Source organism: Sus scrofa, chromosome 2 (assembly GCF_054392235.1).
Source record: "Sus scrofa isolate SSC_HxYL_T2T_F1_AM1 chromosome 2, Sscrofa_HxYL_maternal_Yorkshire_Landrace_v2.0, whole genome shotgun sequence".
Lineage (NCBI taxonomy): Eukaryota > Metazoa > Chordata > Mammalia > Artiodactyla > Suidae > Sus > Sus scrofa.
The window spans coordinates 81,366,445-81,894,107 of record NC_139384.1 but is presented as its reverse complement, the minus strand read 5'-3'; the positions used below and the strand labels follow the sequence as shown (position 1 = coordinate 81,894,107).

The following is a 527,663-nucleotide window of genomic DNA, read 5'->3' as shown; positions in this document are numbered from 1 at the left end:
ACACGGGATCCTTAACCTGCTGTTGAAAGGTGCTAAATTCATGACATGGAGATGTCTGGGGGGCTTGGAATTGGTATATGTAATGACTGGTCCCTGGAGATCTGCTGTATAGAGCAGAGAACTCAACACTGCACAAAGACCTAGGCATTACAGATCAATATTCTGTGACGGTCTGTGGGGAAAAGAATCTGAATAAGAATGGATGGGTGTACATGTATCACTGAATCAGTTTGTCGTACAGCAGAAATTAGCACAACCTTGTAACTCAACTTCAATAAAGCTTTAAAAAATGAAAAAAAATTTAAAAATCTAAAAAAAAAAGAAAAAATAAAGAGATGGCTGGTTTTCTTTAATTAACAGTAATCTTGGGAGTTCCCATTCTGGCTCAGCAGAAATGAACCAGACTAGTATCCATGAGGATGCAGGTTTAATCCCTGGCATCTCTCAGTGGGTCAAGAATCCAGCATTTCCTTAAGCTGTAGTGCAGGTTGCAAATGCAGCTTGGATACCGAGTTGCTATGGCTGTGGTTTAGGCCAGCAGTTGTAGCTCTAATTGGAACCCAAGCCTGGGAACCTCCGTATGCTGCAGGTGCAGCTCTAAAAAACAAAACCAAAAACAAACCAGTTATCTTGGAAAGTTCCCATGTGGTGCAGTGGGTTAAGGATCTGGAGCTGCAGCAGCTGTGGCGCAGGTTGCAACTGCAGCTTGGGTTGGATCCCTGACCTGGGAACTTCCACGTGCTTCGCGTGTGAACCAAAAAAGCAAACAAACAAAAATAGTAATCTTTTGATGTTCCAATGAGCTGGTCTTTGTTAAAACACTCCTATACTGACTTCCTTGGTGGCTCAGCAAGTTAAGGACCCAGTGTTGTCACTGCTGAGGCTTGGGTTGCTGCTGTGGTTCAGGTTCCATCCCTGGCCTGGGAACTTCTGCATGCCATGATCGTGGCCAAAAAAATATGTTTAAGGAAAACAAAAAACCTCCCATATATCCTGGCTCCTCCCTTATCTCTTTAGAGTAGTCCGTTAGAACTTTTTTTTTTTTTTTTTTTTTTTTTTTGTCTTTTTGCCTTTTCTAGGGCCGCTCCCGTGGCATATGGAGGTTCCCAGGCTAGGGATCCAATCAGAGTTGCGGCCGCCAGCCAGCCTACACCACAGCCACAGCAACACAGAATCCCAACTGCATCTACGACCTATACCACAGCTCACAGCAACACCGGATCCTTAACCCACTGAGTGACGCCAGGGATAAAACCTGTGTCCTCACAGATGCCAGTCAGGTTGGTTAACTGCTGAGCCATGATGGAAACTGCCCCCCCCCCCGCTTTTTTTTTTTTTTTTTTTGCTTTTTAGGGCCTCACCCACGGCATATGGAGGTTCCCAGGCTAGGGGTCTGATCGGAGCTACAGTTGCCAGCCTAAGCAACTCAGGATCCCAGCTGAGTTTTGGCCTATACCACAGCTCATGGCAATGCCGGATCCCTAACCCCTGAGTGAAGTCAGAGATCTAACCCTCACCCTCATGGATCTAGTCAGGTTCATTAACCCCTGAGCCATGATGGGAACTCCACAATTCCCTCCATTTTGGTCTTAATTTTCTACCCAAGTTTGGGAGGCATTTCATGACCAATTTGTCCCACGGCACTGGGCATGCTCATTCAAGCAAGGATTTCATGGATCTGAAATCTCATCGTAACCACTCAGTGTGCCACTAGTGAGCTGAAAGCCTTTGGGCCACCAGTCTTACTAATCTGTCTGGTCCAGGAAACGGTTCCCCCTTGTTGCTTCTTCCCATAGCTGGAGTTACACTATGACAATCACTGATCTTTTTCCCTTTTAAAGTCCACACCCACAGCATATGGAAGTTCCCAGGCTAGGCGTCGAATTGGAGTTGCAACTGTCTACCACAGCCACAGCAACATGAGATCTAAGCAGCATCTGCGATCTATGCCGCAGCTTGTGGCAATGCCCGATCCTTAACCCACTGAGTGAGGCTAGGGATCGAATCAGCTTCTTCATGGATGGATACTAGTCAAATGCTTTTTAAGGTCGCACCCACGGCATATGGAGGTTCCCAGGCTAGGGGTCGAATCAGAGCTATAGCTGCTGGCCTACACTATAGCCACAGCGATCCGGGATCCAAGCCGCATCTTCGGCTTACACCACAGCTCACAGAAATGATGGATCCTTAACCCACTGAGCAAGGCCAGGGATCGAACCTGAATCCTCATGGATACTAGTCGGATTAATTTCCACTGTGCCATGACGGGAACTCCCTACTAGTTGAATTCTTAACCCACTAAGCCATGACGGGGACTCGACGATCACTGATCCTATTGGACCATATAACTGATCAATCATTTCAAGTTACCAAATCATCATTAATTTTACCTGTGGATTAATTACACATTCAATAATGCAAGAAACAACAATCATAAAACTGGCAGAATATAATACAGCTGGTGACATTAATAAGGTCTGAGTTTCTTTTTTTCTTTTCTTTTTTTTTTTTTTTTTTTTTTTTTTTTGTCATTTCTAGGGCTGCTCCTGCAGCATATGGAGATTCCCAGGCTAGGGGTCGAATCAGAGCTGTAGCCGCCAGCCTACACCACAACTCACGGCAACGCCAGATCCTTAACTCACTGAGCAAGGCCAGGAATTGAACCTACAACCTCATGGTTCCTAGTCGGATTTGTTAACCACTGAGCCACGACAGGAACTCCAGGTCTAAGTAAGTATTTAAGCTAAGAACTTCCATTAGCAGGCCAGGATCCCCCCCACACCCCCCAGGCCATCCAACCAGTGTGTTCTGCATCATTCTCTATCTTTAAGGAAATGATAGCCTGATATTTTATGTGAAGTTCAGCAAAGATGTCTGCAGTACAAGGCAAGTGGTGGGCCATGGTGACCCCTTCCAGGACTGTGGAAGCAAAGTCTCCATCTAGGGAGTTACGTGGCGGGTGCCAGAATGAGAAAATGGACCTTTATGGTTGAGTAGATATTTCTGCCTTCAAGGAATCTGGTTCATGCATAATGAGAAGTACAATGCACACGGGAGGTGGCGGGTAGTCCAAAGGGCAGGGAAAAAAAATCTTATGCTCAATTTTTTCTTGCCTTGCCCCAAAAAGGGAATATATATCGATATATAGATATAATTTTAGGGCCGCACCCATGGCATATGGAGGTTCCCAGACCAGGGGTCAAATTGGAGCTGTAGCTGCTGACCTATACCACAATCACAGCAACACTGGATCCTTTAACCCACTGAGCGAGGCCAGGGATCGAACCTGCGTCCTCATGGATACTAGTCAGATTTGTTTCCGGTGAGCCACGATGGGAACTCCTAAAATGGGAATTCTTTTCTTTTCCTTTTTCTTTTGTCTTTTTGGGCCACACCAGCAGCATATGGAGGTTCCCAGGCTAGGGGTTGAATTGGAGCTATAGCCTCCAGTCTACACCTGAACCACAGCAACGCAGGATCTGAGCCACGTCTGAGACCTACACCATAGCTCACGGCAACACCAGATCCCTAACCCACTGAGCAAGGTCAGGGATCGAACCCATGTCCTCATGGATGCTAGTTGTGTTTGTTAACCACTGAGCCACGACAGGAACTTCCATAAAATGGGAATTTTCATGTCATCACTGTCATTCACTCATTAATTCATTCAATGAGACATTGGACACGGTGATGGGCCCTTGGGGCTGCTGTCATGAACAAGCTGGATGAAAATCTCCATCCCCGGAGTTCCCGTCGTGGCGCAGTGGTTAACGAATCCGACTAGGAACCATGAGGTTGCGGGTTCGATCCCTGCCCTTGCTCAGTGGGTTAACGATCCGGCGTTGCTGTGAGCTGTGGTGTAGGTTGCAGATGCAGCTCGGATCCCGCGTTGCTGTGGCTCTGGCGTAGGCCAGTGGCTACAGCTCCGATTCAACCCCTAGCCTGGGAACCTCCATATGCCGCGGGAGCGGCCCAAGAAATAGCAACAACAACAACAGAAAAAAAGACAAAAGACAAAAAGACAAAAAAAAAAAAAAAGAAAAAAAGAAAATCTCCATCCTTGCCCATGATGTTCTATCAAGGGGGACAGTAAAGGTCAGATGGTGACGAATGTCAGGAAGAGGAGGAGGGGTGGCAGAGGTCCTGTTTTAATGGCAGTCTGGGAGGGCTCTCAGTGGGTGACGTTTGAAATGGACCCCTGGAGGCAATGAGAGTGCCAGCCTCACAGATGAGGGGAGGGTCCCCAGCAGAAGGAACAGCTCATGCCAAGGGCACAGAACAGCCGGTAAGTCCCTGTGTGCGGCCACCTTCCCCTTCTGGGCTCAGGTGGGGATCCCCTAGGGGGCAGGGTGAGGCAAGGGAAATGGAAGGGGCTGGTGCGACCAGTGGGGTGAGCCCGGAGGCCGCCTCTGCCCTGGGCTGAGCACAGCATTGCTCACCCACTGCCACTACTTGCCTCCTCCCATCCCCTACCACATCTTCCACATTCTTAGCTTTTCTTTTTTTTTTTTTTTTTTAAGGCCACACCTACGGCAAATGGAAGTTCCTGGGATTGCATCTGAGCCTTAGCTGTGACCTGAGGCGGCCTCCGCTGGGGCAGCGCCAGATGCTTTAACCCATTGGGCAGGGCTGGGGATCAGACCTGCACTTCTGCATTGACCCCAGCCACTGGAGTGGGATGTTTGTTTGTTTGTTTTGCTTTTTAGGGCCTAACTCTTGGCATATGGAGGTTCCCAGGCTAGGGGTCGAATTGGAGCTGCAGCTGCCAGTCTACACCACAGCCACAGCCACTGGGGATGCAAGCTGCATCTGAGACCTACACCACAGCTCACGGCAACACCAGATCCTTAACCCACTGAGCGAGGCCAGGGATCAAACCTGCATCCTCATGGATACTAGTTGGGTTTGTTACCACTGAGCCATCACAGGAACTCCTTGTTTTTAAATAATTAAGCCTGTTTTATTACTTCAAGTGTTAATGATTAAAAAAATTTCAGCACAGCTGTTACATTTTAAAATGTGAAACTACAGTTCTTTTTTTTTTTTATTTTTTTATTTTCCCACTGTACAGCAAGGGGGTCAGGTCATCCTTAGATGTATACATTGCAGTTACAGTTTTTTCCCCCACCCTTTCTTCTGTTTCGACATGAGTATCTAGACATAGTTCTCAATGCTATTCAGCAGGATCTCCTTATAAATCTATTCTAGGTTGTGTCTGATAAGCCCAAGCTCCCGATCCCTCCCACTCCCTCCCCCTCCCATCAGGCAACCACAAGTCTCTTCTCCAAGTCCATGATTTTCTTTTCTGAGGAGATGTTCATTTGTGCTGGATATTAGATTCCAGTTATAAGTGATATCATATGGTATTTGTCTTTGTCTTTCTGGCTCATTTCACTCAGGATGAGATTCTCTAGTTCCATCCATGTTGCTGCAAATGGCATTATGTCATCCTTTTTTATGGCTGAGTAGTATTCCATTGTGTATATATACCACATCTTCCGAATCCAATCATCTGTCGATGGACATTTGGATTGTGAAACTACAGTTCTTGTTGTGGCTCAGTGGGTTAAGAACTCGACCAGTATCCATGAGGATGCAGATTCAATCCCTGACTTCGCTCAGTGGGTTAAGGATCCAGCGTTGCTGTGAGCTGTGGTGTAAGTGGCAGACATGGCTCGGATCCCAAGTTGCTGTGGCTGTGGTGTAGGCTGGCGGCTACAGCTCCAATTCAACCCCTAGCCTGGGAACCTCCATATGCTGCAGATGCGGCCCTAAAAAGACAAATAATAAATTTGAAAAGTGAAGTTAGAGATTATGAAACAACTGTGTATTCATCGTTTCAGCTTTTTTCTTCCTCCGTCATCAGGTGAACCCGCTGCACCACAGCAGGAACTCCCACACTCCTTATCTTTTGGCTGGTCCCTTCACTCCTCTTCCACAACCCCAACCCCAGTCACTGCCTCCCTCCTGGACAATGTTGGCAGCTTCCCCCTCCCCCTACCCCTTGCAACCCTCCATAGCTCCCCTGCCTGAAGTTCAAGGGCTTTACCTGCTCAGCCTCTCCAGCTACACCTCCCACATCTCCCCACGTCCCAAAGACTCCCCAGGCATGCTCTCACACCCCAGAGCCTTTGCACTGGCAGCCCCCACGCCTGAGGTACCAGGCTGACCTGCAGTGACAGTTTGTACAGAGGCCTCCCTGACTGGAGAGGCTGGGCCGGGGGCCTCCTCTGAGCCCCCACAGTCATCTGTATCCCCCTTACCCTGAGCTCTTGCATTTGATGGGTCTCTCCTGGGAGGAGCTTCCTGAGGACACAACCTGGGCACCCCTCCTGGCATCCTGGGGGGTGGCCCCTGAGCTCACAGCCACCAATGCCCTTCCTGACGCCCCTTCCCAACCCTCACCCTCATGGAGGGCAGGTCAGCAGGAGGAGGCAAGGGGCTGGCTCTGCATTATTGCCTCCTGGAACCTCCAGGTCTGGAGCTGGATTTGTTCTTTGTGTTGGTGGGGGTGGGGAGGGGTCGGAGGGAGGCACAAAGTGAGGGGGACACAGAAGATGGTTTGTCCACATCCTTTTTTCTGGCCCCAGCACACCCCCAGGGACCAGGGAATGCTGAGAACATTCCAGGCCTGCATTGGGAGATTTGGGGATTTCTCTCTGACGTTGTCCATGGTTCTCTGAGAGGTTGGATTATTGTATGGGGGCAAGCTAGAGAATGGCTCCCAGCCTCCTAGAGATACAGAAACCCTGGACAGACCTCAGGCTCAACCATCAGGGACCCAGGCTCCTAGCCTTTTGGAGATCCAGGATTACAGGACTTCAGCCCTGACCCTCAGAAACCCAGAAATCCAGGATCTCAGGCCCTCAACCCCTAAGGACTTCAGCCTAGGCTGGTGAGTTTTTTCTTTTCTGTCCTGCTGTTGGGCAGGCTGGGTCCTTAGGTCAGTCAAGACAGTAGGAGTGCTGCCCTCTGCTGGACACACCTGGTCACTGCCCCCCAATGGATGACACCACCCCGCCCCACCACCTCCAACCCCAGCGGGTAGGAGGAAAGCCATGGAGTCTCAGCTCCACCCCATTCCCCTATGGTCCTCAGTTTCCTCATCTATAAAGTGAGGCTAGGCCCAGTCCTCCTGTGTAGGTTCTTGGGCATAAGTCCTCCTGCACAATTAAAAAAAAAAAGTCTCTTGGGCACTGTTAGCACGATTTTCCTGAACGAATCACCCTCAAGTCTCTCTCATTCATCCCACATTCCCTACCCCTGCCACAGAGTGCAAAGTCTCTTAGAAGAAAACCCAAATGCCCCTGTGTGGCCGGCACCTTCTGCGCCTGCATTGCTCCCCCTTCCCTCAGCTCCAACCCCACTCACATGCTTTTCTGGTTTTTGAGCCCTCTGGCTGGTCCTTCCTCATCATTCAGGCCTCTGCTCTGGGAGGGAAGTGGTTCCAGTGAAAGCAGCCTCTGGCCCCTCGGTCACCCCTTCAGTGGTCTCTATGGCCCCCACCTGTGAAGTGCCTGGTTTGCTTGGTTCTTGCACGATGCCCCATTAGAACATGAGTTCCAGGAGGGCAGAGGCAGTGCCTGTTGTCACCACCGCATCTCCAGGGCTAGGCACACAGTGGGTGCTTTACAGACATCACATCTGTGTATCATATGATTGTTGTAAGGAATTATCGCCAAGGTGCTGGCTTTAAACAACATAAGCGTATTATTTTGAAGTTCTGGAGGTCCGAAGCCCAGCACAAGTCTCACTGGCATCAACAGCACTGCCCTCCTCCTGGATATTCTAGAAGCTGTTTTCTCACCTTTTCCAGCTTCTAGGGCTGCCCCTGCCACGTTCCTTGGCTTGCAGCCCCTTCCTCCAGCTGTGCGTCCTTCAGCCTTTCTCTGGCTCCCTTCCATGGTCACATCTCCTTCTCTGACTCTCCGCCTCTTGCCTCCCTCTTATAAGGACTCTTGTGATGACCTGGGGCACACCTGGGTCATTCGAGCTCCTCTCCCCAGCTCCAGATCCTTAACTTAATTTCACTTGCAAAGTTCCTTTCATCCAGGAAGGTTGCCTGGTCACAGGTTCCAGAAATTAAGATGGAACAGCTTTGGGGACTGTTGTTCAGGGGACCACACACGGCACCCGAGGAGTTAAATGTTATTATTGTTCCCACTTGATAGATGCAAAAACTGAGGCACAGGGAGGCCAAGTCACGTGGCCAGACTCACCCAGCGAGTAAGTGGCAAGCACAGATTCCGGACGAGGGGCTTTCTGTCTGCATCTGCCGGATCCCCCCATTTGAGCCATCTGGGGGTGGATGTGGGGACACAGGAGAGGAAAGAGGTGGTGGCGGGGTGATGAGGTGGGTGGGCAAAGGCCTGCCAAGGGCTGGAGGAGGGCATATTCTGTCCTACCCCAGGGGCTTCCTCACACCCCGGGTAAGAGGCCGCGGGATCCCAGGGGGTTTCCTGGGATTGGAGGGAGGGAAGGGGGAGGTTGGAAAGGACAGGCTATTCTGTTCCAAGGTCACTTCCTTGGAAAGTGGGGTGATGCGTAGGGCCATTCCATCCAGGAAACCCTGGCTGGACTCCAAGGTCACCTTTGACTTGCTGACTCAGCCTCCAAGAGTGGGGGGTGGGTGAGTGTCAGGTGGTCACTCAGGAGGTGGTTGGTGGGGCCACCTAGTGGCAAAGGGTAAGATGGCAGCCAGAAGGGTCCTCTTCTGCTGCCAACTCCCCACTTCCCAGCACAAGCCCCCTTGGCTTCTTCAAGACAGACTTTGCCTCCCCCACCTCACTCCCTAGGCTAGAAGTGCAGGGAAGGGGGTGTACTGCCTTTCCAGAATGTTCCGCCTCCAGTCTCACCCTTTGGGTACCCCACCTTCTATCCCTTCTCATCCCCTGCCAGATGCGAGCCCCTGGGAGGCAGCAACCACAACCTGAACCCAAACATTTCCTTACGACCATTTTCGAGCCTACAGAAAAGTTGAGTTTTAGAATGAAAACCCACCTAGATTCTACAATCAACATTTTCTGTATCTGCTGGAGTACAAATCTCTTCAGCCAGCAAGCCCGCCAGCCAGCCCTCAATCCATCTTATTTTTCATGCATTTCAAAGTAAGTTGCAGACATTAGCCCACTCCAGCCCCCCTAAACCCTAAACAGTCCCCTAAGTGCTCCAGCCTGCAGACCTTGAACTAAAGGCCAGCGTTCATTGGCCAATCTCCTGACTTTTTTCCCTTTTGAGTAAAATAGCATGGAATGAAATGTACAAATCCCAGGAGTGTTTTCTTTTCTTTCTTTCTTTTTTTTTTTTTTTTTTTGGCTTTTCGCCTTTTCTAGGGCCGCTCTCTTGGCATATGGAGGTTCCCAGGCTAGGGGTCGAATCAGAGCTGTAGCCGCCAGCCTACACCACAGCCACAGCAACGCCGGATCCTTAACCCACTGAACAAGGCCAGGGATCGAACCCACAACCTCATGGTTCCTAGTCGGATTCGTTAACCACTGAGCCACGATGGCAACTCCAGGAGTGTTTTCTTTGAGCTTTGATGAAAGCATTCACCTGTGTAATGCAACTCCCTCTCAAGATACAGGATGTTTCCAGAAAGTTCTTTCATGGCCCTTCCCAAGCAGTCCTTGCCTCTGCTCTTGGAAAACCATTGGGCTCACAGTCTTTCCACCCTTGAGTAGTTCTGCCCATTCTAGAACTTCATATAAATGGGCTCATAGGGTCTATACTATTTTGTGGATAGCTGCTTCCATCAGCCTAAGGTTTTTTCCAGATGCTTCCCTGTGCAATGACCCTAACCTCTTGTTCTCCACTGGAATTCTGGTGCCTGCTGTGTAATAAGTGCACAAGAAATGTTCCTGAGTGAGAAAATGATTGCATTGAAGGAAAGAATGAATGAATGAACTTGGTCCTTGTTCACGGAGACTTGGTCTCCCAGCCCCAGCTCCCTTCTCTTCTCTCCCTCTCCCCTGCTTCTCTCTAGCCAACCTCCTCCTTGGCCTGCTGAAGTACCATCTATTGTCACCCCAGAAGACCTCTCTTTGGGGTGCAGTCAACAAGCCCCCCTTTTCTTTGGCCATACCCGTGGCATATGGAAGTTCCCGGGTCAGGGAACTGGGGTTGCTTCTACCTGTTGGCTATTGTGAATAATGCTGCTATGAACATGGGTATGCAAACATATTTCAAGACCTTGCTTTCAATTCTTTTGGGTATCTACCAGAAGTGAAATTCCTGGCTCATATGGAGTTTATGGAGGGATCCTGGTCCTGGTGACTTTGATTTGAGCCCATTAAAACTAACTTTGGACTTTTGACCTCCACAACTGAAGAATAGACATGCATTGTTTCAATCCACCAAGCTGCTGGGCATTTGTTACAGCAGCGGTAGGAAACTCATACCCTCTTCCATGTTGACTTTCTGGAAATCCATCAGTCTGGCCAACAGTCCATGAGATGTTATCTGTCCTGAAGTGAGATGGCTTCTGGGCAAGGTCAGTGCCAGAGAAGGTTTGGGGGTTTTCTGGTTACAGTCCTGAAAGGTTCCGCCTGGCTAGGGAGTTTGGGTGCTGTTCCCTCCTCTTCCTGCTCAGTGGATGCTCTCATGGCCAGGCAGCTTGGGGGCTCAGAGCAGCCTTGGTTCTAAACCCAGCTCTGCACAGACCTAAAAGCTGCTAGCCTGTCACTCCCCTCAGTTGGATCCATCTCCACTGGAAATTCTGAGAGAGCCCCAATATCCCCAGGACTGGAGCAGGAAGCTTCGGGAGTGCAGGGTAAATTCAGATCAAAAGTCCCCAGTTGAAACTATGTCCAATCACTTGTGATGGAACATGATGAAAGATAATATGAGAAAGAGAGTGTGTATAGATGTATGACTGGGTCACTTTGTGGTACAGCAGAAATTGACAGAACAATGTAAATCAACTATAATAAAATTTTTAAAAAAACCTAAAGAAGTCCCCAGTTGATAAACCAGGCTGTGTGCTCCCCAACCCTCCCCCAAATGGGTTCAGCCATGCCCTATATTTTCTACCAATCACTGCTTGCAAAACCTTTCTTTCCCAGCTCCATGTACTAAAATCCCAGTGTTCTTCAAAAGTCCATTTTCTCTGGATGTATTTCCTGCATCCCCCACAGAACCTGGGTGCAGAAGGGACCTGCTCATCAGATCCAGGCAGCCCCTCCCCCACCTGTCTCAGGACCTGGGGTCAGGCTGCCTGTAATCTCCACAATAGGGTGACAGTCTTCCCAAGGAAGAGCCAGTGCTGCAGTATCTCAGCAGAGTCCCTCTCCCTGAGGACACAGGGGACTCCTCCAAATGCATCACGTCCATCCTTCCTGCATCCCTCAATTGTGTCCCTGGTGACATTGTCCCTCTGCCAGCTAGACCATAAAGGAGGTCCCCAGGGGTAGGGAGGGGGTCTGACTCATTCCTGTGTTCCCAGTCCCTGCAGCCCTCCTGGCCCAATGCAGTTTACTCACTGGGTTTGGGGGCATCACAGGCCCCTGAGGTCACTTAGAGAGCTCAGGGTCACTCAGAGGGGTTACATCAGGTTTTCTGAGGTAAAGCTGAGACCAGCTAACCAGAGCAGGGAGCCAAGATTCATTTCTCATTTATTGATGCTCCCTAGGGCTGTGAAGAAAGCTCACAAAATCTCTATCTTTGAGGCCCCCCTTCTGGGGTAAAAAGCAAGCAAACCAAACAGCTCCATCCCTGAGGTGACTGACCTTGGTTAGGGAGGGTGATGGGGCCAGATCACAGGGCAGAGGAGCTCAGATTTTGGAGCGAATGTAGATACATTAGGCTCATGGGGTGAGGGGATGCAGCGGGGTTGGAGCTGAGGTCCAGTTATTGGCCTAGGCTCTGGGTGAAGGGGTGTTTTTGCTGGAAGCAGTGGGAGGGATTATAGTGGTGGGCGGAGCCAGGGCAGTAAGCAGCTCAGGCGATTGGACAAGTGCCAGTGGGCTTGGCTCTGGGGCACTGGGCTAGGTCAGCAGTTGTGCCTCTTCTCGCAGATCCAGCTGTCGTCTTTGCTGTTGCACGGTGCGTCATTCCACATCCCCGTCCGTAGCATCATGATGCAGTCCTCGCGCCCCAGAGAGTCATTGGGTTCCCCCAGATTCCAGTGGCTGCAGTGGTTTGGTGGGGGTGTTGCTGAGAGTCTAGGCTGAGGATGGCCCTGGAATCCAGCCTTCCCCTCTGGGATCTAACCCATATATTGCTTGTATCTAACCTAGACATCTCGAGGGTCTAACCTAAGCACGCACCTGGGATATAACTTTTTAACCGCAGAATTTAGAAAGTTCCTGGGGTCCAGCCCCTTCCTCCCTAAGGAGGCCCTGAGATCTAGCCGAAGTCCTTCTCCTCGGATCCGAACTGTCAGCCTTCCCAAGTCCCTTCCCTCACCTGAAGCTGAGTGGGACTCCATCCACCCACTGGTAGCTCTGGATTTTGCGCGCCCTGCGCACAGCCCTCAGGCCCAGCCAGTAGCCGCGGCCGGCAGTATTCCGACTCAGGAAGCCCTGGGCGGGAAGATAGATAAATCTGTCCCGCCCCGTCCCCATCACCTCCCCCGCCACCCACCTCAAGTAAACACCTGCTACCCCCCCACCTCCCATCTCCATCAGACTGCCTGCACTGCGCACCTGCTCCTCCAGGCCCCCAACAATCACCAGGTGCGCGCCCGCACCCTCGCAGTGGCTCTGAGCCTCCACCCACGTGGCCCCTTGCGCCGAGAAAAAGTAACAAGAGCCCTGGAATGGCAGCCACGACTTGGGGCACTGCTCGCAGGAGCCTGCAGGGTGGGGAAGGTTAAAGAGGTGATTTGCTCTCAAGTGGAGCAGACGGAGAGGATTGGGGAGGGGGGTTTTGGACCCCGGGCCCAGGGATGGAGGCACTGAGATCAGGCCAAAGTCAAAAACCGAGCCAGGGGGCTCAAGGAAGGCGAGACGCAAGAGCAGGGTCCGCTTTGCTCTCCCTTCTCCCTCTTTGGGATCTTGCTCACTGTTCTGGAACCGGACTCTCTCCAGCTCCCGGAAGAGCTCACTGCGGATGTTCTCACGGTCCCTACCGGCTTCAGCCAAGCCCTGGGTCACTGTAAGGTAAAAGGAGTCCAGATTATAGCTCGGGTCAGGGTCAGGGTCAGGAGTAGAGTCATGATTGAGTAACGTCAGCATCAAGTCTGTGGTCAGTGCCAAGGCCAAGAACTGTTATGGTTGGGTGGAGTCCCGCTGTGGTTGAGGTTAGCATTTGTAGTCAAGGTCAGAGTCCAGCGGTCAGGTTCAAGATGGGGGACACGATTGGGGTCAATGGTGAGGATCACAGGATAGGTGAGGGTCACAGAAGGGTCCAGAGAGGAATCAAGGGTCGGATCGTGGAAATGTCCCGTCCTCACCGCGCTCGCTCAGTTCCTTCAGGGCGCTCTCCTGCTCCAACAGCTTCGCCTTTGCCTCTCCAAGCTGGGTGTGCACCGTCTGCAGCTGCGCCTGCACCCCCAGGCCTGGGAAAGGGGGGAAGGACGGGGACGGGACGTGAGACCAGCCTCCTCGCTCCCTCTCGCTGCCTCCAATCCCGGCCGCAAGCCCCGCCCCCTCGGCCCACCAATCTCACAGCAGCTGTTGCAGGCTCGGACCTCCTCCTTCAAGACCTTCAGAGTCGCCGTCTGCTTCGAGGCTGGAACGATCCCCCATCCGTCCCCCACACACTGCCAGGTCACCCTCAGGGACCCTCGGGATACCCTGCCCCACTCCGGGGCCAACCCCGCGGACTGAGGGATCGCCACCCACCCACCCACTACTCGGACGCCAGGGTCCAAGACCTTACCGTCCCGGAACTCCGGGGAACCCAAGAGTCCCTGTTCTATGCATACCGTTTGTCCTCAGTAGATCCTGGTGGCCAAGCAGCGCCCCGCGCTCTGTGGAGGCTGCGAAGAGGAAACTCGGGAACTCTCCCCTAGCCCGAGGTGTGTGTGACCCGGGTCAAGAGACGCACAGAGGGGCGCCCATGGCGAGTGAGGTGCCCTCACACCGACAGGAGACACATCCATGCACACACGTGAGTGTGCACGCTCAGTTCACACGCGTTCACACTCAGACCCAGGCAGGGCCCTGGGACCCTGGCTGGTGTGCCATGGGGCAGAGGAAAGTTCTGTGTCCCCAGGGGGGCTAGACCCAGCCTCCCCGGTCTTTTGGTCACTCACCCTTGGAAAATAGGATGCTCAGAACGAGGGCCCACAGGACTGTGACGACCACCAGACCAAAGGCCAGGAGGAGGGATCTCTGTCCCCAGTGTCCCCAGTGCCCTGGGAGAACACGGATGGACTCCTGAGGCCTTCCTGTACCAGGACCACCTTGCCTCTCTGAGCTCTGAGGATGGAGCCCTCGATGCTTAGGTTCCTCCCAAGAAACTGATATTAAGAGGTACAGTAACTTGCCCATTGTCCCTAAGTGGCAGACTTGGAATTTGAATCTAGGTCCAACTGGCTCTAGTGCCTGTGGTGTCTCTCCTGAGTCCACTACTTAAGCCCTCTCTTGGCTGTTCCCCTCCATTCCCCCATCAAACCCCAAACCACTGGCCAGAGAGGGGCCCAAAAGGCCTTGGGAGGTGGCCTACTGCTCCTACCTCCAGGGACCTCCTCCAGCTTGTTGTCCCACTTGCTGTACCCGGCAGTGTCCATGGTAAGCAGGTGCCCTGCTCTGGGCATAGATATAAATGAAGCCGCATTCCTCCCCCCCAGCTTACACTCCCTCTTCCTTCCTTCCTATCCTGTGTCTCAGTTCCTGGTGCTGGGAACCCACTGACCAATCACAGTGATGGGTGGCTGGAGTAAGGGTGGGGTGAGGCAGGGAAGTGGGGAGTTGAGGGGGGTTAAGGAAGGGTAGAGAGAGTTGGCAGGTGGGAAGTGATGGGGTTAAGGAAGGATAGAGGGAGCGTGAGGTGGTAAGTGAAGCTGTGTGTGTGTGTGTGTGTGTGTGTGCACACGCTCAAGCACAGGCACACTTCCAGCCTCCCTGGCCTGGTTGCTGTAGCAGCATCTCCAGGCCACTCATCCTGGCTCCAGCCATCATCAGGCACACACTCCAGGGACACCTTCAGGCTGTGCTGTGTCTCCACTCTGGAGCTTCGTCAATATCTCTTATAGGTGTGGCATTGGCCTTGCTCCTGAGAGGGACAGGCTAAACTTGGCCAAGTTCTGATCCCTCCTAGATGGGCCCTGAGAAAGCCCCCTCAGGCCCCCCCACACCAGCTGCTCTCCCCTCCTCAACTCCCCAGCAAGTCCCTGTCAGAAGGTGTATCTGGCCCTGACCTTTGTTCAATCCTCTTCGGCCAGAATGGAGAAGACAGATGATTGTTGAACGATGGTCAGCTAAGCTTCCAGACTTTACTGTTCAGTGGGTGTGTACTGTGTCCATATGCACTCTTCTAGAAGCATCTGCTTTTCTTCTCTGTGCAAAGGGGGACAGTGACAGGGCATCCCTCCAAGGGATGTTGCGATAAAGAAACCAGGTGATGGGAGTTCCCTGGAGGCTCATAGGGTTAAGGATCCGGTGTTGTCACTGCTGTGGCTCTGGTTACTGCTATGGTGTGGGTTCAGTCCCCAGCCTGGGAACTTATGCATGACGCCGGCTCAGCCAACAAAGAAAGGAAAGCAAGTCAAGTTAGAGAAAGTCTCTGGAGCCCCAGGCTGGGGTAGTGACCAGTAGGTAGGGCGGCCAAGATGGGCCTCGTTGAGAAGGAAAAATGTTATTTTTGTGTGGAACACTTCCTGCATCTCAGCCACTTTGTAGATGCATACACACACCCCCAACTTCTTGTCTTCTCAACAACCCTCAGAAATAAACCACATCCACTTTATGTTCATTTTTTTCTCTTTTTCTTTTTTTTCTTTTCTTTTTAGGGCTACACCCACAGCATATGGAGGTTCCCAGGCTAGGGGTCTAATCGGAGCTGTAGCCACCAGCCTATGCCAGAGGCACAGCAACGCAAGATCCAAGCCACATCTGCGACCTACACCACAGCTCACAGCGACACCAGATCCTTAACCCACTGAGCGAGGCAAGGGATCAAACCCGCAACCTCATGGTTCCTAGTTGGATTCATTTCCGCTGTGCCATGACATGAACTCCATGTTCAAAAGTTTTATTTGATGCCTATTCTCCCACCTTGTTTCAGGAAGGAATGAGAGAGCCATAAATGACAAAATAAAATGAAAAGATGAGAGTTGTTTTTTTTAAAGAAGGCAAAAAGTGGTAAGGGCCAGGAGTAAGGAGCTCCATTTATCGAGAGCTTGGCATTTTGGTCTGAATTTTGCTCAGCTCCTTACTTTGTTGCAGCAGGAAGGTAGGGTCAGACATCAGCCTTCCCCCCCCCTCACCCCCAGCGGCCTTGGCTTTATTGTCTTTGGGGAAGCCTGGAAGGGTTGGGTCCTGAGGAGCTTTGGGGGTACTTATGGGGGTGAAGAGCCAGATGGTAATCTTAAGCAAATCATTCACTCCCCATACCCTACCTTCTTCATCTTTATCATCTACAGATGATTATGCTTTTGTTACCCAATTGGTTGTTTAGGTCTTATCAGCCCACTCTTGCAGTTCCTCTCCAAACCATATGGTGACACTATGGAAGACTAACCAATGAGATGGGCAGCATTCTGGGTACAGATACCGGAAAGCCAAAGCAGTCTCTTTGCAGGAGGAAGGTTATACTCCTTCTAAGGGACACGTGGGTTGAGACACTGAGGAACACCCATCATCATCATCTTAAGTCTCATATAAATTAATTGAAGAGATATTTAATGACTGCCAACTATGGCTTCTCAAGAATTTACTTTAAAAAAAAAAGAATTTACTTAACAAGAGTTCTTGTGGCTCAGTGGGTTAAGAACCTGACTAGTATCCATGAGGATGCATTCCATCCCCAGCTTAGCTCATGGGTCAAGGATCCCTACTGGCTGCAAGTTTTGGTGTCAGTCATTAAGCTTTGGTGTAGGTTGCCGATGCAGCCTGATCTGGCTGGGGCTGTGGCTGGCAGCTGAATCTCTAATTTGACCCCTAGCCCTGGAACTTCCATATGCTGCAGGTGTGCCCCCCCAAATTTTTCATTTAACAAATATTTATTGGGTGTTTACTCTAGCCTCTTATGAATTCACTTAACAACTATTTCTTCTTCTTTTTTTTTAATTTTATGGCTATGGCCAGGGCACATGGAAGTTCCTGGGCCAGGGATCAAATCTGAGCTGAAGCTGCAACCTGTGCCACAGCTATGGAAATGCTAGATCCTTAACCCACTGCACCTGGCCAGGGATTGAACCCATGCCTCTGCAGTCACCCAAGCTGTTGCAGTCAGATCTTAACCCATTGCACCACAGCAGGAACTCCAACAAGTATTTCTTGAGTTCCTACTATGTGCCATACCTAGTCGAAGGCCATGTCATGGTAAATAAGACGGCCAATCCCAGCCCAGCTGGATCTAAATCTAAATATTTGAAAAGCAAAACCTTTGGAGAAATATCCAGGTAGAAAGGATTTCTTTGTCAAAATATTAAAAAGGCACACAACAAAAATTATTAACAAACTACATTTTAAAAAATTCTGTTTTGGGAGTTCCCTTGCAGAGCAGTGGGTTAAGGATCTGGTGTCCCTGCAGCCACTCAGGTCACTGCTGTGGTGCAGGTTTGATGCCTGGCCTGGGAACTTCCACATGCTATGGGCGCAGCCAAAAAAAAAATTCTATTTTTACTTGGGTCATGTTTCATTAAGAAGCCAGTTCTTCAACATCTTTACATTTATTGCTGTGCATACTGTTATTTTTAAAAATTATTCTAATTGCTGCTCTGATTTTGTTGCACTTTCTTTTTCATTCCAGGTTTAGCTCAGGTAAATCCCATTGGTTAGTCTTTTCATAAAAAATAGATTTTAGTGATTCTTTCTACTATTTTTGGTTTAAAGACATGGTATTGTTTACTACTTAAGAGTCAAACTTCCTGGGTTAAATCCCAGCTATACTTATGAGATATATAATTTTTTTTTTCTTTTTAGGGCCACAGTGCAGCATATGGAGGTTTCCAGGCTAGGGGTCCAATCGGAGCTGTAGCCGCTGGCTGTAGCCGCTAGCCAGAGCCACAGCAATGTGGGATCCGAGCCACATCTGTGACCCACATCACAGCTCACGTCAACGCCGGATCCTTAACCCACTGAGTGAGGCCAGGGATTGAACTTGAGTCTTCATGGTTGCTAGTCGGGTTCATTAACTGCTGAGCCATGATGGGAACTCCTATATAATTTTTTTTTCCTTGTTATGGTCACAGGTGAGGCTTATGGAAGATCCAAGGCTAGGGGTCAAATCCAAGCCACACCTGTGACCTGTAGCAATGCCGGATCCTTAACCCACTGAGCGAGACTAGGGATCGAACCCAAATCCTCATGGATACTAGTCGATTCTTAACCTGCTGAGCCATGATGAGAACTTTATATAATCTTAGAGGGATAATGAACCTTGCTATAACTTAGTTCCCCCTCTAAAATGGGATAGTCGTATTAATAGTTCCAAAAAAAATCATTCCTACCTCATTGGATTCTTAGGAACTTATCTGAGTTAATACATATAAAAGCTCTTTAAGAATTTCCCATTGTGGCTCAGTGGTAATGAACCTGACTAGTATCCATGAGGATGCAGGTTTGATCCCTGGCCTTGCTCAGTGGGTTAAGGATCTGGCATTGCTGTGAGCTATGGTATAGGTTACAGACGTGGCTTGGATCTGGCGTTGCTGTGGCTGTGGCATCGGCCCACAGCTGTAGCTCCGATTCGACTGCTAGCCTAGGAAGTTCCATGTACCTCAGGTGTGGCCCTTAAGTGACAAAATGAAAGGTTCTGGAGTTCCCGTCGTGGCGCAGTGGTTAACGAATCTGACTAGGAACCATGAGGTTGTGGGTTCGATCCCTGCCCTTGCTCAGTGGGTTAACGATCCGGCATTGCTGTGAGCTGTGGTGTAGGTTGCAGACACGGCTTGTGGCTCTGGCATAGGCCGGAGGCTACATCTCCGATTTGACCCCTAGCCTGGGAACCTCCATATGCCGCGGGAACAGACCAAGAAACAGCAAAAAGACCAAAAAAAAAAAAAGAAAGATTCTTTAAATCTGGTGGTTTGGAGTTCCCTGGTGGCCTAGGGGGTCAAGGATCAAACACTCTCTCTGCTACAACACTGTCACTGCTGTAGTGTGAGTTCAATCCCTGACCTAGGAACTTCCACATATCCAAGGCATGGCCAAAAAGATTTTTTTTTTTTTTTTTTTTTTTTTGGTCTTTCAGGGCTGTACCTGTGTCATATGGAGGTTCCCAAGCAAGGGGTCCAATTGGAATTGTAGCTGCCAGCCTACACCACAGCGACAGCAACCTGGATCCTTAACCCACTGAGTGAGGCCAGGAATCGAATCTGCAACCCCATGAATCACAGTCAGGTTCACTAACCACTGAGCCACAATGGGAACTCCCCCCCATATTTTTAATTTAAAAAAAAATCTGGTGGTTGCTGCTCTTTTTTTTTTTTTCTTCAATTATTTCACCTTTTATTTTTAAAAAATTCTCTGCCCTGATTTTCTTTTAGTTTCTTCTCCTCTCCCTCCCCTCCCCCCCTTCTCCTCCTCCTTCTTCTTTTTTTTGGCTACCCTCACAGCAGGATCAACACCACAGCTGCAGCAACTCCGGATACTTAACCTGCTGATCCACAGGGGGACTTCCTCTTTTAATTTCTTTTTGCTTTTTTTTTTTTTTTTTTTTTTTTGTCTTTTGTTGTTGTTGTTGTTGTTGTTGTTGCTATTTCTTGGGCCGCTCCCGTGGCATATGGAGGTTCCCAGGCTAGGGGTTGAATCGGAGCTGTAGCCACCGGCCTACGCCAGAGCCACAGCAACGCAGGATCCGAGCCGCGTCTGCAACCTACACCACAGCTCACGGCAACGCGGGATCGTTAACCCACTGAGCAAGGGCAGGGACCGAACCCGCAACCTCATGGTTCCTAGTCGGATTCATTAACCACTGCGCCACAACGGAACTCCTCTTTTTGCTTTTTAAAAACTAATTTATCAAGTGAAATCCTTAATTTCTTCATTTTCAATCCCTTGTTTTCTATCTCCACCACTCCCCCCACTTTCTCTATTTTCTCCCTTAATAAAAAAAAAAAAAAAGTCTTGGAGTTCCCATTGTGGCTCAGCAGGTTAGGAACTCAACTAGTATCCATGAAGACATGAGTTCAATCCCTGGCCTCACTCAGTGGGTTAAGGATCTGGCGTTGCTGTGAACCGTGGTGTAGGTTGCAGATGCGGCTTGGATCTGGCATTGCTGTGGCTGTGGTGTAGGCCAGCGGCTACAGCTCCGACTAGACCCCTAGTCTGGGAACCTCCATATGCTGAAGGTGCAGCCCAAAAAGAAAGTAAATAAAAACAAAAAGAATCTTTACATTTTTATAAGAGAACTAGTTTGCTTCTTCTCACTGAATCCCTCTGTGCCTTGTTTGTTTTTTCTGCACTGGCAGCATGTGGAAGTTCCTAAGCCAGGGATAGAACCTGTGCCATAGCAGCAAACGGAGTCATTGCAGTGAAAACACCAGGTTCTTAACCTGCTGCACCACAAGAGAACTCCTCTCTGTGGCTTTCAATTATATTTTCTGACTCCTGGAGATTTTGAGTGTCATTATATGTTTGGTTTTCTATAAATTGTATCCCTTTCCTATATATTTGTATGAGGTGGTTTGTTTTTTTTTCTAATTGATTTATAGAAGTTTTGTTGGTATTAGAGATACAAAGGCAAAATATCATCTCCCGGGTGGTGACTGGTCTTTCCATTTTCTTTACCGTGATTTTTTTTTTTTTTTTTTTTTTTTTTTTTTTTGCTTTTTGCTTTTTAGGGCCACACTGTGTCATATGGAAGTTCCCAGGCTAGGGGCTGAAACGGAGCTAATGCCGCTGGCCTACACCACAGCCACAGCAATGGCAGGTCCTTAACCCACTGAATGAGGCCAGGGATCGAACCTGCAACCCCATGGATCCTAGTCGGGTTCATTACCACTGAGCCACGAAGGGAACTCCTCCTTCTGGTGCTTTTGGTAGCTTATTAGTGAATACATAAAACTTGATGGGCAAGCACTCTGAAACAAATGAGTAATAAACTAGTTGCTGAGGCAGCCATGGTCTAGATCTCAGTGACTTAGGATGGCAAGAAGCAGAAACCACTTGAGATTCATAGCCCTGTGACATTTCTGTAACTTAAACCTACACAACCACACCAAGTATATATATGCAAGCACGTGTATTGTGCACGTCAGAGAGACCACCTGTGGCACATAGTGGGGAAGAAGGGTCAGCAGTGCTCAGAGGCAGGTGCAGAGCTAAAGAAGGTTATTGTCCACAAAGTGGGAGGGTCCTACTCCTCTTCCTCGAAACCCTCTTGTTCCGAGATCCATCTTGCCTTCATCATCAGAAATGAACACCAGGTCAGCAGGGGCTGAAAGCTGCCTTAGCAGCAGGAGGTTACTGTGGGTCAGGACCTTCTGGGAGAGCACACACTCTTTCTGGGGCTTTCCTGAACAGCAGAAGGGAGGAGGGCTCAGTGGGAGGATGAAGGCTCAGTGAGATGATGAGGCCTCAGTGGGAGGGATAAGGGCTCAGTTGGGAGGATAAGGGATGAGGGCTCAGTAGGAGGATGAGGAATGAGGGCTCAGTAGGAGGATGAAGGCTCAGTGGAAGGATGAAAGATGAGAGATGAGGGTTCAGTGGAAGGATGAAGGCTCAGTGGGGGGAAACAGAAGGGAAAAGGCCCACAAGCATTGCCCAATGACATCAGAATATGTTCTTGGGAAAGAATCTAGATGGAATTGATCCATCGGCTCTTATGGAAGAGAAACAATGAGTTCATTTGGGGGATCAGAGAAGGTTTTCTGGAAAAGGTAGCACGGGAACTGAGTCTTCCAGGACATGTGCACTGTTGACAGAAAAAGGAAGGGTCTGCCAGGCAGAGGGCATAGCCAAGGCAAAGGCAAGGAGACAGGAATGTGGCTCTCTTTTGTATTACCTGTAGCCAAATACTTGAGGAGGTGGGAGTAGAAGTCCAGTATAACCAGGCAACCAGAAGCCTACACACCCCTGTCCCATGTCTAGAATTTGCCACAGGAGAAATAAAATGGGAAGGGAGGTTCCAGTCATGAGGATGGCTACAGCCCTATAACCTCTATCCTTGGTCCAGTCCAGAGAAGGGAGATCTATTTCTGGGGGTGCCAGGGAGGTGGGGAATTTGTGAACAAGGGTATTAAAACAATGTGATGATTCTGAGAGGCACAAGGGAAAGAGAGGACCCCTAGGGTTATCTGACTCCCAGGGGGCTGGGAGAATCTGGGAGGGCTTCTGGGAGGAGGTAATGCCTGTAGAAAAAGTCAGAATTATTCCAGAGGAGATGGGTAGAGGAAAGAGTGACCCCACATGGTATTAACACTTGCAAAGATTGAGAGGGGAGAGGTCTTCGGAGAAGCTGAGATTAATTCAGGGGCAGTAGTCTGGGGCTGAGGTATCAGCTGGGGCCAGATCATATAAGGATTTGAATAGTGGAGACAAGGGATTTGGACTAGGGAGGGAGAAAGGCAAAAGTCATGGGATTCAGCCCCAAGGCCATGACCACTCTTGATTTCTGTTCTCTCCAGAGGTGGGTAGGGCACGCTACTTACCAGGGAACCCGGCTCAGTCAGTGTATGAGTTATTCCAGCCTAGGGATCAAATCAAAGCTGTAGTTGCCAACCTACACCACAGCCACAGCAACTCAGGATTGGAGTCATGTCTGTGACCTGCACCACAGCTCACAACAGTGCTGGATCCTTAACCCACTGAGCAAGGCCGGGGATCAAACACATGTCCTCATGGATGCTAGTTGGGTTCGTTACCGCTAAGCCTCAACAGGCACCTCCGGCTTTGCTCTTTTATTATTAAAAGAAAAAAATGAGGGAGTTTCTGTTGTGGCTCAGCAGGTTAAGTGGGTATAGTCTCCATGAGGATTTGGGTTTGATCCCTGGCCTCACTCAGTGGGTTAAGGATCTGGTGTAGGACACAGATGCTGCTTGGACCCCATGTTGCTGAGGCTGTGGCGTAGGCCTGCAGGTGTAGCTCCAATTTGACCCCCAGCCTGGGTGTTGCCGGAGGCCAGCTCTGGCGGCCAGGGAGTGTACTCTTTTACCCGATCAGAGAGGGACATTGTGTCGGCAAATGTACATATGGAGACAGCCTCTTTGTCCCTTCTTAAAGGGCGCTGGACTGCTCAAATTTTATTGGCAACAGTGGTTGATTATATAGACAGTTTTTCACTACAGATTACATCACAGTGTTAAAAGTACATTGGTTAACTATTACATGGTATAGCAGCTATGCATCCTGTTTTAAGATCTCTATCTTAACTAAACTTAGTGAGTACTTTGAAGAGGCCATAAAACACAAGAATTTGGCATTCACAAACTTTGTAGACTGGTGCTTATCTTCAAAGCATTATGGCAGGGAGATAGTGTAAGTAAATATAAACCAACTTAATTAAACTAGCTATCACTGAAAAGCTTTTAAAATCAAAGACAAAACTCACAGCTAGGTTTTTTGGATAATATATGGCTAACTTCTATGAACCTCATTAAGATCCTAACTCTAAAGTTTACTATATAACTAGTTAATAGATAAACACTATATTTTAACTAAGTTGGATTTAAATAGGGGAAAGTACTTCAGGATGAAATTCTTATTATATTATTGTTGTAACTTTGTTAAATCACAAACCACCACAGGAAACTAAGACTGGAAAATAAGAATAATAAGTAAATAATCAGGAAAGACTGAGAAAAGCTGAATAACCAATAAAACAACAGGAAAGACTAGGTCACCCGAGAAACAATCCATGTTCTCCAGCACAAACATGGAAATTGTTTTCCCAGAAAAGCCCCAATTCTTCCCCATCAACACCAAAATGAGAGCTGTGTAACCTGCGGCCTGCCCTCGGCTTGTACCATGCAGGCAGGCTTTCATTCTGACCAGAGGCCCACCTTCGGCATGCACCGTTCAGGTAGGTTTTTTATCCTGATCAGAAGCCCACCTTCAGCTTGTACCATTCAGGCGAGCTTCCTTCCTTGGTTAGGAACCTGCCTTCAGGTTTTTTTTGCCATCAGGCAAGGTCCTTGTTTTGAATCCCTGCATCTTCTCGGCTCCCCGCACCTGGGAACTTCCATGTGCCACAGGTGTGGCCCTAAAAATAAAAACAAATAAAATAAAATTAAGCACACACAAAGGTATTCAGGAAAAAACATGAAAATCCACATATCTTCTACTCAGCTTCATTGTTTTGACTTCTTCATGTATTTCAGATCATATTAAAACATACCTTAGGAGTTTCTGCTGTGGCCCAAAGGGATCTGAAGGGTGTCTGGAGCACTGGGATGAAGCATCGATCCCTGACAGAGCGCAGTGGGTTAAAGCTGCATTGCCATCAAAACTGCGGCTCAGATCTGATCCTTGGGCCCAGGAACTCCATATGCCATTGGACAGCCAAAAAAGGAAAAAACCCACGCATATCTTAATTAAATTTTGCACTTAGGAGTTCCCGTGGTGGCTCAGTGGTTAATGAATCCGACTAGGAACCATGAGGTTGAGGGATCGATCCCTGGCCTTGCTCAGTGGGTTAAGGATCTGGCGTTGCTGTGAGCTGTGGTGTAGGTCACAGACATGGCTCAGATCCCACGTTGCTGTGGCTGTGGTGTAGGCCAGCGGCTACAGCTCGAATTCCACCCCTAGCCTGGGAACCTCCATATGCCTCGGGGAGAGGCCTGAGAAATGGCAAAAAGACAAAAAAAAAAAAAAAAAAAAAAAAATTTGCGCTTAGACAATGTACTGAGTTGTTTTGCACATCTGGTAGCATGTGGTCTACATCCTTCCACAATTTATTTTTGTCCCATCTGCTTTACAATTATGAAATATTATCTATTCAACACTCATTTCTTCGTTTTTTTAAAAAAGAGATAAACCTAAGAAAACAAATGCTGAAGTAAACAAAAAGCATGGTAAAACGTCCTTCATTTGATAAGTGGCAAATTCCAGGAACCGGCAGAAAAGTCTTACTTGTGAATTATGAAAATCATTTTTTGGCAAAGTCAAGAACAAAATTAAGACGTCCGTCTTGCTGTTTTCCCAATGCAATAATAAATAAGACCTGTGAATATTGGAAAGGACTAATTAAAAGACACACCAAGATTAATGTAAAAGAAGCAACTTATATCCTAGCAGGGAACACTGGAAAGTGAGAAACAAACCCTATTCCTAATATAAGAAAAACCCTTGAACATTAAAGAATAATCAATGTCCCTTGTGGCCTAGCAGTTAAGGATCCAGCTTTGTTGCTGCTATGGCTCAGGTCACTGCTGAGCTTAGGTTCTATCTCAGGCCCGGGAACTTCCATAGGCCAGGAGTTCGGAAAAAAAAAAAAGTTTAATTTTTCCCAAGTTATTATTATTTTTTTAAATTTTTACAGCTGCACCTGTAGCATGTGGAGGTCTCCAGGCTAGGGGTCAAATCAGAGCTGAAGCTGTCTGCCTACACCACAGCTACAGCAACACAGGATCTGAGCTGCATCTGTGAACTACACTGCAGCTCACGCCAATACCAGATCTTTAACCCACTGAACAAGGCCAGGGATTGAACCCACATCCTCATAGTTACTAGTCAGGCTTTTAACCTGCTGAGCCACAGTGGGAACCCCCAAATAAATTTATAAATTCAATGCCATTCCAATTAAAATCCTAAAAAGATTTTTTTTAATAGAGTTGCTTTTTGGTGTAAAATGCACATGACATAAAATTTACCATTTTAACCAATTTATTTATTTATTTATTTATTTATTTATTTTAAAATGGAAGTATAGTTGGTATACAATGTTGTCTTAATTTCGGGTGTACAGCAAAGTTATTCAGTTATACATATGTATCTATAACTAAATATATATGTATAACTAAAAGAATCAGAAAACTTGCATGTATATAATATGCATATACATATATGCTCTTTTTCAGATTTTTTTTTTTTTGTCTTTTGTCTTTTGTCCTTTTAGGGCCACACCCATGGTATATGGAGGTTCCCAGGCTAGGGGTCTAATTGGAGCTGTATCTGCTGGCCTACACCACAGCCACAGGAATGCCAGATCCGAGCCACGTCTGCAACCTACACCACAGCTCACGGCAACCCCGATCCTCAACCCAATGAGAGAGGCCAGGGGTCGAACCTACAACCTCATGTTTCCTAGTTGGATTTGTTTCCTCTGCACCACAACAGGAACTCCTGAGATTCTTTCCCATTAAAAGTTATTACAAGATATTGAATTGAGTTCCTTGTGCTATAAAGTAGGTCCTTGTTGTTTATTTTAATTTTTTTCATTTTTGGTCGCCCTGCAGCATTCGGAGTTCCTGGGCCAGGGATAAGATCCGAGTCACAGGCAAGACCCCAAGCCACAGCTGCAGCAATACCGGATCCTTAACCCACTACACTGTGATGGGGACTGAACCAGCATCCCAGCACTTCCAAGATGCCAAGATGCCACCAATCCCATTGTACCACAGCAGGAACTCCATTTATCTATTTTATATATAGTGGTATGTATCCGTTACTCCCAAATTTTAATTTATCCCTCTCCCTCTTCCCACTTTTGTAACCTTGTGTTTGTTTTTTATGTCCGTGAGTTTATTTCTGTTTCGTACACAAGCTGGTTGGTTTCTTTCTGGCTGCACCTGTGCATATGGACATTCCTGGGGCAGGGATCAAATCTGAGCTACACCACAGCTATGGCCATGCCAGATCCTTAACCCACTGTACCACAGTGGGAACTCCTGTATCATTTTTTTTAAGAAACCATATATAAATAATATCATATGATATTTGTCTTTCTCTGACCTACTTAGTATGATAGCCTCTAGCTCCATCCATGTTGCTTCAAATGGCATTATTTCATTCTTTTTTATGCCCGAGTAATAATACACACACACTCCCCCCCACATCTTCTTTAGCTATCCATCTGTCAATGGACACTTAGGTCATTTCCATGTTATAATATGTTTTGAAACTTACAAGGCTTTGTTCTATAAAGTCATGGTTTTCTCCTTTCCATATTAAATGCATTCTCAGGGAGGATAATTTAAGAGGTTGGGATTATCATATACACACTACTATACATAAAATTGATATGTATCAAGGACCTACTTGTAGGGAGTTAACATCGCGGCTCAGTGGTTAACAAACCCAACTAGGACGCATTGGACATGGGTTCGATCCCTGGCCTTGCTCAGTGAGTTAAGGATCTGCTGTTGCTATGAGCTGTGGTGTAGGTCACAGACGCGGTTCAGATCCAGCATCGCTGTCCTGTGGTATAGGCTGGCAGCTGTACCTCCGATTGGACCCCTAGCCTGGGAACCTCCATAAAAAGCAAAAAAAAAAAAAAAAAAGGTACTATTGAGAGCCACTTCCCTGTTTCCATGAGGTGAGTCACTAAGTCCATCCCTGCTCATGAAGCAGAATTCTTGCTTTCCTCCTAGAGGGAGGGGTATAAAAATATGTGAACATATGTTAAAGCCACCATGGTAATTAATAAATATTTTTTGGGAAAGGAGATATTCTGAGGTTATGCAAATATCCTGTTTCTCCTTGAAATCACAACCGCCTAATTGTGGCAGCCATTTGTGCATCTTGCCTTTAGTGATGATAATGATGGTGTTGCCACGGTGATTTCCTACTGAGAGGGCTAGAGTCGGATAATTCAGTCATTTAAAAATCCCACCAGGGGATTAAAGACAGAAAGGGAATTTCAAGAGAGTTTGGGGGATTGTTGTAAGCTCATGAAAAGAATCCAGAAACCTAACAACAACCGATATTACCTTGAAGGAAGACCAGGTGCATTTAAGCATGAGACACACTCAAGCCACGAACCCTGAGAGCTAAAACCCAAGACAATAGATGTGGAGTCTGCATCTTGCTACATGAAATCAAGGAGTTAAGAGTCTTTGAAGAGCAGCATCTCTGCCTGTAGCCAAGACAGAAATATAGGTGAAAGGGGAAAAGGCGAGGTAAAAAAAAGGGGACATTATACCAAAACCTGAGATTAATTGCCATATTTTAGGGCATATTATCACCCTTTTCCTAATATACATATGATTTTTTCATTAATTAATTTTTTTTTTGAGAGCTGCACTTGAGGCTTAGGGAAGTTCCCAGGCTAGAGGTCAAATAGGAGATACAGCTGTCGGCCACAGCTGCGCCACGAAGGGAACTCCCTCATTAATTTATTTTTTAATATTTTTTATTAAAGTATATTTGATTGGAATTCCCATCATGGTGCAGTGGTTAACGAATCTGACAAGGAACCATGAAGTTGTAGGTTTGATCCCTGGCTTTGCTCAGTGGGTTAAGGATCCGGCGTTGCCGTGAGCTGTGGCATAGGTTGCAGACGCGGCTCGGATTCCTCATTGCTCTGGCTCTGGCGTAGGCCAGGGCTACAGCTCCAATTAGACCCCTGGCCTGGAAACCTCCATATGCCGTGGGAGCAGCCCTAGAAAAGGCAAAAAGACAAAAAAATAAAATAAAAAAATAAAGATATAGTTGATTTACAACATTTCTTCAATTTCTGTTGTACAGCAAAGTGACCCAATCACACACAGTTCCTCGTGCTATACAGTGGGGACCCATTGCCCATCTATCCCTAATATAACAGTTGGCTTATGTTTTGTTTTGTTTTTTTTTTTTTTTTTTTTTGACTTTTTATGGTTGCATCTGAGGCATATGGAAGTTTCCAGGCTAGGCGGTCCAATCGGAGCTGTAGCCACCGGCCTACACCACAGCCACAGCAACTCGGGATCAGAGCCACATCTGCAACCTACACCATGGCTCACGGCAATGCCAGATCCTTACCCCACTGAGCCAGGCCAGGAATCGAACCCACATCCTCATGGATCCTATCGGGTTCATAACCTGCTGAGCCATGACAAGAACTCCCCAAATCCGTCATTTTAAATAGACTTTATGCCTAGAGAAATTTTAGGTTCACCATACAAATGAGTAGAAAGTACAGGGAACTCTCATATACCCCCTTGACCCCACCCAAGCCTCCTGCCTGTCAACATCTCACCAGAGCTGTGCCTTTATTACATCAGTGAACCAACGTCATCACCCAGAATCCAGAAATTACATTAGGGTTCACTCTTGGTATTGGACATTCTATGGGTTTTGACAAATGTATGATATGTATCCATCATTGCAGTATCATACAGAATATTTTTTTATTTTTTTATGGCTGCACCCACAGGGTATGTATGCTCCTAGGCCAGAGACTGAATCCAAGCTTCAGCTGCGGCAACGCCAAATTCTTTAACCCACTGCACCAGGCTGGGAATCGAACCCGAGCCTCTGCAGTGACCTGAATTGCTGCAGTTTGATTCTTAACCCACTGTGCCACAGCAGGAACTCCTCATACAGAATATTTTCACTTCCCTAAAAATCCTTTATGCTCTGCCCTCTCACAAACAGATTTTTTTTAATTTTATTAAAGGGGTGGCAAACATTTTAAAACAAGCTTGGCCGGTGGATTATTTGGAATATAATAAAGAGGTTACAACTAGGGAGGGTAATAAATAAAAAGGCACGGAAGGGAGCTTTAGTTTCACTGTATAGATTAATATGTTTTATGTGTATGGATTATTTATTTAAAAACACTTAAATGTTAAAATATTTGAAACTGTGATTTTTTTCCTTTGGTCTTTTTAGAGCCAAACCTGTGGCATATGGAAATTCCCAGGCTAGGGGTTGCACTGGAGCTGTAGCCACCAACCTATACCTCAGCCACAGCAATGCCAGATCCAAGCCACACCTGTGAACTACACCACAGCTCACAGCAACACCAGATCCTTAACCCACTAAGCAAGGCCAGGGATTGAACCTGCATTCTCATGGATACTAGTCAGGTTCTTAACCTGCTAAGCCACAATGGGAACTCCAAAACTGTAATCATTTAAAATTAATCTAAAGGAGTTCCCGCTGCGGCATAGTGGGTTAAGAATCCAACTGCAGCACTTGTGTCACTGCGGAGACACAGATTCAATCCCTGGCCCAGAGCAGTAGGTTAAATAAATTGTTTTTGCTGCGGCTGCTGCATAGGTTGCAGCTGTGACTTGGACTCAGTCCCTGGCCTGGGAACTTCCACATGCCATGGATGTGGCTATAAAAAATAATAGTAATCTTAGACATTATACAAGAATAGCCAAGAACATTCCGATAGGTAGGAACAATGAGCTTGGCTCATTTCCCCAAAAGCAGAGCCTGAGACAAGGATTTGGATACAAGTGGTTTGCCTGATCTCAAGAAGCACCAGTAGAAGGGTGGGAAAGTGGGACAGGGAGAGGAAGGAAGCCAGCACAGGGGACATTGATGAGCAGGTGGCTGAAGTGGGCCAGTGGGGCGCAAACCCACCAGGAGCCTCTGGGTGGTGATCTAGAACATTCCCCGAAGTTATCTTATTGGCGGCAGACTGGGTTTCCTGGGAAGCTGTTGGCTTCTCCTTTGTTTCAGTACTTCATGAAGACGCAAAATCCGCCCAGAATATGAGCCTCCCACCCCTACCCCACTGTGCTAACCATGTTTCTAGCTTCTGTTACCTTGATGATCTCACATCTGCTCCACGTGCATGTTGTGGGCGTGCTAATCTGCTTCCTGCCTCTCTACATTTGCCTGTTTTGGCTATTTCATGGAATCATACAATCTGTGACCTTTTGTGTCTGGCTTCTTTCACTGAGCATCATGTTTTCAAGACCATTTATGTTGTTGCCTGTATCAGCACCTGACTCCTTTCTATTTATTTTATTTTATTTTTGCTTTTTAGGGCCTCACCCAAGGCATATGGAAGTTCCCAGGCTAGGGATCCAATCAGAGCTACAGCTACTGGCCTACGCCACAGCCACAGTAACACCAGATCTGAGCTGCATCTGCCACCTACCCCAGCACTCATAGCAAAGCCAGATCCCCAACACACTGAGTGAGGCCAGGGATCAAACCCACATCCTCATGGATCCTCGTTGGGATCATTAACTGCTGAGCCACGAAGGGAACTCCTTTTTTATGGCTGTGTTAATATCGAATTTTGTGGAACTATCATATTGCATTCACCCATTCATCAGTTAATGGGCATTTAGGTTGTTTCCCCCTTTTGCCTATTGTGAATGGTGCTGAATTAACTTTTACTTAACCTCTCCCTGGTAATCCACATGTCTAGTAACACCAGCTGTGTTTACTGGTGCCATAACCCCCATTTCCTGCATCTCACCCTCCACAGCAGACACTTGTCCCATTCAGCTGTAGTCAATTCTCAGGTTGGCAGATAAGATGGACTCACTTAGGAGTCCCCTGGAAGTTTAGAAAAATACTACAAATGCTACTCCTGTCTTTTAGCATGAGCAGCATTATCCATTTGTGTCGTGACAACTAAGAAAAACATCTCAAGACTTCCCCATGATGTGAGGAGTTCCCGTCGTGGCTCAGTGGTTAACGAATCCTACTAGGAACCATGAGATGGTGGCTTCGATCCCTGGCCTGCTCAGTGGGTTGAGGATCCAGCATTGCCCTGAGCTGTGGTGTAGGTTGCAGACCCGGCTTGGATCCCGCATTGCTATGGCTCTGGCGTAGGCCAGCGGCTATGGCTCTGATTCGACCCTTAGCCTGGGAACCTCCATATGCCGTGGGAGTGGCCCAATAAATGGCAAAAAAGATTAAAAAAAAAAAAAAGACTTCCCATGATGTGAGATCGACCTGTCTCCTAAATATTTCCTCCCCATAGAATCCTAGGCAATGAGAGGGGAAAGCCAAATGACAAATCCGCGTCATTGCTATAACTTGAATGCAAAGAATGCTCAAATTTGAAAGAAGCAAGAGGAAAAAACAAAAGTCATGAATGACAGCATGAGATTCCTTACTCTGTTCCGTCCCTATCAAAGGGTAATAGAGAAAATCTGCAGGGGATACAAAAGAGAGAAACTTGACGAGTAATCTAAGGCTATTCTAGAACTAGCTCCAGAATGACTGAAAAGATTCCAATAACATCTGAGTAGATCAGAGTGTGAACTATAAGAAAAGGAAGAATTCTGCAAAATGGATAGTTTTTTGTTTGTTTGTTTTTGTTTTTGTTTTTTTGCTTTTTAAGGGCCGCACTTGTGGCATATGGAGGTTCCCAGGCTAGGGGTCGAATCGGAGCTACAGCTGCCAGCCTACACCACAGCCACAGAAATGTGGGATCTGAGCTGATTCTGTGACCTACACCACAGCTCACAGCAACACCGGATCCTTAACCCACTGAGCAAGGCCAGGGATTGAACCCGCAACCTCATAGTTCCTAGTCGGATTCATTTCTGATGTGCCATGAAGGGAACTCCCAAAATGCATAGCTTTTGAGGAAAGTAAAAACAAGAAGGAAGAGGGAAGAGCTCTAATCTATGGCAATTGCATGATGAAAAGGCACAGAAGCAAAAGGGGGAAGGGTACAGCCCTTCAAGACAAAATTGCAGGTCTTTCCACCTATTCCCGCCATCAACAAAGCAAACCAAAACAAAAAACAGTAAATTACCTAAGTTTTGCTTCATTGACATAAGAAAGCACCATTGAGCTGCCTACTTCATAAAACATTTCCAATATATGATTAAAAACGAGAAAATAGGAAAGTAGAGAGAGAGAGGACAGTTGGATAGATTCAGGAAATGAAAGGAATTCCCTTCATGGCTCAATGGTTAATAAACCCAACTAGGATCCTTGAGGATGCAGATGTGATCCCTGGTCTCTCTCAGTGTGTTAAGGATCCAGCATTGCTGTGAGTTGTGGTGTGGGTCACAGACGTGGCTTGGATCTTGTGTTGCTGTGGCTGTGGCATAGGCCAATAGCTGTGGCTCCAATTTGACCCCTAGCCTGGGAACTTCCATATGCCACAGGTGCGGCCCTAAAAAGAAAAAAAAAAAAAAAGGAAATGAAAATTCATACAAATCAACCAAGGAAAAAGTCCCTGCCCCAAAGAATCTCCTGCAAACACAAAAAAGAACCACTAGGAGTTCCTGTTGTGGCTCAGCAGGTTATAAACCCGACTAGTATCCATGAGGATGCAAGTTCGATTCCTGGCCTCGATCAGTGGGTTAAGGATCTAGTGTTGCCATGAGATGTGGTGTAGGTCGCAGACGTGGCTCAGATCCCACATTGCTGCTGCTATGGTGTAGGCCTGCAGATGCAGCTCCAATTTGCCCCCTAGACTGGGAACTTCCCTATGCCATGGGTGCGGCCCTAAACTACTAATAACAATAATAATAAAAACCGCATATGCAGAATGATTCGCATGGAATGTATACTGAACTCTGGCAGAAGACCTCAGAGCTCCAAAAAGGTCAAGTAACCTTCCACATAACTGGGTATAACAAAAGGAAAAAGAGAGAGAGAAGAGAAAAAAGGGAATCAGGACAGGATCAGCACTCCTGAGAGGGACCTGTGAAAGAGGAAAGGAATCCATACCCTGGGAGGCCACCCTAACTGACAGGAGATCAGCCAGGACAGAGGGGGCATCTCAAAGCCTTGGAGAGAAGTGCAGCAGCTGGTCAGAGGAGGGCAAAGAAAGCAGGGAGAGACCCTCACAGACCATCGGTACCACAGCCTGGGACCCTTGGGTGGAGGTTGGGATGGGCTGGGAGTTTGGGGTTAGTAGTTGCAAACTATTTCTTCTAGAGTGGATAAGCAATGAGGTACTTATTGTGTAGTTATAGTTCCCTCTACTGTGTAGCACAGGGAACTATACTGAATCACTTGAGATAGACCATGCTGGAAGATAATAATAAGAAAGGGTGTGTGTGAGTGTGTGTGTGTGTGTGTGTGTGTGTGTGTGTGTAAGACTGGGTCACTTTTCTGTACATCAGAAGAATGGTACAACATTGTAAATCAACTATATTTTAATAAAACTTTTTTTTTTGTCTTTTTCCAGGGCCATGCCTGCAGCATATGGAGGTTCCCAGGCTAGGGGTCTAATCAGAGCTACAGCTGCCGGCCTACACCACAGCCACAGCAACGCAGGATCCGAGCCACATCTGCTACCTACACCACAGCTCCCGGAAACGCCAGATCCTTAACCCACTGAACAAGTCCAGGGCTCGAACCTGCAACCTCATGGTTCCAGGTTGGATTCGTTAACCACTGAGCCACGATGGGAACTCCTAATAAAACTTTTAAAAAGCGAAAAAAAAAAATCACCTTACATCAAAAATTCAAAACTAAGAGTTCCCTGTGGTGGTGCAGCAGGTTGAGGATCTGGTGTTGTCACTGCAGTAGCAGAGGTTTGATCCCTGGCCCGGGAACTTCCACATGCCGCAGGCACAGCTCCCCCCCCCAAAAAAAAAAGGTTCAAAAACTAAAGAACCAAGTACTGATATTGGCAGAAAAGCAGGGATAGATGAGAGATCTCAATCAACTCATGAAAGAAATAGAAGAAAAAGACAAAATTATTTCAGAAATGCTGGGTAAATTATAAGGTATTCAAGAGAGAATAATCTTGCAGTTCCTGTCATGGCTCAGTTGTAATGAGTCTGACTACTATTCCTGAGGATTTGGGTTTGATCCCTGGCCTCGCTCAGTGGGTTAAGGATCCAGCATTGCCATGAGCTGTGGTGTAGGTCGCAGATGCAGCTTGGATCCCATGTTGCTGTAGCTGTGGTGTAGGCTGGCAACTGCAGCTCCAATTCAACCCCTAGCCTGGGACCCTCCATATGCTGCAACCAAGGCCCTAAAAAGCCAAAAGAGAGAATAATCTTGAAATGAAAGTGTGACAAAGGGCATTAGAGAAAAGCAGAAAAACAACGAAGAGAGTGACAATGATATAAAGAAGTGAAAAGAGTCAGGCAGAAACAGAAAAATGGAATTTCATTCACTGAAGGAGTAGGGCAAGAATAATTGGAGTCTTTGAAGAAGGAAAACAAAACAACAAAATGGAACTAATATTTAAAATCATAATCCAAAGAATTTCCAGAGATAGAAAATTGCCAGAAATTATACCTGGAGAGAGCTCACGAGTATCTGTGAAAATTAACCCAGATCATCAGCTCTCAGTCATATTCCAGTAAAGCTATTCAACTTCAAAGAGCAAGATAAAACCCTTAAATTGACCTGTTGGCCTCCAAGGTGGAGTGGTGTGATGTACTATGTCATTATTCTCTATCCCAATGCCCTTTCCTTACTCCAGGGCCTTCTGAACCCAGCTGCTGCAAAAATAGTGAGACTGATCCAGTGACTGCCACTGCTAGTAAGGAAGCAAGTAGTGATTAACAGATACATACTTATCTGTATTATATTATTCCATTTTGTTTTTCAGAATAAGTGTTTTCTGGAGTTCCCACTGTGGCTCATTGGGTTGAGAACCTGACATAATGTCCATGAGGTTGCAGGTTTGATCCCTGGTCTCTCTCAGTGGGTTGAGGATTCAGTGGGATGCAGCATTGCTCAGATCCTCTGGTGTGGCTGTGACTGTGGCATAGGTCTCAGCTGCAGCTCTGATGCAATCCTAGCTCAGGAACACCTATATGCCACAGGTGCAGCCGTTTAAAAAAAAAAAGTGTTTTCTCATAGAAAGGGACAATTTTCCACACAATCGTTTCAGTTCTCTCTATATTTTGCTTTCTATTCTAGGGTGGCTGTTTCTGAGTATTAGATTTGCTCAAAATAGAGATTTAATACTTTCTAGGGTTGTAATAAGTTGTGAATTTGTAAAATGCAAACTCTAAATGGTTCAAAAATAGTATATTAATATGGTTACCAAAGGGGAAACACTGAGGGGAAGGATGGATGGGGAGATTGGGATTGGCACAGACATGTGCCACATACAAAATTGATCAGTAACAGGACCTACTGTATAGCTCAGGGAAATCTATTCAGTACTTTGTGACAGCCTACATGCGGAAGTAATTTGCAAAAGAATGGATATATCGTATATGTATAGCGGATTCACTTTGCTGTACACCTGAAACCAACACAACTTTGTAAGTCACATACACTCCAATAGTATTTATATAAAAAAGATAAAATCCTTAAATCCTCCAGATCAGATAATATACTAAGTCATAAGAATTAGACTTAGGGAGTTCTCATCTGGGCTCCGCAGAAACAAATCTGACTAGCATCCATGAGGATGCACGTTCCATCCTTGGCCTCTCTGAGTGGGTTAAGGATCAGGCATTGCTGTGAGCTGTGGTGTAGGTCACAGACGCAGCTCAGATCTGACATTGTCATGACTGTGGCATAGGCCAGCAGCTGTAACTCCAATATGACCCCCCAGCCTGGGAATGTCCATATGCTGCCCCAAAAAGAAAAAAAAAATAATTGAAAAAAGAAATTCTGAAACTCCTTCCTCTGTGTTCTTGGGTTGGACAGATGAGCAAATATACCGTGGATAATGAGAACCAGGTTTCCACTGTTGGAGAAATAATCACAAATAAGGAAAGGGGAAAGTGTAGAATGAACTCTGATGTTGAACTACAAGTAAGGTATTAAATGAACTCATGGTTTTTAATATATGTGTACAGATAAGTAGATACAGAAATAAATGCAGAATATAGAATATATATGTATACCTGTTTGTACACACACATGCCTTTCCTAGCTCTATCTCCCAAGAAGATCTAAAATATTGGATGCTCCATTTCAAAAGCACACCTAAGCCACAGCGAGATACCAAAATGAATGGATACCAGTTTGATGAGAAAGGGATAATTTTCTAGCTCTCGAAGTATCTCTTCACATACTATTTATCCATTATGAAGACAGAGAGTCTCACTTTGCAATGGAGTAAGCTAGCAGGCACCACCTTAACATGACAGTGAGAGACATATCAACATCATGCAACCTTTGAGATGAGGCGCTGGAGAGGACACAGCATCACTTCTGTGGTATTTTTAAGCAAAACAACAACAACAACAACAGCCACAAGAGAGTGTTCCCTTCATGCTCATCAGTTAATGACCAACTATGTTCCGTGAGGATGCAGGTTCAATCTCTGGCCTTGCTCAGTGGGTTAAGGATCTGGCATTGCCATGAGCTACGGTATAGGTCATGTTGCTGTGGCTGTGGCTGTGGCTAGCAGCTAGAGTTCCCGTAGCCTGGGGACTTCCATATGCCGTGGGTATGGCCCTAAAAAGCAAAAAAGCAAAAAACCAAAAACAAACTTCTGTGGTATTTTTGCCCAAAAGGATAACCTCAATCTAACGAAGGGGTGGGGGAACAGATAAACTCAAATTGAGGGATTGGCCAGCACTCATTAAAAACGTCAACAGTATGAGGAGTTCTCTGACAGTTCAGTGGGTTAAGGATTTGGCATTGTCACTGCTATTGTCTCTGGTTACCTCCATGGTACGGTTTTTGATCCCTGGTCCAGGACTTTCTGCATACTGCAAGCACAGTCTTTCTATAATGAAAGACAGGACAAGACTAAACTGTCCCAGATTAGAGGAGACTAAGGAAGGACAATTAAATGGTATGTGACACCCTAAACCAGAAAAAGGACCAATAAAGTCTGTAGTTTGGTTAATAATGTTGTATCAATGTGACGTGATCTGGTTTGATCATTATACTGTGGTTCGTAAGATATCAAAACTGGACAAAGGTGAATGAAGGGTATATAGGAACTCATGTCTATTTCCCCAACTTTTCAGTTTGTCTTAAAATCACTTTTAAGCTGACGCCAAGGTAGGGACTTGGGTGTCATTTATTTGGGAGATGATCCTGGGAAACACAAGTCAGGCAGTGGGGACATGAGAAATGGAAGGGAAAGAAACCAAGAATGAGGATGTTAATAAGGAAGCAGGAGTTCCCATGGTGGCACAGTGGTTAACGAATCTGACTAGGAACCATGAGGTTGCAGGTTCGATCCCTGCCCTTACTCAGTGGGTTAAGGATCCAGCGTCACTGTGAGCTGTGGTGTAGGTCGCAGACGTGGCTTGGATCCCAAGTTGCTGTGGCTATGGCGTAGGCCTGCAGCTACAGCTCCAATTGGACCCCTAGCCCGGGAACCTCCATATGCCACAGGAGCGGCCCTAGAAAAGGCAAATAATAATAATAATAATAATAATAAGGAAGCAGTGATGTGGGCAACTGAGTCTAAGACTTTACCTCAAGAGTCATCTTTCCAGAAGGGTAAGTGAGCTGGAGTATTCAACCACTAACTCTGATCGGTCATTGGTAAGGGCTGCTCTAGGGTTGTGAGGGTGTCATCATCCTCAGGCATTCCTGGCTGCCTTGCGTGTGGGCAGGGAAGACTCTGATGATCCAGAAAATCTTTAGGTGGCAGAGTGTCTCAGATGCTGGTCACTGGAGAGGTGCTTGCTGGTACAACCTGAAACATTACATGTATCAGTCAGTTTAGGTTGTGCTGCAGTAACAAACAACCCCCAAACATCTTGGAGCCATAAAATCTATTTCTTGCTCATGTTGCAGGTCCACGAGGGTGTGTTTCTTATATTCCCAGTCCTGTGGGAGTTAGGGGTATCATTTTTCTAAAGCTCTTCAATGGTTTTTTCCTTGCCCTCATATAATTTCCCCACATACATGTACCACTCAGAACTTGGCCAGAGATTGAATAGGGGGCCTCTGCAGATTCTTAGAGCTCTCACCATGGAGTTCTCACTTTTCAGGACTCTGCCCTATGGAATTCCTCTGGGGGCATGTCTGGATTCCCCATTCTACCTCCTCAAGCCATTGAGAGCTCTGAGTCCTGCTTGGGTTTCCCCTTTCTACATTGCAACCTGGAAATTCCTTCCAGGAGGTAAGTAATTGTGGGGATCACCATGTTTCTCCCTTTTCAAGGACCACTGCCTTGCCCTTATTTCCAGAAACAGAAAAGAATTTCCATTTATTTTGTCCAGTTTTTCACTTAATTCAAGCAGAAGTGTAATCTAGACCCAGGTACTTCATAGTGACTGGAAGTTATTATAGGGATATCTTAATTCCATTGTTAGAAACACGAGCTGATAAGCAGGAATTGTAGTAATTACTGAAGGAATTTTTCTTGAGAAAAACCATTTCAGTACTAACTGAATGTGGGCAAGGTGATGCCTGGATTTTTTTTTTTTTTTTTTTTTTTAGGGCCACACCATGGCTTAAGGAAGTCCCCAGGCTAAGGGTCAAAATGGAGCTGCAGCTGCCAGCCTGCATCACAGCCACAGCAATGCCAGATCAGAGCTGTATCTGAGACCTACACCACAGCTCACAGCAACAGTGGATCCTTAATCCACTGAGCAAGGCCAGGGATCGAACCCGCAGCCTCATGGATACTAGTTGGGTTCATTTACTCTGAGCCACAATGGGAACCCCCTGTATCATTTTTCCTTCCAACATAGTCTATCAGTTTCCATTTTCTCCCCTTTTACCTTTTTATTTCACTGAAATTACTTTTGGTAATAGATGATGATAACCTTATAGAATGAGCTGGGAAGAATTCTCTCCTCTACATGCCTGTGTGTGGCTGGAAACTGAGGTTCTGGAATTCCTCTGGGGGCAAGTTAGTAAGAATCTGCTACACAAGCGCAAATAGCACCCTGGCAAGTTAATAAGAATCTGCTATACAATAGCCCTTTTAGCAGTGTAGCACTACAAACTTATGGCCAAAACACACTCTTGCAAAACTGTTGCAAGTCAGAGAAGCTATGTTGCATCCAAGTTGCCACCGTGGGTTCCAGGGTTGCCCAGGTGAGGAAAAAGAGTGCAGGGAGGAGACCAATCTTCCTGAAAGCCCCCAGCCTGGAAATGACTGGTCAATCCAGTCTCAGCCTATCTATTCACCAGGTGTGATTCTGAGGTACCGCCCAGGATGAGTCCCAGGAGCCCAACCTGAATTTTGTTCAGTTCCTCTAGATGTGGACCTTAAGACAAGGATTCCAATGCAAGCAATTGATTTGCACTGTCATCCTCACAGAGTGCCAGGAGAGAAAGGAAGGAAGCCATAAGAAAGATTTGGCATTATTGAACAGGTGGCTTCTTCCTCTTTCTGACCATTGAAAGATCTTAAACATGCCCTAGATTTGTTTAAGTCAAGAGCAGAGAGACTTGGGGCATTACCTACCAATTCCCATCTGTCATTGAGATTCACCCCACTCAGTTCATCAATAAGAAATATAACACAGGAGTTCCCGTCGTGGCTCAGTGGTTAACGAATCTGACTAGGAACCATGAGGTTGTGGGTTCGATCCCTGGCCTTGCTCAGTGGATTAAGGATCTGGTGTTGCCGTGAGCTGTGGTGTAGGTCGCAGACGCGGCTCGGATCCCACGTTGCTGTGGCTCTGGCGTAGGCCGGGGGCTACAGCTCTGATTCGACCCCTAGCCTGGGAACCTCCATATGCCGCGGAAGTGGCCGAAAGAAAGAGCAAAAAGAAAAAAAAAAAAAAAGAAAGAAAAATATAACAAAGCATGGTAGCCAGAATAACATCCCCCCCTAAAGATGTTCAGGTTCCAATCCCTGGGACTCATGAATAAGTTATGTGACAAGGAAAAGTGGAAATTCAGTTGCAAGTAGAAGATTCCTAATCAGCTGATGTGAAAGTAGTGAGATTACACTGCATTATCCAGATGAGCCCAGTGTAATCACAAGGGTCCTTTCAATGTGGAAGAGGGAGGCAGAAGAGGCAGTGTTTGAGCCACCCAAGGTGAGAAAGACTTGGTCATTGCCGGCTTTGAAGATGGAGGGATCCCCCGGCTAAGGACTGCAGGCAGCCTCTAGGAGCTGGAAAAGGCAAGAAAGCAGATTCTCCCCTTGAACCTTCAGAAAGGAAGACAGCCCTACTGACACCTGGAATTCAGCCCATGAGGCCTGTTTTGGACTTCCAACTTCAGAACTATAGGATAATACATTTGTGTTGTCTTTTTTGTTTGTTTGGTTGGTTTTTGTCTTTTTAGGGCCACACCAGCGGCATATGGAGGTTCCCAGGCTAGGGGTCTAATGGGAGCTGTAGCCGCCTGCCTAAGCCACAGCCACAGCAACTCGGGATCTGAGCCTCATCTGCGACCTACACGACAGCTCATGGCAACGCCGGATCCTTAGCCCACTGAGCAAGGGCAGGGACTGAACCCGCAACCTCATGGTTCCTAGTCGGATTCGTTTCCGCTTCGCCATGATGGGAACTCCCCATTTGTGTTGTCTTAAGCCACAAACTTTGCAATAATTTGTTATAGCATCAATAAGAAGCTAAGGAGTTCCTGTGGTGGCGCAGTGGTTAACGAATCCGACTAGGAACCATGAGGTTGTGGGTTCAATCCCTGCCCTTGCTCAGTGGGTTAAAGATCCGGCGTTGCTGTGGCTCTGGCGTAGGCCAGTGGCTACAGCTCTGATTAGACCCCTAGCCTGGGAACCTCCATATGCCGCGAGAGCGGCCCAAGAAATGGCAAAAAGACAAAAAAAAAAAAAAAATAAGAAGCTAATATGAGTTTCCGGAGAGAGGACAAGATGGCGGAGGAGTAGGGAGACACGCTCGCCCTCTCCCACAAACACAACAAAAAAAGCACATCTACAGAATAAATGACTTGCACAGAACAGCAACCAATCGCTGGCAGAGGAACCTAAACTCCAATAACGGCAAGAAGTTCGTGACATTACTGGGCAGAACGGGAGAAAAGAGGAGAGTGAGAGAAGGTGAATCCGAGTGGGACGGGCACTCCCGAAAGGGAACTGCGGAGGAGAAAGGGATCCCGCACCCTGGAAAGTCACCTACCGGGGGAAAGATCAAACAAAACGGAGGAATCTCCAGATGCAGAGAAGAGTGTAGCAGTAAGTTGGAGTACAGAAAAGCCGATCAAGAACCCAACGGACCATCTGAACTACAGGCACAGTCACCAAAAATTGAGACATCTGGGTGGGGGCTGGGCACCGAGACCTCGGCCCAGGAGGTTAGTCCCCGGGCTGGGGGGGGCGGGGCGGAGCGGAAACTGCTTGGGAGGTCTAGAAACCATTTGAGGGGGCAGAGACTGCCTGGGAGACTAGAAAACAAAGCTGTCGCAGAGGAAGGGAACAATACTCTAGGGGCGGGGAAGTGGAAAGCCGCATCAGAGGGAACCTGGGAGAAGAGCCTGGTCTGCGCCCGTGCTGGGGAGGGGAGAGAAGAAGGGGTGGGTCCCCATAGAATACCCCCCACGCCACAGCAAGCTTACAGGCCACCTAGCTAGCAGAAAGCTGTGCTTCCCAGTGCATTCCCTCCCCCCACCCCCACCACCCCCTACTCTCTCGCTGAACCTGGGGCTGCCTGCCATCCAGGAGGGCTGGCCTCAACAATTGCCTGAAGCCTACCACCGCAGGGGCTGTCCCTGCACAGGCCTGCTTCCCCTTTGGAGGGGCTACACTTCTGCAGAGTAGCACCAAATACCACCAGCCCCCGAGAAAAGGCCTGCAGCCCAGAAAAGCTAGAACAATCCTAGCCAGGCCGTGAATAGATCTGCCTAATTCTCGGACGGTTTTTCTGAGTAGGGCTGCCCCGGGGAGGAGCCTCTTGGGTCTCCAACGGCCCTGCTACCCGCCCAAGCCCCCAGGGGGTGCTGAGACCTAGTGGACCAGCTGCATAGGACTGCCAGCTCCAGGCAGTACCCCCTGCAGCCCAGAAAAGCTGCAACAAGCCTGGCTGAGTCGGGAAAAGATCTCAGACGGTCTTTCTGAGTTGGACTGCCCTGGGGAGGAGCCTCTTGGGTTTCCAGTGGCCCTGCTACTCACCAAAGCCCCCAGGGGGTGCCCCATTCCCGCGGAATAGCTGCTCAGCACCACCAGCCCCCTGGAAGAGCCCCTGCAGCCCAGAAAAGCTGCAACAAGCTCAGCCAGATTGTGAAAAGATCCGCCTACATTCTCAGGCTGTCCTTCTGAGTTGGGCTGCCCTAGGGAAGAGCCTCTTAGGTTCTCAGTGACCCAGATAGCTGCTCCAGCCCCCAGGGGGTGCTGCACTCCTGAGGAACAGCTGCCCAACACCGCCAACCCCCTGCAAGAACCCCACAGCCTAAAAACACCAGAGCAAGCTCTGCGTGATCAAGTGAAATCTGCTACCATCTTGGTGTGGACCTCCCAGTCCTGTCTGCCCTCAGGAAGCCCTCCTTTGCTTCAAAGAAACACTGTTAGCCCCATCAACACTCCAGAAAAGCCACACTGCCTCAAAAAAGATTGACCAACAACGTCAGCCCTCAGGAAATATTCCACAGCAGTGACAAGGCAAACACTGCCCGATAACGGAGAGTACAACTCCCTCAGGAGAAAGAAAACAACAAGCAAGATGAAGAAGCTGAGAAACCACCCCCAGTCAAACCAACAGGAGAACTCACCTAAAACAGTCAGCAATGAAACAGATCTCTGCAGTCAGACAGACCTGGAGTTCAAAAGAGAAATAATGAAAATACTGAAGGAATTAAGAGAAAATATGAACAGTAATGCAGATACCCTCAGAAAGGAACTAGAAAATATAAGGAGGAGCCAAGAAAAACTAGAACATTCATTTGCAGAGATGCAAACTGAACTAGGGGCAGTAAAAATCAGAATGAATAATGCAGAAGAACGAATCAGTGATATGGAAGATAGAATAATGGAAATCACTCAATCTGGTCAACAGACAGAAAACCGAATCAAAAAACTGGAAAGCAATATAAGAGACCTATGGGATAATATAAAGCGGGCCAATCTACACATAATAGGAATTCCAGAAGGAGTAGAAAAAGATAAGGGGATGGAAAATATATTTGAAGAAATTATCGATGGAAACTTCCCAAATCTAAAGGATACTGGGTTCAAGATACAAGAAGCACAGAGGGCCCCAAACAAACTGAACCCAAACAGACCCACACCAAGACACATCATAATAAAAATGGCAAAAGTTAGTGATAAAGAGAGGATCCTAAAGGCAGCAAGAGAAAAACAGAATGTTACCTACAAGGGAACCCCCATAAGAATATCAGCTGATTTCTCTACAGAAACACTACAGGCCAGGAGGGAATGGCAAGAGATATTTAAAGTGCTAAAAGGAAAAAATATGCAACCTAGGATACTCTATCCAGCAAGAATATCATTTAAAATAGAAGGGGAAATAAAAATTTTTTCCAACAAACAAAAACTTAAAGGATACAGCAACACAAAACCCAGGTTAAAGGAAATATTGAAAGGGCTTCTCTAAACCGAAAAGAAAGGAAGGAAAGGGAAGAAAAAAGAAAAGAAAAAAAAAAGAAGAAGAAGAAGAGGAAGAACTAGGACTGAGGAAACTGCAATCAGAGAGCAGTCACTCAAATAAGCCAGCATACAGATTTAATCATGAACATGCTTCAAACAAAATAAAATTAAAAAGAAAAAAAATAAAAAAGAGTCATCAAAACCATAAAATGTGGGCAAGGGATGTTAGGAAGTAAATAACCCTTTTTGTTTGTTTGTATGTTTCTCTTCTTAATTTTAATATAGTAATGAAGTGTTTGAAGTTACAGGACCATCAGGCTAAAACACACAATTATGGGAAGGGGTTAGCATATCTAAAAAACAAGGCAACCACAAGCCAAAACCAAATATTGCATTTGCAAAAAATGAAAAAAAAAATACACTCAAGCAGATAACAACAAGAGACCATCCAACCAAAAAAAAAAAAAAAAAAAAAAAAAGAAAGGAAGAATGGAGAACCATAGAGTCAACTGGAACACGAGGTTCAAATGGCAATAAATAATCATCTATCAATTATCACCTTAAATGTCAATGGACTGAATGCCCCAGTCAAAAGACACAGAGTGGCTGAGTGGATAAAAAGGCAAAAACCTTCAATATGCTGCCTACAAGAAACTCACCTTAGGACAAAAGATACATATAGATTGAAAGTGAAAGGGTGGGGAAAAATATTTCACGCCAATAGACATGACAGAAAAGCAGGAGTCGCAACACTCATATCAGGCAAAATAGACTTTAAAACAAAAGACATAAAGAAAGACAAAGAAGGACACTATTTAATGATTAAGGGATCCATCCAAGGAGAGGATGTTACTATCATCAACATATATGCCCCAAATATAGGAGCACCCAGATACATACAACAAATATTAACAGACATAAAGGGAGATATTGATGAGAATACAATGATAGTAGGAGACCTTAATACCCCCCTAACATCAATGGACAGATCCTCTAGACAGAAAACCAATAAAGCAACAGAGATCCTAAAGGAAACAATAGAAAAGTTAGACTTAATTGGTATCTTCAGGACACTACATCCAAAAAAATCAGAATACACATTCTTCCCAAATGCTCATGGAACATTCTCAAGAATCGACCACATATTGGGACATAAAGCGAATCTCAATAAATTTAGGAGCATAGAAATTATCTCAAGTATCTTCTCTGACCACAATGCCATGAAATTAGAAATCAACCATGGGAAAAGGAAAGAGAAAAAACCTACTACATGGAGACTAAACAACATGCTGCTAAAAAACCAATGGGTCAATGAGGAAATCAAGAAGGAAATTAAAAACTACCTTTAAACAAATGATAATGAAGACACAACCTCTCAAAATCTATGGGATGCTGAGAAAGCAGTGCTCAGAGGGAAATTTATAGCAATACAGGCCTTTCTCAAAAAAGAAGAAAGATCCCAAATTGACAACTTAACCCTCCACCTAAATGAATTAGAAAAAGAAGAACAAAAAAGTCCTAAAGTCAGCAGAAGGAAGGAAATTATAAAGATCAAAGAAGAAATCAATAAAATAGAGACTCAAAAAACAATAGAGAAAATTAATAAAACCAAGAGCTGGTTCTTTGAAAAGGTGAACAAAATTGACAAACCCCTGGCCAGACTCACTAAAAAGAGGAGAGAAAGAACCCATATAACCAAAATCATAAATGAAAAAGGAGAAATCACAACGGATACAGCAGAAATACAAAAAACCATAAGAGAATACTATGAACAACTATACGGCAACAAGTTTGACAATCTGAAAGAAATGGACAATTTTCTAGAATCTTACAGCCTGCCAAAACTGAATCAAGCAGAAACAGACCAACTGAACAGACCAATCACTAGAAATGAAATTGAAGAGGTCATAAAATCACTCCCTACAAATAAAAGTCCAGGACCAGATGGCTTCACAGGTGAATTCTCTCAAACATATAAAGAGGAATTGGTGCCCATCCTCCTTAAACTCTTTCAAAAGGTTGAAGAAGAAGGAATACTCCCAAAGACATTCAATGAGGCCACCATCACCCTCATTCCAAAACCAGACAGAGATACCACCAAAAAAGAAAACTATCGCCCAATATCATTGATGAATATAGATGCAAAAATTCTCAACAAAATCTTAGCCAACCGAATCCAACAACATACCAAAAAAATTATACACCATGACCAGGTTGGGTTCATCCCAGGTTCACAAGGATGGTTCAACATACGCAAATCAATCAGCATCATACAACACATTAACAAAAAAAAAGTCAAAAATCACATGATCATCTCAATAGACGCAGAAAAAGCATGTGACAAAGTTCAACATCCATTCATGATCAAGACCCTCGCCAAAGTGGGTATAGAGGGAACATTCCTGAATAGAATCAAAGCCATTTATGAGAAACCCACAGAAAGTATAATACTCAATGGGGAAAAACTGAAAGCCTTCTCACTCAAATCTGGAACAAGACAGGGATGCCCACTCTCACCACTGCTCTTCAACATAGTTTTGGAAGTCCTGGCCACAGCAATTAGACAAACAAAAGAAATCAAAGGCATCCATATAGGAAGAGAAGAGATAAAACTGTCACTGTACGCAGATGACATGATACTATACATAGAAAACCCTAAGGACTCAACCCCAAAACTACTTGAACTGATTCATAAATTCAGCAAAGTAGCAGGATATAAGATTAACATTCAGAAGTCAGTTGCATTTCTGTATACCAGCAATGAAACATTAGAAAAGGAATACAAAAATATGATACCTTTTAAAATTGTACCTCACAAAATCAAATACCTCGGAATACACCTGACCAAGGAGGTAAAAGAACTATATGCTGAGAACTATAAAACTTTAATCAAAGAAATCAAAGAAGATGTAAAGAAATGGAAAGATATTCCATGTTCCTGGATTGGGAAAATCAATATTGTAAAAATGGCCATACTACCCAAAGCAATCTACAGATTCAATGGAATCCCTATCAAATTACCCATGACATTTTTCATAGGACTAGAACAAACAATCCAAACATTTATATGGAACAACAAAAGACCCAGAATCGCCAAAGCAATCCTGAGAAACAAAAACCAAGCAGGAGGCATAACTCTCCCAGACTTCAAGCAATACTACAAAGCCACAGTCATCAAAACAGTGTGGTACTGGTACCAAAACAGACAGACAGACCAATGGAACAGAATAGAGAATCCGGAAATAAACCCTGACACCTATGGTCAATTAATCTTTGACAAGGGAGGCAGGAACATAAAATGAGAAAAAGAAAGTCTATTCAGCAAGCATTGCTGGGAAACCTGGACAGCAACATGCAAAGCAATGAAACTAGAACACACCCTCACACCATGCACAAAAATAAACTCAAAATGGCTGAAAGACTTAAATATACGACAGGACACCATCAAACTCCTAGAAGAAAACATAGGAAAAACACTCTCTGACATCAACATTATGAATATTTTCTCAGGTCAGTCTCCCAAAGCAATAGAAATTAGAGCAAAAATAAACCCATGGGACCTCATCAAACTGAAAAGCTTTTGCACAGCAAAGGAAACCAAAAAGAAAACAAAAAGACAACTTACAGAATGGGAGAAAATAGTTTCAAATGATGCAACTGACAAGGGCTTAATCTCTAGAATATATAAACAACTTGTACAACCCAACAGCAAAAAAACCAATCAATCAATGGAAAAATGGGCAAAAGACCTGAATAGACATTTCTCCAAAGAAGATATACAGATGGCCAACAAACACATGAAAAAATGCTCAACATCGCTGATTATAAGAGAAATGCAAATCAAAACTACCATGAGATACCACCTCACACCAGTCAGAATGGCCATCATTAATAAATCCACAAATAACAAGTGCTGGAGGGGCTGTGGGGAAAAGGGAACCCTCCTGCACTGCTGGTGGGAATGTCAACTGGTACAGCCACTATGGAGAACAGTTTGGAGATACCTTAGAAATCTATACATAGAACTTCCATATGACCCTGCAATCCCACTCTTGGGCATCTATCTGGACAAAACTCTACTTAAAAGAGACACATGCACCCGCATGTTCACTGCAGCACTATTCACAATAGCCAGGACATGGAAACAACCCAAATGTCCTTCGACAGATGATTGGATTCGGAAGATGTGGTATATATACACAATGGAATACTACTCAGCCATCAAAAAGATGACATAATGCCATTTGCAGCAACATGGATGGAACTAGAGAATCTCATCCTGAGTGAAATGAGCCAGAAAGACAAAGACAAATACCATATGATATCACTTATAACTGGAATCTAATATCCAGCACAAATGAACATCTCCTCAGAAAAGAAAATCATGGACTTGGAGAAGAGACTTGTGGTTGCCTGATGGGAGGGGGAGGGAGTGGGAGGGATCGGGAGCTTGGGCTTATCAGACACAACCTAGAATAGATTTACAAGGAGATCCTGCTGAATAGCATTGAGAACTATGTCTAGATACTCATGTTGCAACAGAACAAAGGGTGGGGGAAAAATGTAATTGTAATGTATACATGTAAGGACAACCTGACCCCCTTGCTGTACAGTGGGAAAATAAAAAAAAAAAAGAGTTTCCATGGTGATTCAATGGGCGAACCTGACTAGGATCCATGAGGATTCGAGTTTGATCACTGGCCTCACTCAGTGGGTTAAGGATCAAGAATTGCCATGAGATGTGGTGTAGGTCGCGCATGTGGCTCAGATCCTGTGTTGCCGTGGCTGTGGTGTAGGCCGGCAGCTATAGCTCAGATTTGTCCACTAGCTTGGGAACTTCCATATGCTGCAGGCAAGGCCCTAAAAAAAAAAAAAAAAAAAAAAAAAAAAAAAAAGCAGCTAATACACATACCTGGAAATAATGTGTGTGTGTGTGTTTTAATTTATATGATGAAAATCATAAAACTTTACTGAAAAACATTTTTAAAGTACCTGAATATGGGAGGGATGGATTGGGAGTTTGGGATTCGCAGATGCAAACTATTCTATACACAGGGAACTCTAGTCAATATCCCATGTTAAACCATAGTGGAAAAGAATGCAAAAAAATACATATGTATAAAATCACTTTGCTATATACCAGAAACCAATACAACATTGTAAATCAACTATACTTCAATAAAATAAATATATATATATATATTTTTTGTCTTTTGTCTTTTTGTTGTTGTTGTTGTTGCTATTTCTTGGGCCGCTCCTGCGGCATATGGAGGTTCCCAGGCTAGGGGTTGAATCGGAGCTGTAGCCACCGGCCTAAGCCAGAGCCACAGCAACGCGGGATCCGAGCCGCGTCTGCAACCTACACCACAGCTCACGGCAACACCAGATCCTTAACCCACTGAGTAGGGCCAGGGATCGAACCCGCAACCTCATGGTTCCTAGTCGGATTCGTTAAACACTGCCCCACGACGGGAACTCCAAAATAAATATTTTTAATAATGAAGTACCCAGGAGTTCCCGTCGTGGCTCAGCAGTTAACGAATCCGACTAGGAACCATGAGGTTGTGGGTTCGATCCCTGGCCCTACTCAGTGGGTTAAGGATCTGGTGTTGCCGTGAGCTGTGGTGTAGGTTGCAGACACGGCTCGGATCCCGCATTGCTGTGGCCCTGGTGTAGGCCAGCGGCTACAGCTTGGGTTAGACCCCTAGCCTGGAAACCTCCATATGCCACAGGAGTGGCCCTAGAAATGGCAAAAAAAAGACCAAATAATAATAATAATAATAATAAAGTACCCAAATTAATAATTGGTTCATGGATTGATGAACACATAGATAGGTGGATAGGTAGATAGACAGATATATACATATATGTATATATGTATATTCCCAACCAAAATTACAAACTGATTCAAAACTGTATCAGGGAAATAAAATACACTGTGGTAGAGAAAAACATGTTGAAAGAAGACAATGTCCTCATGTCCATCAAACATATTATCAAACTAGAGCAACTGAAATGGTGGGAAAGGAATACAAGTTCCATGAAACACATAATGCAATGTGACTTTATTAAGGGGATGTCATGGGGGGGGCGGGGCGGAGGGGCTGCTGAGACCATCTGCAGATGAAGAGAGAGGGTTTGTAGCCTATGGAAGGAGGGGTTCGAGGATAAGGGGGTTTCAGAATCTCTCGTAGGATCTAAAAGACCGTCGTTCAAGAAGGGGATGGGAATTCACCAAAGGGTAAAGATGGAAGAGGGTGGAGCCAAAGGGAAACCAGCTGAGGGCCTGTTGCCTATTCTCTGCTGATGGGGAGTAGGAGGCTGGGCAGTGGCCCTCAGAGCATGGGGCAGGGAGACGAGGGCTTCTCACAGATCCAGGCGTTTTCTACCGTACATTTGCTATCATTCCAGCCATCGTTGTGCAATTCTGCACAGTCTTCATCTCCGTGATTGTTGGGTTCTCCTTCTTTCCAGAAGCTGTGAACCCCATCAGAGCTCTGGGACCCCTACTCTACCCAGAACCCACCCCTCCACCCCACCCCCCCTTGGAGAAGCTGTCCCTAGGCTGTGGCAGTTGATTGCCAGGTACCAGCCAGAGGGTGGTGGTTTCAAAATGTGGGCTCAAATACCACCTCCATCAGAATCAGCTCTGGCAAAGTAAAAATGCAGGTTCCTGGGCCCGTACTGACTCAGACCCCCTCCCCGTCCCCCAACAGCAGCGTGGAGGCGGGACGCTGCATCTTCACCAAGCTCTTCAGGTGGTACTTTTCAGTCCCAGAATCTGAGCACCCCTGGTTTGGGAAAGGTGGGTTTTTTCCCTGCCCACCCCTTCCTGGGCCATTGTCACTGGGAGGTCACCTGAGTTGGAGGGGGCTGTTGTCCACCCATTGCCAGGAACCTTCATTGGTGTCATCACTGAGGCCAATCCAGGTGGCTTTATTATATCTGACATACCAAGACTTCAGGAATTTCTGGGGTGGGGTGAGAAAGGGCATTAGAGGAAGATTCCCTCAATGACATCTGTCACATGTCTTCCCACGTTCCCTCTGTCCCCTGCCTCTCACAAAAGTTCCTTCTGCAGTCTAGTCCATAGCCTCTACTCAAGTTGTGTATGTTCACATGTGCAAGTAGGCTGTGAATGTGTATTCGTACCCATACATGTGTGGATATGTTAACTTGTATCTCCAGTTGACCCTACGTTATGGATGGTTCCAAGGGCATTCTTTTTTTTCTTGCTTCTTAGGACCAGCCACATATAGAGGTTCCCAGGCTAGGGACTGAATCAGAGCTGTAGCTGCTGTCCTATACCACAGCAATGTCGGATCCTTAACCCACAGAGCAAGGCCAGGAATCGAACCTGCATCCTCATGGATGAGAGTCAGATTAGTTCACTGCTGAGCCAGGACGGGAACTCTTCGAGGGCATTCTTGAGTTCCTTTTCTATCCATATATGGGCTCCTCCCATCCTGGTTCTTCTCTCATGTGACCTTCCTGAGTCCGTTATGGTTCCTCCTCCAGGAAGCCTTCCCTGACTGCATTACCCTCCCATCTCCAGCTATCCACTGGACCTCCATCTCTCAGGGGGCAGAGGAGGGTGGCAGAAGGCTCTTTGTTGACCAGCCCTATGACCCAGCCCCAACAGGAACCCTGCCCGGTCTACCTGCTCCGCAGTGCTATTGATGATAACCAGCTGGGCCCCAATGTCCTTACAGGCGGAGAGAGAGGATTTCCAGTCACTCTGGGTCTGGGAGAATAAGTAGCATCTTCCCTGGAAGAATTCCCAATGCCAGGGGCAGGGATGGCACAGGCCAGCTGGGGAGGAGGGAAGGGGTTGGGACAGAGCGGCCACTTGGCTCCCCAGCCCCAGATCCCTGCATCAGATCTTGGGAACCCAGGGACCAACTGTCAGCCCAGTCCCCAAGGCCCCAAGAAACCCACTCAAAAGACCCCCTCTCTGCCCTGCCCTCCTGAGTATGGCAGCTACAAAAGGTGGGTCCCAGCCCCATCCACAATCCCGTGACTTCCTCTTGACCTTGGGGTGGGACCATTACCCAGGGTGGCATTCATCCAGGTCATCTGCTGCAGGAACTTATCCAGGCTTGATTGTATCTTCTCCTGTGCAACATCAAGTGGAGGGAGAGGACTTCAATTATTAAGCACCTACTGTGTGCTTGGCACAGTGAGGGCCCCATGAGAACATTATGTATGGATCTCACTGTGACCTGGAGAGCCCATTACACGAACGAGAAAACTGAGGCTTCAAAAGTGACTTGCCCAACATTGCCAGTCTCCAGGACCTCATGCAGGGATCCGGTCCCCTCCCCTACTCCTGCCCTCACTCCTGTGGTGGTGGCTCGTCCAAGGTCATGCAGCCTCAGAGCTCCCTCCCACTCTCCCCTCCAGAAGCTGTCCTCCAAATCCTTCACCTGGGCTGTGGGTCTCCTGCTGGTCTCTCTCTCTCTCTGCAGAGACTGGTGGATCCTGGAAACTACAACAGAGCAGAAAATTCCCCCTTTATGAGCACCAACTCTCTGCCTGCACCAAGTTCATTTTCTTTTTTCTTTTTTTTTTTTTTTTTTTTGTCTTTTTACTATTTCTTTGGGCCGCTCCGGTGGCATATGGAGGTTCCCAGGTTAGGGGTGGAATTGGAGCTGTAGCCACTGGCCTATGCCAGACCCACAGCAACGCGGGATCCGAGCCGCATCTGCAATCTACACCACAGCTCACAGCAACGCGGGATCGTTAACCCACTGAGCAAGGGCAGGGACCGAACCCGAAACCTCATGGTTCCTAGTCGGATTCGTTAACCACTGTGCCACAACGGGAACTCCCAAGTTCATTTTCAAGTGCAGCCTAAGCTCCCCACAGGGGAGGATGAGCTACATTTCACATAAGGAAACAGGTCCAGAGAAGGGGAGTAACTGGCCCCCAGTCACACAGAGGGGCAACACAGAGTCCAAATGCCCCAGCCCCAGTAGGTTTCAGGACTAGGGAAAAGGTCAAAAACCATCCCAGAGAGAAAACCCAACGGGACCCAGGACTCGAAGCCCCCAACCCCTGACTCACCTTGAACCAGGGTGGTCACCAGGAGCATGAAGAAACCCAATGAGACGAAGAGCAGCAGCAGAAGGAGGGGCCAAGTCAGACACCCTGCAGGACCAGCAGATGGGCAGCGCTAGGGGCTCAGAGGCAGACCCTGCCCCACCCTACCCCCTACCACCCCCTTCCCCAGTGGCCTACTCCTGAACCAGCCACCCTAGTACCTGGTGAGTTCCTTAATCTGCGCAGTAGTCCAAGATCTCGCTCAACCAATACTGGCCCCGTCCATGTCTTCTCCTCTGAATAGGACAGAGCATATTCATTTGAACTTGGAAGACTGCTGGGCCCTGCTCTCAGGATTGCAAGCTGGATGCTAGGCCCCCTCGCGTCCCCTCAGGACCCAGGAGCCCTGTCCTCCCCCATCATCACTCCCAGAATGGGGGTCCACCCTCACTGGGGCTACCTGGCTCCTTGGGGTCACATATCTCTGCCATCCTTCTCTCCTCTCTGTTCCTCTCTCTACCTCCTCTCTAGACTGTGGTTTTTATAACCTCACGTGTTTCCCTTTGTAGCCCCGCCTCAGATCTGTTCCTTCTCAACTCAGGGAGAATAAGGAACAGGATGGGGATTCTACTTCTCAGAAAATTCTGGGAAGAGATAAATTGCCTGACACAACTAAAAGAGAGGTCGGTTAAAGTGCGGCAGAAGTTAGGGCGGGGTAGTTCTGGTGCCAGAGGGCATTGTTCTAACCCCTGTCCAGTCCTGGAAGCTTCAAGCCTCAGTTTCCTTAGCTGTGAAATGGGACAACAGTCCTGCCTCACATTGTTGGGTTTTTTTCCTTTTTTCTTTTTCTTTCCTTTTTTTTTTTTTTTTTTTTTTTTTGCATTTTAGGACCACACCCACAGCATATGGAAGTTCCCAATTGGAACTACAGGGGTAGGGGTCCAATCGGAGCTACAGCTGGCAGCCACAGCCACAGCAATGCCAGATCTGAGCCGTCTCTTCAACCTGCACCACAGTTCATGACAACACCGGATCCTTAACCCACTGAGCGAGACAAAGAACTGAATCCACATTCCCATGGATACTAGTTGGATTCGTTTCTGCTGCCCCACAGTGGGAACTTCCCTGCCTCACATTGTAATTGTGAGGTTTACTACGGAGCACTAGTAATGGGCACACACTACCTATTCCAATGATGGATACTCAGTAATAATAGCGCTTCACATGTGCCCACAGTTCCCCTTGGTGTGTGTTCTCCCTCGCTGCAGCAAGTCAGAAACTCAGACTTTAAAAAATTTTTGTTTTACTTTATTTTGGCTGCACCCACGGCGTATGGGCCCTAATGTCCTAACATCATCCTAAAAGGAAATCTCATACCCACTACGCAGTCCTTCCCCATTTTCTCCTCTCCCCAGAACCAGAAACCTCTCATCTACTTTCTATCTCTGGGATTTACTTACTCTGTACATTTCATATGCATGGAACCATACAACACTTTTGCATCTGGTTTCTTTCTTATTGAGGATCCCTCTTACAAAAGGAGACATTTTTCTCTTGTCACTTTCAAGATCTCTTTGTCTTTTAACAGTTGATTACTCTGTGTCTAGGGCTGATCTCTTTGAATCTATCCTACTGGGAGTTCATTCAGCTTCTGGATGTGTAGCCTCGCACATTCATCAAACTTTTGAAGTTTTCAAGCATTATTTTCTTTTTTTTTAAATAATTTATTTTCCTTTTTACAGCCTCACCTGCAGCACATGGAAGTTCCATGGTTAGGGGTTGAATCAGAGCTACAGCTGCTGCCTATGCCACAGCCACAGCAACGTGGGATCTGTGCCCATCTTTGACCTATACCTCAGCTTGCAGCAATGTTGGATCCTTAACCCACTGAGCAAGGCCAGGGATTGAACCTGCATCTTCACAGACATTATGTTGGGTTCTTAACTCTCTGAGCCACAGTGGGAACTCCCACTATTTCTTCAAATATTCTTTCTGCCCCTTCTGTCATTCTCCTTCTGACACTTGCATTATGCATATGTTGGTATGCTTAATTGTGCCCCACAGGTCTCTGAGGCTCTGTTAATTTTTTTTTCTTTTCCTTTTTTCCTGTTCCTCAGAGTGGATAATCTCAATGGTTCATCTTCAATTTTTGTTGATAGTTCCTTCTGCCTACTCAAATCAATAACAATTGTGTCCTCTAGTAAAAATTTTCATTTCAGTTACTGTACTTGTCAACCCCAGATTGGTCTACATTGTCTTTTTTATAATTTCTTTCTCTTTACTGATATTCTCTAGTTAGTGATAAATTGTTCTTAACTCTAATTTATTATGTATGATTTCCTTTTGCTCATTGACCACATTAAAAACAGCTGATTTGAAGTCTTTATCTAGTAACCAATATCTGAGCTCTCTCAGGGACCATTTCTATTCACTTTTTCATGTGTATATGTACAATTTTCTTGTTCCTTTGTATGTTTTTTAGGGTTTTTTGTTGTTGAAAACTGGACCTTTCAAATATAGTCATACCTCATTTAATTGTGCTTCACTTCACTGTGATTTGCAGTATTGCATTTTTTTTTTTTGTCTTTTTTTTTTTGCCATTTCTTGGGCCGCTCCCTCGGCATATGGAGGTTCCCAGGCTAGGGGTCGAATTGGAGCTGTAGCCGCCAGCCTACACCACAGCCACAGCAACGCGGGATCTGAGCCGTGTCTGTAACCTACACCACAGCTCATGGCAACGCGGGATCGTTAACCCACTGAGCAAGGGCAGGGACCGAACCTGCAACCTCATGGTTCCTAGTCAGATTCGTTAACCACTGCGCCACGACGGGAACTCCGAATTTTTTTTTTTTTTTTAATAGTGAGGTTTTTGGCAACCCTGTGTTGTCAGATGATGATTAGCATTTTTTAGCACTAAAATATTTTAAATTAGGGTATGTAGACATAATGCTTTTGTACACTTAATAGACTATAATACAGTGTAAACATAACCTTTACATGCATTGGGAAACCAAAAAATGTATGTGGCTTGCTTTATTTCAATATTTGCTTTATTGTGCTAGTCTGGAACAAAATCCACAAAATCTCTGAGGTATGCCTTGTAATATAACATGGCAACTATGGAAATCAGAGTTTACTTCCTCCTAAAGTTTTGTTGTCTTTGCTGTTTTTCTGTACTAGTTTTTATTCAGTTATTTAATAACTTTTTTTTTTGTCTCTTTATTTTTTTTAGGGCCACACCCACAGCATTTGGAAGTTTCCAGGCTAGGGGCTGAATTGGAGCTATAGCCACTGGCCTACACCACAGCCACAGCAACACAGGATCCGAGCCACATCACGGCAATGCTGGAGCCTTAACCCACTGAGCAAGGCCAGGGATCAAACCCACATCCTCATGGATCCTAGCTGGTTTCTTTCTTTCTTTTTTTTTTTTTTTTATTTCCCCAATACATTATTTTTTTTCCCACTGTACAGCATGGTGACCCAGTTACACATACATGTATACATTCTTTTTTCTCACATTATCATGCTCCATCATAAGTGATGACATAATTCCACAAAAATAAACTCAAAATGGCTTAAAGATTTCAGTGTAAGACAAGACACCAGCAAACTCCTGGAAGAGAACATAGGCAAAACATTCTCTGGCATCAACCTTACAAATGTTTTCTCAGGTCAGTCTCCCAAAGCAACAGAAATAAAAGCAAAAATAAACCAGAGGGACCTCATCAAACTGACAAGTTTTGCACAGCAAAGGAAACCAAAAAGAAAACAAAAAGACAACTTACAGAATGGGAGAAAATAGTTTCAAATGATGCAACTGACAAGGGCTTAATAGCTAAAATATACAAACAACTTATACAACTCAACAGCAAAAAAGCCAACAACCCAATTGAAAAATGGGCAAAAGACCTAGTTGGTTTCATTAATCACTGAGCCGCTAAAGGAACTCCCTGACTTTTTTTTTAAATGGCTCTACCTGTGTCAGCTGGAAGTCCCCAGGCTAGGGACTGAATCTGAGCCTCAGCTGTGACCCAAGCCACTGCAGTCAGAGGCTCCTTTAATGACTTCTCTGAACTAATTCTATAAAGCCTATATTCTCCCTCATATATGGTCATTAAAATCTCTACTTAGCTTAGTGTTTAGCTAGTGATTAGGAAGACATTCCTGAAAACCTGAAACTAAAATTCTCCCAGTCTTCGCCCAGGGTCTGAGTTTTTAGACACAACTTCAACACTCAGCCAGGAGGTTTGCAACTCTGCCTTACCCTCCACTTCCTGCTTTCTCAGAACCTCAGAATAAGCCAGAATTAAGAGCTAAGGAGCCTTGCAGATCTTTCCTAGGCATACACACAGCCCTCCACCTGCATGTGGACTTCCAGATTCCAGTTCCAAGATATTGGAACTTTTTTTCCTATTTAGGGCCACACCTGTGACATATGGAATTTCAGGATCAGGTAATGAATCTTCCTTGGGAATGAGGTTTATAAGAGCTGCCACTCTGTTCTTCTCCTAGTACCAGGAATGTGGGGTTTGGGGTTTTTGTTTTTTGTTTTTTTGTTTTTGTTTTTGTCTTTTTAGGGCCACACCTGAGGCATAAGGAAGTTTCCAGGCTGGGGGTCAAATTGCAGCTGTGGCTGCCGGCCTACACCACAGCCACAGCAATGCCAGATCCGAGCCGCGTCTGCGATCTATACAGCTCACCGCAACGCCAGATCCTTAACCCATTGAGCGAGGCCAGGGATCGAAACTGCAACCTCATGGTTCCTAGTCAGATTCGTTTCCACTGTGCCACAACAGGAACTCCAAGGCAATTTCCTTTTTAAAATTTATTTTATTGAAGTATAATTGATTTACAATTTCTACTGTACAGCAAGGTGATTCAGTTATATGTATATTTATACATTGTTTTTCATATTCTTTTCCATTATGGTTTATTGCAGGATATTAAATATATTTCCCTGTGCTATAAGTAGGACCTTGTTGTTTATCCACTTTATATAGAATAGTTTGAATCTGCTCATCTCAAACTTCCAATCCCTCCCTCCCTCACCCCCATCTTTTGGTGACCACAGATCTGTTCTTTTTTTTTTCCTTTTCCTTTTTCGGGCCACACCCATGGCATATAGAGGTTCCACAGCCACAGGAACGCCAGATCCAAGCCGCTTCTGCGACCTACACCACAGCTCACGGCAACGCCAGAACCTTAACCCACTGAGCGAGGCCAGGGAGCGAACTCACAACCTCATGGTTCCTCGTCGGATTCGTTTTCTCTGAGCCACGATGGGAACTCCTGAGGTCTATTCTCTATGTCTGTAAGTCTCTAAGGCTAAGTTGGAGAGTCAGGAAGAGGTTTAGGGAAGTTAAATTCCAGCGAATTCACTGTCCTTTACGGAGGTTCATCCATTTGTCTTGACTAAATACTCCCTGAATAACTGTAAGCTTTTGGTTGATTTCCAGTGTTGATTCTAACCAATTCTGCAGTTTTTCATTGCTCTTATGGAAGGGAAAATTTTACTCTGTCCTTTTTTGCTGACACTCCTTTTTTTTTTGTTTTTTGATGCTTAAATTATCATTGATTTGACTAGTAGAAGCTTTTCAGCTGGCCTCTGTGTCCTTTTGACATATGCATATCAGTTTTTTGCTGATCAGGCTTTCCCTGTCACAACCCAGAATCCACTTTTTTTTTTTTTTTTTTTTTTTTTTGCTTTTTAGGGCCGCACCCACGGCATATGGAGGTTCCCAGGCTAGGGGTCCAATTGGAGCTGCAGCTACCAGCCTACACCATAGCCACAGCGATGCAGGATCTGAGCCCCATCTGCGACCTACAGCTCACGACAATGCCTGATCATTAACCCCGACCGAGGCCGGGGATCAAACCCGCAACCTCATGGTTCCTAGTCGGATTCGTTTCTGCTGTGCCACAACAGGAACTCCCCTGGTTGCTTTTAAATGGAGAATAGCATTCAGAAACCAAGACTTGAGTCTTAAGGGTGTTCATTATTCTCAGGGTATCACTGGTCCCAGGACCTCTGAATAGTCAAATGAGAAAACACACACACACACTCACAGACACACACATTTATTTCTCTCTATATTTTGAAAATGCGGAGTTCACACCAACACCTCCAATTTTTTTTTTTTTTCTTTTTAGGGCCACACCTGTGGCATATGGAGGTTCCCAGGCTAGGGGTCTAACCAGAGCTGCAGCTGCCAGCCTACACCACAGCCACAGCAACTCAGGATCCGAGCTGCAATGCCAGAGCCTTAACCTGCTGAGCAAGACCAGGGATCGAACTGGCAACCTCTTTGTTCCTAGTCAGATTCGTTTCCGCTGTGCCACGATGGGAACTCCTCCAATTAAATATAAATAGGGTTCATTCTAATTTTTCCCTCCATTCACCTTCATAATATTCTTCTTTGATGGTAAAAAACCTGGTTCCCATTGTCCTGATGTACTTACTTATTTCATCAATCCCATGATATGTGGCCGATGCCTTCTTTCGATCACTATCCCTGATCCTATGTAGATGCCCTCATCACTGCATTTGCACAAAGACCCCCTCCTGCCAGGCAGACAGACCCCCGTGTTGTTCTCCATTTGGGCTCTGACATCCCATACCAGCCATCCCTCCAACAATGAGGTCCTTCTCACTGAGTCTGGACCCCAGCACTCTAGTGGCCACCATTTTGAACACACTCATGTCATCTAAGAAGTGGCTGATTTACCCTGTCTCCTAAACATTGCTCCATCTACCTAAGCCCATCCAAACCCAGAACTCGTGTCTGCCTACCCCCTGGTATGGAAGCTACTACTTTTCTTGGCGTACCTGTGAAGGCTCATTCTTATCTCTGAAATCTAGCTCATCAAGGCTTCCTTGCATTCCACGACTTTTTTTTTTTTTTTGCTTTTTAGGGCCATATCCACAGCACATGGAATTTCCCAGGCTAGGAGTCAAATGGGAGATGCAACTGCTGGCCTACACCACAGCCACAGCAACACCAGATCTGAGCCACTTCTGCAACCTACACCACAGCTCACAGCAATGCTGAATCCTTAACATTCTGAATGAGGCCTAGGATCGAAAGCTCATCCCCGTGGATCCTAGCCAGGTTCATTTCCACTGAGCCTCAATGGGATCTTGAATTCACCACTCTTAACTCATCCTATTGAAAAGTATGAGTTTTTCTAGTTTTCACCATGGAAGGGAGGGTCTTGGGGACTTCTACATTCTCACCAGAAGTGGAAATCCTGACAGCACTCCTTCAACATTTATTTGGGGTTCAATGCATTTGGGATGTGATCTCAGTGAATCCCCAAAACACAGCTCCCATTGTTTCCATTTTACCTGTGAGCAAATAGAGGCTCAGAGGTCCCTTCCACTGTCCATGGTCCGTCCATCAGCTTATAAACGCTGGAACTTGGGCTTAATCCATGAATGCATATCATTTTCATCCACCTCTGTGCTCCTCAACTCAAACCAGCTCAAAAAATAATGGGAGTGGGTGGGTGAGAGAACTGATAGTTTTGCCTCTTTTAATTGGGAAGGGTGAGAGAAAAAGAGAGAGAGACAGAGAGAGAAGAGGGCCAGATTCAGATTCAACAATTTTGTTTAACTATCTACCATTTGTCTCACTTGAATGTAACTTTCTAGACCAGGAATTGGCAAGTTTTCTGAAAAGGACCCTGATAGCAAATATGTTTTGGCCTTTTGGGCCATTCAGTCTCTGCCACAGCAACTCAGCTCTACCCCTGTAACATGAAAGCACTTTGGACAATATGTCAGTGATTGGGTGGGGCTGAGTTTCACTAAACTATTTATAAAAACAGCTGGGGGCCAGCTGTGCAGAGGGCGGAGACTGAGTTTCTGATTCTTTTCTTTACTGCTATATCCCCAGTGTCAAGAACACTGCCTGGCAGGATTTCCTGTTGTGGCTCAGCAGTAAAAGAACCTGACTAGTGTCTGTGAGGATGGGGGTTCAATCCCTGACCTTTCTCAGTGGGTTAAGGCTCTGACATTGCCACAAGCTGCAGCCTGAGCCACAGACATAGCTCAGACCTGGCATTGCTGTGGCAGTGGTGTAGGCCAGTAGCTGCAGCTGCAGCTCAGATTTGACCCCAAGCCTGGGAACTTCTATATGCCACAATGTGGCCCTAAAAAGCACAACAAAAACAAAATCAACACAAATAGATGGAAAGACATATCATGCTCTTGGATTGGAAGAGTCAATATTATCAAAATGACTATACTACCCAAGGCAATCTACACAGTCAATGCAATCCCTATCGAATCACCAAGGACATTTTTCACAGAACTCAAACAAAATATTTTAAAGTTTGTTTGAAAGCACAGAAGACCCAGAATAGCCAAAGACATCCTGAAAAAGAAAAGTGGAGCTGGAGGAAACAGGCTCCCTGACTTCAGACTATACTACAAAGCAACAGTCATCAAAACCATATGGTACTGGCACAAAGACAGAACTATAGATCAGTGGGACAGGATAGAAAGCCCAGAATTAAACCCACGTACCTACAGTCAACTAATCTATGACAAAGGAGGCAAGAATATACAACGGGGAAAAGACAGCCTGTTCAATAAGTGGTGCTGGGAAAACTGGACAGCCACTTGTAAAAGAATGAAATTAGAACACTCCCTAATACCATACACAAAAATAAACTCAAAATCGATTAAAGACCTAGATATAAGACCATATACTATAAAACTCTTAGAAGAAAACGTATGCCAAACACTCTCCGACATAAACGACAGCAACATCTTCTCAGATCCACTTCTTAGAGTAATGACAGTTAAAACAAAAATATACAAATGGGACTTAATTAAACTTAAAAGTTTCTGGAGTTCCCGTCGTGGCGCAGTGGTTAACGAATCTGACTAGGAACCATGAGGTTGCAGGTTCGGTCCCTGCCCTTGCTCAGTGGGTTAACGATCCCGCGTTGCCGTGAGCTGTGGTGTAGGTTGCAGACGTGGCTCGGATCCTGAGTTGCTGTGGCTCTGGCGTAGGCCAGTGGCTACAGCTCCAATTCGACCCCTAGCCTGGGAACCTCCATATGCCGAGGGAGCGGCCCAAGAAATAGCAAAAAGACAAAAAAAAAAAAAAAACTTAAAAGTTTCTGCACAGAAAAGGAACCCTAAACAAAATGAAAAGACAACCCACAGAATGGGAGAAAATATTTGTAAATGAATCAACTGATAAGGGATTAATCTCCAAAATTTATAAACACCTCCTACCACTCAATACCAAAAACACAAACAACCCCATCAAAAAATGGGCAGAAGATCTAAACAGACAATTCTCCAAAGAAGACATACAGATGGCCAAAAAACACATGAAAAGATGTTCAACATCACTCACTATTAGAGAAATGCAAATCAAAACCGCTATGAGATACCACCTTACACCAGCCAGAATGGCCATCATCAAAAAATCTGCAAACAGTAAGTGCTGGAGAGGGTGTGGAGAAAAAGAAACCCTATTACATTGTTGGTGGGATTGTAAATTGGAGTATAGAGATTCCTCAGAAAACTAAACATAGAACTACCATTTGACCCAGCAATCCCACTCCTGGGCATCTATCCAGAGAAACCCATGACTCAAAAAGACATATGTTCTCCAATGTTCATTGCAGCACTATTTGCAATAGCCAAGACATGGAAATAACCTAAATGTCCATTGACAGAAGAGTGGATCAAGAAGATGTGGTACATATACACAATGGAATATTACTCAGCCATTAAAAGGAATGAAGTGATGGAATTTTTAGCAACATGGATGGGCCTAGAAATTATCATGCTAAGTGAAGTCAGTCGGACAATGAGACACCAACATCAAATGCTTTCACTGAGATGTGGAATCTGAAAAAAGGACAGAATGAACATCTTTGTAGAACAGATAGTGACTCACAGACTTTGAAAAACTTACGGTCTCCAAAGGAGACAGTTTGGGGGGTTGGGGGATGTGCTGGGGGTGTGGGGTGGAAATACTATAAAGCTGGATTGTGATGATCATTGTACAACTATAAATGCAATAAATTCATTGAGTAATAAAAAACAAAAACAAAAACAAAATCAAACAAACAAACAAAAACACTGCCTGGCAGGTGATGGGCACCCAAACGATGTTAAGTTAATGACTAAATAAATTATCGCTTGTATCTTTTTTTTTTTTCTTTTTAGGGCCACACCCATGGCATATGGAAGTTCCCAGGCCAGGGGTTAAATCGGAGGTACAGCTGCCAGTTTACACCACAGCCACAGAAATGCAGGATCCCAGACCCACTGAGCAAGGCCAGGGATCAAACACGAATCCTCATGGATACTAGTCAGAATTGTTTCTGCTGAGCCACAGTGGGAACTCCCTCGCTTGTACATTCTTGATGGAAAAGTAGTGACACAGTCAGAGTAGCCAGGGCTGGTGCGATGGTTGAACACAGCATGGAAGGACCAACTGTGTAACATGTTCAGGGACTTTTGGAGAAGCGTTTGTTCCTTAGAGAAAGGCTGGGGGAAACCTAACTTTTCTCATGACAGCTCTGTAAGGTGGATTTCTATCACAGACTACATGTTGGTGTCCCCCCCAATTTCTATGCTGAAACTTAATCCCCAATAGGATGAGATTCAGAAATGAGCCATTTGGGAAGTGATTAGGTCATGAATGGGATCAATGTCCTTATAAAAGTGACCCCCAGAGAGTTTTCGCACCCCCTCCATCATGTGGGGACACAGACACAGGACAGTGTTCTATGAACCGGGAGGTGGGCCCACCAGAACCCAGATCTCCCAGCACCTTGATCGTAGACTTCCAGCCTCTGTGAGGAATAAATATTGGTTGTTCAAGCCACCCAATCGATAGTATTCTGTTACAGCAGCCTGAATGGACTAAGACAGTCTGGTCCTCATTTCACATATGGGGAAAACTGAGGCTCAGGAGTCCAGGAGACATGCTCATGGCCTCAGCTGGAGGCAGAGCTGCAGAGGAGGTGGCTTTCTCCAGAGACATATCAATAGAGCTGGAACACCAACCCCTCGGGAAGGCCAAACAAGCTACTCCCTCTTAGATAGGCGATACCTACCATGTTCGTTATTAATACTTCTGCCTAGTGTTCAATCACCTTGTGATTGGTTCCCGGACCAGCCATCTCCATTTTCCCTCCTGGGGCTCCAGAGCCCTGTTGAAACACTTTCAGTTCCTCTAGGAAGTCACATTCTCTTTCACTTCCTGACGTTTGCACGTGATGATCGCTCAAACTGCCCCTTCTACCACGCCAGTTCCATCTCCACTGAAACAATCCATCCTTCCAAATGTAACCTTTCCCCTAGAACGTGACCTTCAGAAAGCTCTAGAATATTTGCCAACATCCCCAAGTGACTCTCCACGTCTCTGCTGATACTGACTGGATATTCCACAGACTGAACGCAGTTCTGACTCTAGCCACCTAGAGACAGCATCAGATCCATGGTGGAAAAAAAGCAACTGTGTACATCTTAAAGATCTTATTGGTTGTATTCAGTGATTCATGAATTGGGCAGCATCCAATCTAGCAGATAGAAAGGAGCTTTGAATGGCTGTGCAAGCCAGAGATTTTACAGTCAGTAAGGAGCAGGAACAAGGAAGTCATACCTGCAAAGAAGTGGGTTGGTTGGAGTTCCCATCGTGGCTCAGTGGTTAACGAATCTGACTAGGAACCATGAGGTTGCAGGTTCAATCCCTGCCCTTGCTCAGTGGGTTAGGGATCCAGCGTTGCTGTGAGCTGTGGTGTAGCTCGCAGATGCAGCTCAGATCCCGCATTGCTGTGGCTCTGGTGTAGGCCGGCCGCTACAGCTCTGATTTGACCCCTAGCCTGGGAACCTCCATATGCCGTGGGAGTGGCCCAAGAAATGGCAAAAAGACAAAAAAAAAAAAAAGAAGTAGGTTGGTCATTGCAAGTTTACTTTCCTGGAGGGGATGGCAAGGATCTAGTCAGGCAATTCCCTTTTTTTTTTTTAAAGCCCGCACCTGAGGCATATGGAACTTCTCAGGCTAGGGATCAAAATTGAGCTACAGCTGCCAGCCTGCACCACAGCCACAGCATCATGAGATCCTAGCTGTGTCTGCAGCCTACACTGCAGCTCACAGCAACACTGGATCCTTAACCCACTGACTGAGGCCAGGGATCGAACCTGCATCCTCATGGATACTAGGCTGGTTCATTACTGCTGAGCCACAACGGGATCTCCTAGAAATTATCACTCCCAGTGAAGTTAGACAGTGAAAGATAAACATTACACGATACCCTTATTTGTGGAATCTAAAAAAAGGATACGAATGAACTTATTTGCAGAAATGTACTCACAGACTTTGAAAAACTTACGGTTACCAAAGAGGACAGGTTGGGGAGGGGAGCAGTGGACTGGGGGTTTGGGATTGGCATATGCACACTGAGGTATATGGGATGATTGAGCAACAGCGACCTGCTCTATAGCACAGAGAACTCTACTAAATATTCTGTGATAATCTACGTGGGAAAAGAAACTGAAAAGGAATGGATGTGTGTACATGTGTAACTGAATCATTTTGTTGTACAGCAGAAATTATCACAAACTTGTAAATCAACTATACTTCAATAAACCTTTTAAAAATGGAGGAATAAAAGGATTCCATTTCTGAGAGAGCTGAAACTGTCATTAAGACTGAGTTTGGGGGAGTGCCCATTGTGGCTCAGCCGATAACACCACTAGTATCCGTGAGGACCCTAGTTCGATCCCTGGCCCTGCTCAGTGGGTTAATGATCCAATGTTGCCAAGAGCTGCAGTGTAGGTTACAGACTCAGCTCAGATTCCGAGTTGCTGTGGCTGTGGTGTAGGCCAGCAGCTACAGCTCTGATTCCACCCCTAGCCTGGCAACTTCCATATGCCTTGGGTATGGCCCTAAAGTGACAAAGGAAAAAAAAAAAAAACTGAGTTTGGGAGTTCCCTGTTGGCTCAGTGGGCTGAGGATCTGGTGTTGTCACTGCTGTGGCTCTGCTTACCATTTCTGGCATGGGTTCAATACCTGGCCCAAGAACTGCCACATGCCATGGATGTGGCCAAAAAAAAGACCGAGTTTGATAATGTGAGGTTTACCTTAAGTGACTCCATTTTGGACCTGTTGGTTTGTTTTTAACAGATCCCACAGGTTAAGATTGTCCTCAACTTCAGACACCAAGTCTAGGTCTGGGCCATGTATACTTCTGACCGACCGACTCACTATAAATCAGGGGTTCCCATGACACCCTCCTCAGGTCTGATCGCTTGTTGGAACTCACAAAACTCAAGGACACACTTACTTATGTTTATCAATTTATCATAAAGCATATTATAAACAGATGAGCAGCCAGATAAAGAGGGACATGGGACAAGGTCCAGAAAGGTCGTAGGTGCAGGACCTTCTGTCCCTGTGGAACTGATGTGTGCCACCCTCCGGCGTGCGGATGCCTCAACAATCAGGAAAACTCCCATCGTGGCACAGCAGAAACAATCCAACGAGGAACCATGAGGTTGCAGGTTTGATCCCTGGACTCAATCGTGGGTTAAGGATCGGTGTTGCCGTGAGCTGAGGTGTAGGTTGCAGACACAGCTTGGATCTGGCATTGCTGTGGCTGTGCCATAGGCTGGCAACTGTAGCTCTGACTGGACCCCTAGCCTGGGAACCTCCATATTCCGCAGGCATGGCCCTAAAAAGCAAAAGAAAAAAGAAAAAAAGAAAATCAGGAAACATCAAGTTCCATTCAACAGGTGTTTTCTTTTTTTGGCCACGCCCAAGGTATGTGGTAGTTCCCGTGCCAAGGATTGAACCTGAGCCACAAGCCAGCCATGGCAATGACAACCCTGGATCCTTAATTGCTGAACCACCAGGGAACTCCTTAACAATTTTTATAGCACTTAATCCCCAGCCCCCCAAAGTTCCAGCCCTCCCATCACTTGGTCTTTCTGGTGACCAGTCCCATCTTGAGGCTATAGAGGGGCCCTACTCTAAGTCATTTCATTAGTACAAACTCGAGTGTAATCAAAAAGGGCTCCTTATTTTTTTTTTTTACAAGGTTTTGTTTTTGTTTTTGCTTTTTTTTGGGTTTTTTTTTTTTTTTTTTTTTTTGTCTTTTTGCTATTTCTTGGGCCGCTCCTGTGGCATATGGAGGTTCCCAGGCTAGGGGTCCAATTGGAGCTGTAGCCACTGGCCTACAGCAGAGCCACAGCAACGCGGGATCCGAGCCGCGTCTGCAACCTACACCACAGCTCACGGCAACGCTGGATCGTTAACCCACTGATCAAGGGCAGGGACCGAACCCGCAACCTCATGGTTCCTAGTCAGATTCGTTAACCACTGCGCCATGACGTGAACTCCAAGGGCTCCTTATTTTTTAAAATTTTTTATTATAGTTGATGTACAATGTTCTGTCAATTTCTGCTGTACAGAAAAGTGACCAAGTTACACATGTACACATGTTCTTCTTCTCATATTATCTTCTATCATGTTCTAGCACAAGTGATTGTATATAGTTGCCTCTGCTACACACCAGGACCTCATTGCTTATGCATTCTATGTAACAGTTTTATATCCACCACCCCCAAACTCCCAGTCCATCCCACTCCCTCCCTCTCCCCCTTGGCAACCACAAGCCTGCTCTCCATATCTGTGATCTGTTTCTCTTCTGTAGATTGGTTCATCTGTGCCATATTTTAAATTAAAAGGGGCTCCTTATGAATAACAAAATTACTCCTATCACTCGGGAAATGACAAGGGTTTTAGGTGCCCTGTGCCAGGAACCAGGCACAAAGACAAAATATATTTCTTATTATATCACAAAAGCCATCCTAGATTCCCCCCAGACTGGGTCAAGTGCCTCCTCTGGGTTCTCCAACCCTTTTTGCATACACCATGCAAAAATTTCCTACTTTCAGATCTGTCTCCCCCTCTAGACTGTGAGTTGCACAGGAGACTGTGTCCCTGGATCAAAGCAGGTGTTTGACAAATATCTAGTAAACAAATGAGGTGAGTGAGGAAATGTATGACTCCATTGCCTAGTTCAGCTTCTGGACCACAGAGATATTTGCGGCTGCCCAGCACTACATTTTTCTCTCTCAGCTGCATATGGAAGTTCCCAGGTAGCGGTAGAAGGGGAGCTGCAGCAACACTGGAACCACAAGCTGGGACCACAGCTTGCAGCAGTGAAGGATCCTTAACCAGCGAGGCCAGGGATGGAACCCTAAACCTCATGAATTCTAGTTAGGTTCTTAACCCGCCACAACAGGAACTCCTCTCATCACTGCTTTTTAGGGCTGCACCCACTGCATATGGAGGTTCCCAGGCTAGGGGTCGAATGGGAACCATCATTGTCAACCTACACCACAGCCATAGCAACGCAGGATCCCAGCCGAGTTTGCAACCTACACCACAGCTCACTGCAAAGCTAGATCCTTAGCCCACTGAATGAGGCCAGGGGAATCAAACCCGTATCCTCATGGATGCTACTCAGATTCATTTCTGCTGAGCTACCAAGGGAACTCCTCTCATAATTTTTTTTTTTTTTTTTGCTTTTTCTAGGTATGCACCCGTGGCATATGGAGGTTTCCAGGCTAGGGGTACAATCGGAGTTACAGCTGCCACCCTACTGCCAGCGCCACAGCAACGTGGGATCCAAGCCGTGCCTGCAACCTACACCACAGCTCACGGCAATACTGGATCCTTAACCCACTGAGCAAGGGCAGGGATCGAACACGCAACCTCTTGGTTCCTAGTCGGATTCGTTAACCACCGAGCCACGACAGGGACTCCTCATCATCTTTTAATACAACCTCCTCCAGGAAGCCTTCCTTCCCTAACCACTTGGGGCCTCTTCCCACACCGGTTGAGCTGCACAGACGCTGTCATTACCTTATAAGTTTAGAAATCCTTCCCCCAAGGAGCTGCCCCAGGTTAGCCCCCATTTACTTCCCAGACTCTCTGACCAGTGCCACCTGCTGCTTGAGAAGTGTCCTCCTTCTTTGAATAAGACTGGCCTCGACGAAATTACCAGCAACAGAATTCCAAACCTCAGCTAACAACCACAGCCCCGGAGGAGACCACTGCGAGCTGTCGGCAGGAATCAGGGAACTGACCGCCTGGCGCGCGCAGCGGTGGGTGGGTGTATGGGAGGGTTGGGGGGGGAGTTGGTGGGGAAGGGACGGGCTTTCCCTGAAGGCTGGACAGCTCCACCCAGTGCTCAAGGCGGCTTCAGCACAAGTTTACAGAACGGATACCGTGCCTTCCTGCCTCCTTTGCCATGGCATTGGCTGTACCCTCTGCCAGGCACGCTACCCTTCCTCCATCTCTCCAGCATTTTGCCTGTTCTTGAGAGTGACGTCACAATCCCCCGGGCTTGCTCATTTTTCTCACCTTGAGCCTTAGCCCCTCCCAGACTGTGTTCCCTCCAGAGCCCCAGGAAGGAGGCTGTGCCCCACCGGAGCGTTCTGCCCTGCAGTAGAGTCGGCTCCTGGGTCAGCTGTTGCTTCAGCCTTGAAGGCTCCAGTTCCTAGTGTTGTGTTGTTGGCGAGCTGTGCCTCACGTCTGAGAACAGGGAGACTTCCAGGAATATAGGCATGCTTCTTCCCTCTTTGGGGGATAAACCTCCTCCACCCCTAGGTGTCACCACGCTTCTTGGAAAAGAGCTGCTCTCACTTCTGCCTTCACCCCCTCCCTCTTACCTTTTCTTGGCTGCCTCTGCCTCCCACCACTCTCCAAAAATCACCAACACTATCTACCTTTCCCTTTAGGAAACCAGAAGACACACTTTTGTCTTGGTCCCACCCATGATAAGGGCGGCCCCTCCCTCCCTCCTACTTGAACCCCATTTTCCTGGGACTCCCTTGATGGCCTCACGAGCTAGGTCTCCTCTTTCCTCCCTGGCTGCTTCTGTTCCATCTCCTTCCTCTTCTTCTGCTCAACCTTGAAATATGTCATTGACGAAGCTTTGCCCTCCAGATTCCCTTCTGCTGTTGGAAGGCCAGGATTAAAAGGGAGCCATGGATGGACAAGTTGGCAGGTTTCTCCAGGACTGCAGCCAGCCTGAGGTTTCAAAGGGCAGCCAAGTCAGAGCGAGACACCAATGCCAGAACTGAGTGAGAACCGCCCCCCCTCCAAGATCCAACAGGCCAAAAGTGAAAGCTAAAACTGGGTATAAGCACCAAATTGCATAAGCAAAGGTATAGGGAGACCAGGGTGGGGCTATAAAATCATCTTGGCCTGGTGTTTTAGGACCTACGTCTTTTTTTTTTTTTTTTTTTTTCTTTTCTTTTCTTTTTAGGGCTACACAAGAGGCATATGGAGGTTCCCAGGTCAGGGGTGGAATTGGAACTGTAGTTATTGGCCTATGCCACAGCCACAGCAACACAGGATCTGAGCCAAGTCTGCGACCTACCCCACAGCTCACAGCAACACCAGATCCTTAACCCACTGAGTGAGGCCAGGGATCAAACCTGCGTCCTCATGGATGCTAGTCAGGTTTGTTAACCCCTGAGCCACAACGGGAACTCTAGTCCTGGATCTTTAATTACCTTCCTTTTTAGTGTCTCCTGTGATATATAATCTGCTCAGTTTTCAAAATTTTTCTTGGGTCCCTTCGAATATCTTGTATCACTTTTTGATCTGTTTCCAAACTGTTTATGGATTTGTTTCAATTCTGGCTCCCCTAGATAAAAGTTATATATTACTGCATAATAAACTGCCACAAACTGAGTAGATTGAAACAGCACACATTTAGTATCCAAGGTTTTTGTGGATCAGGAATCTAATCATGACCTAGGATCTCTCATGAGGCTGCAATTATAGGAATGGCCAGGGTTAGGGTTTCATCTGAAGGCTGAATGGGGGAAGAATTCACTTCCAAGTTCATTTGGTGGTTCTGGGTCTTAAGGAAACATTGACCTTAAGTGACACTTACATCAGATGGATCTATATATATAGATCCATATAGATCCATATATCTATATATAGATCCATATATAGATCTATATATATATATGACATTCCACTCCAAAACAGCAGAATACACATTCTTTCCAAGTGCACATGGAACATTCTCCAGGATAAATCACATGCTAGGTGACAAAACAAGTCTCAGTAAACTTAAGACTGAGATCAGGAGTTCCCATCATGGTGCAGTCGTTAACAAATCTAAGAACCATGAGGTTGCGGGTTCGATCCCTGCCCTTGCTCAGTGGGTTGATGATCCGGCGTTGCCGTGAGCTGTGGTGTAGGTCACAGACGCGGCTCGGATCCCACGTTGCTGTGGCTCTGGCGTAGGCTGGCAGCTACAGCTCCGATTAGCCCCCTAGCCTGGGAACCTCCATATGCCGCGGGAGCGGCCCAAGAAATGGCAAAAAGACAAAAAAAAAAAAAAAAAAAAAAAGACTGAGATCATATCAAGCATCTCTTCAGACCCATGATGCTGTGAGACTAGAAATCAGCTACAAGGAAAAAAACTGCAAAAAACACAAACACATAGAGGCCAAACAATATGCTACAAATAACAATATGCTACATAATAACAATATGCTACTAAATAACAAACAATATGCTACTGAAAAATCAAAGAGGAAATCAAAAAATACCTTGAGACAAATGAAAATGAAAACACAATGATCCAAAATCTATGAATGCAGCAAAGGCAGTTTTGAGAGAGAAGTTAATGGCAAAAAGATATCCTATCTTTTTATATGAAGAAAAATCTCAAACAATCAACTTTACACCTAAGGGGGCTAGAAAAAGAACAAACAAAACACACAATTAGGAGTTCCCGTCATGGCTCAGTGGTTAACGAATCTGACTAGGACCCATGAGGTTGTGGGTTCGATCCCTGGCCTTGCTCAGTGGGTTGATGATCCGGCGTTGCCGTGAGCTGTGGTGTAGGTCACAGATGCAGCTCGGATCCCACATTGCTGTGGCTCTGGCATAGGCTGGCAGCTACAGCTCCGATTAGCCCCCTAGCCTGGGAACCTCCATATGCCGCGGGAGCGGCCCAAGAAATAGCAACAATAACAACAACAACAACAACAAAAAGAATAGAAAAGAGCAATGAAATCAACAGCTGGTTCTCTGAAGAGATTAACAAAAAATTGATAAGCCTTAGCCAGATTCAGAAAAAAAAGAGTTCAAATGAATAAAATCAGAAATGAAAAAGCAGTTCCAATCGTGGCTCAGTGGTTAACAAATCCAACTAGGAACCATGAGGTTGCGGGTTTGATCCCTGGCCTCACTCAGTGGGTTAAGGATCTGGTGTTGCCGTAAGCTGTGGTGTAGGTTGCAGATGCGGCTCGGATCTGGCGTTGCTGTGGCTCTGGTGTAGGTCGGCAGCTGTAGCTCTGATTAGACCCCTAGCCTGGGAACCTGCAGATGCAGCCCTAAAAGGACAAAAGACGAAAAAGAAAATAAATGAAATGAAAAAGGAAAAGTTACAACTGACAGAAATACAAAGGATCATAAGAGAAACTCTGAGTAATTACAGATCAATAAAACAGACAACCTAGAAGAAATGGGCAAATTTCTAGAATTATACAATCTCCTATGATTGAGTAAGGAAGAAATAGAAAATATGAACAAACTGGTTACCAATAATGAAATTGAATCAGGAATTTTTTTTTTTTTTTTGTCTTTTTAGGGCCAAACCCGTGGCATATGCATGTTCCCAGCCTAGGTGTCTAATTGAAGCTGTTGCTGCCAGCCTACGCCATAGCCACAGCAATGCCAGATCCAAGCCACGTCTGCTACCTCCACTGCAGCTCATGGCAACACCGGATCCTTAACCCACTGAGCAAGGCCAGGGATCAAACCGGCAACCTCAAGGTTCCTAGTCGGATTCGTTTCTGCTGCACCAAGACAGGAACTCTTAAATCAAGAATTTTTTTTTAAATCCCAACAAACAAAAGTCCAGGACCAGATGGCTTTACAGATTAGATTCTATCAAACATTTGGAGAAGAGTTAACCCCATCCTTCTCAAACTACTCCAAAAAATTGCAGAGGAAGGAGAACTGCTGAATTTATTCTATAAGGCCAGCCCTGATACCAAAACCAAAGGTATCATAAAAAAGAAAATTACATGCCAATTTCACTTATGAACATAGGTGCAAAAATCTTCAACAAAGATCAACAAAATATCAGCAAACCAAATTCAACAACATATTAAAGGATTATATACCATGATCAAGTTGAATTTATCACAGGGATGAAAGGATGGCTCAGTATCTCCAAATCAAATAATGTGATACACCCCATCAACAAAGAACAAAACTCATATAATCTCAACAGATGCAGAAAAGGCTTTTGACAAAATTCAACATTTATGATAAAAACTCTTAACAAAGTGGATATAAAGGGAACATACCTGAACATAATAAAGGCTATATATGAAAAGCTCAGAACTAATATCATACTTGCAAGACTGAATATGTTCCTCAAATTCATATATTGGGAGTTCCCTCTGTGGCTCTGCGGATTAAGGAACCTGACTAGTATCCATGAGGACTCGGGTTCCATCCCTGGCCTCAGTAGGTTAAGGATCCAGTGTTGCCAAAAACTGTGGTGTAGACAGATGCAGCTCTGATCTGGGGTTGCTGTGGCTATGGCATAGGATGGCAGCTGGAGCTCCAATTCGACCCCTAGACTGGGAACTTCCATATGCCTTGGGTGTGTCCCTAGAAAGACAAAAGAAAAAAAAATCGTATGTTGAAACCTAATCCCCAGTGTGCTGGTATTTGGAAGTGGGGCCTTTGGGAGGCGATTAAGTTATGAGGGTGCAGTCCTCACTAATGAGATTAATGCCCTAATTAGAGATCCCCACAGAGCTTCCTTATCCTTTCCACCATGGGAAAATATAACCAGGAGACCTAGACAGAGCTGTCTATGAACCAAGAAGTGGATGTTCATCAAGCACTAAATACGTTAGTGTCTCGATCTTGGAACTCCCAGCCTCCAGAAATTTAAGAAATAAATTTCTGTTGCTTATAGCCACCCAGTCTATGGTATTTTGTTTTAGAATCCCAAATGGGCTAAGACAGTACTCAATGGTGAAAGAGTGAAAGCTTTCCTCCTGAGAGAAGAACAATACCCAAGCTACAGCAGTGCCAATGGCAGATCTTTAAACTGCTTGAGCCACCAGGCAACTCCAGCAATTCCATTTACGATAGTATCTAAAAGCATACAAGACCTGAGGAGTTCCCGTCATGGCTCAGTGGTTAACGAATCTGACTAGGAACCATGAGGTTGTGGGTTCGATCCCTGTCCTTGCTCAGTGGGTTAAGGATCTGGTGTTGCCGTGAGCCGTGGTGTAGGTCGCAGATTCGGCTCGGATCCCACGTTGCTGTGGCTCTGGCGTAGGCCAGTGGCTACAGCTTCGATTCGACCCCTAGCCTGGGAACCTCCATATGCCCTGGGAGCGGCCCTACAAAATGGCAAAAAGACCAAAAAAAAATAAAATAAAATACAAGACCTGAGAAAAAATTTAATCATGAGAGACTTATACATTGAAGATCACAGAATATTGCTGAAGTTAAACAACACCTAATTGGTCAAAATACATGCTATTGTTATCAGTAGGAAGACTTTATATTCTTTCAATGCTAATATTCTCCAAAACAATCAACAGAATCAACACAATCCCTATGGAATTTCCAACAGCTTTTTAAATTTTCTTTTTACAGCCATACCTGTGGCATTGGAATTTCCCAGGCTAGAAGTCAAATCAGAGCTGCAGATGCTGGCCTACACCACAGCCCCAGCAATGTGGGTTTCAAGCCATGCCTGCGACCTACACCACAGCTCGAGCAGGTCCAGGGATCGAACCCATGTCCTCATGGACACTAGTCAGTTTCATTACTGCTGCATCACAACGAGAACTCCCCAACAGACTTTTCTGCATAAATGGCAAAGCCAAATCTTAAATCCATATGGAATTGCAAGGGGCCCCTCCCAAAGTCAAAATAATCTTGAAAAAAGAAAAACAAAATTTTAACCACTGAGCCACGAAGGGAACTCCCTCATACTTTCTGATTTTCAAAGTTAATACCAAGCTACGGAAACAAAACAGTTTAAAACAGTGTGATCCTGGTGCAAGGATAGATGTATTACCAATGGAACAGACTTGAAAGTCCAGAAACAAATCCATACATATATTACTAGTTGATTTTTCATGATAGTACCAAGTCCATTCAATGAAGGAGAAAAATAGCATTTTCAACAAATGGTGCTGGGACAACGGGATCTCTACATGCAAGAGAATGAAATTGGACCCCTACTTCACACCCATATATAAAAATTCACTCAAGGAGTTCCCCGGTGGCACAGCAGGTTAAGGATCCAACATTGTCACTGCTTCGGGTTGGGCCACTGCTGTGGCACAGGTTTGATTCCTTCCGAATAGAAAAAAACAAAAAACAAAACAAACAAAAAAAAACTCAAAATGGATCAACAGGAGTTCCCGTTGTGGCTTAGCAGAAATGAAACTGACTAGCATCCATGAGGATGCAGATTCAATCCCTGGCCTTGCTCCATGAGTTAAGGATCCGGCATTGCCACAGGCTGTGGTGTAGGTTGCAGATGTGGCTCAGATCCTGCATTGCTGTGGCTGCGGCATAGGCAGGCAGCTACAGCCTCAATTCCACCCCTAGCCTGGGAACCTCCACATGCCGTGGGTGCAGCCCTCAAAAAAAAAAAAAAAAAAGAAAAAGAAAAAGAAAAAGAAAAAAAGACAAAAAAAAAAATGGATCAACAACCTAAATATAAGAGCTAAACCAGGGAGTTCCCATTGTGGCTCAACAGGTTAAGAACCTGATTAGTATCTACAAGGATACGGGATCAATCCCTGGTCTCGCTCAGTGGATTAAACAATCCGGTGTTGTAGTGAACTGTGGTATAGGTTACAGATGAGGCTCAGATCTGGCATTGCTGTGGCTGTGGCATAGGCTGGCATCTGCAGCTCTGATAGTCCCCTAGCCCAGGAATTTCCATATGCCACAAGTGTGGACCTGAAAAAAAAATAATAAGGGCATTCCCACTGTATCCATGAGGATGCAGATTTGATCCCTGTCCTCTCTCAGTGGGTTGGGGATCCAGCCTTGCAGTAAGCTGTGCTGTAGCTTGCAGACAAGGCTCAGATCCTGCCTTGCTGTGGCTGTGGTGCAGGCTGGCAGCCAGAGCTCCAACTTGACCCCTAGTCTGGGAACTTACATATGCCATGGGTACGGCCCTAAAAAGACAAAAAATTTTGTCTTTTTTTTTTGCCATTTCTTGGGCTGCTTCCTCGGCATATGGAGGTTCCCAGGCTAGGGGTCTAATCAGAGCTGTAGCCGCTGGCCTACGCCAGAGCCACAGCAATGCGGGATCCGAGCCGCGTCTGCAACCTACACCACAGCTCACGGCAACGCCGGATCGTTAACCCACTGAGCAAGGGCAGGGATCAAACCCGCAACCTCATACATGGTTCCTAGTCAGATTCGTTAACGACTGCGCCACGATGGGAACTCCAAAGACAAAAATTTTTTTAACTTTTATGCATCAAAGGATATCTTCAAGAAGGTGAAAACACAGCCTACTGAATGGGAGAAAATATTTGCAAATCATAAATCTCATAAGGGTTTAATAGAATACATAATGAAACAACAGCAACAGCAACAGCAAAAACATACAATTGTATAAAAACGGTCAAAAGACTTGAACAGACTTTCCCCAAAGGTGATATGTGAATGGTTAATAAGCACACAAAAAGATACTCAATATTATTAGTTATTAGGTAAATGCAAGTCAAAACCACAATGAGGAGTTCTTCTGTGGTGCAGTGGGTTAAGGATCAGGTGTTGTCATTGAGGCGGCTTAGGTCGATGCTGTGGCTCAGGTTCGATCCCTAACCTGGGAACTTCCACATGCCGTGGGCATGGCCAAAAAAACCCAACACACCCACAGTGAGATAACAATTCCCACCTACTAGGATAGCTATTTTATTTATTTATTTATTTATTTATTTATCATCTTTTTTTAGGGCCACGCCCTTGGCATATGGAGGTTCCCAGGCTAGGGATTGATTCAGAGCTGCAGCTGCTGGCCTACACCACAGCCACAGCAACAATAGATCCAAGCCTTGTCTGCGACCTACACCACAGCTCATGGTAACGCCAGATCCTTAACCCTGAGACAGACACTCAGCAAAAATATTTCATACATACATCAGTATATGATTTAGGTTATCATAAAAAGGAATGGAGTCCTAATACAACATGGATGAGCCTGAAAACATTTGCTAAGTGAAGTAAACCAGACATGGAAGGACAAATATTGTACGATTCCACCTAGATGAGGTCCTTAGAATAGGAAAAGTCATAGAGACAGAAAGCGGAATGGGGAGTTCCTGTTGTGGCTCAGCGGAAACAGATCTGACTAGGACCCATGAGGACGCAGGCTCGATTCCTGGCCTTGCTCTGTGGGTTAAGGATCAGGCATTGCCGTGAGCTGTGGTGTAGGCCAGTGGATACAGTTCTGATTAGACCCCTAGCCTTGAAACCTCCATATGCCACAGGCATACCCCTAAAAAGACAAAAAAAAAAAAAAAAAAAAAAAAAGAAAGAAAGAAAAAATAATGGAAGTTACCAGGGCTTGGGGGAGGGGAATGAGGAATTATCGTTTAATAGGGACAGAGTTTCTATTTAGGAACGATGAAAAAAATTTTTTGGCTGCACATGTGGAAATTCTCAGGCCAGGGATAAAACCCACATCACAGCACCAGATCCTTAACCTGCTGCCCCACAAGGGAACTCCCCGAAAAAGTTTTGTAAATAAATAACGATGAGGGAGTTCCCATCGTGGCGCAGCAGAAACAAATCCGACTAGGAACCATGAGGTTGCAGGTTCCATACCTGGCCTCGCTCAGTGGGTTAAGGATCTGGCATTGCTGTGAGCTGTGGTGTAGGTTGCAGACGTGGCTCGCATCCTGCGTTGCTGTGGCTGTGGTGTAGGCTGGTGGCTACAGCTCCAGTTCGACCCCTAGCTGGGGAACCTCCATATGGCACGGGAGTGGCACAAGAAATGGCAAAAAGACAAAAAATAAAAAATAAAATAAAATCCCACCACCAAGAGCAGAAGTTTCAATGCCTCTTAAGGTCTAGGCTCAGAACTAGCCCGGCATCACTTTTGATGCATTCTATTGGTCTGAACAAGCAACAAAGCCAGTTCAGATTCAAGTGATAGGGAAATAGACTCCACTTCTTCATAGGAGTACTACCTATATTGTGCCCTTTTTGGCTCTTTATGAGACAAAATATGAGGGAGTTCCCACTGTGGCACAATGGGATAGGCAGCATCTCTTATCGCCAAGATGCAGGTTCAATCCCTGGCACGGCACAGTGGGTTAAAGGATGCATCTTTGTGGAAGCTTCGTCATAGGTCACAATTGAGGCTTGGATCCAATCCCTGGCTCAGAGCTCCATAAGCCATGGGGCAGCCAAGAAAAGAAAAAAAGAGCAAGTATCAGTTCTGAGCCCACATTAATCAATATTCACAACAAACAAATTTTAGTTTAGTCCAGAAAAACATTTTGCTTGTGCTAAAACTTGTTATCTGATAAATACTGAGAGAAGAGTATTTTAATACATTTAAATGTGCAAAATTTGACTCTGAAGAAATGACATCCACTAAAAAACAAAACAAACAAAACAAACAAACAAAAAAAAAACAACCATGGAGGTAGAATTGACAGTTGGTAACAATTGGACAGAAAGAGCCCAATTAATGAATCAAATGTTTACTGCAAAAATCACATGGAAAAAGATGTTCCTGATAAAAATGATTTCAATCAAGTAAAAACATGGGAGGAAAAAAAAAAAATACACTTGGGAAGGGTTTAAGTACACCGAATAGCAAAGTGATCCAGGAATCTAATTGGCTAAATGCAGCTTAGGATTCAAACGTCTTTTCCAACAGAAATGTGTTGGATTTTTTCCCCCACTGTGCTTATAAAAATGGAATCAAAGCATCTCCAGAATAAAACCATCCTTTGTGTGAAAATGGCAGGGTGGGTGTGAGAGGGTCAAATGCCCTGTGTATCTTCCTGGTGTTTAATTTTATTCCCCAGACACTAGACACCACTAGTTTCTAAGAAAGCCCCCCAAAACAATCTGGCCATGACCTCTTTCTGTGCAGCCCTGGACCCCACCCAGGCTTGTGCCTCTGAGGCCTCTCTGTCTCCCAACTCCAGGAGCAGTCCAGGTTTTTCTGTTCCTTGGTAGTTGTGGCTCACACCAAACTCTTCTGCCCTGAGGTCGAACCCCAAGATTTTGTCCTTTATTATGGTTCCTCAGCACTTCCACACTGAGGGACCATGGGCAGCCAGGTTGTCAGAGTTTGTCCCATAGTGATGACTTGGCCCTCACCACACACTGGTGTCCCTCTTGCCTTCCTGATTTAACACCATGCATCCCATCTCCAATCATGTCCACAGGGCCCCTCCCCAGCTCCCAAGTCCACCCAGGAATGGGGACAAGGTCCACGAGATTCACTTCAGCCTCATACTCTGCAAATCCAAGATCACCCTCTGACTTTGTCAGCACTATGAAATGTCCAGCACATAAGCTGGCTTTAAAAGAAGGGTGGCCAGGAGTTCCCGTCGTGGCTCAGTGGTTAAGGAATCCGACTAGGAACCATGAGGTTTCAGGTTCAATCCCTGGCCTTGCTCAGTGGGTTAAGGATCCCGGGTTGCTGTGGCTGTGGCATAGGCCGGCAGCTACAGCTCCTATTGGACCCCTAGCCTGGGAAAATCCATATGCCGAGGGTGTGGCCCTAGAAAAGACAAAAAATGAAATAAAATAAAATGTTTAAATAAAAGAAGGGAGGCAGGAGTTCCCGTAGTGGCACAGTGGAAATAAATCCAACTAGGAACCATGAGGTTGGGGATTTGATCCCTGTCCTCACTCAGTGGATCTGGTGTTGCTGTGGCTGTGGTGTAAGCCTGCAGCTGTAGCTCCAATGAGACCCCTAGACTGGGAATCTCCATATGCTGCAGGTGCGGCCCTAAAAAGCAAAAGAGGAAAAAAAAGGGAGTCAAAGGAACGTTCTTTAAAAAAAAATAATAGGGATTTCCCGTCGTGGCGCAGTGGTTAACGAATCCGACTAGGAACCATGAGGTTGCGGGTTCGGTCCCTGCCCTTGCTTAGTGGGTTAACGATCCGGCGTTGCCATGAGCTGTGGTGTAGGTTGCAGACGTGGCTCGGATCCCGCGTTGCTGTGGCTCTGGCGTAGGGCGGTGGCTACAGCTCCGATTCAACCCCTAGCCTGGGAAACTCCATATGCCGCGGGAGCGGCCCAAGAAATAGCAACAACAACAACAACAACAACAACAACAACAACAAAAGACAAAAAGACAAAAAAATAATAATAATAATAGGATATTGGGGATATGGGCATGTGGGAGAGAAGGAATGCATTATATTTATTTTTACCACCAAGTTTTTAGAAATATGTTTTGAGGCTTTTCTTTGCAGTTACAGAATTTTAATAGATGCAGTGTAGATAGTAAGAGAGAGGGAGGGAAGGAAGACATAGGGAGAGGGAGTGTAGACAGGGGCAGAGAAGGTGTAGGTAGACATATTAAGAGAGGAAACAGGGACAGAGAGAGGAGACAGACACACTGTAGATGGTACAGAGTGTAGAAAGATGCAGCGACAGATGGACAGAGGCAGGGAATGTGGCTGGGTGTCATTCATTGTTCCCCAAACCAGAAGAACCCCCCCTACCCACTATTTAGAAGGTTGAGACCTCAAACCTCAGAAGGTCCTGACACTCCCCACTCTGGGTTCCAGCCCTCTCGTTTCCATGTCCGTCTCCCCACTTCCAGCCTCCATTGTGAACTTACCGTGTCACTCTCTCTTCTGTGACAGGTGGAAATGTGTCATTTTTGCTAAGTCTTGCCGGCTATCAGTAACTGCTTCTAATGCCCCACAAGGGGCCAGCCTGTTTTGATCGTCCCCTAAACTTCCTTTTCCTGTTGATAGGGTCTTGGCCTGCCATTCGCTCATTCATCAGTTACAAGCAGTTCCCATGGGCTGGGCCCCTTCTCAGAAACGCTGGGGATCCCGAGGAGACCTGACCTAGGTCCTGCATTCCACACACACCCCGTCTAGATGGGGTGGGGGATGGGAGGGCCGTGTCCCAAGCAAGGATAAAAGCGTGCTCAGAGTTTAATGCGGGAACAAGATTCTCAGCCTCAGAGAATATACTTAACCCTGACTAGACGAGGGCAGGGGACCTGCCTGAGTCTTTGGTGTGACACCCCAACCCCAAAAGCCCCACCGCTAGCACCGAGTTGGAGTTAGTGAAGCTGCAGTCCCACCACCTCCCCGCCGCCTTAGGGATTTCTGGCAACCCCCCTTCCCGGACCCAACCCTTTAGCCTCTACCTTATCTGCCCCCGCCCCAACGATGATCTAGGCCACGCCCCTCTCAGCCCCGCCCCTATTTCATTCACTCCAAGCCTCAAGCCCCAAGCCCCACCGCCCCGGAGGCCAACCTCAGATCAATCTCACGAACTCATTGGCCAGAGAGCGTCCCTTCACCGCCCTCCTTCAGTGTCATTGGCTCCCTGGGTGTCATTCTTCTTTATAGAGGCCCAACAGTTGCCATGGCCAAGGTTTGAGGGGCAGATAATAATGGCCGTCCCAGGACGTCTCGTTATTGGGCCAAAAAGCCCGGTTCTGGGCGGGGCTTAGACCCAAACGCTTGCCTGCCCCTGTCTGGGGTTCCTTAGGGACTCAGCCTTCCCTCAGAGACACACCCCTCTCTCCTCGCTATTGGCCCTGCCATGTGTTGATCACCAGGATTCCACATTCCGATAGGCAAAACCACCCGTCCCTCACTGCTTCCCTAAGTTTAATTCGCTTCTCTCCTTAAAGGAGTCAACCTTCTGGCCGTAGCCAGGGCCCTCCTTACGGAATGTGCACGGATTGGCCAGGAACACCGTCACTCCTGGCCAATGGGCGGAGCCGGAGTTCCTTGGGGCGGCGAATTGGCTGACTGGGCCTCGGGGGTGGGGCAGCGGCTCCTGTCAGCGGGTGAAATGGCAGCGGCGGAGCCGGCGGCGGCCGCGGTCCCGGGGGGCGGCTGAAGGGGCCGGGCCGGGGCTGCGGGGTGAGCGGCGCGGCGGGGATCCGGCGGCGCGGCCGGGGACGGCTAGGCTCGGCACGGCGATGGCGGCGCGCTCGGCGCAGGTAGGTAGGCGGCGCGGGCCAGGCCTCCCAGGCGCCTTCTCAGGCCCGCGGCTCCGCGCTGCGGCCCGCGGGGGCCGGGCAAGATCGGGACTCAGGGCCCCCTCTCCCCAGAACCCGCGCTGGGACCCCTTGGCACTCCTAGCACGGACCCTGGCCGTCAACCTCGGGCCCCGGCCCCTGCCCACCCTCGTTCCCGACGCTTCCCGACCCTCAGGGGCCCTTCCCCGACACCTCCGACACCTCCGGGCGTCCTCCTCCGCGGCGCAGCCCCCTCCCCAGAAGCTTCCTCGGGCCCGTAACCCCTGACCACCCTCTCTACTGACCCTCAGGACCCCTTCCCGGTCTCTTCAGGGCTCCCTCTGCCCCCACCCCGCAGACCCGCCCCCTACAAGCGCCCTCCAGGAAGCGGAGGACCCCCGCCCTCCCTCTGTCCCAACCCCTCAGGTTCCCCTCTCATCTGTAGACCCCCTTGCCACGCCGTCCCTCCCCTCACTTCACATCCTATCTCTGGGCTCAGACGTACCCCCATCCCCAAGGATACCAGCCTTGGAGCCTTCTGACCCCACAGGACCCCCCTCTCCAGTCTCTGTAAATCAGGATTTCTGCTCACAGGCCTCACCTCAGCCTGATTGCCCATCTGCCACTCCCAGCAGCCCCATGGCCAAGGGCACCCCTGAAAGCCACTCCTGGGGTCTTTCAGCACACTCCAATAGCTCCACATACAGCCCTGATCTTGACTTGTCTTGATCACTGCTTCCTGAAAATCCACCTTCACCTCATGCTCAGGACCTCCCTACAGATGTTCTGAACCCCCTCCCCCACCTAAGGACACACACCTTTCAGAGGGCCCCACTCACACATTCAGGTGTGCGCATGCCACACACACCTGGGACCCAACAAATCAGTACCCATATACCCCCAACAACTCATACGGACAGACCCTGGACCCCTCACACACAGACATTCAGGAGCCCCTGACATGGACACACACACACAGGGTCAGACACTTTTATCCTCAACACAGACCCAGGCAACTGGGACCCTCTCCCAACACACCCACATTCACAGGGCTCTTCAGCGCTTTAGCATGCCTCCTCCTTGGACCAAGAGCTCCCAGCTCAGGCAGAGACTCAGGCAGCTACCCAGCCTTCCCAACACACCAACCTCCCTAGCCCACTCCCTCTCTGGGGTCCTGGAGGTGGCAGAGTGACCCAGAATCTCCCAGTACCCTGGTGGACACCTGCCCTAGGCCTCTTCCCCCTTGTCTATTTCTCACCACTTTGCCCTTCTTCAAAAGGAAGGATGCTCATTCTCCCTCCTACACCAGTGTCCCCAAAAGAACCACTGTCTGCCTCCTGATTTATGCCACCCCTGGTAGAGGGCTGGGGGTACAGACTGCTCCTGGCCCCGGTCTTGGAGTCTGACCAGACGGGTAGGACCAGCATCCTAACCCCATCACTCCCGCTAGCCTCAGATGGCAGGGCCAGCACTGCTACCCAGGGACAGCCCCTGACAGCCACGGGAGCTCTTTCACCCACGACCAGCGTATCATGCCAAAATGAAACAGCTTCCTTCTATCCTGGCATCTGGGACCCGGTGGGGCTGGGTTTGGGCCTGCCAGAAGCTGACAGCTCTTTGTTAAGGAATATTTCCAGAAGGGAAAAATGTGCTGAAGAGGCTCGGGTGGAACCCGAGTGAGTAGTCGGCTTGGTCTTTTCCCTCAGCCCGGCTGGGATGGAGCTGGAAAACCCGAGTCCGTGAGTCTTCCCAGGTGTTCTGGCTCTTCCTGCCCGTCCTGTTCCCTCCACAGCCCTCGCCCTCAGGTCCAACCTGTGGGCTCCCCTGGGCTTCTGTGCTCGACTGCAGGTGGTTTGGCCCTGGCACAGAGACAAGGCAAGGCAGAGAGGAAAGCAGATCACAGAACTGGCGAGACAGTACTGCCAGGACCACAAGGAGTGAGGAGAAGCCCCAGGTCCCGCCTGAGGGGAATCCAGATCAGTGCTGCCTGTCTGGACTCCTTTGGCTAATATCAACGTGCCTGGGAAACCCCAGAGAAACAAGCCCAGGCTTCTTTGTGGATATTCCCCAGTGGATGCTGGATGGCTCTGGGGGAAAGTGCATCTTGGCTTGGGGCCTCAATTTACCCATCTGGAAAATGGGGAGAGAAGTCCTGAGACCAGCACTTTGTACCTCAGGGGAGCCATCAAGGTTAGGCCCTGGCCCTGAATGTCCCCTGAGCATCACATGGAAGGGGTCAGTAGGGTCCAGGAGGGCAGTTGCCCATCTCTGGATGCTGGCAAAGTCACTGGCCAGCCTGGACCCCTGGTTGTAATTAGCTGATGCCTCAGCAGGTAATGGCTGCCTTTCCATGGCTGAGCTGTACCTCAGGAAGCCAATTTGAGAGATGGTCTGTTGTGGGATTTGTGGCCACACAGAGACCTCCCAGGGGGACAGAGGGTAGTCAGGGGCCTGCTTGCTGGCAGTGCCCACACCCCACGTGCTGCAGGGAGGAGGGAACAAGGAGATTCATTCCTGAAGGTCACGAGGCATGCAGGAAACAAACTCCACAGCCTCCCCAGGGGGGACTTTATGCAGATGTGGTGGGGTCAGAAGGCTCCCAGAGGTAGACTGTGAACTCCTTAGGAAAATACAAGCAGGCTCCCAGGGAGGGCTTATGAACCATATCAGTGACCTTTTACCCTAGACCTGGGGTCCAGGTCCGTGCCCCTGTGTATGTGCTTTTGATCATGCAAGGGGCACAAAGGATCATGATCTCAATTTCCTCTTACAGAATGTAGGTGCTGGTTATTCCAGGTGAGGCCCCCACCACATATGGGGAAGCCAGTGAGGAGGCTGGGGGACGAAGGAATGTCAGGTGTGGCCCCTGCCCTACATCTAGAGACCCTCTCAACATCAGGAGACAAGAGCTTAAACCAGGAGGGCACGCTGAGCAGATCGTGCTGCAAGCTAGGCCCCATTTACGTATTATCTCATTTAACCCTGCAAACAACCCAGAGGAACTGCCCGTTCCTCAGCATCACGTCCTGTGTGGAAGCGGGAGACAGATTAATGTACAGCATGCCATGAGAACAGAGCAAAGGGCCCTGCGCATCCCTGGAGCATCAGGGGAGGTGGAGCAGGGATGACGTATGGGCTGAGAGAGGAGCTCTCCAGGCAGGCGTGGCAGGGAAGGCTGTTCCAGGCAGCCGAGGCGCTTGGACAGGGGCCCAGGCAGCAGGAGCAAGTGTGGTACATGTTGGAAAGTGCGCCTCATTTGATGGGTTTCTTCCTATCAACCTTCATGCCCCAAACGCAATCTACAATGCACACGCTGCAGGATGCTTCCTCATAAAGGATCGGTATTGGGGGCTGAACTTGGAAAGGCAGCAAACCCCACCCTGCCTGGGACATGGGTGGCACGCGGGCTCTAGAAGCCAAACAGAGGGCAAGAGGGAGGTTAGGGAGCTAACTGACTCGCCTGGGCTGAGGAAGAGCTTGCTCCCTTCCTGGGAGATCCAAGGGGCATGTTGGCACACCTCGCCCGTACTTTTCATTCATTTCTCAGCCTGCTGTGCTCTGTTTGTGAGATTGTTTCATTGAGGGCTGTCTCCCACACCAGCCTGCGAGACCCAAAAGGCCAGGGCGCATGTCGGTTCTTCATGGTTGAGTCATTGGTGAGTACAGGGCACATAGCGAATGCTCAGTAAATACTTGGATGGTTTTAGGAGTTCCTGTTGTGGCTCAGTGGTTAACAAATCCGACTAGGAACCATGAGGTTGCAGGTTCGATCCCTGGCCTCAGTCAGTGGGTTAAGGATCCGGTGTTGCCATGAGCTGTGGTGTACGTTGCAGACGCTCCTTGCATCCCGTGTTGCTATGGTTGTGGCGTAGGCCGGCGGCTACAGCTCCAATTCGACCCCTAGTCTGGGAACCTCCATATGCTGCAGGAGCGGCCCAAGAAATGGCAAAAAAGACAAAATATATATGTATATATACTTGGTTTGTTTTAGCAGCTGATAAGTCTTTCCTACTCACCCACTTTTTTTTTTTTTTTTTTTTTTTTTTTTTTTTTTTTTTTTTTTTTTGAGGCCACATCCACAGCATATGGAAGTTTCCAGGCCAGGGATTGAATCTGAGCCATAGCTGTGGCCATGCAGATGCTTTAACTCACTGTGCCAGGCTGGGGATCAAACCCTTACCTCCGCAGTGACCTAAGCCACTGCAGTCAGATTCCTAACCCACTGTGCCACACAGAGGGAACTCCTCACCCACATGCAGCCTTGGCACGTGGAAGTTCCTGGGCACGTGGAAGTTCCTGGGCCACAGCAGTGACCCGAGCCAACAGTGACAACACTAGATCCTTAACCTCTAGGCCACCAGGGAACTCTGTGTGTGTGTGTGTGTGTGTGTGTGTGTGTGTGTTTTGCCTACTGACACACTTCTGAAAGAGGTCCTAGATCTCTTCTGCAGAGAGAGGCCGGGTCCATCTGATTGGAGAGGTCCCACAGGCAGGGCAGACCCACCTTATCCCCACACCTGGTCCAGCCAGCCTTTGCAGCAGGAAAGATGCCATCTTGTCTTTAAGAGCCGAGAGCCGTTATAAGATGCCTCTTCTCTTATCCACCTCTCCCTGGAAGGCTTACAAGGGCTTTACATTTTTTCCTTTGTCATTCCCAGAGACACTGAAATATAGAGAAAGGAGACATTGCCAGGAATGAGCCTGTTATGGTGGCAGAAAGTAGCTGGTGACCTGCAAGGAAGGAAACTTTTTTTGAGGTCAGAAGAGAACCCACAGATCATAAGGGTCCACCCCTAAGATTTTAGCCTGAGGGTATTTGGTGCTGCTGCTATTATTACCAATAAGGATGATTATCGTCTTACTGTGTTTAATATTTAAACAGGGCCACCCTGTAAGGAGTGTGCCTGCTGAGGAGAGGTTTGTTTATTCTAGTGCCTGATGGTGCACTAGACACTGAGGATCCTGTGGTGGGCTAGACAGCCCCTGCCCTTGTGGAACTTGCCATCCAGCAGGGAATACATTTTATGGGGAATATAATATTTATGGAGGTCCACAGGTTTTAGCTCATATATTCCTTCCAACAAAACCTATGAGGAAATACTCTAATTTAGCCCTGTTTACCTATGAGGAAACTGAGGCAAAGTGTCTCATACCCAGATCAGAAAGATAGAAAATAGCAGAGAACGGATTTGAACCCCAAAGTCCTCCTGGAAAGCCCAGAGAGCCAAGGTCAGTTATCCACACACAGCCATGGTGGAAGGTATGCGGATGTGGAAAATTCCGCCTGGCACAAAGGAGCAGCTAGAACCGGGGATGAGAGGAGGGCAGGCAGTGACTTCTGAATTCCAACTGCTGTCCTTGTTATCCAAGGGGGAGCTCACCCACCAAATGCCCACCCCATTGCCAAGGGAGAGGACCTGAGACGCCAGGCTGTTTCCCCAGGAGTTGAGGTCAGGCAGGACCATGGTGGTCTGCTGGCTGGACAGATGGGGTTATGTGACATCCTTTAAGGACTCAGATTCAGAAATGACTGTGGAAGTTCCCTTTGTGGCTCTGCAGAAACAAATCTGACTAGTATCCATGAGGATGCAGGTTCGATCCCTGGCCTCGCTCAGTGGGTTAAGGATCTGGTGTTGCTGTGAGCTGTGGTGTAGGTGGAAGATAAGGCTTAGATCCACATTGCTGTGGCTGTGGTGTAGACCCGCAGCTGCAACTCTGATTTGACCCCTAGCCTGGTTTTGCCTACTCACACTTGAAAAAAAGTGTGTGGCCCTTAAAAAAGAAAGAAAGAAAGAAAGAAAGAAAAAAGAAAGAAAGAAAGAAAGGAAGGAAGGAAGGAAGGAAGGAAGGAAGGAAGGAAGGAAGGAAGGAAGGAAGGAAGGACTCTGTGTTTTCATAATCGTTAGAGGTGGAGGGCCAGAAGCTGGGGTGGGAGCAGGGGAGACAGGTAGAAAACCAAAATCAGGAGTTCCCATTATGGCTCAGTGGTTAATGAACCCGCTAGTATCCATGAGGATGTAGGTTCGATTCCTGGCCTCTCTCAGGGGGTTAAGGATCCGGCATTGCCCTGAGCTGTGGTGTCATCACAGGCACAGCTCGGATCTGGTGTTGCTGTGGCTGTGGTGTAGGCCAGCAGCTAGAGCTCCAATTCGACCTCTAGCCTGGAAACCTCCATATGCCGTGGGTGCAGCCCTAAGAAGACAAAAAAAAGGAAAGAAAGAAAACCAAAATCAAAGGAAATTTGGGCTCTTTCTTCCTGCCTCTGAAAGATGGTACATGTACTCTCCCTATTGAAAACTAATGACTGTCGTTTACTGAGGGCCCACTACTCTCGGTGTTTTGCATTTATTATTTCTAAAGTCAGAGAATACAGAGTGACCACTTATTGGATCAATTTAGGGCAGAGGCTCTGGAGTCAGAAATCCAAGTGCAAGTGCTTCTTCCCTTCTAGCCTCATTGGGAGACCCTGGGAGTGACCCTCTGCTTTGCCAGGGCACCTCTTGTGTGTTATAGCTGCCCTTTACTTTTCTGTCTACATTGGTAAAGAATCTTCTTTTTTAAAAATTTATTTTAAAAAGGCTTCAAGAGTTCCCATGTTGCTCAGCAGGTTAAGGATCTGGCATTGTCACTGCAGCAGCTCAGGTTGCTGCTGTGTCTTGGGTTTAATCCCTGGCCCAGGAACTTCTGCATGCTGCAGGAGCGCCCCTCTCCCCAAAAAAATAGATTTTAGCTTTTAAAACAGTTTTAGGTTTACAGAAAAATTGAGAAGCTAGTACAGAAAGAACACACACCCACACTGGTTCCCCATTAGTAATATTGTAGGTTAATCTGGTACATTTGTTGTAATTAATGGACCAATATTAATACATTATTTTTATTAACTAAAGTCCATACTTTATTCAGCTCTCCTTAGTTTTTCCCTCATGTCCTTTTTATGTCCCAGGACCTCTCCCTGGATCCCACATGACATTTTGTCATCATCATATCTTCTTAGGTTCCCCTTAGATGGGACAATTTTTTAGGCTTTCCTTGTTTTGGGTGACTTGGACAGTTTGGAGAGGACTAGTCAGGAATTTCCTAAAGTGTCTCCTAATCTGGATTTGTCACCTGTTTTTCCCATTGTCTTGGGGAGAAAGACAGAGACAAAGTGCCTTTCTCATGTCATCATATCAAGGGCACATGCTCTCACCGTGACTTAACCACTGATGTATTGACCTTGATCCCCTGGCTGAGCAGCACAGAGATTTTAGTCTTCATTTATTCAGCAGGCATTGATTGTGCACCTGCCAACAGCCAGATGCTGCATTAGGGCCTTAGGGGAGAAAACGAAGAAGACAGGTCCTTGTCCCCAGAACATTCACAACCCAGTAGGGTAGGCAGGCAAGTATAGAAGGAATGTGTCTTGGGCTGAGCTACAGAGGTAGGTATTTTCAGGGAAAGAGAGGAGAGAAGGGAAGCAGCACACCGGCGGCAAGGGTGGGTGGGTGGGTGGCAAGGGGCGGTGTGGTGCAGGAAAGATTTCACAGAAAAAAATACTCAGATGAGGCCTTTGAGAATGCCTTTCCAGTCAGAGGAACAGCATATACAAAGATACAAGAAGAGTTAGGTGCTTCTGGTGGGCTGAGTGTGGTAGGGCTGGAATGCTGGAGGAGGCGAGGCTGGCAGGCCTACATGTGCTGTGTGGAAACATTTGAGCTCCATCTCAAAGTAGGGAATGGCTCAGCGGTTTCAGGCAAGCCCAGGAGGGTAGCAGCAGGATCCTCCAGACCCAGGCAGGCCTACCTGCAGCAGGAGGAGGGGCCAGCTTAAGACAAGAGAACGTTGAGTTTGAAGAGCCAGGAGGGTCTTCCTAAAATGCCAACCAGGAGTTCCCATCGTGGCTCAGCAAAACAAATCTGACTAACATCCATGAGGATGCAGGTTTGATCCCTGGCCTCGCTCAGTGGGTTAAGGATGTGGCGTTGCCATGAGCCGTGGATCTGGATCTGGCTTGGATCTGGCATCACTGTGGCTGTGGCGTAGGCTGGCAACAACAGCTCCAATTTGACCCCTAGCCTGGGAACCTCCATATGCTGTGGGTAAATAAATAAATAAATAAATAAATAAATAAAGCGCCAGCCCAGCCAGACTCCTGCCTGAGCCCACAAGGCCTGGAGGGGGTCTGGCGCCTTCAGAACCCTCCAGCCACTCCCTCCCCACCTGCTTCCGCACTAGGGTTCCTCTGCCAGTGACCCATCCCTTATCACCTTTTTTCAGAGATACTCACATAAAAATTCACCCTTTGAAAGTGAACAGTTCAGTGGGTTGTTTTTGTTTTGTTTTGGTTTTGTTTTTTTGGCTGTGCCTGCGGTATGCAGAAGTTCCCAGGCCAGGGATCAAACTCATGCCATAGCAGTAACTCAAGCCATGGCAGTAACAATGCTGGATCCTTTACCCACTAAGCCACCAGGGGACTCCCCAGTTGGTTTTATATTCACAAAGCTGGGCAACTGTCTAATTCCAGAACATTTGGTGACTCCGAAAAGAAATTCTGGAAGCAGTTTCCCCAGTTCTTCCCACCCCCCAGGCCCCAGCCTTTGGCAACCACTAATTGACCTTCTGTCCCTCTAGAGGTACCTATTCTGGATGTTTCACGTAAATGGAATCACATCACTTGTGATCTTTTGTGTCTGACTTCTCTCACTGAACACCACGTTTTTGAGGCTCATCCCTGTTGTAACGCACATGGGTTTCCTACTTTTTTAGGGCTGATTATTATTCCACTGTATGGATGGACCACATTTTATTTATCCATTCACCCATCAATGGACATTTGGGTTGTTTCATTCTTTAGCTATTGTGAAGAGTGCTTCCGTGAATGATTGTTACAAATTCCCATATGGATGTAGATTTTCCATACTCTTAGGTAGATGCCTAGAAGCAAAATGTCTAGGTAACTCTTTGCTTACCTTTTCAAGAAACTACCAAACTGTTTTCCATTCTCTCTTTATTCCATGAGTTTTCCTCAATCTATAATAGAAAGATCAGGTGAGGAGTTCCTGTTGTGGCTCAGCAGAAACGAAGCTGGCTAGCATCCATGAGGATGTGGGTTCCATCCCTGGCCCTGCTCAGTGGATTAAGGATCAGGTGTTCCTGTGAGCTGTGGTGTAGTTTGCAGACGCGGCTCATATCTGGCGTTGCTGTGGCTATGGTGTAGGCAAGCAGCTGTAGCTTGGATTCAACCCTTAGCCAGGGAACTTCCATATGCCACACATGTGGACCCGGGTGGGGGGAGGCTCCAGTGATTGTTTTCTGGTCTGTACCTACCCCCCCGGGACAGGCAGAAGCCCAGCAGTCCTCAGTCTTCAGCGAGGTGCCTGGGACCTGGTCAGCATTCAGGAAATATCAATGGGCAGACGGGTTCAATTCCTCAAATATTTCTTATACCAGGCTCAGCTTGGGGCCCAGAAGTAGCAGTGACCCAGAAGGTGGCAGAATTGAACAAAGCCTTTCAGGAGCCAGTTGGCAATCTTGACCAGTGCCAAGGAGAAAGGAAGAGCGGGATGAGGGTGTCACAATCACCGACATCTCTTTGGTCATTTAACTCCTGAGAGCAAGCTTGCCAAGGGCATAGAGGGATCAGGGCCAAGGCAGGGCCTGTGGAGGAAGGGGTGCCATGCTGGGCAGAGGCAGGAGGAGGCCCCGAGGCCAGCCTCTCATAAACTAGATGGGGAGCGTGGCTAGCAGTGTCCAAACACCACTGCGGGGGAAGAGGAAAAAGGAGGTGGAGGAATCCCTGGCATCTGGGCCTTTCTGCAAACCCCTTCCCCCTCACCCCTGTCCCCAAACCCAGCTCACGGCCGGTCTCCTCCCACCCTTGCAGCTTGGCTCAGCTTCCTAAGCCATGGGCCACCACATAGGGGCATGGAGGGTAGTGGTGGCAGCAGGGACAGTGTTGGGTGGCCCACTGACCACGCTACAGGGCCCAGGACCCCCCTTTGGGTGGCTGCGGTGGAGCAGAAGCAAAGGGCATTGAAGGTGGGGGCATGGAGAGGCTGGACCAATGGTCCCTGCACACTCTGGGAGACCTGCCTTGTCTTTGCGTCTCTGGGGCCGGGCCAGCAAGGGTGGACGCTCACTCCTCTTTCCACTCCACATCCCCATACCTAGAACAATGCCTGGCCCTGAGGCCCCCAGTAAGCGCCAGGGAAGGAGGAATTGAGCCAGTAAGGATCCCAATGGTCTAGAGAGGGGACAGGCCCCCCCACAGAGCTAGGATGGCAGCAAGCCTGTGTCCATCCATGTCTACTTGGTTTTAGGCATGGGGAGATCTGGTCAGTGCAGGAAGTGTGTGTGCATGTGTGTACATGCACAGCCAAGCAGGTGTGTGAGAGAGTGTATGAATGTGCATCTGAGTGTGTAAGTGTGCCATTGTATGTCAAATCATGTGTGCGTGTGCATGCAAAGCGGCATTAATGTATCTTTGTGTGAGATGGTTTGTGAGTATGAATGTACATGTGTGTGTCTGCATGTGTATCTGAGTGAGTAGGGTGTGAGTTTGTGTGTGAGTGTGAAGGAATGTGTGTCTGGGTCCACATCTCAGGAGGATGGCTTCCAGGGCTGGACAGCATTTAGAGAATCTAGGGATGAGTCAAGAGAAAGTTCCTGAGGGATCAGAAGTTTCTGCCTCTCAGACTGCAAATTTTAGCCCAGGGTATTGAATCAATTTGATTTCTTGTATGAAATACACATTACTATGTGATAAATATCTGAGCAAACTCTGCTAGAGGATAGCCCCTAGTCATTTCTTTTGATCAGAAACCCAGAGCTGAACCATTCTCTTGGGCTCTTGGGCTCTTTGTAGGCCGGGGTTGTGGGGAAGGCAACATGCTTCTGAGGCTTGGATCCTCTGGGCTCAGCAAGGAGACAGTAGGCCCCAGCCCCAGCCCTGGCCACACATGGTCTTTTTTTCTCTGAGGCCCCACAGCTATACTTATGAGGGTCCAATGCTTGCTTCAGCCACCTCCCCTCCCAGCTCTGAAGTCGGGAAACCCACGCTGCCTTCCTAGCCCCTCCCCACCCAGAGAGAGCCTTCCAAGTCAGCACTTGCCCACAGCCCATCTCTGGCCCCGGCTGGCCACAGACTTTGACTCTGAGGGAAGCCCCGAAGTGGCCCCACCATCCTTCCCGCTTCAGGAATGATTAACTGCTGGCTGGGTGGCATTTCATGGCTCTGTCTTTGGGGCAGGTGGCCCCTAGCCAGCCAGGCAGTGGGAGGAAAAGCTCTTCCAGTTCTGGTGGGAGCCTAGAGTTTGTACCACTCGCCAAAAGCCAGAGCCCTCGGTGCCCAACAAACTTGGGGAGCTACAGATCCTGGGGTGGGAAGGTTATGGATGCCCCCACCTCCCACAGCAAGAGAAAAGTGGTACCCCCGCCCCCCCGTGCCAGGGCAGCATGGTAGAAGGAGACTAGAACCAAATGCATGGCCAGGGTCAAGTCCAGATGACCTGTGGACCCCCCGGGTATTGGCTTGGGCTGTGGAAAGGTGCCCAGTGACCTCAGGGTGCCAAACAGATGAGAAATGGACTGCTTTCATCCTGTGACTGTCCTCCTGCCGCCTAGTGGAGCAGATGCCCCCTGCTCCAGGAACTGGATGAGGGCCTCTCTGTGGCTGAGCTGTCAAAGCCAGGTCAGGCAGGGTCCAGGAGGAGCCACATTTCAGACACTGGTCCATTTGAGTCCAGAGGCTTTGTTTCCAGCACGGTGCTGAGCTGCTTGTCCTGCGGCAGAGGGGAGAGGCCAATATCCCTGAAGCCCCCTGGAGGGTGGGCCCAGATCATCCTTAGGAGGAACAGGAGAGATGGGCAGGCACCCACCTGGCACATAGCAGGCCAGGCTCTCACTCTGCGGCCACCAGGGCACAGATTCCCAGCACTTTGACGTGTCCCTGGCTTCCCAGCCCAAGGGGAGTCATGTCTTCCGGCCACTGGCAGCCCCAGACAATTAACAGTAGAGAATAATTGCTTCTGGCTGTGCCAGCAGCCCACTTTGGGTGATGAGACAGGGAAGGTCAGATGCTGAGGCAGGGCTCCCAGGACAGGCCACAGCCGGGGACAGGGACCAAGGCCATCAGGAAGGGCCACCAAAGCAGGGGTATCCATACCTCTAAGGTCCCAGCAGGGACCCTGAGTAAAGGGGAGCCTTGGCCCTTGGCACTGCTAGAGACTCAGGGGCATCAAGTTGAGACTTGGCATTCATGCCCAGGGAGAGCGGGACAGCTCAGGCTCTCCTGTCTCCATCCAGGCATCTAGACTACAAAAGCAGGAATCCCAGTAGCCAGCACCCAGAGCGGAAGGAGATGGCAAGGACATCAGCTAGGCTGAGGTGCATGGGGATTGGGGGATGACCAGGTGGACACACCAGAGGGGGGAAGCCTAGGGTGAGGAAATGTTCCCAGGTGAGCAGCAGGCTCTCTGGTCTAGAGCTGGCGGGACAGGATGCGCCAATTCTGACCACACATGTCTCTGGCCCCCAGACAGAGCTGTGACTTGGTCCTGCTTGAGGCTGATGAGCCTGCCCACCATGGCGAGCCCCACTCTGAGCCCCGACTCCTCATCCCAGGAGGCCCTGTCGGCCCCCACCTGCTCCCCCACCTCTGACTCCGAAAACCTCAGCCCTGATGAGCTGGAGCTGCTGGCCAAGCTTGAAGAACAGAACCGGTGAGTTGAGACCTAAGGGACAGGAAAAGGCCTCGGGGGTGCAGCCTGGGCCCCAGATAGAAGTCCCTGGGTACCCTCCTCATACCCAGAGCTAGGCCTGGCCCTGGACAAAGTAACAGCTCCCACTAGAGGCTTGACAAGGATATCTTCCATCTCCTCCCAGCAGATGGTTCTCCCATTCATATGAGGAGACCAAGGTATCAGGGAGCCCAGTGAATCTGGCCGTGGCTTATCTAGCCTTTGCTGGAAGGAAGAGTAAAGCCTCAGCCTCTGGAGTTGGCCTTTCCCTCTGGCTAGCACCCTGTTTTAAAGTGTAGGTTTGATTATGCAGGTATAACAAGGCCAACAGGTCAGGGGAGGACTGCCATTGAAAAGACAGTTTGTCAGACTCACAGACACAGAGAATAGACTTGTGGTTGCTGGGGGGAGGCGGGGTGGGGAGGGTTGGGATTATCAGATGCAAACTATTACGTATAGAATGGATAAACAACAGGGACCAGCTATAGAGCACAGGTAACTATATTCAATATCCTATAACAACCATAGTGGAAAAAATTATGAAAAATAATTTTTTTTAAATGTTTAACTAAAAAAAAAAAAAAAAAGAGAGAGAAAAAGAGGAAGTTCCCATTGTGGCTCAGCAGGTTAAAAAGCTGACTAGTGTCCATGGGATGCAGTTTCAATCCCTGGCCCCACTCAGTGGGTTAAGAATCCCTTGTTACCGTGAGCTGTGGTTTGAATCTGGCATTGCTGTGGCTGTGGTGTAGGCTGGCAGCTGTGGCTGTGATTCGACCCCTAGCCTGGGAACTTCCATATGCCACAGGTGCAGCCCTAGAAAGAAAAAATTTTTCTAAGGAAAAGAAAAGACAGTTTGTTACTCACAGATCCTAAGTGGGGGAGGGGGGTGTAACACTCCATGCTGGGCCATTCCGGGCCACATGGGGAAGCACCAGGGCCAGTCAAGAGGCAAAAGGAGTGAGAAAAATGTGTACACAAGCCATTATTGTGGTTTCTGCCAGAAAGAATGGTGAGGCCATGTAAACAGGGTTAGGGACTGGCTAGTTTGCATAACTTGAACAAGCTGAGGGCACAGGGGCTAGTACCCCACCCCAGGGTGATTAGGACAGAGGGATAGTGGCCCAGAGTGCAAGAGCCTGATAACAGTGGGTTCTGGATTGGTTGGTTTGCATATGAAAGGCACCCTGGCAGGCAAGGCCCTGACTGTCTCTGGGAATCTGCTAGACCTGAGAGGGCTCATCCCTCTGGGGTCAGGGAGGCCCCAGAGGTCAAAGTATCAGAAACAGGTTGTTAATACATCCCCTTGCTAGCTGGGTGCCCCCAGCCAGCAGCTTGCTCTCTGTGCACCTTGTCTGTAAATCTTAATAAATCTTAACAAAATCTGCCTCATACAGTTGGTAGGAGACCCCAAGTTTCTCAGCCCAGGGCTGGGCACAGGATGCGACATGTCGATGGCAGCCTCTCCAGGGGCCCAGGGAGCAGGACCAGGGCTCAGAGAGGTTAGAGCACTGGCCAAGGTCACTCTGCAAGTGCCATGCAGGAAGAACAACTAAGACCCAATCCCTGGTGTCCTCTGGGACCCTGGGCAGGAGGGGCCAGGGCAAGAAGCGCCTTCAGCCCAGCCCACCTCCACTGGCCCTCCCTGCCCAGGCTCCTGGAAGCCGACTCCAAGTCCATGCGCTCCATGAATGGCTCCCGGCGGAATAGTGGCTCCTCGCTGGTGTCCAGCTCCTCGGCCTCCTCCAACCTGAGCCACTTGGAGGAGGACACGTGGATCCTGTGGGGCCGGATCGCTAACGAGTGGGAGGAATGGCGGCGCAGGAAGGAGAAGCTGCTCAAGGTGGCGGGACAGCAAGGCTGGGCTGGGTGGGCAGGGTCTGCCCAGGGCCCAGCATGAGCCATGGGGCAGCGGGAGCAGTGGGAAGGAGGGAGTGTAGGGAGGGGCTGGCATCCCAGCCACTCGGCTGCTTCCCACCCACCCTGTTCCGCAACAGGCTGGGGCAGCACATTCAGCAGCATGGATGCTGGGTGTGGTGCAGTGGCTTGGCCATGCTCTGGGCCACAGGCAAGCCTGATCTCTGAGTCCAGGCTGGGTGGCCCAGGGGGGAAGCTGTGCTGGGACTGAGTCCAGCCTGGCCTCCTGCTTCTCCCCTACACAACCCTGTTGCCAGGAGCTGATCCGCAAGGGCATCCCGCACCACTTCCGGGCCATTGTGTGGCAGCTCCTGTGCAGCGCCACGGACATGCCAGTCAAGAACCAGTACTCAGAGCTGCTCAAGATGTCCTCGCCCTGCGAGAAGCTGATCCGCAGGGACATCGCCCGCACCTACCCGGAGCACGAGTTCTTCAAAGGCCAGGACAGCCTGGGCCAGGAGGTCCTCTTCAACGTCATGAAGGTGAGGCCCCCCACCCGGCGCAGAGAAGCACAGATCCCACAGTGAGACTCTGCCCAAACTCGTGTGTGTTCCTTTGCAGGCCTACTCCCTGGTGGACCGCGAGGTGGGCTACTGCCAGGGCAGCGCCTTCATCGTGGGCCTGCTCCTCATGCAGGTAGGGGGCCTGGGGCCAGCCCACCCTGGCTCTCTCTGCCCCCGGGAGGTGGACAAAAGCAGAGGGTTCCCTCCATCTGGGTCCTGCTAGGGTCAGAGCCTCCCTCTCCATCCTCCAATGACCTCTGACAGTCTCTCAGCCAAGCTCCCAGGGGGTGAGCACAGAGGGCTGGCTGCCCGACCCATCCATTGTCCTGTCCTGCACTCAAGGAGCAGGCTCCCCCTCTGGCGGGGGGCATAGGTCAGCCAGTGTGGTGTTTACGAGGCTGGGAGTTTCCTCCAGAGAACCCAGCACACTTAGGAAGGGGAGAACGGAGACAGCTGGGAGTGGACCAGAAGATGTCTCCACCACGGGCTCTGGAGGCTGCCAGACCTGGGGGTCAAGTCCCAGCACTGCTGTTCCCTGCCAGGCGGCCTTCAACAGGTGACTTCAGCCTCAGGAGTTTTCCCCTCAGTGAGACAGGGTGAGGATATTTACCCGAGGTTTGCTGGAAGGGTCCAGGCAGCCCGGCCCTGTCCAAGTTCAGTAAAAGTAAATGGAGCAGAAACAGAGGAACAGCGGGCGCCCCCTCCCACCCCACCCCCACTCACAACCCCCGCCCACCCCCACCCCACCCCCCAGATGCCCGAGGAGGAGGCCTTCTGTGTGTTCGTGCGGCTGATGCAGGAGTACCGCCTGCGGGAGCTCTTCAAGCCCAGTATGGCCGAGCTGGGGCTCTGCATCTACCAGTTCGAGTACATGCTGCAGGTAAGCAGGCTGAGGGCGGCCCCCACCCAGTCCTCTATGCTAGCCCTCACCCATGGGTGCTCAACCACCCCTGTGAGTGACTGAAAATTCCAGGCCTGAGAAATCACATGCAGATGTTCCAGCTCAGCAAGGGACTCTACTCCCCAAGGGACCGTGGAGCACTGCCCTGAAGCCCTGAAGGATGCTTTGAGTGACGGGGCGGAAGGAGCGGGGATCCCCTTGCAGTGGGGTCAGGGTCGAGCTCCAAACTCTCAGAGCTCTCAGACACACCCACAACCCCTCCCTGTGGTGGCGGAAGGAGGGAAAGTGTTGTCTGCCTGCCTGAGCTGATTACTGGAGAGCTGAAGCCGCCTCCGTTTATAGATAGCAGCCCCCGCAGGGCCCCGCTCCTGGCTGGCAGAGCGGTGTGTATACATACACACACACACACTCAAGCCTGCTCTAGAAGCCAGTCACAGGTGGAGCCCTGCACTCTGCGCCACAGGTGACAGGTTGTGCCTGGTTGTGTGAGCCACCTCCTTGGGCCTGGAGGACAAGGAGGGGACTGGTAGTGCCAGCAGCAGGGGGCCCAGGCCCTCCGAGAAGGAGCCATCCCACCCCAGGCTGGGTGGGATCATGGCGAAATAGCTGACCATCACCAGAGAGCCCCTGAGTCTGGGAGGAAGCCCAGGGCAGGCGGGAGACTGCCCCCGAGGATCTATTCCCCAAGGGAAGGACCTCCAGGAAGTCCCCACACTTTCTCCAGCCTCAGTCTCCCCAGTTTCTGTCACTTCCCAGCAATCTGAAGTTCAAGCCAATCAGACAGGCATCCTTGGAGTACTGCTGGACATGAAACACAAAGCATGGGGGGTGAGGGGGCAGATAATGGGGGTGGCACGGCATGGCAAGTGACGAGATACAGGGTGAGCCGTCATGGGCTTACACCACATCACCCCTCCCGCCCCCTGGGTGATCTTGGGGAGTTCAGTCAGCCCCCTGAGCCTCAGGAGCTCTCCCTCAGGTCAGTGAGGAGGATCCCATGAGCAGCTGGGCTGGCACCCAGGGTGCACGCCCAGCCCTGCAAGCTGCTATTCCTTCTGCCCATGTCCCTGCCTCGTACCACTTAGAGCTCTGGGGTGCTTCCACCCCACCCAGACACAGAGCCCAGAAAAGGCTCCCTGGAGGTGCAGGCACTGGGTGGAGGGAGCCTGCAGGCACAGACAGCAGTACCCAGCACCTTGCTCACCGCGCGTGGCCCCCTCCCCCACCCCAGGAGCAGCTCCCGGACCTGAACACCCACTTCCGCTCCCAGAGCTTCCACACGTCCATGTACGCCTCGTCCTGGTTCCTTACGCTCTTCCTGACCACATTCCCGCTGCCTGTGGCCACCCGTGTCTTTGACATCTTCATGTACGAGGTGAGGACCACACACCGCTTCCTCTCCTGGCCACTCTGGATGGAGTGATTCATGGCCCCGCTGGAAACAATTCCCAACAGGGCCCAGTCCGAGGAAGGGCTGGGGTTCAGGGAGGGGTCAGAGAGCACCCCAGGAGAGCAGGATGAGAGATGCACTGCCGCCGCCACCTTTGCAGGGCCTGGAGATCGTGTTCCGGGTGGGCCTCGCCCTGCTCCAGGTGAACCAGACCGAGCTGATGCAGCTGGACATGGAGGGGATGTCCCAGGTGGGCCAGGAGGACCGGGGTGGGTGGGCACCTGGGCCGGTGGAGGTCTCCTGAGAGATGGGGAAGCCCTGGAGTTCCTGAGCACCCTGATCCTTTCCTATCATCTCTGCCCCCCGAAGTCTCCATGAAGGACTAGGGTGGGCCCTGAGGCACTCTGCCTGACACAGTCCAGAGCCAGCAGTACAGCAGCAGGAGAGAAGAAGGCCTAGGCCTAGGCCATACCCTGGGAGTCCCTCCCTTCCTGCCCCCAGCTCCAGGATCCCCAGAGCCTAATGCGGCAGATAGTAGTCCTACCAAACCATGAGGCCTTGGGTGTGGTTTCGGCCCCACTAACCAGGCCAGGTGAGGCACAGGAGGGGTCTGGGCAGGCTCTCACCCTGCCCCGCCCCGGCCTGCCCCAGCTGCCCCGCCTGCTTCTCCCTGCTGTGTCTCCATCATGCAGGCCCCCGCCCCCTCCTAGCGTCCTCCAGCTGGTGCTTCAGGGAAGAATGCACAAAGGCCACGGTTGTGTCCGCAAACACGGGCATCCATTGTCCACAGCTGCCAGAGGGGGCCAGCTGGGCTGGGAAGCGGGAGCCAGCCTGGCCCCGAACTGCAGCAAGCTGTGTCCACCGGCAGCTTGCACTTAACTCTTTGCTGAGGCTCCAGGGGTTCCAGGCGAGCAGGCAGACCACTGAGGGGTTTTCTGTCCGGCTTCCTCCCCACCCTTCAACTATTTCACTACCCTTGGGCAGTAGCATGTCACCCACTTCCTCTGGGAAGGTCCCCTGTGCTGAGGCTCCAGCCCCACCCCATCCTGGGCCTTTGCCCTCAGAGCTCCCAGAGCTCACTTTTCCCCTGCAGATGGAAGTCCTGGCTGCAGGCAGCTCCTTCTCACCATTCCTGCTTCTCACCCTCACTCACTTGCTCCACACACCCCAACAGAGCGCCCATAAGAGACTAAGCCCTGCCCTTGGGCCATGGCGAAGCCCCAGGCAGGTCGGCTCTGGCTGTCCCTCCTGGTGCACCCAGGCCCCTCCAGGGAAGCAGGACCCAGAAGGGGCTTGGGTGGCCCCAGGCTGTCAGAGCCCATGTGTCCGTGACCAGCCGTGTCCTCACAGTACTTCCAGAGGGTGATCCCCCATCAGTTTGACAGCTGCCCAGACAAGCTGATCCTCAAGGCTTACCAGGTCAAGTACAACCCCAAGAAGATGAAGAGGTCAGTACTGGGTGGCCAGGGTGCTGGCAGAAAGGGGGCCCCCCAGGGTGGGACAGTGAGCATGTTGCCCCTCCCACCTGCAGGCTGGAGAAGGAATATGCAGCCATGAAGAGCAAGGAGATGGAGGAGCAGATCGAGATCAAAGTGAGTCAACCATTGGGCTTGGGGTGGGGATGGGATGCCCTCAGCAGCCCCCTCAGCTAGAGGGAAGCCCTGCTAAACACAGGCCATGCCCCACACTTTCCTTAGCTCTGAGGGGTGGTCGTTCCACCCACCTGCCCTCTCATCAAGTGATTAGATCCCTGGACCAACCCCATCCTTAGGTGACCTGGGCCTTTTCCAAAAGTCACCTCATAGACATAAAAAAAGACACTTGAGGAGTTCCCGTCATGGCTCAGCAGTTAACAAACCTAACTAGTATCCATGAGGATGTGGGTTCATTCCCTGGCCTCGCTCAGTGGGTTAAGGATCCCATGTTGCTGTGAGTTGTGGCGTAGGTCGCAGGTGTGTTTCAGATCTGGCATTGCTGTGGCTGTGGCATAGGCTAACAGCTACAGCTCCAATTCAACCCCTAGCCTGGGAACTGACATATGCTGCAGGTGTGGCCCTAAAATAAAAAGGCACTTTATTCCCCTAAGCAGTTTGCAGGGTTTTAGGAGATCGATGCCAGGACAAACAGGCACAAAGACCAAATGTATATTTCTCATAAAGGGTTTCTGGAGCGTACAAAGCCTTTGATTCCAGACTTCCCTCATCTCGTTCCCTCTGCTTTCATTCCTCCAGATGTGATTTTGATTATTCACTCAACATGCATTTACCGAGCACCTGCTGTGTGCCAGAGTCCCGGCAGAGACTGAGGTCCCCTGGTCCCGGTGGGGGTGAGCGGACAGACACAAACACAAACCCCAGCACAGCCTGGTTGTGTCCTCTTCAAGGGCAGAGTCCCACAGGTTCTGGGACTGGAGTCCCATGCACCAGAGTTCAAATCCCAGCTCTCTCCGGACTGGCTGTCTGACCCACTAGGAGGGTGGATTCACCCCTCTGAGCCTCAGTGTCCACTTCTACAAAACGGGGATGATACTTGCTCTCCCTTCAAACTGTTATTATTATTAACCACCACCACCATCATCATCCCTATCTCCTCTAGAAAGGCAGAGCCACAACCTACATTTGAATCCAGGTCACCTGCTGCCCATACCTGAGTGGGAAGAGAGGGTATCTGTGACCTGGCCCTGTTTGCAGGTTTTTGAGAAATAGTTTTTGTGTCCTGAATGTTTAAACATCTCCCTTTCTCAGGAATGACAGCTTTACTGATGCACCAGTCTAAACACATATGTGTGTCTTGCTCATGCACAGTCAAGGGCCTGCTGTCACATGGTGACCATGAGGGCTCAGCAGTGGGCAGGGACGCAGCAGACCTTAGAGCACATGCCTAGCCTGGAAATTTCTCACCAGAGGCACCTGAGGGCTCCAAGGGCAAGGCAGCTGCCTTTGCCCTTGACCCTGCCCCTTTCCCTTTCACCTGCTTTAAAATGTACCCAGGATTTGTTTTAGTCAGGTATGATAAGGTGAGGGACACAGAGACAACTGCCTCTAAAATAAGAGTTTATTACTCACACTTCCCAAGAGGAGGGCTCAGGGCCACACGGAGAAGCACCAGGGGGGTGTCAGGGGGCAGAAAGAGCAAAGAGAGAGCATGGGCCAGAGCCCTTGTGGTTTCCACAGGAAGAGGTGGATGAGGCAGGGTAGACAAGTTTGAGCAAATTGAGGATTGGCTAATTTGAATAATTTCAGGGGCTCTGGGCTATAGGAATGTTCCGTAGTTGTCCTGGGACAATTGAGGTGGGGGTGGAAATATTGGCTTGGTGTGTAAGAGCTGGATAAGGGAGGTAGATGGGGGTGTGGGTTCTGGATTGGCAGGTTTGCACGTGGAAGGCAAGCTCGCAAGCAGTTGCTTACTATCCCTAGGAATTAGCTAGTCCTCGGAGGGGCAGTCTCTCTAGGATTAGCAAGCCCACGGGATGTCAATGCATCAAGAATAAAGAAAAGAGGAGTTCCTATTGTGGCTCAGTTAAGAACTCAACTGAGATCCATGAGGATGTGGGTTTGATCCTTGGCCTCACTTAGTGAGTTAAGGACCCATGGTTGCTGTAAGCTGGGACGTAGGTCAGAGATGAGGCTCAGATCCTTCATTGCTGTGGCTGTGGCGTAGGCTGGCAGCTGCTGCTCCGATTTGACCCCTAGCCCGGGAACTTCCACATGCCATGGGTGTGGCCCTAAAAAGACAAAAAAAAACCATGTTTTTAAATAGTGCAATTAGTATATAGCCCCACCCCCCACCCCCACCCTCGTAGTCCTTGTTCATTCTCTGGTTTGGAGGAAGAGGAGAGAGGCCAGTTGTTGGTCAGCACATCCATCTCCTCCAAGGATGGCTGAGCTCATGTGTCAATGCATTGAGGCCAGAAAAGGGGCAGGGCAAGCCAGGAGTCAGGGGTCAGGACTCCAGTTCTGGATCCCTAAGAGGGACAGAGACCCATGCCTGAAACAGCTCTGACCCTGGTGAGCTGGGAGGCTCAGGCAAGATACTGCCTGCCTCCCACTGTTTCCCCTCCCGTGACATGAGTCAGTGACCATCAATCAAGTCTCTGATTCTCTGACCACTGTACTTCCTGGGAGTGTCCTGGGTGTTTCTAGCACCTTCTTCTCCCTGGAAGAAACCAGGCAGTGTTCTGTGTGATCCTCAGGGAAGCAGAACCCTCACCAATCTGCTGATCGAAACTATTTCTGCACCTATTGTTTACGGGGTCCATATGTAGAAACTACATGCAAGGCATGTGTAAACCCCTGCTTCCCAAAAGGCTGTGGGGGAACCTAAAACCACAAATATCCAACCCAAAACACCCAGGGCAGGATGGAAGATGGAAGCAAGGGAGCCCATCTCCAGAACTCCAGCATGGCTGGTGGGGGGGGGGGAAACGACAACTGCTGGGGACAACCTGGCTCTCAGTGGGTTGTGGAAATGTAGTCGTGGAGCTGAGGGAAGCAAGTGTGTTCAGCACAACCCCTTCCCCGGACCCAAACTCTGAGAGGAGTTTATCCTCTGAGAATGTGACCCTGGGGCTCAAAGCCAAGCAGTGAAGGGCAGGGACCACCTTCTAGCAGCTGCCCCCCAAACACGGAGCCCTTTGCCCCATCCGAGGTATCATGTTGGTTCTTGACAGGCCCAAGCGTGGGATAGAAACGGGGTGGGGGGGTTGGGGGGCAGGCATGAGTGCTGACGGACCACCCCCTGTACACACGCAGTGTATATCCATGAAAATGATCATGTTATTTTTATTGAACCGAGGTCTGTTTTATATATATATATAAAACCTGTGTGTGTGTGTGTGTGTGTGTGTGTGTGTGTGTGTGTGTGAGTTTCCACTGTGGCACAGCAGGTTAAGGATCCGGTGTTGTCTTTGTGGCAGCACGGGTTTGATCCCCAGCCAGGCTCAGTGGGTTAAGGATCTATGGTGTGCCTGAACAGGAATTGGCCTGACCGTTTTCTGGAATCACTGACCCAGATGTTAGATTCTGGCGCTGTCTGGCCTGGAGGCTGCCTGGCCCTGAGGGGACAGATCCCCGTGTGCACAGGAGCCGGAAGCGGACTCTGATGTGCTCTCCCCTCTCCTCCCAATAGAGGCTTCGCACAGAGAACCGGCTCCTGAAGCAACGGATTGAGACCCTGGAGAAGGTGAGGGATGTGACCACCAGTCTGTGGCACTGAACCTTCCAAGCCCCAAGTGGGGACCCAGCAGCCAGAGGGCCAGCCAGCCTCCTGCCTCAGGAGCAGGCCCCATCCTGAACTGGTGGGCTCTGAGGAGCATAGAATAAATCCCCTGGGACCTCTCCACAGGCCCTGCTGAGAGCTGGGCTATAAATTGGGGGCCATGGGGAAACTTTGCTTGAGGAGGGGTTATAACCCCATTAACTGCAAACCTGAAATCCGTTTGTGTCCTGTGCCCTCCCAGGCTGCCTGGGTGTGGGCTGCTCTGACCAGGATACCCTGAAACTACCCCACTATATAATTCAGAAATCTCACTTTCAGAGTTCCCCTTGTGATGCAGTGGAAATGAATACGTACCCAGGAGGATGAGGGTTTGATCCCTGGCCTCACACATTGGGTCAGGCATCCGGCGTTGCTGCGAGCAAGTGGTGTAGGTCACAGATGTGGCTCGGATCCATTGTTGCTGTGGCTGTGGTGTAGGCTGGCAGTTACAGCTCTGATTTGATCCCTCGCCTGGAAACCTCCATATGCCACCAGTAAGGGCTTAAAAAGGAAAAGAAAAAAAAGGGGGAAGTCTCACTTTCTAAAGAAAGGAGACAGGTGGAGGAGGAGGGGGCGGCTTTGCACCATGGAGGGGGTGCCATAACATTGACCCTGCCCCTAACCTGTTTTTAAAGATGGGAGTAGAGGAGTTTCCATCATGGGACAGCGGAAATGAATCTGACTAGGAACCATGAGGTTGCGGGTTCAATCCCTGGCCTCGCTCAGTGGGTTAAGGATCCAGCGTTGCCATGACCTGTGGTGTAGGTCACAGACATGGCTCAGATCCCATATTGCTGTAGCTGTGGTGTAGACCAGCAGCTGTAGCTCTGATTTGACCCCTAGCCTGGGAACCTCCATATGCTGCAGGTGCAGCCCTAAAAAGACACACACACACACACACACACACACACACACACACAAAAGATGGGAGTAGAGCTGTGGGTCCTCTACTTTCAGCTCCCTTCCGTCTCCCTTGACCCTCCACTGACCACAGGGAATAGCTGGAATTTGTTGCCCTTGACCCAAAGCCTTGATTCTTGTTCTGCCCCCAAATTAAAACGAAGCCCATGGAGTTCCCGTTGTGGTGCAGTGGTTAACGAATCCGACTAGGAACCATGAGGTTGCGGGTTCGGTCCCTGCCCTTGCTCGGTGGGTTAAGGATCTGGCGTTGCCGTGAACTGTGGTGTAGGTTGCAGACGCGGCTCGGATCCCACGTTGCTGTGGCTCTGGCGTAGGCCAGTGGCTACAGCTCCGATTCAACCCCTAGCCTGGGAACCTCCATATGCCGCGGGAGCGGCCCGAAGAAATAGCAAAAAAAAAAGACAAAAAAAAAATAAAACGAAATAATAAAATAAAAACGAAGCCCAGGCCCAGTGCTTCCCTCCCCCACCTCTCCCAGGTCGCACCTCCTCACACGCAGGGGGTCCCCGGCGGGTGGCCCTCCCCACTGGCACATGGACCCCTCTCCAGGACGGAGCTGGCTCTGGCTTTGGTCTTCCTCCAGGTCCTCTCCTGCTGGTTCTCTGGTTCTCCGGTCTCACTCCTCTCTCCCTGCTTCTAGAGATAGTCCACTGCGTTAGTGACAAGTGGTTCTTGTCTGTCTCTCCCCCTCTCCTGTCCCCGCGCCTTCTGCTCTGCCTCCTCCCCCTGTCGCTCGGAACCCCTCCACCGGGTAGGAGAGCGCTGCTCTGGCTGATAGGTTAATCCAGGTACTGTAGCTTTTCGTCTCCCTCTTCCACTTCCTCCCGGTCCCTGCACACGACTGACCTCCAGGCCGCCTCTTCCCTGGCCGCTGCCATCCCGGGGGTGAGGGAGGCCTGGCGCTGCGCATGGGGGCGGCTGGGGACCGCTTCTTGGGAGACAGAGGCATCCTTCTGTGGGAGGGGGCGTGCGTGTGGGAGCCTCTGTGAGAGTACGCACACGCACGTGCACAGGTTTCCTTCCTCCAGGGGAACACAGATGGGGACAAAAGTGGGGACCCAGGAGGGCTCAGGGAACCCTGAGGGTGCATCCGCAACAGGCCCTGGTGTGTGCATGGCTGAGCCTCTCCAACATACACACACACACACACACACACACACACACACACACACACACACACCCTCTGGCCCCTCCCGCTCTTCTCTGCTCCTACCTGCAAGGCCTGCCATCTTTTCTCACTCACCTGCTTCTGCTGCTGCCTCATCTTGAATGGCTTTATCTGGAAGCTTCTGCCCACCGCTTGGTGGCTCCGACCCTGGAATGGGGGGCCTAAATTGGGTTGGGTGAGGGAATGAGGTTGGGGTGTCTTGGGCTCGGGCAGATGGAAGTCCCAGGGTCTAGGACAGGAGGAGACCCTGGGAGAGGGTATCCCACCTCCCAGCCTGGCCTGAAGGAGCCAGCCCTGAGCCTCTGGGCCTTTGGCTGCCCCCAGATCCCCATGGTCACTAGCAGAGCCTGGCCTCCACCATGCCATCCACCTTGTTTCTGCTCACGTGGGACAGAGGCTAAGGGCCAGAGCTTGGGCCCTGGGTGGGTCTGTCCCTCCAGGTTCTTGTTCCCAGTGTCCTGATCCTACTTTCCCCCCAGCCCCCAACCCCTGCCATGTCCCCAGGCCCTGTGGGGCGCCCCATCCCAGGCTCTGAGTGTGGGAGGCCTCATCCCTTTTCCTCCGGCCCCGCCCCCACCCTCTCTGGGCCTCCCCTGAGGTGGGCCCAAGGCAGAGCCTGGGATGTGAACAGAGGGTCACGGTACCCTGTCCTCGCTGTGCTCAGGGGCAGGTGACACGAGCGCAGGAGGCCGAGGAGAACTACGTCATCAAGCGGGAGCTGGCAGTGGTGCGGCAGCAGTGCAGCTCAGCAGCTGAGGACCTGCAGAAGGCCCAGAGCACCATCCGGCAGCTGCAGGAGCAGCAGGTACCAGGCCGGGTGGGCGGGGCCACCAGTGCAAGGCCACACCCCAGGCCCGGCTGCCCCAGGGCTCTGGAGCAGCTGGCTCCAAAACAGCCCAGCCTTGGCCCTGGCCCTCCTGTTCCTTTCTGGCCCCTGACCTCAGCACGAGGGTTCCAGGGGACCAGCTGTCTCAGCAGGGACCCCTCCCTCCACCGATGAGGCTATGATTCCTCTGGGGAGCCCTGGTGTCTCCTAGGCTCTGAAGGGCTCTTATCAAATCCGGGTTTGCTCACTTGACATGCAGCAAAGCCAGTCTAGAGACATACCAGGTGGTAGTGAAGAAAGGTACCACATCTATTGCAGGGCCAAACAAGGAAACCAGGCAGCTTCAAGAAATCCCAACTCTCTAATGGCTTTTTTTTTTTTTTTTTTTTTCTTGCTTTTTAGAGCTGCACCTGCAGCATATGGAAGTTCCCAGGCTAGGGCTCGAATGATACAGCTGCTGGCCTACACCACAGCCACAGCAAGGCAGGATCCAAGCTGCATGTGTGACCTTCACCACAGCTCACAGCAATGCCAGATCCAGTAACCCACTAAGTCAGGCCAGGGATTGGACCCCCGTCCTCATGGATACCAGTTGGGTTCGTTACCGCTGAGCCACAAGGTGAACTCCCTGATGGCTTTTAGGGAAAGGTTTTTAAAGCCAGTGTTGGAGGAGAGGGTCCTCGGATGTATGATCAGCTGGTGGACCTTCCTCTGGTTGCTGGTGGGCAGGTAACTGGGTGCTGTTTTGGGAACCTCAATCAGCAGCCTTTGGGTTCCAACCAGTCTGGGGTCTACACGCTTGTGGTCAGCATGGAGTCACCTCCTCCCCCTGGGCGGGGGTCTTAGATTCTGCAGAAAAACTCAGAGATATGCTTCAGATTGTTACCTGTTATCCCTCAAGAGGAACTAGGAGGCCTAGTCCCTAGTCATTGTCTGCTTGAACCTGCTCTTTGGAACTCAGGGAAGGCCTAGGAAACTGAAGCCTTTTTCCTCCCAACAAGAAATGGGGGATGCAGAAGGGCCTTTTTACCTGAAAAGGCCCACCAGGGTCCTGTTTCGATCTCCCCCCTTTTCTTTGAAATTCCTAATCCTGAGGGGGAAGGGGAGGGGAAAAGAAAGATGATAAAGTTCCAAGCAGAGAGAGTAATCATGACCTTAGCGGGGAAACTCGGGTTTTTTTCTTTGTCTTTTTAGGGCCGCACCCACAGCATATGGAGGTTACCAGGCTAGGGGTCAAATCGGAGCTACAGCTGCAGGCTAACACCACAGCCACAGCAATGCCAAGATCCAAGCCACGTCTGCAACCTACACCAAAGCTCATAGCAATGCCAGATCTTTAACCCACTGAACGAGGCCAGAGATCGAACCCTCATCTTCATGGATACTAGTCGGGTTCGTTAACCACTGAGCCACAAGGGGAACTCTGAAACTCAGTTTTAGAGACACTCAGTTTCAGGGTCTCCCCAGCGGGGGGCCACCTTGCAGGGTAGGAGCTGAGACAAGGGAGGGGCCTCCCTCCTCCAGGGCCCAGTACTTTGCCCCTGGAAGAGGGTCTGGTCTGTGCCAACCACTCTGAGCTGATGGGATGGGGGGGAGGGGGCAGCCCAAGTCTGTGGTGGGATCATGCACTCCAGATGGATGGTGGGAGGATCCGGGACTCGGTTCTGCAGAGTCCACTTGTCCCAAAGAGGGCTTTTAGAACTTTCCTTCAGCTGCACCCAGCAGGTTGCCTTCCTTAAGTGACAACCCAGCAGCAGCTGCAGCCTCCGAATTCAGCACACATGCCCAAGAACACACCCTGGAGGGCCAGGGAAGAGTGCTGCAGGCTCCCCTGGCTCCCTGCAATCCAGGGCTGAACCTGGAAGGGCCTGGCAGTGAGCTGGGGGTCCCTGATTTGAAGAAACCACAGGATGCTCAAGAAACTGTGGGTGAAGAGTTCCCTGGTGATCTAGTGGTTAAGGAGATGTCATTGTCACTGTTGGGGCTCAGGTTCTATCCCTGGCCTGGGAACTTCCACATGCTGTTAGTGCAGAAAAAAAAAAAGAAAGAAAGAAAGAAAGAAAGAAAGGAAAGGAAAGAAAAGAGAAGAAAAACAGTGAGTAGAGAGAAAGAAGTGTCATTCACTGAAGCGGGCCCCCTCAACCAGGCCTGGAGACCTGGGCTGATGGATGCAAGTTGATTCTTTACTCCTGGGGACAGAGAGGTGGAGGAACTTTCTCACTTGCATCCACCCCTTGCCCTTCAACTTCACGTGGCTGTAGCCCCACCTGGCTCTGAAGCAGCAAAGCCACTGGGAAAGCTAATCCCACACATGACATGATGCCCCCTTTCAGGCCAGTCAGAGGAACATCCACCTCTGAGCTCCAGCCTTTAGATCCTGATGCAGAGATGGGTGAGGTGCTGCAGGCAGAGGGAGGTGGGGTGATAGACCCCACTGAGGCCCTTGAGCACCATCTTCAGAGGCCCCTAGGGGAGGACAGCCTGGCAGAGCTTGGTATGGGGCTCAGAGCCCATCTGGGCCAAGACAGAGCCATGGGCACCTATGGGTCTCAGAGACCCACAGTGGTCAAGGGCAGCGAGCAGATCTGGGCACCTCAGCAGGAAGCCAGTGGGGAACGGGGTGGCAGCTAGGGAGGCGGTGGCTGGGGCACATAGCAGGAAGGGGCCTCTGGAGAACTCATCCTCCACCCTTACCCTAACGATCCTGGGAAGCTGTCCTTGGTGTGCCTCAGGGGACATCTAAGGCCATGGAAGGTCACCTCTGTGTAGTGTTCCCGGGACCCCTAGACAGAACATTAGAGCCCCCATAGCATTCAGCTTCTCCTCGAGGGCAGAAGCACAGGAAGGGGATCCAGGGTTTATCCTCCTGAGCCCCCCTCCTGGCTCTGGAGGGGGAGGGGCTGGGGCAAGGCCTGGGCGCATAGCCTGCAGCCTGCTAGCTGAAAGGCTGACCCCCTGCAGCCACAACCTGGGGTCTAACACAGCCCTTTGTCTGCCCCCAGGATAACCCTCGCCTCACTGAGGATTTTGTGGCCCACCTAGAGACTGAGCTGGAGCAGTCGCGGCTGCGGGAGACAGAGACTCTGGGGGCCCTGCGGGAGATGCAAGACAAGGTTCTAGACATGGAGAAGGTGCGACCAAGCAGGCACTGGGGGGGTCCCTGGGGAAGGGGAGATGAGGGTACTGCATGCGCCTTGGGAGGTGCACGACCAGGTCCTCACCAAGGAGATGGGGGGTGGCTGGGGGGACCAGTGGAACAGGCCCTGGAGTCAGGTCCCCTGCCCCAGCAGCCCCAGAGGAACCCAGGGCACCTCCCTTGCCCACTTATCCCCTGCTTCCTCCCCACCAGGGTCTGTGCAGACAGGAAGTTGGGCCTCTCACCCTCAGACCCTCTCAAGCTCTGGAGGTACACACACACACACACACACACGAGCACACACAAAGCCCGCCCACCCTCATGTACCAGGCTCAAGACCAGCAGTGTGGTGGCCTTCATGGGCTTCCTGGATAGCCCATCCTCCCTGTACATGCTCCCTCAGATCCTGGGTTCCAGAATGGAAAGAGCAGGAGAAAGGGCAAAAACCCAGGCCCACCAGGACTGCTGCCCCCTATGGGGACACCACCCAGGGGGCCAACTGGGAACCACCCTCTCCCACCTGCAGCCCTGCAGGGGGCACCAGGCCTCCTGGTCCCTTCCCAGCTGTTTCCATACTGACTGGGTACTGACTCAACTCCAGAGTTCCTGTCATGGCTCAGGGGAAACTAATCTGATTAGTATCCATGAGGACGCAGGTTCAATCCCTGGCCTCACTCAGCGGGTTAAGGATCCAGCATTACTGTGAGCTGTGGTATAGGTTGCAGACTCAGCTTGGATCCAGCATTGCTGTGGCTGTGGTGTAGGCCGGCGGCTATAGCTCCAATTTGACCCCTAGCCTGGGAACCTCCATATGCCGTGGGTGCGGCCCTAAAAAGACACACACACACACAAAGAAGATGCTGACTCAACTCCCCTGGCACCACCAGATGAAGGAAGGTGCCCCAGCCACTGGATGGCAGCGCTCACAAGTGGCAGAAGCCACACACCCCCACCCCAAGCCGCATTATTTTGGGTACCTTCCCAGGTGGGGTGTCTCTGCCACATTTTTTCCTGGGGCTCTCGCCTCTCAGTCCCCATTAGCCCACTGGCCCAGAGCTGGGCTCCCCTCCTGCCTCCTTCCACATCAGAGGGAAACATGGGCCCAGCAGATCTGCCACTCTCCCCCAACTCCCAGACCCAAACAAGGGGTGGGAAGAACCCCTTGCAGCGAGCTAGCTTTTGGTCCAATTGACTGGAGCACAAATCTCTCATCACTGAGCCGTGGCAAGGCTAGGCCAGGGCCAAGGCTGACCCTCAGTCGGCCCCAGGGAGATGGTGGGAAAATCCACAGTCTTCTGAGCTCCCACTGGGGCAGTCCTGTGGTCTGGGCCCGGAGGGCATGGCTCTCAGATTCCCAGGTGGGTGGCACTTGCACTCAGCCAGCCTGCCTGGTTTAATTGGCAGTAACATGGGGTTACTCTGGGCCAGTCCTGCAAGAGACCAGGTGCTGCTATTACACCTGTTTTAAGATCAGAATCTCCAGCTGAGGGGGTGTGGGGTCGGCTCCCCTCTGGCCTGGTCCTCCTTCCCCCAGCGCATTTCCGGGGGCCAGGGTGAGCCCTCTCCCAGCCGGCCTGCCCAAGGCAGAGCTCAGAGGACAGGGGGGCCCCCCGGGGCATGGGCCCTGCAGGGAGGGCCGCGAGGCCGCGCAGCTCCCCTGGGCTCTGACCGCTCCTGTCCCGGCAGAGGAACAGCTCTCTGCCCGACGAGAACAACGTGGCGCGGCTGCAGGAGGAGCTGAAGGCGCTCAAGGTGCGGGAGGGCGAGGCCGTGGCCTCGGCGCGGGAACTGAAGCTGCAGCTGCAGGAGCTCTCGGACACCTGGCAGGTGAGGCAGTGGCCAACGCGCCCCAAGCGGCCTCAGGGCTCCCGGGCGGAAGCTGAGCGCCAACCTCTCCGCGCAGGCCCACCTGTCCCGTGGCGGCCGCTGGAAGGAGTCCCCGCGGAAGCTGGTCCTGGGCGAGCTGCAGGACGAGCTGATGAGCGTGCGGCTACGCGAGGCCCAGGCTCTGGCCGAGGGCCGCGAGCTGCGGCAGCGCGTGGTGGAGCTCGAGACGCAGGTGCGCTGCGGCCGGACTCGGGGAGGGAAGTGGCTCAGCGGCCCCTCGGCGAGTCCGTGACCCCCGCCCGTCCGCCCTCAGGACCACATCCACCGCAACCTGCTGAACCGCGTGGAGGCGGAGCGGGCGGCGCTGCAGGAGAAGCTGCAGTACCTGGCGGCGCAGAACAAGGGGCTGCAGACGCAGCTCAGCGAAAGCCGCCGCAAGCAGGCGGAGGCCGAGTGCAAGGTGCCCGCTAGCCCTCCAGCCCCACGCCCGCGGTCCCGCCCGCGCCCCGCCGCGCCCCTTGACCCTCCCTGTGCCCCCGCCCCCAGAGCAAGGAGGAGGTGATGGCCGTGCGCCTGCGGGAGGCGGACAGCATGGCAGCAGTGGCCGAGATGCGGCAGCGCATCGCCGAGCTGGAGATCCAGGTGAGCTGCGAGGTCGGGGTCCGGGCCGGGGCCGGGCTCCAGGGAGGGGCCCTGCGCTGACGCCCCGCGACCCGGCCCGCCCGCAGAGGGAGGAGGGCCGCATCCAGGGCCAGCTGAACCACTCGGACTCGTCGCAGTACATCCGCGAGCTCAAGGACCAGATCGAGGAGCTGAAGGCCGAGGTGAGCGCGGGAGGGGCATAAGAGCCCTGGTGTCCTCAGCCGGTGACGGCCGGCGTCGGCGCCTCGGGGAGCGGGAGAGAAGGGGGCCTGGCGGCCGGACTCCGTCCGTGAGTACGTCGGTCCACGCCTCCAGCGCGCGGGTCCCCCGCCCCAGGTGCGGCTGCTGAAGGGCCCGCCGTCCTTCGAGGACCCGCTGGCCTTCGACGGGCTCAGCCTGGCACGGCACCTGGATGAGGACTCGCTGCCGTCGTCGGACGAGGAGCTGCTCGGCGTGGGCGTGGGTGTGGGCGCGGCGCTGCAGGACGCGCTCTACCCACTGTCGCCGCGAGACGCGCGCTTCTTCCGCCGTCTGGAGCGACCGGCCAAGGACAGTGAGGGCAGCTCAGACAGCGACGCCGACGAACTGACCGCGCCCTACAGCCAAGGCCTGGACAACTGAGGCTGTGCCCCACGTGCTTGGAGCCAAGGGGGCCGCCGCCCGCACTTAACAAACTCCACAAACTCCACGTCCTCGGCGGCCCCGCCCACCCCGAGGGCCAGGCCCAGTGTGGCAGGGCACAGAGGGTAGGGCCGGAGTCTGAGGATCCTCAGAGGCCCCTGGCAGGCCCACCCTCCGTAGCAGTGTTTACCCATCTTGGTCCGCACCCCTCTGGGCCCTGGAGGGTCTGCTCCTCTTAACAGCTAGGGCAGGGGAGGACCCAGGGATCCCAGAACTGGGCGCACAGGAAGCTCCCCGCTCCTAGCAGGCCTCCTTCTGGGACAAGGGTGGCCCTGCTGGGAAGGGCCCAGGAGCTAGAGGAGACCTGAGGGAAAAGGGGCTGATCTAGGCGGGACTTTACCACCCCTGCGCTGGCCCTTGGGACCCTAGGCCTCTGGTGCAGGCATTGTGGCCCCTGAAGCAGAAACCAAAGTCCCCCCTCCTGTGTGCAGGGCCACCAGGGGTGTGAGTGGCCAGCTGGAACCAGCCAGGACCTGGGCAAAGTCTGTCCCTCCTTCTCAGGGCCAGAGCAGCTGTAAGGAAGTGAAGAGACCACCCCCACTCCCTAGCGCCCCACATCTTCCCCTGTGAGACACTCCCATCATCCCAGCTTGGCCGGTGATGGAGGGGCTCCCCCACCCACCCATGTTAGCCTCCTCTTCAGGGCGTCCCCAGCCTCCACTTCCCTTCCTTCTCTGTGTCCCCAGTCCCACCCATCAGTCAAGGCCAGGCCCCAGGGGAGGAGGCCGCCCAGCTGAGTTGCCTCCCCGCACCTGCTCACAGTGGTCCCGTGGTCTCTGCTGAGTCAGAACCAAGAACGGTGCCAAAGTCTGCCAATGTCCCAGACCCCTCCCCACCCCGGGGCCTCCTGACCCTCGGGCTGACCTTCTCGGTGCTCCTGGAGCCTAGAGCAGCATCACAAGCAGTCTCCCTGGCGCTTCCTGGGGTGGGGTCCTTGCTCAGTGCCCTCCTTCCCGGCGCCCACTCCTCAGTGTTACACAGCCTGGGGACCAGGGTGGGCATCCAGGGGGCTCTCCCATGTGCCCCCACACTGCCCACCACCATTTTGCACACTGCCTGTTCACACTCCACATGTCGCCCAGGCGGGAAAGATGGAAAATAAAGTGTATTTACACAGTCATGGACAAGGGACGCTGAGCCAGGCAGGCCTGGGGATAGGGAAGCACCATTAGCCGTGGGTCCCTGGCCCTTTGTCCAGGGAAGCAGAAGGGAAGGAAGCAGGCTGTCCTGCCCTTGGGAGCTTCCTGCAGCCTCAGAGAATCAGGGTAGAGGTCATAGCAAGGGGACCAAAGAGGTGCAGTGTGGATGAGGAAAGGACATGCAGGTGTTCAGTGTGAGCATAGTGTGGGGATTGAAAGAATCAGTCCGTATTGGAGGAACAAGTCAGCGAGGACCTGAGGCATTAGGCTTACAGATCATCCCTTGTAGCAGGGCATTTTCAGGAAGATGGCTCTGGACATGGGGAAGGGGGAGCATGGCTTCACACCTGGGTGCCTCAGCTGGGGCCTCCCCTAAGAGACATGGAGGAATAAGGGGGCTTGGGGCTTGGGGAAGATTCAGGATCTAGTTTCCTTCATTCGGCATACACTTCAGGAGCCTTCAGGTGCTCTGCTCTGTGCCTGGCTCTGGAGAAGTCCCAAGCATAGTGGAGAAAAGAGACATTGGCCGGGGGGGGGGGGAGCCTTAGCCTGCACACTAGTGTGGCACGTGCCCACAGACAAATGTTTAGGGAAATCAGGGAAGGCTTCCTGGAGGAGGGAAAGGGGGATCTGTATCCCAGGTAAAAGCAGAAAGGCGAGGCACCAGAAAGACACCTGAGGTCTACGAGAAAAGGAACCACAGAGGGTGGGTGTGACCAAAAGGGAAGGGCTTCTCTAATCCTGAGAGTTTGCACCTTGAACTGAGGGCACTGAGGAGCCATGGAGGGCTGAGCTGAGAGGGAAACCATCAGATAGACTACAGTGTTGGGTAGGTGACAAGGTCAGTGTAGCTTGGGCTCCCCTGGGGCAAGCAGGCCAGAGAGGAAGAGTCCTTTGTGGGATTGCCCATGGAGCTGAGCTGGAGTCCCAGTGAGCATAGGGGAAAGAGCCAGGGATGGCAAGGGAAGGCTTCCAGGAAGAGACATTTCACTGGGTCCAGCCAGGGGTTCCCATTGTGGTTCAGCAGTAATGAACCCGACTAGTATCCGTGAGGACCCAGGTTCAATCCCTGGCTTTGCCCAATGGGTTAAGGATTCGGCATTGTCCTGAGCTGTGGTGTAGGTCGCAGACTCGGCTCGGATCCTGCATTGCTGTGTCTGTGCCATAGGCCGGCAGCTGAATGTCCAATTGAACCACTAACCTGGGAACTTCCATATGCCATATGTGAGACCCTAAAAAATAACAGTAATAATAATAATGATTGGGTCCAACCGGAGGCCAGCCAGGCCCTGCCCCTACACCCAGTATGGTCCCACAAAGTGTCCCCAATTCTGCTGCCTGACACCTGCCAAGCAGTAGAGCAGGACACTGGTGATGCACTGGGACAGCTGAGTTGCACATACTGTCCCCTCACACAACAGCCTGTAGGCCCCTGCACCATTCCCATCACAGATCCCCCCCAACACCCTGTGCCCACAGTATATGGAAGTTCCTGGGCCAGGAATCAAATCCAAGCCATCGCTGTGGCAACACCATATCCTTATCCTACTGTGCCACAGCAGCAACTCCCCACCACACAGATTTAACATTGAGACCCCAAGAGTTGCTATCTGTCTCTCCTGCTCCCATGGTGTAATTCCACCCAGCTGGCTCCCAGGCTGAGGCAGGGCCTTGGGAGAACTATCTGAGGTTCTGCCATACCACCTCTTGGGGGTCAGCCTTGGGCCCCTGGCTGCCCAGCATGTCAGGAGCCAGCCCCTACCCTCGGACTCGTCTCAGCATCTGGAAACAAGGGTGCCTGGGTCCTCACCAGGGTCCAGCTTAGAAAGGAAACCTGTGTGGTTTGCCACCTAACTGGCTTCCAGGGGTGGAGGTAGCAGTGTCCAACTGGACCAGGGCCAATTTCTCTTCAGACCCGAGGTTGGAAGGCAGTGGCTTCATGGGTACAGGCAGGGCTGAGTGATTCGTATCTGATGGGAAACTAACTGGCTTAGAACCAGGTCCAGGAGCAGAGAGCTGAAGGCCCAAAATGGGGCCCTGCTCTGTCCTTCTACCTGCCCCAGGGATTGTGGTTCCCCTCAAGCCTCTGTCATTCTTGGTGTGAAGCAGGCCACCCTTAGAGAAGGAGGGCCCAGGTAATACATTTCACGCAGGGGTCCTTGGGAAGAAGGGCCTGAGCTGGGGCTTAAGGGGTCCTAGGTCAGGGTGATTGGACTGTGGGAGGAAGGGCAAGGAATTCTGATTGGAGGAGACATTAGTTGGTGAGGACTCTTGACTCTGGGGCACAGGCAAGGATGCCTGCCTGGAGAGGCTTGGGGAGGACACTCTCTGGTGGGGTGAAAGGTGAGGCCTATGGTTGGGAAGAACAGAGGGACAGGGTGAGGGCATCTGGAGGACAGCGGGCAATGTGAAGACTCCCGATTCCCCGCCCAGCCTTGGGAGAGTCCACGCAGGAGGCAGGGAATCCTCTTCATGAGTGCTGGGCCTAGCTGCAGGCCTGCCTTTTGTTTTTTTTGTTTGTTTTGTTTTGTTTTGTTTTGTCTTTTTGCCATTTCTTGGGCTGCTCCCATGGCATATGGAGGTTCCCAGGCTAGGGGTCTAATCGGAACTGTAGCTGCCAGCCTACGCCAGAGCCACAGCAACGTGGGATCCAAGCCACGTCTGCAACCTACACCACAGCTCACGGCAACGCCGGATCGTTAACCCACTGAGCAAGGGCAGGGACTGAACCCGAAACCTCATGGTTCCTAGTCGGATTCGTTACCAACTGCACCACGACAGGAATTCCCAGGCCTGCCTTTTGCACTGCAGCCTCCTTGGTGAGAAGAGAGCTGTGTGCCCTCTTAGGAGGCCCTGAAAGGACCTGAGATGGCCCTTGGTCTCAGGCCACCCCTATCTCCCTCCTCTACTCCAGGGCCTGCAAAGTAAGGGGGTGCATGCACACTGTGAGGAGGGACCTCAGGAACGGATCCCCCACCCTTGCCTTGGATCCAAACATGCCCTTCCCATACATCTTCCACCTACCCCTAGAAGTGCCTGCCGCTACCCTGGAGGAGTGTGGGAAGAGCTTAGTCAATTGGCCGTGCCACACTCATTCATTTGGTCACAAAGCCCTACCTGGACTCCTCCTGCACCTAACCCTGCTGCCAGAACTTGGGTGTGAAAACGCCTAGGTTGTCACACATGGGTGGGTGTGCTGCGCTGGATCATGGGAACTTGGCAGCCTCTCCTCACACGCCTCTATTCTCGGTGGAGAAAACGCACGGCCGCAGTGTTCTGGAAGGCCTTCAATCAGAGCTTCAACCTGCTCTTTCTTTTGCATAGCTGCCAGCACCACCTGGCCCAGCACCTCGCACCGCCCCGGAAATCCGCTCCGCAGCTGAAAGCCATCAGCCCGCGACGCAAAGGCGAAAGTAAACAGGCTTCAGTGTTTGGGCTTTATTGCAAAGTTGGGCTGTGCGCTGTAGACAATACACTGGACACCAGACAGGGCCTTGGCCGAGGGAGGGACCGGGCTCGAGGTGAGCGGGAGCGTGTCCTAGGCTAAAGGGGCAGGGAGTCTCAAGAGGAGGGCCTTAGCCAAAGGTGTGGGTGGGTCGCGAACCTGGACCAAAATTCTAGAGCTCTAGGGGACTGAGGCCAATCCACAAGGGGCCCGAACTCCGGGAGGAGGGGAGGGGTAAATCTAAAACAAAGAGGTGTAACGTGTAACCTGAGGGGCGGATCCTAAGCCAGGGGTGGGGTGGGCGGGCGGGGCTAGGGTCTGCCTCAGTGGAAGGTCTCCACCTCCACTACGGTCCAGTCACCCTGTGGGGAAGCCACATCGTCTGGGGAGAAGCTAGTGACCGAGGTGATGCTGGCGCGGGACTCGTCCAGGGGAGACAATAGTTCAGCCCAGCGACCTAGTTCGGCCTCACTGAGGGCACTACGGGCACCCCCCGCGCTGCCGCCACCCCCTGCGCCCCCTGGGCCACCGCTGCTGCCACCCGGGGCACCCTCGGCTGCAGCTAGAAGCAGCGTCCGGCTCAGCAGGTGCTGAACCACACTCGCCTGCAGCGCCCCCAGCGGCAGTTCGCCCAGGCGCGCCGGCTTCGCGCCCCGTGAAGCCGCTCCGGCCCCAGCCGCAGTCGCCGCCTTTGCACCGCCTGCGCCAGGCCCAGGTCCGGGATCCAGTGCATCTGTGGCGGAGGTCGCCGACTCTGGTCCTTCAGCCTCGTAGATGGTGCACAAGCCGTCAGCAGAGCCCGACCCGGCCGCAGGAGACCAAGGCAGGGGCGCTCCTGTGGGGAGAGGCGCCTGGCTGGGCAAAGGGAATGGCAAACGGGAAACCCCGCCTCTACCACAAAGAGCACGCCCCTTCCCTCAGCCCCGCCCCAGACCCAACTGCCCCGCCCCCGAGCTGAGAAGCCTCGCCTCCGACCTCGCCCCCTCCCATCCCCAGACCTCGCCCCTCCTACTGTTCTGCAGGGTCTAAGGGCTGAGTACCTGGGGGGCCGCGGATGGCCAGCGGCGGAGCGGAACCCCGGCTCCAAGCAGCCGGGTGGCAGGCGGCGAGTTCTGCATCGGCAGGCGGGGAGGATGCAGCGCCGCCCTCCGGCCCACTGTCGTAGCCGCGCAGCTCCTCCGGCGTACTGGTGGCACTGCTGCTGTGGCCCGCCAGGTCCGGGCCACTCAGCGTACTGGACGGGCTGCGCGAGGGCGGTGGAGGTGGGCCCGGAGCCAACGCCAGGGTCAGCCGTGGCCCCGAGATTGGAGCATCGGGTCCCGGGGTTGGGGGCCGGCGTGGGGCTTGCAGAGGGGGTGAGTCAGGGGGAGAGGGAGGGGCCTGCAAGGGGGGCAAGGCCAGAGACGAAGGAGCCCGAGGAGGGGGCGTGGCCAGGGGAGAGGGTGGGTCTTGCAGAGGGGGTGCAGCAGGGGGAGAGAGAGGAGCTTGCAGAGCAGGCGAAGCACGGGGAGAGGGAGGGGCCTGAAGAGGGGGCAAAGCCGCAGGTGGAGCCCGCGGAGGGGGCGTGGCCATGGGAGAGGGCGGGTCTTGCAGAGGGGGTGAAGCAGGGGGAGAGAGAGGGGCTTGCAGAGGAGGTGAAGCACAGGGAGAGGGAAGGGCCTGAAGAGGGGGCGAAGCCGCAGAAGGCGGAGCCCGCGGAGGGGGCGTGACCATGGGAGAGGGCGGGTCTTGCAGAGGGAGTGAAGCAGAGGGAGAGAAAGGGGCTTGCAGAGCAGGTGAAGCACAAGGAGAAGGAGGGACCTTCGGAAGGGGCATAGCCAGGAAAGAAGACGTGGTCTGCAGAGGGGGTGAGCCCAGAGAAAGTGGAGCCCGCAGAGGGGGCAGAATCTGAGAAGGAGTGGCCTGTAAAGGGGGCGTGGCCAGAGAAGATGGAGTGTGTGGAGGAGGCACAGCCAGTGGAGAGGGAGGGACCTGCAGAAGTGGTGAGGCCAGAGATGAGGCTTGTGTAGAAGGCGTGGCCTGAATAGAAGGAGTGGTCAGAGGTGGGGTCTGTAGCAGAGGAGTAGCCAGAGAAGACGGCGATCCTAGAGGGAGAGGACCCTGCAGGGGGAATGTGATCTGAGGGGCAGAGGACTGAGGAGGGGATGTGGCCAGGGGAGGGTCCTGTGTGGGAGGCGTGGTCAGTGCATGGGGCGTGGCCTGAAGAGGTGGAGATAGAGTAGAACAGGTCAGAGAAGGGGGCGTGGTCAGAACGGAAGGAGCCTGCAGAGGGGGTGTGGCTAGGGGAGTGGGCGTGTTCCTCAGAGATGTTCCTAGAGATAGAGGGGTTTGTAGAGGGGCAGTGGCTGGTGGTAGAGGACTAGACAAAGGAGGTGTGGCCAAGGGAGAGGGTAGAGCTGGAAACGGGGGTAAAGCCAAAGAAGCCTCAGTGAGCGGCTTACTCTGCAGAACTGGTGAAACTGATGGACAGACTGAAGTCAAAAAAGTGGCCGTGGCCAAGGAAGAGGAGGATGCCTCGGGAAAGGATGTACTCAGGTGTGTGGGTGGAGCTTGCAAAGGGGGTGTGGCCGGCAGAGAGGGGCGGGTCTGCAGAGAGAGTGGGGCAGAGGAAGAAGGAGGAGCTAGCTCAGGGGGCGTGGCCAAATGAAAGATAGGGGCCGGGGAAGGGGGTGTGGTCTGTGGAGAGGGTGGGAGCAAGCCCTGCACTGGAGCGGCAGTGATTCCGGGAGGCATTGCGGTGGGACAGGGAAGAGAGGATATGGCCAAAGGAGGAGTAAGGCCCTTCACAGGAGCCGCGCTCTTTCTTGGGGGTGTGGCCTGCGGAGGGCGTAGAGCCTGCAGTCCTTTGGACTTGGGTTGCGAAGGATGCCCCAGAGCCCGAGGTGTTCCAGTCTGCGAGACCCCGGAGCGAGCTGGGGAGGACAGAGGGGTGGCGGTAGAGCCCACGGGGCGCGCAGTTGGCCTTTGGAGGCCTCCACCGGCGCTGGATCTCCTCCTGGCGGCAGGGCTCGACTCTGGGGCGCTGCGCTCTGGAGCACTGCGCTCTGGGGCGGTGCTCACTGATTTCCTCGAAGCCTCAGTCGGGAGTCTTGGCCGGGTACTCGGAGCTGCCCTGGGGACACCCACCTCAATGCCCACAGCCCGGGACCGACGGGAGATGGCCGGAGAGGGGATGGCTGGGGTGGACCCAGAAGAGTCTGGGGACAAAGAAAAAGGCCAAAGGGTCACCGATCATTCTAGGCTGGTCCCCCTCATAGCCCAGGAATTTCGTTCCTCCCCATGTCACATACCTTTCCGTGCCCCGGCACTCAGGGCACTCCTTCTGGGCGCTTCTGGGGCTTTTCCTCTGGCCACAGATTCCTCAGCTGGGGGCCGGAGCCCCTTCTGCCCTGGGGAGCCTAGCCTGGGGACAGGAAGGGGTGCGCTCAGGGCAGGGTCCCAGCTCCTTGCTTCATCTCCCTAGCCTACATTTCCCCATCTATGACTGTGGCATATGCCCTCTGCCAACCAATAATAGCTTTCACCAATATGAGCCTAGTAACGAACAACTGCTCCCACACACTAATTAAAACATTCCAGATGAAGACACTAACCTTTGCCTAAGGGACCAGGGGAGAGGGGGCATGTTACCTGGTAGGTCCACTGGCACGCCCCGGGCTAGAGACACAGCTTGAGCCTGGGGTCTTGGCAAGGGCTCGCTCCCCTTTCCCAGCTCCTGGGGGTCTGGAGGCTGTAGGGAGAAGGCTAAGTCAACACAGGTGCCCCGGAAAGAAAGGGTAGGCTGGGGCCTCAGAGGATCGGGGGCAAGAAGATGGGATCAGAATGGGGCAAAGAGGCTGGAGTACCTGGGCTTCGGGGGCCTGTCCCAGCGCTCCGCGTTTGTCCCACCCTAGGGGAAGCGTCCGCGAGAGCAGTTGCCCGGATGCCACCAGCTCGCTCTGCAAGAGGCCCTCGCCCTGCAGCTCCCGCTGCTCCCAGAACACGGAGAGCCGCGCTGGTTACTGGGGGAGGGGGTCGTGGAGATCCAGGGGGCCTGGGGATCGGAAGGCCAGGAGAGCGAGAAGCCGGCGTACGACCGGCCACCCCTGCCCTGGACTTGTCCCTCTTGTCCATACCGCACCTGATGAGGAAAGAGATCAGCATCCCAGGTCCTGGACAGCTACACTGCCTGCAGGAACCTGGGTCTTGGCATCTCTCAGCTCCTTCCCCAGCGTCGCCACCCATGGGTGCCCAAACCTCCGCCTATATCCACTTCCCACCCACCCGACACTTATCAGCGCAGCTGCTCACCGTTGTCCCTAAGTCCCACCCTCACCGCTTTCCTCCAGGCCCTGCCTGCTTCAGCCCACCCTCTCCCCCGCCTCTGCTCCCTCTCGGGACCGAGACGGGAGATTCACCCCACCACCACCACTCGCCCCCTCAGGGACCCTGACCACCAGGGTCGAGACAGGTGGCTGCCATAGGTTCTAGATGAGGAGGACGGGAACGAATCTCGGGTTCCCTCGCCAACCCCCAGCGCCGTCCTGGGCTTCCTGGAGGGATGCAGGCACCTGCCAGGAGGAGGAGCGGCCCCGGCTGCCCGCGAACGGGCTCCAGGAAACAAAGAGCCGCGTCCGGAGCCCGTCCCCTCCCCCAGGCTGGGCCCTGGTCTGCGGCGCCTTCCACCTGCTGGCGCCGAGCTCACCTCTGGCTCCGGCCTCCAGCCGCTCCACGCTCGGTCTCCTGGGGTGGGGCCGGGTAGGAGCGCCGCGGCGGCTCTGAACGGAGGACAGACGAGGGGAGGGGGCGGAGGGCGGCGGCGCGGGGAGGCGGGCCAGCCCCTCGGCCGCGGGCGGGGGAGAAGGGGGCGCGCGCGCAGGATGCAGACCCGGGAGGCGGAGGCGGCAGCGCGCTGAGTAGTGGCGGGGCGTGGGGGGGGGGTGGGCAGTGGGCGTAGGAAGGAGGGGCAGCTTCCCCGCGGCTGCGCCTGAGGACCCCAGACACCCAACCCGATGGGCTTCGTGTGGGGAAATTCCTTGGGGTCCCGGACCCAGCCTAAACCCACCTCCCCGTCCACTCTCACACACACACCTGCCCCAGCCCCCACCCCAACCACCTGGCGACCAAGGCCCGCCTGGACGCGGATAGGCTGGGCCCTGGCAACCAGGGGCGGGAACATCGCGCCTCGTGCCCAATCGTCCAATCCAGCAGCTCGGTGTCCCCGGCCAGGTCCTTGCCTTAGCGACTGTAGAGGCGGGCACCCCAAGGTTCCTGGGACTTCTGTTCCCCTCCTACCCAAAGGCTTTTCGCAGACCCTAGGAAACCCCCTACCTGGTTGGGCTGGGGTGGCGGAGGACAAGGCAGCTCTGGGCATGTAGGAGTAGACCCCAGATTTGGGGGAAAAGAGGAAGAAAAGAAAGACAAGGGGGAGAGATCGAGGATGATGAGAGGTGGTCCAACCTTCTGCAGGGCAGAGCACCCCCATTCTCCCAGGTCGCATGAAGTCAAGTCAGCAAAGCATCTTGGCAGAGCCCGGCTTGGGGGAGAGGAGATTATGGGGTCCTGGGGTGTAAAAACAGGTGCCTTAAAGGAGCGGACAAGATCTCATTCGAAGTTTCCCAGCCCAGCCAGAGGGAGTGGAAGATGTCATTTTAGTGATACACCAACTGGTGCAGGGGCCTCATGGAGGACCTGGATAGGGGACTGTAGCATGGAGGGGGTAGAAATGTGAAGAGGAAGGGAGATGGCCTTCCTCAGGCCCCCTGAGCCTGCTGACAGTTCCAGGCAACCTCCTGTGCCTGTGCTTATACTCACACTGTGCTTTCTGCCCCCAAGCCAACTCTTCCCAGACTTTTAGCCACCCACAAACCCTTCCAGAAGAGCCAGCTCCCTTTGTCCCAACCCTTACCCCATCTGTCTCTTTCTCAAACACATACACACACAGAGCAGCAGCAGCTCATGCCATCTGGATCATCCCAGGGAGCTTCTGTGTACAGGAGAGGGAAGGATGGCACTTGGTACCTGGGTGAACCTGTTGTGATTACCTAGGATGTGGCCAGAAGCAGGGGTTTGGGTTTTCTTGACTCAGGAATTGTTCCTACAGCTGAATTTGGTTTTGGGAAGGAAGACAGACATAAAGGGCAAGGTCAGAACTGAATATCCTGCTTGGCCAGTGGAAGCCAGTGTTTAGAACACATTCTCCCCATGAACCCTCCTTCCAGTCTGAGAGAGGCACCTCCACAGCCCCAAAGGGCACTGCCCTCTGGATTGGATCATTCTAGATCACCTGTCTTCTATGTGCAAGGGTCCTTCCAAGGCTACACTGAACCCATCCTGCATTTCACTGGGATCTGGACTCTCCTCTCTTGGACCACTCTACAAACTTGGTCCATCAACAGGAAATGGGTTAGGAGTTCCCTGGTGGCCTAGTAGATTAAGGATCTGGTATTACTGCTGTGGCTCAGGTCACTGCTGTGGCTTGGACTTGATCCTTGGCCCAGGAATTTCTGCATGCTGAGGGCGCAGCCAAAAAAAAAAAGAAAGAGGAGTTCCCATCGTGGCGCAGTGGTTAACGAATCCGACTAGGAACCATGAGGTTGCGGGTTCGGTCCCTGCCCTTGCTCAGTGGGTTAACGATCCGGCGTTGCCGTGAGCTGTGGTGTAGGTCGCAGACGCGGCTCGGATCCCGCGTTGCTGTGGCTCTGGCGTAGGCCGGTGGCTACAGCTCCGATTCAACCCCTAGCCTGGGAATCTCCATATGCCGCGGGAGTGGCCCAAGAAATAGCAACAACAACAACAACAACAACAAAAAAGACAAAAGACAAAAAAAAAAAAAAAAGAAAGAAAGAAAGAAAAGGGGGATGAATTACATAAACCAAAGTATGCCCTACAATAGAATACTCCTCAGCAATAGAAAGAAGCAAACTGATGGAGTTCCCTGGTGGCACAATGGGTTAAGGATCTGGCGTTGTCACTGCTGTGGTGCAGGTTGGATCCTTGGCTCGTGTTGGATCCCTGGCTTGTGTTGGATCCCTTGCCTGGGAACTTCCATATGCCATGGGCACAGCCAAAAAAAAAAAAAAAAAAAAAAGAGCTAATAGACATTAGAAACCAGGAAAAATCTCAAAAACCTTCTGCTTAATGAAAGAAGACACGCACTGCATGCACTGTATGATTCCATTTATACAGCACTCTGGAAAATGCAAGCTAATCTATAGTGACAGAAAGCAAATCAGTAGTTGTTGGGGGCTGCTGGGGGAGGGAACCACCCACTGTAGCCACTCTGATTCCTGAACCTCAGAAACCATGGGATATAATAAATGCTTAGGAGTTCCTGTTGTGGCGCAGTGGTTAACAAATCCAACTAGGAACCATGAGGTTTTGGGTTTGATCCCTGGCCTTGCTCAGTGGGTTAAGGATCTGGCATTGCCATGAGCTCTGGTGTAGGTCGCAGATGCAGCTCGGATCCTGTGTTGCTGTGGCTCTGGCGTAGGCCAGCAGCTATAGCTCCGATTAGACCCCTAGCCTGGTAACCTCCACATGCTGCAGGAAGCGGCCCTAGAAAAGGCAAAAGGACAAAATAATAATAATAATAATAATAATAATAATAATAATAAATGCTTATAGTCTTAAAGTGCTATGTTTCGGGACAATTTGTTACACAGCAGTAGATTACTACCTCAGGCTCACAAAACCTTAAAAGCTGGGTGTTGGAGTTCCTGTTGTGGCTCAGCAGTAATGAACCCGACTAACATCCATGAGGTTGCAGGTTCTATCCCTGGCCCTGATCAGGGGGTTAAGGATCCGGCACTGTGAGCTGTGGTGTAGGTCACAGACTTGGCTCAGATCCTGTGTTGCTGTGGCTGTGGCGTAGGTCAGCAGCTGCAGCTCAGATTCTGCCCCTAGCCCGGGAACTTCCATATGCCGTAGGTGTGGCCCTAAAAAGCATAATAAACAAACAAACAAATGAAAGCTGGTTATTGAATATCAAATGTTGCTGAGAACATGGAGACAACTGAACATTTGTATACTGTTGCTGGGAATGTAAATTGGTGCAGTCAGGGTGATTTCACTTATATAAGGTTCCCAGAGGATTCAAATTTCATAGAGATGGGTGGTAGAATGGTGGTGCCAGGGGCTGGGAGACAGGAATGGAAATTCAAGTTCAATGGGGACAGAGTTTCAGTTGTGGAAAATGAAAAAAGTTCTAAAGATGGATGATGGTGATAGTTGCACAACCCTGTAGTATATACTTAGTGCCACTGAGCTATACACTTAAAAATGGTTTGGATGGAGTTCCCTGGTGGTACAGCAGGCTAAGGACCTGGCACTGGCACTGCTGTGGCTTGGATTTGACCCATAAGCTGGGAGTGTGAGGAAAAAAATATCTAGGATGGCAAATTCTTTGTTATGTGTGTGTTTTACCACAATTGTTTAAAAACTTTGAGTAGTATCGATGTGGGAATGTAGAGTGGTTGGGCTTTCTGGAGGACAACTGGAAAGCATTATATGTGTGTCATTCCACCCAAATACCTGTATCTGCGGCAGGCACTGAACAGACCTCTCTGGTTTCCCTGGGGACCCAGTCCACACAGGCAGGGAAAGTCAAAAGTGCCAGGGCATTAATTCGCCCTCCATCCCCCTCTCCAGAGCTGCCTTCAGCCATGACAGACAGGAGCTGGTGCATCAATGCTTCAACTCCCTCACCTCTTAGGTGGAACCACTTGGAGTTGTGTCTTCCACCATCTCCCCGGCACAGTGGAGCCCCAGCTGCCCATATTGGCAGCCTGCTCCTGCACCCTCATTAATGCAGCCTTGTTAACCCTTCCCTTCCCCATTGCCTCTCATTCATGATTCCTGGGATCACTTTCCTGAGAAACTGTTTGCAAACAATTCCCTGGCTCAGGGTCTGCATCTCCAAGAGCCATACCTAAGGCAACACCTTAAGCATCCATCTTTTTTTTTTTTTTTTTTTTTTTTTTTTTTTTTTTTTTTTAAGGGCTGCACCCACAGCCAATGTCAGTTCCCAGGCTAGGAGTTGAATCGGAGCCGCAGCTGCCAGCCTATGGCACAGCCACAGCAACACCAGATCTGAGCTGCATCTGTGACCTACCCTGCCACTCATGGCAACACCGGATCCTTAGCCCACTGAGCAAGGCCAGGGATCAAATCCACGTTCTCATAACTACTAATTGCCTTCATTATCACTGAGCCACAACTGGAACTCTAAACATCCATTCATTCTCCAGACCACACCTGCAGCATGCAGAAGTTCCCAGGCTAGGGACTGAACCCAAGCCACAGCTGCGACCAGAACCACAACAATGACAACACCAGATCCTTAACCCACTGAGCCACCAGGAAACTCCCATCCATCCATCATTTACTGGCTGCCACGGTGGGCCAGACACCATCCCAAGGGCCTTGGACACTGCAGGGAGGAGAGACACGTGGGCTTTGATCCCAGGGGCCTCGGAGACTCTTGCACAAGTGTGCCTTCAAAGCAGTGTGTGTCAGGACATTCATCCCTGCATATAGCTGGAAACGAACCCCGAGGGTGTGGATCTCAAGGAGCTTCTTCCGAGACTAGGGGAGAGGGAGAAACTATTCATTCCCAACGGCCCTCGGCCCTTGCTACCACTTCACTTCGCCCTGCTATGTTATATACATGGCATTTGTCACAAACTAACATCTTGTTCCTTATTTGCTGGCATTCTTTTTTTTTTTTTTTCTTTTTGGGGCCACACCTGCAGCGTGTGGAAGTTTCCAGGCTAGGGGTCTGCAGCTGCTGGCCTACACCACAGCCACAGCAAGCAGGGATCCCAGCCGGGTCAGCGATCTGCACCACAGCTCACGGCAATGCCAGATCCTTAACCCACTGAGCGAGACCAGGGATTGAATACAAGTGAATTCTAGTCACGTTCTTAAGCCGCTGAGCCACAATGGAAACTCCTTGTTTGCATTCTCGCCTTCTCTCTCTGTCTCTGTCTCTCTCTCTCTCACACATGCACACCTGCTAGTGCAGAAGCTCTGAGAGAGAAGGTAGCCTCACTTATCTGGTCTAAACAATAAAGTTTGTCTTTGGGCGGCCTTTGGTGGAGCCCATAGGGACTTCTCCAAGGATCATGCCCACTGCAGGTTTCACAGAGGAACCTAAGCTTCCTGGAGGGGGGGACTCAACCCTCCAGGTTTCAGACTGTCTCTAATCTGGTGAACTTATGGGTTTCTTTTCCCCATGGGAGAGGAGGTCTTACTCTTCCACCTGGTCCAGGTTCCCTCTCCCTTGAATTTTGTAGACAGAGCACATCAAGGCCGAAGACTTAGTGAAGACCCAGCTCAGGCTTCCCAAGGTGGGAGGCAGTCGTGGCGGGAGAGGAGGCAGTGTCTCCTTTAGAAAAGCTGGCCTCCCAGAGCCCTCTGATCCCTGCGCCCAAATCCCCGCCCCCCAGGACCTGAGAGCAGCCCACTCCCTCTCCTCCCTGCTCCCCGCCCCCAGGTTGGGGAGAGCTGACCTCAAGGCTGGGCAGGGCAGCCGGCTGGGTGGTCAGAGTAGGAAGGGGGAAGTGCCCTGCCCTCCCTTGGAACCTGGTCCCACGTCCCTTGATTAAGTCTCAAGGCCAGGTGCCTACACCTGGAGCGAAGAGAGGAGAAGAGGACTTCCACGCGTCCCTAACAGATCTGCACAGCCTGGCTTCTGTAAGGGTGTCCACAGGTTGGCTTTGGGAGCCGAGCACCTCCAGCCCCACCTCAGTTTCCCCGTGTCAGGTCCGCCCCACTGCAGCGGAGCCCAGAGTTCTACGGTTTCCTGCTCCTCCGACCAGCGCCTTGCCCACCTCCGGGACATCAGAATTAGGATCGTCTTCCTCCCGCGATCCCGCAGTACCGGGAGTCTGGGGGCGACCTGGGAGCGGCTGAAGGGAGGCGGGGACGGGACGGCTGGTGGGCGGGGCGAAGCGGGGCGGCTCCCAACTCACATCCCGCCCTCCCTGACTCACCCGGCCAGGCCCGGGAACTCTGCGGGAGTCCCGGCCGCTCCGCTCCGCTCCTGGGGACGCAGGAGTTGGAATCCGCGTCTGGCCCGTGCGGTGAGTAGGTGGCTCTCCGTCCCTGAGGACGGCGTGGCGGGGTGAGGATCTGGTCCACGGGAGGACCGTCCCAGGTGCGGCGGGCACTGTGATCTGAGCCCCACGCCCGTCTGGGGCACAGAAGGAGCTGGGGGTGGGGTGGGGGGCAGAGAAAGGCCCGGCCCTGGTCAGCCCAAGGGCGCCTGTCCAGGGAGCCCAGCAGGCCTGGCCAAGGACGGAGTGAAGATCAACAGGCTGAAATCAACCTGGGGGTCTTGACCACGTCCTCTGCTCTGGGTTCTCCGCTGCTCAGCGGCTTCTAAATCATCCTTGTGTGCCCCTCAATTCCCAGAAACCCTACCACTTGGTGGGGGGGGTTCACCAGACTGTCCCTTCTGGGACTGTTGAACGTCAAGACTCCCCAGACCCTCCAGTCCCGGCAGGGCCACTTGGAAAAGTATAGGTAGGGAGTCCCCAGGCCTGGGGCCCAGAACAGGATCTGCTACTACCGGGCCACCCTCCCCCACCCAGGCCACAGTTTCTCCTTTGTGTAAGTCAAATGTTGGACCTTGTGCCTTCTAAGGCCCACTTCAGGGCTGACAGCTGTCACCATTTCTTCTTTGCTTCTTAGCATGGGCTGTGGGTGGGGGCTGGACCAGAAGCACCCCCCATTGCCATGTGTTTAGAGGAAAGCTGGGGACTTGGGGAGGGCCTGAGAGTGAAGATGCAGGGGTGAGGCATGGGTGAGGCATGGGTGGGTGGAGCTAAGGCTGGATAGGGGCCCTATTCCAGGCCCTAGGCTGACAAGGACATCCTAGCCTGTGTGCCAAGCCAACATCCCCCCCCATCTCTTCTCCACCATAAGGAACCCCCTTCTGAGGTTCTTTTGGCAAAGATGCTTCATCTCAGCCAGACGTTCTCACTCAACATGGAAAGAGCACACACAATCAGACAGAACTGACGTAGGGGTCTGGCCTTGAATGCCTGTTGTAGCTGTGACACCTTGAGAGAGTTATTTCACTCCTCCGTCTGGAAAAGGAGGGTCCCAACATCCATGCTCCCAGAGTTGGGGTGAAAAAAAAAAAAGAAAGGCACTGAGTGGGGGTTCCCACTGTGGCTCAACGGTAACAAATCAGACTAGTATCCATGAGGAGAGGGATCCTCCATCCCCAGCCTTGCTCAGTGGGTTAAGGTCCTGGCATTGCCGTGAACTGTGCTGTAAGTCACAGATGTGGCTCAGATCTGGCATTGCTGTGGCTGTGGCATAGGCCAACAGCTGCAGCTCTGATTCAACCCCTAACCTAGGAACTTCCATATGCTGTGGGTGCATCCCTCATTAAAAAAAAAAAGAAAAAAAAGAAGAAGGCACTGAGGAGTTCCCACTGTGGCACAATAGGATGGGTGGCATCTTAGGAGCACTGAGATGCAGGTTTGATCCCTGGCTCAGCACAGCGGGTTAAGGATCCAGCATTGCCACAGTGGTGGCATAGGTCACAACTGCAGCTTGGATCTGATCCCTGGCCCAGGAACTCCATATGCCATAGGGTGAGCGGGAAAAAAAGGGCAATGAAATGGTCTGGTAGCCATAAGCTCTCTGCCCCAATCCCCCATGAAGCCTTTCCCCGAGCCCTGCCACCAGCCATGTTCAGACAAAGAGTGGGGCAGGCTTGTTTCTGGGAAAGCTTAATGGCAGGTTCAGGATGATCAAGATTGAGTCATGGAGACATAATAATAACCCCACGTCAGTCTCGGATGCTGTTGTGTATACACCTTGCTCTGCGGGAGCCTCTGGGCCATCGGCTGGGGACCCTGGGTGTCTCTGCCTTTGGTAGCAGACCTGGGATGGCCAGTGGCAGAGCTTCCACCAGTGTGAGATGGGTCCTAAAGGATGGCAGGGACTCCTGGGCAAGAAGTTGGTTCCTGCCCATCTGTGGAGCATTTCTGCTGCAGCCCCAGAGTTCCCATTCTCAGGTGAAGGAGTTGAGCAGTGTCCCTCACAGGGACAGGGGGCCAGAACTAGAAGAGCAGATGGCTGGCTCCCTGGTCCTGGGTCTCCCCTTGGCTTAATGTGTATTTGCACTTTGTGCACACTGGTACAGATGTGCACACTCCAGAATGCCCTGAGGATGTCCCTTTTGATGGCTCCAATTTGCCCCCCCGGGGGCTGTTGAGCTGCCCTAAATGTGTTTTTCTATCAGATTCCCCACTGACTGAATCTGTGATGCGCTGGAGCATCTTTACCGGGCTTGTAGTTTAGGACAGACCGTGATACTGATTGTGAGGGATGGGCCACTGGGTGAGGGATTGTGTGCTCTGTCTGTGCACCCCCTTGCGTGCGTCTATGCTGGGTGAGTCAGAACCTGAGTCAGGGGGCTCCCCTAGACCGGGTGTGGGCAGGTGTGTCCCTGTCCCTTGCGTGCCATCCCCCATAGGGAGGTAGAAGCCTCTTACAGGATTAAGGGGTGTGGCGGATTACCTGCCTCAGCCTAGTGGGCAGGCCTGCGTCCTATATCCCTGCCCCCTCTTCCACCTTTTCCTCACTCCGGAGTAACTCTAAGGCCTTTAAGATTTCGGGAACCAAAAAGGAAGTCGTGGAGGTGTCAGCAATTGGCTGAGGTGTGGGACAGAGACCAGTTTCCCCCTGGAGGTGGGTGGGAGGCTGGAGGACCAGCTGGTGGTCCAGATGCCTCCCTTCCTTGTCCAGCCTGCACCTAGTGACAGGCTACCAGGACAAGCATAGCAGGCTCCAGGAAATCTGGGTGAGAAAACAGGGGCTGTGTATTGGGGAGCATGGATGCTGGGCTGGGGGGGGTGATGAGCACCAGCCTAGGAGCTCCCCACAGAGGCTTAGGGGGCTTGCTGCCTCCCTTTCCTTCCCCCTGCAGCCTTGGGGAGAAAGGAGGAGGAGGCTCTCCAGCTGCCTGTCTGAGAGGGTGCTGTCCCAGCTCGTGGTCCACGCCCCCGTGTGACTTGGGCCTGGCTGTCTGTATCTGGAATAATGATACCTTGGTCTAAAATGAAACCCAGGGACAGACAGAGTGGGCTGACCGCCCAGGAGCCTGGCAGCCCAGCCCTGTCCCAGTCGTAGGTGTCACCCTGGCCTCTCTCCCTGTGGGTTTTCTATTTCCCGATCCTCTGCCCCTTGACCCGTCCTGGCACCCCCCCCCCCGCCACTGCCTCTCAGAACCCAGATCTCTGTTTTCTGCCTCAGATCCTGGGCACTAGTCCTGCAAGAAATCCAGGTGTCCTAGTCATTGCCACCCCCCACTCCCCTAGGGCTGACCAGCCTTCAGCTTCGTCACTCCCTGCCCCTGGGGCCCGTAACCAGAGCCAGGCTGCAGCCGGCTTTTCCGGTTGGAGGTTGGAGGTGGTGCCTGGAGCGCCCCTGAAGGGGGTGGGGGGGCCCACGCCCCGGAAGTCCTGAGCCACTGGATTCTCTCTAGCCCAGTGGTGGAGGGAGCCAGGGCTGGCTGCCTGGATCCCCGTATCTGGAGTCGGAGAAGCAGAGCAAGAGTTTCGGATTGGCATCAAGGGTGGGAGGAGATGCCTGGGCTCCAGGAGGAGGCCACACTGGCAAGCTGTGGGGTGTGGGCCCCAGGGACCGCCCCTGCCGAGCTCTGAGAGGGCAAGCAGAGTCAAATGGGGGCAGGGGTCCCAGTGAGCAGAGTGGTGAGGACCGCAGCTGCCTGGCTCCGGGTGGGGTGGTGGGGAATGGAGGGGAGCACACACTTGTGGGTACTGCCAGATTTCAGCGGGGCACAGCGCAGATTGGAAGCCGAGGCGTGTGTCTGACTCTTCGGGGGACACGGCACCAGGCACCCTTTCCTGAGGGTCTCTCTCTGCACCCTCCGTTCCGCACTCTTCCATAGGCGGGATGATTCCGGTGGCGGAGTTCAAACAGTTTGGGGAGCAGCAGCCCGCCTTCAAAGTGCTCAAACCTTGGTGGGACGTACTGGCCGAGTACCTCACCGTGGCTATGCTCATGATCGGGGTCTTCGGCTGCACCCTCCAGGTAAAGGGGCGGGGCGGGGGCGGGGCCTGGTTGGGGGCGGGGCCTGGGATCCCGGAAGTCTTCCATTATCTCCTCACGGTTCTGGAGGCTGGCGGTCTGGAATCCAAGTGTTGACAGCGCTGGTTTCTTCCGAAGGCTGTGAGGGAGAATGTGTTCGTTCCATGCCTCTCTTCTAGATTCTGGTGGCCTGAGGCATTCCTTAGCTTGTAGGTGACGTTTTCCTTAAATCTTCGTAGCATCTTCGTGTGTCTCTGTCCGAATTTCTCCCTTTTACAAAGCACAAAGTCCTACTGGGTCAGCACCCACCCCAATGACCTCAACTTGATCACATCAGCTCTGCAAAGACTATTTCCGAACAAGACAACCATCACAGGTATGGGGGTGAGGACTTCAACATCTTTTCCAAGGACGCAATTCAACCCAGCTCTTTTTTTCAGCCGAAGTCCAATGCCCAGAGGTTTACTGACTCTTCCAAAGTCACAGCCAGCTGGGGACAGTTGAGGATCAAATGGGGTCTCTCCCGCCTTCCGCCTGTTCCCCTCCTTCAACTTCCCAGGCCACCCAGTTTCTTCACCCTCTTTCACCCTCTCCCCCTCCCCAGGTGACGCAGGACAAGATCATCTGCCTGCCTAGCCATGAACTCCGGGAGAACTTATCAGAGGCCCCATGCCAGCAGCTGCTGCCCCGGGGGGTCTCTGAGCAGATGGGGGGCCTACGGGAGGTGAGCGGCCTCAAGAACAACCTGGACCTGCAGCAGTACAGCTTCATTAACCAGCTCTGCTATGAGACGGCTCTCCACTGGTACGCCAAGTACTTCCCCTACCTGGTCGTCATCCACACGCTCATCTTCATGGTCTGCACCAGCTTCTGGTTTAAGTTCCCCGGCACCAGCTCCAAGATCGAGCACTTTATCTCCATCCTGGGCAAGTGTTTTGACTCGCCATGGACCACGCGGGCCCTGTCTGAGGTCTCTGGGGAGAACCATAAGGGCCCCACTGCCGCTGCTGCCACCGGTCGGCCAGCAGTGACCGTGGCAGCCACGGCAGGGCCAGGGAAGGCAGGTGAGGGTGAGAAGGAGAAGGTGCTGGCAGAGCCTGAGAAGGTGGTGACGGAGCCACCAGCCGTCACCCTGCTGGACAAGAAGGAAGGGGAGCAGGCCAAAGCCCTGTTTGAGAAGGTCAAGAAATTCCGCGTGCATGTGGAAGAGGGGGACATCCTGTACACCATGTACATCCGGCAGACGGTGCTCAAGGTGTGCAAGTTCCTGGCCATCCTGGTCTACAACCTCATCTACGTGGAGAAGATCAGCTTCCTGGTGGCCTGCAGGGTGGAGACCTCGGAAGTCACGGGCTACGCCAGCTTCTGCTGCAACCACACCAAGGCCCACCTCTTCTCCAAGCTGGCTTTCTGCTACATCTCCTTCGTGTGCGTGTACGGGATCACCTGCCTCTACACGCTCTACTGGCTCTTCCACCGGCCCCTCAAGGAGTACTCCTTCCGGTCTGTGCGGGAGGAGACGGGCATGGGGGACATCCCTGACGTCAAGAACGACTTCGCCTTCATGCTGCACCTCATTGACCAGTATGACTCGCTGTACTCCAAGCGCTTCGCTGTCTTCCTCTCTGAGGTCAGCGAGAGCCGCCTGAAGCAGCTCAACCTCAACCATGAGTGGACGGCCGAGAAGCTGCGGCAGAAGCTGCAGCGCAACACCCGGGGCCAGCTCGAGCTGGCCCTCTGCATGCTCCCGGGGCTGCCTGACACGGTCTTCGAGCTCAGCGAGCTGGAGGCGCTGCGGCTGGAGGCCATCGGTGATATCACCTTCCCCCCGGGCCTCTCGCAGCTGGTGAACCTGCAGGAGCTCAGCCTGCTCCACTCACCCGCCAGGCTGCCCTTCTCCTCGCAGATCTTCCTGCGGGACCGCCTGAAGGTCATCCGGGTCAAGTGCGAGGAGCTCCGTGAGGTGCCCCTCTGGGTTTTCGGGCTGCGTGGCCTGGATGAGCTGCACCTGGAGGGGCTCTTCCCCCCAGAGCTGGCTCGGGCAGCGACCCTCGAGAGCCTCCGGGAGCTGAAGCAGCTGAAGGTGCTGTCTCTGCGAAGCAACGCTGGCAAAGTGCCCGCCAGCGTGACCGATGTGGCCGGGCACCTGCAGCGGCTCAGCCTGCACAACGACGGGGCCCGCCTACTGGCCCTGAACAGCCTCAAGAAGCTGGCGGTGCTGCGGGAGCTGGAGCTGGTGGCCTGTGGGCTGGAGCGCATCCCGCATGCCATCTTCAGCCTGGGCGCGCTGCAGGAACTTGATCTCAAGGACAACCACCTGCGGTCCATCGAGGAGATCCTCAGCTTCCAGCACTGCCGCAAGCTGGTCACCCTGCGGCTGTGGCACAACCAGATCGCCTATGTCCCTGAGCACGTGCGGAAGCTCCGAGGCCTCGAGCAGCTTTATCTCAGCCACAACAAGCTGGAGACACTGCCCACCCAGCTCGGCATGTGCTCCAGCCTCCGCCTGCTGGACGTCTCCAACAACGGACTACGCTCCGTGCCAGCAGAGCTGGGCCTCCTCCAGAACCTGCAGCACCTGGCTCTCTCCTACAACACCCTGGAGTTTCTGCCCGACGAGCTCTTCTTCTGCCGCAAGCTGCGGACGTTGCTCCTGGGCTACAACCACCTGAGCCAGCTCTCACCCCAGGTGGGGGCCCTCAGGGCCCTGAGCCGCCTGGAACTCCAGGGCAACCGGCTGGAGGCGCTGCCAGAAGAACTGGGCAACTGTGGGGGGCTCAAGAAGGCAGGGCTCCTGGTGGAGGACGCCCTTTACGAGGGGCTGCCAGCCGAGGTGCGGGACAAGATGGAGGCGGAGTGAAGCCAGGGAGGGGCAGGTTGAGGTCCAGGCCTTCCGGATGCTACCACCCCAGAATCTCTACCATTGTCTTCAAGGGAGGTGGTGAGCAGGCCCGGGCCAGGAGACGAGGAGCAGACATGTCAGGCTGGTGGAGCCCAGGCAAGATCGTGGGACTGGTTTGTCTGGGAGGCTGTGGATTTGGGGTGGAACATCCTGGAGGGATTAACTCCGTCATGAGAGTCTCAAACCAAAACCACACCTGTGTCTTTGGCTGGCTGGCCTGCCCCCAGCCCTGGGCCAGAGCTGCTACTCTACCCCCACCTCCCACCCCCAGATATTCTAGCTCAATCAATGCCAATGATGGGGGTGGGGCTCATCCCAATGGGATTTCAACCCTCTCCCCCTGACCCAGACGACTTCCATCTAGTATTCTCTCCCAAGGAGGGGACACAGACGCAAGGGACCAGCTACTCCCGCCCCATAATTTTGATGCTAATCCCCTTTCTATAAGTTGTTTTCTACGGACACGTGAACTCAGACGAATGGTTTTCATATTTGGCTATGCATCAAAAACAATATCCCCAAAACAAAACATCCCAGGCTCCACCCCTGGAAGACTGACTCAGGAGGTTTGGCTGGAGCCCAGGTACTTGTCTGTAGATATAAGCATCCCAAGTAATTCTGATGAAGATGGGCCCAGGCCTGTGTGTTGGGAAGTGCCAACCTTCAGAACAGATCTCTGGATGTCTAAAGCAGGAATTGCAAACTTTTTTTTTTTTTTTTTTTTTTTTGGTCTTTTTGGGATCGCACTCGTGCCATATGGAAGTTTCCACACTAGGTAGGGGTTGAATTGGAGCTGTAGCCACCAGCCTATGCCACAGCTGCAGCCACTCAGGATCCAAGCTGTGTCTGCGACCTATACCACAATGCACAGCATCACTGGATCCTTAAGCCGCTGAGCAAGGCCAGGGATCAAACCCACAACCTCATGGTTCCTAGTCGGGTTCTTTAACCATTGAGCCACGACAGGAACTCCGAACTTTTTTTTTTTTTTTTGATCCCTAGACTCTTTGAGAAATCTGATGAAAGCTGGGTACCTCCTTTCTCAGGAAAATGTTCACACAGATATGTGAAAAGTTCTGCAAACAACTTCGGACGGGAGCTCCCTGGTGACTCAATGGGTTGAGGGACTGGTGTTGTCACTGCTGTGGTTCAGGTTGCTGCTGTGATGTGGTTTGATTCCCTGGCCCCAGGAAGTTCTGCATGCCATGGGAATGACAAAAAAAAAAAAAAAAAAAAAAAAAAAAAAACACACAAAAACTTTAGGCAGTCAACAGATTCCCCCAGGTCCCCTAGGGAGCTGTTTATGGACATCCTAAAGATCATGGACCCCAGGTTAGGAACACCTGTTGTAGGAATTCTCTTGTGGCATAGTGGGTTAAGGATTCAGCATTGTCACTGCAGTGACAGGTTGCTGATGTGTCACAGGTTCAGTATCTCCTTCAGGGAACTTTCACACACTGCAGGTGTGGCAAAAAACAAAACAAAATAAAAAACCCAAACAAACCTGCTGTGGAGGGTACATTTTCCTGAGGACAGGCGGGGACTTGGATCTTCAAATGTTCCCTAAGTGGGAGTTCCTGTGGTGGCGCAGTGGTAACGAACCCGACTAGTATCCATTAGGACGCAGGTTCCATCCCTGGCCTCGCTCAGTGGGTTAATGGATCTGGTGTTGCTGTGGCTGTGGCATAGGCCGGCAGCTATAACTCCGATTAGACCTCTGGCCTGGGAACTTCCATATGCAGGTGCACCCTAAAAAGTCAAAAAAGAGTTCCCTCTGTGAAGCAGGGTATGCTGTTGGGTGCTTAATAAATAATACTAATTATGAGAACTATAACTCCGATCTCTTGTGTCCACTCCTCTCTAAGCCTTTGGTTTCACCAGACCAAGTACAGGCAAGTGGTGACAGACATGTGCCAGAATCAAGGGTATATGTTTTTCTGTACTGGTAGCAGAGGCAGAGAGAGCTCTGCTAACTAGAAAAAAATCAGTGGCATCCTTTGCCTAGCTTTTTTCCCTGGAGAACTGCTCTTCCTTTACCTTCCCTGTTATTCCCCTGGCTCCATAGATTTGGATCTGGTCCACCCAAAAGTTGTCACCAGAGGAGTCCTTAAAAGCCTTTAAAGCCCATCACAGTGTTCCTGTGCCGGAGCCAGCAGGGCAATGACACAGCCTGACCAACCCTGGCCTCCTGAGATCGCCACCTCCGTGGAGTCTGCAAAATGCGAGCCTCCTCCTGGCACCAGGGAGAAGAGGCAAGCTCTCCAGCGGGACCTGGGGTTCCAGATGGGGACATTTCCCCAGCACTCTTCAGATCAGTTAAAGGCACAAAGGCGCCTGGCAGACGCATCTAGCCTCAGGGCCTATTTTCTGCATTGTCCAGGATGGAGGCAGAGTGAATGAAGGAAGCCTTAAAATGTCCCACAGAAGTCTGATTTGGTACTCTCTGCCCTTGTCCTTGGCTCCCGTTGCAGAGATCAGGAGTCACGCTGCTGGATTCCCAGGGCCCCGACAGTAGCCTGAGCCTTACTCCGCCCCTCCTGCAAGCCCTCGGCCAACCCTGAGCCTGTTGAAATGGAAAGGGCTTCCCACGGCTGCCTAATTATGGTAAGGAGGCAGCAATTAAGTATAACAGGGATCCCAATGAAGTACTGTCCAAGACAAGAAAGGCGGTTCTGAGAGGGTGCGGGTGCCAGCGAGGGCCGCGCAGGGAAGGGAAAGAAGGATTAGGACACACCCCGGGCGACCACCCGGGACAGAGGCCAGGAACAGAGCCAAGGCTACGCATGCGCAGCAGCTGCCACACGCAAGACCTCCTCTCCCCCTCTGTACGCTTGCGCGCGGCTTTCTCCGCCCACCGCTCTTTGCGGAATGTGTAAGTGGGTTTCCACACAGCGCCTCTAGCCGGAGCGCACGGGAATTCGCGCGTGCGTATCACTTGGCGAGGACTTGCACGTTGCCAGCCGCGAGCTCTAGGTGGCGGCATCCCTCCGGCTAGGACGAAGCACGCAAGCGCGGAGGTTCGCACGAGGGGAGGGCGGGTGCACACCGCGGGCATGCGCCGTGCGGAGCGAGACGGCGGCTCGGCGGGGTCAACCGAGCGCAGGCGCAGTGCGGTGTTTGTCTGCCGGACTGACGGGTGGCCGGGCGGTGCGCGGTGGCGGCGGCGGGGAAGATGGCGGCGTCCTCCCTGGAGCAGAAGCTGTCCCGCCTGGAGGCAAAGCTGAAGCAGGAGAACCGCGAGGCCCGGCGGAGGATTGACCTCAACCTGGATATCAGCCCCCAGCGGCCCAGGCCCAGTAAGCAGGGCGGCGTGGGGGAGGGGGCGGGCGGGGCGGGGCGCGCGCCGCGGGAGGCCCCGCCCCCGCCGCCAGGCCCCGCCCCCGCTTCCGGGGCGCTCTTGCTCCTCCTCCTTTCCGCCCCACTCCCCGCTGTCTGCTCGCCGGGAGAGGGTCACGTTGACCCAGGGGCATGGGGTTGGCGAGCTCCCGGGCATTACTCCCCCTGTCTGGGGAGTTTCCCCTTATGGGGCCTGGGAGCCTAGCTGCCCGGCTCCAGGCGAAGACCCCCCACCTGATGACCCGTTCCCGTCACCGTGATCCTCGGAGCCTCATTCACCTATTCTAAGCCGAGCTCCTCCTACTCCCTGCTACCGTGACCACATCTAGCTCCTCCGCAAACGTGTACACAACCCTTTTCACCACCTGATTCCACTCCCGCATGTCAGTGACTGTGTCAAGAGGTCCCCTCCCCTCGTCCAGCACCTAGGTCCTTGAGTTAACACACACACCCACACCTGGCCTGGGGACACCTAAAGTCAGTTGACCACATATAATCACCGCTTGTTTCTCTGATCAGATGATTCTCCCACTTCCTCCTTGTGACTCTGTCAGTAGCTCTCTCTTTTGCACTCTGGGATCTTGTCATTAGGCTCAGCAGACCCCCTCCCACATGCAGCCTACCCCCAGTCTACACCGCCCTTCCTCATACTTCTCTGAGTGGTTTCACTGTCACCATCTTGGTGACTGTTTCCAGCTCCTCCAGAAATACACACCCAACTCACACGCGTAGTAGTTTTGTCACCTTGAATTAAGTGACTTCCTTTCCCACACCCACCCAGCCCAGGGACAGATGAGGCCACTGTCCCATGATCTCAGTGCCTGCCTCCCTGGCATCGTGTCATCTGAAATCAAGAGCTGACCCCCAACACCCACACCTGGCCTGGGATCACCACCACCACATCTAATCTCTTTGTTATGTTCTGCAGAACCCCTTCCCCATATCCCCTCAGCTCAGAGTTACTCAGATTTTCCCCCTCCCCAAAGGCCTGATCAGCAGCAACCCCCACACATGGTATCTGTGTCTTTTTTCCTTCCTTCTTTCTTTTTCTGCACTTGGGGCAGGTGAAAGTTTCTGGGCCAGGGATTGAACCCTTGCCACAGCAGTGAAACAACCAACTGAACCACCAGGGAACTCCCTGTGTCTCTCTTGAGCTAGCAAATTGCCATCCTTTTGATGCTCTCTGATAAGATTCTTGTAGCTTGTGTAGGTTCCTATGGGATCACCTTGATAGGTGGAGGAAAACACTCTTCCTCTGGGTACCCCAGCCACTCCCTGCTCACCCAGCCTGACCAAACCCCCCCCCCATGCTTGTGTAGGGTCCACTCCTCATCCTTTCCTCTTCTGATCTGGGTCGGTATGGATTCCTCATGGCATTGGGTGGGGGCGTCTCTTGGGGGCCCAGAAACAACCCTGACGTGGCAGTGCTGGCATCGGACACCGCTGGGGTAGGAAGCCAGGACTGGAGGGTCCCCCCCTGGGCTCTGTAGGACTGATCCCCCACAGCCCCACTGTGGAGGAGACATGCCTGGGTATGGCATCTGAGGTGCCTTGAGGGTTGGCTGTCCAGATGCAGAGCAAGGCGCGGCGAGGCCTGTGGCAAGCAGGCCCCCAGGGAGCCCCCCCTTCCAGGCATCTGTGTCTTGTCAGCTCCATCCCATCCGGTCTTCCCACCTCTGTCGGTCTCTACCCATCTCTGCAGTTTGGTGCCTCGCGCCTCCCCCTCCTCCTTGTTATGATTTGATTTCTTTTCTTTTGGACAAATCGGTTGTTTCTGTTGTGATTTATCGTGGTGTTGTTTTTTTTTCTTCCTTCTCCCCATCCAGTTATTGTGATCACTCTAAGCCCTGCTCCTGCCCCGTCCCAACGAGCAGGTACCAGCCTTTTTATCATCGCCGCTTGGACATCTGCACCATTGACCTAACCGCTGCCCCGGCCGCAGAATGCCGTCCCCCCATCCCTCATCCCCTGTGCTCCGTGTGTGTGTGTGTGTGTGTGTGTGTGTGTGTGTGTGTGTGTGCACGCGTGCGTGCGCAGGTGCTTGCGCATCGCTCCTTCTGTCACTCTCACTCTCTCCTTCCACACCATGATGTCTGGTTTCTGCCCCCCCAGCCATTCCCAATGTGTCCTAACCTCCCGCTCCTCCCTTCTTCTCAGGCTCAGTTTTGGACTCCCTGGGGGAGGAAACAGGCTCCCTCACCAGCTGGGAGTCTGTCACCTGCCACAGGGTCACGTAGGTGTGCGTATGTGTGGGTTCGTGTGTGTGCAGGTGTGCATGTGCGTGAGAGAGAGGGAGGGAAAGTGGGGCCAGCAAGCCACCCTCGCCTGCTGATCCGCCACAGCAGTTCAGCAAACACGAGTTGCCCCCTGTGCTCAGTGGCCTTGGGCTTGAACTGAGTCCCTTTCCTCCTGCAACTGGCGCTTCCCTGGTGGTGGGGGGCGGTGAGCGCCGAGGGCAGGGAGGAATGGAGGAGGCCTTGGAGGGGAGGCCACTAGGGAGCAGGGTTGTGGGTTCTGTGGGATGGGGGTGTGATTGGGAAGCCTCTGGAGCAGGTGGGATTTCAGCAAATTCCCTTGGGAGGGGGTGGGGGGGGCGCAGGGATGGAAGCAGAGGAAATAGGCTTGCCAGGGCCCAAGGGGAGGTGCCGGGGGTCTGGAAACAGATGAGTGGGGGTGTGCTTTTGTAGGGGGTGTCAGGGAGCTGCGAGAGACGAGGTGGGGGTCTGGCCTGTTGATCCTTGTGTGTGCCAGTGGGACCAGGTTGGGAAGTTGTGTATCTGTGTGTGTGTAAGACGGTGAAGGGGAGCTGGCTCTGTTGGGGGCTCTGTGGTGTATTGTCTGCCCATCTGCATGTGTGTGGGGGTTTGTGCCTTGCCTTTTGCGTTTGTGCCATGCCTTGTATGTTTGTGTCTGTGCGTGTGCACGCGTGTGCGAGTGTTGGCTGACAGCCTGGAACGTTTGTGGCTCCTGATGGCCGCATGCTCCCTCCGTCGTCTTCCGTTCTCTCTCGTTCATTTTTCTCCTCTCTCTCTCCCTTTCAGCCTCTTGCTCCCACTCTGCCCTCCTGACCTGCCGTTGGCCCGTCACCACCTCTGTGATCTCTGTTCTCAGGGTCTCTGTATACCGTCACCCCCCCCCCCCCAGCCACCCTGCCCTGGCTCCCCTCAAATGCCTACCATGCTTCAGTTTGTGGGGCTGGTTGGAAGCCTCTGTCTCCCCACAGCCTTGGCCCTGGGCTGTGGGGCAGCCCTGAGGGCCCGGCGGACTGTGTCAAGGAGGGGACCAACAGGGCCCAAGAGGCGTGGGGAGGGAGGGGTGTGATCCTCACCCAGAGAGCTGATGGTGTGGGGCAGGGCAGGGGATCTGATGCCTCCAGGGAATCTGAACCTGACAGTGGCTCCAGGGTCCCGTTGCAGGGAGTGCAAGGCCCCTCGAGAGTCTTAGAGATTGTCCAGCCAGAGAGGAGGTGATTAGGACTCAGATTCTGGCTGTGGTAGAGCAGAGCACAAGACAAGAGGCCTCCAGGCCAGTGGGGGGCACTGGACCTGGCCGAACCCCTGGGCTCCCCAGAGCTCCTCCATCGTTCCTGCCAGGGCCTCAGAGGACAGCAGGCCAGGCTCATGGACCTGCCCCTCGCTCTGGCTGCATCAGGGTTGAGGGCCAGCGGGGCAAGCGGCTGAGCCCTCTCTGTCACTGGGCCCCCATCACCAGGTGCCGTAGGAGGAAAAGCTGGGCCGCAGAGGAGGTATGGAGTGAGAGGAGGTGCCAGCTGAGGGCTGTGGAGAGTGGCAGGCCCCAGGCTCCTGGCCCGCTCTCCAAGGGAAGGTGAACCTGGGTGGTGCTTGTAGCCAGTTGGCCTCCACAGCCAGGGACCCCCTTCTGGAGGCCATGTGCCTGGGACTCCAGGCTTCAGGGGTTCGCTAGAGAGTCATCTGTCTTCCAGGGCTGTACTGGCCTCTGCTCCCTACACTGTGGCCCACCTAATCAGAGAGGCCCCTAGTCTCTCAGGGCACCTACTCTCCTGTCCCAGGCTCCTCTCCAGCCCGTCCCTGCAGCATCTCCTCTGGGCGGCTGGGCTCCAAGTCTTGGCTCCCGTCTGTCTGTCTTTTGCCCTCCTGTCCCCTAACGCCGCCTGCCCATCCTGGGGTGCCCGCTGCCTGCCCGCTGCCTGCCCGCCTGCCTGTAGCATGCCCAAGCTGTCCGCATGCAGGCTTCTGAAAAGAACCAAACTCCCTGCCTGTCCCGGCACCCACCCCCCAAGTCCCACTGGTCCCCTGGACCCCCTCACCTGATGGACACAGGCCCAGCCTGGGGTCCTGCCCCTGCCCTGTTGGCCCTAGCTCTGCAGGCCAGGCCTGGAGGCTCATGGAAGAGCCCTCTGGCCAGAGGGTGGCCCTCCATGACCCTGACATGGAACTTGGGCGAGGCAGCCAGAAGCCTGGGTCCCTCGCCCACTCTTTCCCCAGGGGGGTCCAGCCAAGTTCAGTGCCACCCACAGCACCAGAGCTCAGGCTGATCCTAGCGGGAATTCCTGCCTTGCGTGGTCCAGAGTGTGGGCCCTGGGCTTCCTGGGTAGAGGTGGGGAGGAAAGGGACACAGCAGGGAGGCAGCAGGGTAAACTTGGGGATGAACCCTCTGCCTCTTGGGGACCATCCCTCCCCCACCAGCCCACCACAAATCTTCCAGGATGGGCGGTGGGTGGTTGTGGGAGAAGGCCCCCTCCCCAAGAATGGTCTGAGAGCAGAGAGCTCCCCCAGCCCATTAAGGCAGGGGGCTGTGCTGGCCTTCCTGAGGGATAACAGGGAGGGGAATATAAGGGTGCCAGGCCCTGGAGTTGGGGCCACCTAGGAACTAATCCCCTCTCCACCCCTGGTTCTCACCCCCCCCCAGCCCTGCAGCTCCCACTGGCCAACGATGGGGGCAGCCGCTCACCATCCTCTGAGAGCTCCCCGCAGCACCCCACGCCTCCCACCCGGCCCCGCCACATGCTGGGGCTCCCGTCAACCCTCTTCACACCCCGCAGCATGGAGAGGTGAGCGGCCAGGGAGGGGCAGTTGGGAGGTCAGTGTGGGGTTGGGAGCACCATGGGGCCAGCCCCAGGGAGGAGCTGATGAGCTCTGTGGAACCCCCCTGTGTAAGGGGCTGGGGCAGCCTCAGGTTGGTCAGGACTTCTATCCACTGGTACCCACTCCCTGTCCCCCCAGCATTGAGATTGACCAGAAGCTGCAGGAGATCATGAAGCAGACGGGCTATCTGACCATCGGGGGCCAGGTACCACGCTTCCTTCGGTTTCCCACAGGGAGGGTGGGTGGGACCCAGCCGATGGGCTGGGCCAGGGATGTGGGCAGAGCCCTATGGAGCCCCAGCCCTGGCTTTCCTCTCCAGCGCTACCAGGCAGAAATCAATGATCTGGAGAACCTGGGGGAGATGGGCAGCGGCACCTGCGGCCAGGTGTGGAAAATGCGTTTCCGGAAGACCGGGCATGTCATTGCTGTCAAGGTGAGCCCACCCCAGCCCTGGGTGGTCCTCGTGCCCATGGCTGGCACTAAGATCCCCGCTGTCCCGTGCAGCAAATGCGGCGCTCGGGGAACAAGGAGGAGAACAAGCGGATCCTCATGGACCTGGACGTGGTACTCAAGAGCCACGACTGCCCCTACATCGTGCAGTGCTTCGGGACCTTCATCACCAATGTGAGCAGGCCGCTCGCCCCATCAGGGGAGCCCTGGAAGCCTCCCGGGCTGGTCTCTGAGCTAGTCCATGTCCCCTCCCCCGCGACCTGAGCCCTAGGGTGGGGAGGAGGGTTCAGCTGCCCCCACCAAGCCACCGCCTGCTGCCCCCGCAGACGGACGTCTTCATCGCCATGGAGCTCATGGGCACGTGCGCTGAGAAGCTCAAGAAGCGGATGCAGGGCCCCATCCCTGAGCGGATCCTGGGCAAGATGACAGTGGCGGTGAGCGGCTGGCTGGGGTGCAGGCTGGCGGGCAGGTGGCCCCCAGGCCCGGTCCTGGCCATCATTGGTACCCTCCCCTGCCCACGCCGCAGATTGTCAAGGCGCTTTACTACCTGAAGGAGAAGCACGGTGTGATCCATCGCGATGTCAAGCCCTCCAACATCCTGCTGGATGAGCGGGGCCAGATCAAGCTCTGCGATTTCGGCATCAGTGGCCGCCTCGTCGACTCCAAGGCCAAAACGCGGAGCGCAGGCTGCGCAGCCTACATGGCAGTAAGTGGGGCCCAGCAGGGCCCGGTGGGCGGGTGTGAAGGGTGGGCGATGCACCTTCCCCAGCCATGGGTCCATCCACCCTCTCCCACCTCCCACCGGCAGCCCGAGCGCATCGACCCCCCGGACCCTACCAAGCCTGACTACGACATTCGGGCAGACGTGTGGAGCTTGGGCATCTCCTTGGTGAGTGGGGGCCTCTGCCTTTGGAGGCCAGGGCTAGGGTCTTCTTGGAGGTTGGACGCAGGCGGCAGGGATGGCAGAACCCTGTCCTCGGCCGGACCAACCCTGCCTATCTCTCTCTCAGGTGGAGCTGGCGACAGGACAGTTTCCCTACAAGAACTGCAAGACGGATTTTGAGGTTCTTACTAAGGTTCTGCAGGAAGAACCCCCACTCCTGCCCGGTCACATGGGCTTCTCGGGGGACTTTCAGTCCTTTGTCAAAGACTGGTGAGGAAGCAGGGCGAGGTCAGAGGTGGCCCTGTGCTCACTGCTGCTGGGCAGGGGAGGGGGGGCCCCGGATGGGGTTGGGGGCTGCAGGCAGGAGCTGGCGCCTGAGCCCTGGGAGCTGGGAGCTGGGTTTGGACTCAGCCTAAGTGGACACCGGGCCCTGTGGGTATGTGGCAGAGTGGCCTTTGCGCTCCACTGTGGGGGGCTATGAACAAGCAGAGGGTGCCCCAGGGTTCAGGGTCTGAGTGTCCTACACTGGTGAGCTGAACTGTGGGAGCAGGACATCCTTGTTGGAGCCTTCCTTGGGGGTGCCCAGCCGCTTCTCCTGCGGGGGTCTCAGTGCAGGCAGGAGCCTGTCACAGTCGGAGGGCCCGAGGGCAGACCCCAGGATCCTCTGTCAGCACAGGGCCTGGGGGCAGTGGCGGCTCCTTGCCACAGATCTTGCAGACCCAGACCCGACTCCCAACTCTCACTTCCTTTTCTCTCTCTCTTTCTAGCCTTACTAAAGATCACAGGAAGAGACCAAAGTATAATAAGCTACTTGTGAGTATCTGGGGCCCCTCTCAGCCCCCATCCTGAGCCCCTCACCCCACTGCCTGCCCAGCTGGACACCCTTGTCCTAAGCCCCCACCTTGGGCCCCACAGGAACACAGTTTCATCAGGCGCTACGAGGCGCTGGAGGTGGACGTGGCATCCTGGTTCAAGGATGTCATGGCGAAGACCGAGTCGCCTCGGACAAGCGGGGTCCTGAGCCAGCACCACCTGCCCTTCTTCAGGTAGCCACGTGGCGGTGGCCAGCCTGCCGGGGGCCAAGGGTGCGGCCACAGGCCCCCCTTCCCCACTGGGTTACCCAGCTGCCTGCCAGGGGAGCCCTGGGACCTGGACAGCCGCTGAGGGCTGAGGACAGAAAGTAGGGGGCGCCGACCCACCCCCGACTCCCTGCCCACCAGCCATGGACAGACGGGCCCGTCAGGCCCCAGCACTTCCCGTCCCGGGGTCAGCCGGCCGTGCGCGTCCCCCCCCCCGCCCCCCGAACCCCGACAGACACTGTGAACGGAAGACAGCAGGCCGCGAGCAGACTCGCTATTTATTCAGTTGTAACCTCTGGGCTGGGGCGGCCCCAGGGGCCAGGAGAGAGCCGCCCGTCTGCACCCTCCAGCACTCACTGCGCTGTCCCCACTGCCGCCCCATGCACGTGCACCCCGGCCCCACCTTCCTCTCTGTCACCTCCCTCTACCTCTCTGGCTTTCCCCATCTCCCTCCCTGGCTCTGCTTCTCTCCTGGCCCAGGCCCGGGCTCTGCCACCCCTGGCAAGACCCTGGGTCCGCTTAGGTGTCTGGCAAGCAATGAGTCTGTTGGCTGGCGTTCCTGTGGACGCTGCGACTGCAGCCGGGCCCGGGCTGGTCTCTTTCTCTCTCTCTTTTTGATCTCAGGGGGTCCTTTTTGGAGTTTATTGTATTTTATTGTACTTGGTGGGGTGTTTGGGGGGTGGGGGGCGGAGAAGAGCTTGTTCTTAATGGGGTTTGTCGGTACCTTCAGAAACTTTTACCAAAGTCATGTTTAGCTGCTTGTGGTGGAAGCCCCCCCCAACCCCGACTGCCTGTCGGGGCTCGGGGGCTGGGGCTGGGGGCCGAGCCATGGGGGCCTGGGCCACCACCCAGGAGAGACTAGTCCCAAAGGTGGGCTCCGGGGGGGCTCCTCCCTTGGGGCTGGAGACTGGCCACAGCTTGGTGGGGTGAATCGAAGACCTCAGGGGTGGAGAGAGCCCAAAGGGCCTCGGCCACACAGGGTGGCCTTCAGGGAAGGCAGGCGCGGGGCGTGGTGGAGGGCAACAGGTGCTGGTGCGGCAGGGAGGCGGCACAGGGAATGGGTGACAGGAGTGGGGTCCGTGGGGCCCAGGGAGGCAGGGATTGAGGGTGCAGGGAGTGGATGTATGGGTTTGAGAATGTGTGACAGGGACAGAGGTGGGGCAGGCCGAGGGCTGGGCGTGTGGAGGTGGTCACGCCCTTGCAGTGGCCCTGAGCGCCCCTCGACTCACCCAGAGCTGGCCAGTCCCCAGCCCACCCTGAGGCCCCGGGCCCCAGCATCCCCGGGGTTCTGCGCAGCAGCCAGAGCGAGCGGGAGGGGGTGTGTTTCCTTTTTGTTGGTGATGCATGCAAATCAAGTGGACAACGAAACAAAATAGCAAAAAAAAAAAAAAAAAAAAAAAAAACCATAAAAACCAACCAACGCCAAAGGTGAGGAACCTCGCTGGTTGTAGCTGAAGCAATCTAGACTAGGCATCACTGGACCCTCCATTTGTCCCACGACTCGAGTTACTACTAGGATAGTCACAAATGCCGCATGTTTAAAAAGTACTCGCAGTCATCTTCTCTCTGCCCCTGCGCCGCCCCCCCCCCCCGGGGGGGGTGGCCACCTTCTCTCTCTCTCCAGTCCCTTTTGTGAGGGGAGGGGGCAGGGTGAGGGGCCAACAGGCCTGGCCCCTGCTCTCCCTTGCCAGGCCAGGCCCAGCCCCGGGGGCCTTTGTGGATGGCTGGGAAGGTCGCGTGGCTGGCCCCAGGGCCTGCGCAGGCCCAAGGCCAGCTGCCTGGGTTTATTTTTTATTTAACTTGATTTTCTGTTTTGTGTGTGTCCACCCGTCCCCCCGCCCCCACCCTTCAGTGTTAAGTGGGAGCCTCTCCCCACCTGCCTCTCCCATGTCCCACCCCTACCCCAAGTCACCAGTCACCAGCCATCCCTCTGGACCAGGCAGAGGGCAGAGCGGGCAGTAAGGGGCCTGGCGTGGCCTGGCCCAGCCCACAGGTCCATGACCCCTTCTCAGGCCACCAGTATTGCCCCCATTCCTTTTTAAAATGAAATGCCCTTGTTTGTAAATCCTTAGATGCTTGAGAATAAAATCCCTCCCTTTTCATCCACTGAGTCTGTGGTGTGTCTTGAGCCTGGCAAGACCTGGCAGTGGGAAGGGATTGTGAGCCTTGACCTTGGGTGTGGGGTCTGGGGGAGTGGGCCATTCCGGTGGATGAGGCCTCTGCATCAAGGGGAGATGGGGGGAGCTGCTGGGGGACTGGTGTTTGTAGTGACTTGCCCCATTGCCGGTGTGAGAAACCTCCCCCTACCTAACCGGACAGCCACAGGTCCGGCAGGATAGCCCTTAATCCCAGTAGGCCTTGGGCACCAGCTCTGATGTCGGCCCAGCAGCCTGCCGCCCCCACTCCCCGCCTCCCAAAGAGGCCACCCAGCGAAGGACAGGCAGGGCCTGGGTGCTGCCTGACAGGCACCTCTGCCGCCAGCCCTGCATGCCCTTGCCTCAGTCCAGCATGCTGCGCGCCATGCTCCTGCTGTTGGCCCTGCTCCCAGGGACAGCCACCTTGCCCAGCGAGCCACCTGGTATGTACAGGTGAGGGGACATGCCCCGGCACAGCCCTGTTCCTGTGTTGCCCTTTTACTGTGTCACCTCTTGGAGGTCCACCCCACCTGGGGGAGCAGGGATGGGTGGGAGGTAGGGTCTGCCCCATCCCCCGTTTTCCAGGTTCTCTTGGATCCCCAGCTTCTTCAAAGTCCCCAGCAGCCACAGTGAGGCCAAGGGCTGCAGGAGGGGAGCAGTCTGTCGAATGCTGGAGGACATCATCTGACAGAGACCCCAGCAGAGTGCCACTGCCCTTGGCCTGGGGATGAGGAACCTGGTGGCAGAGGTTGGGGGGAGAGCGCCTTGCTGTTCTCCCCTCCCCTTAGAAAGGAAAGAATGGGGCCTGCACCCTACCCCCAGGTGGGCCCTGAATCCTCTGGCCTCAAGCAAGGGGACCCTCCACCAACAAGCAACCCTCACTCCCTTCCCCACCAGGGGTTCCTTCTCGCTCACTGCAGGTGGGGAAATGGAGGTCTCCCCTAGAAAGCGCAGCTTTTCCCCAGGTTCAGGGGCTGGGCTGTGAAGTCCCCAGGGTCTTCAGAGGATACAGAAGCTTTTCGGCTGGCGGTGCGAGGCGCCAAGCCGAGCATGGGTGAATCCTCCACCGCGCCTGCATCCAGTTTCCAAAGAAGGAGGTGGAGGCGAGGAGGTTGGCTTACTCGCAGGGGGGCCTAAGAGGAAGCGCGTTCTTTCCCTCTTCTGTGCCACCCTTTCCCCCCGCCAGCGCCCCCGTTTCCCGCGGCACCTGGGCCCTGGCTGCGCCGACCCCTCTTCAGTCTGGAGCTGTCGGACGCGGAGGACGCCTTCCTGCGCCGCGCTGGGCCGCTCGAGGTCCCGGCCAACAGCCGCGTGTATGTGCAGGTGCGGACGCGGGACACACCGAGGCCGGGTGGGGGCCGGTGGGGGCTGCCGATCCTCACCGCGACCCCGCCCTTCAGGCCGCCCTGGCACGTCCCTCCCCGCGCTGGGGCCTGACCCTGCACCGCTGCTCAGTGACTCCGTCCTCACGCCCGGCCCCGGGCCCCGCCTTGGCGCTGCTGCGCGGGGGCTGCCCAGCCGATTCCTCCGTCACCTTCCCGCCACCGCGGCGGTTCCCGGGTGCCGCCCGCCCCGCGCGCTTCAGTTTCCGCCTGCGCCCGGTCTTCAACGCCTCTGTGCAGTTCCTGCACTGTCAGCTGAGCCGCTGCCGCCGCCTCCGGGAAGCCCGCCGGACGCCTGCCCCTCTGACGTTGCCGCCTCCGTCGCCGGTGCGCGGGGGCAGGGCCGGCAGTCTGGGTGCCCAGGCCTGTCCGGGCTGGACACAAGCGCCTCTGGCATCTGAGAAGACTCTTAGGGTCTGGGGATCTGGGAGACTGGGGGCTTTGGGACCGGGGGGGCAGGGGTACTTCAAAACTGGGAGTAGACACTGGGTCTCAGGCTAGGGTTGGGCACAGGGACGCCCGAAGGGGCGGGATTTCCGAGGGTCTAGTGGTGCGACTCGTGGTTGGAACAGAGTGCTGGACGCTTAGATCTTTTGGGAGCCCTGGGGACCAGCCCCTCGAGCCGGGGCCCTGACGCCCCCGTTTCTTGCCTCCTCTCCTCCTAGTGTCTGCCTCAGGATGAGGCGTGCGCGGGCGCCGGCAGTGGCAGCGCTGAGAGTCTGGGTGCTGACGGCTCCCACCTGCACACGCTGACGCAGCCCATCGTGGTCACTGTGCCGCGGCTGCCCCCCAGTGAGCGTGCAGTAGTCCTGCGCGGGGGTCCCTGAGGTCGGGAACTGGGGTGGGGAGGACATCCGAGGCCTAAACCCAGTCTCAGCACTGTACTCCTCACAGGGCCACCCAAGGGCGTCCCCGGCAGAGAGGCGCGCCCCGAGCCTCCCGCGCCAGCTCCAGGAGCCCTGGAGCCCGCGCCGGTGGTGGCACTTGTGTTGGCCGCCTTCGTGCTGGGCGCCGCTCTGGCTGCCGGGCTCGGCCTCGTCTGCGCGCACTCAGGTACCAGCCTCCGCCCCGACCCCCGACCCCCCCAGGATCTCTACCTGGCCCCCAGCCTATTCTGGCGCGTCCTGTCCCCAGGTCGCTTTGATCCCAGCCTGCAAGGGCCTGACCATGCCTCCGCTACGCCCGCAGAATCCCCCAGGGGGCGCCCTTGCCCAGGCCCTTACCCAACCCCTCAGCTTGTCTTTCCTCTCCAGCGCCCCCACCCCCTGGCCCGCCTCCAAGAACCTCGCCGGGCGGCCCCCAGCCCTGAAGGCCCCAGTAAGGCAGGTAAGAGTTGGGGGCAGAGATGAGGGGGAATGTCAAGTGGGGCCGGTAGGACAGCTGGAGGAGGGAGGTGATAATGACTCTTATACAGCGCGTTCTCTCTGCCAGGCAGAATTCCAAGTTTTTTACGCATGTTAATCCCTGTAACATGGTAGATACTTTTATACTCCCCATAATGGAGATACGAAAAATGAGGCACTCTCTGACTTGCCAAGGTCACAAAATTTGGTGAAGATGAGATTTGAACTCGGTGGCCCGCGGCGGATTGCAGGCTCAGCGTCGCAGGAAAGGACCTCAACATCTCAGGCAGGCACTAGGCAAAGAAATTTGGGTTTCAGACCTAGCACTCACCCTCACCCCAGCACACAGACTGATGGGGCGGCCAATGATCGGCTGGAAAGGGGGTGACCCGCCTCTGTGTCCTACTCCCCGCTCAACCCGAGTCGCCCTTCCCCAGAGATGGCGCGCCCCCAACAGGGTCCGGAGACATACCAACCACGGCCTCAGACCACGCCCGCCAGGACTTCGGATTCGAAGGGACCACAATCCCTGCGCCCCGCCTCCTCTCGTTCCTCCTCCCATCCTCCCACCTGGATTCAAAATAAACACGTGGCCTGAACTGCAGAGTTCTGAAGTTGGCGTAGGCGCTTAGCTCGTGGGTGGGGAATCAGGGTTGGGAGAGGTCCAGACTGGAGGGGTGGGGCTTTGGGGCGGAGCTCAAACGCATACAAATACGTGCCAGAGGAGACCCAAGGGCATTTTGTTCCATATAAAAGAAAGGATACCCAACCCTAGCAGCTTAAATTTTATTTTAATTATTTATTTTGCTTTTTAGGGTCGCACCCGGGGCATATGGAAGTTCCCAGGCTAGGGGTCGAATCGGAGCTGTAGCTGCCTGCCTACTCCACAGCCACAGCAACGGGGAAACCAAGCCGTGTCTGCGACCTACACCATAGCTCACAGCAAATGCCAGATCCGCGAATCACTGAGCGAGGCCAGGGATCCAACCCGCATCCTCAAGGATACTAGTCGGATTCATTTCCGCTGCGCCACAACGGGAACTCCCTTAAATTTTAAATAAGCCTCCTCTCCTTCCTCCACCCCTACACCGGCCCACCTGCCTTCTCAAAGAGGGAACTTATTCGCGCTCCACTCCCACCGCCCAGATCCTGCCGTCGCTTAAGCCACAAGCTCAGGTCTACCCCAGCCCCCTCTCCCTCTAGCCTAAAGGTCCTCAAATCCCTCCTGCCAGAGCTCCTTCCTCCCCGCACAGAAGGGCAGGACTATTAACTCCATTTTACGGTTGAGGAAATTGAGGCTAGGCACGGCCAAGTCACTTGCTCACCAGTCGGGGCTAGCCGACCCCACAACCCAGGCTCTTGGCTACGACTGGATAGTTGCTTTCTGGCCAGGGCCCACCCCTCTGCGAGTTTCCCAAGACTTAGTCCTGGACTGGAGAGAAGGCACGAGATCTAAGGTGTCGGCTCCAGTTCACAAAAGAGATAGAATGCGTGTGTGTGTGTGGGGGGGTCTTTTCCGCTCCCGCCTCAGATACCACTCCTTCCATTTTTTCCCAGGATGGCAGTTCGCTTCCGATTGCAAACGCAGAGCCACGCCCCCGTCCCTTTCTGCCTCCGCGCGGGCCTTTTTGGCTCCACCGGCCGCCGTAACCCCGCCCACCACGGAAACGGCTCAGCTGCAACACCGCCCTCCCGCGCCGCACCGGCATGAAGCCTCCTCAGCGGCGGCGAGCCGCCCCAGCGCGCTATCTGGGAGAGGTGACCCGGCCCGCGGCCTGGAGCGCCCGCGAGAAGCGGCAGCTTTTACGACTGCTGCAGGCGCGACGGGGCCAGCCGGAGCCGGACGCCGCCGAGCTGGCCCGGGAACTGTCGGGCAGAAGTGATGCGGAGGTAAGAGGGGTCCGGAGACGGGAGCGAGGCTGGAGGCGGGACTAGGATGCGTCCAGGACTGGCGGCGGGGCGGGTCCTGGTAGTGGGCGGGTGGAGGGTGAGGCTTAGGGCGGGGGCGAGGCTGAGGAACCGGAAGAACGCTGGAGGAGGCGGGACTGGTGCGAGGCTAGGCAGTGTGTCCCTGCGAGAAGCTGAGGGCGGGGTGGGGGCGGGGCATGGCGCGTCTTGGGGCGGGGCTAGGAGGAGGCAGTGCCCTGGAAGGCTGAGGGGGCGGGGCGAACTCTGAGTAAGACCCGGTCTCCGCCCGGGACTGGAAGGAAATTGCAGCCAGCACCTGGGCGGGAATGAGGTTGAAATGAGTCGGGGAATGGGGCAGAGTGGACGAAGTTGGGAGGTGACTAGGGTAGTACTTAGCACGGGCTTGGGCCCTGCCAAAGGGAGGAGCCAGAACTGGCCTTGCATCTTTGTCAGGTAACGGATCACACCTGGGGCCTTGGCCCGAGACCCTTAAGGGTCACTGTGACTCAACCCCGGGCTAGCGGGAGGCCAGAGAGTAGGCAGTGGACTGCTTAAGCCCTGGACTTAAAATCCATTTGGTCTCCTCCTCTCACTTCTCCAGGTCCAGGACTTTCTGCGGCAGCTCAAGCGCCGAGTGGCCCGGGAAGCCATTCAGAGGATGTATCCTGGTGGCCCACAAGGTCTAAGACGCCAGGAAGCACAGCCCCCAGCCCCCATCGAGGTGAGGCAGGGTCAGGCTCCCCAGAGCCAGCTCCTGGGGAATGAGGTGGGGTTGGGGGAGGGATAAGCTGTTCAGGGGAGCCCCAGGAGGAGTAAGGCTTGGGGAACTCCTGAGGGTGGATCCCTAGGCTGACCGTGTACCTTCTGGTTGCTCCACCCAGGTATGGATGGATCTGGCTGAAAAGGTAACAGGCCCGCTGGAAGAATCCCTGACTGTGGCTTTCTCACAGGTACTGCCATTCCCCAGGCAGGATATGGGGGTCCCTGGGGGGGACAGGATCATATATATGAGTCTAATTAAGCTGGATCTGGGTCCCTTCCTCTTGCCACCCTAGCTTCAGTGTCTCCACTTCTGAGGCCATCTCCACCCTGTTCTTGGGGTGGCAGGGAGGATTTGGAGGTGGAAGGCATAGTCTCCTGAATGGCAGGGGAGTGGCCCATGAGAAGACCTCTGTCTTTCCCTCCCTGATCTCTCTACCTGCCAGGTGCTCACCATTGCAGCCACGGAGCCCATCAGCCTCCTGCACTCCAAGCCCCCCAAGCCCACCCAGGCTCGAGGAAAGCAACTGCTCCTCAGTGCTCCTGGAGGGCAGGAGGACAAGGGCCCTGAGGCTCCTGGCCCTGCCCCCAAGGTGCAAGGTCCTGCCCCTGAGGCATCTTCTGAGTCCCTGGCTGGTCCATCTGCTGAGGGAGAGTTTTCTGTGGACTTTGAGAAGATCTACAAGTACCTGTCATCCATCTCCCGCAGCTGCCACGGCCCAGAGCTTTCTGCAGCTGGTGAGAAGGGAGGGCCGGTGGCTCTGGGGGTGGGAGTTCCTGGTGGCAAACCCCACCCTCCCCTCACCCATCCCCTTTCCATCCCTCACCAGAGTCAGCTGTGGTCCTTGACTTGCTCATGGCACTTCCTGAGGAGTTGTCCCGCCTGCCCTGTGCTGCCTTGGTTGAACATATGACAGATATGTACCTACACCTGATGGCCCCCCAGCCCGACTCTGCCAATGGGAGCCTGGGATCTGGGGCCGAGGATGGTGGGTCAGGCTCCAGGGGGCAAGAGGAGGCTGGCCAGGCCACCCCTCAGGCTCCTGAGAATGCTGGGCCCAGTGAAGCGATATCTACTTGGCAAGCAGCTGGAGTCTGCCCCTTGAACCCATTCCTGGTACCCCTGGAACTTCTAGGCCAGGCTGCCACCCCTGCAAGGTGAGGGGCCAGTAGGCAGAGGATACACCCAACATTGGTGAGCCCCCTGGCCCTCAATCCCGCTTGGGCTGGCACTGGGTTGTCATGAGGATCTTTCCAAGGTGGAAGGTCCCTCACATGGTGCACAACAGAGCGGCCTTCAAGACACTAGGTGTAGAAGTTCCCTGGTGGTTCAGCGGGTTAAGGATCCGCCATTGTCACTGCTGTGGCTCAAGTCTCTTAGGTGGCACAGTTTCAATGCCTGGCTCAGGGACTTCCCTGTGCCACAGGTGTGGCCAAAAAGAAAAAGAAAAAAAAAGCTCATGCAGCAGGGGGGCTCTCAGAAACAGAAGCACAGTTGTACCGGGGTTTAGCTGGTGGGAGGGTCCCAGGCAGGTGGCTGGGCTAAAACCACAGTCAAAAACTTCCCCCCCACTGATTGCCTCTGACATCCTCTGTCCCATGTCCTGTGACTATGAATAAAGTACTTGTCAATCCCCTGGCTCTCTTTTCTCCTGTGAATTAGATGGAGGGGGTGGCGGTCCAACGTGCCAGAAAGAGCTTGGAGTCCTGGGGACCGAGGCGGGGCCATGCCAGGGGGAGGATGCGGTTGTCAGTAAAGGCTGCTGCCGCCAGGTCCAGTCCAGTGCCATCTGGAGTGACCTTGGTTTGGCTGTGAGGAGACCCTTAGTGATGGCAAGTTCCAGGCCTGAGCCTGTCCCGTGTCAGGGAAAGGCTTTCAGAGCCCAATGCCCTCCCATCATACAGATGGAGGTCAGAAGCCATCAGAGCGACAGGTGGTGGGGAGCTGGCCCTTTGGTAGAGGTGGCCTGCCTATGCAGCAGGAGGTTGGAGGGAGGGAACTGAGTCCCTGAGATGACCTTGGGGAAGCAAGTAGGGGGGGCACAAGCTGGAGAGACGTTAGGAGCAGGGAAGGGGGAGCAGAGCTGGGTAGAGGAGGGGGGCCCGGGTCCTGGCTGCTGCCAAAGGCCTCAAATTCCCAGAGGTGCTGCTGGGTCTCCCTGCACTGCCCCCCTCCCCTCCATCAGCCTCCCTGAGGGTTCAGAGCAGGTTGGGGAAGGCGGAGCAGGGGAGCCAGGTGTTGTCCGTCTGGAAGCAGCGCCTTCCCCCAAATCTAAGCAGCCCTCTGAAAGCTGGTGAATTTTCTGTACGCAGAGCCTGTGCATTCACACAGCCTTCCTTTTATAGAAACGCTTGTTGCTCCCCACACACACTGCACACGGCTCCCCCGGGGCTCAAAACACATCTCCCAGGCGGGCCTCAGAGCAGAGCCAACCCACTCTATGACCACGGCTCCAGAGCACCAGACCCGTGGGTTCCAAAGTGCATGTGTCGATGGTGGGACAGAGGGACCAGGTCAGAGAGGTTTGGGGCTGCAGGTATGGTCACTGTCAGGAAGCCAGGCCCCTCCTTGGCTACAACCTCCAGGGCTGGCTGAAGGTGCCCCTCCCAGGCTAAATCCATTCCAGGGCCCCCCTCCCCCAGTCTCCCCAAGTCGAGGGAAGGGAGGGTGGTCTTTTCTCCATCCAGAGTCGGGGGGATGGGATGGTTACAAGTCAATCCCCTGGAGTGTGCATCCATGCAGCTATTAAGAGTCTGCAGGGGTCAGCCCTGGGTTCAAGTTCTAACCTGGCTAGCAAGCCAGCTATGGGCAAGTCACTCAACCTTCCTGGACCTGAGTCCCCTGGCCTGGACAATGGGGAGGCTAACAGGGCTCTCTGGGTCCTGAAAAGAGGACAGGACACATGCAGGAGGCACCAACTCAACGCGCTGCTAGGCATGCAGTAAGCGCTCAATAAAAGCTTTTATTAACACCAGGCTCAGAGGCAGGGAGGCGTGAGAAGGCCTGGGGAGGGTGGGGGGAAGGGGTCAGGGGGAGGTGGCAGGAGGGCCAGTGGGTGGAGGTGCTGACAGAGGAAGTGGGTGCTGACCTGAACTGGGGCCTGGCCTGGGGGCAGGAGGGACAGGAGGAAGCCTGTCCATGCTCTTCCTCCACGGAAGGCGCCACGCATCCTGGATACTGCAGCCATTGTCGCTCTTCAGGCTTTGTCTCCAGGGCAGGCCGCACAGGGCATATTGGTATGCAGCGGCCACCCCGTGGGCTCAGGACAGCCTACCCTGCAGAGCTAGAGCCTGAGAAGGGGCTCAACACTTAGGGGGGTGGGCGGGGGCGGGCGGCGGGGGAGTGAGGATAGCCAGAGGACAGAGGAGGGAGGGCGAGGGACACCGGGGTTCCCGAATCCAGGAGCAGACATGACACTCATGCTCGGCGGCAGGACAATAGCAAAGCCACCTTCACGCTGTGGGGCGGAGGGGTGGAGGTCTTCTTCCCACCCGGGCTTTAGAGTCGGGGTCCAGCCAGGTTGCGAGTTAGGGAGAGAGGACAGGGAGGGTTAAAGGCACGAAGTGGGGCTCCGGCCTGGCCAGGAAGGAAGATGGGAGGGGTCTGGGCAGGGAGGGGTTGGACTCTTCCTAGCTCCCTCCCCTCTCAGGCTGCTGGCTCGGGGGCAGGAGCCAGAGCGCCTTCCAGGCCTGGCGGCGCCCCGTCGGATCAGCCCTGGGAGAGAGACCCCGCGGAGGGCCGGCCGGCCGGGGGCGCCGCACCGCTCAGACCAGCGCGTAGTCGAACTGCCCGCGCTCGAGCGCCTCCTTGTGGTCGGTCCAGGACGAGGCGGGCATGCGGCTGTAGGGGTCGAGCAGGATGCGCACGCAGCGAACCATCAGCAGCACCAGCACCACGAGCAGGCACAGCACGAAGGCAAACACAGTGCGCTGCTCCGCGTCCAGGCCCGCGCCCACCGGGGGCCCCGTCGACGGCGGCAGCGGCTCGGGGGACAGCGTCCACGTCGCGCTCATGGCTCACATTGCCGCGCGCCCTGAGGAGGAGGGGGCCCGCCCCGGGCGCGGGGATGAGGCTGCGTCCTCCCGCGCCCCCGCGTCGCTCTCTCCAGCCGCCGCCCTACCTTGCCGAGCCCCCGCCCCCTCCCGCGCCTCGGTCCCCGGGATACGCCCATGCCTGGCCGGCAGGCACCCAACTCCCGGCTTGCGCGCAGGTGGGGATGCTAAGAGCAGGGAGAGCGAGCCCCGACCCGGCCGGCCCGCGCACAACAGGTGCGAACGCGCGGCCCGGGCGGCGTGGCTGGCCCGAGACCCGGCCCCACTGCCCAGCTCCCTTTGTTTTAGCGTCCCGGGGACCCCCCTCCCCCACCGCCCCCGCCCCGCCGCGCCCCTCACCCTGGCTTCCACCGGGACCGGGACTGGGACCGAGCGCCCGGCAGCCGCGCTCTCTTCCAGGACCCGCGCTAGCTCCGCTCTTGGCCTCTCCCCCGCGGCCGCGGCAGCGGCGGCCCGGGCTCAGCCCACCCCACCCGCCCCTGGAACGGCGGAGACCGAGGCAGGCAGGCAGGCAGGCAGGCAAGCAGCGCGCGAGCCGGGCCGCCGCGACTGTTCCCATGGCGACGGGGGCGGGGCCGCCGCGGGGGGGCGGAGGCTGCGCCGGAACGGCGAGCGGGCCCACGGCCCGGCCCCGCCCCAAGGCGCTGTGCAGACCGCCGGCCCCAAAGAACCCTGAGCACCCAGGTCCTCGCCTGCACCCCAAGTCTCCAGCCACACCTCAGCTCCCACACCCTACTCTCTGCGACTGACCCCCCCACCCAGACTCCGTTTGGGGGAATCCCAGTGCGCCCATAACTCATATGGCAAATCCAGCTCCAGGGACCCCAGCTGTCTAGAGACCCCAGCCAGGTCCCTGAAAACCTCCGTAGCATTTGCTGTCTTCATCCCCCCACTCTCTCCACACATAGCACGGTGGGCAGGGCCCTGCCCACATAAGGCCACTGCCTCTTCTGTTCCTTCAGTGACCATGACCACCGCGCTAGCGCCCACCACACCCTCCTCAGTCCTAGCTCCCCACCCCAGTGACAGACATCTTGGACTACAGAAGTTGCTCTCCTGCACTTTGGTGTTTTATTATTTCCAAATCTCTAGCATATATACAGGATAATAAGGGCACTGCTTTAAAAAAAAAAAAGGGAGCTAAAACAGCCTGGCTGATTTGGCCAAGTCAGCCCCAGGCCCTACCACTGTCCTGGGTGGGAGTCTCTGTGCTGGGGGTCTCTTGGCACTGTCTGGTCTGTGCGCCTCTGTGACCTCTGTGGCCTGCCAGCCAGTAGTCCCTGTGGGGCAGAGGGGCGGTGCAGGGGATGGCCCTGTGGGGAGCAGCCCCCTCCCCACCCTGCCCTGCCCATCCAGCTAGTTTTGCAGCTGTCCTGGCAGAGTGGAAGCAGGGCCGACAGTCTTGTCCCCAGAGGTCTAGTTGCTGCAGGTAGACATGGGTCCCCCTGCATGTTTGCAGGAATGATCCAGCCCTGGAGGCCCTGGTGGTGGCCACTGTGCTCAGAGGACCTGCTCTGTGCTGGAGGCGGAGATGTCCAAGAGCCGCCAGGCCGCATAGGGGTTGAGCTCATCCTGGTCTCGGCAGAGGGCCCACACGTACAACATTCGCAGTACCTTGTCCTGCAGAATCAGGGAAGGGTCAGGGCTGGGGGCAGAGAGCAGGCTCAGCACCCACACCAGGACAGTCCAGGGGGCAGGGTGGGACAAGGCTACCAGATCAGGGCAGGGACCAGGGAGCGGTGTTGGGGTGTCGGCCTGGGTCAAGGGTCCAGAGCAGTGGCTGGGACAGAGGCTATAACTCAGGACTTGGTCCAACCAGACAGATCAGCCACCCTCTAACCTCCACCAGGTCCAGCTAGGGCCCTGGGACTTCTCAAGGTGCCACCCTGCCATCCCCAGGCTGTCGCAGAACCCTGACTCTGACCTGCTGTCAGTGCAGGGTGGCCAGAGGCTGCCATCTGGCTGTTCCTGCCGCCTGCCTTCTCTTCCCGCCTTACTCACCGGGTCGCCCTCAACCACCTCGCCTTTGGGGTTCTTGATCACCATCACCAGCTGGGCCTGGAAGGTGATGATCAGCACGGGCCCCTGCTCCATCATCTTGCCCATGGCCAGCTGCAGGGGGGTGACAGGGCAGGTGGGCCTCAGAGGATGGTCTGCAGCCCCACGCCTGCTGCCCCCCTCCAGGCACAGACCCCCATGGGCCATTTCCAAGTGGGCACTTCCCAACGGTGAGATGGAATCTCAACTGCAAATGAAGGCAGGCTCCCCAGACTGGCTCAGTGCGGCCTGTCAGCTCCCCACAGGGAGGAAGTGGAAGCTGAGCAGACCCAAGGTGGGGGTGGGGCAGCCTGAGCAGTCAAGGTGCAGGGAAATATCAGGCTTTAGGGGCCTCAGGGGACCCTGGGTCTAGGCAGCAGCACCCCCTGGGACATCACTTGCTTAAGAATTCCCCACTGCAGGACTATGGAAACCTTGCACTGAAAGGGACCGGTAAGGTCACTTAATCCACTGCACTGGGCCTCCTCCAGGGATGGGGAGTTCACCCCTCCTAAGTGAGCGCATTTGCAATCAGCACCCCTCCCCACCCTGAGGTCAACCCTCTACCCATAGAAAAGGCACTCACATCGATATTGTCGATGTCCAGGATGCGGGAGTGGAACTGGAGGCCCAGGGCCTTGGCCTGCTGGATTGGGTGGGCCAGCTGGCTGTAGGTCTGCAACAAGAAGCCAGAGACCCCGGTGTGGCTGGGCCACCAAAAAGTGAGCGTCCCAGGAGGCTCCCTGCTGGCAGGCTCACCAGCAGTTTCGTGCTTTCAGCTCATGCACCTTCCAGAAATGGCTCCTGGCGCCCGGGTGTGCTGCGCCAGGAGTGGCAGATGCCAGGAGCACGGGTCCAAGCAGGGAGGCGGGTGTCACCCGTTTGCTGGCTCGAATCACACACTTCCCTCTCATTACAGAGACAGCACTGTATCAACACTATTGAAAGCGGTATTAATCAGGGAATCTGGTAGTTCTCGTGGAACACGATCAGAAATACACTCCCAGAGGTAAGTTGAGGCCTCTCTGGCTGATCTTGAACCTTCCCATGTTCACCTCATTGTGGATCTTGGCCTGGAACCAGACGCTTTTTCTAGGATTCGTTCTGCCCCACGGCTGCTCTGGGGTGACTGGCTCTGCCGCCTGCTCACTGACCAGTCCCTGTGGGGAGCTCTCGGCCACAGGCTGCCTGTTTCTCCTAGGGGTCAGGAGCACCTCTAACCCAAGCCTAGGACACAGCAGCCTCAACAAGCAACCATGATGGGAGACATTCCAACAGCATCCACTTCTTATGCAGATAACTGATGTATCAAATTGGGGGGAAGAGTGCGAATCCAATTGCTTGTGTGGTTTCTTAAAGATGTCATTTTTCCTTTTTTTTCCCCCATGTTAACTTTGGGGTTTTTTTAAATTTTTTAATTTTTTTTTTATTTTTTAGTAGTAGTTGAAAAGATGTTACTTTTCAAAACACCCCTGTGTAAGTGGCTACAACCTCAGCTGTGTTTCCAGGGGCACCACCAGCAGCTCTGGCAAAGATAATCGACCACATCCTAATGATCCTGACGTTTAAAAAACAAAAACAAAAAAAAAGCAAAAAAAAAAACCCCACACCAAACCACTCACAAATGCCTGCTGGATTAGTCACTAGGCAGGGGAGTATTTAAAAAGAAAATCTGACATCTTCTCTGCTTTTTCCAAGTTGTTTGTGAGCTGGCTACAGAACAGAACCAGCCAAAAGAGACTGGATTGCTCAATATCAAGAAGCTGGGTGAGGAGTTCCCGTCGTGGTGCAGTGGTTGATGAATCCAACTAGGAACCATGAGGTTGCAGGTTCGATCTCTGGCCTCGCTCAGTGGGTTAAGGATTCGGCAATGCCGTGAGCTGTGCTGGTTACAGACGTGGCTTGGATCTGGCATTGCTGTGGCTGTGGTGTAGGCCGGAGGCTACAGCTCTGATTTGACCCCTAGCCTGGGAACCTCCATATGCCGCAGAAGTGGCCCTAGAAAAGACAAAAAGACAAAAAGACAAAAAGACAAAAAAAAAAAAAAAAAAAAAAAAAAAAAGCTGGGTGGGGGGAGGGGTTAAAAAAAAAAGAAAAGAAAAATAAACCCCAAGAAGACACAGGTCAGGGAGTGAGGAGCAGGGTGAGGCAAGATGGCCTGACAAGACGGGAGCCCCACGGGGACAGGGAGGCTGCCAGGAACGGGCAGGGCAGACAGTATGCTCTGAGGATGCCTGACCCACTGCCACACAGCCCAGCCCCACCTGTGGCCCAGGACCCAGAGCCCTGACGCCAGGGAGTAGCCGGGCCTTGTCAAGACACTCAGCTCTTCCCAGGGCGGGAATCTATCAATGTCTGTTTTGATCTGTGTCTCGGGATCTCACAATGAGAACAGCTAATGACTCCAGCCAGTGTCATGTGTGTCCCGGAGCAAGGTTTCTGTGTCTATGCTGCACCCGCACGACCATCACAGGACTGGCTGGTGCTTTAACTCTAGGGAAGGGAGGTGGTGCAGGTCACGGGGCAGACCTGGCTTGCTGGCCAGCACCCACCACCTTCAAGCAAGGGACCCTGGAGCCCTGAGAGGACACTTAGTGCACCCAGAGTCACTGGCTGTCTCTTTCCACTCTCTGACCCCAAGACCCCCAGCTGTGCCCACCACCGAGCCCCCAGCCTGTTGGCCCTTCCCAGACTGAGCCACCCAAGCAGAACTCTGAACTGTGATTTCCTTGCAGGCCTCAACAGAAGAAAGAAAAAAAACAAAAAACAAAAACAAGCAAGCACTCACAGCTTCATAGCACCAGTCTTTGAGAATGTCGAGCTCTCCAGAAATCATAGCCTAAAAAGGGAAAGACAAAAAAATAAGTGTGAGAATGAGAGGGGCTTCTGAGGCAGGAAGACTCTCGAGAATGTTCTCCAGTGAGAACCATCCCTCCACAGGCCCCCCGCCCCACTCTGCGGGTCCCCTTTGGAGAAGGGAGGCCAGGTCAGGCTGCAGCAGTGGGAGCAGAGCCCTTGCGTGTAGGCGGGAGCGGGAGCCTGTCACTGACAACGGGGCAGTCCAGGGTGGGCTGTGCTGGAAGGAAGGAGAAGGTGGCAGCATCTGGAATTTCACCCCCGTCGGGAAGCCTAGCCAAGGAGGTTTCTGCCTTCTCCAGGATGAAGCCTTGGATAGCCAGGCCCAGGGTGCGGGGTGGGGTGGGGGTGGGGGTGGGGACGGGCAGAGGGGGAGGGGGGAGGGCTCCCAGGATGCAATGAGGGAAGCTTCCACAGGAACCCGAGCCGAGTCGAGGCTGGATCTGGCAGGGAGGGACCCGGGGGACAGGGGCGGGAGCACTGGTGGGGAACCGCAGGGAGTCTGGAGACCACCTCAGCCAGGAATATTCTGCCTGTGCGCAGGCTGCTGCTTTGGGACTAGCTCTGTTCTTACCTCCTCCCAGCCCTGCCCCAAGGGTGATGAGGGACCTGGGAAATTGGAGGAGGGGGGAGGGGACCACACGGAGGCAGCTCAGGAGGAGGGAACATGGGGGGGTGAGGGATGGGCTACCAGTGGTCCAGCTAAGGGTGTGCCAAAGACCCCTGGCCTGGCTGGGCTGCAGGATGCCCAGGCTCCTGCCAAGGTTTGGGGCCACAGAGAAGCAGAGATGTGGCAGGGAAAAGGCAGCCAACCTTGGGCAGGGGACCTGAGCTAGGCAGAGGGTGACCTTGAGCAAGCCACCCCCACCTTGTTTATGAGCCGCAAGGAGAGGCAAGACAACCAGGAGACGGGAGTCAGGATTCCCAGAGAAGACAGCTCCCTGGGCTGCAGGGCCACTCCTGGCTTGCGGCCCTGCTTCCCGCAAGCCCTCCTCAGGCTCACAGTCAGAGCAGCAGCTTCTCCCAACTCCCGCAAGAACCCTGGTCCCTGGAGATAAACACTTGGCCCCAGGCAGCTTCAATGGAGCAACTTCAAGAAGAGCTCAAGGGAAACAAGCTGGGTGCTCCAGTGAGAAACTCAGTCTCCAGGGTAGATGCACCCACCCGGGGACCAGCCCGGGCTGCAGGGGACCACAGGGGCTGGCTCTCTCAGAGGTGCTTTACCAACAGGGGTCAGGCCTGTGGGGTGGTCAGGCCTCCAAACACTGGAGCCAAGTCTTTGCTCAGAAATCCCATCCACAGCCAAGCAGCCCTGGCAGAGCCTCCCACGGGGCCACCGCACCTGCCCGCCCGCCAGGCACACACCCACCTCCAGGACATTGGGGATGATGTCATTCTCGCACTGCTGCAGGAAGCGCTCCTTGTCGAAGGCGGGGTCCACTCGCAGGATCTCCGTGAGCACCTCTGACATCTCAGTCTTCGAGAACAGGCCCCCTGGGGCAGCCAAGCCAGGAGCAGGGTGAGGTCCGGGAACCCCTCCCCACTGCTGGCTCGATTAGGGGTGGGGACGGTCCTGGGGCAGCCCACTCACCCAGCAAGTCTGTGACCTTGTCGGTCAGCACGCGGGACGCCCGAATGAGGGCATTGTCACTTTCGTCGTATTTCATCTTCATCTCAAAGAACCCTGTGGGCAGTGACAGGCGGGCGCAGGGGTCAGGGCCCCTTCTGGAAAGACACCCTCACTCCATCGTGGCCCCCCATGTGGATGTAGTAAAAGAGAGGGGCCTCTCAGAGCCTGCTTCCCCCTCAGAGACCAGTGCCCGCTAGTGGACCTCGGGGGGCTGCAAAGACCCCTCAGCTTCGGGCTGGCGGGAAGCTGTGAGAATTGGGGGGCATCCCCATTGGCTGCTGCTTTCACTACAAAGGACACACAGGCCTCTGGAAGTCCTCCCAGGACGAGGGACAGGTTCCCCTATCAGCCCCAGGCTGAGCAGAGGGCTCCAGGCCCTGAGCTGGTTCCAGGCCGACAAGGAAATGTGTTGAGTTCGAATCCCCAGCTGCACCATCAGAGGCCTTTGCGCCTGGCTGCCCTGCAACCACATGGGCTCCAGCACAAAGGTGGTGACCCAACCCCGATGGCAGGGCCCCTGTCGCCCAAAGAGATGTGCTGGGTGCTTCCCCTCGGGCTGCCTGAGGCCTGCGCTCTGCTGCTCACTCACTAGGTGACCCTGCAGAAGGGACTGGTCCTCTCTGACCCCGGTCTCCTCCTCTGTGAAATGGGGTCTGTCTTGTGCTCAGCGCTCGGGAGCACTTGCCGTGTCTACCTTCATCACCCCGCTGTCAGCCAATCCCGTGAGATGTGCACTCACGGTTGAACACCACATTGTTGTCCCTGAAGTCCTTCCACTGTTGATACCACTTGGAGTCCTTGTGCAGCACGACCCCCAGCGCCTCCCTGGGGAGATGAGGGACCGGGGTGAGTGCCAGCCCCCAGAGCCGCCGCGCCCATGCTGCCACCCTCCAGCCCTCCTATGGCTTCAGGGAGAGGGGGGCCTGGTGTGCCTCACCTCCTGGCCTCCTGCCTTCTCTTTCCCCCCAACCCTCTTCCCACCCCCACTCCCCACCCTCGACTCTCTCAGGGGAGCCAGGGAACCTCGAGCAGAAAGAAACCCCACAAACTGACTTGGCAGGAACGCTCTGTGGATCCTCCAAAACGACCACGAGGCAGGTACCGAAAAGGGAGGCGAGGGGGACAGGCACCTTGGCCAATTTGGTACCTACTCGTTGGCCTCAAACACTTTCTCTTCCTTGAATTTCTCTCCCGCGAACTCTTTCCTCTTCCTGAGCCGCTCGGGCCGCCGGTAGGGCCCGGTCTGCCCCAGGACGCTCTCGTCGATCTCCTTCTTCACAGACTCCACCCCCTGCAGAGCACAGCGGCAGTGCAGAGGCTGGGGGCCTCCTGACACCCCAGACCCGTGGTGTCGGCCCGTGCCTGCCATGGACCCACCCCGGGGCAGCAGCGTCCCCAGGTCTCAAGGTCACCTGGCCACAGCCCACCCAAACCTGGGGCTGGCCGGGACGCAGACGCACAGAGGGGAGACCCCAGCTCTGCCAGACTCCTGCCCCCTCCCCTTCAAGAGCTGCCCCCAAAGGATCCTCATCCTCACACTGAGACAGATTCTTCACTCTTCCTGGAAACCTTCCTTCACATGGACCAGAAACCGGGGTGGGGGCGCCTTCTGAGATCTGCATCCGCCCCAGTGCCGCCTCCAAGCTGCCGCCAAGTCTGTGGATCCCACCTCCCCAAACTCCTGGCCCCACCTGGCCCACCACCCAAGACACTCTCTGGCCTCCTCTGAGCTGCTGCCGGAGCCCTCGCCTGGTGGCCCTGCAGTGGCTCTGGCCAAGCCAAGCTGCAGGGGCGCCCCCAATCTGTGGTGCCTGCTCCCTCAGCCTGGTACCTTCCCCGGGAGTTCCTCTGTCCTATGTGACTCAAGAACTGTCTGTCCCTACCCTGCCCCCGGACCTTTGAGAGCAGGAACTCAGACTTTCTCTCCTGAGGCCCGTAGACAGCAGAGGGCCAGCATGTGGTTAAACTTTAACAGGTATTTACAGGGAATTCAGGACCTCAAGGAACCCCAAGCTGGACAGCCTCTGGAGGCTCTTGGGATGTTAACTGTGTCTCCCCAGGGGCTGTGACTTGCTCACAGCCACGAAGCCAGGTGGGGCCGAGGACCGGTGCGCTGTGCACCCCTCAGTGAGGCCTCTCTGGGGCTGAGCTCAGAGGCGGGAACTTCAGCGCTCAGTCTTGGCGCCAGCCAGAGCCAGCAGCGCCTGCAGGCACGAGCCCCAGCCCAGCTCACCTGCGAGAGGGCTTTGAAGGCGGCAGTCCTGCCAAGCTTCTCCCCACCTTTGGACACCGACTCAGCCGACTGCTTGGCGGTCTTGGCTGCTTCTTCCACACCCTCCTTGATTTTCCGGCCAAGGTCACTTTTACTGACTTCGTCGAGACTCTACTGAGACAGAGAGGGGATGGTGCCAGGGCGGCTCCTGCTGGGGGCCTGCAGGAGCTCCCCCAGAGCGAAGAAGGGTGGGAACAGGCGTGCACAATTTCTGTGGCACTGGACCCTGGGGCTCTGGGCTGCAGGCCTCCAAGGACTGTAGAGAAGCAGCAGCCCCAGCAGGAAGGAAGGTGGGCAGTCTTTAAAGCAGAGCCCTGCCCCCCCGACTCCCTAGCCCAAAACAGAGAAACAAAACAGGAGCAACCAAAAGAAAAGTCCACCAGGCCCTCTAAGAGTCTCACGGCCACCTCCACCCTCCGCCAGGAGCAGGGTGTCCCTGCCCCCTTCTATCTGAAGGCAGGAAGCCAGCATCTTCGTTTACTTTCCTGTCTCTGCTTGTGGCACAGAAGCTCCCAACTAGAACTGCAGGCAAGTGGGCCATCCTGACCCCCTCTCCTTGCTGAGGGCTGCCTGGACTTTACCTCTGGAAGCCTCCAACCAGGCTGGCTCTTCCCCGCTCCCCATCCCATACCCGGCCTGGGTGCCAGCTCCTCTGGCTGCTCGCAGCCCTGCATCCCTGACCCCCTCCAGAGGCCAGGAACAGATGGGTCCGGGAGTCTGGGCCCAGAGGCCATTACCTCCTTCACGGTGCCTGTGATCTCCCCCAGCTTCTTCCTGATCACCTCGCCCGTCCGCATGGTTTCTGATTCAATGGTTCTCTGTGGTGAGGGATGTTGGGCTTTGTGTCAAGATACAGCAATTACAGAACCAGCAAAGGTCCAAAGAAGCATTTTCACAGCAGCTCCTTCCCTGCCAGATAGCCCCTGCCTGACCCCATGGCCTGGCAGGTGGGTCCCAGCAGGTCAAGGGTGAGACAAGGACCCTCCTGAGCCCAGAGACCCAGGCCCAGCTTCTCTCTCTGGGTGGCAGGGGGTGATCTTGCCCACCTGCTCATCAGCAATTTACGGGTGTGGTGTGGGGGTGCTGTTTTCGGCATTCTCCTGCCCCTCTGTCCCCACCCACCCACGCTGCCCGAGCCGAGGCCTGCTCTGCCCCCAGGCGTCCCCTCAGCCCACTCCTCTTCCTTAGTGAAAAGGAAGGGCCACCTCCCACAGGCTTGAATTCCCCACAGCCGTTACAGCCAAGCAAGTGGAGAGGATACTCAGGGGGATCAGGCCTCGCTCATGGCCTGGGATGGGGGCCATGAAACTCTAGGGACCTGGGCCAAGTGCCCAGGTAAGATGGGGATGTTGCACCCGCCTCTTGGAGCTCTTATTTTTTTTTTAATTTTTAAAATTTATTTTAACTTTTGTCTTTTGTATTTTAAGGGCTGCACCTGCGGCATATGGAGGTTCCCAAGCCAGGGGTTGAATCTGAGCTGTAGCCGCCAGCCTACACTACAGCCACAGCAACACCAGATCCGAGCCATGTCTACAGCCTATACCACAGTTCATGGCAACGCTGGATCCTTAACCCAGTGAGCGAGGCCAGGGATCGAACCTGTGTCCTCATGGATACTAGTCAATTTTGTTTCCACTGAGCCACTACAGGAACTCCTCGCTCGGAGCCTGCTCTTATGATAAAGGGCACCGAGCCTGCTCCCTGGCGGGCGCCTGGCAGCTGCTCTGAGAGGTGGCGGCAGTGATCAATATAATGATTACAGCAGGCCTGTAACCCACTTTCTACCCATCTTACTCAGGGGACCAGAACAGGGAGGCCCTTGGGAACAGGACACCTCAAATCCAGTGCAAGAGGAGTCACCTGGGGGCCCCAGGGAGACAGGGATTCTGACCCAGCAGGTCGGGGGTGAGGGGGCTCTGATACTCTGCCAGTGCTGCTGGTCTGTAGAGGGCATCTCGGTCTCATGGCAGAACTGGAAGGTGGCAGCCCGCTCCTGTCCCTTGGCTCCCCTTCATCAGTGACCCCACCTCTGCCAGCTGCCCCACCACAGCCCTGAGAGGGAATCCTGGGCGCAAGCGGGCCAGCTGAGGAGACGCGAAGCAAAGGGACTCACGTATTTCCTCCTGGCTTCCTGGAGTGCATCAGACTCTTCCAGCTTTCTGGCCTCATCTCGGAACTTTTTTATACTTTCTTTCATTTCTTTGTTTTTGGCTAATTCTTGTTTGATGTTATCTAGCAAGCCGGAGAGAAAGCCTTTCCTATTTCCAGAAGAATAGGATCTGGACTAGAAAGAATGTAAGAGAAACAAAGGATGTGGGTTTTATTTTCACCCGTTGAAAGAGGTTTAACAATGAAGAGATAGCTCTTTTATTTATTTTAGCTGCACCTGTGGCATGTGAAAATTCCCCGGCCAAGGATCAAACCTACGCCACAGCAGTGACCTGAGACACAGCAGTACCAATGCCAGATCCTTAACCCACTGAACCACCAGGGAACTCCAAGAGCTATCTCTTTCAGAAGAGTATAAAAGAGAAGTTAAAAAACCACTAGTGGAGTTCCCGTCGTGGCGCAGTGGTTAACGAATCCGACTAGGAACCATGAGGTTGCGGGTTCGGTCCCTGCCCTTGCTCAGGGGGTTAACGATCCGGCATTGCCGTGAGCTGTGGTGTAGGTTGCAGACGCGGCTCGGATCCCAAGTTGCTGTGGCTCTGGCGTAGGCCGGTGGCTACAGCTCTGATTCAACCCCTGGCCTGGGAACCTCCATATGCCGCGGGAGCGGCCCAAGAAATAGCAACAACAACAACAACAAAAGACAAAAAAAAAAAGAAAATATTAAAAAAATAAAAAATAAAAAAAAAAACCACTAGTGACTGGAGTGCCCATTGTGGTGCAGCAGAAATGAATCTGACTAGTATCCATGAGGATGTGGGTTCAGTCACTGGCCCTGCTGGGTGGGTTAAGGATTTGGCATTGCCGTGAGCTGTGGTGTAGGTCGCAGACGTGACTCAGATCTGGCATTGCTGTGGCTGTGGCCAGCAGCTTTAGCTTTTTTTTTTTCCCTCCTTTTTTTGTTTTGCTTTTTAGGGCCGTACCTGTGGCACATGGAAGATCCCAGACTAGGGGTCGAATTGGAGCTGCAGCCACTGGCCTAGACCATAGCCACAGCAACGAGGGACCCAAGCCGAGTCTGCGACCTACACCATAGCTCAGGGCAACACCAGATCCCCAACCCACAGTGCAAGGCCAGGGATCGAACTCGCATCCTCATGGATCATGGCCAGGTTCATTAACCGCTGAGCCAGGACGGGAACTCCTGTAGCTCTGAATGGACCCCTACACAGGGAACAACCGTGTGCTTCGGGTGCAGCCCTAAAAAGCAAAACAAACAAACAAACAAACAAACAACAGCAACAAAAACAGGGATAAACTGTGGGACATCCAGACAAGACATTGTTCAGTGATAAAAAGAAATGAGTTATCAAGCCATTGAAAGATATGGAAGATTCATACCATGTGACGTGTCAATTACATCTCAAAAAAAAAAAATGGGGTGAAAAGGCAGAGCACTGAGGATTTTCAGGGCAGTAAAACTATTCGGTAACAATACTATTAATGGTAGATACTTCATTATACATTTGTTCAAACCCATAAAATGTACAACACTGGTGGTTCTCTTGAGGCACAGGGGGGTTAAAGATCTGGCATTGTCATTGCACTGGCTTGGGTGGCTGCTGTGACACGGGTTCCATCCCTGGCCTGGGAACTTCCTCATACCCCAGGCACCCACTCAACACAGAGAGTGCATCCTAACCTCAGCGGCAGACCACCATCAACAGTGATGTGTCAATATTGGTTCATCAGTTGTAACAAGTGCACCGCCCTAACTGCAGAATGTACAAGCCTGGAAAAACTGTGTGCGAGGTGGGAGGAGACGGGGAGAGGAGGTTAATAGGCACTCTCTGTACTTTCCACTCAATTTCTCTATAAATCTAAAACTGCTCCAAAATACGAAGTCTTTTAGCAACAAAATAAGATGCTAGGCTCCCTCTCCGTCAGGGGAAAGGCTGGTCAAGAAACAGGCGCAGCTTGAAATCCTCACGGGGACTCAAAGAGGCCCAACCAGGGCAAAGATCAACACCCAAATGGACCCTTGTCCCAGGACTAGAGTTCTTCTTCTTCTTCTTTTTTTTTTTTTTTTTTTTTTTTTGTCTTTTTAGGGCCACATCCACGGCCTATGGAGATTCCCAGGCTAGGGGTCGAATCAGAGCTATAGCCGCTGGCCTACACCATAGCCACATCAACGCTAGAACCGAGCCCCGTCAGCAACCTACCACAGCTCATAGCAATGGTGGATCCTTAACCCACTGAGTGAGGCCAGAGATCAAACCTGGGTCCTCATGGATGCTAGTCAGATTCATTTCCACTGAGCCACAAGAGGAACTACCCCCAGAGGTGGAGTTGAGAGCCTATCCTTGGGCTTCTGGGCCCGGGGTAACTTCTTCCCCTGGGGACATTCCCAAGCCCCCAGCTGGCATTCACTTGTCACCCATGGGCCTGGACACTGACCCAAACATCCTTCTCTTGGCTCCCAGGATCAGAGTCATCAAGAGTCCAAACTCAGGGTCCCCCATCCCACACAGGAAAACCCAACCCAACACACCCAGAGGCCAGCAGATGGCCAGAGCCCCTGCTCTAGGCACAAGAGCCAGCATTGCATGCTGCCCTGCTTGAGACACAGGCTTTGGGGTCAGACACAGCAGGTCCCCTGCTTCACCCGCTGGGTAACTAAGCGTGGGTTCAGGAAAGAGAAAGCTTAAAGAATGCGAGTGAGTCAAGTCAGGGAGAAGTGGTCACATGTGTTTAGCTGCTCTCACCGTTTCCATGGGGGTGCTGGGTCCGCTGTGGTGGCTAGGGGCTCACTCGACCAGTTTCCAGGGGCGACTGACTCCCTGGCTCCCATCTAGCCCCAGGGAAAGTGGCAGCAAGTCTGGGTGCTGCTCCACAGGTAGGCCCGCCGGCCTGGCATTGGCAAGCCACAGTCTGGTCTAATTGTGCCCTGGCCAGCCTGTCTCTTGGGGAAATTCAAATTCTAAGACTGTCGGAGATTGCATCTGCTCCCAGCAGCCCACCATTCTCACTTCAGGGCTGCAAACGGTGGGTGTAGGGGGGCAGGGCTGGACAACTAGGGGGAAGGGCCAAGGGCATGTCCCATGCCTATGACAGCCCCAGGACAGGATTAGGAGATAAAGCCTGTGTGAGGCAGGCACAGGTAACCAGAGGGCTGAGATGAGACTCAGAAGAGACGGGAGGGCATGGGCTGCCCAGGTATGTGAATCTGGAGCTGGTGTGCAGTTTGGGGCTTTCTTTCCCACAGTGGTGAGACACCAACACGGTTGAAGAGGAGTGACAGGGAGGGCAAAAGCTCTAGAAAATGCTATATGTGAGGAAAAACATAAAAAGAAAGGGCGACATAGCCTTGGGAAACTCAGCCCCAGGAAATGATGGGTGACTCTGCTCAAATGCCTAGAGGGCTGGCTGTCACGAAGAAGAGGTCACAGCCTTGCTTGATGAAGGACCCACACGTGGGAACCAGGAGGTGGACTTCAGCTCGGTAGAGGGAGGGCTTTCTAGCCACCAGAGCTGAGACATGCTACCTTGTGAGGCAGAAGCCTTACCCTTAACAGTGTCGAGCACTTCCGAGGATACCAAGAGAACCAGGCCCACTGGGCCCTATAACTCTGAAGGTCTTGGATGTGGAATGCCTGCCAATTACATGCCCCTGGCAGTTCAGGCAGAGCCCCACAGCCCTTTCATCTGTCAACTAGGTTTGATGTTCACACCTCCCCCCGCCTGCCTGCTCGTGTCCAGAGTCACTCACCAGGGTCTGCTGTCCACTTGGCCAGGGCATCTGATAGGTACCCAGGGGGAGTGGCACTAGGTTGTGTCTGGATAGAAAATGGACTCCGCTGCTGAAGCATCTCTAATTGAGGGAGGAAAGAAAAAGACACATTCAAATCAGAGTGTGACAAGGAAGTAGGCCACACTAAAAACGCAGGGGTCACCTGAGACTTGATTTTTATCACATGCCAGCTGCATGCTAGATGCCCTGCAATCTTCCCAAATTCTGAGAGGCCAGTGGAATCTGGTGGAGAGAGAATGCTGGATCTGCACCTTCAGGGCCTATATCTACCCTCCTGCCTCTAAACCTGGGGGAATCCAGATGGGTTCTAGGCCATGCCAACCTATGGGGGAAGAAGGCTAAGGTCCCAGTCTGATTTAATGCCTGAATCTGAAAACGGGCATGCTGAGCTTCAATGCTGGTGGCAAGCATTCTTCTCTCACCAGCCCACCCTACTTTTGCCAGCTTTGGAAGACCAGAGACCTGGGCTTCCAGAGGTAAACTAAACCCTAGAATAAACTATGTCCTGGTCCAAGGTTGGGCATGCAAGCAGAGTAACTTAGGGAGGACACTTGGGTCAAGATGCTGCTAACTTCTCATGAAGGACATTTCTTCTCCTACCAAATGATGAACTTAACCTCTAGGAGGGAAGCTCCTTGCAGGTCCTGTTCAATGCTGCACCCTAGCACTCAGCTCCAAAACCAGCTACACGGGTGTCAGTGATCTGATAGAACCACTCTTCCATTTCCACATTCCCTGGGCCTTTCCCTGTTCTATGCTTCCTGTCTCCAAGAACTCTAAGCAACCCCAAACTTGCATGGATGCCATGATCACCCATAGCTACTCAAGAGTAACTCTTGGGAGTTTAAGTAACTTGTTTTACTCCTCTAAATGCCTACACCCATTGATCCCAGAGTCACTGACCTCAGCAACAGTCTGAAATAGAAGTGGATGGCTGTAGGAGTTCGCCTGTGGCACAGTGGGTTAAGGATCTGGCTTTGTCACTGCAGTGGCTCAGGTCACTGCTGTGGCACAGGTTCGACTCCTGGCCCAGGAACCTCCCCATGCCATAGGCGAGTTCCCGTGGTGGCTCAGCAATAATGAACCCAACTAGTATCCATGAGGATGAAGGTCTGATCCCTGGCCTCACTCAGTGGGTTGAGGATCTGGCATTGCCATGAGCTGCCGTGTAAGTCACAGGTGCAGCTTGGATCTGGCATTGCTATGACTGTGGGGTAGGCTGGCAGCTGCAGCTCCGATTTAACCCCTAGCCTGGGAACTTCCATGTGCCAAGAGTGCAGCCCTTAAAAAAAAAAAAAAAAAAAAAAAAAAAGTGGATGTCTGTCTAACTTGGGAGAAAAATCTCACAGCAGGACCAAATCTGAGGTTGGTTCTCCTTCAGTCTTGGGCGCAAATCAAAACAGGTGTGAATTCAACCACTAAATGACATATAGCCCAACTGTTAAAAAAAAAAACTCCTCAGTCTTGAGTCAAAAACATAATCTTTCTCCTGACACTCAAGATTCCTATGACATATTTTCCTTTCTCCAGAATCTGGCTTCGGAGCCAGACTGACCTGTTTTGGACCAGGTCAGGCACCCCACTAGCTCTGGGACTAGCTTCATACTTAGGAATTCTGTTTCCTAACCTGTGAAATAGCGACAAGCAGCAGCAGCGTGAGTACTATTTTCTGAATGCACTTTACAGGTCTTCACCACCACCACTTCTGAGAGCCCAGGCTCTTAGCCAGGGCAACAACTACCTTTCGCACTTTCAGAGAGATTAGAAGAGGCGAAGCAGAAAATGTTCTAGGTAGGGGGCCTGGTATATAAAGGTGAGCTGTGATTGTCACGTTTTTTTGCCTTCTCGCCACTTTTTCTCCACTGTGAGCCACGGACACCATTCACTCCTTGGTGCACGTGGAGTCCGGCCAGGAAGTGAGGGGCGATCTGCTCCCTGCCCGGCTCGGTGCACTGCCACCCCCAGCCGGACACGCTCGGCCCCCGCCCTCAAGCCTCGCTCCGGGGACCTCGTTCCGGGGCTCTCGTTCCCGGGTCCCCGCCCCGGCCTCGGCTGACCCAAGGGACCAAACTATGAGCTTCTCGACGAAACCAGGGCAGGGCCTAAAGGGCCAAAGTCCTGGGGAGAAAGAAGCTCTGAAGGTCACGGGTCCGGAGCTTCCCTAGGCCCGTTCCCTGGCTCCGCACGTCTGCTCACCCGCGGGCAGCGGCACCAGCCTCCCCGCAGCGCCGCCGCCGCCATGCTGGAGGATCCCGTATGACCTTCTCGCAGCGCGATCCGATGGCGTCACCCACCGCGTCTGCCTGGTGCGCCCTGAGCCTGGGAAAAGGGGGACCTGAAGGCGGGGTTTATGAGAGGGACAGTCCTGTTATTGGACAGGGCTCCCAAGGGGGGCGGGGCCGTAGAGAGAGCAAGGTCCATGGTAGGGGCGAGGCCTGATGGGGCGGGGAACTTCTAATAGGGAGATCTCTGATAGGGTAGAATTAGGAGGAGCGAGGCCTAAGACTGGATGTGGTCTGGGGGACGAGCACTCCTGTGAGATAGAGACCTATAGTTGGATAAGACTGCAAAGGGGCGGAACCGGAGGGCGTGGATTCTGTTGCGAGCAGCGATTCTCCTACAGACCACGCGGGGATCGCGTGTTTGCGAGGAACCTGTAGACACAGCGACTTGCCCCAGGACCGATTCATTTGGATTCTGACTGACCAAAGGACCAGCTCCATAGCGACTTACTCTGGCTCTCACTGGCTATGACTAGCAGTGATCAACAGACTGGCAAGTGAGTTCCTTCAAGAATGAACCAACTTTTGTACAGCACTTTGGGAAGGCACCTGTTGGTTTTGGTCCAGAAAAGAGAAGCTGAGACCAGACTGGGTGTCACTCCTCCCTCCATCGATTCAGTGTGAAGTGACACACCTGGCCCTGAAGAAGCTCAGGCCTCTGTCATGTCAGCACCCAGAACTATTTTCCATTTCGAGAATGCCGCCACCAAGTGGCGGTACCTTGACAATGGCCGTGCAGTCTGAAGCTAGGGAGGGGCTGTGGGCTGGTACCCTGGGGGGGAGCTAAAGTTTGTTGCCTTTGCCCTATTGAAACTTTTTTCGTTACTCAACTATGGTTAAAGTTTGTTGAACTTGAAAAGGAGGCAACACACTCCCTGGCTTCAGGGTTGGAGAGATCTAAATTCTCTGTCCCTCCGGAGCCCACCTCCAAGTGAGAAGGGATGAGGGCTTCCATTCTGGCTTTGTTTGAAATATCTTTACTCGAAGAGGAGCAAACTTGTTAAATGGTTGGGATATACAGATCTGTTCCCCAAAGGAAAGTCTGTGCTTCAGAGGTGCCCAGGGACAGGAGGTCAGACGGGCACATCAAAGGCCCAAATGGAGAATGAGGAGCCTGTAAAGGAGACTGGGAGGGGATAATCAACAGGTTTAACCCTCTCTCCCCCATTTTTGTAGTAGGCTGGATTTTAAGATATATATGTTGGGAGTTCCTGTCATGGTTCAGCTGTAAGGAACCCCACTAGTATCCATGAGGATGCGCATTCAGTCCCTGGCCCTGCTTAGTGAGTTAGGGATACAGCGTTGCCATGAGCTGTGTTGTAGGTCGTAGATGGGGCTCGGATCCCACATTGCTGTGGCTGTGGCATAGGCTGGCGGCTACAGCTCCAATTCGACCCGTAGTCTGGGAACTTACATATGCCTTGGGTGTGGCCCTAAAAAGACAAAAAAAAAAAAAAATTATAAGTTAACTGCTTCTGGGGGAAAAAGAGTTTTTAATAAACACCTTATCACCTCTTCAAAAAACAAAAAACAAACAAACAAAAACAGCTTAATAGTGGAAGAGGACTTGGAGGGCCTTGGAAAAGGCAGGTGGAGTAAGCAGTGCTGAATGCTATAGAGTTCAGGCAAGGCAGGCCAGGCCAGAACTGTATCCATTGCCCTTTGCCTTTTGCAGTGTGGAGGTCCCTGGTGAGATGAACTAGAGGGTTTTGGTTGAATGGTGGCTGTGAAAGCCAAATTTCAGTGGGCTATTTTTTTTTTTCTTTATCAGAGGTTTTCTGGAGCCAGTTTATACTGCCTGGCAAGAGCAAATTGTCACATTTTTCAGGAATTTTGGAGCCAGTTGTTAGACATAACCATTATTTAATAATTGGAGTTCTCTGGTGGCTCAGTGTTGTGGATCTGCCATTGTGATTGCTGTGGTTCTGGTCGCTGCTGTGGTACAGGTTTCATCCTTGGTCCGGGAACTAACAGATTGTATAAACTTATGATCAATGTATTAAAACAAAGGTAATAAACTCCAACACTTTTTTTTTTTTTTTTTTTTGTCTTTTTGCCTTTTTCTAGGGCTGCTCCTACGGCATGTGAAAGTCCCCAGGCTAGGGGTCTAATCCGAGCCGTAACCACCAGCCTACACCAGAGCCACAGCAACGCGGGATCTGAGCCGCGTCTGTGACCTACACCACAGCTCACGGCAATGCCAGATCCTTAACCCACTGAGCAAGGCCAGGGATCGAACCCGCAACCTCATGGTTCCTAGTCGGATTCGTTAACCACTGAGCCATGACAGGAACTCCCAACACAATTATGTTACTACCTATGCTACCAAGATTATTTATATATATCACATCTCTAGGCTGGAAATATCATATTAGGAGTTCCCCTTGTGGTGCAATGGGATCTGAGGCTTCTCTGCAGCACCAGGATATAGGTTTGATCCCTGGCCCAGCACAGTGGGTTAAAAAGATCTGGCATTGCTACAACTACTGCAGAGGTCGCAACTGTGGGTAAGGTCTGATCCCTGGCCCAAGAATTCCATGTGCCGAGGGGCAGCCAAAAACATGGTTGGTTTACAAAAAAACTCAACCATGTTAGGCGTGCTGCATCTCTTACCAGTTCCATGTTTAATGACGCCACTTTAGTAGCCTGAAATTGGCCATAGCAGAAGTAGTTACACCTTAGGAATTGAGAAAAACTACAAATCAGGGGCTTTCTTGTTTGTTTGGAGGGCCAGTTATTAAGCATTTAACTAGCACATAGAACAGAGACACCTCTGAGGAATCTTTGTGATACTTAGAAGGTGAAATGACAGCTGGAGGAACATATGGGTAGAGTGAAGGTGGTTTGTTTGTTTTTCCCACCTTTTTATTTTGAAAAATTTCAAAACTACAAGAATTGTATGATTAATGTACCCTCATATATCTTTCAACTAGATTCATTTTCCCCCACTCCAGTTAGAATTCTATATTCTTTTTTAACAAAATTCTTTTCCAGGAGTTCCCATTGTAGCTCAGTGGAAACAAACCCAACTAGTATCCACGAGGATGTGGGTTCAATCCCTGACCTCGCTCAGTGGGTTAAGGATCTGGTGTTGCCATGAGCTGTGGTGTAGGCTGGCAGCTAGCTGTAGCTGTGACTGTAACCTCTAGCCTGGTTACTTCTATATGCCACAGGTGTGGCCCTAAAAAGAAAAAAAATTCTTTATCATTATAGTTTATTACAAGATACTGAAAATATAGTTCACGTGCTATACAGCAAATCCTTGTTGATTATCTATTTTATATATAGTAGTCTATATCTCCAAGCCCATACTCCCAATTTATCCCTTCCCCCCTTCCACTTTGGCATCTGTAAGTTTATTTGCTATGGCTGTGAGTTTGTTTCTGTTTCATAAATAAGTTATTTTACATCATTATTTACCATATTCTACATATGGTGATATCATATAATATTTGTCTTTCTATGACTGACTTACTTCACTTAGTTTGATAATCTCTAGGTCCATCCATGTTGCTGTAAATGGCATCATTTCATTCTTTTTTATGGCTGAGTAGTATTCCATTGTACATATGTACCATCTCTTCTTTAACCATTCATCTGTTGATGGACATTTAGGTTGCTTGCATGTCTTGGCTATTGAGAATAGTGCTGCTGTGAATATAGGGGTGCATGTATTTTTTCTAATTAGAATTTTTGTCTTTTCTATATGCCCAGGAGTTGGACTGCTGGATCATATAGTAACCCTGTTTTTACTTTTTTAAGAAATCTCCATATTGTTCTCCACGGTGGCTGCACCAGTTTACATTCCCACCCACAATGTAGGAGGGTCCCTCCCTTTTCTCCACACCCTCTCCAGAATTTGTTATTTGAGGACCTTTTTTTCTTTTTTTGCTTTTTAGGGCCACACCCAAGGCATGTGGAAGTTCCCAGGCTAGAGGTCAAATCGGAGCTGCAGCTGCTGGCCTTACACCACAGCTCACAGCAAGGCCAGATCCTTAAACCACTGAGCGAAGCCAGGGATGGAAACCTCATCCTCATGGATACTAGTTAGGTTCATTACTGCTGAGCCACAAAGGAAACTCCCTGTAGTTTTTTGTTTGTTTGTTTGTTTTTCTTTTGTCTTTTTGCCTTTTCTAGGGCCGCTCCTGCAGCATATGGAGGTTCCTAGGCTAGGGGTCTAATTGGAGCTGTTGCTGCCGGTCTATGCCACAGCCACAGCAGCAACACAGGATCCAAGCCACGTCTGCAACCTACACCACAGCTCCCAGCAACACCGGATCCTTAACTTGCTGAGCAAGGCCAGGGATGGAACCTGCAACCTCATGGTTCCTAGTCAATTCATCAACCACTGCGCCACAACGGGAACTCCCCAGTAGACTTCTTAATGATGGCCATTCTGACTGGTGTGAGGTAGTACCTCACTGTGATTTTGATTTGCATTTCTCTGCTAATTAGCAACGCTGAGCATTTTTCATGTGTCTATTGGCCCTCTGGATGTCTTCTTTGGAGTTACGTCTCTTCAGGTCTTCGGTGGCTGGGGTGCACAGTTGGTTTGTTTTGTTTTGTTTTGTTTTGTTTTGTTGCCTTTAAGGTCCTCACCCTCGGCATATGAATTTCCCAGGCTAGGAGTCCAATCGGAGCTGTAGCTGCCAGTCTACACCACAGCCACAGCAACATGGGATGGAGATGTGTATGTGTCCTACACCACAGCTCATGGCAACACCAAATCCTTAACCCATTGAATGAGGCCAGGGATTGAACCCAGATCCTCATGGATACTAGTTGGGTTCATTACCCCCAAGCCACAACGGGAACTCCAGGGGGTGCAAGTTTTTTAAAGGCAAAAAGGGTAAAGGAGCGAGGTCTTTGTGAATTCACCTTCCTGGTAAGACCTCAGTTGCAGACTTCCCAGCATCATCGTGTTACTTGAGGTGTCACGAGTGTTTGTGATTGATTCTCATGTTCCTACAAAGCAAACTAGTAAATCAGGGTCTTGTGAGGCCTTAAATTGTTTGTTGGCTTTGCCATGGCCCCAGAATGAGAAAGTTCCCAGGCCAGGATGGAACCTGCGCCACAGCAGCAACTGGAGCTGCAGCAGTGACAATGCTGGATCCTTAACCCACTAGGCCTCCAAGGAACGCCAAGCCTTTTTACAAACAAGAGACAGGCAGAGGACATTGGGGTTGGGGTGGGATCCTGTGCTCTGAAGTTCCTATAGGGTCCTGCTTGGTTACATATACAAATATGTACAAATAAATATGTTCTGCTAAACCATTTGGAAGAGTTGTAGCCATCACGACCCGCCCCTGTGTATCTCCACAAGACCACAGTGCCATGATCACTCCAAGTCCCTTTTTATCATTGATGATATAATTAAAATGCAAAATAAAATCATTATTCTTTCTCCAACTTGATAGCTCTCTTTACAAATTGTTTCACTTATCACAGTTGGTTGTCACATCTCTTTCAGCCACCTTTTTTTTTTTTTTTTTTGGCTTTTGAGGGCTACACTGCAGCATATGGAGGTTCCCAGCCTAGGGGTCGAATCAGAGCTACAGCTGCCAGCCTACCCCACAGCCACAGCAACTCAGGATCCGAGATGCATCTGTGACCTACACCACAGCTCATGGCAACACTAGATACTTCACCCACTGAGTGAGGCCAGGGAATAAACCTGCATCCTCATAGATGCTAGTCAGATTCATTTCCGCTGAGCCACAAGAGGAACAGGAACTTCAATTTTATTTTATTAAATTTTTTTTTTCTTTTTAGGGCCGAACTCCTGAAGCTCACACAACATTGTAAGTGAAATATACGTCAATTTTTAAAAAAAATTGTTAAGGAGTTCCCTTGGGGTGAATTGGGTTAAGGATCCAGTGTTGTCACTGCTGCAGCTCAGGTTGCCACTGTGGCATGGGTTCCATCCCTGGCCTGGGAACTCCACATGCTTGGCCAAAAAAAAAATTATTAAGAGGGTAGATTGCTACGTGTTCTTCTCCAGGCCCCCTCCCCCTCAAAAACCTTGAACCAAGGGATATGCACAAAAACTTTGGAGATGATGGACATGTTGTTTCCCTTGATTGTGGCGACAGGGTCACAGGCCCAAACTCATCAAATAGCATACAGTGACTATGTGGTTTTTTTCTGTCCACTGTACCTCAATAAAGCTGTGTCCACACATGGTGGAAGGGTCAAGGGATCTCTCTGAGGCCTCTTTATTATTATTATTATTATTATTATTATTATTATTGCTTTTTAGGGCTTCACCTGTGGCGTATGGAAGTTCCCAGGCTAGGGGTTGAATGGGAGCTGTAGCTGCCGGTCTACACCACAACCGCAGCAACTTGGGATCTGAGCCGCGTCTGCGACCTACACCACAGTTCATGGCAATGCTGGATCCTTAACCCACTGAGGGAGGTGAGGGATAGAACCCGCCTCCTCATGGATACTAGTCAGGTTCATAACCTACTGAGCCACAACGGGAACTCCTCTGGGGCCTCTTTTATAAAGGTAATGGGGCACTTTGATAAGAAGCATCCAGAAGTTTGCAGTCAAGATGTTGGGTGGGGCTGTAATCTGGGCCCAAGTGGGGGAAGGTTCTGCTTCAAGATGACTCACCTGGCTGCTGGCAGGATTCTTTGCTGGCTATTGGATGAAGGGCCTCGGTTTCCCATGGACTGTTGTCTGGGGACTGTTGGCTGGCCGCCCTGCTCAGTTTTCTGCCACACAGGCACCTGGCAACTTCCAACATGGCTGTCGGCCTCCATCCGTGGGCAAAAGAGAGGTAGATGGCACAAAAGACGTCGTAGTCTTTTGTAACATAACCCTGGATGTAACATCCCATCACACTTGTCATATTCTGTTAGTTAAAAGGTCTTACTAGGTCCTGCTCACACTCAAGGGGACAGGATCAGCCCAAAACATGGATATAGGAGGCGGGGGTGATGGAGGCCCACCACCTACACTCTTCATAAGTGTTAGAATGATTTGATTATCTGATCTTTGGAGGGCAAGACCCAGAATTCAGGGATAACTCCAGCTTTATTTGTTACAGTTGTACCATATAGAACCTGGGGCAGAAAATGAACATGAGAGAAAATCTGCCTAAGTATGGGCTTTAGTTAATGTATCAGTATTGGTTCCTTAATTAATTGTCTCCTACCCATCTAAGATACTACCAATAGGGGAAATTTTGTCCGTGTCATTATTTCTTATGAATAGATGCATTTTTTTTTCAGTTGCACCTGTAGCATTGGCGGTTCCAGGGCCAGGGATCTATTGAAACCTTGCCACAGCAGTGACGAGGCCAGATCCTTAACCTCTAGATCACCAGGGAACTCCAATAATTTGAATATATTCACCTTACTATTCTCGATATAGGCATTCATGTGGAAAAAAAGAAAACAATTGGTGAACCACTCCTCGTTGGTTTTTTTTTTTTTTTTTTTTTTTGTCTTCTTTGCATTTTCTAGGGCCGCTCCCGCAGCATGTGGAGGTTCCCATGTGAGTGGTTGAATTGGAGCTGTAGCCACTGGCCTACACCAGAGCCACAGTAACACAGGATCCAAATCTGTGACCTACCCCACAGCTCACAGCAACGCCGGATCCTTAACCCACTGAGCGAGGCCAGGGATCGAACCCGCAATCCCATGGTTCCTAGTCGGATTTGTTAACCACTGAGCCACGAAGGGAACTCCTCGTTGTTGTTTTTTAATATAAAACTTTAAAATTAAGAGCAGTTTTAGGTTCACAAAACTGGGCAGAAAGTACAGAAGTTCACATATAACCCCCTACCCCCACCAACCAGGCCCTGCACAGCCCCCAGCTGTCAACATTGGCATGGAAGTTGTGCCTTTGTTACAGTTGATGAACCTACAGGGATAGAGCATGACCGTCCAAACTCCTTAGTTTACATTAGAGTTCACTCTTGGTGGTGCATATTCTATGGGTTTGGACAAATGTACAGTGACATGTACCCACCCTCACAGTATCATCCACAATAATTTCACTGTCCTACAAATCCTCCATGCCCTGCTTATTCATCCCTCCCTGCCCCATAACCCTTGGCACTCCACCAGATCTTTTTTTTTTTTTCATTTTTAAATTTTTTATTGATTTTAAGTGAGAATTGCAATGATTTTTATTTATATTTTATTTATTTCACTATTTTTTAAGGGCTGCACCTGCAGCATATGGAGGTTCCCAGGCTAGGGGTCAAATCAGCACTACAGCTGCCAGCCTACACCACAGCCACAGCAACGCCTAATCCTTAACCCACTGAGAGAGGCCAGGAATCGAACCTGCAAACTCATGGTTCCTAGTTGGATTCGTTTCCACTGCACCATGATGGGAACTCCCCCCACCCCGATCCTTCTATGTGTCTCCATAGGTTTGCCTTTTCCAGAATGTTCTAGAGCTAGAATCATACATCACATAGCCTTTTCTGATCGGCTTCTTTCACTTAGTCATGTGCATCTAAGTTTCCTCTGTGTCTTCATGGCTTGATAGCTCGTTTCTTTTCAATGCCAAGTAACACTGTCTAGAGGTACCGCAGTTTGTTTACCACTCACCTGCTGAAGGACGTCTTGGTGGCTTCCAGGTTTTGGCAATTATGAGCAAATCTGCTATAAACATCCATGTGCAGGTTTCTTGTGCTTGAAATGAAGTTTTCACCTCATTTGGATAAGGACCAAGGTGTGCGATTCCTGGATCAATTATTTCTTTTTTTTATGTTTATTGTTTGTCTTTTCAGGGCCGCACCCACAGCATACGGAAGTTCCCGCACCCACAGCCTATGGGTCAAATCAGAGCTGTAGCCACTTGCCTACACCACAGCTCATGGCAATGCCAGATCCTTAACCCACTGAGTGAAGCCAGGGATCAAACCAGCATCCTCATGGATACTAGTCAGATTCATTTCCACTGAGCCACGAAGGGAACTCCTATGATTTCTTTTTTATATGCTCAGTGTGCCTTTGGGTGATATTCAATTCTCGCTGTAATTATGTTTCTGTCAGTTGTTTCTATTCCAAACATTTTCCTCTTCATTCTGTTATTATATTTTATGAAGCCTATAGGTTTAGTAGGGCTACATCTCCAATTTTATTTATTTATTTATTTATTTTGGCTGAGCCCAAGCCATGCAGAAATTCTCAGGCCAGGGATCAATTCCTAGCCATAGTTGTGACCTACACCATAGCTGCAGCAACATTGGATCCTTAACCCACCGTGCTGGGCCGGGGATTGAACCTTCATCCCATCGCTCCAGAGACGCCATGGATCCCATTGTGCCACATTGGAAACTCCTGTTTTTCTGATATTAATATTACCAACCAAATAGTCTTTGGGACAACCAAATAGCTATGATATATAGAGCTCTTACTGGCTAGGCAGTGTGCCACGTGTTTCTCACACTGGCTTAACAAGGTCCATTTGGCTGGAAGGAGCCCAAGTGGGGAAAATGGCTTCTAATCCTGCAGCTGGGTCTCTGGGCAGATCCTCTAGCCTCATGGAAACTGGAAACTAGATGGGATGCTGGCACTTCCTTATTAAGAGAAATCTGGGCGTTCCTGTAGTGTCTCAGTGGAAATGAATCCGACTACTATCCATGAGGCTGTGAGTTTGATCCCTGGCCTTGTTCAGTGGGTTAAGGATCCAGCTTTGCTGTGAGTTATGGTGAAGGCCGGATCTCTTGTTGCTCCGGCTGTGGTGTAGGCCAGGAGCTGCAGCTCTGATTCGACCCCTAGCCTGCAAACTTCCATACACCATGGGTGTGGCCGTAAAAAGCAAAAAAAATAAAATAAAATAAAAAAAGAAAGAAAGAAAAAGAGAGAGAGAGAGAAATCTGCCTCCCCTTCTCCCAGTGACCCCCTCTGAAACTGTTATGGACTGAGCGCTATCCCTCCAAATTCATATGTTGAAGTCCCCAGCTTCTCAGGATGTGACTGAATTTGGAGATGGGCTCTTCAGGTAGAAATTAGGTAAAATGAGATCGCCAGGGTGGGACCTAATCCAATATGACCCATGTCCTTAATGTCCTTATGAGGATATTAGGACACAGACACACACAGAGGGAAGACAGGGGAGGACTCGGGAGAAGATGGCTGGGCTGTCTGCAAGGTCAGGAGAGATGCCTCAGGAGAAACCAACCCTGCCAGACCCCTTCACTGTGGACTTCCAGCCTCCCGAAGGGCGAGAAAATAAACTTCTGTTGTGTAAGCCACCCAGACTCTGGGCCTCTGTTCGGGCAGCCCCTGCAAACTCAGCCACCATATGCTCTGCAGCTTCCCTAGGGCTCAGAGCCCCTGCCCACGCCCAGCTTCTGCTGCCCACAGGCCTCCGCCATCTGTCTGCCTTCTGCCCAGCCTCCTTCCCATGTCTGCTCCCCCACCCCCACCCCACCAACCCAGCTGACTCTCTCCTCCGTCTGTCTCCTGTTCTTCTTCCTTAAGGAATAATAATAGCTCCTGGCGCTGGCAATGCGCCTCCCCTGTTCCAGACAGTGTGCTGGGCCCCAGGAAGCAGTGTCTTATTTAGCGCCAGCCCACAAGCCTTCAAGGTGGATGCTATCATTAGCGCTCTCCCACAGACAGGCACCCAAAGCTTGCCGATGGGAAGGGAGTGGCCAGTGGCCACAGTGTCAACAAGGAGTCTGGCACAGCCGGGTTAGGGCAGAGCCTCTGGGCCAGGATGGAGCACAGATCGCTGGCCCATCGGCCATGCACGAGTGATGTGAAAGCAACAGCTGTGGGTATAGCAGGCTTTGAATCCTCCCTAAAATATGTGAATCTGGTGATCTAGTGGTTAGGATCCTATGCTTCCTTTTTGGTCTTTTCTTTTTTGTCCGCCACAAGGCATGTGGAGTTCCCTAGCCAGGGATCAGATCCAAGCCAAAGTCTCAACCTAAGCCGCAGCTCCAGCAACGCCAGTCCTTAACCCACTGTATCAGACCAGGGATTGAACCTAAGTGCTCCCAAGATGCTGCTGATCCTGTTGCGCCACAATGGGAACTCTGGATTCAGTGCTTTTACCGCTGGGGCCTAGGTTCAATCCCTGGTCTGGAAACTGAGATCCCACATCAAGCGGTTACATGCCTTGTTAAAACAAAAACGAAAACAAAAACAAAACCCAACCAAAAAAAAAAACAAAAAAACAAAACAAAAAAAAAAACCAACCGAAAACAAAACATGAAACATACAAAACAACACCGAAAAAGAAAAGTGCTTTAAAAAATCTGTGAGGCTGGGGCATTATCCCTTCTCCAACAAGGAAGCAAATGTGTCCATAAGTGATACCACTCAATTGCTAGGATGGGGAAATAAGAGGCATCTGAGAGGAGCCAGAAGGGGAGGCTGGACTGGAAGTCCTGCTGTGGGGACGGCACAAACAGGGGAAGAGGCTAGAAAGTTCCGGGGAGAGGGAATAACCTGTGGAAATGGCAGGGGGAGCAAAAGGGCTTGGCCAGAGAGGCTCGGTGGGGACCAGGTCACGGGGTTGCCTAAACCACGAGGGCTGGAGTTTTAAATAGGGTGCAGTGGGGTGTTGTGTGAGCAAAGAGTGAGAACTCTTTCCAGTGAGGAAAGAGGGCAGCAGTGAGGAGGCCACTGTGGTTGCTGGGAGAGAGACCAGAGTGTCCCAAATGAGGGGATATGGCAGATGGGCCTGTCAAGGAGCCAGGAGTCAGGGTGCTCAGGACTTGGTGACATGGAAAGCTGCCTTCTTAAAAAAACTTATTTCATTGAAGTATAGTTGACTCACAGTGTTGTGTTAAATTCTGCTATATAGCAAATTGATTCGGTTATATATACATATTCTTTTTTTTTTTTCATTCCCCCTCCTCCACCTCCACCATGGCATATGGAGTCCCAGGGATCAGATCCAAGCTGCAGTTGCCACCTACACTGCAGCTGTAGCAACGCCAGATCCTTTAACCCACTGTGTGGGGCTGGGGATCGAACCTGTGTCCCAGTGCTGCAGAGAAACCACCGATCCTGTTGTGCCACATTGGCAACTCCCATACACACATACACACACACACACACACACACACACAAACACACACACATTTTTTTCCCATATTCTTTTCCTTTGTGGTTTATCACAGGATTTATTTTTTTTTAATTTTTTTTTATTTTTAGGGCTGCACCTGTGGAATTTGGAGGTTCCCAGGCTAGGGGCTGATTCAGAGCAGTAGCTGCCGGCCTATGCCATAGCCACAGCAAGGCCAGATCTGAACTGTGCCTGCAAACTACACCACAGCTCACGGCAACACCAAATTCCTAACCCAATGAGCGAGGCCAGGGACTAAACCCTTGTTCTCAGATACTAGTCAGGTTCATTACCACTGAGTCACGACGGGGAATTCCTGTCAATGGACATTTAGATTGCTTACATGTCTTTGCTGTTGTAAATAGTACTGCTTTGAATATTGGGGTGCATGTATTTTTTGAATTATAGTTTTGTCTAGATATACTCCCAGGAGTGGTATTGCTGGATCATATGGTAGTTCTATATTCAATTTTCTGAGGAACCTTCATACTGTTTCTCATAGTGGTTGCACCAATTTACATTCCCACCAACAGTGTAGGAGGGTTCCCTTTTCTCCATACCTTCTCCAACACTTAACAGCTGTAGGTGTTTTTTTTGTTTTGTTTTGTTTTTATATTTTGTCTTTTTAGGGCCTCACCTGCAGCATATGGAGGTTCCCAGGCTAGGTGTCACATTGGAGCTACAGCAGCTGGCCTGTGCTAGTCACAGAAATGCAGGATCTGAGCCATGTCTGCAACCTACCCCACAGCTCATGGCAATGCCATATTCTTAACCCACTAAGTAAGGCCAGGGATCAAACCCAAGTCCTCATGGATACTAGTCTGGTTGGTTAACCACTGAGCCACGATGGGAACGCTTAGTTGTAGATTTTTTTAAATGATGGCCATTTTGACCAGTATGAGGTGGTACCTCATTGTAGTTTTGATTTGCATTTCTCTAATAATTAGTGATGGTGATCATCTTTTCATGTGCCTGTTGGCTATCTGGATGTCTTCTTTTGGAGATAGTCTACTCATTTGATTGGGTTGTCTGAAACCTGTCTGTTACGGTGCCAGTGGGTGGCACACGTAGCTGTCAGCCTCCAGGCATAGACATGGTGCAGAGCAGTGTCCCTGGTGTTGCCTGCAGGGCCCACAGCAGGTGGGCGATTGGAAGGGGCTTATAGCATCTCTGGTGGTCACTGGGGGCCTCACTCTGTCTCCCTTTGGAACCACATCTCTCTTCTCACAATCGTTTGTGCTTATGGAGTCCATGTAGGGTATACGTGGAACAGTCAGGTAGCAGATGCAGAACTTATAAGGCAATCAGACCTTTCAAAGAACCAGGCCTGACCTCTTAGGGGGGTTGACCCCCCTATTAGGTGTGGAGGGCCCATGATATTTCAGGGGCCCTTGCAAATGTTTCACTTTCTTTTTTTTCTTTTTAAATTTTTTTTTTTTTTTTTTTTTTTTTTTTAGGGCCACACCTGTAGCATATGGTTCCCAGGCTAGGGATCCAATCGGAGCTGCACCTGCTGGCCCATGCCACAGCCACAGCAACGTGGGATCTAAGCTGTGTCTGTGACCTACACCACAGCTTATAGCAATGCTGGATCCTTAATCCACTGAGCGAGCCCTCATGGATACTAGTCAGATTTGTTTCCTCTGAGTCATGATGGGAACTCCTCTTTTTAAAAAAATTTAATTTTATTGAAGTATAGTTGATTTACAATGTTGTGTTAATTTCTGGTGTACTGTTTCAGTTTTTTTTTTGTTTGTTTGTTTGTTTTTTTTTGCGGGGCCCATGGTATGTGGAAGTTCCCTGGAAGGGATTGAATGCTTGGTACAGCAGTGACCCCAGCTGCTGCAGTGACAACTCTGGATCCTTAACCCTCTAAGCCACAAGAGAACTCCTGTTTTGCTTTCTTTTAAAATAAGAAGGGGACTTCTGGAGTTCCTGTTGTGGCTCAGCAGGTTAAGAACCTGACAAGTATCCATGAAGATGAAAGTTTAATCCCTGGCCTTGCTCAGTGTGTTAAAGATCCAGTGTTGCCACAAACTGCAATGTAGGTAGCTGACGTGGCTCACATCCCACATGGCTGTGTCTGTGGTGTAGGCTGGCAGCTGCAGTTCTGATTCAACCCCTAGCCTGGGAACTTCCACATGCTGGGAGTGTGGCCCTAACTTTTTTTTTTTAAATTAAAATAAGGAGTTCCTGGTGGCTCAGCAGTTTAAGAGTCCAGCATTGTCACTGCTATGGCTCAGGTTCCATCCCTGACCCAAGAACTTTTGCATGCCACACACATGGCCAAAAAAAATTAGTTAAGGAGTTCCCATCGTGGCTCAGTGGTAAACGAATCCAACTAGGAACCATGGGGTTGCGGGTTTGATCCCTGGCCTTGCTCAGTGGGTTAAGGATCCGGTGTTGCCATGAGCTGTGGTGTAGGTCACAGACGTGACTCGGATCCTGCTTTGCTGTGGCTCTGGTGTAGGCTGGCGGCTACAGCTCCGATTCAACCCCTAGCCTGGGAACCTCCATATGCCACGGGAGCGGCCCAATAAATGGCAAAAAAAGACCAAAAAAAAAAATAGTTAAGGTGGAATCTAAAAAATTGATACATATTTACAAAACAGAAATAGACCCACAGACATAAAAAGCAAATTTATGGTTACCAAAGGGGAAAAGTGGAGAGAGAGGGATAAATTAGGAGTTTGGGATTAACAGATACATACTATATATAAAATATATATTAACCAATAGGACCTACTGTAGAGCGCAGGGAACTATACTTAATATCTTGTAACAACTTACAATGGAAAAGAATCAAAAAAGAATAAACATATACACATATAATCGAATCACTTTGCTATACACCTGAAACTAACCTAGCATTGTGAACCAACTAGACTTCAATTTAAAAAATAGTTAAGATGGTAAATTTTATGTTGTGTATTTAACCACCATACAAATATTAATAAACATAATTATTAAAAAAAAAAAAAGACTCAGGAGCTAGACTGACCCTGTAACCCTGGGCAAAGTAATCACCGCCCTCGCTCAGCTCTGGGTGTGCCTGGCCCAGCTGCATTGTTCTTTGCATTTAGAGCAGAGTTATGGGAAGATACTCAGGAGCTGCCCTGTTCCTAGAAGGTGGGGAATGAAAGGACATTTCAAAGGGTTTTTTTGTTATTTGTTTGTTTGCTAGGTTTTTGGCTGCACCAGAAGACTTGCAGAATTTCCCTGGCTAGGGGTCAACCTGAGCCACTCTGGTGACACTTTGGGATCCTCAACCTGCTGCAACACAAGGGAACTCTGAAGGAGTTTTATTTTTTTTTAAATGTTATTTTTATTTTTTGGCATATGGAAGTTCCCAGGCTAGTGGTCAAATCAGAGTTACAGCTGCACCACAGCCACAGGAACACAGGATCCAAGCCTTGTCTGAGACCTATACCACAGCTCACGGCAATGCCAGATCCTTAACTCACTGAGCAAGGCCATGGATCTAACCCGCATCCTCATGGATACTAGCAGAGTTTGTTACCACTGAGCCACAATGGGAACTCCTTAAAATTCCTTTTCTTTTTTTTTTTCAGGCCCGCATTCATGGCATATCGAGTTTCCCAGGCTAGGGGTTGAATCGGAGCTATAGCAGCCACAGCAACGCGGGATCCTTACACTGAGCAAGGCCAGGGATCGAACCTGTGTCCTCATGGATACTAGTCCGGTTGGTTAACCACTGAGCCACGATGGGAACTCTGGGAAATTCTTGAAATTCTGAACACATTTTTAAAAAATTTGTTTTATTTGTTTATTTCCTGCATTTAATCTTTAAAAAAATTTTAAATTTATTTTTTTCGGTCATCCCTGGCATATGGAGTTCCCAAGCCAGGGATCAGACCTGAGCTGCAGTTGCAACCTATGCCAGATCCTTAACCCACTGTGCTAGGCTAGGGATCAAACCTTCATCCCAGCACTCTAGAGAGGCTGACAATCCCACTGTACCACAGTGGGGACTCCTAAAAATGCTTTATTTATTTATTTATGTCTTTTTTTAGGGCCGCACCTGCAAGCATATGGAAGTTTCCAGGCAAGGGGTCAAATTGGAGCTGCAGCCACCAGCCTACGTCACAGCCACAACCACTCACAGCAACACAGGATCTGAGCCATGTCTGTGACCTACACCACACAGAGCTGACACCAACGCCAGATTCTTAACCCACTGATTGAGGCCAGGGATCAAACCTGCATCCTCATGGATACTAGTCAAGTTCATTACTGCTGAGCCACAGCGGGAACTCCTAAAAACTTTTTTTTTGGGGGGGGGGCTTTTTTGAGATGTTCCCAGGCTAGGGGTTGAATCAGAGCTGTAGCCACCAGCATACACCACAGCTCACGGCAATGCCAGATCCTTAACCCACTGAGCGAGGCCAGGGATTGAACCTGAGGCCTCATGGATACTAGTCTGGTTCATTAACCACTCAGTCATGCCAGGAACTCCCTAAAACCTTTTTAAGTGTGGCAAAATACACATAACATGAAACTCATCATTTTTTTTTTTTTTTGTCTTTTGTCGTTTTTTTTTTTTGTTGTTTGTTGTTGTCGTTGTTGCTATTTCTTGGGCCGCTCCCACGGCATATGGAGGTTCCCAGGCTAGGGGTCCAATTGGAGCTGTAGCCACCGGCCTATGCCAGAGCCACAGCAACGCGGGATCCAAGCCGAGTCTGCAACCTACACCACAGCTCACGGCAACGCGGGATCGTTAACCCACTGAGCAAGGGCAGGGACCGAACCCGCAACCTCATGGTTCCTAGTCGGATTCGTTAACCACTGCGCCACGACGGGAACTCCGAAACTCATCATTTTTAAGTGTTCAGTTCAGCAGCATTAAGTACCTTCACACAGTTGTACAACCATCCTAACCATCCATCTCCTGAACTTCCCAAACTGAACCTGTCCCCATTAAACACTGACTCCCCATCCCCCTTCCCCAGCCCCATCTACTTTCTGTCTCTGTGGATCTGACTCCTCTAAGGACCTCCTATAGGTGGAATCAGACAGTATTTGTCCTTTTGTGACTGGCTTATTTCACTGAGAATCATGTCCTCAAAGTTCATGCACGTATGTAACCTGTGTCAGAATTTCCTTCCTTTTTCCTTTTTTGGCCACCCCACAGCATGTGGAGTTCCTGGGCCAGGGATCAGATCCCAGGCACAGTTGCAACCTATGCTACAGCTGCAGCAACGCCAGATCCTTTAACCCACTGTGCCAGGCAGAGGAATGAACCTGTGTCCTGGGACTGCAGGATGCCACCAATGGGAACAGAGAGTTCCTGTTGTGCCACAGTGGGAACTCTCCTTCCTTTTTAAGGCTGAATAATGTTCCATTTTATGTATATACATTTTGTTTATTGGAAATACTGAATAATTTTTGAACAAGGGCCACTGCATTTTCATGCTGCACTGGGAACCCCAAATTATGTGGCCTGTTTTGCTGGACCCCAGTCACACTAAATCCGGCAGGAATCCTTCTAGGCCCAGCTGACAGCTGACTCAGTCTCCTCCCACCTGAAGGGAACTCAACTCAGGGCAAATAACTAATGATGCACTGCTTTGGGGTCTCAAGAAGGCCAGGTGGCAGAACTTGAAGGTCCTGTTATGGGCTGGATTGTGTCATTCTGCCCCATCCCCACCCACTGAAAAAAAAGGTAGGTTGAAATCCTAACCCCCAGGACCTCAGAATGTGACCTTATTTGGAGATCAGGTCTTTACAGAGGTGAGCAAGGTAAAACCTGTTCATCAATGTGGGCCCTAATCCAATAGGAATGGTGTCTTTATAAAAAGGGGGAAATTTGGGAATTTCCGTGTGGCTCCACGGAAGGGAATCTATTATCCATGAGGATGCAGGTTGATCCCTGGCCTCACTCAGTGGGTTAGGGATCCGGCATTGTTGTGAGTTGTGGTGTAGGTCACAGGTGCAGCTCAAATCTGGCCTTGCTGTGGCTGTGGCGTACGTAGGATGGCAGCTACAGTTCTGATTCAACCCCTAGCCTCGGAACCTCCATGTGCCGCAGGTGCGGCCCTAAAAAGACAAAAAAGGGGGGGGGGGTGGAATTCGGACACAGAGACAGACATGCACAGAGCGAGGACGATGTGGGGACACAGGGGCCATGGGGCTGGAGTGATGAATCTACAAGACCTGGGAATGCCACCCTTTCCTCGGAGACTCACAGTGGGCCGGCACAGGGCCACTCAGCCTGGAGAACCCAGGTCCTTGTGTACCCACCTGCCTGCGGATGCCAGGGGGGCAGCTAGGGTGGTCTTGGCCCCTCCTTTTCCTCTGTCCCCCTGGATCTGCCATCCTCCCAGACATGCTGCCCACACCTTCCCATCTGATGCCTGGCTTTTTAAGGATCTAACCTGTGCTGGGCAAAGGGAGATTCAAAGGGGCTGAAAAGGGGGGAGGAGAGGAAGCCGGTGCTTTACACACATGGCCTCTTTAAAACATTTATAGGTTGCATCCTCCCGAGGCCAAAGGGTTTAAAAAGAACTTGGTAATACATTTTAATGTTCTTAAGTCATAAAAGTAGATGAGTGGAATGTTTTAAGATTTTTTTCTTTTTTCTGGCCATGCCCACGGCATGCCTAAGTTCCTGGGCCAGGGATTTAACCCATGCCGCAGCAGTGACCCGAGCCACTGCAGTGATAACACTGGGTCCTTAACCCACTGAGCCACCACCAGCTTTAGTTTTAGAGCCGCCCCTGGATTCCAGAGTCTCTCCTGAGGGGCTGGTGGTCCTGGAGCTCCAGTCCCTGCACAGACTGTTTCTGAGACCCAGCTCTGCCCTGCCCCCTGGCACTCCCCCGCGGCTGGATGTTTGGTGTGGAAGGGCTGGTAGTTTACACCACTGACACACCAGACTTCTCCATGAGGCTTCACTTGACAGACAAAAGGGCGTATTCGTGCCTATGCCACCAAATGGGCTCCCCTGCCAAGCGCCTGTCCCTATACCCACCCCACCTCCTATCCTAGGTCCCTCCAACCAGAAAGGACCCTTCAGTGACCTGTCCCAAGCCGGGGCCCTTCTCCCTGACATCCAGTGCCTCTCTGAGCTGCAGTTTCCTCTGGGACCCAGACTCTCACATCCCAAGGCCCAGAAGCTGCCACACCCGGCCTCTTCCAGCCCTGCATTAAATCCTTCGACTTTGGAGTTCCCTTTGAGGCTCAGTGGTAATGAACCCAATTAGTATCCATGAGGATTCGGGTTCGATCCCTGACCTCACTCAATGGGTTAAGGATCCCATGTTGCTTGAGCTACCATGCACGAGTCTTGGATCTGGAGTTGCTGTGGCTGTGGCATAGGTCGGTAGCTGCGCCTCTGATTTGACCCCTAGCCTGGGAACTTCCATATGCCACAGCTGTAGCCCTAAAAAAAAAAAAAAAAAAAAATCCTTCATCTTTGAGAAAAACCAGTCAGACAGAAGGCAGCCCTTGGAACGAAGGGGAAGGTGGATTTCGAGATTCTGTACTCTACAAGAAGCCCAAAGACAACCAGAAAGCTCCTGAACAGAGATGGGGGGCTGGCTGTGGGCATGGGACTGGGGCAGTCACACAGGACCCCACACTCAGAAGGCCTCAAGCTCTGTTTAATGCTCTGTGATTGCCATCTTCAAATTTTTGCTGCTTTCTGGACCAGGGTCCCTAAAATTCTGTCCCAGGTTGGCAGAGGTTAGGTGAGGCCCTAGGCTCTCCGAGGACACTGTCCCCAGAGGTCTGGGTGGGGAAGAACTGTGTGCTTGTGATGCAAGGGCTTGAGAGAAATTCTCTCCCTCACATGCTCTGGGGTGACCAGGACACTCCCTGGAGAGCTTGGGCTTGGGTCCAGGCCCCCAGCATGTGCCCACGGGCACCTGAGCCCCTGCCCACCCCTGTAGGACGTCCTGCCTAAGGAGGCGTCATGCCCCCTCCAAACCCGACTGCCCATCCCTGGCTGAAACCCCCAATGGACAGTTCGGAGCCACAGAACTAAGGGGCAGTCCAAACCCAGGATGCTCTATGTCTAACTGGTGAGGGAAAAGAAAAAATCACCAGCACCGAATGGTGTAATGGTGTCTGTTTTCCAGTTGGCTAGGCTTCAGCGCATCACCTATAAATGGGTGCTCAGACAATGACAACAGTAAGGCCTTCCTCAACTTCAGGGAGGTACTCTGTGAGGTGGGCAGCATGACCAACAGCTAATAGCTATCATTTCCCACCACCACTTCCCAGCTTCTTGGAACATCCTCCTGTTCAGCTAACTCCTGCTCTGACGTCACACCCCAGAGGGCCCCACATCCACACCTGGGATGGGGGTCTTTGCTCTGTTCTTTTGAACCCTCAGGTGGGATAAAATAATCTCATGGCAAGGTGGGCAAAGCAAGGCATGACTGGGGAGAATTGCTCCCTGGCCAGCTTTAATTTTGCTGCGGGACGTCTGTGTGGCTTCCTAGAGCCCAGAGCTGCCACCTGTCAGGGCTCGTAGCCCCACGCCACCACCATCTGCTCTGAGTGGGCTCCAGGCCAGGGAAAGAGGATAAGGGGCCAACTCACTGCACTGCCCCCACCTCCACAGTAAAAAACCTCTCACTGCACAACCCAGTCCTTCCTACCACTAAACAGAAACCACGGTTCTCCACGACAACGCCGATGTCTGGGATTTTCTCCCTTCTCTTCCAGAAATCCTTTCCAATTGTGCTAGAGATGAATTGAGGTCAAACCAACCAACCAAAGCCCAAAGACAAAAGGATACAGGCATTAGGCCTTGAACGGAATGATGAAAATAGCCCCTGCTGGGGCAGTCTGGTGGCAAGAGCTCCCCACACAGGCTCAGGCTCTCAGCTCTGAATTCTGGGGTTGGGGGTGGGCTTTGAAGCTGTCCAGGGCACCAGGCCTGGAGCTGGGGTGGCATACCCCTACTTCCAGGGCTCTCTTACACCTCTTGCCTCTCAGAGTGGATCCCTGGAGCACTGGCACCACCTGGGGGTTGGACAGAAATGCAAACTCTTGGATGGGGGCCAAAGCAGCTGAAGCAGAATTTGCTTTTTTTTTTTTTCCCTTCAGTCTTTGGCCGCCCCGTGGCATATGGCCTTTCTGGGCCAGGGATCAGATCCGAGATGTAGTTTTAACTTAAGCTACCGCTGTGGCAATGCCAAATCCTTAACCCACTGTGCTGGGCCAGGGATCAAACCTGTGACCCAGTGCTCCCAAAACGCCACGGATCCTGTTGAGCCACAGTGGGAACTCCAGAATCTGCTTTTTAATGAGGTCCCTGGGGGAGAGGGAGGCAGGGAAGGGCTGACAACCAGACCTCCTCTTCCTCTGTGCGCAGGTGTAGATGGTGCCTGAGGAGCTGCCTAGAGGCTCCAGGAGCCCCTGTTGCAGGTCTGAGCCCCCAGGGGACACCTTCCCCAGAGGGTGCCAGCCTGCCCCACTATCAGGAATATTCTGAGATCAATGCAGAAACCCAAGACACATACACACAAGAAAGAAAACCCAGTGACTTCAGAAGAGGCCACACATGCCTACTGGAGAAGCATGTCCATGGGCTTCAGCTGCACCCACTGTATGTAGGGGAGCCAGGGGGATGCTGTTTTTTTGTCAAGCTCAGCCTCACTCACTGGATTCAGAGCCACTGTGCTAAGTGCAATACCTACATGATCTGTTTTCCTTTTCACAAGGATCCTAGGGGGTGGGTGTTATGAAGCCCATTTCCCAGAGGGGGGACAACTGAGGCTTGGAGAAAGTTAGGGGCTTATCTACACTGACTACACTGGGGAGGGGATGGGGCCGGGATTCAAACCCAAGACTCTGAGCCAAGACCCTTGTGCCCTATCCTGCCTCTGGGCAAGTTGGAACTCACTTTCCCTCACCCAAGGAGATTAGTGTCTTCTATATTCAGAATGGCCAGGAGCTCAGGTGTGGGAAGCAGACCTACACTCAGGGACAAGAGAGGAGGCCCATGAACCTTTGAACTTGGAGAAGAGGGGCCTCTGGGTCTCCATGGGTGGCAGGGAGGACAGCATCTATGCAGAGGCAGAGGGCCATTGGGGAGGGCTCACAGAGCGTGTCCTGGTGCCTTCCTTCCATCCCTGGGCTGGGCTGTCTCCCTTCCCTCGGTGTGGGTCAAGGCCATGGCCTGGCACAGAGCTTGGCGAGGGGCAGCCCACGCTTACCTAGGAAGGAGGCAGTCGCTGCAGCCCTGGCTGGTGCTTCACTCAGCAATGGCTGCTTAAGAGTTACACACCATCACCCCTACACCACCACATCTCAACGATCCCACTTCATTTATTACCAAAATATCACAGAATTCCAGTCATAGTTAACATACAGTGTTTAACACAAACCTGATACCTGTGAAAAGAACTAAGTATTTGGACAATCGAGTCGTTTGGAATTGTGACACCCCAAACCATTACCACTCCGTACTCCAAAAATACACTTTGAGAGCTTTGGAAACTGAATTAAAATGTCTACACAGCTATGAACAATTGTTTAATAAAACTTTTTCATGTTTCCATTACATGTAAATATATCAATTTGGCATCTCTATAAAAACTCTGAAAATGGTGCAAAAGTTTCATTCTCTTTGAGAAAGCCATTGACAAAAAATATTCACACTTCACTAAAATTTTGAAAAATGGTCTTCTTTCAAAGCTTCTTTATTAATCTGAAATCTTCTGGATTATCAAAATCTAGGTTTGCTTTTTCCTCCTAAAACACTAAAGAACATTTATTCACAAGAATAAAAAGGCAAACTGGGGAGATGGAAAACTGAGAAGGACTTTTTGTTCTTTCTGAAAATCCAAAAAAAAAAAAAAAAAAAAAAAAAAAAAAGCTAGTTACATAAGCATCCTCCAAAGAACACAATGGGATTCATTTTATTGTTGACTTTTGGACAGCAGTGTCATACTTTATTGAAAACAAACCCAGGTAAAAACAAAGTTAAAATGAAAAATGGTACCTGAAAAATAAATTATTTTATATAAAACAAATCAATAACTTAAAACACACTAATATACAAAATGTCTAGCCATCTACTGTACAACACGGGAACCAGGTGGTAAAGTGCCCCCCAGAGCAAGTCACTGTAAACGGAACGTTACACGGTAAAGAGGTGGCCCCCCAACCAACGGACAAGCCTTTTCTCCGGGTGGAAGTCAAACAGTCCTCCTGAGGCGCTGCTCCAACCATCAGTCAGCCTAACTGAGGTCCTCGCGGGAATTACAAGGAGTGATTTCGTGATTTTAATGACCAAGTGGAGAACTGAACTCTGTCACCAAAGGGTTGTGGGAAAACACAATCATCAGAAGCCCGAGGCAAACCAAAAGTTGTGGAGATGCGAACCCGGCAGCAGGTCCTACCGCTATCCTGAGAAAGTGTCAGTTCTCAACACCACTCAGCGGAAAGCACTGGTGACTGCGGTTGGGGGCCAGGCCTGGGGATCTGAAAAGCAGCAGGAGGTGTTTCCTGAGGAGCTGCCTCAGGTCCCAGGAGGTGCCACAGGTCCTGGGGAAGGCGGGAAAGAGTTCAGGTGGAGGGCTGGGGTGGGGGTTGGGAAAGAGAGGCCCTTGGCAGCTTATTCTCACTCTCTGTGACCCAGCCCAGGAAGGCTGCAAAGAGCACAGAGAGGTCCAGTTGGGCTAAGGGTGGGAACTGGGACAGCTGGGAGATAGATGTTAACTCGGATTTTCAAGGCCAACAGCAGGATGGGGTCAGTCCATGGCCTTCGTCTGGAGGCAAACCAGGATAAGTTATTGCCAGTAACTGTCTCGGGATTCATTTGTCTGGTCTAGCAGGGCTCCCCGCCAGCTGCCAGCTTGGAGGTGCCGGCTCTTATAGCAGCAAGGTTCAGACCCTGGGCACTGGGTCTAACACCAAGTGCAGGCTCTCAGAGGTTAAGGCAGCTGCCCTTGGCAAGGGAAAGACTCACCTTCGGGAAATAAAGGTGAAACCCACCCGGCACCATCTGCCCATGAGAAAGCCCAGCTTTCAGCTATTCTGGCAAGAGGGTGACTGCGGGTGGGGGGAAGAGTCCCAGTCACTGGACGTGTGACTAGAGGCACAGCCAGTGCAGAAAACCACAGCTTGGCATGTTATATCGAAAAGCTAAAGAAAGGCAAAGCCGAAGGGTAAAGAATGGATAACTCAACTGGAACCAGGTTCATAAATTCAGAGCTGCTTAGTGAACAACTATCAGGGGAAGTTACAGAGGCCAAAGGAGTATTCAATCAAAGCTTCTTTGGTATTTAAGTACCAAACTAAACTTTGGATCAATTAAAATCATCTACTCTTAATTCTTTCTGATCGAAATTTCCAAATAAAAGGTGAGCACTCATCTTATGAAATACAAATATGACTGATCCACGTAAAAATTTTTAAAAAATACTTTCTTTCGGATTGCGACTTAAAAAAAAAAGGGACCTTCCTTTTGCAAACCAGCCAGAGAAAATGACAATGAAATTTTCGGACACAGGGCTAGCATCTGGCGCTTCCCCGGGAGTGACAATTACTTTTCAGGAGTAACATGTCAAAGGCAAAATCCTCCCCCACACTTGCAAAACTCCCAAAGAAACACACTGGAGTTTTTGGCTAGAAGTCTGTTCAAAGAGTGGGGATCACGTAACATGAGAATTTTACTGAGAAACTAGGCAACTTTTAAAGGTCCCTATGTACTTCACGTTTCCTTCCCGTCTGCGCCAGCATCAGGATAATCAATATGATTCCAATACAACAGAGGGAGGAGAGAAGCTTCGGTGCCGGCTGTGAGCCCGTCACTACAGTTTATGCCTCAGACAGACTGCTCCTAGGAAATTGACACTAGTGAGGGCTGGCTGGAATGGGTGTCAGCGAGGAGACTTAGGGTCCCTCAGAACTGGGAATCTCATCTTTGCTGGGAAGATGCTGGCCCGAGGCTAGCACAGCCTACAGGGCCTATTTTTCCAGTCCTGGTGGGGAAGAGCGCTCTGGGGCACACAGAGCAGGGACCCTGTTTTGTGTTGAATCCAGGCAAACAAATGGGCCTTGGTTCCAGAAGGAGGCACGTAAGCTGGCTTTGACCTAGCATCTGGAACATTCTGCTGGAGGAAGGAGGTCCTCTATGGGCACTTGGCCAACTTATGAGACAAGGCCTCGAGGTGTGTACTTGACCCCTTTTGCGAAGAGAACGTGGCAACACTGTAAATTCGGGAGGATAATGCAAGTAGCCAGCAGCCCCTCAATGAAGTATGGGGTTGTGGGGGTGCATCAGGGACAGGCAGCCTCAAATTGTCCAGGGGTTTCTCGGACATGGACCCACTCTGGGGTAGGCTGTGCCTACTGCCCAATGTTTTCCACTTAAATAAATAGACAGATAAATAAGTAATGCCACAATTCCATAATACCAATAACTAAAAAACAGCCTATCGTTACATGTTTTTAGTCTCATGTCAAGGTTAAAAACTGCTGGTACTAAGCCATCCTGTTTTCGATTCTCTTGTACACTAGTGATTTATAAAAATCAGATCACGCTCCTGAGGAGTTGGCCAGAGGTCGGGCCCTGCCCACTTACTTCTCAGGCCCTCTCTCAGACTCTCCCTGCTGGCTCCCCGTTTTAAAATACACCACCTGTGACGGCACAATCCTAACGTCACAAAATTGTAAATGCTTTTGTCTTGAGGCAAGTCCATTTGTTTCTTAAGATCCTATAAATCCTCCCTGAATGCTGGGCCGTCTGTACCTTACCTAGCCAAAAAGAAAGAAAAGGTAAAATAAAAAACAAAACAAAATTCGAGCAAAACAAAATCAAATTTAATGGTCTTAAATGCAAAAGTAAAAACAAACAAAAAACACAAAAAAGCAAAAGAAAATTAACAGAACAGAACAACCCAAAATGTCAAGGCAGTTATGAAGAGAACTTTGAGGGTTAATCTTTAAAACTACAAATCAAAGGGTTTTTTTTTTTTTTTTCTTTTTTTGTTAATAGGTAACTGGCAGGAAGTTAAGTACTTTTCTGCTGAGTGTTCATATGAAAGCAAAGTTTTCAAAACAAAACCCGACTAAAATAGAAAAAAGTCTAGCGCTCACGAGAAGGGATGCGAGAAATACAATGCTCAAATGTTTCTGTGTCATTAAAAAATAGAGCTATCTTACGCATTCGAGCTGTGTTCAATGCTCTTGGAAACTGGAGAAATGATTGTGAACAACAGTATCCGACGTGTGGGGGCACCGTGCATGCAATGTGTGGACAGAAATTCGGGATGTCAGAGTAGCAATACGTCTTCAGGCGTGCCTGGAGCTTAGGTCTGACTCTGGAATATACTGGAGTTTCCCTGAAACTCTTTGGTCCATTCCCATTGGCGCCTGGGCTTAACGAAACCCGCTTGTGTCCTCTGCAGGGCCTGGCCCAGCCTGGCGTGCGGCCCCGCCCCCCTCCCCGGTGGTGGCCCACGGCAGACGGACCCACTGCCACTGCCAGGGCCCCTCGGCTGAGTGAGCAGGAGGTGGCATTGGGACCTGCTTGGGAAAGCAATTTCCTGTCAACCAAAGCAGAAATCGCTTAAAATGTTGAAGCGGTTGAGAAAAACACACACTCAGCATCTGTCTAACATCTTTCGTTTAAAAACTAAAAAGGTCATTTCTTTTGTGTGTTTGTGTCTATCCAGTTTGTGGAAACATCGAATGAAACGCGTGTTAGACAGTCTCAGAAGTTAAAGCATGCTTCAGTTTCACCACCATCCCGAGGGACTGGCTAGTCAATGCAGTCTACTTAGATTTCTGTTTAATATATATTTTAAAGGAAATAACTTAAGAAACTTAAAATTGGTCTAACATTGTGGGATTTCAAACATTTGAACATGTCGGTTGCATCCCAGAGTATAAAAACCTTTTCACTTCTCATTTAGACTAAGACAAACACTTGTGAAAATTGGCGCAAAATGAGTTGTACACTAACAAAAAAAGTTTCAACTTCTTCACTCTTAATTATCTATTCCGTACAAAAAAAGCATGAGCGAGTTATTTGTGGGACTTGTTGGTTTTGAAGGAAACCTGTAAGATTTTGTCCCCCAGACGGTAGCCGTTCAGACTTGCTATGGCCATCGAGGCTTCTTCATAGTTTGTCATGGTCACAAAACCAAAGCCTTTGCACTTGTTGGTGTTGAAGTCGCGAATCACTTTCACATTGGTAACGGCACCAAAGGGGCCAAACATCTGCCAGAGGATTCCCTCATCGGCATCTTGACCCAGGTTGTAGATGAAGATGCACCAGCCCGAAGAAGCGTTGCCTGGGACATTGACACCAGAAAGCCCACTCATGTGATCTACACCCATAGGGGAGAACCTAGCAAACAGAGAGCACAGCATTCAGGTCAAGGTCAATGTGGGCCAGTGTGCTGATGGGGACTGACATTCGGCACAGGTGAGGCGCTCGGGCTGGCACCCCCCCCCCCCGCCCTTGGTTGCAATCAGGATTTAAAAAAAATTTGTTTTTCTTTTTTGGGTCGCACTTGCAGCATATGGAAGTTTCCAGGCTAGAGGTGGAACCTGAGCTGCAGCTGCTGACCTACGCCACAGCCACAGTGACACCAGATCTGAGCAACATCTGTGACCTACACTGCAGCTTGTGGCAATGCCGGATCCTTAACCCACTGAGTGAGGCCAGGGATTGAACCCCCATCCTCATGGATACTAGTCGGGTTCATTAACCTGCTGAGCTATATATAACAGGAACTTGGTGATCGGGATTTTTAAACTGCGAGGAATTCAAAATGGTGGCAGAGGGAGGGCACAGGCTCCCTGCTGTCTAGGGAGTGACTCTGAGGAGAGACATCTGCTGCCTGCAGAGGGTCAGAGCCTCAACCCACCTCCCTCAGAGTGATCGCCTGTCAGTGGCCCTGAGCAGCCGCTCTGTCCACCCCTCCTGCTGGGGGAGGGGGTCCTGTTTAGTCACACCTGTACCGCCCACATTTTAAAGGATGGAAGCTTTTCCACGTCCTCCTGGGTGCTGTTACACTCCCAGCTCTCCATGGAGGAAACCCTTCCTTATCCTCTATGTCTGGGTATGTATGTGTGTTGGGGTGGGGCGGGCTGGATTTTTTTCTTTTCTTTCTCTGCATTTTATACCCCCACCCCCCCATCGTGACCCTCCCTCTCTGAGGGTTCACAGCCAAGCAGTGTCTGGATACAGCGCACTCCTGGAAGGGCCACTGCAGGCATGGTACAGCTCTGGATAACTTTCCATTGCTGAAGGGCCAGGGCTCGCACTGAGGGCTGTGGAGTGCAAGTTCGCCAAACATTACCAAAAATGTGGGACCCTTCTCAAAGCGACACTCTCAGTCACATCAAACGTAAGACTTCTACAAATTGTGGCCATTGCAGTAAGGATTAAGGGAGATGATAAAACTGTTATTGAAGCCACGTGGCCCTCTAGATGTTTCACAAACTGAAAAGTTTACAGTCGTAGGGTCAATTTAAGAATACTCGCGCACCATACAGCACCTATGAAGCCACATGATACAATCGGAGAAGTGTTACCTGCTCCAGAACAAAATCGGCTTCCAGTCAAGGGTCTGATCCAGGGGTGAGTGAGGTGCCCTCAAGCCTCACTACACAGAATGACTCTCTGGGTCAGGGACAAGAGAGGCCATCCTCTGAAGCGCAGCCCACTGACCCAACGGTTATTGTCAATGCAGGTACAGAACAATCAAAACACATTATGCGCCACAGTTTTGAACTGGGGAGAATAATTTTAAACTGCCTGTACCAGATGTCTGAATTGGAGAAAGGACTCAGGTGGCTGGTCAGAGACCACAATATCACTGAAATGGGGGTGGGAAGAGGCACCCATGTATCTGCATGAGCTGCTTTTCAGTGAGAGCCGGAAAGAGATTATGACTTCATTTCCTTCAAGTTTTGTAGGCTCTGGACCCAATTTATTGTAGTTAACTAAATCTTTATGTAGCTATTATACTGAAAATAACCTGAGGCAATATTTTACTGTTTTTTATTGAGCCGACTCTCATTCTTATTCATTCTTGTGAGTTTTCTCCTGCTGCTTGGAGCTGATTTCTTTTATCTCCACTGTCGTGAAACCCACCCCCATTCTTTCCTCTGATGGTACAAAAGAACTGACCCGTCCTTGATTTGGGGGCTTTTCCTGATGTGTAAACCCTCTCCTCTTCTGGGTCCTGCTTTCTCTTATTCTTAGCTTAGTCTGCCTTCTGGTGGCAAAACCTCCCTCTCACCCCCTTCCTTCTCTCTCTGGAAGTCACGATCCTTCTCTTGCATGACCTCCTCTGCACTTCCCTTCTCCCCTTTCTCTCCGCTAAGCTTCCCAGTTTGCCAGAGTTACTGGGTAAAACTCACTGAACTTGGCTGCCCACACATCCACCTGATCAGCAGTGATGCAGACCGTGCTATCTGCTTTTCGAAGCTGGATCTTAGCTCACTTCTGTCCAAAGATGCTTCCCCTGCCTCGCCTATAAACCAGATAAGACAATGAAGGAAAACCAGCTTTGGAACCTGAGCCGAGCTGAGAGCTCTGGATTACTGGACTGTGAAAATAAGAATTCAAAAAACTGGGCAGTTTCCATTGTGGCTCAGCAGAAACGAATCGGACTAGTATCCATGAGGATGCGCGTTCAATCCCTGGCCTCGTTCAGTGGGTTGGTGTTGCCATAAGCTGTGGTATAGGTCATGGACATGGCTCAGATCCCATGTTGCTGTGGTTGCGGTATAGGCTGGCAGCTGCAGCTCCAATTAGACCCTTAGTCTGGGAACTTCCATATGCTGCTGGTGTGGTCCTAAAAAGGAAAAAAAAAAAAAAAAAAAAAAAACCCTTCAAAAAACGGCATCTGTGGAATTAAGCAGGGTGCTACCCAACCTCATTGCTTACAACACAGATGGGAAACCTGAAAAGTCACAGAGAAAAATCCTTAATATACCTAAGACGAGCCCTCATGCCACTGCTTGAGGCTCTGCTGGAAACCAAACAGAATAGCCCTACATTGGGATCTTGGCTGTTCACAAGGCAATAACGCACTTGAGTTTAGACTCTACTCGTGTCCATTCTACTAGATCCGGGCAACTAGAATAATTCTATATGGAAAGATTAAGGGAGGCAGGAAAACGGTTCACCTCTAGAACAGAGGCATGTACTAGTAAAACACCAAATGACTCCATAAGGTAGGTGTATGAGAAAGGTTTGCCTTAAGGCTGCTGATCGAATGTCTAAAACCTGTTTAAAACGCTGGAAGGAGAATGGCCCATAAGGCTGCCTCTTTTCTCTCCTAGATTTGGATGATATCTTTAAACTCATGGGTCCACTCGCATGTCACTAGGAGCTGCACCATTGTGGGTGGGTGGGTGGGTGGGTGGGTGGGTGTGTGTTTAGGGCCGCACCCATGGCACATGGACACATTCTTAGGCTATGGGTTGAATCAGAGCTGCAGCTGTCAGCCTACACCACAGCCACAGCAACATGGGATCCCAGCCACATCTGTGACCTACACCACAGCTCACAGCAATGCCAGATCCTTAACCCACAGAGTCAGGCCAGGGACTGAACCCCCATCCTCATGGATACTAGTAGGGTTCCTTACCACTGAGCCACAATGGGAACTCCTGCACCATCTTTCTTATTCCAGTTAAAGACAATGCTCGAATGGAAATAAACTGCTTTCATAAAGATATCTTTCTGAGGCAGGTGGGGGACACAGAGACACAAAATGGTTGTGAGTACGACTTTCTGATATGATCAGCCCAGTGCGCCCAGGGCTCTGCACGGCTGAAAAGGGTGCCTTCAGCCATGGTGGGAAGAGCGCCGCCCTCCTGACCCACCTGAATCTCTGCGCCTGGTGATGCACGGGGCCTCCGAACCGTCTAGCTGGCGAGTGGTACAGCTGGGACAGCAGCGCCACGTTTTTGTTCTGGTTGGGATTGGCTGCAAATTTCACTGTAATGGGCTCGGAGGAACCTGGGGGTTTATGACCATTGAAACTGGTAATTGCCTCTTCTGCTTCCGACCGTTTGTCAAACCGGATAAACGCAACCCCTCTGGACAAACCTTTTTAACAAATCAACAAAAATGGAGTTAGGGGGAAAAAATGCAAGGATTGATCTTTTTAAAACTGAAAAGCAAAGGTCAAGTCAGTCAGCTTACTGTGGTTCAAACTGGATGCTTGGTTATTGAGATAAACAAAAATTAAACCTAAATATGGAAACATGAGCAAATGAAAAACGACTAATAAAAGACTAAGGTTTCAGACTTTCTTCTGAGTTGAAGCAACGACTCCAGTCTTAGCGTCAAGATACTTTGACAGACACTCCAAATCTCTCTTAGAAGAGATTATATCCTCCATCACTACTTCGCTGCCAGGTGCTCCCTGCAGCATGGATGCTTGGCGTGCTGAGGAGCGGGCAGGCAACAAGGAATTCTCCCTGGGCTCTGGGGCGCCCCCTCCCTGGCCTGCCTGACCACCAGGTTCCTACCCCAGTCAGGCCTTCACAGCCTGTTACCCTCCCGGCTAGACTGACAAAGTCCCCGTTTGCTCAGCCTCTTTCATCCCTGAAGGGTGTGGCAACTTAGTAACCAAGCCCCACCACTGACAGCTCTTTCCTGGCACAACACCTCACTCACCTCTTGGACATTCCACTGCAAGGTCGTGGTACCTCCTGTGAGCCCCAAATTGCCCCCAGAATCAACTGAGGCCACTCGATCTCTTCTGAGAAAACTGCTCAGGCACACACAACGCTGCTGACCCTCACCCACAGACTCCCTGGCGGCCTAAAGGTCCCTGCCTCGGGCCCGCTCCATACCTGCGTGGGAAGGGCCAGGGCCCTGTCACCGCTTCCAGCTGCCTTGGGAGAGCACCTTCTCTTGACACCTGGACTGAGCCACCCAAAGGTAACCCCCGGTCCTGCTGTAACCCCACCCCTTAACAGAGTAAGAACGTGGCCCGGGACCAGGCTACCTAAGTCCAAGGCCCACCTGCTGAAGGCAGGGTCAGGTCAACCCTACAAAGTGTGAGACCCAAGCAAACCAGAAGTGGGAAGGCTCAGTCACTCTCCACCTCCCATGTGTCCACGTTCTGGGTCTGGGGGGAATGATGGGGGGCCCTCATCTCTCAAAGAACTTGAGGAATGGAGTGGGGCTGGAGTGAGGATGCAGAGCCACGGAAAAGGACCGGCTCCTCTGGGGAGAAGAAATGGGTCAAATGTGAAGGTGGCAGCTGAGGGCCAGCCTGGGCTGGAGGCATGGTATGCCCTGGTCAGGGAGATGGTCCTACCCTGGACTCTCTTGTTGGCCACTGCCCGTCACAGACTCTCCTAAGTTGCATTTTCCTCTCTAGCTATAAGCCTTTAGCACATGGTGAATGACAATGATCAGAGAAGAAGAGCCCAGGGCCTTGGGCGGCCGGCTAAGTGGGTGGGAGGAACATCCCCCAGTCAGCTCCCATGTCCTGGCACTTTCCCTCACCATCTCCCACAGGGTCCATCAGTGGTCCCCAGGATGGGCACAGGGCATGGGTCTTTCCAGCTGGCCCTGAGGCCTCAGAAAGACTCAGGCACACCAGGCAGATGCAGAGATGACAACTGTCATTGCAAGGTGCCATCACCCCCTTCTGGGCCTAGAATCCCATGCTCTGTCCTGACTTGGATGTGACACTGCAGGCCCCATTTGGACAGGCAGAGAGCGAGCGCTAAGGGGCCCTTGGGGCAGGGATCTTCCTTTACAACTGTAACATACCGTGGACACCCCTGCCTAGTCCTACAGCACATATTCCAATTCTCCAACTGGAAAACTTCCTCTTCTGGTGGCACCTCTAGCATGAGCATGGACAGGACCGTGGGAGGCCTCCCCACATTGGCTCCATGACTGTTTAAATACGAACTTAAAATTGACAGAGCCGGAGTTCCCGTTTTGGTGCAGCAGAGACGAATCTGACTAGGAACCATGAGGTTGCGGGTTCGGTCCCTGCCCTTGCTCAGTGGGTTAATGATCCGGTGTTGCCATGAGCTGTGGTGTACGTTGCAGACGTGGCTCGGATCCTGCGTTGCTGTGGCTCTGGAGGAGGCCGGCGGCTATACTCCAATTCGACCCCTAGCCTGGGAACCTCCATATGCCGTGGGAATGGCCCAAGAAATAGCCAAAAAAAGAAAAAAAAAAAAAAAAAAATTTCAGCTCAGAAGGAACATCTGAAAACAGGTAATTGGATTACACTGTTTTTATTTTATGTATGGCACCAACGACAGCTTAGACAGCTGGGGACCTGAATGAAATCTAACTGCAGGCAAATACTGCTGGAAGCTGTGGCTGGCTGGCTTCTCCAGAAAGCTGCCTGCAGAAGAAGACGGTGCCACTCTACTTATAAAGACCCTGTGATCAAGTAGAGAGAGTGTGTGCAAGTGTGCTTTCCCTGTTTGGCTTTGTAAAATGATTATCAAATGAAAACCACCTGAGTGAAATGAAGAAAACCTGAATAAGAACAAGAGAATGTTATTTAAAGTGAGGGATATAAACTCACTTAATGATTTGATGAACGTATACTTTTTGAGGATGGCTGCAGCTTTTTTTTTTTTTTTTTTTTTTTTTGCGGGGGGGCAGGGCACATCCTCAGCATATGGAGGTTCCCAGGCGAGGGGTCTAAGCAGAGCTGTAGCTACCAGACTACGCCACAGCCACAGCCACACCAGATCTGAGCCACATCTGCTACCATCTGCAGCACCACTGAGCAATTCTAGATCCTTAGCCCACTGAGTAAGAACAGGGATCGAACCCAAGTCCTCATGCATACTAGTTGGGTTCATTACCACTGAGCCACAATAGGAACTCATGGCTGTGTTTTTTCCAAGGGTTTTTAGACTTTTTCTTGATTCTAAAAGAGACCGATAAATGGCAATCTCTAGATGAGTCAACTATTCATCTCACAATTAAAATGTATAAAGAAGCAAAGAAATTAAAAATAAAAGTTTTGTCAGCTCAGGAGGTTAAGACTTTTTAAGAGCATTTTCCTGTTTCTTTATGAAAAGCACAACATACGAAGGTAAACTTGATACATGAACGTGCTCACCGCGCCATTCTCTGCCCGCCGCCCTGGGTCCACAGGGCCCCAGTGGCCTCCTCTGGAGCAGAGAGAGGGAACGGAAGCCCACAGTCCTGATGGCTCACCTTTTTACCCTCCAGTTTGACACCTGGGGCGAGGGGAGGGCTGTAGAGGGAGAAGCCCCTGGGACCCCCCATGGCCTCCTTCCCCCGCCCTCTCACGAAGCTCCTGAAGACAGATAGCCATGTGGGCTAGGGGTCCCAGTTCCTTTGCGGAAGTGGCAGAAGCTGGCGAGGAGGCCTGAAGGCACAACCCTGTGCTCAATGCTGACCCTGGGAGGCCACCCCGAGGTGCCCCCAAACTCTGGGATGCACCAGCCTTGCAGCGGGAAAGGAGGCAAAATCCCCAGGAAATGGGCGAGGGCACTGTCTGCGGGAAGGACCTCCCTCATGATGGTGGGTACAAAAGCTACATGTCCGGAAGCGTGTTCTTAGGGCAGGGGTGGGGATGGGGACACGGGACAGAAGACTCCAACTTAAGAACTGGGCCCTGCTGGGGGGTGCTGGGCTAGAGAGACGAGCACAGGCATAGCTGTACACACAGCATCAGGAAAAAGCAGGGCCAGGAGGTGGAATGTGGGTGGGTGATCACCTGCTCCGGGTCTCTAGACAGCCCACTCACATGCTTCTAGGCCGGTGGGGCTGGGAATAAATACATGCGCTGACCAGCTGACTGGATCACTCTCAGCTGGAACTTGAAGATAAGGAAGGGGGACTTTAGGGACCATAGGAAGCCACTCTGGGGCTGATCAGGGGCTTACAGCAAGTATATGGCATCTTCCCTTTACGACACCCCCCACCCCAGAGTCTAAATGCAGAATGAAGATGGCTGGGTGCGTGGGGTCCATGTCTTTCCGGCACAGCTTGAAGTCAGAGTGCGTGACTGCACCGGGCTACAGGGATACCCATAGCTGCCACCAAATGCCTACGACCTGCATCTAGGGACCACTCTCAAGAAGTCCTTCTTCTCAGGCCCCTGAGTCCTGTCCACACCTCCTCAGGTCAGGCCCCAGCCCACGACTGCGGCCTTGGGTTGCAGGCAGGACGAAGCCAAGCTTCCACAGCTGGGACAGGAAAAGGGAGAGCAGATGACAAGACTGTGGGTCCCAAAGCACACAGCGTGGGGGGGGGGGGAATGCAGAAAAATGTGCGCACACCTCCATCCCCGCCTGTCATAGGCCGAGAAGGCCCTGCCCGCCTGCAGCCTCCTGGGATGCTGTTAGTCTCAAAGGGGAGGTCACCTCAGAGCTACGACTGCCTGAGGCCCAACGACCCAGTGTTTGTCTGACTACCTCAGCCAAAGGGGCGGTGAACACAGTGTGGGAGGAACAAAATTCAACTGAAGACAATTCCGCCAGCTTCACTAAACTCCGTGAGCAGCAATCTTTCTTTCTAGTTTGTCAGCAAATTCCCATTCCTGCTGAGAACAGAGCCGAGGAACCCCAGAGCAGGGCCATCTAAGGTCACTGCTCCCAAGATGGAGCCAGGCTGGGGCTGAAGCCAGGGGGCAGGTGGCCGCACAGTGAGGGGCTGCCTTGGGGGGGCTCAGCTCAGCGGTGCCTGGCTGCTTCAGACAAAGCCTGGGGCCCACGCTGCTCCTGTCCTGAGCCGAGAGGACCAGAGAGGGGCTGGTGAAGTCACGGGAATTACCAGCAGGAGCAAGGCACTGGCACTGAGCTCTGAGTTTTCAATGTGGTGCCTGAGGGGGTGCATCGAAACCAAGGAGACTGAGGAACGGCTCCTCAGAAACAGTCACCCTCGGAGCCTTGGGGCAGTAGAAGGTGGGGACTCTGGAGCCTCTGGACCTCGATTGTGGACTACCTCACACACACACTACTGCCTGCAGAAAGAAAGGCAACCTTCGAGGTCAGGCTGGGACACGTGGGTGCCTGCAGGAAGTGCCAGAATCTCTTGGTGTTTTCACCAAAAAAGACTGGCCTAACGTTTTATGTCAGGGGCTGCTCTTAGGCATTTCACCTCCCCAGCCTCATAAAACAAAAGCCAGTATCTTCTGTCCTCACTGGGGGAGTAACTAATGACATTTAAGATCAAAAAGATCTATCTTCTCTAGAAGGCCTGGCCCAGGCCTGGAGGAAAACCTCACTGTGTCCCGGGCACTCGCCGTACCTGTGGTCTGATCCACGAGGACCCGGGAGTTGATGATTCGTCCAAACGGAGAGAACATGTCCTCCACGTCCTTCTGGGTCATGGTCCTCGGAAGCCCGCTGATATACAAGTTGGCATCTTTGATGACCTCTGAGCTTGGGCGAGCATACGACACCTTGAAAACAAAAGCGCTCGCTGGTGTTAGGGCAGGTGTGTGACCAAAGCATCAAGGGAGTGTGTTAAATTTTTGGGTGAGGAAAAGCCAACCCCACGGAAGGAGGTCACGCAAATGTCGTCAACCGCAGCGGTCTGTGTGGGCAGCTCTCTATAGGCCAAGCAGGGGCCCGAGCGTTTGCCCCGATGAGGCAGACATTACCATTTCAGCAGAGTCAGAGGGTTCACAGCTGATTGGTGGCAGGGCAGGGAGACCACCCCTGCTGCCTGTTCTCCTACCATGGTCTTAGGCCTCCCTGGACAGTGACCCTGGCTGGGAATGGGACCTGGTCCTGCCTGTGAGGCACCTGGGTGCTGCTGGGAGTGTGACACCCATTTGCCAACAGGCAAACTCGCCACAGGAGCCCAGACAGGGCCCCAGTGTTGGGGGGAGCACACGCAAGTGTTCAACATTAAATGGCACCATGCTTTGGGGGTTTATGTTTAGCAAAACTGAAGGCTAAAAGGAACTTTTACAGTAGCTTAGATAAAATGATGCAAGCATGTGGGGCTCATGGCAAGGAAAGGTCTTTGGTGCTCTCCCAGGTTGGGGTGATGGCTGTGTGGACCCTGCAGGTCAAAGAGAGATGGGAACAAGGCCAGAGCCCTGCTGGGAAGTAGCAGCTGGGACAAAGCCTCCTGTTCACAAGGGGGCGGCCTCAGGGACAGGACTCAGTCACACCCATGGAGGTCAGAACCAAGTCAGGAGGCTGGGAAATGAGGAGGAGGCAGAGAACTGTGTGCTCAGGAAGGGTGGGGCCTCAGACCTGGGCTGAATGTTCTCTCTGGGAGTCACACAACTGAGACCGTAACATGGCACAAACACGACCTCTCAGGTGTCACTAGGCAGCACAAGAGCACAGATGACAGGTGTGTTCTCACAATGCTCAGGCCTGCCAAGAAGTGCAGAGGTGTAGTCCTACATGCCAAGACACACACACACACACACACCTCTTTATTCATGTGTTTTCTGACTCCCAAACATTCGAGAAGCACCTGTGACATTCCCCAGAAAAGGAGATGACGGACATCTCCTTTGCCTGCAAAGCAGAATGCAGTCCAGCGGGAGAGACAGCCAATAAAAGGAGAAACTGTGCACAGTGGTCAGAGCCCAGCTCCATCCACAGAGAAAATGGGGCCTGTGGAGGTGAGCGTCAGAGGATAGTGGGGCTGACATTCCCTGGAAGCTCCCCTGTGCTGCATCCAGGCCTGGGGCACCTTGGTGAGGTCTGTGGTGCAGGCGCTTTGGGGACACTCAATGATGTGTTCAAGACCTGGGGAAGGTGCAGCACTGCCTCACAGAGCCTCCCCGGCCAGCTGGGCGTAGTCACACTCCTCGACTTCCAGGTAGAAGGTTGGCTCTCTCCCTCTTCCATCTGGACCTAAACTTTCCAGGTCATCAACCAGCCCCACACCCTGCTCAGACTCCTGCCAGAGGGTGTCAGTCCAACTGTTTGTTGTCCAGTTTTACCAAATGCTCCAGCGAGAGGCGTCAGATTTCAGGCAGGATGGCTGAAGGAGGGAGGCAGGTCAGGATCAGGCTGGGCCAGTAGAGAGCTGCCTCCTAGGATCATCATGTCTGGCCCCTTGCAGATTTGTCACAGGCTGTATCTGGGGTCTGCCTTTGGCTTTTGGTGGAGGACACTGTGGGAAAGAACATTCCCAAACCAGCACCAGGGGAGCATCATGGAGGCCGGCACTGACCACGTGTGTGACTGTCCTCTAATAAAGCCCTACAGAGGAAGTGTTTTCAGAGCCAAATGTACTTCAATTCCTTTCAGCACAAGTGTCTTTAAGGACCTTGATGACCACTGAAGCTTTCCTTTTCTCTTCAGCCACTGTCAAGTTTAGAGTCAAATCAGAATCTGAGGAGACTGCACCAGAGACCCAGCATGTGGCAGGTGTGCGACAGCACAGCAGGTAGGCCTGGGACCTGCTCTGAGATGTTAAGCCTAGAACCCTCTTTTCTAAGCTCCTGGTGTCATCTGCTCCTTTTCCTCAATGAGGTCCACTGTCCTGTTCTTGGGAAACATTCCTGAGGGGTTTTTGAAGAAGAAGGGATTTTTGAATTATGTTCTCACACAAAGTCAGATGTCGGAGTCCTAAGCCCCAGTATCTCAGAATATTGACCTCAGGCAGAAATAGGATCCTTATCGATGTAATTAGTGAGGATGAGGTCAAAGTGGAGTAAGTTCCCCTTGTGGCTCACTGGGTTAAGAATCCGACTGGTATCCACAAGGACTTGGATTCGAGCCCTGGTCTCGCTCAGTGGGCTAAGGATACAGTGTTACTGTGAGCTGTGGTGTAGGTCAGCAGCTGCAGCTCCGATTTGACCCCTAGCCTGGGGACTTCCATATGCTGTGGGTGTGGCGCTAAAAAAAAAAAAAAAAAAAAAAAAAAAAGTGGAGTAAGATGGCCCCAAATCAATGACTGGGGTCCTTATAAAAAGGGGAAATTTAGACATAGATAGGCACTCAGAGAGAAGATATGAAGACAGAAACTGGGTGATGCTTCTATAAGTTGAGGACTGTCCAAGATTCAGTGACCGCCAGATGCTGGGAGAGGAGCATGGGACAGATCCTCCTTCACAGCTCTTGGGAGGAACCTGGATCTCGGACTTCTGGTTCCCAGAACTAGGTGTGAGGATCTGGCAGAGGCAAAGGCTCAATAGGACACAGTGGCTTCAGTTTGAGGAGATGACTGGTGGACTTGTCTCAGGAACGAGGGCTGACTCCCCGGGTCTGGAGGCGAGGGGTGGTGGGCACAGTACTGAGGGACTGCGGCAGGAAGTCCCGCTTGGGGTGGGGAGGTGGCATCCTCTCCAGGATGGCTCAGCAGGGAGCAAAGGTCGGGAAAACCCAAGGTGAGTCCAGGTGTGGGCAGAGCCTGAAATAAGACACTTGGGAGTGGGGAGGAGGTGGGGCTCTGAGCTGAGAAAAGGAGGGGGTGGTCTGCAGTGGCAGGTTGAGAGGAGCAAGCAGGCCGGGGAAGCTGTCCTGTGAGGCCTGGATGACTCACAAACTCATCCTAGGAAGACACTGCAGTCCCTAAACTGGGAATGACAGTGGTGACGATCTGCCCAAGACGTCCCCAGGCTGTACTGCAAGGCTTCCTCAGTCCTCTCAAATGAGCAGGAAGGCTCCCCACAGTACACAGTGCCCCCATGCACCTCTGCGACATCTACTTCTGCATGTACACATGCATGCGTATGCGCACGCACACACACACCCCCAGTGCCACGAGGGCACGAAATTTGTTTTTGATCACTGACCGACACAGAGCAGGCACTCAGTAAACATTTGCCACATGAATGTTGAATGCACTGACGAGAAAAGAACTGCAACTGGCTGTGCCGGGGCAGGAGGCCTGGGCAAGAGGCAAGACGGATGCCACCACTATAGCAATAACCAGGAGGTAGTGAGCAGGAGGTAGTGCTGGCCAGATGCCTGGGTCGGGTGCTGCATGAGGACGGGAGCACCGTGGTTGGGAGGGGGCTGCCCCTACCCAAGTCCTTTGTGGGGCCCCTCCCTTTGCTGGCGGGGTTGAGGACATGATTCAGAGGCACAAGGCCTGGGACTATCACCACTCAACAGGCATCTGACAGGTAATGCCTCAATTCTGAGCAGACAGGATGCTCCCCAGATGCCCTTAAAGTGCCAGGCCCCTGAGGAGTGACTGTGCTAATGGTGCGGTGATGGTGCCTGTGGGGTAAGGTGGTCCCTCACTCAGGCCAGGGCTCAGCGCAGACCCCTGCACAGCCAGAAGGAAGGGGATGGTGATCGCAGCTCTTTACCTTAATGGTCTTTGACTGGAGCCGCAGGCCATTCAGCGTGTTTATTGCTCTCTCTGCGTCCTTTGCAGTCACGTAGTTCACAAAGCCATAGCCCAAGCTGTGTCCTGTGTGAGACAACAAGGGGACATCAGTAAACCACTGAGAGCCAGTGAGCGAAAGAGTGAGATGGGGAGGATGAACGGGACTATGTCCAAGGGGGCTCAAAAGGACAAGACCAGAGAGAAGATCAAGAAAAGACGTGAGAACTCCAAGGGCCAGGGCCTCTGGGAAGGAAGTTAGAGATAACGGTTACAATCTATGTTGATGGTTTATTCACCACGCTTCCTTGGCAAACTCTTACATTTTTCACAAAGAAGAAATGCTATTTTCCTAATTTTAAAAAAGTTTATTTAATAAGAAATGCTTTGTTACTGAGAGCATCCTGGGTAGCCCATCACAAAGCCCTGAGGAGGATCTGTCCCACTGGTGCCAGCTGCTGGGTGCGGGCTCTGAAGAGGCTGGGTTTAGATGGAGGAGGAGGACGACCACAGAGTGGACAGGACAGGACAGGACCGACGGGTGGGAGAACTCAGTGAGGAACAGCTGTGAGAGTCTAGGCCACTCCCATCCCCAGAATGGGAAGGCCTGCTGGGCTCTGGCGCCACCCAGTGTCCACTCCCTGCACTTCCTGAACCTGAAACTCAGCTGGGGGAAGAGGAGATGGAAGCTCATGCTTCACCTACACAGCTCTGGCCAGGGGGCCCCCCTTGGCAGCAGCTTCCACAGTGACAGAATCATCAGCTGAAGCCTGGAGAAGTCATAAGGCATGTGCAAACCTGAGTTCTTCCCCAAGAAATCCAGGGTTACAGGCACGATGTCCCCAACTTCTTGGCAACTGTTCAGAAGTGGCGGGAGTGACCACCAACTGGCTACCACAGGAGGGACACAGCACTGCCAGGGAGGGGCTGTAGGTCCCTAGGAGGCCCAGAGAAAAGCCATGGATGACAGCTGGAGTTGAAGGAGCAGGCCCAGGGAAGAGAACTGCCACCAAGGCCACACCTTACCCACCCCTGCATCGTGTCAGTGCCTCCCCCCTTGCACTAGCCACCGCTCTGGGCACAGAAACAGAGGGTGAGAGGTGGACAGAGGCACCCCCGTCCCTGAGCTCTGTGCCATCCCTCTGTTGGATGGCAAAAACATGATGAGGCCTGAGCCAGGAGTCCTCATGGCAGATGTGCTGGCGTGGCGGCTGAGGAACCCAGGCCCGTTCTGTCCAATAGTGAGACCCAGTGGAGAGCCTAACCCAGTTTTGCCACTTGGAAACAAACAAATGAAAAGACTTATTTTTTAGATTTAAAGAGATATGATAAGATAATGCAGAGATCCCATATACGCCACACCCAGTTCCCCTATTAGTTATATCCTATCCTAGGAGAATACGCTTGAACCAGTACTGATACATGATTTTGAATTACAGTCCATATCTGATTCAGATCGCCTTAGCTCCTCCCTGATGTCCTTTTCTGTCCCAGGATGCCATCCACGATCCCATGTGACGTTTACTTGTTAAGTCTCCTCAGGCTCTTCCTGGCTGGTGTGAGTTTCTGACTTTTCTTATTTTTGATGGCCTTGACAGTTCTGAGGAGTGGTCAGGAATGCTGCAGAGTCTCCCTCAATCTGGGTCCGTCAGATGTTTTTCTCTTGGTCACACTGGAGTTCTAATGGGTTTTTAGGAGTAAAGACCACAGAGTGAGCGCCCTTCTCATGCCGTGACACCAGTGTGCATGCTGTCCACATGACTCATCGCTGATGCTGGCCTTGATCTCCTGGCCAAGGCGGTCAGCTTGCCAGGTTTCTCCCCTGTAAAGTTACCCTAGCCCCATGTGGAAGGAAGTCACTCCCCACAGCCCCCATGTAACAAGAGCCTTGTGGAGCTAGGCTCTCTCTAGGGCAGAGGAGCCACAAAAATTACTGGCAATTCTGCACAGGCCACTTTCTTTTTTAAAGAAACAAAACCGAAACTTGACCCTCCCAGATCCACATTTTTAACAAAACTCCACGGCTCTCAGAGCCTTGGTGGCAGGGCCCTGGACAGTGAGGACGCCAGAGCAGCAAGGCTGTGGGGCCCACTGAGCAGGAGTCAGAACTGCAGCTCAGAAGATGACACCAGCTCCAGGCCTGGAACTTCAGGGTCCTTGACTACAAATGTTAAAGCAGAGAATGCAGAATGTCTGGCATACGGATTCCAATCAAACTCCAGGCTTGCTGAGATTTTTACTCCTCAACACCTGCCCTCCAACCTCTCTCTGCCCGTCTCTTGCAGAGCCAGGCCATGGAGCCTTCCTGTCAGGCCCAGCTCCTCTGCCTCTTTCTGGTTGGCACCACCCGCATTCCAGTCTTCTTGTGTTCCTGTTCCTCCCACAGGCCAGTCTCAAGCCGGGGCCACCTGTCTCCGTAACTGGTGCTTCAGGTGCCCCAGGCCATGTTCCTGGTGCTTCAGGTGCCCCAGGCCATGTTCCTGGTGCTTCAGGTGCCCCAGGCCATGTTCCTGTGCCTTCCGCTGCAGCTGGCTTCTCCTGGCCCATGAACATAGGCCCTGCCCAGCCTTAGTTGCTGATTCCTCCCTCCAGGTGCTTGGCGGCCTCTGCTCCCCTCCCCTGCTGGCCCTGTCAAGGCCACTCAACCTTCTGTCATCCACTCTTCCTGGGTGACTTCCTAGACTACCATGTGTGCCCATACCTGCCAATGTCACCTAAGAGGTCACACAACCTCAGACAGCCTCTGCCTCTTTTCTCAGACCTGTTCCCTCTCCAGTCTTCTCCCACAAGTATTAACTGAGCACCTACAACTTATCTGACATCATGCCAGGCTGGCTAGGGGGTTTCATGATAATCACTGAGGAGGATAATTCAGGCCTTAATGAAACTCACATTCTACTGGCCTGTGGGTCAGACAACCAACAAGAAACCAATGAAAAAGCCATCATAGGGATTACAAGGAGAATCTCTGTGGTGGTGTGAGAGGGACTAACAGGACAGGCCCATAGGAGACAGGGTGGTCAGAAGCACCCTTTGAGGAGGAGATGTCAGAAGACAGACCGGAATGGCTGGAGGCAAGCATTCCAGACACAAGAGCAAGAGCCAAGTCTCTGAGGCGGAGACAACTCTGGTGTGTTCCAGGAAATGAAAGGAGGCCACCTCAGCAGCACAAAATGAACAAGGGGACTGGTCCAGAGATGACTGCTGGGCGGACACCGGCCATAGTGGGGCCAAGGCCAGTGCAGAGACCATGGGGAGCCTGTGAGGTGGATGAGGTGTGAGACAGGGGCCAAGCGCCAGGGCAGGGGTGGAAGAAGGAAGAGCCACGAAGCGGACCTGTAGATGGGCTGATGCAGGAGGGAGCTCTGGGGGGCTGCGTGCCCAGGCCAGGACTGGCTCTGTCCCCCAGTTTGTTCTTCTCTCCGAGGTGGGCATCTATGTACACTGAGAGAGAAGTCGGGTGAGGAGTGAAGGGCAGTCCCTGGTTCTTATCCACTGGATGAGGTAGGAAATTAAAGGGCTTAACATAGTGCTGAGCACCCATCTCCACCCTTTCCTCCACCGTAATCTAATCGCTTTCAACTCTGGCTGCTTGTTAGAATCACCAGGGCAGCTGATAGAAACGATCACCGCCAGGCCACATCCTGGACCGGATGAAATCAGAATGAGGGTGGGGAGGGCAGGAGAGGGGACAGCTTCAGGAGCTGTGATTCCAGTGTTGAGCCCAGGTAGAGAACTGCCGCTGGAAGCGCAAGAGAAATGGGGCCCCCTGTGGTTATGCAGAGTCCCCACCTGATGGTCTGTGCTCAGAGCAGGCCTGCAGGAAGGCCCTCACTTCCCAAGCTACTGTTTCTCTTAACAGGGTCCACAAGCCACTCGGGGTAATGACAACTCCCTAGGGCCCTCCTCAGTCCAGGACCCAGGATGTCAGGCAGGAATGGAAAGGTGCACTTCAAAGCTCTTTATAGATGATGCTCCTGTTCCCTGGAGGCGGCAAGCCTGCCAGAGTCAGTGCCACAAAGGCAGGTCAGCTCCTGCCATCTCCCCCTTTGGGGCGATGAAAGACTAGCCCTGAGTGTGTGTGTGTGTGTGTCTGTCTGTCTGTGGGAGGGGGTGCGAGGGTGATCAAGGATGAGTTCAGACAGGGCACGGATCCTGCACAGGCTGTTGGGGCTTGAGAGTGAGGCCTGCAAGAGTCAGGGGTGGGGGCAACCAGATCGGGGATGGGAGCTATGGTAGAGCAGGGAGGGTGGGAGATGAGGGGAAGGACCCCTGGGACCAGTCTAGGGATGTGCGAGGGCAGCGCCACCCCCTGCCTCTGCCCAGCTCTCAAGTACGAAGAGCTCCTCAGCTCGGGTACTGACTTGCCCGGGCACCAGCACTGCCCTCCCTCCAGGAAGGTTCAAACACCCAGACTGGCTGAAACAGTGGGTCTGGCTGGGGTCTGAGATGCGTTTCTCCCAGTCCCCAGGTGCTGTTGCTGGTCAGAGGTGGGCCCCGGAGAGCCGCTGCCCTGGAGAAACCAAGGCTGCCTCCATGCCAAGCACTCCACATCCCTACTGGGTGACTCCTGGGTCAGTGCTCTTGCATTTGCAAATATCTCTCGCTCTTTTCAGACAACGGATAAGGAGGACTAAGAGATGATTCCATGGCGCTTCGCCTTGCTTTCACAGATCAGAGCAGGGCTCCTCACCCTGACCTGGGGTGCGCAGCTGAGGAAGGCAGGTGCCCCATGGACGAGGCCCTACTCTGCAACATGAAGGGTCAGGGCAGTTGAGTCCTTTCTCAAAAGATCCACAAGAGCTCAAGGGAAGATGTCCTTGAGGGAGAGAGACTGGGTCTTGGAGGTGGGGGGGATGAGTATATTAATTAGGCAATAAATACAAAATAGGAAATGTGCCAAAGGAAGGAAGATGGGCAAAGGACAAGAGGCCTTTTATTAAAAAAGGTTACAAACAGGAGTCCTTTTGTGGCACAACGGATTAAGGATCCGGCATTGTCACTTCGGTAGCTTGGGTCACTGCTGTAGTGTGGGTTCCATCCCTGGCCTGGGAACTTCTGTGTGCCTCAAGTTTGGCCAAGGGGAAAAAAAAAAAAAAAAAAAAGAGAGAGTACAAACAGCCAGTAAATATATGAAAACAGATGAACCTTACTAGAAATGCGAACTGCCACCAAGAGCAGATTCAGATGTCATTTCTTACTTAAGAGAAGAGGTGAGAAACCCTGCCCCGCCTAGGGGATGGCAGGGCTAAGCAGAAAGGTGTGAGAACTGAAGACCCCCCGGAGGGCCAGTTGGAGATATGGATCAAAAGCCTTTTGTTTGTTTATTTCTTTTGGCTGAGCCCATGGCACAAAGAAATTCCCGGGCCAGGGACTGAATCAGAGCCACAGGTGTAACAAGAGCCACAGAAGTAACACCAGATCCTTAACCTGCTGAACCACAAGGAGACTCCAAGAGCTTTTAGAAAGTATATGCTCTCCTGTCGGCCAGTTCATTTCCAGGAAGATTTCCTCTGGAAATAACCACTGAGCAAAGATTTGTGCCAGGAATGGAAAAACAGTTACAACCTGTTGTAAACTCACAACCTGCACAAAACAAAATACTATGTAACCACTGTGACCATGGAGAGACCCAGTGACAGGGAAAAAAGTGTTCAAAGATGTAGGAAGAAAAGTTTCCCTCAAAGCTCAGGGAGTATGAGTCCGTTTTGTAAAAGTACATGACTGCTCACGACCATATGTAAAGAAAAAAGACTGGAAGGACATGAACCAAAAAACTAACAGTGGATTGTGGATAATTTAAAATTTCCTTCCTGTTTGTCTCATGTTAAATTTTTCTCCGTAGGAACAAAGGTGATTCATATTAAGGGGAAAAAAAAACAGGCTGGGTATAGTGGAAGGGCTTTCCTACGGAGGGAACAGTATCAGCAAAATCACAAGAGTGTGAGAGCAAGGTGTGTCTGGGAAATGACAAGCAACTCAGTCCAGCCCAAGAGGAGGGTGAGTGGGGGTGCAGTGGCTGGGAATGAGGGGCCCGGGGTCTCAAGGAGACTTGGGAGCTGCAGGCAGGATTACGGATTTTATCCCAACTGGAGGTACAAGACAAGAGAGAGAAGCTGGATGTGCAGGTTGGGGACCAAGTGGCCAGTGTGACATAGTCCAGGAGGGTAGAGGCTGGCTCATGGTCCCCTATCAGCCATATGGCATCTGCAGAAGGGCTGGACACCAGGACAGAGAACAGGGCAGGGCTGCACAGTAAGGCTAGGTAGTGAGTGTGGGTGGAACAGGCAACAACAAACGTGTATCTCCAATGCAGGGGCCTGGCTGGCCAGAAATACTCTGAATCGTGAGGCCAGCGCATCAAACATTCCCAGCATCCCAGCCACCACCTTGTCCCCCACTCCTCCTATCACCAGTGCCTGGCCTGGTCAGCACTCAATAAATATTTGCTGAGTGAATGAATGTCCATGCTAATCTGCATTCTCCCCCAACCCCCATTCATTCATTCATTTATTCAACGAACACCAATTATGTGGCTACATCTGGGATACAATAGGGTCCCTGCCTCTGAGAACCATAAGGGTCTACTGGGCCAGAAAGTTCCAATTTCACTGCAGTGTGCAAACCCACACTGCAGATCAGTCTGACTGCTAGAAGAGTCAGGGGTTTATGGAAGCTGAGGGAAGAGGAAGTTTCTAAAAGGAGGAGACGGCCCTGGATCAGATCTGAGCCTCATTAGAAGAGGAGCATCTAATGCTGACTAGGTCAGGCCAGGAAAACATCTGAAAGCAAATGGGGCCCAGAAACTGAAGGGTTTTAAATCAGGTGAGTGACAGCGGACATTTGGTGTGTTGAAGAGATTCCTTTGCCAGGAGGAAAAGGAGTTAGGAGAATGGTCTGAAGGGAGCATGGGTGGCCCGTTAAGAGCCTAAAGTAATAGGGCAGGCAGAGGATGATGTGACCTGGTTTAGATGGTGGCAGAGGAGATGGAGGAAAAGGGGTGGAAGCATCCAGAAGGATGAGTGCCAGGGACATATGTCAAAGGTCAGGCTTAGATTCTGACTGGAGTCACTGAGTAGACAGTGGTGCCATCTGCTAAGATGGAGACCCTGGGAAACGAGCAGATGGCTTGTGGGAAAGTCAAGGTCAGCTTGGGAAACACAAGAGCCTGGAGCTCAGAACAACTTTCTGTTTGAAAGAGAAGGGGCCAAACTGAATATAAAGCTAAGCCCACAGTCCCCTGGTGGCTTCGGGTTAAGGATCAAGAGATGCCACTACCATGGCTTGGGTCACTGCTGTGGCACAGGTTTGTTCCCTGGCCCTGGAACTTCCACATGCTGTGGGCATGGCCAAAAAATTTAAAACTACGCCATGGGGGTGCATCTGCTCACCCCAGTGTTGGTTTAGGAAGAAGAGGGGGCTTAGGAATAGTCGAGGAGTGCGTAAGTTAATGGCTGGGAAAGAGCTGCTGGAGAGGCAGAGACAGGCCTCAGATGAAGGAGAAAGTAGGGGTGGGGGTTTATGGAAGCTGAGGGAAGAGGAAGTTTCCAAAAGGAGGAGACGGCCCTGTGAACAGGAGAGGAAGGACATCAGCTATAGTGGTTCTTACTCGGGGACAATTCTGTCCCCCAGGGGACACAAGGCAATGTCTGGGACATTTTTGTGGTTTTCGCACCTCAGAAGGTGCCACTGGCGTCTACCTGGTGGAGGCTAGGGATGCTGCTCAACACCCTGCAACGTACAGGGCAGCCATCCCACAAGAGTTATCCAGTTCCAAATGTTGGCAGTGCTCAAGTGCAGCAGCCTCGAGTTAGAGGGAGTCCCGGAATCTAGCAACGACTCTATTTGTTTACTTATTCTGTCTTTATAGGGCTGTACCCATGGCATATGGAGGTTCCCAGGCTAGGGGGTCAAATCAGAGCTGCAGCTGCTGGCCTACACCAGAGCCACAGCAACACCAGATCTGAGCCTCATCTGTGACCTACACCACAGCTCACAGCAATGCAAGATCCTTAATCCACCTAGTGAGGCCAGGGATTGAACCTGAGTACTCATGAATAATAGATAATAACAGTTACTGCTGAGCCATAAAAGGAACTCCAGGACTTTCTCATTTTTAATTTGTTGGTCACACCCATGGCAGGGAGAAATTTCCTGAGCCAGGAATCAAACCACACCACAGCACTGACAACACTGGATCCTTAACCTGCTGGGACACCTGGGAACTCCAAGAACTCTTTTAAGGACAGAGATTAGAGCATGTTTGAAGGCTGGCGGATGACTCTGGAAAGACCCAGAAAAGTGGGTATTTGCACAACTTGAGGTTCCTGCGATGCTGAGAAGGACAGGACAGAGGAGAAGGTGGCTGGGAAGCAGGAAGCAGTCGTCACCTGAGAAGAAAGGGGGCCTGAGTGGAGAAAACACGCTGAAATTGTTGTAGGCTGGGCTCGGGGTTTGGCAGGGGGGTGCGCCTGTCCTCGGGGATGGGAGACCCTCTCTGGGACGGGCCCTTGAGCCACGCTGGGGGAAAAAGCAATCAGAAGACCATAACCACATCCAGAGTGTCACCAGGGCAGTGTAATAAAGGACAAAAGGGAGTGACACGTGAGGTCACAGCTGGGGACCAGCCTCGAAGGAGTTTTCACACACCAGTGGGAGGATGAGAAAAGTGAATGCAACAGGTTTTCCATAAAGTTAAGTTCACTGAATTTAAAGAACCACTAGCAAGGTGTGGAACTGATATGCCAATCCAGGCCCGCCTACTCCACAACTCCTGGTGCACCACACTCACCTTACCCAAAAAGAGCAGGAAAAGTTTATTTCTGAACTGAAATCATTTCCAAATTACACTTTTGCTGCCTTCGTGGGTTCTCAAAACCAGTTCTCTCCGGACTGATCTCACCAAATCTAGGTGCTCCTATTAACATAGCTCACATTCCTTTGAAAACCACAACAAACCAAGAGACAAAGAAGTCAGGTAGCGAGAAGGCTGGCTCACAGAGCCTGTTGCCCTCGCTCAGGAATATCAGTGCTGCTGAACACTCCCTTCTACCAGAACATAAAAGGAGAAAAGCCAGACTTAGGAGCAGCGCAGGAGAATTTCAAAACCCCTCTGAACAAGGACTCTCTTATTAATCAAGGTGGTCTCCTGGAACTGGAGAGAGAGTGCTTTCTAGAACATTCCAACACTGTTCAATTTTGTGTGTATTACCTACAGTTCCTGTTTTGAAGACATTTATCAAATCGCAGACTCTCAGAAATGGAAGGGTCCTTAAAGAACTTTCAAGTTCAAAACTCCCCTCTGATGAACTAACTCCCTGCCCAGTAGCCAGCCAGCCTCTGCAGGAGTCATCCCAGGACAGGGACCTTCGTGTTATTGGCAAATGCTGAGAGTCAATGGAAGAGAACGATGGGTATATGGGGTTCAGTAATATTATTCTAATGTATATTGAAAATATAATAAGGTATTATTGTATTTACATAGTAAATATGGCTTTTTACTTAGCAAGTATTTTTTGGTGTAGGGAATCGCTATCCTATAAGCCCAGGTGGCAGCCAGAGCCCTCCCAAGAGGACTGGGCAGGGAGAAGGAAGGGAGGAGAAAGATGGAGAAGGGGAGGAGGGGGAGAGAGAGAAGGGCTCTCTAGAATATTCCCTCCTGGGGAGAAAAGAAACGACAAAGTGCTTCACAGCACTGGTCTCTGTGCATAAACCATGCCCTCAGAACAGAGGCCTCTCTAGGGGGAGAGATTTACCAGGTACCAGGCCTTCTGCAAGCCTTAGGAGGCAGGCAGTAGCAGGATGCAGAAGCCACCATCCCCACCTCACAGATGGAAACACTGAGGCTCAGAGGCTTCTGGTCACACTGAGACAGTGTGGGAGAGAAGGCCTCTGAGCTGGCCTGCCAACCCCACAGCCTGCCATGATCTGCTGCGCTGCTCCAGCCCCCGAAAGCTCAAGCCCAGCGTGTTTCAGACGTTCGAGAGGATAGTGTGACGGCAGTCAGTCAGAGTGGCCCAAACCTAACAAAGGTCAGCCTAGAGGAGACTCTGTTCTGCTGTGGGCCTGACCGTGTAGAGGGGAGACAGGGTAGGCCTTCCCCAAGCAGGGTGCTGGCCAGAGTCTCTTCTACACATGGGACCAGGCCGGCTTTACTCTCTGGTCCCTTTCAGCTCTCAGAGTGCTTCTGGTGTCTCATGTCCCCTCACTTTCCTTCCCCTCCCACCACCTCTGTCTTACAATGGACTTTTCCTCTTTTGGCACCCTATGGCCCATCTTACCCCAGCCCACTGGCAAAAAGAGAGATAAGATAAAAGGGAAACTTGTCAGCCCTCATTTCAAGGCTTCGGATCCTCTGTGCTGACGAATACTGCAGAGTTATAGGCAAAGAGGACAGTGCCTAGCGCGATGGCCGCACGTACCCTCTCTACAAAAACCTCTCTGGTTCTTTACCTGCGACTTTATCCCGAATAAGTTTTGCAGATTCAATTTCACCAATACTGCTGAACAGACTTCGTAACTCCTCCTGGGTCATGTTCTGAGGGAGGTAGTTGACAATCAAATTTGTTCTCCCGATATCATCCCTGCAGTCTTCGGCCATGTGGTCTTCATAACCATTAGACATTGTATTTTCTTAAGATCTGCAGGAGGGAAAAAAAGCCGAAGTCAGTCCCAGGTGCTGGAATTCCAATTTGCAGGCTATTAAGGCAACACTCATACTGCGTCTGCACTTAGGCATCATTCTTTTCAACACTGCAAGTTCAACTGATGTCCACACAAAAACCTGCATGTGGATGTTTATAGCAGCTTTATTCCTAACTGGCCCCGAACTGAAAGCAGCCAAGATGCCCTTCAGTAGGCAAATGGAGAAACACACACCAGTCATCTGGTATGTGCACACAATGGAGTGTTATTCTGTGCCAAAAGAAAGAAGCTGGGGGAGTTCCTGTTGTGGCTCAGTGGTAACAAACCTGACTAGTACCCATGAGGTCATAGGTTCGACCCCTGGCCTCGCTCAGTGGGTTAAGGATCTGGCATTGCCATGAGCTGTGGTGCAGGTTGCAGATTTGGCTCAGATCCCATATTGCTGTGGCTGTACGCAGGCGAGTAGCTGTAGCTCTGATTTGACCCTTAGTCTGGGAACTTTCATATGCTGTGGGTGCAGCCCTCAAAAGACAAAAAAAATAAAAATTAAAAAAAATAAATAAATAAAAAACAAACCCAAAACACAAACAAACAAAAAATAAGAAAGGAGCTAGGAAGCCACAAAGACGTGGAGCCTATGCCACTGCCATAGCAACTCAGAATCTGAGCCGCATCTGCAATCTACACCACAGCTCATGGCAATGCCATGATCGATCTTCTAAAAGCACCACTAGCTCTAGGTTTTGCTCACAGGCACTGCGGTGTAGCTGTCTACTCTAAGATGTCCTGTGTCACTGCCTCTAAAGAAGCAGGCACCCCATGGGGCTGAAATGTTATCACGAGAGAAAAACCCTGCTGCCCACAGTTGAGAGGTCTCAGGGGGCAGCCCACCCCTCTCTCCAGATTCCTACTGCCCAGCTCTGATTTTATGCTTCAAAATCCAGCGCCCAGTGTCAGGAGCATTTAGCCTCCTTTAATAACAGTCTTGCCAGTGGTTATATAAAAACCTGAACACACTTCCTGCTTAGGATTTCCTGCCTGCCCCAAGACAAGGAGAGAGGAATCGAGGAATCAAGTCTGGTTCCCTGTTTCCTGGTGGAGAACTTCAGTTCTTCTCTGCCTTTCCCCTTCTCACTTTCCACTCTTTCACTTGCTTCGGACAGTAAACCACATGAAAAATTAGTCCAATCCCCCAGCATTTCTTTTATTTACCTAAAAGTGTTTCAGGCTCCTTGCTCTTTACAAAACAGTTCAGCATCAAGAACCGTAACATAAAAGATAGGCCACATTAGACTTTCTAGGTTAAAAACTTCGGTAAAAGCATCTCTTTCTCTTTCTCTCTCTCAGACACACACACACACAGGCAGCAGCCTGGGAGAAAACACTACCAATCACCTTATTTAGACCCACAGTTCTCCCCCAGGGTAAGGCTGTCCCCACGGGACACTGGGTAGTGCCTGGAGACACTGCTGGCTCTCAAAACTGCAGGTGCTGGTGTGCCCCTGGCACCTAGTGGGTAGAGGCCACGGACACTGTTAAACATTCCACAAGGCACAGGACAGCCCCAGCAACCAAGAATTATTTAGGCCAAAGTGTCAATACTGCTGAGGTGGGAAAAAACTGATTTAGGGCACCTACAAATTAATAAGAAAAATCAACACATCACTAACAGAAAAGTAGACAAAGGATATAAGCTGCAACTAATAGATGCTGGCAACTTAAATAGCTAATAAGCCATGAAAAGAAGCTTAAGTTCATGAACAATGAGGAAAATGCAAAATAAAAAGAGAAACTACTTTTTGTCAGATTGGATGGAATACAACTCAGGATAGATAAAACCCAATGTAAGTAAGGATGGGGGGGGGGGACAACCTTACACACAACTGATTGACTATGACATGGTACAACCTTTAGGAGGGGTAACAGGGCAGTGCCTTACAAAAAAAATTTTTGTTGTTGTTGTTTTTTAGGGCTGTACCCACGGCAAGTGGAAGTTCCCAGGCTAAGGGTCGAATCGGAACTGTAGCTGCCAGCATACACCACAGCCACAGCAACTCGGGATCTGAGCGTCTGCAATGCCAGATCCCCACCCGACCCATTGAGCAAGGCCAGGGATCAAACCTGCATCCTCATGGATCCTAATCAGATTCGTTTCTACTGTGCCACAAGGGGAACTCCCACTTACCAAAAATTTTGATATGAATGGCTACCCTCTGACTTGGAGCTGTAGGAAACTGTTCTACAGAAATAATCACACATATGAAGGGTGATATATTGGAGGAACACACAAGCCCATTGCTGGATTTTACTTTTGTAAAATGCTGGACATAATAGGGATGGTTAAATAAATACAATTATTTAATGGGGATGGTTAAATAAATACAATTTTTAGTAGAAAGCTTGGCCCTTATGGGTTTAATCATGAAAAACTCCACAAATCAGTTAAACAGCCTATGGCCATGAGACTTTAAGATAGATCATTAGCTCAAAAACAAACAAACAAAATTATTTGCTGAAGCCTGAACCAAAGTACAAGGGTTAACTCTGAAAAATCTAAATGCACACTGAAGTTTGCTCAAAATGTGATTCAGACATTTTTCTTCCTTTTTTTTCCTTTATCCCTTTCTCCCTTCACTTTTGTTCCAAGTTAGGCATTTATTCCCCTCACCCTGCTTTCATGAATGATAAACTGGGCAGTAATTACCCATTCTCATTATCCAGTGTGGGGTGTCTTCAATGTTAGGTAAAAAGTTAGCTTTCTAAAACAGTGGTTGGCAAATCATGGCCTGAGGACCAAGTGTGTTCAGCCCACTACTTGTTTTTATAAATAAAGTTTTACTGGCACACAGTTAGTCTCACTTGCGTATGTTTTGTCTACGGCTGCTTTTGCACTCCAGTGACAGAGTCGAGTAGCTGTGACAGAGACCATATGGTTCACAAAGCTGAAAATATTTACCATCTGGCTTTCTACAGGAAAAGTGTGCCGACCTCTGTTCTAAAATGTAAAAATAGAAAAATTTCTTGGAGAAAATCTTTGTGACACTGGGTGAGGCAAAGATTTCTTAGATACCATACCAGAAGCCAAATCCATTTAAAAGAAACTGATACACTGGATATCACTGAAATTTAAAACTTGTTCTTGCAAAAGATACTGCTAGGAAAATTACAATCCAAGACTGGAAGAAAATATTTGCAAATCATACATCTGAAAAAAGGACTTGTATCCAGAATATTTTTTTAAAACTCTTGAAACTTAACAATAAGGAAATCAACAACTCAATTTTATTTTATTTTATTTTTTTTGTCTTTTTGCTATTTCTTTGGTCCGCTCCCGCGGCATTTGGAGGTTCCCAGGCTAGGGGTCTAATCGGAGCTGTAGCCACTGGCCTACGCCAGAGCCACAGCAACTCGGGATCTGAGCCACGTCTGCAACCTACACCACAGCTCACGGCAACGCCGGATCTTTAACCCACTGAGCAAGGGCAGGGACCAAACCTGCAACCTCATGGTTCCTAGTCGGATTTGTTAACCACTGCGCCACGAGGGGAACTCCAACAACCCAATTTTAAAAATGACAAAAGATGTGAACTGACACAGAAAAGATATGTGAGTGGCAAATAAAGACATGAAAAGATGTTTACCTCTAACAGGTATTAGAGAAATGCAAATTAAAATCACAACAAAGTACCACTACCCATTTAGGAGGTCTAAAGCAAAATAAAACAAAAGCAAGCAAACAATGACAACAAAACAGACAATATCAAATTCTGGTGAGGATATGGAGAAACTAGAACTTTCATGGTGGTAGAAATGTAAAAATGTTACAGCCATTTAAGATTGGCAGTTTCTTATAATTAAATACACACTTACCATAAGACCCAGCAACCCTATTCCTAGTCCTCACACACAAGAAATAAAGACTTTTATTCATATATAAAAACCTATGCATTATTGCTTATAGCAGCTTTATTCATGATTGCCAAAAACTAGAACAATCCTAATGTCCCTCAAGCCTTCAGTGGATGAACCATATTGTACATGGTACAACAGAGTATTACTCAGCAATAAAAAAGTACTACTATTCACAATCTGCGTCAGTCTCAAACACATTGCTGACTCTAAGAATATATACTGCGTGATTCCATTCTAGAAAAGGCAAAACTGGAGTTCCTGTTGTGGCTCAGCAGGTTAAGAATCTGACTAGAATCCATGAGGACACGGGTTTGATCCCTGGCCCCGCTCAGTGGGTTAAGGATCCGGCATTTCCACCAGCTGTGGTGTAGGTCACAGATGCAGCTCAGATCTGGTGCTGCTGTGGCTGTGGCCGGCAGCTGCAGCTCTGATCTGACCCCTAGCCTGGGAACTTCCACATGCCAAAGTTGTGGCCCTAAAAAGTAAAAAAAAAAAAGAAAAAAGAAAAAAGAAAAAAAGGCAAAAACCACAGGGATAGATCAGTGGTTACCAGGTGCAGGGAGCAAGGAAGGGGTTGACTATAACACAGTGGGAACATGAGCAAATATTTCTGTTTCTCAGGTGGTAAGATTTTCCAACAGCTTGATCATGGTGGTGGTCACATGATTTTATTCATTTGTCAAAACTGAATTAAAAAATAAATTTCAGGAGTTCCCGTCGTGGTGCAGTGGTTAATGAATCCGACTAGGAACCATGAGGTTGTGGGTTCGGACCCTGCCCTTGCTCAGTGGGTTAATGATCCGGCGTTGCCGTGAACTGTGGTGTAGGTTGCAGACGTGGCTCGGATCCCGCGTTGCTGTGGCTCTGGTGTAGGCTAGTGGCTACAGCTCCGATTAGACCCCTAGCCTGGGAACCTCCATATGCCACGGGAGCGGCCCAAAGAAATAGCAAAAAAAAGACCAAATAAATAAACAAATAAATGAAAAAAATAAATTTCAGGGAGTTCCTGTTGTGGTGCAGTGGAAATGAACCTGACTGGTATCCATGAGGACACGGATTCAATCCCTGGCCTTGCTCAGTTGGTCAAGGATCCAGTGCTGCTCTGAGCTGTGGTGTAGGTCACAGATATGGCTCAGATCCTGAGCTGCTGTGGCTATGGTGTAGGCTGGCAGCTGCAGTTCGGATTGGATCACTAGCCTGGGAACTTCCATATACCACACCTGCAGCCCTAAAGAGCAATAAATAAATAAATAAATAGTAGGAGTTCTCACTGTAGATTAATGGGTTAAGAACCTGACATAAGGGTTCCCGTCGCGGTGCAGTGGAAACGAATCCGACCAGGAACCATGAGGTTGCGGGTTCAGTCCCTGACCTTGCTCAGGGGGTTAAGGATCCTGCATTGCCATAAGCTATGGTTTAGGTCGAAGACGCCGCTCAGATCTGGCATTGCTGTGGCTCTGGTGTAGGCCAGCAGCTACAGCTCTGATTTGACCTCTAGCTTGGGAACCTCCATACGCTGCAGGTGTGGCCCTAAAAAAACAAAAGACAAAAGACAAAAAAAAAAAAAAAAAAGAACCTGACATAGTGTCCGTGAGGATGCGGGTTTGATACTTGGCCTCAAACCAGGGTTAAGGATTCAGCATTGCTGTGGCTGTGGTGTAGGCTGGCAGCTGCAGGTGCGATTTGACCCCTGGCCCAGGAACTTCCATATGCTGCAGATGTGGCCATAAAAAGAAAAAAAAAATTTTTTTAAGATTTAAAAAATGGAACTTCTGCACGACAGCCCTGTTCCTCCACATGCTGACTCCACCTAACACATCCATTCAAGGCTGAGCAGCCTGTTCTCGGTCAACTGGCAACAACGAAGAACCCAAACCCCAAGAGCAGAGTTTCTAGGCATGTAGGGGCCACCTTGCCATCCAGATCCCTTCCTCTGACTTTTCCAAATCTGCATATCTCATCCAGGGTCAAACCAGCTCTGTCCCCACAAGCACCAACCACAGCCGGGCCTTGGTATCTGCCTGACAATCAATGACTCTCAGGTCGTGGCCATCTCTGGCTGTCTCTCAGCTCATCTCTCCATGCAGCAGCCCCGTGGACTCGTCCAGGTCACTATGCCCAGCCCCAACAAGCCAGCTCCTCCCCTCCAGCTCTCCAGGTCAGTGGGGTCACCACCCACTGAGGCTCAAGGGCAGTCATTACACTGTTAATAAGTAACAGGGCCAGGCCTCAAGTTGTCACTACAGAGCAGCCTTCCAAGGAAGAAAGGCCAGGTCCTTCATGATAGCCCTACTCATCCCCTTTCTCCCCTCACTCGAGTTTCCCCAGTGTGCCACAGACCTTCATATTTCTGGGCCTTTGTTTCAGCTGCTGCCTTGGCAGGGACGGCCCACTCCCTCCATCACCTCCTCACTTTTCTTTAAAGAGACTCACAGGATCCTGGGTCACTCCAGTTCTCAATGCCCACACACCACTGCTGTGAACATCTATTGAAGCAAGAATCACTCTAACTGGTAATCATCTGCCAAGACTACATCATTGTCGCCAAGGGTCCCCAAGCAAATACAGGGTACTTGGCAAAGTAAAGGTGTGTCACACAGGCACACAAAGGAGAAAGGGACAGACCCAGACAAAGGGTCTCAAATTCTTCTGAGAATCACGTGTATTTGGTGCAGTCTTTTTTTTGTGTGTGTGTGTCTTTTTGTCTTTTTAGGGCTGCACCCATGGCATATGGAGGTTCCCAAGCTAGGGGTCCAATTGGAGCTCTAGCTGCCAGCCTACACCACAGCTCACAGCAACGCAGTGTCCTTAACCCACTGAGTGAGGCCAGGGATTGAACCCGCATCCTCATGGATGCTAGTTGGGTTCGCTAACCAGTGAGCCATGACGGGAACTCCTTGGTGCACTCTTTTAAAGAAGGGTGCTTGGGGAATTCCCGTCATGGCTCAGTGGTTAATGAATCCGACTAGGAACCATGAGGTTGTGGGTTCGATCCCTGGCCTCGCTCAGTGGGTTAAAGATCCGGCGTTGCCATGAGCTGTGGTGTAGGTTGCAGATGCGGCTCAGATCCTGCGTTGCTGTGGCTGTGGTGTAGGCCGGTGGCTACAGCTCCGATTAGACCCCTAGCCTGGGAACCTCCATGTGCCGCGGGAAGCAGCCCAAGAAATGGCAAAAAGACAAAAAATAAAATAAAATAAAAAGAAATTGTACCTACAGTCTATTAACACATTTAGTATCTTAATTTTTTAGGATCATCCAGTCCCACCCCAATGCACAGAATCAAGGGAAACTTAGTTTAGCAAAGCAGTTCCCGTAGATTTGTAAATGTTTCTAGTAACGGAAATATCACAGAGAAGTCCTTTTGGATGACCTCAGAAGGCTTTTAGCCCCATCATACTATTTTTTGTGTGTGTGTGTCTTTTTAGGGCCACACCTGTGGCATATGGAAGTCCCCAGGTGAGGGGTCAAATTGGAACTGCAGCCGCCAGCCTGTATCACAGCCACAGCAATGCAGGATCCGAGCCGTATCTGCGACCTCCACCACAGCTCACGGCAATGCTGGATCCTTAACCCACTGAGAAAGGTCAGGGATCAAACACATTTCCTCATGGATACCAGTCAGGTTCTTCTTACTGCTAAGCCATGACAGGAACTCTCCCACTGCACAATTTTAAACAATCCTTGTAGTCTGTGTGGCTTCAGTGATGTCCATGTCGGCAGTATACCTACTATGTATATAAGGGTGTGTATGTGTGTGTGTATAAATGACACAAAACATACGTAGGTGGTATATATGCAAAGCAACAAGACTGGTTTCCATCAGGCACCCCTGAGAATCTGTCTCATTTTATAGTCACAGTGGAGGCTTTCTAAACAACTTGGGCCAGAACAAAACTAGAACAGTCAAATATATCCTCAGGCTCAACCCTGACACTTCACACATCATATAACAGGGCTTGGACTAAATTATTTCTAAGGTCATTTCCAGATGTAAAGTCCCCAGTTCTCCAAGGTGAAAGTCTTAGGAAAGTAGGGTCACCCAGGGAATACTCTGGTACCAGAAAAAAGCTGAAGGTACCATCTGACCCAATTATAATGGCTATGCAAGGTGAGGGCTCACTCAGGTGGACATGGTCCCTGTTTCCTTACTCTCCCTTCCCACAGCCCAGCGAGGGGAAAGCTGCCCAGCTGGGGCAGCTCAGCTAGGTCATAGTAATTCCATGTCTGCCAGGCTGAGCAGCCCAGGTGAGAGGCACAGCAGGTGAGGGGCAGGTGCAGCCCGGTGTCTGGATGCATCAAAGTCCCCATGGGCCCCAGTTGGGACTTGATCAGACCACAGCCCTGCTAAGAGTTCTGGCTTCTTTCTGGCTGGTCAAGGTCCCTCCATGTCCTGGAAGGAAAAACCCACAGGCTTTGACAGACATACCTTTTTTTTTTTTTTTGAGCCACACCCAAAGCATATGGAAGTTCCCAGGCTACGGGTAGAATTGGAGCTGTAGCTGCCAGCTGCAAAGTAGGTGGTCACCCCCTAGCTTGCAGATGAGGAGCCTGAAGCTCCGGGACGGGAAATAACATACCAACAGTGGTTTGGCTAATTAGCAGCGGGGTTAGTGCTAGAGCTTAGGTCTGTCAGAGCCTTGTCTGCAACCTACACCAGAGCTCACAGCAATGCTAGATCCTTAACCCACTGAGCGAGGCCAGGGATCAAACCTACATCCTCACGGATACTAGCTGGGTTGTTTTTTTTTTTGTTTTTTTTTGTTTTTTTTGTTTTTGGTCTTTTTGCTATTTCTTGGGCTGCTCCCATGGCATACGGAGGTTCCCAGGCTAGGGGTTGAATAGGAGCTGTAGCCGCCGGCCTATGCCAGAGCCACAGCAACATGTGATCCGCACCACATCTGCAACCTACACCACAGCTCATGGCAACGCCGGATCCTTAACCCACTGAGCAAGGCCAGGGATCGAACCTGCAACCTCATGGTTCCTAGTCGGATTCGTTAACCACTGCGCCACAATGGGAAATCCTAGCTGGGTTTGTTATCACTAACCTACAACGGTTACTCCTTGTCCCCGTACTCTTTATTAACAAAATCAAAGTGAGCGCCTTTCTCCCTGACCTCCTGCTGAAAGCATCCCCATCTCCTCTCCTCCCATCCTCGCCACCCTCTTCAGACCTGCTCCTCTTCCCAAGTTACCTCAGTTGGTGGCACACACACACCTGTACCCAGGCCACCTCTCTCCATCCTCCAAAGCCAAGTGAGCACCAAGTTCTACCAGTTTTACATCTGAGATGTCTTACTCTGCCCTCATCTCTCTGCCATCATCCTTGTTCAGGTTCCTGTCACCTCTTGCCTATAGTGACTCCTGGCTGGTCTCCTGGCCAAACGATTATTTCAAACTGAGCTCTCCAAACCCGGTTTAGTCTTTTCCCTCCATATTGCTCCTGTTCTGTTTGTCTCCCTGTTCCTGGTGACATCGGTCTTGCCATTGGGCTGTTCTTTTGTTCCCTCTCCTGTGAATCTTTCCTCTGGCATGAATGTCTCTGCCTTTTCTTTTTCTTTTTTTTAAGGGCTGCACTTGCAGCATATGGAAGTTCCTGGGCGAGGGGTCCAATCAGAGCTGTAACTGCCAGCCCATGCCACAGCCACAGCCACACGGGATCTGAGCCACATCTGCAACCTACACCTCAGCTCACAGCAACGCCAGATCCTTAACCCACAGAGCGAGGCCAGGGATCGAACTCGAATCCTCACGGATACTAGTCAGATTCGTTACAGATAAGCCACAATGGGAACTCCATAAACGTCTCTTTGAAGTGACAGCTGGATCCAGTCACTTCTGAGCTCCTTTCTAACCTTCCTTCCTCTAGCACACACAGAGTGCAACCACGAGCCAGGCAGGAGCAAGGCAGGAGGCATACAAGATAAAGAAGCAGTCCCAGTTCCAACCTTCAAGTTCAGGCCATTACCGGGCCACTTCAGTACTGCAAAAACCTCTTGATTGGTCTGTCCATCCTTACCTCTCACTCAGAAAAGCAATCTTCCAAGCTCACCTCTTGACTCTGCCCAGAAACGGTCTACCACCTGCCCCTGGCATAATATTCTGAATTGACTTCTTGAGCCTCTGCCTGCCCAAGCCAGTCCCCTCAGGCATCTGGACCTCTTTGTGCCCGACTCCTTACTTACTCAGGCTACTGGCTGCACCTGGAAACTGCTGCCCACGCCTCTCTGATCACAATCACCAGTTTGGACACCAGCTCTTTCATCAAAGACAAAACCCAAGCAACAATCATTTCTTTCAACGCACTCAATGCTGTTGCTACCCGAGGCTTCATCCTTTTATTACTTGATCTCTCAAATCTATCTAAGTCTTTTCTCCCCGATTTAGGTTGTAAATTCCTTGAGGAGGTGATTTCTTCTCTTTCTCCCTGTTCCCTGCCACAATGAACAAGCAGTGAGGTTTCATATGTTCAGTCTATAAAAGCGTGCTCACTGACGTGGCCAATGCACACGAGGCTCTGGGTCAAGTGACAGTGGCCAGCAAGCGTATGATCAAGCCCCATCAACATGTATGGACGCTACCTTCTGCCACCTTCCCACTTCCTGTCTATCCATGTACATGCCTCCTACTCCAATGATGTCTGTGTCCACATTCCAAACCACTCCTCCTGCCTTCTCTGTTTCTCTTAGTAACCGTTATCTACCTTCCAGGCACTCAAACAGGGACTCAGAATCAACCACTGCTGTTTTATCTTGCTCACTTTCCAAAGCTAAACACCCACTGGGTCCTGGGTCCTTAATTGTCTTTACCACCACTATAGCCCTGGGTCATGTTTGTCATTTTTCAGATTTACAGGAAAGTCACCACCTCCTAAATGGTTTGCTGGCCTTCAGCAATAGCCCCCTACAGCCCTTCCTCTGTGTGCAGATCTGCCTCCTCCACTTTGTGAACTGAAACTGCTAGCCCTGGCCTGGCCTACAGGACACGCCCATGCCCTCAGCACACCAGCTGTGTGAGTCCTCTTGCCACCACTCACTTCACCGTCTTACCTCTGAAATACCACACAATTCCCTGCACAAACCAAGATGTTCCTGCCTCCATGCCTTTGCCTGTACCGTTCCTGCATCCTGCCAAGTCCTTCCCCACAGTCTTGGCCTGGCTGACTCCTCCCCACCCCTCAAGCTTCACCTCCTCCGGGAAGATTCTGTGATCTCCCTTATGGGGGAACAGTTTCCTTCTCTGTTTCGGGTGGGGAAAAATCAGTCAGCACAGAGCCATTATCACACTCAACAGAGTGAGCTAAAACAATCTATGCAACACCTCGAAATCACCAATGCGCCCCCCCCCCCCCAGAGCCTAGCATGGTGCCTAGGACATAGCATCAGGGCAGAGAAAGTTGGTTAAAGGAGGGAAGCAAAACTAACCTCCCTTCCGTGGTCTGGTTTCCTCTGGTCTTCCCCGACCGAGAGTTCTCCGATCAGCCTCGCTGCATCACTACTGCCACCTTGGGGCGAAAGGAGGCAACTGCACTTCTCTCACCAGCATTTGATTCCATTGAATGAGATGGGGACACAAACGAGGGAAGAAATATTTGCAGTGTGGCCAGAGGAAGTGTGGCAGTCGGAGGAGGCTTCAAATGGTGAGTGAGCTCTGACCTGAGCCACACAGCATGAGAAAGAGATCTCGAGGTGGAGGACAATGGCATTCCAAGCAGTGGGGGCAACAGGTAGAGAAGGGTTGGCGCTTAGGGCTGATGTGCAGGTAAAATCAAAACAGAAGGGAGGATTAGAGTGCAAAAGACCTGGGATCTCAAACTTGAGGTAGCTTTTAAGCCACATAAATAGGTTAAAAAATTATTTTTCCCCACCCGAAGACTCTTAATTGGGAGTAACATAATCAGACCTGCATTAAAAAAAAAAAAAAAAAAAAAAGACAACTCTTGCTGGAGTGTGGAAAGATGATAGAGGTGGGAACAGGAGTGAAAGAGGCAAAAGCAAGCATCAAGAAGATGGCATTTTTATAATTCTCCTCTTGTTTTGCACTTTGCTGTCCCATGACCTCAGACTCAACACATCCAAACTGAAATTCTGCCTCCAAATCAGTGCTTCAACATAAACATTTTTTCCACATTTTGAGATGTTCATATAGCTTTGCTTCTTGATGGACCTTGAATTTTGTAACAGATCCCAGCACAGAATCCTGTACACAGAAGATGCTCAATGATAATTCAATGCAATGTCAACTGAGGTCCCCTGGACCCTGCGATTATAACGGCAGTAAAATCCAGTGCCTAAGAGTAAAGACTCCGAATCAGAGGGCCTGAGCTCAACTCCTGCCATCATCACACTTCACTGTGTGAGACTGGTCACATTAAGTGACCCATGCAAGCCTGTTTCTTTGTCCCCAAATAGAAATTACAACGGCACCTACCTCAAGGCTAAAGACAAACAAAAGTCTGTGAGTGTAAAACACCTAGTAAATGCTCACTAAACACTGTCAACTGTTTATAATGTTATATATTCAATGCCTACCAGGCACAGGTCACACACAATGCTGGGGTTTCCCACATCCTTAATATCTGTACAGCAATATTCTCATCCGTCCTGTTTCATAGATAAGAAAACGAAGGCTCCCACAGCTGAATCTGTTCAACGTTTTGGGAGCCTTCCGTTCCAAGGCATCAGAGATGGGGCTAAGGGAACTTTTAGGGTAATATCATTTAGTCCAGTGGTGGTTCTCACATGTGTAAGCGCGCGCGCGCGCGTGTGTGTGTGTGTGTGTGTGTGTGTGAGATACTTTCAGCAACATCTGAAGATATTTTTGATCTTCACAACTAGGGGACATGGATGCTGCTGGCGTCTCGTGGGTAGAGGCCAGGGATGCTACTCAGCATCCTACCATACACAGAACAGCCCTCCCCCACAAACCAAAAATGATCAGATCCCAAATGTCAGTAGCGCCAAGGTTGAAAACCCTTGAATCCTCCTCCCCATCGTCCCACTTCTGGACATTGGTTCTCAGGATTCCACAGGAATACTTTCAGTAAAGGGGAGGGGGCTCTGTTCCTCCAGGGGCAGGGCCTGCAGAAGTTCTTCCCCACATGCCCTACAAACAGTAGGTATTAGAACCCATTTTAATAAGCCTAGCAGCGGAGGACGCCGGAAAAGGAAGAACATCCATCCTCCATTGTTCAACTGCGTGCAGTTTATGTTTTACACACACACACAATTTTACAAACCCAAACGTCCCACGCCTCAAAAACAGCTTTGTTAGAGATGGCGTCCATAAATATATATTTTTCTTCGACCCTCATACATAGTGAAGGGTTTGCACACTTCTAAAAGGACCTCAGATCGGCCGCGGTCCTCTGACAACGACCACAAAAGAATGTATAGGATTTCCCCGGGGAGCGTGCCCGTGGGCCGTGACCTCTGCGCGCTGAAGGCGCTCACCCGACTCCCTCGTCTCTGGCTTCGCTCTCCCGCCCCCGGATAGCCGGCTTGCAAGACTACCCCGGCCCGGCCGTGGAGCCCGGCCGCCAGGCGCGTGCCCACGCCGCGTCCCCCTCTTTCGGCCCTCGCGGCGGCCAAGGAATCCGGCCCGGGGCCTGTCGCCGGCGCCCACAGCGGCCGGCCCTCGCCAGCTCGCCGAGGCCCGTGCGCGTCCCCTCCCAGCCCCGCGCGGCCTGGGCCTCGGCCGGTGCAGGCCCGCGAGCGCCCGCGGCCCGGCCAGGCGAGCTCAGGCCTGCCGCGGCCTACCCCGTCGAGCGCCGCCGAAGGCCCCCGCCTCACCTGGACGCGGGCGGGATGGCCCGGGGCTGCTCCGGGTCGGGCGGGCGGCGGCGGCGCGGCGCTAACGGCTCCGCTCGGCCTCGGTAGCGGTGGCGGCAGCGGCGGCGACGGCGACGGCGGCGGCGGCTCCTCCTCAGCGCGCACGACCCGCTCCGGCCCGCGGCCCGGACACGCCCCCCCGACGCGCGCACCCATTGGCCAGCGTCCGCCACTGCGCGCTTCTCGTTGGCCGGCGTTGCTGTCGCGGCGCCCCGGGGCGCGCGGCGGAGGCGGGACTTCCGGCTGGCGCCGCCTGAGAAGGGCTCGGCGGCAGGCAGAGACGCGGGTGGCCGGCGATGGCCGCGGAGGGGGCCAGTTGGGGCTTGGCCCACGGCGGCCGACGGAAGGCGGTGACCGAAGAGCCGCGCCCTTTATCGGGGGCATTTTGTGTGTCTCGAGCCTATGTGTCCCACCGCCGCCGCGGCCACCGTTACCACCCTACAAGGTAGGAGCGGTCAGTGCACCAGGACTGTAAAGGCAGGACTCGGGTTCGAATCCTGGCCCCAGCGTTTCCGCACTACGTACCCTTGGGCAGGGGCTGACGTCACCTCGGCGGGCCTCAGTTTCCTTATCTGGTGTAATGAGTAGGCGGGGCATGGGATGCCGTCAGCGTTCCATCAGTGTTGCTTATCAGAGCTAGCAGTTTACCCCGATGCTCAGCCTAACACCCATTCATTAAAATTTAATTGAGTGCCTACTACGTGCCAGTCAATGTGTGCACAGTGAACTAGCCAAAATACCTGCCTCTATTTGGTTGACATTCTAGGCTGGCTCTGTCCAAGAGCGGTATAAGCGTACCACAAATGTTAGCCACATGAGTAATTTAACGTTTCTTATAGCCATGCTAGAGGGGGAAAAATAAAAAGAAACAGGAGATGTTAATTTTAATGATGTGTTTTATTGAACCCAATTTATGTCCAAAAAGCTGTTTCAACATGTAACCAATATAAAAAGTTCTGAGATCTTTTTATGTTTTTTTTTTTTTTTCCTTCTTTACGTGCTTTTGAAATCTGGTGTTTTTTTACACTCACAGCGCTTCTGAAGTTGGACTGGCTACGTTTCAAGGGCTCAACAGCGCAGTTGCCAGTGACTACTGTATGAGACCGTGCAGTGCTAGATGAGGAGGCAGAAAAGAAATCAAGTGGATTCCACACACAGTGGTGAAAAGTGGTAAGAGGAAAAGTAAATTGGACAGAGGGCATAGGTGAGGAATGTGGGGATTTCAGTTTGAAAGAGGACTGTTAGGAAGATTGAGACAATAGGATCTGCAGAAGGACCAGAAAGAGTCAAGAACACTGAAAAAATAATCATAGTGTAGTATAGTGTCATGTTTATCCAACAGAACTTTCTCCCATCATGGGCATGCCTTTTAATCAGCAGTGTCTCATTTAATAATCACCAGCTCCATGTGGCTTTTGGGCAGTTGACATGTGGCTGGTGGCACATGGTACTGAAGAACTGAGGGGTGTTGTTGTTGTTGTTTGCTTTTTAGGACCGCACCCATGGCATATGGAAGTTCCCAGGCTAGGGGCCAAATTGGAGCTACAGCTGCCAGCCTGCACCACAGCCACAGCAACTTGGGATTCAAGCTGTGTCTTCGACCCACACCACAGCTCACGGCAATGCCAGATTTCCGACCCACTGAGCGAGGTCAGGGATGAAACCCACATCCTCATGGATACTAGTCAGATTTGTTCCCACTGTGCTGGAGCGAGAATTCCCAGGTTTTTAATGTACTTAATTTTTACTTTTTTTTTATGTCCCCATCTGTGGCATATGGAAGTTCCCAAGCTAAGGGTTGAATCAGAACTACAGCTGCCAGCCTACGCCACAGCCACAGCAATGCCCAATCCGCGCCACATCTGCAACCTGTGCCGCAGCTCTCAAGGCCAGGGATTGAACTGATATCCTCACAGAGACAACGTCAGGTTCTTTACTCCTGAGCCACAATGGGAACTTCAATTTTTATTTAATTTAAATTTGGTAAAAAAAAAAAAAAATAAGAAAAAAAAATTGGTCACCTAAAGCCTGTGGCTCCCATAGTGGATGGCATAGATTTAATAGAATGGTGACAATTGCAATACCCTGAATAGAGCTTATACTGTGTGCAAAACGCTCTATGTGAGCTCTGTGGAGTCCTCACAATAGCTCTGTGAGAAGGGAGCTATAATCATTGTCACCATGATGAATAATGAAGTCTTTTCATTCGTTTATCTATGCTTCACTATTGCTATCATTAATCTGCTATTTTTTAGAAGAGTTTTAGATTTACAGAAATCTTGCACAGAAAATACAGAGTTACCATCTTCCCCACACCCAGCTTCCCTATTTGTAACATCTTTCATCAGTGTGATATATTTGGTATACATAATAAGCCCATATCGATACATTATTGTTCACTAGGGTTTCTGTTTTATTTTTTGTTTGTTTGTTTGCTTTGTTTTGTTTCTTTTGGGGGCCACACCCTCGGCATATGAAGTTCCCAGGCTAGGGGCCGAATCCGAGCTGCAGCTGCCAGCCTATGCCACAGCCACAGCAACACCGGCTCCCAACCATGTCTTTGACCTACACCGCAGTTCATAGCAACGCCAGGTTCTTAACCCGCTGAGTGAGGCTGGGTATGGAACCTGGATCCTCATGGATACTAGTCTGGTTCTTGACCCACTGAGCCACAATGGGAACTCCACAGTTCCAGTTCTGGTTTTCCTTTTTCCTAATGTCTTTCTTTTCTTCCAGTATTTCATCCAAGATACCACATTACATTTATTCGTCCCCTCTCTCTCTAAAGAGAGATATAATTGACCCGTAGCACTGTATTAGTTTTAGGTGTACAACCTAAAGATTTGATACATGTGTATATTGCCAAGTGATCACCACAGTAAGTTTGGTGAATGATTAACATCCATCACTGCACGTAGTTAATTTTCTTTCCCCTTGGCTGAGAACTAGTAAGATCAGTTTTCTTAGTTATCTTGTCTCTTTAGACTCCTCTTGACTTTGGCAGGTTCTCAGCCTTTCCTTGTTTTTATTTATTTTTTGCTTTTCAGGCCCGAGCCTGTGGCATATGGAGATTCCTAGGCTAGGGGTCAAATGGGAGCTATAGCTGCCAGCCTACGCCACAGCCACCGCAATGCCTGATCCCAGCTGCGTCTTCGACCTACACCACAGCTCAAGGCAACACTGGATTCCTGACCCACTGAGCGAGGCCAGGGATCAAACCTGCATCCTCCTGGATAGTAGTCAGATTCGTTTCCACTGCACCGCAACAGGAACTCTCAGACTTTCCTTGTTTTCAATGATCCTGATGATTTTGAGGAGAGCTGGTGAGGTATTGGTAGGATGTCCCCCTATTGGAATTTGTCTGGTATTTTTCTCGTGATAATACTGGGGTGATGGGTTTAAGGGAGGCAGACCAAAGAGATGAAGGGCCAGTCTCCTCACATTGTATCAAGGACGTACTATCAACTCTTTTCTGCCTGTTGATATTGGCCTTCATCTCCTGGCTGAGTTAGTATTTGCCAGGTTTCTCCACTATCAAGTTACTTTCTCCCTCCTTTGCTTGGAAAGGAAGTCACTGTGTGCAGCCCACAGGGAGCAGGGAGAGTATGTTCCTCTCGAGGAGGGATAGCTACATAAATTTATTTGGAATTCTTGTACATGAAAGACTTCTCTCTTCTCCCTCCCATTTATTAGTTTAATCCAATCATCTAATTATATCGTATGGCCTCCTGGATATTTACTTATACTGTGGATTATAATCCAGTACTACTTTGTTTATTTTGTTGCTCAAATTACTCCAGCCCTTTCAGTTGGCTCCTTTGGCCTTTGACACAATCCCGTCGATGTGTTTGATTCTGGTTTGGGTTTTTTAATTCATGTTATTGAAGTGTAGTTGATTTACAATGTTGTGTTGATTTCTGCTGTACAGCAAAGTGACTCAGTTTTAACTATATTCTTTTTCGTATTCTTTTCTATAATGGTTTATCACAGCGTGTTGAATATAGTTCTCTGTGCTCTACAGCAGGACCTTGTTGTTTATGTTTTTGGGGTTTGTTTTCTTTGAAGAACATCCTTACTTTCTGGCACTATGAGATGTATATGTCCTGCCCCAGTCCTAGGATCAGCCATCTCTCCAAGCCTGGTGGAGAGATACATTAGTGAAAGGTATTAGAAACCAGGATCTGGGCACTAGGAGTGCTTGTTGCTATCAGGGTGTTGTTTCTTTTAGATCATCAATACTTTGTAATCTCCCATAATGTATCTGGTATAGGCACTTAACCTTGGGGATACAGCAACAACCAGATATGGCATCTGCCCTCATAGAACTCAGAGTCAACTTGTGAGGACAGGCATATGAGGGACACTCTGACACTGAAGAGCTGTGCAACCTTGGACAAATTAGTTAATCTTTCTGAACTTTAGCCTCCCCTAAAGTCTGAAATGGGAGTAATTATAGCACTTTATGAGGGTACTATGAAAATGAAATGAAGTCACCCACTTTTAGAATCTCTGAAACAGAGCCTAGCATAAAGTGCTTCTTAAGTCAGTGTCTGTCTCTCTCTCTCTCCCTCTCTCTCTCACCACACCTGCATCATGTGGAAGTTCCCAGGCTAGGGATTAAACCCATGCCGCAGTTGTGACCTGTGCCACAGCTGTGACAACGCCAGATCCTTAACCTGCTACTCCACAAAGGAATTTCTGCTTTTTAAGTCTTAATTATAAGAAGTTACACAAATAATTACAGTCTTTAGAGGTTTGGAGTGCCAGCAAAGTGTGTAACAGGAAGACCTGACTTCATTTTGGGGCAGCCAGGGCAGGCTTTCCCAGTCAGTAGTGTTGCAGCTGAGGCAGGAAGGGTGAGTCACCAGGCAAAGGGAAGCAGAATGTTTCAGGCAGCAAGAACAGCAAGTGCAAAGGCCCTGAGGTAGACAGGAGCCTGATACACTTAGGAACCAAGAGCAGGCCAGCTGGCAGCTCATGGGATTGAAAGAAATAAGACGCACAGGGCTTAGTTGACCATGGTGAGTTGAGACTGTCTAAGAGCAAGGGAGGTGACTTGCCCAAGTGCACATGTCTAGTAAGGACAGGGTCCAGGTCTGCTTAATCTCAGAGATATTTTTTATTTTTAAAATTATAGTTGATTTACAATGTTCTGTACAGCAAAGTGACCCAGTTATGCATACATAGACATTCTTTGTTTCATGTTATCCTCCATCATGTTCCATCACAAGTGCTATATCCCTTCTGAATACAATAGTTTGCATCTACTAACCCCAAAGTCCAGTCCATCCCACTCCCTCCCCCAGCTATTAGTGATATCGTGGTATTTGTCTTTCTCTTTCTGACTTCACTTAGGATGAGAATCTCTAGGTCCATCCATGTTGTAGCAAATGGCATTATTTTGTTCTTATTCATGGCTGAGTAAGTATTCCATTGTGTATGTGTACCACATTGTTTTAATCCATTCATCTGTTGATGGACATTTAGGTTGTTTCCATGTCTTGGCTATTGTGAACAGTGCTGCAATGAACATAGAGATGCATGTATCTTTTTTAGTGAAAATTTTGTCTGAATATATGCCCAGGAGTGGGATTGCTGGACCATGTGATGGTTGTTCTATATTTAGTTTTCTGAGGTACCCCCATGTTGTTTTCTTTCTTTCTTTCTTTCTTTTTTTTTCAATTTTACTTTTTAGGACCATACCCATGGCATGTGGAAGTTCCCAGGCCAGGGATCGAATCAGATCTGCAGCTGCTGGCCCATGCCACAGCCACAGCGACTTGGGATCTGAGCTGTGTCTACGACCTACACCACAGCTCATGGCAAGGCCAGATACTTAACCCACTGAGTGAAGCCAGGGATTGAACCCCACTCATGGTTACTAGTCGAGTTTGTTACCACTGAGGCACAATGGGAACTCACTATACTGTTTTCCATACTGGTTGTACCTCGTCTCAGAGATCTTTATTTCCTTAGTCTGAGTTTGAGATAGGAGTTTTGCTTTTAGGAATTTGGAGGGTTTTTTGTTTATTTTTTCAGTAAGAAGCATAGTTTGGGTTCTTAGGGGTCAGAATCCAAGTGCGCGCCAGCCACCGAAGTTCTAGATGGTTCTGGTTATCCCTCTAAGCACAGGCTCTGAGGGTCTGTGAGGTCAAGAAACCCAACGATGACGCAGCTTGAAGATATCACTGCTGTGAGGGAGAGGAGGACACACAGACACAGGAACCTACCAGGGTGACAAGGGCTAGGCCATCAGGGAAGACCCCAGCCAAAGAGAATTTTAAATGAGACACTTAACACTGATTCTTTGCAGAGTTCCCACTGTGGCACAGTGGGATAGGCGGCATCTTTGGAACACTGGGACGTAGGTTTAATCCCTGACCTGGCACAGTGGGTTAAGGATCTGGTGTTGATGCAGCTGTGGCTTGGGTCGCAACTGTGGATCCTATCTGATCCTTGGCCCAGGAACTCCATGTGCTGTGGGGCAGCCAAAAAAGAAACAAGACCAAAAGCATTGATTCTTTGCTTCTTTATTTGAAGGAAGGGACCCAGAGGCAAGGGTGGTGTCAAGGAGGCTGTCAAGACAACCAGGGGGAGAGCTGTCAAAGCAGACGAGGGGCAGAGTATGGGGAGGAGCATTCCAGATGTTTTAGAGGTGGGATCTCTGGGACTTGGAGACAGCCAGGTGTGGAGAATGCGGTGGCCTGAGTTGCTAGACACTCAGCAATGTGGATTGGGAAGCAGCCGTCCTGAGGACCAAAGCCGGGCAGCCTGGACAAGCCCAAAGAACCTTCTGGTACTTGAGCTCTTTGGGGCCCCGACTACAGTCTGATTCCACCTCAAGTGCTGAGTAGGTGGGTTGTATAGAAAACCAGGAAGCCACATTGACTTTTCTGTGGGCAGTTGAGTTTAGGTTCAGGTTGGCCACCCTTTGAAGCTCACAGCCCTGATCACCCCCTTGCTAGAGAAGTAAGCCATGGGTACCTGCTGCTTCCAGGCCTGGGTCACCCATGCTTCCTGCTTGTATACATTTCCGCCCCTGAGAGCCTGGCCCTGGGGCGGGCACAGGGCATTCATCCAGGAGTTGCCGCGCTGATAACCTCCCCAAGCTTCAGGTTGCTTATTTGTAACAGACAGGTGGCACTGCCACCTCAGGAACACGAGTAGCACAGACCCTGAGCAGAGTAGCTGTTGCCCAGGGTGACCTTCGAGCATAGAGAATTCTGTGCTTAGTGCCTTGGAGTAATAAAAGCCCAAGTGCTGATCTGAGAAGCGTGTTTCCCAAATGCCATGGTGTGAGATCACCTGAGTCACTGACCTGCGTGCGCTTGGCGAGTTTTGGTTTCCAGAATGAGCTTTTTGGAGTTCCCTGGCAGCTCAGTGGGTTAAGGACCTAGCACTGTCACCACTGTGGCACAGGTTCAGTCCCCGGCTTGGGAACTTCCACATGCCTCACGCACAGCCCAGAAAACCCCTCCAAAAATGGAATGACCTTTCTGGATCTGACCCATGTCCCTTCCACTCGGATGTCTTTCCAGGCAATGGCATTTTATCACCTTTTTTGTCAAAGATCAGCACAGGCCCCATAGCTTTGATTCTGAGGGTCAGTGTTGTTGACAGTGATCACTTTCACTTCCACTATCACCTTTCTCATTCCTGCCAGTGATGAGGTAGAAGCCACTGTGTCACTTTTTATTTTTTTCATTTTTAAGATTTCTAGGTTTTCGGAGTTCCCGTCATGGCGCAGTGGTTAACGAATCTGACTAGGAACCATGAGGTTGCGGGTTCGATCCCTGGCCTTGTTCAGTGGGTTAAGGATCTGACGTTGCCGTGAGCTGTGGTGTAGGTCGCAGCTCAGATCCCGAGTTGCTGTGGCTCTGGTGTAGGCTGGTGGCTACAGCTCTGATTAGGCCCCTAGCCTGGGAACCTCCATGTACTGCAGGAGCGGCCCAAGAAATGGCAAAAAGACAAAAAAGAATAAGATTTCTATGTTTTTAAAATCCAACTTTTCTTTTTTTCATGCCATACAGGTTCTCCTTGTTTTGTCTCTAAATATTTTGGAGTTCCCATCGTGGTGCAGTGGTTACCGAATCCGACTAGGAACCATGAGGTTGCGGGTTCGATCCCTGGCCTTGCTCAGTGGGTTAAGGATCCAGCATTGCCGTGAGCTGTGGTGTAGGTCGCAGACACAGCTCGGATCCTGCGTTGCTGTGGCTCTGGCGTAGGCCAGTGACTACAGCTCCGAATCGACCCCTAGCCTGTGAACCTCCATGTACTGCAGGAGCGGCCCTAGAAATGGCAAAAAGACAAAAAAAGGAAAAATAAAAATAAAATAAAATAAATATTTTACATGTATCTGTGGGGATTTTTGTAATGCTTCTTTAAATAAAAACTTAAACAGAAATTCAGCAGTTGCTAGTATATTCACAAAGCTGTGCAAACCTCACTGCTATCTCATTCCAGCACATTTTCATCACTCCCAAAAGGAACCCCATGCTCATTAGCAGTCCCTCCCCAGCCCCTGGCAACCACTAACCTACTTTTTTTTTTTTTTGCTTTTTAGGGCCACACCCGCAGCATGTGGAGGTTCCCAGGCTAGGGGTCTGATCACAGCTACAGCTGCCAGCCTACGCCAGAGCCACAGCAACACCGGATCCGAGCCACGTCTGCAACCTTCACCACAGCTCTCAGCAACACCAGATCTTTAACCCACCGAGCGAGGCCAGGGATCAAACCTGCAACCTCATTCATTCCTAGTTGGATTAATTTCTGCTGTGCGGTGACGGAAACCCCTAACCTACTTCCTGACTCCATGGATTTGCTTATTCTGATCACTTCTTATAAACGGAATCATACGACATGTGGCCTCTTGTGCCTGGCTTCGTACTCTGAGCATCCGGTTTTCCAAGTTCATCTGTGTTGTAGTGTACCTCATTCTTTTTTTACGCTGAATAATATTCCACCATACTGTTGGACTACATTTTGTCAGTTCATTCATCTGTCAATGGATGCTTTGGGCTGTTTCCACCTTTTGGCTTCATGGACAAGTGTTTGTGTGAACATAGGTTTCATTTCTCTTGGATAGATACCAGGATAGATACTGTGTGGCTGGGTCACATAGTAACCCTTTCTGAAGCACCCCCAGGCCATTTCCCTCAATCTGTTCTTTGTGAATGAGAAGGAGGCTTTGTGCCTCTCAGTCATTGGCAGATGCTCAATTTGCTGTGACCATTCTTCAGCCCTGCTCCTTATCCAGTATCCCATGGGAAGTGGGCCAGGGGCCTGTAGATTTGCCAGGGGCTGCCCACAGGGTGCCTCCCACCTGCCCGGATGTGCCAGGGCAAGAGCACCAAGGGTCGGTGCCCCACCCTGGCAACTCCCACATTCCATGTAGCACAAAACCCTCGCGCTGCTCAGCTCGCCAGACGAAAGGTCCAAAAGCCCAGCCGGTGGCCTCTCTTGGAACGCTTCACATGTGCTAACCTCTGCTCTCAAGCAGTTAAGAGTGAATCGTGCCAGAAAACCCAGCCAGGTGTGTTATCAGCTATTAAAAGCTCACGCAAATTGATAAGGGCCAAAGGAGCAAAGATCAGAAACAGTTCACTGAGAGAGAGTCAAACCTCAGACGGGCTGGTCAAGGCAAAGATCATTCTAATACCCAAGACTCTCCTGAGACCACTGGCTTTCCTTGGGGTGGCAGCCACGTTAATCCAAAAGGCCCTTTGGAAGATACTGAACATCTTAAAAGGGTCATAGTCTGTCTGCAAGAGGATGTTTCTTACACTCTTTAATAAGCACAAAGTTGGCAATGATCTAAACACTCAGTGATGAAGCTGGCATGGAGAACTGTGCATCCTCTGGAAATGTCAGGCAGGAGGCCTGCGACCACATGGAATAAGAGTGCCTCCCAGGAGGTTACCACTGTGGTGCAACCAGATTTGGTATCTTGGGAGAGCTGGGATGCAGTTTTGATCCCTGGCCTGGCACAGTGAGTTAGGAATTCAGCATTGCCGGAGTTCCCGTCTTGGCTCAGTGGTTAACAAATCTGACTAGGAACCATGAGGTTGCGGGTTCAATCCCTGGCCTTGCTCAGTGGGTTAAGGATCCGGCATTGCAGTGAACTGTGGTGTAGGTTGTAGATGTGGCTCGGATCCCACACTGCTGTGGCTCTGGCATAAGCCAGTGGCTACAGCTCCGATTCGACCCCTAGCCTGAGAACCTCCATATGTTGCAGGAGCGGCCCTAGAAAAGGCAAAAGACAAAAAAAAAAAAAAAAAAGAATTCAGCATTGCCGCAGCTGTGGCTTAGGTCGCAATTGCGGCTTGGGTCTGATACCTGACCCGGGAACCCCATATGCTGAGGGGCAACCAAAAAAGAAAAAAAAAAAAAAGTGCCTCCCGGGGAGTTCCCTGGTTGCTCAGTGGGTTAAGGATCCAGCATTGTCACTGTAGTGGCTCAGGTCACTGCTCTGGCGCAGGTTCGATCCCCACCCTAGGAACTTCCACATGCTGTGGGTGTGGCCAAAAAATAAGTGCTTCCCAGGTCCTGGGCCAAGTACTGTGCACGCAGTTTAATCATCACTGTAATCCTCACCGTGAATTGAGTCCCGTTAGATGGGCAAGAGGAAGGATGAGCAGGATGCAGGTGAAAGGTGGGTGGAAGTTGAGAGTGGAGGAGCCAGGAAGATCATTCCCAAGGACCACTCTGGGGAAGGAGAACCCAGCTGGGGTGAGGGGGTCATGGGTTCAGGGTGGCATCTGTGGGGTGTTATTTCCACTCCCCCACCCAACCAGGGTCCAGCAGCATAAGATGCTTGAGCATGGAGGGAAGCAGGCATCCTCAGTAGTGCCATTAAAGTGATGGCTGCAGGTTCATACAGGAGGCAGAGAAAAGGCCCATCTCTATCTTTGTCTCCCTACCCCCACCCCATCCCTAGGCACCTGATGGGCTGACGTCTTAGGTGCATCCTGGGCATATGACTTCACTAGAGCTGCCAAAACCAAGCACAGACCTGGGGCTTAAGCAGCAGAAGTTTATTTCCTCACAGTTCTGGAGGCGAGAAGTCTAAGGTCAAGGTTGGTTTCATTCAGAGGCCTCTCTCCTTGGCTTGCAGGATGGCCATCTTCTCCCCCTGTCCTCACGTGGTCTTCCCTCTGTGCATGTGTCTGTGTCCTAATGTCCCCATTTTACAAGGACACCAATCATATTGGGCTAGGTCACCCTAATGACCTCATTTTAACTCAGTCATCTCTTGAAAGGGCCTAAATCCAAAGACAGCATGTTCTGAAATGCTGGAGGTTAAGGCTTCAATGTAGGAATTTGGGGCAGGAGGACAAAGCCCAGCCTGTAACATGGGGGGGAGCATGGGATTCTGCCCCAGCCCACCAGCTGTGGGGAGGGGAGCTCAGGTGGCCCCGTCACACACAGGCACTGCCCAGTCTGCCACAGTTCAATGGCATTTTAGGGTTTGGGTACTCCACTCTCTGGTGGATCGAGCAGACCTGGGGATCCAGGGGGAGGATGGGGAGTCATACATCTGTGGCTCAGACTCAGCCAGGGGCCAGGGAAATTCACAGAACCTGGCTAAAGCAGTGACAGCCACAGCAAGGGCAGGATCCTGTGTTGGGAGGGCTGGGCCATCTCCCCCGACAGGCACCCCCTCGTAGCTCCAGGAGCAGGGGTTTTCCTGGGCTCACCCCCAGGGAAGTCCCACTGAACACATGCTCGCCTCCCCCTCCTCTCCGAGCTAAGCCAATGCACCGAGCTAAGCCAATGCACTGGTGCACTGGGGTTTTCTCTACCCAGATCCCTACCGCCCTCCTCCCCACCCCCACCCCCCTTTCCCTTCCTCTGGAAATGCAGCTGCTCTGCTCCCAGCCCACCTGGGAAGATGGGGTGCTGGCAAAGGGTCTGGCTCTCAGTTAAGCACTCAGCCAGTATGAGCCCTACCCTCTCCCGTGGCTGGGAGCTCCTTGGGGGAATGACTGGCTGTGTCATACCCAGCACCCAGCACAGGGCCTGGCAGCTAGCGGACATCAAAGTTCTGCTGACCTCCTGAACCAGCAGCCAACTCTTCTCTTAAGGGCCAGTAGCAGTAAGACACCAACCCAGGTTCTCCATGTTCCAGCAGAGCCCGCCCCCATCCCTGAAGTCCCTTTCTCAGTGGGTGAGACAGGCACCCACTCCTGCCCTGGCCCAAGGAGGATCCATGGGACTCCAGATGCCTGCAGCTGTGGGATGTCCCTGCTGATGCGAGCACTGTAGGGTGGTGACAACAAGGAGCTGGAGGGGGCACCCCAGCCCCAACTCACCCCTCCTCCTGTCATGAGCCCTGTCACCCACTGTCCAGTGCCCCATGGATGAACTAGGTTGTTCTCCATCCAGTGACCCACAGAGGCGGAACCAGTGGTCTTCGCACACGCCTCACTCCCCTTCCCAGTGCCGCAGGGCCCCAGGGGCTAGAGCGGGTCAGGCCTGGGATGGGGGCTGGGGGAGAGAAGCCAGGCTCCTCAGATTCATCTCCCTCCCAGGGCCTCACATTCCAGAGGTAGGAGGGTTCAACCACACAAACACTTCTGTTCCGGGGCAGGCCAAGGGTCAGGAGAAACTAGAAACAGCTTTTCTCCAGGAAGGTGGGGCAGGGGTAGACAGGCCAAAGGTCACTGAGCAGAAACCCTTCTTGGGGGGAGGGGAAGAAGCCCCCCGCCCCAGGGTCTGGAAAGACAGGGCCAGAAATTGGCTTCTATAAGCAGAGCTTCTCACAGACATCAGGGCACTGGGGCCGGAGGAGTCTTTCTGGTGGAAATAGAACTGCATTGCAGGATGTGAAGCAGCATCTCTGGCTTCCATTTACCCTCCCCACCCCCCCATCCCAGCTGTGACAACCAAATATCTCTCTGAACTTGGCCAATTGTCCCTGGGGGCAAAATCGCCCAGGTCAGCACCACCACTTTGCAGACGGGAACCTGAAAAGAGTGCCCCCTGTGCACTGGGCTCCTGTGCTGATGTTAACAGCTTCAGGTCATATCTGAAGCCAGGTATTCAGGCAACCTGCTCTTTTCTGTGCCCCGTTACCTCTGCCTGGAATTCTCTTTCCCCCTTTCTACCGAAATTACACTTCCAGAACAGCATGGACATGTCACCTCTCCCCAGGGGTGTTCCCTGGGCCTCCCCCTTAGGAGTTTGACCCCCATAGGGGCAGCAGTAGGCAAAATAATGCCTGTGATTATTGGCATTAGACGTCTGCACCCTGATGCCCAGCACCTGGGAATATGGGACCTCACACAGGAAAAGGGACTTTGCAAGTGGTGGTGACTGCTCCGTCTGGAGATGGGAGATGATCTTGGATTATCCAGGGGGTCCAACATCAGTCAACCGCAGTGGTTTTCTTTGTTTGTTTTGTTTGCTTGTTTGTTTTTGTCTTTTTTTTTTTTTTCCATTTCTTGGGCCGCTCCCACGGCACATGGAGGTTCCCAGGCTAGGGGTCCAATTGGAGCCATAGCCGCCGGCCTACGCCACAGCCACAGCAATTGGGGATCCGAGCCGCATCTGTGACCTACACCACAGCTCACGGCAATGCCAGATCTTTAACCCACTGAGCAAGGCCAGGGATTGAACCCGCAACCTCATGGTTCCTAGTTGGATTCATTAACCACTGAGCCACGACGGGAACTCCCACAGTGGTCCATATGACAGGGAGGCAGGAGGGTCTGGGTCAGAGAAGGAGATGTGACGGCGGAAGCAGAGGTCAGAGAGAGGTTAGAAGATGCTGGCTTTGAAGACGGAGAAAAGGGCCATGAGCCAAGGAATGCAGGTGGCTCCTAGAAAGCTGGAAAAGGCAAGAAAACCAACTTTCCCCACCCCCACCCCAAAGAGCCTCTGGAAGAAACCAGCCCTGCGGACACCTTGATTTGTGGACTTCCGAGCTCCAGGACTATAGGAGAACACATCTGTGGTGTTTTAAGCCTCTAAGTTTGTGGTGACTTGTTACAGCAGCCACAGGGAACTCATATAGGCCTTTACTCTGAAGCCCTGAGTCAAGAAGAGCCTGGGTGGGTGGGTGGATGACCATATGCCTCTCTTGACACAAGCTACGTGCTCGCAGGCTGTGATCTGTCTCCCACTGTGTACATCTCTCACTCGATGGGGAGGACCCAGTGTAGGAAGGTTTGGGAATCAGGGCTTGGGTGGACCAGACCTTCTCAGGCTTAGAACACCAAGATGGAGAAACAGATAAAATGACCACTTTTTCTCTCCAAATTTAAAAAAAAAAAAAAAAAGCTACACCTATAAAGGCCAAAAAACCCTAATCTGGGAGTTCCCGTCATGGTTCAGCAGTTAACGAACCTGACAAGTAACCACAAGGATGTGGGTTTGATCCCTGGCCTTGCTTAGTGGGTTAAGGATCCAGTGTTGCTGTGAGCTGTGGTGTAGGTTGCAGACACGGCTCGGATCCTGTGTTGCTGTGGCTATGGTGTAAGCCTGCGGCTGTTAGCTCCGATTCAGCCCCTAGCCTGGGAACCTACATGTGCCTCTGGTGCGGCTCTAAACACACACACACACACACACACACACACAACCTCCATGTGCCTCTGGTGCGGCTCTAAACACACACACACACACACACACACACCCTAATAGCTGACTTTGAAAGCCTTCCCATGTTCTTTAACATGTCCCAGGTCAATTCTTTCCTTCTTCTCCCTAGGAGAAGACGCTTCTGAGGTTTTGGGGTTTTTTTTTTTTTTTTCTGTCTTTTTCAGCCACACCCACAGAATATACAGGCCAGGAATCAAACCTGAGCTGCGATTACAGCAACACTGGATCCTTAACCCACTGCACCCGGCTGGGGATTGAACCTTTGCCTCAGCAGTGACCCGAGCTGCTGCAGAGACAACACCCAATCCTTAACCTGCTGCACCACAGCAGGAACTCCAAGATGTCTCTGATTTGTATAGCCAACGTCAAAGGGCAAATGAGCTTTAAGTTGCAGAAATTCACGGCCACCAGACATGTAGTCTATAAGGCATCTGCAACCCTTTCCTCAGCAGCTGAAGTACCAACACAGGGTTGGTGCAGCCTCAGCCCTTCCAAAAAGGGACCAAGGGCAGAACCTGGGGAAAATGCTCTTGTCACAGAGATGACAGACACAAAATGGGTGGTGTCTTTGAGGCCAAAGGAGGTAACTGCTCTAGAGGAGGAGTGGACAGGGGCCTGAGGGTGATGGGCATCTGTTAGCTTTCGGTGGGAGCCAGGGAGGGAGTCTAGGAGCAGGAAGTGATGGGGGAACAGTGAGGCAGGAGGGGATGGGGGATGCCAGGGTTCTTTGGGCAGGAGAGACTTGAAGGCTACCTTGGCATTCATCCACTGCCAAAAAGTTTTAGCTATGATACAGGGAAGAGGGGATAATAGATGGTGAGAGCAGAGGTGATGAGCGTATTGATCATGGGTTTTACTTTCTGAATTTTTTCGGTGACTTTTTTTTTTTCTTTCTAGGGCCATACCTGCACCATATGGAAGTTCTCGGGCTAGGAGTCAAATTGGAGCTACAGCTGCTGGCCTACACCACAGCCACAGCAACTCAGGATCTGAGCCACATCTTCGACCTATACCACAGCTCACGGCAACACTGGATCCTTAACCCGCTGAGCGGGGCCAGGGACTGAATGGCATCCTCACGGATACTAGTCAGGTTCTTAGCCCACTGAGCCACAGTGGGAACTCCCCAGTTTTTCTTTTTTTAAATTATAGTTTATATACATGTTTTTATTTATTTTTATTTTATTTTATTTTATTTTTCAGCCACCCTAGCAGCATATGGAAGTTCCCAAGATAGGGATCTAATTTGAGCCAGAGCTGCAACCCACACCACAGCTGCAGCAACACCAGATCCTTAACCCACTGCACCACAGTGGGAACTCCTATTTTCTGTATTTTAGGATGTTTTGACATCTTCCAGTCTTGCTGATCTGGGACAGACTTCCCCTCTTACAATATCTAGAGAGAGCAAAGGACCTGGAGGGTGTCTTTCATATGTAAATCAGCCACCTCTGTTATCAGGCTCTTACACTTGAGGAGGAAATATCCCCCTGCCTTAATTGTCACAGAGCTAGGTACCAGACCACCAGGGACAGCCCCCCTGCCTTACCTACCCTTTCCCACAGAAACCACAATAAAGGCTCATGCCCAGCTTTTCCCTTGCTCCTTCTGACTCATGACTGACCCTGCTGCTTCCTCAAGTGGCCCTTCAGGGCCTGTTATGCTCCACTCCTCTTGGGATCTGTAAGCAACAAACTGTCTTTTCTTTTCCTTCTTTGGCTACACCTTCAGCATGTGGAAGTTCCTGGGCCAGGGATAGAACCCACACCACAGTAGCAACCTGAGCCACTGTGGTGACAACACCTGATCCTTAACCTGCTGAGCCCATGGGAACTCCCAAACTGTCTTTTCAATGGCAGTCCCCTCCTAATCTGTTGGCCTCTCCATACTGGCACAATAACAAAATCTACATTTTAAAATGCTGAGGGAGGAGTTCTCGTCGTGGCTCAGTGGTTAACGAATCCAACTAGGAACCATGAGGTTGCGGGTTCAATCCCTGGCCTCGCTCAGTGGGTTAAAGATCTAGCGTTGCTGTGAGCTGTGATGTAGGTCGCAGATGAGGCTCGGATCCTGTGTTGCTGTGGCTCCGGTGAAGGCCGGTGGCTACAGCTCTGATTAGACCCCTAGCCTGGGAACCTCCATATGCTGCAGTTGCGGCCCTAGAAGAGGCAAAAAGACAAAATAATAATAATAAAGTAAAATAAAATAATGAGGGACAGAGCTGTATTGGAGGGGGCCAGAAAGGAGAAAATGGGGTACACGGGAGGTAGAGGGCCTGAGGCATGCACGAGGTCCCTTGCCTCAGTGATACCGAAGGAGGGGGTACCAATCTCTCAGCCAGAATTTGGAGCTGCCCAAAGGCCTCCCAGGAGCTCACGTGTGAAGCAGGTGACCCAGCAGTTCCTGTTATACGAACTTAGTGTCACAGGACTCCCCATCTGCTTTGAACCTGAGTCAGCACACCTCAGCCCTCTGCAGTCCCACCGTGAACCCCATAGGACATTGCCAGGAGGGCCAGGCCTTGTTGCCTCCATGCTGGCTGGCACTGGCTGGCCCCAGGAGCCTGGAAGGAAGTTGCCACTCACCTGATGGCTCCAAGGAGTCAAGGCATGCCAACACCCCACCCAACAACACTCAAACACGAGCTTGGTAACCAGCCTCTACCCCTGCTCTGGCTTCCACAGCTGTAGGAGAGACGCATAGCAGCCTGGGGCTGAGTGCCATGCCATACAAGCCACCCACCCCCTGCTGCTGTTAACTTGGGTACACATGGCCCGGTGTGCCTGGGTGCGGGAGCTGCCGGAGCTCTGCCGTCAAGAAGATCTGGCCTAGTGTCTCAGCCTTGGCACCTCAGGCTCATGACTGGTCTGCTGGAGCCTCTGCTGTCACAGCTGTGAATATAAAATTTATCAGTACAGGGGGTTCCTGCTGTGGCACAGTGGGTTAAGAATACAACTGCAGGAGTTCCCGTTGTCATGGTGTAGGTTGCTGATACAGCTCAGATCTGGCTTTGCTGTGGCTGAGGCGCAGGTCTGAGGCTGTAGCCCTATTCAACCCCTAGCCTGGGAACTTCCATATGCTGCAGGAAGTTAAAAAAAAAAAAAGAATCCAACTGCAGCAGCTCTGGTTGCTGTGGAGGTTTGGGTTCCGTTCCTGGCCCCATGCAATGGGTTAAAAGATCTGGCGTTGCCACAACAAAATTGTGGCTCCAATTCAATCCTTGGCCTGGGAACTGCCATATGCTGTGAATGCAGCATTAAAAAAAATTTCATCAGGACAGGACCTGGCACATAGCAAGCAGACTACAGCTGTGGTTGCAATATTCACTATTACAGCTGAGGTATCAGGGCCAAACAGGGTGAGTGGTACTTAAAACACACACTAACACAGAATGTGAGACAGTAGTGAAACTTGGGCCCCCCAATTTCTCCCTAGGGCAGTGGTTCTTAGCAGGGGGTTGAGGAGATAGGGACTTTTCTCTAGGGACATTTTTAGTTGCCACAACTGGGAAGTGATGTCAGTGGCACCTAGCAGGTGAAGGCCAGGGATGCTGTTCAATATCCTAGGATGCGCAGAATGGCCCTTGACAGCACCAAAGTATCCAGCCCCTGGGAGTTCCCATCCCGGCTCAGTGGTTAACGAATCCAACTGGGAACCATGAGGTTACGGGTTCGATCCCTGGCCTCACTCAGTGGGTTAAGGATCCGGCAATGCTGTCAGCTGTGATGTAGGTCACAGATGCGGCTCGGATCCCGAGTTGCTATGGCTGTGGTGTAGCCGGCGGCTACAACTCAGATTCGACCCCTAGCCTGGAAACCTCCATATGGCACAGGTGCAGCCATAAAAAGGACAAAAAAGCCCCCCCAAAACCCAAAGTATCCAGCCCCTGGTGTCAGCACTGGTGGTCCTGGGCTCCCCTTTGGTTGGCGACGGAGTGTCCCCTGCAATTCCATGTGACTTTTAGGATCTGCCTTTCTATTTTTCAAAAAAGAAAAAAAGTTGGAGCTCCTGCTGTGGCGAAGTGGTTTCAGGATCTGGCATTGTGGCAGCTGTGGCTCAGATTCAATCCCTGGCCCAGGAACTTCCATATGCTTGCTGCAAATGCTGCCAAATAGGGATTGTGCTGAATCTCCTGCTATTCCTAGTTTTCTTTTACTTTTTCTTTTGTCACAAAAAAAAAATGTTCTTTTTTGCTTTTTAGGGCTGCAAGTGTGACATATGGAGGTTTCCAGGCTAGGGGTCAAATAGGAGTTACAGCTGCTGGTCCACAGCACAGCCACAGCTGCTTAGGACCCGAGTCACACATGAGAACTACACCACAGCTCACGGCAACACTGAGTCAGGCCAAGGATCGAACCTATATCCTTATGAATACTAGTCGAGCTCGTTACTGCTGAGCCACAGTGGGAACTCCGAAAGTGTGTCCATTTGTCAAACACTTTTTCTACAACAAACGAGAGACTCATTTTTCCTTCATTTTAGTAATGTGGTATATTAAACTGATTGATTTTCATATGTTGAACCATCCTTGCATACCTGTGATAAATCTACTTGGTCACACTGTATAATTCTTTTAATATGCTTTTGGTTTAATTCTTTTGCTTTAATTCTTTTGGTTTGCTAGTATTTTGTTGAGTATTTTTGCATCTGTATTCAAAAGGGTTATTTTTCTATAGTTTTCTTGGGTTGACTTTGTCTGGCTTTTGTATTAGGGTAATGCTGGCCTCATAGAATGAATGAGTTAGGAAGTATTCCCTCCTCTTCTATTTCCTGGCAAGAGTTTGAGAAGAATTGGTATTAATTCTTTCTTTTTTAAAAAAATTTTAAAACATTTAAAGAAGTTCCCAGGCTAGGGTTCATTCGAATTGGAATTATAGCCACCAGCCCATGCCACGGCCACAGCAACTCGGGATCCCGGCCACGTCTACAATTTACACCACAGCTCACAGCAACCCCAGATCCTTAACCCACTGAGTGAGGCCAGGTTTTGAACCTGCATCCCCATGGATCCTAGTTGGGTTTGTTAACTGCTGAGCCATGATGGGAACTCCTTGGTGTTCATTCTTTAAATATTTGGTAGAGGAGTTCTCGGCGTGGCGCAGTGGTTAACGAATCCGACTAGGGACCAGGAGGTTGCAGGTTCAATCCCTGGCCTTGCTCAGTAGGTTAAGGATCCCGAGTTGCCATGAGCTGTGGTGTAGATCACAGACACAGCTTGGATCCCGAGTTGCTGTGGCTCTGGTGTAGGACAGCAGCTATAGCTCTGATTTGACCCCTGGCCTGGGAACCTCCATATGCCATGGGAGCGGCCCTAGAAAAGGCAAAAAGACAAAAAAGACAAAAAAAAAAAAAAATTTGGTAGAATGCACCAATGAAGCCATCTGGTCCTGGCCTTTTCTTTGTTAGGAGGTTTCTTTCTTCCTTTCTTTTCTTTTCTCTCATCCTTCCTTTCCTTCCTTCCTTCCTTCCTTTCTTTCCTTCTTTCTTTCTTTTTTTGGCTGTGTCTGCAGCATGTGAAAGTTCCCACACCAGGAACTGAACCCACACCACAGTTGTAACCTGTGCCACAGCTGCAGCAATGCCAGATGTTTTTGATTACTAATTCAATCTCCTTACTTATTATAGGTCTTTTCAGATTTTCTATTTCTTCTTGAGTCATTTTTTTTCTTTTTTAGTTTTTGGATTTTTTTGGTCTTTTTTTTTAGGGCCACACCTGGAGCACATGACGGCTCCCAGGCTAGGGGTCAAATTGGAGCTGTAGCCACTGGCTTACACCACAGGCACGGCATCACCAGATCTGAGCCACATCTGTGACCTACACCACAGCTCATGGCAACACCAGATCCTTAACCCACTGAGTGAGGCCAGGGATCGAACCTGCGTCCTCATGGATGCTAGTCAGATTCATTTCCGCTGAGCCATGATGGGAACTCCTTGAGTCAGTTTTGATGGATTGTTTCTAGCACTTTGCCAATTTCACCAAGGCTATCTAATTTATTGGCATACAATTTTTCATAGTATTCTCTAATAATACTTTTTAAAAAAAATCTATTTCTAAAGGTCAGTAGTTATGTCCCTACTTTTGTTTCTGACTTTATTTGTATTTACCTGTTTTTTGTCTCCTGGGTGCCTGTTTTGCATCATCTCAGTATTCATCACATGGTATGGCAACTCCTTTGTTAGAAAAGTAAAAATGGAGTTCCCATCATGGCACAGCGGAAACAAATCTGCTGGGAACTGTGAGGTTTTGGGTTTGATCCCTGGCCTCGCTCCATGGGTTAAGGATCTGGCATTGTCGTGAGCTCTGGTGTAGGTTGCAGACACAGCTCAGATCCCAAATTGCTGTGGCTGTGGTGTGGGCCCGCAGCTGTAGCTCCGATTCGACCCTTCCTAGCCAGGAAAACTCCATGTGCTGTAGGTGGCCCTAAAAAGAAAAAAAAAAAAAAATAGAAAGAAAGAAAAGAAAATCATTATGACAGTAGGAACTAGACTATTTTGTCACTGCTGTAACTTCCCAACCTGGCACATAGTAGACCTTGGTAAATATTTCCTGCATTACTTCTTGCTAAGGTAGGGCATGAAAAACACTGGGAAGGAGGCTTCTCCACAGCCCTCATAGGAAGACAGCCTGTTGTCTGTTGAGTCTTTTGTGCCTGAGCTGCCCCATCCAGGGCATCTTCCACATGCCCTTGGGAGTTCTGACACAGACCTGACTGCCCCTGCTAAATCCCTCAGCCACGTCCCGGTGCCCTCTGGATGAAGATGACCCTTTTTGGCTCAGCAGGTGAAGCCCTGAATAGCCCATCCCCTCCGTCCCCTCTGTCCCCTCCCCGGTCTCTTCCACTCTCCCCCCACCTCCCATTCCCAGCCATCCCGCACTTGGCAGGTCTCTGGTGCCCTGCTCCATCTGGCCTCTAACACCTGCTTGTTCTTCAGGTCTCCACTTAACAGTTACTCCCTCTGCAGACCTGATGGGGTGCCCTCTTCACCCCTACCACCTGCGTGTGAATGTTTTTCGAGAACACGGACCATATAGCCTTTCCCAATAACATCCCCCCAGTAGTGGTGAACCCCATGGGGTTGTGGTACATCTGTCACCTGCCCTCATCTCCAGCTCTCTGAATATCATTTGACACCAGTTTTTTTTTTTTTTTGGTGGGTTGGTTGGTTTTTGTTTTTTGTTTTTTGGGTTTTTTTTGTCTTTTTGGCTTTTCTGGGGCCGCTCCCATGGCATATGGAGTTTCCCAGGCTAGGGGTCGAATCCGAGCTGTAGCTGCCGGCCTACACCACAGCTCACGGCAATGCAGGATCGTTAACCCACTGAGCAAGGGCAACCAAACCCTCAACCTCATGGTTCCTAGTCGGATTCGTTAACCACTGCACCACAACGGGAACTCCAGATTGGTTGGTTTTAATGGCCACACCTGTGGCATATGGAAGTTTCTGGGGCAGGGATTGAATCCAGCTGCAGCTGTGACAATGCCAGGTTCTTTAACCCACTGTGCCAGGCTGGGGATGGAACCCGTGCCTCTGTAGCAACCTGAACTGCTGCAGTCAGACACTTAACACACTGCACCAAGTGGGATCTTCTGGACAACTGGTTGGTTTTGTTTTTTTGCTTTTTAGGGCCGTACCTGTGGCATATGGAAGTTTCCAGGCTAGGGGTCGAATCGGAGCTACAGCTGCCGGCCAACACCACAGCCACGGCAATGCCAGATCTGAGCCGCATCTGAGACCTACACCACAGCTCACAGCAATGCTGGATGCTTTAACCTACTGAGCAAGGCCAGGGATCGAATGCGCGTTCTGATGGATACTAGTCAGGCTTGTTACTGTGGAGCCACAGCAGGAACTTCAGACACCTGTTTTAAAATGTAAGTTTTAGGAATTTCCACTGTGGCTCAGAAGGTTAAGAACCCAACTAGCATCCATGAGAATGGGGGTTTGATCCTTGGCTTCACTCAGTGGGTTAAGGATCTGGTGTTGCCACAAGCTGCAGTGTAGGCCAGCATTGCTGTGGCTGTGGTGTAGGCCAGCAGCTGTAGCTCCAATTCAACCCCTGGCTGGGGAACTTCTATATGCTGCAGGAGTGGCCCTAAAAAGAAAAACAAAGTTTAGGTTTTATGATTATTCATACATGGTGCCATTGAAAAGGCACTTTGCTCTCACAGAGCCCCGGAGAAGTGGGCACAAGCCATGCCACGCAGGGCCTCAGGGGGAAGCACCGGGGCCAGTCAGGAGGCAGAGGGAGTGGTTTCCATGGGCAGGAATGGGTGAGGCAGTGTGAGCAGGCATAGGATGGGCTAGTTTGAATAATTTCAGCCAGCTCTAGGACACAGAGGCTGTCCCTAATTGTCTGACACCTGGCCTTGGGGTGATCAGGGCTGGAGGATCCTGGCCCTGAGAGTGAGAGCCTGATAGGGGAGGGGGTTAGGGTATGGGCTCTGGATTGGCTGGTTTACATATGAAAGACCTCCTTGAAAGGAAGTCATTTACTATCTCTGGGAATCTTTGAGGCCTGGGAAGGGGTGTATGTATCTCCAGGATGGGCAAAGCCCCAGCTATTAAAACATCAGAATAAAAAAAGACAGGCTGGGAGCACAGAGGGTTTTGAAAGCAGGGAAATACTCTGGATAACACCATAATGGTAGATGCAGGTCATTTATATGTTTGTCCAAACCCACAGAATGTACAACAGCAGGAGTGAACCCAGTGTAAACTATGAACTTTGGACGATAATGATGCATCAGTGTAGGTTGATTAATGCTAACAAACGTACCTCTGAGATGGGGGATGTTGATAATGGGGGAGGCAATATGTGTGGGTGGGGCAGGGGGTTTATGGTAAATCTCTGTACCTTCCCCCCCTCACTTTTGCTGGGGAAACTAAACTGCTCTAAAAAAAATAATTAAGTCTTAATTTAAAAAATAAGAGGAAAAAAGAAACAACACAAATTTTTTTTCTTTTGAGGGCTGCACCTGTGGCCTATGGAAGTTCCCAGGCTAGGAGTCACATCAGAGCTGCAGCTGCTGGCCACTGCCACAGCAACACCAGATCTGAGCCAGGTCTGCCACCTACATCGTAGCTTTTAACAATGTCAGATCCTTAACCCACTGAGCGAGGCCAAGGGCCGAACTTCCATCCTCATGGATACTAGTTGGATTCTTAATCTGCTGAGCCACAGCGAGAACTCCAGAAACAACATAAAATTATTAATTGACTGTGATCTGTGGCTGGAACTTCATTGTCCAATAGGATAGAAACCAGCCATTCGTGGTTATTCAGCACTTGAAATGTACAATAAGCCAAGTTTTGAAGACTTACTATGTTAAAAAAAAAGAGAGAGAGAGAGAGAGAGAAATAGCTCATAAATAAGTTTTACTTGATTACAGGTTGAAATATTATCTTAGATAGACAGGGTTAAATAAAATACATTATTTAAATACAATTATATGCATAATAAAGCACCCAGTCAATACATGTGGAGTGAAGGAGTCAGACCTGGGCTTGGAATCTGGCCCCTGCTTACTTGGTCAAGTAACTTAACCTCTCTGGGCCTCAGAGAAGCCCTGAAGGGTTATCATCACCTCAAGCCACTCTCTTTAGAGAAGCTCAGCCCATTCCCAGTGTCTCCGTATCATAGCAGTGATCCTAATCTCAATGGATCTTTTTTTTTTTTTTTTTTTTTCTTTTTATGGCTGCACCTGTGGCATATGGATGTTCCCAGGCTAGGGGTTGAATCAGAGCTGCAGCTGCCAGCCTACGCTACAGCCACAGCAACACTGGATCTGAGCTGCACCCGCAAACTATGCCACAGCTTGCAGCAACCCTGGATCCTTAATCCGCTGAGAAAGGCCAGGGATTGAACCCACATCCTCATGAAGAGTATGTAGGGTTTTTAACCCTCTGAGCCACAACAGGAACTCCTCAAATGATCTTGCTTCCCTCTCTGCTGCTTGTCTTGTCTGCTCTGCTCTGGGACTGTTGTCTCCTTCACTGCTTACATAGGTACCCAGCCCAGTGCCTGGCATACAGAAGGCATTCTTTAAGTGTTTTTTTGAATGAATAAGATAACAAATGGCCCCAAACAGGTGTTTAGCGAGGATTGGTGACATCACTACCATCTTTCATGGCTGGGACACATCTGCTTGCTCACTGTGGTCGCCCCAGGGCTTAGCATGTGACTGGTATGTATGAGGTGCCCGGAAAAACCTGTATGGAATAGGCGGGTGGAGCCCAGGAGCTTCAAAGAGGGACTCACGACCCTGTGGGACCTTCTCCTCAGGGCCTACCACCCTCCCTCCTCACGTCACTGCTGCCCTAGTCCCAGCTGGCCCTCCCCCCACATATTCAGTAGGAGCAGGAGAAGCACAAGGACTGAGGGCAAGGCTGCAAGCCATGCTGGTGGCCCAAGTTCCCCGCCCAAGTACCCTGGAACCTGGAGGCAGCTGGTCAGTCTGGGGAGGGAAGACCCTCAAAGCCCGCCTTCCAGAAGGCAGCAGGGCCAACCACATGCAGAACACAGGGCCAATCTAGAAACCAGATCCCTGAAAGTCATGTGAGAGGCTTGCAAGGCATCCTTTAAAGAAGACCACTTTTGGAGTTCCCACTGTGGCACCATTGATGATTGGCCTGTCTGTATGGTGTTGTCAGTTCAATCCCCCATCCAGCCAGGCGGTTAAGGATGCAGCAATGCCACAGTTGAGGGGTAGGTCACAGATGTAGCCCAGGAACTTCTATATGCAGTGGGTGCAGCTGAAAAAAACAAACAAACAAACAAACAGAAAAAAAAACCCCATCACTTTTCTCTCCTTCCTCCAATTGCCTTGCAACCACTGTACATCTGGACCAGAGCATGTGGCAGCTGGATACCACAGGACTCCAGGCCTGGCAGACAGGTCACCTGGGGTCTGGTCTGTTCCCCATAAGATGCACAACAATGCAGAGTTGGGGGTGGGGGTCCCTTCTGCTTCTCTCAGGGGCCACCTGAGCCAGGACCTAGAGGCACCAGAGCTTCAGGAAGGGGGGTCAGCAGCACTGGGGGTGGGGGTCTGATGCAAAAGCAACTGCAAGAGGACTCCCAACTTCAGCCGGTAGTGCTTCCCCAGTATCCTTCCTGATGACCCCTAGGTCTCTCTCAATGGCCTTTCCCCCTACTAAGGGACGAGCTCCCTTTCCTTAACAGTATTTAAGAAATAAAAGTTGGGTTGTCCTGGCCATAGAATAAAAAAATTAAAAAGGGCAAATGACCTGGCCTCCCTGACCCTTGATTTCCTTCTCTGTAAAAGTGGGCCAAAGGTTGAGCACCAGAGAAAGGGGAGTTAGCTGGTACTCAGTCCCCCCAGAGGAGTTCACTCCAAAGGGAAGGGTTGGTATTTCCCCTCACTGAGCCCACTGATCTCCCTGTTCCGCAGTAGGGCCACCTGTGTGCACCCACTATAAGTCCCTAAAGCTGAGCTGTGCACACCCACCCCGCTCAAGGGCGGGGCAGAAGGCAGCCTGCCTTGCAGGCCCTAGGGTGTGGTCAGTCTCTGCCTTTGGCTCAGCTGCAGGCTGGAGGCTCCCGGCAATGGCTCCCTGTTCAGAGCTGGTGACCAGGAGGCAGGAGGGGGCTTCTGTCCCCTGTGCCCTGTCCACACATGGAGAAGAGGGTTCCCTGCTGGAAGTGGTTTACTCTTTTTCTTTTTTTTGGCCGCCCTGAGGCGTACAGAGTTCCCTGGCCAGAGATCTGAGCCTTACTGCTGCCTAAGCCACAGCTGTAGCAAGGCCAGATTTTTAACCCATTGTGCCAGGCCACGGATTGAACCTGCGTCTAAGTGCTCCCAAGACTGCCAATCCTTTTGCATCACAACGGGAACTCCAAGAGGCAGTTTAGGAGTTCCCGTCCTGGCTCAGTGGTTAACGAATCCGACTAGGAACCATGAGGTTTCGGGTTCGATCCCTGCCCTTGCTCAGTGGGTTAAGGAGCTGGCCTTGCCGTCAGCTCTGGTGTAGGTTGCAGACGCAGCTCGGATCCCGCGTTGCTGTGGCTGTGGTGTAGGCTGGTGGCTACAGCTCCAATTCGACCCCTAGCCTGGGAACCTCCATATGCCATGGGTGCGGCCCTCGAAAAGGCAAAAAGACAAAAGAAAAAAAAAAAAAAAAAAAAAAAAGAGTCAGTTTACCCTCAACGCCTCTAGCAGTTGGAGGAACGGAGGCTTTCCCTTTCCCAGTTCAGTCCTGACCTAGAAGGTCTGGCACTGCTCTCAGCAACTGTGGTGTTCGGAACCCCAAGTTTGCATCCAGGACAGTTAGTTCCTAAGCATCGCAGTCTGCTGCCCAGACACCTGGGTTCCGAGCAGGGTCCAAGAGCACAAAATTCTTATCTGCCCCGCGGGCAGCCAGTTGGTCAAACCGTGAGGGGCGGGGAGCGGGCTCCCTGGCAGGGGACCTCCTCCAAGTCTGGGTAACGCCACATCTCGCCCGCTGCCCGCCAATGGGGCAGGCAGAGGCAGGGGCCCCAGCGGGGAGGCTGGCCCTGGCCCGCCAAGCCGCGTCCCCACGCCGGCAGCCACGCGGAGCCGCGTCCTGGCCCACCTTCACCAATCCCAGGAGCAGCCACGGCCACCGGCTCAGGACCGCTGGGCGCCAGGGCTGTAGAGTCTCAGCTTCTGGGAAAGGCGAGAGGGGCGGGGCTTATCTGAGCCCCGCCGAGAAAGCCCCGCCCTGGAGCCAAAAGCCTTTCGTCAAGCCCCGCCCCTTAATCTAAGCCCCACCCACCCAGCTACCTGGTTTGGCCCTGAGAGTGGGTGAGCCCAGCGCCCCGGGCCAGGGCCTCCTGGTGGAGTTGGGAGAGATGAGAAAGGGGTTTATAGGGTATCATACTCAGAGTGGTCTACAGCTAAGGATGCGGGCAATCAGAAGTTAAATGCAATGGGCTGGAGATCTCTGCAGAGCCCCCTTCCACCTAACTGAGACTCTCTCACTCCACCGCCTCCCCCCCCCCATTCCGAGCGACCCCAGGGGAAAAAGAAACTCCCTCTAGATGGGTTTTGCTTTGCTTGCTGCTGGTGTGGTTGCCTTGCGCTCCTGTTTTTCTTCCGTAACCAGAGCACTGCTTTATTGTCATGGTGGTTAATAACAGGTTTTTTAAAAATTTTATTGAAGTGTTGTTGATTTACAATATTACGCTGATTTCTTCTTACAACAAAGTGACTCAGTTATACCTATATATATTCTTTTTCACATTCTTGTTAATAACAGTTTTATTGAGATTATTCTCAAGCTAGTGTTCGGGAAAATTCACCTACCATACTTTGCCCCCATTGCAGATGGACCATTCCTCGGTGTTTAATTATATTTGCAGAGTCCCTTGACCATCACCACTGTCTTAATTTCAGAGCAGAAAGAAACTCGTTCCCTCCATTTCACAGTCTCCCCTCCTCCCAGCCCATGACGACAACTAACTTTACTTTCTATTTCTACGGGTTTGCCTGTTCTCAAAACCAAGGCATTTCTGTGACATGAGAAGGTCACCCCATTGTGTGAAAGGAGAAAAGACAGGGTGAGGTCCGGGCCCCACAAGAACAGGTGGCTTGGGAGTGGGGAGAAGAAGTGGAGGTTGGATCCCCTGCTCCAGGCAGCCTGAGTCCTGTCCGTGTGTCCACTAGAGGTGGAGCAGGAGAGGGACCAGGAGGAGAAAAAAGGACCTTTTGGGGAGAAAGCAGGGTGCTGGCTGAGACGTTTGGGGTGCTGGGAAAGTGAGCCTTCGAAGGGCTGGTTGAGGTCAGGGCTGGGTCTGTCCACCTGCATCCGTCCATGTGTCAGCAACAAGGGAGAAAAACCCTTGTCTGCCCTGTCCAAGTAGTTAGTTGAAGGCATCATTGTTTCCTGCCTGGCTCTTTGACTGGGGTCCTTTTGTCCTTTAACCCCTACTCCCTCTAGCTGCATTCTGACATTGGAAAGGGAAGTTAGGAAGAAATGGGGAGAAGAGAGGCAGGCAGTGCCAGAGAGAGAAACTGGGACAGGGATTGGGAGAGGAGGTTGGGAGGAGGAGGGAGGGCGGAGCAGCAGGTGTGGCCCCATCTATAAAGGGTGAGCCTGCCGGCCTGGGGGGCAGAAGAGCTTGGGTACTGGGTTTGCTCCAGCAGGCACTGGCTCCAGGGACCCAGTAGGCTTTGGTGAGTTCTCCCGCTGAGACCAGCAGCAAGCAGGTCCCTCCAGCACTCTTGTCCCCATCCCATGCCACGTGCCACCTGCCTCCCTTGCAGAGGGCCCAGGCTTGAGATTGGGTTGCCCCCGTGCCTGCTCCTGTGCATTTTGGGTCCTCATCGTCCCACCCACCCCCACTTCCTAGTTAATCCTCGAGGCGCCGGAGGAGGACCAGCCTGCACTATGAGGCCGTGGCTCCTGGCCTGCCTGGTGGCCTGCTTCGTGGGTGCCTGGGCTCCTGCTATCCATGCTCAAGGTACTGTCTCGGACATGTCTGCCCCCCTGGGGCCATCCTCTCCCCATCCTTCCAGTGTTTCCCCCACTGTGTGCCTGTCTCCTCCGTCTGGAAGCCTCCCCTGATTCCATCACCATTGAATTAATTCTCCAACAGACAGCACCCCACTCCTGGCATCTGTGCTGCTTCTTAGGGGTGCATGGTTCTCTTCCCCTCCTTCAAGGGCCCCTTGGCACCTCCTCCACCATCCATGACCCAAGGCTTCCCTCCGGACTCCAACCAGTCCAGGGGCTGTGGGGAGCAGAGGGTGAATCTTAGCAGCGGCATGGCTGCTGACCTACTGTCTGGGACACACTGCAGTGTCCTGAGCCTGCAGAGCCAGGGGTACAGGGTGAGATCAGAGTCTGGGAGACCAACAAGAGTGGGTCTCCATCTCGGCTTTCCCCACCCAGGCTCACTGTATGGCCCTGGCTGAGAGTTGCTACTCAGCCTTCAGGAGCCCCAGTTTTGTCATCTGCAAAGTGGGGCTCCAAATTCCCACTGCAAAGATGGGACGTGAGGACCTGATGGGCTGATGTCTGCAAAACTCTTGGCTCACTGCCCAGCAGCAACACGGATAACCATTACTGTTATTAATGAGGAATTCCTTCCCTCTTCTCCCTAGATTAGGCACTTGAGGGTATGGGCGACCAAAGGCCATTCTGGAGCCCTGCCACTGGGCTCTGCCTCCCTGTGAGCCCTAGCAGTTGGCCAAGCAGGACTCCTGGCCAGGTGGAAGCTCCATGGCCTCCCCACCTGCCCCACCTGCACCTCATTAGATCTGAGAGGCCCTAGCCCTACCCCCCAGGAGACCTTAGCCTTTGCCCAGGATGGGGCTGGGCTTTGTTCCCATTGTCTTGCTATTAGAGGCCCATTTCAGGAGCCAGGCCACCCAGGCTGGGCCCTTTGATCCTGGGAACAGAGCAGCCCGGGAACTGCCTGCCTGACCCTGCAACATAGGGTCCATCTGCCTCTACTGCTCCTTGCTCTTGGGGTCAACATTGAGAGATAGAGGGAGCCTTCAAGCCCTCCCCATGCCCCTCTCAGGACTCAGGTGTGTGGCCCCTGGAGACAGGGGTTGGCAGAGGGACAGATCCCAGAGGACCTTGAAGGGCCAGCACGCCATCTCCACATTAATTCATCCTCTGTTCATTCCACCCACTCAACCTCCCAGACCCTTCCTTCGGGCACCAGCAGCTCTTCCTCCAAGCCCCCCGCCCCACAGCAGGTCCCTGCTCTTTCCCCTCCCATCATGGGGACTGAGAGAAAGAGGCACTTGAGACAGCCCTAGGTGGGAAAGAGCCAGCCCAGAGCAGGAACTGGGACATCTGGTAAGAGGAGGCACTGGGCTGGGAGTGGTGGCCCCTTCTCAGGGTGCTGCACCCCTTCCTTGCCCTCTGCCCCAGAGCAGGAGTGCAAATGGCCCTGGTCCCCCCTTTATTTCATGGTCCTGGGGTCATTCCAGCCAGTGCCTGTGGGGTCCTCTCCAGCTGCTGCCAGCTGTCCCCTTATCAAGGACCAAAGGTGAGCCAGGTGGCTTCCTTACCTCCCCAGCTATCCCCAGGCCTCCACAGGGCCTGGGAGGGTTGCGATGTGTGCACGGCAAGTGCTCACGTCTGTGGCCATCCCTGCAAAGGGCACACGTGGCTGCACACACAAATGCAGAGATGTGAGCCTGTGGGTGGCTGTGTGATCGCAGGTGCCTTTGAGGACTGCTGCCTGGCCTACCACAGCCACATTAAGTGGCGCCTGCTCCGGCGCGCCCACAGTTACCAGCGCCAGGATGTGAGCGGGAGCTGCAACCTGCCTGCTGTGATGTGAGTGGGACCATGGGGGCCGCGGTGGGAGGCTCTCACTCAGCTGTGCTCCCTTGTGACACCCTCACCCGGGCACCCCCCAGATTCTTCTTCCCCCAGAAAGACAAGATGGTGTGCGGGAAGCCAGGGGCCAAGTGGGTGCAGTTTGGGATGAAGATCCTGGACAATCGGAATAAGAAGGACTCAAAGCCCCACCACAGCGGCCGGAGATTCTTCCAAGGTGGGTGAGACCCCAGCCAAGCATTTAAGGGCCGTCTTCCCTGCTGCTGACCCCTGAGCTTCTCAACCCCCAAAGGAGAGGACAGTAGCCCAGCATCTGATAGCTGCCTCCACCCCCGAGGAAAGGCAGTGGCTGGTGAGGCGGAAGCTGAGTAAATGTGCAGCTCTTTTAGTCAAGACACTTTCAGTTGCTAGAGATGGAAAACTCAAGCAAATGGGTAACTCATTGGCTCAAATAACCAGCCAATGTGCAGCTTCAGGCTCAGCTGGATCCAGGTGCTCCCAAAAGTATTAATTGAGCTCCCATCTATTTCTCTTTCCTTCTCTCTGACAGGCCCTCAGTCTGGAGTGAGGAAGTTGAGCTCTGGAACCTCCAGGCCTCTGCTGTTGAAGTTTAGTGGTCCCACCAGAAGCAGCAAGAGGAAAGCCTCCCTCCTGACAACAGCTATTCCAGGTTAGGATCATGTGACCAGCCCTCCACCTATCACCGCTGTTGAGGAATGAGGGCTCCCGATCAGCTCAGATTGGGTCAGGGAACTCACCTCCAGGGCCATGGAGGGCTGGCCCTGTGGCCAGCCCCACAGGTTCACAGGAGAGTGTCCTAGGGGACTCCACTCCGGTCCTCCTCCCCTGCTGACCCCCTCCTATCTGTCCTGCAGGACCATGAGCCCACAGTTCCCCAGGATCACCCAGCACAAGATGGGTGGGAACTTTCGCCAACACCATTGTCACGCTGCTGCCTCAGCTGCCCCAGCCCTTCTGTCCTTCAGGGCAAATCTCAATCCTGGCACCTGAGGCTGCCCTGGTTCCCTCCCTGTCACCCCTGCCACCTCTGGCTCCCTGGTCAGCTGGAACGAAGGAGCTGATCTTATTTCAAGCCCTGGGTCTGCTTTGGGCACCAGAGTCAGCCCGGCCTAGACAGTGGTTCTTGGAAAAGGACCATTGTCACAGTTGCTTACCTGCAGAGCCACACCTGGCTGTGTCCCTTTGGGTCCTTGCAAAGCTTCAGTTCTCTCCCAGGATGTGCCTGTTTGTAGCTTTTAAATAAATCTTTGGTAGGATTCCTGTCTCTGTCACATCTCATTATGGGCTGCAAGTCCCCAGCCTGCGTTGAATCCCACATGTTCCTCTCCCAACCCAGGATCTGTGCTTTCAGCTCTCATAGTAGGTGGCTCCTAAGGGGCCAAGCCCCCGCCTGCTGTGCAGACCTGGTGTGAGTCCAGCCTTGTGCTTCTCAGTGATAGCTTTGAGCAAACCACTCACTCTTGCTTCTTTTCTCATCTACGAAACGGCGGGTCACCACGCTTGCTCTGTCCAGATCCCTGGGCTGGAAGTGAGACTGGCTGATGGACAGAGAAGCACTCCACAAGCTCTGATGGGAGCCCAGAGGCTCCTAATGAATCAATGGGCCAGGACTGGGCCATGGACCAAGCCCTGGGGCCAGGCACTAGTGACCACTCAGCAGGAAGGGGCAGGGTCTGAGTCACTGGATGGGAGCCACCCAAAGATGCTGTCCTCAGGCAGCCTCCATTTCCACAAGAGAGAATGTTCCAGGTGAAAACCAAATGCATCATCTCTAGAGGACAAGAGGTGGTTGGGGGCCAGGGGCCAGGGCGCAGCCTCAAGGGAACCTTCCAGGACGCACTACGCTGGGTGGGGGACTGGAGCAGATTCCATAAACTCTAAGCTTCAGTTTCCCCACTGTAAAATGGGGGTTATAACACTGCCTGCATCTTTCAAGTCTGTGGGGACTAAATATGCTACTATTTGTGCTACACACAGTGCATGCACAAGCTAGGTGTTAACACACGAGTCTTCCATCCTTCGAGCTTGGGCATCAGATTCAGTAGATCCCAGCCCAACCTGGAGCCAGGCAGGGTGGACGCTGGCATGGATGCCCGATGCTGAAACTGGTTCTTCTGCCTGTAACCTGGAGTCACCCTGGCCATGCTGCTTAACCTCTCTGAGCCTCAGTATTCCCATCTGTGAAATGGGATGAGAATAACAGCATCTCTCCCATAGGGGTGTAGTGATGACCCCATATTTGTAAAACATACTCAGAATGATGCCTGGTACATAGTATGTGGTCAGGGATCGTAAGCCATTGTTGTCAATATCAGTGAACCACAAGGGGTCCAGGGGTTGCCACATGCAGCCTGGATTTGTGCCAAACTCAGAGGTCTGTTGGACATTGGCAGAGTCCACCTGCAGCCTGAGATGGTGTCCTCCACCCCCAGGTGCCGGGTGGTCTTCACCCACCTCTCACCTCCACACTTCCTCCTTGGACGGGTTCAAGTGCATCCTTCCCAAAGCTGCTCCCTCCCAGGGCCTCCCTGCACCCCCATACCTGAGCCTTGCCAGGCCCCGCCAAGAGTGGTGCCTGCTTACTGCCAGAACTTGCCAAGGGGCAGACTTAACCCAAAATAACTTTATTGCTGTTTCTACTTCTGATATAAAAGCATCCTCAGAAGCTGAGCCCAGCGCCCCGTGGGGATGAACATGGCAGTATGTCAGCAACTCAGGCTGGGGCCCTGTGGGCTCTTCTGCTGGGAGGGACGAGCCCTGTGCCCACACCAGCCATGAGTCCCTGTGTCCCGCTGACCCCCAGGTGGTGGTGGGGGGAGCCCCCGTGCAGTGCAGAAGTTTAAGCCTGAGATTGACCAGATACAGTGAAACCCAGGGCCCTCCTTGACCCTGTTGTTGACATGGAGGGGGCAAGCCACAGCTTCCAGCTGAGTGTTGGGGGTCCCTCAGATGGAGGCTGGGCTCTCTTGAGGTCAGAGCATAGCATTTCACTCTTCCTGAGTTTCGGGGGTTCCACCTGGTCAGCTTTTGCCACTGGGGATTGAGCCCCTGCCTCCAGCTCCAGAATCTCCTGCCTCTGGAGAGGACGGCAGGGGAACCCTGGGGCCCATCGGGGCCAGGGCTTGTCACCAGGGTCTCCAGGGATGCGGGGGAGTGTAGCAAACAGAGTGACATCAGGGTGTCCTCAAAGCCCTGTAGAAGGAGGCTGGGGGTTGGGCGGTGCCCAAGTGGTGAGTCTGGAGAGTGGGCTGCAGGAGGGGCCTGGGGCCAGGTGGGAGGTGTGGGCACCTCTGGATTATAGCAGCTGTAGCTGCACCTTCAGCCGCAAGGCCGGGTCCCCCAGCCACCCCTCTGACTGGGTGCCCCAGGGCCCAGCCACGCTCACCACCTCCAGCTGATACGTTCCAGGCCCCGGCCTCCGACGCCCCAGCTGCAGGGAGCTGAGGCCTCGGAGGTGGTGCACGCGGAAGAAACCTTGCTTGTTGCCGCGGGCAATGACGTAGCGGACGCGGCCCCCCAGACTCTCCAGTGCCGGCAGCAGCTCCAGGATGTGCTCAGCCCGGCCCAGGTGCGAGAGGTTCAGGCCCAAGGTCAGCGGCGCCTCCAAGTCAAGGCTGGCCAGGCTCACCTGCGAAGAAAGGCCAGGGGGATGATGGTCAGGGGCTGGGAGAATCAGAATGCAGTGCGTAGGGGGTCAAAAGGGGATTTTGGCCCATCTCTAAAGTGGAGGAAACCACGGACCACTTTCTGCCCTTGACTTCTGTCCTGCTGTCCACCCAATAAGGCCAAGGATCAGTTTGGACTACAGACAGAGGATGAAGGTGGAGGCTGGTTCCCAGCTGGAAAGCAAAGGGGCAGGTAGGTGGCCACTTTTTCACAGGCTGACTCCAGACGCTTATGTCAACTGAGGCGCCTTAGATCTCTGCCAGCCTAGACAGAAGGAATGGAAGATTCTTCCCTCAGAGACCCAGACTGGGAGTCAGTCAGATGGCGTTGGTGCTCTGAACCCTAAGGTCACTCAAAGGTGTTCTGGGGTGGCTGGAGTTATGACCAAGAGGCAGCGCCAGACACAGTGAGGGAAACATAAGACCCGGCTGGGCCAGAGGAGCCGCCCAGTAGCTCCCCAGTTCCTGGAGGCCTGTGGCACTTCCGGCATCTGGGCTCTCTGAGAGCCCCCCCTGTGTGCAGATGACAAACCCCTCTTTATCTGAGATTCTCTGCGTGCCTTCCTGGTCCTGGCAGCCGGACAGGGCCCTGAATAAGCCAGCAAGCCTCAATGGCAGACTGACCCAGGCTTGGGGATGTAGCCAATCCCACAGGAGGTTATCTGTGTTTTCTTTTCCTTTGCTCTGGGCCAAGCTGTTTGTTCTGCCTAATTTACATGCTGATGGGGTGTTTTGCTGCTGCAGGGAAGTGAAAGCTATTTTTGTTTCCCAGACCTTCTTCAGTTCTAGGGATTTCAGCCCTTCACCATGAACGTTGCTCACATGCGTGCTCTTAGTGACACCTACTGGCAATCTGTGGGTATTGCAGGCAAAGCCACAGGACCCAGCCCTCCTCTGCCCAGATCTGCTTGCTTGTGTCCATGCCGGGAGCCCTGACCACTCCACTCTCTTACCAAGTACCAGGGCTGGCAACACAGTGGCAAACCTGACAGACACTGGTGCCCTATCCCTTGGAAACTTACAAAAATAATGGTAACAATGTGAATAAAGAAAGGGGGAAACAACTAGAAGGAGAAGGAAAAAGGAATGTTCATGTTTAATCTAATACAGCCTCTGGGACCCAGCATTTCTATTACACTTCTGCTTTCGTTTTCCCCCAAAGTATTTATCATGTATCATATTCATCACGTGCTATAAAATCTGATAGGTTTTACTTATAACTTGTCTGTCTCTCTATTAGACTATCAGCCCTATGCGGACAGGGACTTTTTTTCTTGTTCTTCTTCACTGTTGCTCCCTTTTTTGGGGTTGTTTGCTGTGAGGTCAGCACACAGTAGATGTTCAGTAAAATCTGTGGAGTGAACAAGTTTTGTCCCAGATATGGGTAATGGCTTATGTGCTCAAAAAAAAATTTTTTTTTTGAAATAATGGAGAATATTGACCTCAGAAGGTAGTGGCTGCAGAGGAGTCCAGGATGCCTGCCATCCTGCTCAGCCACTTTTCAGTCCTGTAACGTGGGCATGTGACCCAACATCCCTGAGCCTCAGTTTTCCCATCTATACATGAGGATGATGGTAGCATCTACACGTCTTAGGGCTGTCATAAACACTGAGACACTGAGAGGTTGCGAGTGAACACAGAGTGCTTAAAGCAGCACCTCCATCCAGCAGGTGCTTAATAAATGTTTAGCTTTCAGATCCCTGGGGGGATGCTAGCAAGACTGGACAGCTGTGGCCTCAGGGACTATTCAGGTGAAGGGAACAAGTCAGATCTGTGGCAAAAATGCCCTCCCTGTGCAATCTGGTGGGGTTAGAATTATGGCTGGAGTGGCCCCAGGGGACTAAGCTACAAGCCTGCACTGCTGTTCCTGAGAGCATGGGGAGAGGGGATAGTGTTTCTAGAGACAAGGAGGGTTCCGGAGGCCTCAGCATGACTCCAGGAGCATCAAGGGTGTGAGAAAGAGGTGCAGAAGCAGAGGGTCTGAAGAAGGGGGACAAAGGAAGGGGCTAAGCTGGCTGCTCTGAGCTCTATGGGTGCTAAATTCGGAGGGGCTCTGAGGGAGGGCTGTGCCAGCCAGGAGGTGGCAGGTGACAAGTTCCAGGGGGCAGGCAGGGTTGGGGGGCCCCAGTCCTTTCTCCTGCACCCAAGTGCCATCTAAGACAGCCAAGGGAGGCATTGCACCCAGGGTCTGTGTGGGAGGTGCTTGCCTTGTCTGAGCAAGATGGGGTGTTCAGGGGCCTGTGTCCTCAGAGAGCCCCCAGGGGAATCCTCGGGCTAAGGGAGTACAGGAGGACCTGAGTGGGCACCATGACATAGGGGACGAGCGGTGACCTGGCACCTGGTGCTCCTACCCCGGGCCCACTTCCTGACTGCCCCTGCCACTAACTGTGCCCCAAGCCCAGTACACCCCTCGTGGCACCTGATGGTCCCTGTGGGCACTGCGCCGTGGCCGGTCAGGCGGGGGCTGGCCGTTGATCTTGCATTCATAGCAGGCTTCAGGTGAGAGCAGCTCCTCCTCTTCTGTGGTGTCCTGGGGTCCTGGGTGAAAGCCCAGGCCAGAGACACAGTGCCTGGGCCAGGACAGGGTGGGGGGCAAGCCTTCAGAGGAAGGCTAGTGGGACCTCCCCAGCCACCTCCCACCCCTCAACCCTCTGTTGGGAGCCATACTGCCTGTGGGAGCAAGTGCAGGTGTGCAAATGTGCTAGTGTGGCTTTGCATGCACCTACATTTGCGTGTGTGCATCCCTTGGCTTACATGGGTATAGGTGTGAACCTACATGCCTGCAGGGGTGTAGGATGTACCCGAGTGCATGTGTGTGAGCCTAAGTGCACCCTGGAGGCCACCATATGCTTGCACACATGGACATACTAGGATATATGAATGCACGAGGGTGCCTGGGGATGCTGGCTTAAGTGTGAGCTGTGCATGCACACAGAGATGCATGCATGCAGCACTGAGCATGTGAAGGCTTGCATGACCGTCACACCCCAGGAGGGTGTGAGCTTGAGTGTGCACATGCACAGGTGTGCCAGACCTCTGCCCCCATTTCTCCGTGCACACATTATGTATACGCATGTGTGCTCTGGCCTGTGCGTGTGTGCTCCCAGGGCTTAGGGGTCCGTGTCCACGCCGCTCCATCCTCACCCTTGCCCAGCCCGGAAATAGCCTTGGGGGCAGCCACACAGGAAGCCGCCGGGGGTGTTGGCGCAGCTGTAGCTACAGGGGCTGCCCCGCCCTGCACACTCGTCCACATCCTGGCAGCCCCCGAGGGCCTGGTCAAAGTTGAAGCCTGAAGGGCAGACGCATCGGAAGCCACCGAGCGTGTTGTGGCAGGAGGCGCTGCCACAGGCCGTGGGCGACAAGACGCACTCGTTCTCGTCTGTGGATGGGGACGGGGAGAGAGGAGGCCAGGAAGGGGGGGCCACCTTTGCACCTCTAGGGCCCTCCAGCTGCAACCCTTCCACCCTTCTTCAGAGCCCAAAGGCAATGTCAAAACCTCCATCAAGTGTCCCCTGGGCCCTCAGACTAGGTCTGCCATCCCCTATACCCCTTTCATGCCCATTCCCCTATCCTATAATCCTCCTTTGAAGCCTTTCTCAAATCTTCCCGGGAATCCGAAACAATGGGATGGTCTAGAACAGGTTTTCTCCCCATCATCACTATTGTCATTTGGGGCTGTGTCATTCTCTGGGATGGGTGTCCGTCCTGGGCACTGCAGGATGTTGACAGTGGTACCCACCCACTGGAGACCAGGAGCACCCAGTGCCTGGTTGTGACCATCAGACAATGTCTCCAGGACACTTCAGAATGGTGCCCAGTTGGGAACCCCTGGCCTAATTAATCCCTGTTTCCCCAGTGAGACTGGACAACTGGAGGGCAGGGATGGTGTGTGATCTCAGCTCACTTGTGTACACACAGGGCCTGGATAAGGCACGTCCTGGGCAAACCACTGCTGAAGGAATGAACAAGTAAGTGCGTGGGGCAGGAGACAGGCTGAGAGAGAATGGACAGCAGAGGTGATGGTCTGTGAGGTCCCCAGGGGACAAAAAAATGCCATGGGGCAAGGGGCGGGGGGGGGGATGGAGAACTTAGCTGAGGACCTACCAGGAGGGGCAGGAGGAGGAGCCAGAGAGAAGGCATGGGCAGAGGCGGCAGGAGGGCAGGGACAGCTGAGTCACAAAGGCCCTAGGTGGAGAGTCCAGGAGGGGCAGGCGGCGGTGCTCAGAACAGAGGAGGTGGAAGGCAAAGGCTGAAGAGAGGTGATGGAGAGGTCACGGGAAAGTGGGTCCCTACATGGATAGAGAGTGAAGGCCAGACTGCAAGGGAGGAACAAAGATAGGTGGTGAGGTCAAGGCTTTCATTAGGAGGCTCTGGAGCAGCAAAGAGAAGCGTGCAGGGGGGAAGGCTGGAGGGAAGCAGAAGCCTAGTCCTCCAAATTGAGGGCCTCTGCAACAGCTATGACAAAAAATGTAGCATTCATAACCCCCTTCTCCGTTGCCACATCCAAGGCAGACATCACTAATCAACCCCAGGACTCTTTCCCAATGATCACAAGCACCATCTCAGAATCTTTCTCAGCTGAGCCCTCTAGACTACCACTCCCTAAGAAATGGCCACCACTTTGCCATGCTGCCTCTGCAGACCCATGACTCCCCAGCATCCCCAGCAGTAGGGAACTCACTCCCTTCCAGACAGGCCCATTGGACTTTTAAGTAACTGTGCTTATCCCAACATCCTGCCGTGGGGGGGGGGGGTGGTTCCCAGTTGCCCACTCTGGACAGATTCTGGTGAGTGGGTTGGCTCCCTCCTGGCCCCCTCGACTCACCCACACACTGGCTCCACTGGGAGTGGGGAGTAAAGCCCTGGGGGCAGCCGCAGCGGTAGCCGCCCAGCTCATTCTGACAGCCATGCTGGCAGCGATGGGGCCCATCACATTCATCAACATCTATGAGATGGAGAAAAGGAGAGAAGGTTTGCCTGGTGGCCCTCAGGGCCACCCCCCAGGCCTAGACCCCACCCCAAACCCAGCTCTACCTTTGCAGCCACGGCCTGAGCTGTCCAGGGTGAAGCCTTGATAGCACTCACAGTTGAAGCTGCCGGGGCTGTTGTGGCAACGTCCGCGGGGGCCACATGGGCCAGGCTGGGCCAAGCACTCATCATTGTCTGTAGGGGACAGAGAATGGGAAGGGCCACCTGGTGCTGAAGGGGTTTGTGTTGGGGCAGGCCTACCACCTAATCAGCTCTTCCAGGCAAATCTTAACCTCTCTGGGCCTCAGTTTCCCCTTCTGTGAAATGACATCAATAACAGTTTCAATCTCACAGAACTGCCAGGAACATTAGAGATCATGCACATACAAAACTTTTAATTTCATCTCTACCACCTCAATGCTGTGTGACTTAGGGCAAGTGACTTACCCTCTCTGTGCCTCAGTTTCATCAGCTGAGGTGTGAAGATGCTACTATCTAACTCATTGTGTGTGTGGTTTGTTTGTTTTTTTGTTTTAGGGCTGCAGGTGCAGCATATGGAAGTTCCCAGGCTAGGGGTCGAATGGGAGCTGCAGTCGCCGGCCTACACCACAACCACAGAAACACAGGATCAGAGCCTCATCTGGGAGCTACACCACAGCTCACAGCAATGCTAGATCTCTGACCCATTGATCGAGGCCAGGGATCAAACTGGTATCCTCATGGATACCAGTCAGACTCATTTTTGTCGTGCCACAACGGGAACTCTCTACCTCATTGTGTTTTGTGAGAATTAAATTAACCTAATCACAGGAATCACTGGGACAGTACTCAACATAAGAGTAAAAGATCAACAGAATTCTCAGCCATAAACAAGAAAATAAGACCACTTGCAGCAACATGTTTGGAACTAGAGACTCCCATACTAAGTGAAGTAAGTCAGAAAGAGAAAGACAAACACCATATGATATCACTTATATCTGGAATCTAATATATAGCACAGATGAACCTTTCCACAGAAAAGAAAATCATGTACTTGGAGAACAGACTTGTGGTTGCCAAGGGGGAGGGGGAGGGAGTGGGATGGACTGGGAATTTGGGGTTAATAGATGCAAACTATTGCTTTTGGAGTGGATAAGCAATGAGATCCTGCTGTGTATCACTGGGAACTATGTCTAGTCACTTATGATGGAGCATGAATGATAATGTGAGAAAAAAGAATGTAAGTATGTGTGACTGGGTCACCTTGCTGTACCGTAGAAAACTCACAGAACACTGTAAACCAGATATAATGGAAAAAAAAATTTTAAAAACAACAACAATGACAACAAACTCCATTTCTTTCTCTGTGGAGAATGACCTGGGTTAAGCCTTGCACTCTCTCCTCACGGGAACCTGACAATTGTGGGAGAATCAGCCAGGGTTATGGACTGAATGTAGGTGTCCCCGATCCTCTCCCTGGTGCTGCCACAAAATCCACATGTTGAAGCCCTAACCTCCAGAGTGATAGTATTAGGATGTGGGACCTTTGGGAGGTGATTAGGGTTAGATGAGGTCATGAGGGTGAGGTCTTCAGGATGGGATTAGTGCCCTTATAAAAAGAGACACCAGAGAGCTTACACTTGTCCTCTGTACCGTGTAAGGACACAGCAGAAAGGCTGCTGTCTGCAAGCCAGGAGGAGCTTCCCCAGAACCTGACCTTGATCTTGGACTTCCAGCTTCCAAACTATGAACAACAAATGTCTGGGGTTTTTTTGTTTGTTTTTTTATTTTTTAAAAAAATTTATTTATTTATTTATTTTGTCTTTTTGCCATTTCTTGGGCTGCTTCCTGCAGCACATGGAGGTTCCCAGGCTAGGGGTCCAATCGGAGCTGTAGCCACCGGCCTACACCGGAGCCACAACAATGCGGGATCCAAGCCGAGTCTGCAACCTACACCACAGCTCACGGCAACGCTGGATCGTTAACCCACTGATCAAGGCCAGGGAGCGAACCTGCAACCTCATGGTTCCTAGTCAGATTTGTTAACCACTGAGCCACGATGGGAACTCCTTGTTTTGTTTTTTAATTTGGCCATGCCACAGCAGTGACAATACTGGATCCTTAACTGCTAGGCCACCAGGGAACTCCTAAATATCTTTTTTTTATTTGTCTTGTAGGCTGCACCAGCAGCATATGGAGGTTTACAGGTTTGGGGTGGAATTGGAGCTGTAGCCGCTGGCCTATGCCACAACCACAGCAACTCGGGATCCGAGCCGTGTCTGTGACTTACACCACAGCTCACGGCAATGCTGGATCTTTAACCCACTGAGCAAGGCCAGGGATTGAACCTGCATCCTCGTGGATGCTAGTTGGGTTCGTTAACCACTGAGCCATGATGGGAACTCCCTAAATATCTGTTTTTTAAGCCACAGTCTATGATATTTTGTTGGCAGCCTGAGCTAAGAAAGCTTGGTTACCAGGCAACACTGCTATGGTGATTATAGCCCATGGTGATAAACTGCACTGGTCATGGAGCCTGAACCATACATTTCTGGGTGGGGGGAACCCCTATATTGGGCTTCCTTGAGTATGGAGATTCCTTTTTTTATTTTTTCATTCTAAAAAATTTATTGAGGCGTTCCTGTTGTGGCTCAGCAGAAACGAATCTCACTAGTACCCATGAGAACGCAGGTTTAACTCCTGGGTTAAGGATCTGGTGTTGCCGTGAGCTATGGTACAGGTCGCAGACGTGGCTCGGATCTGGCATGGCTGTGGCTGTGGCATAGGTCAGTGGCTAGAGCTCCATTTCAACCCCTAGCCTGGGAACCTCCCTATGGTGTGGGTTTTGGCCCTAAAAAGACAGAAATAAATAAACAAAAGAAAATTACTGAAGTATAGTTGATTTACAGCAGTTAATTTCTGCTGTACAGCACAGTGATTCATTTATATATATATATTGTTTCATATTCTTTTCCATTATGGTTTATCACAGAATATTGAATGCAGTTCCCTGTGCTATACAGCAGGACCTTGTTTATCTAGTCTATACAGAAGAGCTTACATCTGCCAACCCCAACCTCCCACTCCATTCCTCCCCAGCTCCCTCCCCGTCGGCAACCATGAGTCTGTTCTTCATGTCTGGAAGTCTGTTTCTATTCCCTAGATAAGTTCATTTGTGTCATATTTTATTTTATATTTTAATTTTTGGCTCAGCATGTGGTGGCTTGATGTGGCCTCTCAGTTCCCAGACCAGTGATCAAACCTTGGCTGCAGCAGTGAAAGCACCGAGTCCTAACCACTAGACCATCAGGGGCCTCCCTGTGTCATATTTTAGATTCCATGTCTCAGTGATATAATATGGTATTTGTTTTTCTCTGACTTACTTCACATAATATATAATCTCTAGGTCCATCCTTGTTGCAGCAAATGGCATTATTGCATTCTTCTTTATGGCTGGGTAATATTCCCTTGTATATATGACCACATCTCTGCTGAGTATGGAGATTCTTGACATCAGGCACATTGCCATGGGAACCTGGAATCTCTCTCGGGTACAGGAGGCATTGGGACATGGGGCTTCTACGCCTTTGTGCATGTGCATCCAGCTGCACACACAAATGCCACGTTCAGTGTACCCACCTTAGAAAGGAGGGAAAATAAGTAATTTGACTGTATAGGAAAAGAGAAATGCCTGTCCTTTCATGGCTGGGAGTGCTCGCTCTTCTCCCAGATATGCATACAGCTCAGTGCTTTACTCCCTTCCAATCTTTGCTCAAATGTCCCCTTTCAATGAAACTTCTCATTATTCCTGCTTTATTAAAAAAAATTTATTTCTTTATTTTTTTGGCTGCACCTAGGCCATGTGGAAGTTTTTGGGCCAGGGATCAAACCCAAGCCACAGCAGTGACCTGAACCACAGCAGTAACAACACTGGATCCTTAATCTGCTAGGCCACCAGGGAACTCCTCATCATTCCTGTTTTAAAACTGCAGCCCTCCTAGCAATTCCACTTCTGAGTATTTATGCAAAGACAATGAAAACATGAACTTTGAAAAGATTTGCACCCCCACATTCACTGCAGCATTATTCAGAATAGCCAAGGCCTGGAAACAACCTAAGTATCCAAAGATGGTTGAATAGATAAAGAAAATGTGATATATCTATATATCACATATATATCACAACACACTATATCTATATACACACAATGGAATATTATTCAGCTCTAAAAAGGAGATCCTGCCACTTGTGATATCATTGGACCTTCTGGTGAAATCCTAAGATTTGAGAAAGACAAATGCCGTATGATCCTACTTAGATGTGGAGTCTAAAACAAAACAAAAAAGCCAAGCTCATAGATACTGAAGAACAGACTCGTGGTTGCTGGAGCAGGGTTTGGGGGTTGGCGAAATGGGTGAAGGTGGTCAGAAGGTACAAACTCCCAGTTATAAAATAAGTCATGGAGTTGTCATGTATGGCACGGTGACTATGATTAATATTACTAAACTGTCTGTTTGAAAGGTGCTTGGAGAGCAGATCTTAAAAGTTCTCATCACAAGAAGGAGTTCCCGTCATGGTGCAGTGGTTAAAGAATCCAACTAGGAACCATGAGGTTGTGGGTTCAATCCCTGGCCTTGCTCAGTGGATTAAGGATCCCGCGTTGCCATGAGCTGTGGTGAAGGTCACAGACGTGGCTCGGGCCTCGAGCTGCTGTGCTGTGGCGTAGGCCAGAGGCTAGAGCTCCGATTGGACCCCTAGCCTGGGAACCTCCATGTGCCGCGGGAGCGGCCCTAGAAAAGGCAAAAAGACAAAAAAAAAAAAAAAAGAAGTTCTCCTCACAAGAAAAACAATTTTGTAACTACATAATGATGGATTTAACTAGCCTTATTGTGGTGATCACTTCATAACATATGCAAATATTGAGTCTTTATGTTGTACACCTAAAACTAAGGTAATGTTATATGTCACTTATTTCTCAATTGAAAAAATAAAATAAAGGAGTTCCCTCTGTGGCGCATTGGGATCAGTGGCATCTCTACAGGTTCAATCCTGGTCCTGGCACAGTGGCTTAAATGATCTGGCATTGCCACAACTGTGGCTTGGATTGGTTCAGATCTGATCCCTTGGAAGGATCTGATCCTTGGCCTGGGAACTCCATACACCTCAGAGGGACCAAAAAAGTGGGGAAAAAAAAAAAAAAGAGTTCCCACTGTGGCACAACAGGATCAGAGGCATCTTGGGAGTGCCAGGATGCGGGTTTGACCCCACCCTGGCACAGTGGATTAAAGATCTGGCATTGCTGCAGCTTTGGCTTAGGTCAAAACTGTGGCTCGGATCTGATCCCTGGTCCAGAACTCCATATGCCATGGGGCGCCATCCCCCCCAAAGAAATTAAATAAATAAAATAGCAGCCCTCCTGATCTCCTTCCTCTGCTTTACTTTTTCTCTCTTTCATGCCCCACATCACCTTCTAACATGTTACAGTGGTAACTTGTTATGCTTGTTTCTGGTCTGATTTCCTGGCAGAAAGGATGGCTCATGAGAGCAGCAAGCCTGACCCTTGTATTCAACTGCTGTGCCCTCAGGGTCTAGGACAGGACCACGCAAGCTGCTTTCATAAAGGGCCAGCTGGGAAATATTTTTTTCACCCTGTTGCAAACTACTTGGCTCTGCTGTCATAGCACGAGAGCAGCCAAGGATGCTATGTAATTGCATGGGCATGGCTGTGTGCCAATAAAACTTTATTAACAAAAGCAAGCAGAGGGCCAGGCTTGATCCGGGGGCTGGAGTCTGCTGATCTCTGGTCTAGAGCCTTGCCTGGTGCACAGCTGTTCCGCAAGTGTTGGCTGAGTGGACTCATGGGGGCCTGAAGGAAGCCACACTTTGCTTTTGGACTCACCGAAGCAGGCCTGGTGGTGCTGGGTGAAGCCTGGGGGACAGCGGCAGGTGAAGGCGCCGATGGTGTTGACACAGAAGAACTGGCAGTTATGCTGCCTGGAGGAGCACTCGTCAAGGTCTGCGGCAGAGAGGGTTGCGGTGGGCTCAGGGCAGGGCCCGCTGGGGCTGGGGAGCGTCCCAGGGGAAAGACCCTGAAAACGTCACCAGACCCCATGTGGCGGGAGACGGTGAGATGCTGCTGGAGGGACAGTGGCTGGGGAGAGGGGACGTCACCTCTGCAGATCCTGCCGTTCTCCTCCAGCCGGTAGCCACGGGGGCAGGCACACAGGAAGCTGCCTTCAGTGTTTTTGCAGAGGAAGGGGCAAGGTGGGGGGGCCTGGCTGCATTCATCCACATCTAGAGGGGACACAGCACGCAGGGAGGTCAGACAGACATTCCTGGGGGCTCAGAGACTGAGGTCTCCTTCCCAGACCTTAGCCATCCAGAATCTGGGCTTACAGAAGGAACTGGCACTTTTTCTGTAATAAGCCACAGACGAAATCTATTTGGTTTTGCGGATCACTTGGTCTCCCTTCCAAAGACACAACCCTGCCTTTGTAGCAGGAAAGTACCCAGAGCGGATAAGGAAACAAATGGGTGCGGCTGTGTGCCAATAAATAGTTATTTATTTTTGTCTTTTGGGGTCTGCAGGTGTGGCATACAGAGGTTCCCAGGCTAGGGATCGAATGAGAGCTGCAGCCGCTGGCCTACACCACAGCCACAGCAATGCCAGCTCTGAGCTGCCTCTGCGACCTACACAGCTCACGGCAATGCTGGATCCTTAACCCACTGAGCGGGGCCAGGGACTGAACCCTCGTCCTCATGGATACTAGTTGGGTTCCTTACCGCTGAGCCACGATGGGAACTCCACCAATAAAACTTTATTGACAAAAATAAATGGAGGGCTGGACTCAGTCCTTGGGCAGGAGTTTGCCAACCCTGTCTTAGCCGAACACCTGCTACCCAGGATAACGGAAAATCTTAGGATGCACCAAGTAACAGGAGAAAAGTGGCCCACATGAGGTGAAGGTGGAGGGCAGAAACAGAGGTGCTTTATTTCTGGTCTTGGTTTTCAGAAAAAAACCAGGTGCTGTGTGGAGAGGCTCAGGGGATGGGGCGAGGGGGCTCACCCAGGCAGGCTGTGGCAGCGGTGTCAGGTGCATACCCGGCTTGGCAGTGGCAGCGGAAGGAGCCCAGGCTATTGATGCACTCGCCGTGGGGGCACAGGTGGGCAAACACATGGCACTCATCCACATCTAAGGACAAGCAGGGCTCAGCTGGGGCTGCCCGCCTCGGGTCACCACCCCTCTCCCGGGAGGTAAGGCCAGCCTCTGCTTCCCTGCCCCACACATCCTGCCTAATGAAGCTCCTTCCGCTGGATGCTGAGAATACCCATGGTGTCCCATCCCACCCCACAGCTTCGCCAGTGACACCTCCTCAGGGTACCTCCATTCACAAACAGGCAAGCACAGATGAACACACAAGCACTGCACACCAGTCACACGCTCAGGTGCTCCTACAGAATCACAAGGACACACGCTCTCCTCTGGATGAGCCATGCACATGGTCACACTCACTCACACATGTACCCACCCTCACAGACACTTACAGGAATCCTGAACTAGCTCACTTCCTCTCACCCACCTGCTGGCGTGGTCTCCTCACTCAGCTCCCATTCTCACTAGGACACGTGCATGCTAACAAGCTCACACAGAGAATGCTCACCAGCTCACACGCTCTCGCACTAATGAGCCTGCACACACAAAAAACGAAGCACACACATGCTGCCTTGCACATTTGCTCACCCCTCCACCCAAGTTCTTGCACCCACACGGAGCATCAAATAAGCTCTGGTTCACACACCTGCCAGCAGAGAGACATGCACACATGGGCTCCCGTGCTCTAAGGCCTGCTGGAGCACAGACAGATGACCATGGACAGACGCCCACCCACCTTGACCGTCGGCGGTATAGCCCGAGCCGTGGGGGCACAGCTTCCTGTGGGCGGATGTGCCAGGCAGGGGGCAGAGCTCGCAGCGGGGACCCCAGGCACGGCCACCCCCACAGCAGCACTCAGCCCTGGTGGTCACCTCGCCGCTGCTGGACGGAGCCTGGCATGCGGCCTGCAGCACCTCGGAGAAGCAGGGCCCCTGGCGGGTGTCTGGAGAGAGTGGGTGGGGATGGTGGGCGGGGAGGAACAAGCCATCCGGGTTCCCCTTCCCCGTGGTGTCCAGCAGCGTTGAGTCTACATACAGATGTCTGCGTGTGCACGGGGTGACCTCTTCCAAGCTGTGGCCACCCGGCCCTCTCGGGGCTGGGCCGTGGCAGAAGCTACTGACCCCACATTGGAGAGGTACCCCTTGGGCTGCAGAGGCAGGCGGCCTTCTGAGAACAAAGGACAGCCTCTCTCTGGTCGCTGGGAGAATGGATGGTTGAGGGGCCACGTGGAGGCCAGGGCGCATTGTTGGGGAGGCAAAAGGTGGTGGCGTCCGGGACAGCCCATGTGGACAGAGGGTTGTTCGGGGAAGTGGGGAGGAGACCGGATGTGAGAGGCAGAGGAGGAGGCCGTTGGTTACTCAGAGAGGCTGGCTTGGGGGTCTGGGTGGGGGGCAGGGCATCTGAGATGGGGCTCGGGGAGCAAAGATGCTCCTTTTGGGGGCAAGGTGCCTCTGGGGAGGTCCTGAGGAGGGGGGTCCAGGAGGCAGCTGGATACACATGCTTGGCCTGATGCAGTGGGGTGGAGATGGCTCCGAGGGAGAGTGTAGAGGAAGAGCAGCCAAGGACAGTGGGGACAGGGCCAGACAAGTGTCCAGGACAGTGGGTCACCCTCCGGGTTTAGCCCCCAGGAAGTGGTGAACCTGGGGAGGGCCCGTTCCTGGGTGTGATGATGGACGGGGCGGGGGATGGGGGATGGTCTCATCTTCCAGGGGGTTTGACTGTAGGGACAGAGGGGCAGCATGGGAACGTGCAATGGACAGTTGTATCTGGATTGGCTCAGTAACCCCCTCCATGCCCCCGAGCCCTTCCCTGCCTCAGGGCACTCCCGGGTGGCGGTGCCACACACTGGGTGGCTGCATCCACCGTGCCTGAGCCTGGCCACACTCACCGTGGCACTCGGTGAGGCTGGGGCTGGGCTGGAAGCCCTCGTCACAGTCACACTGGAAGCTGCCCTGGGTGTTGATGCAGCGGCCGTTGGCACAGAGGCTGGGCTGGGCGCGGCATTCATCGTCATCTGAGATGGGAGGGATGAGGCAGGCCGGCGGGGAGGCCAGAGGCCCCTGCCCTCCAGTGTGGATGTCTGCCCGCCCACCCTCTGGCTTTGAACTCTTCTGGCCATGGGGGAGGCAGGCTGGGGAGGCCCTGCACCCCTGACGCCCTCCCGTACCTGTGCAGCCCTCCCCGGAGCCCAGCTGGGGCCGTGTGCCGGGGGGGCAGACGCAGGCGAAGGTGCCAATGAGGTTCTTGCACAGCATGCCCCGGGCATGGCAGTCCTGCTGGCCATCTGCACACTCGTCCACATCTGCGGACAGATGGTGTTTGAGGCCAGGCACAGGCTCTGAAGACCCCGAAATACTGCCAGGTGCCTGCCCCCTTGCCTGCCCCAGACCTCCTGGGAAGCTGAGGGGTAGTTAAGATGGCTCCAAACACCGGCATCCTCTGCCCACATCTGTGTGTCTGTCTGGTCTTCACTGTGGTTCCTGGAACACTGACCCTGAAAAAGCCCTTGAAGGACCAAGTCCCAAGCCAGGGTTTCTACCCTTGACACGGAGGGCATTTGGGACCAGAAAATTCTTTGTGATGGGAGGCCATTCTGGGCCTTGTAGGATATTGAACAATGTCCCTGGCCACTCGATGCCTGCAGCACCTCCCCATCCACCCAACCACTGGCGACAGTAAAAGATGTCTCCAGACATTATCACATGTCCCCTGGCGTCACAATCCCTGTCCCACTGTGCTATACCACTCAAAGCATGTCCAGCCACCACTGGAGAGGCCTCCAGAGCCACACTCACTGTTCTACTAGACTGGGGACCCAGGGAGATGCTAGCACCCCATTTAAGAAGAACAGAGGCAGAACCACCACTCACAAAAGGGCGCCTACTGCACCCTCATTTGCCTCAATTCTTCCCTCACCTTATCATTTATTGCTCATTCCCACACTTGGGAGGCACAAGTCTTAATTTCTGTTTTCTCTCAGGACTGCGGTGTGGGGACCCCCAAAGCCCTGTCCATAGCCCACCCGCCTGCGTGGGTCCTACCTCGGCACATGGCCCCATCCTCTCGTAGAGTGTAGCCAGTCGGGCAGGTGCACATGTAGGACCCCTCGGTGTTGTGGCAGCGGAAGGCACAGAGCAGGGGGTTCAGGGAGCACTCGTCGATGTCTGGGGAGGCCAGCGGAGGTGGGTCTGCCTGCGGGATCCCCTCTTCCTCTCTCGGGCCAGCCCCCCACGCCCCCATCACACAGCCCAGGTCTAGCCAGGCAGGGTCATACCCTCGCAGGTCATCATGGGACCAGGTTCAAAGCCATCGGCACAGGCACATTCGAAGCCTCCAATGACATTGGTGCAGGTGCCTTCCCCACAGGGATGCCCGATGGAGCACTCGTCTGTGTCTGGGGTGGGGGCAAAGGGGTGGTCAGAGCCTGCAGAGAGCCCCCACCCTCGACATGATCCTGTCTGCTGCCCACTGACTACCTGCAGACGGGACAGGGCCAGATTTGGATACAGGGCAGGCACGCAGTAAGTGTTCAATGAATGAATAAACTAGTGAATGAATGAGTGAGCAAGAGAGTAAAATGAGCAAGTAAATGGATGAATAAGTGTGCCCATGTGCGAATGAATGAATAAGTGAAAAGGTAAATGAGTAGGTGAATGGGCAGGTAAATGAGTAAGTCTGAGCATGTAGGAATGAATGAGTGAATGAGTGAGTGAAAAGATGGAGTGAATGAGTGAATGAAAATGAATGAGTGAATGAGCGAGTCAATGAGTGAGTTAACATCAGTGCGAAGGAAGGGTGGGTGGGGGAGAGTGACCACAGTGGCTCAGGGACAGGATGCTGCCTTGAGCGGTGTCTGCCCTCCCCGGCTCCTTCCTTTCTTGGGAAGCATCCTGAGGTGGGCTGGTCACTCACCCATGCAGCTGACACCTGTGAAGTCCAGGCTGTAGCCAAAGGGACACTCGCAGCGGAAAGAGCCGTCAGTGTTGACGCAAAGACCATTAGAGCAGACGCCAGGGTTCTCTGCACACTCGTTCACGTCTGTGGGTGGCAGGGGTTTGCAGGTACGGCAGTGTCTGTCACCCCTTGGCCATACTCAGGGTCTTTTCCTTCCCTTACCTCCAGGGGTTGGGGTCCAGGCCCACCCATGAGTCGGGGAGGAAGCCTGAGACTTGGAAACTGGGATAGAGCACAGACAGGGCAGGGTGGGAAAGGAGGAGGCTGCGGTGGCCCGGGGGGACTCCTCGCACTTGGGCAAGGGGCTCACCTTCCCGCGAGTCATCCAAGCCTGGGACCGCCCCGTGGCCAAAGGGGCACAGCTCCTGGAAGGCGGCTGGACACCGAGAGGGGAAGGGAGGTGAGGGTCTGGGGCAGGTTGCAGCCCCCGGGATGCCCCTGTTTGTAGGGAAGGAGGGCAGATGGGAGCAGGCAGGGTCTGGGGAGACTGGACGGGGTGGGTGCTCACCACTGCCCTCCTGAGGACACAGCTCACAGGGGTCGTTCCAGCCCTCGCCTGGCCTCTGGCTGCAACAGCACCGAGTCTTGGTGGTGTTGAAAGCTTTGGGTACCGAACACTTTCCGGCCTCGAAATGGGTGAAGCAGAAACTCTGCCGTGTGTCTGTGGGGGTGATTCCCCAGACAAACGCTAGAAGGGCCACCAGCAGTGTCCACCTGCCTGGCCCACCTCTCCCTCCATGCCCATCCTAGTGAACGGGCAGTCTTGACCCTACCAACGGCCAATCAGAACACTCTAGAATCATCCCATGGTGATTGTTTCAGGGATGGACATGAGACCCATGATGGGCCAATGAACGTCAGCTCTGGGGCTTTTGCTGAAAATCTGACAATCCCTTCCAGCAACACCCCACATTCAGAGCTGTGTGGGGTCTTGAGGGGCTGGGAGAATGGTCAAACCTAGTCACATTATTCTTGGATCAGAATCCCTCCCTCAGAAAAGCAAAAGGATTAATTCCAGAGAGCTAGAGGATCCCAGATTTCAGACCCCCCAATTTTTTTCCCTTTTAGGGCTATACATGTGGCGTATGAAGTTCCCGGGCTGAGGGTCGAATTGGAGCTGCAGCTGCCGGGCTACACCACAGCTCACGGCAACGCCGAATCCTTAACCCACTGAGTGAGGCCAGGGATCGAACCCACATCCTCATGGATACTAGTTGGGTTCATTACCACTGAGCCACAATGGGAACTCCTTGGACCCCAAATCTTCGTCATTGACCCTAGGTCCTCAGCCCTGGGCCCCCACCAACCTGAGAAGTCCTCACAGGAAGGCTGGGGTTTGGCTTACCAAGGAACCCCCAGAACAACAAATACTGGTGGAATTGCCTCACCCTCCACTTCATGGAGGAGAGAGGAGGCCGATTCAGCCTGGGTGAAACTAGTCCACGTTGGACAAGGCTCCTGGAGACCCATATGAGAAACTGCAGCCCCCTTTCTGGGTGATCCAGCTCTTCACTGCCCCACCCCCCACCTCTGCCCTATCCCTGTGTGCACCCTGGCCCCAAACTCACCAAAGCAACGGTGCCCATTGTCAGACAGGACAAAACCAGGTGGGCAGAGGCACTGGAAGCTCCCAGGGCTGTTGGTACAGGTGCCAAAGAGGCACAGGTTGGGCTCCTCTGAGCACTCGTCGATGTCTGGAGGGGTGGGGACATCAGTTGGGTGGGCTGCAAGCAGGCCCTCCACCAGGGTGGGGCAGTCAAGGAGGGGAAGATAGAGTGGGAGCCCAGCATGAGCCATAGCACCAGGTGGACAGTGTGTGTTGGAGGGGGGTCTTTCCTAGAAGGTGTTTCCAGGGTAGAGGTCATGGTCAGGAAAAGTTCATCTTTAGAGACTAAATTTGTACAGAGCTAACCAAGACTGGATAATTTTAGCCTACACTGGATGGAGTCAGCTCACATACTAGGCTAGCCTATCTGCCTGGGTCAGATTGGCCCCGGTTAGCTCAGGTCGTTACAAGGCTAGTTCAAATGGATGAATGGACCAGAGGTGGCCAGGCCAGACTACTCTAGATTCACTCGGACCATACAAAGTCACCCAGATGGGGATTACACCAGAGAAGCTCAGGCCAGGCTGGTTGTTGATCGTCACTCAATGAGCAAGAAGTTCCACATTTCATACCATGGGACCCCACATCCCAGACCATTTTATAGGACTCATGAGGAAGCCTATGAGTCCCAGAGAGAGAGAGAGCCCTGAGCCCAGAGTATCCTAATAACAAACAGCAGCATATGGAGCTGCATTGGATGCTGTGCCAAGTGCATTTCTACACCCACCACCACCCCAGCTGGTATTCCCATTTTACAGATGGGGGAACAGAGGCCCAGAGATGCCTCCCTGGCCCCTAAGATGGGAGGTGAAACCAGATACTCACCAACACAGTGGTCACTCTGCACCTGGAAGCCAGGGGGACAGATGCAGCGGAAGGAACCCTCAAGGTTCTGGCAAGTGCCTGGCAAGCAGGTTCCCGAGAGGCTGAGACACTCGTTGGTGTCTGTGGGGAGGAGGAGGAGGAGTCCCAGCACCAGCTGGTGGCAGGGGCTTGCCTGGGATTGGGACCAGCACCTATGGTCACTGCATGATGGCTGAGGGCCCCTGGACAAGCCCTCCTGGATTGAGAGGAAGGGCTGAGACTCAGGAAAACAGGGATATCTGAAGAATATTCTGGGTTCTGGTGGGGGTAATAGGTAGAGCCAGGTGATGCCCAGGGGAGAAAGAAGCAAAGTTCCTAATCCTGAGCCACCTGCAGGCCCCTTTCATGGTTTCCATGGCATCCATTTAGTGCCTCTACTATTCCATAAGTCATAAAACTTAGATTTTTCAAGACAGCCTAAACCACAAACCTTGTGAAATCAGAGGTGTGATGTGCTAGCTTTCTCCCTTTTTATCTCTTCAAATAAATGTAGGGTTATGAAATGGAACCATGCTCACTCAGAAATACCAGCTGCAGGTAAATTTGGAGTCGGGGCTGGGCTGAAATGACTCCTGGCACCATGGTGAGACTCACCCATGCAGTTCTTCCCATCATTTGTGAGCTCAAAGCCATCCTGGCAGAGGCAATGGAAGGAGCCAGCTGTGTTGAGGCACTGGCCAAATCGGCATACCTGCCCTGCCATGGTGGTGCATTCATCCATGTCTGCAGAGGGGAGATGGGCAAGTAGGGTCACTCACAGAGCCTGGGACTCTGAGCCTCCTTTGCACTTCTGTTCACAATGAATTTGAGTTGATGCAGGTGACTTCAATTTATCAACCATTGATATGCTAGCTATATATTAATTCTCCAACAATCCAGTGATGCAGACACCAATATTTTCTAATATGAACATTTAATGCTATGAGTCTGCTTGCAGGTACTACCTTAGCTGCATCTCACAAATTTTGTTATGTCATTTAATATCAAATATTTTCTGGAGTTCCCATAGCGACTCAGTGGCAACAAATCTGACTAGCATCCATGAGGATTCAGGTTCAATCCCTGGCCTTGCTCAGAGGGTTAAGGATCCTGCATTGCTGTGAGCTGTGGTGTAGGTTACAGACTTGGCTCAGATCTGGTATTGCTGTGGCTGTGGTGTAGGTCAGTGGCTACAGCTCCAATTCGACCCCTAGCCTGTGAGTCTCCAAATGCCGTGGGTGCAGTCCTAAAAAGACAAATTTTTTTTCTAATTTTCCATATTATTTCTTCTTTTATTGATAGATTCTTCAAGAATATATTGTTTAATTTCCAAATATTTGGGGATTTTCTGGATCTCTCTTTGACTGATTTCTAGTTTAATTCCCTTACAGTCTGAGGATCTGTTTTGTATGACCTCAATTTTATTTTTAATTTTTTTTGGTCTTTTTGTCTTTTTAGGGCCACACCCGTGGCATATGGAAGTTCCTATGCTAGGGATCAAATCAGAGCTACAGCTGCCGGCTTACACCACAGCCACAACAATGCCAGATCTGAGCCGTGTCTGTGACCTACACCGCAGCTCACAGCAACTGTAAGCTGAATCCTTAACCCAATGAGCGAGGCCAGGGATCAAACCCACAACCTCATGGTTCCTAGTCAGATTCGTTTCTGCTGCGCCACAATGGGAACTCCTTCTATATTCTTAATGTTTTCTATTTGCTCCTTCTATTACTGAGAGAGGAGTGTTGAAGTCTCTATAATTGTGGATTTTACTTTTCAGTTCTGTCAATTTTTACTTCGTATGTTCTGAACCTCTACTGATAGCTGCATATTCACTTACGCTTGTTGTGTCTTAGAGAACTTACTTCTTAATCAATATATACTGACTCTCTTTATTTCTGGTAATATTCCTTGCTGAGAATTCAATTTGGCCTGATAGTAAGATAGGTAGGTACCACGATTAATCTTTTTACAAAGGAGGAAACTGAAGCACAGAGAGATAAATGACATGCCTAGGGTCACACAGCTGGCAGATGGCAAAGCTGGGATTTGAACTCACACCACCTGACCTTGGTATCCACACTTTTCAACCACTGCACTAAAGGGCCAGCATCACGCCAGCCAGGCCTTTCCTTCACTCTTCACCTTCCCCTCTGTACTGTCCACCTCCCTCCTGACAACCTGAGAGTGAGCTCTACTGAGGGACCTCTGGTACCTGACAACTGAAAGGGCTTCAAGAACTTTGCGGTTAACTGGTTTTCAAACCCCAGAGGTGGCTTTTCTGAAGGCATCCCTGGGGTGAGTCGTTTTATATCAGAGGGGTGCCCTCAAGCCAAGAACTCACTTTTCAGTGAGTACACTGAGGCTTGCCCACCAGCCTGGGCTGCTCACCCACGCAATCGCCACTGTGTGCTGCCACGAAGCCGGAGAAGCAGAGGCAGTTGTAGGAGCCAACAACGTTCTTGCAGGTCCCGTTTCCACACGGCTGCCAGTCACACTCGTCGACATCTGCCGGAGCAAAGCCCCCGACCCCCCGCCCAGTTCACCCAGGGCATGGGGCAGCTTTGGGAGGATAGGTCTGGCTGGATCTAGCCCGTCTTCCCTGCCCAGGTGGATGGGAAAGTGATGGCTGGGAAATATCCCTATGTGTGTCTCTCATTTTACAGATGTGAAAACTGAGGGGCCAGGGAAGTGAATAAGTCATTTACCCAAAGTTTCAGGTGCCTGGATTCACATCTGTGAGTCTGTGAACCAGGATGGGTGGAAGCTCCATCCCCACCCCAGGGGAGATGCAGACCCAAGGCCCCTCGCCCTTGGAAGCCTGACCTTTGAAGAGGGAGCAAGAGGGGCCTCTCACCCGTGCACAGGGTCTGGTCTGCTGAGGCCCGGAAGCCACGGTGACACTGGCATGTATAGCTGTCCACTGTGTCCATGCAGTCACCATGGCTACAGATGTTTGGGATCTCCCGACACTCATTGCGTCCTGAGAGAAGGCAGGCAGCGTAGTGTCCCCAGGGACCCTCGTTCCCTGTGGGCTGCCATGGAGGAGCCTGACTCTGCCAGGAAGCCCCCCACTCTAGCGGTTGCTAGCACTGTGCTCAGCCTCCACCTCCCCTTTCACCCTCACCACTCCCCTATTAAGACGCTCTGGGCACCCCACCCCAAAGCACAGCCCAGGAGAAAAGCCCAGACAGGCCTGTGCCCTACCCAAGCCACGGTGGGAGGCAGAGGCTGGTTCTGTCCCACATCCCTCTCCCTCACCTCCCAGCTGGCGACATACCCACACAAGCCCCGTCTGGTGACAGTTTGTAGCCTCGGGCGCACTTGCAGCGGTAGCTTCCAGGGATGTTGATGCAGTTGGCATTCTGCTGGCAGGGGCTCTCCCCGCTGGCACACTCATCCACATCTGGGGAGCACAGCCAGCGGGGTAGGCAGGGGTGGGGGCTGGTGGTGAAAGAGAATCCTCCTGCCAGGATCAAACCCTAAGCCCCGTCCCCCCCCACTCCCCAGCCGTGCGCGTTTCAGAGCAGGTGATCTCACCAGGAGCAGCCAGAACCAGAGTGAAGGGTGAGAGAAGGGATGGGTCCCCTCAGAAGGGCGTTCGCCCCATACAGAGAGGCGGGAAACTGAAGCTCATGGAGTTTAAATGACTTGCCCAGAGAGCACAGGGTGGGGCAGGGGACGAATGGGGCGGCACCTTCGCAGACCAGTAGCGCGCTGTTGTGGCTGAAGCCTGAGGGGCACTCGCAGCGGAAGCTCCCGATTTGGTTGATGCAGATGCCGTTGGCACAGATGACAGGAATCTCCCCGCACTCATCGATGTCTGGGGAGGGCGCCAGCCATCAGGGGAAGCCTGGCCCCTGCCCTCACCCTGGCAACATCAAGGGACCCTGCCCTAAGAGACCGTGTGATCTGGGGAAACTTGTATCCACCAAGCAACAGATACTTGAAAAATCCTGCTGTGGCCAAATTGTATCTGCTCAAACTGTATCCTGCACACAGGATGCAGGGGCAAGGGTGGGGTGGGATGCAAGGCAGGAGGAGAGAGTGTCTTTTTCAACAGAAAGGCACATGTGCTGTGGCCCAACAAGCCTGCTTTGTAGGGTCTGGGAATGAAGCAGCCCCGTGTGTGAACAGGAAGCTGTGCAGGAGGACCTGCAAGGACATTTACTAAGAAGCTGGAAACATCCACAGAAGGAAGGATGACAAAATGAGGTCCATCCAGGGAGTTCCCTGGTGGTCTAGTGGTTAGGATTTGTCACTTTCACCACTGTAGCCCAGGTTCAATCTCTGGTCTGGGAACTGAGATCTCACATCACGGTGTTGTACGCCATGGCGGGGGAACAAAATGTGGCCCATCCATACAAGGGGATGTGATTCAGCCTGAAAAGGGGGTGAATCTCCACTTGCTCCAATGTGGAGGGATCTTGAAAACACGATGCTCAAGGAGAGAAGTCAGTCTCCAAAGGACAAGTACTGTGTGGTTCCATTTATACGCAATGTTCAGAACCGGCAAATCCAAAGAGATGAAAAGTAAAATAGAAGGAGTTCCCATTGTGGCGGAGCAGAGACGAATCCCACTAGGAACCTTGAGGTTGTGGGTTTGATCCCTGGCCTCGCTCAGTGGGTTAAGGCTCCAGCATTGCTGTGAGCTGTGGTGTAGGTTGCAGATGCAGCTCGGATCCTGTGTTGCTGTGGCTGTGGTGTAGGCCAGCAGCTGTAGCTCCAACTGGACCCCGAAACTGGGAATCTCCATATGCCATGGGAATGGCTCTAAAAAAAAAAGAGAAAGAAAGAAAAGAAAGAGAAAAGAAAGAAAGTGGAATAGTGGTTGCCGAGGGCTGGGGGAGGATAGAACGGGGAGTGACTGTTCAAGGGGACAGGGTTCCTTTGTGTGGGATGAAACGTTTTAAATTTAAACTGAAGTCATGGGGGCCCACCTGTGAATATATGAACACCCACTGAATTATGAATGTTAGATGGGTGAAGCAAATGGTATGTGAATTATATCTCAATAAGGCCGTTTACATAAAAGCTGGAATCAGCCTGCATGTTCATCCGTGGGGGCCTGACTTATGACCTGGGATGTGTCCACACATGGAATACTACAAAGCAGGGCAAAGAGGGAGGCAATGCTGTGTGTAGTAACCCGGCTGGTTCTTCACAAATCCTTGCTGGGTGAAAAAAGCAAGTTGCAGTCAATATATAGGAAATCACAGCATTTCTGTTCAACTCCCCAGAAAACAATGCCATTCCTTTTCAATGGGGGACCTCTATGTGTATATAAATGCATGAAGAGAGAACTAGAAAGAATTACTTCAGGCGTAAAGCACGGGAACCTTGGGAGATGGGGAAGAAGGCTTAGGTTTGAGGGCGTGATTGGAGGGGAAGCAGATCTTATCTGCTCTGTTCCAACTGCTGACAATAAGGGGAACACACCCATGGGATGAAAACAACTGAAAATGGGCTCAGCAATCAAACACTGCAGAGCTGAAATCTGGCATGCAGGTACTAAATTGCACAAAACCTCGTTTAACTTAAAAAGGGAATGTTTTAGGAGTTCTCTTGTGGCACAATGGGTTAAGGATCTGGCATTGTCACTGCAGCAGCTTGAGTCGCTGCTGTGGTGTAGGTTCAATCCCTGGCCCCGGGAACTTTCATATGCTGCAGGCGCAGCCAAAAAAAAATAAGTAAAAAATAAAAAAATAAAAAGGGAGTGTTCTGACCCATGCAGCAACACTGCTGAACCTTATGGCAAGTGACATAGGCTGACACAAAAGGACGAATGCTGTATGATTCTGCTTCTATAATGTCCCTAGAAGAGTCAGATTCACAGAGACTGAAAGTAGGATGGGGGTTCCCAAGGGCTGGCGGAGGGGTGTGGAGAGTCAGTGTTTAATGGGGATGGAGTTTCAGTTTGATGAGATTAAAAGTTCTGGAGATGGGCGTTCCCCTGGTGGCTCAGTGGTTAACGAATCTGACTAGGACCCATGAGGATGCGGGTTCAATTCCTGGCCTTGCTCAGTGGGTTAAGGATCTGGCGTTGTTGTGAACTGTGGTGCGGGCCACAGATGTGGCTCGGATCCGGTGTTGCTGTGGCAGTGGCGAAGGCTGGTGGCTGCAGCTCTGATTTGACCCCTGGCCTGGGAACTTCCATATGCCGTGAGTACAGCCCTAAAAAAAAAAGCAAAAAAAAATATGTTCTGGAGATGGATGGTGGGGACAGTTGCATGACAATGTAAATGTACATCATGCCACTGAACTGGATATTTTAAAATGGTTAAAACAGTAAATTTTATGTTATGTGTATTGTAATAGAATTTTAAAAAGTGAATGCCAGCTTAATAAAAGTACTCTCGTTGCTCTTTTCAAAAGGGCAGGATTTGGGAACAAGGTTCCTAGCCTGGGGGGTTGGAAGAGTGAGGGTGGGGGATGGGGAGGGTGGGAGGGAAAGAACTGTCTGGGAGGGAAGAGCAGGGTCAGGGCTCTGGGGACAAAGGGACCTGGGGCTACAGGCAGGTGGGCAGCGGTCACTTACCAAGGGGCTTCCCTGTGTGGATGTCGATGACAAAGCCGGGAACCTGGTTTCCGCACAGGATCTGGTAATCCACTGGGCAAAGGAGAACAGGGGAGGGGGTGCTGGCTCATCTTCCGGACCTCCTTGGCCATCCCTGTAGCCCAGTGCTCACCTGGCCTCTGGTAACTGGTCCCTCTCCCTCCCTCCAGGTTGACCAGCATTGGGAGATTTACAGGCTCCACCCACCCATGCAGTGTGATCTTCTAACTCATAGCCACAACCCCTCTCATCTCTTCCCTCTGTGAATGCCACCAGCCTCGCCCCACTGTCCCCACCATAAAATCCAGACTCTTCAGTTTGGACCTCAAGACCTTCACCCTCAGCCCCGCCTTTTCTCCAACAGTAACTCCTGCCCTCCTGTTATACTGATTTCATTAAGTATCTGGATATGTCCTGGTAGCTCTGTCATGCTATGAGAAACTTGCACATGCTGTTCCCTTTGCTGTTCCCTAGCGCAGTCCACTTCAACCTTGAGGACTCACAGCAGCTGATGATGCAATTTGTTGCCCCCTCACCCCCCAGGAAATTCACTCTCTAATTGTATCGCACTGTTGACACCAAGATGCTGCTTGCCCGACCTTGATCCCCAGGTGAGTAGATGTCCCTGGACCCACGTGACAGACAAAGTCAGGCATGTGGGCAGCTCCACCTTTCCCTAGGTCCCTTCTCTGCTCCTCACTCATTCTTCTGTCTGCATCGTTTTGAGAATAGACCAATCTCAGTGGCCCCTAGGCCTAGTGTGGATTTCTGCCTCATCATATCCGAACTATACCTCAGATTCAAGTGCACAAGATTCAAGCAGGTGCCTAAGTCCCAGGACCTCTTTTGTGGGTGACATGTGATCTGTCCTGACCATCTCAGGACTAGACCTGGCTGTCTCCAGCTTCCTCCCTGACTGCACAGCTTGGATCTACCTTATTCTCATTTCCTAGAACCCAGAAAAGGGCCAGGCACACAGAGATACCCAATAATGACCCCTCCCCATCTCACTGCACTGGGTCAAACAGTGACCCCCACTCCTAAAGTTCATGCCCACCAGACCCTCTGAATGTGACCCTTTTCGGAAATCGGTTCTTTGTAAATACATTCAAGTTAAGGTGAAGTCATCCTGGGTCAGCTTCTAAATGCAAAGACTGGGACATAACTTCAACTCTTTGCTTTCATGGAAACAACTAGACTCAGAGTTCTCTGGTGGCCTAGTGGTTCAGCATTATCACTGCTGTGGCTCAGATCACAAATGTGGTGCAGGTTTGATACCTGGCTCAGAAACTTCTGCATGCCACCCATGTGCCCAGGAAAAAAAACAAAACAAACAAACAAAAAAAACAACTAGATTCATCTGGGAGTCCTAAGTGTGGTGTGCCTCCTTAAAACACTGAACTAGAGGAGTTCTCTTCATGGGTCAGAGGTTAACAAACTAGGATCCATGAGGATGTGAGTTTGATCCCTGGCCTTGCTCCATAGGTTAAGGATCTGGTGTTGCTGTAAGCTGTGGTGTAGGTCACAGACACGGCTCGGATCCCACATTGCGTTGCTGTGGCTGGGTGTTGGCTGGCAGTTGTAGCTCTGATTCAACCACTAGCCTGGGAACTTCCGAATGCCACAGGTGCAGCCCTAAAAAGCAAAAAAAAACAAAAAAACAAAAAAAACCCAAAAAACATTTCACTAGAAAGGACCAAGCTGAAATAGGGCAGAGAAGGGGCACTCACAGCTGGCGGGGGTCGGGCAGGCCTCACAGGGTCTATTCCAGGCCTGGCCAATGTTGTAGGAACAGCAGCACAGCTTCTGTGTCACGTTAAAGGTCAGCTCATTTCCACATGTGCCATTATACTGCCGGAAGCAGACGCTCTTCCTCATGTCTGCAGTTGGATTGGGGAAAAGGATGTAGGTTAAGCTACACCAGGGGAAGTAAGCCAGATAGGACGTCCATTTGAAAATTACTGTCTTGACTTCTCTTCCCCCAACACGCATGAGGGTGCCATTCACATGTTAGCATTTCTTGGGCAGTGCACAACCTGGGCAACCACCATTCCTGGCAGCCCTGGGTCCCTGAACCCTGCAGCCTTGTTCAGTGCCGCACACCAGCATCTCAAATACACTAACCCTCCCAACTCTCCTCCCACAAACATGTCTCTCCACACTCTTCCAAGGCCTGAAGACTCCAGAAGACCCCACCCCCACCCCCAGAGTGCTTTTTCCATGACTATCCATCTCCCCTGTCAGCACACTTCGTACCCATGCAGTTGTTGCCACCATTGACTTGCAGGTACTCCGCAGGGCAGACACACGTGTAGTTGCCCAGAGTGTTGTAGCAGGTGCCAGGACCACAGATGCCTGAGTGTGCAGAACACTCGTCGATGTCTGCAGGGGAGGGAGGAATTGTTTGGATAACTCCCCAGCCCAAGTCTGGCAAGCCACTTCACTATGCCCTTGAGTTTAGTTTCAAGGATAGCACAAAATGCACAGACATCTTAGAAATGGGGAAAGATACAACACGGTGTTAGGTGGAGGGAAAAGAATCTACTATGATCCCACTTCTGTTAAGAAAAAATAGGAGGAGTTCCCATCGTGGCGCAGCAGAAACGAATCCGACTAGGAACCATGAGGTTGCAGGTTCGACCCCTGGCTTCGCTCAGTGGGTTAAGGATCTGGCGTTTCCGTGAGCTGTGGTGTAGTTCGCAGACACAGCTCGGATCTGGTGTTGCTGTGGCTCTGGCGTAGGCTGACAACAACAACTGTGATTAGACCCCTAGCCTGGGAACCTCCATATGCTGAGACTGCGGCCCTATAAAGACAAAAGACAAAAAAAAAAAAAAAAAGACAAAATAGGAACCTGGGCTCATGAATTAATTACATTATCACCAGGAGTGTGGCAACCATGTGCATCCTAGTATGATACAATAGGAAGTAAGGGCCCCATGAAGAAATTTTTTTCCTTTCTTCCTTCCTTTTTTTTTTTTTGGCTTTTTAGGGCTACACCTGTGGTATATGTAAGTTCCCAGATTAGGGGTCAAATTGCAGTTGTCGGCCTATGCCACAGCCACAACCATGCCAGATTTGTGGCATGTCTGTGACCTATGCCGCAGCTCAAAGCAATGCTGGATCCTTAACCCACTGAACGAGCCCAGGGATCAAACCCACATCCTCAGAATGACAACATCAGGTCCTTAACTGGCTGAGCCACAGTAGGAATTCCCCAATGAACAACTGAAAAGAAAATTAAGAAAAAAAAAAAAAAAGAGAAAATTAAGAAAATAATTTCACTTATAATCACATCCAAAAAGGAGTTGGTAACTAGGATCAATGAGAGTGTGGGTTCAATCCCTGGCCTCGCTCAGTGGGTTAAGGATCCAGCATTACCGTGAGCTGTGGCATAGGTCGAAGACTCAGCTCAGATCTGGGGTTGCTATGGCTGTGGTGTAGGCTGGCAGCTACAGCTCCAATTTAACCCTTAGCCTGGGAACTTCCATATGCCTTCGGTGCAGCCCTAAAAATACAAAAAAAAAAAGAAAGGAAATTGAGAAAATAATTTCACTTATAGTAGTATCCAAAAAGGAGTTCCCATTGTGGCTCAGTGGTAATGAACCCTACTAGTATCCATGAGGATATAGGTTTGATCCCTGGCCTCCCTCAGTGGGTTAAAGGATCTGGCGTTGCCATGCGTTGTGGTGTAGGTCACAGATGTGGCTTGGATCCCGTGTTGCTGTGGCTGTGGACCCTAGCCTGGGAATTTCCACATGCCATGGGTGCAGCCCTAAAATGTGGGGGGAAAAAAATCCAGAAAGATTAAATACTTAAGAAGAAATTCAACCCGAGAGATGAAAGACCTGTACGTGGAAAACTACAAAACATTCCCGAAAAAAAAAAAAAAAAAATAGAGAGGACCTAAATAAATGGAAAGACATCCTGTGCACATAGGTTAAAAGACACATTATTGTTAAAATGGTAATACCCCCCAAATGATTTACAGATTCAATGTAATTCCCATCGAAATCCCAAAGATTTCTCTTTTTTTGGCACACATGGAAAAGCTGATCCTAAAAATCCTGTGGAATTGCAAGGGATCCCAAAGAGCCAAAACAATCCTGGGAAAAGAAAAAAAATGGAAGAGTCACTCTTCTCCATTTCAAAATTTACTGACAATGCTATAGTAATCAAAATAGTGTGGAACAGGCCTAATGGTAGACCTATAAATCATGGAATAGAATTTACAGCCTAGAAATAAACCCAAACATCTACAAGTCAACTGATTTTCAAATAGGGAAAGAAGAGTCTTTTCAAAAAATGGTGGGAGTTCCTGCTGTGGCTCAGCAGAAATGAACCCAACTAGTATCTATGATGATGCCAATTCTATCCCTGGCCTTGCTTAAGTGGGTTAAGGATCCGGTGTTGCCATGAGCTGTGGTATAGGTCGCAGATACGGTTTGGATCCCACGTTGCTGTGACTGTGGCTGCGGTGCAGGCTGGCAGCTGCAGCTTCGATTCGACCCCTAGCCTGGGAACCTCCTTACGCTGAGGGTGCGGCCCTAAAAAGGAAAAAAAAAAAAGTGAAAAGACAATCCACATAAAGAAACTCTTTGCAAATCACATATCTGATGGCAGTCTTTTTTTTTTTTTTTTTGTCTTTTTGCCATTTCTCGGGCCGCTCCTGCAGCATACGGAGGTTCCTAGGTTAGGGGTCGAATCAGAGATCCGAGCTGAGTCTGCAACCTACATCACAGCTCACAGCAACGCCGGATCCTTAACCCACTGAGCAAGGCCACAGACTGAACCCGCAACCTCATGGTTCCTAGATGGATTCGTTAACCACTGAGCCACGACGGGAACTCCCTGATGGCAGTCTTATAGCCAGCATATATATAAGAACTCTCACAGGTCAACAACAAAAAGACAAAACAACAACCCAATTTTTAAAAGGGCCAAAGTCTTGCACAGACATTTCTCTAAAGAAGATAAATATCTGGTCAATGAAAAGAGATGCAACCTCATTAATCACTGGGGAAATGAGATACCATCTCACAAACGAGGGGAGATACCACCTCACACCCAATAGGATAATATAATTTTAAACAATGGAAAATAACAAGTGCTGACAATGATGTGGAGAAACTGGAACCCTCGTATATTCCTGGTGGGAATACAAACTGGTGCAGCTGCTGTGGAAAAAAAACAGTTTGACAGTCCTCAAAAAGTCAAACATAGAATTACCACATTACTCGGTGATTCCAAGAGTTTGACAAGATGTTTGACAAGGACTGGCTACTGGAATTTGTGCAGTGCAAAATGAAAATCCATGTTCAAAGTATATGAAGAATTTCAGGATGGCAACAGCAGAGCATTAAACTACACTGGGGGCCCTTTGGAGTACAGGGCCCTTGAGTGGGAAAGCTGGGAAGTGCTTGCTGCAAGCCTGCAGCCCTCAAGGGCATGAACGGGCCTTGCAAGGCTCTACAGCCAAGGCCAATCTTCAGGCTGAAGTCCCCCTACTTTGTGACCGTCAAGAAATGCAGCATACCATCATGTTCGATGACAGAATTTTCCCTCTTTTTCCCTTGATATTCTACAGAATAGAGGAGGCAGGAGAGATAAGATATTTGTCCAGCACTTTGGGTTCTGACTCTGGTTTGAAAGCTCCCACCTCCATGTACAAAGGAAACTGATCTTTCAAGCTTAGCTCTCTCCCTTCCTTCACCATTTCCTTGAGCTCAGAGTGAAACATCTACTGTCCTTGTGTGCTGATGTCAGTGTCTGACTGCATGCAGGTGTTCAGTTAATACTGGGGTTTTTTTGGCTGCGCCCATGGCATGTGGACGTTCCAGGGTCAGGGATCCAACCTGTGCCACAGCAATAACCAGAGCCACCGCAGTAACAATGCTGGATCCTCAACCTGCTGAGCCACCAGGGACCTCTCTAATATTGCTGAAAGGAAGAGAAAGAACTGAATTGGTGGAGGGATGGATGGACGAATGAAGGAAGGAAAGAATTTAGAATATTGCCTCAAAAGAGCTCAAGTTCAAGTATCAGAATGGCTGGGCTCTAAGCCAGTTTCCGTAACTTACTGGCTGTCACAACTCCCACGGGCCTCAGTTTCTGCATCTGAAAAATGGGATCATAGTAGGACCATCTCTCTCATGAGGCTGTTGTGGTGAGTGAATGAATGACAAATGCGTGTGCTCAGCACGGTGGTGACACACAGTCACAGACCCCAGTCACCTGCTGATTGTTATCAAGACACAAGAGGACAGCGAGGAGACAAAGGAAGGGATGCATAAAGGAAAGGTGTGGCCATTCCTTTGATGTCTTTCTCTTCCCACTCTTAGCTCTGGGCCTTGAGCAGCTTATGCCCAAAGGAGGAAGGGCATGGCTGCTGCAATAAAGCCAGGTCATTTCTGAGTCGGAAGGAGGCTGGGGGTCAGGCAACGGGGAGACAGGGAGGAGGCGGCAAGGCGGGTGAGCAGACCCCGAGAGGCATGTCAGGACCCGGTACCTGAAGAGGAGGTGTGGCTGGGCAGGAAGGCAGGGAGGGAGAGGTGGGTTCAAGCTCACCCTCACAGATGCGGGTGTCCTCATTGAGGTGGTAGCCGGGTGGGCACTGGCACTGGAAGCTGCCGAAGGTGTTCACACAGTCGCCCCCCTGGCACAGGCCTGGCAGCTCCTGGCACTCATCAATGTCTGTCAAGAAGTGAGGAAGTGATGCTTGGAAGCTAAACCCAAGCAGAGGATTCGGGGGACACCCAGGTCTTGCCCTGGGCTCTTTAGGACCTTGGAGAGTCAGCCTTGCTTCTTTAAGAATATCTAAGAGCTTGTGAAGAAAAACTAATTTGGACTGAAAGATGGAGGCAAAAAGTGCAAATACAATAAAATTTATATAATTCAAAATCCTCTTAAAAGAAAAAAGAATATCCAAGAGCTGGTGGATATTTGGAGGGTTCAGGTCAGGACCTCTCTTGGAGGGCTACACTCAGACTTTCTTGGGTCAATGTTACCCTGAGTTCGTCCTCTTTCCCTTCATCAAATAGTCCATCCTTTCATCCATCCCAAAGACCCCTCTTGATGGAATTCTTCAATCTCATTAGCCCCTATGGATAGACGAATGGATGGGTGGATATGAAAAGCAATGGATGAGTGAATAAGCAAGAGTGTGAATGGACAAGAAGACAACTGGGTGAATGGATGGGTGGCTGAGTAGGTGAAGAGATAAATGAATGGATGGATGGGTAGTTGAGCAGATGGATGGATGGACAGATGGACATGGGAGGATGGATGTGTGGATGGGTAGATGGATGGTATGAAAAGCAGTGGATGGGTGAATAAGCAAATGGGTCAATGAATGAAAAGATAAATGAGTTAATGGATGGGTAGGTGAGCAGTTGGATGAATGAGTGGACTGTGGATGAGTAGATGGATAATGGAGCATATTTGTCTATGTTTGGAAGGAGAGGAGGAGGAAGGATGGATGGATGGGGAATGGGTGTATGGGTGGGTAGATGAGAGATGGATGGATTGATGGGGGCTGGGGGCTGGATAGAAGGATGAATCAATAAATCAACAGGTGGAAGATGAGATGGCGGAGAGGATTGTCCCCTCACCCACAAGCCCAACTCTGCTTCTTGGTGAGGGTGGCATGGAAGGTCAACTAATGGGTGTACCGATGGACGGTCTACCAGGAACTCACCTTCCAAAATGACAGTGATGGGATTGGGCCGGAAGCCCTCACCCCCCGGGCACAGGGTTCTGTACTCAGCTGCAAGGGAAACAGGTTCTTATGAGGGCTGTGCAGTGGGGCATTTGGGCCAAGTTCAGGGGAATCAGGGAAGGGAGGTCCCCTAAAAAGGGCTCAAGAGTGGGTCCTGCATCTCTTTACTACAGAAACTACACCCCCTTACCTCCTCAGCCTCTTGGTGCCAAGAGACATTGGTCCAGTCCTGGAGAGCCTGTGTGTGAGTGTGTGTGTGTGTGTGTGTGTGTGTGTGTGTGTGTGAACTTGTGTTCACATTCAACATGTGAGCAGATGGATCTTGAAGTAGCTGGCAGGTGGGGCGGTTAGGGAGAAAGGATTCTTTGTGATCCAAAACCAGACTCTGGAGTGACCACATTTCCCCCAAGAATGGAAGACACTAGGAGTTCCTGTTATGGCGCTTATGGCACAGTGGAAACAATCCGACTAGGAACCATGAGGTTGTGGGTTCGATCCCTGGCCTTGCTCAGTGGGTTAGGATCTGGCATTGCTGTCAGCTGTGGGTTAGGTCTCAGATGTGGCTCAGATCCTGCATTGCTGTGGATATGGCATAGGCCTAGCCTGGGAACCTCCATATGCCATGAGTGCAGCTCTAAAAAGCAAAAAAAAAAAAAGGAAGAAAAAAGAAAGGAAGACCCTGGATATATATATATACCCTGAACAGATGGACAGGTGCTTCCCTGTTTCACACCTGAGGACTTTGCACATGCTGTTCCCACTGCAACACACACCTTTCCCCCTAGTCTGCCTAGAAAACTCCTATTCATCCTTCAAAACTCATTCAAGCCCCTGTTCTGGGAAGCCTTCCTTTATCCCCTTCTCTTCCTTGGTTTCCTCCTGATCCATCACTATGCCTCAAACAGACCCTTGGGATAGCTCTACTCTCAAGAGTCCAGGGATTATTACTGGTTTACAGGTGAGAGGCAATATGCAGTGGCTGTGGTTCATCCTTCTCAAGGTCTCCACCCCCTAGTACAGGGCACAGGGGAATTCTCAATGTTTGTCAATTGACTGAGGAAGCAAATGAATATAAATACACCAAGAATCTGCAGGAAGAGATGGCAGAAGGAGACTTTAGGAAGAAGCCTAGACGATGAACTGCTGAGAATGTGCTGTGGGACCCAGGGCCAGCTTTTCACCCTCTCTGGTTCCCAGGGTCCCTCCTTTAGCAGAGATGACCCTCTAAGCCTGAGGAGGCTGGGACCAGGGCTAGGTCTCTGCCTTCAACCCCCACCCCAACCCTGACCCCTGCTCCCCAGAGACTCACTGGTGTTGGCCATTGGGCACAGCTCACAGGGGTTACCCCAGGCCCGTCCCAGGGAGCAGCAGCAGGACGCTCGGGTGACGCCAACCCCAATCTCAGCACTGCAGGAAATGCCACCATCTCCTCGGTCATGTGTGTCCAGGAAGCAGTTCCCGACTCGGGTGTCTGAACAGGCAGAAAAGGATGCTTAGCAAATGATAGGTGAGAAATGGGGTGTGTGGGTGCGTGTGTGTGTGTGTGTTTTCAGCTCTGTACAACTGTGTGTGCACGAGTGCCTATGTGCGCGGCTGTATAATTTTGTGTGGGCACATATGACTGTGTGAGTGCCTGTCTGTCCAGAACAAAAGGCTGTAGCTCAACAGATGACAGGGACAATTGCTCTGGTCAAGGGCCCGTTTTTCAGGAGCAGATAGATTTGGGTGACCCAGGGCATGGCCCTGCCCAGTGCACTGCCCCCACAGCCCCACCTGGAATGGAGTGGTACTCACCCACACAGCCCACCCCACTGGGGTTCAGCTCAAAATCCTGAGGGCAGTTGCACTGGTAGCTGCCAGGGGTGTTGACACACAGGCCATTGATACAGTTCACAGGGTCTGCACACTCATTGACATCTGTGCATTGGGGATACTGTCAGCAGGATCCCTCCCTTGTCCCACTTCCCTCCCGCCTTCTTCCTGGGAAGTCAAAGCCCTGGATGTTGGGGCCCAGGTTTAGGAGCAAGGCCATGTCCTCCCCTCGAAGAAAGCCTGTGGGGACAGCAGTGTCCGGGGTCTGCCCTGTCCCAGGCGACTCCACGCCCTCCTCTGCTCTGTTCTACTTGGCCTGGAGTTGTGACCTTGGCAGCTCTCCCTACTCCAAATTCCATGACCTAACATGCAAAACCCAATATTTTGAGCTGCAGGCTGGCAGACTGTAAGCTGTGGGCTCCAGGAGTTCCCCTGGAGGTCTAGTGTTAGGATTTGGCGATTTCACCACTGTGGCCAGGGTTCAATCCCTGGTCTGGGAACTGAGATCCCATGTCAAGCCGCTGCACATCACAGCCCCCCTCCCCCGCCAAAGTATGCTGTGAGCCAAATCCAGCCCCCCATCTGTTGGTGTAAATAAAGTTTTATTGGCACACAGGCACGCCCATTCATTCACAGATCACCTATGTCTGTTTCTAAGCTACAAGGCAGAGACGTATGGCTAAAAACGGAAAGTATTTACTGTCTGGTCCTTCCCTGAAAAAATCTGCCGACCCTCATTTGAAACACACAGGCGGGAGACTATTATGATGGCCATGGTGGAGGGAGCTTGCCTTTGTTGATTCACTGCCTTTATTCAGGGGATGATAGCTGGCAATGATGAAGGTTAAGGGAACAGGAGCACTATCGGAGATGGGGGTCAGACAAGCAACCCTCCCCCCAGGAGAGGACATTTCAGAAGAGATCTATGGGCAATGAGGGAGTGAGCCGCCTCCCCCACCCCGCACCACCCTGTGGACCCCACACCTGTGCAGTTGCCACCACTTCGGTCCAGCTCGTAGCCCTCATCACAGACACAGCGGAACATTCCTGGCAGGTTCTCACAGATCCCGAACACACAGAGGTTCCCGAGAACACACTCGTCCACATCTGGGGGGTGATCTCTCCCAGGTCAGCCCAGCCCTGTGTGGCAGCCCACTCCTGCCCCGCCCCCAGTGTCAGAGGCTCCCCACTCCCACCCCTGCGGGCTCTACCTGAACCACCAGGGCAGCCCCAGGCCTCACCCTGGCAGGCGCGCTGGTCCTCTGTGGGGTTGAAGCCCATCTCGCACTCACAGCGGTACCCACCAGGGGCATTGAGACACTGCCCGTTCTCGCAAAGGTCCACGTTCTCCGCACACTCGTCCCTGTCTAATGGGACCCGAAGGCAGAGAGCTGGGGGCCAAGTGGCCAAGACCCATGCAGGATGGGCAGGTGACCCTGGTCACTAGAATCCTTCACTGTCACCTGGGGTTCCAGGGAGCTGGCAAGTAGGCAGGGGGAACTCGGACCCCAACTCAGTGGGCAGGTGACCAAGTCAGGGCCAGGGAACAGATAGGGAACCTGGTCACTCAGGATAAGGGGTGCAGCACCACTGGGAAGTAAACAAGTGTTCCTGTTCCCCACATCCAGCAGGTTCCATGCATTCAGAGTTCAGGGGAGAAGACAGCCGCCAGGGACTCAGGGCCTGTCTTGTGGTCTCCAGGGCTGAAGGCAGATCCTCTCCAGCACCCATGGAGCAGTGGGTAGATCAGCGTGAGCTGGGAAGCAGCTGACCACTGTGGCCACCTTGGCCTCCAGCCCCCACGGCTGCCCCTTTCGCCCTCCCAGCCCACTGCCCAGCCTCACCTTCGCAGGAAAAGCCATCCCCAGTGAAGCCTGGGTGGCAGCTGCAGCGGTAGGAGCCGGGGATATTGAGGCAGTCAGCTCTCGGGCTGCACCCGTGTTCCTGGAAGGCGCATTCATCCCGGTCTGCAGAGGATGGAACCCCAAGCCCGCCGGGGTGGGCATTAGGGGGCTGCAAGGAGCTGGACCCTCCAATCTTGGCCCTAACCGGCCCCCAAGGACATGCCCAGCCACCCCAACCCTGCCGCCTGCCTCCCCATCCATCCCACCTACCTCTGCTGCTCTGCCCAGAGCTCCTGCCCCCAGGCACTCACCGTGGCATTCGAAGCCATCCCCCACCCAGCCTGGCTGGCACCTGCAGCTGAAACTCCCAGGGATGTTGAGGCAGGAGGCATGACTGTCACAGCTGTGTCCCCCAAGCTCACATTCATCCAGATCTGAGAGGAGAGGGACCGAGGCATAGGAGGGGCAGGACCAGGAGAGGGGGTGGAGGATGCAGCACCCCCAGGAGGCCAAGGCCTAGTAGAAATAGGGCTTTGGGTACAGGATGGGGAGACAGTGCAGGAGCCAGGGAAAGAGCAAGACCCCTCCCTAAGGTTAGGGCTGGCCCCCAAATGCCTCCCACCACTGCAGGAGCTTCCACCTTCATCAAGAGCCCAAGAGGAAAACCTGCAAACCCAACAGGCCATGACTCCAAGCAGCCCCTGGGAAATGGTCTGAAATGGCAGCATGAGAGACTTGGCGTAGACATTAAGAGTAACTGTCCTGGAGTTCCTGCTGTGGTGCAGTGGGTTAAGAATCTGACTGCAATAGTTAGGGTCCCTGCGGAGGTGCAAGTTCAATCCCTGGCCCAGCACAGTGGGTTAAAGGATCCTAGCTATGGCGTAGGTTGCATCTGTGGCTCAGATTCAATACCTGGCCTGGGAACTTCCATATGCTGAACATGACCATTAAAAAAAAAAAAAAAAAAAAAAAAAAAAAGGAGTTCCTGTAGTGGCACAGTGGGAGCAAACCTGATTAGGAACCATGGGGTTGTGGGTTCAATCCCTGGCCTCGCTCAGTGGGTTAAGGATTTGGCATTGCCATGAGCTGCGGTATAGGTCAAAGATATGGCTCGGATCCTGTGTTGCTGTGGCTGTGGTGTAGGCTGGCAGATGTAGCTCCCATTTGACCCCTAGCCTAGGAACCTCCATATGTCGCAGGTGCAGCCCTAAAAAGCAAAAGAAAAGAAAAGAAAAATTTAGAACAACAAACTCTATGAAATCATGGTTTTGATAATCTTTTTTCTTTTTTTTGTCTTTCTGTCTTTTTAGGGCTGCACCCATGGCATATGGAGGTTCCCAGGCTAGGGGTTCAATCGGAGCTACAGCTGCCAGCCTATGCCACAGCCACAGCCACACCAGATCCGAGCTGTGTCTGCAACCTACACCACAGCTCATAGAAACGCCGGATCCTTAACTCACTGAGCGAGGCCAGGGACTGCACCTGCAACCTCATGGTTCCTAGTCGGATTCATTTCCGATGCTCCGCGACAGGAGCTCCCCCAGTGTTCTGTTTTCCAGTGTTTGTTTCTAACATGCAATATGGATGGGGAGTTTGGGGTTGATAGATGCAAACTATTACTTTTAGCAATAAGGATAAGCAATGAGGTCCTACTGTACAGCACAGGGAACTATATCCAATCTCTTGGGATAGAATACAATGGAAATAATGTGAGAAAAAGGATGTATATATATGTATGACTGGGTCACTTTGCTGTACAGCAGAAACTGATACAACACTGTAAATCAACCATACTCTAATTAAAAAAAAATGACAAAATAATTACGGCAAATAGAAATATGTTCTCCCCCAAAATAGGTTTAAATCCTAATGCCCAGAACCTGTGAAGGTGGCCCTTTTTGGAAATGGGGTCTTTGGAAATGTAACCAAGTTAAGATGAGGTCATCCTGGTTTACAGTGGGTTCCAATCCAGTGACCGTGTCCTCATAAGAGGGAGATCTGGACATGGAGAGGAGATGCCCCGGGATGACGGATGTGGAGACCGGTGTGATGCCAAGGACCAATGGCCATCACCGGAAGTGAGGAGAGAGGGATGGGACAGAGGCTCCCTCTGGGCCCCCAAGAAACCATCAACCCTGCCGACACCATGATTTCAGACTCTGGCCTCCAGAACTGTTGTTCTAGAGAGGGAGAGATTTCTGTGGTTCTGAGGCACCAGGTCTGTGGCCCTGGGTAGCTAAAACAGGAACTATTGGAATGCTCCATGTTCATCCCTGTACAGCCAGAAAGTATTAGGCTCGAAGGCTTTGGGAACTGCTGTGGATACTTAGGGATCCAGAGCTTCCCCCACCCCTGCAGAGGTGTTAAAGGAGCCCCAGGGGCATGTGATTGGGTCCCATTTGTTTTGGGGGTTTTTTTGGCTAAGCCTGCGGCATGTGGAAGTCTCCGACCAGGGATCAAACCTGTGCCACAGTTGCCACCTGCACCATGGCTGCAGTAGCACTGGGTCCTTAGCCTGTTGCACCACATAGAAATTTCCGTTTGGTACTAGAGTTGCAGCTTGCGGCAACACCGGATCCATAACCCATTAAGTGAGACCAGGAATTGAACCCACATCCTCATACTAGTTGGGTTCTTAACCAGCTGAGCCACAATGGGAACTCCTGGTTTGTTTTTATTTGTTTCGTTTTGTTTTGCCAAGCCCATGGCATGTGGAAGTTCCCAGGCCAGGGACCGAACCTGAACCACAGCAATGACAAACCGAAACCTTAACCACTAGGCCACCAGGGAATTCCCTGGATCCTAATTTTGCTTTAACACAAGGCCCTATCAGTGGAAATGTGTAAGAATGAGGTCTGGCCATGCTCTGCCCTGAGGGATGGGACAGATACAACCCACGAGCTGGCCGGTCTGGGGTCCCCTCCCATGCTCGCTGGCTCACCAGAGCAGCCTGTGGCTCCCTTCCTGATGACGTAACCCAGCTGGCAGTGGCAGACAAAGGAACCCCTTGTGTTCTCGCAGTCCCCGTGGAGACAGATGTGGGGGTTCAGGTCACACTCGTCCACGTCTGTGGGATGGCAGGAGAGGAAGCAGGGGAGGGTGGGGGTGCATCAGCATTACTGAGTGCCCTGACACGTGGGTCTCGTGTTGGGGGTCTCTTGGCCCACCTTTGGGGTGGGGAGTTCCCCTGATCCACCAGTGGGCAGCTGTGAGCACTCGGTCAACATTCTCCCTCACATATGCTGTGAAACACACCAGACGTGCATTCTCCAAAGGATTTTATAGCCCAATACATTTAGAGGATTCTGAGTTTAACTAGATTTTTTTCTCCAACAGTCCTTTTCAGAGCCTTTATGCCAATATGGATCTGCAAGAAGAGGTGGAGGAGGCAGCATTTCCTATTTCACTTGGTCCCAAGCCCCCTTTCTTCAGTGCTTCCTAAGACTCTTGTGATCTGGAATGCTTTATGCTGCACTGGGCTGAACACATCTCCCTGGGAGGGTTACATTTTTACCGCCTGGTATTTCCCCATGGTGGCCTCAGCTCTGTCCTGATGGGGCACCCAGGACACATTTGCTGCCTAGGCTGAGCCAGGAAAGGATGGTGATCATGGCCCAAATTGGGTTCTTAAGCAGGGCTCAGAGAACATAGTGTATTTCCCATCTCGCTCACCTTCCCCTGCATAAGACCTCATGGTCTGCAGCAATCTTATAATGTGGCCCTCAGAATATGGTACACATCTTTGGATGCACTAGGTACACAATAAGTGTTCAATAAATGTACTTGAGAGAACAAAGTTCCAGGGTCTCTGCTGCTGTGACTGAGATTCCATGGCCTGGTGCACAGGCTCTGGGCATAGGTAGCCAGGGACAGACCACCAAGTGCCAAGCTGCGTTTCCCCTACCTGCATGGGACGGGAAAGGGACCTGGTATCTGCCTTGCCCACATATGCCTCCCTGTGGAAGGTCTGATGAGTGAATTGTGAAGCTGCCCCCTCCACCAGTATGTGGTACCAGCTCCTTACCTACACATGTCCTCATGTCCAGTGTGGCTACAAATCCGTTGTAGCAGAGGCAGCGGTGACCCCCAGGCTCATTGGTGCACTGGCCGTTGTCACAGATGTCTGGGTTCTCTTCACACTCATTCACATCTGGGGAAGCAGGGTGGAAATGGGCAGCCGGTAGGTAGGTAGGGACAGAGGGAGACCCTCAGGGACCCTGCCGAGAGGTCACTTGTCTTATCCTGGTTCTGGCTGGCTTCTCCTGGGCAGGGCCAGGTTGGTCCCCCATCCCAGGTGGAGGGACAGGACCATGCCCACCCACCTGCACATGCTCTCCCGTCTGGCATCAGAGAGTAGCCCTGTCCGCAGCTGCACTGGTAACTGCCCTCCGTGTTAACGCAGTGCACTTGGCAGCCACCGTTCCCAGCACGGCACTCATCCGTGTCTGCCGAGGCAGAGAGAAGGGTGGGGCGGGGTGCGGAGGCATGGACAGTTTGAGGGGCGGGGTGGTGTGGGGCAGGGCGAGGTGTGAGCAGGGGCAAGGGGTGGGGCAGACAGAGGTCAACCAGTTGGCTAACTACCACTGGGAGGGCAAGAGCAGGGGCTGGGGCAGAGGCTCGGAGGGACTGCCATGGATGGTGGGGGCCATGGCTGGGGCTGGGGACAAGCGAGGTCTCACCCACGCAGCCCTGGAGGTCAGCTGTGCTCTGGAAGCCGTGGTGGCAGGAGCATTGGAAGGCACCAATGACATTGACACAGTGGCCGTGGGGGCACAGGCCATCACTCAGGGAGCACTCGTCGATGTCTGTATGGGAGCATGTGGTTGGAGGTGAGCAGCAGGTGGTGGGGGGGGCCCCAGAGAAGGAGGGGCCTGTACTCAGCCACCATCTGCACCACCCGGAGACACTGGGTCACGTGTGCATGCCCCCATGGGTGTGAGCCTATTCCCACAAACGTACTTTGCCCTCCTACAAACGCACACCAAAACTCAGATCCACATGCACACCCATGTGCACGCTCACGAGACTCACCCAAAACAAACCCTCAAAGACACCTTTAGCAGACACACTCCCTGATCCACACACCCACGTACACATTTACATGGCTGCACGCAAACACACCTCCACACCCACTCACATGCAAAAACAATCACCCTTAGTAGACACACACCTTCACAACCTGATGCACACCTCACACAGGCTCACAAACACAGATCACACCCACTCACAAATGAACACACTTAGGTACATACTCACACTTTGAGTGTGTATACACACCCACTCACAACTGAACACACTCAGATACACATTCACACATTTACACTCACACCTTGTATAAATGCACACTCAGATACACACTCACACTCGTATCCACTCAGGAAGACTCACAATCTTTGCATGCATTCACATGCAAATGCACTCCCCCTGGACAGACACGCACATCCACATGCACTCACACAGCTCCATCCACAAGCACACTCATCTGTGTGCAAACACACATCCACATACTCTCTCACCAGCTCCTGCAGGTACACAAATAAACACTCACATCCCAGGGTTCCTTCATGGCTCAGCTGTTAAAGAACCTGACTAGGATCCATGAGGATGCAGGTTTGATCTCTGGCCTCACTCAGTGGGTTAAGGATCTGGCGTTGCCGTGAGCTGTGGTGTAGGTTGCAGACCCAGCCACTATCCCGGATCCTGTGTTGCTGTGGGTGTGGCATAGGCCATCAGCTGCAGCTCCATTTCGACCCCTAGCCTGGGAATTTCTATATGCCACAGGTGCGGCCCTACAAAGCAAGAAAGACAAAAAACACTCACATCCTTTCACATGAGAACACTGGTCCTTGCATAGACACACACTCGCAGACTCACAAACAACCATGCATATACACATTCTTGTACAGACTCATCCAGATACTCATCTGCACACCTGCATGCTCACACAGACACACAAATACACCCACTCATAGTCACATTTCACACAGATACAGAGACCCACACTCACACACTTGCTTTTCCATCTTCACCGTCACAAAGACACACATGCAAATATGCTCTCCCCCTACCTCACACATGCAACCACTCACATGCATAGAGACTGACACATATGTGCATGCAGGTACTCAGGGAGATGTACAAGCAGGTACTCAGGGAGATGTACAAGCACACACTCTCATCATTCCCCCACACAACCCACACTCACCCTCACAGGCAGTGCCCATGGCCAGCGCATGTCCAGGGGGACAGTGGCACTCATAGCTCCCGTCTGTGTTGGTACAGGTGCCTCCCCGGCACAGCAGCGGGTCCCGGGCACACTCGTCCACATCTGGGAGTGTGGAAAGAGAGGGAATTTGAGGTCACTGACCTGGGGAGGGTGTGATGTGGCTCATGGGATGTGGCTGTGCCCCTCCCCCGCAACTGGCCCTGTCACCCTGGCTGAAGCTGAAAGTGCCTGGAGGCTTGGGGCTTGGATGACCCAGGAGGGAGGAGCTCAAGCTGGGAGGGAAGCTGGAATTCTCAGAAGAACTGGGAACAACAAAGCTGACACTCCTGGAGATACTGCAGGGGGCCCTGAGAAGCGCCCCATCCCCCAGGACACAGTGAGAAGGCAAAAGGGAACAGGGGGACCTCACCACCTACCTTACCACCCTCCTCCGACTCAAGCCTCATGTGCCTCCTTCCACCCCAGGGCCTTAGCACATGCTGTTTCCTCTCCCACCTAGCCTTCCACACAGCAGCCCCTTTTATCCCTCATGGCCACCCCAGGGCCTTTGCATGCACTGTTCTTTCTCCAAGCTGCTGTTCAGCACCTCTTCACCCCAGTTACACCCACTCTCTCAGCCCCACAGAATGGGACACATCCCTGGGGGTCTACGCCCCATAGGGCCCTTTCAAATGCTTCTGACGGTGGCTGTTTATTTTGCAATTGTCTGGGGGTTTACTTTTATTAACACCTGTCTCCCTCTTTCGTCATGAGCTCCGAGAAAATGACCCTCTGCTGCCAGGTCCCCCCGGTACCCCTGAGTAAATGCACGTGAAATGTTCTCTGAAGAAATAAAAAAGCAAAATAGGAGTTCCCGCTGTGGCACAACAGGATTGGCAGCATCTCTGCAGCGCCAAGACACAGGTTCAATTCCTGGCCCAGCACAGGGGGTTAAAGGATTTGGTGTTGCCACAGCTGCAGTATAGGTCACAACTGTGGCTCGGATCTGATCCCTGGCCCAGTAACTCCATATGTGTGGGGTAGCCAAAAAAAAAAAAAGTGAACAAAAGGGGAAGAGACAGAGGCTCCTCTCTCCTGGGCCCTCTCCTCTTCTCGTGCTATACCTGCCCTGGGAGAACCTGCTGAAACCTTGCTCCTCAGGCTTCTCATCTGAACACCAGACCCAAAGTCCGGCAGCCTGTGGAGACACCACCACCTAGCACCCACACTTGCAGTGTCCCAGTTGGATCACTGCTTCTCCTCACACCTGCCCCTTCTACCTGCATGCATCTCAGCAATGCCATCCCTCCATCCCTCAGCTCGGCCCCGAGACCTGCGGGCATCATTCCTGCCCTGGGTGGCTACCTACCCATGCAGTTTTTCATTAGCATGAAGCCACTCTCATAGCCATGGAAACACTCGCACTCGAAGCTTCCTGGGGTGTTGACACAGGTGCCCTGGCCGCAAAGGTCCGGGGAGATGTGGCACTCGTCAATGTCTGGGGAGAGAGTGGACGCAGCCAGGCCTCCATATCTGCAGACACTAGGGGCCACATGAGAGCCCCAAGCTGACGAACCAAGCCGGGGAAATAGGAGGTGCCATGACTGCACTCCAGACAAGGGCAGGGAACGTCCTCCCAGCCTGGAGGCCCCGGGAAATCAACTTCGCCAGCCCTTCCTTTTATAGCAGAGATCACCAAGGTCCAGAGAGGGTGGCGACCTGCCCTGGGTCACACAGCAGGCAGGCAGGTGGGACAAGGCCAGTTCTTGTTTTTTGTTTTTTTGTTTTTCCTTTTAGAGCCACACCTGCAGCACATGGAAGTTCCTGGGCTAGGGGTAGTATCGGAGCTGCAGCTGCCAGCCTACACCACAGCCACAGCAACGCCTGATCCTTAACCCATTGAGTGAGGCCAGGGATTGAACCCACATCCTCATGGATACTAGTCTGCTTCTTAAGCCACTCAGCCATAATAGGAACTCCTGGTTCTTATTCTTTAGGCACCTGTAGTTCATGGCCTCTAAACCCACATGTGCCCCCCGACAAGGAGGCAGAGGCAGGCACATACCTGTGCAGTTCCTTTCCTGGGCATCCAGGGCGAAGCCCCCTGCACAGGAGCAATGGAAACTGCCCACAGTGTTGCGGCAGGTGCCCTGCGCACACAGCCCAGGGAAGGCTTTGCATTCATTCACATCTGCAGCATGAAGCATAAAACATCAAACTGCCCCGATGTCCTTGCTGTCCCAAACAGGCTTCCCGCCTCCAGGCTTCTGCCATGCCATGCCCTCTCCCGGTCCTCCAGGCTCCGTGCCCAAACTCACCTTTATAGAAGGGCCGGCCTGACAGGAAGTCCCGGCTGGCAAAGCCCAGCCCCCGGGGACACAGGCTGGCAAACGCCGCGGACTCTGGCTTGGGGCACGCCTCACATGTGGCCCCCCACGCAGCTCCCACAGAGCAACAGCAGACATCCATCCGGTACTTGCCAGGCAGGGCAGCCCCACACTCATCCTCATCCCAGCGCAGGTAACAAAGCTCCAGGCGCACGTCTGCAAGGAGGGGCAGTCACCTGTCCCCACCTCTGCCATACCGTGCCTACCAGGACAGGCATTCACGCCTCTCTGGGTAGCACCCATCTGAAACTTCCTCACCAATCAGAATATGGAACTGGGAGTGACCCTCACACCCTGAGATTCAATGTCACCCAACAGTTACATTTTCATAATGGTATAAACCAACAGCTATATTTGAATAACGGAATAATTCAAAAGTTGCATTTTTTTGTCTTTTGTCTTTTTAGGGCTGCACCCACAGCATATGGAGGTTCCCAGGCTAGGGGTCTAATCGGAGCTGTAGCTGCCAGACTACGCCACAGCCACAGCCTCCACAGCATCATGGGATCTGAGCCGCGTCTGCAACCTACACCACAGCTCATGGCAATGCCTGATCCTTAATCCACTGAGCAAGGCCAGGGATCGAACCCACAACCTCATGGTTCCTAGTTGGATTCTTTTCCACTGTACCACAACGGGAACTCCCCAAAAGTTGCATTTTAATAATAACTCACACTGGGAGGTGCTTGCTACGTGCTGGGCACTGTTCTTGAGCTCATCGAAACATTTCATCCTCAAAATAACACCAAGAAGAAAATATTATCATGCCCATTTTACATACAGGAAAACTGAGGCAGAGAAGGGTTAGGTATCTGGCCTGAGGCCACACAGTAAGAGGTAGAGTGGGGTTCAAGCCCAAGCCATCTGGCTCCAGAGTCTGTGTTTAATCTGTAAAACTCTCTCAGAACAATCTGGGAGCAGATAAGCCTTCCTTAACACCGGACAAGGGTCTATGACCAGGGTTGGCTAACCATGGCCCAGGGTGCCAGCTGCCTGTTCTTGTGAATAAAGTTTTATTGACACACAGCCATGTCCACTGGTTTCTATATTGTCTGTAGCTACTCTTACACTACACAGCAGAACTGCAACAGACTGTGAGGCCCCCAAAAGCCTAAAATATTTACTCTTTGGCCCTTTGTGGAAACAGCTGGCTGATCTCTGGTGTAGGACAACTCTTCATTCTTTTTTTTTTTTTTTTTTGTCTTTTTGCCATTTCTGGGGCCGCTTCTGCAGCATATGGAGGTTCCCAGGCTAGGGGTCGAATTGGAGCTGTAGCCACCAGCCTACACCAGAGCCACAGCAACATGGGATCCGAGCCGCGTCTGCAACCTACATCACAGCTCACGGCAACACCAGATCCTTAACCCACTGAGCAAGGCCAGGGATCGAACCTGCAACCTCATGGTTCCTAGTCGGATTCGTTAACCACTGAGCCATGACGGGAACTCCCCAACTCTTCACTCTTTATCAAAGTAACTTAGGTTTGAGGGGGTCAATGTGAAGATGAGATCCTGTTATAGAATCTTTTTTTTTTTTTTTTTTTTTTTGGTGGAATGAGGCAGTTCCAGGGCCAGAGAACTGGTAGCATAGCAGTGACCTGAGCCATAGCAGTGACAATGGCAGATCCTTAACACGCTAGGCCACCAAGGAACTTCCTGTTACACAATTTTTTGAAAAAAAAAAAAAAAATAAGCAGAAGTGCCATGACACACAAGGATCCTCTTTTTTTTTTTTTTGTCTTTTGTTGTTGTTGTTGTTGTTGTTGTTGCTATTTCTTGGGCCGCTCCTGCGGCATATGGAGGTTCCCAGGCTAGGGGTCGAATCGGAGCTGTAGCCACCGGCCTACGCCAGAGCCACAGCAACGCAGGATCCGAGCCGCGTCTGCGACCTACACCACAGCTCACGGCAACGCTGGATCGTTAACCCACTGAGCAAGGGCAGGGACCGAACCCGCAACCTCATGGTTCCTAGTCGGATTCGTTAACCACTGCGCCACGACGGGAACTCCACAAGGATCCTCTTAAGTTCTCATGTAACCAGTGTTCTGGGCTGGGGCTAATGTCACATCTGACCAGACTGGGCCATTTCGTCTGGCCCTGAATTCAGCAATGGCTTTTTTCTGTTTACTTCACTACTTTCTTTCCTTGCTCACATTTTGGGGTCAGCAAGAAGACATGCTGCACATCTGAAACTCAGTCTAGAAGCAAATCGAAGTTGAGAAGGGTCATCAGAGCCCATTTGCGTTACACTGACCAGGCTCCAAGGTGCAATGGAGGAGGCTACTAATGGGTTGATGGGACTATGGCAGGAAAAACTGATAGAATGCAGAGCCCTACCTGGTGGACAGCAGGTGCTTTTGGACAAAAAAATGTCCTGCCCATGATTGTTGACAGGGGCAAAGCAAGAAGCCCTTGTCAAACTACCTCAGAGCCTTTGAGCCTGGGGGCAGACCATTTAAGGGTGACAGTTTGTGCTCTGGATGCTACAGGAGGTTCATGAGCTTGACTAAAGGCTTGCACCTTAGCACTCACGCTAGAGGTGCCCCGTGCTCAAATTCACCCCATGTACACTTTATTTGGTAACGAGAAAGAATAAACAAAGGCTGCAGGTATCACTCCATGAGGTTTTACCATTTGCAATGAGCTTAAATGAGTTAAAAGGGCAGTTGAGGAGTTCCCGTTGTGGCGCAGTGGAAATGAATCCGACTAATAACCATGAGGATGCGGGTAGGATTCCTGGCCTCGCTGAGCTGGTTAAGGATCTGGCGTCACGCAGATGTGGCTTGGATCCTGAGCTGCTGCGGCTGTGGGGTAGGCCGGCAGCTGCAGTTCCGATTCAACCGCTAGCTCAGGAACTTCTATATGCTGCAGGTGCAGCCCTAAAAAAAGCAAAAAATAAAAGGGCAGTTAAGTGAAGAGGGTAAATAACCCCCAAAAAATGTCTTTGGAGACAGGTCAGGAGGAGCTGGGCAATGGGCAAAGGGTTCTGGAGGTCCCCCGATATCCCTCGTCTGCAGGAGGGATCTCCAGCCGCTTGGAGAGGAGGCAATGGAGGAAGGGCAGGCGGCCCTGCAGGGGACATGGAAGGCACTTACCCACACACAACCGGCCAGTGGCGTCCAGCGTCAGGCCCTCGGGACACTGGCAGCGGAAGGAGCCGGCGGTGTTGAGGCAGTGCCCGTTGGTACAGACCCCGGGGAAGACTTCGCACTCATTCACATCTGGGCAGTGGTAGACAAGGAAGAGAGACCAGGGCTGCAGGCTCCCAGGAGCTGTCCCCTGGGACACCACCTGGTTCTTGGGGAGGAGGGTGGGGGCAGTGCCAGCCTCGGGGGATCACTGGGGAGCCCAGGCGCCGAGGAGGGAGAATCTGTCTTGATCTCAGAAGACTTCAGGGAGGGGGTCCAAGGCAGCCCCCCAAGACACTTGCCTGCCCACGTGCGGCTGGAAGGATGAACTGCAGAGGGGCACAGTGGGGAGGGAGGGGAAGGGGGGAGGGGGGCGGGAGGTTGGGGGAGGGAGGGGGAGGTGAGATGGGAGGGTTTACCTTCACAGGTGAGCCCCTTCATGCGAGCGAAGCCTCGGGTACAGGCCGGGTCTGCGGTTGGGAAGGGGGGTCACTCTCACCACCCAGACCCAGGGGACCTATCCCACCTCAGTTCTTTCAATGGTCTGGGAGCCCCCGGAGCCCAGCCAGCGCATTACCCATGTCACAGCGTTCGCAGGGGCTCCCCCAGGCAGCCCCGAGCGTGGCGCAGCACTCTGACCGCAAGGTGGCTCCGGGCAGGTTTGCCTCGCAGCGGCCATCCTGGACCTTCAACCAGCAGGTGCCTTTGGTGCTGTCTGCGGGGAGGGGCCGACTCTCTCACCTGGCGGGCCCACACCTGCACACAGGCCCACAAAGACCCAGCTAACCCCCCGGGGCGTTGGGGCCCTGGTTGCTCCGTGGGGTCTCTCACCTAGGCACACGGTGCCGGAGGGTCCCAGGCGGCTGCCGGGGGCGCACTCGCAGGCGTAGGACCCAGCCAGGTTGCGGCACACGCCGTTCACACACGGGTTGGACAGGCACTCGTCGATGTCTGTGAGGACAGCCCCCCCACCCACCGCGCTGGCTCCTGAGCTGCAGGAGCCGGAGCCCCACCTGGACAGGGACCCCTCCTCCCCACGCCTGCTGCTGAAGTCCAGCAGCAGGGGGCGCACGCGGGCGTATGCATGTCCACGCGCCTGCTTGAGCATACCAGGCACGTGCACGCAGGTAGAGGGCAGGGGGACCGACTGCTCAGACTCACACCTATGTGACTGCACTTGAACTGTGTTGTGCACCCGTGCAAGGGTGCAGATATACAGGGTCCCGGAAGCATGCATGGGTGAAAGTGCAGAGGGACGGGCACAGTGCCCCTCAGTGGCTAGGTCATGGCACAAGAGAGTCTGAGGGTCAGAAGCAGGAGGAAAACTCTGAAGGGATGGAGGCCTGGTTGTGGCAGGGGATGAAGTCAGCCAGAAAGAAGACAAACGGCTAAGGGAGGGGTGGGAACAGATAGAAGGCTTGTGTGTGTGTGTGAGTGTGTGTGTGTGCATGTGTGAATGGAGGTGCCTATGAGTGCTGACAGGTTCCGTGTGATGGGCAAGGTCATTGCAACAAAGTGGGCAATGGTAGGCACATGCAAACACGTGTGTGTGTGTGTGTGTGTGTGTGTGTGTGTGTGTGTGCTGAGTATACTGTGTGTGAAGGAAGCTGGGCATGTAATGTATTCCTGAATGACCCTGAATGTATATGAGTGTGTAAGTGAGTGCACAACTGTGTGGGTAAGTGAGGGCATGTGTGCCTGCACACAAGTGTGTGTGGCCGTGAGCGTAAGTGTTTGCAAGGGTAAGTGAGGGAATGTGGGCACACGGGTGTCTTTGAGGGTGCACATGTGACGCTGTGTGACTATGTGGGAATGTCTATGAGCGTGAAGGTGGGTGTGTGTTTTGAATGAGTACCACTGTGGTATAACCAAGTGATCATATGCACACAGGTGTGAGTGTTTGAATGTCTGCATAGGGTGTGCTTTTAAGGGTGTAACTGTGGCTGTGAGTGTGTGTGTAAAATGTGAGGATATAAGGGAGTGTGAATATGGGCATGTGTGTGTCTGAGTGTGTACCAAAGAGTGTGTATAACTATGAGACTGAATGTAAATATATGTATGTCTTTGAGTGTGTGTGTGTGAGAGAGAATGCAGGTTTACATGCGGCTTTGGGCATGTGTGTACCCACAACGTGCAGAACACGTTACGTGCATGTGTGTGTCTGTGTGTGTGTACATGTGCCCCTGTGCCCCTGTACCTTCACAAGTCTCTGTGTCTTGCCGGAAGCTGAAGCCCTGGGGGCAGGAGCAGCTGTAGCTGCCAGGGCTGTTCCAGCACCGCCCGTTGTCACACAGGAGGCTGTTGAGGGCGCACTCATCCACATCTGCAGGGCAGGGGCAGGAGAGCTGGGTGAGGGGTGTGCGGTGGGGGCGGCCCACCCACCTGCCCGCCCACTGCTCGGTGTACTCACCTTGGCACTCCTTGCCAGCCACGCCCACCTCATAGCCTAGGTTGCAGATGCAGCGGTAGCTGCCCCGCAGGTTCTCACACATGCCGTTGGCACAGATGTCAGGGTTGAGGGCACACTCATTGATGTCTGCAGTGGGAGGAAGGCATCAGCCACTGCCCTGGGTCCTTGGAGGCTCCAGAAGCCAGGTCCCCCAGGGCCAGAGCTGCAGCCTAGACCCTGCCTCCTTTCCTTGAGACCAGGGTCTCTCAGTACTGTGGATATTTGGGACCAGATCATTCTTTGCTGGTGGGGGGCATCCTGTACACTGCTGAATATTGAGCAGCGTTCCCACCCACAAGATGCCAGTAGCACCCTCCCCATATTTGTTTATATATTGCCAAATGGCCCCGGGGGTGTGTGTCAAAACTGCCCCCAACTGAACAGACCGATCACTAGAAATGAAATTGAAGAGGTCATAAAATCACTCCCTACAAATAAAAGTCCAGGACCAGATGGCTTCACAGGTGAATTCTATCAAACATATAAAGAGGAATTGGTGCCCATCCTCCTTAAACTCTTTCAAAAGGTTGAAGAAGAAGGAATACTCCCAAAGACATTCTATGAGGCCACCATCACCCTCATTCCAAAACCAGACAGAGATACCACCAAAAAAGAAAACTATCGCCCAATATCATTGATGAATATAGATGCAAAAATTCTCAACAAAATCTTAGCCAACCGAATCCAACAACATACCAAAAAAATTATACACCATGACCAGGTTGGGTTCATCCCAGGTTCACAAGGATGGTTCAACATACGCAAATCAATCAGCATCATACACCACATTAACAAAAAAAAAGTCAAAAATCATATGATCATCTCAATAGACGCAGAAAAAGCATGTGACAAAGTTCAACATCCATTCATGATCAAGACCCTCGCCAAAGTGGGTATAGAGGGAACATTCCTGAATAGAATCAAAGCCATTTATGATAAACCCACAGCAAGTATAATACTCAATGGGGAAAAACTGAAAGCCTTCTCACTCAAATCTGGAACAAGACAGGGATGCCCACTCTCACCACTGCTCTTCAACATAGTTTTGGAAGTCCTGGCCACAGCAATTAGACAAACAAAAGAAATCAAAGGCATCCATATAGGAAGAGAAGAGATCAAACTGTCACTGTATGCAGATGACATGATACTATACATAGAAAACCCTAAGGACTCAACCCCAAAACTCCTTGAACTGATTCATAAATTCAGCAAAGTGGCAGGATAGAAGATTAACATTCAGAAGTCAGTTGCATTTCTGTATACCAGCAATGAAACATTAGAAAAGGAATACAAAAATACGATACCTTTTAAAATTGCACCTCACAAAATCAAATACCTCGGAATACACCTGACCAAGGAGGTAAAGGACCTATATGCCGAGAACTATAAAACTTTAATCAAAGAAATCAAAGAAGATGTAAAGAAATGGAAAGATATTCCATGTTCCTGGATTGGGAAAATCAATATTGTAAAAATGGCCATACTACCCAAAGCAATCTACAGATTCAATGCAATCCCTATCAAATTACCCAGGACAGTTTTCACAGAACTAGAACAAACAATCCAAACATTTATATGGACCAACAAAAGACCCAGAATCACCAAAGCAATCCTGAGAAACAAAAACCAAGCAGGAGGCATAACTCTCCCAGACTTCAAGCAATACTACAAAACCACAGTCATCAAAACAGTGTGGTACTGGTACCAAAACAGACAGACAGACCAATGGAACAGAATAGAGAATCCGGAAATAAACCCTGACACCTATGGTCAATTAATCTTTGACAAGGAAGGCAAGAACATCAAATGGGAAAAGGAAAGCCTATTCAGCAAGCATTGCTGGGAAACCTGGACAGCTGCATGCAAAGCAATGAAACTAGAACACACCCTCACACCATGCACAAAAATAAACTCCAAATGGCTGAAAGACTTAAATATACGACAGGACACCATCAAACTCCTAGAAGAAAACATAGGCAAAACACTCTCTGACATCAACATCATGAATATTTTCTCAGGTCAGTCTCCCAAAGCAATAAATCCATGGGACCTCATCAAACTGAAAAGCTTTTGCACAGCAAAGGAAACCAAAAAGAAAACAAAAAGACAACTTACAGAATGGGAGAAAATAGTTTCAAATGATGCAACTGACAAGGGCTTAATCTCTAGAATATATAAGCAACTTATACAACTCAACAGCAAAAAAACCAATCAATCAATGGAAAAATGGGCAAAAGACCTGAATAGACATTTCTCCAAAGAAGATATACAGATGGCCAACAAACACATGAAAAAATGCTCAACATCGCTGATTATAAGAGAAATGCAAATCAAAACTACCATGAGATACCACCTCACACCAGTCAGAATGGCCATCATTAATAAATCCACAAATAACAAGTGCTGGAGGGGCTGTGGGGAAAAGGGAACCCTCCTGCACTGCTGGTGGGAATGTCAACTGGTACAGCCACTATGGAGAACAGTTTGGAGATACCTTAGAAATCTATACATAGAACTTCCATATGACCCCGAAATCCCACTCTTGGGCATCTATCCGGACAAAACTACTTAAAAGAGACACATGCACCTGCATGTTCATTGCAGCACTATTCACAATAGCCAGGACATGGAAACAATCCAAATGTCCATCTACAGATGATTGGATTCGGAAGATGTGGTATATATACACAATGGAATACTACTCAGCCATAAAAAAGGATGACATAATGCCATTTGCAGCAACATGGATGGAACTAGAGAATCTCATCCTGAGTGAAATGAGCCAGAAAGACAAAGACAAATACCATATGATATCACTTATAACTGGAATCTAATATCCAGCACAAATGAACATCTCCTCAGAAAAGAAAATCATGGACTTGGAGAAGAGACTTGTGGTTGCCTGATGGGAGGGGGAGGGAGTGGGAGGGATCGGGAGCTTGGGCTTATCAGACACAACCTAGAATAGATTTACAAGGAGATCCTGCTGAATAGCATTGAGAACTATGTCTAGATACTCATGTTGCAACAGAAGAAAGAGTGGGGGAAAAACTGTAATTGCAATGTATACATGTAAGGATAACCTGACCCCCTTGCTGTACAGTGGGGAAAAAAAAAAAAAAACTGCCCCCACTTTGGAACTCATGGAACAAATTTTATATGGTCGCAACATAATTTTTTAAAGTGCAATCAGGAGCTCCCTGGTAGCTCAGCAGGTTAAGGACCCAAGATTGTCACTGCTGTGGCTCTGGTTACTGCTGTGGCGTGGGTTTGATCCCTGGCCTGGAATTTCCGCACGCCATAGATACAACCAAAAAAAAAAAAAAAAAAGCAAAATCATAATCACTAACATTATAGGATGCTTACTATTCTGTGCCAAGCATATTAACTCACTGATCCTCACAAGAGCCGTGAAATCGGTCTTATAATTATCTCCACTTTACAGACAGGAGGCACAGAGATGGTCAGTAACCTGCCTGAGGTTATTCAATCAGTAAACAGGGCCTGGTTCAAACCCAGGCACCTGGCTCCAGAATCTGTCCCTTTAACTGGGAGATGGACATTTATCCTGTCCCGATGGCCCAGCAGTCAATGGCAATTTTGATTGTATTCTAAGTCCTTCTATTTCTTGCTCAGACAGAAAGGCTGTTTCAGGAAGGGGTGGTGTCCTAGGTTGGGGTCCTAACATCCAGGATCTCAGCATGTGACTTTATTTGGAGAAAAGGTCTTTACAGAGGTGATGTAGTGAAAATGAGATCATTCATTAGGGTGGGTCTACAATCCATTCCAATATGAATGACTTTGTTCTTATAAAGGGAAACTGTGGGTACAGGCACACAGGGAAAACCTTATGTCAAGATGTAGGCAGAGGGGGATGGATAAGTTAGGAGTCTGGGATTAACACATACACACTACTCTCTATAAAACATAGACACAACAAGGATCTACTGTATAGCACAAGGAATTATGGAACTCTCCTCAATATTTTGTAATAACTTAAGGGAAAAGAAGCTGAATATATATATTGTTGTGTGTGTAAAACTGAATTTCTTTACCGTACACCTGAAACTAACACAACACTGTAATTTGTTTTTTTTGTTTTGTTTGTCTTTTTGCCTTTTCTGGGGCCGTGCCCACGGCATATGGAGGTCCCCAGGCTAGGGGTCTAATCCGAGCCGTAGCCACCAGCCTACACCAGAGCCACAGCAACGCGGGATCTGAGCCGTGTCTGCGACCTACACCACAGCTCACGGCAATGCTGGATCCTTAACCCACTGAGCAAGGCCAGGGATCGAACTCGCAACCTCATGGTTCCTAGTCGGATTCGTTAACCACTGAGCCACGATGGGAACTCCTGTAATTTGTTTTTTAAGACGAAGGCAAAGATCAGGGTGATGTTTCTAGGAGCCAAGGATTTACAGCTAAGCACCAGGGAGTTCCCGCTGTGATTCAGCAGGTTAAGAACCCAATTAGTATCCATGAGGATGGGGGTTTGATCCCTGGCCTCCCTCAGTGGTTTAATGATCTGGCACTGCCACAAGTGCAGCATAGGTGGCAGATGTGGCTGGATCCTGTGTTGCTGTGGCTGTGGTGTAGGCTGGCAGCTGCAGCTCCTAATCAACCCTTGGCCTGGGAACTTCCATATGCCACAGGTGCAGCTGTAAAAAAACAAAACAAACAAACAAAGAACAAAAAAACACCTAAGTGCCAGAAGCTGCAGGAGAGGCATGAGATAAACTCTTCCTCACAGCTTTCAGAGGAGCCAACTCTGCTCATGTCTTACTCTCAGAGCTGCGGGCAAATAGATGTTGCTGAAACCCTCCAGCAGTCCCAGTGACTTGATACAGTGCCCAAGCCCCACCCCGCCCCTCTGTCCTGGGACCACCCCACTCACCTCTGCCATCTGTGGTGATGCCAAGACCACTGCTGCACAGGGCCTGGAACTCGGCTGGGGTGGCAGGAGCCGGAAGAGAGGAGTCATTAGCCATTGCTGAACCCAAGCCACGCCCAAGACGTGGCCCCTTAGGGCTGAGCAAGAGTCTGGGACTAAAATGCCTACCCCAATAGGAAGAGACACCCCTTCCCACCCCCTGAGAGCCAAGCCCCCCCTCCACCCCCTCCCCAGGGTGATGGATTAGAAGCAAAGACCAAAGCAGGGCCAGGGAAAGTGGATGGGGACAGGGCAGTCGACACTTACCAGAGTCCTTGGCAGGACACAGCTGGCAGGGCTCCCCAAACCCGTGGTCCAGGCTGGCACAGCAGCACTCGGATTTGGTGACAGCACCAGGGAAGGGACGGGCGCAAAAGCCCTTGTCGAAGGCCCCATAGCAAGTGCTGCGCACGTGCGTGTCCACACACACTCGACCATCCGCGCCCACCATGAGCCCCCCCAGGCAGCGGCAGTGGAAGGAGCCCTCGGTGTTGGTACAGTGGCCGTTCATGCAGATGCCAGGAGTCTGGCACTCGTCAATGTCTAGGATGTGTGTTGGGGGGCATGAGGGCACTACCACAGGTCCCAGTTCCCTGCCATCCACCTTTCCCTCCTCCCCGTCCCCATCACTCCCCTGGGGTTCAGCCTCCAGCCTCACCCATGCAGTGGCGGCCACCAGGTGCCAGCAGGAAGCCGGGTTTGCAGAGGCATGCGAAGCTGCCATCCTCGTTCAGGCACACTCCATTGGCACACATGGTGGTGGTGGCACATTCATTGTGGTCTGGGGACACGGGGAGAGGCTGGGTCCCAGGACTCATCCCTCGTCAGGCCAATCCTGCCAGGTAGATCAGCCCTGCCCTCTCACTTCTCCAGGGACCCCTCCCAGGGCAGTGGGAGCCTGAGAGGAGATGTGGCTGTGCCATGTCGCCTTGGATATTAGCCTGCTGGGCTGTGAACTCTCCTGACTCAAGACTGGGGCCACTAGCTCATATCTGCATCTTCCGTCCTGGCTGACACAGGTGCTCCATCAATAGCTGTTCAATGTTGAATGAAAGCGAGGTGGTGAATGCATAACACTGCCCTAAACACCACCAAACTGTTCTTCTAAAAGTGGTTTAGGAGTTCCCATCGTGGCACAGTGGAAACGAATCCGACTAGGAACCATGAGGTTGTGGGTTCAATCCCTAGCCTTGCTCAGTGGGTTAAGGATCTGGTGCTGCTGTGAACTGTGGTGTAGGTCACAGAGGCGGCTTGGATCTGATGTGGCACAGGCCGGCAGCTGTAGCTCCGATTCAACCCCTAACCTGGGAACCTCCATGTGCTGCAGGTGCAGCCCTGAAAAGCAAAAAAAAAAAAAAAAAAAGGGTTTAAATGGTAACTATGTTATGTATATTTTGCCACAATAAAAAATGCAAAAAGTATTTGAAAAAAATGAGGTAGTGGTTGCATGACATTAGGAATGTACAAAATGCCACCGAATTGGTCCCTTAAAAATGGCTGAAATGGAGGAGTTCCCATTGTGGCCTAGTGGAAAGGAACCTGACTAGTATCCATGAGGCGGCAGTTCAATCCCGGCCTCTCTCAGTGGGTTAAGGATCCAGTGTTGCCATGAACTGTGGTAGCAGACGCGGCTCAGATCCAGGTTGCTGTGGTGTAGGCCGGCGGCTACAGCTCCAATTCGACCCCTAGTCTGGGAACCTCCATATGCCACAGGTGCAGCTCTAAAAAGACAAAAAAAAAAAAAGAGGTTGAAACGGAACGGATACATACTAGTATAAATAAAATAGATAAACAACAAGGTCCTACTGTAGAGCACAAGGAACTCTATTCAACATCTTGAAATAAACCACAATGGAAAGGAAAAAAAAGGTTAAAATGGTAAATTTTACACTATGTAGAGTGTGCCATGGTTTTTTAAAATGCAAAAAAGAATTCCATAAATGAGATGATGGCTGTGTGATATTGGAGATATCCTAAATGCCACCAAATTGTTTATTTAAAAATGCCATGTTTATTTTCTTTCAAACATAAAATAAACGTGGTTACACAACATTGGCAATTACTAAACGCCACTGATTTTTCACTTTAAATGATTAAAATCATCTCGTGTGACTCTCACTTGAATTTAAAAAGAAAAGGGCAAAAGTTGTCAGCTAACAAGAAAACAGTGTAATTTAAATGAAGGCAGGGAGTTCCCTTGTGGCACAGTAGGTTAAGAACCTGGCATTCATTGTCACTGCAGCAGCTTGGGTTATTGCTGTGGTGTGGGTTCGATCCCTAGCCTAGGAACTTCCACATGCCATAGGCACAGCCAAAAAATAGGTGAATAAATAAAATAAAGGAAAGAGGTAGGTGCAGGAGTGATTTGTCCACCAAAGTATCAGTTTGGAATAACAAGGGATTGCACCAAAAGCCAGGGAGGGAGGGGGAGAGGGAGGGTAAAGAAGAAATGAATAAAAAGTTTACATCAAAACTTGTATATGAATGTTCAGAGCAACATTATCCATAATAGCAAAAAAGTGGAAAGAGCCCAAATATCCATCACCTGATGAGGGTATAAACAAAACATGGTCTACTCATATAATGGGATGTCAGTTGACAATAAAAAGGAATGCAGTTCTGACACATGCTACAACACAGAAGGACCTTAAAAACATGATGCTCAGTGAAAGAAGCCAGTCACAAAAGGCCATGTAGTATGTGATTCCATCTATACGAAATGCCCAGACCAGGCAGAAAGTCAATTTAGTCTAGTGCTGAGGGCTGGAGGAGGGGAGAGAGAGGATTCCGGAATGACTACTAATGGAGAGGAGGTGGTGAAGAGATTCTAAACTTAGATTACGGTAACGCTTGTACAGTTCTGGAAACAGACCGAAAACCACTGAAGTGTATGCTTAAAAGGCTACCTTTACGGTATGGGAATTATATATTAATAAAGACGCTCAAAAGGTTTTAAAAAATGAATGAATGCACAGGAAAATATACTCAATATTTCATAATAACCTATTAGGGAAAAGAATCCAAAAAAGAATACACACACACACATATACATGTATGTATGTGTTATGTGTAATGGAATCACCTTACTGTACAAGTGAAACTAACACACTGTAAATCAACTATACTTTAATTTAAAAATTAAATTAAAAAATAAAATGTGGAGGTCCTGCTGTGACATAGTGGGTTTAGAATCTGACTGCAGCATCTCTGGTTGTTGCAGAGGTGTGGATTTGATCCCCATTTGGAAGGGTCTGGCATGGCCGCGGCTACGGTGTAGGTCGAAGATGCTGCTTGAATTCAGTCCCTGGCCCGGGAACTTCCACATGCCACATGAGTGGCCATAATTAATTAATTAACAGGTAAATAAATAAATAAATAAATAAAATGCCTACTTACAAAAAATTAAAAATAAATAATAAAATAAAATGTGTAGCGAGAAAAAAAAAAGAAAAAAGCCCAAACTAATTGACGATTTCAACTCTTATTGGTTATAGATGCTGCAGAAATCTGAAGGTAACGTTAAAGACTTGATGGTAAACTGTAACACCATGAATTAATCTTTAGAATTAAAATTAATTTCAGTAGGTGGTATCTTAGTAGTAAAAAAAAAATGTAAATAAAAATAATATTGATTTAAACATGGAGATTAATCACTGCACCTAAAGTTAATGCTAAGAAAATAACTAATTTAATAATCAACTTTCTTATCTTTTTAAAAAATTTTTTTTTTGTCCTTTGTCTTTTGAGGGCCACACCCTCGTATATGGAGGTTCTCAGGCCAGGGGTCTAATCGGAACTGTTGCTACAGGCCTACACCACAGTCACAGCAACACCAGATCAGACCCACACCACAGCTCACGGCAATGCCAGATCCTTAACCTACTGGTCGAGGCCAGGGATCGAACCTGCAAACTCATGGTTCCTAGTCAGATTCATTTCTGCTAGGCCACAACGGAAACTCCAACTTTCTAAATGTGTCTAAAAATCAATTAAAAGTAAATGCTCTGAAAAAAAAAAAATTGAATGAGTGAATGCAGAAAAGGAAAAAATTCTTCCCAATGAAAGAAGACTTTAAGGCAGGTCTCCTTAGACACGGTGACAGAAGAGAATAGAGGGGATCCTCGGTGGCCCCCATGAACTGTGAGGAGCTTGGAGGGCACTCCCTTACTCCATAGGGAGCCTGAGATCAGGCCTCTCTTAGAGGCCAGACTCTGGGGGAATAGCTGAGGAAGGGGCAGACAGCTAAAGGCTCGGTCTTGCCCCAAAGGCCCCTTCCTGCAATGAATTCATGGAAGGAGAGAATGAAGGAATGGGTAGGAGGTGGACAGATCACAAGAAGGATCTTGGATGAGCTGGCTGGGCTCATAAAGGTGAGCAGAGGACCTACCATAAGGGAGAAGGTGGGTGATGGGGCAGGAGTAAAGATGCAAGGTGACCCTCAAAGGCAGCCACTGGGGCCCAGAAGCACCCTCCCTACCCGCCCACCCTCGACTCACCCACACAGTTCTTGCCGTCAGGGCTGAGCTCAAAGCCTGCATTGCAGACACACTGGAAGCTGCCCTCCGTGTTGATGCAGCGGCCGTGGTGGCAGAGGCCACTGCTGACCATGCACTCATCCACGTCTGGGGGGAGGCAGGTAGGCAGTCAGCAGATGCCCCCGCACCCCCCCCAGCCCTCAGACTCTAATTCAGGCTGAACCAAGAGGCAGGCTCCACCAGCCAGGCCCCCTGGTACCCCCACTCTCCGCTGGACAGCCATACCCACACACGCCTGCTTGGTGAGCGTCGCCTGAAAGCCCTCATGGCACCGGCAGTGGTAGGAACCAGGGGTGTTGACACAGTCTCCATGGTGGCAGGGGCTGCTGGCACATTCGTCCATGTCTGTGGGCAGAGGACCCTGAGCCCTGGCCAGGCAGGGTGCACCCCACCCCCACCTCCGGCTTCCGCTCACCAATGCACTCCCCCCGCATGTCCTGCGTGTAGCCCACATTACACTCGCAGCGGTAGCTGGAAGAGGTGGGCAGGCAGCGGCCGTTGAGACACAGGTTGGTGAAGTGTCGGCAGATGTCGATGGTCTGGTTCAGCGTGGCTGTGCCTGCAGGCAGGGCCCACAAGGGCACCTGAGTGAGGGTTGGCTCCCTGGCCCTGAATCTGGGCCTTACCTCTGGGTTTCAGACACCCACCAAGGCTGGGGGCCCACCCCCTAAGGCCAGGCGCTCCCACTTCAGCTTCGAGACCTGCACCTAGATGCAGACCCCCACACTGGCTGAGACTCCCAGACCCTTATCGTGGGGCTAGATCCCACTCCAGCCCTAGACCCTCACCCAAAGCCCAAATCCACACCCTGCTTTTGAGGTCCACATCTCCAATCCACCCCCCATCCCCAGTTCACTCTCAGTACCCTCACCCCTACTGCTCAGGCCAGGTCCCCCACTCCAAAGCCTTGGCCCTCCCTCTCAGAGGCCCAGACCCCCTCCCCCAAGGGAGGTGTCTTGGACGGCTCCTCACCAATGTTGGCATCACCAAAGCGCAGACTGGGAACCCCACGCCCACTGGAGCCGTGGGGGCTGTGCCGTGCTGTCCCCAAGCCAGGACCTACACGGCCACTGGATCCGAAGCCAGGGAGGCTGGGGAAGGGGGCAGGGTAGGAGGGCAACAGCGGGAGCCCCGGGGCACACAGTCGCTGGAACTCATCTGCAAGGAAGCATCGTTGGAGGCGACGCCTTGAGTTGGTTGTGTCTTAAGGCCACAACCTGCAGGGGGAGCTCAAGAGGCAGAGGAAGGCGGGAGGCAGCCCCAGGGCCACTCACCAGAGCCCCGTGGAGGACACAGCTCAGGGACTGGACCAGCTGCCCAGCACATGCCCTTGTCACAGCAGCACTGCCTGTGGGTATAGTGGCCAGCGAGGTCTCTGGCACAGCGGCCTACAATCAGCGCCGAGAAGCAGGTGCCAGCACGGTGGTCTGCAATGGGACAAGGGCGGGGGGTGGGGGGGTAGTAGGGAGGATCAGTCACCAGACTTCAAATCCCAGTTCTACTAGCACTGTCCGCAGGACAGACCTCCTTGCCGCTCCGTGCCTCAGTTTCCCCATCCTTAGATGGGAGACGCTCAGAGTACCCACCTCACTTGGGGATTGTCAAGGAGCATACCATACCTGGAACATGGCGGGTCCTCACTAAGTGAGGATCTTAGGACCAAGATTTCCAAATCACCTCAGAGAGGGAGATTTGGGCTCACTGAAAGCAAAACTGATCCAAAAGCTGATATGGGAGTAAGCTCCCCATCACTGGGGGTATTCAACTACCAAAGACCCCTATTAGACCTCAAGCCTGGGAAACTCCATGTGCTGCAAGTGCGGCCCTAAAAAGACAAAAAGACCCCTTCCTTACACACATAGGAAGTCAAGCTCGGTGCTCATGCAGAAATGCTGGGATCTATAGCAGTGTGTGTGTCCCAGCCTGCCAGCCCTGGGCGTTCCGGGGAAATCTAAGAGGCTGTGAATTTGAGGAGGGGCTGGAGAAACAGACCCATGGACTGACGGCTGCAGGCCCTGGGGAGACTGAGGCAGAGGCTCCCCAGGGCCACCCTTTCATTGTGCTCTCATGTCTGATGATGGCTTTACGCAGTGATCCAATTTCTCAGGCTCTGATTCAAAGAGCATATTTTTTAGGTTTAAAAACCCACAAATGTTGGCAGGTGGCCCACAGTGGAAAAACTCCTCCCATCAGCTGGGAGGGCCCTTGTAGCCGCCCCTGAGCTGCCCTGGGCTGAGAAAATAGCATGCGTTTCCACCTCCCAAACCACACCCCATGCACCTGGCAGGGAGGGGGTCCCCAGGTGCATGTGTGGGATTCATGTGGGAGCTGGAGCTCTGCATTCCCAGCCCCATCCTTGGCCCTCGAACAGGGCTGGACCTGCCCAGACGAGAAGAGGGCAACAGACTTGGTCAAGGTCACATAGCTGCTGGAGAGGGAGGGGGGATGGGAACTCAGATCTCTCGACCCCAGGGAATCTGACCAAGCAGCTCCCTCTCCAGCGGGGAAGATGAGACAAAAAGTAAGAATTTTAGCACAGATGATGCTGCCTTTGCTTATTAAGCACCTGCTGTAATGGGGCCCCACTAAGCAGTCACAGCCCCCTCTTCACCGCTCCCCTGTCTGTGAATATGTATTGAGTGCCCAATGTGTATTGTGTGCCTACTACCTCCAGCCTGGGGCAAATCATTCCACAAATTGTATTTCATCCTCTCCACGTGGTAAGTAACTGCCATTACCTGCACTTCACAGATAAGGCAGTTGAGGCACAGAGAGGTTAAGTCACTTGCCCAAGGTCACACGGATTGCCAGTGGGCTCGAATAGCAGTTGGAACCCAGGACTGAATTCCAAGCCCATGTTCAGAGGCAACCTGACCTTGGTTCAAATCTGGCCTCTGCTGTTTAGCAGCTGAGAAAGGCCCCCACAGTCCAGGAGACGTGCCCAAAGGCTGCCTCCCTGCCAGCCAAGAGGTGGAGGGCGAGGTCTGGCACTGGTTGTAGCACGCTGGCAGAACTCCAAACACAATATACCCAGTCTTGCCTGGTAGAGACCCAGCCTGAGGGGCCCGAGTGGTTCTGGAAACCTGCCAAGCCCGCCTTCCTCCCCAGACCAGGACCCTGCCCATCCCCCACCACAAGCGTCCATACCCCTGGACGGCCCTGTTGGCCACCAGCAACCTCGAAAATCTAATGACCAGCTCATTCAGACAGCAGGACCGAGAGTGAGAGCCCAAGGACCTCCCACCCCCACCGCAGCCAGGCAAGGTGAGGGGAATTACAGGAGGGTGGCTAGGGGTGGGGGGGTCGGGGGAGCTGGCGGTGGGTAACTGGCTGTTTTGGACTTGTTGCTTTGGCTCATGCAACCGCACCACCACCACCACCTGGTCTTGGTTTCTCTATCTCAAATGCAGGGTGTCGGGAAAGATGGGGTACTGTTAGAAAATCTTCGGGAATGGAAAGAGGGATACAGAGAGGGATCCAGGGATGTGGGGGGCAGAGAGGCTAATGGGCAGAAGGGCATGAAGACAGAGGTCATAGAGATGGGGATTAGAGGGGTGGAGGGGCACAGAGGCAGGCGCCAGAGAGGCTAATTGGCAGAAGAGCGTAAAGATGGAGGCCAGAGGACCAGAGGGGCATAGAGATGCGGACTAGAGGGGCAGAGGGGCATAGAGGTAAGGGCCAGAGAGGCAAAAAAGACAACCAGTGAGCCAGAAGGGCACAGAGTCTGAGAAGCAGAGGGGGCATGGGGCGGGTGGCGGGGGGAGCAGTGAAGCCAAGAGACGAAGACAGAGGACCAGAGCACTAAAGCGCGTAGAGATCGAGAGCCAAAGGGGCTCACAGACTGGGCGCCAGAGAGCACGAAGGCTGATGGGTAGGAAGCCAGAATTTCTAAGGGAATGGAAACTGGGATCCAGAACAGACAGAAGGACATAGAAATCCCAGGGTTTGAGGATCCCGAGGCCCAGAAGGCTGCAGAGACAGATGAACGAGGGGCCTGTCTCTTACCTGTACTCTGCCCCTCCAGCCCCCTTGGGCCCTGGCTCACCCAGGCAGCGGGTGCCATCTAGGCTGCTGGCATAACCACGGGGACAGGTGCACACGTAGCTCCCAACTGTATTGGTGCAGTCGCCCCCCGAGCAGAGCCCTGGCAGGCTGAGACATTCGTCCACATCTATGTAGACAGATGACAGGTCAGAGCTGGGCCCCACCCCTGCCCCACCTCCTCCTCCTCCTTCTTGCCAGGGAGCTTGAACCACCCAGAGCAGAGAAGCAGTCCCAGCTTGAACCCCTCCCCATCATCCACCTTCACACTTGGCGCTGTTCTCATTGAGCCGGTGTCCAGCTGGGCAGCGACACTCAAAGGAGCCCACAGTGTTGACACAGCTGCCCCCCTGGCACAGGCCTGGGACAGCCTGGCACTCATCCACGTCTGCAAGGGAATGAGAGGCCCATCAGAAGGAGAAACCAAGGCTGCCAAGAGCTCCCAGTCAGCCCTGGCTCCCAGGACCTCCATCCTCATGCGTTGGCTCCCCTCCTCACCTTGGCAGGCCCCTGTGCGGATATTGGGGATGAAGCCCCGGCGGCAGGGGTGTGGCTGTGCGGGGCAGAACTCACATGGGAAGCCCCAGGCCCTGCCCACAGTGGCACAGCAGAGAGCCTTGGTGCAGACAAGGCCTGTCAGCTGGTTCTGGCACCCCTCAGGGACCACTTGGCCAAAGCAGGGTCCTGTCCGGTAATCTGCGGGGCAGATGGATGTGGGCAGCTGGCCTTAGGCTGCTACCACCCCACAGCCTTCTGCATTTCCATCCTGGCAGGCCCAGCTCAAGCCTTACTGCAGTGGCCACCTTCCAAGCTTCCCTATATCAACACAGCAGGTTTTTTCCTGACCATCAGCCTTTACTCATCCTGTTCCCCTTTCCTTACCTGAGGAACTCCTATTCACCCTTCAAAACCCTTTCTCTCCAAAACATTCTCCAACCAACCTCTGAGAGAGGCCAGGGCCTCCAAGCCGACAAAGCCTAGAGCATGTCTGGTGACCCCCACCTCTCCCCCAGGCCCACTCTCCATTCAGGCCTGGGCAGGGAGCCACGAATACCCCACTGGAGAGCCCATCTTATCTCTGAGCACATGTCTGGCCCTGCCAAATCTCCCAGACTTTGGGAGGAACCCAGCATCCGCCCAGATGCTCTGAACCCCCAACTCCACATCCCTGACCCCCACACCCAGCCGAAGGTGGTCTCGTGGGTCCCTCCCCAACACCATGCACGGGCCCAGATGTAACTTCCTGGCTCCATCCTCCAGATGGTTCCAATCAAGGGGCTGGCACTAGACCAAGGGAAGCCCCTCCCAGAAGGAGGCGCCAAAGCCGGCCCCCAAGCTCATATGGAGGAGGGGAGACCCGGGACCATCCTGACTCTCTAGGCCAAAACCCAATGCCCAGAATCTCACTTCAGTCACCCTAGACCACGGATGACCACTCACTCCTGCCTAGGCACCCAGCCCTGCCTCTCTGGAGCCCCTCAGGCCCCCACCCACCCCAGGCTTCACTTCTCTCACCCTCTCCACCAAGCTTCATTCCCCCTCAGCCACCTGGACTGGCCCCCCTGCCACCAGCCAAATCCCAACTCTGTTTTCTTGTCAAATCCAAATCCTCAAATTTCACCTTCAAATCCAGGTAACCCCCAGACTCTCCAGCTTGCAATCCATCGCTCTAACCTCTCCACCCTGGCATCAGCCACAGATGCACCTCCTTCCCTGCCGCTCCTGCCACACTGGGGTCAGTCCCAAGGCGCTGCCCATCTTTGTCTCCCCAGGATCCTTGGCTATGCAGGGCACTCTGATGGCTCCTCCAGCTGAAAAACTTGCCAGCCTGAGCATCCCCAATGCCACCCGCTCCTGTTCATGTTCTCCTTCTCAGCCTCCAGTGGGCTCCATTTCTTCGGTGGATCCTTGAATTGTCCTCCCTTTTCTCCCCCAGCTTCAGGCCCTGTGGCTGGGGTGGCCCCAGACCTGGTTGTCCCACTGCCTCCTGGATGACCCAAAGGCTCCTCGGCCAACACTGAACTCAGGGTCTTTCCTCTCCCTGCTCCCAGCTGCACTGTCCCCCCAGTTTTCAAAGCAAACCTCTGTAAGTTCGTCCCTGCTTCCATCCCTCCTCTCGCCCCCAACATCCAACTTCTCACAAAACGTTGCTTCAGAGTTCCCTGGTGGCCTAGCGGGTTAAGGACCAGTGTCATCACTGCTGTGGCATAGGTTCAATCCCAGGAACTTTCACATGCTGTGGGCACAGCCAAAAACAAAAAGCCGTTGTTGCCTCCACCATCTTTGTCTTGGCAAGAGCCTCCCAGCAGGTGACCCCACCCACCTCAGCCTGTGGGTTCATTTCATGAACTCCGACTTATTCCTTCCTATAGGAAGCCCTCCTGGATCGCCTTCCCCGGACCAGGTGGTTTCTCTGTCCCTCATAGCAGCAGGGACAGCAGGAAGGAGGTCGGCTGGACCCTCCCAGGGCCTGGCCACGTCTTAGGGGCTGCCAGGAAGCCGTGCTCCCCCGAGATCCCTTCCCCATGCTCAGCTTGGTACCTCTCTCACACTGAGGCCCCATGAAGCCATACACACAGGCACAGTGGTTGGGCCCAATGCAGCGGCCCCCGTTGTAGCAGCCATGGTCACAGACGGCTGTGGAGGGAGGAGAGGGTGGCATGAGGTCCTCCTGTAGCTGAGGGAGCTGGGACACAAGCCAGCCCTTCTTCACCCAGGAATTCCCACCATCTGACCCAGACTGAAAGGGTGAGATTGTAACAATGAGTTTGTCCCCTCTGATTCTGGCCCCAGAGGAGTGACCTTTGGGCAGTGGGCAGGTGACAGCAGAGATCTGTTGTCTAGGGTTCCGAGCCCAGGTGTGCATGGGGGGGTACTCACGTTGCCCACACACGGTGCCCGTGTAGCCCCTCTGGCACAGGCAGGACTCCCCTCGGCAGCTGCCCCCATTCATGCAGCTCACACTGCACCCTGACCCTATGGGGGAGGGGGCGGGGAGAAGGAACACACAGGAAGTTCCTGGGATGTATGTGTGAGGTGCTGAGACCAGATGTGCCCAGCCCAGCTCTGGTCCTTCAGCCTGGGCTCCCTGAAGCCTCCGGAAGCTTGTGACCTTCTCTTCCTGCCCCTGGAGGTCACTTCCTGCTCACCTCGGCTCACCCCGCAGCTGGGGGCCAGCTTCCCATCTGCACAGGCGCACAGGTTGGGTCGGGAGCAGAAGCCCTCACCGCAGGCGTGCCTGCAGATGGCTGGAGAGCAGGGGCCCCAGTCAGGGTCAGGACCTGAATCCTTCGCCATCCCCACCCCACGGGTGCCCGGGGCTGAAGCTCTGGTTTTCTGCTGGAACAGAGAGGCTCTTTGGGCCAGAACTGCTGAGTGGTAAGGACAGAGGCTGGGGGTACTTGGGCACTGGCGGTGCTGCTGCGGGGGTGGGCGGAGCTCTCTTGGGTGAAGAGTCAGATTCTAGACACATTAGAATGGGGTGGGAGTGGGGTGGGGAAATGGAGTCAGAGAGAGGGAGAAAGACAGAGAGAGAGAAAAAGACAGACACAGAAAGACAGATACAGAGACTTAAAGAGAGACCAAGACAAAGAGACAGACAGGGAGTTCCCGTTGTGGTTCAGCTGGTTAAGAACCTGACTAGTATCCATGAGGATGTGGGTTCCATCTCTGGCCTCGCTCAATGGGTTAAGGATCCAGCGTTACCGTGAGCTGCAGTGTAGGCTACAGATGTGGCTGGGATCTGGTGTTGCTGTGGCTGTGGCATAGGCTGACAGCTGCAGCTCAGATTTGACTCCTGGTCTGGGACTTTCCATATGCCGCATGCGTGGTCCTAAAAAGAAAAGAAAAAAAGAGAGAGAGAGACAGACAGAGAGGCAGACTGACAGGCAGAGAGACACAGGAAAGTTGTAAGACAAAGAAACACAGGTGGGTGGCCTGGGAGCTGGAGGACAGGGGCAAGGGCCTTTCTTGTGGCTTAGCCAGACACCCCAGAACAAGTCCACCTGCAAACAGGACTGGACTTGCTGGCCTTAGGAGAGTCCCCCCACCTCCAGAAGGCAGTGACACTCACGCACGACACACTGGTTCCCACCAGGCAGCGTTCTCCAGCCAGGGCAGCAGTAGGCATGAAAGCGGGAGCCACACACATTAGGCCTTTGGGAGAGCAGGTGTGGCTGGTGAGTCCCTGCCCAGCCAGGCATCCCCTGGGTCTTGGTCCCCCCCACCCCACACCAAGCAGGACAGCCCAGCCCAGCCCACACCCCAGGGGCCTTTCAGCATCCCGGGTACCACACACCCCTGCAGGAAGCCTGGGCTGCCACGCCTGCGCACACGTCCGAGACCTGCAGCCTCCACGGCCCCATCCCAACGGCCCTGGACACCCGCCACGCACGACAGGGCTGTGCAGGCCAGCAGGAGCCGAGCCAGGGGGCCCCGGGCCATGGTGAGGGTGCTGGCCCCTCTCCTTGTCAAGCACAGACCCTCCAGAACCATGACGTGTCCCTCGGAGGCTGCGGAGAGGAAGCAGAGTCAACCTCAGCAGAAGCCCTTGGCCATGGGGTACCCAGGAGAACCAGGAACAGGGAGATAGCTGCCAGGATAGAGAATCTGGGGTCTTATGGGAGCCCAGGGAGGTCTCCAACCCCGACCCAGATGCAGGTGAACAGTCAGGGAGGCTTCTCGGAGGTGGTGTGATGTCTCAGCAATGGAGTTGGCCAAAAGAAAGGTATTGGGGCACAGACAGCACAATGAGAGCAGAGGAGAGCAGAGCAGGGAGCACTGAGTGGAGTGGAAAGAGGGACAGGCAGCTTTGGTGTTTGAGTGCACTGTGGTGTCAAGGACAATTGAGAGCCCTGGAAGGGCTTTAAGTGGGAGGGACAAGGGCTGAAATGGGTGTTTGATGGAGTGTGGAAGGGCTTGCAGGGGCCCCAGAGGAAGCACGGGGCACAGGTTAGAACTTTCCAGGAGTTCCCGTTATAGCTCAGAGGAAACGAATTTGAAGAGCATCCATGAGGACGCAGGTTCGATCCCTGGCCTTGCTCAGTGGGATAAGGATCCAGCGTTGCCATGAGCTGTGGTGTAGGTCGAAGACGTGCCTCGGATCTGATGTTGCTGTGGCTGTGGCGTAGGTCAGTGGCTACAGCTCCGACTCAAACCCTAGCTGAGGAACCTCCATGTGCCATGGGTGTGGCCCTAAAAAGACCAAAACAAAACAAAACAAAACCTTACAATGGACAGAACACCCCTCTTCCGGCCCAGCAAGGAAGGGATAGCCTTTGTGCCCATTTCAGAGAGGGGCAAACTAAGGCCGTCATACATTGAGTGAGAAGCTGAGCGGGAGCTGAAGCCCAGCCAGAGGGGAGGAAGAGGAAGAGGATCAAGGTCCCTCCCATTCCACCCTCCAGGAGGTGTTTGGCTCTCTCCTGGATCTGGAAGAATCCACTCCTGGCAGAGGAGATGACCAGACAAAGGTTAGGAGGATGAAAGCTGAACCATCAAGGAACAAAAGGCAGACCAAGCAGCCTTCATGGTGGCCCTTTTTAAGTCCTACTTTCCACACTAGGGAGGAGAGGAATTGGATCTGGGTACAGAATCACAGGGAGTCCGCTGTGTGCTCTTGGGCTAGTGTCTACCTCTCTCTGGGCCTTGGGGTAATATTTGAGTCTGATCAGGTGGTCCTAAGGTCCTTGACGGAAAAAAAAGACCTTTGTCACCTTTGGCGGGCAAACAAGAAGGAGTCGGCCCGGCTGGTAAGGAGCAACCCCTTCTTGCTTCCAAGCAGTCCAGGCTTGCCTGCGCTCTGAGGACGCCTTTTCTAGGCAGCCTCAGGGCCCGCGGGGCCTCCATCTCCGGCCTGACCTGACCCAGCTCCCTCTCACCTCCCACTCTGCCTCCGAGAACCGCGCCCAGGAGTTTGTTCAATGAATGAGCGGGGACGGCGCGCACTGCACGGAGGAACTCGGGCGGGGAAGCGAGGAATCTCAGGCTCCGCGGACGAGGAGGGGGAGCGCGCTCGCAGGGTCCGCGGGCCGCCTTCTCCATCGGGCATGGCCGGGACGGAGGCCCGGGAGCTGCAACTACGTTCGGCTCCGCCCTCACCTGCGGGTGAGGGCCGGGCTACGCCCGCCGCCCGCGCCCGCACCCAGGCCGAGCCCCTCCCGCCAACACAGGGTCCCCGCGCCCCACTCCGGCGCGGAGCGGAGCGCGGAGAGGGGAGGGGAGGGGGCTGGGCCCGGGGCTGCCGGCTGGAAACAAAGGAATCCCCTCCCCCTCAGTCGCCCGGGCCCCCTCCTCCCGCCCCTGCCTGCCTCCCTCCAACTCGCAGCTCTCCGGTTCCTCCGCCCGCCGCTGGTCCCGCGCTTCCCCTACCTGCGAGCCGGCGCGCGTGGAGGTAGGCGCGGCGAGCGGACGCTCGGGGCTGGAGTTGAGGGGCCGGTTCGGCTCGGCGCCGGGGGCCAGGGGCGGGAACGCGAAACCAAGAGGCCGACCCCGCCGCGTTCCCAGCCCGGAGCTGCCACTCGGGGAGAGTCGGGGGCGGGAGGAGTTGGGGGAGGGCGCATTTGCACCTCGAAGCTCCCGGGGCGGGGGCCGGGGGCTCAGATCCCGGGCCGGGGGAGGGGCTGGCGCTGGAGGAGGGCCCCGAGCTGAAGAAATAGGATGGGGGGCACAGAGCCGAGGTATGAGCTGAAACGCAGGATACGGGGACGGCGGGGACAGCGTTTTCGTATAGAAATTGAGCTGGAGGTGGCCCTGAGATGGGGCTGAGATTTGGGGTGGTCTGGAACAGACCCAGGACCGAGAGGTCCTGGGACTCACCTGGAGGCCCTCTCCTGGGTCTTCCCAATCCGCCGCCTCCTCCCCCAGCAAGGAGAATTCCAAGGGTAACTTGGAAAATTTACTTGGTGACTGGAGCCTGGATTCTTAAGACTAAGATCCGGAATTCCCTAAAAATGTGGGCAAAACATTGGGCAAAAATGCGTTTCCTAGGAAGGAGGTACACATTTTTCATCTGATTCTTAAAATGAAGAGTTTGAGAACAAAAGGTCTAGACTTTCTGAGCCTCAGTCTCTCTACCTGTCATGGAGGCTGAATTTAAGAATTTCTGCTCCCTAGCTGGAGTCTATATCCCAAGCAAAATTTTCTAGCTTTCCCCAATACTTTTCTGCCTCTGAGAACAGACACCACCAGTGACTCTTAATAAGAGGATTAGTCAGAAGCTTTTTGTTGGACCTGAGGCTGTTAGTCCTCTCAGCAAACTCCCATGCATCTGGCAAAGCCCAATTCAAAAATCCCCTTCCCACTTGGAAATTGTTAGCTTACCTTATTGAATTCCCAGAGCTGATTGTGCTGATCATGCCTCCATCGTAGCACTTCTGTAGCACTTCTAGGAGGTAATAAATAAATAGCAAATAACAATATGAGCTAATATTTATCGGGTGCTTATGTGTTTCATATACATTATCTCATTTAATCACCAAAAAACCCTACAAAGGAGATAACTCTTATAATCTCCCAGTAGGGGTCCCAAGAGAGAGAGACCTGGACTCTATGACACTCCTGAGCCAGACAGAAGGACTCCAGGAGGGGAGAAGGAAAGGAGCATTCTGCCTGGGAATGGGAGCCTTGAAGGCTCAGTGGAAAGGAGCAAATATGAAAAGGGAAGGGGGGCAGCAGAGGAAACAGCACAAGCAAAGGCCCAGAGACAGAAGATCATGGAAAATATGGGACTTGAGCGGGGCTGGAGCTTTGGGGGAGGGGAGAAAGGGAAGGAGGGCAAGAAGGAAGCTAGAGGGATAAGCAGAGGCCAGGAGCACCCGGAGCCCTCAGTAGGCTCCCCCCACCTTGGAGGGGAGCCAGCCTGGTAGGCTCCCAGGAAGAGGAGTCACTCTAGCGGATGCTCTGTGAGGTCTAGAACTGGGTCCGAGAAGCAGCGAGGCTCTAGGGCTGGACTAGGGAAACGTGAGGCAGAGGGAAACTTTGGGGATAAGATTCAGGGCGTTCTGGAGTTCCTGTTGTGGCTCAGCAAAAACAAACCCGACTAGTATCCATGAGGATGCAGGTTTGATCCCTGGCCTCACTCAACAGGTTAAGCATCCGGCGTTGTGGTGAACCGTGGTATAGTTCGCAGACTCAGCTCTGATCTGGCATTGCTGTGGCTGTGGCTGTGGCCAGCGGCTACAGCTCCAATTTGACACCTAGCCTGAAAACTTCGATGTGCCCCAGGTGTAGCCCTAAAAATCAAAAAAAGAAAAAGAAAAAACTTCAGGGCATCCTGACTAAGGGAGCAGGGTTCCCAGGGCTTGAGAGAAGGGTTAGGAGGGGAGGTGAGGTATGAGGAGAGCCAGCTAGGGAACCAATCCCAAGATCAAGTTGACAGAGATGTGGGAATGCCCAGGGGCTGTCGTGGAGAAGCCAGCTTCCGGGAACACCTCTGTCACCTCTCTCAGGCTCCTTTGCTGAGGTACATGCTGGTCTGCTCTTCTTCCAACAAGTGTGTCTTACAGGGGCCCTGGGATAGGTACCAGCTGCCCCAGAAGCAGCCCAGTGTACGTATGGAAGGTGAAGAGGTACAGTCCCACACTGGGGACACAGCAGGACCAGTATGTCGACAGCTAAGCCCAGAGGAAGTCTGGTGAATCAGGCAGTGTTTCCTTCTAGAATTCTCCCTCCCTGCTTTCTGGAAGCCAAGGAAGAAAGAATCCATAAGGTGCAGTGGGACAGGGGCAGTGTGGAGCTCTTGATTGTCTCAGTAACACATGGCAGGTCTCAGTGACAGCAGGGGTGAGGGCTTCTTGACACCGCAGCCCCTTCACTGCTGTCACACATCTTGCCTGCCAGGGGCATCACTTCCTGCTCATTACTGATGTGATCACTCCATTACATCACACGCTCATGAAGGGACATTTAGGCTGTCAACACCTCCCCCCAGCATCCCAGTGCCACCCCAACACTGTCATAAAGGCAGAGCGTGTCACACAGTCTCCCCGTCAATATTGTATGATCGCCAGGTTCCTAGAACAGGTTATTCCTTCAGTGTCACCCACTGCTGTCACCCTCTCATGGTCACCCATCTACAAAATACCTTGATGTTTTCTGGTTTGCTCCACTGCCTGTGACATTCATATTGTCTCCTGTCACTGTATACCTTTACCTGTTTCTGGGACTTGTCACCCACTAACAATTGTACCATCACCCAGAGTGTCAGGATTCTTAAACTGCAAGCAACAGAAATCAGTCTCAGTGGAGAGGGCATGTGCAGAATCCCTGGGAGGCTGGAGAACCAAGCTTGGGGGTTGTGCAGCCGGCAGCGTCATCCCTAAATCGCCCACAGCTCTGGTCCCACCAAGACAGCAGCCCTCTCTTCCCCAGCCTCAGATGGTGCTTGATGATCCCAGACACTGGAAACCAGTGCCACCCTCAGCAGATTGGAGTCCAGGGGGCCCCATTTCTGATGCCAGCATCCATCAAAGTTCAGGGCAGAGTCACCTGACTGGAGGATGTGGGGGACGGTATGCTCCCACCTTGCTCCAAGGGGACTGGGAGAATGCATTCTGGTGTCTTGAAGTTTTGTCATGGGATCTGCCTTGGGAAGGGGGCACCTCCCAGGTCTTGGGAAAGGTCACCTGTGTTACCCGATGGCCAAGGAGTTGGCAAAGCTCTTACATGCTGTGTTGTCCCCATTTTGTCATTAGTGATTATTCCTGTCCCACCATCTCCTTCCTGTCACCCATCACCATTGCAGTGACTTAATGTCCTTTCTCACTGCAGCCATCCCCTTGCTGTCCCTTATCACCGTAATATGGCCACCCTACCAACATCACACCAATCCCTAGGGTCTTTTCTTATTACAGTCACCTGTTGCTGTCACACTGTCTCTTCGTTGTCACCTGTTGCTGTCACATTGCCTCCTCCTCATCACCTGTTGCTGTCACACTGTGTCTCCATCACCCCCTGTTCCTCTCCAGCATCACCTGTCCCTGTCACATTGCCACACCATTCACGTCACCCTGAGTGCCCCCATGCTGCTGCCATCCTAGAGGGTCACCATGGGATGTCTGAGTCATTCAAGCTCCCCTCTTTCTGCCCCCACCACACACCCTCCCCAACTTTCTGGGCCTGTCCTGGAGTCACCTCTTGCAGACAGAACTGTTTGTGTCCAGAACCAGAAGACTCCCAAATGCCCATTAGTGAAGCCTGAGGGAGGGACGGAGACAGGGCTGGCAGAGCGCCCCCAGGAGCAGAGGGCTGAGGCTGGGGACAAAGAGACATGGCAGGGGGTGGGCTGCAGTCTGTGCTGTGTGAGGTGCACTGGTCCTGCCCAGGCCTGGTGGTCTGGGGACAGAGCTCTCTTTGTCTGAGCACAGGAAGCAGCTGGGCTCCGGGAAGATGGAGCACATGGCTGGGAAGTTTGGCCAGATGCCTGGGAAGGAGGCTGGCGGGATGGCAGTTCCTGGAGTTCCCGGGAAGGCCCGGAGAAGGTCAGGTGCAAGCCGGCAGGGACAGAGAGAGCAGCTGGACCCTGAGGGATTCCCCATCTGTTTCTCTGGGACGACAGCCTCCCCCTGATAACCATGGAGTTCTTACTGTGTGCTGGACTGGACCCTCACAACAGACCCCTAGTACGGTTCTGCTCTCCCATTACACAGATGGGAAAACAGAGGCAGAGCCCCCAGGTCACTCACTCTTGTCCCCAGAGCCAGTAAAGAGCACAGGCAGATCTGGCAGATCACAAAACCCTAAACCTGGGCAGAGGGAGACAGTGGAATCCAGCGTCTTTTTTTTTTTTTTTGCCACCCCTTGGCATATGGAGTTTCCCAGCCAGGGATGAGATCTGAGCCACAGCTGCAACCTAAGCTGCAACTGCAGCAAGGCCAGATCCTTAACCCACTGTGCCAGGCTGGGAATTGAACCTGCATCCCAGCACTCCCAAAACACCACGGATCCTGTTGTGCCACAGCAGGAATACTTGTGTCTCTTTGATATGTACACATATACTTTTTTTTCTTTAATAGCAAACACAAATGTTAGTCCCCATGTGCATCGCTCCATCCTTACTTTCTTCCTCTTTCTAAGCATTTCTTTTACTTGGAAACCAAATAAGTGTCTCTGATGATTATCTTTTTTATTTAAATTTTTTTTAAATTACACAATGAATTTTTTTACATTTATAGTTGTACAACAATCATCACAACCAAATTTTATAGCATTTCCATCCCAAACCCTCAGCCCATCCCCCCATCCCTCATCCTGTCTTATTTGGAAACCATAAGTTTTTCAAAGTCTATGAGGCAGTATCTGTTCTGCAAAGATCATTGTGTCCTTTTTTTAAGATTCCACACGTAAGTGATAGCATTTGATGTTGGTGGATGATTATCTTTTTAAAAATTTTTATTTTATTTTAGGAACTGGGATAAAATTTATTTTTTATTTTTAAAGAAATTTTTTTTTTTTTTGTCTTTTTTTAGTGCCACATCTGTGGCATATAGAGGTTCCCAGGCTAGGGGACTAATCAGACCCGTAGCCGCCGGCCTACGCCAGAGCCACAGCAACGCCAGATCTGAGCCGCATCTATGACCTATACCACAGCTCACGGCAATGCCAGATCCTTAACCCACTGAGCAAGGCCAGGGGTTGAACCCGCAACCTCATGGTTCCTAGACGGATTCGCTAACCACTGAGCCACAGCAGGAACTCCCATATTTTTAGAGAAATTTTAACTTATTTTGGAGTTCCCTGGTGGCTTAGCAAGTTAAGGATCTGGCATTGTCACTGCTGTGGCTCGGGTCGCTGCTGTGCTGTGTGTTCGATCCCTGGCCCAGGAACTTCTGCATACCATGGGCGCAGACAAAAAAAAAATTTTTTTTTAACTTCTCTTGAATTTATTTACTTATTTATTTATTTATTTTTTGACTGTGCCCAAGGCATGAGGAAGTTTCCGGGCCAGGGATTGAACAAGCACCATAGCAGTGATCCAAGCCGCTGCAGTGACAATGCTGGGTCCTTAACCTGCTACACCATGAGGGAAATCCTAGTTTCAAGATATTTTCATTACCCCAAAATGAAATCATATACCCATAATCCCCTCCCCCCGACAACCAAAAAATTGATTTTTCTGTCTCCATGGTTTTGCCTATTCTGGACTTTGCATATCGGTGGGATCACACAATATGTAGCCTTTTAATCCATCTTCTTTTTAATGATTTTGAGGTTCATCCACATTGTAGCATGTATGGGAACTGCCTTCCTTTGAGGGCTGTGTAATATTACATTGTGTGGATGGACCATACAGTTTGTGTATCCATACGTCAGCTGACACACACTGGGTTGTTTCCACCTTTTGGCTCTTGTGAATAGTTTCTTATGAATGTACTTACTCTTTGCGATTCTTTTTTTTTTTTTTTTTTTTTTTCCTTTTTAGGGCCACACCTGCTGCATATGGAAATTCCCAGGCTAGAGGTCAAATTGGAGCTGCAGCTGCTGGCCTACACCACAGCCATGGCAACATGGGATCCTTAACCCACTGAGCCTGGCTAGGGACGGAACCTGCACCACAGCCATGACCTGAGCCACAGCAGTGACAACATCGGATCCTTTCGCCACTAGGCACCAGGGAACTCCTCTGTCCACTTCTTAAGACATCTTGGGACCGTTTATGTGTCAGTTTGGAGATAACTTACTCCTTTTTTATGCCTACAGAGGACACTTGGGTGGGCTGAACTGTAATTCCTTTATCTGGTCACCTGCTAATGGACCTACAGGCGTTGGACCTTTTGTCATTTCAGATGGTGTTCCCAAGATAGCCTAGCACAGGTGTCCACCCACCCTAGCTATCACACAGGGTTTTAGAAATCTTTTTGTTGGGAAGAATGTCAAACATATGGAAAAATAGAGAGAATATATAAACAGTGTGGTGAGCCTCCATGGCTCCATCATTCAGCTTCTATAATCATCAGTGTATGGCCACCCTCGTCACCTCCCACCCAACCAGTCTGTCCGACAAAGGAACAAGGGACAGAGTGAGAGGCATGGATGATGACAGCTCCCAGCAGGACCAGCCACTGGAGAGCAGGAACCCAAGATGCATAGAGGACAGCTGTCCCCTGTGACCCCTGCAAAACCAGAGTGATGGGGAGGATGGGAACAATACATCCACAAGAGCACAGCAGGGAGCCCTGGGGGGAGCATCAAGATCTGTCCAGGGGGAGTTCCTGTTGTGGCTCAGAGGGTTAAGAACCTGACGTAGTGTCCATGAGGATACAGGTTCGATTCCTGGCATGGCTCAGAGGGTTAAGAATCCGTCGTGGCGCAGCGGTTAACGAATCCCACTAGGAACCATGAGGTTGCGGGTTCGATCCCTGCCCTTGCTCAGTGGGTTAACGATCCGGCGTTGCCATGAGCTGTGGTGTAGGTTGCAGACGCGGCTCGGATCCTGCGTTGCTGTGGCTCTGGTGTAGGCCAGAGACTGCAGCTCCAATTAGACCCCTAGCCTGGGAACCTCCATATGCCGTGGGAGCAGCCCAAGAAATGGTAAAAAGACAAAAAAAAAAAAAAAAAAAAAAGAATCCGGCATTGCTGAAAGCGGCAGTGTAGGTTGAAGATGCAGCTTGGACCCTGTGTTGTTGTGGCTGTGGCGTAGGTTGGCAGCTGCAGGTCTGACTTGACCCCTAGCCCGGGAGCTTCCATATGCCGCAGGTGTGGCCATGAAAAAAAAAAAAAAAAAAAAAAAAAGGAGCTCCCATCGTGGTGCAGTAGTTAACGAATCCGACTAGGAACCATGAGGTTGTACGTTCGGTCCCTGGCCTCGCTCAGTGGGTTAAGGATCCGGTGTTGCCGTGAGCTGTGGTATAGTTTGCAGACGTGGCTTGGATCCCGCGTTGCTGTGGCTGTGGCATAGGCCATCGGCTACAGCTCTGATTAGACCCCTAGCCTGGGAACCTCCATATGCTGTGGGAGCGGCCCTAGAAAAGGCAAAAAAGACACATACACACAAAACCAAGAGGGCGTCCAAGGAGTGTGGTCTCATCTGGAACCACCAGAAGCCAGAGGACGACAAAGAACCAACCACTCTGTGCTTTTGAGATGCTTTTGAGCTGTGACACCAGTGAGGTGTCACCTCCTACCCACTAAGATGACTGCTACCAAAAATAAAAATTAAAATAAAATAAAATAAAAAAGGAAAATAGCCAGGGTGGGTGGGGATGAGGAGAAATCGGCACCCTTGTGCATGATGGTGAGAATGCAAAATGCTGTAGCCGCAGTGGAAAGCAGTATGGTGCGTCCACAAAAAGTTAAACAGGAGTGTTCCCTGGGGGTCTATGGGGTTAGGGATCTAGCATTGTCACTGCTGTGGCTCAGGTTCCATCCCTGGCCAGCGAACATCAGCATGACTCAGCCAAAACAACAAAAAATGTTAACATAGAACTGCCCCATGATCCTGTAATTCTTCTTCAGGGTACCTACTCAAAAGAACTGATTCAGCCCCAAGTTGGGAACTTACATATACTGCAGGTGCAGCCCTAAAAATGAAAATGAAAGAAGAGAAATCAGGATCTGGAAAAGATGTCTGCACACTCCTGTTCATAGAATTATAGGAGTTCCCTTCCTGGCTCAGCGGTTAACCAACCCGACTAGGATCCATGAGGATGTGGGTTTGATCCCTGGCCTCACTCAGTAGGTTAAGGATCTGGCATTGCCATGAGCTGTGGTGTAGGTTGCAGACATGGCTTGGATCCTGTGTTGCTGTGGCTGAGGCGTAGGCTGGCAGGTGTAGCTCCCAATTGACCCCTAGTCTGGGAAACTCCATATGCCACGAGTACAGTCCTAAAAAGAAAAATAAATGATCCATAGAATTATGGTTCATAATAGCCAAAAGGTGAACTCAATCTGCCTTTCCAATGACAGTTGCCTCCAGAGCTATTGTCCTTTATCATACCTGAATAATGATAAAGTCTAGATTTTCAAATGGATACAAGAAATGTAGTCCATCCATACAATGCAAGAGGATGCAGCCTTATTTGTATTCAAGAACAAAGAAATATTTATGTGATTATTACAAAACTACCCTTCAGAAAGGTCTTGTGTTAGTTTCCTAGGGCCACCATAACAAAGTACCATAAACCAGGTGACTTAGAAGGACTGTAATTTATCATCTCCTAGTTCTGGAGGCAGCAAGTTGGGTTCCTGCTGAGGACCAAGAGGCAAGGGTCTGTTCCAGCCCTCACTCTAGCATCTGGTGGCCTCTGACCTTCCTTGGCTCATAGATGGCTGTCTTCTCCCTTTGTATCTGTACATCATCTTCCCTGTGTGTGTCTGTCTCTGTATTAAGCCTGTCTTTTTTTTCCATCTTTTTAGGGCTGTGCCCATGGCATATGGACGTTCCCAGGCTAGGGATGGAATGGGAGCTGCGTCTGTGGCCTACACCACAGCTCACAGCAACACTGGATCCTTAACCCACTGATCGAGGCCAGGAATCAAACCTGAATCCTCATGGATCCTAGTTGGGTTCGCTCACCACTGAGCCACAACAGGAACTCCTATTGTCTGTGTTTCAAATGCTTTGATACCTGAGTCCCTCCCTCTGGTGGGACTGCTCTTCCCAGGACTACCTAATTCCTGGGTTTGCCCGCCAGGGCACGTGCAAACCAACCAAGCCTGAGCCCACACCCTCATCCACCTACTTTATCAGGATCTCCCGCCCTAATCACCTCAGGGCCAAGTGCCAGACACCTAGAGCCTGTCCCACACCCAGAGATTGGAAGAGATATTTGCACACCCCTGTTCATAGAATTAAGATTCACAATAGCCAAAAGGTGGATTCAATCCAAGTGTCCATTGATGGATGAATTAGTCAAGCGGGGGCCCGTCCCATGTCTGCTTTCTCTGCATTATCTGGCCTTTTCCTTGGAAACCACAATAAAGACTTTTTCACATTTTCCTCCCAGCTCCCTTGGCTGATGCTTCAATCCTGATGCTCCCTTGGCTGATGCTTCAATCCTGATGCTTCCCCCTGTGGCCCTGCCGAGCTCGATGTGACCCCTCCATCTAGGAACTGTGAGTAACAATCTGTCTTTCCAATGACAGTTGCCTCCAGAGCTATTGTCCTTTATCATACCTGAATAATGATAAAGTCTAGATTTTCAAACAGTCTCTGTATCCTAGTTCCTCTTTGTATAAAGATACCAGTCATATGGGAAGTTCCCTGGTGGCCGAGCAGTGGGCATGACCCCCCTCCCGCCAAAAAAAAGACACCATTCATATCAGATTAGGACCCACTCTAATGACTTCATTTTTTTTCTCTTTTTGGCTGTGCCTGTGACATGAGGAAGTTCCCAAGTCCAGAATCGAACCTGTGCCACAGCAGAGACCTGAGCCATAGCAGTGACAATGCTGGATCCTTAACCCGCTGAGGCACCAGGGAACTCCTACACTGTATACTTTAAATAGATACAGTTACATTTGTCAATTATTCCTTAATAAAGTGGAAAAAAATTAAGAATTTAAATAACGAGGAAGTTCCCATGTGGTACAGCGGCTTAAGAATCTGTCATTGCCACAGCTGTGCAGCAGGTTGCCACTGTGGCACATTGTTTTATCCCTGGCAGGAACTTCCATATGCAGTGTGTGTGGCCAAAAAAAAAAAAAAAAAAAAAAAAAAAGAATTTAAATAACGATTAGAATGGTTTTTTAAATTTATTTCATTGAAACAGTTGAATGAAATTTATTTATTTTTTAAATTTATTTCATTGAAACAGTTGATTTTCAATATGGTTTTATTTCTGCTGTATAGCAAAGTGACTCAGTTGATGTACATATACATTCTTTTTCATATTCTTTGCCATTATGGTTTATCACAGGATTTTTTTTTTAAACAAGTGGCCGCACCTGCGGCATATGGAAGTTCCCAAGCCAGGGGTCGAGCCACAGCCACGGAAGAAGCAACACCGAGTAATTATGCTGCAAGCCACATGGGAAGTCCTATCGCAGGATATTGAATAGAGTTCCCTGTGTTATATAGTAGGACCTTGTTGTTTATCCATTCTTTTTTTTTTCTGTCTTTCTAGGGCCATACCTGAGGCATATGGAGGTTCCCAGGCTAGGGGTCCAATCAGAGCTGTAGCCGCCAACCTACACCACAGCCACAGCAATGCAGGATCCTAGCTGTGTCTGTGACCTACACCACAGCTCACAGCAACACCGGATCCTTAACCCACTGAGCAAGGCCAGGGATTGAACCTGTGTCCTCATGGATGCTAGTTGGATTTGTTAGCCACTGAGCCACAACGGGAACTCCAATCCATTCTATACATAATAATCTGCACCTGCTAGTAGGGTGGTAAACTTTATGTTATGTGTACTTTATACTTTTTTTTTTTTTTAACAATATGAAGGCCAGGGAGCTATATCCAATCTCTTGTGATAGAACATGGTGGAAGATAATATGAGAAAAAGAGTGTGTATATGTATAACTGGGTCACTTTGCTACAGCAGAAAATTGACACAGCATTGTAAATCAACTATACTTTAATAAAAAAAATTTTTTTTAAAAATATGGAAGCCATAGTCTCACCACTGAGCTCATCCAAGCCCAGCCCTTTGGCAGAATTACGTCCCCACATTCAGCCTCCGTCTCTGAAGGGTGGGGCTGGGCGAGCCTGATTCCTCAACCATCTCTGTTCCCCAAGGCAACACAGGACATCATGTCAGTTTCACTGAGGGCTCAGAGTTTTTCTTGATTTTTGTTTTTACTCCCCCCCGCCCTGCCCCCTTTTCTGGGCTGCACCTGCAGCATGTGGAAGTTCCCAGGCCAGGGATCGAACCTGTGCCACAGCAGTGATAACACCACATCCTTAACCGGCTGAGTCACCAGGGAACTCCTTGTTTTCTCTCTTGATGGAGAGAAGAAGCTGAATGTTTAAGCAGCTATGGACGAATAGGTGTTGGCTGCCATGTCACTTCCCAAGTCATTTGTTTCCCGGACCTCTGACAGTTCTCTCACGTGTCTAAAGTTACAGGCCTCTCTCTGTCACAGGGAAGGGGAGACAGTTGGAGCAGCAGGTTTGGTTGTGCCTGGAACATGGGGCTTTGAACTCAAGGGGACGGTCATGCTACATCAGATACCTTCTGCCTGCTGATGTGTTAGAAACTTCCCCTCAGGTTGAGCTTCCTATGGCCACCGTCACAAATTACCCCAAACTTGATAGCTTAAAAAACAAAAATGTGGAGTTTCTGTTATGGCTCAGTTGTACGAACCCAACTAGTATTCATGAGGATTTGGATTCCATCCCTGGCCTCGCTCAGTGGGTTAAGGATTCGGCATGGCTGTGAGCCATGGAGTAGGTCATGCAGCTCGAATCCTGCGTTGCTGTGGCTGTGGTGTGTGCCTGCAGTTACAGCTCCAATTTGATCCCTAGCCTGGGAACTTCCATATACCTCAGGTGTGGCCCTAAAAAGCAAACAAACAAAAAACAGACCAAAAATGTAACGCTCACTTTGGCAACATTTATACTAAAATTGGAACCATACAGAAAAGATTAGCACGCCTTTGCACAAAGATCACATGCAAATTCATGAAGCGTTCCATATTTTTGTATATATGTATGACTGGGTCACTTTGGTGTACAGCAGAAATTGGCACAACATTATAAATTGGTTCTCCTTTTTTTCCTTCTTAGGGCGGCACCTGCAGAATATGAAAGTTCCCAGGCTAGGGGTTGAATTGGAGCTCTAGCTGCTGACCTATGCCACAGCCACAGCAACACCAGATCTGAGCCTCGTCTGTGACCTGCACCACAGCTCATGGCAATGCCAGATCCTTAACCCACTGAGCAAGGCCTGGGATTGAACCCACATCCTCATGGATACTAGTCGGGTTCATAACCAGTGAGCCACAAAGGGAACTCCTGTTCTTGCTGTTTTATTATTTTTTAAAATTTCTTATTATTTTTTTGTCTTTTTTTCTTTTGAGGGCGGCACCCACGGCATATGGAGGTTCCCAGGCTAGGGGTTGAATCGGAGATGTTGCTGCTTGTCTATGACACAGCCACAGCAACATGGGATCTGAGCCACGTCTGCGACCTACACCACAGCTCACAGCAATGCCAGATCCTTAACCCACTGAGTGAGGCCAGGGATCAAACCAGCAACCTCATGATTCCCAGTCAGATTCATTTCTTTTTTTTTTTTTTTTTTTTTTTTTTTTTTGGCTTTTTTTTTTGTCTTTTTGTTGTTGTTGTTGCTATTTCTTGGGCCGCTCCCACGGCATATGGAGGTTCCCAGGCTAGGGGTTGAATGGGAGCTGTAGCCACAGGCCTACACCAGAGCCACAGCAACGCGGGATCCGAGCCGCGTCTGCAACCTACACCACAGCTCACGGCAACACCGGATCGTTAACCCACTGAGCAAGGGCAGGGACCGAACCCGCAACCTCATGGTTCCTAGTCGGATTCGTTAACCACTGCGCCACGACGGGAACTCCCCAGATTCATTTCTGCTTCGCCACAATGGGAACTCCAGTTCTTGCTATTTTATTTATTTATTTATTTGTTGTTTGTTTGTTTATTTATTTATTGTCTTTTGTCTTTTTATGCCACACCCTCGGCACATGGATGTTCCCAGGCTAGGGGTCTAATTGGAGTTGGATTCATTTCCACTGTGCCATGACGGGAACTCCTATTCTTGCTATTTTAAAATCCTCATGGAAGAGTTCCTGTTGTGGCTCACCAGGTTAAGAACCTGACTAGTATCCATAAGGATGCAGGTCCCATCCCTGGCCTTACTCAGTGGGTTAAGGATCTGGCATTGCCATGAGCTGTAGTGTATGTAGTTCACAGATATGGCCCAGATCCAGCATCGATGTAGCTGTGGCATAGGTTGGTAGCTGCAGCTCCAATTTGACCCATAGCCTGGCCTTCCATGTGCCACAGATTCGGCCCTAAAAAGACAAAATAAATAAAATAAAATCAGTGGGGAGCCATCAAGGGCTTTTATGCAGGGGTGCTTGTAAGCGGGTTCTGCAAAGATTGGGGCCACTGGGTTAGGCGTGGATTCATCCTGCTGGGAAAGGAAGGACGTGGGTATCCACCCTGAGCCCTACTGTCTGTACCCACCTCTCTGGATGGGTACCTGCCTAGCCTGTCTACAGATGGGCCCATCCATGCCCCCAGCTGCTGTCAGAGTCTCTTCTTGCAACCTCCTGCCCTGCCCTCCAAACCTCAAGGACCCCATTAGTTCAGTGGACATCTTTTAAGCATCCCCTGTGTACCAGGAGCTTTATGTTTGTTATCACATTGATTCCCCCAATAATCCTGCCAGGAAGGTGTGAAGCCCAAGATCAAATGCAAAGACCGAGGCCCAAGGAGGCAGTAGGTTAAGTGCAAGCTGTTGGTTCCAGAAACTCAAGCGCTGTTGACTTTCAGTAGAGGGTCCTCAGTGAATATTCACTGAATGAATCAAACGTGGGCAAGTCTAGGGAGTTCCCCTCGTGGCGCAGTGGGAACGAATCCAACTAGTATCCATTAGGATGTGGGTTCGATCCCTGGCCTTGCTTAGTGGGTCAGGGATCTGGTGTTGCCGTGAGCTGTGGTGTAGGTTGCAGACATGGCTCGGATCCTACATGGCTGTGGCTGCGATTCAACCCCTAGTCTGGGAACTTCCATATGCTGTAGGTGTGGCCCTAAGAAGCCAAAAAAAAGAAAAGAAAAGAAAAGAAAAAAATGGTGGGCAAGTCCTATGTGTGTGTGGCTGGTGGGAAGGAGTGGAAGTTGCCTGTGGAGAGGTGAGCTGGACTCAGATTAAGAGGGTCCTTCAAAACTAAACCTGGGTGGGCGGAGTTCCCATCATGGCACAGCGGAAACAAATCCAACTAGGAACCATGAGGTTATGAGTTCAATCCCTGGCCTTGCTCAGTGTGTTAAGGATCCGGCGTTGCCATGAGCTGTGGTATAGATTGCAGATGAGACTTGGATCCTGCGTTGCTGTGGTTGTGGCGTAGGCCAGCAGCTGTAGCTCTGATTCGACCCTTAGCCTGGGAATCTCCATATGCTGCGAGTGCAACACTAAAAAACAAACAAACAAAAAAACTAAACCTGGGTGTGTGGATATGACCTGGTGGCAGCAGGGAGCCATAGAGGATTCTAGGGAGGGAGCCACATGATCTGATTTATGTTTCAGTTGGACCAAACTGCCAAAAAGGGTGGAGTTAATTGAGTCTACCACGAGGGGGCACTCAAGTCTTCCTATAGATTATTTTCAGAGCCACACTGTCCACTTGGTGGACACTGGCCATAGGGTGGTGTTGAACACTTGAAACATGGCCAGTCCAAACGGAGAGTTGAGTGTAAATACACACTGGATTCTGAAGATTTCCTAAGAGAAAAAGAATGTCAAATGCATTTTAAAATATCTAAGGCACACTGGGCTAAATACATTCTTAAAATTTTGAACATTTCTCTTTTACTTTTTTGTAGTGTGGTTAAGATAACAAATATGGGTTAAGTTTATATGTCTGCTGAATGGCACAGGTTTACAAAGAGTTACTGTCTTCAACAGTTGTCAGGAGGCAGAGTTCCCGTCGTGGTGCAGTGTTTAACAAATCTGACTAGGAACCATGAGGTTGTGCGTTCAATCCTTGGCCTTGCTCAGTGGGTTAAGGATCCTGCGTTGCCATGAGCTGTGGTGTAGGTCGCAGACGTGGCTCGGATCCCACATTGCTGTGGCTCTGCTGTAGGCTGGCGGCTATAGCTCCAATTAGACCCCTAGCCTGGGAACCTCCATATGTCATGGGAGCGGCCCTGGAAAAGGCAAAATGACACACACACACACAAAAACAGTTGTCAGGAGGCAAACCACCCTCCCTTCTTCTCTTATTTTCTCTTAGATTGGTCTACCTTCAAGTTACCCGTAGTATTTCCTACCAGGTTGTTCTTGCTCATTGACTAAAAGTACCTATACATAGATAAGTAGACCAAAAATAGAGAGGGAGGGTTATTGTTTCATAAATACGCAATCTTAATAGCTATCCTTTATTACCCAAGATATCTTATGGAAACTGCTCAGACCACCTGCTGAGGTCCTAAATTCACTCTTTGTAATTGCTTGATAATCTCCCATGGTGCGAATGAACCATAATTTATTCCTTTAACAGATTTTCCCTCAGCTTACAGGTTTTATTCACTATCAAAAAGAAAAAAAAAACTGCAATAACTATTTTTGCAGTTATTGCAATAACTATTGTGTGCTGATGCTTTTATTTCTAAGGGAAAGATTTCTAGGAATGAGCTAGCTGGGTGAAGGGTCTATGTGCTCTTAATTTTAATAGATTTTCTCAGGTCATAGATATCAATGAGTTGATTCTAAATCTTGTATGGAAAGGCAAAGACCTAGAAGAGCCAATGAAATATTGAAGAAGAACAAATGTCGAAACTTTATATAAAGCGAAAGTAATCAGGGCAGCAGTAGGTTTGGCCAAAGAAGAGACACATCAATCAATGAAACCGAAGAGAGAGCCAGAAATAGACCCACGCAAATATAGGCAATTGATCTCTGACAAAGGAACACAAACAATCCATCGGAGAAAGGACAGTCTTTTCTATAGATGGTGATGGAATCATTGTATGTCCATATGCAAACCCTGCCACAAACACAGAAAAACCAACCAGATACAGACCTTATGCCTTTCACAAAAAATGAACTCAAGATATATCATAATGAGTTACCTTGAAAAAGCAAATTCGTGGAGACAGAAAGTAGGATAGAGGTTACTAGAGGTTCGGGGGAATGGGGTATGGGAAATTATTATTTAATGGGTACAATTTCTATTTGGGATGATGAAAAGTTCTGGAAATAGTAGTATGATCGAACAACATTATGAATACAATGCTTCTGAATTGTACACTTAAAATGGTTTAAATGGCACATCGTGTGTTGCATCCATTTTCTCTCACACACACACATACACACATCATAGATCTAGATGTTAAATACAAAACTATAAAACTTCTGGAAGGAAACATAGGAAAAAATCTAGGTGACCTTGGATTCGACGGTGGGTTTTTAGCTACAAATCAAAAACACAATCCACAAGGAGTTCCTGTTGTGGCAAGGCAGAAACAAATCCGACTAGTATCCATGAGGATGTGGGTTCGATCCCTGGTCTTGCTCAGTGGGTTGGGGATCTGGTATTGCCTTGAGCTGTGGTGTGGTCAAAGCCACGGCTTGGATCTGGCGTTACTGTGGCTATGGCATAGGCTGGCAGCTGCAGCTCCGATTAGACCCCTAGCCTGGGAACCTCCATGTGTCCTGGGTGGGGACCTAAAAAGCAAAAAAAAAAAAAAAAAAATTGGGAGTTCTCTGGTGGTTCAGCAGGTTAAGGATCTGGCAATTGTTGCTGCTGTGGCTCAGGTTTAATCCCTGTCCCAGCAACTTCCACATTCTGTGGGCGAGGCCAAAAAATAAAAGAAAAAGAAAAACTTTTGCTCTGCAAAAGATGCTATTAAGAGACAGATAAGTCATAGGCTGAAAGAAAATATTTGCAAAACACACATCTGAAAAAGGATTTGTATCCAAAATAGATGTTGCCAGGGCCAAGTGTTCAAACCCTTTGGGAGAGCACATTCCTTGTCAGCCATGCCCCAGAACACTTTTTCCCACAGCCTCACCAGCAATGAGTGTCATCACTTTGTAAATTTTTTTGCCAGTTTGAGAAAGTGACATCTCAGCTTTATCTCAATTTGCATGTCCTGACACTCAGCCCATTTGAGTATATTTTCATGTGATTTTGGTGACTTGGACTTACGTTTCTGTGTTCTACTTATATCATTTAACGTTTATTTCCTTTTGCATTATCTTTTTCTCTATTTGTATATGCTCTTTGTCAGCTGAATTATTGATTTTGTGGGTTTTTTTTTTTCTTTTATCTTTTTAAGGCCGCACTTTCAGCACAGAGAAGTTCTCCAGCTAGGGGTTGAATTGGAGCTGCAGCTGCCAGCCTACACCACAACCACAGCAACATGGGATCCGAGCTGCATCTGAAACCTATACCACAGCTTGCAACAGCACCAGATCCATAACCCACTGAGCAAAACCAGGGATCAATCCAGAGTCCTCATCGACATTGGTCCAGTTTATTACTGATGAGCCACAATGAGAACTCCCTGTGTTTTTTTTTAATTTTTTAAATTTTCCCACGGTACAGCAAGGGGATCAAGTTATCCTTACATGTATACATTACAATTACATTTTTCCCCCACCCTTTCTTCTGTTGCAACATGAGTATCTAGACAAAGTTCTCAATGCTATTCAGCAGGATCTCCTTGTAAATCTATTCTAGGTTGTGTCTGATAAGCCCAAGCTCCCGATCCCTCCCACTCCCTACCCCTCCCATCAGGCAGCCACAAGTCTTTTCTCCAAGTCCATGATTTTCTTTTCTGAGGAGATGTTCATTTGTGCTGGATATTAGATTCCAGTTATAAGTGATATCATATGGTATTTGCCTTTGTCTTTCTGGCTCATTTCACTCCGGATGAGATTCTCTAGTTCCATCCATGTTACTGCAAATGGCATTATGTCATTCTTTTTTATGGCTGAGTAGTATTCCATTGTGTATATATACCACATCTTCCGAATCCAATCATCTGTCGATGGACATTTAGGTTGTTTCCATGTCCTGGCTATTGTGAATAGTGCTGCAATGAACATGCAGGTGCATGTGTCTCTTTTAAGTAGTTTTGTCCGGATAGATGCCCAAGAGTGGGATTTCGGGGTCATATGGAAGTTCTATGTATAGATTTCTAAGGTATCTCCAAACTGTTCTCCATAGTGGCTGTACCAGTTGACATTCCCACCAGCAGTGCAGGAGGGTTCCCTTTTCTCCACAGCCCCTCCAGCACTTGTTATTTGTGGATTTATTAATGATGGCCATTCTGACTGGTGTGAGGTGGTATCTCATGGTAGTTTTGATTTGCATTTCTCTTATAACCAGCGATGTTGAGCATTTTTTCATGTGTTTGCTGGCCATCTGTATATCTTCTTTGGAGAAATGTCTATTCAGGTCTTTTGCCCATTTTTCCATTGATTGATTGTTTTTTTTGCTGTTGAGTTGTATAAGTTGCTTATATATTCTAGAGATTAAGCTCTTGTCAGTTGCATCATTTGAAACTATTTTCTCCCATTCTGTAAGTTGTCTTTTTGTTTTCTTTTTGGTTTCCTTTGCTGTGCAAAAGCTTTTCAGTTTGATGAGGTCCCATGGGTTTATTTTTGCTCTAATTTCTATTGCTTTGGGAGACTGACCTGAGAAAATATTCATGATGTTGATGTCAGAGAGTGTTTTGCCTATGTTTTCTTCTAGGAGTTTGATGGTGTCCTGTCGTATATTTAAGTCTTTCAGCCATTTGGAGTTTATTTTTGTGCATGGTGTGAGGGTGTGTTCTAGTTTCATTGCTTTGCATGCAGCTGTCCAGGTTTCCCAGCAATGCTTGCTGAATAGACTTTCTTTTTCCCATTTTATGTTCTTGCCTCCCTTGTCAAAGATTAATTGACCATAGGTGTCAGGGTTTATTTCCGGATTCTCTATTCTGTTCCATTGGTCTGTCTGTCTGTTTTGATACCAGTACCACACTGTTTTGATGACTGTGGCTTTGTAGTATTGCTTGAAGTCTGGGAGAGTTATGCCTCCTGCTTGGTTTTTGTTTCTCAGGATTGCTTTGGCGATTCTGGGTCTTTTGTTGTTCCATATAAATGTTTGGATTGTTTGTTCTAGTTCTGTGAAAACTGTCCTGGGTAATTTGATAGGGATTGCATTGAATCTGTAGATTGCTTTGGGTAGTATGGCCATTTTTACAATATTGATTTTCCCAATCCAGGAACATGGAATATCTTTCCATTTCTTTACATCTTCTTTGATTTCTTTGATTAAAGTTTTATAGTTCTCGGCATATAGGTCCTTTACCTCCTTGGTCAGGTGTATTCCGAGGTATTTGATTTTGTGAGGTGCAATTTTAAAAGGTATCGTATTTTTGTATTCCTTTTCTAATATTTCATTGCTGGTATACAGAAATGCAACTGACTTCTGAATGTGAATCTTATATCCTGCTACTTTGCTGAATTTATTAATCAGTTCAAGTAGTTTTTGGGTTGAGTCCTTAGGGTTTTCTATGTGTATATGGCTTTTTTTTTAATGGCTGAACCCACATCATGTGGAAGTTCCTAGGTCAGGGATTGAATCTGAGCCACAGCTGCAACTGCAGCTGAGGTAATGCCAGAGGCTTTAACCCACTGTGCCAGGCCAGGGATCAAACCTGCATCTCTACAGCAACCTGAGCTGGCTGCAGTCAGATTTTTTTTTCTTTCTTTCTTTTTTTTTTTTTTTTGCTTTTTAGGGCTGCATTCACGGCTACTCCCAGGCTAGGGGTAGAATAGGGGCTACAGCTGCTGGCCTACACCACGGCCACAGCAATGCCAGATCCAAGCTGCGTCTTTGACCTACACCACAGGGGACAACAACGCCAGATCCTTAACCCACTGAGCGAGGCCAGGGCTCAAACCCACCTCCTCATGGATCCTGGTTGGGTTCATTAACACTGAGCCACGACTTATTTATATACATATATACTTTTTTTTTCTTTTTCTTCTTGTCTTTTTGTCTTTTTAGGGCTGCACCTGCAGCATATGGAAGTTCCCAGGCCAGGGGTCGAATTGGAGCTGCAGCTGCAGGCCTACACCACAGTCACAGCAATGCAGGACCTGAGCCGTGTCTGCAATCTGCACCACAGCTCACGGCAATGCCAGATCCTTAACCCACTGAGTGAGGCCAGGGATTGAACTCATGTCCTCATGGATACCAGTCAGGTTCGTTACCACTGAGCCACTATGGGTATTCCCAGTGATGGTTTTAAATGTAAATGTAAGAGCATTTAGTTTGTTGGTGACAGACCCTACAGTGCAGTTTGGATTTCTTTCTTTCTTTCTTTTTTTTTTTTTTTTTTTTGTCTTTTGCTATTTCTTTGGGCCACTCCCGTGGCATATGGAAGTTCCCAGGCTAGGGGTTGAATCGGAGCTGTAGCCACCGGCCTACGCCAGAGCCACAGCAACACGGGATCCGAGCCGCGTCTGCAACCTACACCACAGCTCACGGCAACGCCGGATCGTTAACCCACTGAGCAAGGGCAGGGACCGAACCCGCAACCTCATGGCTCCTGGTCGGATTCGTTAACCACTTCGCCACGACCGGAACTCCTGCAGTTTGGATTTCATAGCCTGTCTGTGTACATGCATTTCATTCTTACCAGAACCATGGAAATGCTGCACAAAACGTTCACTTTCTGATGCATGCTCGACATACTGATACTCTCTCCTTTTGGCCGGTGAGTAAGGAGGGGCTGAAAGGAACCGGAGCCGTGGGCTGCCCTATCTTTCGTCTACTTCTGTGTCACCCCCTCCAGCTCAAGTAGTTGGCTAATACAGGACGGGACTGTGAGACAAGATATACTAGGCTTTCTTCACTGTTTCTTAGAGCACAATTGCTTTCTTTCAGAAGTAGGAGAAAGTTCTGGTTCTCATAGAAAGTCTTGTCCCTGCAGGCAGTATGTGTCTCCGCTTACTCAATCCTAGACATCACACCTTGCACTCAGAACCTGTCATGAGTCCATTAAAATTCTGTGCTCACAGGCCATCACAAATGGTCTCCTCCGCTCAAGGTGCCTGCTCTGTTGCCCCATAAGACTTCACCTACAAAGCACCAGTTCAAATATAAAATGATGAAAAACTTAGATAGAGGCATTAAGCTAAGGAAAAGAAGCTAGGCAGATGATGCAAATACTGTCTGATCTCACTTATATGTGGAATCTAAAAAAGGACAAACTCAGGAATCCCCTTCTTGGCTCTGTGGTTAACGATCCCAATGAGGATCCATGAGGGTGAGGGTTCGATCCCTGGCCTCACTCACTGGGTTAAGGATCTGGTGGTGTTGTGAGCTGTGGTGTAGCGTGCAGATGCGGCTTGGATTCTGAGTTGCTGTTGCTGTGGTGTAGGCCGCCAACCATAGCTTTGATTCGACACCTAGCCTGGGAACTTCCATATGCCATGGGTGCAGCCCTAAAATAGAGAAAAAGGAAAAAAAAAAAAAAAGACAAACTCAGAAGAAAAAACAGAGTGGATTGCTGGTCACCAGAGGATGGAGGATGGGGGGAGTGGGGAGATATTGGTCAAAGGGTTCAAACTTGTAGTGATAACACTGCCAGGTTCGGAATCTAATGTACGGCACGGTGATTATAGCTGATAATACTGTAGCGTGGAGTTCCCTGGTGGCTCAGTGGATTAAGGATCCTGCACTGCCACTGCTGTGGCTCAGGTCACAGATCTGGTACAGGGGTTGACCCGTGGCTCAGGAACTTTCACATGTCACTGCAGGAGGGACCCCCCCTCCAAGAAAAAAAAATATATATATATACATAAATATATATATATATGGGAGTTCCTTTTGTGGCTCAGTGGGTTAAGAACCCGATTAGTATCCATGAGGATGTGGGTTCAATCTCTGGCCTCATTCAGTGGGTTAAGAACCCGGTGTTACCGTGAGCTGCGATATAGGTTGCAGACATGGCTCGGATTTGGTGTTGCTGTAACTGAGGCGTAGGCCGGCAGCTGTAGCTCCGATTCCACTCCTAGCCTGGGATCTTCCATATGCCGCAGGTGTGGCCCTAAAAAGAAAAAACTAGGAGTTCCCTGGTGGCTTAGTGGTTAAGGATCCGGTGTTGTCACTGCTGTGGTGCATTTTTCATCTCTGGCTCCAGAATTTTTGCATCCTGTGGGTGGAGCCCACAAAAGAAAAAGGAAAAACTAAAGAGTTACAAAAATGACTTCCTTCGGGGTGACCAGTTGCTGAGTTCCATGCCTTGGTTTCACGTTGGATTCTGTGGCTTTATTCCATAGTGGGATTTTGTGACTGGGTTCCATGGTTGAATTCTGTAGCTGGATTTTGCCTGGGGTTCTACAGTGAAGTTTTACAGCTAGCTTTTTTTTTTTTTTTTTTTTTTTTTAGGGCCACACCTGTAGCATATGGACGTTCCCAGGCTAGGGTTGACTCAGAGCTACAGCTGCTGGTCCCATGCCTTGGCAACAACAATGCTGAATCCAAGCTGCATCTGTGGCCTACACCACAGCTTGGGGCAACGCCAGACACTTCACCCACTGAGCAAGGCCAGGGATCGAATCTGCATCCTCATGGACACTATGTTGGGTTCTTAACTCACTGAGCCACAATGCAAACTCCCCTTAAGGTGATTTTTGGAAAAATTTTAAAATTTGTATGGCCACACCCAAGGCATGTGGAAGGATTTAATCCAAGACACAGCTGCGATGTAACACAGCAGCTGTGGCAAGACTGGATCCTTTAACCCACTGGGCTGGCCTGGGGATTGAATCTGCACCTGCATGGTGAACCTGAGCTACTGCAGTCAGATTCTTAATCCACTAGACCACAGCAGGAACTCCTGATTTTTGGTTTTTAATTGAAGTAAAATTCACATAACTGAAAATTCACCATTTTGAACAATTCAGTAGCCTTCTGTACACTCACAGGTCTGTGCAACCACTCCCTCTATCTAGTTCCAAAACATTCTCATTCCCTCCTCCCCAAGTCTCTGGAAATAACTGATCTACTTTCTGTAGGTTTGCTTGTTCTAGACATTTATATCAGTGGAATCATACACCATGTGGTCTCTTATGTCTGCTTCTTTCACTGAACATCACGTTCTCTGGGTTCATCCACACCTGTAGTGAGTGTCAGTGCTTCATTTCTTTTTTATGGCTGAATAATATTCCACTGAATGGATGGACCACATTGTCTTTATGTTTGTGAGTTGATGGACCTGCCCACAAATGCTTTACCCAGAAAATATGTGTGGATTGAATAAAAGAATGATTGGAGGAATAGAGATTGAGGACAAGTGAGCACATGTGGCCCAGGCCCTGCCATCCTCCCTCAGGGCCAGGAGTCCAGTGGGGAGCCTGCGTCAGCCATGGAGCCTGGGAAAGGAGGGATGTAGGGTAGGTGATGGAGGCAGAGCAAGCTTCCTCCTTGCTCAGAGCCAGGGCTGACCCACTCCCCTTTCCAGGTGACTGTGGCACAGGGCCTCCTTTGGGGTCCTTGGATTGGGACTGTAGGAGGGGCAGCTTGCAACACCCAGGCCTTGTCAGGGGGGAGCCAGAATTCTGTCCTTGGAACCCAATCACCACCCAGCTTGCTTTTCTTTGTACCCAGCATGTCCGACATCAAACGTACTGTGAATTTTTTTGTTCTTTTTAGGGCTGCACCCGAGGCATGTGGAGGTTCCCAGGCTAGGGGTCTAATCGGAGCTGTAGCCACCGGCCTATGCCAGAGCCACAGCAACGCAGGATCCGAGCAGTGTCTGTGACCTACACCACAGCTCACGGCAACACCAGATTGTTAACCCACTGAGCAAGGCCAGGGATTGAATTTGTGTCCTTTCAGACAATATGTTGTGTTCTTACCTGCTGAGCCACATCGAGAACTCCTGTACTATGGATTTTCACACAGAGATACCTGGACGGCACTCACTGAACTGCGGAAACACCAGCCCTGGTGGCAAGTTTCTCCCCACTTGGGCACTGAGTAGGAGGGAATCTTGGCCACACTGGGAGGTCTGTTGGCTGCACGCAGCAATCGCAGCAAGGGGTGCAAGACGCAGCCTATTGGTGCCTTGCACTCAGTTTCATGATCTGCTGTTGCCATCTTGAAATTCTTTTTTTTTTTTTTATGTACACACCCACAGCCTATAGAAGTTCCCAGGCTAGGGGTCAAATCAGAGCTACAGCTGCCGGCCTACACCACAGCCACAGCAACACCAGATCCAAGCTGCATCTGTGACCTATATCTCAGCTCAGGGCAATGCCAGATCCTTAAACCACTGAGGGAGGCCAGGGATGGAACCCGAATTCTCATGGATACCAGTCGGGTTTGTTACCACTGAGACATGATGTAACTTCTACAGCCAGATTTTATGTTGAGTTCCATGACTACATTTCTTTTCTTTGTTCTTTTTCTTTGTTCACGGCTGCACCTGGGGCATATGAAAGTTGCCCTGCCAGGGGTTGAATCAGAACTGCAGCTGCTGTCCTACGCCACAGCCACAGCCATGCCAGATCCAAGCTGCATCTGCAATCTACGTTGAAGCTTGCAGCAACCCCAGGTCCTTAACCCACTGAGCAAGACCAGAGATCAAATCCCCATCCTCACAGACACTATGTCATGACTGCATTTCATGGTTGCATTTTGTGACAGTTCTGTGTCTCCTTTAGTGCCTCAGAACCTTGATACTGGGGAAAGGCAGTGGTGGGTGGGTGGGTGTGTAAATCAGGAGACTGGGATGAGCAGATCCACCCTACTCTATATAAAATAGATAAACCACAAGAACTTACTATAGCACAGGGAACTCTACTCAACACCTTGTGATAAGCTATAATGGAAAGAATCTGAAAAAAAATATGTATATGTCTAACTAAATCACCTTGCTCTACATTTGAAACCAGTATTAACCTTGTTCATCAATTCTACTTTAGGAAAACACGCACACACAGAAAGAACCAGTATACCTTCTGCTTTCTTGCCTGGGAAGTTTCAAGTTCAGGTGGAGACACTGCAAAGACATTTTTCCCCTAGTCTGAAACAATAGATTAATGAAGACACCCACAGTCTAGATTAGATTTGAACGAGGTTAAAAGTGACCTCTCTTAGGACCAAATGTCTTCATCTCAAAGGAGGAGGCAGGTGTCCTGAGTTGGAGGCCAGAGACTGGCCACAGAAGACAAGAAGAAGTTTACCTGGCGTAGGGGTTAGACCAGGAGGGCTGCTGGCTTTGTTAGCACTCTGGGTACAAAGTGCAGTGAGTTTTGGTGTTCTGCCTTCAGCTCTATTTTTCTCCCAAATATTTTTGTTATTAAATAGAATAGTGAACTTACACGTAATACGTTATCAAAATTAAGATCTCCTTATCAGGAGTTCCCGTCGTGGCTCAGTGGTTAACGAATCTGACTAGGAACCATGAGGTTGCAGGTTCCATCCCTGGCCTCGCTCAGTGGGTTGAGGATCCGAAGTTGCTGTGAGCTGTGGTGTAGGTCGCAGATGCGGCTCGGATCCCACGTTGCTATGGCTCTGGCGTAGGCCAGCAGCTACAGCTCCGATTAGACCCCTAGCCTGGAAACCTCCATATGCTGTGGGAGCAGCCCTAGAAAAAAGGCAAAAAGACCAAAAAACAAAAAATAAAAAAACTCCTTATCAGATAAATAATACATGATGTATATTGTAACACATAAATACATATGTATCCTGTTGTTTGTGGAGTGGGATTTTTCAGATAAGCACTGGAATGTCCTGGTAGAAGTTCCTGATATGTGTGAGCACCTACTATGTGCCAGGTGCTTTCTAGGCACAAGGACTTTACCCTCCTGGATGTGACCCTCCAGTGGGGATGGGGCAGACTCTATTCTCCAAAAACAGGGGTAATGATCTCTCCCATGCCCCCGGCTCTTCTTCAGGGTGAACTTGACACCCCTGGACAAGAGCTGAGGTCTAGGTCTCCTCCTCTGGACCCTGGGCAGAACTCTGTGTCTACCTCCACCAATAGAGAATGACAGAAGTGACAGTACCTGCCAAAGTTAGGTCATACATGGTGATGCAGTTCCTCCCTAGGCCCCTCTTGGAATCAGCCGCCATGATGGGAAGAAGCCCAAGCCGCATGGAGAGGCCACATGGAGGTCTTGCAGTGGACAGCCCTAGCTGAGCTCCCCACTGGTGGCCAGCACCTGTCACCAGACAGATGAGCCAGGGAGTATGGAAATGACCCCCCTCCCATCCTGCCTCTGCTACCATGAGACACCTTGAGCCTGAACCACCCAGCTGAGCCCAACCAACTCCTAAAGCCATGAGAGATAATAGTAAGTTTGAGTGTGACTCGTTAGAAAGCAGTATGTAACCAGAATCAGGAGAGGCAGTAAACACGCAAACAAGCGAATGTCAGTCAGTAATGCGGAGACACAAAAGCCAAGTGATGTGACTGGATGGGGTTGCTTTAGTTGTGCACATCAGGGAGGGCCTCTTGGCGAAGGTGGCATTTGAGCTGAAATCTGAAGGATGAAAGATTCAACCATGATAAGGACAAGGAAACTGTGTTCCAGGCAGAGGGAAGAGTAAGTGCAAAGGCCCTGAGGCAGGAATGATCTCTGTGCATTGAAGAACATCAGGGAGGCCAGTGAGGTGGGAGTAGAGAAAGTAAAGAGGCAAGTAGCAGAAAGGTAGTGGGAGCCTTGCTGGCTGTGGTCATGAGGACTGAAGCTTTTGTTCTGTGTGTGCTGGGGAACCACAGGAGAGTTTTGAGCAGGAGCAGGATGAGACTCAATCACCACATTTGTGGGGATAACAGGTGGGGCTGGAGTTTACCTGGGAGGAGAGCTTCAGGGCTGCATTAAGGGACCCTAGGCCCTTTTTGCTTTCATGAGCCCCTTCCTCCATTAAAAAAAAAAGTAGTAATTATATTTAGAAGTGCATTGGTATGAAAATGAATGCATGAGTTCTCTGGTGGCTGAACATATTAAGGATCTGGTATTGTCACTGCTGTGGTGTAGTTTTGTTTCCTGGCCCTGGAACTTTCGCATGTTGTGGGTGCAGCCAAAAAAAAAAAAAAAAAAGTAATCCAGGCTGGATGCCATATTACCTATTCATGATATTTTATGCAGCTTTTTTCTTCTGGTCTTAAAAGAAATTCAAATTAAAACATTTTGGAGTTCCCGTTGTGGCTCAGCAGGTTAAGAACTCGACATAGTGTCCATGAGGATGTGGGTTCAATTCCTGGCCTCACTCAGTGGGTTAAGCAGCGAGCATTGCCACAAGCTGCGGTGTAGGTCACAGATGCAGCTCAGATCATCCCATGTTGAGCTATGAACTGTGGTGTAGGTCACAGATGCGGCTCGGATCTGGCATTGCTGTGGCTGTGGCATAGGCCAAAAGCTGCAGCTCCCACTTTTCTCCTGGCCTGGGAACTTCCATATGCCACAGTTGCGGGCATTAAAATATTTTTTTCATTGGAGTTCCTGTTGTGGCACAGTAGAAACAAATCTGACTAGGAACCATGAGGTTTTGGGTTTGATCCCTGGCCTCACTCAGTGGGTTAAGGATCTGGCGTTGCCATGAGCTGTGGTGTAGGACGCAGACTCGGCTCAGATCCCGCATTGCTGTGGTTGTGGTGTAGGCCAGCGGCCATAGCTCCAACTGGACCCCTAGCCTGGAAACCTTCACATACCGCGGGTGCAGCCCTGAAAAGCAAAAACAAAAAAATTTTCTGGAATTCCGGTCGTGGCTAACGAATCCGACTAGGAACCATGAGGTTGCGGGTTCGATCCCTGCCCTTGCTCAGTGGGTTAACAATCTGGTGTTGCCGTGAGCTGTGGTATAGGTTGCAGACGTGGCTCAGACCCCACATTGCTGTGGGCCTGGTGTAGGCTGGTGGCTACAGCTCCGATTGGACCCCTAGCCTGGGAACCTCCATATGCCGCTGGAGCAGCCTAAGAAATAGCAAAAAAAAAAAAAAAAAAAAAATTTCTTTCATGGGCCCTGGGCACAGAGCCTAAAGCATCAGTCACCCCTGAAAAGGTACCAGGTGACTGACAACTAGGAGATGCCAGAGCCTCTGCTCCTTGAGGGGCCCCTGACTGGGCACAGAACCAGACCTGGCAGACGGGCAACCGACAGTCACATCCTCAAGGGATCCCAAGTCCTGCCAGGTGCTCCCACACTGAAGGATGGATTGATGGAATGATCCAGACCCCGCTACCTTGACAGAGGATGGCAGTGGCAGACACCTTGCTGGAAAGTTTCCAAAAGGACGGGAAGTCTGTTGGCCTTAGTGATGCTCAGAGGGAGAAGAGCCATGTCAGCCCATTAGACTGTCACCTCCAGGGAGGAGGGACTTGGTCAATCTTGTCCTTTGCATACAGTAGCTGCTAAATTAATATTGATTGATGTGGGAGCTCCCTGGTAGTCTAGTGGTTAGGACTTGGTGCTTTTACCGCTGTGTCCCAGGTTCAAGCTCTAGTTTGGGAACTGAGATCTCACATCAAACCCTGATGCCTGCCTCAGCCAAAAAAAGAAAAAAAAAGAAAAATTAGGAGTTCCTGTCGTGGCGCAGAGGAAATGAATCTGACTAGGAACCATGAGGTTGCGGTTCGATCCCTGGCCTCGCTCAGTGGGTTAAAGATCAGACGTTTTGCTGTGAGCTGTGGTGTAGGTTGCAGACGCAGCTCAGATCCTGCGTGGCTGTGGCTGTGATGTAGGCCAGCGACTACAGCTCCAATTTGACCCCTAGCCTGGGAACCTCCATATGCCTCTGGAGCGGCCCTTAAAAGACAAAAAAAAAACAAAAACAAAAAACTTGGTTCATGCACTAAATGAATGGATTTGCTGCTTCCTGTTCAGGGGCTTGGGCAAAGCTGTTGTGAGTATAAAAGGAACAAAGAAATGAGTTTGTGGTTAGTGGTTAATGTTTAGAGGTCACCGGAAGTAGAAGTCTGGACTTGGGTGAAACCATCTTATATGGGGTCTCTGGGGGGGGCACTCTGGCAACTGCTCCTTATGTAACAGATGCCTGCCCTGTAAGCTCTTACATTTCCTCCTGCCCAGACAAGTTCTGGGTTCCTTTTGGCAGCTGTCTGGGGATGTTGGCTGCTGCCCAATCTGCCTCAGTTCCCCTGGGGAAGCCAGAGACACAAAGAGGGAGGGGAAGGGTTGGCAGGACTCATGGGCTCCTCTCTGTGCCTGCCTGAGGCTGCTTGCCACCCCTTGAGTTGACTCCAGGCAAGAATAGTACTTTGGAGTTCCCACTGTGGCTCAGCAGGTTAAGAATCCAACTAGTATCTCTGAGGATGCGGGTTCGATCCCTGTCCTCGCTCAGTGGGTTAAGGATCCAGCATTGCTGCAAGCCGCCAAATATTTTCCACATTCAGCTCAAATCTGGCGTTGTGGTGGCTGTGGTGTAGGGCAGCAGCTGTAGCTCCGGTTCGACCCCTAGCCTGGGAACTTCCATATGCTGAAAGTGCAATCGTAAAATGGAAAAAAAAATCAAAAATCAAAAATCAAATAAATAGGGAGTTCCCACTGTGGCACAATGGCATCAGCAGCATCTCTGCAGCAGCACCAGGATGCAGGTTTGATACCCAACCCAGCACAGTGGGTTAAAGGATCCCCAGTACTGGAGTTCCCATCGTGGCTCAATGGTTAACGAATCCGACTAGGAACCATGAGGCTGCGGGTTCCATCCCTGGCCTTGCTCAGTGGGTTAAGGATACGGGCATTGCTGTGAGCTGTGGTGTAGGTCTCAGACGCGGCCCAAGAAATGGCAAAAAAAAAAAAAAAGACAAACAACAAAACAAAACCCTGTTGCAGGAGTTCTCCTGTGGCAAAGTAGGTTAAGGATCTGGTGTTGTCACTGTAGCAGCTCCAGTTACTGCTGTGGCCCAGGTTCGGATCTCTGGTCTGGAAATTTCCACATGCGGGGCAGGGCGGGGGCGGGTGGTGGGGGGAAGAAAAAGAAATCCTATTGGCTTTGAAGCAACAAGGAGCTCTCATTCAGTGCTGCTGAGAAGGCAAAATGGTCCAGCCACTTTGGAAGACAGTTCCGTGTTTTGTCTTTTTTGAAACTAAATATACTCTACCATGTAACTGAACAATTGCCAACCTTGATATTTATGCAAGGGAATTGAAAACTCTATCCCCACAAACCTGCACAAGGATTTTTTTTTTTTTTTTGCCTTTTCTAGGGCTGCTCCTGGGGCACATGGAGGTTCCCAGGCTAGGGGTCTAATCCAAGCTGTAGCCGCCGGCCTACGCCAGAGCCATAGCAATGAGGGATCCGAGCTGCATCTGCAAACCACACTACAGCTCATGGCAATGCCGGATCGTTAACCCACTGAGCAAGGCCAGGGATCGAACCCGCAACCTCACGGTTCCTAGTCGGATTCGTTTCCACTGAGCCGAGACGGGAACTCCTGCACACGGATGTTTATAGCAGCAACCTTAAAAGCCAAAGAAGCTGATCTGAAAAGGCTACATTCTGCATGATTCTGTCTCTATGACATTATGGGATAGGCAAAAGTATAGGAAAAATGAAAAGAGCAGTGGTTGCCAGGGGTTGAGGAGTTGGGAGGGGTGAAAAAGCAGAGCAAGGGAGATTTTTAAGACAGTGGAGCTAATCTGCATGATGCTACAGTGGTGGCTACATGTCATTGTACATTTGTTTGAACCCATAGAAGGAATAGTACCCAAGAGTGAATCCTGGGGAGTTCCCGTCATGGTGCAGCAGAAGCGAATCCAACTAGGAACCATGAGGTTGCAGGTTCGATCCCGGGCCTTGCTCAGTGTGTTAAGGATCTGATGTTGCCATGAGCTGGCTTGGATTTCATGTTGCTGTGGCTGTGGCATAGGCTGGCAGCTCCAATTGGATCCCTAGCCTGGGAACCTCCATTTGCCGCGGGAGCGGCCCCAGAAAAGGCGGAAAGACAAACAATAAATAAAATTTAAATTTAAAAAATCACATTTCAAAAAAAAATTAAATCCAGTTGCCTTCATGCCAAATGAAAGAAGCCAGTCTTTTTTTTTTTTTTTTCTTTTTTAGGGCCACACTTGCAGCATATAGAGGTTCCAAAGTTAGGAGTCCAATTGGAGCTATAGCTGCCGGCCTACGTCACAGCCACAGCCATAGCCACATCAGATCCAAGCCGCATCTGACACCTACACCACAGCTCACAGCAATACCAGATCCTCAACACACTGAGAAAGGCCAGGATTGAACCCACAACCTCATAGTTCCTAGTCAGATTTGTTTCTGCTGCATCACAACAGGAACTCTGAAAGAAGCCAGTCTTGAAAGACTACACATTGTGTAATTCCATTTATATGACGATAGTCTTGAAAAGACTAAACTCTAGTACCGGAGAACAGGTGAGCTATTGCCAGGGAGCAGGGCAGAGAGGAGGAGGAGGCTACAAAGGGGCAGCGAGAGGGAGTATTGGCAGGAGATCGAACTGTTCTATATCCTCACTGTGGTTATGGTTATGCATGTGTTAAAATTAACAGAGCGGAGTTCCCGTCGTGGCGCAGCGGTTAACGAATCCAACTAGGAACCATGAGGTTGCGGGTTCGATCCCTGCCCCTGCTCAGTGGGTTAACGATCCGGCGTTGCCGTGAGCTGTGGTGTAGGTTGCAGACGCGGCTCGGATCCCGCGTTGCTGTGGCTCTGGCGTAGGCCAGTGGCTACAGCTCCGATTAGACCCCTAGCCTGGGAACCTCCATATGCCACGGGAGTGGCCCCCCCAAAAAAATAGCAAAAAGACAAAAAAAAAATTAACAGAGTTACCTAACAAAGGGAAAAAAGTCAATTCACAATAAATTTTATTTCTTTTTTGGCCACCCCGTGGCATATGGAGTTCCCCAGGGCCAGGGATCGGGTCCAAGCCACAGTTGCAACCTACACCTGTGGCAAGGCCAGATCCTTAACCCACTGTGCAGGGCCAGGGATTGAACCTGTGTTCTGGGACTGCAGAGATGCTGCCCATCCCATTGCACCACAGGGGGAACTCCTACTTTACTATATATATATATTTTTTTTTTCTTCTTTTTAGGGCTACACCTGCAGCATATGGAAGTTCCCAGGTTAGGGGTCGAATTGGAGCCACAGCCACATCAACTCAGGATCTGAGCAGTGTCTGCGACCTACACCACAGCTCATGGCAACACCAGATCCTTAACCTACAGAGCAAGGCCAGGGATCGAACCTGAATCCTCATGGGTACTAGTTGGGTTCGTTACCACTGAGCCACAATGGGAATTCCTACAATAATTTTTTAAAAATTGAAGTTTTCTTTGTGGCTCAGCAGAAATGAACCCAACTAGTATCCATGAAGATGCAGGCTCTATCCCTAAGCCTCACTCAGTGGCCTAAAGGATCAGGCATTGTTGTGAGCTGTGGTGTAGGTCTCAGATGCGGCTTGGATCTGACATTGCTGTGGCTGTGGCGTAGGCTGGCAGCTGAGTTCTAATTCGACCCCTGGCCTGGGAACTTCCATATGCCACAGATGTGGCCCTTAAAAAAAAATTTTTTTTAATGCAAAAAAAGAAAATCTTGTTATCGAATCCTCAGCTGTCCTCAGTTGGCTCACCATGTTTGGGGATCTGAATCAAAGCTTGGTATGTCTGGACCTGCAGCAAGCTAGAGGTACTCAGAAAAAAGCATGAGACTGCATATCTTGCAAATGATTTCTGAGGTCTGCAGCCCACCCAGGGGCCCTTCCCTATAGAGCCCCTCTTTGTCCATGGGACCCCGGGCCCTAATCGAGTGACTCTTGAGATTCACCAGCACCTCTGTCTTCTGTGGCTCTTCCCATGATCCCACTCCAGCAATGGCCCTATTGGTCACCTAGATATTGGTGCATTTCTCCCCTCCCTCCTCTCCCTCTCCTCCAGTCAGTCACCTAGATCTCTTGACTTACCTCCTGAATGCCTCCCAAAACTTCCTCCAAAATATCTGACAAAGAAATATAGCTGACAAAGGACCTATGGTCCAGCATACATAAAGAGCTCCTACAAATCAACAAGAAAAATGCAGACCCCCCCCAAGGAAAAAATGGGCTTCTAACAAAAGTTGATCTCCAAATGGCCAATGTATAGAAACATTTCTTGTGGAGGCATGAGGATAAGTGGAGAATGGAAGGAAATAACTCCCCCCTCTTTTTTTTTTTTTTTTTTTGGCCATGCTCATGGCATTCAGAGGTTCCCAGGCGAAGGAATGAATCTGAATCTGAGCCACAACAGTACCTGGGCCACTCCAGTGACAATGCTGGATCTCTAATCCAATGAGCCACCATAGAACTCCAGAAATAATTTTCTAAGAAGTACCAAGGGCCCAGATATAAGGACTTTGTTGCAGTGATGTTCATAAGAGTGAAAATTTAGAAGCCACTGGAATGTCCATCAATGTGGGAGTAGAGAAATGGAAAAGAGGATGATCCTGTGCTGGAATATTAGACAGGAGTGAAAAGAGAACACATAGCTCCTCCCCACCTCTGTCTCTACATATATGTATTAGAGTTCCCTTGTGGCTCAGTGGATTAAGGACCTGGTATTGTCACTGCAACAGCTTGGGTTGCAGCTGTGGTGTGGGTTTGATCCCTGGCCTAGGAACTTCCAGGTAGGTGCTGTAGGTATGGCAAGAAAGAAGGATGCATACATGGATCTCAAAAAGATACTGCTGAGTGAAAAACATATGATGATAGTGCAGTATGCTACTATTTATAAACATTAAATGCACACATGTGTTGTTTCCAGATACATCTCTTTCTGTGGAAGTAAATACAGATTATGGAAGTGATTCTCCCTGCTGGGAGCAAAGTGATTTTGTTCTGGGTACTTGCGTCTTTCAAGTATGTCTCCCTACAGTGGTCAGTGAGATCAGGTCACTGTAGATCAGTGGTCACTGGAGTCCAGTGGCCAGAGTGGAATGTAACCTGATGGTCAGTGCAGCTGGGCACATGAGTGTGATGGAGTTGGCTAAAGGGACCAGAGGGACTAGAGTGAAAATGGCCCTGATGCTACCATATGTCCAGGCTATATAAAGAGCTCTTACAAATAAACAAGAAAAAGGCAGAAATGTCATAGGAAAAATGGGCCTTTATAAGAGACTCTCCAAATGGCTAATCAATGAAAAGATACTTGACATCATGAGTCATGAGGGAAATGTAAGTTAAAACCAAAATGCCATGACATCTACTAGAAAGGCTAATGTGAGAAAGACCATATCAAGTGACATTTCTATGCTGCTGATGGGAATATAAAACGACACAACCGCTTTGGAAAACTGGCAGGATCCACAAAGCTAAATGAACACCTACACTACGGTTCCTAGGAATAAACTCAAAGAAAATGCAGACTTACATTCACTGAAAAACCTATGAGAATGTTCCTAACACCTCTGCTTGTAATAATTCCAAACCATCTGAATGCCCAACAAAAGGGTGTGTCAATAAATTGTGGTGACTTTGAAATGGAACACGATATAGCAGTGATTCTCAACCAGGGGTGATTTTTAGCCCTAAGGTGACATTTGGCCACGTCTAGAGACATTATTGGTTGTCAGAGCTTGGAGGAGGGGGCAGCGCTACCATCATCCAGGGGATGGACCCCTGGGATGCTGCTCAACATCCGACAATGCATGGGACACACAAGGAAATTTTCAGCCTCAAACTTCAGCGGTGGTTGAGAAACGCAACAATAACGACAATGAAAGCGAATTGTTGGAGACCACTGAAACTGCTGAACGATGCAGTAAACAAATTTGGCGCACGTGCAAAAGCACAACCACTAAGAGAGCTTTAGCATCACCTGCACCTGATTTTGCTCATTAACCCACGTCACCTTCCCTAATAAAAGTCATGAGGGCTAAAGCCTAGGCGCCTTTGTTCTGTGGAACAGAGCGCTTTATGGTCCTCACTCTCTAGCTGTAAAAGAGTCTTGTGTGTTTTGTTATGCCGCGATGTCCCTCTTTAAGGATTGCCCTGCTGCGCTGGTCTCGGCAGAGTGGCGCCCAACATGGGGCTGGAAGAGAAGGTTGACCTCGAGCAGGGAAAAGAAAAATTAAGGTCTGCCACAAGCAGGAAAACGTGAAACTACAGACGATGGAAACGGTGGCCTTGCACTCGACAGAGTCGTGACCGTGAGTTGGCAAGTAGAAATTTTAAACCAGGATAACAATGGGGAAGAATCAATCACAAGAAATTGAACATTATATTCAACTGTGTACATGTATGGCGAGACAGTCAAGGGCTCGGGTAACAGAGTCTGAGATAAAAGAACTATTAGAAGCCGTGGTCAAATGTAATCCTTGGTTTCCAAGTGAGAGTCCTGTGGACCCAGAGGGTTGGCATCTTGTAGGAGAAAATTTTAAGTGTGCGCATCAGTCTGGGGCCTTTTTTTCCACATGGGGGTTGGCGAGGCACGTTTTGGAACCTTTGCAGGAGCATAAATTTGAATCTAATCTCTCTTGTAACTGACAGGTTTTACACAGATGTACCTTATTCACGGCTAAAACTTCGAAATGAGAAATATGAGGTCTCTGTTTTGCTTGTTCGTACGTGTCTGTGTGGTGCATGTATGGCGTTGCCAAAATTCATAAGAGCTCTACTTAATTGGCTTAAAGGAAATTAAGCGCTTACATAAATTCTCAAAATACCTAAAGTGAATTAATTTTCGGTTCACGTGAACTGCAAAAAATTCAGTAATCTATGTTTATTGTTAGATGTTTGTTGATCTAATACAGGCATGTCTTTGGAGTCATCAGCATTAAGTATAATGCTAGGTTTAATGGAGGAATGTAATTGCATTTTATTAAGATGAAAGAAAGAAAGTTTGGGAGTTCCCGTTGTGGCAAAGTGGTTAACGAATCCGACTAGGAACCATGAGGTTGCGGGTTCGGTCCCTGCCCTTGCTCAGTGGGTTAATGATCCGGCGTTGCCGTGAGCTGTGGTGAAGGTTGCAGACGCGGCTTGGATCCCGCGTTGCTGTGGCTCTGGCGTAGGCCGGTGGCTGCAGCTCCGATTCAGCCCCTAGCCTGGGAACCTCCATATGCCGCAGGAGTGGCCCAAGAAATAGCAAAAAAAGACAAAAAAAAAAAAAAAGTTTGTCTTAGCTTGTTATTTTGAATGGAAAGATAGGGGACAGAATAATATGGATACAAAAAGTGATGGAAGGTTTGTGGGAAGTGGACGAGAAAAGAATTTTGTGCATTGTTGGGACTAAGTTTAAAATTTCAGTAAACTAATTTTAAAAATTAGTGCAAAACTTGAATTTGGATTCGATCTCTGTTAAAAAAAGGTATTCTTAAATCAGGGCTATGGGAATTTCAAGACGGCCGCTTGGTTCTTCCCGGCTCCCTGGCAAACCCCAATAATGAAAAAGAACTGGTTAGAAAACATGTTTTCCATTTGGGTAGACTTTCTACAGTCCTAATTTGGCTATATTTGGTAAAAATGAGGGTAATTTTAGAGAAAAAGACTGTTTTGATATTCTTATTTTTGTGTGTCTTGATTACTGTTTACTGTTTAAAACTCACCCCCCCAAATAGTTCTTTGCTGTTATGTTACATTATTATAAACTTTAACTGAGTGATTAAGAAAAATAATTAAGCTTGTTTCTGAAGCTGATTGCTGCAATCTGTCTCTGGGCAAATATCAGATGTCCCTTGATACTTTTCCAGAATGTATATTCTCCTGATTATCATTTAAAGGGTGGTCTCTGGAGTTCCCGTCGCGGCGCAGTGGTTAATGAATCCACTAAGAACCATGAGGTTGCGGGTTCGATCCCTGGCCTTGCTTAGTGGGTTAAGGATCTGGCATTGCTGTGAGCTGTAGTGTAGGTCGCAGATGCGGCTCGGATCCCATGTTGCTGTGCCTGTGGCATAGGCTGGTGGCTACAGCTCGGATTCGACCCCTAGCCTGGGAATCTCCATATGCCGCAGGAACGGCCCAAGAAATGGCAAAAAGACAAAAAAAAAAAAAACAAAAAAAAAAAACAAAAAAAAACATTTTATCTAGGCTGGAGACAACTTATCAGGAATTTTTAAGTACCATATACACAAATAAAGAAAATTAACTCTTAAATTTATATTTCTCACTTAAGAAGGGCCTCTACACTGGAATGGCCTATAGGGAGAATTACTGGCTGCAAACTCACCCTAAAACAAGGCTCTAATAAGAAAAATACCACTGCATGGACAAAAAGACAACATCAGAAGTAGACCACTATCCCAAGATTGTCACACCTGACTCATACGGTTATTTTACTTCTGATTTACCCTGGCGTGTTTCTCCTCTCCAAGGCTCTTATTGTTGATGTTACTAGGTGGGATCTCCTCACCTGGAGTTAATACCTGCTCTGACCCAGAACGTAAATATGTTTTTTTCTAATGTTACTCAAGCTCAATCAGCAACAAGTGAGACTTCAGTCAAGGGATATAACTTTGCCAGGCTATATTAAAGTTAAAGGCTCCTTTATGTTGGGAACATTTAAACATCTAGGATAACCAGCCTAATAGGAAATTAGGCTGAATAGACAAAGCCAATATATAATGTCCTTTAAAGATAAGAAATGCAAAAAAAAAAAAAAAAAAAAAAGTGGGGAGTTCCCATTTTGGCGCAGTGGAAACCAATCTGACCAGGAACCATGAAGTTCCGGGTTCCATTCCTGGCCTCGCTCAGTGGGTTGACGATCCAACATGGCTGTGAGCTATGGTGTAGGTTGCAGATGCGGCTTGGATTCTGAGTTGCTATAGCTGTGGTGTAGACCAGCAGCTGTAGCTCCAATTAGACCCCATAATTGGAGCTGGGCACCTCCATAAGCCAAGGGTGCAGCCCCAGAAAGACTGAAAAGAGACTACTAAGCCAGCTGAACAGGGTGAAAACTCTTAAATGAAATTTTTGTTTATGACTTTACTAATACTGCTATCTTTTTTTTTTTTTTTTTGGTCTTTTTAGGGCTGCACCTGAAGCATATGAAGGTTCCCAGGCTAGGGGTCAAATCGGAGCTACAGCTGCTGGTCTACACCACAGCTACAGCAATTCAGGATCCGAGCCATGTCTGCGACCTACACCACAGCTCACGGCAACGCCAGCTCCTTAACCCACTGAGCGAGGCCAGGGATCAAACCTACAACCTCATGGTTCCTAGTCGGATTCATTTCCCCTGAGCCATGACAGGAACTCCTGTTTTTTTATTTTAAATGATTTTTATTTTTTTTCCATTATAGCTGGTGGTTTGCAGTGTTCTGTTAATTTTCTACTGTACAGCAAGGTGACCCAGTCACACATACATATATACATTCTTTTTTCTCCCATTATCATGCTCCATCATAAGTGACTAGATACAGTTCCCAGTGCTATACAGCAGGATCCCATTGCTTATCCATTCCAAAGGCAATAGTTTGCATCTATTAACCCCAAATTCCCAGTCCATCCCACTCTTCCCCCTCCCCCTTGGCAACCACAAATCTGTTCTCCAAGTCCATGCATTTCTTTTCTGTGGAAAGGTTCATTTGTGCTGTATATTAGATTCCAGATATAAGTGATATCCTATGGTATTTGTCTTTCTAACTTACCTCACTTAGTATGAGAGTCTCTAGTTCCATCCATGTTGTTGCAAATGGCATTATTTTGTTCTTTTTATGGCTGAAGAGTATTCCATTGTGTATATATACCACATCTTCTTAATCCATTCATCTGTTGATGGACATTTGGGTTGATTCGATGTCTTGGCTTTTGTGAACAATGCTGCAATGAACATACGGGTGCATGTGACCTTTTCAAGGAAAGTTTTGTCTGGATATATGCCCAAGAGTAGGATTGCTGGGTCATATGTTCTATATTTAGTTTTCTGAGGTACCTCCCTACTGTTTTCCATAGTGGTTGTACCAATTTACATTTCCACCAGCAGTGTAGGATGCTTCCCTTTTCTCCACACCCTCTTCAGCATTCGTTATTTGTGGACTTTTTAATGATGGCCATTCTGACTGGTGCCAGGTAGTGTGTGCTCTATTCAAATTAAAGTTTCTATAAGTTAAAAATCCTCCCCCCCCCAGAATTCCCTCATGGCCTAGCAGTTAAAGATCTAGCATTGTCACTGCTGTGGCTTTGGTTATAGCTGTGGTATGGGTTCCAGCCCTGGTCTGGGAACTTCTACATGCCGCAGGCACAGCCTCAAAATTTTACAAAATAAAACTCCTCCCCCTTCCTTCCACCCCTCTACCATATTCAGGCCTTATTAGCTTTTTTTTTTTTTTCTTTTCTTTTTAGGGCTACAACTGCGGCATAAGGAAATCCCCAGGCTAAGGGCTGAATCAGAGTTGTAAGCTGCTGGCCTACACCACAGCCACAGCAGGATCCGAATTGTATCTGAGACCTACACCACAGCTTCTGGAATGCCAAATCTTTAACCCACTGAGCAAGGTCAAGGATCAAACCCACATCCTCATAGATACTAGTCAGATTCTTAACCCACTGAGCCGCAGTGGGAACTCCAGGCCTTATTAACTTTGCAGTGCTCAATTGCCCCTCCCTCTCCCCTCTCCCCAGCCTATCCTCCAGACAGCAGCCAGAGGAGCTCTAGGGCACTCTTATAAGACCCTGTCCCTGCCTGCTCTAAACCCTTCCATAGCTCCCTACTGCCCTCAAGATTCGATCCAAGCCTTTATGTACTTTCTTGGCGTCAATCCTGCTTATTTTGCAGTCTCCTATCTAGCTACCCTCTCTGCATCTTGCACCATTAAATTAACCTGCAACTCAGAACATGCTGCTTCAAACCTCCAGGCTTTTGCACCTGCTGTCCTAACTGCTTGACTGCCCTGACACTCTTGTCCTTGGAGGTTCCGCTCCCATGCCCCTTCTGCAGAACTCTCCCCCTCCCTCAAACCTTCCCTTCCCCCAGCTGGAATCTAGTCAACACACACACACACACACACAGTTTTGTAAAATACAAGACATTGAGTACCATGCAACACTGAGGCAGGAGAGTTCATGTTGTGGTGCAGTGGGTTACAGCCACAACATAGTATCCATGAGGATGAGGGTTCCATTCCCGGCCCTGATCAGTGGGTTAAGGATCTGGCCTTGCCACAAGCTGCAGGTAGGTTGCAGATGCGGCTCGGATCCAGTGTGGCTGTGGCTGTGGTGTAGGCCGGCAGCTGTACCTCTGATTTGACCCCTAGCCTGGGAACCTACATATATAGCATGTGAGGCTGTACAAAGAAAAAAAAAAATCCTGAGGCCAGGACCCCAAGCATCCAGAGCTTGAACCCTGCCCATCTTCTTTCTCCCCAGTCCCCTCCCGCAGCTCTGCCCATCCAGAACCCTGGGCTCCCTCCTCACACTACCAATTTCTGGAGGATTTCCCCACCCCTGCTCTGTAGTGGTTGCGAAAAGGGAAGTGGCGGAGGTGGGGGCGGCTGCTGTGGGGAAGTTTTCAGGGAGGTAATTTTAGGTCATTTCCACCCTCAGATCACACCCCCACTACCCCTGCCTCCCAGCCCAAGGCCTTGCGGGAAGTGACAACAAGCAGCTTCGTTCAGAGCCACTAGCTTTGCAGACACTGACTCACGGAGCAGAAACATCATCCAGGATCCAGCCCCTGCTCAGCCACGCACAAGCTGTGTGACTTTGGGCCAGTGCCCTAACCTCTCTGTGCCTCAGTTTCCTCACTCGCAAAAGGATAAGAGTACCCACCTCACAGGGCTGTTGAGGGATCAAACAAGTTTGTTTAAAATAGTCTCTGGGGAGTTCTTTTGTGGCTCAGTAGGTTAAGGACCTGGTGTTGTCACTGTAGCAGCTGGGGTCGCTGCTATGGCACAGGTGCAATCCCTGGCCCAGCAACTTCCGCTTGCCTCAGGAATGGCCAAAAAAGAAAAAATAAATAAAAAAAAGGAGATCCCATTGTGTCTCAGCAGTTTATGAACCCGACTAGTACCCATGAGGACAAGGGTTCGATCCCTGGCCTTGCTCAGTGGCTTAAGAATCTGGCGTTGCTGTAAGCTGTGGTGTAGGTCGAAGATGTGGTTCAGATCCCACGTTGCTGTGGCTGTGGTGTAGGCCGGCAGCTGTAGCTGATTAGACCCCTTGCCTGGGAACCTCCATGTGCTGCAGGTATGGCCCTAAAAAGACAAAAAAAAAATTTGGCACCTAACTGCCCCATGATGGTTTCTGGCTGATGTTATTTTTAATGGTTGAGAGTCGGAGGACAAGTCCTGCATTTGAGAAATGGTCAGTAAAAGCCATTTCCCCCTCCCCACTCTGCCTCTCTGTCCCCAGGCTACTTTGTCCCAGGAAAGTTTGGAGAACAAGTTCAAGGTCTGAATTGATCCTTCAACTGCTGACCTTCAGCCCCATCTGTCCAGCAAAATTGCTCCGTGGCCTCCCCTGCCTGGGTGCTGAGGGCTGCCCATCCCCCCTCCCCTTGCCCTCACCCACAGAGGCTGGCAGTCATGGGGCTTCCTGCTACCCCATGCCTCTCCCCCTGGGCTGACACCAGGGACACCGCACATCCAGCTCAGACAGACACACCTGATCTCCAGTGCCTGCCTCATACATATATCCAGATGTCTCTTGTCCAATCCAGCCCCTTCATTCCAACCTGTTGTTACCCTGTGCCCCCACTCAGCAGGGCACAGAGAGGGACATCGTGCCACATGCACAAAGTCTGCCCTGCAACCTCCCTCCCACCCCTTCTCCTTCTTTTCCTGGTCCCACCAGCCTCCAGACACCCTTAGAAAACAGGCCCCTTTCACTCAGTTAGCTCCATGCACTGCCCACGTGGAGCCCCGTGATTGCTAATCAGAGCGTGATGCTCTCCTATAAAAACCAATTGTGGCTCCAGGAAGTCTGAGCCCTGGCCCCCCAGGCCTGAGTGGACGGTCACCCTCCAGCTGCCCCCTCGGGGCACACTGGGCTTCTGTTTCAGTGGAACCCTCTCTTGCCCAGCCCCCTGCCTCTCTGCCCACCTGCCCCTTCAGCTGAGGGACATTTAGTCCTTGGGAAGTTGACTCTGACCTCCTACCCACATCCTGAACATCCTGTTCTCACCCATGCCTCCCCCTACCCCCACCACACTGACCTGGAATGACCAAGGTCATTCATTAGCTTCGGATCACGGGTCCCAAGAAAAGCCCCTCCAATTAACACAGGCACCAAAACCCCAGAGCAAGGAAATAAAAGGGTTGATGGGAAGGAACCGTAACTTTCCAAAACAGAGTCCAAATTATGACAAGGAATTCGTTCTCCTTTGCGGTGAACAAGATGTGGGTTACAGTGGAAACTACTGCTAATTACCTGAAACAAGTTCATTGGGCTTTGGGGAAGGAGCATCCCCCCATGAATTTGTATTTAGTAATTCACATGTATAGAGTTCCCATCGTGGCTCAATGGTTAACGAATCCGACTAGGAACCATGAGGTTGTAGGTTCGATCCCTGGCCTCACTCAGTGGGTTAAGGATCCCACGTTGCCATGAGCTGTGGTGTAGGTCGCAGACTCGGCTCGGATCCCGCTGGCTCTGGCATAGGCTGGCAGCTACAGCTCCGATTCAACCCCTAGCCTGGGACCCTCCATGTGTTGTGGGAGCGGCCCAAGAAAATGGCAAAAAGACAAAAAAAAAAAATTCACATGTAATATTTCAGTAGCATTCTGAAAAGAGTCATTGGAGTGGGGAGGGGGAGGACCAACACTCACACACAAGAAAATAAACAGAAGCTACTTGGAGGGTATTGTGAGTTGAACAGTGTGTTCCCCCCTCCAAATGATAGGTTGAAATCCTAAACCCCAGTAGCTGGGTGTGTGACCTTATTTGGAAATAGGGTCTTTGCAGATGTAATCAAGGTAAGATGAGGTCATCCTGAAGTAGCATGGGCCCTAAACCAAATAACCAGTGTCCTTCTAAGAGAAATTTGAAGGAGTTCCCATTGTGGCTCAGCGGGTTAAGAACCCAGTTAGTATCCACAATGATGTGGGTTTGATCCCTGGCCTCACTCAGTGGGTTAAGGGTCCTGGGTTGTCATGAGCTGTGGTGTAGATTGAAAATGTGCCTCAGATCCCACATTGCCATGGCTGTGCCATGGCTGGCAGCTGCAGCTCCAATTCAACCCTGGCCTGGAAACCTCCATATGCCATGGGTGCGGCCCTAAAAAGCAAAAAAAAAAAAAAGAGAGAGAGAGAAATTTGGGAGTTCCCACTGTGGCACAGTGGGTTTGGAGTCCACATACAGTGGCTTGGGTCACTGCTGAGGCATGTATTTGATGCATGACCTGGTATGGTGGGTTCGAGGATCCAGTGTTGCCACAGCTGCATCTCAGCGTCAATCCCTGGCCCAGGGAACTTCCATGAGCCTCAGGTGCGGCCATAAAAATATATTAAATAATTTTTTTAAAAGAGAAATTTGTGGTCTGAGGCTTCGCCTTGGTCCAACCTGGACACGTGGCCCTCTGTGCCCATTCTTCATTCCCTGTTGCTACGGTCCTGCTCTGCCTACCCGCCCAACCGCAGGATGGCTCCTAAGCAGATCTATTACTTGGACAAATACTTCAATGAGCATTATGAGTACCAGCATGTCATGTTACCCAGAGAACTTTCCAAACAAATACCCCAAATCCATCTGATGTCTGAGGAGGAGTGGAGGAGACTTGGTGTCCAGCAGGGTCTAGGCTGGGTTCATTACATGATTCATGAGCCAGAACCATACATTCTTCTCTTGAGACAAACTCTTCCAAAAGATCAACAAAAATGAAGTCTCTCTGGGGACCGTCAATTAAATCTTTGTCAAGCTTAATGTATATGTGCATATAAGGTATTCAGTGAATACTTGAAAAATATACGAGTTATTCATCCATACCTGTGCATGAGCTATATTCTTCACAGCAACTGAGCTCAGTTAAATGCAACTGCAAGCAGGTTGTCATAAGGTGTTTAAGATAAAAATGTCTTCTAGTCAGTTTTTCTCTGTCTCTTTCTTTTTTTTTTTTTTGTCTTTTTCTAGGGCCATACCCGTGGCATATGGAGGTTCCCAGGCTAGGGGGTCTAATCAGAGCTGTAACTGCCACCAGGCTACACCACAGTCACAGCAATGCCAGATCCTTAACCCACTGAGCAAGGCCAGGGATCAAACTCACAAGCTCATGGTTCCTAGTCAGATTTGTTAACCACTGAGCCATGACAGGAGCTGGTTTTTCTCTTAATATAAGTGCCTGTTTGACTTGACTTGTTACTTTTGTTAAAGTTTTTATGTTGCATTTTTTTTAATGATTTTTGCTTTTTTCAGGGCTATACCCGCGGCATACAGAGTTTCCCAGGCTAGGGGTCTAATCGGAGCTGTAGCTGCTGGCCACAGCCACAGCCATGCCAGATCCGAGCAGCATCTGCAACCTACACCACAGCTCATGGCAACGCTGGATCCTTAATCCACTGAGCAGGCCAGGGACAGAACCCACAACCTCATGGTTCCTAGTCGGATTTATTTCTACTGCACTGTGACAGGAACTCTAATGATTTTTTTAAACATTTATTTTTATTTTTTGGCTGCACCAGAGACATTCAGTAGTTTCCAGGCCAGGGATTGAACATGCACCCTCATGGATATGTGGGGTTTGTTAGCATGGAACCACAATAGGAATTCCCTGTATGTTGCACTTTTGGGAAGAAAAAAAAAAGAGAGAAATTTGGGCACAGAGAAAAAAAATACACAGAGAAGTGAAGACAGGCAGAAACTGGAGACATGAAAATAGGAGTGCCAGAAACTGGGAAGAAGCAGGAAAGTTTCTTCCCTCAAGCCATTGCAGGTAGCATAGCCCTGCCAACACCTTGATTTTGGCCTTTGAACTTTCCGAAGTGTGAGAGAATACGCTTCTGCCCTTTAAACCACCCAGTTGTGATGCTTTGTTTCTGCAGCCCCAGGAAAACCGTATTCTGTATTCCGGGTCTCTGAGTCTGATTCATTTGGTGTTTGCCTCCCCCTGGGAGCAGCCACTCCTGCCTTTTCCAATGGTCCCTCCCTCTGTGTTTAATTATTTTGGCCTGACCACCAAGTCTTTTTTATCAATGACTTACCAGTGTTTTGGGTCCTCCTCCACAGTTCCTTCCTTCCATTGCAGGAAATCTCTACGAGGTCGCCAGATTTGTTGTATCGTTTTGCAACCCACTTGCATTATGTTCTCATTGACTCTGTGGAATGTTTACAACATCCCACAGCCAGGGAATGACTGATCTCTCCCTGCCTCCTCCTCCCAAAAAAAAAAAAAAGTCACATTCCACTGGTGCCACTTGGTTCTGGAAAAAAAACAAAAACAAACCTGGAGATTTTGGTTGGGACTGATTTCTTAAATCACCAAACTGTTTAGTAGTAAACAATGTTTATGTTGTCACAACTCTTATTTATGTCTCTCCACACCTCAAAATTACCCTCCTTGCAGACATGACAGCTCTAGGGATCTTGCAAAACCGAATCTAAAAGATGGATAATGCAATGAGCACTCTTGGGACAACTGGGAAAACAAAGTTGGATCTCGATATCAATTCCTGATGCAACCAAGTTTTATATGGAAAAAGTAAAATCATAAAAGCACTAGGAAAAAAACACATGGGGGCTTTTTTAAAACAGTAATTTGTGGAAAAAAGGAACCCTATTATACTGTTAGTGGGATTGTAAATTGGTGCAACCACTGTGGAAAATAGTATGGAGATTCCTCAGAAAACTAAAAATAGAACTACCATTTAATCCAGTAATCCCACTCCTGGGCATCTATCCAGAGAAAACCATGACTCGAAAAGACACATGTACTTCAGTGTGCATTGCAGCAATATTTGCAATAGCCAGGACGTGGAAACAACCTAAATGTCCATTGACAGAGGTGTGGATCAAGATGTGGTACAGAGTTCCTGTCGTGGCTCAGTGGTTAACGAATCTGACTAGGAACCATGAGGTTGTGGGTTCGATCCCTGGCCTTGCTCAGTGGGTTAAGGATCTGGCGTTGCCGTGAGCTATGGTGTAGGTCACAGACAAGGCTCAGATCTCAAGTGGCTGTGGCTGTGGCATAAGCTTACAGGTCTAAGCTTAGAGGTCTTATAGGTCTAAGCTCTGCTTAGACCCCTAGCCTGGGAACCTCCATGTGCCGAGGGAATCAGCCCTAGAAAAGGCAAAAAGACCAAAAAAAAAAAAAAGATGTGGTACATATACACAATGGAATATCACTCAGCCATTAAAAGGAATGAAATAATGGCATTTGCAGCAACATGGATGGACCTAGAAATTATCATGCTAAGTGAAGTCAGTGAGACAATGAGACACCAACGTGAAATGTTATCACTTACATGTGGAATCTGAAGAAAGGACACAATGAACTTCTTTACAGAACAGATACCAACTCACAGACTTTGAAAAACTTATGGTTTCCAAAGGAGAGAGTTTTAGGGGGTGGGGGGATGCTGGGGGTTTGGAATGGAAATGCTATATCATTGTACAACTATAAATAAATTCATTAAGTAATATAAAAAATTTTTTTAAGTAATTTGTGGAGTTCCCTAGTGGTGCTGCAGCAGGTTAAGTGGCATTGTCACTGCTGTGGCTTGGGTTCAATCCCTGGCCAGGGAACTTCTGCATGCTATGCAGGCAGCCCAAAAGAAAAAAAAGAAAAAAATTTTTTCCAGGAAAAGAATATAGAGATCCACCTTTTAAAGCTTGAGAAGAGGGAGTTCCCGTTGTGGCTCAGTGGTTAACGAATCCAACTAGGAACAATGAGGTTGCGGGTTCTATCCCTGGCCTTGCTCAGTGGGTTAAGGATCTGGTCTTGCCTGAGCTGCGGTGTAGGTTGAAGACTCAGCTAAGATCTGGCATGGCTGTGGCTCTGGCATAAGCTGGCTGCTACAGCTCTGATTCGACCCCTAGCCTGGGAACCTCCATGTACCGCGGGTGTGGTCCTAGAAAAGACAAAAAAATTAAATTAAAAAATAAAGGCTGAGAAGATGCTCAGCATCACCCAAAATAATGAAAATGCAAATTAGGGCTACAAGATTTTGTTTTGTTTTTTAGGGCCACACCCTCGGCATATGGAAGTTCCCAGGCTAGGGGTTTAATCAGAGCTGTAGCTGCTGGCCACAGCCACAGCAACACCAGATCCGAGCGGCATCTGCGACCTATGCCACAGCTTATGGCAAAATCCAGGTTCTTAACCCACTCAGCGAGGCCCCAGAGGCCAGGGATCGAACCTAATACCTCACGGTTCCTAGTCAGATTCATGCCCACTGTTTCACAAAGGGAACTCCCCAGAGCTACAAGATTTTTAACCTCTCAGATCTGCAAAATCTGATAGCACCAGTGTTGTTGAGGGTGGGGAACCTTTTGGCAACAACTATCAAACTTTTAGCCTCACACAGGCCCTGACTATCAATTCTGCTTCTAGGAATTTATGGTGATCTAATCACACTGGCTAGACATCATCTTTGCACCAAGTTATTCATGACACCTTTGCTTAGATTAGAAGCAAACTTCTTATCCATGGATAGGAAACTGGTCCCCTTAAAAGGAACACAGAGGTTCCCAGCTCTTTGGCTATATTAAAAACCCTTTACTTGGAGTTCCCATTGTGACTCAGTGGGTTAAGAACCTGACAGAGTGTCCCTGAGGATGCTGGTTCGATCCCTGGCCTTGCTCAGTGGGTTAAGGATCTGGCATTACTGCAAGCTGCAGCATAGGTGGCAGATGTGGCTCAGACCTTGCCTTGCTGTGGCTGTGGTGTAGGTCAGCAGCTGCAGCTCCAATTCAACCCCTACCCTGGGAATTTCCATATGCCGTGGGTGCAGCCCTAAAAGAGACAAAAAACTTTAAAAAAAAAAAAAAAAACAAGGAAAGAAAAGCAGGCGTTCATTTACACACAAAGACCATTTTATTTCAGGAAGCTGAACCAATAAGTTGAGACTTGGTACAGAGCTGGGAGCCTGGGAGACAGACATGGTAGATGAAATTTTACTGTCATAGGAAAGATTTGTGCAGTTTGTGGATGGTAGGTATTAACTGTTCTCCAAGGGAAACCTTTTTTTTTTTTTTGTCTTTTGTCTTTTGTCTTTTGTCTTTTTGCTATTTCTTGGGCCACTCCTGCGGCATATGGAGGTTCCCAGGCTAGGAGTTGAATCGGAGCTATAGCCACCAGCCTACGACAGAGCCACAGCAACGTGGGATCCGACCTACACCACAGCTCACGGCAACACCAGATCGTTAATCCACTGAGCAAGGGCAGGGATCGAACCCGCAACCTCATGGTTGCTAGTCGGATTTGTTAACCACTGAGCCATGACGGGAACTCCTGGAAAACATTTTAATCAGAGATTTTCATCTCCTACTTTTGAAATCCTTTTAAAATAGGAGTCATGGAGTTTCCACCATGGCACCTTGGGTTAAGAATCTGACTGCAGCGGCTTGGTCACTGTGGAGGCTGGGATTTGATCAGCCTCCACAGTGGGTTAAAGGATCAGGTATTACCACAACTGTGGCTTAGGTCACACTTGCTGTGGCTTGAATTCAGTCCCTAGCCTGGGAACTTCCAAATGCTGCAGGTGCAGCCCTAAGATTCAAAATAAAAATAAATAAATAAAAATAAAATAGGACTCCCAAGTTCCTCCCAATAAAACTTAAGAGAGGGGATGGTGTCTTCGATCGGTGGTTATTGGCCTGGGGGCTCCTGTCTTGCTGTGTCACTGCTGCAAATTCACCTTCCCTCCCAGCAGGATAACCAACCATCACATTTTGCTTGGGACCCTCCCAGTGTGAGCCCTAGAAGTCCCGTGTACCAGGCACCAGATGGTGGGTTGCAGTACCTCGGCGTCCAGGGGTTTTATTTGCTGAATTGCACAGACCCTGCAGGCGTGCAGGTGAGGATGAACAGAAATGGTAAGCTTCCCAGATGCTCTTGGGGTAGTGGGGTGCCAGGCAGGAGTTAATAACCAGGGCTTCCTGTGAGCGGGAAGGTAGAGGTGGGCAGCGATGGTGGGCATGCAACAGGTGCGGGGGCTCTTTTACTTGTCTAACCCCCCAGGGGACAGAGACAGTGGGGGAAGGAGAGACTCAGCCCTGGGGGATGTGTGACTGGGAGTGTAAGTGAAGGAAGGGTGAGAGTCCTCTGTGTCCCCACCCACCCAGCAAAGGGAAAGAATGCTGATGGAGAATAACAGGTCAGGAGGAGCTGGGTTTCAAGACAACTCCTCCCCATGGCTGTGTGTTCTAGGGCAGCTTCCTGCACCCCTCTGGGCTTGAGTCACCACCTGTGAAATGGGAATTTTCAGTGCACTTGCTTCACAGACAGGGCTGCATATGTTCATCTCTGTAAATCTCTCAGCACAGCGCTTGGCACCAACCTGGTCCAGCAGCTCAAACTGGTTAGCTGGCTAGTGCCGCCCCCCTCCCACCCCCAACCCCTGCAACTCAGAGAGCAGGGATGAGCCAGACTGGGGGCAGAGGGAAGCCCTGGGGCTCTGAGCACCTATTTGGGCAGGTGAGGACACAAGCATAGAACCAGGAGGAGGGCTCTGGGGTGGGAAGGGGGGAAGGAGGAAGCATCAGGATTAGAGAGGAGGTGGATGCGGTTCTGGGGGAAAGAGTAGGAGATCCAGCATCTGCTGGACTGGGGAAGCTAAGGCTGCACTCTGTCCACGTTCAGATGTGTACACACACACATCCCCACAGACAGACACATAAAGAAACACAGGGAGGAGTCCCTGCTTGCCTAGTGGGTTAAGGATCAGGCATTGTCATTGCTGTGACGCCGGTTCAATTGCTGGCCCGTGAACCTCTGCACAGAGAAACACAGAAAGACTCAGATGGACAGAGAGACAGACACATCCAGCCAGCCTTCTTTCTAAGCCTTTCTCAGACAAACTCCATTTTTTACCTTGCCTCGCTCTACCCTCTCTGCCCTTAATGAACATTTATGAAGTACCCACTGTGTGTCCAGCACTGTTCTAAGTGGCACAGAATGATTTGACTAAAGAACCAAGAGGGTGCAGGAAAGGGCCATATGGACAAGCAGGAAGAGTATTCCAGCAGAGAGCGCAGCCAGGTCAAAGGCCTCTCCTCCCCCGATTCCCCCCATCCCATCCCCTCCCCCAGCCCTAACTCAGGCCATTTGGATAGGGAGGGCAACATAGGGAGAGTGGTCTCTCTAGGATGCCCTGGCCCCAGCTGGCCTGGTTAGCTTCCATTCCACAGAATAGGATACTATGGGGCTCAGAGAGGCTGTGTCACACACCTAAGGACACACAGCACAGTGTGGGCTCAGGAGTTCCTGATGTGCCTCAGTGGGTTAAAAACTCAACTAGTATCCATGAGGATTTGGGTTCGATCCCTGGTCTCCCTCAATGGGTTAAAGGATCTGGCATTGCCCCAAGGTGTGGTGTAGGTCAGATCCTGAGTTGCTGTGGTAAAGGCCCGCAGCTGCAGCTCCAATTCAACCCCTAGTCTGGGAACCTCCATATGCCACAGATGCAGCTGTAAAAAGAAAAAAAAAAAAGTATAGCATCTTCCAATCTCTCTGACTGTCCTCCATCCCTCTTATGAGGACCCTTGTAATGACAACTGAACAATTCCCCCATCTCCAGATCCTTAATTTTTGTTGTTTTTGTTTTTGTTTTTGTTTTGTTTTTTAGGGCCACACTTGTGGCATATGGAAGTTCCCAGGCCAGGGGTCGAATCGGAGCTGCAGGTGCCAGCCTACACCACAGCTGCAGCAATGATGGCTCCTTAACCAACTGAGCGAGGCCAGGGATTGAACTCAAATTCTCATGGATACTGGTAGTGTTCTTAACCCATTGAGCCACAACAGGAACTCCTCCTTAGTTAGATGCAAAGATCACATAGTCATAGGTTCCAGGGGTTAGAATGTGTGGACATCATTATTCTGCCTGGTACAGGGCCCACTGTCCAGGTTGCAGGGTCCAGCCGCCAGGCCTGGCCATGATGACCTCAGGGCCTAGAAAAGGTCAATATGCTTGCAACCATCCATCTGACTAGGGGAGCAGGAGGGACAAAGAAGCCCTCAGCTTATTACCTGGATCAGGGCTTATCAGCATCCCCAATCCCACCTTCCCATCTGGCACACAAAGGGTGTGAAGGCATGGAGGTGGGGAGGGGGCAAGGAGCTTCCCCTGCCTCCCTAGGGCTCACCTTCCCACTGCCCAGACACTCTACATTGGACTCACCAGCTGAGAAATGGCTCCATCTCCCCATTCCCACCAACTAGGCCTCTTCTCATTCCCTAAACCCTGGCAATTTTACCTCTGAATCTTTCTGGAGTTCCTTCACTCCTATCTGCCAACCCAGATGAGACCCCAGTCGCTCCAACTTGTCTCACTATGTTAACATTTTATTTATTTTTATGGCCACAGCTGCAGCATATGTAAGTTCTCAGGTTAGGGGTCAAATCAGAGCTGTAGCTGCCAGCCCACACCACAGCCATGGCAACACCAGATCTGAGCCGAATCTGACCTACATTGCAGCTTTGCAATGCCAGATCCTTAACCAGCTGACTCAGGGCAAGGATCAAACCCACATCCTCACAGAGACAACATCAGGTCCTTAACCCAGTGAGCCATAAGGGAACACCTGCCGTCTTATTTTAAATCTGATTGCCTTTAAATTTAAATCTGATAGTGCCTCTCCCCAGGAAGCCCAGGAGGACCTCTAGTGACTGGTCCTGCCCTACTATCCTCTCCTCACTTAACTTTGGACCTAACTTAGCTGGATCCCTCATACACTCATCTCTCAGGGTACATTTGTCATCTCCTCCAGGAAGCCTGCCCTGAATACTCAATGCTCACAGCTGGGATGGAGTAGGAGGACAGAAGAAAGGCATGGAGCATCCAAAAAGCAGCTCAACTGCAGAAGGTCCAGCCTGCATCTCTTCCTGCCAGACTGAGCCCTTTTCAGCCTCCCCACCTTTGCCCAAGTAATACCTTCCACTTGAAATTTCCCCCTGACCCCCACCCACCCAAATCTTTTTTTTTTTTCTGCCCCTCAACATATGGAGTTCCCAGGCCAAGGATCAGATCCCAGCTGCAATTGCAACCTGCACCACAACTTTAGCAACACTGGATCCTTAACATACTGTGCCCAGCCAGGGATCGAACCTGCACCCCAGTTCTCCAGCAACACTACCAATCCCATTGCGCCACAGTGGGAACTCCCCAAATCTTTTTTTGAGGGCCTCTCCTTCATATCACCAGGGATCTGCTGGTTTTCTATGGGGTTTGGATGGCCCCATTCCACCAAGTCTCCGTGTCACTTTTTTTTTTTTTTTTTTTTGACTGTGCCTAAGGCATGCAGAATTTCCCAGGCTAAGGATAGAACCCAAGCCACAGCCATGACAACACCAGATTTTTTTTTTTTTTTTTTTTTGTCTTTTTGCTATTTCTTTGGGCTGCTCCCGCGGCATATGGAGATTCCCAGGCTAGCCACCAGCCTACACCAGAGCCACAGCAACTCGGGATCCGAGCCGTGTCTGCAACCTACACCACAGCTCATGGCAACGCGGATCGTCAACCCACTGAGCAAGGGCAGGGACCGAACCCGCAACCTCATGGTTCCTAGTCGGATTCGTTAACCACTGAGCCACGACGGGAACTCCAACACCAGATTCTTAACCCTCTGAGCCGCCAAGGAACTCCTCTGATGTCACCATTAATGCAAATGGCTGCCATGTTCTGAGCACCCCCAGAAAAGAGGCTTTATCTCCCGGTTTCCCCCAGTGCAAAGGAGCTCTTGGTCAGGGCAGGGGAGGGATAAAAGGGTGAATGTGGATGTTGGGGCAGGAGGGGGGATTCTGAGGAGGGAACTGAGCTGAGGGAAAAGGATGCACATATTTGAAAAGAGGAAGTTTCCATGTGGTGCATCAAGGTTAAGGATGCTGCTTACAGCAGCTGGGTGCAAGCTGCACCTGTGATTCAGGTTATAGATCCTGGCCCAGGAATTTCCACGTACTGCAGGTGCGGGGCAGGAGATAGAGGGAGAAAGAATAGTCTCTCAGAGGGAAGAGTAAGTGCAAAGACTGGGAAGCTGGATTGAGAGGCACACACTTGCAACAGAGGGCTCTTCCACTGTCTCAGTTTCTGTGTGTGGAAATCAAATCTCAGAGAAATAAGGCAACTTGACTAGACCCCCACCACCAAGAGAGAGCGGACTTCTCCCACCTTACCCTGGCTCTGCTTAAGAGAGACTTATTGTCCAAAGGTGAAGCCAATTGCCAAGACAAGGTGGGGTTAGCCAGTGGCTCTGGAACCCACTTCCCTTCAACTGGTGACAGCTGTACCATGAATCCCTCAGGTGCTGCTCAGGTGCTTACAGCTGACATCTGCCTGATCCCTCACCCAAGGTCCCTGTCCCTGCACGATGGAATCACTTTCTGTTCACCTTACAAGAGGGGGCCTGGGGCTTCGCCACCACCCACTGCCGGCCTATCTCCTCGCCTTATCTTCCCAGCTCTGCCGCCTGACCCCTGCACCCCACCGAACCGCAGCCTTTGCCCAGCCGCTCTCCACACCTCCCAACCCCTAGGGTGGTTCCTTGGGTTCCCAACTCAGCGGTTGGTCCCCTCGAGCGTCTCAGTCCGTGAACCACGAGCTGGACCAGATTGGCCTGTGAGCTGGGACGGGTCGCCAGACTCGGGGCACCCGAGGAGGCCTCTGAGGCCTGGGGCGGAGTCCGGGCCTCCCCCACAACGCCCAGTGGTGCTCTCGGGCGGATCAGGGCGCCCGCGCGGTATTATGGCAGATGCGCGGATGAATTAGAGCCGGGCGGTGAGAAGGAGACCCATGAGGGAGCCGAGGAGGATATGCAGCGAACGGAAGAAAAGCGGGGCCCCGACTGAGCGCGCAGCGGAAGGTGCTAGGTTCAAAGGCAAGAGATAAAGCTAGCACAGGGAAGAAACCTGCGTTGGATCCCGGGCAAGCGCGCCGCGGGGCGTGGAGGGGCGGGGTTGGAGGCGGGGCCTGGCGGCGCGGGGCGGGGGTCGGGTAAGCGGCCTAGTCTCACGGAGGGGACAGAGCGCCGCTAGGACCCTGCGCCCAGCAGGGCTCAGCTCGGCCCCGCCCAGGCCCCGCCCCGCCCTCTCCCCCAAGCCTTCTTCACCGGCCCCCCGCCGAGGCGGTGCTGGGAGCAGAGTCCGGTTCCCTCGTGCAGACTGCGCGCGTCTCCTTTTCCTCTGTATCTGCGCCAGGCGTGCTGTCCATCGCCCAGCCTCCGGTCCCCGGTGTGCCCGGCCACCCACGCTCCCAGGTAAGCTAGCCCCCCGCTCCCGGAACGCAGCCCGGAACGCCGCGGAGGGCTCGGGCCCCGCCTCCACGGCCATGGCGCCAGCGGCGGCCCCCAGACGCAGCCGTTGTCCCCCATCACTTCTCCCGGGACGGCCTCTCGGGGCTTCCCATCTGGTCCCAGGCCTGGGCCGCCTTCCCGAGAGAACCCCGCTCTCCTGAGAACGCGGCCGCGAAACGGGCGGGAGTGAGGACGAACCTAGAACGGTGACGCGGGGGAATCCGGATGTGTGAACGCAAGCACGACAGGAGGTGTCGGTCCGTCACCCGCGAATCTGTATCTACAGGGTGCTACCGATGTGCCAGGGCTGGGGGTGCAGCCAGGGCCCTGGCCTCAGAGCCCGCCGTTTGGCCGCGTAGATGGCTAAAAACCGCGTAAACAGTCACAGATAATTTCAGTCGGTACTGAGTGCTGGGAAGACAACACATCTGGGAGATGGGTTTAGGGTCAGGGAGGGACTTTCGGAGAAGGTGTCATCCGAGCCTGAGTGGACCACCCAGCGAGGGGTTTTTAGGCCCAGAAAAGAGCAAGAAGATTCCGAGGCAAGGCCCAGACTGGTGTATTTGCAGAACGGAAAAGAGGACAGCGTGGCTGAAGTGTGGTGAGCCGGGATCCGAGGTGGGAAGACGTTGGCCGAGGCCTGGAAGATGGCGAGGAGTGTGTGGATTACGTTCTCAAGTCTGTAGGGACCACAGAGGCTTAGAACAAATTGAGTAACCGGGTCCAGTGTGTTAAGAAGATCCAGCAACTGCTATGGGCAAGAGAGATGGGAAGAGACCTGAGAGGAGGCTTCTGGTTTGGATGGACAGTAAAATAGAAAGTGGGTGAATTGGGGTTCATTTTGGCAAAAGAACACCCCTCTGCGCCTTCCTGGTCTGCTCAAAAGTGGGGCATGAAGGAGAGTGCATGGAAATTTCTGGTGTGGGCAGCTGGAAGTGTGGAGAGAGAGGGAAACTGAGGCAGAAACAGGTCTAGGGGTGTGAGGCTGTTGTGGCTGAATCTGACTTGCAAAACCTGTGAGATGGAAAGTTCCCGAAGATGCACTAGGAACCCAGGCCAGGTCTCAGGTGACTGAGTGCAGGGGTCATGTTGGCCCTTTTGGGGAAACCTGGGTCTATTATATGGGGCACCCGACATAGGAACTCTGGAGTAGAGGGGTGCCTTGGAAACTCCCAGAGGCCCCAGCCTCAACTCTAGCCCCTTCCAGGAGCAGCTGCTGTGAATAAACTCGGCAGTAATGGGAGTGCCTGGAGCCTCACTTAGCGTGCCTGGATCCCTGCAGGCCCAGCCAGTTTGCAGGCAGAAAGGGTCAAGTCTTCCTTGGCTGCCCTCCCAGCTTCAGCTGGGAGCCTTGGTCATTGAATTAGCCTTGGGACCCCAGAGGAAGTTTTCTGAGCTTCAGTTTGCCTGTCTGTAAAATGGGCCAGTAGTACCTGTATCTGAGAGTGTCGTTCTGTCCAAAGGAAGCCTTGGCTAGGAAATAGGAAAGGGCTTGGCCAGGCCTAGCCGGCAGCCTTATGCCTCGGAGGATGGGGCGTGGGGGCTGCAGCACTGGTGGGAGTTCAGGGCCCTGGGAGCTTTCATTTCCTGCTCTGAGAAGTGGGGGGAAGGCCCAAGTGCTCCTGTCTTCAGAACCCACAGCCATCTGCAGATTGAGTGAGTCAGGCATGTAAAGTGTTGGGTTGGCCCAGTGCCTGGCATGGTGCTCCCTGGGCACTGGAGCCGCTGAGCTGACTGTAGTTGGTTGGGGGGAGTGGGCCAGGGTTCATGCTCACAGGAAAGCGGGCTCCAGGGTGCATGCTCCTCTCTTACCTGAGCACTGCAAGCTGTCCCCTTTCCAGTTCTCTGGAAGCTGCCTCTGACCTTGTCTGGCCAGTTTGAATTTGGTGCTCTCAGGCTAGTGACTTTACCTTCTGGTTCAGTTTCTTCATCATCCCAGAGGTGAGCACAATGCCCAGCTGGTGATACGAACCTTGTAAAGCAGAGTGGATCCTGGGGGGCGGGGGGGAAGCTGGGAGCCCAGAGAAATGACCTGACTTGGCCTAAGGAGGGGTCAGGGAAGGCTTCTTGTAGGAGGTGACCATTGGCCAGTTTACTCAGGATTATGAAGTATTCATGGGGAGTTCCCTGGTGGCCTAGCAGTTAGGAATTTGGTGTTGTCACTGCTGCAGCTTGAGTTCCATCCCTGACCTGGGATCATTTGTATGCCTTGGGTGCAGCCAAAAAAAAAAAAAAAAAAAAAGCTCATGGTCAGAGAGACCAGTGAACAAAGATATGGTGGGGAGACACCATGGGGAATATGGGAGAAGCCGAGGGCAGGAGCATGGAGGTGACTGCACTGGTCCAGACCATGATGAGGCTGGACCAGTTGGAGGTGTGGCTCGGTGATGTGTGGATGGATCCTGAATAGATTTGAAGTTGGACATGGGAGAGCAGGTTCAGATTGCAAGTCGGCAATCTGTTTCCCAGGATCTGGAAATTGTAATGCCTCTAGACACCCAGGTGGAGGCAGGTGGGAGGTAAGCTTTGGTAAAGCAAGCCTGCAGTTTGGGTGACATCCCTGCCCTGGGGGGAATGGGTGGAAGGAAAGAAATCAGGAGTGGGTGGCAAGCCAGAAGCCAAGGGAGCAAGGGTTTCACCATGGAAGAAGAGGTCAATCTCAGCAATGTCTCTGAATCCCCTGTGTGAATAAGTCCTCCCAGTGGCAGGGGTCTTACTCCTTTATTTGGCACCCCTTCTCCCTCTCAACCCAACCCCTGTCCCAGGCCATTAGAAATAGAGAGTAAGAAATCTTGCTTCCTTTTTGGAGTTCCCGTTGTGGCTCAGTGGTTGATGAATCTGACTAGGAAAACTGAGGTTGCAGGTTCGATCCCTGGCCTTGCTCAGTGGGTTAAGGATCCGGCGTTGTTGGGAGCTGTGGTGTAGGTTGCAGATGCGGCTCAGATCCAGTTTACTCAGGATTATGAAGAAATCATGGGCTCTGAAGAATTGCTGTGGCTCTGGCATAGGCCGGTGGCTACAGCTCTGATTGGACCCCTAGCCTGGGAACCTCCATATGCTGTAGGAGTGGCCCAAGAAATGGCAAAAAGACAAAAGAAAAAAGAAATCTTGCTCCCTTTTTGCCACCCTTGGTTTGGCCCCTAGGACCCAGCCTGGCTCTGACCAGATTGGCATAGAGGAGGCCTTTCTCCTCCGTCAGCCTGACCTTTATACCTTTGTTAATATGATCCCATCACACTAGTTCTCCACAGTGAACCAGCAGGAGCTTGCCTTTCTCCCCACTTCACCTGGGCTCCCCAAACCATATTTTGCTGCAGGACCCCATGACTGTATCTGAGGAGGAGTCAAGCCTCTGCCAGTCACCCCTTGGCGATCCCCCTCTACCCTATGCTCAGCCCCAGCAACCTTCCATCCTGTCATTTATTCATTCAGCATGTACTTATGAAGAACCTGTGTGGGGAGGCACTGGGGACAAGCAGTGAACAAAATGAAGCTTCTCTGCTGCCCCCCACCTCATGAAGCTGATGTTTTAGGAGGAGGGCTGGAGGGAGAGGGGAGAGGGAAGGCACCCAAAGGATGAAAAGGAGCCAGCCAGGTGGACACCTGGAGGAAGAGCATTTCAGGCAGAGGGACCATGTGCAAAGGTCCTGAGGCAGGACCCAGCCTGGCCTGTTGGAGCTGTAGCACAGAGGCCACTGTGGCTGGAGCAGGATGAGCCGGGGGAGAGGGGCAGATGAAGAGACTGAGGGTTCTCCGGGCCTCTCAGTCCAACAACAACAGACCCTGGGTGGGCCCTTGCTTGAGGGGTGCAAGGTTGTCGGGCCCCATGGCTGTGTGTGTTGAGGGTGGTTTGCTTTGGTACTTTGTCTTTTGTGTGGAATGGTCAGTGTGCCCTAGGACAGAGGAAGCTGCAGCAGGAAGGAAGAGAAGGCCAGTGCTTTCCTGGTGGGCAAGGCTTCTCCCTTCCTCCAGCATGTGTTGGGGATTCAGCTGACCTGCGAGGCTCGCTGGAGGGAGTGGAGGGAGGAAGCCAGGGAGAGGGCGCTAATGAGGCAGAGAGGAGGGTCAGCAGGGAGGAGGAGGCAGGGCACAGAGCGGAATGCTGGGGCAAGATGTCCTCAGGGAGGTGACAGGAGCCCTAAGGGGCACAAGGCCTGGCTGAGCCTTGAGGACAGGCAGCAAAAACCAGAGCAGGTGTTTGCTGGTTGGTTGGTTGGTTTTGGCCATGCCCACAGCATGCAGAAGTTCCCAGGCTAGGGACTGAACCCGAGCCACGGCAGTGACAATGCCACTTCCTTACTTAACACAGTGTGCCACCAGGAAACTCCAAAGCAAAGCTGTTTTTTGGTTTTTTGTTGTTGTTGTTGTTTTTTGCTTTTTAGGGCCACATGTGTGGCATATGGAAATTCCCAGGCTAGGATTGGAATCAGAGCTACAGCTGCCGGCCTACACCACAGCCACAGCAACTCAGGATCCCAGCCATGTCTGTGACCTACACCACAGCTTGCAGCAGCACTGGATCCTTGACTCACTGAGTGAGGCCAGGGATCGAACCCACATCCTCATGGATAATAGGATGAGCCACAACAGGAACTCCAAAGCAGGTGTATTTTGAGGATGGCTCCTCCACCAGCCTGCTGTCTCTCTTTCCAGAGGTAGGAGGAAGGACTCAGCGGCCTTCCTTATAACCCTGTGGACAAGGACCCGGTCACCTGGGCCTGCTCGCCCTCCCCACCTCCACCACCGGCCCGGGCATGCACCACACCCCTCCAGTTTCAGAGGCTTCACAGAGGGGATTTGGACACTCAGATGCCCGGCCTACATCCCTGGTTTTGCAGAGCTGGAACCGTGTGACCAGTACTGTCCCTGCCCCTCCTCCAAATCCAGGATGGGCATGCCTAAGGGTGGCTCCCTTTGGCTCTGGCACAGCTATGACCATGATCCTGGCAGGCACAATGGGGCCACACAGCTGGAGCAGGGCTAAGCTGTTGGGAGCTGGCAGGAGGCAAGGACAGTGGCAAGAGAGGAGAGCAGGCAGGCCAAGCTGTGGAATGTCTGCCTCTGGGTCTCACGTCTCCACTTGATCTGTTGGTTAGCACAGGTCTAAATATAAGGCTGTCACCTCCCCTCTCTCACCTCACCCCCTTCCCCCCTCTGCTCCAGCCCCATGGACCTCATCTGTGCCTTGAATCTACCAGGCATGGGCCTGCCTCAGGGCCTTTGCACAAGCTGTTCCCACTGCTTAGACCATTCTGTCCCCATGCCCACCTCCCTCACCTCTTTTGCTCAAACATTACCTCAGAGAGGTCTTCCTGATCTTCCTGTTGAAAACTGCAGCCCCCACTGCCCTATTCCTGACCTCTTTTTCTTGCCATATATATTATTTTTTGGCCTCATCTGTGTCATGTGGAAGTTCCCAGGCCAGGGATCAAACCTGCATCATGGCAGCGACCCCAGCCACAGCAGTGACAATGCTGGATCCCTACCCTCCTTAGGCCACCAGAGATCTCCTCCTTGCCTTTTTTTTCTCTCCACTACCTGATAAAATGGAACATTTTAATAAAATACTTGGTATTTGCCGCCTCCCATCCCCTACCCTGTCTAGTACCTCAGCTCCACGGCAAGCAGAATCCCAATCTAGTCTATTCTTTGCTGGGATCCCCATGTGTAGCCCCACACCTGGCACACATGAGCACCAAATAAATGTTTGTGGGAGTTCCCGTCATGGTGCAGCAGAAACAAATCTGACTAGGAACCATGAGAGGTTGCGGATTCAATCCCTGGCCTTGCTCGGTGGGTTAAGGATCCAGTGTTGCTGTGAGCTGTGGTGTAGTTTGCAGACCTGGCTTGGATCCGTAGTTTCTGGAGCTGTGGTGTAGACCAGCAACTGTAGCTCCGATTTGACCCCCTAGCCTGGGAACCTTCATGTGCTGCAGGTGCAGCCCTAAAAAGACAAAAAAAATGTTTGTGATGTGACAACAGGCATCTCACATACTTCGGGCTGTGGTCTGGGAGGCTTGGCTTGGAAGGGGAGGGTATACGGGTGGCAGGCTCTGGAGATAGGCTTAGATTGGAAAGATGCCCAGACCTCAACTTCCTACCCCGTGCCTCAGTTTCCCCAACAGTGAAACGCAGACAACAGAAACATCCAGCCCTGGACACCAGCTGCAACTTCCCCAAGGCTTGACTGGTGACTGGAAAGGGTTGGGGACAAGTTGCACCCCGAGGCAGAACACTCAGGACTTTCTCATGTATTCTAGAATTTTCCAGAAATTCTGACGTGTGGAGAGCAGGAGATTTGCTTTATTTCTGGTGGTCAGACGCTCTCTTAAAGATCATTCCCGCCCCGCCCCCCCATAGATTTTGAATCTTTCGCTTTAGGATAAGAAGAAAACACTTTTTGTGGCCCATCCTTCAAGACAAATGTGGTGACCCTTTAGGGTGGTGTGTTATTGAGACTGTCTTTTTTTTTTTTTTTTTTTTTTTTTTTTGGCTTTTTCTAGGGCCTCACCTGCAGCATATGGAGGTTCCCAGGCTAGGGGTCCAATTGGAGCTACACCTGCCAGCCTACACCACAGCCATAGCAATGTGGGATCCGAGCCACGTCTTCAACCTACACCACAGCTCCCAGCAACACCGGATCCTTAACCCACTGAGCAAGGCCAGGGATCAAACCCAAAACCTCATGATCCCTAATCGGATTTGTTAACCACTGCGCCACGATGGGAAATCCTGAATGGCTAATTTTTAGCCATCAAGTCCAAGTTCCCCTCCACTGCTTAGTGTCAGGTTTTCTCATGGACTTCAGGTCATAAGGCAATTCTTTTTTTTTTTTTTCGGTGATTTTTTTTTTCTCTCTCTCTCTTTTTTTTTTTTTTTTTTTTTTACACCCATACCTGGGGCATGTGGTAGTTCCCTGGCCAGGGATCAAATCTGAGCTGCAGCTGCGGCCTATACCACAGTATAAGGCAATTCTTGGAGGCGGCATCAGGCTGTACTCAGATACCTGCCTCCCTCCTTTAATGTAGTTCTTTTCACTGGCAAAGAAGTGATTCTAGGGTGTTCCCATTGTGGCTCAGCAGGTTAAGAATCTGACTAGTATCCACGAGGATGCAGGTTTGATCCCTGGCCTCACTCAGTGGGTTAAGGATCCAGCCTTGCTGTGAGCTTCAGTGTAGGTCAAAGTTGCAGCTTGGATTTGGTGCGACTGTGGCATAGGCTGGCAGCTATAGCTCCAATTCAGCCCCTAACCTGGGAACTTCCATATGCTGCAGGTGCAGCCATAAAAATTTTTTAAAAACTAAAAAATTGTTGAGTTCCTGTTGTAGCTCAGTGGAAACGAATAGGACTAGGAGCCATGAGGTTGTGGGTTCGATCTCTGGCCTGGCTCAGTGGGCTAAGGATCCAGCGTTGCTGTGAGCTGTGGTGTAGGTCGCATATGTGGCTCAGATCCTGCGTGGCTGTGACTGTGGTGTAGGCCGGCGGCTGTAGCTCCCATTCCACCCCTAGCTTGGGGACCTCCATATGCCATGGATGTGGCCCTAAAAAGCAAAAAAAAAAAAAAAAAAAAAGTTCAAAAAGAAGCAATTCCGAATTTTGAAATTGAACCTTTTTTACACAACCACATTCATCCGACTCCGCATACATGTTGTGGTTTATGGAAAAGGATGCGTTTATTTGATCTAAGAGCCTGTAGGAAGAGCCCAGGGAGGAAGGGTGTTTCCTCGAGAGCCTGAGTTTTGGGTTCTGGGTTTGGTGCAGTTGGCTCCAAGGGTTAAGGATTTTCAGAACCTTTTCCAAAGGGTACAGCCTGAGTTGTCTCTAAAATTAGGAAGATACTTATGGTGACTTTGGGAAGCCAAAAGGGCAGGAGATGCTCACCTACTTCAACTCCCTGAGATTTTTGAAATTAGGTGAAAATGTCATACCTTTAGACCTTCGGAAGTCCAAAAGTTACACGAGTCATTTGCATACAAGCCTTGCTCAAACTGCCTAGAAATTGGTCACAGGATATTTAGAAACCATTGCAGCGTACACATTTGCAGCCACTGGCTTTTACTCAGAGCAGGTTTTTTGTTTGTTTTTTTCATGGTGCCTGCGTCATACGGAAGTTCCTCGGACCAGGGATTGAACCTGAGCCACAGCAGTGACAGCACTGGATCCTTAACCATTGAGCCACCAGGGAATTCCCAGAGTAATTCTTTTCTGAGAAACAAGCTAGATCTCTCTCTCTCTGATTACTGAAATATTCTGTAATCACCCTCCCTCCCCTTGTAAATGTTAGCGGTATTCTGTTTGTTTTTTTGCCCAGGCATTCGTTCTCCATCACCTTACTCATGCTGTTGTAACTAGGCTCCTCTGAGGAGGTAATATTTGAGCTGAGGCCTGAGTTGGACCAGGAGGTGGAAACCCACAGGAGTAGCCTTCCCCCACCCCCAGAGCCTCCTCTTCTTTAGGGAGATAGACGTATCCCTGGGCAGTTACAGCACAGAATAATCTGGACCAGATAGAGGAACCACTGACCCAGCCCTCTGACCCAGCAGTTCTGGAAGGCTTCCTGGAAGTAGCGACGGGCAAGCTGTTTACTGGAAGAGTCAGAGGAGGGTAAATAGTGTGATTCAGGTGGAGGGAACTGCCCAGGCAAAGGCTATTGCATTAAGCATCCAGGTATTGCGTTATAGCCGTGTTTTCTGAGATTTGAACAGACCCTGGGCATCTGGCCATGGACCCCAGCATGAGAACTGTGGGGTCTGTTGGCTGCAGGAGGTCAGCAGGGTAGGTGGTGGGGGGAGGGTAAAGCCAGATCCCAAAGGATAAATGCCAGGCACAGAGGGAAGGGTGCCCCCCAGGTAGTGGGAGGGCTCTCTGGTGGAGGGAAGGACAGGCTTGTAGAGTGAGCCACTGTGGAGCTGAGACGGGTGGGTGGGGAAGAGGCATCTTTGGAGAGGAAGTGCTTGGCCTCTATAGTTACACAAACACTCCAGTCCTTAAAGGGCCCACGACCAGAATCCCCCTGGGGTTTTAGAACTCCACCCACCCAGAGGATGAGGCTTCTTGTACATCTCTGTGGCTCCCCCCCTTGACCTGCGCAGGCGGGCAGGCAGGCACTAGGCTATTGACTCATCTACCCAAGGGGCTGCTCCCCTGAAGCCACCCAGCAGGTAGATCTGCCCAGATGAGCTGAAGTTCATGGTTTGCCTCTCTCTCAGCCCTCTGGCTGGGTGTCTGCCTCAGCTCCTCTGGGATCTGGACAGGTCTGTGGGCCTATGTTCAGATGCATGTCAAGTAAGGGGGGGGGGGTTGCTGGGGCTCCTGTGTCTTGAGGCCATGCCCTCTCCCCATCCCCACTGTGACCCCTCTTCTCAAAGGCTGTCCCACATCCAGAATTGGCCCCCAAAGAAGTTCCTCTTGTCCTCTCCCACTCGTCAAATTCCTGCCCAAGCTGGTAGTTCCCAGATCAGGCTGCCTGCCCCAACATACTCTACCCTCCTAAAGACACCCCTATCCAGCTGTGCCTCCCCCACCCCACCCCCACTCCCATCACCTCCCAGACACCAGCCACCGGTGACCTCTTGGGGTAGCACTTCGCTCATCCGTGCAACCCCCAGGTTAAGCCCATGTGCTGGAATTAGTCACGGGAGAATCACCCCCTTCTGGGGATTTGGAGGCCCAAGGCTCCCATTGCTGATGCTGTGTCTTTAAGGCCCAGGTGACAAGCACTCGCCAGCTTCCCCTCAAACAAGGAAGGCTCAGAGCTAGGCTGACAGGCTTGCCAGAGTTCAGTACTGGCCAGGACTGGGTGTCATCCTGTTTTCATGGTGTTTGTTTTATAACCGCTGTCTGCATGTGATGCTGATGTTGGCTTTCTTGCTCTTTTTTTTTTTTTTCCTTTTCCATTATAGTTTATTACAAGATATTGAATATAATTCCCTGAGCTCGGCAGTAGGACCTTGTTTATGTCTATTTTATAAGTAGTAATTTATATCTGCTCCTTTTAAACTCCTACTTCATCCTCCTCTCCTTTAGCAACTATAAGTTTGTTTTCTAGGTCTTTGAGTCTGTTTCTGTTTTGTCAATAAGTCTGTTTAGGAATTCCTGGGTGGCTCCACAAGTTAAGGATCCGGAGTTGTCACTGCTGCGGCTTGGATCGCTGCTGTGGCATGGGTTTGATCCCTGGCCCAGGAACTTCCACATGCTGTGGGTGCCGCTAAAAAGAAGAAACATTAAAAATTTTTTTTAAAGTTCATTTTTCTCCTTTTTTAGATTCTGCATATAAATGATATCATCTTAATTTTTGTCTTTCTGTGTCTGACTTCACTTGGTATGATAATCCATCCATGTTGCAGCAAATAGCATTATTTCCTTGTTTTGATGGCTGAGTAGTATTCTGCTGTATATATGTACATCTTCTTTATCCATTCCTCTGTCAGTGGACATTTAGATTGTTTCCATGTCTTGGCTATTGTGAATAGTGCTGCCATGAACATTGGGGTGTATGTATCGTTTCGAATTAGTGTTTTTTTTTTTTTCTTAATACATGCCCAAGAGTGGGATTGCTGGATCACATGGTAACTCTACTTTTAGTTTTTGGAGGACCCGCCATACTGTTCTCCATAGTGGCTGCACCAATTTATATTCCTACCGACAGTGAAGGGGGGTTCCCTTCTCTCCACACCCTCTCCAACGCCAGCTTTCTCTGTGGCAGAAGGAGATGTGGATGGAAGGAGGCAGATGGCCAGAGTGATTGAGGATGAGAGACGGGGCCTCAGCAGTAGGAACTGAGTGGACTTGCTTGATTGTTACCAGGGAGATGGATGCAATTGAAGGACTTGGAGTAGCTGAGTGTCCAGGGTGGTGGCAGGGGGGAGGCGTGGAGGGATCCAGGATGACACCTAGATTCCTGTCCCCAAAAACTTGGTGCATGCTGGGATCTTGGCCAAGGAGTACACTTGGGGTGGAGGGTGACTTGAGTGTGACCTGTCTGGGCAAGAGATGGCCAGGCGATCTTGGATTAGCAGGTTTGGCATTGGAGGAGAAGCAATTGCAAGAATCTGGAAAACCAAAGCCCAGGCACGCTGGTTGTAACCTCTGGGTGGGTAAGGTTTCCCAGGGAGCAAAGCTGGTGCGAGAGGGTGCAGTACTGGCACCATTCAGGGCCAAGGGTGAGGCAAACCAGCGTGGATTCCATTGGCCAGGCTGCCACAGTCCCTGGAAGGAGGGATAGACAAGAGGGAAGATACACCACCGGGAGGTCAGGAATCCCCGGAAGGGGAATTGACCACTGGTATTGGCCTGGACCAGGGGGTGGTCACCAGTGACCCAAGCAGAGTCCAAAGTAGTAAAGTGGAGATGGGATGAAGCACAGGCATTAAGGCAGCAGGTCCTGCTTTCTTTTTTTTTTTTTTTTTTCCTTTTGGTCTTTTTAGGGCCGTACCCGCAGCATATGGAGGTTCCCAAGCTAGGGGTTGAATCGGAGCTGTAGCTACTGGCCTATGCCACAGGCACAGCAATGTGGGATCTGAGCCTCGCCTGCGACCTACACCACAGCTCATAGCAATGCCAGATCCTTACCCCACTGAGCAAGGCTGGGAATTGAACCTGCATCCTTATGGAAGCTAGTCAGATTCGTTTGCACTGAGCCATGGCGGGAACTCCAAGTCCTGCTTTCCAAGAATCCTGAGGCTGCCGCTGCTGGGCTGAGGTTCTAAGAGCCCACGTCCTTCTAGAACACCAGGGTGGTGGAGAGCGGAGTTCACATCCAGCCTGACCCTTTACCAGTATGACCCTGGGTAGACAAGTCAGTTCACCTGTACAATTCAGATGGTAACTGTATCTTCCTCGGCATGTGGCTAATGTTTCTACTGGAGGGTGGCAAGGTATGTCGGATGGTTGTTGGCACAGGGCCTGCTCCCAAACAAGTGTCGTGGGCAACACCTGGAAAGGTACCAACACCAGTATGTTGGGCAATCCCCACTGTGGGTGAGGACAAGGCCTGCTGTCCCAGAAAGCTATCTGACTTTTGCCCCTGCTCGGCCCTATCTGAACCAGCCTCCGTGTATGCTGTCACCAGGGGGCGGCAGAGGGGCCTGGCAGCCAGCTGGTGGGAGAAGAAGGAAGGTGTTAGACCAGTTTGGGTGGAGATGGGAAGCCATCATAGTACAACCTGGAGCCCACAATGTCCTCCACCCTCGAAGGTGCGAAGTGGCATCACCTTGGAGGCGGACCTTGATTGGGAATTGGTTTCTTCCTTTTTTTTTTTTTTTTTTTTCCGTCTGTGGCTTGTAGCGGCTTGATCTCAGTCTCCAGACCAGGGATTGAACCTGGGCCACAGAAGTGAATGCGCTAAATCCTAATCATTAGTCCACCAGGGAACTCCCCTGGGAATTGGTTTCTTAAATGGTGAACTACGAATGGGGGGCTCTTTGTTGGCCAGAAGGGCCCCCTCTGAGCCCTATTTCCTCTTGTCCACCACCCCTTCGGTGGAAACTTTTTCTTTTTTTCTTATATGAATATAATTTTCTATTTGAAAAGTCACCCTTGGAGTTCCCACTGTGGCACAACAAGATTGGTGGTGTCTTTGGAGCACTAGGACGCAAGTTTAATCCCAGGCCCAGCACAGTGGGTTAAGGATCCGGCATTGCCACAGCTGTGGCTTAGGTCACAAAAGCAGCTTCAATCTGGAATTGCTGTGGCTGTGGGGTAGCCTCAGCCGCAGCCTCTATTTGACCTCTAGCCTGGGAACTTACATATGCTGCAGGTGTGGACTTAAAAAACAAAAATTTAGGAGTTCCCATTGTGGCACCTCGGAAACAAATCTGACGAAGAACCAAGAATTTGTGGGTTTGATCCCTGGCCTTGCTCAGTGGGTTAAGGATCTGGCATTGCCATGAGCTGTGATGTAGGTCACGGACGTGGCTTGGATCCGGAGTAAGCTGGAAACTGTAGCTCTGATTAGAGCCCTAGCCTAGGACCTTGATATGCCAAGGGTACGGCCCTTAAAAAAAAAAAAAATTTGGAGTTCCCGTCGTGGCGCAGTGGTTAACGAATCCTACTAGGAACCACGAGGTTGCGGGTTCGGTCCCTGCCCTTGCTCAGTGGGTTAACGATCCGGCGTTGCTGTGAGCTGTGGTGTAGGTTGCAGACGCGGCTCGGATCTGGCATTGCTGTGGCTCTGGCGTAGGGCGGTGGCTACAGCTCCAATTCAACCCCTAGCCTGGGAACCTCCATATGCCGCGGGAGCGGCCCAAGAAATAGCAACAACAACAACAACAACAAAAAGACAAAAGATTAAAAAAAAAAAATTTAAGTCATCTTGAAATACACTTGCAAAAATCAGTGAATCATGAAACAAGCTGATCAGGAGTTCCCGTCATGGCTCAGTGGTTAAGGACTCCAACTAGGAACCATGACGTTGCAGGTTCGATCCTTGGCCTCACTCAGTGGGTTAAGGATCCAGCATTGCTATGAGCTGTGGTGTAGGTTGCAGACGCAGCTCGGATCTGGCATTGCTGTGGCTCTGGTGTAGGCTGGTGGCTACAGCTCCAATTTGACCCCTAGCCTGGGAACCTCCATATGCCAGGGGTGCAGTACTAGAAACAAACAAACAAACAAAACCCAAACAAGCTGATCAGTTTCCCCTCCCCCACCCTCCTGATAGAATAATTCTCCTGAGGACTGTATCCTTAGAGCAATCCAAATGTAAGTATGTTGGATCTTTTGATATTGTCCCAAGGTCACTGAGACTGTACATTTTTTTTAAATTGTGGTAAAATATACATTACATGGACATTTTAACCAAGTTTTTTTTGGCCACTCCTGTGGCATACAGAAGTTCCCAGCCCAGGGATTGAACCTGCATTACAGTAGTGACCTGAGTTGCAGCATTGACAATGTCAGATCCTTAACCCACTGAGCTATCAGGGAACTCCCAGATGCATGTTTCTATTCAAGCTTTATTTTTTTTCTTCTCTATTTTTCCATTTGGCATTTACTATTATCTAGCTCTAAATTGCTCTTTCTCCTACCATCTCCAATCAGCTATCAAGCTCACAGTGAAAAAAATAATTTTTTTGTTTTTTCTTTGGATAAATAATGCCACCTTCTTCTTTTTTTCCTTAATTCATTTTGAGTTTATTTTTGTGTATGGTGTTAGAGAATGTTCTTTTTTTTGTCTTTTGTCTTTTGTCTTTTATCTTTTGTCTTTTTAGGGCTGCACTAACAACATATGGAGGTTCCCAGGCTTGGGGTCTAATTGGAGCTACAGCTGTGGGCCTACACCACAGCCATGGCCACACAGGATCCGAGCCACATCTGCGACCTACGCCACAGCTCATGGCAATGCCAGATCAAACCCTCAACCTCACGGTTCCTAGTCGGATTTGCCTCCACTGCACCATAATGGGAACTCCTATTCTTTTTTTTTCTAGTTAGTTAATTTTATTACATTTATAGGTGTACAGTAATCATCACAACCAAATTTTACAGATTTTCCATCCCAAATCCTCAGTACATCCCCCACCCCCCAAACCTGTCTCATTTGGAAACCGTAAGTTTTTCCAAAGTCTGTGAGTCAGTATGTGTTCTGTAAAGGAGTTCATTGTGTCCTTTTTTTCAGATTCCACATGTAAGTGATAGCATTTGATGTTGGTGTCTCCTTGTCTGACTAACTTCACTTAGCATGATAATTTCTAGGTTCATTCATGTTGCTGCGAATGCCATTATTTCGTTCCTTTTAATGGCTGGGTAATATTCCATTGTGTATATGTACCACATCTTCTTGATCCATTCCTCTGTCGATGGACATTTAGGTTGTTTCCATGTCTTGGCTATTGCATATAGTGCTGCAATGAACGCTGGAGTACATGTGTCTTTTCAAGTCATGGTTTTCTCTGGATAGCTCAGGAGTGGGATTGCTGGATCAAATGGTAGTTCTATTTTTAGTTTTCCGAGGAATTGCCATACATTTTCCACAGTGGTTGCACCAATTTACATTCCCACAAACAGTGTAATAGGGTTTCTTTTTCTCCATACTCTCTCATTTGCAGACTTTTTGATGATGGCCATTCTGGCCGGTGTGAGGTGGTACCTCATAGTAGTTTTGATTTGCATTTCTCTAATAATTAGTGATGTTGAACATCTTTTCGTGTGTTTTGTGGCCATCTGTATGTCTTCTTTGGAGAATTGTCTATTCAGATAGTCTGCCCATTTTTTGGTGGGATTGTTTGGGGTTTTTTTGGTATTGAGATGTAGGAGGCGTTTATAAATTTTGGAGATTAATTCCTTGTCAGTCAATTCATTTACAAATATTTTCTCCCATTCTGTGGATTGTCTTTTCATTTTGTTTAGGGTTTCCTTTGCTGTGCAGAAACTTTTTGTTTGTTTGTCTTTTGTCTTTTTTAGGGCCGCATCCATGGCATATGGAGGTTCCAGGCTAAGGGTCTAATTGGAGCTGTAGCTGCCAGCCTACGCCAGAGCCACGGCAACACAGGATCCGAGCCGCGTCTGTGACCTGCACCACAGCTCATGGCAACGCCGGATCCTTAACCCACTGAGCAAGGCCAGGGATCAAACCCGCAACCCCATGGTTCCTAGTTGGATTCGTTTCTGCTTCGCCACAATGGGAACTCCAAAACTTTTAAGTCATATTTATTTATTTTTGTTTTTACTGTCATTACTCTAAGAGGTGGATCTGAGAAGATGCTGCGGAGGAGAGTTTATGTCGGAGAGTGTTTGGCCTATGTTTTCCTATATAAGAGTTTTATAGTGTCTGGTCTTACATCTAGGTCTTTAATCCATTTTGAGTTTATTTTTGTGTATGGTGTTAGGGAGTGTTCTAATTTCATTCTTTTCCATGTGGCTGTCCAATTTTACCAGCACCACTTATTGAACAAGCTGTCCTTTCTCCATTGTATATTCTTGTCTCCTTTGTCATAGATTAGTTGACTGTAGGTGCGTGGGTTTAATTCTGGGCTTTCTATCCTGTTCCACTGATCTATATTTCTGTCTTTATGCCACTACCATACGGTTTTGATGACTATAGCTTTGTAGTACAGTCTGAAGTCAGGGAGCCTGATTCCTCCAGCTCCTTTTTTCTTTTTCAGGATATCTTTGGCTATTCTGGGTCTTTCGCGCTTCCAATAATGCCTTTAAAAAACAAACAAAAAAAACCACCATGGGTATTGCATTTTATTTATTTATTTTTAAGGCAAAGTTAATGTATAACATTATATAATTTTCAATGTGCAACATACTGATTCACAATTTTAAAGGTTATGCTGCATTTAGTTATTATAAAATATTGGCTCTATTCCCTGTGCTGTAGCATATATCCTTGTAGCTTACTTTATATATAGTAGTTTGTACCTCTTAATTCCCTACCCCTATCTTGCCCATCTCCCTTACCTCTCCCCACTGGTAACCATTAGTTTGTTCTCTACATCCTTGAGTCGGTTTCTTTTGGGTTATAGTCACTAGCTTGTTTTGTTTTTTTAGGTTCATGTATAAGTGATATCATATAATATTTGTCTCCATCTGACTTCATTCACTAAGCATAATACCTCCAAGTCCATTTTTTGTTGTTGCAGATGGCAAGATTTCATTCTTTTTTTTGGGGGGGGTGTCTTTTTTTGCTTTTTAGGGCTGCACTCGCAGCATATGGAAGTTCCCAGGCTAGGGATTTAACGGAGCTACAACTGCCAGTCTACACCACAGCCACAGCCAGGTCCTAACCCACTGAGCAAGGCCAGGATTGAACTTGCAACCTCATGGTTCCTCTTGGTTTCGTTTCTGCTGTGCCACAATGGGAACTCCAAGATTTCATTCTTTATGTCAGAGTCCACAGTGAATTTTATTTCAACTACTGTAAATTTTCAGTTTTAGATTCTCCAATTGGTGCATTTGTATAATTTCTGCTTCTCTCCTAAGCTTTCTTATTTGTTCATTCAGTAGGAGGTAGCTTTTTCTTCACATCCTTGTGTATACTTATACTAGCTACTTCAAAGTCCTTATCTGCTCCTTCCAACATCTGGGTCACCTCAAGGTCAGTCCCCATTAATTTCCTTCTTTCTTGAGTATGGATTCTATTTCCCTGTCTCTTTACATGTCAAGTAATTTCGGATTGTATTCTAGATATTGTGGAAGATATGTTGTACATACTCTGGATTCTGTTGTGTTCCTCTGAAGAATATTGATTCTTTTTTTTTTTTTCCATTATTTTTCCACAGGCAATTAAAGTGTCTAGACTCAAGTTCCAAAGTCACTTTCCCCTGTGGTGGGTAGCAGATGAAATCTTACTTCCATTTAGTTATTAGCTCGGCTGATTGAAGTCTGCCCTGCACATGGTTCAAGGGTTAGCAAGAGACTTGCACAGCAATTTGGGGTAGAATTTGGACCTTCCTCTTTTTTTCTTTTTCTTTTGGCTTTTTCCTTTCCTGCATTTTCTGTCCCATTGTCTCATTGTTGAACTATTGTGGTTTCTTGGATCTCCGTCTTCTCATTTCTTGAGCCAGTTTCTTTCTTACTTTCTTTTTTTTAAAAATAGTTTCTTTTTATTTTTTTAATTTTTAAAAAAATTACAGTTGATTTACAATGTTCTGTCAATTTCTGCTATACAGCAAAGTGACCCAGTCATATATGTATGAGTATATAAAAGAATATGTATACATTCTTTCTCTCATATTATCTTCTAGCATGATCTATCACAAGTGATTGAATATAGTTCCCTCTGCTGTACAGTAGGACCTCATCGCTTATCCATTGAGCCAGTTTCTATCCATTAGTAAATAACAGTGAAAAAAGGGAAACTCACCCTGTGCTGTTCCCTTATTGCAAGTATAGACTTCCCTCCAACTTCTGCCTATATTCGGTCACTCTCCAGAGCAGTACTGCCCAGTAGAATTTTCTGCAATGATGGAGACATTCCATTTCTTTTTTATTTATTTTATTTTATTTTATTTTGGTCTTTTTGCCATTTCTTGGGCCGCTCCCGTGGCATATGGAGGTTCCCAGGCTAGGGGTCCAATCGGAGCTGTAGCCACCAGCCTACACCAGAGCCACAGCAACGTGGGATCCGAGCCGCGTCTGCAACCTACACCACAGCTTACGGCAATGCCGGATCCTTAACCCACTGAGCAAGGCCAGGGATCGAACCTGCAACCTCATGGTTCCTAGTCGGATTCGTTAACCACTGAGCCATAACGGGAACTCCAGACATTCCATTTCTACTCTGCCCAATATGGTAGCCACAAGCCACATATGGCTATTGAGTATAGAAATGTTGCTGGTCTATTCCGTGATAATCTATGTGGGAAGAGACTTTGAAGGAGAATGGATATGTGTATGTGTAACTGAATCCCTTTGTTGTGCCAAAGAAATTATCACAACATTGTAAATCAATTACACTTATAGAATTTTTGTTGTTGTTGTTGCTATTTCTTGGGCCGCTCCCGCGGCATATGGAGGTTCCCAGGCTAGGGGTTGAATTGGAGCTGTAGCCACCGCCCTACGCCAGAGCCACAGCAATGCCAGATCCGAGCCGCGTCTGCAACCTACACCACAGCTCACAGCAACGCCGGATCGTTAACCCACTGAGCAAGGGCAGGGACCGAACCCGCAACCTCATGGTTCCTAGTCGGATTCGTTAACCACTGCGCCACGACGGGAACTACACACTTATAGAATTTTTAAAAAATGAAAAAAAGGAAATGTTGCTGGTACAACTGAGGAACTGAATTGTAAATTTTATTTTATTTGTTTTATTTTTTTTTTCTTTTTAAGGCTGCCCCTGAGGCATATGGAAGTTCCGAGTTTAGGGATCAAATCAGAGCTGCAGCTGCCGGTCTACACCACAGCCACAGCCACAGGGGATCTGAGCTGCACCTATGAGCTACACCACAGCTCACGTCAACACCAGATCCTTAACCCACTGAGTGAGGCCAGGGATCAAACCCGCAACCTCATGGTTCCTAGTCGGATTCGTTAACCACTGCGCCATGACGGGAACTCCTGACTTGTTTTGTTTTAATGGCTGCACTTGAGGATCAGGGAGTGAACCCAAGCCTCTGCAGTCAGATTCTTAACCCACTGGGCCACAGCAGGAACTCTTCAGGTAGTTTTTTAATGTGTAGTCCAGAGTTTATCGTTGTTATCTCTGAGAGGGCTGGCCTGATGTTACCAAAGGCAGAACTCTTCTGGTGGTTTTCTGTTGCATAAATTACGAGTCAGGCCATTAGTGTCTCTGCATTTGGCTTTCATTTTTTCAATTTGGTGATCTTCCCACGTCCATGAGCATAGCTTTTCTTCCTCCCCACCCTACCACACCCCATCCCAATTTGGTAATTATTTTAATTAAAGAAATTTTTTTTTTCATTTTTGGCCATACCTACAGCATGTACAAGTTCCTGGGCCAGGAACTGAATTTGAGCTGGAGCTGTGACCTATGCCAGAGCTTCGGCAAAGCCAGAGCTTCGGCAAAGCCAGATTGCTAACCCACTGAAGTGGGCCAGGGATTGAACTGGCGGCTCCACAAAGACAAGCCAGATCATTAACCCACTGCACCACAGCAGGAACTCCTAATTAAAGAAATTTTTGGAGTTCCCGTTGTGGCTCAGTGGATTAAGGACCTTAACATAGTCTCCATGAGGATGTGGATTGGATCCCTGGGCTCAGTGTGTTAAGGATCCAGCGTTGCTGTGAGCTGTGGTGTAGGTCGCAGACGCAGCTCAGATCTTGCGTGGCTGTGGCTGTGTAGGGCGGCAGCTGTAGCTCCAACTGGACCCCTAGCCCCTAACCTCCATATGCTGTGGCTACGCCCTAAAAAGACCAAAAACAAAAAAAGCTAAGCTGAATCACACACTGTTCCATGCATGGTTTTTGCATGTTGGTTCAACTCACTGTAGTCATGTGTTTTTGTTTTTAATTGTAATAGCCCAGGTGAGCTCCTCTCACACGCCCTTCTGTATGCTTATCTCTCCTGCACAAATATCAGATCCTGCTGCCGCCCTGCCCTGCCCTCGTCTGCCGCTGGGGCTGCTCCTTTTCCCTCCCAGCCCCCAGAGACCTGATCCCCTTTCCCCCCTCAGTCCTTCTGGAAACTTCCCTGACTGGGTGGTGCTGGGGACCCCAGCCATCTCTCCTGGGTCTGACCCTCACTGTGGAAGGGAGGTGAAATGACTCAGCTCCCTAAGCTCTGTGGGGCCAGCCAGCACTAAACGAAAGCTGAGAAGAGAGGCCCAGGTGGGGATGGGGACGGGCCAGGGAGGGGACCTCTGCTAGGTGAGGGTGGGAAGGGTAGAGAAGGCCTCTTAAGTAGGGAATTTAATCTGACTCAGGTCTTAAAAGACGAGTATGAACTGGCCCAGTGAAGGAGGTGAGGGCCTTTCAGGAAAAAGGCACGTCTGGCAGTTCCCACTGTGGCCCAACAGAATCGGAGGCGTCTTGGGAGCACTGGGATGGCAAGTTCCATCCCTGGCCCAGTACAGTGGATTAAGGATCTGGTGTTGCCCCAGCTGCAGCTTAGGTCATAACTGTGGCTTGGATCTGATCCCTGGCTTGGGAACTCCATATGCCATGGGGGTGACCAAAAAAGGAGAAAAAAAAGACACTGTCGGTGCACCACCTGTGCAAAGGCCTGGAGGCTGGACCACTGGGAGGCACTCTTGGGAATTCTAGCACCTGGGCATGAAATAGTGCAAGGGCTATAACAGGGAGGGAGCAAATTCCCGAAGGCATGTGTGCCCCCAGCCAGCTCCCAGGCAGCTGCAGAGCAACCCTCATGGCCCCACTGTTGGTTGCTTTATTGGGGGGCAGAGGGGAGGATGCATTGCCAAGAGGTGGTCCCGAGAAGGTGTGGCTAGGGGAGTGGGAGGGGCAGTGGGTTGGAAGGCAGGCTGTGTTGAGGTGGGGTGGCCAGTGGGCTGGGGATTCTAGAGGACGTGACCTGGCTCACCCCAGGCCCTGAGCCTGCTGGCGTGTGTAGATGTTACGAAAGCAAAGTTAAGGAGTTCCCATTGTGGCACAGTGGAAACGAATCTGACTGGGAACCATGAGGTTATGGGTTCGATCCCTGGCCTTGCTCAGCAGATTAAGGATCCGGCATTGCCATGACCTGTGGTATCTGGCGTGGCTGTGGCTGTGGTGTAGGCCAGCAGCTGTACCTTTAATTAGACCCCTAGCCTGGGAACCTCCATATGCCTCAAATGTGGCCCTAAAAAGCAAATAAAGAAAGAAAGAAAAAGAAAGCAAGCAAAGTTAAGAAATTATGTGTAAGCTCCTGGTACCCTGAAAAGGCTCTAGGGCAACTTAACGGGGAAGAGGGATATAGGATCTGTTCCCTGGGAATGCGTGATAGGAAGAGACAGGCCTGGGGAGGTCTGCACAGGGTCCTCTGGGTCCTGAGTCCGCTGGTAGGTAAAGCAACCCCCTCCCTACCCTGGGGAGCTTCCAGCCCTGGTTGGCTTCCTTGTTGTCTGGGTGGCCTGCATTCAGCCACTTCTTGATTTGAGCCACAGGTTTCCCAGTCCTGAAACAAGAAGGCAGTGGACCTGCTTTATGGGGGTCAAACTAATCTTGACTGTTAGAGCAAGAGGTTTCTTTTTCTAGAAAATTTGACCACCTGGGAGTTTCCTTGTGGCACCGCAGGGTAAGTCACTGCAGCAACTCAGGTTGCTGCCATGGCACAGGTTCAATCCCTAGCCCGGGAACTTCCACATGCCATGGGCACAGCATCCCCCCCCCCAAAAAAAGAGAAACAGAAACAGAAAACAAGGAGGTTTGACCACCTGAGCTAAAGTCCTCCAGTCTACCCACCTGTCCAAGTGTTTGTTCTGCCCATTCCACTTCTTCATCTATTTCACAAACCTTTAGGTGGTACCCAGTGTCGTGGCAGGCCCTATCTAAGGACACAGCTGTGACTAAACATTCTTACTGTCATGAGGCTTTTGCCTTGGAATGAGGCAGACAAATAAATAAGAAAACAGGAGTTCCCCTTGTGGTTCAGTGGGTTAAGAACCTGTCTAGAATCCATGAGGATGTGGGTTTGATCCCTGATCTCACTCACTGGGTTAAGGATCGGGTGTTGCTGTGAGCTACAGCCTTGGTCACAGATGCAACTCGGACCCCAAGTTGCTATGGCTGTGGCGGAGGCTGGCAGCTGCAGCTCTGATTCTACCCATAGCCTGGGAACTTAGGTATGCTGCAAGTGCGGCCCTAAAAAGCAACAACACAAAGCAGATTGGATAAGGAGATGGAATAACATGGTGGCTTGTTTGGTAGTTACCTGAGAAGACTTTGCTGAGGAGGTTAAGAGCAATCTAAGATGTGAATGATAAGACCGAGGTAGACAAAGATTAAGTATGGTAAGAGCACATGCAAAGGCCCTGGGGCAGGAATGAGCTTGGTGGATTGGAAATCCACCAGGCAGCCATTGCAGTGAGTTGAGCTAGTGGGAGAAGGAGGGGTGTATACAGTAAATTGAGCTAGTCAGGGGGAGGGAGTTGTATCAACAGGGCCAGGGTGTGGAGGGCAGGAGCGAGGCAGATCCTTAGCTTGAGGTTGTTAAAGGGATCAGCATGGTGGTGTCTCCTGGACCAGCTGCCTCTCCAGTCATTAGAACCCTGAGAGGACCCTGCTTTGAGAGTCCAGGGTGGAAGAGCCAGGGCCCAGTGCCGAGGCAGCTGTGGTTATCTACAAATAACCCCTGCTTAGCACATCATGTGTTCCCTGCCTGGGCCTCCAGCTGAAGGAGTCAGGTGACCCCGGGCAGCAGGCCAGGCTGCGGGGGCCTGGTGAGTGTGTATGTGTGTGTCTGTTCTTCCCCGGGTGCCCCAGACATCTGGAGTTGGAAATGATTTCCTTTTTTTCACAGGCCAGGCAAGCCCTGGGTTTCCAGTTAGATTTAAATAAAACAGAACAAACCTTTGTGCAGAGCCCTGCTCTGCTGGGTGGTGCTGGGGTGTTTTGCGGGGGGGGGGGGTTCAGGGGAGCAGCGGAGAACCTCTGCTCATCCTCCCCCTCCCTGTGTCAGCACAAAGCCCTCATCTCTCTCTGTCCCCTACTCTGGGGTATTTTTAGTCACTGAGAAGGATTATCAGAGTCTGGCTCCCAGGTGGCAGGGCCAGGGCTGAGAGTGGGGCCAAAGAGCCTTCAGGAAGCAGCCAGGCTGGGAGATTGGGGGTGGGGGGTGGGGTGGGGGTGAGGATGAAGCCTCAAGCTGGTTAGGCTGGACCAGCCACCCACTTGGTGATTCTCCAAATGACCCCTGGGCAGCTCTGGCTGAGCCAACCAACCTGAGCTCATGCAGTACAGCTTCAAGGGAAGGAAGGCGGCAAGAGGGTGGTGGTGGGGGGACAGGACAGACAGAATGTGGGAGAGGATGGAAGAACCACCTAGACCCTGGGCAAGTGCACCAGCATCCCCCTTTCCAGGCTGCTCCCCCTCCCCTCCCTCCTCTTCTCCACTGCTGGAAATAACAGTAACTACGGGAGTTCCTGTCGTGGCTCAGTGCAAACAAATCTGACTAGAAACCATGAGGTGGTGGGTTTGATCCCTGGCCTGGCTCAGTGGGGTAAGGATCCTGCGTTGCCATGAGCTGCAGTGTAGGTCGAAGATGCAGCTTGGATCTGGCATTGCTGTGGCGTAGGCCGCCAGCTATAGCTCTGATTAGACCCCTAGCCTGGGAACCTCCATATGCCATGGGTGTGGCCCTAAAAAGACACACACACACACACACACACACACACACACACACACACACAACCCCAACAAAACAGTAACTGCGGTTTACTTAGTGCCGACTCCACTCCTAAGTATCCTTGGCAGACACTCCAGGCAGAGAGGGGCTATTGTTAGTCCCATTTTACGGATAAGGAAACTGAAACTTGAGCAGTGATGTCAATGACAGGTAAATTACAGGAATCAAATCCATTTCCATACCAGCTCGGAGTGTTTACAAACTGCGCAGCATCCTAAGCCCCCATAACAGCTCAGTAAAGTGGAAGATCTGGCTTTACCCATTTTTCGGATGGGGCAGCTAAACCCCAGGGAGGCAGCATGTCACAGGGAATGAACGGAGGAGCTGGGGTCCAAGAGAGAAAAAATAAAAATTGTCTCAGGCAGGAGTGGAAGAGAAGTTTGGGCCTTGCTGGCTGTGGATGCCTGGTTACAGCCACACCTGAGCCCCTTCTGTGTGCCAGACCTTGCCCAAGTGCTGCACATGCAGCCTCACTGGCCTGCTTGACCATAATGCAAGGAGGGCACCTGTCCCACCAACAGGTGAGTGCAGAAATCGAGGCACCCAGGGCTGTGAGCACAGGAGCTGGGACTCCAGCCAGAGTCTGCTGGGTTCTAGACCCTTTGCTTTTCAAACCTCAGTGTCTCTTTCTCTTTCTCTCTCTCTCTTTTTTTTTTTTTTTTTGTCTTTTTAGGCCGTGCCTGCAGCATATGAAGGTTCCCAAGCTAGGGGGAACCTAGCCTATGCCACAGCTGCAGCAACATCAGATCCAAGCCACATCTGTGACCTACACCACAGCTCATGGCAACGCTGGATCCTTAACCCACTGAGCAAGGCCAGGGATCGAACCTGCATCCTCATGCATACTAGTCAGATTCATTTCCATTGAGCCACGACAGGAACTCCCTGATGTCTCTTCTTTATCAAGAGGGTGAAGAGGAACAGACAGACACAGGTTAGAGAAAAGATACGGCATCTGGGGCTGAGGGCCTCTCTAGTCAGGGTGTGTCAGTCTGCAGCTCCTCTGGAGAGTTCTCAGGTTTGGAAAGTACATTTCTGTTCCCCCTCTGACTTGGGGTCTGGAAAATTACCCCTTCTGATGTGGGGGCCAGAAAAACCTAATGCCTGCTTCAGCTGAGGGGACTGGGGTTTGAGGCCCATCATGCTTCCTTCCTTCTCTTCCCCGCTGCCCAAAAGACTGCCTGGCCAGCTTCTACTGTCACAGTGAATGAGGCAGGGCTGGCAGAGGGTGCGCTACCTGGATCTGAGGTGGGGGCAATCAGGTGGTGGCTCCAGGAGGAAGTGGCAACTGAACTGGGTTTTGAAGGATGCATAGGAGTTTGCCAGGCAAACAAGGAAGGTAGATAAGCCTTGTGAGAGCTAAGACCTTGCTAGCTTTCCTCACCATTTTGTGTCCTCAGCACCCAGCATGGGGCAATAAATATTAGCTTGGCATTCTAAGCACAGAAGAGCATTTGTAAAGGCTGGTGTATATGAAATCATACACTGTGGTGGGAGCAGAGATTACCGAGTGAACAGTGGGCTTTGAGGCTGGGGATGTGGATAGAAGCCTGGGATTACAAGATGCCGTCACTCTTGTGTGTTCTCTCATATGTCCCCAAAACTCATGGCAACATTCAAGCACCACAAGTGCAGTCACCCCCATCTCAGCACCCTTGGGTGGGGGAAAAACATGGGTTCAGGGCCTGGGCTCCTGGGTTCCCACTCCAGCTCTAGCTGGATGGGGGCCTTCTTAGGACACCCAGCCCACTTACATCTGCAGTGGAGAGGTCTTCAGATTGGGGTGAGGGCCCCTAGGAGAAGGCTGTAGACAGCCATGCATTGGGTGTGGCTCTCATGGGTGCGGCTCTGGCTAGAAGGCAGTGTGGGAATGGGGCCAGGAATTCCAGGCTGAGCATGTGCCCTTGTGCCCCAGGGAGTGCACAGGATCAAGCCAGTTTTGCCCCTGAATGAAGTTGGTTTCTTTTCCTAGAGAGCTCAACCCCATGCCCCCCTCACCCCCCAGGTAGAAGTCTCTTGCACCCTTCTGTCCATCTGTCTGTTCTGTATGGACCTCCCCTTGTGGGTCTAAAGTAGCCACTGTATCACACCTGTCTTTTTTTTTTTTTTTTTTTTTTTTTTTTTTTTTTGGTCTTTTGTCTTTTTAGGGCCACACCCACAGCATATGGAGGTTCGCAGGCTAGGGCTCTAATTGGAGCTACAGCTGCTGGCCTACACCAGAGCCACAGCAACATGGGATCTGAGACACGTCTGGGACCTACAGCACAGCTCACGGCAACGCTGGATCCTTAACCCACTGAGCGAGTCCAGGGATCAAACCTGCAACGTCATGGTTCCTAGTCAGATTCATTTCCACTGTGCCACGACGGGAACTCCGTCACACACCTGTCTTAAAGAAAAATGGAGAGGTGCAAGTTTGTTTTATTCAGGGTTTTATGAAGGACTATGGCCCTGGAGGTAGCCACTCAGTAGCATTGAGTAAACTTCTCCAAAAGGATAGAGGAGTGTGTGTGTGTGTGTGTGTGTGTGTGTGTGTAAAATTTCAATTGAGTAGGGAGTTCCCTTTGTGGTCATGAGCTGTGGTGTAGGTCACAGACGTGGCTCAGATCCTGCGGTGCTTTGGCTGTGATGTAGGCCAGCAGCTCTGATTTGACCCCTAGCCTGGAAACTTCCATATGCCTCGGGTGTGGCCCTAAAAAGAAAAAAAAAAAATTTTTGAATTGAGTTTAGGAATTTTTTGGCTAGGAACTACATGTGGTCCGTGACTGCTTATGATAAAGAACAGATATCTCAAGTTAATGATTTGGGGCTTTTGTGTGTATGGGAAGATGCAAGAATCTGAGGTCATTGAAATTCTTCCTGCTGTGCGTCTTAACTATCCAGGGGCCCTTTTATCCAAAGCATAGAATGCCTCATCCTGTTTTTTCCATCCTGAGTTCCCCTCAGGGCACGCCATCTGTGGGCCACAATTTAACTCTGTATAACTGCCTGGTGAGTGATGCTCTTTGTTCCTTTTTTAAAAATCTCTTCACACCCTTGCTGTCGCCTTTTCATGTCTCTGCCGTACTAGAGTGTCTGGGGGTGGCAGCCACGGCTGGTCACTTCTCTGATGCCTGTACCTAGACGCCCATGGTGTGTGGGCTGTTCCTTCATCGACACTCCACCCCCCGACCTGGGGGATTCCCTCCATCCCTGTGGATTGATTGATTGATTGATTGATTGATTTTTGTCTTTTTAGGGCCGCACCCGCAGCATATGGAGATTCCCAGGCTAGGGGTCCAATCGGAGCTATAGCCGCCAGCCTACGCATCTGCCACCTACACCACAGCTCACAGCAACGTCAGATCCTTAACCTACTAAGCAAAGCCAGATATTGAACCCACAACGTCATGGTTCCTTCCGCTGAGCCACAACGGGAACTCCCCATCCCTCTGGATTTAAACATCAGCCATGCGATGGCTGACATGTCCACCCACCCCATCCCCATCTCACCCAACCCTGAACCCAACCCCTGGCTCCAGATACCCTCACTGTCCTGGTTTACCCAGTTTCTCAGATTCTGAGAATTTTTCTTTTCTGTACGTGATTTGTGATACTGTGATTGATAACAAGAAATATATATTTGGTCTTCCTCTGCTCTTGGCACAGAGCTTTTAAAACCCTGGGAACTTCTGGAGTTCCCACTGTGGTGAAACAGGATTGGCATGTCTCTGAAGCACCAGGATACAGGTTCCATCCCCGGCCTGGTACAGTGGGTTAAAGAATCTGGCATTGCTGCAGCTGTGGCACAGGTCACAACTGTGGCTCTGATCTGATCCTTGGCCCAGGAACTCCATATGCCATGGGGTGGCCAAGAAGAACCCTGAGAATTTCCTAAGTGAGGAGAGGAATAAAGGTACCTTTTGTCATATTGATAAGGTGACTTTTGGGAAACCCCCAGGTCACCTATAGATGGGACTGGTTGCCACCTGATTAGGGAGCGGGACTAATTAAGTCCCTCTAACCTCCGGTGGCTGACTATGTAATGAAGCCTCCATAAAAGCCCAAAAGGACAGGGTTCAGAAAGCTTCTGGGTTGGTGAACGCATGGAGATTTGGGGAGAGTGGAGCATCTGGAGAGGGCACAGGAGCTCCGTGCCTCTTCCCCATGCCTTGCCCTGTGACCCTTTCCATTGGGCATTTCCTGAGTTATGTCTTTCTATAATAAACCAGGAATCTAGTGAGTAAACTGTTGTGTTCGGTGAGCTGCGGGTACAAATTAATCAAAGGGCTTGTGGGAACCTCTGTCTTTGGCCAGATGGTCAAAAGCACAGGTGAAAACCTGGTCTTGTGCTTGGCATCTGAAGCGGGGTGGGTACAGTCTTGTGGAGCTCAGCCCTCAACCTGTGTCTCTCCAGGTAGAGAGTGTCAGCATTGAGTTGAATTGTAACACCCAGCTGGTGTTGCCGGGGGGGGGGGGGGGGGGCACCCGTCAGAATTGAAATCAGATCATAGACTTTTAAAAAAACTTTATTTTGGAATTCCTGTTATGGCTCAGCGGGTTCCAAACCCAACTAGTATCCATGAAGATGCAGGTTTGATCCCTGGCCTCATTCAGTGGGTTAAGGATCCCTCATTGCTGTGAGCTGTGGTGTAGGTTGCAGACACAGTTTGGATGTTGTGTGGCTGTGGCTGTAGCATAGGCCAGCAGCTGCAGCTCCAATTCAACCCCTAGCCTGGGAACTTCCATGTGCTGCAGGTGCGGCCCTGAAAAAGCAAAAAACCGTAATTTTATTTTATTCAAGTACAGTCGATGCACAGTGTTGTGTTAATTTCTGCTGTACAGCAAAGTGATTAAGTTATAATATACTTAATCATACATACATACCCATATTTTTGGTCATGCTTATAGCATGCAGAAGTTCTGAGGCCAGGGTTCAGACCCTTGGCACAGCAGTGACAATGCCAGATCCTTAACCCACCGAGCCACCAGGGAAGGCCTGTATATACATTCTTTTTCATATTCTTTTCCATTATGGATGATCACAGAATATTGAATAGTTTCCTGTGCTGTACAGCAGGACCTTGTTCTTTATCCTTTTTCTGTATCCTAGTTTGCATCTGCTAACCCCAAATGCCCACTCCATCCCTACCCACCCCACCCTTCCCCCTTGGCAACCACAAGTCTGTATCTGTGAGTCTGTCTTATATGAATTCATTTGTGTCATATTTTAGCAGAATTGTAGGCTTGGGTTTTTTTTTTTTTTTTTTTTGCTTATGGAGATCCTGGGCCAGGAATCAGATCTGAGCTGCAGTTGTGACCTGCAGATCCTTAATCCACTGTGCCGAGCCAGGGATCAAACCCACATCCTCGTGAATACTAGTCGGATTCATTACTGCTGAGCCACAATGGGAACTCTTTGTAGACTTTTTAAAGGCAAACATTTTCATCTGCCCAAAGGACCTATAACAGAGGCACAACTTAGTGAATTTTCTCAGTGAGAATGGCACATCAATCAGGAGACAGAACCTTCCAGCCCCTGGCAACTCCTGGCCCCTCGATCACTGCCTGCCCCTAAGAGCAGTCACTTTTCTTTCTTTCCTTCTTTCTTTCTTTCCTTCTTTCTTTCTTTCTTTTTTCTTTCTTCCTTCCTTCCTTCCTTTCTGTCTGTCTGTCCGTCCTCCGTCCGTCCGTCCGTCCTTCCTCCCTCCCTCCTTTCTTTCTTTCCCTTCTTTCCTTTCTTTCTTTCTTTCCCTTCTTTCCTTTCTTTCTTTCTTTCTTTCTTTCCTTTCTTTCCTTTCTTTCTTTCTTCTGACTGCATCCACAGCATATGGAAGTTCCCAGGCCAGGGATCAAATCTGAGCCTCAGCTGCAACCCGAGCTGCTGCAAAGGCAATGCCCTTAACCCACTGTGCCACAGTGGGAACTCCTCCAGCAATCATTCTTTTGATGTGTCAGTGTTGGGAGGGTGGTGCAGAATATTGCCCCCTTGAAGATGTCCACATCCTAGAGTTCCCACTGCGATATGATTGGCTGCATCTTTGCAGTGCCAGGCACAGTGGGTTAAAGAATCAGGTTTTAACACAGCTGCGGTGTAGATTGTAAATTCATCTCAGATCTGATCCTTGGCCCAAAAAAAAAAAAAAAAAAGTCTACCTCCTAATCCTGAACCTGGGACTAAGCTACCTCATGTGGCAAAGGGAAACTGAGGTTGCAGAGGAGATTAAGTTTGCTCATCAGCTGACTTTGAAATGAGGGAATGGTCCTGGCTTATCTGGGTGGGCCTCCATCCTGACCTCCAAAGCCATTTCCTGCACAGCCACCCACAACCCACAAATTGTCATCTTGCCTAGAACAAAACCAAGGGTCACAGAACCCCCAGACTCACAGGCCAAAGTGTAAAATGGTACAGCCACCCCAGAGGGCAGTTTGGCAGTTGCTTATGAAGGAAAACATGCAGCAGGACCCAGCCATTCCATTTCTCGGGTCAGACTGAGGAGACAGGAAACTTCTGTCCACCCAACATTCAGACATGAATGTTCTTAACAGCTTTGCTCATAACTAACCAACACTGAGTACATCCCCAAGGCCCCTGAACAAGCAGATGGTAACCAATTGCAATATATTCATTCAGTACCAATGATTCAGGAATAAAAAAGAAGCTAGTGATGTTGCAACAGCAAGGATGAATCTCGAAAGTATTACTCAAGTGAAAGAAGCCAGACATAAAGACGAGGTGTGTGATTCCACATGTGCAAAATTCTGCAAGAGTCAAAAGTAATCCAAGCTGAAATTCCCTAGGGGCTCAGCGGGTTAAGGATCTGGGGTTGTCACTGCTGTGGCAAGGGTTCGATCCCTGGCCTAGGAACTTCTGCATGCCACAGGCACACACACAAAAAAGGTAATACATTATGGAAAAAAAAAAATTGGAGCAGAGGTTACTTTAGGATGATGGAGATGGATATTGACTGGGAAGGAGCTGGGAAGGAGCTGGAGAGAGAACCTTCTGAGGGGACGGGAATGTTTGTGGCCAGAGGTCGGTTTACACAGGTGTGTGTGTTTGTCAGAACTCAACCACTGTACACAGAACATGAATGCATTTCATTCTAGAAAATTTTACCTTGAGTAAGGAAAAAAAAAAAAAACCTAAAACCTCTGTAAGTCAATATTGGACTCTAGTTAATGATCTGCATGCTGAAATATTTGGGGGTGATGTGACTTGATGCCTGCTGCTCATTGTGAAATGCACCCAGAAGAGGGACTGGTGTGTGGACTGAGGGATGGATGATTTGATGAAGCAGTAGAGCAAAGTGTGAATGATAGAGTTTGGTGGTAGATATGTAGACATTCGCCATAAATTCTTTCAACCTTTCTGTAAGTTTGGAATTTTTCATCATAAAATGTGGGAGGAAATCACCCAAATTCTCCCCCAAGTCCCACAAGCACCTGTATGACCTGCCCCGTCCCCTCCCCGCCCTCACTTCCTCCCTCTCTCCCCCTTGCTTTTTCTGCTTCAGCCACACAGGAATCCTTACAGATCTTCCAACACTCAGTTTTGCTCAGTCGTGCCTCAGGGCCTTTGCACCTGCTGCTTCTCTCTCTGAAAAGTCCTTCCCAGCTCCCTTCCCTCCACCACGACCCTCTTCTGCACAAATCCAGGCCCTCCTCACCTCTAGGTCTCAGCTCAGATGGTGTCTCCTTCCTTTTTTTTTTTTGCTTTTTAGGGCCACACCTGTGGCATATGGATGTTCCCAGGCTAGGGGTCTAATTGGAGCTATAGCTGCTGGCCACAGCCACGCCAGATCTGAGCCATGTCTGTGACCTACACCACAGCTCACGGTAACGCCAGATCCTTAACCCAACTGAGTGAGGCCAGGGATTGAATCCGCAACCTCATGGTTCCCAGTCGGATTCGTTTCTGCTGTGCCATGACGGGAACTCTGAGACTTTCCTTGATAAATCATGCCACCCTGTTTATTTTTTACCAGGCCTCATCACACTGTATTATCTCATTTATTTTTGAATCTATTTACAGCCAATAGGCTGTCTCCCCTGCGGGCTGTGAGTTTTGTGGGGACAGGAATGTGTGCTTTGTTCCCTGCTGTGTCCCCAACACCCAGCCCCAGGCTGGCAGGTACAAGCCATTCAGAAAACATCTTGTTGATGGATGTCAGACAGGAAGATGGATGGATGGGTAGGTGGATGGATGGATGGATGGACGGACGGACGGATGGACAGACAAGTAGATAGGTAATTGGATGGATGGTGGATGGATGGACTGAAGGACGAGTAGACAGCTGGATGGGTAGATTACAGGTGGGCAGGCAGGTGGCTGGCTGGGTGAACAGACAAATAGGTGGAGAGATGGGTGGATGAACAGATAGATGGATGGGTGGGTGGGTAGACAGTTGGATAGATAGATGTACAGGTGAGCAGGCAGATGGCTGGATAGATGAACAGACAAACAGGTGAATGGACAGATGGATGAGTAGATGAACAATGGGTGGGTGGGTGGACAGACAGGTAGGTAGGTAGATGGATTACAGATGGATGGAGGGATGGATGGGAAGATAGAAAAGTGGGTGGATGGGTGGTGGATGGATGGATGGATGGGTGAGCGGATAGATGGGTAGATGTACAAATAGGCAGGCAGATGACTGGATGGGTGAATAGATGAACAGGTAAATGGATGGGTGGATGAGTTGATGGACAATGGGTGGGTGGGCAGATATACAGATAGGTAGATGAATGGATGGATGGGAAGATGGACAGGTAGCTGGCTGGTTGGCTGAGTAGATGAAAAAATGGATAGATAGTTGGGGATGGATGGATGGGTAGATGGCTGGATGGATAGATGTACAGATGGGCAGGCAAATGGCTGGCTGGATGAACAAACAAGTGGATGGATGAATGGATGAGTAGATGGAACAGGTGGGTGGATGCACAGATGAACAAATGAATGAACAAACTTTCCAAGTAGGGACCAGTGTCGGGGTTTGGGCACTTGTCTTAAATCTTGGGAAAGGGAGAATATTTGGGCTCCTCAAGGAGGCTGGGCCCCACAGTGGCTCCCTAGCAGCTCTTGGTGGAAAGCTTCACTCCATTATCTGGCAACAACCTCAGTCACGTGGTAGGCTCTTGGGAGAGGGAGCAAGACAGCTGACACCACAAGGGGAGTCCATGTGTAGAAGGACATCCAGAGAGGGAACTGTGGTTTTCCTTAAATCTTTTATCTTTGGACTGTATCAGAGGCACCTTCCCACAACAGTAAAAACCATCCCAGACATTTGAGAACTCAAGTTCATGACCCCAATCAGCCATTCCCTTGACTTCTGGCCACCTTTCTCATGTCTATAAAGTACAGAATAATAACTACTGTCATGAGTTATATTTAAGGGCCCGTAGGCACTGGCCTAAGCACACTGTGTGCCTCATCAGGCTGGGCTGAGAGGTGGGTATCACTGTCCCTGTTTTACGGATGAACTTGAGGTTCAGAGAAGTCAGGCCATTTGCCTGAGGACACACAGCCCAAGTCTGTCCTTACTACTGGCTGTAATAAACTCCAGGTTGCCAAGTGCTTTGGGGATAGGGGCAGGTTGCTGGGCCCTCCCTCTGCCCCCCCAACTTGTTCTGCGTGCCAAGCTCTCCATTAACTGGACCCTGTGTCCACAGGATGTGGTCCAGCCTGAACGAGTGGCTATGGCAAGAAAGGTTCTGGCTACCACCCAACAACTCATGGACTGAACTGGAGGACCGGGATGGCCTGGTCTTCGCCCACCCCCAGGACATGCTCATGGCCCTGCCCCTGGCTCTGGCCCTGGTGGCTGTGCGCTATGTCTTCGAAAAGTGAGTGTCCCCTGTGCCCCAGCCGGTTGCGGCCCCTCATCAGCCTTGTGCCAGCCCCATCTGCGTGCTTTATCCTCTTGTGTTCCTCCTCCCATCCCACCTCCCAGTGGAGCCTGGCTTTGAGTCAAAGTGCTTTTCTGGCTCCATCCTGCCCCTAGCTGTCACCATCCACACGCTGATGGTCTCTGGTGTTTGGGAACATCGGCTCTCAGCGTGCGGGCATCTTCAGAAAATGAGTGGGGGCCCTGGAGGGGGTGTGCCTGCATTGCTGACCTGGGGTGGGTCCGCCGAGGTCCCTCAGCCAGGTAGTAAGTGAAGAAACTCCTGCCCACTCCCCTCTCCCTCCGTCCTGTCTGGGCACCCTACCCCCGCCCGCCACCCCCTCTCCTCGCTCCTTCCAACCTTCCCTTCTGCTCTCCTTTATAGCCAAAGGAAAGGGCATAGGCACTCCAGCCGCCCTCCTGGGGACCCCCTCCACTCACCCCCAGCCTCCTGCAGCCTTGCACCCGGCCCCTGAGTATATGCCTCCTGCCCAGGTTCCCAGCCTCCTCCTGGTTGCCAGACCCTATGGATTTTCAGTCATTACTCATGGGACCCAGACGCTGCTGGTGATTCCGGAAAGATGATACCGCAATCCGGGTTCTTGTTCACGGCAGTCGAAGAATGAACGCCGTGAACACACAGGCAGCAAGCAAGCAAAGTCTTTATTAAAGGAAAGCAAATAGCTCCCAGGGCTGCCGGAAGCGGGGAGAAGAGCCCCCCTTCTCTATTGCCCTAGAGGGGTTTTTATTCCTTAAAGATGGGGGGGGGTACCAGGGTGGGGTCCAGAAAGATGTGGTTTTCTCCCACTGGCCTTGCTCAGTTACCTATGTCAATCCTTGTCCAATAGGGTTTTAGGGGTGGAATTGTCCTGTAAATCTCATAGTTTCTTTGTCCTTTTCTTCCCGTAATCTGAGTCATAGGGGATTAGTGATTAGTGTCCATCTGAACAGGTACAATCCCTGCAGTAAACAAGGCCTGTGGGGATGTTACGCCCTGGAGCCCTTAAGCCACAAATGTTCATCAGCAGCCATAGCAAAGAATGCATCGAAGCCCACGCTCCTACACTGACTACCTGAGTTAATATTCTGCCTCACCCGGGACTGGAATTCCTCCTCTCTCCCTGGCTGTCCATCTCCTGGGTCCCTTCCCTCTGTCCCAAGTGGTCCCACCTTTTCCTACTTGACCAACCCTGTGGCCAGAGCTCCCAGGATGCCCTGCCAGGCCTTTTGCTGCTAGACTCCCCACTGCCCTCCCCCCGGGGCCTGCATCCCACCACCCCCACCCCAGCTCCCCCCTCTGCCTGAGGGCCCCTCCCTTCCTCTACATCTCACTTGGAATTTCAGGTCCCCCGCCTTCTTTGTGACTCCATGGCCTTGGCACTCACTCCCCTGCAGTTCCTTCAAGGCTGGGTTCCTCCTCTCCCCCCCAGAGCCCTCTGGCCCCCACTTGGGAACCCTTCCTCTGTCCTGCCCTGACCACAGGGACATGGGAGCATTCTGCAACTTACTTTGTCTCTCCCGCTCATGAGGAGCTTCCTGGGGTCTGGGATCCCTGGACATGGGCTGGACTTAGGGAACCCAGGGAAAGTCCACTGACGTTGTATTTGAGCTCCTGCTCTGTGTCAGCCTTTGCTCTAAGCAGTTTGGGGTGTCCTAACTCAGCCCTCACCGCCATCTTGTGAGGTGGTACTGTAATTGTTCCAATTTTACTGGAGAGGAAAGAAAGGCACAGAGAGGTCAAGTGACCTGCCAGAGGTCACACAGCGGCTGGTCAGCTAGGTAGGATTGAGGCTTCATCTAAGGAATTCTGAAAGGGCCAACCCAGCCAGGCCTTGAATAGTGGGTCTGTTTTCCTGCAGATTTATCCCATGGCTCCAGCTGAGGTGGGAGTGTTAACTCCTTCCAAAGGTGTCCCTTGCCTTTCTAAAGGGCAGCAGTAGGGTTGGAAGTAGCTTTTTGTAGCTTTTTTTTTTGTCCGTGGCTTGCAGTGGCTTGATGTGGGATCTCAGTTCCCCAGACCAGAGACTGAACCCTGGCTGCAGTGGTGAAAGCACTGAATCCTAACCACTAGACCACCAGGGAATACCTGGAAGTAGCTTTTCTGGAGTCAAACCAAGTTAGAGGTTTTCCCCATTAAGAGAAAGTGATTCCTGGGAGTTCCCTGGTGGCCTAGCGGTTAAGGATCTCATGTTGTCACTGCTGCTGTGGAACAGGTTCCATCCCTGGCCCCGGAACTTCCACAAATCACAAGTGTGGCAAAAAAAAAGAAAGTGGGGGGGGAGAGATGGAGTTCCCATTATGGCTCAGCTGTAATGAACCCAACTAATATCCTTGAGGACTTGGGTTCGATTCCTGGCATGAGCTGAGGTGTAGGTTACAGACACAGCTTGGATCTGGCATTGCTGTGACTGTGCCATAGGCCAGCAGCTACAGCTCCGATTGGACCCCTAGCCTGGGAACCTCCATATGCTGCAGGTGTGGCCCTAAAAAGCTGGGAAAAAAAAAAGAGAGAGAGAGAGAGAGAGAAAGTCAGCCAGTCACTCACTGTGTCACCTTGGGCATGTTTCTGACCTCTCTGAGCTTCGGATTGCCCATCAGGACAATGGGGACAATAACAATAGGGTTGAGTGAACCAGCACATGAGATGGATTTGGACACATGCTTGGTAGATCCTAAGTGTTCAATAAATATCACTACCGTCCCATTCCCACCCCCAAGCCACTCCTGCCACCCAACATTCTGGAATCAGTTACTTCCTGGGCAGCTCTGAGCCTCAGTTTCCCCAAATGAAAGCCGCTATTGGGATGGCAGACATGCAATTCAGTCCTGACCTCTGGTCTTGGGGGCCCCCTTGTGGACAATGTGGTAATTGACCAGGGTCAGGGCCCCCGGCTCTTCTAAATGTCCGTGCTGGCCAGAGGGTGGGTGGCCTGAGAGGGAGCAGACCTTCTGCCCGTGGGGAGCCCCGAGCCTGGTGGGGAACAGTCCAATACCCAGGCCACCATGAGCTAGGCAGTGAGGGGACTCTCACCCCTTGTTTGGGATTGAGTGAAGGGTACCACAAAAGCTGACCTTCATCCCCTGTCCTTTAGATCCATCCAGATGCTTTTCTTAGCTTGGGCTCAGTCCAACAGCCAGGCTCCTCCCTCCAGGATCCCAAAATGTGACCTGGCCCCACTGAGCCTCAATTTCCCCACCGGGATTGACAGGCTCTGTCTCCCCCGCACCCAGATTCGTCGGTGTGCCCTTGAGCCGGCTGCTGGGTGTGCGGAACCAGAGGAAGCAGCCAGCGAAGCCCAATGCCACTCTGGAGAAACACTTCCTTAGTGGAGGGTGGAAACCCACGGAGGTAAGATCCCCTGACCCCCTCCCCCATCCCCATCGGCCTGCTTGGCTGCCCCTAGGGCTGGTAGGTGGCACCCTGGTTAGGGACAGGGAAATCCCAGAGCACCCTCAGTGCCCCCATCCCCCCTACCCCACTAAATCCCCCATCAGCAGCCCTGCTGCTCAATGGGCGGATCCTGGGACTGGAAGGGGTCGGGGATAGGTTTCTTTCCTGTGCTGGGGAGGAGGCCTAACTGTTCTGGGCCTTCCCCCAACCAGAGGCAGTCCTGTGACCCTCTCTCTATTCCCATCCGGGGTGTGACTGGGCTGCCTCCTGGAGGGAGGCAGGGGCCCAGTAGGCTCCATCCCCTGGGCAGGGTGGGGCAAGGAGTTGGCGGCAACTCTTGTAATCCTGCGATCCCCCTCATCCGTCTCCCTCTGCAGCTCAGGGTGGGAGGCAAGGTCTCCATCATCTGCCCTGGTGGAGGTGAGATCTGATGTTCCGGAGTGGGGGCAAGAAAACCTCTGTGGGAGGTTGCCCCCACCCCAGTCCCTTTAATCCCAGTCCACATCAGTCTCCTGCTTGTCTGTGAGCAGGTCTGGGTTTTTTTTTTGCGGGGGGGGGTTGTGGTGGCATGAAGAAATTCCCAGGCCGGGGATCAAACCCGCACCACAGCAGTAGCAATACTGAATCCCCAACCTGCTGAACCACCAGGGAACTCCCAGAACTGGGTTTTTCTAAGGCCTGTTTTGGGGGTCCCCACCCCATGAAACACACTACTCCCCCATCCCCATAGGTACACAACTGCACAGGCAAGGTCTGGGGCCCCAGGGGAGGGGGAAGCAGAGCTGGGTCCTGCCTGTCCTGGGACAGGAGCGGGAAGCCACCTCTGACCCTGGCGCCATCATCCCCTTCCCCAGCCCCAGATGAGCCTCCTGGCCACTCAGTGTGGCCTTACACTGCGGCAGACGCAACGCTGGTTTCAGAGACGCCGGAACCAGGAACGGCCCTGCCTGACCAAGAAGTTCTGTGAGGCCAGGTAAGGGTCGGGGTGGGCCTGGGGTATGTGTGTGTGTGTATGGGGGGGGGGTGTCTGCTCCTTTAGCAACTGCTTCATGGTCTTCCTCTCTGCCTGCAGCTGGAGGTTCACCTTCTATCTGTGTGCCTTCATCGGTGGAGTCTCAGTCCTGTACAATGTGAGTCTACCTGACTGCTCACCTGCCTGTCTACCTGTCCCACAAGCACCTACTATGTGCTGGGCCTGGACTGGAGTCGGGAGTGGGTGTGGGGGGTTGGGCTGAGGGAGAAACACATGCAGAAACACAAGAGAGGGTGAAGAGAATGTGGCCAGGTCTCAGTGAATGTCCATTCAATGGGTGCCTGTTGAGGACCTACTGTGTGTCAGGGCTGGCAATTCTAAATAAGTCCCTGGTCTACACGGAGAGCAGAGCTATAACCAGGCAGAGAACAGATGGCTGAGTGCGAACAGCACATCAAGAACCAGGGAGCCCCAAGGAGGCCCCAGACCTGGGGTGGGGGGGCTGGGTTCTAACCTTTGGGCAGCCTCAGACTTCCGCATCTTTCCAGGAGTCATGGCTGTGGGCGCCGGTAATGTGCTGGGAAAGTTACCCACAGCAGGTGAGTGGCAGGGGTGTTTGGAGGCTGGTGGGAGGACCAGGGTGGTCGGAGTTTTGTGGAGAAACCAAAGCTGGACATCACAGCATAATTCCCCTCCAAGCCTTACTCCCTAGTTTTACCTCCCCTGGGGAATGGAGAGGGTCCCAGGAGTCAGGAGCTGCCACAAAACCACTGTCCTTGATTATCTCTAGGGATGGGGAGCTCATCCCTTCCTCACTCATTGAGATCCATGTGTCATGGGTTTGAGCAAATGAAAAGGGCCCTGCCCCACACCCCATGGGAGCCTCCACTCCCCACAGCTAACCTTGCATGCCCTGCCGTAGCCCCTGAAGCCAGCCCTGTACCACTGGTACCTCCTGGAGCTGAGTTTCTACATCTCCCTGCTGATGACGCTGCCCTTTGACATCAAGCGCAAGGTGAGGCCAGGCCAAGAGTCTGGTGGAGAAAGTGATGCCTTAGAGTGGTGTGACCCAGTCCCAGGTGGGGAGCAGTGGCCTCACCCCACACCATGAGACGCTTGGTGCCTCAGCAGGAGGTGTGCAGTCCACAAGCCCAGCAACTCCCTGGGAGGGCCTGCTTCTAGTCCTGCTGGGTGGGACCCCTCTAACTACCCCGCCTCATCCCAGCTGTGACCATCTCCTGCAGGATTTCAAGGAGCAAGTGGCGCATCACGTCGTGACCATCACTCTGATCATGTTCTCCTATAGCACGAACCTGCTGCGCATTGGTTCTCTGGTGCTGCTACTGCACGACTCCTCGGACTACCTGTTGGAGGTGGGCCAGCCCGGGTCGCCGCCTCCCAGCCGCCCGGTCCCTCTCACCTCCACCTCCTCCAGCTGCCCCCTGAGTTGAGGCCCCACCCCCTTTCAGTCTTGCTGGGAGGTGAGGCCACACCGCTGTCAGCCTTCCTGGGAGGCGAAGCTTCTCATACACACCTCACGCTTTACCTTTCTAGGCAATTTTGGGTATAAGATCCCACTCCAACTTACCTGGCCGAGCCCCGTGGCACCTTTCCCCTGGGGGGGGGAAGAGGCCCCTCCCTTCCCACCTGGTCCCTCCCCCCACCCCGCCCCGCCGCCCGGCCCCTACCCACCTGCGTCCATTGCTCTCTGCTGCCCTCTCCAGGCCTGTAAGTTGTTCAACTATACCCACTGGCGGCGTGTGTGCGATGCTCTCTTCATCATCTTCTCCTTGGTCTTCTTCTACACTCGCCTTGTGCTCTTCCCCACCCAGTGAGTCAGCCCTCCTGTTAGGGAGGCGGGAGGGTGCGACTGAGATCCTTGCCTCACCCTCGCTCGGTTCCCCAATCCAGGAAGCTGGGGTTGATGGCTGGGAGGCTCCCGGGAGGAGGCAGGGAAGGGTATTCCTGGCACGGGAGCACAACACACCCAAAGGCCCAGAGGTGGGAGAAACAGAAGACTGGGCTTAAGAGTTCCCGTCGTGGCTCAGTGGTTGACGAATCCAACTAGGAACCATGAAGTTGTGGGTTCAATCCCTGGCCTTTCTCAGTCGGTTAAGGATCCGGCGTTGCTGTGAGCTGTGGTGTAGGTTGCAGACTCGGCTCGGATTCTGCACTGCTGTGGCTCTGGCATAGGCCGGCGGCTACAGCTCCGACTAGACCCCTAGCCTGAGAACCTCCATGTGCCGTGGGAGCGGCCCTAGAAAAGGCAAAAAGACAAAAAAAAAAGAAAACACTGGGCTTAGTCATCATTTCACCATGAACGTGGACTGGGAGACGGGATGGGACCCCAGCTCATCTAAAGTCTTTGCCCGGAGTTCCCGTCGTGGCGCAGTGGTTAACGAATCCGACTAGGAACCATGAGGTTGCGGGTTCGGTCCCTGCCCTTGCTCAGTGGGTTAACGATCCGGCGTTGCCGTGAGCTGTGGTGTAGGTTGCAGACGCGGCTTGGATCCCGCGTTGCTGTGGCTCTGGCGTAGGCCAGTGGCTACAGCTCCGATTCAACCCCTAGCCTGGGAACCTCCATATGCCGCCGAAGCGGCCCAAAGAAATAGCAAAAAGACCAAAAAAAAAAAAAAAAAAAAAAAAATAAAGTCTTTGCCCGGTAGTGTGCTGAGCCTCTCCCACCAAGCAGAGGGAACAATGTGAAGGTTCCTGCTGGCAAGGACCTGACACTGGTGGATGGGGAAATATAATATATAAGGCAAACAAGCAGGCTCTAGAATATGTCGGGCAGTGATTGTGCTAAAGAGAAAACCTTGGGAAGGTTGAATAGTTGGGATAAGGATGGTCAGAGAAGGCCTCACTGACAGTGTTGGTACCATGAGCCTGGAGGGAGGTGAGAGAGAAAACTCCTGATCATAGGGGAAGAGTGGTCCTGGGGGAAAGAAGGCAAGTGCAAAGGTCCTGAGGCAGGACCACGTCCAGCATGTTGGAGGAACAGAGAAGGCCTCTGTGGCAGGGTCAGAATGAGCAAGAGGGAGAGACGGAAGAGATGAGGGCAGAGAGATGATGAGACAGAGTTTGCAGGGCTTTATGGGCCTCTGGGAGAAGTTGGGCTTTTATCCCAAGCCAGGTGGAGGCCCTGGAAGGTTGAGCAGAGGAGGGGTGGATCTCAGCACTCACAGTCTCCCCCTGGTGGCTTCCAAGGGAATAGCTGGTGAGAGGTTGAAGCAGGAGCTGGAGGCCCAGGGCAGAGGCGACAGCACTGGTCCAGGTGGGCAGTGATGGGGCTCAACCAGAGCACGTGAGAGAAGTGGGTGGATGCCCTGAGAGTCGCAAGATGGGAATGGGCTCAGAGTTGCTGCTTGAAGATCAGGAGCTCAGCTCTGGCTGGGCTGGGTTTGAGGGGCCTGCAAATATCCCCGCCTCCCCATGGATAAGTGGACAAAGCAGTGGGCACCAGCCTGGTTCTGGAGAGAGATGTCAATGTCCAGTGTTGGCAGCCACGAGACCAGATGGGGTCACTGGGGATCAGGTGTGACCAGAGAGGCCCAGTCCTAAGGCCCCCAGAAGTTTGCATGGGAGCCTGCAGAGGAGACCGAGAGGGAGCAGCCATGACGTGGGAGGATGACAGCGTGGGGTCCCTGAGGTCATTCGAGGAAAGAGCCAGCTGGGTGCCTGCTGCCTGAGCGAGGCATGTGGGTCACTGCTGACCCTACAGCTGATCTGCATGAAGGGGGCGAGGCAAGGGGGCAGAGCTGTCTGAGGAGAAAGTGTGAAAGGATCACCCAGGAAGAAACGGAGCCACTAAGCAGCCCCTGGGGGTTCACAGTCCTGTTCTATGAATTTACTGGAACTGGGTGATGGAGGTATTGAAATGCCCAGCCGAAGACCACAGGTATCAATTGGGTAACAGGAGGGGGGGGCATAGAAGTTTCTGGAGCAGGGAAAGTCACGCACGGTAGAGATTCTGAGGGCTAGGGGCTACAGCAGCTAGCGAACCCCTGCCCCTCCCTCCTGCCCACCCACTGCAGGATCCTCTATACCACATACTACGAGTCCATTGCCCAGTCGGGCCCCTTCTTTGGCTACTACTTCTTCAATGCCCTTCTGATGCTGCTGCAGCTGCTGCATGTGTTCTGGTCTTGCCTCATCCTTCGCATGATCTACCACTTCATGAAGAAAGGCCAGGTATGGAGTTCCTGTTGCGGCTCAGCAGGTGAAGAACCCGACTAGGGAGTTCCCGTCATGGCACAGCAGAAATGAATCCGACCAGGCACCATGAGGTTGCGGGTTCGATCCCTGGCCTCGCTCAGTGGGTTAGGGATCCGGTGTTGCTGTGAGCTGTGGTGTAGGTTGCAGAGGCGGCTTGTGTCTGGCGTGGCTGTGGCTGTGGCTGACAGCTGTGGCTCTGATTAGACCCCGAGCCTGGGAACCTCACCTGACTAGTATCCATGAGGATGCAGGTCCCGTCGCCGGCCTTGCTCAGTGGGTTAAGGATCTGGCATTGCCATGAGCTGTGGTGTAGGTTGCAGAGGCGGCTGGGATCCTGCATTGGTGTGGCTGCAGCCTAGGCTGGCAGCTACAGGTCTGATTGGACTGCTAGCCTGGAAACTTCCATCTGCCACAGGTGCAGCCCTAAATAAAAGGGGTTAAAAAAAGATAAGGCCAGGTAGGGCCCGGGCTGGGCTAGGGTTGGCTGGTGTGTGCCTCTCCGGAGCCCCCCAGCGCAGCCCCCCACCTCCCCCCTCCTCCCTGTTCCCCAGATGGAGAAGGACATTCGCAGTGACGTGGAGGAGTCCGACTCCAGTGATGGAGAGGTGGCCCAGGAGTGCCTGCCGCTGAAGAATGGGGCAGCTCACCAGCCCGGAGCAGCCCCCACTGATGGCCCACGGATCCGGGCCACAGGGCAGTTGGCCAAGGGGCCCCCAGCAGCCATGTAGCTGGCCGAGGACTGGCCACCAGGGGCTGCCCCAGCTCCCGGCAGTTTGGCCTGGTGGAGCTGCTGGACCAGCGGCCCTGGGGCCAACTCTGTGGAGACAGGGAGGGCCCTGCTCCTCGGGGTAGCGGGGAGAGGGCTGATGATCTGTCTCCACTCTCTTCCTTCTGCCCACCCTCCCTCTTTCCCTCAGGCAACTGGACAGCTGGGGGCAGCGGGCAGCCACAGGATGCTGCAGCCTGCCAGAGCCACCTCCAGGCTGCAGCCGGGGGACCGTGAAGAGCCCCAGGCTCAAAGGGGTCCAATAAAACTTGAACGGAGCCACTTTCTCTGCCCGAGCGCTTGTGTCCCTGTCACAGCTCCTCACTCATCCCCAGAAGCCCCAAGGTGGCCAAGACTGACATACCTCACCGACAGGACACACTACCACCTGAAGACACATGCCCACCCCGCCAGGGGACCCAGACAGCAAGCAGCGCAAGGAGAACCACCTCAGTCAAGTTCCCAATTCCCAGCCAAGGCCTTCGCCAAGCCACCTCCTTCCACCTCAAGACAGCCCTCGACCGCCCACTCCCAGACCCTGAGCAGAGATAAGACCAGGTGGAGTCCTTTGCCCAAGGTCACGCAGGTCTGGGCAGAGGGGAGTCACAGCTGTCCCTGAAGCCCCTGGTCAAGGCTGGCAGAACCCCATTCGCATGGTCCCCAGGGCTTCCCTGGAGGGAGGGAAATAGGAACTGGGGGTAACTTCCTGCAAGCTTCTCAAGGGTCTGCCTGGGCCAGTTTACTCTTTCCTCAGGAGCTACGCACGAGGGTGCCCCGCCCCACCCCCCAGAAATCACCACCACAAGGTCCCCTGCAGGGCCAGAAAGTGCAAGAAAGTTCAAGGGAACCCCAGAGACAGAGTCAGAGAAGGGGGGAGGACGGATCTCACCTTCTGTGGTTCTCAGCAAAGAGGAGAGGACAGGAGTTCCCACTGTGGCTCAGCAGGTTAAGAAGCCATGAGGATGCAGGTTCGATCCCTGGCCTCACTCAGTGGATTAAGGGTCTGGCGTTGCCGTGAGGTGTGGTGTAGGTCGCAGATGCAGCTCCGGTTCAACGTTGCTATGGCTGTGGTGGAGGCCAGCTCCAGCTCCAGGTCAACCTCTAGGCTGGGAATGTCCATATGCCGTGGGTGTGGCCCTTAAAAAAAAAAAAAAAAGAGGACAGGTGTGGGGAGAGATGACAGGGAGGAGAAAGCTCCCTGCTCTGTCTCCACTCAGAGATGAGGATGGAGGGGAAGGACAGCAAAGCAAAGAGACTCAAGAGGCAGGTGTTGGGGACGCCAGAAACGGGAGCTAGAAAGATGAGGAGAGAACAAATGGAAGAGCTTCGGATGACACGGGAAGAAACACACAGACAGGAAAAGAGAAGAAACAAAATAATGCCATTTGCTGCAACATGGATGGACCCGGAGATGATCAGACCAAGTGAAGCAAGTTAGAGAAGGAACAAATACCATATGAGAGCCCTTATATGTGGAATCTAACAAAAAATGATACAAAAGAACTTATTCACAAAACGAAAACAGACTCAGATTTTGAAACCAAACGTAAGGTTTCCAAAGGGGAAAAGGCGGGGGGGGGGGGGAGGAGATAAATTAGGAGTTTAGGATTAACATACACAGCACTGTATATAAAATAGGTGGGTAACAAGGATCTATTGTACAGCGCAGGGAAATCTACTCAAAACTGTAATAACCTGGAGTTGTCGTGGCACAGTGGAAATGAATCGACTAGGAACCATGAGGTTGCGGGTTCAATCCCTGGCCTCGCTCAGTGAGTCAGGGATCCAGCAATGCCGTGAGCTATGGTGTAGGCTGGCAGCTACAGCTCCAATTCAACCCCTAGCCTGGGAACTTCCATAGGCCATGGATATGGCCCTAAGAGAAAAAAAAAGCAATCACAAAATGGTGTATTGCCTAGATTGTTCAGGCATGAACATCTAGCGAGTAGGATTATTTCTTTAATACACAGAAAATAAACACAAAATTCAGAAGGGGGATAAGTTTCCTTTGATCTTGAGAGGCAGGAGGATGGGATTCAGATAAACAAATTACTGTCACTGTTCTAGCTTTTGACATTGGGAGATGTAGTGACAGATACTATATTATTAATAAATACAGCTTAAAAGTGATATGCAGGAGTTTCATGGTGGCCTAGCAGTTAAGGACTTTCTATTGTCACAACTGTGGCTCAGGTTACTGCTGTGGCTTGGGGTCAATCCCTGGCACAGGAACTTCCAGATGCCACAGGCAAGGGATAGGCAAAAAGATAACCAGCAGAAGGGGAGAAAATATTTGCCAACCATGTATCTGAAAAGGGCCTAGTACTCATAATATATAAAGAACACTTACAACTCGACAACAACAACAAAAATTTAAAGATGGGCAAAGGACTTAAATTGTCCTTCCTCCAAAGATAGATAAAAAGACAATAAGCACATGAAAAAGTATTCGACATCATTAGTCCCAGGGAAATGTAAATCAAAACCACAGGATACCACTGTACACCCATAACCATGAAAGCAGAAAAACAAAAACCAGTGTTGGTGAGGATGTGGAAAAATGGGAACAACTCTTGTCATTGTTGGTGGGAACTTCCACACGCTGCAGGTGCAGCCAAAAAGAGAGAGAGAGAAGGCAGAAACAAATCAGTGGCATAGAAGAGACAGCCCAGATAGAGGCCCACATAAATACAGTCAGCTGAACTTTTGACAACAGAGCAAAGTCAATACAGTGCAGCAAAGAGAGCCTTTCAAAAAATGGTGCTGGAATGACCAGACTCCACAAGCAAAAAGATGAATCCAGACACAGATGATACACCCTCTACAAATCAATTCAGAATGGATCACAGTCCTACCTAAATGTAAAATGCATAATGTTATTGGCATTCCCATTGTGGCTCAGCAGGTGAAGGACCTGAGGTTGTCTCCATGAGGATGCGGATTCGATCCCCAGCCTTGCTCAGTGGGTTAAGGACCCGGTGTTTCTGCAGGCTTTGGAGTAGTTCACAGATGTGGCTTGGATCTAGAGTTGCTGTAGCTGCGTCCCTGCTTCAGGGTTTTTTTGTTTTTAGGGCCCACCTGCGGCATATGGAGGTTCCCAGGCTAGGGGTCAAATTGGAGCTACAGCTGCTGGCCTACATCACAGCTCACAGCAACACCGGATCCTTAACCCAACTGAGCAAGGCCAGGGGTTAAACCCACAACCTCATGGCTCCTAGTCAGATTTGTTTCTGCTGCGCCACGACAGGAACTCTGGGTGATGATTTTTTGACATAATAACAAAGGCATGATCCATTCAAGAAAGAATTGATAAGCTGGATTTTTTTTTTTTTTTTTTTTTAAGGGCCGCACCAGCAGCAAACAGAAGTTCCCAGGCTAGGGGTTGAATCAGAGATACAGCTGCCAGCCTACCATTGCCACAGCAATGTGAGATCCAAGCTGCAACTGAGACCTACTCCACAGCTCACAGCAATGCTGGACCCCGATCCACTGAGCGAGGCCAGGAATCGAACACATACCCTCATGAATCCTAGTCAGATTCTTAACCCACTGAGCCACCACAGGAATTCCAAGCTGGACTTTATTGAAATTACAATTTTTTTTTATTTTTTTATTTTTTTTTTTTGTCTTTTTGCCATTTCTTGGGCCGTTCCCACGGCATATGGAGGTTCCCAGGCTAGGGGTCGAATCCAAGCTGTAGCCACCGGCCTACACCAGAGCCACAGCAACTCGGGATCCAAGCCGCATCTGCAACCTACACCACAGCTCAGGGCAACGCTGGATCCTTAACCCACTGAGCAAGGCCAGGGATCAAACCCGCAACCTGATGGTTCTTAGTCGGATTCGTTAACCACTGCGCCACGACGGGAACTCCCGAAATTAAAATTTTTGACTCTGTGAGAAACACTATTAAGAGAAGATGGCACAAACTGGAGAAAATAATTGCAAAAACATGTAAAGAACTGTTATCTAAAATCCACCAAAAAACTCAAAACCACAGTAAGGAAACAAAACAACCCAATTAGAAAACGGCCCAAAGAGCTTACCAGACACCTCACTAAAGACGATATACAGATGGCGGGAGTTCTTGTGATGCAGCAGACATGAATCCAACTAGGAACCATGAGGTTTCAGGTTCAATCCCTGGCCTTGCTCAGTGGGTTAAGGATCTGGCATTGCTGTGACTGTGGCAAAGGACACGGCTGTAGCTTCGATTCGACCCCTAGACTGGGAACCTCCACATGCCTTGGGAGTGGCCCTAAAAAAAAAAGACAAAAAAAAAAAAAAAAAGAAGAAGAAGATACACAGATGGCAAATAAGCACAGGAAAATACATACGGCATCAAAGGAAAAAGTGTAGGAGTCCCAGCTGTGGTGCAACGGGATCAGCAGCATCTTGGGAACACTGGGACACAGGTTCGATTCCCAGCCCAACACAGTGGGTAAGGGAATCCGATGTTGCTGCAGCTGCAGCTTAGGTTGCACCTGGGACTTGGATCAGATCCCTGGCCCAGGAACTCCATATGCCGCGGGTCAGCCAAAAAAAAATAAAAGAAAGAAAAAAGGCAAATTAAAACTACAATAATGCAGTAACGTGGATGGACCCAGAGGCTATCATACTAAGTGAAGGAACTCAGAAAAAGAAAACTATCATATGTTACTGCTTATATGTGGAATCTGAAAAAACGATACAAATGAATCCATTTACAAAACAGAAATATACTCACAGACATAGAAGACAAACTTTTAGTTACCAAAGGGGAAAGGGGAGAGGGGCAAATTAGGAAGTTGGGATTAACATATACATATTACTATATATAAAACAGGTGTCCAACAAAATGTTTACTATATAGCACAGGGAACTAGATGCAATATCTTGTAATAACTTATAATGGAAGAGAACTGGAAATAGAATATACATATGACATATATATATATGTCACAGTGATATACACTTGAAATTAACATAATATTGTAAATCAGGTATATTTCAATCAATCAATTAATAAACAATAATGAAATTCCAGTCATCAGACAAATAAGTGCTAGGGATGGAATATACATGATAAATATAACTAACACTGTTGTATGCTATACATGCAAGTTGTTGAAAGAGTAAATCCTAAGAGTTCTTATTCCAAGGAAAAAAAAAAACCTTCCCTATTTCTTTAATTTTGTATCTATATGTGATAAGTGCTGTTTACTAAACTTACTGTGATTTAAGTCTCACCACGCTATACAACTTAAGCTTCTACACTGCTGTATGTCAACTACATCTCAACAAAACTGGAAGGAAAAAAAATGAGATATTGCTACACACCTGCTAGAACACCCAAACTCCAGAACACTGATAACACCAGATGCTGGAGGACATGGAGCAACAGGAACCCTCATTCACTGCTGGTGGGAATGCAACCCTTTGGAAGGTAGTTTTGAGGTTTCCTACAAAACTACACTGTTGGCATTCCTGTTATGGCTCAGCAGTAATGAACCCAGCTTAGCACCCATGAGGATTTGGGTTTGATCCCTGGCCTCGCTCAGTGGGTTAAGGATCTGGCATTGCCTCGAGCTGCAGTGTAGGTCACAGATATGGCTCAGGTCTGGTGTTGCTGTGGCTGTGGTGGAGGCCGGCAGCTGCAGCTCTGATTTGACCCCTAGCCTGGGAACTTTCATATGCCTCAGGGGTGGACAAAAAAAAAAAAAAAACTATTGGTGGGAATGTAAATTGGTGCAGCCACTATGAAGAACAGTATGGAGAAAACTAAAAATAGAGTGACTCTGGAGTTCCTGTTGTGGCGCAGTGGTTAACGAATCCAACTAGGAACCATGAGGTTGCAGGTTCAATCCCTGCCCTTGCTCAGTGGGTTAAGGATCCAGCGTTGCCATGAGCTGTGGTGTAGGTTGCAGACGGGGCTTGGATCCCGCGTTGCTGTGGCTCTGGTGTAGGCCGGAGGCTACAGCTCCAATTTGACCCCTAGCCTGGGAACCTCCATATGCCGTGCAAAAAGACAAAAAAAAAAAAAAAAAATAGAGTGACTCTATTATCCTGCAGTCCTACTCCTGGGTAGATTGTCAGAGAAAATTCTAATTGAAAAGACACATGCATCACGACTGTCACTGCAGCACTATTTACAAGAGCCAAGACATGGAAGCAACCTAAATGTCCATCAACAGAAGCGTGGAAAAAGATGTGGTGCATATATACGATGGAATATTACACAGTCATAAGTGAGAATGAAAAAATGACCTTTGCAGCAGCTTGGATGGACCTAGAGATTATCACACTAAGTGAAGTAATACAGATACAGAAAGACAAATATTGTATGATACGGCTTATATGCAGGATCTTAAAAAATGAGACAAATGAACTTATTTACAAAACAGACCCACAGAAATAAAAATAAATAAATTTATGGTTACCAAAGGAGAAAGGAGATACAGAAGAAATAAATTAGGAGGTTGAGATCAACATACACACATTACTATATACATATAAAATAGATAACCAATAAGGACCTTCTGTATAGCACAGGGAACTACACTTGGTGTTTTATAATAACCTATATGGCAAATGAATCTGAGAAAGAATAGATATATGTACATGTATAACTAAATCAGTTTGCTGTACACAAAAACCCAACACAATATGGTGAATCAACTATACTTTAATTTTTTAAATGTCTCAACATTTCTTAAATTTGAAAAAAAAATGGAGTTCCCACTGCAGCTCACCAAAATGAACCCAGCTAGTAACCATAAGGACGCAGGTTCGATCACTGACCCTGCTCAGTGGGTTAAGGATGTGGAGTTGCTAGGGGCTGGGGTGTAGGCTGGCAGCTTCAGCTCTGATTCAACCCCTAGCCCGGGAATGTCTATATGCCATGGGTGCGGCCCTAAAAAGAAAAAAAAAAAAATCAATCATAGGCTTCAAAAAAGGAGGAAAAAAAAGAATTTTTTCTTGCAGGATGCAAAATAGCTCAGGAGTATCTCCCACAGAGCAGCACAAAGAGACGGCTTCTCTCTCATAGGTCCTATTTCTTTCAAACACATGGAATATAGATTCCCCACAGACCAACATCTGTCTAAAGTAGGAAGAGAAGAAAAGAATGAAGAAACTGAAAGAGAGGCCTTATTTGAGAGAAAGGACGGAAAGAGGGAAGGCTGGAACAGTCTCAGAACTGAAGAAACTCATGAGCACCCAGATTGAAAGAGCCCACTGTGAACCAAAGCAAGCGAATTTCCTAAGTCCCACACTGAGTCCCACACTGAGACTTAGTGGAATGAAGTTCCAAGCTATTAAGGACAAAGCCACCAGAGGAATAACGCAGATTTCCTACAGGAGAGCAGCAGTTGGAGAGCAGAATTTTTAATCAGGACAACGGATTCCTGACAACAGAGGCTCACAGGAAGTTCCCGTCGTGGCTCAGTGGTTAACGAACCTGACTGTATCCGTGAGGATGCGGGTTCGATCCCTGGTCTTGCTCAGTGGAGAAAGGATCTGGCGTTGCCATGCGTTATGGCGTAGGTTGAAGATGCAACTCGGATCTGGCATTGCTACAGCGTGGCATGGGCTGGCATCTGTAGTTCCAATTTGAGCCCTAGCCTGGGAAACTCCATATGGGGCCCTAAAAAGACAAAAAAGACCAGAAAGTATATATATATTTAAGCCAAAAATTCCATTCCCATCTAAGCTACTGTCTGAGAGTAAGGATGCCATAATGACATTTTCAGACAAACACGATCCCTCTGTGAAAGAGCTACTGACATGTGAATGGGGGGGTGGCGCCACTTTCAAGATCTAGTCTTAAGTTTCTGACTATGCCCAAAGCATGTTCTCCCCTTAAAAAGGTTTCACACTCCTTTAGCCCTCTCCACTGGCCAGTACCCAGGCATCAGCTCCCAGAGCCCTGGCTTTAGACACACAGGCTCTGTGCAACTTTACTTCTTTTTGTTTTACTCTTTATTTTGAAATAATTTCAGATATAGAAAAGTTGGGAGGATAATATTAAAAATTCTGACATACTCTTCAATTTTCCTCTAAGGTTAACATCTCACCACATCTCCACCATCTGCATCATCCCCATCATCCCCATCAGCTCCATCACCTCCACCATTTCTATCATCCCCATCATCTCCATCTCCATCACCTCCACCTTCTCTATCATCCCCATCATCTCCATCTCCATCACCTCCACCTTCTCTATCATCCCCATCATCTCCATCTCCATCACCTCCACCTTCTCTATCATCTCCATCTCCTCCATTGTCTCCTCTTCCTCCTGATCTCTCCCCCCATTGCACTCATACATATACACATAGACATGGACTATTCTCTTTGATAAAAAATATTTTTATGGCTGCACCCACAGCACATGGATGTTCCCAGGATAGGGACGGATTCCGAGCCTTGACTGAGACCTGAGCTGCATCTGTGACCTGAACTGAAGCTTCGGCAACACCGGATCCTTTCCCAAGGCAAAGGGCAGAGACTCAAACTCGCACCTCTGCAGTGACTCCAGCTGCTGCAGTCAGATTCGTAACCCACTGTGCCATAGCAGGAACTCCACCTGTACCTTTTTCTAAGAGAATAACTTTCAGGCGTGATGCCCATTAACCCTTAAACACTCAGCCTGTGTTTCCTGAAAACAGGGACATTTCCTTACGTAACCAGAAGAGTTATCAAAAGCAGGAAAATGAAGTTCCCATTGTGGCTCAGTGGTCAACGAATCCGACTGGGAACCATGAGGTTGTGGGTTCAATCCCCGGCCTTGCTCAGTGGGTTGATGATCCGGCGTTGCCATGAGCTATGGTGTAGGTCAAAGATGCAGCTTGGATCCCGAGTTGCTGTGGCTCTGGTGTAGGCCAGCGGCTACAGCTCCAATTAGACCCCAAGCCTGGGAACCTCCATGTGCCATGGGAGCAGCCCTAGAAAAGGCAAAAAGACAAAAAAAAAGAAGAAAAAAAGAAAAGCAGGAAAGTTAGCACTGATACAAGGCTATTATCCAATCTACAGACCATCAGAGTTTTCCAACTGTCCCACTCATACGCCATACAGGATGCAACCCAAGGTCACAGAGTGCATTTAGTTATCACTTGTCTCATCAAGAGTCTCTTCGGCGTTCCCGTCATGGCACAGCAGAAACGAATCCCACTAAGAACCATGAGGTTGCGGGTTCTATCCCTGGCCTCACTCAGTGGGTTAAAGATCTGGCGTTGCCATGAGCTGTGGCGTAGGTCACAGACGCAGCTTGGATCTGGTGTTGCTGTGGCTCTGGCGAGGGCGGCAACAACAGCTCCAATTAGACCCCTAGCCTGGGAACCTCCATGTGCCACGTGTGCGGCCCTAGAAAGACAAAAGACCAAAAAAAAAAAAAAAGTGTCTCTTCGATTTCATTTAATCTGGAAGAATTTCTCAGGCCCTATGTCTTGCATGACTTTACGTCCTGATCAACAGAGGTCAACCCTCTTCAGACACACACTGTTGTCACATCCTAGGTGAATATACAACGTCCCACACAGGGGATTTGATCAGGCCACTGGTGTCCCAGGAAAGGTTGTGGCTCATCCGTGGAGGGCAGGGCTGTGAGGAGCCTGCTGGGTGGAGCTGAGGTCTCTGAGAGCCTCCCATGGCACCCCAGAGCCCTCAGATCACTCAGAGGAGCCCAAGGGCATCCCAGGGGAAAACGAGGCATGGGAGCAGAGTTGCAGCTACAGGAACAGAAGGACCAGCCTGGAATCCCCCAGGACACACTGGTGAATAGGCATCCACAGCATCGCACAGCTCCAGACAGTCCTGTGCCCCCTCACAAGGAGTGCTGCTTCTAGTCCTGCCCCCTGCCTCCAGTCAGTCCTTCCTGTGCCTGTGGGCTTCCCCTTTCTCTAGGACATGCAGACATCATCAGCACCTTCAGACTCACCCACCTCAGCCCAGGCAGTGAGAGCCTCTGCTGCCCAAAATGCGATGGTGGCGTTCCAGCTGCTCTCCTAGAGGAAGCAACGTTAGGGCATCAGGTCTTTCCTCTGTTCGCCCACATCTGATACAAGCACTCCTGGATCCTGCCTGACCTGAAGGTGTCCTGTCCAGAGCCAGGAGCCCTTGGAATTCTGGTCACCTCTGTTCACTGAGGCCCATGATGCTTACATCCTACCCACGCTCCTATTTGTTCCCCAGAGTGTGTGTGTCTTCAGGTGTTTTTCTCCACGTTCTAGGGACTTAGGCATGCTGTCCTGTGTGTCCTGTGGGCCCAGGCCTATAACATGTGTGTTTGTGTGCTTTTCTCTCTTTCTTTGTTTCTTTCTGGTTTTTTTTTTTTTTTTTTTTTCTTTTTAGGACCACACCCATGGCGTATGAAAATTCTGAGGCTAGGGGTTGAATTGGAGCTACAGCTGCCGGCCACAGCAACTCTGTATCCGAGCTGCATCTGCAAACGACACCACAGCTCACGGCAACGCCAGACCTTAACCCACTGAGTGAGGACAGGGGTCAAACCCACATCCTTATGGATACTAGTTGGCTTTGTTTCCACTGCGCCACAACGGGAACTCGTGTGTGTGTGTGTGTGTGTGTGTGTGTGTGTGTGTGTGTGTGTGTGTCTGTGTGTGTGTGTTTGTGTGCATGCGCTTTATATGAGGTTGATTTTTTTCTTAATAGGCTTCTGTGCATCTTTATAGGGGGCCTGTATGGAGGGCCCATGAGCCTTCTCCAATGGTGCTGAAAGTTCACCATTCAAGACCCACATCCACCCAATCTTCCAACTGAGGTAAGGCTACTCCTCCAGGAAGCCTTCTTGGATTGCCCCACCTCCTCTTCAACTGGGAGATGCCACACCCATGCCTGTGCCTTCAAGCTCCCAGCACCTCCCCACCACATGGCCCTGCAAAGCCTACCCTTACCTGTACAGATCCTAGAATCACAGTCCAGGACTGAGAGTCCATCTGCCGGGCCAGGACCTACTAACCGGACAACAGGCACCCAGCCAGGCACTGAGGCTGCGCTCAGTCAGAGGGGACCAGGAAGTGCCCAACAGAGAAAACCCAATGCCACAAGAAATAAGGAAATAACAGATTAAAGACAGGAGTTTCCGTTGTGGCTCAGTGGTTAATGAACCTGACCAGCATCCATGAGGACGTGGGTTTGATACCTGGCCTTGCTCGGCAGGTTAAGGATCTGGCATTGTGAGCTATGCTGTAGGTCACAGACACAGCTTGGATCCCACATTTCTGTGGCTGTGGTGTAGGCCAGCGGCTATAGCTCTGATTCGACCCCTAGTCTGGGAACCTCCATATGCTGTGAATGTGGCCCTAAAAAAAAAAAAAAAAAAAAAAAAAAAAAAAAAAAAAAAAAGACAAAAAGAAATTGACAAAACAGAAAGCAAAGGGACAAAAACGACAAGAATAAAACCAAACTCTGACCCTTTGGGAACATTAATGAGGTAAATCCCTGAAGAGAATGAGCAAGGAGGAAGTGAAGATTTTAAAATATAGAGGAGGCGGTTAAGAATAACTGTGTGTAGGAGTTCCCACTGTGGCTCAGTGGGTTACAAACCCAACTAGTATCCATGGGGATGCAGGTTCGATCCCTGGCCTTGCTCAGTGGGTTAAGGGCCCAGCACTGCCACAAGCCGGGTAGGTTGCAGATGCGGCTCGGATCCTGTGTCTAATTCTGGTGTAGACCAGCAGCTGCAGCTCTGATTCGACGCCTAGCCTGGGAACCTCCATATGCTGTAGGTGTGGCCCTAAAAGGAAAAAAAACAAAACGAATAACTGTGGGTCAAAAAAGAGGAGAGCAGAGTTCCCATCGTGGCTCAGTGGTTAACGAATCCGACTATGAACCATGAGGTTGCAGGTTTGATCCCTGGCCTCACTCAGTGGGTTAAGGATCCAGCATTGCCATGAGCTTGGTGTAGGCTGCAGATGAGGCTTGGATCCTCATGTAATTGTGGTGTAGGCTGGGGGCTACAGCTCCGATTATACCCCTAGCCTGAGAACCTCCATATTGGTGGGTACAGCCCTAGAAAATACAAAAGAAAAAAAAAAGGAGGAGAGATAACAAGTGCTGGCAAGGATGTAGAGAAAAGAGAACCCTGGTACACTGCTGATGGGAGAGTAAATTGCTACAGCCACTATGGAAAATAGTAAGGAGATTCCTCAAAAAATTAAAAATAGAACTTCCATATGATCCAGCAATCCCACCTCTGGGTTTTTGTCTGCAGGAAACAAAATCACTATCTTGAAAATATACATGCAGCCACATGTTCAATGTAGCATTATTTATAATAGCAAGATGTGGAAGCAACCTAAATGTCCCTCAAAAGATGAATTGGGAGTTCCCACTGTGGCATAGTGGGTTAAGGATCTGGCATTGTCACTATAGCGGCTATGGTCACTGCTGTGGCTTAGGTTCAGTCCCTGGAACTTCCACATGCCATGGGCATGGTAAAAAAGATAAAGTGCTCTGGAGTTCCTGCCGTGGTGCATGAGGTTAAGGGTCCGGCATTGTCTCCGCAGCATCGTAGTTCACAGCTGTGGAATGGATTTGGTCCCTGGCCCAGGAATTTCCATAAGCCACAGGTATAGCTAAAAAAAAAACAAACAAAACAGCTCTTTTTTAAAAAAATGGATAAAGAAGATGTGATATCAGAGTTCATATTGTGGCTCAGTGGTAACAAACCCAATTAGGATAAATGAGGATACAGGTTCGATCCCTGGCCTTGATCAGCCGGCTAAGGATCCAGCACTGCCATGAGCTGTGGTGTAGGCCACAGACACGGCTTGGATACCATGCTGCTGTGGCTGTGGTGTAGGCTGGCAGCTATAGCTCCAATTTGACCCCTAGCCTGGGAACTTCCATATGCTGCAAGTATGGCCCTAAACAAACAAACAAACAAAAAGATGTGATATGTTTACAGTGGAATACTATTCAGCCATAAAAAAGGAAACCCTACTATTTAGAACAACTTGGATAGACCTTAAGGGCATTATACTAAGTGAAATAAATAAGACAAAGACAAATATTATATGATCTCACTTATATGCAGAATCCAAAAAAAAAAAGCAGACTCATAGATACAAAGAATAAATTGGTGGGTGCCAGAGGTGGGGGAGAGGGTGGAGTGGGCAAAATGTGTGAAGCGATTTTTTTAAAATCACAGAAACTATATGTCAATAAATTGGAAAATCTAAATGAAATGAATACATTTGTGGGGAAACATAAAATGCTAAAATTGTATCAAGAAGAATCAGAAAATTTGACTAGACCCATAAATTTTTTTTTTTTTTTTTTTTTTTGTCTTTTTGCTATTTCTTTGGGCCGCTCCCGCAGCATATGGAGGTTCCCAGGCTAGGGGTCGAATTGGAGCTGTAGCCACTGGCCTACGCCAGAGCCACAGCAACTCGGGATCTGAGCCTCGTCTGCAACCTACACCACAGCTCACGGCAACGCCGGATCGTTAACCCACTGATCAAGTGTAGGGACCGAACCCGCAACCTCATGGTTCCTAGTCGGATTCGTTAACCACTGCGCCACGACGGGAACTCCTAGACCCATAAATGTTAATGAGCTGGAAACACTGGGAAAAAAATATTCTCTCTCCCTAAAGCACAAAACCTAGAGGATTTTACAGTCAAGTTTTATCACCATTAGAGGTAGCAGCTGATTCCCATCTTAATCAGACTGATATCAAGAATTTCGTTTGTTTTATTTTATTTCATTTTTTTGTCTTTTTGTCTTTTCTAGGGCTGCTCCTGTGGCACATGGAGGTTCCCAGGCTAGGGGTCTAATCCGAGCTGTAGCCGTTGGCCTACACCAGAGCCACAGCAACTCGGGATCTGAGCCGCGTCTGCAACCTACATCACAGCTCACAGCAACGCCGGATTCTTAACCCACTGAGCAAGGCCAGGGATTGAACCCACAACCTCATGGTTCCTAGTCAGATTCATCAACCACTGTGTCACAACGGGAACTCCCTGATATCAAGAATTTTAAAAAAGGAGTTCCCTGGTGGCTCAGTGGATTAAATATCCAGCTTTGTCACTACAGTGGCTCAGGTCACTGCTGTGGTGCAGGTTCAGTCCCTGGCCTGGGAACTTCTACATGCCACACGCATAGCCAAAAATAAAAAAATTAAAAAAAAAAAGGATTTCTAACAAAGGTGAGGGGATAGAATTCCCAGCTTCTTTTAAGAGGATAATAAAGCCTATAAACTAAAATCAGATAGGGTGACAATAGAGATGAACCCCGAAAATATTCTGCTAAGTGAAAGAAGCCAGACACAAAAGGTGACATTTATGATTCTGTTTATATGGAAGATCCAGAATAGGTAAATCTACAGAGACAAAAAGCAGATTGGTGGCTACCTGGGGCGGGGAGGAGGGGGGGAAAGGGGGCAACTGTGTAATGAGTACAGGGGTTTCCTTTTGGGTGATGGGAAGATGTTGTAACCACACAGAGGTAGTGGTGGTTGCACAACACTGTGAGTGCATAAATGCCCCTGAATTGTCTACTTTCAAAAGGTTAATTTTGTTCATGGGAATTTCTCCTCAGTGAAAAAAGCACATGAGAACATGGAACAAGCTAGGAAAATTCGGACCAATTTTCAATAATGTCCACAGAAGCAAAAATCCTAAATAAAATGTTGCTACCCACAAGACATGGATGCAACCTAACTGTCCATCGACAAATGAATAGGTAAAGAAGATGTGGTACATATATGCAATGGAATACTACTCAGCCATAAAAAAAATGAAATAATGCCATTTGCAGCAACATGGATGCAACTAGAGATTATCAGACTAAGAGAAGTCAGACAGAGAAAGACAAATATCATATGATATCGCTTACATGTGGAATCCATAAAAATGATACAAGTGAATTTATTTACAAACTAGAAATAGACTCACAGACATAGAAAAAACAGGAGTTCCCATCGTGGCGCAGTGGTTAACAAATCCGACTAGGAACCATGAGTTTGCGGGTTTGATCCCTGGCCTTGCTTAGTGGGTTAAGGATCCAGTGTTGTCGTGAGCTGTGGTGTAGGTTGCAGACGCGGCTCGGATCCAGCTTTGCTGTGGCCCTGGTGTAGGCCAGCGGCTACAGCTCCGATTTGACCCCTAGCCTGGGAACCTCCATATGCCACAGGAGCGGCCCAAGAAATGACAAAAAGACAAAAAGAAATCTTCCTTACAACTATATTAAATGAATTCCTTCCACAGTTCATATGTTTATAACATAAGTATAACAAAAAAATTAAAAAGCAAAAAAAATGTGACAAAAGGTAAATTTTAAGAATAAAATTCCTTTAACGAAAAAGAAAAAACAAACTTAGGGTACCAAAGAGGAAAGGGAAGAAGGGATAAATTGAAAACCTAGGATTAATGGATACGCACTACTGTATATAAAATAGATAACCAACAAGACCTACTGTTCGTACAGCGAACTATACTCAGTAGCTTGTAATAACCTATAATGGGAAAATAATCTGAAAAAGAACATATATATATATATATATATATATATATATATATATATATATATATATGAATCACTTTGCTATGCACCTGAAATTAACACAACATTGTAAATCAACTGTACTTCAATAAAAAAAATTTTTTAATACTCAAATAAATAAATAAATAAATAAATTTAAGGAGTTCCCATCGTGGCTCAGTGGTTAGTGAACCCAACTAGCATCCAGGAAGACGTGAGTTTGATCTCCGGCCTCGATCAGTGGGTTAAGGATCCGGCGTTGCCATGAGCTATGGCGTAGATCGAAGAAGCAGCTCGGATCCTGGGTTGCTGTGGCTGCGGTGTAGGCCAGCGGCTACAGTTCCGATCAGACCCCTAGCCTGGGCACCTCCATATGCTGCAGGTTCGGCCCTAAAAAGACACCCCCCCAAAAAATACTACTATCCAAAGCTCACAGTGTGGAGGGAAAACTACATATGGTCAAATACAATTCGGCCAGAAGAGCACAGATTAGTCGACCAAAAAAAAAAAAAAAAAAAAAACCCGGGAATTTTGAGTTCCCATTGTGGCTCAGCAAGTTAAGAACCCAACTAGTATCCATAAGGATATGGGTTCAAGCCCTGGCCCCACTCACTGGGTTAAGGATCCTTTGCTGCAAGCTGCTATGTAGATCGCATATGCAGCTCAGATCAGGTGTTGCCGTGGCTGTGGTGCAGGCCAGCAACTGCAGCTCCAATTTGACCCCTAGCCTGGGAACTTGCATATGCTATGAATGCAGCCCTAAAAAAGAAGGTAAACAAACATGGCTAAAATGGTAAATTTCATGTTATGTATAATATACAATTAAAAAATACGAAGGTGTGGAGTTTCCGTTGTGGTGCAGTGGAAATGAATCTGACTAGTACCCATGAGGATGCGGGTTCAATCCCTGGCCTCACTCAGTGGGCTAAGGATCTGGCATTGCCGTGAGCTGTGGGGTAGGTGGCAGAGGCGGCTTGGATCTGGCGTTGCTGTGGCTATGGCGTAGGCTGGCAGCTATAGCTTCGATTAGACCACTAGCCTGGGGACCTCCATATGCCATGGGTGCAGCCCTAAAAAGCAAATAAATAAATAAATAAATAAGAAAGGGAAAAAGGAAACGCCCAGCTGGATGGGTGTGAAGTGCAAGGAACGATCGCCACCTACTGGTGACTTCCTGCATTCTTCAAGGAGCTGGAAAAATGTGCTTAAAAGCCACTATTTCCTCCATATACCGTCGTCTTCCACAGTTTAGCAAACATTATGGCAGAAGAGACAGCATCACTGAGAAAACAGAAGTCAAAAAGCAGAACCTTCCATAGCCACCCCCCTACTGACCTGCCGACCCTCTTCTAGATCCATCCTCCAACCCAGCCCTCCTTGCTACTGCTATCAGCAAACAATTTGCCCTGATCCCAGGCAAACCCAGGCCACCTCCACCAGCTCCCACACCACTTGCCTATTTAAGAAGCCACCTGACCATCTTCCTTCTGTACTAGATTGTTCCCAATGGCATACAAATACATTCATTTTCCACATTTTTGTCCTATTGAGATGAAATTCATATAACATAAAATTAGCCATTTAAAAGTAAACTTCAAGAGTTCCCTGGTGGCACAGTGGGTTAAGGATATGAGTTGCGGCTGCTGTGGCTTTGGTTGTTGCTGTAGCATAGGTTCAATCCTGGCCCAGGAATTTCTGCATGCTGTGGCAGCAGCCAAAAAAAAAAAAAAAAAGTAAACTTTAGGGAGTTCCCTGGTGGTCTAGTGGTTAGGATTCCTTGCTTTCTCCCCTGTGGCCTGCGTTCAGTCCCTGGTCTAGGAACTGAGATCCCACATCAAGCCAATGCATGCCATGGCCAAAAAAATAAATAAACTTCAGTGGCATTTAGTATATTCATAAAGCTTTACAATCATCACCAGTTTCTAGTTCCAAAGCATACTCACAGTGCAAATAAGCACATGAAAAGAGGCTCCACACATACCAACGGGAAATTGCAAATTAAAACAGTAATAAGAAAGCAATGCACACCTATTGGAATGGACAAAATCCAAAAAACTGACGACAACAATTACTGGCAAGGATGTGGAGCAATAGGAATTCTCGTTCATTGCTGGTGGGAATGCAAAATGGTCCAGCCACTTTGGAAGGCAGTTTCCTGGTTTCTTGCAAAGCTAAATATACTCTTACCATATGATCCAGCAATAGTGCACCTTGGTACTTATCCAAAGGGGTTGAAAAATTATGCCCACACAAAAACCTGCACATGGATGTTTATAGCTGCGTTACTCATAATTGCCAAAACTTGGAAGCAAACAAGACATCTTTTTGCAGGTGAATGGATAAACAAAATGTGGGATTCAGCACTAAAAAGAAATGAGCTACCAAGACATGAAAAGATATGGAGGAAGCTTAAATTCATATTACTGAGAAAGAAGCCAATTTGAAAAGGCTACATGCTATACAATTTCCATCTCTATCACATTCTGGGGAAAGCTAAAACTATGGAGACAGTAAAAAGATCAGTGGTTTCCAGGGATCAGAGGGGAAGGAGGGATGACTAGGCAGAGCCCAAAAGGATTTTTGATTTTTTTTTTTTCTTTTTAGGGCTGCATCTGAGGCATATGGAAGTTCCCAGGCTAGGGGATGAACTGGAGCTGCAGTTGCTGGCCTATGCTTCAGCCACAGCAACACATGATCTGAGCTACACCTGTGACCTACACCACAGCTCATGGCAATGCCAGATCCTTAACCCACTGAACAAGGCCAGGGATCAAACCCGAATCCCCATGGATCCTAGTAGGGTTCATTAACCACTGAGCCACAAAGGGAACTCCCCGAATGGATTTTTAAGGCAGTGAAAATACTCTCTATGATGCTACAATGGTAGATCCATGTCATTATACATTTGTCCAAACCCACAGAATGTACAACACCAAGAGTGAACTCTAAGATAAACTATGGACTCTGGGTGATAATGACATGCCATTGTAGGTTTATCAGTTGTAACTAAGGTGCCACTATGGTGAGGGATATTTATAATGGGGGAGACTATGCATTTGTGGAGGCAGGGGATATATGGGAAGACTCGATTTTGCTGTGAACCCAAAACTGATCTAAAAAATAAAGTTAAAAATTTTTTTTCATCACTACTCATTGAGCAGTTGCTTCCCAGAGTTCTTCTGTGTTGCAGCGGGTTAAAGATTTGTCACTGCAGCAGCAAGCCGAAGGTGCAGGGGGGCAGAAGGAGCAGTTGCTTCCCATTCCCTGTCCCCTCCCCCAGCCCCTAGCAACCAACCATTGATCTACTTTCTGCCTTACAGATTTATCTATCCTGCATTTTTTTTCTTTCTATGGATATACCTACAGCATATGGAAGCTCCCAGGCTAGCGATCGAATTGGAGCTATAGCTGCCAGCCTATGCCACAGCCACAGCCACACCTGCGCTGCAGCTTGTGGCAATGCCGGATTCCTAACCAACCACCAGGGATCAAACCTGCATCCTCATGGACACTATGTCGGGTTCTTAACCCACTGAGCCCACAACGGGAGCTCCTATGCCGGACATTTTATACACTAAATGGAATCATACACTCCACGATTTTTGTGTCTGGTTTCTTTTGCTTGGTGTAGGTGTTCAAAGTTCATCCACATTGTAGTATATGTCAGAACTTCCTTCATTCTTAAGACTGAATATTCCATTGTCTGGTTGGACCACATTTTGTGTATACATTCATCTGGAGATGGACGCCTGGGGTGGAAGTTCCTTGGCCTGGGAATGAACTCTCGCCACAGCAGTGAACAACTCAGAATCCTTAACCACTAGGCCACCAGGGAACTCCCCCATCTTTTGAGTATTATGAATAACGCTGCTAGGGATGTTTGAAAACAGAGATCCAAACAAGTATTTGTTTGGATCTCTGTTTTCAGTTCTTTGGGGTATATTTCTAGGAGAGGAATTCTGGGCCAAATGGTAAGTCTATGTTTAACTTTCGAGGAAGCACCAAACTCTTCCTCAGTGGCCGCATCACGTTACGCCCCCACCAGCAATGCACAGAGGTTCCCATTTCTCCACACACCCTCGCCATCACTTATTTTCTATTTTTGCTTTTTACCCCCCCCCCCAATTATGGTCATTCTCATGGGCATCTTCCACGTTAAAGGAAAAAAAAGAGTATCTCTGAGCGAACCCCCACCCCCCACAGTCTCGGCCCTGTTCCTCTGCCTCGCCGCTCACCCCAAGCAAAACTGTAAAAAAACGAGTTATTCATATGCCATTTCTCCTCCTCACTTTATCTTCAACCGGTGGAGCTGTTTTTACCGTCATCACCGATGACTTCCACCTTATTAAACCGCAAGGGCTACCCTTAGGTTCTGTTTTACAGGACGCATCGCAGCCTGTGACTCCGACGGCGCCCTTTCACTTGACTCACTCTGCTTGAAACTCTCCTGGTGTCTCTCCCACCTGCTAGGGTCGCTCCTTCTTTCCTGATTCTTCCTCACCAGAAACATCTAGATGTTTCCTCCATTCCACCGGACACCGACTGCAGCAACTCCCAAATTCATCTCCCTGACCCAGACCGCAGGGCCAAACGCCTTCACTGTCTCTCCACGTGGGGGCCTCGCAGAGCCGAAGTTCATCTCCCATTGGTCCCCCACCACCCTGCTGGCCCCACCCCTACTGCATCGTGATAGGCTCCATCCTACCCACCTCGGATACCCTGCAGATACCCTGGGAACATTCTCACCGCCTCTCTCCTTCGCCCACAACCGATACTGCACCACCCGATCCTAAGGGTCCATCAGCTTTTCCCTCCCAACGGATCCAGAATCCGACCACTTCACATCACCTGCACGGCGCCAGCCCGAGCCGGGCCCCATCATGCCCTCCCAGGACCAGTGTGGTCCCCTCCCCACTGTGGGACATGGAAGCTCCCACCTCCGTGCCCTCCCTCAGAAAACCATGCTCTCCACTACAGCCAGAAACACCCTCCGTACTTTTGGGGGGGTATTTTTAATTTACTGCTGTATCCTGAGCACCTGCAACAGTGCCTAATACCTAGTAGCATTCAACAAATGTCTTTTTATTTCTATTTATTAATTATTACATATGTATTTCTTTTTAGGGGACAAGTGTCTTTCTAAACGTGAGATAGGAGGTTCCTCAAAAAGCTGAAAATAGGAGTTCCGGTCATGGCTCAGTGGTTAACGAATCTGACTAGGCCAGGGATCCAACCGTGTGGTTGCCGGTTGGATCCCTGGCCTTGCTCAGTGGGTTAAGGATCCAGCATTGCCGTGAGCTGTGGTGTAGGTCATAGACTCTGCTCAGATCCTGCGTTGCTGCGGCTATGGTGTAGGCCTGCGGCTACAGCTCCGATTAGACCCCTAGCCTGGGAACCTCCATATGCTGCGGGTGCAGCCCTAGAAAAGACAAAAGACAAAAAAAAGCTGAAAATAGAGCCCTATGATGCAATTTATATCTGGAATCTAAAATATAACACAAATGAACTTATCTATTAAACAGAACCAGACTTGCAGACATAGAGAACAGACTTGTAGGGCAGGTGGAGTCGGGGTTTGGGATTAGCAGATACAAACTATTATGGATAAACAACAAAGTCCTACGGTATAACACAGGGAATTATATGCATAAACCATAATGGAAAAGAATATCTTCAAAAAAATAATGTGATGGTATGGAGATTCCCTAAAAAACTTAAAATAGAGCTACCAAATGATCCAACAATCCCACTCCTGGGTATATATCCAGACAAAACCATAATTTAGAAAGAAATATGTACCCCAACATTCACTGCAGCATTATTTATACTAGCCAAGACATGGAAGCAACCTAAATGTCCATCATCAGAGGAGTGGATAAAGAAGATGTGGTACAGGAGTTCCCACTGTGGCTCAGCAGTAACAAACCCAACTAGTATCCAAGAGGATGTAGGTTTGATCCCTGGCCTTGCTCAGTGGATTAAGGATCCCGTATTGCTGTGGATGAAGCATAGACCGGCAGCTGCAGATCTGATTCGACCCCTAACCTGGGAACTTCCATATGCCACACATGTGGCCTTAAAAAGACAAAAATAAAATAAAAATAAGTAAATGTGGTACAAATACATGATGGACTATTACTTAGCCATAAAAAAGTGAAATAATTCCATTTGCAGCAACATGGATAGACCTAGAGATTATCATACTAAGAAAAATCAAAGACAAATATCACATGACATCACTTATATGTAGAATCTAAAAAAATGATACAAATGATGATTATTATTATGAGTGGAATTAACATACATACACTACTGTATATAGAAAATGGAGGAGTTCCCGTCGTAGCGCAGTGGTTAACGAATCCAACTAGGAACCATGAGGTTGCGGGTTCGGTCCCTGCCCTTGCTCGGTGGGTTAACGATCCGGCGTTGCCGTGAGCTGTGGTGTAGGTTGCAGACGCGGCTTGGATCCCGGGTTGCTGTGGCTCTGGTGTAGGCAGGTGGCTACTGCTCCAATTAGACCCCCAGCCTGGGAACCTCCATATGCCATGGGAGCGGCCCAAGAAATAGCAAAAAAAGAAAAAAACAAAAAAAGAAGAAGAAAATGGAGAACCAACAAGGACCTACTGTGTATCACAGGCAACTATACTCAATTCTGTAATCACCTACATTGGGAAAGAATATGGGAAAGAATACATATATATATATATATATGAGATATGAGTCACTTTGCTGTATACCTGAAACTAACACAACATTGTAAATTATACTCCAATAAGTTTAAAAAATAAAACAAAATAATTGCCAAAAAACTAAAAGCATAAAGAGAAATGGCTATTTCAAGAAATTTTTTAGAAGTTATACATATGTATAACTGAATCACTTTGCTGTAGAGCAGAAATGAACACAACATCATAAATCAACTATACTTCAATTTGGGAGTTCCCATCGTGGCTCAGTGGTCAAAGAAACCAACTAGGAACCATGAGGTTGCGGGTTTGATCCCTGGCCTTGCTCAGTGGGTTAAGCACCGGGCGTTGCCGTGAGCTGTGCTATAGGTCACAGATGTGGCTCAGATCCCGCGTTGCTGTGGCTCTGGCGTAGGCTGGCGGCTACAGCTCTGATTGGACCCCTAGCCTGGGAACCTCCATATGCCTTGGATGTGGCCCTAGAAAAGACAAAAAAAAAAAAAAAAAAAAACCAAAAAACCAAAAAAACCCCACTATACTTCAATTTAAAAAAATAATAAATTTAAATGTGAGATATAATACACATTTTAGTCTGCTAGGGTTGCCAAAACAAAGTAATAGAGACTGGGGAGCTTAAACAATAAATACTTGTTTTTCTCACAGTTCTGCTGCCTGGAAGTCCAAGATCAAGCAAGGTGTTCGCAGGGCTGGTTTCTTCCAAGGCCTCTCTCTTTGGCTTGCACTGTGTCCTCACATGGTCCTACTCTGAGTCTGCATCCCTGGTGTCACTCAAGACTGTGCAGACTTCCTCTGCTTATAAGGACAGCAGATTAGATCAGGATCCACCCAAATGGCTTCGTTTTATTTTTATTAATTTATTTATTTACTTATTTATTTATGCTTTTTAGGGCCACACCAGTGGCATATGGAAGTTCTCAAGCTAGGGGTCAAATCAGAGCTGTGGCGTCAGCCTACGCCACAGCAACATGGGATCTGAGCCACATCTTCAACCTATGCCACCACTTGTGGCAATGCCAGATCCTTAACCCACTGAGCAAGGCCAGGGATTGAACTAGCATCCTCATGGATACTAGTCGGGTTCATTGGCACTGAGCCACTGCGGGAACTCCCAAATGGTTTTAATTTAACTACCTCTCCAAAAGCCTCATCTCCAATTACAGCCATATTTTGAAGTATTGGGAGTTGGGGCCTCAACATATAAATCGGGAGGGGACACAATTCAGCACCCATAAAAATACACAAACAGGAGTTCCCGCTGTGGCACACCAGGATCCATGGCATCTCTGCAGCACCAGAAAGCAGGTTGGATCCCCAGGCCAGCACAGTGGGTTAAAGGATCCAGAGTTGCTGCAGCTGCTGGTATCTGATCCCTGGCTCAGGAACTCCATATGCTGCAAGGCAGCCAAAAAACAAAAACAAACCAAAAAACCATAAAATTCACTGACTTAAAATGTCCACTTCAATGGTTCTTAGTATTCACAGATATGTGCAACCATCACTAGAGTCAATTTGAGAGCATTCTCATGAGCACAAAAAGAACCCCCATATCCTTCAACTACCACCCTTTTAACCCCCTAACCCCCAGCCCTATTCAACCACTAATCCCCTTCTGCTTCTAACAACTTACATATTCTGGATATTTCATGTAAATAGAATCATACACGAAGTAACTTTTTGCTTCTGGCTTCTCAGACTTTATTTTTAGGGCCACATCTGTGACACATAGAAGTTCCCAGGCTAGGAGTTCAATCGGAACTACAGTCACCAGCCTACACCACAGCCACAGCAATTCGAGATTCAAGCCATGTCTGCAACCCATACCACAGCTCACAGCAACGCCAGATGCTTAACCCACTGAGCCAGGCCAGGGATCGAACCTGTATCCTCATGGATCCTAGTTGGGCTCATTAGCTGCTGAGCCACAAAACTCCATGGCGTCTTAGACTTTGCATAACTTAAGTTTTTTGAAGTATAGTTATAGTTTTAATATAGTTATAGTAGTTTCAGTATTTTTTTTGAAGTATAGTTGTGCAACTATACCTCAAAAAAGTTTAAGGTTTTTTGAAGCATAGTTTTAAGTTTTTTGTGATAATTTCTGCTGTACAACAAAGTGACCTAGTCATACATATTCTCTCTCAGATTCTTTTACCACATAGGTTATCACAGAATATTGGGTAGAGGTCTCTGTGCTATACAGCAGGTCCCTGTTGGCCAGTCACTCCATATACCTCAGTGTGCATATGCCAGTCCCAACCCCCCAGCCCATTCCTCCCACCCCCCAACAGTCTCCTTTGATAACCACAAGTTTTTCAAAGTCTGTGAGTCTGTTTCTGTTCTGCAAATAAATTCATTTGTATCCTTTTCTTTTTCTTTTTTTAGATCCCACCATAGGTGATACCACATACTGTTTCTTTCATTGTCTGGCTAATTTCATGTAGTGTAACTTAGCAAAATGTTTTCAAGATTCAGTCATGTTGCAGCCTGTGTCAGAGCTTCATTGCTTTTTATGGCTGACTTATAGCCCATGGAAAAGCCCCACGTTTCTTTATTCATTCCTCCACTGATGGGCACATGGATTAGTTCCAACTTTTGGCGCTAAGGATTGGACCGCTGTGAACATTTGCAAGCAACAAGTATCTTTTGAATAAATGAATAATGTTTTGTAAATTAACCCAAAGAACTGCATAAAAGTAGAAATTTCAGACTGTAACAAGAGAGCAGAAGAAAATATCTGGGAGTTCCCTTCATGGCTCAGCGGTTAACAAACCTGACTAGGATCCATGAGGATGCAGGTTTGATCCCTGGCCTCACTCAGTGGGTTAAGGATCCGGCATTGCCGTGAGCTGTGGTAGGTCCCAGATTCGGCTCAGATCCCGCGTTATTATGCCTGTGATGTAGGCCAGCAGTGTAGCTCCGATTCGACCCCTAGCCTGGGAACCCCCATATGCCATGGGAGCGGCCCAAGAAATGGCAAAAAGACAAAAACAAGAAGAAAAAAGAAAAATATCTGAAGGATACTTTTTTTCCCCAAGTATGGGATTTATGTTTTGTTTTTTTGAGGAAGAACAAACCAGTTCCACACTAATACAAGTTAACACAAGTGTTATTTCAGAAGAAACTGAACCTACACATTGCTGTAATTAAGCCCGTTTGGTAAAAATCCAAACTGAAAAACACAGTCTAACTTAAGCCAGAAGCTTTCAAGTAGATAAATCACTTCTTTAAAAAGGGATCTTGGAGTTCCTGTCGTGGCGCAGTAGTTAACGAATCTGACTAGGAACCATGAGGTTGCAGGTTCGATCCCTGGCCTTGCTCAGTGGGTTAAGGATCTGGCATTGCAGTGAGCTGTGGTTTAGGTCACAGACTCGGCTTGGATCCTGAGTTGCTGTGGCTCTGGCGTAGGCTGGCAGCAAAAGCTCCGATTCGACCCCTAGCCTCGGAACCTCCATATGCTGTGGGAGCAGCTCAAGAAATGGCAAAAAGAGGGAAAAAAAAAGGGGGGGATCTTCTGGGAGTTCCTGTTGTGGCTCAGCGGAAAACAAATCTGACTAGTATCCATGAGGATGAAGGTTTGATCCCTGGCCTCGCTTAGTGGGTTAAGGATCTGGTGTTGCCGTGAGCTGTGGTGTAGGTCGCAGACACGGCTTGGATCTGGTGTTGCTGTGGCTGTGGTGTAGGCTGGCAGCTGTAGCTCCAATTTGACCCTTAGCCTGGGAACACCCATATGCCTCATGTGTGGCCCTAAAAAGCAAAAAATAATAAAAATAAGGAATTTGTTAAAAACAAACAAAAACCTAAATCAGAGCACACTCACCTCTGCTGAAAACCTGCCAAAGGCTCCCCCTCTCACTACATACCCTTTGTGCCCTGCATCCCCACCTGGCCACCTCTGCCATCAAATCTTATGACCTCTCCCCAGCCCACTTCCTACACCTCCTGTTTCCAGAACCTATTGCTGCCTCGGGGCCTTTGCATTGGAAGATGTTTCTGCTTCCACCTAATATGGTCAAGAGAGGTTTTTAGTCCCCAGAGCAGCACTGTCTGACAGCCATGTACTGGTTAGTTAGTTGATCATCTGTCCCCTACTCTACCTTTGCATCATAGGGGAGGGGGTTTTGCTTTGTTCAAGGCCAAGTCTCTGACAGCTATAACAATGCCTGGCTCAAGGAATGTTTGTTCTCCTCCACAGATTAACCTACATATGGGATGCAATCCCAGAGCCCAACTAAACATTGTATGAGACACCAACAAGCTCAGGAAAAAAAGCTTCAGGTGGTGGTTGCACAACATTATGGACAAGCTAAATGCCACTGCATTGGTTTCTTTTTTTTTTTTTTTTTGTCTTTTTGCCATTTCTTGGGCCGCTCCCATGGCATATGGGGGTTCCCAGGCTAGGGGTCGAATTGGAGCTGTAGTGCCAGCCTACGCCAGAGCCACAGCAGCGCAGGATCCGAGCCGCGTCTGCGACCTACACCACAGCTCACGGCAATGCCGGACCGTTAACCCACTGAGCAAGGGCAGGGATGGAACCCGCAACCTCATGGTTCCTAGTCGGATTTGTTAACCACTGCACCACGATGGGAACTCCCCTGCAATGGTTTCTTTTTCTTTGTTTTTTTTTTTTGTTTGTTTGTTTGTTTTTTTGCTGTGTCATGCCGCTTAATGTGGAATCTCAGTTCCCAGACCAGGAATTGAACCTGGGCCGTAGCGGTAAAAGAGCTGAGTCCTAACCACTAAGCCACTAGGGAACTCCTGACTTGTTCATTTTTAAATGATTATTTTTTCCATTACATGAATTTCCCTTCAATAGTAATTTTTAAAGAGATGGTGATATACCATGCACACCTGTTGGGACGGCTAAAATTAAAGACTGACCACATTGGGTGATGCCAAGGCTGTGAAGGGACAAGAATATATACATTGCTGCGAGAGGGGCAGTAAGGGTACATTCACTTTGGAAAACATTTCACTTTGGAAAACACACCTACCATATAATGCAACCACTCCAATCATGGGTACTTTACCAGAAAGAACTAAAAGCAAATGAACACATTTATCCATAACTATTCACAGCAGCTTTCTTTGCAATAAACAAAAACTGGACGGAGTTCCCTGGTGGCTCAGTCGGTTAAGGATCAGGCGTTGTCTCTGCGGCTCAGGTTTGTTCCCTAGCCAGGGAACTTCCACATGCCTCAGGAGCAGCCAAAAAAAACAAACAAAATTGGAAACCACCTAGAGATCCATCACAGAGAAAGTGGGCAAATCAACATGGGACAGCCTACAGTAGACTACAGCTCGGCCATAAAAGTAAGCTCGGAGTTCCTACTGTGGAACAGTGGAAACGAATCCGACTAGGAACCATGAGGTTGCGGGTTCAATCCCTTGCTGTGACTCTGGTGTAGGCTGGCAGCTGTAGCTTCGATTAGACTCCTGGCCTGGGAACCTCCATATGCGGCCCTAAAAAGCAAAAAAAAATAAAAAAGAGGAAACTCACTTTCATACATGCAAGAGTATGCCTAGATCTTAAAATGACTGTGTCTGGGTAAAAACCTGCCAAACCAAAAAAAAAAAAAGTACATACTACTTGATTCTAGAAATGCAAGTAATCTAGCCTATCAGGAGCCAATTGGCAGTTGCTTGGGTAATGAGGAGGTGGGAGGCCAGTAATTAAAAAGGGCCCAAGGAGGCTTTGGGGGAAGAACCTTGCAAGCATGATGCTCAATGAAAGAAACCAGACACCAAAGGCCACCTGTGGTATGACACCATTTACGTGAAATATCCAAAACAACCCAGAGACAGAATGTGGTTCTGTGATTGCCAGGGGTGGGTGTTGGGGAGAGGAACAACCACTAGTGGGGAAGGGGTTTCCTTTTGGGAGGATAAAAATGTCTAGCAACTAGACAGAGGTGACAGTTGAACAACACTACAAATGCACTCAATGCATCGTAGACTTTAAAATGGTTTAATGGTGGAGTTGCCGTCGTGGTGCAGTGGTTAATGAATCTGACTAGGAACCATGAGGTTGTGGGTTCGATCCCTGCCCTTGCTCAGTAGGTTAAGGATCTGGCGTTGCCGTGAGCTGTGGTGTAGGTCGCAGACGCGGTTCAGATCCTGCGTTGCTGTGGCTCTGGCGTAGGCTGGCAGCTACAGCTCCGATTCGACCCCTAGCCTGGGAACCCCCATATGCCATGGGAGCGGCCCAAGAAATGGCAAAAAGACAAAAAAAAAAGAAAAAAGAAAAATATCTGAAGGATACTTTTTTTCCCCAAGTATGGGATTTATGTTTTGTTTTTTTGAGGAAGAACAAACCAGTTCCACACTAATACAAGTTAACACAAGTGTTATTTCAGAAGAAACTGAACCTACACATTGCTGTAATTAAGCCAGTTTGGTAAAATCCAAACTGAAAAACATAGTCTAACTTAAGCCAGAAGCTTATAAATCACTTCTTTAAAAAGGGATCTTGGAGTTCCTGTCGTGGCGCAGTAGTTAATGAATCTGACTAGGAACCATGAGGTTGCAGGTTCGATCCCTGGCCTTGCTCAGTGGGTTAAGGGTCCGGCGTTGCCGTGAGCTGTGGTTTAGGTCGCAGACTCGGCTTGGATCCTGAGTTGCTGTGGCTCTGGCGTAGGCCGGCAGCAAAAGCTCCAATTCAACCCCTAGCCTGGGAACCTCCATGTGCTGCGGGAACAGCCCTAGATAAGGCAAAAAGACAAAAAAATTAAACTAAAATTAGGAGTTCCCGTTGTGGCTCAGTGGTTAACGAATCCGACTAGGAACCATGAGGTTGTGGGTTCGGTCCCTGCCCTTGCTCAGTGGGTTAGGGATCTGGTGTTGCCGTGAGCTGTGGTGTAGGTCGCAGACGCAGCTCAGATCACACGTTGCTGTGGCCCTGGTATAGACTGGTGGCTACGGCTCCGATTAGACCCCTAGCCTGGGAACCTCCATATGCCGCGGGAGCGGCCCAAGAAATGGCAAAAAGACCAAAAAAAAAAATTAATTAATTAAAATTAAATAAAAATAAAATAAAAAGTTTAATGGTAGGAGTCTCCTGGTGGCTTGGTGGGTTAAGGATCCAGTGTGGTCACTGCTGTGACTCAGGTTCAATCCCTGGCTGGGGAACTACCACATACTGTGGGTGGGACAAAAATAAAATAATTTTAAAAAGTTTTTTTAATGGCTACACCCACGGCATATGGAGGTTTCCAGGCTAGGGATTAAATATGAGCTGCAGCTTCTACCTACACAGCAGCTGCAGCAATGCCAGATCCTTTAACCCACTGCAGTAGGCGGGGATCAAATCCATGCCTCCCCACCAACATGAGCCACTGCAGTAGAATTCTTAACCCACTGTGCTACAGCGGGAACCCCAAATAAAATAAATTTTGGTTTTGCTTTTTTAAATTAAAAATAAATAAATAAAATGGTTAATGGTTAATTTTCTGTTATGTGAGTTTTTCCCCAATTAAAAAAAAAATGGTAAGAGCTGGATAAAGATACATCCACATTCACATCCACACCCTCCATCCCACCTCTCCATCTTCACCACTGCCGCCCCCACCCCCACCCCACCCCTTCATCCCCTCCCTTTTCAGGCCCATCAGAATTTCACCAGATGCTGGGACCCGTGCCCACTCATGCATGTCCCCCAAATATCCCTCCCTTTCGAACCTGGACCCTCCCTGGAGTTTCCAAGAAACAAGGAAGGGCAAAGGACCAGATGGGTGGCCGGCAGCACAGAATGACCCTGCCTGAGGAAACAAAGGCAGCTGAAACCCTGGCTGGATCATGCGTGACGGACTTGGACTTGTACCTGTTGATGCCCCAGTGCACAGAGGACAAAGCTGCTCAGAGCTAGTCAGCTAGCTCTGCCCTGGCGGCCTGCCCATTTTCCTCTGCCCCCTTGCTGGCCCCAATGAGCCAGACTTCCCTGGTGCTCCTGCCCTTGTGTGGTTCCCCCGCCCCTGTCACCTATACACATCTGGGACTCCGCTCAACCAACAGAGTGCAGCAGGAAGTGATGCTGGCCCAGTTTGGGGCCTGAGCTGTAGAAGTTCTGGTGGTTCTACACTCTGGGGACCCCTGAGGCATCAAAAAAGGAATATGGCCGTCCTGCCCAGGGGGGCCACGTGGAAAGGCCATCCAGAGAGGCCACCTAGCAAGGGAGAGGCCCAGCTAGCCCAAGCCCCCCCGCCAGGTACCAGACTCGACACTGGTACTCTCTAGCCAGCTCAGCCCCCGGAAGCCAGGTGCCACCATTCATAGGGAAAAAAGAGCCACCAGTCAGGTCAGTCAACCTGGAACCACAAGAGGGAATGTGACAGTGGTTGTTTGAAGCATGGAGGCCCACGGTGGGTTGTGCCACTGATCAGTAAGAGCCCAAGTGAAGCCCCAGGAAGACCCAAATCCTAAACCCCAGCTCAGGTGGCGTGTGACACCTGTGGCTGGCCTTGCACCTTCTGACATGCCCCCCCCGGCTGCTAGCGGAGGACCACACCTGAGTTCCTTGTGGCACAGCAGCTTAAGGATCCAGCATTGTCACTGCAGCAGCTTGGGTCGCTGCTATATCTCAGGTTCTATCCCAGGCCCGGGAACTTCCACGTACTGCAGGTGAGACCAAAAAAAAAAAAAAAATCTAAAAATAAGAAAATTGTGAGTTCTTGTTGTGGCTCAGCAGTAATGAATCTGACTAGTATCCATGAGGATGCAGGTTTGATACCTGACCTTGCTCAGTGGGTTAAAGATCCAATGTTGCTGTGAGCTGTGGTGTACATTGCAGACGCAGCTCGGATCCCATGTTGCTATTGCTGTGGCTGTGGCGCAGGCTGGCAGCTGTAGCTCTGATTCGACCCCTAGCCTGAGAACTTCCAAAAGGAAAAAGAAAAAAGGAATAGTGCTAAGAACAACAAAATCCTCCTCTCTGGGGTAACTCCTTCCTGCCAACTAGAGGAAGCCCACCAGGTTCCTGTTCTGAAGCAGGAAACCTCCACCCAGCTTGGGAGGCCTCATCCCCCAGGAGGCTCACACCCTCTTCTCCACTGTTGGTCAAGGTCCCCACCCTCATCCTGGCTGCTGCCCACCTCCCAAGACACCACCACTGCCCAAAAGAGAACTCAGACCCCAACATGCTGCCCGAGGCCAGGACTCCAAACCCCACCTCAAGCCCCTTCCCCCATGGAGGCAAGATGCTAAAGCCAAACTTTCCTACCTCCAGGAGGCTGGATTCTCTTCCAGCATCTTGTCATCAGGGCCTACCTTTCTGCTGGGATGTCAGAGCTCCCAGATGCTGTGTGGGACTCTGGGTGTTCCCCTGCACTGGGCTGCATGGGCCCAGCTGGTGGCAGACACCCAGTCCACTTCCAAGGATGTCAGGGAGGTTACTGCCCCACAGGGTGGTTTCCAGGGCCCTGGCCACCCCATTAGGAGATGAAGAAAACAAGGGTCAGAGAAGACCCCTGTTGTCATCCAGCAGCTAGGGTGTATGTTAACTACACTTTCTGTATTCTTTTGTGTGTGTGTGTGTCTTTTGTCTTTTTAGCGCCACACTCGTGGCATACGGAGGTTCCCACGCTAGGGGTCAAAGAGGAGCTGTAACTGTAGCTGCCAGTCTAGGCCACAGCCACGCCAACATGGGATACAAGCCGTGTCTGCAACCTACACCACAGATCATGGCAATGCCAGATCCTTAATCCACTGAGCAAGGCCAGATCAAACGTGCATCCTCATGGATGCCAGTCAGATTCGTTTCCGATGAGCCAGGATGGGAACTCCACTTTCTGTATTCTTGATGCCCTGGCATCTGAGGCCTCGCTGACCAGGGACAACCAGTCCCTCCAGGGATTAGCTAGTTCCTGGAGATGACAAACAACTCACCAGAGAGTGTGGCTCACCAATACAAACCACCCAGTCCAGAGCCACTGTATTCCTGTCCTCATCACTCCCAGGGCCAGTGCAGTGTAAGTGCCTGAAATTAAGCTCTTTTTTTTTTTTTTTTTTTTTTGGCCATACCCAGCCAAGACATGCAGAAGTTCCCAGGCCAGGGATCGAACCCTTGCCACAAGAGTGGCCCGAGCCATAGCAGTGTAAACGCCAGATCTTTAACCTGTTGAACCACAAAGGAACTCCCTGAAGTTAAGCTTTTGATTTTTGGTGTCCATGAATAAACACATCGCCAGCTGCACCACAAAGCCACTAGCAACCCAACCTACCTGGTTAGTAGGTGCCTCTACCCACGAAGGTCTCCCTTTCAGAGACCCTGGGTAACCTGGATAACTGACCCCCCTTGAGTGACACCCCACCCCCTTTCCCTGCCAGAGTCCACATTCTGCCTCTTTTCTTTCTTTTTTGTCTGCCCCTCAGCCTATGGAACTCTCCGGCCAGGGATCAGATCCCAGCTACAGCTACGACCCACGCTGGAGCCCTAACCCTCTGTGTGGGGCCAGGGATCGAACCCACAGCCCAGAGCTCCAGAGATGCCACCAATCCCATTGCCCCACAGGGGGAACTCCCTCATTCCTGAATTTTTGCTGCGAGTTCACCAAGAGAGTGAACTCAGGCCTCCCACCTGCGGACCCTACTAAAGACAGAGCCCCAGGCCATCTCTCTCACTACAGGATCTTGCCAGTGGCCCTAAGGCAGCGGGGAGGGGGAGACTGTCAAGTACCTTCCAGGACCTGTGAGTAACAAATCTTGTTCCTCAAAGTTCCCTGATGGCTTTTCCCAAAGTGTGACTTTAAGAACCACAAAGGGAGTTCCCGTTGTGGCGCAGTGGTTAACGAATCTGACTAGGAACCATGAGGTGGCAGGTTCGATCCCTGGCCTTGCTCAGTGGGTTAAGGATCCGGTGTTACCGTGACCTGTGGTGTAGGTTGCAGACTCGGCTTGGATCCCGTGTTGCTGTGGCTCTGTTGCTGTAGGCTGGTGGCTATAGTTCCAATTAGACCCCTAGCCTGGGAACCTCTATATGCCACGGGAGCGGCCCTAGAAAAGGCAAAAAGACAAAAAAAAAAAAAAAAAAAAAAAAAAGACCCACAAGGGCTGGGCCAGCCCCCTCACGGGCTCTGGTTAGGGAAATGTTCAGCAGGGGCCTTGCCACAAGTACGAACATAGGTGAGGGCCCCAGGCCTTGCTCTCTGATGGTGACGCTAAGATGTACACAATAGTCGGTGCCCTCGGAAATTATTCAAACTCGCCAATTGCCAGCCTGTTTACACTGCCTCACCCGTTCCTTCTGGTGGAAACAATAAAAGCTCCTGCCCACATTGTTCCCTCCTGCCTCTGCCTCCTGATTCACTCTGGTGATTTCCCATGTGGCTCCACATGGCCTGTTATGACCCCTTTACTTGGCACCTGTAACAAACTGTCTTTATTTTTTTTTTTTGTCTTTTTGCTATTTCTTTGGGCCGCTCCTGCAGCATATGGAGGTTCCCAGGCTAGGGGTCCAATCGGAGCTGTAGCCACGGGCCTACGCCAGAGCCACAGCAACGTGGGATCCGAGCCGCGTCTGCAACCTACACCACAGCTCACGGCAACGCTGGATCGTTAACCCACTGAGCAAGGGCAGGGACTGAACCCGCAACCTCATGGTTCCTAGTCGGATTTGTTAACCACTGCGCCACGACGGGAACTCCTGCAGTTCAATTCTTAACTCACTATGCCCCAGCGGGAACTCCACAAAGTGCCTTTTCAATAGCAGTCACCTGATCTGTTGACCTGAGTAACAATAAAGCCTAGTTTTTTCTTTTCTTTTCTTTTTTCTTCTTTTGGGGGGCCATGCCTGTGGCAGGCCAAGGTTCCCAGGCCAGGGATCAAACCTGTTCCACAACAGCAAGTGACAAGGCCAGATTCTTCACCACTGGGCCACCAGGGAACTCCTAATAAAACCTACAGGTGGAAACAGGGTTGAGAGCAACCTGGAACCATCTCAAAGAGAAGCCAGGAAAGAGGGGGGTCCCCCAGCCCAGGACTCTGGGAGGCACTGCCCAAGGTCTGTTCCTCTTTGCAGAAGGTTGCAGAGAATGTGGACTGACCTGCCACCCTGGCCCCACTGTCCCCTGTTCTGGATCCCAGGAAGTCAGGGGTAGAGTGGCTGAGTGGGTGCCCTGGGCTGGGTCCCAGACTCCCACGCTGTATAGGCTACATGCTCCCTTACAGAGGAGGGGCTGCAGCAGAGCCCCCAGGCTGCCCAGAGGCAGAAGGAAACAGAGGCCCAGAGGCAGGACAGAGGATGTGAAAGCAACTTTAATCACCACCCTCAGGCAGGGGCTGCAGTAGTATCTGAGCAGCGGGGTTACCCTGGGAGTGACCTGGGGCCAGCCCCTCGGTTCCAGCTCTGGCACGTTTCCCATCCAGGTTCCTGGCATCCAGGGGAGGGTCCCAGCCTCCAGGGCCCCATCTTCAGGAGCTCAGGTACTCAGTGCTGCTGTGTAGAAGAATCCAGGTCTGGGGGCTACTGTGCCCACAGTCATGTGCATGTCCCCATACCTGCCATACTCAGGGACCATGCGATGTGACAGCAATGGCTCATCCTCAGAGCACCGAGGCCGTCTTCTCTGACTGCAGAGACCCCTTTAGGGCCACCAGCAGCCCCAGCGGGGACAGGCGTCCCTGGGCACAGAATCGTGACAACACGAAGAAGATGGTGATGGCCAGACCTACACTGAGCACCACTGTGGGGGATAGAGACAGGAGTGGGTAAGGGGGTGGCAGGAGATCCCACACCCACCAGGATCCTAACACCCTGCAAAGGGGGGTCTGCAGCCTGTCTGCTCCCAGCCCCAGGCGTGGGACGGCCTGTTCATCTTACCAGCAGCTGCGATAACCCCATAAGCACTTCGGTTTCCAGACTGAACTGAGTCCTGGTCGTCGACAGAGGTGACTGTGGCATTGCCCACAGGGGTTCCCATGGACGTGGCACCCCCTTCCTGGACAGTCTTGGTTCCTGCAAGAAGTCCAGGCATTCAGTAGCTGGGGAGGGGGCACCTGGGGCGGGGAAGGATGAAGGATGGTCCCAGTGCCAGGGGTGTCCTTGTGGCTCCCCTCCATCCCAGACTGAGTGAGGCTGCTCAGCACTGCTGCTGGAGTACCCTCGTGCAGCCCCCCGGGCAGACCCACGTGTCCACACCCTCAGCCTCATCATATACACCTCATCATATACAAGGTGAGGTGTCAGGCATCCTTGTCTACCCACCAACCCTTGCCACCCCCCACTAGCACACACCACAGCCAAGCTCATCGCTGTAGTCCGAACAGTCTGGGTGACCATCACAGAGCCACGTGATTGGGATACAGGAATTCTCCGGCAGGCAGTAAACCTCCCCCTCCTGGCAGGGCTGGTGCCGGCAGTTCTCATTAACACCTTCAGGGCAGTCATGGATGCTGTCACAAGGGCAGGGTCTGCCAATGGGTGGCGGGCACTGCCCATCCTGGGTGCATGGCTCAATACCTGGGGTACAAAGTCAGTCAGGTCCCAAACACCCACCCAAGAGGGCCCAGGTACTCCCCAACGCCCAGCCCCTGTAAGCCCCACCTTCCAAAAGCAATTGACCATATAAGGCCCACCCCTCCTACAGGCCCCACCCCATGCTTCTATTAGCTCCACCTTCCAAGGACTCACCTCCTGGCAAGCCCTTCCTCCCAAGACGGCACTAACTCCACCTAACTACAAACCCACTCCTTAACCCAAAGACCCAGACCAGTGTCCTTGCAGGCCTCCCCGCCACTCTCAGGCCCAATTCAGCGAGCCCAGCCCCAAAGCCACACCCCTCCTACAAGCATCTCCTCCATATGGCCCCTCCCCCATTGCAAGCCCTGCCCCCAGGCTGTGGCCCTCACCGCATTCCACCTCATCACTGCCATCAGGGCAATCCTTGTCAACATCGCAGCGCCATTTGAGGGGCACACAGAGACCACTGGTCCGGCACTGGAAATTGGTGGGCGCGCACGAGCCTGCACTGGGGCCTAAGAGATGCACACAGGTGAGGCCTGGGAGGTCTGGAGCACATTGGGATGTACACTGGTGGTCACCCTCTGCTAAGTATGTACTGGGTGTCAGGCCTGAACAGTTCGCAGCCTCGCCAAGAGCCTGACTGAGGAGATTCTACTGCCATGGCCCTTCTACAGAAGATGCTTAGAGATGTGAGGCCCGAGGCTATAAGCTAGTGGCAGAGTCAGGGTTCAAACCCTGGTCTCAATGACCCCAGAGTCTTTACCTGGTTCCACATGGCCAGATGGTCTCCCTAGGAGTCTTTTCAAGCTCCACGGTTAAACAGACTGGGGAAGGGGCCTACGCAGGCCCACGGTCAGGGTCAGAAGGGCCCATTATGTGCCAGCTGCTCACCAAAGGGGGAAACTGTGGCCTTAGATAGAGGACCTGCTTAGTCACCTCTAACTTCCTCCCAAACCTGGCCACTTTCCCCCATCCCGAATGTGCCCCCTCCTCCCCAGATTCCCCACCCCCATCTCCATGCAGACACCAGAGACCTCTCAGAGTCCCACCATTCGGTCACTAATCCCTTGCTTCCCCTTTGCTCAAAACTGTCCCTTGGTCCCCTGACCTTCTCACAACCAAATCTTCCATCCTTTGTGTCACTTGCAACACCTGGCCAGCCTTGAACCCTTCCTGGATCTCGCCTCCTCCCACGTTCCTCCTCCTCATCAAGCTCCCTCTGACCTGGCCTCCTTGCTGCCTCTGTAAGGGGCCTGGTTTGTTTCCACCAGAATTTTCCCCCATGCTATTCCTGGGTCCAGTACCCCCTTTCCTCCCTCTTCCCTGCACCTTATGATTTCCTCCTCAGATTTCACGTCTCAGCTTATTTCCTGGGAGGGGTCTCACGCTTCAGACCCCTGTAGCTTGGCCTCCCACTTAGAACAATGGTCCTTGAACTGGTACCCTTGTAGACGGGACACTTAGTGGTGGTCAGGGCCATGACTTTTGACGGTAAGCCTGGGGCCATGTCTAATGATAAGTGGACACAGATCACACAACAGTCTGGGCTGAGTCCAGCTGACACCCGAGCCTTCCTGGACACCCAGCAGAAGGAGCACAGAAGGGCCTGGAAGCTGGGCCAGCAGCCGAGAGTCTGAGGGACAGAGGAAGGGAGTGGCTTTTATGGCTTCCCCCTGGGTACAACAGGGTGGGTGGCAGAAAACTGGCATGGACCCAGCCTAGCCCCCCTCCATTTGATCCTGGTCATTTGACCCTTCAACCTTTTTTTTTTTCCCATTTTTTAGAGCCACACCCACAGCACATGGAAGTTCCCAGGCTAGGGGTCAAGTTGGAGCTACAACTACTGGCCTACACCACAACCACAGCAATGCAGGATCCAAGCCACATCTGCAACCTACACAGCAGCTTGAGGCAACGCCAGTTCCTTAACCTTCTGTGCGAGGCCAGGGATTGAACCAGAGTCCTCATAGGTACTAACCTGCTGAGCCACAACAGGAACTCTGACCCTTCCACCTTTACTCATGGGGGCCTGTGTCTCCAAGCCCCCCGCCCCTCACAGCCAGCCCTTCTGCAGGCCAGCCTCCAGGCCTTACTGTACCTGTGGGCCACACAGGCCCTGAGCTCTGTGGAGTGACCTGGAGCCGACTTCCTTCCCTGCCCATGGGAGTCTGGCAGCCTATGGGTGCAGGCAGCTTCCTTGCCAGGCCTAGCCACTCCGCGTGGCAACCCCTGACCTCCTTCCCTGACCTGCTGGACTGTGTGTCCATCTGTAAATCAGGAAGCAGAGCAGACCCGACCGCATGGGAATGCAGTTTGGAGCAAGGAGGGATTGGCCCTCCCAGCCTCAGTTTCCTCACCTGTAAAAGGGGCATGCTAGGAGTCCCTACCTCAGCACGCTGAAGAGAAGACACTGCTTGTGTGTAGAGTTTGGTACTTGGTTAATATGAGTCCTGATCATTGAAAGAATCAGGAACATTTAGCCTCAGATGGGAGCTTTGGACTGAGATAGAGAACCAGAAAAGATAGGATCCCATGGAGAAGCGGGTGTGTGAATCTGAGTTCACAGATGAAAATCAGGGGCACATGTGAGCACAGGGTGGTCACATTAACCTGCCCGGTTGCCTCTGGGAATCTCCGAGAGGGCGACCAACTTAAGCCAGGGTGAACGTGCCAAAGACCTGGGGTCGCAGGGAGGGAGGGAGACTTTTCTTTCTCTAAGACTGGAGAAGGAAAATGCAGAGACTGCGAGGGCAGGAGACTGTCGCTGAGGAAATTCAGCCATATGGCCCCGGGCCGCTGGGGTCAGGGTGTGGAAGGTGAAGCTACAGCAGGAGGCGCCAGGTTGGAGTCTGACAACCAGAGCCTGCAACAAACTTTCCTGCCCAAGCTGGGGTGAAGGGTGTCTTGAAGGTGACAATGGAGCACGACCAGCATAGCAGGTATAGGGTATAAGCGGGAACGAAACAGGATAGTCAAAGACAGGCAGAGCAACCCAGGCGGAGGGTCCCGCATTGGGGAAGGCGCCCCTAGAGCCACGTGCGCGGGGGGGCGGGGGGGGCGGGGGGAGTGCCTCGGAGAGATATGCGGCGGAGCCAATGGTGAGGCGCTGCTGGCGGACGGGGGCGGATCTAGGGCTGCCTGAGTGGAGGGCGCGTGGGCTACACTGAGATCACTCACCTGGGTCCTCCGTCAAGGACCTGGTTGGGGTCGAGGTCGGGGTGGCTTCCAGGCCGAGCCCGAAGGCAAGCAGCAGCCGCAGCGCCAAACCCAGGGCCGCTGTACGCAACGCTCTGCCCGGCGCCATCAAACCACCTAACACATCACCCAGCCCAGCGCCCGGCTCTGGCAGAGCGTAGCCTGAGGGATCTTTCTTATCCCCCGTACGCTTGCGCACAGGCCTGGGGGCGGGGCCCACGGCCACTTGCTATGATTACCGTAAATGTCCGAATACGAGGAGATATTCGATTTGAGACTTCCACTTTTCACATTGACGAGGTATATCGAAAGATATGGTGAAATTAAAAACTTCTGGAGATGCATGCGAACTTACATCGACAAGTATTGTTTACTTACAATATTTAAGGTTCTATATCCATCCTATACCAAATGTTTCTGTCTGATTACCCTATTTAATATGGCAGACACTCCCCTCAGGCACGCCTCATCCCCACCCTCCTCCTGCTTCTTTTGTTTTATATTATTATTACTATTATTACTATTGTTATTATTGTTATTATTTTTCTTTTTAGGGCCGCACCTACAGCATAGGTAGCTTCCCAGGCTAGGGGTAGAATAGGAGCTACAGCTGCTGGCCTATGCCACAGCCACAGCCACACAGGATCGGAGCACTTCAGCTCAAGCGAATGCGAGATCCTTAACCCACTGAGCCAGGGAGTGAACCCACAACCTTATGGTTAGTAGTCGGATTTGTTTCTGCTGCACCACAATGGGAACTCCTCCTATTTTTGTCCACCAACTTACTAAGTATTTTATTTACTTTGGTTTGTTGTCTGATTCCCTACTAGAACGGTGAGGCCCAGGAGGGCAGGAATGCTGTGTATTGTATCCTCAGTGCCTAAAACAGCTTGACACATACAAGGCCCTTAAATATTTGATGAATAAATGAATAAAATGTGGGTGCTTGGCTTTCTTCCTGAGTCCTCTGTCCTTGCACCTGGATGTTCTCACCAATGCTCACCACCTCATAATGTTACCAAAAGTGGGATCCAGCTATTTTGGAGGCCAGCAACCAGGTGGGGGAAAGGGGCAAGAACTAGTGTCCAAAGGCCAAATTCCCCCACTGACAATCAGTGGGCAAGACCTTTTAAAGCAGTGTTTCAAGGGTGTATAGGCAGAGGGAGGGAGCTACAGGTAGAAACAATAGTTAGCTCTGACAGTCATCTTAAAATTGGTCATGAAGTGGTCAGCATCATTGAATTAAATACAGTTACCCTTCAGTTCTAGGGTTGGTTTGTTTCCTTTTTTTCTTTTGGCCACATATGAGGCATGTGGAAGTTCCTGGGCCTGGATGGAACCCTCGGCAAGCAATGACCCAAGCCACTGCAGTGACAATGCCGGAGACTTAATCTACTGTGCCACAAGTTCCCATTTCTCCTAAAGCCAATTCTTGGCATCTTGGCAGCCTATGTTTTGTTTTTTTGTTTTTTTTGTTTGTTTGTTTTTTGTCTTTTTGCTATTTCTTTGGGCATATGGAGGTTCCCAGGCTAGGGGTCCAATCGGAGCTGTAGCCGCCAGCCTACGCCAGAGCCACAGCAACGTGGGATCCGAGCCGCGTCTGCAACCTACACCACAGCTCACGGCAACGCCGGATCGTTAACCCACTGAGCAAGGGCAGGGACCGAACCCGCAACCTCATGGTTCCTAGTCGGATTCGTCAACCACTGCGCCACGACAGGTACTCCCTTGGCAGCCTATGTTATGGCTACAGTCTGGTCATCATGCAAACTTCTTTCACCTGGTGGGGGTTTTAGTAGCCACAAAACAGCTCAAAGGATATGGTTCAAAATATGATCTCTAAGCCCTTGAGGAGAAACTAAAGGCCTTTGACTTTATTTAATGACTAAAGTATTATTATTTGGTCTTTGTTTTCCTTTGCTTCTGCATTTTCTCACTTCTCTGATTAAACTTATTCTTTGGGAATTCCCACTGTGATTCAGCAGGTTAAGAACCTGACTAGTATCCATGAGGATGCAGGTTCGATCCCTGTCCTCGCTCAGTTGAGCTATGGTGTAGATCACAGACACAGCTCAGATCCTTAATTGCTGTGGCTGTGGTATAGGCCAGCATCTGCAGCTCTGATTTGACCCCTGGCCTGGGAACGTCCACATGCCCCGGGTGTGGCCCTAAAAATAAAAGCAAAAAAAAAAAAAAACAAAAAACCAAATAAAGTTATTCTCTGGCTAAAGGGTTTCTACAGATAAAAGATGAGAGGAGGTGTTCCTGTCTCGGCACAGCAGAAACGAATCCGACTAGGAACCTACGAGGTTGCGGGTTCAATCCCTGGCCTCGCTCAGTGGGTTAAGGATCTGGCGTTGAGGTGAGCTGTGGTATAGGTCAGCAGTTGAGCTCTGATTGGACCCCCCAGCCTGGGAACCTCCATATGCTGTGGGTGCAGCCTTAAAAAGCACCCCCTCCAAAAAAAAGGTGAGAGGAGAAGATGGGGGTAGGGGAGAAGGATCATAAGGCCCTGCTCCCTTTAAATAATTCTCATAGACTACTCATAGGGAGGTGAGTCTTACACTTTACTTTAGGAACAAGTAAAACAAAAGCAGCCTGGGTTTTCTCTTCTCCCGTGCTCACCCCTTAGGCACATAAAATACAATTTCTGCAGGGTTTTCCATGCAATTGGCTGCTCTGTATTTTGTTGTTTTTGCCATTGCACAACATGGCATGCTTTCTATTCGAAAATGTTGGCGATTACAGCTGCTTTTGTTATACACACACACACACACACACACACACACACACACACACACAGGTATTCATGATAATCTCCAGTTCTCCAGGAGAAATTGGGTAAGAGGCAAAAGTGCCCTGGTGCAAAGGCAGATGGAAACAGCAGCAAATACAACTGCCTGCAGGAGGGGAGGGGAGGGAAAGGGAAGGAGAGGAGGCTGCTTGGTGAGGTTGGCACCTGAGGTTAAGGGAGGAAAGTTGAAGAAGCTGTAGATTTACATAGCAGCTGACAGTGTGTAGCAGACTCACCAGCAGCTGGGTTCAGAGCCAGCTCTGTGAGCCTGAAAGAGTACTTGGTCTTGCCACACCTTGGTTCTTCTGTCCAGGGCAAAAGGGTTTAACAACGGCTAGGACTTCACAGGATTGCTCTGGGAAAGAGCTGAAATCACAGCTATAATGCATGGCACACAGGAAGAGCTCAGGAGATGTCAGATGTCTTTCCTTCTGCACTTCAGTGTCAAATTTCAAGCCTGTGTCATAAAACTTTTGGGGGATTAGGTGGGGGAGAGCTTATAAACAACAAACATTTATTTTCTCACAGTCCTGGAAACTAGGAAGTCCAAGATCATGATGCCAGCAGATGTGGTGTCTGGTGAGGACCCACTTGGAGTCCCCTTTGTGGCTCTGACATAGTGTCTGTGAGGATGTGAGTTTGATCCCTGGCCTTGCTCAATGGGTTGCAAATCCAGCGTTGCTACAGCTTGTGTTAGATGTGGACCAGATCTGGTGGTGACCATGGTGTAGGCCGGCAGCTGTACCTCTGATCTGACCCTTAGCCCGAGAACTTCCATATGCCACAGGTGTGGCTGTAAAAAGGAAAAGATAAAAAAGGAACTGATTCCTCATTGACAACCATCATTTCACTGCAACTTCACTTGCCAGAAGGGGGCTGGGTCGTAACACTTGATTCAGGAATTTTTTTTTTTTTGGCTTTTCAGGGCCCCACCCCAGCATATGGAAGTTCCTAGGCTAGAGGTTGAATCAGAGCTACAGCTGCTGACCCATACCACAGCTCACTGCAACACCCAATCCTTAACCCACCAAGTGGGGCCAGGGATCACACCTACATCCTCATGGACACTAATAGCGTTCTTAACCTGCTGAGCCACAAGAGGAACCTTGCCCATGTCCTTTTATAGTCAGTGCCCCTCAAGCACCCAGAGGTTCTGGAACCTACTCCACCACTCTCAGGCATAGAGCCAAGACCTCGAGGAAGGGATGGTGACACCTCTGTGCCCAGTGACAGCATGTCACCCTGAGCTCAAGAACCACAACCCTCCCCTGCTCCTGGAGCTTGTGATTAAGAGACTCAGCATCGATTTCACCATGAAGTTCAAGCCATGAGTCCCTTCAAAAGTAAAATCAGAAGCTATACTGGAGAGCACAATATATATATTTTTATAAATTAGGTCACATTCTCCCCAGAGGGAATCCAAGGAGTCCAAGGAGTGAGAAGCATTCTGGTGGCCCTGAGGGCTTAGCCAGGTGCCCCAGGGCAGTGTCACAGGTATGGCTGATCCTTGGACAACTCCCACCTCTTTATGGGAGGAGCCGGCGTCACAGCTTTCTTCTCAGTCTCTGCCACAGCTGAGCTGGAAGACGCAAAAAGACCTGAGTTAGGCCCAGGTTTCCAGAGAACAGTGTGGAAGACGCTGAGGGAGACCCAGCCCCCTGCCCACAGCAGGACCACATCTGCTGAAACCACGGATCTGGAGGCCCAAGTGCAGGGTTGTTACAGAATGCCCAGACCCCCATTCAGCCTGCTCTGGCTCCTGGGCCCAGAACAAGGGAGAATAGCAGGGCTCCTCCTCCAGCACCCCTTCCCACTCACACCGAACCCCAGCCGCCCCAGAAGAGGACACTGGCAAAAGAGCCAAGCAATCAGGAGACACATGTCCCCTGCTTCCTTCTTCCCTCAGGTACTGAGCACCTGCTACGTGGCAGGCACTGTGCACTGTATGGCATTAGGCACAGTGCTAATGAGATCAGGCCCCACCATCCTCAGTCTAATCGGACTGGGTCAATATGCAATTAAAAAAATATGCCCTTTGGCCCAGGGTTGGCCCAGGGTGAGCCCCAAGGAAACACTGTACCAGCAAATCCCAGGCAGGTACCCACCCCGTTTCCCGGGGCCTAAGGCCTGCACACACTGTAAGCAAGACAGGAGAAAAGAGAGTTCCCGTTGTGGCTCAGCGGTAATGAACCGCAGTAGTATCCATGAGGTAGCGCACTCCTTCCCTGGCCCTGTTCAATGGGTTAAGGGGATCCAGCGTTGCTGTGGCTGTGGTGTAGGCTGGCAGCTACAGCTCCAATTTGACCCCTAGCCTGGGAACTTCCATGTGCAGGGGTTCCAGGCCCTCCCATCCTCCCAGGAGCCTGAAAGAGGCGGAAGAAGCAGAAGGCAGCCTCCTGAGGAAATGCAGACATCCTGGGGTGGGTAGGGGAGCGTGGGGGAGTAGGGCAGCTTGCCACAGTGTGAGGCTGGACTCTGGTAACTCTGAAGATGGCAACCTGGACGGCTGACCGAGTTCTAATCACACAGCTGACCCAGCCCCATCACCTGATAGATCTCGTCACACTGCAAGCCCACCAGTCCCATCTTACAGATGAAGAAGCTGAGGCTCGAGAAGGCCAACAGACTGCCCAAGCCCACACAGTGAATCAGCTGTAGAGCCCAGACACCACTGGGGGGCTGGACAAACTGGTTTGAAACTGCTACTCAGTGGCTGTGTGATCCAGGCAGGTCATTTGGCCTCTCTGTCTCTCAATATCTTCTGCAACAGGGGCCATTACTGCCTAACGTAAGGAATTATTGAGAGGCAGATATGGCACTGACTTCATTCTAAGAGCTTACGAATATGAATTATGAGGATGACATGATGGCTCTGCTATAGACTGCATGTTTGTGTTCCCTCCAAATCTGTATACGGACATCCTGCGCCCCAATCCTATGACCCAAGGGGGAGGCGACTAATTAAATCATGCAGACAGAGCTGCCTGAATGGGGTCAGTGCCCTTATAAGAGACCCTAGAGACCCCTTGCTCTTCCAGCATGTGAGGACTTGGCAAGATACCACCTATAAACTAGGAAAGGGCCCTCACCAGACACTGAATCTGCAGGCACCTTGATTTTGGACTTCCCAGCCTCCAGAACCTCAGAAACAATTTTCTGTTGTTTATAAGCCACCCAGTCTATGGTAACTCTCTAAAGTAAATACCATTATTATTCCTATTTAATTAAGAAACAGTGCCTGAGCCAGGGACCAAAGTGGGCTTTGAGGAGCCTGAGGTTTATACAGTTCTCTAAGAGGAACACAAAATATAAAAACAACAATGCCTAGACTTCCTCCAAGGCCCTGGAAGGGCCCTTGGAGCTTCCTCTTCTTTGCAGGAAACCCACCCCAGGGTGCGTGGGAATTCAAAGAGCTCTCAGATGAAAAGCCCCCAGCAGCACATTTCCTGCCACTGTTGACACTCAACAGACCTAGGACCTTGAAAAGCACACGCAAGAGAAAGGCCTGGTCGCAGGAGGGGCGTTGGTGTCCTTACCTCTCTGCTGGCTTGCCCGATGCCAGCACCTTCTGTGAGGACATGACGATGGAGGGCGGCATGGCTTCCCGGCGGCCATCGCGAGTGCAGTAGTAATTATTGGAGAGTTTGTGGCTGGGGCCCACGGGGAGCTTGGGAGGAGGCTGAGTTCTGAGGAAAAAGAACATGGGCACTGAAGCAAAGTGACAGTCATTCTCATTGCCTGGCTAGGCTGCAGCATGGGCCCGTGACCTCAGTCATGAAATGAGGGGTATCCCTGCTACAGCTCTATGGGTATATACCTGGGGAAGGACCAGGACTCAGAAAGAGGGTTGGCCCCTGCATTGAAAGTGAAGGCGATGGACAGCAAGGCCTGGGCCTGCCGCTCCAACAGGTCCCTCACCTGCCCTAAATGTGGCAGGTAGGGAGGACCCTTTCATGAGGGCACGCCTCTTCTCACCCTGCCATGGCCCAGAGCTCGGCAGTTGGCCCCAATTCCACCTGCAAGTTCTCAGGAAATGAAGAGGCCGAAGTCTGGGACTCTCCTCACAACCTATCAAGGAGTCCTGGTCAGCAAGCACCTGGGCAACAGCCCCAGACTTAGCTCATTCTGAGGAGCTTCATCCCCAAAGACCAGGCTATGAGCCTCTGGGTTTCTAGTTATCTCCAGAACTTTCTGGAGACTTCTGCTGGGATCAAGGCTCATTACTCAAAAAGCACTAGGAGTTCCCGTTGTGGCTCGGCAGCTAACGAACCCAACGAGGATCCATGAGGATGCAGGTTCGATCCCTGGCCTCGCTCAGTAGGTCAAGGATCGGGCATTGCCCTGAGCTGTATAGGTCGCAGATGTGGCTCTGATCTGGCGTTGCCGTGGCTGTGGTGTAGGCCAGCAGCTGTAGCTCCAATTGGACCCCTTGCCTGGTAACTTCCATATGCTGCAGGTTCTACCCTAAAAAGCAAAAAAAAAAAAAAAAAAAAAAGGCACTTTATCTGAGGTCTCGGCTGCCACCTCGTGGCTGCTGTCGCCAGAGGGCGGGAACACAGCTCTGTCCCGGCTCAGGCTAAACCCTTGGGTCAATGTACAAAGTTTGAGGCCAGAAAATGAATGGCTAACCCCACTAACAACAAAAAAAACCAGGAGATACCACTGTGGCACCACAGGGTCAGCAGCATTCTGGGATCGCTAGGATGCAGGTTTGATCCCCAGCCAGGCACAGTGGATTAAGGATCTGGTGTTGCTGCAGCTGCAGCTCAGCATGCAACTGAGACTTAGGTAGCAACTGAGGCTTAGATCTGATCTCTGGCTCAGGAACTCCATATGCAGCTAGGTGGCCAAAAAAGGAAACAAAGTAAAAAAATCACTAACAAAAGATGAGCTTCCATGGAAACCGGTGCAGTTAGGGAGGACAGAAAAGAGAAAAATCATAAAAAAAGATCAGGTTTCAATTCAACTGTGTTTTTGTTTTGTTTTGGGCTGCATCCATGGCATGGTGGAAGTTAGTTCCCAGGCCAGGGATCGTGCCCACGCCACGGCAGCACCAAAGCCACTGCAGTGACAAGGCTGGATCCTTAACCTGCTGCGCCATAAGAGAACTCCCTTTTCAACTGTGTTTTTAACCAGCTTTCTTCTGATAACCACTTTGCCAGGATTTAAGTTTTTCTTAAAACAAGTGATAGTCATTGCATCAAAGAAAAAAAAAAACAAAACAGATAAAGTTTAAACGGATAAAAACTTAATATGAAAATATCAAAAGAAACGAAGGAAGGAAGGCGAGCAATATTCTGTGTTGAAGTTCGAATCTGCCTAACTCCTGGAGTGCAGAGACCATCCCTTTTAAAAACCAGTGGCTCAGTGGGTTAAGGACCCAATGTTGTCTCTCTGAGGATGCTGGTTAGATCCCTCACCCAGTGAGGGAAGGATCCAGCATTGCTGCAAGCTGTGGCATAGGTCAGATGTGGCTCAGATCCTCTGTTGCTATGGCTGCACCATAAGCCTCAGCTGCAGCTATGATTCGACCCCTAGCCTGGGAACTTCTATATGCCCCAAGTGCAGCTGTATAAAGAAAAAGGAGGGAGTTCCCATTGTGGCTCAGCAGTAACGAACCCAACTAGCATCTAAGAGGACACAGGTTCCATCCCCGGCCTCACTCAGTGGGTTAAAGATCTGCTGTTGCTGTGAGCCGTGGTGGAGGTTGCAGACTCAGCTCGGACCCCAAGAGTTGCCATGGCTGTGGTATAGGCCAGCAGCTGTAGCTCAGATTTGACCCCTAGCTAGGGAACTTCCAAATGCCGCAGTTGTAGCCCTTGAGAGAGACAGACAGAAAGAAAAAGAAAGAGCCAGTGCCCCATGGAAAGGCCCAAATGAATCACTTGGGGGTGCTATTATCCTTAAAAAAGTTGAAAATTTTACAAAACCTGTTTTCTCAACCGGGCCACAAACTACCCTGGATAGAAAAACAATTTAAAACTTTCGATATCTGCCAGAATGGCCATCATCCAAAAGTCTACAAACAGTAAGTGCTGGAGAGGGTGTGGAGAAAAAGGAACACTAGTACACTGTTGGTGGGATTGTAAACTGGTGCAACCACTGTGGAAAGCAGTATGGAGATTCCTCAGAAAACTAAACATACAACTACCATTTGATCCAGCAATCCCACTCCTGGGCATCTACCCAGAGAAAACCACAACTCGCAAAGACACATGTACTCCGATGGTCATTGCAGCACTATTTACAATAGCCAAGACATGGAAACAACCTAAATGCCCATTGACAGAGGAGTGGATCAAGATGTGGTACATATACACAATGGAATATTACTCAGCCATTAAAAAGAACGAAATACCAGCATTTTTTGCAACATGGATGGACCTAGAAACTATCATGCTAAGTGAAGTTAGCCATCCAATGAGACACCAACATCAAATGCTTTCACTGACAGGTGGAATCTGAAAAAAAAGGACAGACTGAACTTCTTTGCAGAACAGATGCTGACTCACAGACAATGAAAAACTTATGGTCTCCGGAGGAGACAGTTTGGGGGGTGGGGGGGATGTGCTTGGGCTGTGGGATGGAAATCCTGTGAAATCAGATTGTTATTGATCATTATACAACTACAGATGTGATAAATTCATTTGAGTAATAAAAAAAAATTAAAAAGAAAAAAAATAATAAAACTTTTGATATCTGGAAGTAGTCACGACATGCAGAGATTCACAGATTTGGTTATTTTAATCCTATTGCTCTTTCCCTCATGCTAACCCTCTTTCACTGCAGCTCATAAACACTGCTACCCCCATTCCTCAGTTTTAGCCTCACTACCCTCTGTTCTACTCTGGCTCCTGGCTCTGTCAGGCTTCACGGCCTTGGCATTTCTGCTCCTTCTGCCCAGAATGTTTTTTAACTATCCTTCGGCATTTCTGGTGGCTCAAATGTCAACACCTGAGACCTTTCCTGACCACCTGACCTGAGGTAGCTACCACTCACCTTATTCATTTTGTCTTGTCTTCAGAGCATTCTAGAAAACTGTTTTGTTTTTGTTTTAACTTGGTGTGTTTATTTCCCTATGTTGTTTCTCCCTCTCCCTAGGATATGAGCTCCATGAAAGAAACCAGAAGAGCTTTTCTTGTTCACACTGATCTCCCCAAGGGCTGAGATTTGTAAATGCGGGTCTTGTAAATGTCAAGTAATTTTTGGACTCAAAATCAAAAGAGTTTCAAATCCAGACATTTCTAGGTTCTAATCCCCACTGTAACTTTCTGGTTTTCGAGTGATTTTAAGCTAATGACTTAGTCCCTCCTAGACGCGAACATTTTCATCTGTAGCTTGGGGATGTTAACACCAAATAGCAGGACCACACTGAGGACTGCAAATCTCACTGATAATTCCTACTCAGAATCCACGCCCATTCTGGGTATTCCAAGAGCGGCATTCTCTGACATAGTCCAGCAAGATTAAAGGCACATCTCTCCTTCCATGAGCCGGCTATGGAGCTGGAGGCAGGATTTAGGCCCAGCGTTTCAGCGTCTAAAAGAACACGGGTTTTGTTTTTGATGGAGGAACGACAGGATTGGAGTCTGGGCAGCGAGCGGGGCTTGCTCACCGCTTGGAGATCTCCTGGTAACGCAGCTGCAGCTTCGCCTGTAAGTCTCGCTGTGGGAGAAAGAGAGGAAGCATATCAGCCTGCAGGGTACCCTAGAAAAGGAGAAGGCCGGCGAACAGGGGCAAGTCTAGAGCTGGACAAATAAAGGGAAGGCGGAAGATGGGCATTTGGCGACAAGGATGTGGGCCCTGAAAGTAAAGAGAAAAGGGGGAGCCGGGACCACAAGATCCAAGGCTAAAAAAATATAAGCCTAGGGAGGTCGCAGGAGTGAGTGAGATCCCAGCCAAGAGAAGGCCAAGGGCTGGGGGTGGAGGTGGGTGTGCCCCGACTGAGGGCGTCACGCGTTAGGGGTTCCGGGCTGAGCGAGGGGTCCCGGCTTAGAGGAAACTCGGCACTAAATAGCCTCAGTCCCAGAGGTACTAGGAAAGAGGTGAGTAGCGAGAGCGGATCCAGGGCGCACGGAACCCACAGCCCCCCAGGGCAGCCACTCCCGCCCCGCGCACCCCGGATGCCCAGTTCCGCAGCAGCTGGATGACACGAGTAGCGGACGCCATCTTCCACCCGCGCTGAAGGGCGCCGGTGACGTCTCTACGCTAGGACTGCTGGGAACATGGCGTATGGCCTCGCGATAGCGAGAGTGGGCGGGGCCTTGACGTCCTATAAAAGTTCTTCCCGAGGCACGTGACTCCTCTCCGCCAGACCACCGCCGCGCCGCCATCATGGACACGAGCCGTGTGCAGCCCATCAAGCTCGCCAGGGTGAGGGGGTGCACGGATTTGGGGGCCTGGGTAAGGGAGTAGGGGAACTGGGTGGGCCAGATCTGATCCCAGCCTCTCCGCAGGTTACCAAGGTTCTGGGCAGGACAGGTTCGCAGGGACAGTGCACGCAGGTGAGCGGGGGAGACGGCAGGGCGGGGGTGGGGTGGGGGGCTGGAATCTGAGCCTCGGATGGTTACTCCTGTGCCCCAGGTTCTGTACCCTGGTATCTGAGAACTATACGTACCCTTTTCCCCATGGCTCACAGAGGCTCCGAGTCTTCACCCTGTTTATTGGATCTGGGCTCCGTCAATCTCATTCCTAGGGCCCTGACGTACTGGTTCAATCTATCCCAACTACCACTGTGGCTCCATTTCCTAATGCTTGCGTTCCCATCCGCGGTCCAAGAACGTTAGTTGTTCCTCCTGGTTGTTTCTGGCTCTTGAGAGCTGTTCATTGCACGTCTCGGTTTCTCTTCTGGCCGGTCCGTGCTTCCAAGCCTCAGTCTCCTTTTTAAGAGTCTCTAGGCAGACACGTTTTCTGAATCCAAATCGGCTGCTTATCCCACAGTGCTTATTCGTGGCTAACCCTGACTTCTGGTCTCCCCGTGCCCTGTAGGTGCGGGTAGAATTCATGGACGATACGAGTCGTTCCATCATCCGAAACGTGAAAGGCCCTGTTCGTGAGGGTGATGTGCTCACCCTTTTGGAGTCAGAGCGAGAGGCTCGGAGGCTGCGCTGAAGTTGTGGCTGGTGAGTGCAGGTGGGAAGCAGCAGGTCCCTGGTAGACTATTGTCTGGTGGGAGGGAGGTTTGGCCAAGCCCATGGATGAGGGCCTCTTGGTGGTGGGGTGTGTAAAAAGGGTCAGCTGAGATTTGGGGCGGGGGAGGGGGGGTTGCTGTCAGCATCTCACACGGACTTTGTTTACAGGGTCCTGGATATCTGGATCGACCATTTGGCCCATCATGATCTGCCGTTAATAAAGTGTTTATATTGTATGTAAATTTGGGGTTTTGTCTGGGTTGTCACTGGGCATATAAAACTCTTGTGGGTCCCAGAAGTGGTCACTGGCCCACTGCACTCTGGAAGGGGGATGTCTTCCCTGACAAGGTGTTGTCTTTTGAGGAGGGAGAACCATGTGTCTGTATCTCCAAAACAAGACAAGCTGCATTAGGAATGTTTTATTAGGGAAGAAGGCTGGAGGAGTGGGTGGACTAGGGGCTCTGTCACTCCTCAGCTCCCATCCCACCCTGGAGAGTTCAAAGTGAGCCCCTTCAGGTGGACCCTGCCCCCTGCTGGGCCCAGAGGCTGAGGTGGGAGAGGGAAAGATCTTTTCTCCCAGTCCCAGGTCCAGTGTGTCAGACCAGTCAGTGAGTCAGGGGTCTTCTCCAGTGTCGCTACCTCCTTCTTCACCAGGCATGGCCATGGGGGAGTCAGGGGACAACTGGTGAGAGAGAGGTGGGTGGGAGTTGTCATTTCGTTGTGGCTTTCAGTTCCGTTAGATTCAGGGATGCTTAGTCTAATGGAGATCTTGCCTCTCTACACTGATCCTGCCTAAGCAGGAATCCCACCTTTTATGGCAGAACTAGGCTGCCTGAGTTTGAATCCCATCTCTGTCCCCTCTGACCTGTAAGAGGCACTTGACCTCCATGGCTCCTTCCCCACATCGCTACAGGAGAGTGCAGGATGGGTAGGCTGACTGGATGAATATTTTTTTTTATAATTTTTTTTATTTTCCCACTGTACAGCAAGGGGGTCAGGTTATCCTTAGTGACTGGATGAATTTTAATTATGAAGGTGCTGAGAAGATCCTGGCACTTGCTTTTTGAATATAAGCTTCTCCCCTTGGGGACAGAGCGCTTTGCTCCCAGACCAGCCCTTCCTGCCTGCTTTCTGGCAAACCCATTGTCTCCAACTCTGAAGCTCTGACTTGCAGCTGAGTCTGCATCTTCCTCCCCTGCCATACCTAACTCCAGAGGATCCCTTATTCTTTTGTCTTTTCTTTTAGGGCCACACCCACAGCATATGGGAGTTTCCAGGCTAGGGGGGCGATTCGGAGCTGCAGCTGCCGGCCTGTACCACAGCCCAGCAACACCAGATCTGAGATGTATTTATGACCTACACTACAGCTCACAGCAGTGCTGGATCCCTAACCCACTGAGCAAGGCCAGGGATCTAACCTGTGTCCTCACAGGTACTAGTTGGGTTGCTGAGACTTCATGGGAACTCCTTAAAGATCCCTTATACCTTTGCTATGATCATCCTTGGTGCAGTAACAGGAGTCCTCTGACAGGACAGTCTGAGCTAGATCTAACGGCTCTACACTGACCTTGGGTCATGTCACCTCTAGAGCCTCAGACTGATGACCTTTGAAGTGAAGGTGTACCTACCCTTGGGTGTTCTGCAGGTTGAACATCAAATCCCAGCCACATGGAACTCAGACCCAGATTCCCCACCCCTGTGTTCCCCATGGGGGTGTGGGAAGAAAAGCCACCGTCATGGGGCACACTTGGTATCCTTGAGCTGTGCGGCCTGGAAACTTAGTTGGGACTGGGGACTATACTCACCAGCGGACTGGGCTGGCTTGAGCTCAGATGGGCATGCAGCAGAGCAGCCACCTCATCCTGTTCTGCCTCCAGGGCAATGGCCAGGGCACTGGTGCCCTCCTGAGGGATGAGAGGAGTAGTCTGGTCCCTGAACCTAGAGGCATGGCTACCCCACTATCCCCAAACCAACCCCATGGTGGCTCACGTTGTCCAGGAGAGCAGGATCACAGCCTGGCTGGGCCAGCAGCATCCGGACAGTGTCCAGGCGCCCATACTCACTGGCACACATCAGTGCCGTGGCCCCATCAGCATCCTGTGCATTGACGTCTGCCCCACACGCTAGCAGGGCTGCTACCATGTCCTGGCGGCCATGGCTGATGGCCAGCATGAGGGCTGTCTGTCCGGTCTGGAGTGGAAAAGGGGACAGTGCTGGTTTGGGCTCTGTGGTCACAGACATTTTGGCTTCAGAAATGGATATGACCCCTGGGTTCAGAGCAAGGGATGAGGTGTCTACACACCTGGCTGGCCTTGGCATTGACATTGCCCATGCGGAAGAGTCTCTGGACCACAGCCATGTCCTCCTCTCGGCCCACAGAGGTGAGTGCAGCCAGCATGACGGCCGAGTAGCCAGCTCGATTCTGGTGGTCAATCTTGCAGACCCCTGGGGGAGAGAAAGGGGGTGACAGTCAACCAAGAAGCAGACATCCCCAGCCCAACCTATCCTCACCTCCCACCAAACCTCAGGTGTGTCATCTACTTAGCCAGGGTGGTCACTGGGTCATGAATTTATTTTTATTTATTTATTTATTTTTTTGCTATTTCTTGGTCTGCTTCGGCGGCATATGGAGATTCCCAGGCTAGGGGTTGAATCGGAGCTGTAGCCACCGGCCTATGCCAGAGCCACAGCAACGCAGGATCCGAGCCGCGTCTGCAACCTACACCACAGCTCACGGCAACGCCGGATCGTTAACCCACTGAGCAAGGGCAGGGACCGAACCCGCAACCTCATGGTTCCTAGTCGGATTCGTTAACCACTGCGCCACGACGGGAACTCCTGGGTCATGAATTTATTGTTCCACTGCCTACAAGCCTCTGCCCAAGAGTCACATGGCTCATACCTACATTCAAGGGTCTGCTCAAACCTTGTGTTCCTGAAGAGTTAACTCACCTCCATATTTTAAACTGGTTTGGGGGCTTGGTTCTATTCACTGCTGTATCCCCCCAGTAGCTAAAGCAATACCTGGCACCTAGTAGCTGCTAGGTAAATAGATGTTTCTATTTTCACAGCTAGCAAGCCACCATTGTTGCTCCCCCACCCCCATAAAACTGCCAGCTGGGTTCCCTTGGTGTCCAAGTCCACTCCAGTTTCCATGCAACAGCCAGAAGCAGTAAAAGAAGTTTGGTCCCACCATCTATTTAAAACCCTCCTTTGGGAGTTCCTGCTGTGGCACAGTGGGTTAAGAATCCAACTATGGCAACAGCTTGGATTGCTGTGAAGGCGTGCATTCTATCTGTGGCTTGGATTCAGTTCCTGACCTGGGAACTTCCCTATGTCACTGGTATGGCCATTTAAAAATAAACCTCCAGTGGAGTGCCCATCATAGCTCAGCAGAAACGGATCTGACTAGCATCCATGAGGACACAAGTTCTATCCCCGGCCTCACTTAGTGGGTTAAGGATCTGGTGTTGCTGTGAGCTGTGGTGTAGGTTGCAGATACACCTCAGATCTGGCATTGCTGTGGCTATGGTGTAGGCCAGCAGCTACAGCTCCAATTCAACCCCTAACCTGGGAACCTCCATGTGCCATGGGTTTGCCCCCCTACCCCTGCAAAGAAAAACCTTCGGAGTTCCTGCTGTGGCTCAGCAGTAATGAACCCAACTACTATCCATGAGGACACAGGTTTGATCTCTGACCTCACTCAGTGGGTTAAGGATCTGGCATTGCCATGAGCTGTGATGTAGGTCAAAGACACACAGCACCAATCCAGGGTTGGGCTGTAGCACAGGCCAGAAGCTGTAGCTCCATTTCTACCCCTAGCCTGGGAACTTCCATATGCCAGGGGTGTGGCCCTAAAAAGAAAAAAGAAAAAAAAAAAACAAAAAAAAACAAAAAAAAACAACTTCCTTTGCACCTGAAATACATCCACCACAGACTGAGGCTTTGTTGCCTAACTTCTGATCCTTCGCCTGGAGTTCTCCCTTCTTTATCCTCTAAGCCTATGTTACAGATTAAATTGTGTCTGTCCCCCCTCCCCAGAAAAAAGACATGCTGAGTTCCTAACACCCAGAACCTGTGAATGTGGCCTAAATTGGAAATAAGAGTCCTTGCAAACCATAGTGAGGTCCTTACTGTAGGCCCTAATCCCGTAGGATTGGTATCCTCAGAAGAAACATATGCTAAAGGCAGAGAAGACAAGCTACCATAAGCCACAAAATGCTAAGGATTGCTGGCAATCGCTAGATATTTGGAGAAAGGCATGGAACAGATTCACTGAGCTCCCAAGAAGGAACCAGCCCTGGCAACACCTTGATTTTGGACTTAACAGCCTCCTAAACTACAAAGAAATGAATTTCTGTTTTTTAGACCACCTGCACTGTGGTAGCTTGTGCTTGGTTATAGCAGCCCTAGGAATCTAAGAGCCTGGTTACTGCTGCCCTTCCTTCAGGACTGAATGCAGACATCAGCTCTGTTTCCTCTGGGGTCAGTTCTGTTACCATCCTGGCCCTCTCCCTTACAGCAAAATCCCTACCTCTGGTCAGACCTCATTCACAAATATGTTGAATGCTTGTTTACCCTGCCATTCTGAAAGCTCCACAAGGCTGGGGACGGTTTGGGGAGATAATGGAGTGGAGAAGTTTGGGAAAAGGAGTGGACCATGCTCATGGAGTGGGTGCCCTAGTGATGGGATTTGAGACAATGAGCTGGAGGAGTAAAAGGGTTAAGTCAAGAGTTAAGGATGTGTTGTGTGGCCTGCTGTCTAAGTGTCCATTCTTTCCACAAGCTTCTATGACCCCCATGGAGGGCTTGGGGTATGAAGTGGGGTCTCCACAGCTAAGAAGGGAACCAACCTATCTCCCCCCTCCCTCCCCTTGTCCTTTCCCTGGGCCCTTCCTAAGCTAAAGGATTACTTTGGTTTTTGATCTTGTTTTTTTGGCTGCCCCCATAGCATGTGGAATTTCCCAGGCCAGGGATCAAGCTCCAGCCACAGCAGTGACAACTGCCAAATCCTTAACACACTGAGCCACTAGGAAACTCCATGGGTCACCCTGTTTTCTTGATTCCCTCCCTTGTTTTTGTCATGGTCCTCACCCCTATTCGAAGTTATTTTGTTTACTTGGTAATTATGAAAGCGCATTCATTCATTCACTCAACAAACACTTGAAGGTCTACTGTGTACCAAACTGGAGCCTGCCTGGCAAGTAGGGTGAGGTGAGGTGGGGGGCACGGGGAGGAGTTTGAAAGGGTACTTAAAGGGGTAGTTAATGACCAGCCAGAGGATGAGCAAGGAGGCAAAGCAGGGAGATGGGGTGGGAGCAATGGGGAATGGTCCCAAGAAGCCCAAGGCTTGTGGGAGTCAGGCAGCAGGAGACAGTGAGCTGAGATGTTGGGAGGTGAGAGTTCAGAGAAGAGTGCTAGGAAGTGAGATTATGGAGGGGCCATAGTTAATGTTGACATCAAGGTCTTGGGGTGACTTTACAAGTGTAAGGCTGAAGTAGGGCCGAAGTCAAGGTGCAGGGAAAGGAGCAGGTCAAGTAACTGAGAAACCAGGCAGGAAGTGGGAAGGATCATCCATCAGGAGATTGACGTTGGTGGGGATTAAGCTGGAGAGAAGACCTGACCAGGAACTGGCCATTTCTCCAAGAAATGAAGACTGGTGAGGTCAGAGGGAGAAGTCAAAGGCTGGAGAGGGGAGTGGTCTGATCAATAAGAGGCTCCAAGGTGGGACCTAGAGAGCAAGGGATTTCATCTGGAGGTAGAGATAAAGAGCAAGGAGGACACAGTCATGTCCAGGCCTTTCATTCCTGGGAGCTCAGAGGAAACAGCCCCTATGTGGGGGTGCACCGAGAGCTCCACGTCCTAGAGGAGGGGAGGGCGAGACTGATATGGCAGCAAGAAGGTAGGGGTGGAAGGACTGACCCATGTGAGAACCAGAAGGCCCATGGCAAGATCTGGAAAGTCGGAGCCAAGGGAGGGGTTCACATACTGGGAATAAAGGGGTTCAAGGAGCTTTGGGCCTCTTGTAACCAAAATGACTGTTTTGCCACCTGCAGCAGCCCCAGTCCTCAGCCCCCTTTAAGACAGGAGCTGCCCAGGAAATATCTTTTGACTTCATGCATTGTCCCCTCCTCCCAAGCCCCAGCTCCCTGTCCAACCCAGAGCAGCTGTGGCCTTCCCCCACCCCCTCACTCCCCCATCCCCAATACCTGCAGGGATGGGACAGATCTGTATGTTTAGGGGGTGGCTTGGGGGATGGGGACAGTGGGACCTGCCTCAGTCCGCAGTGAGAGTGAGAAGCCTGGAAGGGCCGACCCTGAAGGAGAACACCCAGGAGAGCTCTTGGTGAGCCATCAGTTTGTCTACTCTCCACTGTCCCCTCCACTGAGTCCCATGGCATGGAGAAAGCAGCTGTCTGTGGCTGGCCCACCCCCATCCTGGTGCTGCATTGGTTCCTGGAAGTCCCTCAATACACATTTCAGCAACACTAGAATGTGTATATTTCTCTTCTTTCTTTCTTTTTTTTTTTTTTGCTTTTTCAGGCTGCACCTGTAATATACAGAAGTTTCAGGCTGGGGGTCAGATCGAAGCTTTAGCTGCCAGCCTACCCCACAGCAACACGGGATCCCTGAACCCACTAAGCATGGCCAGGGATCGAACCCACATCCTCGTGGATACTAGTCGGATTTGTTTCCACTGAGCCATAATGGGAACTCTGATATGTCTATATTTCTGCTCCAGAGGGGGAAACAGTGAGGCAGGTGATAGAAATGTGTGTCTTGGAGACAATGCAGGACCCAGTAGTGGAGGACTGTGGGCCTGTGCCACAGCCCGGAAGGTAGTCACAGCCCTGACCAGTGAGTACCTCCCCTTGTGGCTGGAGAGGCAGTGGATGGATATTAGAGCTCTGGAACAAGGTGAGCGCCAGGGCTGGAAATTCAGGGACAAAGGCCATGGGAACCACTGACCTACCTGCGTGCCTGGCACTGCCTATGTGTATTATCATGATTGCCCCAGGACATTCCCTGGTTCACAGATGAGAAAACTAAAGCTCACAAAATGAAGCCATTCCCCTAAATTTAGGTCTACCTGATCCCAAAGCCCAGAATACCCTCCCCCTGCAAAGTGATAGTTGGGCCAGGACAGAGCTCAGAGCTGGGAGGGGTCAATCTATCCACAATGGGTCATATTACCTACAAGGAAGGGCCAGCGATAGCCTCTGCTTGGCCAGCCCTTTGCTGCATCCTTCTCCTGGCCCTCCCAGCCAAGACCTGCCCAGATTCTCCCTTCCGTGGCTCCCTGTTCGCTGGTGCCCTCCCCAACCCTCCTCAATGCTGACCTGTATCCAGCAGCAAGCTCGCGATGGCCAGGTTCCCATGGGACACGCTGTAGTGCAGGGCTGTGTTCCCGTTGCCATCTGCCAGGTTCACCACGTGCTCCAGCAGCTCTGGTCCCATGCGTGCCACTGCGCCCAGCACCTGGGCCACAGGCTCCGACTGAGAGCGCCGCTGGCTGGACACTCGAAACCACTCCTGGGCCACCAGGCGAGCTGCGCCCTGCCAGGATGGTGGCGGGTGGGAAGTGGGGGGAGACACGTTGGTAGGGAGGCTGTAGGAAGCAGGGCTGGTAACCCAGACAGGGGTTCTGATGGGGGGGCATGGGCCCATGGGGCCGCACCCCTTTCAGGAGGGAGTACAGTTAGTGTAGGTACCGGGCTCTTCTAAGGAAGAGCCTGTGGGAGAATCTGGTGAGAAGGAAGACGGTGAGCACTTGCCTTTGGGGAGTCCTGGAGTGGGGCTGGGGCTTGGATGGATCCCTTTTGGGAAATTAGATCACTTTGGAGAGCCTGGGATCCATGGAGAGCCCTGGTGGGAATTGACGGAACTCCACCCCCACCCCCAGCTCTAGGGAACCTAATGCGCTTCCCTAGACGGGCTTCAGAACAGCGGGCCTACGACTTCTGCGAAGGGCTCTCCCTACACTCACGCCGTCGCGGGCGCCTCCGCGGGGCCGGGTCAGGTGCCGGTGCAGTGCTGCGCAAGCCTCCCTCAAACGCGGGCTCAGCTCGCACCTACCGAGGAGACCGAGACAGGGAAGAGGCTCAGGAGGGGTCGGGATGGGGAGCTGGGAAGACGGGAAAGAGAGCAGTTGTCCCCATTCCGTGTCCCTGGCTCTGCTCACCTCCCCTGGGCAACCGGCTGAGGCTCGGGCTCCGCCTCGGGCTCCGGATCTCGGGCCTCCTCGCCGCTGGGAGGGCCAGGGGTCCCAGAGTCGGATCCCCCACCACTGTCATCGCCTGAGCTGGAGGAACTGCTCCTCTGGGGCTCAGTTGCGCCGTCCTCGCTGCCGCTGTCGCCCTCGCTGGATGAGCTCTCATACCTGGGGGCAGGGTGGGAGGCGTCTGCTGAGCCTCCTTTATGGGCTCATTCTGGAGTCCTGATGGAGTGGCTGTCCTAATTTCACAAATGAGGACCCTGAGGCTTGCCAAGACTAAGTTGTGAGCGAGGGGCAGAGCTGGGATTCAAACCCCTGTCCACGTCCCCGCAGATGCTGCCATGGGGAGGGGGAAGGTGCTCACTCTCCGTTGAGGACCCCAACAAACTGCAGGCTCTTGGGTCCAGGGCTGGTTTGGGCTCCAGGTGTACCATCTTTTCTCTTCATAATGGATTTGAGGGTGCCTGGCGGAAATCAGACGAGGGTACTGAGTTCAAGCTGGGGCGCCAGCAAGTCAGGGCTCAGCGAGGGACGAGGACTTACCCGCGGGCGCCACGGCCCTGTCCCCATCCGTGGGTCCCGGGGGGTTCTCCTGCATCGGGGCATGGACCTCCACGGGGACGTCGGTCTGCGTGGCCTTCTCCACACAAGCCCACGGGGTCTGGGTGGCAGCCTCGTGCGGCTGGGGCCGGGCCGCCGCCGCCGCCGCCTCTGCCTCCTCGGCAGCCTCGCGGGCCTCCTCCAGCTCACACAGCCGGCCCCGCAGGAGCTCGCTGACCTCGCGCTGATGCTCCAGGCTGGCGCGCAGCAGCTCCAGCTCGCGCTCGGTGGCCACGGGCAGCCCCAGCAGAGCCTCCGTCACCCACGCTTCTGCCTCGAGGGTCTCCGGAACTGCCTCCACGCCGGTCTCCTGGGTCTCCCACACCACCTGGGCTCCCGCCTCTTGGGTCTCCCGCACTGTCTGGGTGCCCTCCTCTCGCATCTGGGGCGCCCCGTCCAGGACCTGCAACGCACCCTCGCTGCGCCTAGAAGCCGACCCGTCGGGGTCTTCAGCCCCGGGGCTGGCCCTGGCCCGAACGCCGCGCTCAGAGGTGGCCAGGCGCTCAGTGAGTCGCCGCAGCTGAGCAAGTTTGTCCGGGCGCGCCTCGGCCTCCCCGTCGGGCTCGGGCTGCCGGCGCGCAGCCAGCAACCGCGCTTTCTCGGCGCGCAGCGCGCGCACCTGCTCCTGCAGCGCGGGCAGCGCGCGCGCCTGGTCCTCGAGCTCACGCAGGCGCCGCAGGGCCGCGGCCATCTGCTCTCGCACCAGCTGCAGCTGCGCAGGGCCGGGAGAGGCGAGGGCCGGGTTGAGGGCGGGGCTGCTGTGGCCCGACCCAAGGGGGCTGCGCGGGACCGCGCGGGCCAGGCTGGGTGCGCCTTCGTGCGCGTGAGCCTGCGCCAGCTCCAACCGCCTGCTGGTCTCCAGGAGCGTGTGCTCGACGCGCGGGTTGCGCACCGGCGCGCGCGGCGACAGCGGTGTCAGCTGTAGCCCTGAGGGCGCTCCTGGGGAGAGTGCGCCCGACGGTCCGCCATCGTCACTGGCCAGGGACTCGCTGGAGGTCCAGGCACCTGGGCTGCGCGCACCTGCGAGGCCACCCCGGGGCGCGCGAGGGCGGCGAGCTGGTGGGGGGCCCGGGACTCGGCGGGCTGTAGGGCCGCGCTCCAGCTCCTCCACGTACTTGAGGAAATCCAGGTCCAGGTGGAAACCATAGGGCGTCTCCACCGAGTAGGGCGAGCTCGGGCTGCGGGCGCCCCCAGTCTCACCGGGGCATAGGCGAGGGCCGCCCAGGTCTGTGGGCATGACAGGGGCGTGGAGTGGAGTCAGGTGGGGGAGACCCGGAGAGACTGGACAAACGGAGCGCGTTTCCCTCCCCAGCCCTACTCCATCCAACGGCATGCCTGCAGGACTCCACCTGCACCAAACCATGCACACCTGCCATTGCACACCTGATGCTTAAACGCCCCTCTGCACCCGCAAAAGTCGTACAATCACGCGTTGAGTGAGCTCGTCCTATGTATCAAGTACTTTCCTAGGCGTTATGTACATAGCAGTGAACAAGACAAGCATCCCTGCCCTCTTGTGGGAGACAGATAAATAAACACAATCCTTCCAAACGGTGCTTAGGGCATTAATAATAACCACAAGATGAAATAGAGAATAACTGTTAGAGCAGATTTCCTGCGAAGGGTACTTATAAGTGGAGCCCTAAATGAGGAGGAGGAAACACCAGCTGGGGATGGAACGTTGCTAAAAGAAAACAGCCCATACAAAGGTCCTGGGTTGGAATGAGCAGGGTGGGCTTGAGTAACAGCGAGTTGGAGGCGAGGCTGTCTAGAGCAGCATGAAGGAAGGAACAGCGGAGAGGTGGGCTTGGGTCAGACTGTGGGGAACCTTCTGGGCCACCTGGGAGTTGGAGTTTTTTATTCCACCTGTAATAGGGCACCAGAGGCAGATTTTAGGCAGGGCCACAACATTATCCCCTTTATAAAGGACCCTCTGGCCACTGTGCCAAGGAGGGAACTGCAGGGCTGTTTCTGCACCCGGGCACCAAGTGTGGATCTGTACACACACGATTCCCATTTTGCACACTTACCAGGCAGGTTCTGATTCAAGGCAAACTTGGCCATGTTTCCTGAAGTAGCCACCAGGCACACCCTGAAAAAAGTCCCCAGAGGGGGTGAGGGTGGGGGCTGGGACCTGTCCCTCTGGCTGTGTGTCTACAGTCAGTCTGGACTCTGAGCAAGTAAACAGACCCAAGAGCACTTCTCCACCAACACACCCACCCCCTCCACAAGCCTTCTCCTCCCTCCTCCCTCAAGTGGACTGGAAACAGGAGTCCCATTGTGGCTCAGCGGAAATGAATCCAACTAGAGTAACCATGAAGTTGCAGGTTCAATCCCTGGCCTCGATCAGTGGGTTAAGGATCCGGCATTGCCATGAGCTGTGGTGCAGGTTGCAGATGAGGCTCACATCCTATGTGGCTGTGGCTGAGGCTGGCAGCTGTAGCTCTGATTGGACCCCTAGCCTGGGAACCTCTATATGCTGCGGGTGCATCCCTGAAAAGCAAAAAAAAAAAAAAAAAAAAAAAAAGTTTGGAATGAATGAATGTGGGCCCCTCATGTGCTGGGCCTCACTCAGCCTGCTGGGAAGGGCATTGAAAGAAGAAGAGAGGAAAGAGTAGCTGGGGGTGGGAGCACAGGCGAGTTGCATTCCAGACCTGCTGAGTTTTCTTTCTGTCAGTCAGTCCCTGGGGAAAATTGGGAATCAATGCTCATAGGGGTGGACTGGGAACATTCAAGAGGAAGGCAAGAGATGAGAGCCCTTCCTGGGAATGTTAAAAACTCATCTGGTCAGATTGTGCATGTTAAAAAACAAAACAGGAGTTCCCTTCATGGCTCAGTTGTTAACAAATCTGACTAGGAACCATGAGGCTTTGAGTTTGATCTTTGGCCTTGCTCAGTGGGTTAAGGATCTGGCATTGCTGTGAGCTGTGGTGTAGGTCACAGATGTGGCTCGGATCCCACGTTGCTGTGGCTGTGGTCTAGGCCGGCGGCTACAGCTCCGATTAGACCCCTAGCCTGGGAACCTCCATATGCCTCGAGTGCAGCCCTGGTAAAGTCAAAAAAAATTAAAAAATCAAAGAAGAAGAATAATAAACAAAACAAAAACAAAACAGAATTTCCTGCATTTTCTTCCTTAGAGTTCAAATAAGATATAACTGTACATCTGAATTTGCACTGAGAACACTTATGAGATCATTTAGGAATGACGGAGAGTCGTGAACCAGATGCACCAAGGATGCAAATCAATGGATACCATTCTCCCTGGGATGTCTCTACTGGAGATCCACAGGGCTCTGCCCTTGGCTTGTAAGAGATTGTAGTGGAACCACAAGCACTCAGCTTCTCAGAGCTGAAGCTCTGTGTGAGGCTAAAGGGAGAGTGACTCTTCAGGTGACATGAGAGAGGCTCTAAGAAACTTAGGGAGATCGGGTCATGTTTAAGAAACAAAGACAAATATTGAGTCTAGAACTCTGATTCAGAAAGCACAGGGTAAGGAAGATGGGGCTTTGAGGAGCCCACATGAAAAACTCTCAGGGGAGTTCCTGCCGTGGCTCAGCAGAAACGAATCTGACTAGTATTCATGAGGACAAAGGTTTGACCCCTGGCCTTCCTCAGTGGGTTAAGGATCCGGCATTGCCTTGAGCTGTGGTATAGATCTCAGACTCGCTCAGATTCTGAGTTGCTGTGCTGTGGTGTAGGCTGGCAGCTCTGATTCAATCCTCTAGCCTTGGAACCTCCATATGCTGTGGGTGCAGCCTTAAAAGACAAAAAAAAAAAAAAAAAAAAAGAAGAAGAAGAAAAACCCTCAGGGGAGTTCTCTGGTGGCTCAGTGGGTAAAGGATCCCACATTGTCACTGCTGTGGCTTGCGTTCCATTGATCCCTAGCCTGGGAACTTCTGCATGTCAAGGACTGGGAAAAACAAAAACAAAAACAAAAAAACACTTTTGGAAGAGAAATCAGCTTATATATCAAGTGCTTACTCTATGTCCTGCCTGGTTAATGTAACCCCTACTCTGTACAATCCCTCAAGTTTAGGATGTTTCCCCTGTTGCCAGATGGAAGAAACTAAGGCATAAAGCCATTAAGTTAATTGCCTATGAGAAAAGCCCTCAGAGTGGGCTCGGCTTATCTTCTGGGGACTCTTGCCTGCCCAGCCCTCCACCAGCAGGTGCTTGCCAGACCTGACTTGAATTCTCCCTGACCTACTGCCCATCTGTGCTAACCACTAGCAACCTTCCCAGTCACCCATTCTGGTCTCTTGCATGCCTGATGACCACCTGCGGGCCCAACAGCCACCGGCAATTGAGCACCCAATGGCCCACTTGAGTTATTCTGATCCACTGCTGGGGAACCCTCCCAGTGGCCACTTCTGTCCAGCCTGGGTCACTGACAACACCCCACCCCACTCCTAGGCAGGGTGAGGGGGTGGAGTGGGGAACTTCCAGTCCTAAAGCAGCTGTTTCCCGTCCCCTCACACTGGATGCATGAGGACAGCCAGTGCCTCTCAGGACTTGTTTTCAGGAAACTGCCAGGGAAGAGCTGGGTCATGGAAAAAACCTGGGCTGTGGCTTAAGATTCTGGGCCCTGCCTCACACACAGCTGTCTGTGTGACTCTGTGAGGTCGGCCCCCTCCTCCAGTGACCTAGTCACACCCATCTGAGACCCTCAGAACTCTAAAAACAGCTGTGGGCCATCCCTAAGACCCACATCAGCTGGAGCAGCTGGACCCTGAGGCTGGCTTGAAAAATGAATGGTAAAAAAATAACAACAATACTTTTGCCATTTACTATGAGCTTGCCTCTATTCTAAGCGATTTATGGATATTAACACTTTTTTCTTTTTCTTTTTTAGGGCTGCACCTGCAGCGTATGGAAGTTCCCAGGCTAGGGGTTGAATTGGAGCTTCAGCTGCTGGCCCACACCACAGCTGCAGCAACACTGGATCCAAGCCACATCTGTGACCTACACCACAGCTTGTGACAACACTGGATCCTTTAATCCACTGAGCGAGGCCAGTGATGGAACCTGAATCCTCATGGATACTGGTCGGGTTCTTAACAAGCTGAGCCACAACAGGAACTCCCAGTTGGGTGTTAACTTAAAAAACAAAAAAACAAAAACAAAAACACCTAGGTAAACTCTTTGAAGTAGATTTTCTTATTATTCTTTCCCCCATTGTGCAGATGGAGAGACTGAGACACAGAGATTAATGACCCACCCAAGGTCAAACATGGGCAGAAGCAGGATATGAACCTAGGCAGCTTCGCCAGTGTTTCTGCATTGGCCATTCCACTTGACAGCTTTCTATAAACAGCCCTCCACTCCCTGAGAGGGGTCGGGAGCAGGAGGGGGTCGCACACACAGCTGCACTCATGCCTGTCCTCTGCGTGTGTCCCTGATGAGAAGAAAAGGCCCAAACTCCCGCGGCTGCAGCGGCTGCGGCCTCACTCGAGTGGGGGCGTGCAACTGCCCTCCCCTCGCCTCCGCTCCCTGCCCGAGCTGTCACTGCGAGATTCGGATTCTCTGCCTGAGACCCCCTTATTAGGCCGTCAGAGTCGACGCCATACGCTCCCACTCCCGCCCCAGGGACTATTTTGGGACTCGGAGCTGTGATCATGAAACCTGAGGGGTGAGGGACACGGCGGGCAGTGAGTATCCCGGTCCTGGGGAGGGGCGTCTTCCCAGATTAAGGCTCTGGGTGGTGGCACTCCTTAATGTCGGGGAAGGACTCTCAGACCCCTGAGATGGGGATGGAGGCTGAGGAGGTACTGAGGAGGTTTTACTGAGGTCAGCGCCCCCTCACCCCCCTGTCCCCTCAGGACGGCCTCACAGAGACAGAGCAGTTTCCTACAGGAAACGCCGCCGGGCGGTTCCATCCGCTACCCATTGTCTGCTGGCCCGGGGGCCGTCCGTCCCCCCCCCACCACCGTTTCCGAATCTCTCCTCCCCCCGCCCCACTCTGAGGTCCAGCGCTAGGGTATGGACCCAGGTCCCCAAGCTGTCTGGCAGCGATTCTCGGAAAGGGTCCCGTAGTCGGTTGGGGCGCTAGGGGGCGAACAAGCCCCCCCACTTCGATCCTGAAGGGCGGGAGGAAGGAGACCTCCCGAATCCAGAGCACTACCCCCCGACTCTGCTTGCTGCCCACCTGGGGTTCCCAGTGTGGGAGGGGTCCCAGCCAGAGGACACGGCGTCCGCCCCTTCGCAGCGCGCTGAGCCCGCAGAGGGGCTGGAAGCGCAAAACCCCATCCCGTGCGTACCCTGATCCCCGCCCAGGACCCCCATCAGCGCCGCGCAAGCTGGTGCTTTACCTGAAGCCGCAGCCCCCGCCGCGCCCGCACCCGAACCCGCCCCCTCGAAGCTCGGGTACCGGTTATCAAGGCCTTGACCCTAACTGACGGCCACATCAGCCAACCAGCATCCGACGCTCTCTGAGCTCTCCAATGGTGAGGCAGGGTGGGCCGCGCTGGCCGAGAACCGAGAGTGTGGGGCGTGGTTAGGGGCGGAACCTAGAGTGGGTGTCCCTGAGGGCTGACTGGTCAGGAGTAGGAAGCCCAGCCTGCAAGTGCTGCCCAGCGCAGGGTTAAAGGGTTTGGATTTGATCCACAGGGGACGGTGAGCCATGGGAAGACGCTAAGCAGTAGCGTTACTCGGTGGGATTTGTGTATTTGGAAGATCCTTTGGGTGGAAGCTGAAAGGACTGATGTTCATGTCTGTCTGCGTGAGATACCTTGACCATGGATCTTTCCTACCGCAGGGACTTTGCACATGCTGTTCATATTCCTGAACTGTTCTTCCCTGCACCTGTTCATTTGGCCACCTTCTCCTACCTTTGGGGGCTCAACCTGTGCGTTCCTGTCCCCTAAAGGCCTAACACGGATATTTTCCTGTCACTATCTTTCCAGTGACTCTGTTTTATGAACCTAATAGCTTTTTTCACTATCTGGGGGGTGGGGGAGAATCTAGGAGCACCCTGGTGGCCTAGCTGGTTAAGGATCCAGCATTGTCCCTGCTCTGGCACAGGTTCCATCTCTGGCCAAGAACTCCACACTTCCAAAAAAAAAAAAAAAATCTTGTTTGCCATCTGTTTCCCCATAAGGACAGAAAACTGGTTTGTTTTGATCGTTGCCTTATCCAGTGCCCTGGGCACACAGTAGGTACTTAATAAATGTTTGTTGAAAGAATGATTTGAAATTACATTGACCTCTTTAACCCATTTGGAACATATTATGATCTAAAGTGATTCTACAGATTGTTTTCTTTTTCAGATGCATTTAGCATTTATTGAGCACCTACTGTGTGCCCAGCACTGTTCAGGTCTTTGAGGGGGACATAAGCCCTGTCATCTGGGGCCTCACAGCTGAGAGGAGACAGACTTTCAATTTACGGTTTATATTAAGTGGTGACAGGGGTGAGATGAAATCAATGTGAGGAGAAAAGGGGGCAAATCACTGACCTGGAGGGTCAGGAAGGCAACCTGCAGGGTTGACACTTAAGGAAAGGTGCAAAGGGGAATTTCCATTGTGGCTGAGCGGGTTAAGAACCCAACATACTTCTGTGAGGATGCAGGTTCAATCCCTGGCCTCACTCAGTGGGACGTTGCCATGAGTTTTGGAGTAGGTTGCAGATGCTGATCCAGTTCAACCCTTACGGAACTTCCATATGCCACATGTGTGGCCTTAAAAAAAAGAAAAAAAAATGTGCGAAGGAAGATATGGCGAACTCTGACTAAGTTGTGGTGTTGGTGGGAGAAGGATGGAGGAACGGGAAGAAGAGGGCATCTGAAGCAGTTTAGACTTTATCTGATAAAAAGGAGCCCATTGGGAGTTCACGTTGTGGCTCACTGGAAATGAATCTGACTAGCATCCATTTGGACGCAGGTTTGATCCCTGGCCTTGCTCAGTGGGTTAAGGATCTGGCCTTGCAGAGAGCTGTGGTATAGGTCACAGACATGGCTTGCATCCAGGATTGCTGTAGCTGTGGAGTAGGCCAGCAGCTACAGCTCTGTTTTGACCCCTAGCCTGGGAACCTCCATATGTTACAGTTGCAGCCCTAAAAAGACAAAGGGGGGACATTGAAGGAAGATTACTGTATTCCAGAGCTCCTTCTGTCTGTCCCAGTGTCACTCTGTTTTAATGACTGGAGCTTTAGAATATGTTTTAATATCTGATACGCCACTTTTTCAAAATTCCTGGGCTATTTCCATTGCATTTTTTTTTCTTCCAGAAAAACTGTGGAATTCTGTCACGATTACCCCATGAAAACTACACTGGAATTTTTTTTTTTTTTTTTTTTGGCCTCTCCTTGGCATATGGAATTCTGGGGCCAGGGATCAGATCCGAACTGAAATTGTGATCTATGCCACAACTGCCACAACGCTGGATCCTTAACCCACTGTTTCCAGCTGGGAATCAAACCTGAATCCTAGTGCTGAAGAGATGCCTCCAATCCTGTTGCACCACAGCAGGAACCCCTGGAATTTTTAAAAATTTTTATAAAATAAAATGCACACACACTCAGAGCCAGATCGAAGAAACCCTATAAAACAAATGAATAACTTAAGGAGTTACTGAGGGGCAGTTCCCAACCAGGGGCAATTTTGCCTCTTGAGGAACATTGGGCAGCATCTGGAGACATTGGTTTTTTTGTTTTGGGTTTTTTTTTTTGTTTGTTTGTTTGTTTGTTTTTGCTTTTTAGGGCCGCACTTGCGGCATAAGGAGGTTCCCAGGCTAGGGGTCAAATCTGAGCTGTAGCTGCCAGCCCATGCCAGAGCCACAGCAATGCAGGATCCGAGCCCCATCTGCGACCTACACCACAGCTCACAGCAACGAGGGATCCTTAATCCAGCGAGCGAGGCCAGGGATGGAACCTGCAACCTCAGGGTTCCTAGTCGGATTCATTAACCACTGCGCCACGACGGGAACTCCCCTGGAGACATTGTTGATTGTCAGGATGGAGTAGGGGAGAACCATTCTTGGCCTCTAGGGTGGGGGTGGAGCCAGGAGTGCTGGTAAACATCCTATGATACACAGGGCGGTCCCCTACAACCATGAATTATCTGACTTGAATGTCAAATAGCGGTGAGCTTGAGAAACTCAGCTAGAAGGCAAACATAAAACATCATTATAACACCCACCCAGGTCAACAAACAGCCCATCACCAGCTACCCTAAAAGCCTCTTCAACAGGCTGCATCCCAATCACAGTGCCTCCTACTCTGCAAAGTAACCACTGTTGTGACTTTTGTAATAGTCACCCCCTAGCATTTCTGAACAGCTTATCAAGCAAGTTTGAATCTCTTAGACGCTGTGGCTTAATCTTGCCCATTCACAAAGAAATGATGTGTATTTTCAGTCTCTTTTAATTCATGGTTTCCCCCTCCATCCCTTCCCTCCTTTATAATAAATCTGTTGCACAACTCCATCTGTTTGTCCAGAAGCATTTCCCACGGTCTGGGTGGTGCAGATCCCATCCTCATGGTGCACGCCAGCACGGTCCTCTGACCTTCATCTTCCCTTAAATTAGCAATTGGTTCCAGAAGTGGGGTCAGACTAGTGTTTGATTCCTTTGCCATGATTGTGGCAGCATGATTGTGGCTGCATGATTATTGTTATTATTGTTATTATTATTTTTTTGTCTTTTTGCCATTTCTTGGGCCACTCCCGCAGCATATGGAGGTTCCCAGGCTAGGGGTCCAGTCAGAGCTGTAGCCGCCAGCCTACGCCAGAGCCACAGCAACAGGGTATCCAAGCCACATCTGCAACCTACACCACAGCTCACGGCAACGCCAGATCCTTAACGCACTGAACAAGGCCAGGGATCGAACCTGCAGCCTCATGGTTCCTAGTTGGATTTGTTAACCACTGAGCTATGACAGGAACTCCCTGTGGCTGCATGATTGTGGCTGTCGTTGGTCCCTTCCCCATCAGGCTCACACTCCTTGTCTCTCCTCATGAGGCTACCAGCCATTGAAAACTAATTTGTTTGGGGTTGCAAAAGAGCCATGTCCTCCTCCTTGCATTTTGTTCTCCTTTATTAGCTGAAATTCTTCCCTTGCAGCATTTGGTTACCCAATGACACGTTCACATAGGAGGGCTTGATTCTTTCCCTTTAGAGACCACTTTTCTTTTTTCTTTTCCCCTTCCTTCCTTCTTTTCTTTCTTTCTTTGCCTCACCATGGCATGTGAAAATTCATGGGCCAGGGATAGAACCCACACCCCATGCCACAGCAGTGGTCTTAGCCACTGCAGTGACAACACTGGATCCTCAACCCACTGCACCACAAGGGAACTGCTAGAGACCACTTTTCTTTCTTTCTTTCTTTCTTTTTCTTTTCTTTTCTCTTTTTAGGGCTACACCTTCGGCATATGGAAGTTCTGGGGCTAGGAGCTGAAACTGAGCTTCGGCTGCTGGCCCATGCCACAGCCACAGCTATGCTGTAGCTTGTGGCAATGCCAATCCTTAACCTACTGAGCAAGGCCAGGAATGGAACTGGCATCCTCACGGATGTTAGCTGGGTTTGTAACCAGCTGAGCCACAACAGGAACTCCCACTTTTCTAAATAGTGAGCTATTTTTTTTTTCTAAAATATAATAGTGAACTACTATTTTCTAAATTGTGGACTATTTAGGAAAACAAATAGGAAGTATTTTCTAAATAGTGAACTTTTAATCCTCTGAAAGAGATAAATTAGGCTGGTTCTTTAAAATAAAAAAAGACATTGGTAATTTATTTTCAGAATAGTGTAGTTTTTTTTGTGTGTGTATCTTTTTTTTTTTTTTCTTTTCTTTTTTAGGGCTTCATCTGTGGCATGTGTAAGTTCCCGGACTAGGGGTCAAGTTGGAGCTGCAACTGCCGGCCTACACCACAGTTATAGCAATGCAGGATCCGAACTGTGTCTGCAACCTACACCACGGCTTGTGGCTACTCAGGATCCTTAACCCACTGAACGAGGCCAGGGATCAAACCCACATCCTCATGGTTACTGGTGCTGTTCTTAACCCATTGAGCCAAGCGGGAACTCCTGGTTCTTTTTTTTTTTTTTTTTCAATTGAAGTATAGTTGATTTACAATATTGTGTTGGAGTTCCCATAGTGGCTCAGTGGTTAACCAACCCAACTAGCAACCATGAGGTTGCAGGTTTGATCCCTGGCCTTGCTCAGTGGGTTAAGGATCTGGCGTTGCCGTGAGCTATGGTGTAGGTCGAAGACTTGGCTTGGATCCCCCATTGCTGTGGCTCTGGCGTAGGCTGGCGGCTACAGCTCCGATTGGACCCCTAACCTGGGAACCTCCATATGCCGTGGGTGCGGCCCTGGAAAAGACAAAAAAAAAAAAATTGTGTTAGTTTCAGGTGTACAGAAAAGTGACTCAGTTATATATATTCTTTTTCAGATTCTTTTCCATTTCAGGTCATTATAAGACATTGACTATACCTCCCTGTTCTATACAGTAAGTCTTGTTGTTTGTCTATTTTATATATAGTAATGTTTATATATTAATCCCATACACCTAATTTATCCCCCCTTTCCCCTTTGGTAATCGTAAGCTTGCTTTCTATGTCTGTGAGTCTATTTTGCAAATAAATTCAATTGTATCTTTTTTTAGATTCCACATATAAGTGATATATAATATTTGCCTTTCTCTGACTTACTTCACTTAGTACAATGCTTTATCTGTCCATCCATGTAGCTGCAATTTTTTTATTCTTCTTATGACTAAGTAGCATAGGCCAATGGCTACAGCTCTAATTTTCCCCCTAGCCTGGGAATTTCCATATGCCATGGGTGAGGATCTAAAAAAAAAAAAAAAAATTATTCCTTCTCATTATGGTTTCTCCCAGGAGGTTGGCTCTAGTTCCCTGTGCTATATAGTAGGACCTCGTTGCTTACCTGTTCTAAATGTAACAGCTTGCATTTTCTAACCCCAAACTCCCCGTCCATCTGACTCCCTCCCCCCTCCTCCTTGTCAACCACACAAGTCTGTTCTCTATGTCTGTCTGTTTCTGTTTGTAGATGGGTTTATTTGTGCCGTATTTTATTTATTTTATTTATTTGTTTTGTCTTTTTTTGGGCCAAACCCACAGCATATGGATGTTCCAGGCTAGGGGTCCAATCGGAGCTGTAGCCACCAACCTACACCACAGCTCATGGCAACACCAGATCCTTAACCCACTGAGCGAGGCCAGGGATCAAACTCATGTCCTCATGTTCATTAATCACTGAGCCACGATGAGAACTCCCATTTGTGCTATATTTTAGATCTCACATGTAAGTGATATCGTATGGTTTTTGTTTTTGTGAGGGTTTTTTTTGTTTGTTTTGTTTTGTTTTTTTGCTTTTTAGGGCCTCACCCATGACATACGGAAGTTCCCAGGCTAGGGGTCAAATCAGAGCTTCAGCTGCCAGACTACGCCACAACCATAGCAACACGAGATCCCAGTCTTATCTGTGACTTACACCATAGCTCACAGCAATGCCAGATACTTAACCAGCTGAGCAAGGCCAGGGATCAAACCCAAATCCTCATGGATACTTGTCGGGTTCATTTTTGCTTTGACATAACAGAAACTCCTAGAATAACTATTTTATTTTATTTTGGCTGTCCCACAGCATACGGAGCTCTCAGGCCAGGGATCAGATCCAAGCCATAGTTTCAACATAAGCTACACTGGATCCCCAACCCACCGTGCCCAGACAGGGGTCAAACTGGAATCCCAGTGCTCCCAAGATATTGCTTATCCCCCTGTACCACAGGAGGAGCTCCCCATTTTAGTTCTTTGATCCACTTGGAGTCCATTTAATTTTGTGAAAATAGGAATCACAATAAACCTATACTTTAATTTGGAAAAAAATGACATTAAAAAATAAAATTCATGGAGATCCCGCTGTATCACAATGGGATTGGCAGCGTCTCTGCCATGCTGTGTCTCAGGTTCCAACCCCAGCAGGTACAGTGGATTAAGTATGCAGCACTGCCACAGCTGTGGCGTAGGTCGCAACCAAGGCTGGGATCTGATTCCTGGCCCAGGAACTCCACATCCCTCTGGGAAGCCAAAAAAGAAAAAAAAAATTTAGGATGTGAGAGAGATGTACATGGAGGTGGAAGGGGAGCAAGGTGGAGGTGGGACTTGGGAAGTGAGAAAGACAGGGCTTCAGCCTGGGTAGAATCCAACCAGGCTGAAAGATGAAGGAGGGATCCGTTTGGGGCAGAGTCACTATCCCTCCTCTGCACAAACCTCTCATGGCTCCCATCTTACTTAGTGGGAGAACTACAATCTTTCCAGTGGCCCGCAATGCCCTGCATGACCTGCTCCTCCTTTCACCTCTCAACCTCCTCCTCCCACTCTCCTCCTTGCTCACTCTGCTCCACAAGGCACAATTCTGCCTCAGGGCCTTTGCACCTGCTGCTCCATCTTCGTGGAACGATCTTTCCATGGATGTCCACACAGCTTCCACTTCCCCTCTTCTGATCTCTGCTCAAATGTCACAGACAGTTCCCCTGGCCGCCTTCCCCACTTTCTGCACTCAAGACACTTCCTTAGTCTGCACTTTTTTCCTTAGCACCTATAACCTTCTTACACATGTCTGTCTTTTCCTCACTGGAATGTCAGTCCCACATGGGCAAGAACTTTTTTTTCCTGGCCACACCTTTGGCATATGGAAGTTCCTGGGCAGGGACTTGAATCTGAGATGCAGCTGACACCCAACGCGCCAGGTGAGGGTGGAGGTGATCAAATCTGCTCCTCCATAGCGACTGGAGCCACTGCAGTTGGATTCTTAACCCACCTCACCACACTGGGAACTCCAAAAATTGTTTTGTCTGTCATTTTCACTGTCTGATCCCTAGAGCCTGGAACAATGCTACACATAAAGAGGTACTTGTTTATTAAGTGAAAAGAACAAAAGGTGAATTTGAACTCCAAGTGGATCAAGGATTTCCAAGGGGCCCTGGAAATGTGTCCCAGCCTTGCTAGCCAGCTCGGAGGTATTAACTGGCAGTAGGCATTTTGATTGGGCAGGTGAGGGGAAGAGATGCAATTACTTTATTTATCTCTTAAATAATTTTTCTTTTTTCTTTTTTTGTTTTGGATTCCTAAGACCATTCGCAGTAGAACATGTGACCTTCTCTGTCCCACCCTGTCCCAGGCAGAGGCTGGAGCCAGAGGAGAGGAGAGGGAGGCTTTGGGCCACTCCAGGACGCAGGTGAGACTCTTAGGAGCTACTTTCAGCCCCTTTACCAGTTTGAGGGCCTCCTGGAAACTCCAGAGCAGCCCCCACCCAGGTCTGGAATGCCCAGCTTCCCCAGAGAGGCTGTATCTGCCCCTCAACCATCATATCTCCAGCCCGTAGGGCTCATGAGCTCCAGTTGAGGGTCTTAAAGTAAAACTGTACACCTCAGGAGTTCTCGTCATGGTGCAGAGGAAACAAATCCAACTAGGAACCATGAGATTGCTGGTTTGATCCCTGACCTTGCTCTGTGGGTTAAGGATCCAGCATGGCTGTGAGCTATGGTGTAGGTTGAAGATGCAGCTCAGATCCCCCGTTGCTGTGGCTGTGGTGGAAGCCAGCAGCTATAGCTCTGATTCGACCCCTGGCCTAGGAACCTCCATATGCCACGAGTGTGGCCCTAAAAATAGGAAAAAAAAAAAAAAGAAAGAAAGAAATTATACACCCGGTCCTAGGACTTACGGAAATTCAGATTCATTTTCTTTTCCTTTCTTTTCTTTTCTTTTCTTTTTTTTTTCCCCCTAGGACCTCACCTGTGCTATATGGAAGTTCCCAGGCCAGGGGTCGCCAGCCTACACCACAGCCACAGCAATGCCAGATCCTTAACCCACTGGGAGAGGCCAGGGATTGAACCAGCATTCTCATGGATACTAGTTGGGTTCTTAATGTGCTGAGCCACAGCAGAAACTCCCCAAGTTCAGGTTCTTTATGTCTCTGCGTAAAAGGAATTCAGCAGGAAGCAAAGCGATAAGTAAGATGGAGGTTTATTGAGAGAGAGACAAAGTGTGGACTGTTATCTCAAAAGGCGAGAGAAACACATTCCACACAGCGTGGGCCACTGCAGAAGTCCAGAAGCAAGAGGCCCCTGGAATACTGGGTGGTGAGTTCTTATGGGCTGGGCAATTTCATAGGCTAATGAGAGGGAAGATTATCCTATTTCTGGGAATGGGTGGGGTCTTCCAGGAAATGGGCCACCCCGCAGTTTTGGGCCCTTTAGGGTTGGTGGGAACTGTTGTGGTGCCTATAGGTGTGTCATTCAGCTAATGTGCTACCAGGAGCCTGTAAGTTCCACAGGAAGAAAAAAACCATCCACCATCTTGGACCTAGTTGGTTCTAACGAGTTTTTGTCATATCCTCAAGGATCCGTCATTTTTTTAAGGGTTGTGCCCAGCCCCCTTAACTCCAGTTTCAAAAGGGCAGCATCCAGAGTTCCCGTCGTGGCACAGTGGTTAACGAATCTGACTAGGAACCATGAGGTTGCGGGTTCGATCCCTGGCCTTGCTCAGTGGGTTAAGGATCCGGCATTGCCACGAGCTGTGGTGTAGTTCGCAGATGTGGCTCCGATCCCACGTTGCTGTGGCTCTGGTGTAGGCCAGCAGCTGCATCTCCGATTCGACCCCTAGCCTGGGAACCTCCATATGCCACGGGAGCAGCCTAAGAAATGGCAAAAAGACAAAAAAATAATAATAATAATAATAAAGGGCAGCATCCCCAGCCTCCCCTTCCCCCTCCTCCCCAGGCTCAAAATCCAACTGGGCCTCATCCCATTAGTTTCACCACCTGAGTGGTTCTGGAATTCACCTCTGTCTTCCCATCTAGTTAAGCAAAGACCCCACCACCCAGGTTTCCCTGCTGTCCTCCTTCCCCCCAATGCCCATCCTCAGCTTTGAACCATTGATATCTATCCCCAAAGAGGAATGTGTTGGGGTTTCACATGTCCTGATGTATCTTTCTGAGCCTGGTTGAAAATTACACAGACGTGCCTTACTCTTTACAGTCCACACACTTCAAGCGGACTTTTGAGCTTATCCAGGTAAAATCAATTTATATTGAGGGGTTCCTTTCTGGCATAGCTGTTAAGGGTCCAGCATTGTCACTGCAGCGGCTCAGATCACTGCTGTGGCAAGGGTTCAGTCTCTGGCCTGGGAACTTCTGCATGCCATGGGTGTGGCCAAAAAATTACTAAGAAAAATAATATTAGACCATTCATAACATGTGACCGTCTGTAATTCAGGTAGCACTATTATGTCTGTATTAAATTTCCTGATTGTGACCATTGTATTGCAGTTATAGAAACAATGGTTCTCAATGGGGGAGGGGGGTGGGGCACTGTTCTGTCATCCAGGGACTATTAAGTAACATCTAAAGATATTTTTGGCCCTCACAACCAGGGATGTGTGTGCTACTGACACCTAGTGAGTGGAGGCCAGAGATGCTAAAAATCCTGCAGTGTACAGAACAGCCCCTCAGCAAAGAATTATCCAGCCTCAATGTCAAAAAGTAGAGAAATCCTCTGTAAGAGAAGGTCGTTTTCCCCAGGAAACAAATTAAAGTATTTAGGAATATGAGGCATGTCTGTGACTGGTTCTCAAAAGATTCAGAATAAAATAATGTGTATCTATATCTCTGCCTCTCTCCTCTAACAGGTTAGAGCTTTGTGTGTGTGTGTCTTCCTTACCCAAATTCCCCAAGCTCTAACCTGTTGCCACATTTACTTGTTACTCTATTCCTTCTCCTCCTCTATCCCTGAAACTTCTTAGTGTTCCTCAAATGCATCAGGAATATTCCTGCCTCAGGAACCTCAGGGCCTTTGCACTGGCTATTCCCTGTTCCTAGAATGTTCCCTCCACAAATATCAGCCTGACTTACCTCTTCACCTCCTCATGTCACTGCTCATACACCCTCTTGGTTCTGGACCAGTCTATTTAAAATTGCCAGCGCCCCCCCCCCATTCCAAAAGGAATATGCTACACGTTTTCCTAACAGGTAACATGCTATATGTTTTCTTTTCTTATTTTGCGGCCACACTGGCAGCATACAGAAGTGCCCGGGCCAGGGATCAAACCCGGGCCACAGCAGTGCCTCCAGACGACACCGCAGCCTTAACCAGCTAGCCACCAGGAAATTCTCACTATATATTTTATTTGTTTACTGTCTCTCTCACAAAGCCATTGTGCCAGCTCCATGAGGGGCGGACTTTGTCCTCAGCACTTGGAATAAGCATAGTGGGTTCTCAATTCATTGACAAATGAATTGCTGTTATGTAAGATGGCCTTTTAGGAGGAAGAAAGTTGCTGTTCATTCTCCCCTTTGGCTCCTCTTTTGTTTTTTGGGTTTTTTTGGGGGGGGGCACACCCACAGCATATGGAGGTTCCCAGGTTAGGAGTCCAATCAGAGCTACAGCTGCCAGCCTATGCCACAGGCGCAGCAACGGGGGGGATCGGAGCCGAATCTGCGACCTACCACAGCTCTTGGCAACTTGGGATCCTTAACCCACTGAGTGAGGTCAGGGATTGAACCCACCACCTCATGGTTCCTAGTCGGATTCGTTTCTGCTGCGCCACGACAGGAACTCCTGGCTCCTCTTTTGAATCCCTCATCTTCTAGGACAAGACCTTGAGGCCACCTCTGAGACCCCCTCTGCCCTCATGGCTCGCACAGAAGAGCAGTTCAGCAGCCAAGAGCACTTTCCTTCTCTCCCGGAGAGCCTGGGATTGTGGAAAGCAATCGCGCACGAGTTGCTCCCATTCGCCACTAGGGGGCACTTTCTCTCCGGCCAAATACCCGGGTGTGGCACTTGTCCGCAGATTACTTGGAAAGGAATTTTCCTGGAGGAAAAAAAAACTATAGCCTTTTCTTATTGTTACAAAAGTAATTTTGTAAAATTAGCATATCCATCATAAAAAATTAAGGAATTCCCTGGTGGCCTAGTGATTATAAGATCTGGCATTGTCACTGCGGTGGCACTGGTTTGATCCCTGGCCTGGGAACTTCCACATGCCTCAAGTGTGCAAAAAACACCAAAAAACAAAAACTAAACTAAAGAACAAAATAAAAGCCATTGCATTAGCCAATCAGTGTTGGATCTACCAACATGTTTTACTTGGATCTCCACTTGCTTCTTCACAAATTTCATTTTAATCTTTTATTTCGGTGAAATTTAAACCAAAGTAGTGGCAAAATGCACTTCATGCCACTAAACTGCACACTTCAAAATGGTTAAAATGGTACCTTTTGGGAATTCCCGTTGTGGTGCAGCAGAAACAAATCTGACTAGTATCCATGAGGATGTAGGTTTGATCCCTGACCTCGCTCGGTGGGTCGGGAATCCAGCATGGCCATGAGCTGTGGTGTAGGTCACAGACTCAGCTCGGATCTGGCATTGTTGTGGCTGTGGTGTAGGCCACCAGCTGTATCTCTAATTCAACCCCTAGCCTGGGACCTTCCATATGCCACAGGTACAGCCCTAAAATAAGCAAAAACAAACAAACAAAGAAAAAAACAAAAAAAAACACTACCTTTTGTATGATGTGTATTTTCCCATAATGAAAAAAAAGTGGATTGTGTAACATATATAACCAGTTATTAACTCAATCTTGTTTCAATTCCCCTGCCCTATTCCCATTTCCCCCAAAAGGATTATTTGGAGTTTTTGGCTATGCCCCAGGCATGTGGAAGTTCCTAGGCCAGGGATCAAACCTGGGCCACAGCAGCAACTTGAGTCACAATAGTGACAACTCAGGATCCTTAACCCACTAAGACACATGGGAACTCCAACTGGATTATTTTGAAGCAAATCCCAGTGGTTCTATCGTCTTTAAATATTTGAGTACGCATTCTAGAAGATAAGGACCATTTCCATTTTTTTCTTTTTTGGCCACTCCCAAGGCATATGGAAGTTCCCAGACCAGGCATCAAACCAGAAATGCAGCTGTGACTTACACCACAGTAGTGAAAACTTGGAATCATTAACCCATTGCACCACAGTTTGAACTCCAAGACCAATTCTTTTTTTTCTTTCTTTCTTTCTTTTTGTCTTTTTAGGGCCACACCCACAGTCTATGGAGGTTTCCAGGCTAGGGTTCCAATCAGAGCTGTAGCTGCCAGCCTACACCACAACCATAGCAATGCAGGATCCTAGCTGTATCTGCAACCTACACCCCAGCTCACAACAACATTAGATCCTTAACCCACTGAGTGAGTCCAGGGATCAAACCTGCATCTTCATGGATGCTAGTCAGATTTGTTTCCTCGGAGCCATGATGGGAACTCCCCATGTCTTTTTTAAAATAGAAATAATAGGAGTTCCGGTTGTGGCTCAGGGGTTAACGAACCCAACTAGTATCCATGAGGACACGGGTGTGATCCCCAGCCTTGCTCAGAGGGTTAAAGATCTGGCATTGCATTGAGCTGTGGTGTAGGTCACAGATGTAGCTCGGATCCACTGTTGCTGTGGCTGTAGTGTAGGCTGGCAGCTACAGCTCTGATTTGACCTCTGGCCTGGGAACCTCCATATGCCGAGGGTGCAGCTCTAAAAAAAAAAAGTCTCACACACAAAAGTAGCCATGATAGCATTATTATGCTTTAAAAAAATCTTAGGAGTTCCCGTCGTGGCACAGTGGTTAACAAATCTGACTAGGAACCATGAGGTTGCGGGTTCGGTCCCTGCCCTTGCTCAGTGGGTTAACGATCCGGCGTTGCCGTGAGCTGTGGTGTAGGTTGCAGACGCGGCTCAGATCCCGCGTTGCTGTGGCTCTGGCGTAGGCCAGCGGCTACAGCTCTGATTCGACCCTTAGCCTGGGAAACCTCCATGTGCCGCAGGAGCGGCCCTAGAAAAGGCAAAAAGACAAAAAAAAAAAAAAAGCAATCTTAGAGCTCCTGCTGTGGTACAATGGGAAAAGCATTGTCTTAAGAAAACTGGGACATGAGCTTGATTCCCAGCACAGCACAGTGGGTTAAGGATCCAGCATTGCCACAGCTACAGCTCAGACTGAGGCTGTGGCTTGGATCTGATCCCTGGCCTGGGAGCTCCATATGCCTTGGGGTGGCCCAAAATGAATAATACAAAAATCCCCAAACCCTTAATCTCATCAAATGTCCCATAACTATTCAAATTTCTAATTGTCTCATAAATGTTATAATTTGTCTTGTTGTCTTTTTTTTTTAGGGCCACACCCGTGGCATATGGACGTTGCCCACGTCACAGCCACAGCAACACAGGATCCGAGGCAAGACTGCCACCTACACCACAGCTCACCACAATGCCAGATCCTTAACCCACTGGGCAAGGCCAGGGATCGAACCTGCATTCTCATGGATACTAGTTGGATTTGTTTCTGCTGTGCCACAGTGGGAACTCCTCTCTCATTATCTTTTGTTTGTATTATTTTAGAGATAGTGTGAGTCAAGATCCCGAAATATTCATACATTGTCTTTGACTGAAATGTTTTAAAATATCTCTCTCCTTTTATTTTATTTTATTTTTTGTATGTGAAAGTTCCCAGACCAGGGATCAAACCCTCACCATAGCTGTAACCAGAGCCAAACCTCAGGATCTTTAACCAGCTGTGCCACAAGGGAAGACCCTAAAATCTCTTTTGATCTAAAAATTCTCTCACCTTAAACCAGCTATAATGGAAAAAACTAAAAATCATTATAAATAAAAAATAAATAAATAAAAAAGATCTTCACTTAAAAAAAAATCCTTCACCAACTTTTTGTTGTGTGCAATTTATTTGTTTAAAAAAACTTTGTCCTCAGAGTTCCTGTGGCGCAGTGGTTAATGAATCTGACTAGGAACCATGAGGTTTCATGTTCGATCCCTGGCCTTGCTCAGTGGGTTAAGGATCCGGCGTTGCCGGGAGCTGTGGTGTAGGTCGCAGATGCGGCTCGGATCCCACGTTGCTGTGGCTGTGGCGTAGGCCAGTGGCTACAGCTCCAATTGGACCCCTAGCCTGGGAACTTCCATATGCTGAGGGAGTAGCCCAAGAAATGATAAAAAGACAAAAAAAAAATTAAATAAATAAATTAATAAATTAAATAAAATTAATTTGTCCTCTAGCATCTCTCAGAGTTTGGATTTAGCTGACTACACTCTTGTGGTGTTATTTTCGATGTTCCCCTGTCATCTTCTGTATTCGTAAAAATGGGTCACAAGAGCTAGACCAAGGCTATCTCGTAAAAATATGTGAGTCACAAATACAAATCACTTGTGTACTTTAGATTTTTCTAGTAGCCACTTTATTTGTTTTCTTACCTTTTTTTTTTTTTTTTAGGGCCACACCCTCAGCATATGGAAGTTCCCCGCCTAGGAGTCAAATCAGAGCAGCTGGCTTACATCACACCTACAGCAACACAGGATTGGAGTTCCTGTTGTGGTACAGTGGAAACGAATCTGACTAGCATCCATGAGGATGTGGGCTCAATCCCTGGCCTCGCTCAATAGGTTAAGGATCCAGTGTTGCTGTGAGTTATGGTGTAGGTCAAAGACGTGGCTGAGCCACAATTGTGGCTGTGTTTAGGCTGGCAGCTATAGCTCCGACGCAGCCCCTAGCCTGGGAACTTTGATTGTCGTGGGTGCAGTCCTAAAAAGAAAAAGAAAAAGAAAAAAAATTAATACGTTTGCTCTCTCTCTTTCTCATATACACATACAACTCACTGTTTGGGAGAAATATGTAAAGCAAAGTCAGAGAAAATGACAGGCTGAAAAAAAGTTTTCAGTTCATATCTCAACCTGCCTAGTAAAAATCAATAACAGAAAGAACAGCATAAGAATTTTTTTTTTTTTTTTTGCTATTTCTTTGGGCCGCTCCCGTGGCATATGGAGGTTCCCAGGCTAGGGGTTGAATCAGAGCTGTAGCCACTGGCCTACGCCAGAGCCATAGCAACGCAGGATCCGAGCCGCGTCTGCAACCTACACCACAGCTCACGGCAACGCCGGATCGTTAACCCACTGAGCAAGGGCAGGGACCGAACCCGCAACCTCATGGTTCCTAGTCGGATTTGTTAACCACTGAGCCACGACAGGAACTCCAGAATTTTTTTTTTTTAAATGGGGCATGGAAGAGTTCCTGAGAAATAAATTTCCAGTGTTTAAGCCACCTAGCCTGTGGCATTTTGTTAGTGCATCCCAAGACAGCTAGGACAAAAATGGTGGGAAAAATATTTTGGCAGTGTATTTGGAAGTATAACTGATATTCCATAATCTGCCCATACTTCAGGTGCTCAATCTAATCTACTGCCACATATGTATACACCTGCCATGAGTTGTGGTGTAGGTCTCAGACACGTCTTGGATCCTGAGTTGCTGTGGCTGTGGTGTAGGCTGGTAGCTGCAGCTCTGATTTGACCCCTAGCCTGGGAACCTCCATATGCCACAAATGTGGCCATGAAAAAAAGCAAAAAATAAATAAATAAATAAAAGGAAAGGAAAATGTTAGACATACAAAAAACCTCAAAAGTAGAGTTCCCTGGTGACCTACTAGTTAAAAAATCTGGTGTTGTCACTGCTGCAGTTTGGGTTTGACCCCTGGCTCAGGAACTTCTACATGCCTTGGGCAAGGCCAAAAAAGAAAAAAGAAAATAAACCCAGAGTTCCCATTGTGGATCAGTGGTTAACGAATCTGACTAGCATCCATGAGGACACAGGTTAGATCCCTGGCCTTGCCCAGTGGGTTAAGGATCTGGCATTGCCCTGAGCTGTGGTGTAGGTCACAGACATGGCTCGGATCCTGTGTTGCTGTAGCTGTGGTATAGACCAGCAGCTGCAGCTCCAATTTGACCCCTAGATTGGGAACTTCTATATGTTGCAGATGACGTGGACCTAAAAAGACAAAAAAAAAAAAAAAAAAAAAAAAGGAGAGAGATTCAGTAGTTTGGAACCAGAGAGAACTAGGTTCAAATCTTGGCCTTTTCATGCTGTGTGACTTAGGCCAAGTGTCTGAACATCTCAGAACCTCAGTTCTCTCATCCTTCCAAAAAGGGAAGGAAATGTTTTTCTTTTCAGGGCTAATTTGAGAGTGACATAAAATAGACACTACCACCTGCCTGATAGGATAAAGATGAGTGCTTTATGAAGTGCACTGCTATAGTTGTTATTCTTTCCTTTGTGAGTTTCCCCTTCGCTGTTTGCCCCGGGGTCCAAAGGCTGCGGGTTCACACACACGCAAGCTCCCAGGGCGGGAGGACTGTGGGACCGGTGGAGATGGTGAGAGCGTCTTGGGCAGAGGCCACTCCATTCATTTCTGGAGTCCCGGCCCAGAATCTGAGTCATCCTTTCTGCTCTGAGCCTCTGAGGCTCCTGCCCTAAAGCTGACCTTTCCTAGTGACCTGGATGTGACTGGAGGCTGACAGGAAAGGGCCTGGGCAGTTGCTGGGGGTGGTGGGGGCCATTCCAGGACAGAGCCCTGGTAACCTCTCTTAGAGTGTCCATATATGGAGCTCCAGTGTGAAGGAGTCCCTGTGTGGTTCAGCAGGTTGAGCATCTGGCGTTGTCCCAGCCGTGGAGTGGGTTTGATCCTTGGTCTAACTTTGGTAGGCCACAGGCACAGCAAAAAAAAAAAAAAAAAAAAAAAAAAAAGCCATCTGAGCCCCCATGTCACTCTGAGCTTGTCTGGGAAGAATCAGGCACCAGGCTTCAGTGCATTATTCATGCTCTTCCTCAATCTGGGTCACCCATTCCACATCCTTTTCATCTGGGTAATCTTATTCCTCAGCCTCAGGGGCCCTGCTGGGGCTTACTTTACCTGCTGGGATTGGTCCCTTCTCTGACCTCTTCTAGTCTCCTGTGCTTCCCCCAAACAGCTCTCATCATCCAGTATTAATGCTGAATTGAATTGTTACACCTACAGTGTTGGGGGGAATGTACATCAGTGCAGCCACTATGGAGAACAGTATGGAGGTTACAAAATCACAATGGGGGTGAGGCGGAATACTAACTCAGGTAGTCAGTGTAGGAGCGTGGGCTTTGATGCATTCTTTGATATGGCTATTGATTAACATTTGTGGCTTAAGGGCTCCAGGGAGTAATACCTCCACAAGCCTTGTTTTACTATAGGGAGTGTACCTACGCTCAGATGGACCCTCATCCCTAATCCCCTGTGACTCAGTTTGTCGGAAGAGAAGAGCAAAGAAATCACAAAACCGATGGGACATTTCCACCCCTAAAACCCCTATTGGACAAGGACTGACATAGGTAACTGGGCAAGGCCGATGGGAGAAAACCACATCTTTCTGGACCCCATGCTGGTAACCCCCATCTTTAAGGGGTAAAATATTGTCTTTAATAGGACAATAGAGAATGGGAGCTCTTCTCCCCCCTCCCAGCAGGCCTGGGAGCTCTTTTCTTTCCTGTAATAAAGACTTTGCTTGGAGTTCCCGTGGTGGTGCAGCAGAAATGAACCCGACTAGGAACAACGAGGTTGCAGGTTCGATCCCTGGCCTTGCTCAGTGGGTTAAGGATCCAGTGTTGCCATGAGCTGTGGGGTAGGTCACAGACATGGCTCGGATCTGATTTTGATGTGGCTGTGGCATAGACCAGCAGCTAC

The 527,663-nt window shown here is 50.8% G+C and overlaps 18 protein-coding genes, 2 long non-coding RNA genes, 1 other non-coding gene and 1 pseudogene across 178 annotated transcripts; 12 read left to right on the top strand and 10 right to left on the bottom strand.

Moving 5' to 3' along the window:
- Window positions 1–11,592: 11,592 nt before the first annotated feature.
- Window positions 11,593–14,712, bottom strand: CLEC4G (C-type lectin domain family 4 member G). The gene is made up of 9 exons (NM_001144117.2): window positions 14,617–14,712; window positions 14,195–14,296; window positions 13,865–13,918; window positions 13,606–13,668; window positions 13,391–13,495; window positions 13,001–13,090; window positions 12,642–12,790; window positions 12,403–12,518; window positions 11,593–12,125 (listed from the first exon to the last, which is right to left on the bottom strand). Exons 1-9 carry the CDS (start codon window positions 14,669–14,671, stop codon window positions 11,987–11,989), a joined length of 873 nt encoding a protein of 290 aa, NP_001137589.1. The 5' UTR covers window positions 14,672–14,712; the 3' UTR covers window positions 11,593–11,986.
- Window positions 14,713–50,445: 35,733 nt separating this feature from the next.
- On the bottom strand, window positions 50,446–53,744 carry CD209 (CD209 molecule). The gene is made up of 8 exons (NM_001129972.1): window positions 53,714–53,744; window positions 53,475–53,549; window positions 53,278–53,361; window positions 52,638–52,699; window positions 52,263–52,326; window positions 51,872–52,023; window positions 51,070–51,182; window positions 50,446–50,688 (listed from the first exon to the last, which is right to left on the bottom strand). Exons 1-8 carry the CDS (start codon window positions 53,742–53,744, stop codon window positions 50,547–50,549), a joined length of 723 nt encoding a protein of 240 aa, NP_001123444.1. The 3' UTR covers window positions 50,446–50,546.
- Window positions 53,745–82,325: 28,581 nt separating this feature from the next.
- Window positions 82,326–115,523, top strand: EVI5L (ecotropic viral integration site 5 like). Of its 37 annotated transcripts, none has more exons than XM_085013033.1 (21): window positions 82,326–82,504; window positions 95,041–95,220; window positions 96,889–97,078; window positions 97,410–97,634; window positions 97,714–97,788; window positions 98,410–98,535; window positions 99,788–99,931; window positions 100,107–100,196; window positions 101,297–101,394; window positions 101,478–101,538; window positions 105,074–105,127; window positions 106,879–106,911; window positions 107,956–108,096; window positions 111,120–111,248; window positions 111,467–111,523; window positions 112,940–113,080; window positions 113,157–113,312; window positions 113,394–113,540; window positions 113,627–113,722; window positions 113,809–113,904; window positions 114,038–115,523. In XM_085013033.1, exons 2-21 carry the CDS (start codon window positions 95,069–95,071, stop codon window positions 114,341–114,343), a joined length of 2,517 nt encoding a protein of 838 aa, XP_084869159.1. In that variant the 5' UTR covers window positions 82,326–82,504; window positions 95,041–95,068; the 3' UTR covers window positions 114,344–115,523. The 37 variants fall into 37 exon arrangements, with proteins under 37 accessions (XP_084869159.1, XP_084869165.1, XP_084869158.1 ...); XM_085013039.1 differs by having other exon boundaries at window positions 95,037–95,220; window positions 114,059–115,523; XM_085013032.1 differs by having other exon boundaries at window positions 95,037–95,220.
- Window positions 115,524–118,965: 3,442 nt separating this feature from the next.
- On the bottom strand, window positions 118,966–123,757 carry PRR36 (proline rich 36). Of its 2 annotated transcripts, XM_021083899.2 has the most exons (6): window positions 123,672–123,757; window positions 122,833–123,107; window positions 122,618–122,717; window positions 122,278–122,390; window positions 120,028–122,184; window positions 118,966–119,822 (listed from the first exon to the last, which is right to left on the bottom strand). In XM_021083899.2, exons 2-6 carry the CDS (start codon window positions 123,098–123,100, stop codon window positions 119,311–119,313), a joined length of 3,150 nt encoding a protein of 1,049 aa, XP_020939558.2. In that variant the 5' UTR covers window positions 123,101–123,107; window positions 123,672–123,757; the 3' UTR covers window positions 118,966–119,310. The 2 variants fall into 2 exon arrangements, with proteins under 2 accessions (XP_020939558.2, XP_084869149.1); XM_085013023.1 differs by lacking the exon at window positions 123,672–123,757 and having other exon boundaries at window positions 122,833–123,294.
- A 6,209-nt stretch (window positions 123,758–129,966) lies between these two features.
- LRRC8E (leucine rich repeat containing 8 VRAC subunit E) lies at window positions 129,967–139,544 on the top strand. Of its 5 annotated transcripts, XR_014837646.1 has the most exons (5): window positions 133,452–133,562; window positions 133,899–134,041; window positions 134,643–137,036; window positions 139,006–139,192; window positions 139,412–139,544. XR_014837646.1 is itself a non-coding variant. In XM_003123182.5 (3 exons), the coding sequence occupies exons 2-3, from the start codon at window positions 133,904–133,906 to the stop codon at window positions 136,896–136,898; spliced, it is 2,394 nt and encodes a 797-aa protein (XP_003123230.1). In that variant the 5' UTR covers window positions 129,967–130,050; window positions 133,899–133,903; the 3' UTR covers window positions 136,899–138,768. The 5 variants fall into 5 exon arrangements, 4 of the variants coding, with proteins under 4 accessions (XP_003123230.1, XP_020939552.1, XP_084869180.1 ...); XM_003123182.5 differs by lacking the exons at window positions 133,452–133,562; window positions 139,006–139,192; window positions 139,412–139,544 and adding an exon at window positions 129,967–130,050 and having other exon boundaries at window positions 134,643–138,768; XM_021083893.2 differs by lacking the exons at window positions 139,006–139,192; window positions 139,412–139,544 and having other exon boundaries at window positions 134,643–138,768.
- A 503-nt stretch (window positions 139,545–140,047) lies between these two features.
- Window positions 140,048–149,860, top strand: MAP2K7 (mitogen-activated protein kinase kinase 7). Of its 3 annotated transcripts, XM_003354039.5 has the most exons (12): window positions 140,048–140,236; window positions 142,103–142,150; window positions 145,167–145,308; window positions 145,481–145,547; window positions 145,662–145,775; window positions 145,847–145,966; window positions 146,119–146,226; window positions 146,319–146,498; window positions 146,601–146,681; window positions 146,803–146,945; window positions 147,443–147,488; window positions 147,591–149,860. In XM_003354039.5, exons 1-12 carry the CDS (start codon window positions 140,113–140,115, stop codon window positions 147,723–147,725), a joined length of 1,308 nt encoding a protein of 435 aa, XP_003354087.1. In that variant the 5' UTR covers window positions 140,048–140,112; the 3' UTR covers window positions 147,726–149,860. The 3 variants fall into 3 exon arrangements, with proteins under 3 accessions (XP_003354087.1, XP_003123245.1, XP_005661317.1); XM_003123197.6 differs by lacking the exon at window positions 142,103–142,150; XM_005661260.4 differs by lacking the exon at window positions 142,103–142,150 and having other exon boundaries at window positions 145,481–145,775.
- A 129-nt stretch (window positions 149,861–149,989) lies between these two features.
- Window positions 149,990–153,261, top strand: TGFBR3L (transforming growth factor beta receptor 3 like). 26 transcript variants are annotated; one of them, XR_014837656.1, is made up of 8 exons: window positions 149,990–150,342; window positions 151,076–151,212; window positions 151,290–151,598; window positions 151,937–152,063; window positions 152,166–152,324; window positions 152,525–152,597; window positions 152,810–152,900; window positions 153,052–153,218. XR_014837656.1 is itself a non-coding variant. In XM_085013072.1 (7 exons), exons 1-6 carry the CDS (start codon window positions 150,129–150,131, stop codon window positions 152,578–152,580), a joined length of 1,002 nt encoding a protein of 333 aa, XP_084869198.1. In that variant the 5' UTR covers window positions 149,990–150,128; the 3' UTR covers window positions 152,581–152,597; window positions 153,052–153,218. The 26 variants fall into 26 exon arrangements, 20 of the variants coding, with proteins under 20 accessions (XP_084869198.1, XP_084869191.1, XP_084869195.1 ...); XR_014837657.1 differs by having other exon boundaries at window positions 152,750–152,900; XR_014837654.1 differs by having other exon boundaries at window positions 151,290–151,685; window positions 153,052–153,091.
- Window positions 153,262–154,253: 992 nt separating this feature from the next.
- SNAPC2 (small nuclear RNA activating complex polypeptide 2) lies at window positions 154,254–156,922 on the top strand. 2 transcript variants are annotated; one of them, XM_003123198.5, is made up of 5 exons: window positions 154,254–154,504; window positions 155,124–155,243; window positions 155,404–155,472; window positions 155,728–156,019; window positions 156,112–156,922. In XM_003123198.5, exons 1-5 carry the CDS (start codon window positions 154,322–154,324, stop codon window positions 156,441–156,443), a joined length of 996 nt encoding a protein of 331 aa, XP_003123246.1. In that variant the 5' UTR covers window positions 154,254–154,321; the 3' UTR covers window positions 156,444–156,922. The 2 variants fall into 2 exon arrangements, with proteins under 2 accessions (XP_003123246.1, XP_084869209.1); XM_085013083.1 differs by lacking the exon at window positions 154,254–154,504 and adding an exon at window positions 154,818–154,975.
- Window positions 156,923–158,224: 1,302 nt separating this feature from the next.
- Window positions 158,225–159,889, bottom strand: CTXN1 (cortexin 1). The gene is made up of 2 exons (XM_003123199.5): window positions 159,674–159,889; window positions 158,225–159,315 (listed from the first exon to the last, which is right to left on the bottom strand). Exon 2 carries the CDS (start codon window positions 159,293–159,295, stop codon window positions 159,047–159,049), a length of 249 nt encoding a protein of 82 aa, XP_003123247.1. The 5' UTR covers window positions 159,296–159,315; window positions 159,674–159,889; the 3' UTR covers window positions 158,225–159,046.
- A 493-nt stretch (window positions 159,890–160,382) lies between these two features.
- Window positions 160,383–176,350, bottom strand: TIMM44 (translocase of inner mitochondrial membrane 44). 2 transcript variants are annotated; one of them, XM_003123200.6, is made up of 13 exons: window positions 176,246–176,350; window positions 174,008–174,109; window positions 170,243–170,413; window positions 168,867–168,947; window positions 168,091–168,240; window positions 167,009–167,148; window positions 166,597–166,682; window positions 165,819–165,911; window positions 165,597–165,721; window positions 164,160–164,210; window positions 161,958–162,047; window positions 161,336–161,446; window positions 160,383–160,954 (listed from the first exon to the last, which is right to left on the bottom strand). In XM_003123200.6, exons 1-13 carry the CDS (start codon window positions 176,288–176,290, stop codon window positions 160,835–160,837), a joined length of 1,365 nt encoding a protein of 454 aa, XP_003123248.1. In that variant the 5' UTR covers window positions 176,291–176,350; the 3' UTR covers window positions 160,383–160,834. The 2 variants fall into 2 exon arrangements, with proteins under 2 accessions (XP_003123248.1, XP_084869208.1); XM_085013082.1 differs by having other exon boundaries at window positions 170,243–170,874; window positions 172,432–174,109; window positions 176,246–176,307.
- A 25,807-nt stretch (window positions 176,351–202,157) lies between these two features.
- ELAVL1 (ELAV like RNA binding protein 1) lies at window positions 202,158–241,092 on the bottom strand. 4 transcript variants are annotated; one of them, XR_014835765.1, is made up of 6 exons: window positions 240,949–241,092; window positions 227,054–227,241; window positions 216,585–216,688; window positions 212,600–212,753; window positions 206,954–207,433; window positions 202,158–204,057 (listed from the first exon to the last, which is right to left on the bottom strand). XR_014835765.1 is itself a non-coding variant. In XM_085008542.1 (6 exons), exons 2-6 carry the CDS (start codon window positions 227,223–227,225, stop codon window positions 203,386–203,388), a joined length of 981 nt encoding a protein of 326 aa, XP_084864668.1. In that variant the 5' UTR covers window positions 227,226–227,241; window positions 238,582–238,615; the 3' UTR covers window positions 202,158–203,385.
- Window positions 241,093–241,243: 151 nt separating this feature from the next.
- On the top strand, window positions 241,244–273,146 carry CCL25 (C-C motif chemokine ligand 25). 3 transcript variants are annotated; one of them, NM_001435215.1, is made up of 7 exons: window positions 241,244–241,432; window positions 242,021–242,157; window positions 269,921–270,031; window positions 271,749–271,866; window positions 271,950–272,086; window positions 272,420–272,539; window positions 272,745–273,146. In NM_001435215.1, exons 3-7 carry the CDS (start codon window positions 269,959–269,961, stop codon window positions 272,750–272,752), a joined length of 456 nt encoding a protein of 151 aa, NP_001422144.1. In that variant the 5' UTR covers window positions 241,244–241,432; window positions 242,021–242,157; window positions 269,921–269,958; the 3' UTR covers window positions 272,753–273,146. The 3 variants fall into 3 exon arrangements, with proteins under 3 accessions (NP_001422144.1, NP_001020385.1, XP_084865885.1); NM_001025214.2 differs by lacking the exons at window positions 241,244–241,432; window positions 242,021–242,157 and adding an exon at window positions 269,680–269,744; XM_085009759.1 differs by lacking the exons at window positions 241,244–241,432; window positions 242,021–242,157; window positions 269,921–270,031 and having other exon boundaries at window positions 271,339–271,866.
- On the top strand, window positions 241,249–249,391 carry LOC146405509 (uncharacterized). Its single transcript, XR_014837660.1, has 3 exons — window positions 241,249–241,432; window positions 242,021–242,157; window positions 249,018–249,391. It is a non-coding gene; the product is annotated as an uncharacterized LOC146405509 (long non-coding RNA).
- Window positions 273,147–274,498: 1,352 nt separating the features above from the next.
- On the bottom strand, window positions 274,499–346,538 carry FBN3 (fibrillin 3). 45 transcript variants are annotated; one of them, XR_014837644.1, is made up of 66 exons: window positions 346,479–346,538; window positions 343,960–344,173; window positions 343,735–343,817; window positions 342,812–342,910; window positions 342,543–342,638; window positions 342,204–342,299; window positions 340,161–340,358; window positions 339,925–340,050; window positions 339,667–339,792; window positions 336,896–337,048; window positions 336,594–336,779; window positions 336,037–336,180; window positions 335,847–335,966; window positions 335,583–335,708; window positions 331,745–331,867; window positions 331,354–331,629; window positions 331,051–331,104; window positions 326,118–326,243; window positions 325,905–326,030; window positions 324,539–324,658; window positions 324,285–324,422; window positions 324,127–324,177; window positions 323,675–323,800; window positions 320,512–320,736; window positions 320,259–320,384; window positions 319,563–319,691; window positions 318,194–318,316; window positions 316,668–316,793; window positions 316,311–316,433; window positions 316,013–316,138; window positions 314,930–315,055; window positions 312,300–312,422; window positions 311,989–312,111; window positions 311,386–311,511; window positions 311,129–311,251; window positions 310,127–310,249; window positions 309,642–309,803; window positions 308,312–308,380; window positions 307,183–307,308; window positions 302,872–302,997; window positions 302,346–302,495; window positions 300,598–300,669; window positions 297,757–297,882; window positions 297,340–297,465; window positions 296,917–297,042; window positions 296,451–296,567; window positions 294,675–294,803; window positions 294,042–294,161; window positions 293,179–293,304; window positions 292,119–292,271; window positions 291,921–291,986; window positions 291,569–291,694; window positions 290,931–291,050; window positions 290,698–290,820; window positions 289,824–289,958; window positions 289,545–289,670; window positions 288,393–288,599; window positions 287,570–287,695; window positions 286,674–286,796; window positions 286,402–286,518; window positions 280,590–280,718; window positions 280,381–280,500; window positions 279,660–279,871; window positions 278,700–278,934; window positions 277,975–278,125; window positions 274,499–275,518 (listed from the first exon to the last, which is right to left on the bottom strand). XR_014837644.1 is itself a non-coding variant. In XM_085012995.1 (65 exons), exons 2-65 carry the CDS (start codon window positions 344,154–344,156, stop codon window positions 275,186–275,188), a joined length of 8,676 nt encoding a protein of 2,891 aa, XP_084869121.1. In that variant the 5' UTR covers window positions 344,157–344,173; window positions 346,479–346,538; the 3' UTR covers window positions 274,499–275,185. The 45 variants fall into 45 exon arrangements, 37 of the variants coding, with proteins under 37 accessions (XP_084869121.1, XP_084869132.1, XP_084869126.1 ...); XR_014837643.1 differs by lacking the exon at window positions 346,479–346,538 and adding an exon at window positions 346,032–346,175; XR_014837645.1 differs by lacking the exon at window positions 346,479–346,538 and adding an exon at window positions 346,032–346,175 and having other exon boundaries at window positions 279,660–279,844.
- CERS4 (ceramide synthase 4) lies at window positions 338,755–443,825 on the top strand. 36 transcript variants are annotated; one of them, XM_085007417.1, is made up of 15 exons: window positions 338,755–338,885; window positions 355,604–355,712; window positions 395,015–395,158; window positions 398,070–398,226; window positions 400,492–400,550; window positions 433,984–434,157; window positions 434,694–437,547; window positions 438,444–438,562; window positions 438,662–438,719; window positions 439,111–439,161; window positions 439,485–439,577; window positions 439,807–439,935; window positions 440,287–440,393; window positions 442,597–442,753; window positions 443,329–443,825. In XM_085007417.1, exons 8-15 carry the CDS (start codon window positions 438,450–438,452, stop codon window positions 443,503–443,505), a joined length of 885 nt encoding a protein of 294 aa, XP_084863543.1. In that variant the 5' UTR covers window positions 338,755–338,885; window positions 355,604–355,712; window positions 395,015–395,158; window positions 398,070–398,226; window positions 400,492–400,550; window positions 433,984–434,157; window positions 434,694–437,547; window positions 438,444–438,449; the 3' UTR covers window positions 443,506–443,825. The 36 variants fall into 36 exon arrangements, 31 of the variants coding, with proteins under 31 accessions (XP_084863543.1, XP_084863450.1, XP_084863483.1 ...); XM_085007357.1 differs by lacking the exon at window positions 338,755–338,885 and adding an exon at window positions 345,979–346,053 and having other exon boundaries at window positions 437,430–437,547; XM_085007382.1 differs by lacking the exon at window positions 338,755–338,885 and adding an exon at window positions 345,979–346,053.
- LOC146405508 (U6 spliceosomal RNA) lies at window positions 358,143–358,248 on the top strand. Its single transcript, XR_014839291.1, has one exon. It is a non-coding gene; the product is annotated as a U6 spliceosomal RNA (small nuclear RNA).
- LOC100513396 (cyclin-dependent kinases regulatory subunit 2 pseudogene) lies at window positions 389,715–390,112 on the top strand (annotated as a pseudogene).
- A 31,889-nt stretch (window positions 443,826–475,714) lies between the features above and the next one.
- LOC146405507 (uncharacterized) lies at window positions 475,715–481,221 on the top strand. The gene is made up of 2 exons (XR_014837665.1): window positions 475,715–476,486; window positions 477,372–481,221. It is a non-coding gene; the product is annotated as an uncharacterized LOC146405507 (long non-coding RNA).
- CD320 (CD320 molecule) lies at window positions 477,959–482,530 on the bottom strand. Of its 2 annotated transcripts, XM_085013098.1 has the most exons (6): window positions 482,361–482,530; window positions 481,282–481,450; window positions 479,570–479,695; window positions 478,956–479,180; window positions 478,542–478,676; window positions 477,959–478,404 (listed from the first exon to the last, which is right to left on the bottom strand). In XM_085013098.1, the coding sequence occupies exons 2-6, from the start codon at window positions 481,448–481,450 to the stop codon at window positions 478,265–478,267; spliced, it is 795 nt and encodes a 264-aa protein (XP_084869224.1). In that variant the 5' UTR covers window positions 482,361–482,530; the 3' UTR covers window positions 477,959–478,264. The 2 variants fall into 2 exon arrangements, with proteins under 2 accessions (XP_084869224.1, XP_020940796.2); XM_021085137.2 differs by lacking the exon at window positions 481,282–481,450.
- Window positions 482,531–486,534: 4,004 nt separating this feature from the next.
- Window positions 486,535–493,355, bottom strand: NDUFA7 (NADH:ubiquinone oxidoreductase subunit A7). Its single transcript, XM_003123185.6, has 4 exons — window positions 493,291–493,355; window positions 492,788–492,837; window positions 488,709–488,858; window positions 486,535–486,751 (listed from the first exon to the last, which is right to left on the bottom strand). The coding sequence occupies exons 1-4, from the start codon at window positions 493,339–493,341 to the stop codon at window positions 486,661–486,663; spliced, it is 342 nt and encodes a 113-aa protein (XP_003123233.2). The 5' UTR covers window positions 493,342–493,355; the 3' UTR covers window positions 486,535–486,660.
- Window positions 493,356–493,475: 120 nt separating this feature from the next.
- On the top strand, window positions 493,476–494,545 carry RPS28 (ribosomal protein S28). Of its 2 annotated transcripts, none has more exons than XM_013987364.3 (4): window positions 493,476–493,545; window positions 493,629–493,676; window positions 494,161–494,304; window positions 494,472–494,545. In XM_013987364.3, exons 1-3 carry the CDS (start codon window positions 493,507–493,509, stop codon window positions 494,281–494,283), a joined length of 210 nt encoding a protein of 69 aa, XP_013842818.1. In that variant the 5' UTR covers window positions 493,476–493,506; the 3' UTR covers window positions 494,284–494,304; window positions 494,472–494,545. The 2 variants fall into 2 exon arrangements, with proteins under 2 accessions (XP_013842818.1, NP_001001587.1); NM_001001587.2 differs by having other exon boundaries at window positions 493,479–493,545; window positions 494,161–494,294; window positions 494,472–494,542.
- A 162-nt stretch (window positions 494,546–494,707) lies between these two features.
- On the bottom strand, window positions 494,708–509,466 carry KANK3 (KN motif and ankyrin repeat domains 3). 2 transcript variants are annotated; one of them, XM_085013053.1, is made up of 11 exons: window positions 509,426–509,466; window positions 505,148–505,209; window positions 503,061–504,983; window positions 502,882–502,981; window positions 502,485–502,682; window positions 502,290–502,374; window positions 501,643–501,859; window positions 496,606–496,748; window positions 496,293–496,493; window positions 496,109–496,207; window positions 494,708–494,985 (listed from the first exon to the last, which is right to left on the bottom strand). In XM_085013053.1, exons 3-11 carry the CDS (start codon window positions 504,478–504,480, stop codon window positions 494,917–494,919), a joined length of 2,532 nt encoding a protein of 843 aa, XP_084869179.1. In that variant the 5' UTR covers window positions 504,481–504,983; window positions 505,148–505,209; window positions 509,426–509,466; the 3' UTR covers window positions 494,708–494,916. The 2 variants fall into 2 exon arrangements, with proteins under 2 accessions (XP_084869179.1, XP_003123210.1); XM_003123162.5 differs by having other exon boundaries at window positions 503,061–504,344.
- Window positions 509,467–527,663: the final 18,197 nt, after the last annotated feature.

Bases quoted from the DNA above. Each gene is read 5' to 3' on its own strand.
- CLEC4G (NM_001144117.2), bottom strand. From the start codon at position 14,671: ATGGACACTGCCGGGTACAGCAAGTGGGACAACAAGCTGGAGGAGGTC. The intron at 14,297-14,616 runs GTAGGAGCAGTA...GTGTTCTCCCAG, and splicing joins GCTGGAGGAGGTCCCTGGAG to GGCACTGGGGACACTGGGGA. The intron at 13,496-13,605 runs GTGAGATTGGTG...CCCCTTTCCCAG, and splicing joins CCGAGCCTGCAACAGCTGCT to GCCTGGGGGTGCAGGCGCAG.
- CD209 (NM_001129972.1), bottom strand. From the start codon at position 53,744: ATGGCAGAGATATGTGACCCCAAGGAGCCAG. The intron at 53,362-53,474 runs GTACTAGGGTGG...CTGGTCCTGCAG, and splicing joins CAGATTAAGGAACTCACCAG to GGTGTCTGACTTGGCCCCTC. The intron at 50,689-51,069 runs GTGACCTCCCAG...TGGGGTTCACAG, and splicing joins AACAGCCCCCTCCAACTCAG to CTTCTGGAAAGAAGGAGAAC.
- EVI5L (XM_085013029.1), top strand. From the start codon at position 94,758: ATGCCCAGGGAGAGCGGGACAGCTCAGGCTCTCCTGTCTCCATCCAGG. The intron at 95,221-96,888 runs GTGAGTTGAGAC...CTCCCTGCCCAG, and splicing joins AAGCTTGAAGAACAGAACCG to GCTCCTGGAAGCCGACTCCA. The intron at 113,905-114,058 runs GTGAGCGCGGGA...CCCCCGCCCCAG, and splicing joins TCGAGGAGCTGAAGGCCGAG to GTGCGGCTGCTGAAGGGCCC.
- PRR36 (XM_085013023.1), bottom strand. From the start codon at position 123,211: ATGGGTGGCGACGCTGGGGAAGGAGCTGAGAGATGCCAAGACCCAGGT. The intron at 122,718-122,832 runs GTACTCCAGCCT...TTCTCCCTACAG, and splicing joins GACAGGCCCCCGAAGCCCAG to CCTCCAGACCCCCAGGAGCT. The intron at 122,185-122,277 runs GTATGTGACATG...CTTTGTCCCCAG, and splicing joins GAGTGCCGGGGCACGGAAAG to ACTCTTCTGGGTCCACCCCA.
- LRRC8E (XM_003123182.5), top strand. From the start codon at position 133,904: ATGATTCCGGTGGCGGAGTTCAAACAGTTTGGGGAGCAGCAGCCCGCC. The intron at 134,042-134,642 runs GTAAAGGGGCGG...CCCCCTCCCCAG, and splicing joins TCTTCGGCTGCACCCTCCAG to GTGACGCAGGACAAGATCAT.
- MAP2K7 (XM_005661260.4), top strand. From the start codon at position 140,113: ATGGCGGCGTCCTCCCTGGAGCAGAAGCTGTCCCGCCTGGAGGCAAAG. The intron at 146,499-146,600 runs GTAAGTGGGGCC...TCCCACCGGCAG, and splicing joins GCTGCGCAGCCTACATGGCA to CCCGAGCGCATCGACCCCCC. The intron at 146,946-147,442 runs GTGAGGAAGCAG...CTCTCTTTCTAG, and splicing joins CAGTCCTTTGTCAAAGACTG to CCTTACTAAAGATCACAGGA.
- TGFBR3L (XM_085013061.1), top strand. From the start codon at position 150,129: ATGTCGGCCCAGCAGCCTGCCGCCCCCACTCCCCGCCTCCCAAAGAGG. The intron at 150,343-151,075 runs GTGAGGGGACAT...TCCCCCCGCCAG, and splicing joins GAGCCACCTGGTATGTACAG to CGCCCCCGTTTCCCGCGGCA. The intron at 151,686-152,165 runs GTCTGGGGATCT...TACTCCTCACAG, and splicing joins CATCTGAGAAGACTCTTAGG to GGCCACCCAAGGGCGTCCCC.
- SNAPC2 (XM_003123198.5), top strand. From the start codon at position 154,322: ATGAAGCCTCCTCAGCGGCGGCGAGCCGCCCCAGCGCGCTATCTGGGA. The intron at 154,505-155,123 runs GTAAGAGGGGTC...TCACTTCTCCAG, and splicing joins CGGGCAGAAGTGATGCGGAG to GTCCAGGACTTTCTGCGGCA. The intron at 156,020-156,111 runs GTGAGAAGGGAG...ATCCCTCACCAG, and splicing joins CCCAGAGCTTTCTGCAGCTG to AGTCAGCTGTGGTCCTTGAC.
- CTXN1 (XM_003123199.5), bottom strand. From the start codon at position 159,295: ATGAGCGCGACGTGGACGCTGTCCCCCGAGCCGCTGCCGCCGTCGACG.
- TIMM44 (XM_003123200.6), bottom strand. From the start codon at position 176,290: ATGGCGGCGGCGGCGCTGCGGGGAGGCTGGTGCCGCTGCCCGCGG. The intron at 168,948-170,242 runs GTGAGTCCCTTT...CCCTCACCACAG, and splicing joins AGGAAGCCAGGAGGAAATAC to AGAACCATTGAATCAGAAAC. The intron at 165,912-166,596 runs GTGAGTGCACAT...CACTGCCCACAG, and splicing joins CAACAATGTGGTGTTCAACC to GGTTCTTTGAGATGAAGATG.
- ELAVL1 (XM_085008542.1), bottom strand. From the start codon at position 227,225: ATGTCTAATGGTTATGAAGACCACATGGCCGAAGACTGCAGGGATGAT. The intron at 212,754-216,584 runs GTAAAGAGCTGC...TTTGTTTTCAAG, and splicing joins TCCAGTCAAAGACCATTAAG to GTGTCGTATGCTCGCCCAAG. The intron at 203,711-207,207 runs GTGGGTCAGGAG...TCTGTTTGCTAG, and splicing joins CACCAGGCGCAGAGATTCAG to GTTCTCCCCTATGGGTGTAG.
- CCL25 (XM_085009759.1), top strand. From the start codon at position 271,469: ATGGCCCTGGTCCCCCCTTTATTTCATGGTCCTGGGGTCATTCCAGCC. The intron at 271,867-271,949 runs GTGAGTGGGACC...GGCACCCCCCAG, and splicing joins TGCAACCTGCCTGCTGTGAT to ATTCTTCTTCCCCCAGAAAG. The intron at 272,087-272,419 runs GTGGGTGAGACC...TCTCTCTGACAG, and splicing joins CGGCCGGAGATTCTTCCAAG to GCCCTCAGTCTGGAGTGAGG.
- FBN3 (XM_085012985.1), bottom strand. From the start codon at position 345,704: ATGGAGAAGGCGGCCCGCGGACCCTGCGAGCGCGCTCCCCCTCCTCGT. The intron at 315,056-316,012 runs GTAAGGAGCTGG...GCCATCCCACAG, and splicing joins GGACATGAGGACATGTGTAG to ACGTGGACGAGTGTGACCTG. The intron at 307,309-308,311 runs GTGAGTTCCTGG...ACTTCTTGACAG, and splicing joins CATCACTGTCATTTTGGAAG to ACATTGATGAGTGCCAGGAG.
- CERS4 (XM_085007324.1), top strand. From the start codon at position 398,132: ATGGAGCATCCAAAAAGCAGCTCAACTGCAGAAGGTCCAGCCTGCATC. The intron at 434,158-437,429 runs GTGAGTGTCCCC...CCCCGCACCCAG, and splicing joins GTGCGCTATGTCTTCGAAAA to ATTCGTCGGTGTGCCCTTGA. The intron at 439,578-439,806 runs GTGAGGCCAGGC...CATCTCCTGCAG, and splicing joins CCTTTGACATCAAGCGCAAG to GATTTCAAGGAGCAAGTGGC.
- CD320 (XM_085013098.1), bottom strand. From the start codon at position 481,450: ATGGACACACAGTCCAGCAGGTCAGGGAAGGAGGTCAGGGGTTGCCAC. The intron at 479,696-481,281 runs GTACAGTAAGGC...TGCATCTCTTAG, and splicing joins AGGGCCTGTGTGGCCCACAG to GCCCCAGTGCAGGCTCGTGC. The intron at 479,181-479,569 runs GTGAGGGCCACA...TTTGTACCCCAG, and splicing joins CAGTGATGAGGTGGAATGCG to GTATTGAGCCATGCACCCAG.
- NDUFA7 (XM_003123185.6), bottom strand. From the start codon at position 493,341: ATGGCGTCCGCTACTCGTGTCATCCAGCTGCTGCGGAACTGGGCATCC. The intron at 492,838-493,290 runs GTGCGCGGGGCG...TTTCTCCCACAG, and splicing joins TGCGGAACTGGGCATCCGGG to CGAGACTTACAGGCGAAGCT. The intron at 488,859-492,787 runs GTGAGCAAGCCC...CTTTTTCCTCAG, and splicing joins TACCAGGAGATCTCCAAGCG to AACTCAGCCTCCTCCCAAGC.
- RPS28 (XM_013987364.3), top strand. From the start codon at position 493,507: ATGGACACGAGCCGTGTGCAGCCCATCAAGCTCGCCAGG. The intron at 493,546-493,628 runs GTGAGGGGGTGC...GCCTCTCCGCAG, and splicing joins AGCCCATCAAGCTCGCCAGG to GTTACCAAGGTTCTGGGCAG. The intron at 493,677-494,160 runs GTGAGCGGGGGA...CGTGCCCTGTAG, and splicing joins CGCAGGGACAGTGCACGCAG to GTGCGGGTAGAATTCATGGA.
- KANK3 (XM_085013053.1), bottom strand. From the start codon at position 504,480: ATGGTTTGGTGCAGGTGGAGTCCTGCAGGCATGCCGTTGGATGGAGTA. The intron at 502,375-502,484 runs GTGAGCAGAGCC...TCTCCTCGGTAG, and splicing joins CAGCCGGTTGCCCAGGGGAG to GTGCGAGCTGAGCCCGCGTT. The intron at 494,986-496,108 runs GTGAGTATAGTC...CTCTCTCACCAG, and splicing joins CAAGCCAGCCCAGTCCGCTG to TTGTCCCCTGACTCCCCCAT.